The 539,964-nt window shown below is 40.8% G+C and overlaps 2 protein-coding genes and 1 pseudogene across 3 annotated transcripts; all 3 read left to right on the top strand.

Annotated features, from left to right (window-relative positions):
• The first annotated feature begins 39,071 nt into the window (after nt 1–39,071).
• ANK3 (ankyrin 3) lies at nt 39,072–333,399 on the top strand. Its single transcript, XM_081104730.1, has 48 exons — nt 39,072–40,291; nt 133,464–133,565; nt 133,938–134,036; nt 134,244–134,342; nt 140,724–140,822; nt 146,570–146,755; nt 147,426–147,449; nt 148,607–148,705; nt 176,826–176,924; nt 187,325–187,423; nt 192,769–192,966; nt 194,778–194,876; nt 197,126–197,224; nt 198,498–198,596; nt 201,629–201,826; nt 203,475–203,573; nt 203,859–203,957; nt 209,712–209,909; nt 215,527–215,625; nt 218,749–218,847; nt 218,933–219,031; nt 219,558–219,653; nt 224,727–224,799; nt 244,916–245,039; nt 250,415–250,517; nt 266,233–266,339; nt 271,875–272,099; nt 274,815–274,969; nt 284,856–285,067; nt 286,591–286,798; nt 287,734–287,830; nt 288,399–288,627; nt 289,262–289,387; nt 290,071–290,193; nt 290,622–290,648; nt 291,639–291,720; nt 295,517–303,286; nt 303,910–303,984; nt 307,085–307,216; nt 308,088–308,231; nt 310,761–311,436; nt 313,960–314,338; nt 316,017–316,067; nt 317,837–317,923; nt 324,102–324,185; nt 324,308–324,364; nt 325,710–325,787; nt 331,966–333,399. Exons 1-47 carry the CDS (start codon nt 40,178–40,180, stop codon nt 325,776–325,778), a joined length of 13,917 nt encoding a protein of 4,638 aa, XP_080960856.1. The 5' UTR covers nt 39,072–40,177; the 3' UTR covers nt 325,779–325,787; nt 331,966–333,399.
• Nucleotides 333,400–375,772: 42,373 nt separating this feature from the next.
• On the top strand, nt 375,773–376,244 carry LOC308529095 (ATP synthase subunit d, mitochondrial-like; annotated as a pseudogene). Its single transcript has one exon. The product of its transcript is annotated as an ATP synthase subunit d, mitochondrial-like (transcript).
• A 43,760-nt stretch (nt 376,245–420,004) lies between these two features.
• On the top strand, nt 420,005–526,595 carry CCDC6 (coiled-coil domain containing 6; the record flags this gene model as incomplete). Its single annotated transcript, XM_081104607.1, has 9 exons — nt 420,005–420,310; nt 470,631–470,780; nt 487,270–487,398; nt 503,782–503,885; nt 505,728–505,888; nt 511,377–511,533; nt 514,042–514,142; nt 522,142–522,266; nt 523,276–526,595. 9 exons carry the CDS (start codon nt 420,005–420,007, stop codon nt 523,468–523,470), a joined length of 1,428 nt encoding a protein of 475 aa, XP_080960733.1. The 3' UTR covers nt 523,471–526,595.
• Nucleotides 526,596–539,964: the final 13,369 nt, after the last annotated feature.

The raw sequence follows: 539,964 nt of genomic DNA on the forward strand, positions 1-539,964 counted from the left end.
TATAGAGGAATGATAACTTTTGGTCTTTGGACTATCTTGAGTCTAGATGTTATACACTTCACATCAATGAATTCCTTGCACTTCTGTACTTAAACATCTCAGTTCTCCCTTCTTGATTTTCTTGGCAGTCTGCCTCTGGCTCTGTGAAAACTTTCTGTTCAGACCTCAAAGCCCATGAGTCATTGACCACTCTTGACCCAATGAAGGTGCTAGTCAAATGCATTGGTCAGAAAAACTTGAAATAATAGCTCTTCTAATGAACTCTCTATTTTTATGGACCAGATAAGATACTCAAGTAAAATATTCAAAAATATAACTTCATATGATTGGTAATGACTTGGACATAAATAAATATGGAACCATATAGGATAACAGATACTCTTTAGGATTAGCAATCTCCAAACTTTTGTTTTGCCGTTGAGGAAAAGAGTGTGAGGATCAAAGTAATGTGTTTGTTTTAAAATTTTTATTTCACCCCATAGTGTAACTCAAAAGTTATGAAATATAAATAATATATACTTTTTTTTTCTTTTATTGATTAAGGTATTACATATGTGTCCTTATCCCCCCAATATCCCCTCCCCAATAATATATACTTTTAATATCATATTTCCTTATGGTACTCTGGTTTTTCAAAGAAAATTTGCATCTATTACCTTATTTGATCCTCCAACACCCCTGTGATTCAACGAGGGCAGTAAATCTATCCGTTTTATAGAGGAAGCACTTAGCTGGGGAGAGGCTTAGTGACTTCTGTCAGTTGGAAGTAAAGCCAAGGCCCAAACCGGGAACTGACCTCCCAAACCAAGGCTCTTCCACAAAACCAAAGTAAGCCTTGACTGTTCATTTCCATTTCATCAGCACATGGACTCAGAAGCTTAAAATTAGGCTTACTTTGATTATACTCCTTGTTTTTTCCTCAAAGTTAAAATACTATTCTATAAAGAATATTCCAAAGAGAATTGTATCCACTCTATTTGGAGTGAGGACACCCTTTTCCATTTGGAGTGATTATCCCTATTTTTCCCCCTTGTCTTTCCCTCTGTTCAACATTTCATTAAATAAGTCTCTTTCACCTTCTTTCTTACTTTGTCCCAGTGAAGCAGGTGGGAATATAGGCTGTGTGGGAAAGAGAAAAGCACTTCAAGTGTCAATGTTTCCAAGTGACTCAGTGATCGTCAATTATTGGATCTTGATAGACCACAAAGATTCAGAATCATAACTTCAAAACAACATGAATTCATATTTGAAGATGGGGGCCCTATAATCATGTTAATTTTGGGCCGTGGAATTGCAGACGGATTTTAATACTAAATTTCTGTGCTGCCACATGCATTAGTTGTTAATATTATTCAATAAAATATGTATAAGTCTCAACATAAAGATCAGTGTTTATTCCTGGGGATTGGATAGGAACTGGTATTGAATTGCCTTTCTCACAACATGGAAAGCCAATTAAGACCTGTCTTCCTCCTTCTAAACAGTGAACACCTCCCTACTAGAGCTTCTCCTTTGCTTGTGCATATTTCATGCCAGCAGCTGTGGTTTGCAAAATGTCATAGCCCATTCTGTGTCCATGGAAACTAGGTTAGAAACCACCGAGCTCTTCCTATTGAATGTGGAAGGGAGAGGATAGCATTGATTTATTCAGGGAAACTCAGCCTGTCTCGTTTCCAGGCCCTTCTGAAGTCATAGGATGTGATTTCAATGCCGATGGAGTTTCTGGAAACGAGTGTCACATGACCCTGCCAGTAAGTCCATCGTCTCAGGGCTGTGGTGTCATTCCACTTGGGCACCACTGGAAATGACGTCACAGTACAGCCATGAGGCAGTCGAGTCGCTTAAAGGTTAGCTGTGAGGAATGAGGAAACCGTGGGGAGCAGCTTATTTGGGGGATGTTTTGGATAAATGGTTTCTTTAATGCTTATGTGTCTTGATACTGAGCTGCTAAAACAAGACATAGCACCCTGAAAAGGATGAGTTGTGTTTACAGAAGCTAACCATCTTTCAAAGGAATGCTGAGCATGGAATTGAGGAATGGCTCCCACTCTGGATTTGATAGAACTATACTCCTCACGCTTGGGTGTGTTTCAGACAGCCTCATTGTTTGAATTTCACTTTTTGATCTGCTTATTTAACTCAGTAATGGTCCAAACAGGTTTTTGAGGGATTTTATAAATAGCTATCAAGAGTTCACTGCCTGGGTTCACTACATGAAAATGCAACTCAGCCACTCCGAGTTGGGTTGGAAGAAACGAAGCAGTTGGAAAACGAAATGCAGCTGGTTGCTGCTGGTGTGGGCCCTGGCTCCGGGGAGGATGTAGCAGTGCTGACTGCCTTCTGAACCGAGTGCTGGCCGCCCCCTTAAGAAAGGAAAACAAGGGTGCCTGGAAGAGTGGAGGCCTAAGGCCCTCACTAGTAACCATATTGTCAGAGTGCTTATGCAGATACATTCTTCCCAGAAGGAACTTGGGTGCTGCTAACCTATTCCGTGCACTTGGCAGAAGTTCTTGGTTCCTGTCTGACTCTACATTTAAGCCACCAAATAACTTGGTGACCTTGGGGAAATCACTTTGCTTCTCTGGGCATGAAGATTGGATGCTGTCAGTATTTTTTTACCCTTCTTCTTTTATTAAACCAGGAACTCTTTTAAAATCATTAAAATTTCATCCCTGTACTGTTTTTTAAAATCACAAAATGTCCATGGTGAGTGCAACCAAAAGAGTATCATATTGAGTATGTTCTTTTTTGGAAGATATTTGAGACTCATTTCTGACATGCCATTTCTTTCACTTCCCAAATTTGACGTCTGGAGGTTTCTGAGGTCTCTAAAACCCTACATTCTATGTCATATGTCTTGGTGATACAAAAGTGCTTTTAACTAACAACCTTGTGATTTTCTCTTATCTCCATGGTTTTATCAGCAAGAAGGTCAGGAAAGCTGACTTTATTTTATTGCCCTAGACTTTCCCCCAGGTTCCCCCAGATGCACAGGTCAGAGGCAGGATATGTCTGTCTGTCTTTCACAATGCCTTTCAGTAGTTCATCTGTTCCAGAAAGAAATGTTTAGTGCTGCCTTCTTTGATAATCTCTGATTGCTTACTTGATTTAAATGTAGTTTTTGTTGACTTGGTTGCCTACATTGGAATGTTGGACATCAATGTTGCCCTTACTATGGATTATCCTCAGAATGACCTTCATTAAATGTTCTTGTATTTTTCCACGAGTTAACACATTCTTTATCAGTATTTTGCCAGCCTGTTGCATAAAGCTTGACAAAAACTCAGAGCATCAGATTCAACCCTCTCGTTTTTACAGATGTAAAAAACAGAGGCTCCAAATTTACTACAATTGAGCCTCTCTGGGAACCAGTCATGATTTTGCTTAAACTGTGGCTTCTCCCTTAATATGGTTATAGGGCACCTATGATTTTTCACAGGCACTATTCCCATCAGCTCTTCTTTACATATTGGCTTTCTTCTTAAAGGTAGAACTTGGGTGACCTAATTGAAGACGTTCATATTTGCTTTGCTAAAAGCTTCTAAAGCTATAAATAAGTAATTGTGGGAAGTTGCTTGATGGCCTTTCAGTTGAAATAATAATTTCTTGGATTGATGGAGTTCCTCTCTTACAAGAGCTAAAAGCACCTCTTACATATTAGCATTTATCTTCAACTTCCCTAGAACTACAGAGACAGGTTTGATCATCTGGATGATTCAACAGAACTTTGAACAAGTCTTTGTTGAATGACCCACTCTGTGTTCTGCCCATTAGCTAAACCTAAAGTTACTTGGATTAAAAAAAATTTAAAGTACAGTCTTGGCTTTTGACTAGTTGTGATAATAAGATACACCCTTATGAGCTAGAAAGAACATCAGGAGGCCTTGTACAGTCACTAAATTGTGAAAAACAGAAGACAATGTCACAACTGGAGATAGCAGCTCAATATATGGACACCTGTGGGAGCCAGTGGGATGGAATATAGACTTCTGCTAAATCAAGGTGATTGGAGAGAGGAAAACTAGGTCATGACAGGTAGCAAGGCATCTGTGATACACAAAGGGTTTTATTGGCCACCCTGGAAGCAGGAAGCAAAGGGAAACCAAAGTAGAAGACTAGAGAATGTGGTAGGCTGCCAGGATTAAAATATAAATCTAAAACTAAGAGAAAATGAGTGTAAGCCCGGGTGGTATGGCTCAGTTGGTTGAGTGTCATCACATGCACCAGGAGGTAGCCAATCGATGTTTCTCTCTCATTGATGTTTCTTTCTCTCCCTTCCTCTCTCTGAAATAATAATAATAAAAAAACACATATAAAAATAAAATGGGTATACATTTGCATTCTACTTCAAGCTTTTTCAAAGTGTTTTTACTTCTCCACGTAATCTCTAAGATTTATTTTTAGTCCAACAAAAGAGTCCACTCTTTTGCTCTTTTTTTATTTTTCTTCTCACAGAGCTGAAAGATGGGTAAGGTGATTAGGACTGTACCCATTTTAACAGATGGGAAAGCTGAGGCTTAGAGAACACAGGGGCTTTCTCAAGGTCACGTGGTCAGTAGTAAACACTGAACAAACCTAGTATCTCCTGATACTCTGGTAACTCACATTATTCTATTTCCTCTTCTTCCCCTTTCGTTATCTATCAGCCTATTTGCAATAAAGCCCAAGCTCTGGTCCTTTATGTGGCTTTTGCTGAATTAATGTCAGTCATTTCCTTGTATGTCAGAGGGGCCCACCTTAACTTCATGATCTGTGTGCTGTGTATATTTTAACCAGGGCAGCAGCCTGCATCAGCAACAAAAACTTAAATTTGCAGAGTATGACTCTGTTGTTAGAGTTGGTTATTTAAGCCAGGGCTTTAGCCAAGATTAAAGGCACGTGGTGAAGAAAACGGTGTTGAATGAGCATGGCTCCCAGAGGTGAAATGAAAGACGGAAACCTTCCTACTTACTAATGACCATAACTGCTGGCAGGAATTTATTATTTAAGCACATAAGAGTTGCAAATAGATGTGGAATGGGAAACAGAATCACTACATATACTGATATTACTTCCCAATGCTCATTGTATAGAGCAGCGGTTCTCAACCTGTGGGTCGCGACCCCTTTGGCGGTCAAACGACCCTTTCACAGGGGTCGCCTAAGACCATCCTGCATATCAGATATTTACATGACGATTCATAACAGTAGCAACATTACAGTTATGAAGTAGCAACGAAAATAATTTTATGGTTGGGTCACAACATGAAGAACTGTATTTAAAGGGCCAGAAGGTTGAGAACTGCTGGTCTAGAGTTATAAATGTTGTAGCCTCCATTGTCTTTTTCTTGCCTCCGTTATTGTCCTCAGAACTCGCATCCACCTTTCCAGCACTCCTGGAGGTATTGGTCTAAAACATGAGTCCATGCCATTTAACTTTAGTAGCTCCCTATTTGCCTAAGGGAATAACCCAACTTTTTTAGCTGCATATACAGAGACCCTATCACTTGGCCTCCAGCTTCCTTTCTTGTCACTCACCTACTTTGAAATGTACTACCCACTGCTTCACTTGTATTTCCACAACCCCCTATGAAACGTCACCATTTCCTGCCTTTACTTCTCCTATTCTCTCTGCCTGGATATCTTTCATCTCTAATATTAACATGACCATGACCACTATTACTCATCCTTCCAGATTCAGCTCAGGCCCTCTCTCCTCTGAAAGTCAGTCCTGAACTGTATCTTTCCCATCTCTAGTTGTCTTATGGCTCCTCCTTCAAGGTCATTATCCTTTCATGGGCAATATTCTATAGAGTTGAAATGATACATTGAATACATTGAAATAATAAATGTCATTAAACTTCTTTATCATGCATCATCATGGTGTTAATATCTTTTTAATCCCTGTAATCACCTCATACTTGGCATCTTAAAAACAATCAGGAAAGCCTTGTTGAAATGAATCAATGAACTTGTGAGAGGGGTATTATCCAGATTTTTCATATGAAAACACTCATTTTGAAAGCAATTCACTAATTTCCCCAAGGTTTATAACAAGGAAATGGGGGTGCTAACTGCTATACCACACTGGATACCAAAATCCTGCTTCAATTTCTATCTGTTTCACTAAGTTGTAAAGGCAGCATTGAAGGTCCCTACATATAGGAATGATAGCTTTTTTCCATCTGCCCTAAAGCCCAGAATATGAATATAATAGATGCTCAATAATGTTCAATGCAACTGACTTGAATTCTCTTCTTATGCTCCTGATTATTTTTATTTTGGAGACAGGGCCCATTACTACCATTGAATATATACTGTAGAGTCACTATTTAAACTATTTTAAAGCCAACAGACATTTTTTTAAAGACTTTATTTTTTTCCACCTAAAATGAGTTTTCTAGATTCTCTTATTGGTGACTTTGTCATCTATCTGTCAGGGACTCTGAATATGAGTTCCCATATAATTGATCAAACTACTGACAGTGAAAGGGAGTGCTATTAATAATTACATCAAAATAACAGATGGGACTGGAACTGTCCTGGGCAAACCAGGATGTGTGGTCACCCTAAGGATAATGAATCACATACAGGAAAGACTTCATCCAATACTTTTGACCAAGCCCTTAAATCAGACTTGTGTTGTCTTGAATTTCTCAAATTGTAGAAAAGCTCAAGCAGTCCGCCACACCTTCTCAAAATGTAAAACTCCTGGGAGAAATCTGGAATGGCCAAGGAAGAAAGATGTATTTCTAATATTAATCTGCTTGCATGAACATAAAAGTTTATTTTTCTTTAAAACCACCAACAGAGGTAGTTTTTATGAAAGGGTGGTAAGAAAAATGTTTGCAACCGGTGCTATAGAACTCTGTAAGTCTTTCATTGCCAAATCTGGATCATCATGTAAACTGTATATTCTGGGTCTTCATGCCGTTACTAAAATGCCTGTCTGGTGACATTCTGACCGATGTAATGGGTCATGAAATGCAATGGAGTATAGGGACCAACTGGCTCTTAGTTATGAGATAAAATGTTTGGCAATATGAAACCATTGGCAAAGATAGTGACTTTTCTGGAATATACAAAAACTTTGCTTCATTGGTACATAAGAATCAAGGCAGTTGTCTTCAGGTAGTCACTGCATCCTGAAGTGCATCTATATGAAGATTGGGACAACCACAGACACTATTATTGATGCCATGAACCAGTGCATCACCATAGTTTGATTGCCAAAGGTCCTGGTAATAAAGTACTAGAGTGTTCCGTGAAAGCAAAAGGACTGAAAAGCACTACTACAAATTAGGAATTCCATTCAGCTCTATGTCCGCTTGTATTAAGATTTTTTTTTTTACTCAGAAGCAGCTGTGAGCTTCCTTTTCTTTTAGTGGAAAGAAATTTCAGTGGAAGTTATTCAAAATTTAAAGGCAAAAAAGTCAACACTTTAAAAATACAACTATAGATTAGAATCTGAAAATAGACGGGTTCTTCATCCCCCAAACCCAGCACATTTCCACAGCCCTGTTCTCATAATGCCTGCAGGGAAGTTTTGTTCAAGCCCTCTATATTTTTATACTATCTGGTTCTTTTATTTCATTTAAAATTTTTAAATTTAAAAAAATTTTCAATTATAGTTTATATTCAGTGTTATCCAGTATCACTAGAAACCTCTGTTTTTAGAATTATTTTTTAAATAAAAGTAAACATTTGAAATAGTCTTAGCTTTAAAATTTGAGAAATCTAGTAACTATTAATACAACATGACCAGCTTCATTGCTATTTATTTATTTATTTATTTATTTCCCTTTTTAAAGTTTTTATTGAATTTATTGAGGTGACATTCGTTACTAAAATTATAGGTTTCAATTCTTTAGGTACAGTTCTATAATATACTGCCTACTTCTAACAATCCACTTCGGGGTCTGGGCCCTTCAAACAAAAGCCACATTTCAGCACACTTTCTCCATTTGGCCATCAGCATGTTCCCTAAATTAATGGAAACGTGCAGGTTTAAAATATAGTCCTGATCGACGCAGCTTGATGACAATGACCAAGTTTGAATTGCAGCACAAACGCTGTTTACAATGTAAGAGTGCAGCTGGATTTTAACAATATATTTTCAAAGGTCTGTTGGAATTACTTGTGTCTTGAATGCCTGTCTGCTCTACCAAAGAGCTAGGTTTTCACTTAGCTCGCCCCTTAGAGTGTGGGCTTGGGGGGAGCTACTCAGGAGAAATGTGAGGTCACAGGACCATATCACTAAACCCCCATGTGGAAGTGCACTTCCTCAGCTCATTGTCCTTTACTTGGCTCCCCTTTAGAAATCCAGACAGATTTCTCTATCCCACAAGGCAGCAGATGGCGCAGATGTGCCCTCCTCGTTCCCTATCACTTTCACAGTGGTTTGCATGGAGTGCGGTGAGAGGTGGTAACTCCCACTCCCTCCCCCCTATGTTATTGAACCTATTGTAAACTCTTTGAAGTGTACAAATCAGTGGCATTGATTATAATTGACCCTTGAACAACTGGGATTGAACTGTGAAAATCCACTTATACATGGATTTTTTTCAACGACCTGCTCAGTTCAAACCCGCATTGTTTAAGGGTCAGTTGGCAGTTGGGAATCTGCACTTGAGGTGTAGACTTAACGTTATATGCAGATCTTCAACTGTGCTGCTGTTGGTGCCCCTGACACCCATGTTGTTCAAGGGTCAACTGTATATTTACAATGTTGTATAACTACCTCCGCTCTCTATTTCGCAAACCCTTGCGTCACTCCAAATATCAACTCTATACCCATTACACCCCAGTAACTTATCATCTACGTTGTCTCTATGAATCTATTTTGGATATTTCATGTGAATGAAATCATATTGTCTTTTTGTATCTGGCTTATTTCATTGAACATAATGTTTTCAAGGTTTATCCATATTGTAGCATGAGTCAGAATTTTATTCCTTTCTATGGCAGAACTAGAGGCCCACTGCACAAAATTCGTGCACAGGGCCACCCTTCCCCCGCTGCCAACCAGGACCTCCCTTCATTCCGCACTGCCCCTGGTGGTCAGCACACATCATAGCAAGCAATCAAACTCCTGGTAGGTCTCTAACTCCTGGGGGGACACTTTGCAGATTAGGCTTTTATATAGAGAGATAGTATTCCATTGCATGCCTGTTCCAGTTTGTTTGGATATTTGGGTTGTTTCCACCTTTTGGCTACTGTGAATAATGCTGCAATGAACATTTCACATGCTAGAATCTGTTTGAACAGCTGTTCTCACTTTTTTTTCCCAAATGTTTTTATTTAAAATTTTTTATTTTAAAGTTACAGTTAACATTCAATATTAGTTTCCAGTGTATATAGCATAGTGGTTAGATATTTATATTACTTATAGAGTTCTTTGGGGAATATACCTAGCAGTGCAATTTCTGGGTCATAGGATAATTCTATGTTTAATTTTTTGAGGAACCACCATTCTATAACCTCTTACTCCCAAGTTTGGAGATGGCCCGATGCGTTATTAAAGCTTGCGATGGTTTTATTTGTACCTCTGGATTTGTGTCTTATGTGTAAACCCTGCTCCTTGAGGGGGAAAAGGGATGCTAGGTAATAGTTCATTTTGACCCAAACTCATACAAGGCACAGTATTATACTGGAAGCCTTCTCTTCATATTTGTTACTTTATGGAACATCTTTTTTTATCTGTTCTGGGTGGAATTTCACTGAATTCATTGAATAAGCTGACCAGTAACTGCGCCCATAGCTTTACCATCCACACTCCAAAGAGCAAAGATGGTGGGAACAAAACTGGGGTCATTTCCTCTCTCTTGATGCCTTCTCATAAAGCCCCTTCTCTCCTTACTCTCTTCATTCTGAGGGCAAAAACTTTTTGCATCCAGGCTCTTAACATGGATCGTTCTTAGAACATGGCATTTGCCCAGTAAAGAGCCCGTGAATAGCACAAGTGATTTGTATAGCATTTTGTTCTGTCTCTACGTAGCCGCACAGACATTTCATAAGTTGGGTGATAAAATATGCCTCGGTGGTACACAATGAAAAAGGAAGAACCCACTTTGGGTGGCTATCCTAGGCTACCCCTTAGGTCAGGTTGTGCACCTTTAGGTCTGCCCTGCACTGCACAAACTGAGCTGCTCTGGTTCACGCAGCTCCCACCATCAGGAGCAGCCAGTACAACATTTTGCTAAATAGTGTAAAGGTGGACACCTTAGTTGGAGATGGTCCATGTAAGATGTTCAGATTTTGTTTGCGAGAGATCATTGTTCCACTTACTATCTCTGAGAATGAAATCCTAATGGAAAAGCAAAGGCAATGGCTATTAGAAGACATACGCTGGCATGGACAGAGGAAAGAAAGGCAATTCCATGACTTTACATCTGAGGTTAGATGTAACACAATGACTTTCACAGATGAACACGGGGTTATCATGGTGTGTGCTGATATTGTGATCTTACTGAGGTCTGCCGCCTGTCTGCCTGTGCGAGTCCGGTCTTCCCAGAGGGTAGGTGTTCCTTTCAGGAGTCTGATTGTGTGTGTTTAAGGCAGGTGCTTGGACTAGAAATCAGAAGTCGGGCTTTGGTAGGCAAGAGAAGGGTCTCTGTGTCCCCTACATACTGATGCAAACTCTCCTTCTGCTCTCCTCTTGTCTTTAGTGATGTCTTATTTTAGCAAAAGTGAGCTCAGTCTAGGAGGGAATGTGAAGCTAGTGACAGAGAGTAGGGTGCATGGAGATTTTTGTCCGGGGCTGGACAGGGGTGTACTTAATGTGAGAGTTTCCTGAAAGACTGGAGAGTAAGCCCAGGTCTGCTGTCAGAGCCCACGCTCATTCCTTCCTACCAGTTCCCATGGCTTTGGCTGCCTGCAGTTGTAGGCTGTTAGAGCTGGGAGAAGGGGCTTTGAGATCGTTATAAAATTGCTCCTCATTTTTATACATGAGAAAAATGAGTTACGTGTCATGCCCAACTTCACATTTCAAGCTAATGACCGAGGTGGGGCTGAAATTTTCAAACTCCTGGGTCTTTTTCTGTGCAATTCATCTCTTTTCAAAGCATGCGTTTTTAGAGCCTGCGGGACATTCATAAATCTTTCCAAAACTTTAAGCTTTATTTGAGAACACAGATGTTTACATCCAGTAGATGACATTCACACATTAGCACTTTGAAATAATTAAATTGAGAATTTTTATTTTAATCTAAAACTTGTACCTTTTTTTCCAAATTAAAAACAGTGAGAAGAGAATTATTTTCCCCTGAAACAGATTATAAACACATCTCTCTTTTTTTTTTTTACCTTGAAAGACTTAATAAAAATATAGATTTAGAGCACAGGTTTTAATCAGTTGAAGAAAATGAAACTTTATGAAACTCAGAGTACTTCAGACCTTCGGAAAGGTCACCCTAAATAAAGGACTAAAGACTAAAAGAATTTTTCTCTGAAAAGTTCTATTTAGAGTTGCTGGTAAAATAAAGGACACCCAGTTAAATTTGAACATCCAATAAATACCAAATACTTTTCTGGAGTATAAGTATTTCCCCTACAATATTTGGGACATACTTATGCTAAAAAAAAATTTTATGTGTTGTTTATCTCATATTCAGCTTTAACTGGGAGTCCTGTATTGTCATTTGCTAAATCTGGCAACCTTGTTTCTATTATATTTATAATTTTTGACAATATTATTATATTTTTTGGATTTTCTTATATTTAGATCATCAACAGTGTAGGTGCTAGGTATTACAAAATCAATAACACACGTCCTTCCTTCAAGGATCTTTAATATTGAGCTAAGTGCAGCTGAGAGCAGAGATAGAGTGTGCAGTCAACCTGGTGATTCAAGGAGGGAAGGCTTCTGCAGGAAATGATACTGGGGCTCAGGTTTAACAGATGAGGGAAAGTTAATCATGTGAGGAGACACAGGTAAGGTCTTCCAGGCAGAAGCAAAGGAAATAGTGAAAGCTAGGAAGCATGAGTCAGCATGATGTGTGTTTGTCGAGGATCCAGTAAGAGTCGAAGAGTGGGGAGAGCTTTAAGCTGAGTCATAATTGTGCCTTAGAGCATTCCTGTGTGACCTGGAGGGTACATTTTAGGAGGATGGGATTGGAGGTACGAAGGTCAGCTTGGAGGCTCCTGTATAGTCCCCTTCATGGACTCAGACATGATGGTTCAGACTGTGGCTGCGATAATTGCAGAAAAACCAACCAAACAAATTTCCCAGAGGTAAAAATCATCAGCCCTTGCATTTTAGTTAGACGTCGGCCTCACAAATAGCAGGTGAGAACTAGAGAAGTGTTTTTACTTTAGGCCAACAGAATTGTGTGTGTGGTAAACACATAGACCAGGGGTCCTCAAACTTTTTAAACAGGGGGCCAGTTCACTGTCCCTCAGACTATTGGAGAGCCAGACTATAATTTAAAAAAAAAAAACTATGAACAAATTCCTATGCACACTGCACATATCTTATTTTGAAGTAAAAAAACAAAACAGGAACAAATACAATATTTGTATTTGCATGTGGCCCGCGGGCCATAGTTTGAGGACCCCTGACATAGACTTTTTAAAAGACCCTTCCCATTGTAATTAACAAATGTGTGATTTTTCTTCCCTGGTGATTATCTTGAGAGTGTATATGCCTGAATGCCTATTGACCAGACAGATGAGAATGGTCTGTGGGTATTCATGAAGAAGACACAGGTGTTCATTTTCTTAATGTTCCTTCCCCAAAGTGCTCTATGAGGAGTGGCATCTAATTCATTTCTGTTGGTCCTTGTCCTGGCATCATCCACCTGCTGTTCTGTCCCCCTCCAATAGTAGCAGCCAGCTTTCATGACAGCCCACATGAACTTCTGTGGCTTTCATCCCCTCTTTCTACAGGGTGCTGACCACCTCATAGGTGGCATATCAACCTTTCTCATATCTTTTTCTGGATCCGTTGTTCAGTTACAGTCTCCTTCATGCTCATACTTCTGTTTTTGAGTTCAAAACTAATATGAAACACCAAACCTGTACAGAATTCCCATGTCCCTAGGAACCTGGCCTGCACTATTAAACTAGCTGAACAAACATATCAATTTCTGTATATTTTTATACCAGGTTTCAGGCCCTGGCCAAGTTTATGACTCTCCCCGCACCTCCCCGACCCTGGAGGCGCTCACCTTTCTCTCTGGCCCCACTGAAGTTGCTCTTTCTCAAACCACTGGAATCTTGGCCTAGCGGTTTATTTTTCTTCAACACACCTTTCAGAACCTTTATGCCTAATATCTTTCTTCCAGAACCCACTTTCCCCTCTGCATATGTGTGTTCCTTAGAGATCTCCTGCAGGTCTCCAACGTTTTCTTGCCCACTCACCGCTAGTCAATTAATGCATCTTTTCAGCCTGCTGCCTGCTGCCAGATGCCCTACATCAAACCCTCCTGCCTTCTGGGGAGATCTGCCCCATCTGCCACTTCCTCGGGCACCTTCTTCACCCCATCTACATCCTTCCCTTCATAGCTGCCCTCTGAACCTCAGACAGCAGCCTATTGTCAGGACTATTTTCTCTCAACAACTATTTAAGTCAACTTTAATACGATAAATTCATATACATGTCAACATACCCAGTTTTAAGTATAAGGTTTGTAAATTGTGATAAATCAGGGCCCACATAGCCACCAGTGAAATCAAGATGTAGGACATTACTGCCCGGTCAAACTTTCTGCGACAAGAAAAAAATGTCCTTTTCTGTGCTGCCAACTCAGTAGCCACTAGCCACGTGTTGCTGCTGAGCATTGAAATGTGGATCGTGTACCTGAGAAAATGAACTTTAGTGCCCTGGCCAGGTAGCTCAGTTGATTAGAGCTTCATCCTGATACACCAAGGTTGTGGGTTCAATCTCTAGTCAGAGCACATACAAGAAACAACCAATGAATGCACAAATAAGTGGAACAGCACATCAAAGTTACTCCCTCCCTTCCATCTACCCTTCCCTCCCTCCCTCCCTCCCTCCCTCCCTCCCTCCCTCCCTCCCTTTCTCCTTCTAAAAGTCAATAAAAGAAAATTTTAAAAAATGAACTTTGAATTTTTTAAACTTCAATGACTTTAAATAGCCACATATGGCTACTATATTGAGCAGCCCAGATAGAGAGAATTTTTCGACCATACCTAAATTTTCCTAATTCCTCTTCCCAGTCAATTTCCCACCCCATCCCTACTCACCAGGTACCACTGATAATGCTTTTTTTTTGTTTGTTTGTTTACTTTAGAACGTCTTATAAGTGGAGTTATATTGCCTATCCTCTTTTATGTCTTGCTTTTAAAAGCATCTGTGTTGAGGTGTAATTCACATAATACAGTTAAAATGTACAATTCAGTGGTTTTTAGTATATTCACAGATATGTATGTGTGGCTTCTTTCGCTCAACATAATGTTTTTAAGATTTATCCATGTAATAGCATATAATAGTTGTTTGTTTTTGTCTTTGTGTGTGTGTCTTAATAGCACCCAAAATACAAACTGTGTCAGCGTTTGAATGAGCAGGATTCATGAATCAGAAGTGACTCTGTGCACTGCTCCTGTGGCTCATTGAAATCCTTACTGAGGGGCTATCTTTGCTGCTTGGGGGAGGGATTAGGGCAAGCCCCATGCATTGTTTTGGTCACTCACATAACAAAAGGCCTCTGGTCGCCATCTGTCACAGGAATACGCTCATCTAGGAAATTAACAGGCTCATTCAACTATAATTTGAAAACCTGGAGCTTCATTGAAAGTTAGTTTTTCCCCTCCTTCCACTGGAGCCTGATTGGAAGCTTGTGGGCAGGGGGCAGGAGTGTGGAGCTTTGTCCCTACTTTTTCATTGTGCATTCATCCTCGCTCCCCAGCTACCTAATCTAGCCCAGGGCTACTCTGAGGTTGGAGCAGGTCGGGGAAGAAGGCCAGGGACTACCACTGATGTAACCTGTTGGTGGTCCCTTCTAGCTGTTTTGGAGGTCAGAGGTTCTTCTCTTTGTGTTTTGCAGATGATCAAAGTTGTTGTTTTGGGGGAGTCACTCCCCCACCCCCCAAACCGAAAACATTCATGTCTGCCCTTCCCCTGACACAGGCTGGCTGCTCTTATTTTCTCCCTCAGCTTCCAGGGTGCTGCAGGGAGGCTGCTCCTTCCAGAAGCCCTCTGGGCTGTTTGCAACCCCGTGCCCCACAGCTGACCACAAGAGGTACCTGGGCACCCTGGCCTGGCTGCAGGTGTGGCAGGGCATTGCGGGCCGCTGCTGGTGCAGCCTGGTTCTTTATTTCCCCGGCCTGCTGTCTCCACTGTACCACAGCCTCTCCCATGGAGAGTCGCTCCGCTCCTGGAACTCCAGAGAAATTCCCTGTCTCTGCTCCCCCAGCGATTGCGAGTGGGTGGGCGTTACTCAATGTGCTGACACCTTCTCATGATTCCTCTCTAATCTTCAAGTGTCTCCCCTTATACTCCGTTAGAGTCTGGAGGTGATGAGTAACGTAAGGTCGTAAGACTGTCTCTCAGACACTCACTCTGCAGATGCTGCTTATGGGTCTAATCCCTCACTCGGAAAGGTAGAGGTGGCTGACACTGATTTCTTTCTTTAAATATATTTTTATTGATTTCAGAGAGCAAGGGAGAGATAGAAACATCAGTGATGAGAGAGAATCATTGATTGGCTGCCTCCTGCACCCCCCCCCCCCCCCAGGGATTGTGCCCTCAACCCTGGCAAGTGCCCTGACTGAGAATCAAACTGTGACCTCCTGGTTCATAGGTTGACACTCAACCACTGAGCCACACCGGCCTGGCAGCACTGATTTCTTATTCCTCAGCCAGAAAGAAGATTGAAGCAGTCTCTCTTTAGCATCCTGTTAGACATACACTGTTTGATGCTACGATTTTTGCCAGCACTGCAGCGTCAGCCTCCAGCCGTCCAGTGTGTGTGGGAGAGGAGGCATATTGCTATCAACCCCATCCATTCTCCAAAGCCCATTTCTTCAAGTGGCTTTCTTCTCTGATCTCCACAGGAGACCTCCCTCCCGCAGAAATCACACAGCTCCCTGTGTGTACCCCCTTTCCTTTTTGTAATTACTTGTAAGATCTTGTCTTTCACTGTAGTTATTTGTGGGTATGCCTCTTGTTTGTTGAATTGCACTGGAGATCGATCTCTATTATATAAATAACCTTGTGCACTTCTGAGAAATGCTCATGGATTTGTGTGTTCCCATTATGTCCCGCAGTCTCTCCACGTGAGAATGGGGAGTGCATTCAGTAGCTGAGGAAGCAGTGAGGTTGCAGTTCAGTGTGTCCCTGCCCAGCCAGCAGGGCGTAGGTTTAGGGACTTGCTGAGAACAGGATTGAATCTATGGCGCAGAGCAGATCTCTTGGAGGCATGTTTTACATGAGGAACATAATGCTGCTAAATTAAAATGCCATTGTTTTCTGTGCCATGAGAATAATGAAAACCATCTTTTTCAAATTCTAAAAGTTTTAACAATTGGGGCAAAGTTGTTCCTATATTATAACGGCAATAGTTTCTCTTGGGCTCAGTTTTTATTATGAATTACACTAGAGGCCCGGTGCACAAGTTCGTGCACCAGTGGGGTCTCTTGGCCTAGGCTGCGGGATTGGGCCAAAACTGGCTCTCTGACATCCCCTGAGGGGTCCCAGGTTGCGAGAGGGCGCAGGCCAGGCCAAGGGACCCCACTGGTGCACGATCGGGGCTGGGAAGAGATGTGGGAGGTTGGCTAGCCAGGGAGGGACCGCAGGGGGCTCCAGGGTGTCTCTGGCCTGTCTCACTCAGTCCTGATTGGCCAGAGCCCAGCAGCAAGCTAACCTACCAGTTTGAGCATCTGCCCCTGGTGGTCAGTGCATGCTATAGCTAGTGGTTGAGCGGCCTTAGCATATCATTAGCATATCACGCTTTGATCGGTTGAACAGCTGACCAGTAGACCAGACACTTAGCATATTAGGCTTTTATTATATAGGATAGCACTTGAGCATATCTTAATTTACTACATACTTCTTAAATACTCTGAATTATTCTTAAAAAAACATTTCCAACTCTTTTTTTTTCTGAAATAAAATTGCATACTTATTTCACTTTGCAGAATCTCCTAGATTTCCCAAACATTAATATGATATTTGATAGTAAACAGTGTTGCTTTGGAATTCAAGTAATGAGTCCTACAGATTCTTATATTGCTTCCAAAAAGAAGAGAGATTTCTCAGTAACTATTCTGGGAGCTAGATGAGAAGCTTGTCAGTATAATAAAGATGTTAGCTATCGTCTTTTCAAAACTTATTCTGTAGAGCTTAACCCGAGGCATTTGGCATGCGAGTGTTCCAGGTATTAACATAAAGCAAGACGGTAGCCACCACTTTCACATGTCATGAATTCTTCCCTTGTGTCCTATGTGGCATAAAGTCAGAAGAGGGAATAGACTCCTTTTATGAACTCAACATCCATTTTAGTAAATTGGCCAAAATAAAGTCTTCATTCAAGGACATAAAATTTTAAGGAAAAATAAGTAGCTAGGATTGCTACAACCCCCTTCTACAAAAGGGCTCCAGTTGAGTATCAGAGAAAGGTGATAATTATTTTGTACTTCACAGTTGAGTTTTGAAAACTCAGATTTTACAATTCAACAAATTGGGGAGAAAGATTGTTAATGAGTAGATTTCATGGATGATTCATTCTTTTATTGATTCGTGAATTCAAGTTTTTTTAATCTCTGTTATGTACATGACATTGTGCTAGGTGGGAATGAAAGGATAAATGAGGTATGGTACCTGCCTTCAAATGACTTCAGAGAGAGAGAAGATATGCACATTAAAATAATCATAATTCTAAATAGAAATTTTTGATTGTCTATTGCACATATTATCTGTGCTGAGCACAATAATTAGCAATGGCCATACTGTAGTGAAAATGACAGGCAGTATCAATTCACAGGGAGCTATTCTGGCTTAACCTTCCCAGTAGCTGGGTAGTAATTGACAGTGTGACTTTTAATAATACTTGTGTAGTTTACCTACCTAGTGGCTATGAGCATCTCCCCAAATGCTTCCAGACTTTCTTGATCTACTCTTCTAGCAACTTTCTCTTCTTAATCCATTTGTGTTCAGACTTACCGAGGGTACACAGGTGAGTTGGCACACAGGTGCCAACACTGGGGTCTGGCTCTGTTCCAGTGTTTACGATGGCTCCCCTCCTGGGTGTTAGAAGCAGACCACCTCTACTCTGGTCCCTTTTCCCCCAGACTGTTCCACTAGAAGCACCAATTTGGGGGTTAGCATTGTTGTTCTTACCTTGTGCACACAAAAGAACCAGCAAGAAAACAGAATGCACAGGGTTGGCGAAAGTAGGTTTACAGTTGTTCGTATATAAAATAATACAATAATAAATAATAATACAAGGAAAAAAACTGTGTTCTGTACAATGTAAATCTACTTTGCCTACCTCTATATTTATCCATAATAGTACAACTTTATCTGGCATAGAGAAGTTGAACATTTCTCTGTTAAAGCTGCCCTAACTAGAAACAGCTATTGCTAGCCAGTTGTATACTTCAGATTGAAACCTATTTACCATCTGAGCCAGCATAACTTGTATTTCTGTTGTCTAAGTGAGAAAAAAAATCTGTATAAGGAAATTCATAGACGAAGGGTGATAATTGCTTTATCTGGTCTTTTCCCAATACTATAACCTCGTACCACCTAACTGCTAATACAGTCCTCAAACATGACACGATCAAAGCTTATTTCTGGTTCATGTGACAGTCCAATGTAGCTTGGAGGAGGGGCTGTGCCGTTATTTGGAGTCTCAGTCCCTTCCAGTTAGGGGCTCCATATCCACCAGGCCCGTGGAGTTCCCTTTCACGCCCTAGGTAGCTGGTCAGCAGCCATTAGAAAAGAGGGAGGGAGAGGGACAGAGACTGTGTGGGAAGTTTGTAAAGCCCAGGCCTGGAGGTGCCATATATCACATTAGTCCACATCCCTTTCATTCTTAGTCACTCCGCCTTCATCCAGCTGCAAAGAGCCTGGGAAAGGTAGTTAAGTTACCTGCCCAGCACCGGAATGGAAATTGTATGGAGAATAACCAGCCAGTCTCGGCTATACCAACCAAAGTTTGATAAGCACAAATATTCTTAGGTTTGTTTGTTTTTTAATTTTTTTTGGTTTTTTTTTTTTTTTTGTGTGTGTGTGTGTGTTTGTCCTTCCGCACTCTGTCTTCCAACAAATATTTAATGAGGACCGCCTATTAAGTGTCAGCCACTCTAAGTTCTGTGGAATACAATTGTGAACAGAGGCAGACAGCGTCCCTTCTCCTATGGAGCTTGCATCCCAGTATAAGGAAGTGGGACAGCAATCAAATAATCACATGCCAAAAAATGGAAAGTTGAAACTGTGCCTAGTTCTTTGAAGGGAGGTGTGTGATACTACTATTAAACCTCCAATAGAAGGAATCTACTGTGTCAGTATGTCAAGGATATTATACTGTAGCCTGAGGGATGAGGAGGCATCGTCTGGGTGATGCATGGAGGGGGGATGGGTGACAGAGACCAGAGTGGCTGGAGCATGTGGAGTGGGAAGAATGTGTGCAAGATGCAGCTGAAAGGGAAGCGGGGGGCAGAGCACGTGGCCCATGGTAAAGGGAGGTAACAGAAGCTTCTGTCCGATGGATGATGGGGCCATTCACTTAGCTAAGGAGCATGGTGCATTGTTGGGGTGGATTACATGTTTACCTTGTTGTCTTTGACACATCCAATGGCAACGTCATAGGCAGTTGAAATTGTGGGTCCCGAGTTCAGAAGAGGGGTCTGGGCTGTGAGTCATCTAATATAGGTGATAATTGAAGCTGGTGGTGGGGTGAGATAGCCTAGGCTGAGATACAGAGGGAGGAGATGGCCCAGGTTGGAGACTTGAAGGACTTCGATGGTCAACAGTAAAGCAGGCAGGGTCTGCAAAGGAGACTTTTTTTTTTTTTACAAAGGTACTTCCTAAGGTAAATCACTCTAAGCCTTCTTATATTCATCTTTTATTTGATCAGAATTGAACTTTGGTGGTGTGGTGTGTTTGTGTGTGTGTGTGTGTGTGTGTGGTGTGTGTGTGTGTGTGTGTGTGTTTTAATAACTAGCATGCAAGTAGACTGGTATTCTCTACAATGTGATGTGTGAGGGATGTTTGCAGGAAGTGCATTTCAGAAAGGAGCCACTAATACCAATTGATGAGAAACATTAAAATAATACTCTCATTTTCTCTTGGTCTTTCTAGAACTAGAGAAGTTATTTGGGAAGTTTCATGAAGCTAATTTTCAAGCAATGCACAGTGAGGCTGCATGGCTACAGTAGTGAAGGAAGGGAGCCTTAAAAAAATAAACTGAAAAAAAGGAGAAATCCTCTACTACCCTCACTGCAGTAGTAGCTATGCCTCTAATTTCAGGGGAAAGGCCTTTGAACCCAGCTGGCAACTTGCAGGAAGGATTTCACTTTGCCTTTCTTCCTAGACTTATTGACATCACTGTCTGCTTAGTGAGGACAACCGTGTCAGGCGGCAGCCACATAATAATAGCATTGCTCCCTGCCTGTTTGTTTTCTGAACGCCTCACTGTTGTTAATTGGTTAATGCACCCAGTGTCATTAGCTGATCTCAGAAGCACATCTGAGAAGGTGGAGTCTTTACTCAGAAGGATGGGAATTTGTGTAAAAGCCTGCTGTGGGGGAAGAAAGAGAGAGGAAGCCGCCGCTGTGAGAGGAATGCTCCAACTCCAGGCCCTCCTGACTGATGTGTGTTACACAAACACACTGGGAGGAAGTATCTCTTCAGATGGCACAGTATCCTCTAGAGGAGTGGAGAGCTGATGCTTTCTTTCTTTTTCCGTCACTCCTCTAGAGACCTTCCTTCTTGTTACAGTGACAGGAATCATGCGCAGCATAGCTGATGGTTCAAGTACTAGTATAATGGCAAAGTTCGAAGTGGCAAGAATCCTATATAATAAAAGGCTAATATGCAAATTGTCCCCTCTACTGGGAGTTCGACCAGGAGTTCCACTGGGAGTTCCACCAGGGGGCAGGGCCGGCTGGCCAACTGCCTGCGCATAAATTCGTGCACCGGTCCTCTAGTGTTTTATAAGAGAGGGAATCCCTGACTCTATTGTCTTCCACAGATTAGTTCTGGAGAAGCTAGGAATAAAATGAGAAAACATCACATAGGGGGTGCGCTGGAAAATGAGTTGTCTGAACAGATGGTGGTGGGGGCTGAGGGTAAGAATCAGCAAAAGTTATTGATCCTCCACTATTCACAGAGCGGTGTGGGAGGTTTGGGGGACGGTCACAGGGAGTGAGCCTCTGGGTTCAGTCCTGACACAGGACACACGTACTGAAAATGGAAGGGCAAAGCAATTCAGAAATGCACTGAACAAGTGACATCAGATATACATTCACAATATTAAAAGTCTCCAGAATGCTAGGTCTATGCTAGATAGTGTCTTTACCAGTCCTCAGCCATACGAAATTGAGAAAGCAATTTAATTACTCTTAAGCTTCATTTAACACAATTTATAAGTGGAAATGTTAATACTTCTCAGGATTTGGGTACGGATTCATTAGGTAATTTATGTAAAACCTGGCACAGAGTAGGTATTTTACACATAGTGATGAATGTGAGAATGAAATGGGTAAAAAAAAAAAAAAAAAACGCCTGGCACATAATAAATGCTCATTTAGTGGATCTGTTAATGTTATTATGGTCTTACTTTGTAAGCTACTCTAGAATGTAAAATAAATCTCTTCCTTTATAATCTAATGGTTGACTATACCCTTACAGCTTTGCCCACTAATATATTAATAAATTGATGGTTGGATAATTTGCATCCTCACTATTGCTGCCTCAGTTGCTTTATAGTGTTTAAAGAGAGGCCAGAGATAAAGGCACTACACATTTAAGAATAAGCTCAGTTTTTGGTGGGACTTAGGATAAGGGCACAGCTGGGCATCATGAACTGAATGAAATCGTGCAAGTTAGAAAAATGGGATGAGAGTTAAAACCCAAAAGCAAGAGTTAACCAATTTGTTTTCTCAAGTGTGGAATGAGGGAGATAACTGGGACCACCATGTGCTATAACAGAGGAGAAAACCCAGAGGGCTTTCAGTGAATTTCTATGAAAGTTAGCCTAGAAAATGCAGGCAAAATCAAGCATTTCCATTCACAGTGCAACTCTTAGGGATTTACTAAACAAAAGGTCCACTATGGTTAATTAATTTTGTTGAGCAACATTAAGCAGCTTTTTTCTTGTTATAATTCATCCAGGTCATGAGGTGTAATGGCAAAAATAGCAAGTGAGAAAAAGCAAGGTAATGAGAGAGTGAAAAAAAACATACACACACACACAAAACCCACCACCATTTATTGAATACCTGCTATAAAATAGGCACTGTCCTAATTACTTTATCGGAGTTATCTAATTTAATTGTTATAATAAGCTCACATGATACATAAAACACAGGTTTATTTGTAACCTCTAGGGATCAGTAAACAATAACTCACAAGCCAAACTTGGTCCCTGAGTATTTTTGTGAATAAAGTTTTATTGAACACTAGAGGCCCGGTGCATGGAATCGTGCACCAGTGGGGTCCCTCAGCCTGGCCTGTGCCCTCGCAATCCGGGAGCCCTCGGGGGATATTGGACTGCTGGTTTCTGACTGATCCCTGCAGGCCAGGCCAAGGTACCCCACCGGTGCATGAATCCATGCACTGGGCCTCTAGTATGCATATAAGATCTTTGGTTAATCGCTTCCCTCTGAGATTCATCAGTCTTTTCCATGTTTCCATGCCTGTGCGTTGAGCATCTGACCCCTGGTGGTCAGTGTGCATCATAGCTACCCATTGAACAGTCACTTAGGCTTTTATATATATAGATAGCTATGTTCATTTATTTACAAATTGTCTATGACTCCTTTCATGCCAAAAAAGCAGGGTGCAGTAGTTGTGGTATAACTGAATGCCTTAAGATATTTACTATCAAGCCCTTTATGAAAAAGTTGATGTCTCCTGAACTGCTAGTTTGCTATGTGCTGCCCAGACACTGGGCAAGGTCCTTGATGAGGCAGTTTTTTCAGCTGTAAGACACAGTTCATGATACCAGCCCTGTCTATTTCACAGGGTGGTTGTGAGAAAGGAACTTCGTATAAATGAAAATCCATTGTATGGAAACAAAAGTGGTCTACCATGTGGTACAGTTAGTTTTTCTCCTAACATGCTATTAAGAGAATTTTTAAATGTACAAAAATGTTGGAAGAACTGTGAAATAAACACCCATATGCCTACCACCTGTAGTTTATAATGAACATTTTTTCTATATTTGTTTTTCTATCTATCTATCTATCTATCTATCTATCTATCTATCTATCTAATGTCAATCTCTCTGTTTACCCATCAATCCATCTTATTTTTATGTATTTCAAAGTAAGGTGTAGACATCAGTACGAATAACTGGAGATCAGTATGTGTTTACTTCTTTAGGTAAAATTTACATATAGTGGATGCACAAAACTTAAATGTACCATTTGATGACTTTTTACAGGTGACTCCTGTTGAGATATAAAACATTACTGTTACCCTAGAAAATTCTCTCATGCCCCTTCTCAGTCAGTTCCCACCTCAAAGTACTCCCAGAGGCAGCCACTCTCCTGATCTTTTTCACTCAGCATACGTGTTTGAATTCCATGTGACTTTCTTTGTTGCCTTTTGTTGCTGAGCAATATTAATTGTATGCATGTACCACAGTGTGTTTATTCATTCAAGTGTTGATGGATACCTAGGCTGTCTCCAGGTTTTAGTTATTATGAGTAAATCTGCTGTGAACATTCTTCTACAAGTCTTTGTGGACACATGCTTTTTAAATACCTGTGTAAACATCTGGGAGTGGAGTTGTTGGGCCATAGAGTAGTTTTATAAGAAACTGCCAAGCTTTTTTTCCTCCAAAGTACTACAGTTTCACAACTCCAATAACAAAAGAGTTCTGTTTGTCCCACATTCTTGCCAACGTTTGGTGGTGTCAGTTTTTTTTTTTTTTTAACTTTAGCATTTTTGGTAGATGGTAGTGGAATCTCATGGTGGATTTAATTTGTATTTCCTTGATGGCTAGTAATGATGAGCAACTTTTTATGTGTTGCCCATTTGTGTCTGTTCAAGTTGAATTACTTTTTGTGTATAGTGTAAAGTGGGGGTAGACATTCTTTATGATGCATATGGTATGCAGTTCTGCACAATTTGTTCATACGACTTTTGTTTGCCTATTGAATTGCTTTCTGTCTTTATTGTAAATAAATCACAGATGTAAGTTTAGGTATATTTCTGTTCTGTTCTGTTATCTATCTAACACTAGTATCATACTCTCTTGAGTATTGTGATTTTATAGGAAATCTTAAATTTAGGTAATGTAAGCTTTGTTTTTATTTTTATTTTTCAAGCATTCTTGGGATATACTAGATTCAAATTTCAGTATAAACTTGTCTACTTTTAAAAAAACTCGTGGAGTTATGATTGGGATTTCATTGACTCTGTAGGGCTGAGTAAAATAGAATTTTAACAATGTTGGGATTTCCAGTCCATATGGTATATCTCTATGTTTATTTAGATCACTCTTAATTTCTCTCAGCAATGATTTGTAATCTACAATGTGGAGATCTTGCATGTCTTTAATTAAATTTATTCCTAAGTATCTTACGGGTTTTGATGCTTTTAAAAGTGGATTTTTTTTTAATTTTATTTTTCAATTGTTTGCAGCCAGCATATAAAATACAGTTGATTTTTGTATATTGATCTTGTATCCTGAAAACAAGCTAAGTTCTAGGAGTTTTGTAAATTTCTTAGGATTTTCTGTGTAAACAATCATGTCACCTGTGAGAAGAGTTTATTTTACTCTTCCTTACAATACTGTGTCTTTTTCTTTATCTTCATACACTGGCTAAGACCTCCCATATAATGATGAATAGAAGTGCTAAGAATGGACAACTTACCTTGTTCTTACTCTTAGTAGGAAAGTATTCAATGTTTCACTATTATGTATAATAATAGCTTTTGTAGGTCTTTCATAGACATTTTTAAATCAGATTGAGGAAATTTCCTTCTATTCCTAATTTGGTGAGGTGTTTTTTTTTTTTTTCTTTTTAATATCCTAAGTGGATTGAATTTTGTCAGTTGTCTGCATCTCTTGAAACAATCATAAGGAAGTTTCTGTTTATTGTGATATATTGCCTTCATTGATTTTTTTTTCTTTAATTGTTAAACCAAGTTTGCCTTCTTGGGATAATCCCCATTCTGTTGCAACCTTTGATTGTGCTAATGTTTTCCAAATCACTTTTACATCTATTTTTTAAAAATCTTTTTTGTTGAAATTATTACATATGTCCCCTTTTCCCCCCATTGACCCATTCTAGCCCCCCACCCCCACCCCAGGTCTTCACTACCCCGTTGTCTATGGCCATGGTTATGAATATATGCATACAAGTTCTGTCATTGGTTTCTTCCCTCCCAGCCTCCCCTGCCTTCCCTCTGAGAGTCTCACAGTCTGTCCATGCTTCTATGTCTCTGAACCTATTTTCTTCTTCAGTTTTGTTCATTAAATTCCACATATGAGTGAGATCATGTGATACTTTTCTTTCTCGGACTGGCTTATTTCACTTAACATAATACTTTCCAGGTCCCTCCATGCTGTCTCAAAGGGTAAGAGATCCTTCTTTTTTTACTGCTGGATAGTATTCCAAGGTGTAAATGTACTATAGCTTTTTTATTCACTCATCTACTGATGGGCACTTGGGCTGTTTCCAGATCTTAGCTATTGTAAATTGTGCTGCCGTGAACACAGGGGTGCATACATTCTTTCTGATTGGTATTTTGGGTTTCTTAGGATATATTCTTAGTAGTGGGATCACTGGGTCAAATGGCAGTTCATATTTAATTTTTTGAGGAAACTCCATACTGTTTTCCATAATAGCTGCACCAGTCTGCATTCCCACCAGCAGTGTACTAGGGTTCCCTTTTCATTTTGTTGATAGTTTCTTTTGCCGTGCAGAGCCTTTTTATTTTGATGTAGTCCCATTTGATTATTTTCTCCTTAGTTTCATTTGCCATGGGAGATATACTCGCATTTGCATCTATGTTGGCGAGAGAGATCATTCTGTATTTTTGTTATTAATTTTTTGTTAGGTTTTGGTATTATGTTATGCTGTCCTCATAAAATGAGTTGAAGTCTCCCTAATTCCTCTTATTTTCTAAGAGAGTCAGTGTAATATTCATATTTCTTTGCTAAATATTTGCTAGAACTTACCACTGGAAACAAATAGTGTGAAGTATCCCTTGTGGGATGGTTTTATGATTTCAATTTAAAACAAAACAAAACATAGGCTCTTAAGATTTTTCTTTTCATCTTGTATCAGTTTTGGAAAGTTGCATTTATTGGCAAAAAGTCATTTCTAATATTTACTTATCTTTTTAATATCTGTAGGCTTTGTAGTAATAGTCCCTTTTTTTTTCCTATTATCTATAATTTGTCCTACTTGTTACTTGTGCTGTGTAACAAACTACCCCCAACTTAGTGACTTAAAATAATAACCATTTATCTACCTGTGGGCAGGCCATTTGGACTGAGAACAGCAAGGCAGGTTCGCACAGGCATCTCTGATCAGCTGCCACTCTTCTAGGTGGCTCTGCTTCTGAAGCTGTGGATGGTTGTTGGCTAGAGCCGTGGGGATAATGGGTCACATGTCTCTGTTCATCTGTCAAGCTAACCCAGCTGTTCACATGGTGGCTCAGCAGTGTTCCTAGAGAGAATGAACGTTTACAAATCTTCTTGAGGTCTAGACTTAGGATTAGCAAAAAATGATTAATTTTTCTACTCTTTGGACTGAAGTAGGTCATGAGAACAACCCACATTTACAGCATGGAAAAAGAGACTTCCCCACCCATCCCAAATGAGTGTGGATGTGGGGCAGGGGAGAGTTAGCAACACTTTGAAATCTACCATATATTAAAGCGTAATATTGTAGACCAGTTGTTATGAATTGGTAATTTAGTGTAATTCCGGTCTTATCAATATTGTGATACAATAGTAATAGTCTTCATGCTTCTATCTGGACTTTAAAGAACATGAAGTTTTTTGGAGTCTAATCAAAAGCAACACCATCTTTCCCATTAATACTTAGAAAGATTTTGATTATTTATGTATCTACACAACCACAAACTGATAAAGATTCAAGCTGTTTCTTGATCTATAATACTTTAAAGAGTCCAAAATTCTTAGCACTATAAATATTATCATTAATATATTGACATTGGACTTATAAAAAAGCTTGATTCCTAAGTAATTCTCAGCTATGGAAAATTGTAGACAAAATAAAAGGCACGCAATTTACCTTAGCGTCGGTAATTTAATATATTTAATAATATAAAAATATATTTACCTAGAGTTCTTGTCCTGTCTATCAACAGAACAATTTTTGGACACAGAAAATATAAGTAGATTTGGGAATGGGATAATAGAAATGCCATTTAATTTTACCAATCATTGATATATATTTATGCCTAACTATTAAGTGAACTTGGTTTCACCTTTCTGGTAAATCTATCTTGAGAAATTTATCCTAAATTATGGTTGTATGAACTCATCTGGTGATAAGAGTTGTTATTCATAGTATTGTTTTTCTCATGGGAATATTAGCGGTATCTACACGTCTAATAGAAGGAGATTGGCTTCAAAATATCTATAATAAAAGCATAATATGCTAATTAGACTGTACGTCCTTCTGGACGAAGCCAGGGCTGTGAGGGAAGCTTGGGTCCCAGGTGCCAGAGGGAAGTCGGTGCCAGCAGCCAGGGGAAGGAAGGCCTACTCTTGCATGAATTTCGTGCATTGGGCCTCTAGTATGGTATATTTATTATACAGAATATTATAGAACCATTTAAAAGTTATAAAGGAGTATTTAGTGACCTGCAGGTATGTTCATTATATGTAGTTAATATATACTATATTTTTAAAAGCACATTGTGAATCTATCAATATGATTATATTTTTGACAAAATAGTTACACACAAATACATGTATGCATAAAGAAAGGCTTGGAGGAATATACAACAAGAGTGTGAATGGTGGTTATTTTTGGTGGCAATAATTTTTTCCATTTGGCATATAACATTGTATTCGTTTTAGCTATACAACATAATGATTTGATATGTGTATATATTGCAGATGATTACCACAATAAGTTTTGTTAACATCTATCACCTCTCATAGTTATAATTTTTTTCTTGTGGTGAGAATTTTTAAGATTTACTCTCTTAGCAACTTTCAAATCTCTACTAATAAAAGGATAATATGCTAGTTAGGCCGGGTCAACTGGATATCTTCCGGACGTCCGACATCCTTCCAGACAGCCACAGTGGTGGGGCTGAGGCAGAGGCGGTTAGGGGCGATCAGGCTGGCAGGGGAGGAAGCAGTTAGGGGCGTGATCAGGCTGGCGGGGGAGCAATTAGTGGTGAGATCAGGCAGGCAGGCAGAGGCAGTTAGGGGCAATCAGGTAGGCAGGCAGGTGAGCGGTTAGGAGCCAGCAGTCCCGGATTGTGCGAGGGATGTCTGACTGCTGGCAGTCAGACATTCCTCTGGGGTCCTGGATCGGAGAGAATGCAGGCAGGGCTGAGGGATCCCCCTCCTCATGCATGAATTTTGTGCACCAGGCCTCTAGTAAATTATAAAGTCTTGTTAACTTTAATCACCATGCTGTACCTCACATACCCATAACTTATTTATCTTGCAACTAGAAGTTTGGATCATCTTTACCCATTTCACCAATATGATCTTTATTTTCCTGTTTTTGATCTGTAGCACTGAAAAAATAAATAAAAACTACTTTTAAAAAAGCCCTAAATAGTCACAATTTTCAGAATTATTTTTATTTTTTTGAAGTATATTTTTATTGATTTCAGAGAGAGCTAGAGAGCGGGAGAGAGAGAAACATCAATGATGAAAAAAAATCATTGATAATAATTGATTGGCTGCCTCCTGCATGCCCCCTACCAGGAGTTGAGCCCGCAACCCAGGCATGTGCTCTGATCTGGAATCAAACCATGATACCCTAATTCATGGGTCGCCACAACCATTGAACCACACTGGCCAGGCAGAATTATTTCTATTTTTATTGCTACTCTCTAAATAATAAGAGGTATCAAACTTTATCAATTCTATAAAGTTAAAACTATAGATGATCTGTGTTTGATAAGACAGGTTTGATTGCAATCCTAATAGAAGATGACCTTATGAAATGCATTAGTTATGTTAGGAATTTTATTTTTGCTGTTAACATTCACAGGAACTTAAAAAGACTAGGGAAATTAATTTCTAATAATTATCAGGTTTTTATTTTTAAGAGTAAAAAAGAGAGTTTACAAAAAAGTTTATAAGACTTCTACAACTTGGTTGGAAGCAGAATTAGATTTCTTATTTTTATAACTTGAGTATTCATAGGAGCTTACAAAAATAAGTTGGCTGGAAAATTATTGTTAAAAATAGACACAGGTATTGCATCTGTGTTAGAGTGCTAGCCAGAATTCTGTGCTGTCGTTGGCAGTATACATAACTGATGAGCTCACTAACTGGGTAACATACATTACACGCCTGTAATTAATCCCACACTTATCACTATTGTCACTGGTGGAATATATAATTTGGCCTAATTTTACTGGATTTTAGTACCAGGGCTGGAAAACAAAACTCTGTATTTGAAGTTTTGAGGTATATTTTATTCTCAGTAAATAGACTGAGCCAGTTTCCATCTAAGAAATGGTTAATGTAATTTGCAATCTGTAATGCACACACATCTCTAAGGGGCATTGAAACTTCCTGGGCCCCAAATTCAATTTGATTTAAATGAAACATACAATGGAGAGAATTTTTAAAGTGGGCCAAAAGATTGTAAAATCACCACAACTGCTGAATAGATCACAATTCTTATTTCCTATTGATTGATTCGATTGGTTTCCTGCAGGTAGGCATACATCCTGGCTGCTGTGCAGAGCTGAGCGAGTGGTTTGTTCCTTGGGTGGGAGGCAGGACTAGGGGAGATTTAGCACCCCTCGGTAGTAACGATAGCAGCCCCACGCCTGCTGCAGCACCCTGCTGCCGGCAGCTTTTTCCATGTCAACACCTGCTCATTAGGAACCGGACCAAGACTCCCAAAGAGCTCTCAGATGGCCCAAATTTTGTATCGCTGCCAGTCTGCACTAGAATTTAATAACAACCTTGAGGTGAAACTTGGGCCTTTTCTCGTTGCTAATCCTCAAAGCCATCTGTCCTGTCCCTTTCTCTGATTTGCAGTTCAGTATATGTGTGTGGGGGCGGGGAGGGGCTGGGGGCGGAAAACAGGAGCAAACTGATCTTACATTTCCTGAAGGACAGCTCACCTCCTTCAGAGCTGATAGTTTCTTTCAGAGACCTAAGCTTGTTCTTCCTAGAGCCTCTACATCTTTAACTGCCAGATAATTGTTTGAAATTTGCACCATTCTTGAACTAAACTTGGAGGTTTGTCAATAGTTAATTTAATAAAATAATACCCGAAGGAAGCATGTACGTCTGTAATCATGATTCAGATATTTTTTAAAAGGTTATGTATTTTCTGTTTAATTTCCATTAGGATTAGCACAGGGTTAGAAATATGGGAGATACTCCATAAATATTTGTTTATCCCTGTGCCTTACTCTACAAAGGAATGGGAGGAATCTCCTAGGACAGCTGTTCTCAACCTGTGGGTCACAACCCCTTTGGGGGTCGAACGACCCTTTCACAGGGGTCGCCTAAGACCATTGGAAAACACATATATAATTACATATTTTTGAGATTAATCACTATCCGTTTGTTATGTTCAATTTGTAGCAATGAAAATACATCCTGCATATCAGATATTTACATTACGATTCATAACAGTAGCAAAATTACAGTTATGAAGTAGCAACGAAAATAATTTTATGGTTGGGGGTCACCACAACATGAGGAACTGCATTAAAGGGTCGCGGCATCAGGAAGGTTGAGAACCACTGTCCTAGGACATATGTAGAGTAGAATAGTAAATTAAAATACAGAGCAAGAACTTCTGTCCTGGCCCCACCCCAGGGGAGGAAATAGAACCCAGTGAGCCAGATGTTCTGCACATTGCATAGAGAATAGCTTGTTTGTGGTCCTACTGGGTGGGGGCTCACTCTAGGACAGTTGCCAATCAAATAGAAGGGCAATATGGAATCAGCTGCACTACTTAAAATTGGTCTTACCATCACTCTAGGAACACTTGTTGAATTTAGGTGTCTTAAATACATGTGCTACTTCAATAAAGGAATTGCCTAATAAATGTTTGTTACTGAGTGACTTAATAAAGATATTTGACTTATCTTGCATAGTAGAGAAAATATTCATAGTAACATTCCTTTCCATCACTCAAATGACAGGTTAAAATATAAAGGATAGCTTTCCATGAGTATTACGTAAATACACATTCATACACACACGTGTACTTACATGCATGCACACATACGCATATGTATGTACATGTGCATGCATATGTACATGGATATTCCAAGCATCAATAGGATTTTGACCCTACTGTCCATTCATTCTCTTTCTTGGAGACCCTCAGAACATATGATGCCTTAGAAGAGGGGTCTGCAAATTATGGCCGTGGGCTCAAATCTAGCCTTGTTTTTGTATAGCTAGCAATGGATATAATGATATTTATTTTCGAATGGTTGAAAACAAATCAGAAGAAGAAAAGTATTTGATGATGTGAAAATAATATGGAATTCCAACTGCAGTATCCGTTAAAGTCGGTTGGATCATAGCCGTGTTCATTCCTCTCGGTGCTCTCTGGCTGCTCTTGTGCTACAACAGCGCAGGCGAGTAGTTGCCACAGAGACCATGTGACCGGCAGAGCCCAAAATATTTACTACCTAGCCCTTTGCAAAAATGTTTGCTGACCCCTGCCTTAGAGATACGAAAATGACTAGGATAAAATCTGTCTGAACCAAGCCATACCTCACAGTATTCGAAAACAGATCCCCCCGCCCTGCTGTTTTTGTAAAAAAGAGAAATTGGAAAAGAATAAGAAAATTGTTCTCAACTTTTATTATCTTTTTGAAGGGCTTCATAACTCTCCCCCCAACAACAATATACCCTATATCCTAAACAAGATGTTATGAATATTCAAACTTGACTGACTCTTCTCTTTATATCCTGACATGATACAATAGGAAGCTAAGTAAAAAGGAGCTTACTCTGATTTACAATTGGCCTTCTGAAGCAACATGAAATAAAAAAAAAACTACCAAGACTTAAGTAGTAAGGTAAGATAGGTAGGAAGAAGAGGAACCCTAAATGCACTTGGGGACCCTGAGTGCCAGTCTGTGTGGCATTCCACCCCCTTAATAACGCCGCATGTTTGTGTGTACTGTTTTTGTCTTTTGTGGTGATGATCACATTGTTTCACAGGCATTTGCTATTGAAACATACTGGTAGGAAGCATGTAGTGTTACTTCAGTTTCACAGAAGGAAGAGGCTGTAAACTCTGCCAGTAGCTCTTTCTGTGGCAGTAAGTCAGAGAAGTCAGAGCCAAATCCAAGAAAATAGGATGTTACTTCTTTTTTCTTTGTCAGACATAAATTTCTGCATGGTTAAAATGACCCACAATATAACAAAGAATTATTACCTGAGTTTGTTTGAATATTTGACTGATTTACTGTATAGCCTTCGGCACAGTGTTTAGTTGTTACCCTCCCCTCAGCCCCTATAAGATGACCGCATGAACCAGCCTATTCAGATACTTCATTTTCTAAAACTAAGAACCTTTGCTTTCTTAGGTGCTCCACCCCATCCCTCATTTACAGGGCTGGCAAGTGATCGCGGAGTAGGCCAGCAGTTTCCTCAATCTTCAAATCCTCTTTCCTCCATACCTTTGACTTTTAGTTGCCTCTTAAAACAAAGATTGTGAACGTGAACTTACTTTCCTTATAGCTGGATCAGAACACACCAGCAGGAGAATGCGTAAATCAGTGATTGCATTCTGACTGTGATCATATTTCAGTGTCACAGAGTGTGGTGCTCAGAGAGACTTTAGAAATCCTTTTACAGATGTGGAACCAGGGAACCAGGAAGGGTAAGGGACTTCCTGTAACAAAGTTGGAGGAAGACCCGTTTTCCCTTACTTGCTTGCATTATCTTTCCTTTGGGTCACATTAAGTATGACTGTTATATAAAAACATAGCCCTGGATGGGTAGCTCAGTTGGTTAGAGTGTCTTCCCAATGTGCAAAGGTTGTGAATTCAACCCCCGGTCAGGGCACATACAAGCATCAATCAATGAATGCATAAATAAGTGGAACAACAAATGGATGTTTCTCTTTTTCCCTTCCTCTCTCTGTAAAAATCAATAAATAAAATTAACTAAATATATAAATAAAGAACACATTTAGTGAAATATCAAATCTATAATATTTTATAGAATACTAGAGGGCTGGTGCGCAAAAATTTGTGCACTGCTGTGTTCCCCAGCCCGGCCTGTGCCCTCTCACAGTGCGGGAAGCCCCACAATCAATCTCCCCAGAGGTAGGTCTTGCCCACCCATCCGAGGCTCCTCAGTGGATTGCCCAAAAGAGGTAGGCTGGAGCCGGGGGTCCTGCCTCTGCGTGGAGTGTCAAGTCCCCGCTCATCCATGTGTGCCGAGTCACACATGCAGCCCCGCCCACCCATGCACGCCCGTTGCACACACAGCCTCCTGGTGATGGATTGTTACAGTGTGAAAGCATCACAGTGTGAGGGCATGATGACCATGTAGGCTTTTATTAGTATAGATGTGATGTTTGGTATGAAACGGGACTTATCTCCAGAAGATACATAGAAAATTTTATTTCACTACTTGGTGGACATACTCCATCAATCTTTTGGAAGAGTTGTATATCTATTGTTTATCGATCACATTGCTTGAGAACCTTTCACACTCACTGTCAGTCCCTGTAATCAATGTCTCGGTATAGAAGGCTATTTTGGGAGAATTACTACCCGAATAGAATGGAAAGCTCAACTCAATTGCCTGGTCATTATCTCTATTTACTTTTCTTGGAAAACCTAAAAATGGAAAGAAGCAGTGTCCATGAGCAGTTGTTCCCCATCTAGTCACTTTCTGTTGTCATACTGCTTTATGTTCTGCATAACGCTTGTTACTATCTGAAATTATCTTCTTGCCGTGTTGTTCATTTGTTTACTCCCCCCTGATTTCTACCCAGAAGGTTGGAAACTGCAGAAAGTGGGGCCTTGTCTGTCTTATTCACCATTGTATCACTGTGCCCGTCATGTGCCTGGGTGGTAAACGGAATTCCATATGACCTGTTCGGTGCTTGAGCAGTTGGCCAGGTGGACTAGGTTATAAGGGGTTGAACTGTGAAATTGTAAATTCTATGGATGGGGAAGAAAGACTCCATACCTGACCTGGAAACACTGAGTGAGTGCTTCATTCTCTTTCATATGCCCCCACCCCTGCTTCCATAGCACTTGTACGTGTGTTGTAATTGTTGATTTACTTCTCTCTCTGCCCCCTTGATTACTTGAGGGCAGGGACCAAGTCTCATGTCCCAGGTACTGAACATGGTGACCAGTGGAGTTGGCACAAGGTGCCTGAGAACATGCTTTCTTTTTGTGCTTCACCATTTCCAACAGGAAGCATAATGACTGGCTATGTGGCTTCCAATGCTTGTTTGTAGAATTATCTACCCTTAGGAAGATTATTTCTGGAAAGTTAGGCTTTCTATTTGTTAATATAAACTGTTTATATAGACTAGCATTGTCCTGTGGAAATATAATGTAAGCCACATGTATTTCAAATTTCTAGTAGCCACATTTAAAGTTTTTAAAAATGAAATTAATGTATTTTATTTAACTTCTTGTATCCACAATATTCTCATTTTAGCATGAGTCAGTATGTACAATAATTACTGAGATATTTTACATTGCATTTTTTCATAGTCCTAAAATCTAGTGTGTATTTTATATCTCATTTGGGATGCTAAATTATCATGGGAAATACCGGATCTGTATTTTATTTCACAAAATTTAATTTTTAAAAAATAGATTCACAAATCCAAATTGTTCCAAACACACTTTAATGTGTTTCTGTGTCTGTGTTTGACTTTAAAAATTTAAATGAAATTAACAACTCATGTCTGCAGCCACATGGTCACATTTCAGTGCCCAATACTAGCTCAGTATGGCCGGTGGCTACTGTGTTGACCTGCACAGATTATAAGCTCCTTTTTAAATAAATCTTTCTTCCACGTCTTCCTTTATTTCCAAACACCCACAGCCTTCTGTCACCTCACATCCCAGCATTTTGGATTCATGGGAGATTGTCTTCGAAGGCATCTGGTCCAGCTCCCTCCTTCTGTAGGATCAGGAGGAAGTGGCTTGTCCAGTACATTTCATCTGCCTACCACTTAGGTGCAGGCTTTGCTCCCAGCACTCTGCTTGGCATGTTGGGGTCAGACAGTGCAGGAGGTGCTTTGGGGGGTCTTCCCTGTGTGGTGAATGAGCCCCCTTCTTTCTGCCGGAGAACGTGGGCGTGATAGATCTCTGGGAAGCTCTCCCGTGTGCCTGTCCCCAGGCGCTCATGTGAGGTCACAGAAGCAGCTGGCAGCTGCGGCCACCTGGCTCTCCAGCGCTGAGGTCAGGCCGGTTAGTTGGACAGACAGTCTGCTCCAGGAATCGAGGACAGACCCTGTGCTACGCCAGCTGGAACCGAGGCCAGTGCCTACTTATCCAAAGGGGCCACCCTCCGAGGAACGTGGAAAGGACCACCAGTCCTTCAGTGTTTTCCAGTCACAGTCCCCCTCCCCTTCTTTAAGGACTCCACTTGTCTCATCTGAAGATGAAGAATAATACATGACTATAAATGAGAATTTCCCAAGTGTCTTTCTGTCCCTTGTAACCATTGGCGGGTTTACTGTGTGTTTCCTTTCTGTCCCCAACGTGTTCAGACGCTGCTCAGGTTCTCTCAGCGTCATCTTTATCTCGGATGCCAACGTTCATGAAATGACGATGGATCCATTTTTTCTTTGTGAAGGAAAAATATTGTGACTCTGCTATGGCGAGGCTGCTCTGCTTCTGGGAAAAGTGAAGTGGGTGCAGCATAAGATAGTTTCCGTTCCATCAAAACATGCGCTTTCCTCATTACCCGGAGCTGGGGGCGGGGGCAGAAAGCTGTGGCTTCCCTGGCAGACGGGAACCATTTCTCTTTTTCTGATCTTTTCTTCTGTGTATTCCCCATTTTCCACTTCCCTGCGTCACCATGTCGTATCGTTTTACCAAGTGACAGTATCATCTCCATAGACATCACCTGTGTTCTTTTTTGTGTGTCCGCTCAGCTCAACAATGTGGAGACACAATTTAAAACGGCAGCCAAGAGTAGTCAAGTTATTAATTGGCTCAAGTCAGAGTCAAAGTTTGATTTAAGATCCTGGCAAGGTGTGTGTTAAATCGAGGGGCAGCTTCTCCCTGGCTGTGGTCTCTACAGTTTGTAAAACATCCTAGTGAATTTTTTAGTTTTATTTCAGTGGAATGCTTAGTTATAATTTTTTGATTTCTGGATTAGAAAGTATTTACAGTGTAAACATTACTGTATAGATGGCAAACGGGAAAGTGAGTTTTATTTTTCTGTACTGGTTTTATGCTGTAATAATGCACAGACAGGAAATATTCTAGGTGAAACTTGTTGCTTCTGCTAAGAAATCAAGAATTATTTGGGACCAACTCATAAGGAAACATTTAACAAGAGGAGTCAGTGTTTGACTTCACTTCTGGTGACAAAGGCGAGCCCGGAGAAGACCAGGACTTGTCCTGTCTGCTGAGTGCTGGTTTTCAAATTGCGCTCACCCAGACTACCTTCTGGAGGAAGGGTCAGGGGGCCAGGAAGCTGGGGCTCTAGGGAACCACTGTTTCAATTCAGCCAAGCAGCTCAGCTGTTATATTTATCATAACTGCCTTTCCTATAGGACTTATCCAAGAAAAATGTCTGCAGCTAAATTATTTTGAAAGGATTGCTTCAGAATTATTGAACCTGGAACTTTAAAAAAACAACAACAACAAAAAAAAACAGAACAGATTGTTTTTCCTTAACTTTCAACAGCTTTGACACTCCATGCATAGCCATCGCCTTCCTGGGTAAGTCCTGCCCATTACACCCTCATGGCCAATGGCAGGGGTAGGACTAGGAGAGTCCCCTGTATAGGGGTGACCATTGGACCATTGAGCCTTGCTTCAGATGCTTGCTATAATGCCATTTCTGTCGCTCCTCCTCCTTGCTGTCAGAGACCTGCTGCTTGCTCAGCGACAGCTGGACAGTCATTTTTACTTTGAAGATTCACTCTAATTCTGTAATTTTCCAGGAGAGAATGGACTCCTGAGGCTTAAGTGGAAAAGTTTTCTAAATCTTCAAACAGTAAAGTGTTTAAAGGCTCTTTATATGGTTCAGTTTCAGCTATTATAAGGACTCGCTTACTAGAATTATTGGCAGAACTGTCAATTCAGTTTGGAAGGAAAAAATATTTGTGGCTCTCTTGTATAAATGTCTTTGTGTTGAGAATAAGTACGCAGGGAGCTTGAGAGTTACCTGTCAGGGCGCACACTGGGTAAGGAGAAAGGCACTACTAAGACCGTAGTAACATCACAATCTCAATCCTGGACTTAAAGGGCTGCCTACCTTGGCACGGTCATTCTTAGAAGTTCTTCTGGTTTCAACATGGAGGACAAATGCCCACGTTTTCTGTACGAAAGAAAATCTAAACAAGCTTAGATTAGATGATCAACCACTTACTGACATACTGCAAATCCAACAGAACAAAAAAAATTCCTATTATGACAGCTTAAAATTGGCGATGGATTCTCAACTTCTGAACATTCTGGGGAGGCAAAGAATTATTCTAGAGAGAAGTGTGTTGAAAAATACCTGTGGCCTGTTTTTCTAGTTTCCAGCTACGCTCTGGCTGGTAGAGGTCAATGGGAAAGTATAGCTGTGCCAGCCGCAGGTGGACAAGTTAACCTTGATCAGGCATACTTAGAAACATATTTTAAAGTCTCATTAGTGTCTATAAAGGAAGAAAAAAGGAGGTCCAGAGCCAGTGGGACACCAGCCAGGTTTTTAGCTGGCGATCCTCTTCAAGTTGCTGAGAAAAAGGAATGAAATCGGATGAATGTTCCGCAAAAGTACGGGATGATTTTACACAGGAAGAAAGCATACCAAAGTTTTGTTTTTTCTTTTCTCCATCCTGTTACTCTTAGAATTAAAAAATCCTGGTAGAAAAACTTATTTTTCTATGAAGATCCCAATATGGTTTGTTGCTTTCGGATCTGAGTTTCATTTAATTCCGCACCTTCATTTTCCTGTCCTTTCTGTCCGGCGATGGTTTCATGGGCAATGAGAACCTTTCTGGGACGCTTTCTTCCTGAAGAGAGTTTCTGGGGGGGAAGTAAGAACAGGAGCACCTGTGCACACAGTAGGTCCTCAGGAACTATTTGACCAGAGTGGTTTTCATGTGGGTCACAGTGAGGCCGCGAGGAGAGTGCAGTCCATTTGCAGTGGGACTGCAATGGCCATGGTCCTCATACCTTTCCCTTCCTTCCCCTCTCGCTGCCTGGCAGAGATTGTGAAGCCCCTTATGAGGGGAAGTGCCTTCCAAATCAGAAGTACAGTGTGTAGTTGCTTGCGGGAACTCACGCTTGGGGCTCTTTGTGAAGTCGGTGAACAGCAGCTCCAGAGAAGTCCCCACACCCCCTTTGGACCTTTTGCTCTAGCCTCACACCCTGCATCCGTCATCCCCGCAGAGTCAAATGCACTGATTCCCAAAGTTCTGGACTTTGGGTATTGGAAGCACACATAGTTTTCAACAAAATCATCATCTTTTTTTTTTTTTTATTCTGCTCATTTTCTCAGTGAATGTAGGGCTTCTTATCGGGACCCAAATATAGGTCCAGTCTGATATTTCAGTCATTTCTCGCTAAAGCCATGTGAATACTGTGTGTGTGTGTGTGTGTGAGAATAGCCCTGACTTATTACATTTCTTCCAGTGCGTGCAGCCTAGCGGAAGATACCCCAGCAGGCCTTGTGCATTGCTGCTGCTTCACTTCACATCATGAATATTCAGAGGCTGCAGTCATTGAGGACTCAGGTGGCAAAAATAGTAAGGTGATTGAAGCAAACCCCAACATGAAAGCCAATCTGCATTTCAGCGGCTCAGAAACCCTGATTACAGCCCAGGTCCCCCGTCCTCTGACCCTCGGAGCGCATGCGAGGCGAGTCCTGGGGAGCTGCTCTGAATCAGGCATCTGTTCCATACACCAACATGCGCACGTCTCCCTGTGTGATGTGTTGTAATCAGCATGTTGTTTTTAAAAAGACAACAGGCCCTTCTGTAGTCCTCTCCCTCAAAATGCATGTAGGCTCATAGTTCAGCATAAAGGATGCACTGTGGAGACCAGCAATGCATGCATTGTTTTCCCCACAATGCAGTCGGGATCCCCACCGCCAAATTTCGTGTATTTTGTGAAATCTCATTTCAGATATTTTGTCACCATCAGCAGTTAAACTGAAGTAGGAACCGCTCCATTCTGCTACGGGTTAAATTATGCTCTGTGCAGATCTAGTGGTGAGGCTTAAATTGCAGCCCTGTCTTTTTCTCGCAGGATTCTAAAATAGGTTTTCAGAATCAGTGCTGGGTTGTTGCTCCTGCATGAGGGGTGACTCTTGATTTTTTCCCTCCGGAGAAGCATCCTTTGCAGCGTTCCCCCTTCCGAGGAATCACTTAGACACTTCCAGCTGGTGGCAGGGGACACAGCCATAATACAGCTTCCTCTGTCCCAGCTGTCTCTCCACTCCGGCCCATGCATTACAATGGCTGCACCCTCGTGGGAAGGTTCAGGTAGAGGAAGGTGTAGGATGAAGCCTGGAAACCGTCCTCTGGGTTTTTAAAAGCTTCAGCGTCCACAGCATCTTGGCATTTTGGAAGTCTTCCTGCTTCTAGTGAGAGGTTTCTCTCCCGTGATGGGAAGGCTGCTGCGAGCCTGATCGGAGGTGCCTGAGGATATCACCTTTTACCGGGAAGCCCTGCCTGCCTGAGAGGATCCCTTTCAATGCATTATGGCTCATGCGGCCTCACAGTTAAAGAAAAACAGGGATTTAGAAATCAATGCCGAGGAAGAGACCGAGAAAAAAAGGAAACACCGCAAACGGTCCCGGGATCGGAAGAAAAAGGTAGCTATGTGCGCCAGGGCACACATCTTGCCTGGCCTCTTTTCTCTTTTCATCTCTTCCCCGCAAATGTGAGCAGCAGGAAGGGCTCTTTCTGCATGCTGTGTGGAGTGGGAACTGGGTGTGTAAATTGGGAACAGATGATACAGTCCTATGGCCGACGGATGGGCAAGGCGAGGGGAGAGCCTGTCCCGCGTGGGGTGATTGCAGTGCTGATGCGGAAGGAAGGGGTGCTTTCACTCTGCACAGGCACCGGCATGTTTCCATGACACAGAAAGGTGTGCACGGGAGTTCAAAGTACTTTCTTTGCAGCCCAGCCAAGGTTGCATGGACTGCGGGGACTTGGGCTTGAGGGAGAGGCCAGGCAGCCAGGCTTTGGCTTCTGAGAGGTCTGTCCTCGGAAAGGGAGCTTTTGTGCTAGAACTGTGTCACATGTGTGTGGCTCAGGCAGATCTGTACCCTGAAGGAGGTAGCAGAAACAGTCATTTCCTGCTTTGCGTTTTTTCTCCCCCCCCCCTTTTCTCCCCTTCTGCCTCTTATTGCGATGGGGTGCTTTTCGTCAGGTTGTACAATGAGAAGAAGGTGCTAGAAATAACTTTCTTTTGTTAAATACAGCTAAAACCACAGGGGCTTGTTTTTTCTCTGCCGGGTGAGAGTGATGAACTTGAATGTAGGGATTCCCATGACTTGGCAGGGGCTGGCACCCTTCAACACTGATTGCTTTCAGTCATAGCCTGGGCATTGATCATCGCCTACCGATATTCTCAGGCAGGGCAAAAAATAGGAATCTTCTAGGTCAGTGGTGTTTGATTACTGAGTGTTGGGTAGCTGTGCCCTTAAATATGACTCCTAGGTACCGGCCCGGGAGAGAGGCCCCAAAGCAATTTTCTTCCATGGCAATGAATAAAAATTGATGAAAACTCTGTGGTCTGAATACAGAAGCCGGGTCATAAACCATTTTTATGTCTCTTTGTGAGAATTCCCGAGGGAAAGATAATCTTCATTTGCTCCGAGCAGTGGTGCATGTGCTTCCTAAATGACATGCAGATTTCACCCGCCCCATGAGCCTCTCCTTGGAGGCAGCCGTGAATATTGTTGGTGCCCTTGCCATTTTCTTTAGAGTTGGGATCTATAGAAGTCACCTCTGCCTTTTGTTACATGGCGGACTTCACGAGACTGAGTTTGGAGGGCTGCCGTTGCTTTGCCGCAAGGTGATGAATTTAGGTAGTTCCCACTTCCGTATTCTTGTCAATAAACTTCTTAAACCTATTTCACAGAAGTTCAAACTTAGGTTAGGAAATTCTGTGCCGGCATATTTCAAAGCCTCATACAGTGGGGTCTGTTAGGAAATTGCCATATTTTACTAGGTTCTGGCCTAATTGTATTGCCTTAGGTTTGTCTGTGGGTAGGTCACTATTGATTTCCACCCTCCACACACCTCTGCCCACCCTCATCATGATAAACTGGCTTCTGAGAAACATGAGGAAAGGCACACCTATGTGTATAAGGACATGGTGTCGTCATTGCCTCTGTAAGTCGTTAGCTGAGCCAGGTGATGCACAGCAGTTCCCCCAGCCGCAGCGGAGGCCTGCTGCCCCGGTGCCTGGGCCCCTGGAAGCCAATAGGACAGGAGTGAGGCAAACGGAGTTTCTGGACTCAACTGAGCTGAAGCAAATGCTTTGTGGACCAAAATGCTTTGTTAGGAGTACAACAGAGTCTGCCTGATGTCAATCTCTTAGCAACCAGAAGGGAACATGGGGGAATATCAATATCGCTATTGTCAGTGTGCAAGCAGATTTCAGTGTTTTGTTTTCAGGACACTCAGAGTAGATCCAAAAAGTGGATCAATCCCCATTGCTGTTGTACTTGTTAATTCTTAACACAGTATAAAGTGGATATTCCCTATCAAAGCTACATGTATTAGGGGAGATTTAATAGTCATAGTCAAATGAGCTATGGATATTTCATGGACTCCTTTTTATGTACAAAGTTAAGGTAGGATTAGTCGGAGGATACAAGTATCTTCCCTAGATTCCTTTCAGCGGTATAGCATTTATAACTCTTATTCCCTACAAAGTGAACTGTTTTGATGTGGCATTTCTTTTTCCTACCTTTTTCTAGGATCATAATTAAGGCGTGTGGGTTACTTCGCTCCATATTGTAGGCCCCATGTCAATTGCAAAAGGTGATTTTAAATATTCTGTGGGTTATTATGGGAATAGATACTCTTGCTCATATGCAGAAATATCTTCTATGATCTTTGAATTACATAAAAGTAATAGTGAATATTCTCATAAAGTCACAAAATGGAAAAGTTTAGGAAAAACTTATAGACCATCTAATTTCTAAAAGAAGACATTTGGTTCATGGTGTCCCTGCAATTCAGGTTTGAGTAAGCCCCAGATGAATCTTTTTTATAGCTCCATGACACAGCATCATACAGTATGGGATATTACCAAGGATTATAACCAAACTATAACATTTAGCCTAGAATTCACATTTCAGAAGTTTTTTTAAAAATCCAGTAAGTTATACATTTGGTCTATTATGAATATTGATAACCATGAATAAGTTATTATCAGTGAAAAAAATAGGAAACGTCTAGGAATTTATAATTAGTTGAATTTTAATAATGATGTGTTTTATTCTTGGCACCACATTAATGTCAAGGAAAGGAAATCTGCCCTAGCCAGTATGGATCAGTGGGTAGAGCATCGACCCCACAGACTGAAGGGTCCCAGGTTCAATTCCGGTCAAGGGCATATACCTCGGTTGCAGGCTCAATTTCCCACCCTGGTTGGGGCAAGTATGGGAGGCTCTCACATTAATTTCTCTCTCTCTCTCTCTCTCTCTCTCTCTCTCTCCCCCCCCCCCACGCTCTCTCTTTTTTTAAAAAAAGAGATATCTTCTGGTGATGATTAAAAACAAACAAAAAAGGAAATCTTCCTATTGGTTAAAAAAGAAACACATCTAAGTAGATGAACCCTTAATCTTTTTATTACCAAATTATCTAGCTTAAAGCAAAAAAAAAAAAAAAAGTTACAATGAGTATCTAGCTTAAAAGTTTCTTAACTGCTGCATTTACAAATCTCTTGCCCACACCTTCCTATTGCTCTTCCTGTTCCTGATATATTTTCCCCTTTTAGTCTCCTTTCCTGGTGGGCTACTTAGGTTGGCAGCAAGGGGAGGCGTGCCAAAGGTAGGCAGATGCCTTTGGGTGTGTTAATATCGGATCCAGGCTCTCACTAAGCAGCTTGTAGAGAGTAATTCTTTGTATCTCCTGCACCCAGCAGGGTCCCAGCTAACAGGTGTTGGGCAGTAGATGGCCCAGCTACCATGAGCCCATGAGCATTAGAAGTCATGAACGCTCTTCAGCCCCTGCCCTTCCCTTGTTGCCACTGGCTTCTGGTGCCACTTACCTACGTGTTTTGCCCTCTTTATAGAAACTAAAATGTTTCAGTAGTGAGAAGTTTTAGGAGAATCGACCTTCATTTATTCAATAAATGTTTTTATTATGTATGCATGTGTGCTTATAGGATGTCCTGTCAATAAAACAACAGCAAACAAAAAAGAAAACCTTTGAGGTGACCTAAGGAAATTTATACTAAAAAAGGAAGCATTTATGGAGTCCCCCTTTCTATATACATGACTGACACAGGGATATACTGAGATAAAATGGCAATTCTACGATTGGTGTCGAACTCATACAGCTATTCTGTGACAGAGCAGGAATGAATATTCATTGCTCCACTTTTTCTACAAACATTTATTGAATGTCTTCTGTGGATCAGGCATCACATTAATTGTTGAAGACAAAGCTGAACAAGGCATGGTTATAACAGTACATTAGTACCTGCAGAAGGAGAAAAAAGATAAGTGCACTATTTAGCTCCCTACACAGAGTATGAAGAGGGAGCCACAGGAACCCACAGAAAGAATTCAACTCAGATGGGTTCAGAGGAGGTTTTTAGTGAAGCTGAGTCTCAGAGGGAGAGTGGACGAGATAGACAAGCAGGACAGGAATCCCGTTTCTAACTGATGGAAGTAGAGGGAACATTGGTGTGAGGAAAGCAGACATTGTTTTTGGAATACCTAGAACAGAGGGGACTTAAGTGTACGGCAGGAAAAAGGGCTGAAAAATAGTCAGGGGCCAGGTGATTTTACAGGGTTGGGATTATCCTGCTTAAATGAGGGAGGGGCAGAAACTGATTCATGGGGGAGGTAGGACTAGGAGATTGAATAGCTTAATGGTTTAGATTAGAAGCATCACTCAAGCATCAGTGTTGAAGGCAGCATTTAGGAGAGCAGTCAGGAAGGAGTGATGGTGATACAGGCTCAGAAATACTGAGAGCGCCGGAACCCAGCAAAGACTGCCAGTGGTGAGAGGGTGTCGCACACAAGAGATATTTAGGGGAAGATGCAATAGAACTTGGCAATGGCTGTGTGTAGGATGTGAGAGGGAGTGATCAGATTCTAGGGTAACTGCCAAATTCCTGGCTTGAAGTGGAAGATGGAGAATTAAGTTTCCTGGATTGGTGTCTGTTCTCCCAGGACATTTATTGACCACTCAGAATGTACCAGGAAAGTATTTTTATTATCCCCAGGTTACAGATGAGGGAACTGAGGCATAAGCACTTAAGCTCTTCCTTCAAAGTTTCTACAGTAATCGGTGGTGGAGCTGAGATTCCAATTTGAATAGCCTCTCTGGCTTGTGGTCTTAACTATGATACTATACAGTGTATGTAGTTAATGTTTTACCTTAAGAATTTATTTTATTTTGAAAAATGAAATAAAAAATGACCAACACTAGAACTTCAGATCCTCAGAGACATGTTGCTATAACAACCGCACAGCAGCATCACGTGCTTGCTGTCAGCCAGCAGTGTGCAGAGTGATGCCCATGGATTACCCTATTTTTTTCTCACATTTTTTCTATGAGGCAGGTGTTATTCTCATCCCCATTTTTCACAGCTAAAACCAAGACTTAAAGAGCATGAATAACTTTTCTGAGGTCATACACCCAGTAAGTAGTGGACCGAGACTTAACCTTGGGTCACTGGACTTTGGAATCTGTATTTAACGACCGGGTTTATTGTAATGCAACTCGAGCAGTTTCTTTCAGGATAAAAGCATTTTAAGTATTTTAGAATAGATTTCAGGAGATAAAAACTACTGAGTATTATCTCTTAATAGAGAGTCTTGGTGCTTCCTGCCTCCTGCCATGGTACAGGCTTTCCCCAGGCCTACTTACCTAGGTACCTTGGCATCTGTGATGTAAGATGCCAGGCAGGGTGAGGTTTTATACTGAGCAGCTGGGCTTTTGAGGGGGAGATGATTGTGTGTATCCATATGAGATGAAGGGAACCTCCTGTTTCCTGCTCTGCCAAGCACATAGAGAAAGCAGGCTCCCCAGAGAACTGGAGTCTATCAGCATATTTGATATTCTACACTGTAATTATGTGTTTACATGTATGCCTCACCCAACAGACTATGAGCTCCTTGAGGGGGAGGTGGTATTATAATCACCTACTACCACCTACTAGGGCTTACAGAATAGGTAGATGGGTGAAAAGTAGGTGGTAGAAGAGAGTGGGAAGAAGGGAGGGGGGATGGATGGATGGATGGATGGATGGATGGACGGACGGATGGATGGGAGAGGCAATATATTGTAATGATTAAGAATGTAGACTATAGAGTGAGATTGTCTACATTCAGGTGCTGGCACTGTCATTTCACAGGTGTAACCTTGGGGAAGTTATTTAAACCTCTTGGTGCCTCATTCTTTTCACCTGCAAAGTGAATATAATAGTATGTAGTTAGTCATAGTGTTGTAATGGTATTTCAGTGAATTAATATTAGGACAGTGCTTGGCACAAAGTAAGAGCCATACAGTGGTAGTTGTTGCTGTTGTTTTTGATGTTCATAATGAACAGGCAAATAAACAGAAAAATGAGTGGACTATTTCCAACCTCAGCCTTCAGGAATTGTGCCAACAAGTCACTGAAGCCAGGCTGGTAAGTGCCCTTGGAGTATATCCGACTGCTGCCCTGTCTCCACTCTCCACCGTTTGGAAGAGGATGGATGCAAGGAGGCTTAGTTCACCCATAGGAATGGCTGTAAACCTTCATCCTTTGACATTCGATGATATTTAGATATAGGGAAGCAATTAAACAAAACTGGTCAGCTGATTGGTTCTCTGTGTTGTCTATTATCACAGTACATTTTTCTCAATAAAGTTATGTGTTCATTTTTTAAAAACTTAACACTTTCTTGCTCTTGATCAATTACCATTATAACCAGTGCAAGTTCTTTTTTTTTCTTTATTGATAAGGTATTACATATGTGTCTTTATCCCCCTAGTTCCCCCCCCCCCCACCTCGCTTGTGCCCGCACTCTCCCTAGTGTCTGTGTTCATTGGTTATGCTTATATACATGCATACAAGTCCTTTGGTTGATCTCTCCCCTTTTCCCCCCACCCTCCCCTGCCTTCCCTCAAAGAACAGGGTGCAAGATCTTGTTAAGTATAAGTTATACATTTATTAATATCTGAATATGTTATTCTAAAATGTTCTGTTAGTTTTGTCACTGACATTCTATAGCTACTAAACTGTTTGTTCATTACTCTTCAGGCCCATGGTCTTTTCTGTCTCTTTAATTTTCCTCCGGAAATATGATATTGTGTGGGTATGTGTAACTGTGTGTTTTATTGAATGTCAATACGGAAAAAAGTTATCTTCTTTTTCTTTAAGCATAGCTACGAAAAGCTTTGGAAGTGCTTTATTTTCTTTCTAGTTATATTATTAGAAAAGTTTAGCTTACTCATTTCATTTTACCTGCATTTGTTCATTTAATAAAAGTGTGTTGTGCATCCTCATTGTACCTGTAACTGTTCTGGGACTGGTAGTATAAGAATGGGACCTGTAGGTCTATCTACCAGCCCTATTTCGGATTCTGGTTATACCACTCTACATAGCTAGAAGGACAGGAGTTAAAAATGAATATATTTTTGGTGGACCTCCTTTTTGCCTTTTGTATTTCTCATATTTGAATTTATGTGAACACTATGCCATTGTGTTATCCACATGTACAGAGGCATTTGCCTATAAGTTTAAGTTTGTTATGTAACTCGCCTCAGTCACGTAAGTGGTTGGGCTTGGAACCAAGATCTCTGCAGTTCGAAGTCCCTTGCTTGGAGTGTCATGAATTGGAATGGTTCATCATTGTCAAATATGGCAGCAGCTTATAAAATGTATAGATTTCAATTTAGATTTAGCTGTTTCCAGTGAGTTAATTTCTCAGTCATAGGTGACCTCCTACTAATTAAGATCATGCCATCAGTTCTGTTTGAATTTAGATAAAGCCCATTGAAGTGGGTAGAATAGAGACTAACCTTTATATCTGCCAGGTCTCTAGCTTGCCTGTGGCAGAACAAAGGCCAGCTGGTACCAGCACCAGGTGAGAAGGATATGTGGACTGCATAGAAAAGAACAGGGATGAGAACTTGGCCAGGGAGGTTGGAAGGAAGAAAGTCCAAGACTTTCCAGCAACTAAAAGCCAGTGACTGAAACATTTATAATCTACCTGTAGGTACCCCGAAAAACCTTGTAACGTCAACAGTATGAGCTGTATTAGTTTATCCTCATGAAATACAGTTTTCTAAGAAGTCTATACAGTTGAAGGGGGTATAAAAACATGGTAAATTTTGCTTAGCAGAGAGTTAAAAACATTAATAAAACAGGCACAAAATAAGGAGAAAGTGTGGAAAAAGAGCTAAATAGAGCGGGTCCTCAAATGACATTGTTTTGTTATAACATTGATGGGATGCTGTAGGAACTTCATTCTTGTTCATAGTAAAATTGGTTTCCTTACTAGTAGATCATTTTCCACTTAGTCTTAGGGCCTGTCGATGATGTTAAGTGAGGACTTACTGTACTACAGTCATGGTGATGGAAAGGATGGGCCTTGGGCCTCCTAGTAGATGGGAGTTCATATCCCAGCTGTGACTTATTAGCATTGAGCCTCTGTTTCCACGTTGGTCAAATAGGAATATTAATCCGTTACTTGCATGCACAGTGTAAGGAGTAGAAATACGATGAAGGCATAAAGGGAGTACTTAACAAGGCCTTCTAGCTTCCCTCCCTTACAGTATGGGCTCTCAGGTATAATCAAGTGACTAAATAATAAGGAGGCTAAGGAACTGATAAAACAGAATGCTTTTAAGAACTTTTACACCTAGTAAGCACTCAGAAAATTATTTGATGGAACTTCACTAATGGACTGGCATCCTTAAACAGCCCTTTTCATCCTGCAGTTCAGCTCTTTGCAGACTTTTCCACAGTCCTTGGGGATTAAATCTGACATTTTGAGAAATACTTCTGAAGACTCATATGTTAAATACATTTTCCATTCATTAACACTATTAATAATTAGCTTCTCTGAGTAGTTAAATGATAGCCTAGGTAGACATTGGGGAAAATTTAAGAACCATGTGTACATATAGAAGAAGTAAAAAATCATCTTTTTAACAAACTATTTGCAGATTTGGACATAAACATTGAAATACTTATGGGGGGGAAGTACCTACTTGGGCAGAATGAAATAACCTCCACTGCATAGGTTTTATATTATTACTGTTGAAAAAAGTTATCTGTACAATATGTCTACAAGATACATACATATATATTATTACCAAACCAATTTCTCACCTTTTCTGGGTAGCATGACCACTAACGAGGTGGTATTTTTACAGTTTCAGGATAGTTGACGACTGAGGGAAGAGAGGATAATTGACCAGTGTAGAGTTATCACCTTTTATACGTGGTTTCAGAACCCAAGTGGCCTGTTGACGGCCTTCTTTTACCAGCACATTCCCTTCTCCCCACCTCCTCAGACTGCCACTGTGAAGGCCTCTACAATTTTCAGTCAGACACAGCAAGTTACTCTGCCCTGGCCCAAATTGGTCCCGTTCAATAACTGCCCCTTAGAGTTATCAGTGTTTAAACATCCCCATTTACCCAAACCAAATAGAAAAACTGAACCTCAAACCTGATCATCTCTTCTTTGACATTTTTATTATAGACTCTGATTTTTTCACCTTTTAAAGAAGGATAGTACAATGAGATAACCAATAGCAAAAGTTTATGGAGAATTTACCCCTTCTTTGTGGAGCTAAAATCCATTGAGAGACTCCAGTGGGCCAGGCACTCTACTGAATGCCTTAAGTAGATTGTTGTATTGAATCTTCATGCATGGGTGGTATTATCCCAATTCTCTATTAGGCAAATTATACTCTGAATGTTTCAGCAAGCCCACCGCTGCACAATGAGCATAAGTGTAAAGCTGGAATTCAAACCCAGGTCGTTCTGATTTCCAGCCCTGTGGTTACTCTACAACTCTCACCCTCACTCCTCATTCCCTACCAGACCCAGATCATTCCAGGTCACCACTGAGAGCATGGAATACAGGGCTCCATGAGATGAATCTTTCCTGGGCCATGGAATGCCATGCTGGGGTTTTCTGCCCCTAGAAAATTCCTAAAAGGATCCTTGTGATTCTCTCTTCCCTCCAAAAGAAAGTACACAATGGGGCTTGGAAGAAGGTAGAAGGATGATAATGCTGGATGTAATAAATGAATTTCAAGGCACTTTCACAACACATATTTTCTTGAAATGCATTCTACCTTAACAGAAACATGAACAAAATTAATTCTCCAAATGTTTTATTTTTTTATAAGTAGTGATATCATTTTGTGTTGGCTGATTTCTTGGTTTTTGAAATGAGTATATTCCCACATGTTTGCTGATGCCTTCCATTTCATGCTGATTTTATGAGAAAGAAGCTGTGGAAGAAGCTGGTTTTATTAACTAACTTACTAAGGGCCTCAAAACAGACTAATTTTCAGATCCTAGATTAGAAGTTAAAATACAATTTGTGGAGTAGTAAGAAATTAATACCAACTTCAAAAAGCTTATTCAGCTGATAACATAGACAAAATGTTAAAATTCCTTTTTTTGTTGTTTTTATTAATTTATTGGGGTGACTATTGGATGAAATTGTATAGGTTTCAGGTACACAATTCCACAACACATCATCTGTACTCAGGATTGTATGTTCACCCCCCACCCCCGCCAAGTCACATCTCCGACCATCACCACTTATACCCCATACACTCTCCTCCAACTCCCCGACCCCGACCATTGCCATCCTGTTGTCCATGTCCAGGAGTTTTTCTCTTTTTTTCTCTATCCCACTACTCCCCATCCCCCAGCCCACCAGCACCTCCCCAACAGCTGTCAGCATGCACTCTATGAGTCTATTTTACTTATTAGTTCATTTTGTTCATTAGATACCACATATGAGTGAAATTGATATGAGACTGGTCTTTCTCTGGCTGACTTATTTCACTTAGCAATATGTTAAAATTCTTTAGTCATTCTTAGGATAGGAAATATCTCTTAGGCCTTATGAAGTAATACTCGTTTTCTCCTCTTGACAATAAGAACAATGAATAAAAAACTTTAATTTGGGGACAGGAGTTGGCAAAAATTGGAGTCTCAGTTTGAATCGATAGGAAACCTGCTAGAAAGTGTTAGGTTTCATCCTATATAATAAAAACCTAATATGCAAATCAACAAAATGGCAGAACAACCGGTCGCTATGATGCACACTGACCACCAGGGGGCAGATGCTCAACACAGGAGCTGCCCCCAGCATGCAGGCCCCAGGCCAGCCAAGGTGGGTGCCAGCAGGGGTCCCCCAATCACCCCGCCAGTCGCCCTGCAGAGGGAGGCGATCGGTGGTGGCAGCAGGGGACAGGGCCAGCGAGCAGGTGGTGCCAGGCCAGCTAAGGTAGGTGCCAGAAGGGGCCCTCCAATCACCCTGCCAGTCACCCCACAGCAAGTGTTAAATTCCATCTATATATAAAAGCCTAAACAACCATTACCACCGAACGACACGCACTGACCACTGCGGGGCAGACGCTCAATGCAGGAGCTGCCCCCTGGTGGTCAGTGCACTCCCACAGTCAACCTCCCGTGGCGGTCAACTTCCTGCAGTCTCCTCCCCGCCACAGCCAGCCAGCCCCAAATGACCCCTGCTGCCCCTCCATGCCAGCTGGCTCCAATTGGGCTGGCCAGCCAACCTCCCTCAGTCCCTCCCTCCTCACCCCCAGGCTGCCAGCCCCAATCAGCCCCTCACCCTGGCTGACCAACCTCCCGCAGTCCCCCTCTCCTGGCCAGCTGGCCCCAATAGGGACTGGGCGAGATGGCCCTGATCAACCCCGATCACCAGTCAGGCTGAGGGACCCCACCTGTGCATGAATTCGTGCATTGGGCCTCTAGTTTACAATAAAATAATTGGTAGGTGCCAAACGCTGTTCTCTGTTAATACTTGAATGAACCCTCTGAGTTAGATGGTTTTATTTGCATTTTGCAGGTGATAATATGAAGGCTTAGAATTTGAATTTATCAGTAACAGTGAGCAAAAAAACAGAAGAACTTGAACCCATGACTATCACACCCTAAGACTTCTCTTTCCCACCTGCCCCATTTCACTGTTCTGCTTACACATTACTTACTGTACATATAAGATTCTTGCACCTGGAGAGGGCTTTTTTTTCCGTTTTCTGATCAGTTTTTAAATCATTTTTATGCCTCTCTTTGCTACCAGTGTTATTGTCATTGGTTTTATGTGATAAATACCAGATGAGAAATGCTTTTTAAATAATGATGCATGACTTAAGCTCTACATTTTCATCTTCAAATGTTACATGGGGACGTTAAGTATTATTCCAAAGCACAGAGCAATTTTGAATCAGGTACAACAAGATCATAATTGACTTTGGCACTGTGGATTTACAACAGTCTAGGGAAGCAACGTTTACCAAAGCCATATCTTCGAACAATGTATTTTGTTTTCTATTAGTAAACCCCCAAAATGATCAGTCTCATAATTTCTGGCCACATTCTTCTTCCCTGGCTGGTTAGGGGTAAAGGAGAGAGGCTGTCTGGAAGGTTCTGAGGTCACTGACTCCCCACACTGTTCACTGCGCCCTCCCTCTTCCGTGAGGACCTCCTGTCCCTCTGTGCGGTGGTTGGTCACTGCAACCTGACTCAATCGCATAATGAATATATTTACTTAGCTATGTCAACACTCAGAATACATTTGCCTGCCCTTACATAACAGGAAGATAACCATATTGATGTTGAAAAATGCTGAATACAATTCATTTATTTCCTTTTGAAGAATGGCCATTGTTAACGATCCCTGCTTTACTCTGCCTTCTCAGCTGGAGTTGTCCTTTGCCATCTAAAAAGAAACGGTTTCATTATGCACATTTATTCCAGATAGAATTAATATATTAATACTAGTAATTCAGGCATAGGAAGTTCACACACTCACTCGTCTGTGTTAGTGTAGAAGTAGCTATCCCAATAATCCTCTTCAAGTCCAGGCTGTGATCCGTTTCAAAAGATGATTGTGTTCATCTTCACTGAAATTGGATCTGTGAGGGTGACCATGAATACATTTAACATGTGTGTTTTCTCTGGACTGTGTTATGGCCTGGCGAATGTGAGTCCTGGCCTTGATTCGCACAGACGTTCATTCTCGTGGTGAAGGCATCCTGGCTTTCTCTTGCTCGGTTGTGTGTGAAGCCATATCCTGGTCTTTCTCCGAGTGGGATTTCCATGGGATAAGAATAACATAATTATGTGTCCATTTGACATCTGATAAGCATTATCTTTTTTATTTCTGGTAGATTACTGGGGATTTTGTGTGCATGTAGGAGGGAAGGTGTTCTTAGGTGCGCCTGGCATTCTTGGCTTTGACCTGCTTTCCTAGAGCATCACTGCAGCTTTAGCGGAACCTAAATTATTAATACGGTCTATCTGCCTGCACATAGAGCTTAATCCACCCCCCTTCTTTAAGTGCTGCCTGGGCCTCTGAAATAATAGGAACATTGATTTTTGGAGGCCCCGTGGAATGCACGAATGGGCCTCGGCGTGAGCTGTGGAGTCACACAGGCTTGAGTTTGAGTCTTGTTATTGTTATTCTTTGCTGTGTTGTCTCAAATTGGTTACTTAACTACTCTGAGCCTCTGGGTCCTCATCCGTAATGACACCTGTTGGAAAGAGATGTTAGAAAGACAAAATTAAATCGAACATGAAGTGTCCAGCGGTGCAGTAATTCAACAAATGTTAAGCCCTCCCACTTCCCCGCTTCTATCGTCCTTCCCTTGTCCATTTGGAAGAAATGAGTTTGTTTTATGGTCAGCATGTTTAGTGAGAGCTGTCCCTTAAAATGGGGAAAGTAAACTTGTTGAAGTTAATTACATGTAGGGGGTAAAAATAAATAAATATATGGAGAAAAATATATTTACATAAAATTTAATTATGTACACACACCTATGAATTGCACGTGTGTGTGTGTGTGTTTGTGTGTTATATTCTAAATAAAATAGTTAAACCTAGAGCCAAATTTCTGTTCCTTCCTATTAGGAAGAAGTATAGTTTACAGAGACAGCGTTGAGTGTGGTATGGAGCGTAAGGCTTGGGTCCTATGGAGGGGCAATGGCTCTCCGAAGATCACTCAATACAGCTCCAGCCTATTCCACAGCATCCCACCTCCAATGCAGGCTTCTCCTTGAAAGCTTTCTAAACAGAGGGAAAACCAGTCCTTTTTTTCCTGGGGAGACCTTAATGGATTTACCTTTGCATTCCCATTAAAGGTCTCCCACTGGCTGCTCCCTTAACTTTCAGAGTGAAATCCACTCAGCAAAAGTTCAGTTTTAGTGACTCTCCCAGGAATGCTTCAGAAGCTGTCTGTGATATGCATTTCCCAGGGACAATTAAAGAGAAATAGGCAAACCACAGACAGGTTTTCCTGCTAAATAGTACTGTCCAATCAAAGAAGACTTCTTTCAGAGCTTGTGACAGGATTAATACCTGTTGCGTTGCTTTTACTCCCTGCTTGATTCCTTGTCCTATCTTAGGGCATTCTGTGAGCTCTCATACCTTAGGGTTTCTCACCACGTAAATAATTGATGTCCATTGTAGGCACAATGTTCCACACAGGGAGGCTAGGATCACCCAGAGGAAGCATTACCGTTAGAGTTTTGAAGTAAGTTATTCCAGTGTTTTTCTGTAGATACTTAGTTTTTACTTTCCTTGCTTGCTTTCCTTTCTCTTCCATTTATTTCTCTTTACTTTCTTTCCCCTCTGTCATTTTTTCCTTTTCCCCCCCAAAATTAAAGATCAGATAATAGTGGTGCCTCCTATTTTGTAACCTCATTCCCCCCCCACCACCATGAACCATATAATCTGAACACGTGTCCATGTCAAAAAAATACATTTCTATTTTTAAAAAATCTGTAGTATTCTATATCATGAATGTACCAAAATATATCCGGCGAATCTTTTATTTTTGTACTTTTAGTTGATTTCCATTTTTGTTAAGAAAAATGGCACAAAGGGTAATGGGGCCTCATCTTTTCCTTAAATCACAGCACTCTCATTTTCCGCTCTCCTTATTTCTGGTGATTCCTTAGCATAGCATTCCAGGCTCTTCATTCTCAAGCGAGAGCCAGAATTTACAGCCTCATTCATCACAAATCCACTAGTTGGCCTTAGTTCTAGTCAGAATAACTCGACTCGACGTTCACCTTCCCAGAACGTACACCTGCTTTCCCACCACTGTTCTTTGCGCTGCTCTGCCTGCCATACCTCCTTCCCACACTCTCCTTCCAACTGTTAGGCCCGTCTCCAATCCCCCCAGAGACACTGGGGTACTCAGCCAAGGGCAATTTCCTTTCCTCCTAACCATCACAACCATTTATAACTCTTTGTATTTCTTAAGAACCTTAAGATACTATACATGGAATTATCGTCTCTTGAATAAGAAGACCTTTAGATGAACAAAGTTACAAGTCTTGATTCTGACTCTTGGCAAGGCCCGTAAGTTGGCCATTCCAGCTGCTTTTTCCTTGCCTGTTTTCTATTGAGGACCCTGACCTGGTGGGATGGAGAGTCCTTCCCAGCTCCAGTAGTTCCCTCATCCTCCAGCTGGATTACACATTCCTTGGAGCAGGATCACTCCACATTTCTGAGTGTCCTATTCTCGGCCCCCTTGGCACTGCCCCCTTGGCACTGCACAGCTCTCTGCTTTTTTCAGTGCCTCATTAGTTCATCTGAAATTCTTTGAGAACTGTGGCCCTCAAATGCCAAGAGGAGAGGCCCCTAGGGATTGTGTGCCCAACCAGCCTGCTTTGTCCAGAACTCAGGGTTTTCCCAGAATGCGTGACTTCAGTGCTAAATGGGGCAACCCTGCCCCTCTCCTCAAGGGCATATTCAAATTGGTAGAATATGGTTGGAGTGAGAGGTCCTCTCTGCCACCTGTCTCTCAAGCCCTCTGCTTTGCTTCCTTTAAGGCTCTTGCCTTCCACTGATGATGATGACATCACTTTTTCCTCTAGAAGTCCATTTCCTATTTATTAATGTCTAGTGTTATCAGTGGATGTTATTTCTTCCTAAGTTTTCTGTCATCTCTTGATTGTTTAAGCACAGTGGATCCTCTGCGTGCCATGCCATTGCATGTATAGGAAAGTACATACATACACCTTAGCTTTGGGCAATAATTCCTGCTTTTATTATATAGGGTCTCATCAAGGACCCAATCACTCTGCTTTGCTTGTCTCTCTCTCTCTGGCTCTTTAACTTCCTAGATCGTGTGTTTTACTCATATTTTTGTGTTGATTATTCTCAAATCGCCTTCTTATTTTGATTATTCCCAACTTTAACTTACCAAAGCTGTCTCCTTTCACCTCCCCCTCCCCCACCCCCCTGAGCCCAGGGAAGGACACTTGTACCTCCCACCAGTGTCACACCTGGTGAGGCCCCTGGCCTGGTTGCCCACCATCAGGCAATGGGAAATAGCACACAATCAGGCATAAAGAACTTACTACTTCCCAATTAAAATCTAGGTTAGCTTCTCATGTCTTCGTCAGCAGGAATCGGCATTGTTATATTAGGAAATGCTTTAATGGGGGCCACTATAAAGCTACATGACAAAAAATGTTATATGTACAAGAGAATCACATTTTACTCAGATTACATGATTGAGATAACACACGATTTCAGATTGTTTTATAATAAATCCTGAGTGGAAAAATCCATTTACCCTGCCTCCATGTTCATACCAATTACTCAATTTATATTTACTGAATTAGTAATGACTTTTATGAACTGCAGCTTAAATTTATATAATTCAATCAGTTCATTCGAGTAAGTAAATGAATGATTTCATTTAAAAGATAAGAACTGTAGAAATCTGGATTTGAACCTGTAGGACTTACGTAATGGACAAATACGTCAGTTTTGAAGGGCAGAGTTGTGTGGAAAATTCCCAGAGTGTCTGCAGTCCTGGAATCTCGGAGGTGGAAGGGACCTTCGAGGTCACCGAGCTGGGCCCTCTGCAGGCCCCGCCTCTCCTTGACAAGAGGTCTGTGAATGGCTTGTCAGTCTCTGCTTACGAATTGCCTGTGCTTGGAAGTGTCCTGCCTCTAAACCCAGCCCACCCCATTTCTGGGCAGTTCTAATTGTTAGAAGATACTCTCTTATTTTGAGACTAAATCTAGCATCCTGTTATGTCCACCCATATGCCAGCTATTTATATAGATGCAAATAGTACTGTGTCAGTGCAGCATCTTCTCTCCAAGCTAAATGCTCCCATAGGACATAGTAGCAGAGACCCTTCAATGTCCCCCTAGCCAGCAGGTGGTATCCCAAATTGACATGGTATTTTGTGTGTGGATGGTCCAGGTCATACTATATTGATACAGCACAGCCTCCGCTGTTTCCGCAGCTGATAGTAGAGGCCAAGGTCACAGTGATTTTAGGGAGAAAACAGGGTTCACAGACCCTTTTCACAGGAACTTTGGTTCTGTTTTGCCTGTGGGTTTCATCCTTACCCTTTAACTTTCAGTTTGGTCTCCTGGTTGGCATTGAAATGCTTACATTTCTGTAATTGGTAAATACATTGGCACATTTGTAAACAGCTAAGTATAGATTTATAAAAATGCAAAAGCTTTGTCCCCTCCAATACTTATCTTTCATATTTTCCATTGTAATATCTCCCATTATTTTATCCTTTATATTTAGCAATTATTTTCTAAGGAATTACTAAGAGCCAATCATATACCCTGTATTCGTCTTTTTCTACAGGGCTTCTGTTCTTCCATTTTTGTTCCTGTTTTTTATTTTTTTGACCTTCTTTATCACAAAAATATTCACTAGAATTCAGTAGGACAAATGACACTACTTCAGTATCAATTAGATACCAGAAAGCAACAAATTAGAGAATGTGCTAAACTTTAACAATGGTTGATTTTTTAATATATATTCAGATTAACCAATAGGTAAATAGTTGACATCTTAAAGATGAACTTTTATGGACTGAATCCTTAGAACTAAAGCATATGGAATTATTTTGACAGAAAATTAGCCAATAAAATAGAGACATAGAACAAAATTCTGAAATGTTTTCTGTAGTGGAGTGAATAGCAAACAATGTATTATTTTGGGTCAACAACATTTCAGTTCAACAAATACTTACATGCTTTGTGAATACAAGGAGAAATAAGACATAATTCTAGTCTTTTGGGAACTGGTAGTTTAAGGAAGACCGACAAGTATAAAAGAATTAAAATAGTCTTACACAGTAAGTCCTTACTCAATGTCATCGACAGGTTCTTGGAAACTGCGACTTTAAGTGAAATGACATATAACAAAACCAATGTTACTATAGGCTAATTGATTATAAACAGGAGTAAAGTTCCTATGGTATATTTTTGGTGGTAAACAAACATCACCAAACTTCTAAATAAAGACTCAAAACACTTCTAATTGTAAGCATTTAAATAAATGGGAGCTATACATACATTTAAGAAAGATGAATACCGACAAGTAAGATAATTCTTTTCTAACCTGCTGATCTAGGTCAGGGTCACGGGTGGCTAGAGCTTCTCCTGGTAGCTCAGAACACACGGTGGGGCCCGCACTGGACCAGACACCTTCCTCCACAGGGCCCCTCAGAGCCACCACACTCACTCAGACTGGGACAATGTGACCACGTGAATCCATCCCTCAGTCACATCTTTGGGATGTGGCAGGAGACTGGAGCACCCGGAGAAAACCCATGCAGACACAGGGAGAATGTGCTACTCCACACAGTGGCCCCGGCCAGAATTGATTTTTTTTTTTTTTTAGTTTGAGGGCCTGCTGTCCTTGATATAAAAAAAATGTATACAAAGTAAAATAGAGGCCAGATGAAGGGATTCATCTATCAGGGCAGAGGACTGAGTGATGGGGACACTGAAGCTAGCACCTGGGGACCGAGAATGTGAGCAGAGAACACAGCAAAACGTTCAGAAGTGGGATTGATTGGACGTGACGGCTTAATGTGGAGGAGAAAGGACGGAGTCACGAAGGATGCGTCAGAAATGCCCAGTGTGACTATCTGAGAGGCCGCTTACACCTTGTATTATGAAAGGAATGCAGAGGGATGGGCTGACATTTGTGGGAGATGTGCGCCCTCCCTCCCTTCTGCTTCCCTTATCCCTGTCAGCTATTAATATTTTTTTGCAAAGTAAAAAATGTTACTTTATGTTGACTCTTACCTTGGATTTCCGTGCTAGATAAAAAATGGCAAAGCTCTGTACTTGGAACACCTGAGAGAACAGAAATGCACTGAGCTGAAACATTAGCAACCTGGAGAATCATCACTGAATTATGTTGAGGAGTGTTGACGCCATTGCCTTTTGTCGAAGCCGTCACTCAGCGGGCAGGATGGGTTTAGAAGTGCTGGTGAACAGGCATCTGAGAGTTAGATGTATGACAGGCTTCGTGATAAGAACTGTGATGTCATATTCATGCTCTCCCGTGTACTCTCAGTATTTGTTCTCTTCCCAGTGAACCCTTTTAAACAGTGACGTGTTTTAATGTATTCTTCCAGTTTGTGAGCAATGTATTTACGGTGGTTTGTTTTTCTTTTTAAAGAGGGAAGTAGAAAAATAGAAGTCACCCATAGTAATCTTCATGATCATTTAATACAATCCATTTCTTTCACGTAACATCTCTAAAAGTTTAATTTTCAAAAGTTTACTAGAGAAACGAAAAAGAAAGTATCTTGGAAAATAATTTAATAGAATAGTGTTGTTTTTTTCTTTACAAATGTGTTCCTAACAGAAATGGGCATGATTACAATTGCGACCTAAGAATACTCTGAAAATTTGCCAAAGTGATTGTAACAACGTGCACTGGATTTAACTTTTCTCAATGTGCTTTCATTGAAAGACTAGTTCAAGTTTAGAGCTGCATTTTAAAGACTTCTGCAAAAATATTAATACATGCAGACCTTTTATGAAACATGTCTGGAAAAGCATATGGAATATTTTGATTTTAAAAAAATGTTGCTTTCATATGAAAGCCTGAATTGCCAGTAAGGAATGTCATTCCCTGAGAATTTATGAGATTAATTTTTGCTAATTCTTTTTGCATGTTTGTGTTCACGTGTGTGTGAGTGTCTGTCTGCATTTTTAATTTCATTAGCCTGACAACTGTATAGTATCAGTATTTTCAGTGATTAGTTCTAGCAAAAAAAACCCAGACATCTCCTAAGAGTCTAGTTGAGAATCAAAGAAGACAAAATGAGAGAAAAACAGTTCATAATGTGTTGGTTTTTTTTAAAAGATAATATAGGTGTCTTACTGCTCAATGTAATACATATTCTGTTAAACAGGAATTTCGCTGGGTAGGTATAAAATACATGGCACCACTTGGCAATATAAGGGGGTTTTTATGTTAGAATAATTGTGCCTTGAAGTATCTGTCTTTGAGGCCTGCTATCCTATAATAAAATGAGGCACCCGCATAGTCTATGGAGAGAAGCCTTCCTAGGCTCCATCTTTTGTGCTGCAGACCACAGCTGGCTCATTTACCTCTGATGTGGCTGGGAAGTCCCAGTGTCCCCTGTGTCACGGCGGGGAGAGTGGCAGGAATGCCTAGCCCAGAATTTTAGCTTGAGCTTGCAATTTAATGTGGAGCTTGTAATTGCATTCTCAGCGACATTTCCTTTCATCTCATAACAATAAACTTTTTATGGTAACGTCTTAGTAAAGTGTGGCACTAGGAATCCCTCGGCTTTTATGTAAACGTTCAACACAAGGCGTTCTCTTTGTTTACTTGCTGTACAATCATATGTCCAGAAAATTCTGAATAGAGCTCTGTGTTTAGAATCTTCATATTTCTTAATGATTCCAATGAGATTCTTTTTATATGAATTATAAGGTACTGGAGTCAAACTCAGTGGTTCTAAGTGTATATTGAATCAGTTTTGAGAAAAGCATAGCTGTTTAACCCATTCCCCCAACAAGATATATTACATTTCACCGCCCCTGCAGGTTCCTTTGTACTATTCCCAGTCAGTATCCCTGCTCCACCGGAAGCAGCCAGTCAGGGATTTCAGCACCATCATTGAATGTTGGAGTCCCCTGTGCCAAAGATGTATCTTTAAAACTAGGTTTTCCTTTTAGAGAGTTGCCTCTCCTTTTGGAATCATTCCAAAGTATATGCATAGGCAGAGAATAGGGATCTAAAACTTGGCCATATAGAAATTCATGTGTTGCTTCTAAAACACATGGGAATATCCTAAGTGTCAAATTGTTACTGAAAAGGGAACAGGTCCATTTCCAACTTGTCAACATGATTTCAAGTCATTTTATTTCTTATTGTGGTTTAATTTGGCTCTATTTTAATGTCTACTTCTGTTTTGAAAAGGCCAGCAATGCTTTGTGATTTTACCTTGACTTTGTGTGGTGTGTATACTCTTTGTGTAGAGTAGAATAAATGATCGACTAATGGAAGTTTAGTAAGAATGATCTATAAGTGTCGGGTGAAGATGAAAAGCTCCCATATCCCCCTCAATGTAGAGAAGCAGTGTGTGCTGTCAGCCTCTGTAGGGTAATAGGGAAACATTCTCACATCTATTTCTTCTCCGGGACTGGGTACCATTGTCTCAAAGGCGAGGCTTTATCCTTTGGTTCTCATAGTAACCAGAGTAGTGCTGTTATTTCCCTTGGAGGGAGGGAGGGAGGGAAGTGGAGAGAGAGAGAGAGAGAGAGAGAGAGAGAGAGAGAGAGAGAGAGAGAGATGCATTCCATATTGCCCCTAGATATTTTCTCTTCTCTCTCTTTAGCTAATGTGCCCTTTTTGATAAATAAATTTCAGCCAGGGTTGGGATACACTGAACAATGCGGAGAGATGAAGGATTCCAGGACAGAGAGCTACTTTGATTTCACTATTGCAGCCCATGGAGTGTAGAATGAAATGGCGCTGCGGCTATAATGTATTCTCTTCATTAAAATAGACAAGCATTGGATAAGCCATAAACCTTCCATCTGTATTCACAGCAGGCTCCCACCGTCCCAAGTGCAGTCTACCCCCCACTCCAACCTCCATCTTTCTAAAACACCCGAGACGGAAAGGTTTTAATATTAGAGACCGACAGAATCATCACGTTCAATTTCTGAAACAGTGGACCTGCTCCTCTGTTCTTTGGGCTGCTGCCTCCGTTTTCAAAGGAAAGCTCGCCTTCTGCTCTTAAATGTCACCGGGGACACGGGCGTTGGTTCGGAAAGAATCTGCAGTGCAGCAGAGGGAAGTGCAGGGTAATTCTGCTCTCATCACCCCACCAGCCTAATCACCTTGAGGAGGAAAAGGAGGCGTTTTTACACGGTGTGCTAATGATCGGCCCAGAAGCGAGGCACCCCTTGTCGTGTTTGCGCCTATTTCTCCACTGCCCGGAGGACGAAGGCTTTTCCTGATGGGAACTTGCCATTCCAAGGCTCGGAAAAGTGAAAACCTCCTCCTCAGGAGGAAGAATTCATTTCATTCTCTCCCTAATCTCAAAGCCAAGCACTTGCTGGACATTTTAGGCATAGAAAGCATAGGGCCCTAAAAAGGTCATTGTAAAGTCTGATCTTGTTAGCAAACGATTCCCTCACTTGGAGAAGATCCTGTTTCATTTTTTTTATACACGCAGCCTGATGAAAAATTTAAACAAACTCTTTTAGGATCAAATCTCTCGGATGTCACGCTCAGCTCCCTTTGGTCAGAACGGTTATGTAAGGCGCTCTGTGCCATCTATCTACACAATAGGCTTCTCCCCGCAATCCAAGGCCCTGATGCTTGCTGCTCTCTCCCCGAGGACCTCACATTGATGGTCAGGGAAGTGTAATAGGAAATCTTAATACTGTTACTCTATTGGAGGAGGTGGAGTGGGGGGAGTCTTTACACAATTTCCTCACAATGGAGTAATTATGTAAATTTAGTAAGAATGAAAATGATATTAGAGCAGGTTTGCCCCTGGATGAAGGGACAGCATACGGCAGTGCTTTGAGAGGGACATCTAAGGACACTGAAGAGGGAAACTGGAAAAATAAGATTGTGGGGTCTCCAACGATGTGTACTGATTTGCTATTTCCAAAGGACTTTCACATACATGATCACATTTGGTCCTTGCAACTCTAAGGAAAGGACATTCTCGTTTTCAAGAAGTTAAACTACTTGTTCAAGGTCAGCTAACGACCAGGTTATTCTGAATCCTGAGTGATGCCCTCCCTCCTTCAACATATTAGCATAGAACGTCCTTATATGAACAGGGGCATCCTGGGACAGGCACACCGGCCTCCCCAGGGGTCCAGTGTTTCTCTCAAGAACAGCTGAAGCCTTGAGACGAAGGAGTGGTATTTGGGCCCAAATTAAAAATAACATTATAGCGTATGTGTATATGTCTCGTATAGGGGGACTACACCGAGAATAAAGAAGGTTTTCCTGATTTGATGATACAGCCTACTATTCAGTTGCTTTCCATACCAGGTAAACCGGTGTACACTTCTGCAACACGCTGAGCTCATTGCACCCTCTGCAGCATTAGGTGTTAACTTTTTCTTTGCTTGGCCTGTTTCATAGCTGAACAACGTTCCTGTCATTATTATTTCAGTTTGCAGTGCTTTATTGCTTATGCAAATAAGTGTTCATATGTTCGCTAACCACTTGCATTCTTCCCATTTATGGATCACCAACTCACATAACTTACACCTTCCACAGTTGTCCTGTTTTTTAGTTTTTAATAATTCCTGTCAATCAGGTCACAAATAACTAGAAAGGCCAATTCATGTGATTGTAATGTCACTGCAACATGCCATAAACATGCAGAGATTAAATTGGTACCAACATAAAACATTAAAGCTAAGATCAATTTTTAAACAGCTGAGTCCCTAATCAATGAGCTAGAATATGGAAACGCAGAATGTACTGATTTTTAATATTTCAAATAGCATAAACAAGACCAAGTTAGGACTGCACCGTAATCTGCTGTGAATCACGGTTCCCAGAATTTGCTTAAGCCAAGTGAATCCATTTTGTTGTTTCCATGTAACGTGCATTAGAAAACCAAGATGAGATCTCTTAAGTGTGCACTCACTGTACAGTTACAGTAGCTGCTCATTTTTTTCTGTGACACCAAGCAACTGAAAAATCTAATACATACTCTCTTATTCTGTCAGCGTAACAACTCCAGGCACTTAACTATTACAGACATATAACCATCATAGTCAAAGCAGGGAAGAGAGGTATGGTCTGTCTGGTGCCTCTCCCAGAGGCTGGGAGAAGAAGCAAACTTGTTTCCACTTTTAGCAATGTCATTAGCGCTAAGGTAAAAAGGGAGGGAAAGCAGTTGGCTTTTGATAGAGTGATTTAGTATTTTGGTCCTAGGCTATATGTATTTTGCTCTTGGCAGGAGAGAGACTACTGAGGTTTGGTGCAACTTACAAAGATTAAATAATGGGAGGTTGTTCCAGCAATTGTGTGGATGGTGATTTATTAGTAGTATTTTTATCCGTTGTTGTTATCACTGTCACTACTCTGACACAATTCTAGTTCATCTTCGTGGTCAGGAGTCAGCTCTGCAGTTGGGTATCCGCATGCCCTTTGGTTCATCTCTCCCCCATTGCTTGCTGTGTGGCCTTGGGTTCATTGATTAACCGCACAAAGTCTGTTTGCTCACCTATAAAATGGAGGCAGCCGTATTCCCTGTCTCAAGGTGATTGTTGGAAAAATTTCCTGAAATGGTCACCATAAAGTGTTTTGAAAGTGCTAAATAAAGCTCTGAAGCTTTCTTATGGTCCCGGGAAAGAACGTACTTCATTTTAAATCTTGGTTGAGAATTTCATGGATAGGTTTCTCATTATTAGCCAACAGAAGGTATTTCTTGTATATTAGGAAACTAAGAGAGAACTGTCCTAACAAGTGGTAAATGCTTACAACCTCATTCAAGATAATATCATTCAATCTTCCCTTCAAAGAGCATTGTTGTTTTAGAGATTTATTCTACCACAAACACAATTGTTCAGTGAAAATGGTAATAGATGTTAGCTGTCAGATTGTGATTAATAGAATTTAGAATGGAATTTGGATTGATCTTTAAAATGTGTGTGGGTCCATAACCTACTTCATAAGAATATATCCTCTGTTTTGATTGTTGGAATAGCATTTGGCAATTTTATGTGTATTTTATATTGAGTGATATATCTGACTTGAAAAAGCTAAGCCTATTAAAAAAATATTTTGTTCATGTAGGAAGTTTTCTATTTTTCTCTTTTCCTTTTGCTTCAATAAGTATTTTAGCGCCCATTTGCCAGGCACTGTGTAAGATACTGGGAAATAGTGACCAAAAAAGTCAATGGCTTGTCTTCTTAGAGTTTAAAGTCTATGTTTTTCATACCTGGGAATTGTTATACGTCTATTTCACACTCAAATGTGTGGTGATTTTTGGTTATTTGCTCCAGAGAAAGAGATCCACAAAATAACACTTGTGAGAAATTGTCCCTCACCCTGTGGGAATATAGAAAAATCTCTGTATTTTTCTTAAATACAAGGTTCCTCTCCACTTATTTATGATCTTATAAAAAAACTCAGATTAAAATGATTACCTTATTTTCTCATCACTTTGGGAAATGGTTTACTAGGCCATTTGATTTGTTATAATAGTCTGCATATTCATTGTCTTATTTTTCTAATAAATTATACATTTTTATGAGATACCTTTTTTCATGAAATACCTCTTTACATTATTTCTAGATCACTTGAGCATCCTTGAATAATTTTACCTTTAGAACGTTCAGTTGTCCAAGATACATGATAGTCCAAATGCTATTGTTTTCACTTAAGATTTAAAAAAATTGTTTTTTCCTTTTAATTCCAGTGGGTTGGTAGCACATGGCTATTGGCTTTTTAAAATTTGACCTTTTTATAGAAGCCTTTAATGTTTCAATAAGAAGAAGACAAGATATACAGAGGACCTTATACACATGCATTCCCTTTGCCAGGTTGTACTGCCTTTTTCACTCTCATTTTTGATGCCTACATTATATTTACTTTTTTGGTTTATGTCAGATTGGTTTGTTCTGGTTTTGGTACTTTTGAAGTTGGGGTATTTTCAGGAAGACATAATATTTGATTCATTATCAGAGAGTGTCAACATATTTTTCTAACAAAACACACACTCATATCCCTTTTATGCCTTAATACTTGGAACAAAGGTTCCCCTGTGTACTTAGCCATGTCTCCTGAGCTTGAAAGAGCTGCATGTTGAGAACATCAGGGAGTTATTTGTGCTGCATAGATCTGAAGCAGTCATCCCTGTTTTGTGCCCTATCTTGCCCCTTGATTCACCACTAATGTTCTTGCCTTTATCAAGAGACCCTCTTGTTGGTTAGTAATGTCTTTAGCTACAGATAGCAGTATTTCTAGCTAAAAGTGGTATCAACAAAGAAAGGTTGTTATTGTTTTTTTCTCACAAAACAATTAGTCTGGAGGTAGATAGCTGATGTGCAAGTTCAGAGATGTATTGATGTTGGCCTTCAGGCTTTGGTTACCTTACTATTCCTCAAATTTGCATTCAGATGAAAAAAAAATGAAAGACAGGACTTCAGTGCTTTCATCAGAAAAAGACAGTTTTCATTCAAAGCTAATATGTATTAATGTAATGTAATGGCTACGGCCTAGCCACTGTCCATGGTGTTATCCAGCTAAAGTAATTTCCCCTGCTTCATAGTTTCAAAGGAAGGGGAAGACTACAGGAGCGATTTCACCTAGGATTGCCCAGCTATTAATGAGTTATACATTAGTAATATATTCTAGGTGTGTAAGCTAGTATCAGGGTGTGGTCTCTTCATTTTGAAAATGGGCTTCTGCCTTCTTGATAAGCTCATTTTAAGACATTAAAAATGAGAAAATCAAATATGAAATCTCTGGTTTAAAACAATGCCTTCCGCAGAAGTCCCTAGTGGACTGCTATTTCACTGGCCAGAATGGCACCTTCCAGCTCCTCCAGCTACAGGGGAGGCTGGCAGAGGGAGCCCTTAGCCTTTCTGCTGTGGAGCTAGCAAAAGAAGGTGGGGGAACATCCAGTGGGCAACCAGAGAACAAGCCTCCCTTTGCCCAAGGTAGCCCAACAAGCACACCCTAGCAGGACCCGCCTAATGTCCCTGGTGTGAAGACTTTCCTCAGCTGCTCAGGCAGAGTTCTTCCCTCTGACCCACCTGGTCCCACAGTCAGCACCAGCAAGCCTGAGCGTGCTCTCTGGGCCAGCTCGGCATGACCACACGCGGTACCCAAGAGACGGTGCTTTGTAGGTTTGCTGAAAGAATGAACGAACGTGGGGGTTCGGACATTGCCTGAAGTCAGCTGCTGGAGGTAAATGGAAAGTGCTGAATGAGGAAATCTCCTTTCCACCTGACATCCCATCCTCGTACATGGGCATTCCCCTGATGAAATGTGAAACCGCAGCCCTGACCACTGGTGTTCATTAAGGTTCTCTGGGAGCTTTGGGCCAAAGCCCTGCTGCTGGCTCAGGTGTAATAGAAATATTCTAATTTGGGGCAGTAGGCTGTCTGCCTTCCTAGAATTTTTATGCACAGTTTTAAATAGTTATAGTCACTTGGTCTCTAGGTATAAATCTTAGCGTAGTGTACCAGTCAGTACAGTTTTCTGGAAGGAGGAAATGGGCAAAATATCTACTCACAGGAAACATTCTTGGTTGTGTCTAAATGGGCATATAATTTAAAGTATAGTTTCTCTTTCCTGGAATTTTTCCTAAAAAGATGTTAACCAAGTGTGCAAAGATCTGTGTGCAAAGCTAGAGTTTGATAGCAGTGTTTGATGATAAAATTTGGAAACATTCCAACTCCCCAGCAGGAGTTGGGTTAGAAATATTAATGGAACAGTGTGGAAGCACTCAGATGATCAGGTAGGATAGCCTAATGGCATAGAAATGTCGCTGGCTGTGTTAAGTTGGTTGTCGATGTGAGGCATAGCCCTCCCTGTTTACAAAGCTGTGATTATGAATATATGGATGGATGTCTTTTCAGCAGAATGGTAGACCATGGTTATCTCTAGGTGGTGAATTTTTTACTTTTTTTCTTTGGCCTTGTTTTGTTCTTTAAACAGTATGTGCATATTTGCTTTATAACCAGAAAATATAATTTTCACAAAAACATTTTTCACAAAATACACATTGGGTTAATGGGAAAATGTGAGGTACCATAGGTAAAGCCTCTGCTGACCAAAACCAAACTAACAGAAAACTTGAATTGACAGACTGTTTTCTCGTTATGCTCACAGAGTTGAAATCAGGACTACATGAACTTTAACCAGGAATACATTGTAAAGAATCATTTTCAGAATTTGTCTTAGAATATATCATATCAATTTTCCCTGTACCGTATTCTACTACAATGAATCAGATCCATTATTACAAACTTCTGCCAGTTCTGACCTTGCTGAATTAAGTGTCCAAACTATATAAAACACAGGTGGACTAATGCATTTATGAAATATGTTCAACATCAAAAGCTAAACAACAACAACAACAAATGTTTTCTGAAAAGTCTTGCGTTAAACCAAAAATGCAATCCACAGTTTCATGCCCCAGAGATTCCAACTGCTAAGGCATTCACTATAGAACCTTGGGAGGAGTGATTTAAAATTTCTCTGTGAAATTCTAATATGTCAATTTACTATGACTAAAGACCAAAAGGATAGGTGAAAACTTCTAAGAGCAATTCACTTATAGGATTCTGTGGTCCTCCTTTTTTCTAAGTAGCATAATTGTTGGCAGCAAAATTCTGATGGACTCAAGTGGGAAATGTATTAGAAAAGATAAGGGCACACATCAGTTCTGTGGAATATTGAACAACTTCCTCAGGGAGCTGAGGAAGAAAGTCTGCAGGATTAAGATTTCAAAAAACAGAATTGATCTAATGTCTTGATTCTAGAAGATGCCTTACATCACTCATCTTCCTGGAGATTTAAGCCTGCATGTGAACGTAGAGTTTTCAGGCTAAAGACTAAAGATGTAATTTGAGTTACTTAATGATAGAGATCTAGCTCAACTTTTGTTTTTAATTCATTGTGTAAGCAAGTGTGGTGGTTTTCATTTCCACCAGTCTTTCTTAGAACCACTCAGAATCCTTCTCTGCAAAGGCCAGCTTCCTTTCCCTTTCATGTGTAGATCATCAGTAGAGACCAAGCAAAATAATTCAGAGTTTCTTTTTTTTAGATAAAGGTTAGCAGTAGTAGATGCAAAGGTTAAAAGTGATTTTTTTTCACCCAAAGGGTTTATTTTAGCTTCAATAAGTCCAACTGCCTGTCTCCTGGAATCTGTCAATAAAAAGGAAGAGAGAACTTTATTTTAGATAGTATCTTTCATTTGCTCCTTATATGGTAAGAAATATTTCACACCTGCCTTCAGCAAAATGAAACAACTAGAAAACTCCAAGTTTCTTGACCTTGTAGCTGAGTATATTGGTCATTCAACTTCCCAAAATAAAACAATTGTTTCTAGAAAAAATTGGATCTGCTCTTAATTCCTTAAGGTCAAAACAGGTGAATACCCAGAATTTTAGAAGCGAATAATAGAGTTGTGCTTAACTTCTGTGTTTCATCAAATTGGATTTCTTGGCATTATGGTCAGGAATTTTTAAATTTCAGGTAGTATGGATGAACAAACTATTGGTTCAGACTGGCATATGATTTTTGAAATTGATTTTTAGTGAGAAAAAGGAAATAAGAGGGGGAGAGGGAGAGAAACATCTATGTGATACATCGATTGGCTGCCTCCTCCACACCTCCTACCTCGCATGTGCCCTGACAGGGAATCAAACCAGCAACCTTTCAGTACACAGGACAAGGCCCAACCAATTGAGCCAAACCTGGGCCAAGGTTCAAACTGGCATATGTTTTAAATTCACTTTGTTTTTAAAGAAATCTAAAAAATACCAACTGACAAGGATTTCGATCAAATTACTCTAAGGAAAGCATAAATCACACCACGAAAATTAGTTTTTGAGTTAAGCATGCATGTGCAAATGTTTTAAACAGACCAATACATGATGGGTGGTTTGTAAAAAGTAGTAGTTCATTCAGGTGTTACCTGAAGAAATGCCATTCACTCTTCACCACATTAAGGCTTGACATATATTTGCAGACAGAAATGGTCTGCAGGGAGCTACTCTGACCAACACTTTTCCATCCGAGTTGTGCATATGCTCCAGCTCAGTGGTTCTCAACCTTCCTAATGCCGCAACCCTTTAATACAGTTCCACATGTTGTGGTGACCCCCAACCATAAAATTATTTTCGTTGCTACTTCATAACTGTAATTTTGCTACTGTTATGAATCGTAATGTAAATATCTGATATGCAGGATGTATTTTCATTGTTACAAATTGAACATAATTAAAGCATAGTGATTAATCACAAAAACAATAGGTAATTATATATGTGTTTTCCGATGGTCTTAGGTGACCCCTGTGAAAGGGTCGTTCGACCCCCAAAGGGGTCGCGACCCACAGGTTGAGAACCGCTGCTCCAGCTAGAGAAGAGCGCCACTGAGGCCATCAGTATCACCTAGCTGCAGCCACTTTGTGGAAATGAGGACAGCAGGTGCTTATAAACGAGTATGCAGTCAGAGCACGTTACTAACTGATGTGAATCCTTGTTAGCATTTATGTAGACATGACAGGTGGTCAAATAACAGGTATTCCCCGAGCACTTCCCTCTTGGACCCCTTTCTAAGTATTGGGGATACAGCAGTCAGTGAGGTAGCCTGGGGCTCTACAAGGCAAGAGCTGGTACCTAGTGGAGGAAATAATATAATGAAAATTGGTACAAATAGGCCAATAAGACAATTTCAGGTCCAAATAAGCTTTATGAAGAAGGTAAATTTGGTAAGGTGGGTAGGTAATGACTAGGGAGCTGCTTTATTTAGGGTAGTCAGGTCTCTCAGAGGAGACAACATTTAAATTGTGATCTGGATTATTAAAAGGAAGTCTTTTCCAAGAAGCATTTGTCAAGCAGAAGAAATGGCAAGTGCAGAGGCCTGGGAATGGGTCTAAGTTGGAGGATCCTATTGAATAAGGAATTCTCTCTTTAAAGAAAACCACAAAACCACAAGTACCTAAAAATTAATTTAAAAAGGAAAGGTATTTTTTACTTAAAATCTATCAGCATAAGATAAAATTGTATTACAATAAATGTTTCCACTTTTTTTTTTTTTTTTGGTTGATGAGAGAGAGAGAGAGATATCCTCTCTCTCCTATACATACCCAGACTGGGGATCAAACCCATAACCTGAGTATGTGGCCTGATCGGGAACCAAACCCACAACCTTTTGGTGCACAGGATGATGCTTCAAACAACTGAGCCACCCGGACAGGGCAAATAAGTTTCCACTTATTTTACAACCACATTTTAGGGGCAAACTCCTTTAAAATAGGATAAAAGCAAAGAATTAACATTGAACACCCAACTTGCACCACAGTTCTTTCTCTTAATCAGTACCTAGGCAAGAGCCCAAAAGAACTGGGGCAAGGAGCTATTTTTATATGTTCTTTATTTTTGGGATTTGCAGGGGAAACGGTGGCAGAGCTTCCTAACTGCTGTTTTAATTTAAATTTATTTGAAAAGTGTTATTAAAAAAAATAACATTGGTTCTAGTTACTTTTCATTAAGGATTTACCATAGTCAAATTCTGTTTTCTATTGAGTTTGAAGGTGGTGTCTGTCTATTGTTGTTGTTTTTTTGTAGTAAGTAAAGCAGCTCATTAGTGAGGACAGTTTTTCAAGCAGATGAAGATGTATGCCATCTCTCATCTTTAAAAACACATAATTCCTGGAGAACCCCGTAGTTCTCTAAAACATTCAAAGCCCTTTCATTTAAAGGTTTCTCAACTCATCTCTCACATTTCTCCTAACAAATATGCCATAGAATGGCTTACATCCTGATGCTTTATTTTCACAATCACTGAACAATTCACAATTCACAGCATCGTCAGTGGTTAAGTCTAGCTGGCTGTGGAAGGTGGGATGGAACTGACAACTGGGTGATTTGTTAGATTTCAATAGATGGTGTACAGTCCTCTGAAGGAGGTGCTGCAGCCTCCGTGACATCATGGACTGCACGTGGGCATGGAGATGACCAAGCCAAGCACGGCCTCTCCGTGCCTGGTCACAGGCTGAGTTGATGATAACCACAATGCACGTGGCTCTCCTGGCCCCTGCCTGCTGACATCTACTGGAAAAAACTAGCAGGCTGGGATCTCCCTAGAAAATCCTGAGAGGCAACGAGTGCAAAGGTTCATGGGATGAAACAGGAGGTTTCTGCAGCAGTGTTTACTCTAGAATCGGTGGTCCTTCAAAAATAGCCCTGTGATCTTTGAATTCTTTCAGTGGCTGCTGAATGTTCCTGATCTCCCCTTTCCCCCAGGACAAGCAGGGGCACAAGCTCAAAATAGAATGAGGAGTGGTCATATTCTGCCCAGGCTGCTGAGCTGGGGGCAGTGGGCCAAAAGTCTCGTCACATGTAGCATCTTCAAAACTGACAGCTCTCTCACACAAGAGTAGTCTGTTTGTATTAATCAACAAAATGAATGATAAAAGGAAGATTGTGGGACAAGAAGCCCTGTAGACAATAAATAGCCTGAACACCCAAAGAGAGAGGTATATCGGGCAAGGATAATCAAGGAAATTTTAGAAAGGTGCTTATATTGAAATACATTTAAATAAATAGATGTTTAAATAGGTGTCCCAAATCCTGGCCTTTTACAGTGTGTGTTATGATGATTACAGGGAATTCATATGGATTAAGGGAACTTGAGGGTCTAAGATTCACAGTTCCTTTTTTCCACTCATTTATTCATACTCTCTTCCTCTCTTTCTCTCTTCGTCTCTTTCTCCTTTCCTTCCCCTCTGTATCAAAAGAATCCAGTTCGGTTTACTCAAGCTAAACCTGAGCCTAATTCACCACTGTGCATGTGCACATACAGCAACATAGTATTTAATATTCAAGCCCTAGAAATTTTAGTTACATGGAAAAGTTATGGAAAAAAATGGTTTGTAAACTTGTATTTTCTACTTGATGATAATCCCACCCTCTCACCTTTTGAAAAGAGAATGAAGGAGAAGAGAAACAAGGGTTGGAAGAGTTGAAGGAGCTGTCCCAAGCGGGGTCGTTCTGTAAGAGCTTCATAGGGAGAAGGTTCTCGCCTGTGCCCTCGGGCCATAGACACCACAGATTCCTGGGGTCGGTGCCATACTTACACAGCTGCTCACTGACGAACTTCCGAGTCCTGCAGTTACTGTGAAAATCTGACTGTGCGCATTTGTCTCAATGTGAACTCTTCCTTTGCCCAGTTCACGAGCATCTCTATTTGTGTAGGTGTGTGAATGAAGTCCAAAGGCAAACCTTAAGTGAGGACTTTGTCAGGACTGGGAGTGGTTTTTACTCTGGCTCTTCTTCTCAGTTGGCTACTTATTTTAATTCATGATTTCATAATTCAGAAACAGGAGAATGAAATTGCCATCATGGACCTATACTTTAAAGTGGCGTTATTATTTGTTTTTCATGTTATATGCATTTCTGGGTGCCTTCAGTGCATTGGCGTCTGATCCTCTTGTTTTACAATCCTTGTTAGAAAGCACATTTTAAAGTAGTGGGGATGCTCCTCATTCCAGAAACTCGCTTGGTAAGCGGTTCTGTGGGACCCTGCTGGCGTGAGCAGCTGGCCCCTGCCCATTCCCCTCTGAGTGCCCTGTGACTCACCTTGACTTTTCCAGCCTCAGCTGTAGCTAGCTGCCTCTTTGCCTCATCCTGCCACACCGTTCCCCCCTAAAGTCTCCAGGCAATAAAGTTCAAAATAGAACTAACACCTTGACATGGTCTGTAGGGTTTGCATGTTCTACTAAGAGAACCTGGACTAAAACATGTGAACTGGGGAGTCTTTTAATTTCTCTTTTCATTTAGGAAACTTCCCAAATGCTGCTGCTCTTGGATGGAGCAGTCTGCGATAGCACTGAAGGGAATAATTCTATATTTGGCAGTTACATGTCAAAGCAAGTTTCATATACGCAGCAGATGTACGTTCTGGGTGACTGCCACTAGCGGACATCTGGGGAGTTATTTCCAGGTTATTGGCAGATTTCGGGGTGGGGGTGGTGAAGGAAGGGGCACAGAGGACTTGCTCTCTCATTGTTCTATTTCCTGAGTGATGGTCCCCAAAGAAAAACCTTCTGAGTCTGCATCCTTAAACACATCTTTTATATTTAAATGTTTGTGGTCCTATCAACTGTGGGAAGCTTTTGGATGGGAGGGTGGTTGAGGGGGTGGGAAGGGGGGTTGCACTGAATCAAGAGAAGGAAGCCTGGCCGCTTTTGTTGTTGAAATTTGAATTGTTTCTAAAAGAAAAGCATTTGAGGAAATACGTTTGAGCCCTTTGTGTGGCATTGTCAGCTTTTGTGAAAGTCGATTTAGGGGATTTTCTCTGTGAAACCAATAAAGCAGCTTAAGTAATTGGAGCTAAACTATTCTCCCTGGGACAAAGCCAAGTCAGTGGCCCCAGGAAGTTCGGAAGGACACAGGGAAGTCAGGGAGGGCAGCAGCAGCATTATCTTAGCCCAGCTTGGTGAGTGAGGGGCTGCTACAGTCATAAAGACTATGCTCAGGACACAGTCCTTGATCCACCTTAGTTGCTGGCGCCGTAATCTTTCTCCTCTCCCTATTCCTCTAACCTTCTCTGCCTTTTATTTTGATAACAGTTAGGATTTGTAGCTTTCCACACTTGCTTTTTCTTTAGAAATCTGAGCTGAAGCCCAAGAGACTCTCTGGGTTAGATTTCTAGTCTCTTTCCTGGAGAAGTAGGATTGAGAAGATTGATCTGAGCAGCCGAAGGGACCTGCTCCATCTGCTCAGAGACAAACTTGGAATAGCTTCTACAAATTACTTAATATCTTCCTGTCTCGCTCCATTTGTAACATGTCCAGAGTGAGAAGACCCCATATTGCTTGCTCAGGGTATAGTGTCCATCTTGTCATCCTCTAAAGTGTTTTGACCACATTCTTTTAAAGCTATACCCCTTTCTTCTATCCCTTTACTTTTTGTTTCTCTTTTAATGAATTTATTGGGGTGTCACTGGTTAACAGAATTATACAGGTTTCACGTACACAATTGTACAACACTTTATCTGTACACTGTATTGTATGTTCACCACCCCAAGTCAAGGGATAGGGTTAGGGTTAGGGTTCTCCCTGATTTATTTTTCCTCCCTCATATTCATTTAGTCTCTTCTTAAAGCCAGACCTTTAGCTACCATCCAGCTGTCATTTACTGGGTGTTTACGATGTACCCTATTATGCATATTATACTATAGATATTTGTGTACATTGTCTTATCTCCCGTATAAGATTATACATTCATTAAAATTACAGACAAGGCCTTATCCATCCTTGACTCTCCCTAACATAGCACTTTGCACCTAGTGAGTGCTGAATAAATGTGGCCAGCGCTATGATTTTCAATCAATTGGAAAAGAATGTAATTAATAGATATGTTAGTTATGAGGCATGTAGTCTCAGCACCATTGTGTCTTATTCCAATTGTTTCAAGGAAAATGCTTATTAACTGGATAGGGTCCTTGCCCACCCCACCTCCCCACCCCTTCCGGCTTTTTTCTTGTCTTATCACTTGTGCCCTTCATGTCTCCACTTATCTCTGGGAAATGTGACTTGTCCAGAGACACATGTAGCTTGGGAGCTTATTTTCCCATGAGTATTTGTGCCTATTAAAAAGAACAGAGAGGATGAGAATCTGTGCTTCCACCCTCATTCTAGCTCCTGTTCCAATGATTGCTACTATTTTTGTATTTTTCTCTTCTTTTCCTTTGTATTTAGAAAGAATTGGGGTTTATGTGGGCCTTGAGCAGATAAAGTGAGTTATTTATATCCAGAGAACCTGAGTTATTTTGAGTCCATCTTTATGTGAAGCACTGATTGTAAGTGAAAAGGAAGGATGAAGATTTTTATATATTTTGGAGTTGTTTTATGTGTTAAAAAGGAGCGTGGGGGTGAATTTTTAGATGCACTGAATATTGCATGAATTTGTTTGTTGAGCATTTATCTTCCTGAGCATCAAGCAGTTGTCCCTCACTAATCTTTGCTTACTATTTTCATGGGAACTGAAAGATATTTCCTTCAGTTTTGAATTGCCTGCCAGAGCTGTAACACATGCGGCCTTTGTACTTCTTTCTACAGTAGCTGATGAAACCCAGCATTCAGATTGTCTGGGCAGACATCTTGCAGAAAGAGTTCCTTTTCTGATTTCTCTGGTTGAATTCATGAGATCACAAGCTAAACGAAAGGTTGAAGTTCAAGTAGCAAATAAAAGTTCAATGTAACACCAAACAGTTTGCGCCAAAAATGTTCTGCATTTCTCTCCTTAAAGCAACTGTGGCTCAGCTGAGTTGTGTTGGTGCTTTCCCTTTTCCTGTGTTTCTCGCAGGAGCCCATGTTGTCACTACTTAGTCCTGGAGCAAGGCTTCTTCAGAAACCGGTGCATGCTGGGAAGGCTGAAATGGCAGTTGAGAACTGAAAATATGTCTGAGAAAAGTGCACATTGCTTCAGCATTCCTTCTGTCCTTAGAAATTATATTCTAAGATCTTCTTCCAGCTTTATCCATGTTCCTTTCACTCACCATACAATTACTGAAAACCTATGTGCACTCACACTGTATCAGACATCTGGAGCTGATATAATCGGTTTGAAACTATTAAAAATTGATTTCCTTATTAGGCTTATGAAACCAGCATATTTTCTTTTAGAGGCACATCTTCTATATAATAGAAATATATTATCTCGTAAGTGTTAATACTACCACTACTGATAATAATAGCACAGGGACTTTTCTCTGTGCCAGGCACTATTGCCAACCTTGAAGTATAATATTCCATTTAAAGGGCCCAACTCTCTGAAAAGGGTAATATATCGTTTTTTAACAGCTAGGAAGCCTGAGGCTCATAGAAGTTTAAGTTATTTGTTCAGGGTCACATAGCTGATGTACTTCAGAGTTAAAGTTCAAACCCAAGTCTGTTTTACACCTAAGTCTGTGTCCTTAGTCACTACCTCCTACTTTTTCCTGGAAGTTGTCAAATGTCAATACTTCCTGAAACAACCAGTTAGAGTTTTGGCTAGTTCTTTCATATAGCAGATAAGAGAGCTGCAGGAATAATTAAAACCCAAGGACCCAGGTTTTTGTACCACCCATACTCAGAATGGACTTCAGTGGTCGGCAAACTCATTAGTCAACAAAGCCAATTATCAACAGTACAACGATTGAAATTTCTTTTGAGAGCCAGATTTTTTAAACTTAAACTATATAGGTAGGTACATTGTTATTAACTTAATTAGGGTACTCCTAAGGCTTAGGAAGAGCCACACTCAAGGGGCCAAAGAGCCGCCTGTGGCTTGAGAGCCGCAGTTTGCCGACCACGGGACTAGCTGAAGTGACAAAGGCCTAATACTCAACATGAGTTACCTTGTGGGGAATAGCAGCAAGCAGGATGAAGATATCCCCTTTTGCCCTTCAGAGAATTTGTGATCTCTTCTTGCTCTGTTGTTGATGAGACTAGAAAAAATGTAGAACCCTAAATCAGTGTAGGAATCAAAGCCATTTTCTGGCTGACCCCTCCAGGTCAAGGGAAGCTAGCAAAGCATGGTGGTGATGAGGGAACAGAGCTTCCAAGTTCAAGGTCACACCTGAAACCTCAGAATCCTTTTCTTGCTTAGGCTAAAGAGAAGCTGTGTCTCAAAGGAGCTGCACATTATTAAATGTTTAAGGTAGTGACTCACAAAGCTTGGTCCCCGGGCCAGCAGGATTGCATCACCTAAATCTTGATGAAAATGCAAATTAACAAAAACATTCTGATGCACAATAAATGTGACCACCACTGGTTTGAGGTATACCTTTTTTTCATCACTGCAAATAGGTCTATTGAAACAAGCAAAAGGAACTGATTTTTAATAGTATTAACTCACTATCTGGAACTTAACTCCTTATTCATTCACATTTATTGCTAAGCACTTTGACAGATGTTAATTTATTTCATACGGATAATAACCCAGGAGATGTTCTTATCCCCATTTCACAGTTGTGGGAACAAAGGTTAGGAGATATTAGGTGACTTGTCCAAAAGCACACAGCTGTCGGATTTGATCCAAGTTTCCGGACAGATGCTCTGAGATTTAGACAAGATATTCCGTCCAAAGGAACTCATAGTCAAGCAGGAAGACAGATACACAAGCAAAAACTAGAAAACCCTACTCTCTCTGTATGCTTTCATGGTACAGAAATTAACCAAGAGCTAATATGCTGATTAGACCAGATGGTGGAATGACCTTCCAGAACGACCTTCCGGAACCACTGGTGGGTGGGGGGCAGGGCCGTGAGGCAGCTGGGGCTGCGAGGGCCTACCCTTGCACAAATTTTGTGCATTGGGCCTCTTGTTTTAGTATAAAGAGTGTTGGCAAAGGTAATGTTCCCTTATTCTCTTTAAAATATCCACATAAATGCTTCTTGACAAGAGGCAAGGTAAAGAGATTGAACATGCAATCTTTTTGTCTACAGTTTGCAATCATGGAAAATGATGTAAATAGTGAGATTTTAAATTTATGAGGTTTTGAACACCTGCTAGTGGGCATATTTACTCAGTAAGCATGTATGCCAGTATTATGTTAGGTACTGGGTATAAACAACAAAAAGAGAATAATAGATGGTCTCAAGTCATTTAAAAGATTCATTGTATGAAATAATTACAAAACAATAAGAGAGAATATCAGGGCCTGAGTGATATGATGTAATAGTGGTTGAATAAAGGGTGAGATCAGTGAGAGTCAGAATGTCCATTCTCTCTCAGTCATTTAACCCACCAGTGTTTTCCAGGAGAATAAATCTATATAGTCAGTAAATTGGAGTTTGTTATACTGGGCCTGAAGCAAAGAGGCATGAAGCAGCATAGCTTACTTAGGGGAGAGGGTGACAGGAGGAGAGGGAGAGGGCGGAAGAGAGAGAATATTTGTATGCATATATACTTGCATATATATTTCCAATTTGTGAGAGTTTATCTTCATCTAAAATCTCAATAATTGCTAAATTGCTCCCTAAGTAGATGTCTGTTGATAAGTTCTCTATCAATGTGTGCTAATCTTTCTCCTTAGAGTCCTCAACACTGTGTATTTATTTATACTATTTTTTGAATATGTTTTTATTGATATCAGAGAGAGGAAGGTAGAGGGAGAGAGAGAGATGGAAACATCAATGATGAGAGAGAATCATCAATTGGCTGCCTTCTACTGGGGATTGAGCCTACAACCCGGGCATGTGCCCTGACCAGGAATCAAACCGTGTCCTACTGGTTCATAGGTAGGTGCTCAATCACGGAGCTACACACCAGCCAGGCTGTTATCAATATTCTTAATCTCTACCAACTTCATAGGTAAAATCATATTTGATTATTTTGTTTGTATTTACTTAAAGGTATAAGTTGGAGTAATTTTTCACATGCTTATTTTGCCTTTATGTCCTTTACCTATCATTTGCATTGGAGGGTTACCTTAGAGCAGCGGTCACCAACTTTTTGGACCTCACAGACCACCAGTGGTCTCTGGACCACCGGTTGGCAACCGCTGCTTCAAAGGTTTCCTTAAACCAGCAGTCACCAACCTTTCGGGCCTCATGGACCACTGGTTGGCGACCGCTACCTTAGAGGTAAGAATTCCTCTTACCATATGGATGACAGCCCTTCGTTGTATGACGTGCATATATTTCTTCCTGTTTGTCCTTTTTTAAACCTTGCTTATTTGGTGTGCCATGTAGAAGTGTTGTGTTTTTATGTGCACAAATGTACAAACTCTATTCTCTATGACTTTTTGGATTTTATTTCCTACTTAGAACTCTTTGCTTCAAAGCAATTAAAATATTTGCCCATGTTTTCAACTAGTTGTTTTATGGTTTGATTTTATATACATAAATGTTTAAGAAACCTAAGTTTATAAAGGGGTGAAAAATTAAGGAAAGGACCTATCTTCATTTTTTTCTTCTAATGGCCAAGTACTCTAGACCTAATCATTATAAATAATCCACTGACTTCAATTGCCACCTCTACTATTTATTAAACTTCCAGATTTACTTGAGTGGTTTTATTATTTTTGAACCAGTTTTTGGACTTCCTGGCATCTTCTCCAGATTAGTCTATGCTCCTGAATTGCTAGTTGCTAAGGGACACACTTGTTAGGACAAGTTCCATTGAACACTGCCTCCAGTGTACTTTACAGGAAAGGTGTGAGATGCAAACATTATTAAAGGGTATTTTCATAAAGAATATGAGGTTCATGATTTTTAATGATATATTCTCCAAGAGCATAAATCTATGCAGGCCTGGAGCAATGCCTGAAGAATATACTCTCAATAAATATTTGTTGAATGGATGAATTGGTGCTTTGGTATTGACATATTATATCTGCTCTTTACTTTCTAAAAAAATTAACATATTTCATCTGGATAAGGATGTCATTCATATACCTAAGTGAATATGATTCAGCTCTTATGGATTTGCTACAATGTGTGAAAAGCCATAAAACTTTGCATAGTCTTTAATTCAATAAAACTTTTCAGAAGCTAACCAAAGGAAAGAAATATAAAAGAAAGGGTATAATTACATGTCCAAAAATGACAATAGTGGCACTTTTTATATAAGCAACTATAGGCCCGGTGCATGAAATTTGTACACTGGAGGGGAGGGGGTTGTCCCTCAGCCCAGCCTGCGCCCTTTCGCAGTCCAGGATCCTCGCTTTTTACTGCCCACCTGCTGGCTGCTCCTTACCACTCGCTGCTCCTTAGCACTGCCTTGGAGGTGGGAGAGGCTCCTGCCACTGCCACTGCGCTCGCCAGCCATGAGCCCGACTTCTGGCTGAGTGGCACTCCCACTATGGGAGCGCACTGACCACCAAGGGGCAGCTCCTGCATTGAGTGTCTTCCCCCTGGTGGTTAGTGTGCATCATAGCAACCGGTCGTTCTTGTTGTTCTGCCGTAACAGTTGCTTAGGCTTTTATTATATAGATATATTGATAGCAAGTAACTGAAATGGCCAAAAAGATAAATACTGAAACTATAAAAGATAAATCAGGATATGTTATAGCAAAGATATAGATATGTCAGAGACACACACGTAACATACATTTATAGTGAAAGCCTAGAATGAGCAACATCAAAATGACTATTTGTAGTGGGAGAGATATGTTGGACTGTATTCATTTATTTTTCAATATGTTTGTAATACTAGCTTTTTGCTTTTATAGTAATAAAATAAATAGCATAATAAATCTAATTAAATGCTTGCTTGAGGTATAGGCACATGGGCAGTTCCCTTAGTTGGGCATTGATTCACAGTATTGGCTGCTGACTCAACATTTTGAGCTTTATGCAAGAAGAAATGGGTAAAACAGAATGACCACAAGCAGGGAACTTTGTTGAAGACTCCCCTATATAAATATCCAAAGTTTTACTAGCCTTTTGAGAATGAGGAAGTCCAAAATTTTGTCTGCTTTTCATTCTTTGTATGCACACCATCTCATCTATTTAAATCCCTTTCGTTTTTCAGAGTTAACCAAACATTTCATTTGAATTTGCAAGATACACAGTAAATTAGATTGTTTGCACTTATCTGTAGATACTTTTATGGCTATAAACATCCATTTTTTTAACTGGATGTACATTTGGTGAAGAGATCAGATATCACAGCTAAATATTTGTCATCTAAAAAGTTTTTAAAGAGTTTTAAGTTCCATGCTTAGTGAATATGAAAGATATGAGTTATTTTTAGGGTTGGAGCATTCATTGTAATAATGGGTGCAAATACCATGGAGGCAACCACTTTGATCTGGTTCCTGTGTGTCTTTGTAGTGCTCCTCAAACTGTACCTGTTGAGCTGCTTATTTCTGTTCCTCACATCTCCCATCAAATCTAGACACTCATCGTCTTTGGCATCAGGACAAGCTGGCTTACTAGCTATATTAGCTCTGTGTTAGTTTTGTGTGTTTTGGTTTTTTTTGGTGTTTAATTCCCAGAGGAGAACCTTTCTGGATAACATTTGCCTTGGCTTCCATGTGGAACATAAAGCTGTAGACATGATGTAGACATCTAAGACGTGTTCAAAGATTGCTTTGCATACTCTCTTTCATCTGTACAGATAGTTGCCTGTTGGGTTTTAGATGTTGACAGCAGGTAATTTAGGAAGAAAAGGCAGTGAAGGCCAGGCAAGGTCTGCTTTGATGGAGTTGATTGAAAACAAAGTGGGTATGAGCATCTGCCTCTAACTCTGCCCCTTTACACATCCAGCTGGGAGCAACTCCTTCAAAAAATACAAGCGCAGCTCTGTGGGCTTTCAGAACTGGGACTTGCCCTTGAGCAGTCGTTCTCAAAATGTGGTCCTTGGGCCAGCAACATCAGCATCGCCCGGGGATTTGCTAGGAATAGAGATTTTCAGTCCCCACATCAGACACACTGAGTCAGGAACTCTGGGTGGGCCCACCAGTCTGTTTTCAACAAGTCCTCTGGGTGATTATGATGCACGCTCAAGTTTAACAACTGTGACTGTTACAAGAACAGACACTTAACCCACGAACATGGTCTTACTGCCATTTCCTTTCTTTTCTTTTGATTGTATAATCCAACAATGAGGAAAGTACCCACAGAGTACCTCCACTCCCACTCCTCAGTGAAACTATCTTTTACCATTTCTGTGTTTAGATTATTAGTAGTGCTTTCCATACTCTAGATTAGAATATATTCTTCTTTATATATCACCTATAAAACATACTTATTGCTGCCTTCTTTGAGAAATAAGAATTTAGTTAACTTATTTATATCCCATTCCCTTTCCCCTGCCTACTCCAAATTTATCACCTACATTATTTTTATTTTGGTTCCTCCAGTTATTACCTTTATAATTTAAAATTATATACGTGATTTTCTTAAGTCTTCACCCATTGAACTTAGTATGATGTAAAGTGAAGAAATTGACATCCACTTCCCACCCTTTTCTTCTTCCCTCTTTCAGATAATTTTAGATTGTTAACATGTCTTTTTCACTATGATAAAATATTTGATGATGAGTGTATGCGTTGCTTCAGAAAATTGGAAAGAGTGTTTGCTAGAATAGTTATGTAAATATTCCTGAGTGTAGAATGAAAGTATGATTGGTCTTTGACTTAATGCCCTGCTCACCATGTGTGGCCTGTCCTTGATTGCTTGCCCAGCTTTGGTCCACAGCCTAACAGTATCCCATGGCAACACTTCCCAATGTGTTTTTGTAGGTGTTAAGCAAAAAATGTGGCAAAGTGAGTTTGAGACCCACTCAAGTAAACTTAAAAACATTACTTACTATAGGATTCTTCAAAGCCTTTCATTTCTAATGAAAATTACTAACCAAGAGAGGTGTATAGCATTTCTCAAATGGAAAGCCTTTTTATCATATGGCAACTCAAGGAATTAGTCTGATTCCTTTGACTAAATTGAGAATTTTGCTTAAACATTCATTCAGAAACCAATCATTTGGTGCCTACTCTGTGTAAAGCACTGTGTCAAGAACAGAGATGAGCAGAGCATTGCCCTCACCCTTAAATGTTCACTCTGTAATTGGGAACATTGAGCATACATAGCCTATATAATAAAAGCCTAATATGCAAATTGACCGAATGGCAAAATGACAGGTCTCTATGACACACACTGACCACCGGGGGCAGACACTCAATGCAGGATCTGCCTCCCAGCCTGCAGGCCCCGACCGGCAGTGGTGGGTGGTAGGGCTGGCAAGCAGGTGGTGCCAGGCCAGCCAAGGTGGGTGCTTCAGTGACCCCCAATTGTCCCTCTGGTCACTCCACAGATTGGCCCTGATCGCCGGCCAGGCCTAGGGACCCTACCCATGCACAAATTTCGTGCACTGGGACTCTAGTAGGTATATAAAGTGCTAAGCAGAGGCATTCCATGTAACAGGACTACCAATACAGTTCTTTTGGAGTTTGGGAATGCTTGAAATAGTCATATTTAGGTTACTTTAGTGAAACCTCTGATATTATCCAATCTTATCACCAGAAGTGCATCCTAACTGGTAATTGCTGGGAAGACTATAAAGAAACAAAAACCTGTTTTGTGTCCTTTAGAAACTTGATCAGGAGACAAGCCATGAATGCAGACATTTCAGTAATCACAAAAGAGCTAACCTATGTAAGCCACAAGATAAATGAGCCGTCATAAAGCAGCACATGATTAATCACCAGATGAATTGATTTGCATTTCAAAACCCTTCCTACTGGCTTCCATTGGGCTTTTACATGCTCTCAAGAAATTAGACTGTCCCAGACGCTTAAGTAATAAAAGTGAAGAACTGAGTAGCCCAGGTCAAGGCTGGAGAGAAAGGAAAGGTCAGAATTCTCAGGAGCAGTGACACCGACTAAGGAAACAGTCGGGTTTTGAAAGGATTAGAGCAGACGCCAAGACGGACAAGAGGCAAACAGAATGGAATAATGATGATTTAGAGTTTCTGTTCTAAATAATCTCAAGTTTGAGTGGCAAGTTTACTATTTTGTTCATTTCAAAGCCTTGGGCAAGTTTTTCTACTTTCCTAGTACTCAGTTTTCTTATCAGCAAAATGGGAATAACAGTAGAATTTATAGGGTCATTGTGAGGACGAAAGGAAATACTGCACACGAAGAGCATGGAACAAGGTTTGCACAGACTAAGTGCTGTCGATGCTGGTTACTCAGTGTAGAGTAGCCATCTTTACATTGCCTCCACTGTCTCCTCCCTGATCCGTATAGAGGCCAATAGGAGGACCTCTGCATAGGCCAGTGATGGCGAACCTATGACACGCGTGTCAGAGGTGACACACGAACTCATTTTTTTGGTTGATTTTTCTTTGTTAAATGGCATTTAAATATATAAAATAAATATCAAAAATATAAGCCTTGTTTTACTATGGTTGCAAATATCAAAAAATTTCTATATGTGACCCAGCACCAGAGTTAAGTTAGGGTTTTTCAAAATACTGACATACTGAGCTCGAAAGGTTCGCCATCACTGGCATAGACTTTTGTGCTGTGAGAACTAACTGAGATAAGCCTGTAAAAACGGTTAGCTAGGGCTACACCTTGCTATCATGTGATTATGCATTGTCCGTCCCCAGAGCTCAGTCCCCTCACTGTCATCAGCGAGAATGTGTAGTTATTAGTACATGTTCTTGAGGAAGGAGCCTATCTTTCCATTTTACACAAAGTCATCACTCGTTGGAGCATTGTCCTGCACACCAAATACGTTGCTGGTTTGATTCCTGGTCAGGGCACATACCTAGGTTGTAGGTTCAATCCCCAGGTGGGGTATGTATAGGAGGCAACCAATGGATGTTTCTCACCTCTCTCTCTCTCTCTCTCTCTCTCTCTCTCTCTCTCTCTTTCTCAAATAAAAATGGAAAGTAGTAAAAACGTGTTTGAGGAGGAAGTAACCCTTGTCTTTCACCTCTGGAATCTAGAACAATAAACTTCATTCTTTTTGTAAAAACAAACAAAAACATATCCTCAGGTGAGGATTTAAAAATAATTGTTTAAGAAAGAGCAACTCTGGTTTTATTATTTCATTGACTATTTTCAAAAATCATGTAGGATAAATATTGTGTTTTGCATTTTATAGAAGAAAATGTTCTGCTTCTATCTGAAAGGCACGTGGCCCCTAAGTGATAGGGTGATAAAGCTGGACTGTCACCCCGGTTCGGTCCGATTTTTTTTTTTTCTCACTAACACATAGCCTTCCCAGATGAAAAGTTCATCCTTGCTTTAAGTGACAGGGGAGCTGCCTCAGGCTGTGTGAGAGGATTATGGGCAAACAGGTATGTGACATGGTGACATGCCTATAATCAAAGTGTGGCCGCCGAGGAGTTCCCCTAACGCGTGCAGGTAGAGGTCGTAGGGCACAGTCTTTCCATTCCAAAGGGGAAAAGCATGGGATGCAAAAAAGGCTCACTGTGTTTTCTCTCTGCTAATGTTTTCGTTTTCTGCCACAGCCCAGAAATATCCTTGGCCTCTGAGTGGATTACATTTTCATAGCGAAGCGGAGGCTTTAACTCCCACAGATGTTAATGGAAGCCGTATAGCTATGCAGCACTTTCAAAATGTACCACTTAATGTCTGAACCTTTTAATCATGCTAGAAATTTTTTTTTTCTAGCAAATAAACACAAATCTATTTTTGCACGAACAAAGGAAAGAAACAAGCGCACATTCTACTTCCCTCTCTCCTTGGAGCCTCTACTGACTCTGTCTTTGAAAATTCACCAAGCATCTGTGAGCTTTCTCCCAGACTTGATGGCTTCCAGACTCAAATTCAGCTCTCATTTGTTTGGACACAAACAACCAAAGGAACAAAACCTTCAAATAACTAACACTTTTCTACATTAAACTTCTATGGGGGAATTTTTTCTAGGGCCCATCAGAGAGCAAGATTATCTCAGGGATTCATTTTTAAAAGCAACCTGAAGATTTTTCCAAAGGAGAGGACACTTTCGGCCCAGGCTCCTCTGCCTTATCCATGGACCGTAGTAGACGATGAACATGGGCAGTCGACCTCACCAGGGCTGGGACCACACGACACCCCACACACCATTGCATGCCCATTGCTTCACACACGTTGACATGTCATGTGTGTGGCCTGATGCCATTCATATTACAGAACAACAGTAACAGAAAGATTCTATAAGCTATTCAGTTTGAGAAATGAGTTTATTTATCGCATATTTTTCTTTTAACATCGATCGTCTAATTGTGGTCCCCAGTGCAGCAGCATCGGGGAACTTGGTAGTGATGCACATGCTTAAGCCCCAATACAGATTCACCGAACCTCAACCTCTGAGGGTGGGCCCTCCAGGTGATTTTGACGCACATGGACATTTGAGAAGCAGTGGTGTTCAGAACTGCGTTTACCCGAATACTCTTTCTATGTTTCCCGGGTAGGTGGAGGTTTTTGTATAGCCTCTTGCCCATTTTTATACCAATTCACTATGTTTGAGTGTACTCCACGCCAGGCAGTGCCCTGTTACATGCTGTACTGAATGAACCTCAGTGTGCGAGGAGTGGAAGAAAGAAATCAGAGATGGACAAATAAGGGGACTGGTCCGTGGGTTTCGCTATGCAAATGAAGGAGATCAGGTGTCCGCCTTCTTCCTAGTAGTTACAGAAGCAATTCAAGCATCTTTGAATTATAGAATACAGGTTAAAAAATGGGGCTAAACAAAATGTCCTATGGAAGGTCAAATATAAAAGGTTCAATTCAGTGCAACTTTATTGATAGTTATGTGTGTAATCTACTTTTAGCGACTACACCACTCCTGGAATATATATTTCTGCTATAGTCCTTGCCATGATGCATGAGAATTGCTTACTAATCTATGTCCATAGCTCTGTGAAGGCGGGGAAAGCCGTGCTGTATTGAATTTTGCTATTCCTTAGTACGTACCGAATATACATTTTTTGCTCAGTGGATAGCTGTTGAGCTAAGCCAAGCCCTTCTTGTTTGGGGGAGCTTCATGTTTGCCAAATATGAAGACACAGAGAGTGAAAGGAAAACAGGCAAAGCACAAACTAGGGGAAAGCTTATGAGATTATGGGGCCAGAGGGGAAGCATGGCAAATAGGGAACGATTCAGGGAGCCTGATGGGAGAAAATGCCGTGATTGGAAGTATGAATCTGGGACTGAAAAAAGAAAGGGAATGGTGGGAAAATGTGATGGTTGGAGGAAAACAGAAGGGGTTGTGTATGAAGAGGAAAACTTGGACTGTGGCGTTTGACAAGAATAGAGTGTTCAGAAAACAGAATGGAACGAGCTGGGGGCGGCCAAGAGAAGACTGGATGGAAGATATGAAATACCATGAGCGGTAGGAGAGAACAAAAGCATGGGGTGAGGGTGGGAATGAGAACTTTGTATTTTATTTGATCAGCTAGACCGACAGACTTTAAAGTTCATTGTTTGGTCATCAAAGGAAAGTCCAGCCCCCACTGTTACTCATCTGTCGGCGATCCCACAACTGCCCAAAGGTCCTTGGCAACAGGCTTTGTTTCTCTTTAACTGGTCTTAGAGGGTTTTTCTGGATGACAGTCACTGGGTGGCCCCTCTCCTCAGCCTTGTTAAGCGCGTCTCCGAAAACCAAGAGGGAAGGGCCAGTGGGCTCCAGGGTCAGTGCTGGACTTAGGAGCTGAGGCCCATCTACCTGACTGTGATGAGACTGTAGGTGCAAGGCCACTGGTCCAAGACTGATCCCTTCTTTTTTTGTCTCAACATCGGAGGCTTTTCTCATTGAATACATTTTTGGTGCTTTGAGGGCTGAGGGGAGGGCTCTCAGCCAATTCCCAGCGCTGCAGGGAGCCCCAGCGATGGGTCCAAACCATCAGTTGCCATCAATAGATATGCAAACAGTTCATTTACAATTTTCTTAAGCAAACTGCATTTAAAATTTTTTTTAATCAATTACTTTTTTCCTTAAAACATGTTTTTTTGTAAAAGAATATTACATTTAAAAAAACACACAAAAATTTCTCCAAATCTCACTAAAGCAGAAATAACTGTTATCACCATTCTGGAGTTGCACTTTTTTTTGGGGGGGGGGGGCGGTGTTGGGAGGGTATTTGTGCATGCGCCCTTGTCCTAGAAAAAGTAAACACTTTCAGGAAATTGCATTGGCAAGACAGTGTATTGGTTTTATAGTTCATGTTCTCCATTGTGAACTATCCGTTACTGTAATTAACTGACTCTAGGAATACAGTATGAGAAAGTGGTACCCTGGGTTTCCCCTCTCACTCTTGCAGGTTAAACTTCTCTCCTTCTCGGGCTCTCTCCTGTCCCCCTGCAACTTCCCATCTACATTAAGCCTGGGTGACCCCAAACCACCTGCCCAGTGCTTCCCTCTCTCACTTTTTGCAAAAGTACGCTCCATACAGTCTTCACCCCCAACCTGCCCAGTGTCACTTTTACCTGATACGTGCTCCCAGGTTCTCCTGCCCCCAAATTGTGTTAACAATATTCTCAGTAATGCACTAGTGATCCAAACGTCACAGTCCAGAGAATGTTCTTTTCTTTTCTGCCAGGGCTTCCCTGCTGCATTTGGCACTTAGGGTGTTTACTCTTTAAAATTCTAGACTCTGGACTTCTGTGACTTGGCCTGAGTTTATATTTGATCTCTGCCACCTAGAGGTAGCTGTGCAGTGTCTTGATATCTCTGTGCTTTGTTTGCCTCACTTTGAAAGTAGAGATAATAGTAGAACCTAATGTATAGGATGGGACTTTTAAAGGATTAAATGAACTAAATGGTACAAATTACTTAGACTACCACCTCCAGAAATAATGACAATGATCACAGGGATGATGTCTTCCCAGGCCAGTTCATTCTGTACATGTTAGTTTTTGAATCGAGACTGAGGGCTTCATTAAAATTCTGATCACTCCATCCGCATTGTTCAACATCCTAAGTTCTAAGAACTGTCTTCATTACCTGCACCAATACAGCCTTGACTCTTGCCCATATTTGCTATTGTGCAGCTGTTTGTAAAGGCTGGAATTTAGGTTCACCCACTTCCCTAGTTTTCTTTGCTAAATAGGAATTGTCCAAGTCTGACTGCTTTCAATTTCAGGGGACAGAATTTTGTAGATTACCTGGAAGAGAACAACTTTCAGTGTCATTGCTATCAAAAAAATTCTCTCCTCTGTGCAGAAATCATTTGTTATATATATATGTGCATATATGTGTATATGTGTGTGTGTGTGTATTTAATGTCCCATTTGCAGCATTATTCCTTCCATAAAACAAAGACTTTTTTTTTGAGCTGCTCAGAGGTTGAATGTGAAATAGACAAGTGTGTCCTTAAGACTCTTATTGGTAGCCCTCACTTCCCCCAATACCCACAGCCTCATGCTTGTCCTGGTTGTCCAGGGACCCTGCTGCCAGCATGAGAAGCATCCTGTAACCTGGAATTTGCTCTTTTTCCTTAAAAACCGTCAGATACCCACACAGTCCTTTCCTACAGTCCCATTTTCCCACTGTGGCAATAATAAATGGGCAATTCCCTAGGACTTTATCTTTAATAAAAACCCAAGTGCCTCCTGGAAAGTGCCGTTAGTACGGGGTATTTAAGGCCACACAGGGCCAGTATTTCAAACCTCTGACAACCTGGTGAGAGCAGTAGGTTCCGCCTTCCACCCCCAGGTGTACATTAACACCTAATAGGCACATACTGTTTTAGGATTAATGAATCTCATGACCTTTGGTGTCCAAGTCAATAAAAAAAACCCTCAAGTTTAGACAATTATTCCTATACCCATAAAATGCTAACTTGAACATGTTTTCATCACTAGAATGGTCCTTGGCCCAGTTCTTGATTTTAGAATAAAGCAATTCCCATTTTCCCAAGTTAAGTTAGGTAAGAAAAGTTTTACTGCATCAGGAAAGACTTCTTAAATCTATCGTCTGTCATTAAAAACTTGTCACAGAGTGTGTGGCGGGATTGCTTTCCTTTGCACCTCCAGGAACAGGGGGAGTCCCTGGCCCAGCAACTTGCAGACCAACTAGAGAACTTGCCAGGGAAAAGGAATTGGATTCTTTCCAGTTCGGCCACCTGCTCCTGGATTGGCTAACTCGTTTTACCTCTTGAACTTCTCTAATTGGTTATATCTAATGAAGCAGTGGGAGATTGCTAAGAAGGAAAATTTTAACTGAATTAGTAAAGTAACGGGGGGAAGGGAGGATTGTGGTTACTTCTGGATGCTGTTTAATATAGACTCTCTTTATCAGGGGAAATATTTTCCACTGAAGTACACTTTCAACTCTAACAAATTATAAATATTTTTTAATGTGGCCAACCTGTAAATTTGTGGAGCCATGTTAATTATAAGTGTTGGTTTAAAAAATCTTTATTAGGTAACAGTTCAAGATAATTGGTACCCAACAAATTCAAGACTGTGAACGTTGTATATGAGCTATGGCTACTAGTAGAAATTAACCTCATTGTTATCACCTGGCTTTTTAACCTTTTACATGTTAGTACTAACTTTGCTGGCTTTTGAAATTCCAGTGAGCACTGAGATAGGAAATGAAACAAAACATACCTAACTAATACGTGTTATACATCATTACTGGACAATTGATGGCGATAAAGAAAAGAACAATGTAGTTAGAAATTAAAATTGCATCTAGGATTTGGAATAGCAGAATATATGTGTCTTGTTTGGCCCTTTCTGTAGAAAAGAAAATTTACTTTGAATATACCATGAAGATCTGGGGACTGCAGATGTATATCCACAAGACCTGTATTAGAGATCTTTATCAGAATTAAAAGATTTAAGAGCTTTTAAAAATATAGGTGTATATTTTTTTTGCGATGTCGTCTTCTGAAAGGATCAATACACACACACACACACACACACACACACACACACACACACTCTTTAAGCAGACCCTGCCACATAAGCCTAAAATTCATTCAAAGTTACAACACTGGAATGGTGAGGTTTATTCTCATTTCTTCGTATTCTCCCCGCAGATCCCTTCCCTTTGTGCTGTAATCACTTTTTCACAGCTCAGTGGTCTCTCTGAGGCTGTCTACAAGCCCTGATTCTCAAAAGGGTCCAAATGAAACAGTCACAAACAACCCAGAGGCAGCACACAACCAACGCCTCAAACCCATTGCTGCAGAAAGTAATTATCCACATAGAACAATGCCTTTTTTGAGTTTAGCACTTAGAGTAGGGTGCTTTTATTTATATATTTGTTTTTGGTCTTTTCTGAGTGTCTGCTGTGTTCCTCTTTTTCCCTCTTCAGTAGCTCCTGCCAAGCAAATGTGGCAATACTGACAGTTGCCACTTTGTAAGCAGCCTTGCCATTCCCTTCTGTTCCCCCTCCATGTGTTCCTCTAGCTGGGCCAACTGTGAGGTGTCTACAAAGAGGTACAAATGGCAGTAATTAGTAAATATCAATCTAAAAGCTAGAAAATATACACAGTGTATGTACTGATGTATATGTGTACTGATGTATACATCACAGCAGCAGAGACAACATCTACCTGCCAGCATAGCCTTGGCAAAATTTACACTTGAGTTAGGTGAATATTTATTTGACTGAATACGTTTCTAAAGAGAGAGCATTGTTTCATTTTCTCTCCATATTGTATTAAAATATTATGCATATAATTAAGCTGCAAATGTCTTTAAACAGGAAATCTCTTTGTCTTGAATGAAGCCCTGCATTGCTTCTTTATGCTTTTCTCAGTTTCAGAGCACACGAGTCTTAGGAAACATTCCCATTTGCATGTACTTACAATAGCAGAGATACTAGTAGACAACTGTCTTAATTAGCTTAATCATGAGGAGAATGGTAACTAGATTATGTCCACTTATGCTGAGTTTAGCACATTAGAAAATGGGGTTAGACACCACCAACAACAAATAAGTTGAGTTTCTTACATAGATGAATGTCCCAATGCTGTAAGTTCTTCAAATGAGCTATTCAAAGACTAGATCTATAGTTTACAAGAAAGGAGAAAGTGATCCTACCTGAGATGAGCTAATTTATTCCTTCTTTATTCACTCTTTAAAATGATTCCTCTGCAGAAGTAAGCTGCATTTGGTATTCATATCTGAATAAAGTCTTCACTCTTCAGTTTTCATTGATTGCTACTTGGGATTAAATAGGATATTTTAATTTAGAATGCAAACTCTTGTTTTTTAAATCGCTTAGGAAAATAAATTGCTTTATTAGCCTGTGCTAACTCAGAGATAGTCTAATGTGTGATTAAAAGGAATGGCCCATATGGATTGACAGTGGAAGAGAGATGAGCAGGAAACAAATTCAGAATCACAAGCATGATGGATGAATTCATGAACAGCCTGTGTGGTAGCTACAGTGACCTTTTTTTAATGAGGCTATTTTAACTTCATGGTATGGTTTTTCCCCTATTTTATCGACATCCTAACTTTTACAAAAATTATGGAAGTGATCATTCAGATTTTTGTAAATGCTGATTTAATGCCTGCAGCATATTCCAGCACAGGGATATAATCCTTTCATTAAGGACTACTCTGTTATTGGACATGGCTTCTAATTGTTCCTTACTGTAAATAAGGTTACAGTGAACAACTACTGATAAATCTTTGTCCACATTTAATACTATTTCTTTAGCAATAACACTTTTAACTCAATCTTTGTCCCGTGATCTAAACTTGATACTGCCTCATCATTGACTTCATAAGCCTATAGAAGTGATATAGGGTATTCAAATGCCATTGAGACTCTCATGTTTTGTTGCGTTCACTTTCACTGTTTCATCAACGATTCTCTCTCAAAAGTATCACAGCTACGTAGACCGCAGTTGCCTACCTTAGAAATATCTACTTTAAACTCATCGAGCCTAAATTTGAATGGATAAAAGAGACAAATGTGAAAATGATTGCACCTCTTGGAAATTTCTTAAGGAAAAGTTTATTACGGGGTCCATTTAATTGGTATCAACCCTAGTGTGCTTTTTAGTCAAATTCACCAAACCAGTATACATACACCTTTCTCAAAATAAATCATTCGGATGCTACAGTAAGTAGTTTGCAAACCTGGCTGAGGATGCAGGTCCTGAAGAATGCTTTAACAGTACAATTTGCGAGGCCCACTAAATCAGACTACCCAAAGGCTGGTCCTGGAGCATGGGTATTTTTAAAATCGGACCAGTTGGTTCTGCTGATCCACCAGGTTGGAGATCTACAGAGCCAGGGCCATCGTTTAGCCTTTACCTTATGATGCTCTTTAGATTTAAAAGAACATCAAACAACAGGGAGGACGGGTAGAAGAGCCAGGAGACTGTATGAGTTAGACAGCCTTGAACATCTGTTTTACTTCCAAGAAATCTCACAGCGCCCTTGCGTGTCCTCACCCCTATTCTTTTCTCGACCATTAAAGCAGACAGTGAGGGACTCTGGGTCTAGAGGACTGTATAACTTTTATGGACTGCTTTGCTTCACTATAAGGAGAGGGAACAGATTAGCAGAATGTGGGAGTCGATACACACACAAAAAGGTGTTTTATATAAGGGAATATTTACCGACCATCCCAGTGTTCTAAATTTACACACTAATATGTATTGTATCTATTCACTTCCCGGGGGGGGGGGGGGGAAGGGCGCAATTACAGCTTGCCATCCTACCTAAGAGAAAATTATTTGCTTCTTCCCTGTCTCAAAAGAGAGAGGATATGATCTCCCCAAATATGTATTTACTAAACCCATTATGTGCACTGAATATCAGCAGTCCTAGGCATCTATTAAATAGGCACAGATGTGAGAATGATCATGACTTGATGTCTTATACTCCATTAATCCCACAATTAAATCTGTTGATCTGGCTCCTCCCTTTATCCCACCCCATTCCATGAATATTTGTATGAAAGCTACACACTCAGATAAAAATATATCCAGTCCCTGCCATGGTGAAGCTTTTTAATAAGGGAGAGAAGACACCAAGTCGTCTACATCTACCTGTTCATGTGAACAAGTGAATAAACAGCATCAGCAGGAGGCTCAGGGCGAGGGAGGAGGTTCTGTGAGTTGGCTGGTCCTTAGAGAACAGGTGGTGAAGGTGGGAGAATGTCTCTGGGAGCCCTGTCTGTGCTTGAAGGGAGAGGAGGGGTGTGAGATTAGAGACCAGAGTGGCGTGGGGAATGATTTCTCAAGTCCAATTACTTGAAGATCATAGGGAAAAGAAAGCAAGGCTAGCCACATCGGGATAGAGGATCTGGAAATGAAAGTAGGTAGGTAAGTGGCAAGCTCCTGACAGAAACTTTCCCAGGCAGTAATCAGCACTTAACCTGTTGATCTTGAGTGAAATGACCCATGGAAGCTTTTGCAATGCAACAAGCCAACACCAGCTTTCACTTTCTTAAACAAAAGGTAATTTACTGAAAGATATCGGACCCCTCTTCCAGGAGAGTCCTGGAGAACCAGGCTTTAAACACAGCAGAGACTCAATAAAAGTTTATGGCTCATGCTACATGTCAGAGGCAGCCAGTGTGAGAATCGGCTCCTTAGAGTTATTGCAAACCATATTACCAGTGCCCACGGTTCATTGCAGCAGGGAAAGAAAGCCCTGGAGAGTCTCGTACTGGCAATTAGGTGCTCCAGCCAGAAAATGACATGTGTAATTTCCACCCACAATCCATTGGCCCCAAATTAGTCATTTGTCTCCTCCCAACTGCCAGGAGATGATATCCTCCCACAAGACAAGAGAGGAAAATCAGATATAGGTGCCCAGTCGATGCCTCTGTTATGGGTAGGAAGTAAGGCCCAAAAAGCAGGGGTGACTTTATCTTAGATGGTCTTGTCAGGGTACTTCTGCTAAAATGGATGAACCCAAACAATACTCAAGGCTCTGTTAATGACATTCAAATGTCAGGGAGGAAATATCTGATTGGCCTAGCTTGGTTCAAGTGCTCACTACTTTCCCTGGGTCAGCAGGAACATTATGGGTAGTAACCATGCATAAAAGTTAAAAGGGAACCCAGGTGCTATTAGGAAGTAGCCTAGGATATGAATACGTGGTGTTTGTTGAATAGCAAAAATATCCCCTTGAATTGAGAGGTGGCCAGGAAGCTTTTCAGTAGTCCCTGAATATTTATGGAGCACTCGCTATGTGCTTTTATCAGAACTGAGGATCCAGCAGTGAGCACAATAGATGAAGTCTTCTCTCTCACAGAACCTACACTTTTAATGGTCAGATAATCGTGGTTGGTGGATTGCTTGATGGTTTGGAGAACATTCTGTAATTATGGGGGTAGGAAATGATTATATGGTCTAGGTAGCTCTAGTGAGAGCTTTCAAAAGGAAAAGATTTTAGAAGTTAAATGTCTGTTTCTCATTCCTGGAAGATTTGCAGCTGAAGCTGACTGGCCATTTATTGCAAATGTTATAGGATTGCATTGATTATGACAGAGAGAGAGAAGAGAGAGAGAAGGAAGGAAGGAAGTAAAGAAGGAAGGAAGGAAGGAAGTGAAGAAGGAAGGAAGGAAGGGAGAGAGAAAGAGAGAGAGAAAGAACACAACTTACTTAGGTTCCTTCCAGCCCAAAGTTCAGTAAGTCGATGAGAGCCTGATAGCAAATTGGGAAACAGAGATATGGAATGAGAGAATATTTGAGTAACATTATCCTCAGGAAGGAAACATTTCATCTTGGCAACAGAGGCCTCCATAGGTTACCTTGAGTAGAATTCAGAAGTGGAAAACCAGATGCACACCTCAGCTATCACTGTGCGGCGGGTGATAGCTGCTCACCTACTGCTTGTACTTGGTCTTCTGTCCTAGTGAACTGTCTGGTGGCAATTAGCAGATCTACCTTCAAAATTCAACCAGTTGTCTCTCTCCTAAGGATTTCACTCTCTGTCATAGCATAATATTCAAAATTGTTTGTCTCCAGACAGTTAATATAATTCCGTGAGGAAAGAACTGTTTACTTGACTTGCTTGTTATTGTACCCTCAGTGCCTAGAAGAGAGTCTGGAACACAGTAAACCCTCAAAAAATATTTGCTGAAGGAGTTGCATGGATGCTGGAAAAAAAACAGTTAATGAGAAAAGGCTGTGGGGATGAAAGCGTAAAAGACACCAGATAAAATGCTTGAAGATGATGAATGCACTCTTTATCAAACTAAACATCTTTGTTTGTTCTTAGGTATTTGTTCAGGTGGGGAAAAAATTCTCTGGGGATTTCACATACCTAAGGTTTACCAGTGGTCAGCAAACTCATTAGTCAACAGAGCCAAATATCAACAGTTCTTCTTCAAAATAGACTCGCTCAGGCCGAAAACCGACTTCTGCGCATGGGCCACGAAGTTTCCATTGCACTGGATGCACGCCCGCATGTGGTATTTTGTGGAAGAGCCACACGCAAGGGGCCAAAGAGCCGCATGTGGCTCGCGAGCCGCAGTTTGCCGACCCCGGGTTTATACAGTCAGATCTTAACACAGTTAGATGCTATGTTGCCAAGATGGGGAGATCAAATGGCTAATGAATCTGCCTCCTCCCACCTCTACCACCCCAACCGTGTTACATGTTCGGCTTCCCAGGAACACGCCTCTTCAGGCGTTTTGAAAACAAATTTGCAATTGCCAAAGATCACTTTGAATAAGTGCATTACTCCCAGGGTCCTTGTGAGCCTGATAATTAACTAGGGGCAACCAAGGAGGCAGGGTGTCCTAGGGGTGAAGTCAGCCGGCGTTGTGGCTCACTGTCCCCATGACCATGGGCCAGGTTATGTGACCTCTTTAACTTCAGGTTTTGCACTTGCAAAATGCAGCTAATGGCAGGCCCTATGTAATGAGGCCATTGTGAGGAATAAGTGAGTTAATACTTGCAAATTTCAGAGTGGAGTGCCTCGCACAGGGGATGTAAGGGTGAAAATAGCCTTCTCTGGTTGGTCTATGTATTTACCTGCCATGTGTCCCAGACTACACTACAAGTTCCAAGACATAAGCTGTGCATTGTCACAATATCATTATCATGTTTGTATAATGCTTTACACATTTAATGCTCAGAGTGGCACTACTGTAATCGGAAGAGTATGTATCATCGTCCTGATTTCACAAAGGAAGCACGGGAGGTTTCCGTGTAATAGTGCCAATCGGGCATTTGTTGTGTTGTTTTGCTTCCCTTGCTAAGATAGGAGACTATGTTAACAAGGAGAAGTTAGAACTTAAAAGACCTAGTTCTAGTCCACCCAGATCCAGTCCAGTCACTCGATTTGGGGAAAGGTTTTAAATATCTCCCAGCGTGGGTCACCTGGACAACTGAAGAAGGATTGCAGCATCTGCAGAGTACCTTATCTCCCAGGTACTAGTGCGGATCAAATGGAATAATAAATGTAACAAAGCCTCGGAAAATACTAACAGTCGATGTACAGTGTGTTTTTCCCCCCAAAGGCAGGAATTTAGTATGTGGCCTGATAATATTTTGAAGGAATCATAAATCGTTTGGTTGAGAACTCCAGCTCCCGTCTTCTGTATTGAGAGCTCGAGAGTTCAGGCCTGGATTGGCAAGTCCCTAAGGGTCTTTGCGGCCGCGATGCTGATTAGTGAAGTGTTCCTCAGAACTTGGTGGCATTAAATGGCTTCCTGCTTTGGATCACAGTGATCTTAAAAGCCAGGAGCACTTGGTATAATTGTCAGTATTTCTTAGTCTGAGGAAAGTCTTCTTCCAAAATTATCACAGTATTGTGTACTTTTCTAAACCAAGTATTTAATTATCAGATCACAATTAACAGTAAGAGACATTGTTTTAAAAGGGGAGTATGGGGGGGGGGGGGACGGACAACCTTTCCTTCTTCCTGGAGTCCCAGAGTGATGGTTCTTGATTTTCTTGAGTTAGGAACCCCTCCCAGTGCCCATATGCACAAACACAAAAGAATCCATGGGTTCATGAGCACGCCCTCCTGGCTCTGCCAATTCAGGGAATTCTCATGTCCTCCCCATCTCTCCATAGAAGCTCCAGTGTGGGGACCTGGATTTCAGCAGTCTTCGTGCTGTGGAAGCCCTGGGTCTCAGGAAATCCTATGTGCTCTGCCGACTGGAGTAAATTAGGAAATCAAAAAGCTTTTCTTTAACATTTCCATCAGAATTAGTCTCCCTGAGTGCATGGAGTGAAAGCTGGAGAGATGCCAACCCTCCTGAAATGTAACCATCGGCGTATTCTGACCTAATATCTTCTTGCTCATAATATCCAGCGGTGGAATCTCACTGAAACACCTAAAATTAATCCTTAACCTGCTAGTTAGGGAGAGAACAGTGGGGAATGGGAGCAGTGCACCCCTCGCTCCGTAAGACCACCATGGGTTGCTGAGAGTAGAACAAGAGTAGGAGAGGCAACAGCATATGCTTGTTTTAGAACTTTCCCAAACCCCATGGAACAAATTAAACAAGTGGAATTAAATCTCCAAATTAAATTATCCCAGACAGTCTCTTCACAGTGGCAGGTAGCTAGATTAGACAACTTCCTAGGTCATTTTTATTTTAATAATTAGAATTTTTACCAACGACTCATTTCTAACTGTGATTTTGGCAGAATCACAGTGATTCTGGAACCTGTCTTTACTCTTTTAATCAGTATGTATTTAAATTATTGCAATCTTAATGGACTCCAACTGGGGTTCAGGGCCAGAAGTCTGGAAGGGCCCTTTAATTTCACGCAGGCAATCTGCTCGTGTATTTCTTTTGTGCACCCTAGTGAAATGATATGTATTTTAATAGATATTATATAGGTTGAAAAATGACACTTCATGAATATTTTAGATAAAACATAATGTAGTGTTCTAGGAAATAGTATAAAAGCACTGCCCAGTGGGGAGCTCATCCTGTTTATCAGAGAAAGAATTGATAGATACTACACAGCTTTTTTGTGTCTTGTCTTCCCTCTTCCTTTGGCCGCCATGGTTGTGACTGTTTGAAACTCTTCTACATCCTCCCTCTGCCCCCACCCTCCTGTGTAGTGCTAGGCCACACAGGGAAACAAGAAAAGGCTGGTAATGGGATTTGTAAACTGAAAGATTTTGTGTTATGGAAGTTATTAGTAAGTGAATCATATCATCATTTCCTCTCTGTTCCCATAATGGTGTGTTTGGGAAGTCAAAGCTAGCAGAAAAGTTTTACCTTTAGACTTAATATCATGTAGCTTTTTGGCCCGGCCCTCAGATCTGGACCATGTGTTTTCCTTTCAGATCTGTCCTCCATAGTGGACTTGCAATTTTTAAATTAGTTTCCAACATATGAAAAATGGAGAGTTGCACTTAAAAACATCCTTTCTTAAGGATTCACAGCCTTTCTTAAAATATTAGAAGACCCATCTATCAGTCTGAGTGGGGTGGGCCTGTTCTTCCTACATAAAATGTTATGTGCCCTAGGAAAGCGAGACTCATGTTTTCAGTCCTGGTTATGCCCTTACAGTTTTATATTCATGTTATTGTTTCATAGAAAAGTGCCTGTTCCTTTCCCGGTGAGTCACGTGATGCTCATGTGACACATTTGCACTTCTTGCCTGGCCCAGACCTGACTCAATTTACATAATACAATTGAAAAATTGCTCTTTTAAGGGTTAATGTAGTCAACTCCTATTGGGGTTAGTGCTCTGCAGGTTCTCTCTGGAATAACACAGCGTAAAGAGACTGCATATCACTTACTGAATAACAGACTTCTTATGGTGTTATGAAAATTAACTAGGGAAATAAATGCACAGCGTTTAGCACAATGCCTCTAGTATATTACAGAGTATTCAGTTACTATCACTAGCATTACATCTTTCTGTCTATGTTAAACACATAACTAGACATCACTTGATGAAAGCTTTGTGATTTGACAATTTGACAACTTTGGCTTTTTAAATTGATTCTCTCAAAGAATCTAATCAGTCTCCACCAAAGTAATTGTTATTTATTCAATCACTCAGTTATTGTCAACTGAGGACCAGGCACTGTTCTGGGTATGAGGGCTCCTGCAATAACCAACTGGCTTCTTGTCCTGGAGGAGCTTGAATTCTAGCTCTAAACAGGCAATAAACTAATAGAGACTCATGCCAGTTCACACAGAGGGAAGAGCCAGTAAGAAAAGTGAAACTGAGTCAGGAGCTAGGGTATGGGGGAGGTGGGCTGAGGTGGGTGTTTTGTTTTGTTTTTGTTTTGTTTTTAGCTAAACATTTAGGATAGATGTTTCTGACAAGGTAACATCTGAGATGCTGGAATCAATTCGAGGTGATTAATAAACTGTTCATTGTCATCTGCTGAAATATTCTTGGGGTGTTTTTTGAGACATTTTCTTTCTGCAAAAACATTTCTGTAACTATTGGGTGTTATAATAGCTGAATTAAATGAGGATGGTTTGAAAGTGCAGGGAGGAATATTTTATGGAGGCGCTGAGCTGCAGGGGGAGAGCCAACGTCAAAGATAGGCCAATTAAAGAGGCAAGGAAATCGAGTGATTGGTGTTTAAAGAGGTTCAAGAGGAAATGGACGGCTTTGGAGGATGGGTGGGGAGATAAGCATTGGACAGCAGGAGGGAACCTATATATTCCAGCATCCCCTCGCCCGTGGTAAAGAGAACTAACAATAGAGTGAAGCCAGCATTTCTCCTTACCCTCTGCATAAAATGTTACCCACCTGAGTCAAGTGAGGCTCATTTTTTTCAATCCTGACTGTCATTTTAGGGCATTATATTTTATATGGTTGTTTCACAGAAATGTGCTCATTTCTTGCCTGATGACTCACGTATTACTCAAAAGGCACTGGCTTCCTGTAACTTTGAAACTCCAAAGTCTCTTGAGGCTATTTCTGCAGCAGTAGTGTTGACTCTAACAAAGCCACAGCCCTGGCGTCCCCAGGGCCCTGTCAGTGAGGGCCATTTCCAGGCTGGGCACACTCAGTTCTGTTCTGGTCAGGCCAGAAGCACGGTCCAGGTGTTGTGCTAAGGGAAAGAGGTACAGTGTGGAATAGGACACCTGTCCCTGGAGATTAACTGCTACCAAGACTGATGATCTCTGCAAGATCCTCGCTGCGTCTGTTCTACACCCTGGGGAGGATTGGGCGCTCTCGTGTGGGATTCGCTGATGGCTGTCAATCATGGAGCTGCAAAGTCCGCTATCTACCAAGGCCAGGCTGGGGGACTAGAGGAAACACCAGCTGAAGGGCACAGCTTTGGCTTACCTACAGCTGGTTGTCCCATGTGGAAATGAAGGGCTGGTTTTGTCAAAACATCTGATTTTTTTTAAAGAAGAGGTAGATACCTGGCTTTCCAAGTGAAACATTTCTTTGTGACTGTTGGTAATAGATTCGAATTTTTAAAATTGCTTTGAAACCTTAATGAGGGTTTTAATGAAGGAAGATTGGACAAGTCGTTCTTCTTGGTGCGGGTTTGTCATCAGGAAAACTGGTTCCTATTGTCCCATCCAGGCCTAAGATACCGCGTTTGCCTTTTGAAGACATCAAGTGAATTCTGAGGTGACGAGGTCAGGAGGCAGTGGACCCTTGCCCACCTTGCCTGCACAGGCCCTCTGTGGTGTGGGAACAGAGCATCCTCACGTCTGCCTTCCTGCACCATTACTAAATATATCAGTAGGGAGTAGATACTTCCAACATTCAACAGATGCTGAATGAGGGCTTGTTCTGTGCCAAGCCTTGTGCCAGGTACCATCCTTTAGCCATCTTGATGTGGATAAAGAGACTTGTTCTTTCCAACTCTGAAATGCAGAGTACTCAGCCCCCTGCTGGTCTCCAGAATAAGGCCTCAATAACTGTTAGCTTTCCTCTCCCCTTCCCTAGGGGGTGGAAGGGGTGCATTCTTGTCCAGCTGCCACTTAGCAGCTCCCATGTGAGAACAAATGATCTTCCCTTTCTTCCTAGTTCATCCAAGTGCTGTTTTGACTGCATGCTCTGTTTGCGCCAGTAGCCAGCAAACCTCCATCTGGTTTAGGAGATATGGAAGCAGGGATGTGTCTGCAAGTTTTTGCAATGAAACAACCACCCCCACAAGGTGGCTGTTCTCCACCAAGTCTGGCATTTTGATGAGAGGAGCTCTTTTTCTCATCTCTGACAACTGACTGCTGCTCTCCCCCACCCCTTCATCCTCTGTGGCCTGAGAGAGATTAAGGATGGTTGGAATGCGGGCCTGAGTCATTAAGTGTTCTCACCCCTTAGAACAAAACACATGACATACGCCAGACCTTTCTGCAGAGCAGCAGACCATCATGTGACTTGCTGCACTCGATCGTTTCAGTTCCAGAGTTGAAGAAAAGGACATTTCAGATAGGAATGATGTGGGAAGACATTTAGCAATATGCCCCCTTTTTGAATTTTGGGGGGAGGGGGGTTCAGAAAGGAGATGGCGTCAATAAATCCATCATTATACATTCTACACATTGGAAGTTAATTGTGTTAGAATCTGGAGCTCAACATGACAGCAGTCAAATTGCAGTCTGTCTGCCATAGGCATCAGAGTTACTGAGTCCACAGTTGCTTCTTTATAACTTAGTTACATTGGTTTATTAAATTGTTCTCTATTTCCTAAACTTTTTGTTGATGCATTTGGTTCCTCATATTAAACTAGTATTTACTTTTTTCCCCTAATGTATCCAAAGCATGCATAATTTCTTCTGAAGAATAATTTTCTTGATTAATAGTGTTTTCCATTCATAAAAGACAACCAGTTTTCTTTAAAGAATTAACCATTAACATGTTTCATATAGAGTGTGTGTGTGTGTGTGTGTGTGTGTGTGTTTTAAATCAGTTCCTGGAAAAAGTTTCTTAGTTCCTTTTGCTTGTGGGTGAAAATCTGTCATCCATAAGCCAGACCCAGAATGACAGCATAGCAATTAGATTTCTGGAAACCTAGGCATTGTGTGTATTTGTGTGTACATGCACATATTTTAACTCTATGCCATAAGATTTTTTTAAAAATTGGATAAACTGATTTCTGCCTGATAAAACACAATTTAGCAACTGCTCATTGCTGGATTGTGGGGTGACTGATTTTGCAGAAGTAAGTCCCATTTCTCTTCCTCACCTTTGGTTTCTTTCTTTCTGATGGCTTAAATTGACAATTTTTAAAAAGTTGTCATATTTCTGCAACTGGTTTATTTGTGTGTGTGTGTGTGTGTATTCCCACGTGTTGTATAGAGTATGTCAGTGTTCATAATGCAGAGAAGACTCCTGTGCAAGTTATCCCAGCCTTCTAATTCATCTTTGGAAATGTGGTTGGGTGTCACATTTTTATTGGACACCACCCTGGAGAAATGTGTCAATGCTGAGAACGCACAACTATAAACTCATCATCTTTAAAGAGTTCATTACATTTGTAAAATCTCAAGCCCTGATTATGTACAACAGCAGACTCATGGTCACTTGCATACAGCTCAGAATGTTTACATTCCACAGAGCCCCTCTGAGGAAGAGGGGAAGGAAGTGATCATTTCATATCAGTTCTGAATTTTGCATACTTCATGTTTATATATTCAAGAGTATATGAACTAATGCAGAAATATCCCCCACTGGCCAATTACTACAGGCTACCCTAAACACAGCACTGGTCGTCCGGAAATAACCTGGCTTTCTTAATGGGATTGGGTGCATAAAAACCAGTGTGCCTTCTTCATTACTGCACAGCACTTTATAGTCTGTTATATAGTCTGTTAGCTATAAAGTGTGCAGGTGTTGAGTATGCACATATATGAAGTGCTGACGACTGTAGGTTACCACGTATCATTTGCTCATTTGTAGCTTTGCACAGAATCTTTATTCTATCGGCCTCATTTGCATGTAGACCTGTTTGCAGAAGGGGGGCAGGAGGGAGGGGAGTGTATTTGAGTCCATCTGTTCCATTTCTCCTGGAATATAGATTTTGAGGGATATTACGGTAGGGGGGGGTATGGGGACCAAGGGGTATGTGCGGATGAGGATAGGAGGCTGTGAACTCAGCGGGAGGAGCGGTCCCTGATGGAAAAGTCTTCCAGACATCCAGTTCAAGGGGAGTTTGTAAGTACTTTCTGCTGGACATAAACCAAGCCTCTGAGGGTTCAGTGAGCTGGTCATTTCCATGATAGGATCAGTTGTTTTACTAACAGTAACCCTGAGGTAGCTGCTGCTGTCCTTGCCTACATAGTGTGTCACTGGATTTTGGATGGTGGAAGCTTAAAGTCCTGGAAATGGAGAGAAAGGGGGAGGGAACCACCTCTCTGACCATGCTGTCTCCTCCTTATCCTCACCACCTGCAGCCCCTGACCCCACTGACCCCACAGGGGCCACCCAAAATCAGGTTGCCTCCAACGCCAAGGGTCTCCTATCCAAACTGGGTCTCTAATTTTTTTTTTGCCCTTTATCTTGTTTGTTTCTCTGCTGATAAAGGAGAGGAGACTATGCCCTGATGAAGATATGGAAACTATTGAGAACAGCCAATCCAGATTACATTGCTGTTTGAAAGCTCCCTTGTAGATTAGTGCATTTGCCCTCTTAAAAGTTCAATGAGCTGCTTTTTCCATGTGTTCCTGTGAATAATGCCTGTGTCATGGCCTCAGTGGGAAAGAAGGGGGAAACAAGGAAAAGAGAGAGCACACTTTGTTACTACAAGTGTTCAGGAGTCACGTCAGTGATGTAATGCCGTCATTATTTCTTCTTTTTAAAAAATACTTTATGGTTATGCTTTTGAACAGAGAATTATACAGAATCTAGGTCCCTAATATTTTGTGTGTGTGTGACACACGAAGAGGATAGAGCATATATTAATACTTTAAATTATTACATGAGAAGAACATGGTGTTTTGTGTTGTATAAAGCTAATGGGTGAATGCATCCTACTGGGGTTTATGGGGTTTCTGTCACTTTTCAGTCTCAGGGATCAGACAGCATGCTAGGCACACAGGATACTCCACTACCTTTCAAAAAAAAAAAAAAGGCACCATAGGAACACAAGTTCCTAACCCCTGGCAATAAATCAAAAGTTAGCAAACTTTCTCTGAAAAGGGGCTTATCAGCCCCTTATTTTAGGGGTTTTTTGTATGTGTGGGAGTTTTTTTAATTCTCACCCAAGGATAGTTTTTCCATTGATTTTTAGAGAGAGAGGGAGGGAGGGAAGGAGTGACAGCAGCATGAAAGAGACACCTCAACTGGTTGCCTCCCACTTGTGCCCTGACCAGGAGCCGGGATCAACGCATGCCTGTGGCTGGGAATGGGACCCACCACCCTTTGGTCCGCACATACCCAAACCAGCCAGGGCAGTATTTTAGGTTTTGTTGGCCATACAGTATCCCACATATGACAATAAAACTTTATTTGTAAGCACTGAAATCTAATCGCCACATGTCACAGACTATTATTATCACTTTAATTTAGCCCCATCACTTAAACAGGTTAAAGCCAGTTTAGGCACACAGGCTGCAGCAGGTCAGTTTTGGTCCTGTGGTTGCAGTGTGAGCCCCCCTGTTCTGGATGTTAGCAACATCTCAAGACAAACCCACTCGCAGTGCAGACATTATTAGCATGAGGGCGGCCCCTCTTCAGAATGGACGGGATGGGAGCGGGCAGCTCTCAGGCATTTGTTGCTGGGTCTGGAAAGGCTGCGTGAAGAAGTGGGATTTCAAAACTGCTTCAGCACAAACACAAAAATCCTCTTTCTCTTGCATGAAACGGTTTCTGACAGTGAGGATTACCTCTGAAATCTACTGAATAATGCAGATACTACCACCTCCCTGGGTTCCTCTGTGCCTCCTCGCACCTTCCTGAAACATACATCAGTGGCTGGAAGACTCTTAACAGCATGGAGCATTCGCAGCCTGCGGGCAGAGCTGGAGGAGTGAGTGGAGGAGCTCACACACAGGCCAGCAGCCTAGCCCGTGGGGAGGGAAGCACAGCATGCCACTTCCCCCCACACCCCTGGCACCAGCCCCCCACGCTGCCCAGACCTCATCCCCCGCTTGCAGAGAGAACCTCACCGGCCAGTCCCAGCCGGATGGGTCATGATTCAGGGTAGCTTGACATGAGCAGACACAAGATCCTTGGTTCCTCCTAGATGGCAACTTGGACTGATGGAAAAGGCCATCTAAGCCACTCTGTATTTTAAAGATCCATCTAAAGGATTTTACCAGGCTTTGCTTTGAGCCACTGGCTCTCCCTTACGCAGCCTGATGCACATTTCTTTTCCTTATTATGAGCCCTCAAATGATAAGTACCTGAGGCAATGTTTCTACAGTCATTTTCATGAGCATCGCCCTCCTTGGTTGAGCAGTATTGTGGCACCTTGAAAATCGCAGGTAAAAATCTTGTTTTGTAAATTAAGTCACTGAGTAAACAGCCTAAACCTTTTTGCTTGTTAAAGGAATACCATCATGAATTCTGGACACAGCAACCTCATAGGATCCACAGTGCGCCACCGTGGGACCACTCCAGGCTTCTGTCTGTTCATCGTTAAAATGATGGGCTGTGATTAAATGATCTCTGAGCCTGTGCTTCACTGTACTGCTTAGCTTTTGTGTCAGAAATGTATTTTTAAATATTAGTTTTCCTTGAGGTGGGACTCACCTTGTTCTCATGAAATGAGGTAGAAGATGGTATCATCTTGTCCCACTCTGGAGTGTTTAGTTTTTAGTGGACCCACTGCACTCTGGGTTCGGGATACACCAGCCTCCCATGTCAGCCCATGCTTACCATGTGGGAACTTCAGCTTCCCTACTGCTTCTCCTTTGGCAGCTGCATATCTGCGAGACGAGCAGCGAAAGTTTGGTAAACAAAATGCCCTGGCCAGGGGGTGGGTTGGAAGACACAATTATGGGAATTATTACTCTTCTTATTTAGTGTAATTATAGAGTATTTTTTTCCCCGAAGAGCCCCACATTATTTACCCGAGGGAAGAGAGGACTGGAGGGGAAGAGGACAGTTCAACAATGGTTTTGAATATGAACACAGGAGATTAAGAAATTGGTGGGAGAGGTCTAACTTAGATGTGAGGAAGCCATCCTTCCTTAGGGGAGGTCTGGGTAGACAGGGGCTTTGATGACCTTCCTGGAGCCGAAGTCTTGCTTTCTGATTTCCATTGTGCGCAGTAGGGACTGCCTATGGCAGCGGTTCTCAACCTGTGGGTCGCGACCCCTTTGGCGGTCGAACGACCCTTTCACATGGGTCGCCTAAGACCATCCTGCATATCAGATATTTACATTACGATTCATAACAGTAGCAACATTACAGTTATGAAGTAGCAACGAAAATAATTTTATGGTTGGGTCACAACATGAGGAACTGTATTTAAAGGGCCAGAAGGTTGAGAACCACTGGCCTATGGGATCAGAGCAGCATATCCACGGGCCTGGACTCCCAGGCTCCCTGCATCCTGATATATAGGTGCGGGTCTCACCAGATAGAGAGGAAAAGAGACATGGCAAATGTCACTGGAAGGAAGTCTGCAACCCCGAAGGAAAGAGCCGGACCCGGGGATGTGGCAGGGGTTTGATTAGAGAATATTTTGCTTTTAGGTGGGCAGCCCTGGGCCTGGAGGTGGTGAGGACTTCTGAAGCCAGCCTCACCTCCTGAGCATCAGCCGAAGGGACCCTCCCCCTGTCCGGCTCTGTCCCCCACCCAACTTGTGTCTGCAGCAGGCGGGCCAGACTTGCTCTGTTCCAGAGGCGACTCCGGCTCCATCTCACTGTGCCAGTCCAGAAACAGGCACAGATGGACAGGGTGATGGTTTCCTGCCAAAGCCTAGTTTCCAGCACACACTAGGTGCTCACCTGCATGTGGTGACTACATAAATGAATGAATGTGGGCGAGAGAGAAGATGTGCAGTCCATAGTGAACAAACTCCCCAGGTATTTCAAAGCCATGCAGGTCCCCTGCCAGATTGTCAGGGTGTCACACGCCCTGCTGGAGTGTCACGCTCCCTTGGGAGTCACTAGCACTATGGTCAGAAGCACAAGACTGACTGAGAACAGAGGCCCAAATTCAAATGCTCTGGACAGCCAGGTCCCCAGTGGCAAAACAGATTTGACTGGTAGGACAATGGGAAATACAGTGTTCTTTAACAAGAATCAAAAAACACAGGAACTCTAGATTTGGGTATAAAGTCTCTCAATTTTTAAGTGTTGATGACACAACATATTTTAAAACACAATGAAGGCTAAGGAAACAGATATTTATTTGCACTAGAGTGTGACTTTTCCCTTTAGAATAATAGAATTAGATTCACATCCTAATGCTTACTACCTGGTGGCCTTTCTCAAGTTACTTAACCTTTCTGAATTTTAATTTCTGCCTCACAAATGTGCAGGTAAAGATTACTTCATAGCACAGCTATGAGGACTAAAGGAACATATGTAAGAAATTTTTATAGTGCCTTGTATGGAGAGTACTTAATAACTACTTAACAATGTATTAATATATGATTATATTATTAGATTGAACCATATGAAATTGCTGTTATATACATGGATTTGACCTATAGAAATGGCAATTTCATATGGTTCAATGTAATAATAATATAGAATTATATCCTGTAGACATTATTTTTTTATTATTAACATGTTAAGCGCCAAGCCTGTTTTGTCTTCCTTTCCGTTTCAGTCACCAGTGACTGACATGGCGCTTAACGTGTTAACATTCAGCTTTGCCACCCACTTCCTAAACACATACTTTGTTTTCTTTGTTTTATTTTGTCCCTAAACATATACTGATGTGTCCTGCTGTATTTGCCCCACAGCACTTACCCTGTTGATCATACACAATGACTTATTTATTATGTTTATGGCTTGTAGCCTGTCTGCCCCACCCTGCTGGTATAGACGCTTCATCAAGACAGGGATTTTGCTCTCTATTTTGTTCATCATCCTTCTCTGCCCGCCCCACCCCAGCACCTACCAGAGTAGCACATAGTAGGCTCTCTGTAAATGTGTGTTGAATGAATAGACTTATGTACCGGCCTTCCCAGATTGAATTCAGTCTACCATGGGCACCTTCCTTGAAGCCTTGCAGGTTTGAGGGAGCTATTGGTTGGCACCATTCTAAATAAAACAAATGGAATTTCTTATAACGGTGGGCTTTTCAGGACTTTGACTCTTGAACTCAAGTATAAGAGTAGTAAAAGAATGCCTAAGATGATGTGCCCCCAAATCTGAAAACCTGAATTCAATTAGTTAGATAAATCAACAAACCAGAAGCATTCCATGGTATTTTTTTTTCCGGTTTTACACATGAGTTTTGTATATACTGCTGTATTTTTTTAAAGATCATCAATTGTATTTGCCCTCGGATAAAAGAAAATTAGCTTTATAAGGTAACTCATTGGCAGTACAATATGCTTGCACTGTGTGTACCCACACATATATTCAGTAGTAAAGCTAATGAAGTGAAAGAAGTTGAGTTTAAAAGTCCCACTAGTAAAGGGCAGGCCTGACAAGTCCAGAGACCCAGGAGAAAATGGTGGCATTGTCTTTTGAAGGAATGTCAGAGGAGCCTGTGTACAGAGGAAAGTGCTGATAAGCGGAATGACAAAAGCTGGTTTCATGAGTGATTCCCAGCAGCCAGGGTTCGCTTCCAGCTGATTGCCCTGCTATTTTCGGTATTCCCCCTATCATGACTGAATACACAGAGCTTGACTGGAGGCCACAAATATGGTAAGTCCTGGGGAATTCTGGGAGGTGCCACATTATTTGTAAGGCACCTTCTGTACTCTTGTCTGCTCCACCCCCCTTTAAAGAGTTAAGAAAATTCTGATCAGCTTCTACCCCTTTACTAGGAGGTCGGGGAAACCTTTACATTCCCCAAGGCAGATATTTTTAGACTCGATGCTCTGCCCAAAGTGTTAACTAATTGAGTTATCAGGTTTCATACTTGGCCACACAGAATGGCAGTGGAAGAGGGAGAGACCTTCCCAGAACAAGTAAGCATTTACAGTTTCGGAACGAATTGCATTTTCCTTATAGAAGTGCTGCTTTGGCCTGGCTAGTCGAACCTTTTTAAAAATGTTGGCTGCTGGGTAGGAAGGAAGCTGGCCTGCCTGCACCATGGATCGCCTCATTCAGTGTGTGGGGGACAGTGGGCTGTCCTTTCTTTCTGTTTTGCCCAGAACTGGATTCTAGGTACGTTTTTGCCTCTGATGTCATTTGGAGTGTGTCCGCTCAGGCCTGTCTTAAGAAGATGTCTAAGGAAATACAAAGCGATGGTGAGTGGTTCGGGGTACACTCACTAAGTGGACCCAGGAGTGTGAGAAGGTTTAAGTCTTCCCACTTTTCTCAAGAGAAGTCTGCGGGCTTTACAACTCAGCTTTTTCTGGTACATTAATTGCAAGGGGGAATATGGCATTTTAGAGTTCGGAGAGAAAACACCATACAGTTAAAATTTGTTTTGGAAACTCATATAAGTGGTAGATGGAAGATGTAATTAGAGGTTGGAGATTATACTTTTATTTTTTTAATAGATTTGCACATAGGTATAAATATGTCATCTCGTTTAGTCATTGTAAAGAATCAGCACAGTGAGCCAGTTTTCCCTTACGGGTTACTACATGAGAAGTAAGAGTAATATTTGCTTTATATTTGTAAAATTTTGAAGTTAGATTCTAAGGGATTCATAGGATACTGTTTAGGTTATGGCATAGTTCAAGATTTCATGTGATCTCTTGTTTTTGTCCCTTCCGTTAGTACCAGTTTAACTATGAGAACATACATGTATTATTATGTGTTCTTTGCTATTAACACAATATATTAAACCTTGGGCATAAAAATGGACATTCTGTTAGCAAAATTGAGTGACATGGTCATAATGACTAGAAGGAGACATTGAGGACATTGGTGATAGTTCTAACATCAGATAGGCAGGTATGCTAATGGTTTTGAGAAAGGAACTGTCATTTCCTAGTGTTACCTTATTTTAAATGGATTCAGCTTTAATCTTTGTATTCTTAGAGATAGGTTAATCTTTTAGCAAAGAATATTCTCTCATGGCTTTTCCAGAATGTTGCTGTATTCTAGGGTAGACATTTGAGAGTTTAATCTGAATGAGATTTTGCAAACATTCTGGGTGCCTCATAAAACTATTGTCCATGAATCCCAGACATTCATTATAATTTACTAGTAATATAAGTATATTGGTAGATGAGTCCTAAAAATCATGTCACTCTAAAAATAATCGACTCACCCACCAAGAACTCTGCGCTGTGTTGAAGGTTGAATTGTGGGTGTACATTCTGTTCCATTAGTTGTGGAACTGGAAACTTTACATATAATCATAATGGCATTTGCTGATTACCCAGTGAGGTTGGCTTTGAGAAATACTAATAGCTAGAAAGTTTTGAGTCAAGTGCACATAAAACAAATCTTGCAGAATGTACCTGACAAGCTTTGGCTTTTTAGGAATTAATGAGTTAATTAAAAAGGAAAATCTGAGATCTGAAAGGAAAGCTCCAATAAAAACAGACCATGTTGTTTCTGCCTGATGTCAGAATAGATCAACTAAATGGTGAAAGCATTTGATCTCAGCCCATATGTGCAGCGTTTTCTGTTTTTGCTGGGCATGCTGTTTAGAAAAAGAAATTGTAATAAAATGACAGACTGCATTTTAAATAATCCTGCCTTAAGCAGTGACTCTGGAAGGGCAGTGACCCGGCACATCACACAGAAGTCCCGTCACAACAGAGTAGCATATACTGTTGCTGCACTGGCTTTAGCTGGACAATGAATAAGAATTATCCGTCTCCTGTTTTCATCTCTGACTTCAGTGGAAGACTGAACAGTCTACCTGCATGAGCTGGACTATGGATCAAATCCCTGCAAAGGGGGTATAGTAAAGAATTACATTTTCACACATGCTCATTAATGCCTCCTGCTGCTTCTATTTGGCTTGTGGTTTCTGTGGTATTGTTTAGAGATTTTTCTATAGGTTAGCTTAGTCTGTTTTGGAAGAAACTTTCAGTAATTTTACAACTTGTTATTGTGAACATTGATAGCACAAACCTTCTAGAAAAGGAGATGTATGTGTATCTTTACCAATTTTAGAAACACTTCTGGGTGGTTAATAATCAAGTATTTATGGAAGAACTAGTTCTGCCATAAATGATTGATAAAAATTTAACTCTTAAACTTGAATTCTTAGATAATGCTCATTTTTAAAAAGCTAGACTCTACTATTGAGCAAAGCTCGAATTAATACAATTATAAGTGCATTTTAGAGGCAGCTAAAGAGCTTTCAATAGCTGGGAATTATTTGTAAAGCTACTCATATAGAAATTCTTGCTATTTCATTTTGTCTTCCAACTCAGATGTGTTCTATTTTGTTTGTTCTGGTTTTCAATAATCAGTTAAAATGCATATTTAATTATTGGTAAAATCCCTAATTTTATTGTTGATAATTTTTACTTAAGGATGTTGGGGCCAACTAGGAAAATTTCTACAGTCAAACTCAAGGAATCACTAAACCTGTCTTTTTTGCTGCTGAGACTATCTGTAGTTTCTTGCTTTGAAATGGAAATTTTAAATTATGTAGTATGATATTTGCTTATCAGCTAACTCTTTTCTTCTGTGAAAATACAAATATGCCACCTCTTCTTATAAATTTGGGTGATAATCAAGTTTAAGAAATATTTATAAGACAAAAGAGAATTAAAATCTTAAGTGTCATGTCTTTTGGAATAGTCATAAAGCAAAATATATTTGCCAACTCTTTATCCTAATGCAGATATGTGTTATTTTTTACTGTTGTCCTCAGACTATATTATAAAATCTAGTAAAAACTAAACTGTTTCATTAGAGCATTAATAAACTTATTAGAATATATAGCATATTTTGGGGTAGATAGCTGTAGTTGCTAATTTATCATTTATTAAGCTTAAAACCTAGAAAGAATTTAATTATTTTATTTTAGGAGCCACTTTTGAATATCAGATGGCATAAAGATCTGTGTAGACATTCATGAGAGATACTCATTTCTAGAGAATAATTTTGGGAAGTAAATGCCTGTTTTGTTTTGTTGTTTTTTTTGGTCAAGTGATGAGTGATATGGCCAATTTAAAAAGTATAAAAAGTCAATAATGTATAAAATTGCTTTGTTTCAGTTTTATTTAGTCTTGAATTCTTGATTATATTGTGTTCTGGCAGCATCATTTTGATATAGTACTGATTTACATGTTTCTGTAATTTAATGATTACTCTGTTATAGTTTGAAAACACATGTGTCGATAAGCAAAATTTTACTTTGAATTCTGTAGCTTTCTAAACACAGACTGTGTCTTTGTCATCTTTTGATCCCCTGCGCCTGGCGCATATTAAGCACTCAATAAATAATTTGTTAGAACTTTAAACAAATCCTCATCTTTAAAGAGTGCAGCCTCTTGTAACTTTAAGCATCTCATCAAAAGAGTATTTGAATTCAGTTGCTAGTAAATTCAGTTGCAACTTGGTATTACTTACATAGCTGAAAAGGAGTCCCCAAAATTGAATAGCTTTGATTTAATTTAATGTTTATCCTTCTGGCCACCATTTAGTCTTATTAGAGACAATGGTTTAAAATACATAAATATGCCCTAACCGGTTTGGCTCAGTGGATAGAGCGTCGGCCTGCGGACTGAAGGGTCCCAGGTTTGATTCCAGTCAAGGACATGTACCTTGGTTGTGGGTACATCCCCGGTAGGGGGTGTGCAGGAGGCAGCTGATCGATGTTTCTCTCTCATCGATGTTTCTAACTCTCTATTCCTCTCCCTTCCTCTCTGTAAAAAAATCAATAAAATATATTTTAAAAAAATAAAATAAATATTTTAAACAGAAAAAATGCACTAATTAACATTCCACTTTAGTAACCAAAATGAGATTGTTTTCCAGTCTAGACATTTCCCAGAACACAGGATTTGTATCTATAGTTGTGTTTACACAACAATGACAAGTTGTCTGTAAAGAATTTATACGCTATCTTTTTGATATGGCGGCACCGATTGCAATGGGATGTGTTGTTTTCTTCTCACATGTCACTTCCACGAATTGACATTCTGAGGACAGTGTTAGCCACTGGAAAAGTGTATTAGCATCAAAGTATTTGGAGTGTGTGGACAAGGCCGCTTGGAAGGCTCCATCCTATCAGGGAGAGACTGAGGCAAGGGAACGAATAGGCAGCAAACAGGCAGTGATCAGCGAGATCCTGGTCTGTACTTTGCAAAAATAGCAGCCCTGCTTTTATTTAGACCTGGCCCTCCTGTTCACCTGTGGCTCTTGCCTAAGGTATTCTGTTAGGCAGCGGTAGGCCTCTGTGCCGTGAAGTAAGTCTTTGTTGACAACTTTGTTGTAGACCAGCCACTCGAAGTGTGGGCAAGAACCCCTGAGTGTCCCCGAGGCCCTTCCAGAGCACTCCACTTCCTGTGAGCACCCCCCCACTTTCTAACTACATTATCTATTTGAGGCCATATTTCCTTCACATCCTCCAAGCTAAACAACAGTTGGTCACAGATTGAATGTAGAAGTAGATAGGGGAATCTGCCTTCTATTGTCGGACATTGAGATTTGCAAAACTAGAAGACAGTACATCTTTTTGAAAAATAGTTATTTTCCATAAGATTTGTATTTTATGTTACTATGTAATAACTATTATGGTAATGTTAAAATAAATAATATTTGTTTAATTCTCAGTTTTATCTTCTAACATAGGAAATAATAATCAAAAGCTCTTTAGGGAACCTCAGTACTTTAAGATTCTAAAGGGACCCTGAGACAAACAAGTTTGAGAACCATTGGTCTAGACAGATTGCAATGCAAACATTCCCTGGCCTTGTTTACCTAGTGATTGAAAGCATTCGTTAAATAAAGTCAAATTCTCGAGTACAATCTCTGTGTGACCAGTTATGCTCACTGGACTCTCATGATGATAGCCATAGCCACGCAAGCTAAAAATAATAATTTAAGAAATGTTTAACTGATAATAAGGTATACTATTAATCGAGGGCCAGCTGTGTACCAGGCCATTTCTAACTGCTTTGCATATAGTAGCTCCCTTAATCTTATCAAAACCCTATAAGTTAAATTTTACGGCTATTCTCATTTTACAAATTGGGAGACTGGTACAGCCTGTTTACACACCTTGTCCAAGGTCACATGGTTTGTAAATTGCAGAGCCAGGTTTTGAACTGAGGCATTCTGGCTGCAGGGTCTGAACTCTGAAATCATCGAACTATACTGACTTGCTGGTAGATCACTTTCTATCTTCAAACACTTAAAAAATATGTATAATATGCTAACCCCGAGTTAGCACCTTCATTTTTATACAGAAAAGGCAGCTCCTTAGATATGAGTCTTTACTCCCTGCGTTAGCTGTGAGAGCTGGGTATTCCAAAGTCACCTACCATGTTGTAACTACTAATAACTATATATTCCAGTGGTTACCTCAAGAATGGGATTAAGGCTATTCTTTTGTGTTTCACTTTATGTAATAAACACATCCTTTATTGTCTTTACTACATGTTTTCATTGTACTTTGTCTTCTGCACATATGGGCACTACATGCTTTTTCTCTTCCATTTTATTGCACTCAATCTTGTTCAAGAAACATATAAATGTGGCCTAAAGATTATTTACGATTCACAAATCAGCCTATCAATCTGTATACCTGTCTATCTACCTCTGAGTTCTACTAGTTTCCTAGTCTAGTTTTAAATATATTCTTATTCATTCAAATATGAACTTCTTCAGCTATGTTTTCACTAAGAGCTACTAAGATCTTCCGGTTGATCATAGACGCAGGTAGAAATGAGCAATTTAAATGGAAAGAGCAGTAGCATTTTGGTATATTGGTTTTAAAACAAATCAGTATGGAAACATCAATACCACAAGCCCCTGAAAAGGCCTATAGTTTCACATACCAGCAAGGCTCCAGCTGTACCAGCTGGCACACATCCTTGTAGGATGATACATTCAAGAACCTTTCCTCTCACTAGCTAACGCCTCCTTTCCCTCTGGTGCTGTGGGCCTCACCCTTCAATTCCTCTGGGCTTTCAAGCCCAGGCTTCTAATTATCTGGCCAGGAAGCTCAGTCCAGTGTATTGTGATGTCCTAGCTGATTCCCACCATATAAAGTATATTTATGTGTTAGAAGAAAATAGTTATGTTCACAGTATTGTTTGTCCACCTAAAAAACAAGCTATTTATTTCCTGGTATCAAAAAGAAAAAAAACAACTGTTGGGAAAATGTTTGTCTACTTAAGTAAATTCTTTCTCTTTTCTCCTGATATCTAGACCAATTTTAGCTTATCACTGTTTTCAGTTGCTATATTTAAAATGTGAACAGTTCCCTGGATTAAATATTTTAGGACGCATGCCAGTGCCTCCTACATAATAAGGATCCTTAGGCATGAAGCCATGACATCCTTTTTCTGATTCATCACATACCAAATAAATGGAAAAATCCCAAACATTTGACATGTTTTATATAATCTACCATGTGTAATGCCAGAAGTAACTGCTATGCATTTCCTAAGTGGTGCGTAGCAATAGCTTAGTATTACAAAGTGCATTTGTAAGGGACTCTGCAGTTTGTTGTTGTTGTTTAGGCAAGCTATGCAAAACTTGGTATTTGTTGTATAGACAAAGGTGCCCACAGACTCTCCAAAGTTGACTAAATAATACTATTGCCTTGGAGGCTTCATTTGCTATCTACGCGACAAAGCTGTCTGGGGTTTTTAGCTCTCTTCAGCTGTGAGGTGTTGGTCACGATGTTTAGATGTTTCCCCAGGATACAAGGGATAACTGTCAGGAAGAGTTACTACATGGATAGTATTTGGGGGGAAAGAGGGTTGGACCAGGTGACCTTGGAAGTCCCATTCAACCTAGGAGTCAGGCAGGAAAATCTTTGGCTAAGTACTTTTACTAGTTCAACCCATAAAATTCTGCACTGATTCATTCTTTATTTTTTCTTCAATAATAGCTGACATTAGTTTCAGTTGTACAACATAGTAATAAGACATTTATATACCTTATGAAGTGATTGCCCTGATAAGTCTAGTACCCAAATGACACCATACATAGTTATTACAATATAAATGACTAAATTCCCTATGTGGTACTTTATATCCCATGACTGATTTTATAACTGGCGATTTGTACTTCTTAATCCCTTCACCCTTTTTACCCATTCCCCAACCCCCCTCCCATCTGGCAACCATCAATTTATTCTCTCTATGAGTTTATTTCTGTTTTATTTTATTTTTTAGCTTTCACAAATACTAAATCCAGTGGTATTTGTCTTTTCTCTGTTTGACTTATTTCATTTAACATAATACTCTCTAGGTCCATTGATGTTGTTATAAATGGTGAAAATTTTATTCTTTTTTATGACTCAGTGATGTTCCATTGTATATATGTACCACATCTTCTTTATCCATTTGTCTACTGATAGGCACTTACATTGCTTTCATATCATGGCTATTGTAAATAAGGCTGCAGTGAACATAGGGATGCATGTATCTTTTCTAATTGATGTTGAGGACCTGAATAGACATATCTTCAAAGAGGATAGCCAATAGACATATGCAAAGATGCTCAACATCACTAATCATCAGAGAAATGCAAATTAAAACCTCAATGAGATACCATCTCACACCTGTCAGAATGGTTGCATCAATAAATCAACAAGTGTTGGCCAGGATCTGGAAGAAAGGGAACCCTCATGCACTATCGGTGGATTTATACATTGGTGCAGCCACAATGAAAAACAGTATAGAGTTTCCTCAAAAACTTAAAACTAGAACTACCATATGACCCAGTAATTGCACTTCTGGGTATTTATCCAAAGGTATTCAAACACTAATATATGAACCCTATGTTCACTGGAATAATTCATTCTTGTTGTAACCTGAGGTACTGGGACAAACATTAGGTCCAGGAATCCCATGTTCTGTTTTTAGCCATTTCCTAACTAGTTAAGCAAATCATACCTCTCTGTGATTCAGGTTCCTGTTTATACAAATAGAGATGATTTGGTGATCTCTACACATCTCAAAAAATAAGATGTGTATAAAAAAATAGAAATGTATTTTTGTTGTGTATACAAAAGTATATATTAAGACTAAGATATACTAGTAACTATTACCATATTGAATCTTTGCTTGCAGTTTACTAGTTCAGGGCTATGAACCCTGAGATAATCTAGTCAGTATAATCTTTTGACCTGTTGAGGTGAGTTGAGGATCTGTACATGTCCCTCAGGTCCCTCATGGCATAACACAATAGTAAGTGAAGGCATGGTGAGGCACATGTCAACTGATCCTCCCAAGGGTTGGGGAGCCTGATCGTTTAAGACATCCACTTCCTTGGATAAATAATGGGGTACAGATTATGCATTAAGTATTTCATAGGCAGCCTTGGTCACAGGAGAACAACAGAGAGTTTCTTAAAAGACATGTTCATATGGGAAATAATTGAGACAGAAACAGAGAACGAAAAGAGAAAGGAATAATGGATAACGAGAAAGAATAAGACCTCAGTAGCTCTATATTTTTGTTCTGTACTCACCTTCTGCCTGACAAATAGAAAAGGTACCAGTCATCTGTTTAGGAGAGCCTGTCATCCACAAAATTTACCTGGCACAAACCAACATCAACTGCTATCTATTTTATGCAGTCTCCAATTGCATTCTTGTTTTACCTCAACAGGGAAAATAATTTCCTAACATAAAGGTAATTAAGAGGACTAACTCTTCCTCATATTAACATCCCATTTTTGTAGATTAAGGTAGGAAAACATAGAAAATTCTCCAGGGATGTTACATGTTCTGAATTGCTGAGTACTTATACTACTGCAGATAGACTTGTTTTTGCCAAAGCAATGTGCAGCATTTCTCTTGTGCTTCTTTGTCCCAAGAGGTAACCAGACACTTGCCCAAACACAGCGGAGATTTCAAACAAGCCTGGTCATGAATACACCTGCAAAGCATACTTCTCCGAAATAATTTCTTCATCTATGGCTGCTCTTCCAGGCTTATTTATTTGGATTTTTGCCTTTCAGTATAATCAGTGTTTTACAATGTTAAAGTTTAATGCGTCCCTCTTGTATAAATTTATTGTTATGCAAGACAACTTACCATGTCCTAAAATTCCTTGAATAGAATAAAGGAAAAGAGTTCATTTTGTTTTCATTTAAGTTTCAAAAATATTTTTGGACAAAGAGCTACACCTCTTTCTACATCTTGTGTTAAGTAGCCTGGCTACAATAGAACTTTTTAGGAATACTTTCTCATTTTTGCTCATTTGGGAAAGACACTATTTACCATTAACTGTAAGATACATTCATGTTGCACAGTACTGTGGAGCTTCTTGGGGAAGGAGGAAACTCGCCTGTCATTTAGTCTATCTCATTCTATCTGAAGTCTATTGAATTTTTCAATTCCTAACACCATTTATAGCATTCTACCTAACACAAAATAGTGTTAGGACATGATCTATGAAGCACACTAAAATACCTCACAACTTCTATAGCATGAGGAAAATTTTGAAACAAAACTTTTAAGTCCAAATGGTGTTAAATCCTGCCCCATGCTAGGACAAATAAGGACCTGATATTGTTAAGACATACACAGCTCTCCTCCCCAGATCTATATGGTTTTATGTCCTTTGAGAGGCAGCAAAACTGGCTCTTCAAAATTTTACTTGATGTTTCAGAAGATCTCAGACAAACTCACGTCAATCCTGTTTTGTAGATGAACAGAATCAACTTTATGTTGAGAAATATTGGAAATACCCACCCAACCAACACCCAACATGCACTTTTCAGTTTTCCTATGGGAAACGTCTATCTTCTCTGTATTTATTTTTATTTCTAATCAGTCTCCAAAAGAATGTTCAGGGGTCTGAAATCTGGGTGAAAAAAAAAAGACATTGCAGGGAGCCTGGATTCTGGATCTTCCTTTTGATGTAAACCAGATCTAGTAGACAGACTTGATGAGGGTGGGTTTTATCGGTATAGCAAAGCAGATCTCTTTAAAACACTGCCTTTGTAAAAACAAAAGCCTGCCAGCAACTGTATTTATTTGTATAACTGATTCCCACTCCCCTCGGCTTAAAGATAAAGATGGGAGTGTTGTTTGCCTTTCAGTTTCCGAGGGGCCACTGAGCACAGACACCATGCTGGTTTGAAATGTGCAGCAACAGAACAGCGGCCTTTCTGGCAAAGGGCCCAGTGTCAAGATGCTAACCATGCCTAACATGTGTTAGGGGGCAGTGACCTCATCTTCAGGGATGAACCGAGGTTACTTCCAAGCAAAATCCCAGCAAACAAAGACAGCCTTGTAGCAACGGGAGGCATCTGTGGAGGCAGCCCCTTGAACGTGAGTGGCTTTGATAGTGACGATTACAGATACATAGCCTTGAGAAGTATTTTTCTTACTGGTTGAGCCCCTAACACCCTGTACTCTAACTGCTTTATGAATGGAAAATGTTGGTTGATTCACAATAACTGAGTAACCATTAAATTAAAAAAAAAATAGTAAAATCTTAAAAACCCAGGGTCTTCCTAACTAAAAGGGCTCAAGTTTTTTCAAGCACTTGCCATGCAAAAGACACACACAAAATTCCTCCCCTTTTTTTTTTTTAAGATCTCTGCGCGCACACCCCCACCCTACCCCCACCACATACCTAAAAAGGGTCTGTTTGCTAACAAAGACATAATACCCCCTTGGATGGGAGTGGTGGGGAGCAGCCTCCTAAAGATCTGAGGATTTTATTGACAGGAGGCACATTGTTGCATGAATGTCACAGTTGTTTTGAGTTGCGCAATTGGTCACATTCTTTTCAGATTGGTCAGAAATTACATCACTGTTCAAGATATCTATAAAATATCTGCATGTGGTATCTTATTCTAAAATATCTGGCGACGTTGGGCACTATCTGAATGGACGTGTCCCAGAGTATAAGCAGTGAATCTGCTGTAGTTTAGTAGGGGAAAAAACCAAAAACATTTATTGCCGCAGGCTCTCTCAATGTAGTTGACTTTTTTTTTTTTTTCATTGAAAGTTATTTTATTACAAATAAACCAATCTTGGATTTTGAGAAGTTCTGCAGAGTGACTGTATTTATATTTGAAAACTGTAATTGGCATTGAAATCACTAATTAAGGGCCAGTGCCATGGAGGATTTAAGGGTGTTCACAAGCAGGCCCCACCCATACTGTGTTAGTCCTCTTCCTGATTGAAAATCATTTACAAATCTCTCTTACTTTAGCCACCAAAGGTTAATGGTTAGTGTTACCAAGGAAACCTCACATCTTTGATTTCTGGCTATACCTGTTTGCTTAACAGGTGGGTGTGGGTGTGGTGGTATTGAAGAGTAAGAGAAAGTGGGGACAGACAAATATGAAAATCAAAACTGTAAAGTCTGGAATTGACAACCGTTGACCTACAGATTTTTTTGTCTCCATTTCTTCCCACACTCTAATCTGCCACCAATTAATGGGGCTAAAATATAGATTTAATGATTTTCTTCCATTCCTCAAAATCCTTCACTGTCTCCTGTTATCTTTATGGTGAAGTTAAATCCTATTTATCTGTCATTTCAAACCTTCTGTGAACCTCTCCTTTACCATTACCCCCAGGTGACCCTCCTCCTCTTAGGCAGAGATTGTCTACTCATCATTCCTCACGTCTTTTCATTTCAACCTCCCCTCCCACTGCCCTCCCTCCCCACTGAGTCCGCTTTTACAGTCCTACCTCCTCCTCTTAGCTGTCTTCTTAGTTACATCCAGAAGGCAGACCTCGCTTTTCCCAATGCACCTGCATAGAGTCTTCTAACTTCCATTGGTTTCTCTACTATTAATTTTAATGTCACCTACTAACCCCAGTCTGCACAGCTAGGTTATAAAATCACTGAAAGCAGTGACTGCATACTCACAATAGAGGTCAAGTAGACATGTCTGCTTCACTGCTACATATTAAACTCTTTTATTGAATAGGAACCCTTAATCCTGGTGATGGAATAAATATATAACATCCACTTTGAAGATTTGTTTTAATTGATTCATTAGAAAAGATGTGTCATTTATTACATCAAGACTCAGATTGTGATTTCACTTTCAGCACAACCTCACTGTGGAGTTTAGAATGTGGATTTAAGAAAACAGATTGATGTGCTTTCTGGATGTGTCTGCAATGACGTACTGGTACTGCCATTCACATTCAAGTGAGCATGTCCACTCTGAGAAGGTCAGAAAATTGGAGTTCCTCCTGGGCCATATTTTCTGATATGTGACCAGAAACCAGGCGGTGTGGTCTATTTGATGCTTCTGGAAATTTCTAGCGGAAGAAACTTTATTAGAGCTATCTCAGAATCTTCTTGAGAAGTAGAAAACCTGGTTATAGGAGCTTTTATATAGCAAGATTTTTATCAGTAGTTTTTTGGTTACATTTTGAAATGGTTAATGGCCCTGGCCAGTGTGGCTTCGTTGATTGAGCACTGTCTCATGCAACAAAAAGGTCAAAGGTTTGATTCCCATTCAGGGCACGTGCCAAAGGTGGGATGTAAAGATGAGGCCTTGTCTCTGAGCATAAGTCCACTGACAGGAGTTCATGGTGTCCTTCCAACACCAGTGCTTTTGCTGAGAGCCCCAGTTTCAGTATGCTCAAAGGAAAGCTAAAAATTAAAGAAATCTGAAGCAATCTGAGTATGAAATCTTTGATTTTTATTTTCATTCCTTAAAGTCACCTCATCCATATCTGTTTCAGCAGCAACTTTTTAAGGAACTTCTTCCTAATCCATCTTTTTAAATAATTTAATTGCATTCTGACAAAAAATACTCTTTCTCTGTATACTATTTCATAGTGTAAATAATACCGCTTTAATTACACAATTACAACAGCCAGAACTGCCATAAACATGTTAGAGAAAAACACAATTGACTTGTAATAGGAGCCAGTAGGTGTATGAAACCAATAGAAAGGTTGTCTGTATTTGTGCATCAGTCCTGTTAGACAAAAGGAATGGCGAATGAGGGAGGTTGATTAAAAGAATAATTGTTATACTCCAGCAACATACTCCTGGGATGCGATATCATACAGCCTTGAATTCAAATTCTGTTTCTAACACTATCTGTCTGTGGGAGATTATGCATCTTCTTGAGCTTTTATTTTGTCTTTCAAAACACAACTACCAAACGTTGAGCATTATTAATTAAGTTCATATGCTCAAAGCACTTAAAGAGTGCTTGCCTATCTGATGACACTAAGTAAATGTTGCTACCTTTTCTTTCCTTCTTTGCTCAACAGATTTAAGTTCCTTTTTCTCCGTTATATCACTCTGGAACAGTTCTCCAGGAAAGGCATTAGATAGTAGGGGTTCAGGGAAGAACTCATGCTAAAGTCATGAGTTCTAATCCTGGCTCTGCCAGCTTCTGGGGGAATTTCCTTCGGCAAGTTACCTAACCTTACTCTTCTAACCTGTACAATGTAGATGATAATTGCACAGACTTGTGAGAATGACTGTGTCACAATCTCTGGAAAATTCCTCCCATATTTATTACAAGTGCCCAATGATTGTGTCAGGATACTTAAATGCCTTGTGATTCATTACACAACAGAATGCAGACCTTACGTGCATATTTTTTCTGTCCGTTACTGTAAAACAAAAACTTTGTTCCATAGGTGATCCCAGCAAACATATTAAAAATCAAGCTGTGTGCCCAAAGCAAGTTGAGAAATCAGAATAGACTCAGGCCCACTCTTTTATCTTCTCCTGAAGTTTGGAAGAAGAGCTCCTAATTCTGTCACTACTAGACTCTTTCTTCATCTAATGGAATGGAGAGAGAGCAAGAGACTGGAGAAGATACAAAGCAGACTTTTATGTTCCCAATTAAGTTGGTGTGGGTTTTTGCTTCTCAAGGGACAGTTAGAGCATTGGACTATGCATTGGAGATCAGCATTTCTTCATTCAGCACTTCCTGAGAGTTTGTTATGCAAAAATAAGCCCTGACCAGAACATGGACCCATCCTAAAAGAGACTCCAGTTTTGATGAGATAGCTGGCATCTAAGCTGGACAGACCAAGTGCTATAGGAGTTTGGAGAGAAAAGGGGTCATATTCAGTGTTTATCAGGGAAAATAACAAAGATGAAGTAACATTTGAGCTGGACCTAGGATTTAGTGGGTGACTCTCTTGGGGGGTGATGGGAAGCAAGTAGTGGCAGTGAGCATTACGGCCAAAAGGGTGTCCTAGATGAAGTCACAGTTCCAGGAAGTGATGGGGCCTATCGAGAAATATAAGCCCTGGAGGAATAATTTAAGCCTTTAAGATCAGCATTCATGTTTCAGTACAGGCTGGAAGTGTTTATTTGGGGTAGGTTTTAAAGGGCCTCAAAGGATACCATAGCAGTGATTGAATACTATGGTTTAAAAGCAGAAACATTTTTACAAATGAAGCATGTCATCAATTGTCAATATTTAAACATGTAAAAGTAGATCTATTTGGGATGAAAGTAACGCTAGTCATATGGAGCTCTGCTTACTCAGCCTTACTTTTTTTTCAGCCTTTTAATCTCAGTATTTAGTTAGTTAGTTAGTTCCTTAGTTAATCCTTTCTGAGGATATTTTCTCCATTGATTTTTATTTTTTTTTAGAGAGTGAAAAAGAGGGCAGTTGGGGGTGAGGAGAGAGACATCAGTGTGAGAGAGACACATTGTTTACCTTCTGCACACACCCTCAGGGCCAGGATCAACCTGCAACCCAGGTACATGCCCTTGCTCAGGAATCAAACCCACAACCCTTTGGGCTGGGGCTGATCTTTATAGTCTTTAACCCTAGTGTTCACAGAGCCATTGGAATTGAGGAAAGAACTGGGCTTGTTAGCAAGAAGTTACGAGTTTCAATCCTTGCTGCTAACTTATTAGCTGTGTGACCTTGGGCAAGCCACTTAACATTTATGAAACTATTTTTGCATCTGTAATGAAGGCTCCCATCTTGATAATGCATATATAGTAATATTTTATATATGCAATATCTATTTACATATAGACTATAGATTAGACAAAGATTAGATACAGATTAGATATAGATATATAGATACATAGCTTAGTGTGATCCCTGATCTATATTAGGTGGTACTCACTAAATTACAGCTATCATCCTGTCATCCTTGTCATGATTTTCTTCCAACCCTCAGTGGCTCCTCATAAGCTCCTCAGTAGTGTTCAGTGTTTCTGGAATAATCATCTAGGAACAGTGTGCTAACTACAACCTCCTGAAGGTTTTTGGCATGATCTGGGCATCATATAGGTAAGATCTGATCTGGGCAAGTAGTAGGGTGAATTTAAAAAAAAAAAAAGGTTAAGCATATTTCTTTTTTTTTAATGTTTTAAATATATTTTATTGATTTTTTACAGAGAGAAAGGGAGAGGGATAGAGAGTTAGAAACATCGATGAGAGAGAAACATCAATCAGCTGCCTCCTGCACACCCCCCACTGGGGATGTGCCCACAACCAAGGTACATGCCTTTGACCGGAACCGAACCTGGGACCCTTCAGTCCGCAGGCCGATGCTCTATCCACTGAGCCAAACCGGTTAGGGCAAGGTTAAGCATATTTCCAGCAAGAACCAGTTTTACTTGGCTGCATAGTCTTAGGACACTGGAGACAAAACCTAGACTATACCCAGAGTGGACAGTCTATTAAGAGACACCCACTTCCCCACATTGAGCTGGTCCCCAAAGGTTATAGCTTCCAATGTAAGGTTGAACAGGAAATAAACCCACCACAGAGAAGAATATAGCAAAAACTTGCCTGTCTCAATTTATCAGCAGATAAAAGGGAAACAGTTCTCCCGGGTATTTGTAACCACAAGGAATCCCTCATATCTTCCAGTTTGAAGTCTAAATATATCTTTGTAATCTTAAAAATAAAACCCCTAAACCCTCAAGGCAAGCATTTTTTTTTTCAAATAATCTTGGGTTTGTACTACCTCTAGGCAACTGGCAAAAGCAATCATAAATTTCTCTTTGGAGTATGGCAATGTTAATCCAGGCCTGGAAGTATTCCCAAAGATTAATTTCTAAGGAATATGAGCTCACAATCAATAATCTCAAACCAGAGAAAGTGTAAGTTGGTGCAATCACTTTGAAAAAAAATGTTGTCATTAACTAATACGGTTGAATGAGCACATACCCAATGACCCAGAACTTAAGATCCTATTTTTAAAAAGTGTTGTCTGTGCGCCAGGACTAGTGTCCAGAATGTTGATGGCAGCATGGTTGATAGCAGATCCAAACTGGAAACAGCACAAACATCCTTCCACTCTACAGAGATAAATAGATTGCGTTATTCACATGATGGAATCTTCTGCAAACAGCAATGATAAATTGACTACCATTACATATGTCATCATGGATGACACTCAGAAACACAGCATTAGACAAAACAAGCATGTCACAGAATAATCCATAATGTATGTTTCTACTTATATAGAGTGCTAAGACCATCAACTATGTAATATTTAGCTTAGGGCTGTAATGCACAGATGTTAAAACTATAACATCTGAGTGATTAACTAGAACAGAGGATGTCTTTGGAGAGACAGTCAAAGAAAGGCTCATTGGGTGTCTACAAAGTTACTTGTAACTTTCATTCTTGAGCTGACCAATGGGTATGTGGGTGTTCCTCTTATGATTCTTCCTTAAACTGTTCATATATGATTTATGTCCTCTTTTGTATGTATGATAAATGCTTTTTAAAAGGAGAATGGGAACTGTAAATGCTTTAGAGACAGAATATTTTATAGGATGCTTACATGTAACTTCTGGAAGAGACTTTGAGGAGGGAAAAATGAAGGAAAATAATAATCAAAGATTCACACCAAAGTTGTATTCCTGAGTATCTAAAAAATAATCTTGGGACTTTTAAATCAAAATAAGGAAATCAAGAGAATACATTATTCACATCTCTATTGTTAATACCTAGTTTCAGTGCCAGGTACTTCATATGTTCTCCTTAAACATTTGTTTTTGCTGTTGCAGGAGGTGAATTATGGAACATGGAAGTGGAAATGTTTTGGGATGCAAATGGGCGCAACTTAGATACAGAGTGGTTGGGTTTAGCATGGTAGAAGTCATGGTAGTGATGAAGTCATTTGGGAATGAGCACGAAAAGAAAAGAAATGTGAGTTCTGAAAAGTGGAAAAGGCTCATTTTCCAGTGATGGGCTGAGACAGGAAGGGAAATAAAAAGGAGTGAAAAGGAGATGAGAAAAGCCAAAGGGAAGGTTTTTAAGAATGAGAAGGTGATGGGTGCTGTAAAATTGTTCAACATTAGAAGAGGACAGAATTAAAATGAAAGAACACAGTGTAGTGACTGGCATCAAACGGTCACTGGTTATTTTGTGAGGAGAGACTTTATTGACCAGCAAGAGTAGCCATTTGGCTAGAGACTCAAGTATGAAGTACTATTAAGGGTATAGAAGCACTGAGCCTAAACCAGTTCTTCAAACTGTTTGATATTTACAAAAAAATTAAAAATAAAATAATAATTTATTGCACTTACAAGGGGTGCTAGGTAGAAAGGTGAAATGATTTTTTTTCAAAGCAACACCTGAGTATGTTGGTAGGCACAGTATAGGACACCAGTAGAGAAAAGGAACCTGAGGCTTATAATAAGGATTATTTATGGTCCCCAGGTAGCTGGGAAGGTGAGATAAAGGAGAAAGATTAGAGGATTGGTGGATCATATATCATTGGGCGGTTGAGATTGCCCTCTGAGGTTTAGAAGCAATGGAACAGAGTTCTGTTATTGGATTCTTTAATCTGCACTTCTTCTGGAAATTCTCTGTTAGCCTAGTTTTGAAGTCTTGAAATGAATTCAGTTAAGGAACTGCAGTCTACAGAGAACTCACCTAAAAGTACCTACATGTTTAATTCAGTGGTTGGTTGAATGGATGGGTGGATGAGCTGATCGATGAAAAATGAATGAATGAATGAACCAAGAATTATTGAGCATAAAATGTAAATCAATATTTGTTAATCCCTTTCTTAGAGCAGTAGTTAACAGCCTGAACTCTGGACCATCTGTGTTAATGTTCCAGGGAAAGTCATTCATCTTTGCTAAAGCTCAAGTCTCCTCATCTGTGAAACAGAGCTAGTCATAGTACCTACTTGTACTGGTTTCTTCGGGCTGCCATGACAAACCGCCACAAACTCGGTGGCTTAAAATGGAAATTATTCTTCCGCAGTTCTGGAGGCCAGAGTTCAAACTCAAGGTGTCAGCATGCCACACTCCCTCCAGGGGCTCTAGGGAGAATCCTCCATTGCTTCTTCCAGTTTCTGGTGCGTCCGTGTCTTGTGGCAACATAACTCTAATCTCTGCCTCCATCTTTACATGGTCTCTCTATGTGTCTGTGTGCCATCTCATCTTCTTCTTTAACTGAGATATAATTGACATCTAACATTATGTCAGTTTCAGATGTACAACCTAATTATCCAGCATTTGTATATCTTATCCTCTTTTATAAGGACATCTATCATTGGTTTTAGGGCCCATTCTAATCCAGTATAACCTCATCTTAACTAATTATTTCTGAAAAGATCCTATTTCCAAATAAGGTCAAATTCTGAGGTTCCAAATGGACATAAATTTGGGGGGTCACTATTCACTCTACTATACTACTTTATAGAAATATTATAAGAACTAAGTTAACATAAGGATATATAAGGATATTACTATTTACTTAATATACATTAAGTTATAAGTATTTGTAATAGTATATAGCATATATTCAGAGGTTTGGGATATTAGTTCTTACTAAGGTTGACACAGAAGAAATGCTTATTCTTTCCTATCACTATTTTCTGTACATAATATCAATATTCTAGTACAGGTAGAAATGCTGAGTCATTATATTAATTTAGAATAATGCTTAACTCTCTCCTTGAAACTATTTCCTTGAAAAGCTTACATGGCTCATATTTCTTTCCTGTCTAGTAAAATAGCTAAGATATTAAATAATGACAAAGGACACTTTAATTTTCCAAATTCTTACTTCAGATTTTGATCATTCAGGGGGAAAAAATGCTGACTAGCCTGCTTGTATTCATTTTCTGCCAACTGTCCTTAGGCAGTGACCTCTGTATGACTTTCCACATTGCAGAGCTCAACCTCTCATGGGACCTAATTTCCTTCCATAATAATTTGTCTACAACTGGCATTGTTTTGATAGAATGCTCCAGATTAAAAACAGACCATAACTTTAGGAGAGTAGCCCCAGTTATTTGATGACAGGACAGCTTGAAGATGCAGCACATTGATGTTGAGCCTAATACAATTTTTTTAACACTAAGGAAATAAAAATATATAGATATCACAAGCAGAATTTGGAAAAAAGAAATGTTTACTCTGCCATTTAAGCAACACACTCTGGAAAAGCGTAAAACAGTGAGATGAAGGCTAATGAGTCTTTATTTGTACCGCATCTGTTTTGTTCACAGTCACACAGTCAGATGTTGGCCCAACTAGCACATCATCAGTACTCACATATTTGTGGAAGGACCATGTGACTGCATTGCTTGCAGGTGGTAGGGAGAAATGGAGAAACTTCTGTTTATTTTCCTGTGGCATTATTAACTTCATTTTCCAAGTGGTCCATTTTTTCCAAATCAGATTTTATTACCCTCCTCTTCCTTTATCTTTTCCACCTCCTTTCTCCCCCAGTACTTTGAAGTATAAAGTGCCCAATTGTTATGTATTGGTGTGGTAAGCATGACTGTATGTAACAGAGGTTTGAGAAAAGTGAAAGTGAAGAAAATAAATTTTTTCCTTTTTCTTCCTTCTAATATTCTCAGGTGAAAAATTAGCTACTTCTGAGAATTATTTGATTCCAGAGTTGTAGGGTGAAATGGATATAGTAAAAGTATCGACCAAAGAATTTTTTTTAAATACATTTTTTTTATCGATTTCAAAGAGGAAGGGAAAATGAGAGATAGAAACATGTGTGCCATTGTTGAAGGAAGGGGCTTTGTTGATATCTTTTGTAATTCTCAAAAGAAATTAACTCCAAATAGGTAGAGAACCACTGAATTAGAAGACTTGGTTTATATTGTTTGTTCTTTTGTTCTGCTTTAGAGTTTCAGGTGGGACAATTCTGAGAATATTTGAAAGGAAAATGGACAGTGTATGAAATTGCCAAACCATTTCAGATTTTGGGTCAAGAAGAGGTTTTCCTTGAATTACCAGCCTCTTTTTGAATTGTTTAGCTGCTGTTTTCATGTCCTCAAAAGTCGGACCTTAGGATGCTTAACTCACAGTCGTTATCTCTGGCAGTTGAAGTATCCAGGCAGACTGATGTCATTTGTTTCCAGAACAGCATCAGAGCCCTTCAGGGCAAATTCTCTTACTAAGTCCTTGAGCAGGCACAAAGAAGATGATATTTTGTGGTACAATGAGCCATCCCTGTATAACTAACGTATTTCTAACTGAACCTACAAACCAAACAAAAAAACTAATCTTCTCAAAGAGCAAACCTCTTTAAAGGTTTTTCTTTAAGTTTCTGGAAGCTTTGGTTTGTCCTTTGTCTGGTATGAGCCTCTTGTCTGGTTTGAATCTCTTTCTTAACCCTCTGCGCCGAGTACATGATGTGCATACTTGATTCAAATCCTAGTTTTATTTTATCAACACTTATATGTGTTTCCCAACTCTGTGTCTTAGTTTACAGCCTCTGGTATTCAGCTTTGTATCATAACAGATTCTCAATTAAAATAGCTGTGGCTGTTGTTAATAAAGCTTCCTCTATTGTTCCAGGCAATATCTTATCTAATAAAATTGTTTCCACACAATTTACTTATTGATTCATTCATTCACACACACACACACACACACACACACACACACACAAAAATGTATGGGCACCTGCTATATGCTATGGAGGCTTCTAGTTGCAGGGAAACAGAAAGATGAATATTATCCATGAAATCACTGCTTTGTGCTTGGTTAAAGCATGTGGCAATCAAGGTTGTCCAGAGATTTAAGCCTATTGAAGCCTCCAATCTTTAAATAAATTGGTTGACTATTTATCTAGAGTAGTGGTTCCCAACTGAGGAGATTTTACGCCCTACCTACCTCCCAGGGAAGGTTGGCAATTCCAGAGACATGTTTAATTGTAGCAAATAGAGGGTACTATTGGTACCTTGTTGGTAGAGGCCAGGGATGCTGGTAAACATTGACACAAACAGGATTGTCCCTCTCAGCAAAGAATTATCCGCAACAAAATGCCAATAATGCAATTATCCTAGGAAGGGTGATGACACTAGAGGTAGTGCCCTTTCCTTTGAGGTCCTGAGCAAGTCAGTTCTTACTAAACTGACCCACACAAGCATTAAAGACCCTTCTGAAGGATGGAATTTCCTACGTCACAACTACACTCCCAGGGATGAATTGGCATTCCTCAAAGTTCAGCTTTCCAGTTGCCTATCCCTTAATCTGCCTCTGCTGTTCTTAAGGAGCTTTACAATTTAGGGAGGTATACCAAAAATGCACAACTCTGAACTGCTACTAAACTCTATGCTGTACCAAAATGATGATGCTCTGTGATAAATACCAAGAAAGCTCAATGAGATCAGTGCTTTGGGAGCACTGAGCAATGAAACTATCTGGCAGGTCTGGGAAGGCTTTGTAGAGCAGAAATTTTGAAGGAGGTACTTGCCACATAGCTGATAAAAGACACTTTCCTCTTTGAAGCCATACCCTGCATCATTGCATTTATAACCAGTGATGAGACCTAGCCAGTTTGGCTCAGTGGCTAGAGTGTCAGCCTGTGGACTGAAGGGTCCCAGGTTCAATTCTGGTCAAGGGCACATACCTGGGTTGCAGGCTCCTCCCCAGCCGGGGCTCTGGTCAGGGCATGTGCAGGAGGCAACCAATCAATGTGTTTCTCTTACATCAGTATTTCTCTCTGTCTTTCCCACCCTTCCACTCTCTCTAAAAATCATGAAAAAAATATCCTTGGGTGAGGATTTAAAAAAAAATTTATATATATCTCCAGTGACTAGATATTCTAGGCTGCCCATTCAGGAAAACCTGCTTCCATATTGTTCTACATCAAGCAAGACTCCTTTAGAAATCATGCAAGCCCAGCTTCATAGGCTTTCCTTTCACTGGCTTCTTTCTATTAAAGGTTTCAATAGTAGGTAGTTTCAACTGCGCAATTGTAGGTATTAGAGTTTAGAAGCAGTTCAGAGTTATACATTTTCAGCAAGTGAATTATAAGTTTGGTTTTTGTTTTTTAAATTTATATGTACTACCCTGCCAGTGTGGCTCAGTAGTTGAGCGTCGACTGATGAACCAGGAGGTCACAATTCAATTCCCAATCAGGGCACATGCCAGGTGCTGGCTCAGTCCCCAGTAGGGGGCATGCAGGAGGCAGCCGATCAATGATTCTCTCTCATTATTGATGTTTCTAACTCTCTCCCTCTCCTTTCCTCTCTGAAATCAATAAATATATTTATTTTAAAAAGAAAGTGCAGGTCACAATTTGTGTAGATGTTTATAAATGCTTTTCAAATACAATCTGTAGGAAAATCCAAGAGAACATCATTACTCCCTGTTAAATTAGTGTAATGGCATTAAATGTATTTGTGAAGCTATTAATTGTAAAATTGGTCATGATGGTTCAAAAGAATGGAATAGATGTTAAATGTCTGATATAATAATGAGGTTTTCATAATGTAGCCACCAGGAAGTTACAGGATTTCTCTTTACCCTCTGGAAATTGCAGGTTGATTGGAGGTACCTACACATTATGGAAATTTTCTCTTTCAGTTTATAATCAGTTATGACATTTCACAAGGGGGTAACTTTGTATAATTGAAACCGACTTTTAAAGAAGTTATCTTTTTTTCTGGTAATTTTACAAAGACCTTTCATTAGTATTTTCATGTTATAAATACAATACAGACACATCTCCAAAATACCATGAGTTCAGTTCCAGATCACTGCAGTAAAGCCAGTCATAATTTTGCTGGTGGAGGGTCTTGCCTTTAATATGTAAAAAATAAAACTGAAATCCAATAAAATGAAGTATGCCTGTAATTCAATTTAAAAATCTTATTCCTTTTAGTTTTCACTATAAACTGAGTAGATACAAACATGCATGTTAGTTTCATTTTTTCATTAAAACGTTTTCCTCTTTTATTTTAGTCTGATGCCAATGCAAGTTACTTAAGAGCGGCTCGAGCTGGACACTTGGAAAAGGCCCTTGACTACATAAAAAACGGAGTTGACATCAACATTTGCAATCAGGTGAGTTGTGGCTGTTGTTGTTGTTGTTGTTTTAATTCCTTAAATCTTTCATTAGATATTACCAAGACTTTCTCTTTTTTGCCAGTTTTTTCTGTTAAATTTCACCAGCTTGAGTTATCAGATTATTCTCTGCTTTGTTAGAGGAGCGCTCAGAAATGTAGGTATGCATCCTTTAACAATTCCTAAAATTTAGTAAGTAGTGATATTAAAACAGCGCACCTAATTTTCAAGTATTTTTATTCCCAGTTCAGGCTTCTGCACTGTCCACACACAAGTGGTTGCTGGTGGGATGTTTTCCCAGAGTTCCTGGTAGACTGTTTACTCCCCGGTGTTCCATGTGCTGAGTAAAGCTTTCCCTTCCCTTTTAATCAGAATGGGTTGAATGCGCTCCATCTTGCCTCCAAAGAAGGCCACGTAGAAGTCGTTTCTGAACTGCTAAAGAGAGAAGCCAATGTGGATGCAGCTACAAAGGTTAGTATCACACATTGAATGCTTTTTGTGCCACTTGCCAAACTCAATGAGGAGTTAGCTCTCCATAAGAATCAGAGCACGTTTCTCATGAAATACTTGTCAACTCTGTTCTCTTTGAAGAACTTAGAACAGGGGGATTTGATATTTTGTGAACTGTCAAAACAAAGAAAGATGGGAGTATTGATGTATCTTGCTTTCATCTTACAGAAAGGAAACACAGCATTGCACATAGCATCTTTGGCTGGGCAAGCAGAGGTGGTAAAGGTCTTGGTTACCAATGGAGCCAATGTCAATGCACAATCTCAGGTAAACCGGCAACTCTATTGCAAAGTGATTTTGTTATAATTAACAAATAATGTTCGTTGGGTCAGGTGCTTAATTGGTTCATATATCCTCTAAGAATACAATACTGAAGAGCTACATTAAATGATTAGTTACATATTGTAGATTTTTGAAATTCATGCATTTTCTTGTTTGCAATACGTGTGTGTGAGATTTTTTAAAGCCATCCATCTACATATGACTAGTAGTTATAGACACTAATGTTTAAGGGATATCTGTAATGCACTCTTATACTATTTCATGATGCTAGCTCAGGTCCTGTCTCAGTATTTATTAATCACAGAGGAAATGTTGATGCCTATAAATGAAAACATGCTCTTAGAAGTTCAGAATAATATATCAGTGCTTTATCGCATTAAAAAAGGGAAGACACTACTTAATTCCTGTCTCCTAACTAAGGCATCATTGTTAGTCCCTAAAACAGATTATAAAGAAGAAAAACAAGCAGAATAAACTATAAAAGCCCCCAAACTAAAATTTCCAGATTCTTTGTAATGGTTAGACACTAATCATTCATTGAATAGGTCCTCCTATAAGTTCTCAGAATCTTGCATGAAATTCTAAGAACACCAATAGATGTCACTTGATAAACTTTGAGCCTAAAAGAATTAACTTCATTTTATTAGTTAAAAATATGGGTCCTCATTTTCCAAATTGTTCACTATTTGTGTCTCCAGGGACATGAGGTTGTGTAGGAAAGCAATCATCGTAGCACACAAATATTCACTAAGGACCTGACCATTTTTGAAGCTGGTCCCTACTCAGACATTCCTTCTACTTGAATGCTGACACCTATCCTGGTTTGTCAGTTTACCCAGGGTGTTCGATATTGAACAGATTGGTTATAGAACAAGACTGCAAGCTTTGCAAAAGGTGAGACAGGAGTTTATGAAGCCAGGGAGAGAGATGTTGGAGAACTGCTGGGTGTACAGCTAAGCTGTGAGTATGTGGCTTCCTGGCGCTATTAGACCAGGCAGTGTGTGAAGTATTAGGCTGATTTTCTGATAGGTGTTTCAAATGAGAATTATTATTTTTAAATCAAATGATTAAATGACACAAAGTAATTAGGTGAGGCCTTTGACTCTCAAATACTTTTTGCAAACAGGCTGTCTTCTTGCTTATGCTGTGGCGGGGGGGGGGGGGGAAGTGAAGTGAAAGATGTCAAGCCATCAGATAATTTTGTTGGAAATATCACACTTTTTCTCTACAAAAATAGTATTTGGTTTAGTCTTTGTTCATTCTGCGATCTCATACACAAATGCAGTTATCACCTACATTTTGTTAAACCATACAAACTTGCTTTTACAATTTCTAGTTTTATCTTTTAAGATAAAGTCTCAAACTTTTTCATTTCCTTTTGATCTCCATTCTGAGTGCACCCAGTTTCTCCCCCATTTTCAGTACTGAGTATCTTTGGATATCAGGAGCCTCCTCCTGTAGTTCATGGGTCCAGAGAATGGCAGTGGCTTCCCCCCTTGTTACTATGGCCATAGAGGTGATCGCTCTGATGCCGTTAAATATCAGTGTCGTGGAAAAGAAACTTCAGGGTGCTTTCAACCACATGATTTCTTGTATATGTGGCCTAACTTCATTCTGGTTCCTTCTGGTCAGACTTGTCTCACCTGGTCCATACCACTTACTCTGATTCCCTAGGAGAGTTCACTTGGAGTGATAACGCTTTTCCAGAAAGGAATGTTATAATGGTTGAATATTGATAAGTATTGTCATTTGAGAGACACACAGACTGGCTGACTACAAGAGAAGCATCAGGCGTTTAAACTTTTTTTAAAATGCCCTTATAACTTTTTACTGGGAAGTAAGTGGTGGGAAGCTCTGAGATAGTGGAAAAACTCTAATCCATTTCATTTCCTCCCCCCGCCCCAAGGGAAGAAAAGTAAGCCTCCTTCTTTTAAACATTGCACACATTCTTGACATTCTAGAGCAGCCATAGTTTTAAACCTTCCTCTGCAACGTCTGGGAGAAGCTGCAGGCGAAGGGAAGCCCTAACCAGATTTTATTTCAATTTGTACACATTCTCTGGTGATGATGAAGCGAAGGAAAAGAACACAGTCTGCGAAATTCCTCTTTCCTTGCAGCTGTGCTTGGCCTACATACCCTGCTTCACAATTCACAGCAGAGCATGTCTCCCTTCATCTGGACACCTGTCCCCATACGCCTTCGGAACTGCACTGTTCCATGGACAGAATCAGTAATGAGATAAATGCAGCGGAATGGAGTTTCCATGTTAAGTTCCGGTAGCAGCTTTTCAATAGGAGCTCTTCTAATGAGCAAGCAGTAATGCCAGGAAATCCCACGTATGTGGCAACACATTAAAACATCACAGGAATACTAATATTCAAGAAATATGGTATTCCTGTCTAAGTGAAATTTCACCCTCTGGGCAATATTTAATAGCCAGTCAGAAATAGTGCAAGGAGAGTCCCTGGCCTTCCTGAAATATAAGAATTTTTCTTACCTTGAAAATAAAAACATTGGACAACATCAAGTTCTGATCTTATAAACTGAGGCTCTGGGGAATAAGAATTTGTAGATATTATTTTGCTCTAATCCTTGTCATCGCCTTGACCTTAGGTCTTAAGTTCGTCAACTCTTTCTTATATTACCTAACATCCCAAGAATCATTTAGGCCTACCCTGAGAAAACAATCAGGCTGAATTGTGATTGTTAAGTCCTTAATACAAAATTCTGCAGTCATGTGAAACTGCCATGTCAGATGGTATCCCTCATGCTTTTCTTCTTCTCTGTCTTTATTTTATACTATAAGACACCCAAAGAAGCAAAAAGTCTTATAAAGAAGCAAATAATATATTTTTAAATATATTTTATTGATTTTTTTACAGAGAGGAAGGGAGAGAGAATAGAGAGTTAGAAACATCTATGAGAGAGAAACATCGATCAGCTGCCTACTGCACGCTCCTAACTGGGGATGTGCCCGCAACCCAGATACATGCCCTTGACCAGAATCGAACCTGGGACCCTGCAGTTCGCAGGCTGACACTCTATCCACTGAGCCACACCGGTTAGGGCAGAAGCAAATAATAACTTATTTTAGCTACCAAAGTATTCTAAATGGACAGGTTTTCATAATGGTGCCAACAAAAAAAAAGGCTCTTTCAGTGAGCCAGTACCTCCTTAATCTTTATGTATTTTTTAATATTTCCTATAATGGGGAGATCAGGTCCTGATGAAGCGAAACACTGGGTGTGGTCCAGATAAGCCTCTGACCTTTGATCTTATAGCTCACCTCTATATGTGCATATTGATCACCATGCCCTTCACACTTTAATTAAGAACAGCATTTAATGATGTATAAGCCTGACCCTAGGAAACTAGGATGGATAAGAGAATCTCATGGATGAAGTTTCAGCCCTTACTTAAATGACAGGAGGACTTTATTTTATTTTAGTGGGTACTAGGCAGCATGCCTCAGGACTACCCATAAAATTGTAGGTCTTCAGATTTCCATGCTTATAATAATATCAGAATAAACGTTCAGAGCAGAAGGTATTGAAGATTTTGGATAAAATCAGACATTAAAGGACATACTTGTTCAGTATTGAGCTGCTCTGCCTTTTGAGAATTGCCTCGATTATGGCTACAGAAGAGAAAAATGTAAAATTGGGCACCCATATGTTCCTTTTGGGCCGACTCTTTCTTTGGGAAATTTCCTAAGTTAGGAAATTAATATAAAAACAGTGCTGTACTTTTTTCTTAAGAGAAAATTGCATATTTTTTTTGAAATCTGACCATTCTCCCAACCTAGGTACTGTTTCACAGAAAATCATTTCATCTGTAGGTTGTTCAATGGCCACGCATTGAAAGCCTTATCTTACGCCTCTTTGTGCTAGAGGGAAATGGTGATGTTTATTCATGGCTCCATTTTGCTCTGACTCTTGTCTACATCTTATTTCTGAGGAATTCCAGCTCTACACATTGCACTCTTCCACATTGTAAAAAGGGCTGTGGAAGAATTTAAAAGTTGTGCCTCTTAAGAATCACTCCTTGAGCTCCAGGTCTGTAAGAATAACATTCCCTAAATCTCAGTGCCTGATTTTAGATTTTCTTCGTGGATCATAAAATGTTTAATTCTGGAAGCTAACCTCAGAACAGTGGACGTACACTGGCCTAGAAGCCAGATCAGTGTTTCTTATGTAATCTTGAACTACAGCAGACCTCTCCCTGACATTGAAAATCCATTGACATAGAATATCTAGTTGATATTTATGTCTGAGAAAATAACATCTATTTTGGACTTTTTTTTCTTAACTATTTTACTCCTAGCCCTGGTCAGTGTGGCTCAGTTGGTTGGGCGTCATCCCATTCACCAAAAGGTTTCCAGGTCAATTTCCAGTCAGGGCATGTGCCTGGGTTGCGGGCTTGATTCCTGATAGGGGGCTTGTAGGAGGCAGCCGATTCATGTTCACTCTCATATCCATGTTCCTCTCTTACCCTTTTCTTCTCCCTTCCCCTCTCTCTGAAAATCAATAAAAAACCTTTTTAAAATAACAACAAAAAATCAAAAATTCCTAAATACCTTCCATCTGGAAATTTCAGTTGATGAGGAAAGATAGATATGCAGTAGTTCACTGAGCTATAAGAAAAATTCACACAGTTTTCAGTTGGTGTTTTTATTTTTTCCCCCTTAATATTATATTGTTAGTTTTTTCTTTTTCCTTGTGCTTTTGATTTTTAAGGAATATTTAAATCAACCATGGATTAAATGATCTTTTATTTCGATCACGTAAGAATATAAGAAAATAGACGACAATGTGATAATGGTAATCTTAATTACCTTTCAGTTTTCCTAAACAGTTCTGGGAAGTGTGACAAAGATGCAACACATAGGCACACACACATACATACACATGCAGACGTACACACAGACTGTGTAACAATTACTCCATGTTTCATGCTTAATGTTAATAAAACCTTTCATGACAAAACAGAGTAACATGAATCTTCAGTGGTGTTAATAGGTAGATAATTTAAATGGAAGAAGCTTGAATGCTCGGTCATATTCTACTGCCTCTAATTTTATGTCTCTAATCTTGACCTTGGCAACCAAATAACCCAGGTTGTTACAATTATGTGTAACAACTTTTTAACTTCCTAATTCTCAGCTTTAAGCCAAAAAAAAGGCCACCAGAGGTTGAATTATTGATAATGAAGGTAATTATATAGCAATTGATATTCATGATGAGCCTAACCTTTTGAATCACAAAAAATTGAGTAATATCTGAAAACATTTTACTTAGAATTTATTTTTATTCTTTGAAAGTGCATAATGTATAAAATAAAATTTCCAGAACATTCAGTTAAATAGAATTGCATTATGAAAAATTAGTCAAAGAGAATTTATTATAGTTTGGAAAATATTTTGATATGTATATCTTGCAATAAGATTTTTAAATATTTCAGTATTTCATAGATGTGAAATACATTGGAACAAACACAAATGTTTTTAATACGAAGCTTTATTTATAAGCTTTATACACATATATAAATGCTCTTAAATGCCTACCCCTACCCTATAATTGAGTTATTGCTTTAATATTTATCTATTGCTTGTGAAACTTATGAATCTAAGTTTTTTGGCAGTTGGGCACATTTCAGACAAACCTACACACACATATATATAGAGAGAGTGTGTGTGTGTATGCATGTATATGTATAAATATATATGTATATATGTATATATATTTTGAACATTAAAATAGTGTCTTTGCAAAAAATGAAAGGAAGTAAACTTGCAAAAATAGACTGCTTATCAAATTCCACTTTAAAATCAAAGTTTACCCTTTTGCAAATTGGTGTTCTTTCCTTTGCTCTAAGATTCCCCATCCATGTGTGAAGCCATTTGAAATTAATATAAATTCTTTTCAAAGTAGAAACTATTTCATATGCTTATTTTTATGTAAAAGTATTACATATTTTATTTAAAATAGATAATGCTCAATATGTACAATGATCAAATGTATTTTTCTTCATATCCTTTTGATATCTAGTAAGATTCTTTATTTGTGGTAGGCACTCAAGTGGTTAAATGAATGTACTTTCTTATCTAAAGTGGATATATTAATATTAATTAAACTATTACTTACAAACTACTTTCAAACTGAATTATGAAGTATAATTGTGAATTATATTTATATTATAAATTAATTTACGTTATTGTGCTTAGATGTTTTTAGTATATGTGAATGTCTCCATTAAAGTGTTATTAAAGTATGTGTGAGCATTTCCTGAAACCTATAATATTATCAGTACAGTAGAAAAATATATTGGCTCTAGAAAGCTGCAAACATTTTACTTTTTATTTTGCAGAATGGTTTCACCCCATTGTACATGGCAGCCCAGGAAAACCACCTGGAAGTTGTCAAGTTTCTTCTTGACAATGGTGCCAGCCAGAGCCTAGCCACAGAGGTAAGACACGTGGGTTCTTTCTGTGGGGAAGTTTGCATGTTTATAGGGCATTTTGTAACCCTGGAGTTGTAACATTTAACATTTATCTCACTGGTATTGTAATTGCAATTGTGTACTAGTGTGTGGGTTCATACATTGTTATGAAATACATTAAAAAGTCTTTTTTTAATTTTTAAGAATTTTCCATTGCATAGATACACTTTCTGCTCTTAAATGCCTACCCCTACCCTATAATTGAGTTATTGCTTTAATATTTACCTATTGCTTGTGAACACTTTTCTGTTTTTTATCATTTTGATTTGAAGACAACCACTGATTTGAAATATTTTTGTGGTAGAACATAAGTTCTGAATCAGTTTTTTCAGCATAATAATATTTGCTAGTTGAATTTAGCATAATAATATTTGAGTGTATAGATTTCTAAAGTCACCTAATTGGATTAAATTCATACATTCAAACAACACTATTATACATTTATAAGTAATAAATAAAATTGTTTTTTTTAATCTTTGCAGCCCTGAATAGAAGAGTAATTTTCAAATAAAAAGTTATTTAAGTTATTGGTTCTATCTTAGATAATACATTTCATTTTTAAACTAATTTGGATGGAAGATGGCAATGCCTTATGAAGTGTGTCACGTAAATCTCTTGCTAATAATGAAGGAACCACATTTGGGTTTTCCGTATTTTTAATAAAATAATAAATTAGGACAGATGATGCAGGCTTATCTCTGTCATAATACCACTGCCCTTATTTGCATTCAGATGTGCTTCCTGAATGGCACAGGAAAGTTAGGAATAAAGGACTCACATATAACCCCACCCTGCTTTTGCGATCATGCCTTCTGGAGAAAGCACTAAATAAATGAAGAGGCAGTTCACACAAAAAGAAATACAAATGGCCACAACTGTATGAAAATATCTTACCCTCACTCATAGTCGAAGAAATATGAATTTATTAATCAGATAAAAAAATGAGGTCTATTCTTATACCCAAGAGTTGAGGGGAAAATGTGAGGTTGAAGAAACTGAAACTTTCCTACAGTCTTGGCAAAGATGATAGTTTGCTGCACCACTTTCGCAGAACATTTAGCAGTAACTATTAAAAATGAATATCTCACACATTTTAATTCAGCAATTCCACTTCTAAGAATTCATATTACAGGTATGTTAGGGGATAAACACGAAATACAAAGTTCAAAATAATTAACACTTTTTTAAAAACTGGAGAGAACCTAAATATGCACCAATTAGGAAACTTGTTTAACATGACTGTAATTACACAAGAAAATACTATTCAGCATTATTAAAAATGAGACAAGACCATATATACATATGCATACATATATATATATCTCCATCCATCCATATCCTTAGCGTAACATGACTAGTGGTTGATTCTGAGAATTAGGAGGGTGCCTTACTTTTCATTTTACAGCCTTCAGTACGTTGAGGATTTTTATCATGAGAATGGGTTTTTTAATATTATTCTTAACTCTAGATAAGAAATAACTGCTGAGTTGGTAACTAAAAAACCAACATTTGATGTAGGGCAGTGCCTGTCTTCACACCGCAGTAGGTAGCCTGGTTGCGACCCCTCCAGGCCACAGGCGGGCTCTGCCAGGTTGTGCAGGGAGAATGGGACTGGAGCAGAGACTGTTGGATAAGAGAAGATCTGTTCCCACTTTTGGGTGGAAACTCTAAATAATATAAGTACCCCAATGAAAGTGATTCACGGTACTTTCTTGTCTGTGAAGGACGGGTAGTATTATTTTCTGACTGCGAAGTACAGATCAGTAGTATCTCTCTTAGAAGCAAGCGTAAGTCCAACTTCCTGCGTGTAGATCTGAATTACCTTGTTAAGGAATCCTCAATAGCTCACTTAATACTCTGGCATTTTTTAAGCTTTCAAGATCTAACTGTAACTAACTTAAAGAAAAATAGTACCTGAGATTCTCAAACCACTAATTCCGTCTTTTGGCAAAGGATATATTTTAAAACATTTTTACTTCTTTATATTAACTTAATTTCATGTTAGCTTTTTCAGTGGCTCTAAAAAATGCAATAAATAAATGTTCTAAAAACAAATCACATTTATGTCTTCCTGGGGGTTGCTGGTGCCTCGCTACATAAACAGCAGCTGTCTGATTATCTAGCGATGTTTGAACCTTTGAACTTTCTGTCTTCTTTTGGATTATTGGTATTAGAGTTAAATAGAACAGCAAGAAATAAGGCACTTTATTCACAAAATATTTTAAGTACAATATTCCTCTCTTATTAACAATAATATTGGTGTCATTTTACAGAAGCCTGTATTTACAGAACAAACAGTAGGGGGCAATTAAAGCATTGTTTAGGTAGCAAAGTTTTAACAGAATTTATTCATTAAATGATATGATATTGTTGTTTCTTCAATATATATTTTTTTCACATGCACCTTGCATTTTTGAATCAGGTCTTTGGCATGGCTGCGATTTTCAAACCATTTCTATGTTATTGGGTATTACATATCATATCTGTCCCATATATATCTTCCTTCTTTTTTTACTTATTATTACTTTTTTGTTAATCCTCACCCGAAGATATTTTTTCATTGATTTTTAGAAAGAGTGGAAGGAAAGGAGAGAGAGAAACATTGATTGGTTGCCTCCCACATTTGCCCTGACCTAAGGCTGGGAATTGAGCCTACAAGGAGGTATGTGCCCTTGACCGGAATTGAACCTGGCAGCCTTCAGTCCACAAACTGATGCTCTCTCTACTAAGATGCTCTACCACCTCGATTGCTGTTTATTTTTTTGTGCAAAGTCGTTTTCTTTATGCCTGGGTCCTATGGATTTAAAAATTTATGTCAGTGGAAATGTAGCCATTTCGTTTTTATTTGGAACAGAAGTGGGTTTGGCTCAGTGGATAGAGCATCAGCCCTTGGACAGAAGGGTCCTGGGCATGTACTTCATATCTCGGTTGCAGTCTTATTTGGGAGGCAACCAATGTGTGTGTCTCACATCCATGCTTCTCTCTGTCTGTCTTTCCCCCTCCCTTCCACTTTCTCTAAAAATCGATGGGAAAATATCCTCAGGTGAGGATTAACAAAATAAAAATTTTAAAGTGTATTTTTCTTTTTATTGCAGAAATAATATAATACAGAAATGAGAAAGTACAATGAAAAGCAGAAAGAAGAAAAGGCCACTGCTGATTTTCCCTAGAGATAAAATTTTGTTTATTCTTCCAGATTTTTTTATACATGTACACAATACACAGAGTTACTTTATGAAAATGAGATCATATATTTACATATAGATGACTTTTCCCATAACATTAAATTACATTCTGAACTTTCTGTTCTTACATGTAAACCAGTGATCCCGTTTTGGTGATGTCTTGGTTGCAGCCTTTCTCTTTTATCTTACTTACGGCTGCCTGGAACATTATCCTGGTTATATTAATGCTCGTCCTTTTCCTCTTTCGGGTCCACTTGGAAAAATTGAAAGGAGCAGGTGCGATCTCAGCCAGGTCTTGAAGCAATGAGAGTAGACATAATTCTTATATGCAGAATGAGGAGGAGGACATTTCAGGAGAAGGAGAGGGGAAATTAGCATGGGTTTGGATGCCAGGGTAGGAATGGTCTGTACATCCACAGTCAGCAAGGAGACTGGACAAAAGGATTTAAATGAGTCTGGGCAATATTGTCCCTTCAGTGTTTTAGGGCCGATATTTTCCGCATCTTTGAATATAAATGTGCTGATTTGTATTCAGTCAAATAAATGGTAGGAGGCCTTATCTGTTTTCCAGAAAGGAAAAGAATGAGGGAAAGGATCTTTTAGAAAGGCCAACAAGACACTGGTATGCCAGTGACTAGGTTTTCTCTTTCTCCCTTGCAGATGCTTTTCTATTACAGTGACCCTTAATTTGTGCCACAAGGACTACAGAATAAAACATCATGACCCAATTAAAGTAATAAGTCATTTAATTGCCAGTTCTCTAGTAAAAACAATTTTTAAATATTCTCTTGAGTTGTGTGGTAATGAAAGCATTTCAGAAGTAAAATTTGTGAGCCAGTCTCAGAATTTTCCTCTGTGCTATTTATTCTACAGTCAACAACACCAGATCATCCACAAATAAATTAACTGCAGAGAAATCTGTAGCTGTCTCCTGTTTGTCAATTCCTAGGGCAATACAAAATGTACAAATATTTGTGTGGGAATTTATTCTAGGCATATTTTGCATGGTCCCTGTGTCTTCTCTCTTTATTCAGAGAAGCCAAGAGTCCTTTATGTAGACCTTTCTTACAACAGCAATGATTACAATTAATTAATTCATACAGTCTGATTGAAAACCAGGTATATGATAGGCAACAAGGGACAGTGATGAACCGGACAAGCATATGCCCCAATTTTAAGATATCAGTGGAATCCAGCAATCCCACTTATGGGAATATATTGTAAGAATCCCAAAATACCAATTTGAAAGAATGCATGCGCCCTAGCTCGTTTTGCTCAATGGATAGAGCATCTGCCCAGACTGAAGGGTCCCGGGTTCAATTCTGGTCAAGGGCACATGCCTGGGTTGTGGGCTCAATCCCCAGTAGGGGGATTGCAAGAGATAGCCAATCAATGATTCTCTCTCATCATTGATTTTTCTATCTCTCCCTCTCCCTTCCTCTCTGAAATCAATAAAACTATATATATATATAAAAAATATGCACCTCTATGTTCATAGAAGCTTTATTTACAATAACCAAGATCTGGAAACAGCCCAGATGCCTATCAGTAGATGAATGGGTAAAAAAGTCTGTGGAACATTTACACAATGGAATACTATTCGGCCATAAAAATAAGGAAATGTTACCATTTCAATAGCATGGATGGACCTGTAGAGTATTATACTAAGTGAAATAAGCCACTCAGAGAAAGACAATTATCATATGATCTCACTTATATGTAGAATCTAATGAACCAAATAAACTGATGAACAAAATAGAAACAGAGGCATAGATACCAGTACATGGAGCAGCCTGAGAGCTGTCAGAGGGGGAGGGAAGGCGAGGGATTGGATTAAAGAAGGTGAAGGAATTAGTCAAAGAACATATATACATAACCCATGGACACAGACATCAGTGTGGTGATGACCAGAGGGAAGAGAGGGTAGCGACTGGGTGTGGAGGTGGGCAAAGAGGGGGGAAATGGGAACATCTGTAATAGTATAATCAACAAAAATAAAGGGGGGGAAATCAGTGGAGATTTTTATAGCTTACATAAATTAGTTCCTTTGAAAAATGTGACTGGATTTAACCTGGAATGTTATTGTTTTCACTAAGATTATATTACGGGTATTAAAATTATAGCTTTTTAAGATTCTTTTTAAATTTTCAAAATTTACTCAATTAATGCACATCACTTTTTAACAGAAAGAAAACCCCATAAAGTTATTGAAATTTTCTTATTTTCCGCTTTGATATATGTATATTTGAAAATGTCTTCTCACATATCCAGGGGTGAGCAAAAGTAGGTTTATAGTTATAATATAAACAAATAATAATTTGTAAATAACAGTACAAGAAAAAGACTCTGTGTTTCACGTACTCACGGCTATAAACCTACTTTTGCCAACCCCTATATGTTTACTTGCACATGTTAGCTTTCGTAACCCTAAACAAAAATCGATCCTTGGTCACTTGATCGCCTTCTTATTTGTTAGTCGAAAAGAAAATATGCATTGGAACCAACCTTGACCCGTCCATTTATCTACAGGATGGCTTCACGCCGTTGGCAGTGGCTTTGCAACAAGGTCATGATCAAGTGGTGTCGCTCCTGCTAGAAAATGACACTAAAGGGAAAGTGCGGCTTCCGGCTCTTCACATCGCCGCCCGGAAGGATGACACGAAAGCTGCGGCCCTGCTGCTGCAGAATGACCACAACGCAGACGTGGAGTCCAAGGTGAGGCGCCGGGGAAGCCCCTCTCCTGCAGCCGTCCTGCGTAGGCACCCCAACTTTCAGATGCTTGGCCTCCCTTTTGGCAAGCTGCTGCCAGACTTGCAACTCCACTGGCAGGGATAAAAGCACGTGTCCCAGTCAGCCAGTGGAAGCACCTTCCCCTCACCCCTTCAAGCTAGGAAGTCACCCTGGATGCTGCCCTATGCATGCTAACAGGGAGGCCCCCTCAAAATCGATGCATATGAACCTGATCGTTTCCTCCCTCGTAATAGATCTGTAATGTCCTTAACTCTTCAGCGCAAACATCAGAGTGAAAAGTTACAAAATGCTAACAACAGTGTGTGCAGATCATCCTTTGGTTGCTAGCTAAGATGGCAGGAGACACACTGAGTGTTGGCCACCTGCGGAGAGCGTGCCAGCAGCCAGAGTCCTGGCCAGAAATTCCCATTGTCCTGACATGTATTCCTGGAGAGTCTTGGAAGGAACGAGGCATTTGGAGTAGGCCACCGTGTAGCCTTCCTTCAGTCTAGCTTTCTTTCTGTGCCTTTTGTGCTTCCATCAGAGCTTTCGTCCTCATTCCTTAGCTGCCATGAGCTTTCTGCAGTCCACGTCACCGACAGCCAACTAACCGTTCATTTTTTCCTCCTCTTTGCTTCCCAATGTGTTACCCTAGATGGTGGTGAATAGAACAACAGAGGTACATATCTATATACATGTACATAGAATCTGTATCTGCATCATCGTGTCCCCATCCTTTAGTGCTGCGGCCTCATTTCTTTCCCTTCTTCTTTGCATTGCCTTCTGTAGGCTAGATACCTGCTTTCTACCCCCGCCCCCAAAGTAGCATGTGCTAGAGAAGATAGTAGTTTGGTTACCAGGGCTTTCTGCAGCTGAACCCGGTGTTGGAAAGGAGGAATGAGGAATCCTTGAATCTTAAGGGGATTGCCATAGAGGTGTGTGAGATGAAGCATTTCCAACACTTGAGATGCTTACCAGCTCTACCCAAAGCTGCAGACAACCCTGCCATTCTCTCCTCTAGGACTGATTCTGTAGAGTTCTGCATGACACTTACCCGCAGTGGTGTCAGCAAAATGAAAGTGGCCTCAGAATGGTACCACTATGACCCACCCTTCCATAGGAGTCAGTGAGCTAACTAGCATGGCTGCGAAGCTTGCTAACTATTTAGAAATGCATCTAGTTCCTATAAGGTTTCAATCTTTGGGGACTAAGTGAATCGCTGCATGTTTTAGCATTTTTTTTTAAGGAAGTAAAATGACCTTGGTAGGAATAATCCAGAAAAATGTGTTCTCGAATAGGCATTTGATAATAAAGAGACCAACCAACCGGTGGATTCTTTCTAGGATGCAGTCACCCACTATACAAGACCAATTACAGTGCACCTCTTCCCCAAAATTGCCTTTATCTTTATAATTTGATCTTATATTGAGTATATAAAACAAATCAAATTTTGGCAAAGAGTATCAATGGACAATTCTGCCATCAATAGTAAAACAGTTGGTACTAATTAAACTTTCTATGAGCTATAAGGATTTTTCTTGTCATCCCTATTTTAACTTTTGAAACGTTGGCTTCTCTATGTACTGCTACCAGATTCCTAAAACTGCTCAATCTCCGCCCTTGGATCCTTCCTGGCTCTTCCTCTGCCTACGAGTCTGGCGTTTATTTGAAACCCTGTGAGCAATTGGCACTAACCGAAAGAAACCTAGTACAGAATGGAATGCAGACCTCAGCATATTTTGCTTCCTCATTTTTATTTGGGCGGGGCCTTGATCCTGGCATGTCAGATGGGGGCCGGCAGGACTCCACTGAATGTCTGCTGTTTTCTCCTTGCAGAGTGGCTTCACTCCGCTCCACATAGCGGCTCACTATGGAAACATCAATGTAGCCACGTTGCTATTAAACCGAGCGGCCGCCGTGGACTTCACTGCAAGGGTAAGAGCACTGCCCTGGGCATGCCTTTAAAGCATTTTAAGTGATTCTAAACCTTCCTTTCCCAGCATGAGCAGGAGGTGGAGGCAGGTGGCCTTGCTTTGAAACAGGTATGGTATTTCCTAGCAGAAAAAATAAACCAAGATGGGTTTGAGGGGTGATAAATACATGTACGTGCATATATGGAAGATGGGGTTCAAGTAATCCTGACTGGGAACCACCAACCTTTCCGCAAGCTGAAATGTCTGAGACTGGTAGAAATTGGTCACGTGTAGCCACCGGGGCTTTAGGTATCAGGATCTTGACCTTCTGGTTGGGAATGCTCTCGGATATCTGGAGGAGGCCCTAACTTGAGAACTCAAATAATAGAGGCCATCTTTTGCTTTTATCTTCTGTCCCCTACAAACTAGCAAAGTGAGTAGCAAGATTCTGTCACCTGAGTGAGCTCATATTCCTGGAGAAAGAAATTAGCGTCCTGTGTATCATGGACAGCAATTGGACGCTTGACCAGAGTAACACTGCTCAGAATGTAAAAATCGGCTCAGTGCTAGGCTAACTCCTCAGAAACATCATCATCAGAAGTAGAAATGAAGAAGGAAGCAGATTGGAGCAGCGGCTAAAAGCGTGGCCTCGAGATTCAGTCTCCCTGAGTTCAAATTTGGGCTTTAATTTTCCTCTCTCTGCCCACGAATTTCCTCCTTTGTAAAATAAAATAATATGAATTATGACGTTATATGATAATAAAATATTAGTATCACTCCCCCAGTGGGTCACTGTGAGAATTAAGAACAGAGAGTGTGTGTAAAGCACTTGGCCATGTCTGACATGTCACCATCGACAGCAGCAGCAGCAGCACTGATTTTGAACATAGCATTTGAAGTATTCATTTTGCTGAAACCTCACTTGTTCGAGGAGAAACGGAGTTAGATCACATAGGGAGATATAGGGCATAATACTAGTACTAGCAGTATCAGCAGCAGTAAACGTAATACTGTCTTGGAAGGAGTTACTGGGTGCAGATGCCAGCTAAGCATTTTTGCCTCGTTTATCCTTATATCCAGAAAAGTATTACTTATCCCTGTTTTATAGAAGAGGAAACCAAGGCTCAGAGATAAGAAGTAGCGGGTCCAGGATGACACCTCGAAAATGAGAAAAGGCAGGATTTCAGCCCCCAAACACTTACTCGCTCCCATGTTTCGTCTCCCATAGGTGACTTTCAGGATTCTTTTTTCTTCTTATAATTTATTAGTCCACTAAAAATTAGTAAGAGCTCAGCTTGCACTCATATGAAAGCTATTTCCTACCCTTTCGTCATCAGCTTGCTAAGAGCCTTCCTGGTTTCAGTGACTCGGGAGTGCCCGCCAGCTCATGCCGCCCTGTTCTTCCTGCATCCGCTGCATCCTTAGGCTTCAGCGACAGGCAGACCTGAGGGCTAGTTTGACGTTTCGAAGGACAAAGTCAGGCACCTCTTTAAGTCAAGTAAAAAGCAGGCATGTCAATATTTAAACTGAGGTTCTTGTCTGTAAGATGCATTGCTCTGGTTTTATTTCTGTAATTCACAGCATGATGAGAACCTCATTAAGTCACATCTTCTAATTGGGACATTTGGAAAATCATGTCAGGGTAGTGTCTGAAGTTTGTCTGTGTGCCACTGGTTCGGAAATGTCCTGATGCTGCAGAAAATAAGAAGAATGGAACAATGTTTAAGCAACATAAGGGGGCAGATTACAGTATTTTCAGCATCAAAGCACTTCCAAAGCATCCATTTACATTGAAACAATGATGTGGTAATTACAAATGATGCTAATGTATCGAGCAAACATCAATGGAGACCTCAGACGAATGTTGTTAAAGTTGCCTGAGTTTCCATATAAGATTTAAAATAATCGCATTGTGGTTTTGTTTAAAACATGTTAAAATTCAGACTTGTTACTGGTTTGAAAAGCATTTGGTCCAGTCATGCCTAATCAGTGAGGCCTGATAGCGTTCTGAGCTGAAGAATGTGGTAGAATTCGATCATCCCTTATAGGCTGCCTGCGCTGTGCTTCCCTCTGTGCTTGGTGATGGATGACGTGCTTTAGAGTATGGGGAAGAACTGGTCTTCATAAAGAGCTTGAGAAACCCATTTTGGTTCCAAATCTCTAGTAATTCTATTTCATAGTAATCCAGCATCTATAGGGTCTGGATTAATATTTTTATTAATCTCCTTTTGGGCATCAGCCCGGTTAATCACCCTACTACTTGCCCTGTTCAGACCCTAGCCATGTGATGCCCCGCTCACATGGTTATTTTTCTGTGGCATTATTATCTTCGTTTTTCAAGTGGTCCATTTTCTCCAAATCGGATTTTATTACCCTCCTCTTGCTTTATCTTTTCCACCTCCTTTCTCCCCCAATACTTTGAAGTATAACTGGGCTAGTTGGGTCCTATTCCAGGTTACCACCCTCAGGAATGTAACAGAAGTAGCAGGTGAAAAGGTAAGATGCCCTGAACACAGATGAGATCAGATTTTACCTGGCCAGGTCACGGAGGATCTTTAAGCTACATTTGCTAAGAACTGGCTGCAAGTCATGGGCTTCGGGAACCGGGTTTAGATAGAGATACTGATTAAATGGTTAGAGAGAAAGCCAACAACAAAGCTACCTTTGTCTGAGGGGCTGTGATTTCTGTTTCCTGGCTGTGGCAGATCATTGAAGAGGGGCAGGTGCTGTCTTGTAGTTCTTTGTGGGTGGACGGCATAGCCTAGGGCCGTGGTCGGCAAACTGCGGCTCTCGAGCCACATGCAGCTCTTTGGCCCCTTGAGTGTGGCCACGAAGTTTTAATCGCACTGTACTTGCTCGCCCGCACATGGTATTTTGTGCAAGAGCCACACTCAAGGGGCACAGTTTGCCGACCACTGGCCTAGGGAATGGCTGTCCGCTAGCGAAGAGAGCTGGAGGACATGGGCAAGGCCACCAGTTGTGAAATAATTTCGTGCATGCAACGGGTATGCATTTCCAAAGCAGACACGAGACAGAAATAAACACAGTGTGACTAAAGGGAGTATGCAGTAAAGCGGATTGCTTTCTATGCATTTTTGCAGGATTAGCTAATTTATGCAACAATAAAGCAGATCCTAGCCTATGAAGAAAGTATACCCCTGCGTAGCAATTATGGTAACCGATTTATGCCAAATGGACCTGTTTATCAACACCTTTCCTGAGATTTTTATTATGATGTCAGTTTTGATTTTTGTGTTGTAATTTTCCTAGGTACATGTAAGCTATCCTGTCTGCTATTTTCTATATTTCCTTCTGGGTTATCCGTGAAGACCTGCTCAGCCTCGCGGGTCCGCTGCAGGGAGTTTATGGAGAAGCTGCTGTATGCTGCCATGCAGCATCAGCATTCTTCATTTTTTGAATTGAGTCTGCAGAGGTGGCGTTGACACTGTCTGAATTTATGGGTGACCCTTGCTCTCTATAAATCATTCTAACTCTCTTGGGAAGAGAGGGTAACCAAGGCACACCAGAGCTGCTACTGATTATCATTCCAGGAAGGAGCATTTGTGCACTGGAGCAACTAAAGGCAAATTATATTATGTGGATGCTTGCAAAGTCCCTTTTATTGATTGAGGACTAGAGATTGATATCTTGCTGGCTAAGAGTTTTTTCATCAAATATAATGGACCACCTAACTTAATCTTCACACTTGTCATTGACCTTCCTCTTGTAAAGTATTATTCAACTTCCCATTTGGGGGAGATAATTGAATTTTTAAATTCTTCTGTTGGCCTTGTTTATTTAGTACTTTTTAGTTTGAGTGCTATACCTCATTTGTTTCCAAAAGGACTTCAGGTAGTGCACAGGTTAAAATATACAAAGTAGGACATGTAAGAATGAAAGCGAAAAAGTGTTTGTTACCAGCCGCTGGAATAAACCAGTGAATACAACTAGAGAATAAATTTAGGTCTTAGGGACGTTGATATATGTAATGGAAAGAGAATCATATTAGTTTTGGGGGGGGGCAGGGGAGGAAAACATGGTTATCTATAAAGACAATTTTGTGTGTGTGAAATAACTAAAATATGATTTTTATTATGTGAATTACATAGTTGACAGTATCTTTAATTACTGCACTTCAGAAGGATCAGTTCTTACTGCCTCGTCCTTTTAATGCTAAATCTCCACCTGTGAAGGCCCCTTGCCGTGGGCAGCTGAGAGATTGAGCTAGGTCAGTGGTTCTCAACCTTCCTAATGCCGCGACCCTTTAATACAGTTCCTCATGTTGTGGTAACCCCCAATTTCATTGTTACAAATTGAACATAATTAAAGCATAGTGATTAATCACTAAAACAATATGTAATTATATATGTGTTTTCCGATGGTCTTAGGCGATCCCTGTGAAACCGCTGAGCTAGGTGCGTATCTTTATGATGTTTTAATTGTGTGTGATAGAACTTGGCAATGACTACATGGCATGTCCATTGGACTGCCTTTTTCAGTTACCAGATGTCTTAAATGAAGTTTTGGCAGGTGCTGGGCCACATTCAGAATTCAATTAAATTACACAAAAGTTTATTTATTAAATACTAATTTAATGTTATATTAAAATGAGAGCAGTGTTTTTAGATAGTTTTAACTACTAAGTCTGTTGGTGGAAAAATAAGTCAGATGTACATTCTGCCCAAAGAAGAGGCCAATATAGTTCAGCATGTGCATGAGCAAAACAGGATCCAGGGATAGACAATATTTGGAGATTTCCTTTTTTTTTAATTTAAATTGTTTATTGTTTAAAGTATTACATATGTCTCCTTTTCCCCCCATTGACCTCTCCCTGGCCACTCCCACTCCCCAGCACATGCCCTTACAACCCCCAACTGTGTGTTGGAGATTTCCTTTTTAAGATTAAATTAAAACTAGCAAATAAGCTTCTATTATGAGCTAGACCTGAAGGTTCAGATTTGAGTGACTTGCTCTTCTTACTCTACTAATTTCTTTCATCTCTAAAGTCAACAGTCTCTCCCTGAGTCCCCCAAAACAGCAGTTGCCAACCGGTGGTCCGTGAGGTCCGAAAGGTTGGCGACCGCTGCCCCAAAGCATGTCTAAGTCTAGTCTCTAATGCCAAAAGAGGACTTTTCTTAGGTATTGACAGAAAGGCAAAGTTGGCAGATTGATTCAGGACAACACTGTCCCCAGAGTCTACAGGCTGTTGACCCCTCCCTCTGGGTACCATCCTCTGGAGCCCCCAAAGGGCACCATGTTGCAAAATCAAGCTCACTCCCCACCAGTGGGAACTGCTTTTACTTTGTCTCTCTTAGCCAGAGTCCAAGCCCCTTAACCTCATCTCTGGGCACAGTGGGAGGGGAAAACCCTGCTTCCTCTTCAACTGAGAAACCTTCAATTTCAATTTCAATTTATCTCCTTTAAAATTCTGTTCCTCATTCTCAAGAACCACCTTTCAAGTGCTCGGTACTCACCTGTAGCTAGCGGCTATTCTATTAACACAGTATACATAACATTTCCATCATCACAGAAGGGTCTGGACAAAGTTGAGACACTGTCATTCTGAGGCCCTCCCTCCCTTCAGTGTCACGATAATCCATAATCCGTAAAGGTAAATGTTGCCTCAAGGAAAATGATCCTTTAAATCAGTGGTTCTCAACCTGTGGGTCGCCACCCCTTTGGGGGTCGAATGACCCTTTCACAGGGGTCACCCAAGACCATCGGAAAACACATATATAATTACATATTGTTTTTGTGATTAATCACTATGCTTTAATTATGTTCAATTTGTAACAATGAAAATACATCTTGCATAGCAGATATTTACATTATGATTCATAACAGTAGCAAAATTATAGTTATGAAGTAGCCACAAAAATAATTTTATGGTTGGGGGTCACCACAACATGAGGAACTGTATTAAAGGGTCTCGGCATTAGGAAGGTTGAGAACCGCTGCTTTAAATAGTCATGCAGAGCAATTTCACTGCCAATAGACTTGCCCCTTTTGGCTCCAAAAGAAGATTTTTGTCTTTCCCATTTTGTCACCAGAAACCACCACCACCAAAATCAACAATAAAACTGAAATCCTCTTCCAAACAGGAATAAACATAACCACTGAAAACATAAAAATAGCAATTTCTCCCAATTTGTGTCATGGAGAGTTCAGAAATACCAAAAATTGAGGTAGATCTCAACTGAGCTCTCCAATTGCCAGGGATTGTGCCACATGGTTAACGTCTGTGAATCTTTGTTTTTCATCTGTGTGAAGGGTGCTAGTATTCTTTTCCTCAAAGGAGCTCTCTCTAACCCCCTAAAATAAGCCCCTCCCCCTTAACCACACTATATGTCTTCATCGCCCCCTTGTACTTTCTAATGGTAGGCATTAAATATCGTTTTATTTATACAATTATTTTTGTCTTGGATATTCTATTTGTTTTCTAATCCCCGTGAAGGCTTAGTCATCATCCTCTGTCTCCAGCTTCTTACATGGTAATATCCTCTTCCCAAGTGCTCATCTTGGGCCCGGCTCTGTGACCTTGGCTTTAACATGAACTTCAATCTTCCGGGGAAGGACTGAGCAACAGAGAACGTGTTTCTTGCTGCTTAGATTTTTATTTTTTTTAGGAGAGGCAGGCATTGTTTTTTCAGGGAATCATTCCTTACTGCGCTACAGGGAGGCACTACCTTTGTCTTTGCTGCCTCGCAGCCCTCTGTCTCCTGTACCTTTCATGAAGTGGTACCTTGGACACACTCATGTGCCACTGCATTGCTTTCAGCCGGAGAGCTCCAAGTATGAAACTATCAAGGCCCTGCCTATTACGTAGTACGTGCTCAGTAGAGGGTCCGCCTTTCTTCTGTAGGAGGAGTTCATAATAATAATGACTTGAAGTAGTTATAATTTGGGTATTAAGTTCCAGTCTCTTTCTTAAGCATTTTATATGTATTAACTCAACAATCTTATGAGGGCTGAAGTGGAGGTGTCATGAAATACATCTTCCATATCCTGTTCTTCACCTCATTTGCAAGACTTTGAATTCCTCAAGGACAGGCCTGTGTATTATTTATTACTCACTGTGAATTCCCAGCACCTAGCACTGGGAGGACGCAATATATATTTATTGAATTCAAGAATGATGGAGAAATAACTTCGTCTTTCTTAACCACTACACCTGGGTACCCAGTACCTACTTAAACCTGCTTTCCTTAAGCCCTGTTTCGCTCCCTAGCCTATCAGAATTTCAGGTTGACCCCCACGTGGTGTTAGGGAATTGCTTGCCATTATTAAAGGAGGTTATTAAAGGAGAGGAGAGATCCGCAGGATTCAAATAGAGGAATTGAGGTCAGTGCACCAAACCCAAGTATTGAATCTCAAATGCCAAAGGGCAGGTTTGTGTAGCATTTGGAAGACGTGTTTCTCAGCAGTGTGGATGACCCTGGAAGACAAGCCTGGAATAAAGGGCTGCTGCCAAGCTTAAGGGTGTTTTAAGCATGGCTTCCGACGCGTGCTATCAAGGCCCGATCAAAGCCACCACCAGAGGGTGCTAGAAGGGACATCAGCCACTCAAACAGGGATGGACATCACTTCTGTATGAATGTAGCGGACGTTTGTAATGGTTTTATAATGTGCAGGGCTTCTGGAGACTCTAGTTAGGTGTGTGGTGGTGACATTGCACATATATTTTAAACATATTTTCCCCTCATTATATGATTCATTTTCAAATAAAATACAATAAAGCAAAGGGAAAAAATAAAAACCACCCATGACAGTCCTAATATATTCTTTTTAACATTTAGATATCTGTCCTTAAAAAGACCAAACACACACATAAATACATTCATTTTCATTGACACAAATTTCAAATATAGATTTATCTCCTTGTATAAGGCTCAACCACATTAAAGCCAAAGACAGTTTTTTAAAATAGGTTCTATAATCCTTCTTCAGAATGAAAATGGGGATTTGAGAGGCTTGGAAAAGGAATGTGAGTTATGGGAAAGTAGCTATGTGGCTACTGCATTAACCATATTCTTGTTTCCATGGTGATATTAACATATCAGGGGGAACAAAGCCAGGAAGTGGGGGATATACCTTTTATAGAGAACTTGCTCTAAGCTTGCCATGCAGTCTCATTCCTGCTCGTTGCATTTCACTCCCTGGATACCACATCAAAGAAGAATCTCTTATATAATCTTAAAGGAATATTTTAATCCTAGAATCTGTAAGTACATTTGAACACACTAACATCTACTGGTGTTATGGGATCTGTGCTGCCCTTCCTCTGAGGAGATGAGAGATTTCAGTCACCACAAGCCCCTCCCCTCTGCCCAACCACCTTGTCTGACAGTGATGGAGGTGGCTTTTGGCTTCCCTTCCCTTCCTGTACACAGTAGAGAGTAGGTACAGTGTCAGAGCAAACAGCATCGCAGCCAGCCGGCTGCAATCCCGCACTGGCCCTGCGGTTCACTCTGTGTGATCTTCGACAATGTATTCATGCTTCAGCGTGATCATCCATAAAATGGGCCCAATAACAATACCTAATGCATAGTCATTGAGATGACCGAATGAAATAATCTGTATAAATTGCTTAGCGCAGTGCTTGACCCAGGACACGGGGACCAGGGCCATAGCCATGTCTGTGGTAGTTGCTATTGCTTTCCCCCAGGAGGGGACCCATCATCATAAGACACATCCACCTGTAAAGCATGACGTGGCAAGCGGGTGGCACCGTGGCAGCTCTCTGAGTATTTCTGGAACTAGTCAGAAGCGTGGCTTCCCCGAACATTGCAGTTACGTGGCTTGCAGTGGTGTTTGCCACCTGAGGAGGTCAGCCTTTAAGAAACAATGAATGTGGCGTTGCTTGAGACAGTAAGAACTCCAATAAAAAAATCATAGAAGCTGGAAGGTGCATATTTCTGTCTCACTTGCCCTCTTTCAGTCTGTGCTCTGCTTCCCGCCGTGCTTGTTCTAGAAGTGTTGCTGTGAGATCATCTTCAAGGACCCAAGTGAATTCCACTTTGCAGTTCTGTATCGTTAAGTTCTCGTAAGGTGTAGGAGTTGGCAGAACTGGCTTTATTGCTGTGCACTGTAAAAGAGACTTATTCAATAGCTGTGGAATTTTCATTTCCTCCCGAGCATGCAAATCACAGCCAAGGACTCCTGGGCGCCTCTGCTGCACATTCCGGAGCATTGTACACACTCACTGTCAGACGGTGCGTTTGAATTCGTTCAGGTGCAGCCTGGTCCCCTCCTGAGCACTGCAGGCTCGTCCATGAGAAAACCCTGCTCTTCTCCCTCGGGCGGCCTGAAGAATATGCAAAAGGGGTGAAGGGGCACCTAGAGGGAAGAGGTTAGGACTTGGCAGAAGCTAAAGGTGGCAACGGAGTGGACTTGGGACCCGTGCACAGTCATTTCCTGTGTCTTAAATCAAAGCAGGATGATCCAAGAAAACAAGTTCAGGCAGGAGATCAGCATGGACTAGCATAGTTGAAAACATTGAAAAGCTAAACTGTGATGGAAATACAGGGATTAGAACTCCTAGAAATGGAGAGTGACCTATCACGCAAGTGAAATGAGATGACAAGAGCAATGAGTCCAACCCTGGAGTTGAGCTGATTGTGCAGATGGAAGAGAGTCATTGCAGGTTTTGTCCCTTTTTTTTGAGATATAATTGACATATAACTGTAAGTCTGAGGTGTACAGCATGTTGGTTTGATACATTTACATATTGCAATATGATGACTACAGTACTGTGGGCTAACACCACTATCACATCACTCTATTACTGTTTCTTTCTTTTTTTTGCCTTGGCAACAGTTAACATCTAGTCTCTTAGCAACTTTGCCGTTATAACAGTATTGTTTTCTGTAATCATTATGCTGTGCATTAGCTCTCTAGGACTTACTTATCTACTAGCCGCAAGTTTGTACCCTGAGATAACATTCCCCAACTTCCCAAACCCCTGGTAACCACCATTCTGCTGTTGTCACAAGTCATCGCAGGTCCTTGAATGGAGACGTGGGATGGGACAGGAGTGTTTAAGATGCGTGATGGCATGCCTGGGAGGGGAATGTGGAGACCTGGCTCGGAGCTGGGGCAGACTCCAGTCGCACAAGGAGAAGCCTGTCTGACTCCTGGCATGATGCTTCTCTCCTCAGAGATCAGTTCTCTGGAGTCTTGCTTGTTCCACTGGTTCTCAGTAGAAAGGGGAGCACTGCTCTCCTTGGAATAACAATGCCCCAACCAAAATGCCACCAATACCCACACAGAATCATGCTGGACTGATTTACAGCCAATAGAGAGGTGGGATGTCCCAGGATGGGGAGAAAGGGCCCAGAAGTTCATGTTCAGTCTGGCATGGTTCCCCAGAGCCATTGAGCTTCCCCCAGCGATGCAGCTGTAAGAGTGGTTGGGCTAGAAGACCTTGAGGGTCCTTTCAGCCCATATTACTGAGACCTTGAACTGTGAGGTGGGAAAATTTTACCCAAAATTTAAACCAATGTAGGTAATACCTGTCATTTATAACTAGGTACTAGGTACTGTAATAAGTTTCCTATATATTATTTCATTTATTCTCCACAGTAATCCTGTGGGGTGTGGGTATGGTTTCTGTTTTACACTGGGAAGCAAGACGTTAAATAACTTGTGCAAAGCCACACAGCGTTAAGGTGGTAGAGCTAGAGCTAAGAAATAGCAAGGTTAACACAGTAAAATATAACAATGAAAACAACGAAATGAAATAAACTGCATTCGACTGTGCAGTTCATATTCTGGTAAGATCAGAGGCAATGCAATGGGAACCGAGCTTTGGACTTAATCCAGGGTCATCACTGGGAAGCCAGAACTGACAGCAGCCTCGCTTGTACCAGCTGGCGATGCGTTTCCTGCCTGCGCCAGGACTGCAAAATGAATTAAGGGTAGTTTTTAAAAGATTAGAAAGGGGTTTTTCTTATAATAAATCCTGTTACACGTTTGAAAATATTTTAATTGAAAGACTAGCAAACCTGAAAACCTGACAAGTCACCAAAGTCATTCTAAAAATAATGCATTCCATGTACGCTATATTCTATTTATTGTTATCTCTATTCTACATTTTTGCATCCCTGATGATCATGTTTTGAAATGGACTGTTGATATTTAGAAGCTTAATGGCCTTATGACCAAAGGGTAGGAAATACATTTTTCTGTGAAGAAAGACAGAGCAGGCTTACCTCTAAAAGGAACAAATCTCTCTGAGTTTGGAAATTAAAAACGGTTTTTCTGCAGCCTCCAAGTCCGAGCCTTGCAGCCAGTTCTCCCCAGCGGGCCCGCAGCCTCCGTTCCCCCAGGTTTGGATGCAGTTCGTTTAGGCTGAGGCCTTACAATCTGTGTTTTTACCTAGTTCCTCAGGTGCTTCTCCAGATCAGGCTCCATTAAAAAACATTGACAGCCCTGGCTTGTTTGGCTCAGTGGATAGAGCGTCAGCCTTCAAACTAAAGGGTCCCTGGTTCAATTCCAGTCAAGGGCACAAGCCTGAATTGTGGGCTCGATCCCCAGTGGAGGGCATGCAGGAGGCAGCCAATCAATGATTCTCTCTCATCACTCTCTCTCTCTCTCCTTCCTTCCTCTCTGAAATCAATAAAAATATTTTTAAAGAAATTGACGGAGGCCATGCTATGAAAATCTTCCCCTATATAAATTGTCCAAAGTTGAACCATAGAAATGTCAATACTCATTTACTTGTAACAATTATCTTTACAACACCTCAGATCTAACCTTGAATTTACATCATATTTAGAGCTTACAAAATACTTCTGGATCAGTTGAGACAAGAATAGACAGTTTAAAAAATACATTATTGATTTCAGAGAGGAAGGGAGAGGGAGGGAGGGAGGGAGGGAGGGAGGGAGAGAGAGAGAGAGAGAGAGAGAGAGAGAGAGAGAGAGAGAGAGAGAGAGAGAGAGAAAGAAAGGAAGAAAGAAGAAAGAAAGAAAGAAAGAAAGAAAGAAAGAAAGAAAGAAAGAAAGAAAGAAAGAAAGAAAGAAAGAGACCAGTGATGAGAATCACACCCTCTACTGGGGATTGAGCCCACAACCTGAGCCTGTACCCTGACCAGGAATCGAACCCTGACCTGCTGGTTCATAGGTCCAAGCTCAACCACTGAGCAACACCGGCCAGACAAGAATAGACATTTTTACAGATGAGCAGACTAAGATCCCAAAAAGTTGTTTGTCTCAGATTCTACTGAGAGTAAAATGGAAGAACAGGGATTTGAATCCAGACCTTCTCACTCATTTCATTCTGTCTCGATACATGACCATCATTCAATGGCAACAATGTCTGATGGAAGCTGAGGACAGGGTGTTAGCCACTGGGTAGCTGTGATCTACGTAGCCCCTGGAAGAGCAGCGTCATCTCGTTGGGACAGGTGCATGGCACAGAGACAAGGCAATTTGCACCAGACCGACTGGGCGTTTTTTGAAACCATCTTTCTTTAGAAACTTCAAAGACACTGTTTACACATTTTGACATGTTTGAAACTTCAGCAAATGTCTAACTTATCCAAAGACCAAGTGAGGGCAGGTTACTTGAGAAACCAATAGTTTAAAGTTAACTGACATCTCAAAAGCCTTACAGGAGTGACTTAGCTTTTTGGAGGAGAAAGAAAAATGCTCAACTCGGATATAAATTCAGTTGCAGAATTATCAGAAATGCTACAGATGCGTAGAAAATGTATCATTGTAAAGCCCCTTACTATTTATGTTTTTAAGAATTTTTATAATAGAGTGTTTCAAAAAGAGGGCAGACTTTTTAAGTGTACAGCATTTTTAGAAATATTATAGGAAATCCTATATAATAAAAAAATAATATGCAAATGGTCCCCTCGACCGGGAGTTCAACTGGGAGTTCGACCAGGGGTGGGGCCAACCAATCATCCACAGCCCCTGCCCCTGGCCAGCCACGCCCCCTATAGGCCCCTCCCCTCAGCCGGCCCAGCCCAATCGGGCCCTGATTAGGGAGGGCCAACTGGACCCCACCCGTGCACAAATCTGTGCACCGGGCCCTCTAGTCTAATATAATTTGATTATCTCATTTTAAATAATTAAATATTTTAAAACAACTTTTCTCAGTGTATAAAAAAGCAATTGATTACTTATAATTGAAACTTTAATACTCCTTTCAGTTTAATTATTATAAGTCTTTAACTCCAGTAGTTCTAGCTGGGAGGGGCTTTCTTTACTGTACCAGAAAGCAGGCTACTTTTGAATAGTCGCCAATAGTGACACCTTTAATGAAATATAAAAGCCACGAGTTTTTCTTATTTAAAAGGACAGAGTTGAACTAGCCACGCTTTTAGATACTGAATACTTTTTTAGCTTTGAGGTATGCCATTTACTTTTGGTTGGAAATTGTTTCAGCAGCATTATCTGTATAGTGATTATACTTCCGGATTGAGAACTAGAGCTAATGATTTGCCCAAATTAAGATGAGTCTCACTAGCTGTATGTTTTCCCATATTAAGACAAGACTCCCTATTTATATGGATTTTCTCCCATATGACCTACTGAACAGAGCCAGCACAGCCTTTTCAATCAGACAACTTAGGACCAAATCCCAGCTCAGCTACTTCCTAGACATGTGACCTGTGGCCACTTCCAACTTCACTTTACTCAACTGCAAATTTAAGTGGATCGCATCTATTTCATGGGTGGTTGTGGAGATTACGTGAGATGATGTATGTCTCATAGGATTTGCACAAAGTAAAGGCTTAATAATTGGTAGGGTTGGTTTTTTATTTTAATTAAAAATAAATTTATTCTCTTTTAAAATGAAGAATTTATTGGTCTAAATAAGTAGGTATCAGTTTGGGCAGGAACTATAGCAGAAATCAGTTTTTTCTTCTAAAAATTTTTTGCAGGATAAAAGTCATTTAATCATCGATGGTCAAAATTTCTCAGTTTATGGAATTATAGAACCACTGAAGTGTATATGGAAAAAAATGCATATATCAAGCACTCATTAGAATGGCAACTATCAAAGAAAGGAGAAAAGAACAAATGTTGGGGAGGGTTTGGAAAAGCTGGGACCCTTATGCTCTGTCTGTGGAAATGTGAAATGGTACAACCACTATGGGGAAAGGGTATGGAGGTCACTCAAAAGGCTAAATGTAGTATTTCTATATGATCCAGCAATTCCACTTCTGGGTATGTATGTAAAAAAAAAAATAGAGCAGGGTCTCACATATGTGTATACCCACATGCGCAGCAGCATTATTAACAATAGGCAAAAGGTGGAAGCAGCCCACGTGGCTTGGGTTGCTGAATGAATAAGCAAAATGTGGTACATACATACAATGGGATATTGTTCAGCCTTTAAAAGGCAGGAAAATCTGACACATGCTATAGTATGAATGAACCTTGAGGACATTATGCTGAATGAATTAAGCTGGCCTCAGAAACGCAAATATTATGTGGTTTCATTTATATGAGGTACCAAGAGTACTCAAATTCATAGAGATAGCAAGTGGAATGGTGGTTGTCAGGCCTGGGGAAGATGAAAATGGGGAGTTGTTTAATGAGTATAGAGTTTCAGAGCTGCAAGATGAAAAGAGTTCTGGAGGTTGATTACACAACAAAGTGAATGTATTTAACACTGAGCTGTTTACTTAAAAATGGCCACGGTGGGAGCTTTATATGTATTTTATCACAAACAGTTTTTCAATTTAAAGCATATTCTGAAAACCACTGGACAAGATAATCTCCAAAAACCCGCATGTAACATCCAGTGGTGCAAAGGTAGCGGGGGAGTTGGTAACCGAGGGACAAGGTCCAAGACCAGTGTTAGCCCCAGTTTCCTGGCCCACCTTGTGGCAGCTGGCATTGTGTGTACAGCTGAGGCTGTGTGAGGGGAGAGGGGGGAGTGGCCTATTGGCCCTAAGTGTCTTCCCACACTGCTAAATCTCCTGTGGGAATGGTGGGAGACCTGGCAGTGCCTTATCTAAACGATTGATGAGCCATCATCTATTCATCCAAGTAAAAGCCTCTATCAGTATTAATGATAAATAGCTTCATATTATCCTTAAGAGAAAATAAATAAACCTCTTGAGTTTTTTTAGAGCAGAACAAAGCAAATACTCAGAGCGTGATTTCACAATAGAGGTCAAATATCCAAGCCCTGGCTGCTGCTTGCTGGGGAGCCCAGCGCTATCACCTGTCTCGTCGATGGGATCGGCTGGTCTCCCAGGGAAGTGGGTGAGGTTGAGGAAGTGTCAGTGACATCGGTATCTTCAGTGTCAGTCTCAGCAAAACCTGTGTGGACTTAATCTCCTCACCCAGGAAGCACAGAGAGAGAAAAGTTGGTGTCGAATAAGCTAGTGGTTAGTATAACTGAAGAAGAGAAAAAGACTTTCCCAAAGAAGACCTATTTCATTTCATTAGAAACTCATGAAAAGAAAGATGGATAGTTACTAAGGTGGTCATCTTAGTGATTGCTGTAGTAGAAGGGAAGTTTCTGAGTTTATTTTATACTTTATTTATTAACTAGCGGCCGGTGCACAAATTTGTGCACAGGTGGGGTCCAGCCGGCCTGCCCCGATTGTGGCCAATCAGGCCGGGCCGGCTGGAGGGGGGGCCGGCAGGGGGAGGGGCCAGCCAGGGGGAGGGGCTGCAGGCAGTTGGCCGGCTGCAAGTGATTGGGGGCGGGGCAGGCCAGGGGAAAGGTCCATGGGCACTTGGCTGGCCAGCCCCCCCCATTGGGGAGGCGGGGGGCCAATTGCCTGGGGTCGGCTGGGGGGAGGGGCTGCAGGCAGTTGGCTGGCTGCGAGTGATTGGGGGCGGGGCAGGCCAGGGGAAAGGTCCATGGGCACTTGGCTGGCCAGCCCCCCCCATTGGGGAGGCGGGGGGCCAATCGCATGGGGTCGGCTGGGGGGAGGGGCTGCAGGCAGTTGGCCGGCCAGCCCCCACCCCATTGTGGTGGGGGGAGCCAATCAGGACCGCAGTGCGCATCAAAGCAACCGGTCGTTCCGGTCATTCTGGCATTCTGGCCACTTGGCTTTTACATATATAGATAAGAGATCATCTAAGGTTGAGTTCTTTAAGAAAAACCCTACTTATGTGTCAGAATGAAGGCTGGAGTGTTTATTATCTTCCACTGTTTGTAATTTTCCTGGTTATATCCTTGAAATTCCCAGTTCTTATTAACAGTATCATTTGTTTGCATATATTTTATGGATTTCTTAGGGCATTAAAAACTTAGACATTTTCATAAAAAGAAGTGAGGTAATACATATAACATAATGGATGAACCTTGAAAACATTATGCTGAGTGAAAGAAGACAGACACAAAAGGTGACATATTGTATGATTCCATTGATATGAAATGTCTAGAATAGGCAAATCCATAAAGGCAAAAGATCAGTGGTTTCTCGGGACTGGGAGGGAGGACAGAGGAATGGAAAGTGATTGCTTAATAGTATGGGGTTTCTTTTTGTTTTATTTTTCAGTTGACATATATTATTTTAGTTTCAGATATATATCATAGTGATTAGACATATACCTTACAAAGTGATCACCCTGGTAAGTCTAGTACCTATCTGACAAGTACAGAATATGGGCTTCTTTGGGGGATGATAAAAATGTTCTAAATAAATACTAGTGATGGTTACAAAACTTGTGAACATACTAAAAACCACTAAATTGTACACTTGCAAATAGCCAATTTTATGGTATGTGAATTGAATCTCAATAAACCTGCTCTAAAATAAACTATCAGACAAGATTTAAGGTAGACAAAAATTTACCAAAAAAAAAAAAAAAAGCTTTTATACCTTCAAGGAAATTAAAGGAAACAGGAATTTAATTCTTTATTTTTCTACATTATATCAAAAGATATGACTGTTAAATATTATTTACCAAAAATTTGTTGCCTCTTCTGTGCCTGGAGATTAGCAAAGGTGACCTTGTAGGGGAAGAAAAAACTTTTTCCTCTATTTTCTTAGGTTCAGTTCCTGGGACCATGAAAATTAAACTGACTAAAGACAAACAGGAGAACAGGTTTGTGTATTCATAGAAAAGAAGTGAAGGCCCACAGATGCTGTTAGACCCTGGAGGGATACATACTATTTTAACAAAGGATGATATATTTTTGGAGAATGACAAGACAAAGGCAAGGGGTTTGGGGCTGCTAGGGGTGGTAAATTATAGGGAGATAAATATATGAGGGAGAGAACTAAGGTAGAAAAAGTTTGTTTAGTAAGTTTGTTCTAATTATTTTAGAATTTGCACTCAGTTGAGACAATATTAAGGAACTAAACTGAAGACATCATATTCATCTTTTGTTCTCTAAAGGACTTCAAGTGCTATCATCCACCTACTCTTTCACTTGGTGATAACCTCCCCAGACATTTTAGAAAAGATGAGAAAGTGGAGGAGATCAGAAATCCACTGCCCTTTATATATTTAAATGGGATAAAAATCTGCCACTTATTGCAAGTAAGGTAGGAATGACCTAGGTTTGATTTGTGATGTCGCAGAAATGATCTTGCTTTAGTGATTATTTCATAAAGGAACTTGGCTAGCACTTCAGCTGGGTTTTTTCAGAAACAGAGATCAGAAATAGGCGAGCAATCCCACCACTTTCCAGCAGAGGGAGCTGTTTCTTCCAAGTCCTTGATGTTAAAAGTATGGCACTCACATTTCTATTTTGTTAAATAAAACATGTACCTATCAAGTTACAGCAGCCATGGCCCTGCCCCCACTTCCCCTTCCTCTCTGCCACTATTGCCCAGCTATGGGACTTCTGAATTTTTCACACACTGAGCTGTGCTGAGCTGACCCTTCTCTAACACCTTTGCATTCATCCTGAGAACTGGCAACCTCAACACCTCCTTAGAGCTCACCAATTATTTCAGGTCCACATGTTTTTTTTTCTCCACAAATTTTTCATTATGTACTTGTGAGATGTGGTCACTGCATACATTTTTTGAAATATCTACACCATATGATAATAAAAAGAAGTAGTTGCTAACACTTTTATAGTGTTTACCTAATGCCAAGCACCATTCTTAAGACTCCATGCTTATTAACTCACTCGGGGCCCAGTGCACAAATTCGTGCACCTTGAAAGGAACTGTGGGCCACGAAGCTGAGGTGGACACAGAGGCAGGTCTCAGCCCATCCTCCACGCCCCTGCCCAGTCCCTTCCACTGCAGCCCCTGATCCCCTGTCTGCTGGAAGCTGTGCTACCACCACTGCCACTCCCACACGCTGACAGCACTGGGCCCGCTTGCACCTGCTGACAGCACAGAGCAATTGGGGCCAGCACCATCAGCAGGTGCAAGCGGCGGCTGCTGTCCCAATCGCCCCTCAGGAGCAAAGTGGAGAAGCCTCAGGGGTGATCGGGGCCAACAGCTGCCCCTCGCACCGAGCGATTGGGACTGGCACCAGGCGCCGGCAGTGGGTGTGAGTGGTGGCTCTGGCACGGGTTGTGGGTGTGAGCATGGCCAGCGCTGGCAGTGGGTGTGCGTGGCGGCCCCAGCACCAGCAGCAGGTGGGAGCGCCGGGCAGGATGGCGGCACACAGGAGCAAAGAATTTTCAGTAACCACCAGAGGTTCACCCCAATGACAGTGACTGGCGCCTCACCTTGGTCTGGCACCCCCATTCACATGCTTCACCATCCCGCCTTGGTCAGCACCCACCATGGTCCGCGCTCTGCCGCCTGCTGCAGATGCCCACCATGTTCTGCACGCGCCCCCTGGTGGTCAGCACACATCATAGCAACCAGTTCAGTTCTGCTGTTCGGTCTATTTGCATATTAGGGCTTTATATATATAGATTAGCCTGATTTTACAGATAGGAAATCTGTGATGTAAAGAAATTAAACAAACTTAACTGAAGTTATGCAGCTAGTGTGGAGTAGGCCTGGAATTATTTTTAAGATTTTTTTTTTGTTGATTTTTAGAGGGAAACATTGATATGAGAGAAGAACATCAATATTCTCCTCCTGCAGCAACACCACCCCCCATTCCCACCAGGGATTCAACCCCAAGCCCCAGCATGTGCTCTGAACATCCTGGCAGCCTTTCCGTGTATGGGAGGACACCCAACCCCCTGAGCTGCACTGGCCAGTGCGGGGCCTGGGATTTGAACCCAAGCATTCGGGTTCCATAGTACTCTCTCTTACCTTACTGCACAACTGACTCCTATACTTTCTTACCTCTTACCATGCTGTTTGGTACTCCGAAAATGCCTTAATAGTGAGCATTGGTCCCATGTGTGTACTGCTTATAAGTGCAGAGTCAGCGTGGCCTAGTGAAAGAAGCCAGTACTTTGGGGTCATACATATTATGGCAGCTTTGTGACCTTTGGCAAGTTATTTATTTATTTCTTTATGTATGTATGTATGTATGTACATATGTATGTATGTATTTATTTTTAGTTTTAGTTGCCTCATTTATAAAATAAAGGAAAAAACTAGATAGTACTTCTTTCTCATTGTGTGTGTTAAATGAGATAAAATACATGGAATACCTGTAAGTTTACTTCCTCTTTTTGACGTGAATGTTCTCATACCTCCTCTTGGCAGTCCTGCGACAGAGGTATCATGTCCATTATCCAGATGAAAATATGAGTTCATAGAGGATAAGACACATTCCCAAGATCGTCTATCAGGAATGTGGATATGGAAAAGATTTAGGGCCTGGTCGTCTTCTAATGAAATGTGCTTTGTGCTAGACCAATGCAACGGAATAGAAATAAAGTTAGAACCAGGATCGAACTCCTTACCTCTGAACTCATTAGTAAAAATCTTTTTTGCATTTTTCTAAGTTCTGTAGTTTAGGAAGCACAGTAAATATTTTTATTTTGAAGTTAGAGGATCTTACTCTAAAGAATGATCATCGCATAATATAACCTAACTATATGACATCATGAACTACATGTTACTGTCGAAGAGTAGGACTTTGTAGACATCCTGAGAGATCTTAGCTTGTTCTCAGTGATTTGCTTCTTTTTTTTCCCCTGAAAGTGGGAGGCAAAACCTGTTCTTCTGAATTGAGATTTTTCACTCTCCAACTTCAGTAGTTGGTGTCTTCCAGAAGTGTAGGTTACAGATGAAAGGTTTTATTGGAAAACCAAATAGAAGGAGATTGGTGCAGAAGAACATGATAAACTGGAAGAAAAATAAAAGGCTAGAAGTGAAACTATAGTGAGAACACAAATCCTCGCCTCAGGAGACACAGCAGTGACCCATGTTGTTTTAAGTACTTGATTAGGTTTTTGGCCTGGAAATTTGAGAGAATTAAACCTGCTGAGCACTATGATTTTGTTCAGTCAAAATTCTGAATATCCAAATCTTGTTAATGTTTTATATAATATTTCTAGAGCCAATTTTTGTTGTTGTTTGGAAAATGATATGTGTGTATATATGTGATTGCTTTTTTGTCTTTATCCGCCATCTTTGAAAAAGGGTTGAGGAGAAGTAAATACTAGAGGAAGGAGGGGACTGGCTTATCAGATTTGCACTTTAAGTTTTTTGGAGTAAATAAAGATTAAATTTAATAGTTTAATGGATTAGTTAAATGAAATAAGGAGCTATTGTGCTAGAGATAAAAATATGATTATTTTTCTTGTTTTCTTTTTAAATTACAGTTGACATACAATATTGTATTAGTTTCTGGTGTTCAACCCTGTGATCAGACATTTATATAACTTACAAAGTGATCGCCCCGATAAATCTAGTACCCATCTGACACCATATATAGTTATCACAATATTATTGCCCATATTCCCTATGCAGTACCTTACATCCCTGTGACTGTTCTGTAACTACCAATTGGTACTTCTCAATCCCTTCACCTTTTTCACCCATCCCACTAACCCCTGTCCCATCTGGCAGCTGTCAAAGTATTCTCTGTATCTATAAGTCTGTTTCTGTTCTGCATGTTTGTTTATTTTGTTGTTTAGATTCCACATATTAAGTGAAATCCTCTGGCATTTGTCTTTCTCTGTCTGACTTGGAAACAGTGATTTTTAAATGAGCCCAAAATGAGCTTAGTGAAACGGAAGGAGCAATGCCTGGGAACTGGGAACCCCAGGGTCCTGGCTCAGCTTCAAGCCTTGTGACTCCAGGCAGTCACCTAATCTGCCTGGTCTCTTCCTTCTCTATAAAATAGGTAATTAGACTGAATGAATTCCAAAATACTAATGTACCCCATTACATTGAATATTATGTCTTTGGTACAAGAACAAAATATTATATTCAAAGCTAATTTATACCCAGTTAGAATAGTGTTTACTTTTGTTTTCACTCAGGTTAACTTTAAAACTCCAGGTTAACTTTGTTTTTATCCAAGTTTTAATTCAGGTCTCTTTTTAGAGGCAACATATAGATCTTTAACTTTAGTCATACTTAATTTTCTACATTAATGGGGAAAAATAGTAATATATATTTACCTTCGAGATATCTTCAAACTTAAAAAAATTCCTTCAACGTTCAAATACCAGGCAAGTTAATAAGGAGGTAAAACCTCTCAATGGTTGTCAGAGTGAAGAATGCAAATGTTGGGACTGGGACCGAGGTGGTGGTGGCGGGGGGGGCGGGGGGAGCCTACAAAGTAGGTAATAATAAAAAAAGAAATACAGTCACTGTTTTCACCACACATTATACAAATATACACACAGAAATTTTTTAAAAGAGTGTAAAGAAGCAAAAAATCATCTGTAATCTCCACCAAGAGATAAATTGTTAACATTTGGATCAACATCTACCTCTTCAGCCTTTTTAGAATGTGTCTATACGCATACTTATGTACAAAAATAAGAGCATGGTTTTCATGTTCTTTTATGTCTTAATTTTTACTTAATATACATATTAACATACATAAGTTATCCCAGTCTACCTTCTAATGTTACATCACTTTACCTAGTGTGAGAGCCTGAGTTGTAATTCTTCTCTACCATCTATATGCAGTTGGCATCTTACATTTTACTTTTGCATATATTGTAAACCCCATAATTTACTACTTTAGACAATCAATTAGCTCTTATATTTACCTTCATTTATTTCTATATTTCTTTGAGTAGATCTCAGTTTCTGTCTTGTATCATATTCCTACTGCCAGAGAATGTCCTTTAACATTTTTTATTGCAGGTCTGCTAGTAATGAATTTGCTTAGCTTTTGTTTATCTTAAAATGTTTTTATTTCTCCTTAATGTTTTAAAAGATATTTTTGCTGGGAATAGAATTCTCATTTGACATTTGTTTATTTTCAGTACAGAAAGATGTCACTTTTTTTGTTTTCAGGATTGCATAATTTCTGACGAGCGGTCTCTTATAATTACAGTATTATCTTTTTCTCTGCGAGAAATGTGTCCTTTTTCCTTGGGCTATCTTCAAGATTTTTTCTTTATCTTTCATTTTGAGCAATTTGATTGACGTGTGTGGTTATGGAGTATGTCATTATTCTGAGATAATTCTTGACCGTTATCTCTTCACATATTTCTTTTGCCAAATTCTCTCTTCCTTCTCCTTTTGTGATTCCAGTCAGCTGTTTTATATTGTCCTGTGGCTCTTGGACACTCTTTTCTTTCCTTTTCACTCTTCTTTTTCCTCTATGCGTCTCATTTTGGATCATTTATGGACGTATCTTTAAGTTCACTGGTTCTTTCCTCAGTGATGTGAAGTCTGCTGATGAGTCCATCGAAGGAATTCATTTCCAATATTGTGCGTTTTCTTATCAAGTGTTTCCATTTGGCTCTCCCTAACTTTTGATGCATATTGTTCACCTGTCCCACTAGTTAGAATACTGAATATTATGTCCAGAACAGGAGAGACTGAGGTAAATAGTACCTTTGTTTGGAAATAGGCATACCTTGTCTTCTGTTGGGCTGCAAAGGTGGCAGGTTGAGCCAGTTTAGTCAAGAGTTGAACTGAATTTACTTTTTGTTTGAGTGCATCACAGGTTTTAAATTCCTTTCGAGAGGGGGCTGCCATTGCCTTATGCTTAGGGGACTAGTAGACGGGGTGGGGAGTGGGGGGATTAGTGCTCCACCTCATGCTTTCCCTGCATAGCTGTTACACAGAGAACATCTTTTGCCAAGCTGCCAGCTGACCTCACCAGTTGGGTACTGTTGCTTGCTACTCCTGTTAGGGTTGTGCTGGGGCTGAGGGTCTCTCATTCTGCCTCTGCTTCGGTCTTAGGGAGGGTGCCTAGGCCTCAGGGCGAGATCTCTCAGCATTTCTGTCCTTTCTACCACGGCAGTCAACCTCTGCTTTGTATCTGTGGTTGTAGATTTCAAGGCTCTTCTATATACTGCCAAATTGCATCCCAGAAAGCATGTGCAACCACATTTCACCAATGACAATCACGGGTTCTACGAAACAATGTTTTCAGTCTCGGATATCACTGGGCTCTTTTGATACGAGTGATTCCATAATTATATTGCTCACTCATATGATGAAAATGCAACACTGGGCCTTGTGCATAGTAGGCCATAAACCACTTTTCTGGTTAACTGAGGAATCAGTGTAAATATCCTATCAAGGAGTTTAGAGGTACCATTGTCATTTAGATGTGTTCCCCATTGACAGAAGCAGTCCCCACCCCACTCAGGAATTCAGAAGTACATAATTCATTCAGAAGCTCCATTTGACAGAGATGAGAAGCAATAGGGTCAGCCTGAGGCATTATGATCCCTGAATGAAAATACCACTGCCCGAGGGCTGGAACTGAATTCTGACCCTGATTCTGCCTCCAATTAGCAGTCTCTTAAATACGCAAATTACTGACCTGTTCTGTTCCTCAGTTTATGTATCTGTCAAGTAAGGTTCATGATACTTATTTCACTTCGGTAGCTTGCTGTGAAGATAAAATGAAATTACATCGTGTAAAGCCCTTTGGAGCACTTTTTAAGTGCCATAGAAATGTGAAATATTCCTCTAAGAAGGGTCAGAGAGGTGTAGAAAACTGTGGGAGTTCGAAATTCAAGATACTCTTTTGACATCTTCACATCCTCCATGTGAGAGAGTATGTGAGAAAATGAGTATTTGCGAACATAAGAAGAGAACGAAATTAGAAATAGAGTTCTTTCTCTCACCAAAATTAGCCTACTTGTGGTAAAAGTTAATTAAGTCCTGCTCAACCAGAGAAGGGCACATCTTTAAGGGGAAATAGCACATAAGCCTTGACTCACTCAGGGAAGTGATGAGTTTGTGTCATATCTCACTCTGTACTCAGTAAGCCTCTGTGAGACTGCGTTTCCAATAGACCTAACCTGTCACTCCACCTGCTCTCTCAGGTCAAGAATCTGCCCACTGTGCTGCTTGGGTCATTAGAGGGACACACACTTACACTCAGACAAAAGAGACAAGCAAGACAATTAACAAGCCATAAGGAAGTTTACCTGCTTCCGCCAGCTTTCATTCACACCAAAATCCAGTCGCCATCAAAGAGGACCAAAGCACACACTATGCAAAACATAGTGTGTTACTTCCTCTTTTGCAACCTGTTACATTCTGTTAAAATCTTCCATTGTGAGCTGGTAGGTCTAGAGCAGCGGTCAGCAAATTACCAACCCAGGCCACCATCTGCTTTTGTAAACAAAACAGGTTTTTTTCCACATAAAAATTAGAACTCTATTACCAATATGGTTGACTATACCCAGATGAACTAGAGATACTACCCAACATCACTTACATGTTCAAATGCCATGGGAAATTTATAGAAAAATCATTCTGGAGCTTAAAAGGACTCTGACATGGAGATTGGTCATTGTCTTCTGCAGGCAAAACCATAAAGCTGATCTTTATTTTATTTTTTTATATTTTTATTGATTTTAGAGAGAGGAAGGGAGAGGGAGAGAGAGAGAGAGGGCCACTGATCTTAAGGCACACTTTAAAGATTGTCCTCAAAGTCGATTTTGTCATCTGCTTGGTAGCGTACTGCAGCTATATTTTGCAAAGTTTCATTCTTAGGGTTATTCAGTGAAAGCTTGCTTATTTTTATCACCTTTCTTCTTGTGCATAAATATTTTTTTGGTAACTATGGCAGGCAAAGTAGTGAGCAAGATCATGGCAGGACTGGAGATTCTAAGGTAGAGCGCTCATTGGTGCCCATCCATGGCTCACATGAGTTTCGTTGTATTGCCAAACGCCACCTGAAAGCCGTGCCACAGTGCTCCCCCCCCTCTGCTGGGCAAGAGTTCACTGGTGAGCCGGCCGGATTTGTTTCCTGCGGTTGCCATAGGCTGGGTTTCTGTTGTTGGGCCTGGAGAAGATGAGCCATTTCTCTCAGGACGTTCTACGTGTGCGCCGGCAAGGCAGCAGCAGAGGTAGGGACCCCAGGGGCTGTTGGAAAGCTGGTGACCGTAAGTGGGGGTGGCTTAATGTTTACTAACATGTCGATTTTCAAATCATTAAACCACCCTGAGTACTTAGTGCGGCAGCAATATATGCCACTATCAGACTGGGCCGCATTCTTTCTGGTTAAAGACACATTCCCTTTCTAAATGATTCCATTTAGCTTTTATGGCTGGTTCCTCCGAATGGTCAGTTTGGATCCATTGGTCCCAATGAGTTGGTTTGAACATAGAGACCACCCCATGCCCCTCGGCCCCAGCCCGTGGTTGTGACTTCACTAGCTGCTGCGTAGGTACAGGGCAGCGTGACAGGCTGACCCACCACGCCACTCACTCACTCGTACCTGAGAGATGACAGCATCTGTCCAAAGTAGTGTGAGGCCTGTGAAGGCTGCACAAGGGTGCAGGATGGTATCAGTGTGGCTCCTCCTTTATATCTTTAGTGGTAGGAATTCTGTTCAGCTAGTCTTGGGTGGTTCTCGGTGATGGTTCGTCTACAGTTTAATTGGAATTCTGAAGTGCTGCTTAAATAAAGTTGTATTGGGACACAACCACTCATTTCGGTGCATATTGTGTATGGCTGCTCTAGTGCTACAGGGGCAGAGCTGAGTAGCTGCAATAAAGATTGTACGGCCTACAAAGCCAAATATTTGCTCTCTGGTGGCCCTTCGTAGAAAAAGTGTGGTTCTCCCTGGTCTGGAGCAATGATATGCATCCTGTCCACTCCTCCAGCATTACCAAAACACATTTGTTTTATTCATGTTTCTTTCTGCTTCTTTCATTTAATGAATTATTATTGATTTATGCGTTAACATTTAAGAATAATGGGATGTAGAGAGTTCTTCAGATGGGAGAATGTATAATGGCTAACAGCATTGAATTAGAAAGGTTTATTGAAAATACAGGCCAAAAACAACATCTAAATAATACTCCATGAGAATGCAACCAGCCATGTCCAGAATGTAGGAAATGCTAGACAATAAATTACCCTGGTGTTTTTTTCTTTAGTTTTGTTGTTGTTTCAGTAAATATATAGACATGGGGAAAAGAAGGTAGAGGAGGGCGCCTCTGGAGATTGAAAGAGACCTAAGGGACAGTTCAACCTCGATGTGCATCTTCTTCTAATTTGAACAACCCAGCTGAGGTTAATTGGAGATGATGGGAGAATTTGAAGTTTGACAGGGTCTTGGTGTTATGAAGTTATTTGTTAGTTATAAGGGTATTGTGATTTTTAAGACATCCTTATCTGTTAGAGATCATTAAATGGTAGTCTTTGTGGGTGAAATAACACGGTTCCTAAACTTATTTTTTCTTTTCTTAAACTCCTTCAGCCAGAAAAACATCATAGGGAGTACAGAAGAAATAATATTGGCAAAAGATTGAGAATTATTGAAGTGGGGTGATGCTGTTTATGCTTTTCTCTGAAATGTTGTGCCTGTTTGAAAATTTTCATTATAAAGTGTATTATTATTTTTTAAAACCATGAGTTTAAGTGCCAGGTTTTCATTTGAATCTGGGTTTTGCTAGCTGTTTCTAGATCGGTTAAAATGGGCATTATAATTCAGGTTGTATATGACATTGTGAGGATTATGAGAATTAAATGAGATAGTAAAGAGTTTAGCGCAATGCCTACCACATAGGAAATGATCAATACCTGGTAGCTATTATATTGTATCTGCTATCAAACAACAAAAACAAAACCCCTTTGGGGCTCAGTTCATGTATCATGTAATTGACTTTCGTGAATAACAGCTCCTAAACCCATATTGCTGCTGCACAAGGATATCAGGAACTGAAATACAGAATGTTTTTCACGGTGTGCACGTAATTCCTTGGCATTCTGAAAACAGCCACAGCACCCGTACAGATGCAAAGAGGAAGAACTATGGCTCCGAAATCATGATTAGATTTTCAGATTGTCCTATGATGGCTCTTTCTCCACAGCAGATGTTTTAAAATCCATCGTCAGTTTTGTGTGGTATTGCCAACAAATGCCTGTGAACACGTTTTAACCCAATGTACATGGGAAGCCCTGTGACTCTCTGGTAGTGACAGATTTCCCAGTTTGTGCTCAGTGGAGCCCAGGAAGGCTGAGTCCTGTGATCCTGCTTTAACTCAGCCTGGGCTGACTTAGCTGCTCCCTGGTCAGCCACTCATTAGCCCAGTGGTTCTCAACCTTCCTAATGCCGCGACCCTTTAATACAGTTCCTCATGTTGTGGTGACCCCCAACCATAAAATTATTTTCGTTGCTACTTCATAACTGTCATTTTGCTACTGTTATGAATTGTAATGTAAATATCTGATGTGCAGGATGTATTTTCATTGTTACAAATTGAACATAATTAAAGCATAGTGATTAATCACAAAAACAATATGTAATTATATATGTGTTTTCCGATGGTCTTAGGCGACCCCTGTGAAAGGGTCGTTCGACCCCCAAAGGGGTCGCGACCCACAGGTTGAGAACCGCTGCACTAGCCACCATGTATCTCGCAAACTTGTAGGAAAACACATTGACGTAAAGGTCCAGGATATTCGAGCCTCCCCCCTAAGTAAAAGAAAATCATTATCTCATCCATCAACCACCTCAGGTAAATCAAATAAATGAGCTGGGACTTTTTATGGGTGTGGGAAGGTGTCTCCTTCTGAAGACAGTTACTATCGGAAAGAAATATTGGGAGCCTACTATTCAAAATGTTTTTTATAAAAAGAAAAAGAATGAAGACTGGTTGTGGGCGGTTTAGGAAACAATGTTTTGGTTAAACTGAAGATACCCAAATTGTAATTTTTTTTGTCTCTTCTTCCACAGAATGACATCACTCCTTTACATGTTGCATCAAAAAGAGGAAATGCCAACATGGTAAAACTACTGCTTGATCGAGGAGCTAAAATCGATGCCAAAACAAGGGTAGGAGTCCATTTATGTGCATGCTTACCCTTTTTTTTTCGGGAGGTAGGGATACTTCTCCTAATAGCTTTGCACTGGTTCAGTCTTGGCTTTATGTTTGTTCATTTGTTGTAGTCTCTTGGAAAATGACTGCTAAGTTTTTTCTCCTTAAAATTGGATGATAATCCATATTTGTAAATCTTTAATACACGTTTAAATAGTGCATGGCTTTAATTACAGAATCTAAGGTCTAAAGCCTAGAGTTTTAGTTGAGTTAAATTTTCAAGAATTTAACCACTACTTGACACTCCAGGCTTAGCTATTCAGTCAGTTTGATGCTAAACCTGACTTAAAAAGAAACCTTTCTACCGTTGTGCCCTGCTGATGGGAATGTAAAATGGTACAGCTGCTATAGAAAAGCATATTGAGGTTCCTTTAAAAAACTAAAAATAGAATTACCCCATGATCCAGTAATTCCACTCCTGGGTATAATTGGTAGAATTTTTGTTGCCTGGGGAACAAGAAAATGGGGAGTTGTTGTTCAGTGGGTATATAGTTTCAGTTTTGCAAGAAGATAAAGTTCTAGAGATGTTATGCAGCAAGGTGAGTAAAGCTAACATTACTGAACTGTATATTTAAAAATGGCTAAGAAAGTAACTTTTATATTTTTTACAATTAAAATTTTTTTGAAAACCACATATCTATCTAGCTAGGTGCTGGGCAGGTTGCTTTTCTGGTGCGATGCATTGTGAGTGAGGAAAGAACTGAGACTTCGAATCAAGCTTCAATCCCAGGTTCTGAGTTTAGCTAGTTGACTTAGGTAGGATATTTAACCTTCTGCATGTTATTTCTCTTTGCAAATAAGAACCATTAATGGCTACCGTGCAGCATTGTCATAAGATCAAGCTAATGTTTGTAAACTGTGTGGTATAAAGTCATCCAGAAATAAATCCTAGCCATTGCTAGTATATCTCAGAGCTCCAATCGCATTAAGCTTCTAACCAGGGCATTTCTTTCAGCATTTCATGCATTTGTTACGAGGTGCGAGCAAGAGCCAGGCTAATAAAAGGTGGTCGTGCCGTAGACATCCACCTAGGTAGGAATTTTGGATAGCTTTCCCTGTCTTGTCATTGTACCTCCCACAACCCTGTGCTTCTTCCTTCAAGAATCCTGAACTTCGTGTGTCTACAACTGGCCTGGTATCCTGAATTTGACTCCTGTAGCTCCTAAATGGACTATGTCGTTTATTAGTCACTACATTTATTCCCTCAACTAGTAAATGATTACCGAGCACCTACCTGGGGCCAGACGTAGAGGTTGGGGGGGTGGGGGCGGGGGGGGGGCGGTGGTTGGAACAAGACAAGACACTTCCCCTGCCCTCATGGTGCTGATGGGAAGCTTGTCTCCTGTGTTCTAATCCTAAGGTAGCCCAGCCGTAGGTATTTGGCAGAAGACCCAAATGTCTTTTTCCTGATGACTGTTGAACCTGAAAATTATGGATATATTTTAAAAGAAACACGCTTTCCCGAAAGGAGTGAAGAAAGATGAGGGTTGACCCGTCTGACTGGGGAAGTAAATTGAATTACAATAAAATATATATTGTTATGTAATAATATAATCTAATGAATAATATATTATTTAGACTCCACTGATAAGTTAAGGATACACGCTGTAATCCTTAACTTGAATAGAGACCTTATTGAACTGACTTTGCGTCATTTAATAAGAAGCAATTGCCAGTAGATAACAAATGCTAGAGCCATTGCTTTAAATGCCAAAGGTCTTCTGCTAGTACGGGCTGTTTAAAGAGACTGTAAGGAATGAAAGACAGAGAGGCCTTGCTTATGCCAGTTGAATATCACGGAAGCTAATGGATTGTTTGTAAATAGGGAGAATCTTTGAGAAGGGAAGTGAGGGAGAATGCAGTCAATGGGAAAGATAAGCTTGAAGGGACCAATCTGGATTTCCAGCTGAGGTTTTAGCAAATGTGCGGATCAGAAGTCACCTCATTTCATCCTGTCTTGATACAAGCATCAATCACTTCTCAATCATTTATCAAACAGTTGCTGTTTTGGGTACAAAGCGAGAAGAAATGGGTACACAGGAAATTCTGGCCCCATCTTTATGGGGCATATGGTGTCCTAGGGGAGGGCCAGGATAAAAGCACAAAACACTCTCCTGAGAGAAAGTATCAGAAATGAAATAATGTGCACAGGCACACTGATGGCGCAACCGGGTTCCCGTGGCACGTTGCCTCCCTGTTCTGAAAGGCTGTCTTCTTTTAAACGAGACGTAGATTCTCTCCTATGGGTTTAAACTGGATTTACCTTCCTCGTGTGTTGTGTAAGTGGCGTGTGAGTGTGAGGGAGACTGGGAGAAGCTGAGAACGGAAAAGCCCATCATTCTTCTATTGTTGTCCTGCGTGGAGTGGGGTGAAGGTGGGACCAGGCGCCGACTGAATTCCTGGCAGACGACATGGGAGAAAGTGTAGTACATACTCAAAATATGTGAACTACTCTGTGGTCTCCTCATCAGAGCGTCCCTTGTCTCTTGCTGAAATAACTGAGTGGCTGGATATGTGGGCTTGAAAGGGAGGCAGGGAGGGAGCCAGCTAACATGTCAGAAAGCCCTGGGGACAAGCCTAAAAACTGACAACAAATTTTCATCACTGTGTGTTTTAACAAAGCCCAGTGGCTCTTGAGAAAATATTCTTATCTACCCAGCTACCTCCTACAAGGTACATGCTACTGCTGGGGCTACCTTGTTGTTTGTTTTTGTTTTGTTTTTTCTTTATTGATTAAGGTATTACATAGTGTCCTTATCCCCACATTGCCCCTCCCACCCTCCCACCCCACTCATGCCCTCACCCCCTTAGTGTCTGTGTCCATTGGTTAGGCTTACATGCATGCATACAAGTCCTTTGGTTGATCTCTCCCTCTCCCCCACCCCACCCTCCCCTACCTTCCTTCGGAGGTTTGACAGTCTGATCGATGCTTCTCTGTCTCTGGATCTGTTTTGTTCATCAGTTTATGTTGTTCATTATATTCCACAAATGAGTGAGAGCATGTGATATTTATCTTTCTCCAGCTGACTTATTTCGCTTAGCATAATGCTCTCCAGGTCTATCCATGGTTGTTGCAAGTGGTAGGAGTTCCTTCCTTTTTACAGCAGCATAGTATTCCATTGTGTAGATGTGCCAAAGTTTTTTAATCCACTCATCTGCTGATGGGCACTTAGGCTGTTTCCAAATTTTAGCTATTGTAAATTGTGCTGCTATGAACATAGGGGTGCATATATCCTTTCTGATTGGTGTTTCTAGTTCCTTAGGGGGATACCTTGTTGCATTACGAATCAGACCTGGTACACACCAATCCCTCTAGAGACAGGGAAAAAAACATGGATTCACCTCAGACACCAGCACTCTAAGGGACCTAATTTCCTTGTTGTTCCCTGCATGGGTTGTTGATCTAATAAAGAATTCCATTTAAAAGCAGACACTTAGGCCCAGCCGGTGTGGCTCAGTGGTTGAGAATCGACCTATGAACCAGGAGGTCACGGTTCAATTCCCAGTCAGGGCACATGCCCAGGTTGTGGGCTCAATCCCCAGTGTGGGGCGTGCAGGAGGCAACTGAACAATTATTCTCTCTCATCTTTGATGTTTTTTTCTCTCTCTCTTCCTCTCTCTGAAATCAATGAAAATATATTTTAAAAAATAATAAATAAATAAAAATATCAGTCTATTAGGTTTATAATATATTTGGAAGTAAAATATTATATATATAGCAAAAAATGAAACTAATAATGTATATACAATTATAATATTCCAAAATTCTCATATTATACATGAAGTGGTATAATCTTATTTCAATATAATATATATTATTATGTAATAATATAATCTAATGAATAATATATTATTTAGACTCCACTGATAAGTTATCCATGTAATCCCTAGGGCAACCACTAAAAAAAGATTTAGTTAAAAATCCAAAGTAGAAGGTAGCCAGTGGCCTATATGATCATTAAATGATTAGAATAATAAATAATGCTCAAACCAACAGAAGACCAGAAAGGAGGGACAAAAACCATGGAGAATGGGAAAAGACACAACAAATAGCGTAAGGGCTTATTTTTAGGCTCAGAGAGAAAGCTGTGATTTTCCAAGCAGAAAGAACAGCAGAAGGATTTTGCCTTATTTTAGTTTAGTATTAAACATATAGAATGCATGGCAGGATAAAAAGGAAGGGAATTAGAAAGATATTTCTCTCTTTTATATATAAATGGCCACAGTGAATTCTTAATGGGAAAAGGAAATTGCTTGGTGCATAGAAGGAATCCAGTCCCTCTGATGGAGGCAAGCCTGAGGTTAACGTCTAATGTCAAGCATTTCCTTGCATGTGACCTCTGGAGTCCTCTGGAGCAGCTTTCTCAGCTGTAAGTGAAGTTCACATGCCATTTCTCACAACTTGTAGAGATTCAGTAGAACCCTAAGAACAGGGCACCTGTGACAATAGAAGGGGTTCCAAAAACGTCATTTCACTTCCTCTTAGGCCAACTCTCCAACTGCCCAACACGCACAAAGGGAGGATACAGTCAGAACTTGTAGTAAAAGACACAGATGTGAGAATAGCTATTAGACTGTAACTGGTGCTCTTTAATGTGTCTGGTTGTCATCATCACTCTCTCCTCCAGAGCTCTACCTGTTTCTTCTTGGTTTTTAGTTTACAATTAAATATCGCATCCTGTTTTCCATCCACAATAGAGAAAAGTGTATATCCACAGAGTTCTCTCTGCTCCATTTCCTTTCTCTTCTCCAGAGTGAGTTTTTGCTTAAAAGAAAGAAAAGAAAGGAAACTAGAGGCTACAAATCAAAATAAATGTCTCTTTTTGACAGTATTTCCCCAGTCACAGATTTGTGTCATTTCAGTTTGGGCTTTGAGCAGATTCACCTGTTATGGACATATTCCAGCTTCAGCTTCAGTATTCCTAGGTGTGATGCCATAATGCCCTGCTCCATGCTTTTCAGCAAAACCAGATGTGAAAGAATGTCTTTCTGGCCTTCGGATGTGCAACATTTTGCTCGTAAGCTAACAAAAGAGAGCATTTTGGCCAGCCAGGAGAGTGCAGCTCCCCCCTCACTAATAAGATTGCTGTCACCAAAATGAAATATGAGATCTGGCCCAGCCAGTTTGCCTTGCCTCAGAATTCTGCCCAGGGGAATACGCGTTCATTATGTTAGTGCTTTAAAAATCAGGGGAATTGGAAAAAAATTACTAACTCCATGCAATTTCATTTCCCTCCCATAATGTTACTATGGCAACCCTCTCTCTCTCTCTCTCTCCTATCCAAATGGCATATGCTGCCTTTCTTGAGGCAGTCTCCCTTGAGCCCCGAGAATTGCCTTTGTCAAGCATTTGTGAGCTGGAGCTCGATGCTGTTGTGTGCAGGGGAACTGCTTTTTGGCCCAGGACCCATCCTAGGTGACTCTGTACATTAATTGTAAATTTCTAGGAATTGGGAGCCAGTAATACAATCCTTATTTTGTATTAGGTAAGGCATTTATCTAATTGTAGGGAAAGAAGTAAACCAGTTCACTGCTCTGTTGTAAAGAACTACAATATTCACAGCAGCTCTTTTTTTTAAGCTGAATTAAAAAGAGGAAAATATTTACAGCAAATATTCTGATATTTCTCTTATTCTTTTTTTAGAGGTAAGATTTCCTTCTTTTTTAAAAATATATGTTTATTGATTTCAGAGGGTTAGAAAGAAACATCAATGATGAGAGAGAGTCACTGATTGGCTGCCTCCTGTAAGCCCCACATTGGGGATCGAGCCCACAACCCGGGCATGTGCCCTGACAGGGGATTGAACCGTTATCTCCTGATTCATAGGTGACACTCAGCCACTGAGTCACGCTGGCCAGGCTTTCTCTTCATTCTGACAGCTAAAAAGACTGAGTCATATTCTTTAGTCTAATCCCAATTTACAAGTCACTTATTTATTGAGAATTTTATTTTTCTGGAAGGTAAGAGACGTTATTTTAATCATGTTTCTGAAGTATCAAATGAGTCTAGTCTTAAAAAAAAAAAAAAGGATAACAAGAAAAGGAATTTTTAACCAACTAACCTGAAAAGGATTTTAAAAGACTAGACCAAACATTCACTTACTCCCTCACTCCATGTATTCATTCACTCAAGTCACTTTTGTGAAGCAGCTTTTATGGACATGATACTGAGTTATGATATGACATGATACCTTCTCCTGAGATTTAAATCTCCCTCAAATGAGCCACCTTGTCCTCAGTAGCATGCCCAGAAATAACTAAAATACCAGGTAAAAAGCTACCGTTTCCCCCAAAGCGGGACAGATAAAATAAGATAGAAGCCCTGAAGGTCGAAGGGTCATGTCTCATTTTGGGAAAGGATTGAAAAACTGTACTTTAACACAGTAGGGATTTGGATCTTGGAGAAAGTAGAAAGAAACCTTCCAGGTACAGGAAGTCATGTGGGCAAAGCAGAAAGACAAGAAAATGGTAAGCTTTTGCTAAGCGCTGCATAGAAGAGTTTAATTAGGGTCGATGCGAAGGGAACGGGGAGGCCAAGTGTAGCAGTGGCTGATGTTAGGAAGACTGATTGCTGCCCTGACTGGTTTGGCTCAGAGGATAGAGCGTCGGCCTGCCGACTCAAGGGTCCCAGGTTCGATTCCTGGTCAAGGGCATGTACCTTGGTTGCGGGCACATCCCCAGTAGGGGGTGTGCAGGAGGCAGCTGATCGATGTTTCTCTCTCATTGATGTTTCTAACTCTCTATCCCTCTCCCTTCCTCTCTGTAAAAAATCAATTAAAATATATTAAAAGAAGACTGATTGCTAAGCTGAGGGATGTAGACTGGCTGAGGCACTGAGTGATAGTTACTGAAGATCTTTCGAACACACAGACTCATAATCAGAACAGTGCGTCAGGAAAGTGAATAAGCCACACCTATTTCAAAGTAAAAAAATTAATTCGAAATTCAAATATTCGTTATGCCCCAAAATAGGTATTAAGTACAGTCAGTGCCTGCTAATTTTCCTCTTTTTTTTCTTTTTAACTGAATTAAGTGTGAATCACTAAATGGCAGGTACTTTTCAGCCTCACTGTGGATCAGCTGGTCTTGTCTCCATCTTCGTGACTGTGAAAACAGTGATGCAAATTAAAGATCTTACATGAACTCTAGATACCAGTTTTCCACTGACCCGTGAAGGTCCCACAGCCAGGCCAGCACTGCCTATGAGTCAGGCAGTCGTGACATCTCGTACAGCTTCCTGATGAGGCCTCTTTCCTGCCCGGGTTCTGGCCATTTGAAGAGCCATGCACCTTTGAAAATGCCAGAGGGCATTTTGCACAAGATCCAGAGGCGTCAGTCACTTGTGATCGCTGTTAAAAATACTGCAGTTAAAGCTGCAGTGGAAAGAGCTGTACTTCAGGTAGCTCTTTGCAGTTCGGCTAGAAACTTCTCTTGGAGAGCTAGCCAATTTATCATTGGAACAAGGTGGTAAAAGTAACAACGGCGAAGACCATAGCACTTCACAGCTCCTGTACCGATGAAAAAGGTCACTTTTCCTAACTGAGTCTCTAGATCCTGTAAGTTTTTAATAAGTAAAAACCAAAGATCAAAGGCAGCAGCTTCAGAATGTAGGTAAAGGAAGGCTAAGAGCAGCTACACATTTGAGTAGAGGGAGCATCTTTGTCTTAATAACTCTTCCCAAGACATCCTTGGACTGTCCCTCAGTCACCAGTGGCCTGGTTCTGAATTGTGTGACCTTGGATGGATATTTTTTTTTTTTGGTTAATCCTCACCTCAGGATATTTTTTCCATTGATTTGTAGGGAGAGTGGAAGAGAGAGGGAAAGACAGAGAGAAACATCAAAGTGAGAGAGACACATCGATTGGTTGCCTCCTGCACGAGCCCTGACCAGGCTTCAGCCTTGAGGAGGAGCCTGCAACCAGGGTACGTGCCCTTGACCAGAATTGAACTCAGGACCCTTTGGTCCAAAGGCCGACGCTCTGTCCACTGGGCCGAACCAGCTAGGGCTTGGTGAATAATTTAATCTCTTTGAAAACTAGAGTGTTCATTTATAAAATGAAAATTATGCCTTCCATACAGGGATGATTGTGAGGATGAAATGATTCCATGACTTGTGTTTGCTTCAAAAGTAATACAAGAAAGAAGAAGAGATCAGGATATAAATCAGAATTGATCATTAGGCAGCGATTGTTGACACAGAGAACCAGACACCTAAAAGCTCATTACATGGTTAGGTCTACTGTACACTGAAATATGTTTGAAATTTTCCATAATTAAAATGTTTTTAAAAGGTGAAATCAGTCAAAATGTGTCTGTAAGGAACAGTATATGTCAAAGGACTAAGGAGTTGGGATAGATTTTGCTCTGAGATTGCCAAATATTTTGAATGCCAAATGGAGTATTTTGCTTTGGGGAAGATTGTTTTCAATGATAAATGAGTTGGGCTAAAATTGTTATTTTTTCTGTGCGATCATAATTTGAAAATGTCTACACATACTCTGTGACATCATAGGGTCTACTTATGAGAAAAATGAAAGAAACAAATTTGAACTTTAAGTTCATAAAAGATAATCACATTGAGAGAATGTGAAATATTTTTGTGTGTTGGAAGTTACATATGATTATTGTTATTTCTCCTTCAAATATATTCAGGTTTACATTACTGGGAAGACATATGGACTTCTTGGTGTTTTTTATTTGTCTCAAATTTTATTTTATTAGGAAAACGCTGTTTCCATTTGAAAGATGGTTATATTGCTTTACTTTGGCGTACAAGAGCAATTGTTTTAACTCAGCATAAAGGCAGAGTATTTAAACATGCTCAAAGAATGTTCATATCAGGCCGTGTGCTGTTGGTGATTCACATTTCAGGATCTAAGGAATTTTAATTCTGAGATTTAGCTAGTAGTTTAGAAAAAGGATTGATTATACATTAGGATAATTAGGCTTACTTTCAAGAACTGCTCGCACAATCTCGAAAGTGGTTTAAATACATTGAATCTCATTTTGATGTATTTTAGAAAATGCGACTTTCCTTGCAGTAGGTGTCGTCAACCACAGGAATCTTCAAGTTGGGGAATATATAAGCTGGGCTGTGAAAAATTCTCCATAGGGCTTAGGGCCACTTAGATAGTTTTAAGTGAATGACTTTCCACTTCCTTTTACTCCCTGCTAATTATCTTTTCACACCTAATCTTTAATACAATATTTCCCTCCTCATATGATAGAAAGTTCTAACTTTATAACTCTCACCCAGAGTGCTAACACCTTTGAGGTTGAAGAAGGGAATGTGAGGGGGACAGAGGGAAGAGTTCAAAGTATTGGTGTCCTGTTAAGAACTACATGACTATAATGATTGGATAACATATTCTTCTGCATATTGGATGATTATAAATCCTATCGCTGCAAACAAAAATGAAGGGCCTAATGGAGTTGTCTAATGATGTATCATTAAAAAATATTTGGTGAAAGATTATTAAGTGATTTTGGCATGTGATTCAGAAGGAGTCCAGAGAATTTGTGGCAATGTTCTAACAAAAGTTTATTTACTTATTTACGCAGACAAGATTTCTCAGCACTAACTTTATAAAAGCAAAAATTGGGATAGTATTGATGCTAAACTATTTTAGCAATAAGTAATATGCACTGACAGATTGTGAATTAGTTGTGAAAAAAATGTCTCATCAAGAGAGGACATTTTAAGAAACTGTTACCCTTGTTTAATAATCATAAAATCTGTAATGTGTTTTTGATGTTTTGATCAGTTGTGTTTGAATAATTATAATGATCATTTCAACCAGAAGATTTATTTTGGATAATTAAAGTTTATGTTCTCAGGAGGTCTATAAACCTTTTTAAAATTTAAATTTATATTTTTGTGGCAGGGAAATATGATATGGTGAACAATAAAAAACACTCAAGCATAAAATTGTATTACATTAAGATAAAATTATGTGGGGGAAGTGGTACAGAAATAAAAATGTAAGTGGAAAAATTACCAATGTAAAATTCCTATTACAAATTTCTATTTTCAACGTTTATTTGTGTATTTTTAAGTGGCGGATATCAATTTACATGTACTATTTAGATTCCATTGGATAGTCAAGAATAGTGAGACAGTTGTATTTTAAAAGCTAGTATCCTAATATGTGAGAAATTACACACTTTGTGACCCCTTAAACCTAGGGAAAAGCTTAGCTCTTGTAAAATAGGAAATGATTGTGTCAGGTGTGTGAGTGAAGGTTGGAAGCCCACTGGTCCACAGCATGTTGGATGCTGCACTGGGTCTGGAAGGAACAGCCTGCATTTGTACAATCCCCTTTGAATCTAACTGGAGACGCTGCCTTTTGTTCACTAGGACGGTCTGACGCCGCTGCACTGTGGAGCCAGGAGCGGCCATGAGCAGGTGGTGGAAATGCTGCTCGATCGAGCTGCCCCCATTCTTTCAAAAACCAAGGTAATTTCTTCCTAGGTTTCGGGCCATTCGACTGTGCTTAGCTTTGAATCCCTTTCCTGGTTATTCCACGCAGCCTTTTGAGTTATGCAGAAAATGCCATCGTTTCCATTTAAGCAATTAGAGTGGCTGTGTTCACCAAATCTCTGGAGAACCTCAAAATCAGTTTGGGCGTATGAAGCCTTTGGTAAGAAGACGTTCTACCACAAAGCCATTTCTGCGTGTGTTGTTTTTGTTTGCTTTTTATCAGGAGCTCTTAGTGCTTGACTCTACTCTGTGATTGCCTGCTGGGGAAGGAAAGACTATAAGGTTTAGATTCTCTAAAGTCTAGCTACCGACTCTCTTTCATCAGCCTCTTGGTTTATTTCGTGAATGTTCACAGACTAGTAACGAGGCCAGGGAGGCCATCTGACGGATAGAGCGGAAACTTTGGAAAGGTGGCACCTGGCTTGGTGCCACAGGGAAAGTTCACATGTCTGAAAAGAACACACGTGGATTGCCTGGAAACAAAAATGTTGTACTAAGTGTCTTCTAGATGTTTTAATGGTAAAACCATTTGACCGTAGTTCAAAAAAGGGAATATTTGTAAATAAATTTTGGAACTACCTCATAGTCACCAGTATTCTTATTAATCAATGATTTTGGAAGCTCTCTGGAGCTTTATAAAGAGCCTTAATCTCCCAACATTACCAAAACAAAAAAATTACATGTAACTCCTGTTTGCACCCTAATCAGTGTTTCCTACTCTAGTGAAGATAGACGGGGTGGAGGTGGTCTCAACAATTCCATCACTCATTTGAAATGCAGAGTTTAGGTTGGCAAGCTCTGGAGGTATTATCCTACGGAAGTAAACAGCCATAATTTCTTATTGCAGTGCTGACATCTGGGTCTCTTGGGTGCTTTCGCCTAAACTACCTACCCGTTCCTTTTCCTTGCATATGGTCCATATCTATCTATCTTTACACCCACCGCTGTCTTCTGAGTCACAGCATCTCTCGCTGAACCGTTGTAATAGCTTCATTGCTGGTTCCCCATTTCCCTCCTTGCTTCTCTACATCCAGTTTCCATTTTGCAGTCAGAGTGGCCATATGGTCTGTCCAACCAAGTCATGTCAACCTTGTGCCTAAAAACCTGATTAATTCCCGTTTTTCTCTTTAAAACTAATTTTTATTTTATCAAATAAAATCATATTTTTTCTCCTATTGTTCATTTCATTATCTATTGATGGGTTTTGTGGGGGTTTTTTCAGAGAAATCTCCTTATTTTTTCTTCAATGCTTTTAATATTCAAGAACAATTTCTTATCCTCTGATAGCTTCTTAAAGCATCCAGCTCTTGTTTTATGGAAATAATATTTTATGTCACCTTTCTGAGGACATTTAAGGTACCTTCTCTTTAGTGTAATTCTGCTCCCTCTCATATGTCCGTAATTCCTCAGATGTCTTATTTTCTCTCTGTTGGCTTTGGCTCACTCTTTCATGTTGGGGGTTTCCCACTCAGGTGCATTAGGTGGTGGCAGGTTGGAGGGTCCTCTAAGGTCAGGATAAGGGTTCCATTTTTTGAGAGACTGAATTCTCCAACCTTTGATATGTATACTGGGTGAGTAATTTACAGCAGCAATTTTCAAATGTTTTCATCTCATGGCACACATACACTAATTACTAAAATTCTGTGGCACACACAAAATATATTGTTTGCCTATTGGACAAAAAAAATAGATATAATTTTGATCCATTCACACTGGATGGCTATTGTTGTGTTGACTATTCTCATGTCTTTGTTTGACAGTATATGGGGGAAGAGGTCAGTGCCCCTGGCTAAATAGTCAGGTATTACATGTTTTAAAAATTCATGCTGCACACCAGTTGAAATTAGTTGGTTTACAGTAAGGAAAAGGAAAAGGGGCTGTCAATGTCCCTGTCCTATATGCATACTTTAATCATAACAATGATAACTCATAGAGTGAGTACTGCATACCAGTTTCTAAGCACTTTAATATCTCCTCCCAATAGCTCTATAAGATCCTAATATTACTATTATATCCTTTTTATAGATTAGAAAACTGAGCCAAAGAAATAAAGTAGATTCCTCACGACATCTCAGCTAGTGGCAGAACAAGAGTTGGAAGCAGGCAGTCTGACTATAGACACCGGGCAACACCTGTACTGTGAGCACCTGGTCTCAGTCCAGAGCCTCACCACTGCTCTCTGCTCTGGCTGGGCCTCTGCATCCAGAATCTTTCTGGCTTACTTTCTCCAGAGACTAAACTTCTGGCTTCCGGCATGGGGGCAGGCATCTGGCTTTGCTGGGTTGGCAGGGCCTGGAGACCTGACAGCTCTGTACACAGGGGAACCAGTCCTACTTTCTCAGCATTAAGCCTCATCTTTATCTTTCGAGAGTACTGTGTATCCACATCTCCTGCCTTTGGGGCATCAGAGAGGCAAATCCATTGTCTTTATTACACCCAGTGGCATGCTGGAGCCAGGTCATTGAGCCTATTGTGTACGCACATCTCGTCCCAGCTCCACCTCCAGTAATTTGATGTTGATCGCTTGAAATTGGTCGCTGAGGTCTTGACATCATGGGATTGGCCGATACTACGAATCAGGGCCTTCTTTTTCAAAGAGCTGCTGTTAAACCTTTATCAGCACACCACTGATTTTACCCCTCCATGGACACTTAGGTTTCAGCCTTCTTTCTTCTGCTGGGTAAGTTAACACCCTTATGTCCTCTTTTCATATTCCAAAATGTATAGACAGTGCCCATCTATTTTTGTTTCCTTTCCTATGTGTGTATGTGGCTTTGTGGGTGTGCGCGCAAATACATGTACATTCCCTTATGGATTTTGCCTTTCAAATTCCTTTAATGCTTTTTAGTGAGCATTTGGGAAAAGATGGATAAACACATATGTCTAATTTATCACATTTACCTGCAAGCTTCCCGTGTCCTGGAAATAAATTCTTACTAGAACTTGACCACTTTTCTGCCTCATCTCCTCTCGCTGGGCTCCCCACCATCTTCCAGACAACTAGCCTTAGCCTCATTCCGCTTCCTAAAATACACCAAGTTTGTTCTCATTTCCTGTTCTCTTAGACTGAATTCCCTCGGCCTGTCCCAGATCACTGCAGTCTCCACATGTTTTCAACTCAAATTTCTTTTCAGCGCCCTTCTTCTTCATCATTGGTTTATTTGTTCTCTCTCTCTCTCTCTCTCTCTCTCTCTCTCTCTCTCTCTCTCCATTAAAATGAAAGCAAGAACTTTGATTAATTAAGTGTGGTACCCCAAGCACATAAACTGGTGCCTAACATATATGGCAGCCCTTCGGTAAATATTTGTTGAATGACTATGAAGTGAATAAATGCATTCCTAACTGTAAGACCGTCTGTCTAATTCTTCAAGACTCATCTTTCTGAGCTAAGAAAACCCATCACTGTGGATCCGTATTTTCAACTTGACGAAGGTGCCATGTGTAATAAGACCCCTCTCCACAAGGCAAATGACCTTTACTTTCTTCTTGTCTTTCCCCGGTGACCTATGCTACCCGCTCGTGTGTCATTAGCTTGTGTATCCTTAGAGAACTGCCCTCGTTTACTGACGCTGCTTTCCTTTTCTGCTCTCCCTAAGTCACTAGTTCTCTCCGATTTTGTTATTTTGTTTACTGCATGTGTTCCTCAAAGACTGTATCAAAACCTAAAGCAAAGGAATGTTTTGACAGGAAATAAAAGAGTGCATATGCTCGGTTGGGGATGGCAGTATCGCAAATGAGAACAGTTCCCATCCTTTTTTGCACCTTACTTTCTACTTTGGTTCAAAATGTTTGCAGGGAATTTTTTAGATAGACGTATCCTGCCTGACTGACATTGTATGAAGCCTTTAAATTTACATAAATATTTATGGGGCTCTTTCTATACGTGCAAGGCTCTCTGCTGGCCAGTATGGGGAAATTATAACCCATGGACCTCTTGCTTTCAAGGAAGTTGAAATATATGTCAGTGAGTGAATGATGCCAGGAGAGTGGCCAGAGGAAGGCTTGCATTTTTTCTTACCTTGAACTTCCGTTTTATGTTATTCGTCAATAAATTAGGGGAAATAACTTGTCCTAGAGCAGTGGTCGGCAAACTGCGGCTCGCGAGCCACATGCGGCTCTTTGGCCCCTTGAGTGTGGCTCTTCCACAAAATACCACGTGCGGGCGCACATGTACAGTGCAATTGAAACTTCGTGGCCCATGCGCATAAGTCAGTATTTTGTGGAAGAGCCACACTCAAGGGGCCAAAGAGCCAGATGTGGCTCGCGAGCCACAGTTTGCCAACCACTGTCCTAGAGAATTCAGTAATATTTGGTTCATCAGTGCATAATTACCATGCCATTATTTTCAAAGTTTACAATGACCACTTTTTTAGAAACTGAATTTGCTGTCACTTTTTGCCCCCCTAAAATATGTTAAATTATGTTACAGTAATTAACAGGGCCTTTCTTGATAATTGGATTCTCTAGGAATTTCCCAGGCTCCTCCAATTTGCCTACACATTTAAAGGAAGCATGCTTGAAAAGACTGACAACTTTTTAATTGTTTTATTTTTAACTGACAGCTGACGTACAATCTTATGTTAGTTCCAGAATGACATAATATCTTGTTTTTGTCTTCATTAGGAAACGTACTGAATACTAAGTGCCACTCTAATCTTTTAAGGTTTTATTTACCTGTGAACCCATTCATGTCTTCTCTCAGCTCTTCACGTGCATTTCTGACTCGTTCCTATTGCACATAATTAACTGTGTCATTGAACCCCCTTGATTTAAACTGAGGCAAGCTTCAGTTAATGGCTTGGCCACTGCCTTGCCTTTCCTCATTATAGACACATGGGGGCGCCAGATTAATGGGAAATGAAACATTGACGAGAGATGAAATGTGTTCTTGTAAGCAGGCCTTTTTATTCACTGAATCAATATAGTATTCAGTACCAAGTATTAGCAACTCATAAGGACAAAATGAAAGCCTACTAGACACCAGCCTGTTCCTGCTTTTGTTTTATCTTTTTCAGTCTGAAAAATTAAGAATTCCAATTCACTGGGAATGCAATAAATAATGGATTTTAGTGCAACTCATACTTTTTCAATCAGAAAAAGAAATTATCTTTGAAAATGTGTTGATTTCTATTGATATAAGAATTCAGAGGACTAGTTTTAAAAGTTCAAAACCGTTGTCAAAACCTTTTAAGCAATAGAAGGTATTTCTGTATGAAAAACTAGAGTTTTTAATCTGTTCATACCTGTGCTGTATTATGTGTCTGGCACATTTTTTTATTAAAAGGCAGCATGATGAACTCTGATTCTCTTGTGTGTTCCAGAATGGACTGTCCCCACTGCACATGGCCGCGCAAGGGGATCACTTGAACTGTGTCCAGCTTCTCCTCCAGCATAACGTGCCTGTGGACGACGTCACCAACGACTACCTGACCGCCCTGCACGTGGCCGCCCACTGTGGCCATTACAAAGTCGCCAAGGTTCTCTTGGACAAGAAAGCTAACCCCAATGCCAAAGCCCTGGTGAGTGGCTCGGCCAAAGGTCCCGATGTTGTCCTGCCGAGGACATGCTACCTCTGTATGCGAAGGGATTGCGTTTGAGGAGGTAAAAATGGAAGGTCTAATCAAACCAAGTGCACGTCCCCTCAGCCTTTTCAAGTCTCCTTCTGGGGAATCTATAAAACCTTCTTTTTCTGACACCAACAAGGCTTGTGGGGTTCGGTCGTTAACACCCTTTAGGGTCACACCAGTGATTCTCTTATGCAAATGAAACCCAAAGACCATCCAAGTATAAAATTCCTGAGGTGGTCAACCTTATCTTACTGTAGGAAACGTTATAATCCGATGAATTAAAAGTGTTTTCTGAGGCAAAATGAGAAAAAAGAAAAACACATTATCTTAAACATGAGATGTCTAGGAATTTATGAGCTAAAATGCTATGTTAACCATGTGAGTTAATGACATATGGCCTGTCATCTACACAAATCTCAATGTTGGTCTAGTCTGTAGTCTTAACTCCTAAAATGATTTGCTATTTTAACCCTTAGCTCTGTATGGTAATTTGGTTTTCTCAGCAGGATGGTGTTTGTTGTCTTAGGAAAATAAATGGTCCCAATTTAGTCGGCTGTTTAAATTTAGTTCAGAAGAAGCACCCACGTTTAGGAAAAACTAACTCACCAAATGCTAGGGAGAGCCTGTGAGTGAATTCATAATTTTGAGCTGAAGGCTGCCATCCAGTCAGCCCTGTCAGGGAGGGTCCCTGCTCCTTTCCGGCTGTGGTCACCGTGGCTGAAGGGATCTGCTGTCTGGCTCTGAAATCCGGGGTGGGCAGCAAAGAATGAGGAGAGGGGAGCTCTCCAGACCCCAGGCAGCTGCGTGACCATAGTCGTTCTAAGTGCTTTTCTCAGAGCAGCATGTTGAGAGCTGTTGACCTGCCCTGTGTATCAAACATATCTTTAAATTCTGGGAAGAGAGGAAAATAAATTAGCAGTCATGACTCATTTTCCATACAAGAAAAAAAAGCCTTAAAACAGGGTGTGGGCTCTCACTGTCATTTTCCTCTGACTCGAAAGATTTCGCAACACGTAAAGGCTGTAGCCAGTCATCCTGGCATGGACTCTGGCCAGGTAAAGGGAAGCACCTGTTGTGACTTTGACCTATGCTTTTAGAGTGGACCCCAAAATGTTAGATAGTTCTCTGTGGCAACTAAAAGACGCTCATGGTCTCAAGGATGAGGCAGTAGGATGTGGTAGGTGATTTGTTTTAAATAAGCAGGTCCTTTTATCAGATTAAATATTAAACCAAACGATCCAAATAATGTTGGGTTGGGAAACTTTCTGCTTCCTTGAATTAAGCACCTACTTGGATCTTAAAGCTGGAAGGAATGAACACCTTCTAGAACTGGCCTTGTAGTTGCCTTACCATGTAGCAGAGAAGTCAGAATAGGCATTGGTGACCTTTGGGCTTTGAGGACAGGCGTCAGGGCCAGCTGTTTTTAGTCTGTGTTTGAAATGAGGGAGAGGCGGGACATATTATTTGGAAGAGTGAATTCCGAAATGAAGTCATCTAAAGGAATAGAGTGACCATTCTGCCTTAGCTCCCAGGGATGGTGACCAAAAAGAATTTCACAATTACCAGAGCACCTTGGGTTCCTAAGACCAGTGAGGCTACTGTGCTTCCAGAAGAAGATCTGCATTCTGCCTAGCGCCATGTCGTTACTGCTCTTTTCCAAATCTTTCCAGAAACACACGGTAGCAAAAATGTTGTACCACACTCAGTGGAATGGGATTTCAATGGGATGTAGTCAAGTGGATATGTGTCGTTGTCCCTTGCAGAATGGCTTTACCCCTCTTCACATCGCCTGCAAGAAGAATCGGATTAAAGTCATGGAACTCCTTCTGAAACACGGTGCATCCATCCAAGCTGTAACCGAGGTGAGAGGACTAGGACGGCTGGGTCCCCCGGTACTGAAAGGATAGCAGCCGGAGTCCCAGTGTCAGCCCCGATGATCAGCGAGTTTTGCTCCGTGCGATTGCCACAGTCTGCTCTCTGAGCCCTTCACCCAAGGGGCTGCGAGTCCCGAGGAGAGCAGACAAGAGCGTGGGTGGGTCAGTGCAGGTTCGTCACCGTGACTGGAAGCACAACCCCAAACAGGCTTTGCGCTCCGGGGGTGGGACTCCGTCCCTGAAAGCATCATTTATATGAAATCCTATAACGCAGTGCTTCTCAGAGGGGGCGCTTTTGCCCCCAAGGGACATTTGCAATGTCTGCTGGTTGTTTTTAGTGTCACAGCTGGATGGTGCTACTGGCATCTAGTGGACGGAGGCCAGAGATGCTACTAAACAGTTGACAGTGTACAGGCCAGACTCCCACCGCAAGGAATGATCTGGCTCAAAATGCCAATGTGCCAATGAGTTGAGAAACCCTGCATAAGACAGCCTCTGTGTGTTTGAAAAATGTGGATTGCTCTCTATAAAAACTCAGAGTTAATGCAGCAGAGTGAAGGACTAGCTCTAGATTTCTTTTGTACAAACCAACACAGAACTCAGAGAAAAAGGCCCATCAGGATAAGGGCTAAGCCTTCAACACAGCCAAGCCGGCCTGGCATCTACTCTCCAGACTCCTCCCACCCGCCACCCCATTCTAGCACGAGGTCTCTGTGGATTCTAGCCCTCAACACTGCCCTAGACTGGACACCCCTTCATTCATACCTCTCTGCTCCCTCCGTGTGTCACACACCCACTTCCCCAGGCTAATCCCACACATCCTCCAGGACCAGATCTAGGCCACCTTCTCCAGGAAACCTCCCCTCACCCTCTGACCAGGTCCAGGACCTCTCCCCAGGATCACACTACTGCTGTGTGTACTTCCACCAAAGCACTGACTCAGCTGCTTTACTTATGACCCAGCCAGCCCCCTGCCCCCTAGAACCTACAGGCTCCTTCTGGACAGGCGTGAGTCTTGCTGGTGTTTCTATGCCCACAAGGCCTGGCCCATAGGAGATCATTCAGAAAGGCTTGTTGATTGCATCATAAAGATGATGAGATTTGAGGCCAACATAAAAGCTGAGATCTAGTCCAGTGATTCTCACATTACCTCATTCTCTGATCTAGTCTAGTGGCCATTATAGTATTTGCCTTAATTATATCACCTCAATGTATGATATTCATATAGTTAAAAATCAAATAACTGAGACTGTTAATGTTGATTTGCTCATTTTAGCAGGATGACTTTGTGTTAGGCTCCATGATCTTTCACAAGTAATATAAGAAAAGTATGCTGAGTGCATGGGAATCCTTCTTGAAGGCCAGAGAGGATTTGAAATAAGAGTCAACATTTTACTAGCATGTCCTGTCTGGATTTGTAACACTCAAAATGTTTTTAAAATCACATGGTCGAAAATATTAATACTGATTTACACTTTTATCAGTCTTATGGCTTCATGGTAGACACCCTGTTTTTCAATTATAAAGTAGTAAGTTTATTCTCAGTGCATGGAAACCCCTTTTAAAGATTAGAATGTACTCTGGAGTAGAAGTGGAGTTTTGACTCATGTTTGAATAAATGCCCAGAGATGTCAGTTGGTGAGGAGATGGTCCCAGCGCCAGCCCTGTGCTCCCCATGAGCTCTGTACACCAGCCCAGACCCTCATGAGGGCTTCACCTTGCACACATTTTGACGACTCCCCCTGCTGACGGAAAAAGGGTTCCATGTTATAACAAGTCTTTTCCCGTTTTTTCCTCAGTTCCCACTAGTTGAAATCGGTGCAACCAGAATTCTTCCCCTTCTGTCTTTTACCTCACTTTTACCCTAGAGAATTCCTTTTACCTTTTTTTTTTTACATTATTCAAATTTCTATGGACATTTGCTATCTCCTCCTCTCTCCTTAAAAAATAAAAGAGCTTTTTCTAGCCATTTTAAGTATTTTTACCAAATTAGGATGTTCATGTTGTAAGTGGAATTATATTCTGAAAAATTAAAAATGCAATCATTTCATGTAAAAAGCAGAAGTGGTGTGAGTTGTATGTCGGCTTTGAAGCAATCTTAAAAATGAAGGTGTAGCCCAGCCCGTTGGCTCAGTGGGTGGGTGGGTGGGTGGGTGGATGGTAGGCGGCGGTTGGGCAGGCAGAGAAACCCTTTTTATGATAAGACTACAAACCAACATTCCCCTCTTCTCCCCCAGTCGGGCCTTACCCCAATCCATGTTGCTGCCTTCATGGGGCATGTGAATATCGTCTCACAGCTGATGCATCATGGAGCCTCCCCAAATACCACCAACGTGGTGAGTATCCTTTCCTCAGAGAGCGGCCGGTTGTGAGTATTTACTACACTGGCAAAGGTTGCTCTTCCCTACTTTGTTGTTGTTGTTGTTGTTATAAGTAAATTAATTGGCATCACAGTAGCATTAACACACCAGACCACAAGCGTAACAATGCTAGTTGGACCCATGAGTGCCAAAGGAGTGAAAATAAAACCAGCAACATTCTGGCTCAGAAACGGCAAACCAGAAGTTTCCTGTACTCCCACCCTGAGGGTGTGCCACCAACAAGGGTCTCTACTAGCAACCAGAATCAGCACCGAAACAGACCAGCTTCTCGGTGAAATACAGGCTTTCCTGGCACTAACACCGTGGGGAGGTTTTCCCATATCCTGGGTTATATGGTAACTACATCCTCAAGATCTTCCCAGTAAACACATTAGCAAGTTTCGTGTGAAATACGTCTTTGTTATATATCACTTATGGGAGAGAATATATTTTATTATTACTTTGTTTCTGTCTGTCCGTGTTTTCTATACTGTTTTCATTTTTTGTTGTTACATAAATGAATAATCCGAATTAAAGTCTCCTTGATGAAATGGAGGGATAGGTGGTGTGGGGGGCGGGGGGTGGGGGGGACTTAGTGGCAAAGAAACTGACCCCTTGGGTTAATGCCCGAAGGCTAGGAGGCTGATCTGAGGAGGTGAAGCAGAGAATGCACACTGGCAGCCAGCAAGCCCACTCAGGCCCTCATGTGCGTCTGTGTTGCCCATGCAGCACTTTGGTTTCTGTTTGGTTTTCCAGTCTGGTTTTGTGGTCAACATGGAAGTGCACACAAATAGCCAGGCTGCCCCTCCTTTTGAATAGGAAGGCGTGGCCCCCTGCACAGCCCCACAGCTCCCTGCAGACCTCACGTAGTGGCCGCCACCTTCGGGCAGGCCCCCGGCTCTTCTGAGCTCACCCCACCTGCCCTCTCCACTCATGTACCCTCCTCTCCCCCTGTGAGCATTCACCTTTCCACCCTCAAAGAGGCCACCTTGAAAGTTCTTGGACAGCACTTCTGACACTGTGATGACTAGGCCCCTCGGCTTATACCAAAGTCCTTCCTTCCTGGATCAGGTTCCTCTGAAATTCTTGTGCCTTTCGTCTCCTGTCTCTCCTAGCCTTCACTGAGGAAGTGCTTGGGACTTTTTTTTTATTTATAAAATATGAAGCCGACATCATAAGCTTCATGCAGGTGAAGCTTACCGCTCTTCTTCGGAGCTGCAGTAACTTTGTTCCGACTCTTCTTCCCCAGAGAGGAGAAACGGCGCTGCACATGGCAGCTCGGTCCGGCCAGGCCGCAGTCGTGCGGCATCTGGTGCAAGACGGAGCTCAGGTAGAAGCTAAAGCAAAGGTCAGTGCGATTCCTGGAAGCATTTGCTATTGATGGGGAAAGTCTTGATTTTAATAAACCCTTTAAGTATATGCATGCCATCTTCCAAGAATACTTCTTTAACGTAGTGAGCAACCTCCACTGGAAAAAATCTCTACCCAAGTGACATTGTAAAAACATCCCTTCCCTGTACGGTTGTCCATTCAGTTATTTAATGGGATTAAATAGAACAGGCACAGTGTGCCAGAAGGAACTTCGTGTCCTTGGCACAGGGTTGGTCCTGAACAGATTAAGAAACAAACCTAGACTCGGTCCAGAGTTCTTCACACTCTGTAGAGAGGGGCTTATGCACAGGCTTCTAGGATAAGCACAGTTTGGAAGCATCACTGAGCTCATTTGGTTGACTCGCAGGCCAGCTGTCACAGCCACAAAGGAAAAAGGAAGTTTTAACTTTTTCTCTACAAGTTGTGAAACCATAAACCCTGGGACGAAGGTCAGAGTTGCTTCAGGGATCTGCCTTTGCATGAAGAAAGGAACTCCAGGGTTAAATTTGAATGCTTCGCCCTGGCCTGGTGTCCAGCCCCCAGAGGAAACCCACTTTCCTGTCAGTATTCAGGATGTATAGTTGGTCTGGTTCTTCAAAATGGCAGTTCAGGTCAGGAATTGTCAGTAAACACATCAATACCTTAATCATTTCCTTTCAACATACAAGACATGCATGTGTATGTATTTGCGATTTATTTCTGTGATCTGTAGTTCCTAGTTTGGGGTGGAGAGGAAATAGATATCCGTGAAGCAGTGGGAGTGCAGAATATTTATAACCGTTGGTAATTTTCTCTCGGTGTGTTCAGCTGTCTCACCCATATCTAATTAAATCATAATTGCTTTTTATCAACATCTATCTAGGCTTTCCAAAGCTTTCAACTCAGTATTCTTAGTGGGAAGTACAGCCTTTCCTGTCATGCTCATTTTTTACCTGTGAACATATTATTTATTGTATAATTAAAGTAATTAGTGCACAAGTAGTACAAATTAGGAGAATAATTAGTGCAAGCATACCACAGTGAGAATAAACCGAACTAGGTCTGGGTAAGCATGAAGTCTGCAGGGGGAGGCGAAGGTTGTGGCATTCTAAGCAGCAGACGGCAAACCTCAAGGGTCCAGTGTTCTGTGGCACCAGTTCGTGGATGTTGTAGAGGATCTAGAAACAAAGGTCAGCAAACTTCATCTGTAAGGATCAAAGAGTAAATATTTTAGGCTTTGAGAAGGGCAGCATTGCTATCACAGCAGCTCAACTCTGCCATTGGAGCAAAAGCAGCCGCAGACAGTGCATCAGCAAATGGGCATGTCTGGGTCCCAATAAAACTTTATTGACAAACAGGTGGCAGCTGGATTTGGCTGCTGGAGTGTAGTTTTCTGACCCTTGATCTAGAGCCATGGTTCTCAACCTTGGCTGCACATTAGATCACCTGGGAATCTTTTTAAAATCCTGATTTCTGGGCCTCCTCCTCCGGAAATTCTGTTTCTTTGTTACTAATGTTGTGGCCCCACCCCATAACAAAGAAACAGAATTTCCAGAGGATGAGGCCCAGAAATCAGGATTTTAAAAAGATTCCCAGGTGATTGTAATGTGCAGCCAAGGTTGAGAACCACTGATCTAGAGGATATTGGTGAACCCACTTAATCAGTTAAGTGGAAGAGTTAAGAGAAGTTATACTGTACCTTGGATTATAGAAAAACTCACACTTATGAATGCTGTTATTCCATACCAAGCACTGTGTCAAAGGAGTGGTTCTACCCATCAACTGAAATTGAGGATTTTTGGTTATCAATTTGTTAAGGAGGCAGCATGTATGATGGTTAGGAGCCTGTCTTCCTCAGCCGCACTGCCTGTGTTTGGACCTTGGTCTACCAATTATTAGCTGTGTAACATGGGGCAGGTTAAGGATTCTGTGCCAGGTTTCCTTTTCTCATTTCCTCACATAGCAAAGGAGACTAGCGATCGTGCAATTCATAGGACGGTTGTGATGATTAAAAAGGTACGGTAGGGGCAGTACTTACAGCCTGGGGCAGGTAGGTGCCCAGGACATGTTTGGTGATGGTGGTGGCAATTGTAGAGTTTTATGAAATTTTCCTTTGGCAACTCTCTCTCTCTCTGTTTTCAGTATTCCTCTTCTTCCTCATAGCATCTCCCCTAATGCTTCCTGCTAGTAACATAGTAGGTAGGAAGTTTTGACCTTGCTTTGACCTTGACTCTCATCTTCCTACCCTTCCAAAGCAGTATCCTGCTGCGCCCTCTTCTCTCCGCCTTCCCTACGTAAAGTATTTACCTGAACTTTTTCACATTCAAGCAGGGGATTTCTTTGTGGAGGACCACCATAGAGCATCTTTGGACAAATGAGGAATAGATGCCTCTCCCACTTGGGCATAGGGACCTAAGGGACAGGACTTAGTGAGGGCCTTATGCATTTGGGTGAATTGTGTAAGGTGCCCCTCCACTCAAGGCAGATGCAGCCTATGCCAGGATGTACAACTTGGCAAATAGAGGGTAGGCTGGCTTTCAGCCCCCATTGGCCCTGTTGGCTGGGAGCTGTTTTGCTGGTATACCTGTTCAGGCCTATACTGCCCCCTCAACTCTTGGTGATGGGAAGACACCACCAATAAATTTCATCCCATATGAGTGCGTGAAAACTGGTGGAAGTTTAATATCCCTCCTAGGTATTTGAGGTTTACCAGGATTTTTTTCCTTATCTCCCAAAAAAGGAGCCATTAGATATTAAAAACTGATAAAGTATGGCAGGTGGTAGTGGAAATAATTTATAGATAGAAATGTCTTCCATACTTTCATACTAATAGTTTGGTAGAAATGTATTTAAGCTTAGGTTTACCATCTCCACCCTTCTGAACCTTGAGGAAAAGGTAAATGAGATTCTCTTTATTATTGAGTAAGAGTTGGACTTTAGTTTCTGATACCAGGCAATTTGCTAAATGTTTCTCAAGGGTACCATTGTTTTCTCAGCTAATCGGCCTTGCATTTCCTCCTTGCCATTTAGGATGACCAAACCCCACTGCACATCTCAGCCCGATTGGGGAAGGCGGATATAGTCCAGCAGCTGTTGCAGCAAGGAGCGTCTCCAAACGCAGCCACAACTTCTGGGTACACCGCCCTCCACCTTGCAGCCCGAGAAGGGCATGAGGACGTGGCCTCATTCCTTTTGGATCATGGCGCATCTCTGTCTATTACAACAAAGGTGTGAAAACAAGTCTTGGAATCCTACTCTGTCCCTCAAAATACATCCTCCTTGTAATCCCCAATGTGTCCTTACCATTTCTGCTGTGTTCTCCAAAATGCATCCTCCTCAAAATTCCTTAGTACCTGTTCCTGGCAACAGGTACAACGGTTGTATATCATCACCTACACTTGGGATCCCAGGGTAGTCCCAACATGGCCAGCAAAGCCCTGGAGTGGGGGAGGGTAGTTAGGGTATGTGTAAGTTTGTGTGTGTCTTTGTGTCTGGCTTAAGTTTCTCAGTACATTATCTTCTAATGAAAACGTACTGATATCTAGAGTCAGATATTTCTTGAATGTTATTTGATAGATTTAACTGGTGATTTTAAAAACATAGCCAGAGATTTCTCTAGCTGGGACCATGTATATAAACCACATTATCAGAGCTCAGTTGGTTGATATTTTTATACTTCTTTCAAATCAGGAGGAGAAATTTTTTTTTTGGTGGGGGGGGGGGCATAATTTTTGTTGTTGTCATTCCTTTTGTTACTATTGTGTTGTTTGACTTATGCTCTGATTTTTTTTTAAATCTTGACTCTGATACCTTAGAATGGTAGTGTTCCACATACTTGCTCTGCAGATGCAAAATTTAGAGGTCGTTTTTTTAAGTTGCTGTTTAAACCTTGTAGGTGTGGTAGGAAGATAGCTGGAAATGGTGTTGCACTATCTTATTTGGGTGCAAAGAAGAAGCATTAATGTATAACCAATGAGCAAGATAATTACAATAATTATAAATACTTGATAGGAAACTATCTGGAAAAAAAAATGATGATGACCTTAAACTTCACCTCCTGTGATTCTTTAGGCTCTTCGGGAAAGTTAAGATGTAAGTTCCTGGATCTCATTCAATGTGTAAAACATTGGGGTTTTGAGTGCCCCAGCCCATTCACCAAGCCAGCTGCCCACTGGCTCTAGTTGGCTATAATCTCATGAGGTCAAATGTGTTGATGACCCTGCAGTCCCTGTCTCATGTTTGGGTCCCTCCCTCACGGGAGAAGTGCTAGATACCCAGATCCTTGTAGGAGTTGAGAGCAAGGGAGATTAGTACTCAACCTCAGTGTCCAACTCTACTTGTTTATTGGACTAGCACCTGGTGTTCTTATTCAGTTCAGTTCACCTGTGTGTGAGGACCTCTGGCTCCTACTCCTGAAGACTGGAACAAACATAAAGATATGTGCATACATGTGAAAAAGGCAAAATGGGAAGAGAAAGGCTCCAGTCTGAAATTATGGGAGGACCAGATTTGCCCTGGATGTTCCCAAGCCCACCAAATCCAAATTGCACCTGGGACTCTGGAACCTATTCTTCCTACAACATGAAATCCCAAAATGGCCCTACAATAAGCCCCAGATCCAGCTCTCCAACCTCATCCTGGACTGAGGGCCACTCAGTCCCAGCGTCAGTGGCCTGCTGTGGCTCAGTCAGCGCACAGAGAAGTGAAATATCCTGCTCTTCCTTGTTGGTGAGGGGACTCTCTAACTGTCACCTACCCGTCTTGCCTCTTAAGTGCAGCCTTACCTGCTCCTCCTCATTAATGATTCATCAGTTCCAGAAGAGAGATGCCCTTGGGTCATTTCTATTGTTCATTATTTTTATGTTTCATTTTTCAGAAAGGATTCACTCCCCTTCATGTGGCAGCAAAATACGGGAAGCTTGAAGTAGCCAACCTCCTGCTGCAGAAGAGTGCGTCTCCTGATGCCGCTGGGAAGGTAGGGGGTCACCAGCCACCCTGTCTAACAAACAGGCCCCTTCCACGATAACAAAACACACACTTGCTGTTATTCACCACCAGCCACCTGCTAGTAAATGATAACCATAGTTAAGTCTCATAGGACAAGGAACACTGGAGATAGGTGAGTGCTGGGGTCCAAGTGTTGTGGCAACTGCAGTGTAAAGTGCACTCTATGTTGTACCCGGTCTAATCCCGTCTCCTAACTCTAGGCCTCGGATGTTAAGACACTGTTGACACTGGTTGTTTCTGCACGTGTTTTCAGAGCGGGCTAACTCCACTGCATGTAGCTGCACATTACGATAACCAGAAGGTGGCCCTTCTGCTTTTGGACCAAGGAGCCTCACCTCATGCGGCTGCAAAGGTACCTGTAACTCGACGGCATGAGGACACTGGCGGGCAGTGCCCATCCATCTCTACGTCCACTTCCACTTGCACAGAACTATACTCTCCTAGGGAATCTGTGCCTTCAGCTATTTAGTCAACTCATCTAGTAGATGCTCAATAAATATTTACTTGTCAGTTGATTTTCCTTGAAAATCCAGGACATCCTGGAGCCTGGGGAGGACATGAAGTTCAGGTACCCGTGAGCCAGATGAGAAACATAAGTGCAAGAGAGTTCTGATTTGTCAACCTTATAAAATATGTGCTGCATTTTCCCAGGCTGTAAAACAGTGCCTTCGAGTTATTTGTTTCATAAACTAAGTTGGGAGGTTTTGCTTATGTGTTTTTAATATTGCTAAGGGGAATCATTATTCTTATTGTTAAGGCATTTTTTGAGCAGTTAGACAACCTAGATTTCTCAGAAAAGAGATGCATGGAGTGTATGGCTTTTTTATCCCTCTGGTATTTGGATTCGAGAGGTATTTATTGAAAGATAGGTAAGTGGAAATATGCTTTAGGAAGTGCTGTATTTTTGCGCAAGTGGCTATGATCAGGAACATTGGAGTGACACAAACCACAATCTAACTGCTGCCCAGTTCTTTCACTAAAGATTATTGGTTGAAGGAACTTTAGCATCCCTAATGCTTTTTATATATCTTTCTTTTACTCTTCCACTTTGGGAACCTACAGTGCTCTTCCTTAAACTTGGTGTTTAGATCAGTGATGGCGAACCTTTTGAGCTTGGCGTGTCAGCGTTTTGAAAAACCCTAACTTAACTCTGGTGCCGTGTCACATATAGACATTTTTTGATATTTGCAACCATAGTAAAACAGAGATTTATATTTTTGATATGTATTTTATATATTTAAATGCCATTTAACAAAAATCAACCAAAAAATGAGTTCGCGTGTCACCTCTGACATGAGTGTCATAGGTTCGCCATCACTGGTATAGATCAAACCTCTGGTACACACAGATCAATGAACTTGGGCTATTTTAGATTACTTTGTATACTTTAAAAGAACAAGTGTTAGGTGCCTTCTCCATTTAGAGAATAGGTTATCTTTCGGAGGAATTTCTCCTCAGAACCTCTTTTTATGTCTTTCTCAAACATTTCCTGCTCCATTCTCTCCAGAATTATACTCCATGAAATCTGCAATTCAAAATCAAGCTCTCAGACTTGCTTTGCATCTAAATGCAGCTTTTCTTCCATAATTTCAGACTCTCATAAACATTCTTTCTCATAAAATAACCATGCCTTGACTTTAAAAAAAACAAAACTGTATCTAAAAAGAAAGAAAACAAATAGCAGCATTATTCACAATAATCAAAGGTGGAAGTAACCTGTGTCTATTGAAGGATGACTAGATAAACAAAATTTAGATTCTTTGTACAAAGGAGTATTATTCAGCCTTAAGAAGGAAATAAACGCTGACACATGCTGCCAAATGGATGAACCTCAAAGACATTGTGCTAAGAGAAATAAGCCAGCTCCACACAGGACAAATATTGTGTGATGTCACTTATACAGAGACAGAACGTAGACTGCTGTTTGCCAGAGGCTGAGGGGAGGAGGACATGGGGAGTTAGTGTTTAGTGGGTACAGAGTTTCATTTTGGAGCTGGATGGTGCTAATTGTTGGAGAACAATTTGCATGTACTTAATGTATTTAAAAATAGTTAAAATGGAACGTTTTGTGCTATGTATATTTTACCACAATTTTTAAAACAAAATGTATAATGAAATGTAATGCTTGTACATTTCATTTCAGTTCACTTTAATATCCCTTTGAGCCTGGGCCACTTTTCATGTTATAAATAACCCCAGGTTATTAATAAATAAATAATTAATAAGTGAACTATTTATTTCTCGCATGTGAGCAACCATTTTGACACAACTAGTGCCAAGCACTTTGTAAGTACAATAAAATGAGTCCAGTCCACCTCTCCATCCACAAAATAACTTAAATCAATAGTTGATATATTTGTGGTTGATTTTTTTCAGCTTTAAATTTGTCCAAGACTTTGTATTCATGGTTTTGCATCTGCAAAACATTTTTTACAAAGAATTAAAAAGCAGTTCTTGAACTAATTCCTTATAACAGCCCTTCAGCCTTGGGCTATCTTTTACAGTCAATTGAACAAGGGCTTTTCTAAAGGGACATTCCCTCTCATTCCCACAGCACAATGGACCCAAAAGAGCCTCTGTAATGCCATCTCTCCACATTTCTAACTACTCCCACTTTCCAGGGCAGTGATCCTGGTCAGGAGCGTCTGTGTTTTTCTAGACTTTGATCCTGAGCAAAGGCACTTAGGGGTTGGCATCATTTGCTAGGAAAAAGGCCTACCATAGTGGTTTAAATTGATGAGAGTCCATTTTTCTCATGCCCATTAACAATCTTTTGGGTTTTCCCTCCAGACGTTTTTGTTGCTTAGTCAGCCAGGTCTTGCATCCAGCAGGAAAGAAAGTCAGACAATAGGGTATTCCTGTAAGCTCCACCCAGCCATTTCTCTTTATATCTCATTAGCCACTTAATTTTGCAAGGGATGATGGGAAATGTAGTTTTTCACCTGGACAGAACACCAGAGTTTCATTTATTAAGGAAGGAGGGAAAATGGATCGAGGGTAGGCAAATGGCGAGAGAGAGCTCAGGAACCTCTGAGTTCTGGCTGTGGTGAGAAACAAAGGACAAAGGCTCTAGAGGACATGATTAGCATTTGGTTAAGACAGCAATGACAATGTTAACTCTTACTTAATTCACATTCTTGGTTCTCAGAGTATGTGATGCTTTCTTCTGGCCTTTCTTCTCTTTTGTAGGATTGATAGTATGTTTTCTTAGCCATACTTAACCTAGGAACATGATGTGATTTTTGGTAATGTGGGATGGGGGCTGCCTAAAAAGTAGATGGGCTTCTATAATCCATTTTATCCTGAACTATGTCCTGAGGCAGATACGGTTGGCTTCAGTTTAGGCATGACGTGGCCACTACTAGTGGAAGGGATAGTGAGCCTTAACTTTTTGTTTGTCCGATTTCTCTCCCTTAAAATGTATAATATATCTGCTAATATGGATCAGCAGAGACTGAAATTCTTGGGGGAAAAACTGATGTAAATATATTACTTTTGATCATTTAAAATTACATTTGCTTTTGTTTTAATCTTAAAATGATGTCCTTTGCCCTCTACATCCAGAGGAAAAAAAAAATATTGGTTAACGTTACTGTACAGTTGAATCACTATTTTATTTCTCTTCTGATAAATGCATCTGTCTCCTTTAGTGTGGCAAGGAAGAAACAGTTTACTTTCTAGAAATTAGAAAAGCTAAGGCAATTTAGAAAATCCCATTACAGGTCTCAAGATGAACTGTTTCTTATTTGAAATGTCTTGTTTATTATCCCTAAAGTCTTTCAACATTACCTTTCCATCCATTCCACAGTAAGGCCATGATTTGTTTTCCCTGGCTTCATGCTTCCCTTTGTGTCTCAGGTAAGGAGCTTGGCAAAGCCCTGGGTGATAATGAGGAATGTGTCTGGAATTGACCTGTGCTACAGAGTGCCAGAGCTTCTGTAGGTTCGGGTTTTTAGAGTCTAGGGGTTTTTTGGTGGAATTAGAGAGGATTGTCATATCTCAGAGGATACGGATCTGCCTTTAGGGTTGGAGAAGCAACCAACTGGAAGGTTATTATCAGTAACAAAAGCAATTAAAAAAAAATGACAAGATGCATGATATGAAGCTAAACTCTATCTTGCCTTTGCCTCTCTTATGGACTAATCAGAATTCCTGTTTTAGCACCGCGTTGTGAATTTTCCTTTTCATACAGGGGTGGGGACGCTGATAGCTCACCCCCTCCTGTCTGTCACTCACTGCAGAGTCCAAAGCTCTCATTTCTGAAGGCCATCGCTGAAGGGTGTGTCTGAACAAGGACCAAATGCTTCCCAGGTCAGCTGGAGTTTCCAGATGGCAATAAGTCAAAACTAAAAATAGAGATATAAAATTGTCTTCCACCCTGGCTCATCCCGTTTGGTAGAGGCTGGTTTCACAAGAGTCTGGAAGCGGCATTTCCACTTTCATGGGTTGATAACCAATAGTTTAAATCGTTTCTCTACATTTGATTGCAGAAAGAGTATTTCTCAAGAGCAAAATGCTCTCATGCTAGGGTATACCAATGCCTTAAATGTGCAAGCTGATTGCAGTAGGCTAGCCGATCAGTAGGACAGCACCTTCTGTGTTGTTTCTGACTCATCATCCACGTGGCTTGGAAAGACTGCGACCGATCCACTGTCTGAATTTAGATCATATTCTCAATTATAAATCCTTAGATTCTGATGTTTTTTTTCTCTCTCTCTCTAAATCCTCTTGTCTATAGAAATCAGTCTAACTTTTATTGGCATGTTTTATATAGTCAGATTCATGTTCATGTCAAAATGTAATCTTGCGTTTCTGTTAAATGACTGTGAGCCAAGACAAGGTCCCTTAAGGGCAGAGGACTCTGACGGTTCCTAAGGCACAGCTAACTCTTAATTTGTCAAGAGACCCAGCCGGTATGGTTCAGTGGTTGAGCATTGACCCATGAACCAGGAGGTCATGGTTCGATTCTGGTCAGGGCACATGCCAGGTTGCAGGCTCGATCCCCAGTAGGGCGTGTGCAAGAGGCAGCTGATCAGTGATTCTCTCTCATCATTGATGTTTCAATCTGTCTCTCCTTCTCTCTTCCTCTCTCTGAAATCAATAAAGGCATATTTTTAAAAAATTTTGTCAAAGGAATTTGGGTTGTCTGTTCCTCTGAGCATTAAGGGTCAGATAAGAGAAAGATCAGAGAATGTTCTCAAGCTCTAGTAAGATTGACTCAAATTCTGAGGATTCTCCAGTCATTGTGAGATACTAGAGATACAAAGACAAATATAACACAATACATGCCTTCAATAAATTTATATTTTAGTAGGAGACACATATGTAAATAATAATAAATATTACTATATATCCAAGATAGCCACTAAATATATCCAGGACTTTGATTGGAGTCAGTCAAGTGGGGAGCAGGTGTAGAAGGGAGCAGGGGCAAAGTAAAAGACTTCATGAGGGTGTGACCCTTGAGCCGAATCTTTAATGGATAGATGCTGGCCCAGAGGGCATGCTGGGGAAAGTATTTTTGGTACAGTAGGCAAGACAGAAACATGAGTTGTATGTTGTTGTGGGAAAGGGTGCAACTGAAACATAGCATAGAGACTGGAGTTTTGTGAAAGAGGCAATGAGACGATCAAATAGGGGTAGATTACAGCAATCGACTACCATGAAAACTAAAAATTTCAACCTGTAAGCAATCAAAGGGACTTTCAAGATGGAATAATAGATCTGAACATGACCATTTTGTTTGTTGTTTCCTAGTAGGTTTTCCTCTCACCCCCAATTTAAATAAAGCAAGTAATTATTGAGCACCTACTAACTTAACTCCCTGTAAGGGGGAACCCTATCTTCCTTTTGTAAAACCAATGGTACTCTGACTCTTGCATTAAACTGTTTAGAAGTATTATACTTTCCCTTGTTAGATGTGGGAGACATGAGGGCGCTACATTAATGACACTGCCTGATTTATCAGTCTTTGCTTATTTAATCAAGATTTAAAAAAAAATTTTTTTTAAAAATCAATAGAAAAGGAGGCATACTGTTTTGAAAATGTACTGCGCACGTTTTTATCTTGTGACTGGGCATGTGACCAAGTGGTTCATGTTGACAGAATGGTTATACGCCACTGCACATCGCTGCCAAAAAGAACCAGATGGACATAGCGACGACTCTGCTGGAATATGGTGCTGATGCAAACGCAGTTACCCGGCAAGGAATTGCTTCTGTCCATCTTGCAGCTCAGGAGGGTCACGTGGATATGGTGTCACTGCTCCTCAGCCGAAATGCCAACGTGAACCTGAGCAATAAGGTAACCTTTTTCTTTCTCCACAAAGTAGACAACACAACAGAACCTCACCTCCCAAGAAAGTCATCAGGAAGTCACGAAAAATCTGGGTCAGATAGGGAGTGTAAAGTGTAATGTCACAAGAAGATGTTTACCAAAGTATTAATTATCATGGCAAAAACTTGGAAACAATCTGTTTAAACAGTAAGAGAATGGGAGGTCAATAAATGCAAAGTCATACAGTTGAGTAACATATAGTCATGAAAATGAAGTCCACAAAGTTTACCTAAAAACATGAAGTTATGTTATAAAGTTCATTCAAAGGGTAGCATTGTTATTTCACCAAAATGTAACAAGTGAGAAATTGTAAGCAGTAGCCTGTTGATTCATTCCACAGACATGTTTGGGGCACCTACTTCTTGCCTATCTCAGTTTAAGTCCTAGGTTACAAAAAGAAATTGGAAATCGTTCTGCTCTCCAAGAGTTCATTTTAATAACAGAAACTTAAAGTGGATCTCTTATTCAATAAATTAGAAAGGTGGTTAGTTTACACGTTTAGTCTTCGTATGTAAGTTAGCAGTTCTGAGGAACTTGTAAAGACTGTTCCCAAAATTCTTCAAATTCCGGTCCTCATATTTGACATTCCTATTATTAGTGAAGAAAGCCCCAGCCCACAATTGAGCAAAGACTGATTGCAGTACTGTTGCATGTATCAGAGAATTAGGATTTGCTGACTACCTATGAATGAATACCTGCGTCTGAGATCTGCCCAAAACACAGAATGGATGTTTCTAAGTCTTCAAACAGCACACCCCCTGCAAGAATGCCCCCAAATTCTTGATAATTGAAACTCCCCAGCAGTTAGCTTTTCCTCGCCAGTTAGTGATGGCACAGCCGTGGCATTTCCCAGCTGTAGCTCAGATATTGGAGTAGAGTTTCAACATAGGAATAGTTTTATGGTGACAAACAAGTTCTTTATTTTTAACATGTGGCCTGTGTTTCAGAATCACGGAGGATTTAAATCCTAAATCGAACTCTTAGTGGAGATGTGTCATTTGGGTAATGTGTGTGAGCTCTCTCAGCCTCAGTTTCATCCTCCAGTAAAGATAATATTTACTTCACGGAGATGTCATGAGGATTAACTAGATAACATTCAGCGCCTTCACAGTGGAAATGAGTAATCGTATTCATTTTGGACTTTGTACAATTTTGAAAAAAGGTTACTCTGCACTAATCTGAATCCCCGAGGTTGTAATGTAACAAATTCTGTAGACCAAAAGACCAGGGAAATCTGTCTCGCAGCTTTAATATCTTGAAGATCCTTTTTGATCATTACAGAGCAAACACCTTTTTCATTTCCCTTTTTTCTGGTGTATCAGTTTGATTTTCTCATATCTTTTTAAACATCCCTTTTAGGAATGCATGTCTCAGCATTAATGGGACTCACAAAGCAATGTCAAATAGTTATTCTGATCAGGACTTGTGTGAGCTTGTGAATTGTCTAAGGTTCATTACCAGTATGTAAACCAGCCTGCTAAGAGTTGGCTACAAAATTCAACTTGTCTACGTGAGGTAGAGAGCCTGGCCTTCGCAAAGTGAAGCACATACTGGCATCCGATAGTGGTTCTCAACCTGTGGGTCGCCACCCCTTTGGCAGTCGAACGACCCTTTCACAAGAGGTCGCCTAAGACCATCCTGCATATCAGATATTTACATGATGATTCATAACAGTAGCAACATTACAGTTATGAAGTAGCAACGAAAATAATTTTATGGTTGGATCACAACATGAGGAACTGTATTTAAAGGGCCAGAAGGTTAAGAACCACTGCCTAACTAGAGTGTATTTTCTCTTGTGTGCCCAGAATATCGTATCTCATTCATTCTCGCAGAGACAAAGTAGACCTGAACAATTGGTTAACAGATTCACATTTTCAGTGGGTTTGATATTAAAATATAGTGTGATTGACTGGCTTTTTCTTTTCTTTCAAATACTCCAGTCAAGTGGATATTCACCTTAGAATCATAGGTTATTTTTAGGCGGATAATACTTTAGAAAGAATTTGTCAGTGCTTTGGTAGACGGGGCATCGAAAGGCAATTCTAAAGACCAAAAGGCATAGGTGATAAACCATCAGCCACCTTCCTGAATATACGCAGCGATACTTCCAGGACAGTTTGAAGAGCAGATCAGCTGGCTTCCTATTAGCACATGGTTCTTAAGGAGCTTTCAAGAACTTCACAGAACCAAGAAACTGCAGTGATGGCGAACCTTTTGAGCTCGGCGTGTCAGCATTTTGAAAAACCCTAGCTTAACTCTGGTGCCGTGTCACATATAGAAATTTTTTTATATTTGCAACCATAGTAAAACAAAGACATATTTTTGATATTTATTTTATATCTTTAAATGCCATTTAACAAAGAAAAATGAACCAAAAAAATGAGTTCACGTGTCACCTCTGACACGCGTGTCATAGGTTCGCCATCACTGGCCTAGGACAATGGCATGTGTAAATCTTTGCTTCCCTTCTAGCTTGTTGTTTTCTGTTTTAAGTAAGCCCTGGTGTGAAAGCAGATCATCAGCAGAACATTATCATCCAGGAGGAACTCGGACAGTTTTCTGCCAGTTTTTCCTGAGCTGCCAGGGTTGTAAACATCAGTCACTGTTCCTCCACTCCTCCCAGCTACCCATTCCACCTTCCCGTTTAACACCAGACTTTATTTCCTTGTAAAAAGTAAATATTAACCCAAAAAAAATCGCTTTCTTGAAAATTTCTCGTGCACAAAACACTTTGTTTTACCTCTTTTCTTACTAGTAACCGGTAGTTCTCAGCAGTTTTAAGGAAGACCGTGAACTTGAGTTACTGCTAAAGTGCTAGTGTCTGATCTGCTTTGATTTTTATTTTGATGTTGCTATTTTCCCGCCTGGATTTTATAGACCACAGGTAGCTCTATTTCTTTATAAAGCAAATGGAGTATTAAACAGAGCTGTGGTTATTCTGACTTGGGGGTGTTTTCTCTTTCCCAAATAAATACCATTTTTTAAATGAGCAATGGTCAGAACCCCATAAAAGATTAACAGGTCACTTCCGAGCTTAACTGAGGCTATTTTAACGATCACATTATTTTTTTTAATCTTTTTTACCAAAATCATGGCTATAAAAATAAAATTTTCTTTATTGAATATATTCTGTTTTACCTAAAGGATGTTTGCTTTTGTCCTCTGATTCCATCAATTAGTAGGTGGGTTAAAAACCGATGTTCAACGCTGGTTATAGAGAGATTAAACGTACAGTATCTGTCTCAACAAGCTCACAGTGGTTTCAGGAAGACAGCAAGAAAAAAGACAGAGTTGAAATGCAGGATTATGATGATCTTTAGAGAGCAGGTGTGCACATAAAGGTAACAATGAGGCCTTTGTGAGAAGGGGAGAAGGAAGCCTGAGGAAGTTGAAAATGCCTCTGTCATAGGTAGATGGTCACCCACAGCGGGCAGGAAATAGGGCAACACGAGAGAGTGGGGCATGTCCCAGGTGTGCTGGTAACCCCGGTAAAGTGTCTTCCGAGTTTCAAAAAGCCTCAGACTTCGAATAGGTGACCATGACACTTTCACAAAACGTTATGGCTAACAGTACTTGTTTCCTCTAGAGCAGAACATGGAACATTGTTCTATGATCATGTCAGTCTTGGGTGGTGCCATTGGGGCCCTGGCTTATTTTTCTTGGGAGTTCAAGGGAATGCATCAGTCCTCCGTTTCATATGTCCCCTTTATTCTGTCTGAGTGAGCCTCCTCCAAAATTATATAGACATTATTGAAAAGTCAAGCAGGGGGAAAATCAAAAAGTCATGCGGAATACCCTCCCGTAGTCCTTGGTTTGACAGAATAGCAACCCCTAAGTAAATAACGTGCAGAATCTAGACCAGCGATTTTCAACCGGTGTGCCGCAACAAACACCCTGGTGTGCCGCAGGGATTTTTAAGACATGCAACACCCGACTGTTTAGTCCGGGGCACTGACCTCTTTTCCCTTAGGTTGTCAAATAAAAAAATGGCAACAGCCAACACAACAATAGCCATCAGTGTGAATGAATGAAAATTATACACTTTTTGGTCAGATCAGCAAAAAAATGTAATACATTGTTTGGTGTGCCGCAGAGTTTTAGCAATTAGGTTATGTCTGCCATGACATGGAAAAGGTTGAAAATCACTTTTCAGAATAACCACCGCTCTGTTTATGTGTGCCGTGAGATGGGAAGGGGGCTGAACCCTTTCTGACACTGCTTTTGGTCCAGTACTTTTCTCTGGAAAATAGAACAGGCTGGTGTTCTCATTGTACATAGGCAAAATGGGAGGCACAAAGGCCTGCAATATTCACTTCTGTGCTCATAATGGAGGAAAGGAAATAATCTAGAAGCATCTGTACCTACTTACTTTCTCTTATTATTTCTGAGAAAACTTCTTCACAACACCGAAGATTTCTAAACCAGGGCATAGTCCTAGTAATTATTTTTCCATCAGAATAATCATGTAGTTTGCATATTCTGCGGTACAGTCCGTTTCAAATATTTAGTCTCATTAAACCCATACACCATCTAAATGACCTGGAAATTCTCATGATACAGCATTTATATTCCATTTCACAGGCTATCCTTCCTACCCAGAAACAACATACAGGAAGTATTTGTCAATTTTGAGTATTAATATTTACTGGGGGAAATATTATCGTATATCAATATTCAATTTATAAATGATTTTTATTTTAATCTTTTTTTGCTAAAGCTGGTGATGTATTAAAATTGCATAATTTTTGCCCTGACCAGTTTGGCTCAGTGGATAGAGCATCGGCCTGTGGACTCAAGGGTCCCAGGTTTGGTTCCAGTCAAGGGCAGGTACCTTGGTTGTGGGCACATCCCCAGTGGGGAGTGTGCAGGAGGCAGCCGATCGATGTTTCTCTCGCATCGATGTTTCTAACTCTCTGTCTCCCTTTCTGTAAAAATTCAGTAAAATATATTTTTTTAAAAAATTGCATAATTCTTTTCGGCGGGGGGGGGGGGGGGGGTTCTTTAAGGCAGTGATGGCGAACTTATGACACACGTGTCAGAGGTGACATGCGAACCCCTTTTTTTTGGTTGATTTTTCTTTGTTAAATGGCATTTAAATATATAAAATAAATATCAGAAATATACATCTTTGTTTTACCATGGTTGCAAATATCAAAAAATTTCTATATGTGACACGGCACCAGAGTTAACTTAGGGTTTTTCAAAACGCTGACACGCCGAGCTCAAAAGGTTCTCCATCACTGCTTTAAGGTGAACACTGAAGTATGTAGAAGAAATGGCTTAATGTCTGTGAATTGCTTTAAAATACTGTGCAAAGGGGAGGAAAGGAATTAGGGCTGAATGAACCAAGTGTAAGAAAACCTTGCTGCTTGCTGACCCTGTGATGAGTGCAGAGTCTGTCTGTTCCCTCCGCTTCTGAGTGTTTGAAATTTTTCATTAAGCCTGTAGATAACAGTGTTGCCCCAGTGCTCGTGTATAAACTTATTCTCCAGAGTTTTTTAACCTAGAAATTCTAGGCTTTCTCCCCTGGAATTTATGAAATGCTTCACAAACATGCCTGTGTACTTGGACTTTTTTGCAGAGTGGCCTGACCCCACTCCATCTGGCTGCTCAAGAGGACAGAGTGAATGTGGCCGAAGTCCTCGTGAACCAAGGGGCACACGTGGACGCCCAGACCAAGGTAGACAGAAAGAATGTGCCCACACAATGTGTCTCTTAGTGGCTCCTGTATGGACGCAAGTACAGTTCTTTAGGGGGAAAAGCAAATTCCTCCATCGTATCTTTTATACATAATATTTCCCATGTGCATCTGTTCAAGGGACCCTAAAGTCTCTGATTCTGGTACCCAGATGCCTTTATCTTGAATGGCTCGGGTATTTTGTCCTAGCGGCATATCAATACCTTTCTGTGTTAGCGCTATTGGTCCTTGTCACAACAGATCCACCCTCCAAGGGGAAAGTGTGAAAGCTGGTACGTTTCTTAGTTTTTGTAACTGATGTAAAAAAAGCATATTAAAAAATTCAGTAATTTGTGATCTCTAACTTGGTGCAGGCCTAGTCCATGAAAAAGGATAAATTCAATTTTATTCAGCTATTACTACTTGCTAAATTCATTATGATGTGTATGCTTGCTGGTGTATCTCTCTCTCTCTCTCTCTCTCTCTCTCTCTCTCTCTCTCTCCCTCCCTCTCCCTCTCCCTCTCCCTCTCCCTCTCCCTCTCCCTCCCTCTCCCAAAATAGCTCTTCTAAGAAATAGATAGATAGATGAATCTCACATAATGCCACAATTTTAAGCTCAGATAAGAAAATGGATGTTTAGTGTCATCATCAAAGATATGACTTCATAGTTACCTCAGGAATTAGCCAGGTAAAAAGGTGTGCAGACATCAAATCTAGACTGGATTTATGGGGCTGCACAGATAAAGCCAACTTTAGGCATGGCTCTGGCTCTATGGTGGTGGCTCCTCCACACATACTGTGTTCTATTAAACAGAAGCTGCCCGAGAGAGACATGACCAGGCAAGATCCTTTAAGCTTTCTAAACTGTGTTAAAATAGGAGAGGGGAGGTAGCCCTAGGCAGAGCTGTCCAAGCAGGCCAGCTCCTCCCCTCTTCCCTCTCTGAAACTCCTTGTGCCCTGGAGACTCCTTGACCCCATTTGGTGGCTAAGTTGCCCTGCTCTCCCTTCACTCTTTCCCTCCCAAACTTTTCAAATCTAAACAATCTCATTGTCCTTAACCTTGAATGCCTTCCTAGGTGGCTTGGCATTGTACAGAGAAACCACTGGTAGTGGCTGAATCAGCCGTGGGCAAACTACGGCCCGCGGGCCGAATCCGGCCCGCTTGAAATGAATAAAACTAAAAAACAAAAAGACCGTACCCTTTTATGTAATGATGTTTACTTTGAATTTATATGAGTACACACAAACACTCCATCCATGCTTTTGTTCCGGCCCTCCGGTCCAGTTTAAGAACCCATTGTGGCCCTCGAGTCAAAAAGTTTGCCCACCCCTGGGCTGAATGGTTTCTCCTTACTTTTTTACATTTTGAAAATAAAAGCATTTAGTGTATATTCATTATTTTGCTTGAATTGCTTTGTTAAAAAGAAATCTCTAGCCCTAGCAGGTTTGGCTCAGTGTATAGAGCATCAGCCTGTGGATTGAAGGTCCTGGGTTCAATTCCTGTCAAGGCCACATGCATGGATTGCTGGGGGCTTGCAGGAGGCAGCCGATCAATGATTCTCTCTCATCATTCATGTCTCTGTCTCTCTTTCCCTCTCCCTTTCTCTCTGAAATCAATAAAAATATATTAAAAAGTAAATAAATCTCTAGGAATTTGCAATCTCATGGTAAATGTATTCACCCTGTGTTCATTTACACACATATGCACACACAGACTTAAACACTTTTTTGGCTACCTCTCTGTTTTTAGATGAAAACTTCTAGAAGGCATGGGTTAAGATTCTCAATATATTTTGCCTCAGAACATCCAGTACTCAGTGAGGGGGCATGGCAGTGATTCTCAAGGGCAGGTTGGAGGAGAGGAAAGGGTGCGTGCACCTTCTGGTCTCCCTTTGCACCCATGACCCCTCAGGTTGAATCTTAGTCTCTACGGGGTTTGCTCCTAACCACCCACCACCACCACCTCAGGTCACAGTCGGTAATCATTTTTGCACTTATTATAATATTTTTGAAGTACATACCTTTTCTGCCCTTTACAAGTGATGCACTTTGGGAAACATCTCTCTGCCTCTTAGCTGTGTGGTGGTGTCTGTTAAAAAGTGTCCAAAATATCTGGAGTATCCTTATTTTTAAAAAATCATTGTCACCCTGCCTCAGTTGGTTGGGTGTTGTCCAGTGCACCGAAAGTTCGCCAGTTTGATTCGGGGTCAGGACACATGCCCAGATTGCAGGCTCAGTCCCCTGGTAGGGGGCATGCAGGAGGTAGCCGGTCGACGTTTTTCTCTCTCTCTCTCTCTCTCTCTCTCTCTCTCTCTCTCTCTCTCTCTCTCATCAATAAAATAAATAACAAGTTAAAAATCATTGTCTAGAATACAGATACACACACATTATGTATTTTTTTAAATTGATAGAATTTATAACCCCTCAGGCATCCATTGATATTCATCTAAGAAACAATCCAGCACTTTGTCTAAATTGGTGGTCTTCACACTGTACTGTGGTTGGCCAAGCAGGACACTGTAACTGGAGCATGTGTACCTGGACCAGGTTCAGACTTCCCAGACCTGAGCTCATTCACAGAAGCCTCTTCAGCTTTAGTATGGTTCTGCTTCCTTCTGTCTCTGTCATGCATCCTGATATTCACCTACTGACTCGTATTATCATTTAGCCCCTTCGTTTTGTAACCTTGATTTTACACTCTCAGAGATTAGAGTTTTTATTTATTACCCTCTCAGTAAATTCTAGTCAAAATCTTTCCATAGAAGTCTTCTGGCCCCTCCCCAAGAAGCCACGGAATCAGCCTATCCAGGCTATCAGTCACTTCATCCCTCCGTTCAGTCTTGAAACGTCGTTGAGAATAGAATTAGCTAATGCAAGAGAGCACGTTGGGAAGTGATGTGGGTAACTATTTTCATGTGAGATGGTATTATTGTTTACACCGAAGACTAGCTCTGAGGATTATCAAGGGTGTTTTTGGTTTGGTTTTGGTGGTGGTGTTTTTTATAGGGAAAAACTATTTCTGTCAGCTCAAAAAGAAAGGTTAAATAACAATTTTGCTTCTAATTGGGATGACTGCTACTACAAGTGTGCTTACGATGTTTCTTTTTAAAAATATGTAATTACAGATGGGATACACCCCACTCCACGTGGGTTGCCACTATGGAAACAACAAGATTGTTAATTTCCTGCTCCAGCATTCTGCAAAAGTTAATGCCAAAACAAAGGTAAACTCCTTTTATCCTTTGTATCCACCGAAATCATTTATTGTGTCTGAGGAAATGAGTCATTTCTTCCACCTTCCTTCTACAGAATGGGTATACGCCATTGCATCAAGCCGCTCAACAAGGACATACACATATAATCAACGTCTTGCTTCAGAACAATGCCTCCCCCAATGAACTCACTGTGGTAAGAGCCGAGGGCCAGCTAGGGAAAGGCAGATGGGCCCGGGCACTAGCATCTTCTCACCTTTTTCATTGTGCACCACAGTTGTTTGTTTTTACTTTCATGCATAGGCATGAGCAAGCGTTCAGCAGAATGAAGGGGAAAGGACAATACTAGTAATTATGTTGTTGTGAGCTGTCCAGAGGGAGAGTTGCGATTAGTGTTTCACACTCAAAAACTGTTGATTACCTTGCCCCCTATGGGAAGTACATAAGAAGAAGAAATGTGCATTTGTTTCCTTGATTCGTTAGGACATTAAGAACCTCTTGGATTCAGTCGGTAGCAGCTCAGACTCTGCTGTAAGAGTAGGAACAGGTTAGGTGGGTTTCCTGCAAAGTATGTCTGATGAAAGTGTTTTGCACGTGGCAATGGAATGGGCTGTGGAGACACTGGTCTTAGGATTTGTACGGGTGAGACAGATGCAAACATACAGGCACTGAGACACGTGGAATTCCTGGCTAATTCCTTGTTCCCGTTTCCCTCTTGCCAGAATGGGAACACTGCCCTCGCCATTGCCCGCAGGCTTGGCTACATCTCAGTGGTGGACACGCTGAAGGTCGTGACTGAGGAGACCATTACCACAACGGTGAGTGGTGGACGCCGGGCCTGGCTACCTTAAGACAGTAGATCTTTTAAGACGTTTATCAGACAGTAGATCTTTCCTGGGCTTTGCAGAGATGAAGCCTCTTTCCTCTGTTCGTAGACTACGAGCCATGTTTCCAGAGGTTGTCACCTCATTGTTGGCACTTTAGCATAGCAAAACTCTCATCTCTGATATTAAGAAAACTTGAAAACACTAAAAATACCCCTTTAAAAGTTGCATTCGGAGCTATAGAGTTTGTCATTCCATATAAAGCTAAATTTATTTGTTTGTTTGGCTATTTTTTATAAGTTTGAATGAGATGTAGACAGAAATACTTTAGCATCCTTCTTCGGCAATTTAAGAAAATGGAGCATTCTGAGTTGGTTCTTTGACATTTTTTAAACTCCCAAATGATTAATAGATACTTTGTTAGCATTATTATAAAAATGAGATTGTTATAACATGAAACATTAGAGATAGGCTCAACTTGATTTTTACCACCACTTTCACTTGTCTTCCATTCACCTATTGAATTTTCATAGGGAAAACAGTAGCGCTTTATTAAAATTTTAAGTGAATCTTTACTAGGAGGCCTTAACGCAGCAGATATTTCTTTACAAACTGCAGCAGGATTTGGTAGCTTTGGAATCAAGAGCAGATATTGCACCGTATCAGAGGCTTATTTGAATAATTCCTGACCACATGACTCAACACAAGGCCTGGCATTGACTCTGTACGTGGTAAATTTAAGACTCTGGGATACTTGGACTTACTATCTCTGCCTCCTTTTCTCATCTGTCACCTTCCGTCCTGAAAGAAGGCACAGTTTGCATCTGCAGACAGTTTGTATACACAGGGCTTCATAGAAAACACAGAAGTTGTTCTGGCCAGTGTGGCTCTGTTGGTTGGCTGTCATCCTGTGTAACAAAAGGGTTGCCAGTTCAATTCCTGTTCAGGGCACATGTCCAAGTTGCTGGCTTGATCCCCAGTAGGGAGTGTGCAGGAGGCAACCAATAGATGTTTCTCACATGGATTTTTCCCGAGGTTTCTTGCTTGCTCTCTCTCTTCCTCTCTCTCTCAAATCAATTTTTAAAAAAACATACACACACATTGGTTGAGATGCTCTTTAGCAATCAGTAAATTCGGTTATTTGACTATCTACATATTTAGAAACTAAATAATAAGCCTGCTAATTACAAGAGAGAAGTTTGATAATGGGTGAAAAAGAATAGCTTTAATGGAGCAGCATGATGGTTATCAACCAGGGCCCATTTCTTTCTTTCTTTTTTTTACTGAATTTATTGGTGTGGCATTGTTAATAAAATTATATAGGTTTCAGGTGTACAATTCTACAATGCATCATCTGTATATTGTATTGTGTATTTACCGCCTCAAGTCAGGTCTCCTTCCATATCCATTTATCCCCCCCACCTTTATCTTCTTCCAGATTCCCATATGTTGCTTTCACATACCTCTTGAGTGTTTCGTTATCTTGATTATCTATTATTAAATTCTCAAGAAAAGAATTTAAACAAATAATGTTAATATCCTTAATTTTATAGACATCTCATGGAGCTCTTTCTAGGGTGGGGAATGAGAGGGAGGAGGACAAGGCAGTAAACAATGGCCAGCTGTCACCATGCTAGATGTGAAGTCACTGCAGCAAAATCAGGGTGTCTAAAAAATGTATAGACGCTGAAACAGCTAATAGCTCAATTTTGAAAATGAAATGTATTTTAATGAACACTGACTTTATACTTATTCAAAGTGTGTGTATACATTTTTCTGGAACACCCTATATATAAGACTTGTACTTCAATGTTAGAGAATGGAAACTCCTAGAACAGTTCAAAATCCAGTCTAATATGATTGACTGTAAATGACTTTGTCACCCATTCAGAAAGTTCCACGTGCTTCCTTGATACCAGAAAAGCTATAGGAGAAAATAAAGTTACAGTCAGGGAAAGTCAGGTTAGAGCCTCAGGAAATCTTCTGAAAGATGGATATCAAGGCTCAGATTCCTAATGAAGGACACACCGCATTTGGGGCCAAAGCCATTTCACACTCAACCTCATCAGCTTGGATTCTGCCTTAGAGAGAAGACAGGACTCATGCTCACAGGAAAGATTCAGTTGGCCTAATGGGAGAAATGAGGCTTTGACTAAATGGAGTTCTCACACTGATTAGAAAAGACGCCATCCCAGTCCCTAAGACTCAGCCCAGCTCTGGTATGTGAGACTGTATTTCACGCTGAGACACCACCCTGCCAGCCCTGCTACGGCAGTTACATGTGATCCAGTTTACAGGAGGATTGACGCCATTCAGGGTGGAGTCTGACCTTAAACTCCCTAAAAACAGCACTGTCTCCACCAGAGGTAGACCTTTGCACAGCCAGTTACTGGGGCCCCATTGTTCCAGAAGCAGACTTTAGTTTTTAAAAACGCCTTTTTAAAAGAAAGCTGCCTTCCTTAGGAGCACTGTGTAAGATGTGGCAATTCTGAGAAAGGTGCAGCGAGGGAAACTGACTATATGGAAGCTGGTATGCAGAGATATGAATGAAGGTGTTTAAGTTGTGTTGTTGAAAATACTCAATTCCCTGAGTAGTAATGAGCAGAATACATCTATCACTCAGATCTGTTTCCCTTTTTTTAAAAAAATTAGTGAATGCTTATGTCCAATCTTTTCTTTTTAAATATATTTTTATTGATTTCCGAGAGGAAGGGAGAGGGAGAGAGAGATGGAAACATCAATGATGAGTGAGAATCATTGAGCAGCTGCCTCCTTCACACCCCATAGTGGGGATCAAGCCTGCAACCGGGGCATGTGCCCTGACCTGGAATCAAATTGTGACCTCCTGGTTCATAGGTGGATGTTCAACCACAGAGCCACGCCAACAAGCCAGATCTATGATTCGAATTCCATTCTCTTATAAAGGGAACCAGGGCTCCTCGGAGAAATGGCTGGATCCAGCTAGAACTAGGGTAGGAAATATATAAATGAGCTGGGAACATCTGGTAGTGCCAAAAAATAATAAGGAAATATCCCCCTCCTACACCCCAAATAAACAGGTAAATAAGTACACACACAAAAATGATGGGGACATGTCGAAGGGACACAGGAATCAATGGAAAGAGTCCCCAGTGCTGAAAGCTGCAACAGCTTGAGCAAAAATGTAAAAAAGCAGTACTGGGGTTTAGTGCAAAGTATCAAATAAATAGCCCTGAGTCCATTCTGGTAAGTAAGTGACTGGATAAGTAGGGAAGAAGAGACACATTTCTCAGGCAAAAGAACTCTAATTTTTGAGCCTACACACGCTGACGGGATAGATATATTAGTAATTCCCCGCTGCTGAAGCCTGGGTTGAGCATAGTGACTTCCTTCCGAAGAAAACGAGTGGAAGGGGCCAAGGGAATAGAGAGACTGCATGGAGATGCGTCAGCCAGGTGAGGAAGGCTAACGTCAACACCACCAAGTCATGTTGATGGTATGTGATAAAATGGCACTCGACCTCTGTGGTCTTCCTCTCCAAACCATATGACCTCAGTCTAATCATGAGGAAAACATGAGACAAATTCCAGTAAAGAGACATTCCACAAACCACCTGATCAGTTGGCCTCAAAACTGTTAAAATCATTAGTAACAAGGAAAGTCTGAGAAAGTCACAGCCACGAGGAGAAATGACAACCAAAGACAATGTGGTATCCTGAATGGGATCCTAAAACAGAATCAGGTGGAAATTTTAAAAAATCTGAATATAGACTTTAATTAATAATAGTGTCTTCATATTGGTTCATTAATTGTAATAAATGTACCATTCATTGTAATAATGTAAGATGTTAATAATAGGGGAAACTTGGTGAACTCTCTGTACTATCTTTACAATATTTCTGTAAATCTAAAACTGTTCCAAAATAAAAACCTTATTTATAAAAATGTTTAAGTTCAGTGTGACATGCTGGAAGAGATATGAATGAAGGTGTTTCAATTGTGTTGTTGAAAATACTCAATTCCCTGAGTAGTAATGAGCAGAATACAATTGATCACTCAGATCTGTTTCCCTTTTTTTAAATTAGTGAATGCTTATGTTCAATCTTTTCAACACAACACAGATAGTGTTTCTTAATTAGTGAATGCTATGTTCAATCTTTTCAAATACAACACAGATAGTGCTGTATTTCAACATGATAATTGAGGACAGGGTGTGCAGTCACATTTACCAAGAATTGGTAAGAACTACTATAAAAAGCTGGGGATTTTACCCTTTCTGAGTTTTAACGGTGTAGTTTTTATTTCAATTGTCTTATTTAAATGTGTACCTTCCTTTGTTCCATAGTCTTTCATGTGCTCAGAGTTAAAAGAGGACTCTTTGAAACTAAAACATTAAGTCATTGAGATTTTCTAACAAATAATGCTGTCAGTGTATTTGGATGGATACAGTCTATAGGTCAAAAGTTATCAGAGCAAGTAAGAGATTCAGCAGGGCTTTTGCCTACACTATACCGTTCTCTGATATTTTTGTAGAGGTTAAAATGATCTTGCAAATGCATTACCTCTAAAATATTTTTTCATATATATATATAGTCATTAAATTATGTAATTTATGCAATTTTAATATTGATTTATTCTAGAAATTAAGATGACACAGGGAAGACAAAATAAATGGCTGGCTTGATAAGTAGTGAAGACACATATTTCTTGCCATTCATTTGGTTTATCTTCAGCCAAGACATTTAGTAGGATGAGGCAGCAGATTCATCAGACCAGGAAAAAATACAGGCGATCTCTCTCCTCTTCCTTTGAAAAGCCTTACTAGGGATTTCAACCTTTTAAGCTGGTGTGCTTTGTCCTTAAAGTTGTTTCACCTTGTGTTTGTTCTCAGCTGTGTGTATGGTCAGGACCTTAGAGTTACTGGAGGACATCATGATGTCATTTTATACGTGGCGGCTTTAGGATAAGCAACACATAAGCCAACTAATAATAAGCCAACTAATTTAGAAAGAAAGAAAGAGTCTCGTTAAAACATGCACTGTCCTCACTCTGAAGTCACTGCTTTTTTGTTGTTGTTGTTGTTACCAGACTGTCACAGAGAAGCACAAAATGAATGTTCCAGAAACAATGAATGAAGTTCTTGATATGTCTGATGACGAAGGTATGAGAACCTCCTTTGAGTTCATAATAATTAAGTGACTGTGTATTTGTTTCCTGAAGAAAGTTCATTGCAAAAATGTTTTCAGAAACATTAGAATATGTTGTTGTAGCATCAACAGGTTACGTTTTCCACCCACTCACATTGTCCACTTAATCATGCAGTTCGTAAAGCCAACGCCCCTGAAATGCTCAGTGATGGCGAATATATCTCAGATGTTGAAGAAGGTATTTGCAATTTTTTATTGTGATGACACTTAACTACCGTCTTTATCTTCCATTTCTTATCTTTGAAATGTAACACTTCCTTGAGTTACTAACTTTTCATTTTATCTTGAGATTATTAATTTATGTGTCATTTAAACAGCGCATATTTGATGTTACTGATTGTCTTCTTTTAATCTCTCTGAATCAGTTCTTGAACCCGTTTTCCAGCTTAAAAATACAAGTCTCGCTAATTATCTGGATTCATCTCTTTCTATTTGTTTCTGTTAAGCAGGAAGTTGATGGTTTTATTGCTTACATCTGAAAATCTCGAAAGGGAAAACTGATTAAAACTTATAGCTAAAATATTTTTAAATAAGCAAGAGGAAGTCTCTTTATAGGTTAGGAATCGGTTTCCCATTCTAAGATTTTCCCTACACATTTTAGCAAAAGCACCTTTTGATCTTGGACTAATAATGAAAATTCAATCTGAACAAAATTACTTTCAAAATATAAATTTTCAATATTGATTTCATGAAAGAAATAAAAATATAAATGATTATAGTTATACTTCATCTGCTTAAAAGAAACGATTTGTCTTCTGTCTTATTTAAAAATCAATATTTGACCAGGCCAAAATGTATAGATTATATTACTGACATCTTTAAAAGGCTCTGGGAAACTAGCATTTTTACCATGAATATTATAAAGATGGCAAGTCATGGAGTTTTGCTGTAATAATTAAACATTTACTTATATAATGTATGTTATGTTTAGGTTTCTTTCTTGCACCATTTGACTTTCCAAAACTACGTTCCATTTATTGCTCCCTCCATTTGCCATCTTACATGTAGTATTTTTCTCTTGAATCAGTCTTGGTGTTGCTAGTCTTTCTCTGCCTTTAGGTAACTTCCTCATTTTAATTATTGTTCCTTCTTTGATTTGTACAAATTTAATTGGAAATGTAAATAGTGGAAAAATCTACCTGATCCAAAGTCACTTTAACTGTTTGGTGTACAATGGCTGCCCAGTGTTAGTCTGCGGTGGGGACCGCACACCCAGAAGACTAATTCTTGGTGGTCATTAAGGACTTCGAAAGACATGTCTCATTGTTTGTAAATGTTGTTTGGATAAATATTAAAGGGTTGATTCATTTTTCTTTCTTTTCCTCTAAAACATCAGCTATATGTTTATGTCCCCAAATAGGTAATATTTGTATCATCTTTAGTAATATGCTTTCCTGTCATATTATATTTCAATGCCTTCTAATGCCACATTTTCAGAGTAATTTCTGGCAGGCAGGAGAAACAAGAAAAATGATATTCTCATATAGATCTGTACACAGGCAGCCCATGATATCAAAAGTAAGTTTTTCTAATGAAATTATTATGAAATATAATATGACAATCACAGACCTAAAAATTTGCTAGTTTTTAACATACTATCCCAAAATAGCCTCACTGATGAGAAGCCACGTTTGAATGGACTATATAATTTGCCTTATTCATGTAGATAACTAACCAAATAATTTCAAAAAAGGAGAAATTTTGCATCTCTTCATTTGAAGATTCTTGATCTAGCGGTTTAACTAGAAATGACCATCATTGCCTTTAGATGTATCTCAGTTTGGGAATTTGAAATTAATAAGAAAATTTTAATTCTCATTTTATCCATCTTCCCTTAAACACGTTGGGGTATGTGCGGGGACTGTGGGAGTCAAATGGCTTGTGATTTCATAATGTCGTCATAATCTGAACAACAACCATCTAGTGCTGGAATTACCTCCATAGAACCCTCTGCTTAGGAGTTTCTTTTCCTAATGCCCCAAATGATAGGAATTCCCCAGTTTCCAAACTGCCTGTTCCACTATGAATAGCTCAGACTTTAAAAATTCTTCTTTATTGAGTATTCTGCAGCTTCCACCCATTGATCCAGGCTCTTGGTATATCTCGCACTATTTAGAACAAATCTGCCTCTTCTATGTGACAGTCCTTTCAATATTTAAAAACAGTTCTCATATTTCTTCTTGGGTTTTTTTTTTCTCAAGGCATGTTATCACCACTTCCTTCCACTGTCCCTCACTGTCATACTTAATCTTCTGTGCACATTTCAATGTGCCTCAGGGAAATCCATCTCGATTGAGGTGGCCTGAACAAAACACAATATTCTACATGTGGTGTGATCCCAGCAGACTGTAGAAGAGTTATTGCTTTGTCCCTGGATGATATTAAAAATCTATTATTAAAGATTAAGATACGTTTGAGATTGTAATATACATGTGATTTGAGTCATATTAATATTACTGTCAGCTAAAGTCCCAAAATTTTGCTTATATGAGCTCCAGTAAGCCACATTTTCCCTGTCATATAATACATCTTTTTTTTTTTTTGCTGTGGAAATTAGCACTTCTATAATTACTCCAAATCCCAAACAAGTCATTTAGAAATGTTAATTCTGAAAGGTCTCTACAATCTTAATGATAATTTTTACTTCTGACTCTTTTGCTTGACAGTTTGGCCAGAACTTCACCACTTTCATTGGATTAGGCGCAGGGGTGGGCAAACTTTTTGACTCAAGGGCCACAATGGGTTCTTAAACTGGACCGGAGGGCCGGAACAAAAGCATGGATGGAGTGTTTGTGTGAACTAATATAAATTCAAAGTAAACATCATTACATAAAAGGGTACGGTCTTTTTTTTTTTTTTTAGTTTTAGTCATTTCAAACGGGCCAGATCCGGCCCGCGGGCCGTACTTTGACCACGGCTGGATTAGGGGCTGCCTGCCCAGTAAGCCCGAGGAACTGTGGCAAATGTTTATTTCCTCGAAACCACATGTTATGAAAATGTCTCTCTACAAGCTGTAGCAAGAGATCATTACGCTGGTAACCCAGTGTGCCAACGATATCAGCAGCTTTTTAAAGCCAATAAAAATGATAGAAATATATGCTGTCAGTTTTTCTCAAGAAAGAAAAGATGAATGGATGTGTAAAATGGGAAAATATAATTGTCATGTTAAATCATAAAAACTGAGTAAAATATTAACAGAACAGTGGTCTCTCTCCTTTCTTCTTTGATTTCTCCTCTTTCTTAGGTCCACTTTGAGAAATTAGTATAGGGGAAAGAATGTTGGGGTAACTTTCTCAAAAAAAGGAAAACAAGTCTAGACAATGTTATCAGTCAACGACTCCGGGGAACAATGGAGTCAAGTCACAGAGTAGAACAAAGGATGAAGCAGAGCCGGGAGGAAAAGGCTATAAAGAACCTTATCTAAGGCCGGTTGTTAAGCCCAATCATTACACAGGTAGGGGTAACAGAGCTCCTCTGTTTACAAGGGCTAGACAAGGTCACAAGTATCTTAATGCCCTCCTGTCTTCTTTCCCAGAAAATATGTTACATACATGAAAATGAATATACATACAACATTAATATCTTGATTCTAGTGCCAGTTAGATTCTAATGTTTTACAATTCAGCTTGTAATTCAAAAAAAAGAAGAGAGAGAGTGAGTGAGAGAAGGAAGAGGGTGGGAGGAAGGAAGGGGGAAAATAAGAGAGAAAAATAAAGAAAGAGAAGGGGAAGAGAGGGAGAAAGAAAATTGAAATTAAGGTTTAAATTGCCTTAGTTGAACACTGCTTTTTTTTTTTTTTAACTATCAGAGGAACATTGCACATGGCAGGCTGGCTCTCGAGCAGCCATGCCTCAGCTTCCTCCGGGGTTTGCTTTTTCTGCAAGTCTGGTGTGCCCTCGGGTACCACCAACCCAGCGCGGCTCCAAGGCTGCAGGTTGAACACTGCTTTTAAATGATAGATTCCTATAGAATGATTTTTTGTAAAACTTTTTAAAATCTATAAAATGTTATTTCACTTTTCATAATTCTACTGGGTTGAGTAGCAGGTATAAAGAACTATAGATGGGACATAAGAGAAATGGAGTTAAGCCATGAAAAGTAAAACCCAAAGGGGCGGCTCTGTGAAATGTGACTCTCCTGAACAGATGTATGAGACAACTGGGTGAGCAACCTTGCTGGGAGGAATGACTTAATTCTCAGGTACTTACCAATTGGATAGAGCTGCAAAATCTCTTCAGGACCAAGAGCAGATACTAAATATTAAAATTAAAAGACTCTAAATACACATGTGGTAGAAGTTTTTATCAAGTAGGTATGGGTTTGAGATACGATAAATAAAATTCCATCCTATATTAGAGTGGAATGAGGGATGAGGAGAGTCATGCTCAGCTCACCTTGGTGCCAAGTTCAGTGCCCAGTAGAAGCCACAGGAAATCAAAATCCACAGATTTCAAAGACCTGAAAGGGCTGGGTCAGTTTCAGGTAGCCCATGCTCTCCATTATGCGGATGAAGGAGCAACGCCCAAATACATGTTGAGTGGCCTGTCCAACCAGGTGATACCCTGGGCTGGCAGAGCTAGACAAGGAGACAGATCTGACTGTCAGTGGTTTTAGATGATCTCTTTCCCTGATACTCTAACACAGGGGTCCTCAAACTTTTTAAACAGGGGGCCAGTTCACTGTCCCTCAGACCGTTGGAGGGCCGGACTATAGTTTTAAAAAAAACTGTTAACAAATTCCTATGCACACTGCACATATCTTATTTTGAAGTAAAAAAACAAAACGGGAACAAATACAATATTTGTATTTGCATGTGGCCCGTGGGCCGTAGTTTGAGGACCCCTGCTCTAACATGATCTGTTTTCTTGTCTATAGGACCCAAGAATGACTTTTTAAACTTCTTTTTGTTTAATTTTTATTTATTGACTTGAGAGAGAGATATGAAGGGAGAGAGAGAAAAAAACAATGATTTGGTGTCCCACTTATTTTCTTGTATGTGCCCTGACCGGGGATTAAAGCCACAACCGTGGCATATTGGGACAATGTTTTAGCTGACTGACCTACCAGGCCAGTGCTATTTTTAAACTCCTTTTTTAAAAAAAAAAAAGTGTATAGGAAAGGGAATAAATAATGCTCTTCAAAATTATCACAAGGTAATAAGAATTATTTTTTCAAGGCCTTTATGAGACTATAATAGAAATATTATCCCTTCGTCTGGCCTTCTTGGCCAAAGAAACATGCCGACCAAGGTGCAAGGTCAAGCAAAGGAAATATAAACATGATTTAGAATACACTTTAAGAACCAAAAGCAAGTCATTTTAGTAAATATATATCCAAGTATTCTCAGTTAGGGGAGAACAGCTAGAATTTTACTTGGCACAATCTGAAACTCAAAAAAGTAGGAGAAATTACTTTGGGGAATATTGAAGCTGGATTTCAAGAAAGGCACCAGGAAAGTACCCTTCAGGACCCCTCCTGCCTGGGACTGACCTGCTATCCTAATCTTGACATCCCAATGGTTACATCAGACTCTGACGGTTTTAGTTTTCTAGGTCTGAAAAGAAGCCTTGGCCACTAGCTTGCCCCAGGTGGTAATGGGAGTGGTGGTTGTTATGCAGAAATTGTTCTTCACCTGAAATGTTATCGTTGTACAAATACCTCTTAAATTATCTAGCCCTTTGCTTGATATTTCTCTGCTCATGACTGACCTTTCAAATAGACATTACATAATTGCATGCCACTCTTAGCGATAAAGTCAGAATGACTTTATTCTCTGTGGTAGCCCCAGAACCTAGTACAGTGTCTGGCACACAGCAGATCTTCAATACATGTTTGATGAGGTGCATCAAAGTAGAAGGGGACTCCAGGGAAGGCTAGGGTTACAGATTTCTGGAAACAGGCAGAACGGGGAAAATTTGCCTGCCATGTTCTTTTTTCCTTCCACTAAACGCCTTCCCATTGAGACAGGCCTAGGCTATGTATTGAGTTGATAGACAGCTTTGTAATGACTTCCCCCAAGGTATACTTGCATCTCAAAAAATGATGAATTAAAGGAATTTCCCGATGGAGAAAAGGGTCTGTGGTGTGGGGCCAAGGCCTCTGATTTCAACTAGAATTCATCCCATCTTTGGAATTGGAATTGTTTCCTGACTTTCACCCTCACTATCCACTTTCCCAGCTGTGTACTTGACGTTTCCGTTGGATTCTCACAGATGCCTTACCCCAGCATGCCCTAAACACACCCCTCCAAGTCAGTGTGTCTTCCTACCCTTCTCCGTCTCGGTAAATAGGTCTATTACCCAAGTCAAAACCTGTGGTTAGGTGTCATTTCTCTGTTTTTACCACTCATACCCAGTCCATCAGCAAGTCCTATCAGTTCTACTTCCAGAATACATATGAGTTCTCTCTCCTCTGCACTTCCATGCTCACCCCACCCCCACCCGCATCATGTCTCCCATAGAATCCTGACTGCAGGAGCCTCTTCCCAGGGCTCCACTTCCACTCTCACCCACAGACCAAGCTGTCTGTACAGCGCCCTTGGCAATCTTTCATAAGTATATGTTGTACTATGCTATTCCATTCCCCAGCTTAAAACCCTCCAGAGCATAGAGTTATAGTTATGTTTTTGAGATTCATCCCATGCTGTTGCATATAGCTATATTTTATTTTCATTTCTATGTAATGTTCCATTGTGGAAATGTTTCCAGTTTGCAAACAAAGCTGCTACGAATCTTCTTATATATGTTTCCTAGTACACATTTGCGTGCCTTTCTGTAGGGTAGGAACCTAGGATTGTAGTTGCTGGGTTGTGGAGAATGCAAAGACAAAATTCATCCAAGTCCGCTAAGAGTGTAAAAGTATATTGTGAGGTTTTGTGTTTTTGTTTTTTAAAAACAAGGAGAGGAATATCGTAAAGAAAGTGATTAATGATGGGAGGAGGCTGTGACTGGGATGAGGATGCGGGAGGCTTCTGACGTGCTGATGTTCTATTTCTTAACCTGGATTAACAGCTTGTTAAAATATACATTTACATGTTACATAGTTATCTGTGTAGTTGTTGTATTTCATGAAAAAAGTAGGCACCCCCCCCACAAATAATACAGATAAACCCCAAAATAGCACAAATACACAACTGAAATAAACATCTCTCGAGGCTTTACATTGCACTTAGGAAAAAACTCAGTCCCTTTCCGAGATAGATAAGTCCTGTGTGGCCCCTGGCTCCCTCTTTTCCACTCTCCTCTCATCACACTTTTTTTTTTATTTCTTTCTAATGCTCATCTCAGTGTCTTAGTCACAAATTTCAGGGGCAGCAACATTTTCCTGTGAAGGGCCAAAGGTAAATATTTTAGCATTTTCAGGCCACGTGGTTTCTGTCCCAGTGACTCACCTCTGCCTTTGTTGCACGAAAGCTGAGAAGACAAAACCTCTGCTCTGTGGCAGAACCTGATTTACAGAAATAGGAGGCAGGCTGGATTTGGCCCAAGACTGTAGTTTTACAGTTTGTGAGTAATTTTGTTTCTTTTCTTCCAAACTAGACTGTTAGCCCCAGGGGGGCAGAGCTGTCTTTGTCACTGTCTTAGAGGCCCTCATTCCTGGATGAGTGTGTTACTGGTCAGCCTCCACACATTTCCTGTCTCTGTCCCTCCTCAGGATTCCAAATCAATGAACACTCTCAACATCAAAAACAAGCTACTTACCTGTCTATGGAGCCCTTTCTATGGGCGAGGCCTTAAGCTACATACATTTCATGTGTGATGTCTCTTAACACTCACAGTGATTCCCCTAAGGTAGAGCCATTGGTTTTTCCCACTTTCTAGAGGTGGAAAGTCAGTTCCATCAAGGAAGACACTTGATTAAGATCATAGTCAGTGCAGGGCTTATACCCAAATTCCTGTCCTGAACCTCTGCTCTCACCTCAGGGGTGCCTGCTGGTTTAGGGAGCAGTCCCACAACTGTTGGGTTACTGTACGTTTTAAATGAATGAATAAAGGGGTTAGCCCAGAGACCTCAGAAACATTAATTACCAGGTACCTTATCTTGCTTACTTTTGTCGAAGTGGCTGTGGGCAACGCCTGTACCATTATTACTCCTAATTTTCACTCAGTCCTAATTTAAAGTGTTATTAGTCCTAATTTCATCAAGGAATCTGAGGCTCAAAGAGTTTAAGATATTTGTTCAGGACCACATAGTAAGGAATTTGGAATTGGATTTTTGTTTTTCTGCTTTGACTTTCTACTCAATGAGATGCTGTAAGGGAAGAGTAGATAAAGTGACGAGGAATTTTGAAAGAAGGGGAGATCACTGAAGGCCTCAAGAAGGAACCATTTTAAGGCATAGATAGAATTTGGACAAACAGAACTTTTGGGGGGTAGAGGGTGGAGATTGGAAAGACGTGTTCCCGATTCAGAAAACTTTTTTTGGTTCAAGTGTCAGAGACAGAGAAGCGGAGGCCTCCACGGCAGAGCCCAGCACGCACTGGCCTGGATGCGGACCCCAGGGCAGGGCATGGGGAGGAAGAGAAATGTTCTAGAAAACCCTGGGCGCATTGACATTTAAGAGAGGGAGGAAGAGGAATGCTAAAAGATATGGGAGAGGGAGTGGGTGAACAGAGGAGGGGGAAACCAGAGAGTGAGTTCTCGTGGAAGCCCTGGGAGGACCTCCCCTGGGAAGGTCTAGTCAGATGAGCACAGGCAGTAAGCGGCTCCCTGGTGACCTCAGCATCTGACACGCCCATGACATTGTGAATGTAGACTCAGAAGTAGCTCTAATGTAGGGGAGAAAGCTCAGACAGTGAGTGTATTTTTTCCCCCAAGAAGCTTGTGGAATGGGTGGCAGAGGGATTGTCTTAAGAGATGGCACAGAATTAAGCATGCTTATTGGCTAAGGACAATGGGCTGTTTTTTCATTTGCCCAGAACACATTGTAATTTTGAGCATGCTTCTCCCCCTCACCCCTGCCAAAGTATCTTAATCCCTGCCCATCTATGTGGAAAGCCTGACCTGCTTCGTATGGAAGTGGGTCTAATCTGACCAGCTTAGTTCCCTCCCCTCCCCCTGGCTTCCTTACTGCAGAGAAGAAAGGGAAGCATCCGCACTGAGGATGAAGGGCAGAGAGCTGGGAACAGGAGCGGGCAGAGAACCTGGGGACGACAAATGGGAAGGGTGGTCTGACCATCTGGGCCAGAACCACAGTGAGAATGAGAACTGACAACAGGCTTGGTATCTTTGCCTTGTATACACACATCTTTTAGGTCAGAAATATAAAAAAAAAAACAAAAACAAAAACAAAAAGCAGGTGTGTATTGCCCTGCACAGTGGAAGGCACTTTGGATATAAGAGCAGGAAGAGGCCAAAACCTTGCCCACAAAGTATACAGGGTACCTGGGGACAGCGCTCATGGTTCTGTTTTTCACATACGGTCCGGTCCTCAGGCACCTAAGTCATGAGCTGGGACTAAGGAGCTCCGGCTTTGGAGTCAGGGATGGATGAATCACTAAGGCAGAATGACTAGAAGAAAGAACCAATTGGCAGGACACTGCCACCTTGGATTTAGCTACCTCATTTCTCTGCAAGTAAGAACCAACATTTCCGTGCCTGAAATGGGCTAGTTTGTGGCTAGTAGTTTATTCATCATCTAGTCATCTTACAAGTGGCATAGATTTTAGACCATGCGGAGGGTGTAAGTAACCTTGCAGCCCTTCCTAGCTGCATTCCGGTGCTTGTCTTAGGAGTTCACTTGACCAGCTCAGTGAGTGTACTGTCCACTCTTATTTAGATGGCTAAGGAGAAGTTCTGGATTAGGATTAAGGAATATTGAAAAGAAAATGAAAAATGATAGCTTCTATCACAACATTGTCTCTTTCTACCTCTTCACAGGAAAGACACTAGATTCTTTTGCTTTTCTGGGATGAGTTTGTTTATTAACCCAGCCGAGATCACAGGGGACATTTTTCATTGCCACGTCTGGAAAAGTTCCAACACTGAGTCATGCTTGCGTGCTTTAGCAACTCTATCTAGCCTGAATGAAGGAGCAGTACACTGCTATGCAGCTTTTTTAAAGAAGCACATCTAGCCACAAAGAACAGCACCATGTTCAAGAGTAAAGAAGCGAGTTGACTTTTATTCTCTTTTAAAAAAGACAACTCGGCCTGAGCAACAAGAGTCGTTTGTTCTGTGGGACAACAGCAACTTGTTATTGTCTAAGAGATGTGCCAATTTTGCCATCCGAGCCTGCTTCCTGGTTGGCCACCTATGAAGCCAGGATCTTCTGAGCATAGAATGCCAGAGAAGGGAATGAAAGACCGCGGAGGCTGGCCCTCCCACAGCGGCACAGGAATCCCCTAAAATGACACACACTTCTTCAGCCTTCTTAAGACCACCTGTTCCACTCATGGCTCATCTCAACATTTTCTCAACTTGCCCCATTGTTCTCATATGAAAAAAAGGTTATATTCCAGCATTTAGTTTATGTGTTGAAAGAACTCCCTCCTACTGCCAGAAGGTGCTGGAAAACAAATGGTTAAAGTGAGACCCCAGTATCTGCTCATTCCTGACTGGGAGGGCAAGTGGAGGGGGCAGGGGGCAGGACAGAACGCTCACTCCATGCTTGACCTTGGGCTTGGGCCATCAGCCTCTCTCTGAGTCTCCAACCATCTCAAGAAGGTACTGGAGTCATGAGCACCTTCTGGGCCTCCAGCCAAACACAAGTGCCTGTGCTACACGCAGGAACGCCTGAAGCAAAGGGCACCATTCCGTCACCTGCACATCCCCAGCTTCCTGGTACCCATCTCTCAGAACATTCAGAGGAGGCCTTGCTTAATACAAGCTCTTGATCTCGAGTGCAAATTGCAAAGTGAAATATATGCAATCTGGAATCTAAGTAACTTTCCCATTAACTATTGTGTGACTCCAAGAAAGAATTAGACTTCTAGAACTAAAGTTTGAGTGGATCCGGGTCCTAAACTTACTGTATTCCTCTTCCTTTCTGCTCACATTTCCTTGCTTTTCTGAGAATGTCAATATCGGGGTTGAGAGAAAAAGACATGGGAGCAAATATAGTCATTTGGATTCTCCATGGTGAAAATCTATTGTCTAAATATCAGTGGAGAAAAACATCTTTTCAGTAAGGCTTTGAATTGATGGAAAATAATTTTTCTTCAAAGCTTTTTTGCATTCTTATGTTTCTTATTTGAACCTTCAAAAAATAAAATGTGCTGGCTCTTATTTGGTTTATCTCTAACGAGGTTAGTAATACCGCACGGAGCTCTGTGAAGATGAAAAGAAATAAAATATATGAAACATTTATAACAGTGACTGGCATATAGTAGGTGCTCATTAAATGGCAGTTCCTCTTTTTTGTTGTTAAATGCATACAACTACTTATCCTGCTTCATACTGCAGAATGAGAATTAGGGAATAAAGCAGGAGAGGAAAAGGGAGAACTTTGAGATTTTGGGTCTTCGGGTAGAAAAACATATATAGGTGAACAAATAATTGAATTTTAACAACTAATGAATATATATGGTATGTTGCTTGTCACTTGCATAGTATGGGTTCTAACCTAGACTCTACCACCAACTAGACATGTGAGTTTTGAAAAATAACCAAACCTCTTATGAAAAAACCTCTATTGGTTTTTTCACCAGTAGAAGGGAAACAATAGTACCTGCTTCACAGGGTTGAGGGTTATATGAGACATGCATATAAAACGCTCAGTTAGCACAATGTCTAGCATATACAAAGCACTAAAATCGTAGCCAGCAGGAGTCGTAGTACAGTTTTGTATTATGATTTGTGCCCTGGTCTTAACATTTTTACTAGAAACTAAATGCTTCAAAGGCAATAGTTGGCTTTACTCATAAGTACCAGTCCAGTGCTCTACTGTCTTACTACTGAAAGTGTGGTTGCGGTCACCCAGGAGTTTGTTATAAATGCAGGATCTCATGGTCTCCCATGACCTGTGGAATCAGTATCCGCATTTTAACAAGGTCTCCAGGTGATACAAATATATGCACTGAAATTTGGAGACACTCCACTCGATTCATTGAATTCATTTGCTAAAGCTGATGTTTTACTTATTCTATTAATTCCCACCAGGAAAATAGATTTAATTCTGTAGAAGCAATACCGCCATTAGAGACTTGCCATTCGTTTGTAAGGATCCTTTAGACAGTGTTTATCAAAGTGTGGTCCCTGGACCCGGAGCATCAGATTCACTTGGGGTCGTGTGATGCTAACACATCCCCACTGCTTTAGAACACTGGGAAACTGCCAGAAGTACACGAGTATTGTGTATCTCCTTTCTACCTTAGTTCATTTCTTCTCTTCCATCTCTTAAAGATGTAAATAAGGTCAAATATCTAAAACACTGAGTTTCCTACCCATGTTTGCCAGATATTTGCCAGTGCACATACACATCTTAGTATCTACCGGGCAGATCTTTATATGTCAAAATACCTTTTCAGGTGAACGAAACACACAGCCTAATGACTTGCCTGCAGTCCCTGTTTTGTTTTGTTTTAATGTTATTCGTTTTTTGAATAGGTGGTAGATGCACATGGTATAAAATTCCCAAGGTACAAGAGTTGTCGGTGAAAAGTAAGTCTCCCGTCTTCTTGTTGCTTTGGTAATATAGTTGCCATCTCCAGATGCAATCACTGAACTTTCATTGCACACATTTACTGAGCATGTACTATGTGCCGGGCACTCTTCTGGGCATTGGATACAGAAATATATAGAAAAAAAACCCCTGTCCTCATGGAGCTTACATTTGGTTACCAATCTCTTACAGTATTTATTCAATAGCATAGCATATTGCAGTAGTTAAAAGCAGAGCTCTGTATCAAACCAACTGATTTTGAATTTGGTTTTCCCCACATTCTCAGTAATCTTACTCTTAGTGTGGCCTGGGTTATATCTTGAAATAGAGATAATCATTCTATTTTATAATATCATTGTGAGAATTATATGAAATAATACTTATAATGCACCAAATAGTGCCTAGAACATAGTAAATGCTCAATAAATAGCAGTGTTGATTTTAATGGTGTGATCTCATTCTACTTTTCTATAATGTACTCAAGAAATGGCTAAAGGATTTCTTTTCCCAACAGTTTTCATTTCCTCTCTCTGCTGTGTGGTGATTTAAAAAAAATTATCACTTTTCTTACAACAAGTAAATTTAAATCTTCTAAATTCTGATCATTAACTCCTTATCTGTAAGACTCTGCTGATTTCTAGTAAGAAGCCAACTCATACTAAATCACTAGAGTATAAAGGTTGAGTTCCTCTTTATTTTTTCTAATCTAGCTTTTAAAAGATCTTATGTAATTTGGACGTCTTGTATTAATCATTTAAGGTTTTTATACTCTTTTTTAAAAAATATATTTTATTAATTTTTTACAGAGAAGAAGGGAGAGGGATAGAGAGTGAGAAACATCGATCAGCTGCCTCCTGCACGCCCCCCAGTGGGGATGTGCCCGCAACCGAGGTACATGCCCCTGACCGGAATCGAACCTGGGACCCTTGAGTCCGCAGGCCGATGCTCTATCCACTGAGCCAAACCGGTTCGGCTATACTCTTAATTTCAACTTTATAATATTACAAAATTTATACCTCGGGGAGATTTCTGCATTTCACAGCAGAGGAACTAAGCAAAGTTTCTGACAATATAATTTGGTTTAGTTACCTTAAGGAACTTTCTTTATGATTCTAGTCCTATCTAGATGGGAAAGCAATTTTCAACTCCTGGAAAAGTAACAAAAGTATTTCTTGGCTATGGGCTTAAGGGGGAAAAGAGTAGAAGAAAATCACATGCAAAAATAAATAAATAAATAGATAGATAGATAGATAGATAGATAAATAAATAAGAGAAAAAAGAACTCCTGGGACATGAAAACACTTCTAAATATTGGGCCAAGAACCGTTCCCTCTGTTCAGCCTGAAAAGGAATGTTAGTGGGCATAATGTAAGAATGCAAGGAACTTGGCTCAGGTATATGTATTCCACCTTGTACTGACACCGGGCCGTTGACATGAAATCTAAAAAGGAATGAGGGCACACCAGTTGACCCACCAGTTCTGATCATCCTTTCATGTATGTATTATCTTTCTTTCTCTCCTCTGTCCTTTATTTTATTTTGTATTCTTTCCTGGGAGACAAAGTGTATGAAGCTTTGAAAGTTTGATTGTGGTACAGGAACCTCTTCTCTTAGCCTGGTCATGATAGAGGAGGAAGAGGAAGAGGAGATAGCCGGGGCATTGAAGTGCCTCTGAACAGCTTTCGTTATTTGGTTAATGGTGAGGTCAAAGTAGACTTGAGGTGTTTTGTGTTCTTTTAACATTTTCCAGCCTCTGGTGTTATATTGTCAGAAATGGATTAACAAAAAGAACACCAGTGCTTCTAATTTTGAAAGGCGTAAAATCAATACTAAAAAAAATGAGGCCTCTAGTGGCATTTACCAGTGTACTTCCCCTGGACTTGTCAACCCTAATCATATAATGCACTCCGGAGCTAACTCTAACCCACTAGGGATGCATTAGGCAACCAGTGTGCGACCTCTTTGGCTTACCTTTGGACCTTCTCATTTCTCATTGTGCTCTGTTTCCACTAATTATTACAATGTAACGACCCATCTCTAAACTCAGCTGCATAATTTATTATTATTATCTCCCGCGGTTGTGTGAGTTGACTGGGCTCAGCTGGTTTCTGGAGATCTTTCATGACATTACAGTCAGATAGCAGCCGAGGCAGGAATAACATGGCAGGATGTTCAATAGGGTGTCTTTATTCAAAGATCTGTTACCTCAGAAGGCTGGAATGGCTGGGGATTGCCTGGGCATCTCTGTCTTTCTGAGCCACCTCTTTACGGCTACTTTGAGCTTCTTCACAAGCATGATGGTCTCAAGGCAGTCAAATGCCTTACAATTCGATTGGCTTTCCCCAAATAAGTGTTCTAGTAGACTGAGGCAGAAACTATAAGGTTTCTTTTAACTCATACTCAGAAGTGATGCATAATCATTTCCCCTGCATTCTGTTGTTCAAAAGTCAAGCCAGTGTACCAAACACTTGTAGGAAACATAAACCCACTCAGGTACTTCTTAGTAAGTGAAAACTTGTGTTTCTTGGTAATATACAGCAGTGGGCAAAAGTAGGTTTGCAGTTGTGAATACACAAAACAGTTTATTCTTGTGTTATGAATTATTGTATTATAACTATAAACTACTTTTGGCCACCCCTGTATATATTTTAACTAAATATATCTGATGTTGTGTGAGTGATGTCCATTAATAGAATTACCTTTGTATAAGAAGTATTGTTAGAACAGTGATGGCGAACCTTTTGAGCTCGGCATGTCAGCATTTCGAAAAACCCTAACTTAACTCTGGTGCTCTGTCACATATAGGAATTTTTTGATATTTGCAACCATAGTAAAACAAAGATTTATATTTGATATTTATGTTATATATTTAAATGCCCTTTAACAAAGAAAAATCAACCCAAAAAAATGAGTTCGCGTGTCACCTCTGACACGCGTGTCATAGGTTCGCCATCGCTGGGTTAGAAACTGCCAGTAATAAAACATTTTTTGGATTATAGAATGGATTAGAGGCAGTTTATAAATCACTTAACACAGCTTATCTCATTCCTTTCTAAACTTGGTACAGTAGTGTGTTGTACCAAGTAGTGTGTCATCATAATTATAGACTATTGTGTTTATTGAAAGGAAAGTAAGTTAGTTTTATTATTGTTGTTCATTCTTTCATTCAATCAAGAAATATTTGTTGACTCTCTATAGTGAGCCAGGCCCTGTGTTAGCCAGGAGAGAGTAGGGACAAATTCCTGCTATGGTTGGATTTTTGCCCTTACCAGTATATATAGTAGCAATTTGGATGCTGACTATGTGAGTTCATACATTCAGGTGCTTGGGCACTAGACAAAACTGAGTCACAGAATATTAGTGACAATTAGTGCTCATTAAGCCCTTCCTTTGCGCATTATTCCATTTAATCCTCCCAACGGGTTATTGGGATAGAGGCAGAGTTACGATCCCAGTGTTGTAGAGGTTGAAACTGACTCAGAGTAGAGTGTTTCAAAGGTCACCTAATCAGTAGCGGTGGAACTTGGATTTTAATCCAGAGCACCTACCATGCCCAACTGCATCAACATAACACCAATGCCTTTATTTCTGAATTCCCTAACTTGTAAAAATGTTTTCACTATATATATATATATATATATATATATATATATATATATATATATATACCATATGTATATATATACCATATGTATATATTTATTGATTTTAGAGAGGAACGGAGAGGGAGAGAGAGATAGAAGCATCAATGATGAGAGAGAGTGTCATTGATTGGCTGCCTCCTGCATGTCCCCTACTGGGGATCGAGCCCACAACCTGGTCATGCGTCCTTGACCGGTATGGAACCCGGGACCCCTCGGTCCGCAGGCTGATGCTCTATCTACTGAGCCAAACCGGCTAGGGCTTCACTTTTCTAAAGTGGTAGGTGCATAATTTTTAATGTCATAATGCTATTTTCATTCATCTCTGACCAAATGTATTGACAGCTCCCACGGCTACTCCAACCCCAGGCTTCTTTTTGGTTTTACAGTGACCATTTCTGAAGTCTAAGAAGGATGGGTAAAGAGGAATGAAAACTTAATTTTATTGACATTTTACTGTATACCAACCAGTTATCAAGCTTGACATGCAAAAAAAAAAAAGTGCTAAGTGACTGTAGCATGTAGATGGGAAAGAAAACACAACCACCAACCTCATTAATAAAAGTAATCATGAATTCAAATATTTATGGGGCATTTACAATATGCCAGGCCCAGGAAAAATTTGGTTCCTAATCTGGGGGATCTCACCATCCAGTGGGAGACACGAAGCAGATGTTTCTCCTGGCAACACACTCTGATAAGGGAAGCCCACCAGAGAGCCATCTCACTTAAGATGATGAGTGAGGGTGGGAGGAGTTCTAGAAAGAGTCAAACATTGGAGGAATTACTCAGATGCAGAAGAGGGTAAAGGTTCCATCAGGAGAATGCACCCTGTGCAGTGGTTCAAAGTCTAAAAGACTTTCAGGAATTCCCTGGGCTGCAGTCGTTCTGCATAACAGAGGGCAGGCTGGGTGTGTGTGGTGGAGCGGCCAGAGAAGCTGGCCAACAAGTCCGCAGGAAGGACCTTTTTTTCATTGCAGTCCGTTTTGGACATTTTCTCCATTTTAACCATGACTTTCCCCAGGATTGCGCTTGGGAATATGTTTCCATATGCGCCAGGCATTATAAAGGGCTTCCCTTGCGTTTCTGCGTATTTACAGTGTTGGTTACAGCCCGGCTGGCCCAATGGAAACACCGGGTGTCGGAGTCCCATCATCGTCATATTCCATGAGTCATTTATTGATGCAGTTACTTACGCGTTTACCCAGGAAAACCAAATCTGTTTCCCACTTTGTCGGTTCTACAGCTTCAAATGTCAGTATGTTTAGGTAACAGTCCAAGAGGTAGAGGCACTGTCGTGAGACAGGGCTGCAGACCACTTAGTTCAGCGAGACCGTTTCAAACCCTCTACTTCCTTTCTAGCCCGTCTCCAGCTGTGCTGAAAAGAGGAAAGAAGTCGCCTCTGCGTGTGCCCAGGTGGAGGGTGCAGAGTGCCGCTTGGTGCCAGCACAAACAGGGTGGGGCAGCTGGGAAGGGGCGGGAGTCCCCAAGAAGGGAACACCTCCCCGCCGCCCCACTGGCCTCTCCAGTCCACTGCGCCCCCTGCCCCTCGCTCTCTCCAGGGACCTCCCAAGAGGGAGAGCCAGTGAGTCCCTATGAGTGTGTTAAAGAGTTGAAAGAACCTGTGCCCCCACATAAAGCAGAACATCCACTCGCTTAGCTGGTCTCACTTCCCCTCTTCCTCCAACTCCTGCTGAAAAGCAGCGGTGATGGGTGAGGAGTGCGTTCTCAAGAGCTTCTTGGAGAGCTCTGGGAATCACTGCTGCTTCCCTCGCCCCACAGTTTCACAACCTCTTCTCAAGGGCAGGCCCTCCCTTTCGCTCTCTTTTTCCCCCTCCTTCCACCTGACAGGGACCATAAATAACCGAGGCTCCCGGTGTCCCGGCTGAGAACAAAGTTGAAAGTTTGCCGGGAGCTCCCCGCCACTCCCCGCTGGGCCGCTGCTTTGTTTCTTCTGTTTTTCCTCTACCTGGGTTGGCCGGCTCCTCATCCACGTGGGAGAAGAGTCACCTCCTAATTAAATGCAGCACCTCGCTCCTGGCTCTCCTCCGTTTAAGGCTGTCTCGGTTACCCGGTTAGGCACGGAGCACTGGTATCAAATTACCGAAAGTCTACACTGGAGCTGCCCTCATATTTACATACAAATAACTCAGGGCTTGCATTTATGTCACCATTCGGTCCTGCTAGAGGCTTGCCAGAGGAGTTTTTAATCCAATCAGAAGGCGCTTTAAAAGGATGTCTGCGGAGTAATCAAAAGGATCTTAAGCTCAATTAAGAGTAGCCAGGTTTTGTTGTTGTTTTTTTTTTTTTTGGTCTGAAATATTGAAAATCTTTGAGCTCTGATGAGTAGGAGAAGATGTGTAATTCCTCCATTGCCTACGAGGAGACGGAGATGCTGAGAGGACCTCGGCGGCGGTGGTGAAGACGGTGGCTACACCCCAGGGACTGGTTTGTTTGGGCTGATTTGGAGGTAGATTCTAAATCACTGGTTAAGGAATTCCTGGAAACCTCAGGAAACATCTGATCCGCCCCATCCTGGTGAACATGGCTTGGCGACAGAGTAAGATCTTTAAGTTGTACTTGGTGTGCACTGTTTTTTTTTTTTTTTTTTGTCTCATTTGTGGTGATTGTGAAAATTAGCCCAGCTGTAAATAGTTACTTAAAATAATCTCTTGGTCCTGGGTCGCAGAAGAAAGTTGATCTGTTTAGTTTTTACATTTGGGGAAAGAAAAAAAAACACAACAGTAGTCGACAGTGTATTTTTAGACTTGATTGGTAGTTTAAAAAGATGAGCTCTTGTGGTTTCCTGAGTTTAAATGAATGGAAAGTATAAATGGTACTGAGAAAGGAACTGGAAAATATCGCTGGAGCGGATGAATCACTTTACCTTTGAGAAAACATAACACACGCTTTTGAAATCTCACGGGGCCAGCCAAGTTTGTGTCCAGAAAGAGAATGAGAGTCGTAAAAAGGAGACAGAGTTTGCCTGTTGGCGGAAGGAGCTCTGCCACGGCCTGTGCTACATTTTGCGAGGATGGGAAACGTCCCAGGGGGCAAAAGCCTCTGGAAAACCTGCCCTGTCACTCTTGGAATGTGGTTTTTCCGCGTGAGGTCATGTTATGCATATGCAGCTGGGCCAAGTATTTTATGCGATTAACTCTTTGTATTGATGACTCAAGAACAGTTTCTGTGGTCCCTTTCCAAACCGCTGGAACTCCCATTGGACCTCTGCTTTCCGAGTAGGGTTCAGGCCTGGGGGCCGCAGGGCCAGGTTGTTCATTTGATCCGTTTAGAAACAGTTGCAGATCGGTGGGATTCAAAGTTCCCCAGTGGAGCAGTTATCCTTCAGATTAAGTAACTTGCTGGCTTTTTGCATAAGCCCCAAACCGAAATCCTGGGTGTGAGAAGACTATTTAACAAAACTCCCTTCCCACGTATAATTTCCAGAGCAGTAAGGAAGAGGTGGTTTTTATTTTGCAACAACGTCCATTCAAACAAGCTGCCCTCATCACAGTGCGTTGAGGAAAACTAATTGACATAAAAAAAAATCCTTCTTTCTACTTAGGCGCAGGGGCAGGGGGAGATTTTTTAAAAAATTGGTGCTTAACACCAGGTGCTTTTTCTGCTACTTAGATTCACTCTTGAAATTATGAACTAACCTCTGCCCATGCTTTTTCCTGCTAAACGGCAGCTACAAACACTACCCAGGGGACAGGAGAAGAGGACAGAGAGAATGGGTGACTTGCTGATGACCGAAGGAACAGGTTTCCACAAAAGGCACGTTTTCAAAGGGACGCTTCTGATTGCGGCTTGCTTTGTCCATCCGCAGGCGAAGATGCGCTGACGGGGGACACTGACAAGTACCTGGGGCCACAGGACCTCAAGGAGCTGGGGGACGATTCTCTGCCTGCCGAGGGCTACATGGGCTTTAGTCTTGGGGCCCGTTCTGCCAGGTATTTTGTTGTTGCTGTTGTTGTTTTTCAGAGGTAATTTGAGACAGCCATGATTTGTCATAAACCAAAATCATTTTCCATTTTCACCATTATCCCCAAGTACGCTCTTTGGATGAGGATGTGAATTTGGTGAAATGTTCGCTACTCCATTGTATGTGCTCCGCTATTTTCTTTCATGGTTTTCAGTCCTTAATTGTCTGTGATTGAACGTGTTAATTGTTCTTTTTCTCCCCCCACCTTGCAGTCATGCTTCAAGCATACTAGCAAAAGGGCTCACAGACAAAACTGGGAGAACCGATCTGGGTTATATGTTTCAAAATTAAATTTTATTCTAATTGAAAGAAAAATCTTATTTCCCAATAAGTAAGAAATGTTTGTGTTGGTTGTTCACTATTCTCTATTTATTATTGAAAGAAAAATTCATGTTTGAGACTATATATATATATATATATATATATGTATATATATATATATACATATATATATATATAAAATTATTTATTAGACTTGCCTACCAAGTGTTTGGAGTATCTCTTCTAAAGCTTTCCCTTTAGTTTGTTTACAAGGGACATGTCAGGAGTGAAACAGTGACTTAGCAAGCCAGGAATAGTGGCAACTTCAGTCCTTACAACCAAAGCATAAAACTTTGGTATGTGGAAAACCTTGGCTCAAACTTATCTGACAATGGTTGAAAGAAATAGGACCTTGTCCAGAATTTGGGGACTTCTTTTCCGTGGTTGGATTAACAGCTTGTTTGCTGACAGTCAAGTTATGTGAAAGCTAATAATTAAACCATCTGAGCCAGAGCCCTGGGGACATTTTCCTATAGTTTAAGTATCTGTTGTAAAAACTTTCATTGTCTAATAGTAAATGGCACTTCCCACTAAGTAAACCTAAGAGTTAATTCTCAGTGTCCTGGATGTGGCCAGTTTAGATACTGAATTGATGTTTTTTTGAGTTAATCTTTTTGTTTTTTAACAGAATTTGGAATCTCATGTAACTTAGATTTTTTTGCCTTAGAAAAATATATATCTATAGCTCTATATCTAAAGGCCTTAAAGTCTTCTTGTAGCAGCTGTCATTAACAAGAAGGGGAAATAACCTTTAATATTTCATGTAACCACAGATAGTAACAAATTATAACTAAAATGTATAGCATCTTAAAGGATCTCAAGGGAAAATTCTATTTAGAGATTTAATAGGCTTTGTAATCCAACAACCCGATGATTCTCTTCCTGAGATTGTATATTAAAGGTAACATTTTATTAATCACTCATTTGCATATAGAAAATTGTAGCAGCTGACATCCAATGAGTGATGAAACCAGAATATTGTCTCATAATTTTTTTTCCCAAGTTGTGAGGCTTCCACACTTCTGGTTTTTATTGTACCATTATTATTATTTGTTGCTGTTATATGTAACTCATTTTTTTTACATTGGCAACTCATGTTATGCTCAGAGGCAAATATAAAAATAAATGATAAAGCCAATATGTTTTAAGGTATTCTTAGAGTATTGCCAAGTATAATATTCTGAGTGTAACATTTAAAAAGAAATACATTAAATGTGTACCTCATTCAACCATAACATTTTTTTCTTTTTTTCCCCTGTCTGATTTTTTTTTTTTTGCTTCCCTCTTCTCCTGTGTTTTTGTAAAAATACTTTAAAATAGTCCCAAGATCAGGTAAGAAATGGCACTTTCCAGTGTCCCCTGCCCTTCCCTGGCTCATTTTCTCATTTTTGTTTCCCTCAGCATTGTGCCGTGCTGTGCTGTGCTGTGTTGTTCTGCCATGCGCTTTTCTGTTCTGCTCAGCTTTAGCAAATCAGTTTTGTGATTCTGAGAAAATGAGCAAATAGCTAAATGTATGATAAGAAATGTTACTCATGCAACATTGAATATTTAAGGAATTTCTTTCGCTTAACAAGGTTTGTATAGTGCATGAAGTAACCTGAGAAATTTCCCTGGACTTAGAGAAACCATCTTGAAGAGCTGTTTGCCTGTTGGTTGCATTTTATTTGAATTAAGCACATTGGTATAATTTTAAGAATCCTCAGGCATGTGGTTTCCTAACACTTCCTGTATTTAACATGTAGGGTATACTGATGGCTACAAATAATATAGTTGACCTTAGTTAAAAAACAATTTAATGCTTTCCAGATCCCCATGCAAATAATGTCTAATTTTAGTAGCTGAAATTATTTCGATGTATTAAGGATTCCCAGTGAAGTCTGATGGATTTAATTGGCTCCATCTGCCTAATGTAAGTTGGTCTGGAACAGTTCAGAGTAAGAACTTCAGACAATAAAACAGAGACATCATTAGGCCTTTCTGTTGCTAGCTCCCAGTTTGGGGCTCTGTCCTATAGTTGGCATGCCTATGTAAGTTAAAAGAAAGAGAATGCTTAAAATGTATCAACCCATCTTAGATGTAATTAAAAGCTGAAATTAAAATAAATATGTAATTATTTCTTTAAAATGCTAAATCTTTGTCCACATCTACAGGAATCACCAATATTAACATACACCGTAGAGACCATAACTTAAAGAAATGAGTGTCTGAAAAAAAAAAAAAAAAGAAAGGAAGAAATGAGTGTCTAAGCCGCAGGGGTCCTCAAACTACGGCCCGCGGGCCACATGCAAATACAAATATTGTATTTGTTCCCATTTTGTTTTTTTACTTCAAAATAAGATATGTGCAGTGTGCATAGGAATTTGTTCATAGTTTTTTTTTAAACTATAGTCCGGCCCTCCAACGGTCTGAGGGACAGTGAACTGGCCCCCTGTTTAAAAAGGAGGACCCCTGGTCTAAGGAGGCAAGTGAGTTTCTCAAATCACATCCCTGCGGCAAAATAGAGCCTTGCTGTGAGTACTTAGAAGTTGCACTGTCTGATAGTGTAGCCCCTAGTGGCGTGGCTCTTTAGATGACAATTAAAATGAAATAAGACCTAAAATGCAGTGCTTCAGTCACCAGCTGCACTCCAGGTGCTCGGCGGCCACACGTGGCCAGTGGACACGGTGTTGGACAGTGCAGGTTGAGAACACATCCTTCATCGGGAGAAGTTCTGTTGGACAGTTGAGTTAGAGAATAGAAAGAGAGTTCCTGCTTTTAGGAAGTTTATATAATGTACTTGAGAGAATGGAAGGGCACTAAAAACAGGAATCGCAGAAGGAAATGTTTGCAACTGAAATGGAGGGTGGGAGAAAGAGTTATGAATTATGAGGGTACAGAAGGCCCAAGTGTTCCAGGTCACATGGTTTACTAAGTAAGCTCCTCTGTGCAGGGATAATGCTTACTTTTTTTCTCCTTCTATATCCTGTTATTAATATTTGGCTAGCTGATAATAGCCACTTAGCAAATATTTGCTGAATACACTAAGTAATGACTGTACAGTAATAGTCATTCTGGAGTTCTAGATCCCTCTAAGATTCTGGTGACAGCGAAGGCTATGATCCTAGAAGAATGTACCTCCTCATTTCTGTAGACACTTCGAATAATTCAGGGGCCTCTGTGTATTAATATAAAAATACTCACTTTGGGGTAATCTTTAGTATAGTAAGTGCAGAGGGGGAAAGAAGTCGTTTTGTGCAAAGCAAGGGGTCATTCCTTATTCACCTCTCCTTTGCTCTTTTCCCTGCCTAGTACACACAAGGCCAAGGCCAGAGTCTGACTGAATCTACTGGTAAAGATTAAAGCAGCCACATTTACATTCAGACAGTTTATTAGTTACATAGGCGGCGACAGGTGCCAACGGCCATGGTCCTTGTCTGCCACACTAGCTGAGGAGCCAGTCCTAGACTGCAGCTAAATGGTTTCGTGTTCTGCCACTCTCTTCCAAGGAGGATGGGCAGGAAGCCTCAGGAGGCAATGAAGAGCTGCCTGGTCACGGCCCACCGGGGCAGGTGAGAGGGAGGCCTGTGGGAGATGCCTGACACAGCTCCCCACCTCCATCGTCTGTGTTCCTATAGCATCACAGGTGTCCTGCCAAGGCTCAGACCACCTGCCTGTCCTATGTGGATACGTGCAGGGTTACCAGGGTCCCTTCTCTATTGCTTTTTTAAAGATTGAGATATAATTGACAAATAACATTATATTAGCTTCAGATGTACAATATAATGATTCAATATGTGTATATATTGCAAAATGATTATCACAGCCCTAGCCGGTTTGGCTCAGTGGATAAAGCGTCAGCCTGCGGACTGAAGGGTCCCAGGTTTGATTCCTGTTAAGGGCACATGCCTGGGTTGCGGGCTCGATCCCCAATGGAGGGTGTGCAGAAGGCAGTCGATCAATGATTCCTTCTTGTCATTAATGTTTCTATCTCTCTCTCCTTCTCCCTTCCTCTCTGAAATCAATAAAGAAATATATATATTTTTAAAAAATGATTATCACAATAATTCTAGTTAACATCCATCACCACACATAGTTACAATTTTTCTTTCTTGTGATGAGAACTTTTAAGATCTGCTCTCTTGGCGACTTTCAAATATATCAGACAGCATTATTAACTATAATCGCCATGCTGCACATTACACCCCCAGGACTTCTTTATTTTATAACTGGAATTTTGTACCTTCTGACCACCTTCAACCGTTTCGCCCATTCCCGAACCCCTTTGTCAGTTTTTAGTTTAGAGGTCAATGTGGAGAGTGGCATTTGAGGACATAAGAAAGCTTGCACTCTGGGAAGTTCAGGGGCTGTGTAGAAGATTTGAAAGCGGGTGGAAAGGAGAAAGTAGAAGGAGCAAGTAAGAAAAGGAAATAAAAAAGTGAGCTCACCTGGAATTGAAATTTTCAAGGCCAGAAAGATGGAGAAGAAAATCATGTAAGATGGATTCATAACACTGCTTACTTCCTTCTTGATGCTTTCCCTGAGTAGCAACCATAAACCTTTCGATAATTTAACCCTATATCTAGCTCCCAATACACATAACTGAACTATTTACAGCAGACACAATTTCATTGAATAATGCAAGCTAAACAGATAGGGACCAGAAGGACAGGAGACTAACATAAGGTCTTACCATAGAAAAATCTCTCAGGTTATTAAATTATCTGGAATGATCTGGTTCTTCTCAATTGTCATGTTGGTTTGATTGTCACAGTGCAACATCCAAAGCTTTCATGCATTCCATCTTCTCACAGATTTAACACCAGTTGGCCAAATTTTAAACAAAACCTGATCATGAGATTGTCCAAGCTTAAGAGATTTCCTCAAATATAAGGGATTTTATTTTTGACCATGTGTTTTCAAGAACAACTTTGGTTGATATTTTTAGCCATCTTGCCTGTTTTTAAAGTTGCATGCATTAATTTTTTTTTTTATTCATCTCATCATCATCTACCACTCTTGAATGGTTAACTGTAAATACAACAGCCTCCGCTCCTTCAGTTCGGATAGGTCTTACACCTTGAACAGAAGCTCCTATGCCCGGGACAGCATGATGATCGAAGAACTTCTGGTGCCATCCAAAGAGCAGGTAGGCATTCTTTTTTAAAAAAGTACTCTTTGATTTGTTAAACTTCCATTTGTATGTTTGAATCAAACTCTTTGTCCCGTGACAAGAACTATATTTCTGCATGTTTGATTTTGCATTTGTAAATCTCTCTGTGTTGCCACTGAAAGAAAAAAAATTATCAGCCCAGCTGGTGTTGCTCTGTGGTTGAGCTTCGATCTGGGTTGCAGGCTCAATCCTCAGTGTGGGTTGTGCAGGAGGCAGCTAATCAAGGATTCTCTCTCTCATCATTGATGTTTCTATCTCTCTCTCCCTCTTCCTTCCTCTTTGAAATCAATAAAAATATATTTTTAAAAAATCAATTGTGCCATAAATGGAAATAACCCTCTCTTCCTCAGAGAGTCTCTAAAAATCTCACAGAGAAAAACTCAGAAAGTCCTAGGCAAGGCATGGATCTCTTTTCTCATTTCTAGGTCTAATCTAGTTTAATTTTTAAAAAGTTAATAGTAATAATTGGTAGCTAAAGTTATGTACATTATCCACGTGAATGTTTGATTTTCCTAAACAAACTCTTTGTTAATCTTCACCCGAGGAGATTTTTTCCATTGTTTTTTTTTTCTTTGTTTTTTTTTAGTTGAAGTGGGGATAAAGGGAGAGAAAGAGAGAGAAATATCGATGTGAAAGACACATTGATTGGTTACCTTCTGCACGCACCTTGACCAGGGCTGGGGATCAAACCTGCAACCCAGATATGTGCCCTTGACCGGAAATCCAACCAGAGACTCTTGGGCACATTGCCAATGCTCTAATCACTGAGCAATGCTGGCCAGGGCTTCCTAAACAAAATTTGTATCATGTTGGAATTCGCTACAACTGTTCTTAGCAAGTAAAGATTAGATTGGTTCATGTTTTTGATTCCTTAGTTTCAAAGGTGTGTAATGGGCCTTCTCAAGATGTGATAGTATTGTGCTTTCTACCAGAATCTCCGCTAGGTTTACTTGGTGTTTGGGTGTTTCAATAATTGTGGTTGAATAGATAATTGGTTTAATACAAGAAGTCCCAGCAATGTAGTTCTGCTGCATATGGGCTCAGGATGGCTCATTATTCTAGTAACACACAATACTTGATTGTAAATTTGCATTCCTGAGTTGATGATGGATGAAACTATTTGAAATATAAAGTTAATTTTGAAGGTGTCTTATAATATTGGATATTGTAGATGATTGGTGAAATGATGCTGGACTTATTCACTGCACAATGAAGGTGAATTTGAGCAGATGAATTAGATGATAAGCAGAGAGTCAGAACTTCAGGACTCCTACTTGTCTGGAGATGCTGATTTCCAGACACACAGATGTACATTGTGCTTCACAAGGATCTACAATAAACATTTTATTATTCTACACTCTCTAGAACATTCTTAGCTTCCAGGCCTTACAAGGTGAATACAGTGGCTATTCAGTTTTGTTTAGGCAAAAGCACCCTTTGTGGAATGATTACAGGTACCACAGTTTGTCATGGTTTACGTGGGTGTTAACACTAAAAAAAAATCACTTGTCTCAACTAATGAAGCTAAGGTCTTTGGTGTAAGGTGTTGTCCTGTTGTCAGTTGAGAAATTCTGAGGATCTCTTTGCTTGGTTGGCTGTGGTCATTATTCTAGTAAGATCATCATGATCTCTTGATGTTACCAATTGAAATGAGATGTTCATGGGTACATTGATAATAATTACAAGTGTAAAAATGCCTGTTATTCTCCATATCCTAAAGAAACCACACAAAGCTTATAAAATTGCAGGTGAAAATATATTCGTTGTGTATCAGTGACATTTTTCTCTTTTATCAAATGTGTCTAGTTCTATACTGGAATAGCGAAATCCATGATTAAACTAATTATGGTTTATATTTCTGAATGTGTATTGGCTTTGTGGCAAGGACCTGAAATTGGGATCACAATCACCATGACCTCACCATATTGCCACTACCACCACCATCCATTACTGCCACCATCACTTCCACCACCACCTCTGCCACCACCACCACCATCACCTCCACCACTATTACCACCATAGTTACATTACCTCCCATGTTCAGCACAGCAACCGTAAAGTAAAATACTATAAATATTTGCAGTGTTGCAAGTTTGCAGACCGACTTCTGAGGGTCCTCACACCATTCCCTATTAGTTTTTACCTAGACCTACTTACTCAAGTGGAATGAAAGGGCAGCCTTTTCTCAGAATGAAGGATTTGTGAAAAATAAAGGGTAAAGAGAAGTTTTGAGATAAAACTGATGTCCTTTTGTTCATTTTGTTGCTGGTTCAATTTCTGTGCATGTCACGACACTCCTGTAGAACAGTCAGAGGAATGGAAGGTTTAGGACATCTTGAAACCTTTACAAAGAAGTCTGAAGCTGATAACTGCAGAAGCAGGAAGTTGCTTTCTTTAATGACCACAGAGAATCCCATGGTCTGGCAAGCATGCCTTGTGGAAAGAGCATGTTTAATGAACATATAACCTTACTCCTGGCCACACTCTCATGATAAATTCCCCAGAGATTTGGAAAAAAAAAAGTTTGGAAGGCATAAAAACATTGTAGTGACAGTTGGGGGCATTTGAAAATTTACTGGTTATACTGTTAAGAAATAGTTAATTTTTTAGCAGCTATAACAGTATTGCAGCTCTACAGGGGACTATCTCTATTCCATGCAGGGGTATGCATTGCTGAAGTTTTCAGGAATGAAGTAATTATTAAGTCAGCTATTTATTTTCAAGTAGTTCAGCAGAAAAAAAAAAGTGTATGTGTGAAGAGAGAGAGAGAGAGAAAAGCAAGTGCAGCAAAAATGTAATTGTTTAACCTAGGTGGAGTGTATATGGGTATTTCTTATACTGTTTTTTCAACTTTCTTATTTGTATGAACACCTTCAAAATAAAAAACTTGGAAGAAAGGGGAAAACAAATTCTGAAAGAGGTGTATTAACCTATTTAGTCCCAAGTGTCTCATTCATTATAGAAGAGAGAGAAAAGGCTAATTCTTCAAAAGAGAAGTTTCCAGAGGGAGGAGTCCAGTTACACTGTGCATGACTAGTGAGAAGCATTTACCTGAGCAGCTCATTTACACGCCTTCTATTAAAATTTAAGTACAAGAAGTATTAGTTTATGTCTATCATGCCTCTCAATCTAGATTTATAAACTTCAAAGCGGAGTTTCTCCACAGTATTGATTTTGTCTGAAAGCATGCAAGAGGTCTTCAGTCCTTAGAATTCCTAAAGCCATGTTACTTGACTTGCTGTCAGATTTAAAACTGCCCTGTCATTGCCCAAAGTTGCTTTGACAAGGTAAGGCGGAAAATGAATAAAAATGAACCCTCTGCACACTCTTTTCAGCATGAGTAGACCTCACCCCCACAACGCCTAGTTTATTTTCCTGCTGCTGCAGATTAAGCAGTTTGCACATTAACCACAGTTACAGGACAGTTGAGACCCAGGGTAATTCCCACAGGCCCGCCACCTGTGTGGCTGGAGGCAGGTGTGGAGGCCAGCTCTGGGGAGGAGAGTTGGGAGAAGCAAGTTGTCCTCCCTCCTTGCTGGGCCTTCATCGGGATTAGTCTGTAAACCACTCGGTCCTCCCTCCGCCCCAGTCAAGAATGGACTCTTTGTTTTTTCTTTCACCTTTTAATCAAGAACCACCTTTCGATGTGTTTCTGAAAATTATATGCAAATAAACCACATCTTGCATTTGTCAGAAGATGGTATTTAAAGCAGTGACTCTCAGCCCTGACCACTGGTGAGAATCACCCAATAAACTTTTATTGATTGATTGGTTGATTTTAAATATATCTTTATTGATTTCAGAGAGGAAGGAAGAGGGAGAGCCAGGTAGAAACATCAATAATGAGAGAGAATCATTGATCAGCTGCCCCCTGCATGCCCCACACTGGCAATCGAGACCACAAACTGGGCATGTGCCTGACTGGGAATTGAACCATGACCTCCTGGTTCATAGGTCAGTGTTCAACCACTGAGCCATGCTGATGGAGCACCCAAAGAACTTTTAAAAAAACGATAGCTAAGTTCAGATTCAATGGACCTGGGTGGGGCCTGGGCCTCGCATTTTTCAATGCACCCAGAATAGAAAAGCACCGGTTCCTGGTGAGAGCACACATTGGAACTGTCTGTGGCTGCTTGGGAAACAAGATGCCGACGGAATCAGAATCTCCCTGACGGGATCCTTGGGCATGTGTGTGTTTCTAACGCTCCACGGGCTGTTCTGGAATGGGCTGTTCTGGAATGCGTCTCTAAGTAGGAATCACTGATTTAGAGCGCTCTGCCTGGCATCTTCTTGTATATGACCAGTCAACATCTAATGTATTTGTTTTATAAGCTCAGAGTTGTGCCTGTCAGGTAGTCTTAGAGCAAGCATTCTTGGAAGCATTTCTTTCCAAATAGGTGGTAATAAGGGAAAGAGATGACTCGAAGCTGAAGCCCGGTCTCCTGACATGATTATGGGAGGCACCATCTGGTGCTGCAGTCTGTGATCCAGGTCAGCCAGGCCTCAGGACATCAGTGGAGGACTAGTCATTAGAGGCCATTAGCGTCAGGAGATACGGTGGCGATGCTTATGGTGATGATGGTGAAAACAGCTAATGTTGAGCTCCTATTACATGGCAGGCACTATTCTAAGTTTTACCAGCATTAACTCCTATACCCTTCTCAAAAGTCCTATGAGATAATTTCTTGGATCCATTGAAAAGATGAAGAAACTGAAGTGCACAGGCAGATGCTGTGACTTACCCCAGGGGACACAGCTGGTAAATGGCAGACAGCCACTTGGCCATCTGGCCCCAGGTTGCCTCCTTTTAATACTAATCCACAATTACACTGCACATCTGCATTGCTTAGTGTGAGGGAGTGAGAAGGAAGCCAGCAGAGAGCCCAGCCTTGACTTTCCACCCTCCAGGATCTCATACTTGTTAGTATTCTCAATATGGGTGTGGTACCTCCCTGGCCAGGTGGTACAGTTGGTTGGAGCATCGTTCCATACACCATAAGTCTTGTGGGTTCCGGACACATACCTAGGTTGTGGGTTCAAACCCCAGTCAGTAAGCATATAGAAGGCAACCAATTGATGTTTCATATCAATTTTTTTTCTCTCTCCCTTCCTCTCTCTCTAAAGAAATAAATAAAAAGAACCTATCCTTGGGTAAGGATTAAAAAAAATTAACTACACATGCTTGTAAAAAAATATATATGGGTGTGGTACCATCTTCTTTATCCACTTTTTGCATGAAAGATTATGTTTAGACATGTGTTCTTTATTATGCTTCTTTCTAATTCCAATAATAAGTCCTAATTTAATATGCTTTAAAAGGAACCGACAACTTACATTCAGCAACAAGTCATGAAAATTATGGAGAAAATTATTCTGCTTAAAATTATGGCATATGAGACATCATTAAATGAACGGAAATATTCAACCTTTGCATGAAAATGAGGTAGAACACATGATAGTGGTCTAAGAAAAATACTTAGAAGGATAACTAATTAATTATATTTCCTTTGAATGACCCTAGAAGTAGTTGTAAGACCAAGGGATATATATTCCCAGCAGAAACATTTGCTTCACTATGATTTCTGGTGGTTATTCCAAGATGGGAGGAGAGCAGAAATCACAGACATGGGTTGTTTTTGCCTGCATGCATCAATTCCACTTTCTTTACGTGGGCATCATAGGGTCTGATGCCAAAACTTCTGCCCCCACTCATTTCTCAGTCATGTAGTTGAGAAGGGGTTGAAATCCCTCCCTCCTCCAAGGATGAACCCCAAACCTGGCCCTTCAGAGCATTCCTTTCCCTAGATTACAATAATGACGTTAGGAAGAAATGTAAAATCTTGGCCAGTCTAATGAGACTTAAATTTGAGACTTTGTCTAGCCTTTTGGGGATTGCTAAGCTATGACAATGATGTAAACCCAATGCTGCTAGGGGTGCAGCATGCAGACCAAGGATCCCTACCATCTTTTGAGCCATGGCTGGTCTCAGCCACACCTGTAGTTAGTACCATCCAGACTTTCCCACTGTATATACAGGTAAATTAATCTCAATCTCCCCCCCTCTGATGGCACCAGCCCCAATCACTCCGTGCTGTCAGCGTGTGGGAGTTGTAGCAACAGGAGCAAGGCTGCAGGCAGACAGGGGACCGGGGGGCCGCGGTGCCAGCTGATCGCTAAGAAATGAGCACCTTTGCCAAAACCGGTTTGGCTCAGTGGATAGAGCATCGGCCTGCGGACTGAAAGGTCCCAGGTTCGATTCCGGTCAAGGGCATGTACCTGGGTTGCGGGCACATCCCCGGTGGGGGATGTGCAGGAGGCGACTGATCGATGTTTCTCTCTCATCGATGTTTCTGGCTCTCTATCTCTCTCCTTTCCTCTCTGTAAAAAATCAATAAAATATATTAAAAAAAAAAAAAAGAAAAAAAAAAAGAAATGAGCACCTTCCATTTCCTTTCCGTTCTGTTGATAGAGGGGCAGTATGTTAAGGAGAAGAGAGAAATGGGACAACTGTGCAACTCTGTCCCACTAATTAGATTGCTTTCATTTTGTAGACTTTCTCTCTCAGACCAGATTTACCCAAGTGTTTAATGCCTAAGAGGACAAGTGGCAAGGATTAAAAGGGTGACCAGTTTAGAAGGCTTAACAAAGGCAGTGGTAACAGTTGCATTGGCTGTTTGAATGGTAACTGTGGAGAGGACTCTGTAGTTAATATTATATTATACTAGGAGCCCAGCGCGCAATTCGAAATCGCGTGGCGCTGCCCACCCTCAAGTCGCCGGTCAGGCCCTGCCTTGCTCCCTGGGCCCCATAGCAGCCACGGCCACTGCTGTTCCGGCCCTGCCTCCCTCTCCGGCCCTTGAAGCAGCCGCGGCTGCTGCTGACCAGGCCCTCCCCCAGCGCAGGCACGTGGAGGCCCCTGACGCTGCGCGCACAACCTCCTCCTGTCCGGTTGACCCGTTAAGGTGTCCCAGTTAATTAGCATATTTTTCTCATATATATATAAAATATTATACTAGGGGCCCAGTGCAAGAATTCATGCACCTTGAAAGGAACTGTGGGCCATGAGGCTGCAGTGGGCACAGGGGCGGGTCTCAGCCCATCCTCCGCGCCCCCACCCGGCCCCTCGCACCGCGGGCCCGGTCCCCTGTCTGCCTGCAGCCTTGCTCCTGTTGCTACAGCTCCCACACGCTGACAGCATGGAGTGATTGGGTCTGGTGCCATCAGCAAATGCAAGCAGTGGCTGCTGCCCCGATCACCCCTCAGGAGCAGGGGGAGGTGGAGAAGTCCTCAGGAGCAATCAGGGCCGGCAGCCACTGCTCACACCCGCTGAAGGTTCTGAGCAATCAGGACCGGTGTGAGCGCTGGCAGTGGGTACGAGTGGCAGCTCTGGCACTGGCAGCAGGTGCGAGCACTGGGTGGGACTGTGGCATGTGGGAGCAAAGAATTTTCAGTAACCACCAGAGGCTCACCCCGATGATGGCAACTGGTGCCCCACCTTGGTTTGGCACCCCTGCTCACCTGCTCCACCATCCCGCCGCAGCCGACACCTACCATGTTCTGCACTCTGCCATCTGCTGCCCACACCCACCATGTTCTGTGCACGACCCTGGTGGTCAGCGTACATCATAGCGACCAGTTGTTCGGTTGCTCTGCCATTCGGTCTATTTACATATTAGCCTTTTATTATATAGTATTAATAGCCTTATGAGAGCCTTCCCCTACCTGGAGGCGATTGTCACATTGTAACTCTTATTTACCTCAGAGCCTAGGATTCTAGCTCCTTTGGGTTAGATGGGGCCTTTTTTGAGGCTAAGTAAGGATGATCTCATGTATATTTAGTCATAGATTGTGTGATGTACTACTTAATATGTTAGTAAGTCATGTGCAAATTGGAGGGTTCTACAGGAGAAATTGCACATATATTTTTTCAAGACCTAGCAATTTTCAGTTATCTCAGTAATAGAAGAACAATGCCTAACTCAAAAGGTTGGTTATGATAATAGGTTTCCTTCTCTACCTCTCAAGCCCCTTCCACACACTCCTAAACCCCATACACACACTCTTCCCCACATCAGCAGATTTACCTTCCCGCAAGTTTCTTTCATTTACCCTCGTTTCTCAGGGGCTCTAAAAAATGTGCATGGTGGCAAAAGGTAGCCAGCCTGGGATTAAAGATTTGCTAGAGATAGTCCCCCACAAGATAAGCACCTTTGACTACTGACATTTAATATGCTGCTTTTCTCTTCCAAGTGCTTCGCCAGCATTACTCAGGTGATCCGTTCAACATTCTGGCAGATTGGTCAGCAAGATTACAGATTTTTTTTGTCAATGTTGTGACTTAAGCTAGTCTAGTTGCTTTAGGCATCTTGAGCGGGATGTTGATGTTTTAACGCTCTCAGCTTCCACCCTGACCTTGATTCACCTTACTTTGTTGAAGTTGGTAGCTAAGTTATCTGGAAATCAATCAGATTGGAAGTCCCAAAGAACCCAGCCTCATTCTGGTTTAGTAGTCTCAAATAGGTCTTAAGAGGTAATAATAGTTGACTTCAAGAAAAGAAATACTTAAAAAAAAAAAGGCTGCTTTAGTAAGCCTTTAAGTTTTACTTGATTTTGCTGCTTGAATCAGGTTTTCTTTTATGAAATTCTTATTTTAAGATATAAAACATGATGCTTTGACATATGTATACATTGTGAAATGATTTCCACAATCAAACTAATTTATATATTGCCTTCAATAGTTATCATTTATTTTGTGTGATAAGAACACTTCAGATCTACTGTCTTAGCAAATTTCAAGTATATAATACATTATCATTAGCGACAGTTACTATGCAGTACATTGGGTTTCCAGAACTTATTCATCTTATAACTGAAAGTTTATACCCTTTGATCAATATCTTCCCTTTCCCCGCACTCCACAAGCCTCTGGTAACCACCATTCTGTTCTCTGTGACTATGGATGATATATTTTTTTAAAAGATGGCATTCATTCTTAAAAGAATTTTTCCAAATAGTTGTGCTGAATGCCAAAACAGACCTACTCTCTATGTCGGTACCAGCTTGCCATTTCTTTCACTTAATATCCACTCTCAATCACAATAATTACTGGACTTAGCGCAGTACCTGTCACAACATTTTGTCAAATTAATCTTCTCATTTCATGCTTTCGCCACCTTATGAATTAGGTATTATTATTGCCACCTCACAGTCCAAGAGACTGGGGCTGGGAGGAGCATGTCACTCACCAGTGTCACCTTAGATGGCATGAGATGGTAGCACTGAGAAGAGAATTTGTCTGATGGCTACTTGAACCCATTCTGCTGACCACTAAGCTGCAGGGCCACTCTAATGAGGAAGAGTGGCAGACCTGGGTAAAGCTAATTCGCCTCAGGAAAAGTTGTCACAGCCAAAATATCCCTTTGCTTGTTAATCCAATAGTTATTAACATCTCGGTAGTCTGATAAGACATATGCTATCCTAAAAAGCTACTAAGATGGCTGCAATGTTATTAAATTTAAGAAATAAATAATCTTCCATTGTAACAAACAAACCTGTGAGTATTAGCATGATTATTATCTGTGCTTTTGTTTGCATAGCAATTTAGAATTTCCAAATTGCTTTCGAATTACTTGGGTCATTCGTCGTCTCAGTGACTTTGGGCAGTTAATATTATGTACCCGTTACCCTAGTGCAGAAATGGAGGTTCAGTGAGGTTGTTATGACTTGCCATTCACTGGGCTATGAAGTGACACAGCCCAAGTCATCTATTCTATGTCTAAGGCAAGGGTGGGAACCTTTTTTCTGCCAAGGGCTATTTGGATATTTATAACATTGTTCATGAGCCATACAAAATTATTAACTTAAAAATTAGCCTGCTATATTTGGGCAAGCATTTAATTAACTCACCCCTAATGCCTAGGCAGGGCTGGACCAAATGATTTCTTGCCTTATACGGCCCTCTGGGCAGACGTTCCCCACCCCTGGTCTAAGGGAACTGACACCCACGTGGGTTCCCCTGCCCTGGTCCTGTCAAGGCCTCCAGTTAATCTGTTGGCTTCCGGGGCACCAAGGTTCACAGACAAGAACTGGTGTCATTCAACATGGGGGGCTGACAGCAGCCTGGAGAATCATCCAATACTGGAGCTAAGATTTCTCTTTCTTTTCCTTGCACATACTTTCTTGTCTCCTGCCTCTCTTCTTCCATGCCTGGACATTTATTTCCAGACCTGGGCCTTTGGGTGTGTCCTCGTTTGTAAGGCCAGGGCGTCCTTGCTCTCTTCTTTCCTCTGGTGAATAGGGCTAGTGAGAATCTATTTTGGGAAAGTATTAAGCTCTTGGAGACAGTGATATCATCATTAGTCAGGCTTTGGACTCTATTAAGTAATATGCATTTTGATTTTAATAGTATCTTTGATATCACTGCCAACGTTGAAAATGATGTGCTTACTTGTATCATTTTTGACATGGAAGTATAAGGTCTTACTAAGTCAATGTGAATGTTTCCTTAATGTAGTGTTCTCTAAAGCCAGCCAGGGGTGGGTTTTGACCTTGTTTTGTCAAATGTTCCCAGTTTCTCTCTGAACTTGAGATTCCTCATCTGTAAAATGGGTATATTACCTCCCAAAGCTTCCATGTTCTGAGGACTCAAAGAACAAATGAATGGAAAGGCCTAGTGATAACTGCTGTTAACATGGGAACGTAGACATTTTTGAGTCAGTAAATAAGACTGAGGCATTTATAAGACGCATTCTTTCTGAACGGGCTCTGTTGATTTGGTGCATACAACTGTAAGTGGTCAGCGCTGACACTGGAATACCTTTACTTCTGCTGTTCTTTCCCCGCAGATTACCAGATTTTGAAAAGCAGAAACTACTACACATTTAAGGAGACGCTGTATTTTCAGGCCAACATTTGGTGCCAGATTTTTGATGTGTGTTTTAATTTAATCTCCATATCAACCAAACCTCAATTTGAAAATGAGAGAACTGAGACAGAGAAAAGTTAAGAAACATGCTAAGGGTCATGAAATATGCAAGTAATGTTGGGCATCTCCAAAGGGGCTTTCAATAATAAAGATAAGGAAAGGTCTGAGGCAAAATATTTTATTTATTCCTGATGAAGGCCAGCTTGAGGCCTGGCTTAGTGTCTGAGCCAAGTGGGTCTGCTAACTGAGGCTGTGAAATTGGCTGACGCCCTGCCCAGAGGCCAGCATCACCAGCCCAGGCGCACCCGTCACAGAGATGGGTTTAGGGAGCAGAGGAGGACGTCTGTGCTCCGTGACCAAGCTCAGGCCCAAGAGGGTGAAAATTAGATCTGAGCAGAGCCTTCCCAGATACCTTTCCCAAATTTACCACTCAGATAAATCACTTCACATTTTAAGGGTCAAAAGGAATACCAAGGGATAGGGAGAGGCCCAAGCTACACGATGGAGTTGCCATTCCAAAATGGAAAGCTTGGGAGTGGGAAAGACTCGTTCTCCATTACAAGTGGCAAAGGCGATTTTCAGATCCAAGTCTGTGACTAAACTTCAAAGTCAATGTTTTCCATTAAACCCTGGAAACACCCCTACTTGCTGTGGGAAACTCAGGAGCCAACTCTGTTTCATCTCTTTTAACCATCATCACATGTGATGTCCTATTTATCATTTTAAATGTCTATTTGATCCGTAACCAAGTAGGGGAAAGCTCTCTGTTGGTACCATGGTGCCATGCACAACATTTTGAAATTCATAATGTTTGTGAAAGTAAACAGTTCAAATTCCACATTTCAGCTTTAAGTAAAGGCTAATCTGTAGAAATAAGTATTCAGAGATGGGTCACTTGGAAATGAAGCTACCAATTCATTCTCTTTCTGTAAAGACCATAAGCTCCGTTGAATTGCTGTATTTTTTATGTAGGTGGATGCACTGTAGGAAGAGCATTTTGTGTGTCTGTATTGAGGTTATTAAAATTGTTAGGTCTTCCCATAAACCTAAGCAGACCGCTATGAAAAAAATAACTGGGACCAACACTGGGACATTGGAGCTGATTGTTTTAAACAAGTATATTTGTTCATTATACATCCGTTCATCTGTGTTAAGATGGAGTTTCAGTGAGTGGCTAAGAGTTGGGAGGGGAAGGAGTTGGGAATAACTCGAAGGGGTGTGGAATCCCATTGTGCTGGCGTACTCTGGCTTCGATAAATATTGCATGACGGTGCTGATACCTTTTTGTGTGATATATTCATTGTTTCAATAATTAATGTCACCAGTGCATGTTTCTAAGCCTGCCAAAGGTAAATAATTTACTGTAATTACCAAAGAAGAGTGATATTATTTATTTATTAGAACTTTAAAAAAAATGAAAAGGGTCCTTTGTGAAAAGTAACCTCAGGGCCTCAAATGCAGAAGTTGCAGTTTGCTGAAAAGTAAAGTTAGTAGTGCCACCCACTTTCTATTGAATATTTGGCCCTGCTCTGAAGCTAGGTTACTTGGGGTCTCCAAAAGTCAGTAAAATGGGTAAATAAGGCCAGACTAGAATTAACACCTGAGCTTCGGTTTACCCGCATAGAATGTGGGGACTTTCTGAAGTGATGCGTTGCTCTGTTGGGGTTAGGACCTTGGATCTGTGGCTCCTATTAACACCATTCATTGCACATTCGTCCACTGAATGTGTCTTCTCTCACTGAATGCTGAGAAAACTGTTTTTCATTCATGTTTGTATTTTTCTAGGATCTAGATAGGATAGTGGCTTGCACATAAGTGCTCTACAATTCTCCCCCGCCCCCCAATTTGATTTCCCAATTTCCCAATTTTATTTCAGGGCTTCAAAAAAAAAATCTTAGTAATTCAGAGTAATTTTTTAAATTTTAAGCTTTATTTAAAATTATCGAAGTTTATATAAGCCAGTAAAAAGTCATGCCATTTTACAAGAAATACTCATTAGGGGGAAAAAAAGTATCTTCTCTCCAGAGACAAATGCTTAGCATATCTTTTGAGACTTTTATTATACACTTTCATGTCTCTAAATAATATGTATGTTGCTTCTTGGCTTTTCCTCATTTCAGGAATTTTCTTTTTATTGACTCACCAAAATGGAAGATGAAACTCTCATTTCTTAAACAACTCTTCTCTCCCGCCGTATATACTTCCCACCCACCCCCACTCCCCCTAAACCATTGTATTTTATTTTGGTTATACCAGTATGTGTTTAATGCATCTATTGCTATGCCTACGTCATGTTATTTACAGATACGAAGTATGTTATGATTGCATTTTCTTTTTGGTACAGTATTTGCTTCCCCTAAGTTTTCTCGTTTGGTTGTTGCTCTCTGTACAAATCACTAGTCCAACCCACACACTCCTCCCCAGTTGTGAAAAATCTCCTCTCCAAATGTTCGCACTTGTTAGGTGATCTGTAAATTTCATCTTCTGAATTCATCTCCCCTGGAGCTTTCTTAGTGGTCACTAAGAAAGTAACGGAGCCCTCCTGACTCCTCCTCCATTGTCACCATGGAAACTCCCTGTTTTTGTATTAGACCCTATGTCTCACTTGGTTTAGACCTCTGTTTTGGTGGAGTATATCTTTCAATAGTTTCCTTTACAGAGTGCATCAGATATATATCTTTTTATGAGGTTTCATATATTTGAAAATAATTCTACTCTTAATTTTCATACGTTTTGTTCATTTGGCTGGTTATAGATTTCTGGGTTGAAAATCATTTCCTCTCAGGACATTGAAGGAATCTCCATTGCCTTGCCTTTAACTTCAGTTTTTGCTCTTAAAATCTGGTAGAAGTTTGTCACCTGTGACCATTTTCCTCACTAAAATTTGGAGAATCATTCTGTTTCTTCAAGTTTGGAAGCGGGGTTTATATTTCTCTCTAGTTCTGGTCATTCTGTGGGTCCTTGTACTCTGGGAACCTGTCGTCAGCTCTGGGAAATTTTCTTGAATTAATTCCTTGACTTCTTTATTTTACTATTTTTCTCTTTTTAGAACTTTTTCCTTTTTTTGGAGAGGGACAGAAGATTTGAAATTCCTGAACTGATTCTCTGCTTTCTTACATGTTCTCTCCTATTTTTTATTTTAATCTCCCTCTTATTTCCAGGCATTCTTTTCAACTTTAATGCTATCATATTTGTTACTGTCTTTGGTTCTGTCATTTAATGGAGCATCAGTAGGAAGCAACTCTTGAACAGGACAAAAATTGAGATTGATCTTATTTTTGGTCTGGGGGATATCTTATCTCAGATTTAAAACATTCTTAGCCATTCTCTATTCAAATATAACTTTTGCTTTATTCTCCTCTTCTAAATTACACTTGTTAAAATTTTTCACTGTGTTGCACATGTCTCATACTATTTTCTATATTTTCCATTCTCTTTTAAAAACATCTACCCTTCATTTTGTATAGTTTTCCATTTATGCTTCCAATTCACCAACCCCATTTTCTGTTGTGTCTAGTCCGGAACTAACATTGTATTTAGAACTGGACAAATGCCCATTCGATTCTTTCTTACATGTATTCCATACTCTGTTAAATTATCCTCTTTTTCTTTTCTCTCTCTCCTTATTTTCTTAAACATACTAGTCATAGTTACTTCAAGTTCTTATTAGCTTACTTCAAAATGTAGGATGACCCGGAGTCTATAGTATCTGGGTGTGTTGTGTTTTTTTCCTGTTTTTGTTCATGCCTGGCAGTTTTGTATTGCGTGCTGGACATGATGTGTGAAACAGATGCAGACACGGCATGCCCCATGCTGCTCTAGGCCTTCACAGAGGATTCACCCTCCCTCTGCTTGGCAAACAGTGGTGGCTGGCTATCTAATCCTATCGGGAGTCTGCTGAAATGAGGCTGGTTTGCAGCTCTGCTTAAGTGGAGACTGCCTCTGGTTTGTCCCTGGCCCCTTGGGGTCTTTACTTAAAACTCTGGTGTGATTTTCCAGTCTCCTCTCCCGACACGTCCCAAACTCTCAATCTATTTCTCATGAAACTGCCACAAAGCTCCCTGAGCCTTTCGGACTTTCTGGTCAGCCTGTTCTGCACACCCCAGAATTCCGCCAATGTCCTAACGGAGAGCACGCTGGAGGCATCCCAAATCTCCACCTTTTGATTTTTCTATTCCCCAGCAACAGCCTCTGCAGGTACAAAAGCCCCCATTCGGTCTGCACTGGTAATTGAGAAATGCCCTCAATTTAAAAGTAGCAACAAAACGCCAGCACGAGTGTTGGAGACCTTCCCCTCTCCCAAGTCCAGCTCCTCCAGTTCACGCCCCAGCTGTTCTCTGCGGCACTCAGACATGATTTCCATATTTATCTGACTTGGCGGCAGCAGCAGGCTACTCTGCCCCACTTGGAGACAGAAGTCGTCAAGACTGAATGTTTTATTTTCCTTTTGAAATTTGGGAAAGAATTTTACAACTGTTGTAGGATTAATTTGAAGATGTGTTGAAGTGCTTAAAGGCATGGTTAGAATTATTCCTCGATTCCTCTTGCTATGCCAATTACTCCAGATGCTTTCTTAAAGGATTGAAATAACCTCTATTTTCCAATTCTTGAAATGTCTGTGTAGACCAGTAGTGGAGTGTATATAAATTATTTATTGTGAATGTAGACTACCTGGACTGATAGAGATATACAGGTATATTTTGTAAGTGCAGAGAAAACCAATGTCTTGTGTGGGTTGTTGATACAATCTATCATTTCCTTTTCCAGCACCTAACATTCACAAGAGAATTTGACTCAGATTCTCTTAGACACTATAGCTGGGCTGCAGACACCTTGGACAATGTCAATCTTGTCTCAAGTCCTGTTCATTCTGGGTAAGTAACCGAAAGGCACTTTTCTTTATCCTGTGAAGCTAGCATTGCATTTAATATTGCAGTTATGAACTCATATTGACAAACTTTATTTGTATGAAATATTGATCTTCTGTAGGACTTAATTAGTGAGTATATGTGGCATACTTTATAACTCATTAGTGAATATTTTTAAGCAAATGTGTATATCTATTTTTATTAATAGAGAAGCACAGTGTTAGAAAGGAAATTCATTAAAGTTTTCCTGGCAATGCTGGTACATTTCTAGGTCTTTAATTTTCCTGATCAATTAAAAATATTATGTATAGCCATTTCTCTTAATTTTATTTTATTCAAATGAAATTTTCCCCTAAATACCTGACGTGATTTTCCTTTCTAATATATATATATATATATATATAATCTTTCTATTAATTTATCTCATTGTTTTATTACCCACCTTGGGGTTCTTGGGTTCCCCAAGACAGAACTCAAACAGAAACCCCAGAGACATTTCCAGACTGATTTTATTAAGCTTGTGCTCAAGTACAGAGGAGGCAGCAAAGGGCCTCTGAACTGACTCTGCTTGGCTGATTTTATAAGCTGGGGACAAAGTGGACAGACTTTTTGAAAAAGGCGGGCTTGGGGAATTTTTCATTTCAGGGTTGGGAGGACTTGCCTTTCCAGCCACCTGGCCTGTACCTGCGTTTCCGCCTGCAGCTGTGGGGGCAAGGTGGCAGACTGCTCATTACTGCCGCTCTCCGAAGGTCCTCTAGAGTCAGAGCTTGGTCCACTGTGCATGTTTAAGCAGGCCAGGGAGACAGTCAGCTGCCTCTTCGTTCTTGAGTACAGAGTGGAGGGTGGTGACATTTTTGTGGTCAGCTTATCACCAAATCCATGCGGCCATCTAGTCTCGCCTTGGCTTCATGGCCGCCTGGTATTTTCTGTCCCCTGCCTCACACCCCTGCGCGGTCTCAGTTTGACTTGCTTTGGCGCTTTGCTTCGAATGATAGATGGATTTCACTCAAAAGTTTAGTTTTTAAATTAGCAGTAAACTGTGGTGTTCTTATATTTTTCTCATATGATAGAGGCCTCTGATTTGACAAATGATCGGTTTTGTGTGATTTTCCTTTAAAAAGAAAATGTAAACTTGAAGCCTCTAGATCAAGTGTGGTCCCCTTCTGCATTTCTGGAAGGAAGTTATAATTGTGTTAAATGACAATTAGAAAAGAGAAATGGGTTTCTAAAAGAATGTAGAGAAATCCACTTTTTTTTTTTTTAATTTTTTTTTTAATATATTTTATTGATTTTTTACAGAGAGGAAGGGAGAGAGATAGAGAGCTAGAAACGTCGATGAGAGAGAAACATCGATCAGCTGCCTCCTGCACACTTCCCACTGGGGATGTGCCCGCAACCCAGGTACATGCCCTTGACCGGAATCGAACCCGGGACCCTTCGGTCCGCAGGCCGACGCTCTATCCACTGAGCCAAACCGGTTTCGGCGAGAAATCCACTTTTTAAAAAATGAATGTGCCACGGTATGTCCATGAGAAGTTCTGTGGTGAGAAGCACATCAAACAGGCCTCACTGCTGCCCCGCCCCCAACCCCCTCCCCCCCCCCCCCCAGCAAAATTTGAGGCCGGTGCTAAAAGCTGAGCTGCTTCGACTGCTAAATTGATAATCAGTGTATTTTTAGATAATTGGATTCTTTATCTGTAGGTCACCAAAACCTGGGGTAAGTGTTCTCGGTACACATGGAATAGAAATAATGCATCCGATAGTGAACATGGTTCCAGGTATTTTCACCTCTGAAAGCGGCATGTAGGCCACACATTAGTTGTGATCCAGGACAAAGGCTGATTCATTTGGAATTAAATAAATGATCAGTCATTAACACTGTAGTGCCTTATGTGTTTCATGAAGTGTTTGCTGCTGCTTTTCATTAAAATAAATTGTAATCGCTAATTTACCTTGTGCTTTTCATGTACCTGGCATTGTGCTAAATGTTTTACATGTATGGTCTTATTTAGTATTTATTTGAGCTAGAATGACACGGTGAGAGGTTTTACTCATTATCCCTGTTCTACAGATGAAAAGTCTGAGATTCAGAGTAATGGTGCAGGTAATTTACAGCATTCTACAGTATTTATAGTAGTCTTATGGAGCTTAGCTTGGAACACCACAATTCTGAAAAACAGAAGTGTCATTCCAATGGCAATGATTTACATGAAAATGCTGTATGTATAAATGATAAACTACATGATGGTCTTTGAGTCATTAACATTGTAATTAACTAAATTAGAAAAGCCTTCAATTATAGTAATGGTAATTATTAAACAGCTAACAATATCTATAAAATTTCTAGTAGATATACGTGAGTCTAAAATTGCAAAAGCAAAAACAATCAGAGTTGACAAGGAAAATGTAAAATACTTGGCATACATTTTGTGGGCAGACATGTTGAAGAGTTTTTGGAATCAAGCTTGGTGAATGTCACCGTGTTACAAAGAACTTTGTACCCTCTACATGGGAAAGAAAAGTACTAGCCATTAACTTATTAAACTGAGAGGCTGAGGAAGCATAGGATAATAAAATCAGAAATGAACTTTTGCATACATTAGAGACAATGAAGTATTTGAATATGCAAATTATCTCTGCTCCTTGAATTAAAGACAATAGACATGTGCAGGAAAGCGAAAATAATGACAGCTAATATGGGCTTATTTGAAAAGAAAAATATAGGCTTGGTATATACTTGGAAATATTTCATTAATGCTAGGTCTATGGAGTAGCTTGTTTATGGCAAGTATTTTTCCAGGTGGTCCCACAAATGCCAAATGCTTTGGTTTCATGTTCTGATGGTTTTTATTTTTCTTTTGCTTATCATTGACATTTTCTGTTGCTTGCTTCTAATTATCTTACATTAATTTTTCCCATTTGCTTTCTAAATTATTTTGCAGCTATTCTTCTCCACTTCCTCAGTATGATTCAAGGTGATAACTTGTCTTTTATGTGAACCATTCTCTTTTGTATTTTTAATTTATGTGAACCCCCCCACCCCCGCCCGCCCCACCTCCCGCAGTTAGATTGTGTCAATGTCTGTAGTGTATCAGCATTTGTCCTCTCGCTGTTCCTAAAACTAGAAATATTCATGTGTTAATTTTAGGATCATTTGTATAATTCCTGCTTTAATTTAAATAATAAAAGATACAACGCACATGATTAAACATCACCTTTTAATTTGTTTCTGTAAGTTATATTGCATGGAATTTTATTTTATACAGAATATGTAAGGAACGAGTTTGGAAAACAAATCACTCTAGTTTATAACGTGATTGAATAATAGAACCCATATTCTGCCTAACATGTACTCCCACCTTTCCCCAGTCTGTGGGCTCCATAAAGTTGAAAACCTTAGAACAATATACAGTTGGTCATGAGCTCCAGCTCCGCATGGGGTGCTATCAAAACACAAAGAGGCTCTTCCAATTTGTCATTAAAATCTCCTAAGCCATGTTTCTTTTTCCATTTGGTTCTGATATTCTTTGTAGCTGGGATATTTTTATATTGACACTGATTACCTTCTTACACTACCTTCAGACTACTTAGCTACAAATGCTATTTTATTTATATATATTTTAGTAACCAAGTCTGGCCTAGGCAGTTTCTTAGCACGCTTAACTAAATAGTTTTGTTCGTTAGTTCATTCAGTAAACGTGTCTTGTGTGTAGGAACTGCGCTCGGCTCTGCAGGAGGAGCAGTGAGCAAGGCCGACCTGATCTGAATGACTGCCTGTCTATCTCATTGAGACTCAGCTGCTTGTTGCCAGGGCATACATTGCCCTCCCAGTGTCAACACCCCCATGTTCATTGTACTGATACCACTGAATTTTCAAACCCAGAGTTAGTACTGAATCATTTTTCCATCCATTCTCTTCCTATGATTCTCAGTCACAAGTTGGTTTTCACCGTTAACTGCTGGGAGAGATCAGATTTTGTCTGAGACCTCCTTGCCACATTATCTTTGTTACTGACTAAAAGTGGTTGTTAAACATGTATAGGTGTAAGAAAATGTAGGCTCCCAGCGTAGGTTCGTGAGCTTTGCATCATCTAGCACTGGAGACAGTTCGTGTGGACATGTGTGTAAGTGAGCACGTATCTTTGACTAGGAAGGAGTGCTTTTTTGTTTTGTTTTTTTTGAAGGGGTCCATCTCTTCCCCTCAAATGTCACAGTGGCCCCATCTCTCAAAGTAGGTATAATGTTATGGAAAACATAAATTAACTCAGAAGAAAATGGCTAAATCCAACATGAGCAAAAAGGGCGTGAAGTTGATTCCGCCCCACTGATGACCAGTAATGGTTCTGAAAATCGGATTGGCTAAAAAAATGACCTCCGTGTGTCTCTCTCCATGGGGATAGCAAGTCAGTTTGCTTTTTTGAAGAGGTTGCTGGTCAAGAGGCTAACTCTTTCGGAAAGGGTCCCCAGCTAGGATTTCCAGCCAGGGTCCTAAAATCTATTTGCAGGATTTTAGAACTGTTTTTAGATGAATAAATGATAGAGGATTTTGATGGATGGGATAATTTTTTCCCTAAAATACTGCAGGTAGTCAAACAATTTTCTCATCATCCACATTTAATGCTGTTCCAGTCTCAAGCACATTTTCACATGTGAACATGTGTCACCTGTCTGCCGTGCACCCCTCCGTGTGTCGAGTTCAGCACTGTGGCCCTGGGGGGAGAACTTGCCGGGGGACTCCTTGCCCTGATGTGACAGTTAATTTCTTTACATTTTCATATTTTTCTCATTAGCTTTAATGTAGAGGTCAATGACAGAATTATGTAGTTGAGAGATATTTTCTAAGAGGTCTAAGTGATGATATTTGTATTGCTGTACAAATACTCAAATGTAGGTTATTTTAAAGCCAGACTTATATTTTAAAGAAATCAAATCCCTTTCCATCAAAATTGCCTTAGCGACACTAGTCATCTTCTGCTTTTATTATTATATTCTGCTTTGTGATAGTAAAAATTAGAGTGCTGGTCTGAGTAAATATACATTCATTTTTATGAACTGTACATGTTAAGACATACTGTGGAGTTTCATCTTACCTTTCAGAGCTAGAGATTCCATAGTCAGCAAATGGCTACAACTATTTGCAGTTAAAATGATCCTTGAGTACAGCTTACAACACCCATAAGAGACCACATCCGGTGGTTTTGTTTTTTGTTTTCAAATGCATGACAGTCCTTTAGCCGGTTTTTATTCCCGTTTTGGAACCATCACTGTTCCTTCCCTTTGAGCCATTGACGAAGTGGTCGGCTTCGCCCAGGGGGCCGTGTGCCACCAAAACTAAGTTGTCATGTCTCATTTTGTGCCCAGCTCACAAGTTCAATGCATGTTTGATGTGACTCCACCGTATTGACTTCCGATTTATTTTTAAAGAGAGGAAATGATAGCTGCATTGTCTGTCACTTTAAACTTCAACGTTTAATTTCAAAACCTCCTCTGGGAGATGGCTTATTTCTGTCCTTGATTTGGCCTCTGATCTTCTCCCTGCAGGTTTCTCGTGAGCTTCATGGTGGACGCGAGAGGCGGCTCCATGAGAGGAAGCCGCCACCACGGGATGAGAATCATCATCCCTCCACGCAAGTGCACGGCCCCCACCCGAATCACCTGCCGTTTGGTAAAGAGACATAAACTGGCCACCCCACCCCCCATGGTGGAAGGAGAGGGACTAGCCAGTAGGCTGGTAGAAATGGGTCCTGCAGGGGCCCAGTTTTTAGGGTAAGTTATTGTGTCGATCTTAACCTTGGCCCTCATAACCACATCTTTGATTTTTCTTTACCCTTGACTTGAGAAGTTAGCTATTAAAATGGCTTAGTTGGACGGGCATTGAGTGCACCTTTTGTGAAGTGTCAGAGGTCACAAAGCTGTGTAAGTCCGTGAGCTCATAGGCTGATCCTCCCCTAACTCAGTTTGCCGGTCAAAGCTTTTACTAACCCAGAAGCATGTTCTCTGCTCAGTGAGCGCACGGAGCCCCAATGCCACCCTTAGGTTCAAGGCGCCATTCTTCGGGAAAATAAATATGGGTGCTGGAATTTTATCACCGCGTTGAATAAATGGCTACTTTGGGTACATGTTCTTTTATGAAGATCACTGCTGGGGGAAACAATTCATTGTGATATGGTATTTTACAAAAAGAAACACTAAATTGATTTCATTATCTGAGGTGGCACTTGGGTGCAAATCAGGCAGGCTCTGTCGTGACGGACAGTTTGTTCACGGTTTCCCCTTCTCGTTTCTCTTCCTGCTGCATGGATCTTATTCAGTAAACTGCATCTTCCCACCCATCCTCCCCCTGTAACTGAGGGTGAGAGCTTGGTTAGCCGAATCCTGCAGCTTGGGCCTCAAGGAACAAAATTTATTGGGTAGGCTCTTCATAGACAAGATACAGAATGTCTACAATTCTTTTGCCATTTTCAATTTTTTTCTGTCACACCCATAGTCTTATTCTTAAGTTCATTTTTATTTTTTTTAATTGTTAATGCTTTCAGTTGATGTGTGTCACTGAAAGGAAAAAACAAATCATAGTGGCTTGACGTAATGTAGCAACGCTACCTATCTTGTGCTTTTCAGGCATGTGGAATTCACTGCAAGCATTCTGCTTTCATATTCTTTTGTGCTTTTGCAAGCCTTTCTTTAATTTGAAATGTTTTGACTGACTATGATAGCTTTTCAGATAGACAGGCAGTCTAATTTCAATCCAGTGTAGGAGAAGGTATTTACAGGCTTTAAATCAACATTTGCTATTAGTGGGAGATGTATATATGTATATGTGTATATATGTATGTGTGTGGAGTTACATTTAAAAAAAAGTTTGAGTAATTTTCATGGGCTTTGCGAAGGAAAAGTGATCAATAAGTAAACTGATTTCAAAAAATGTTGGGAATACGAGATATGGAAAGAAAACCAAATAGGCAGCAGATAGAATATTCTACTGTAGTTACCACATTGTTTTGTTTTATTTTGTTTAGCTGATGTGTTGGTATGTGTCACTTGTTTGCTCGTCTGTTCGGTGTATGTGCCTTGGCAGTCTGCATGAGGAAACCTGTCATGAAAAGTTACGCTTGGCTTTCACCTGGTCAGAGGTCCTTGTCATATCTCCTCTCCAGTGATGTTGATTGTCATACACACAGTCGCATTCCCTAAATATTCACAGAGACAGTATCTGATACATTAACCTGCAAAGATTGTATATCGTTCTGAAAGAAATTAATATTTAATTATCAGCTGTGCTTAAAAATAAAAACTATGGTAAATAACTTAGAATTATTAACACTACTAGAGATAGTTGATTTTGCCTCTACCTGTCAAAAAAATAAAGGCATAAATATCTTTTAAATCTTTAATTTGAATTAACTATACTTATTTTGCCAAAAGTATAATGATCATATTTGTCATCCCATTTTAAGTGAGTGCCAATAGTCATGTTTTTATTATGTTATTTGATTGTTGCAACTACTGTCCCTTTTTATGTTCTAACCCAATGGAAGCCTTTACCTGCTGTTATCACACATACATAAATACATAGGTGAAGAGGCGAGGTTACATACAACCTCTGTAGGAGAATAATGATACTGTCTACTTAAATGTCATAAAAGAAAGCTGCACAATCCAACTACATAAATTGTATGTGATTGTGGTCTGCTTACTTCCATTCGTTTTTTTGTAACATCCTATTTTAAAATTTAACAAAATTATTCCTGTGCTTGATTGGCTTTCTTCAATTTGCAGCCATTCTTTTGCAAAGGACACTGTCAAAAATTAACAGATTATATGGCAATTTCAAACCAACAAGTGCTTTTTCAGAAAATTTAAATATTCCTATGCAGGTTAAACTAGAGCTAGGAAATTAAGCTGCCCTCTACCATTTCACAAATTGAAAATCAGAGAAAGTGTCTTAACTACCTAGGCTGTGAAGTCATGCAGACGGACTATTGGAGGAGTGGGTTGTTACATTGATCGTTTTCTTGCTAAGGGGAAAAAAATCAGTAATCTTTAAAATGGGATTTACAGAATTCTTTTTTAAATAAATGACTGTGTCCTTTTAAATCATTAGCATTTTTTATAAAATATAATAATATACCTATTGTGTTTTTAAAAATGGACCAACTTTCTTTCTTATGGTCTATTTTTATAATCTTCAATTCCTTGAATCAAAATTTATACGGGCTAAATATTTCCCCCTCCCCCATTAAATCAAAAGCCTAACCTATAGTAGGCCCTCAAGAATTGTTTGTGAATGAATGAATGATGGCATGTTTTCAAGCTTCTAATATATTATTTAATTAGCAAATGATTCTGCAGCTTTGAAATCATTCCCAACCTTAGTGGCACCTCTGATTTTCCAATGAATCCCGTTAATGAAACTTTTTATTTTAAGTATGATACTATAAGTATATTTCATTTGATACCAAAATAATGTGGATTTTTTTCCAGCCCTGTCATAGTGGAAATACCTCACTTTGGCTCTATGAGAGGAAAAGAGAGGGAACTCATTGTTCTTCGAAGTGAAAATGGAGAAACATGGAAGGAGCACCAGTTTGACAGTAAAAATGAAGATTTAACTGAATTACTTAATGGCATGGATGAAGGTAATTATGATGAATCTTTGTTTCTGTAAATCTCTGCAGGAAAAATATCAAAGGAATAACTAGACTAAAAGAAACATTCTGGACTTCACACATTTGTATTTCAAGCTGGGAATGCGGTTCCTCAGCGTTAGTTGCTGTTTTCTGTGTGTAAGGCCTGAAGTTCCATTTAATGTAACAAACGTTTTCCCTCATAATACTAATGTACAAGTAACGGTTGTGATTCTTTCATCAAATACGTCAATCTTTCCAAAACCCAAGAAAGTTTTCTAAGTCAAAGATGTATAAAGAGGGGGTGAAAAAATAGTGGAAGGTATGCAAAGTATGCAGAGCATTTGTAAGAAAATACGTTCACATTTTATTTTTGGAATTATTACTTTCAGACCCTTTCTTCTATCAGTTTTCCCCCAGATTCTTCCCGTATTCTTCATGAATGTTTAATTTCTCTTGAGCTGTAATCCATTTTAAAAAATATGCTTCAGGCTAATTATTGGAGTCTTTGTTGCTGCAGGTCTTACTCTTTGACCTATAAGAGTGATGTATAACTGAGCATGTCACTTCCTCATACACACCTCAGGCTGTCTAACCCTTAGAATCAAAGCCGTTTTTCTGAGGTGTGCAGACATTAGGAATGGACTTACTTTGAGAGTAGGTACTTGATGCAGTTTTATAGACCAAGGTCACCATAAAATAAAGCCAGTCTTTATTTTATACTGACTTCCTAATCACTACAAATCCATCAGTTGTTTTAAATAACTGCTTTATTGGAGATGTAACTCACATGCCATAAAATGGACTCTGAGGGTTTAACTCACTTATTTCTGGAATGCTTCCAGAAAAGTCCCTCCTTGTTTCAAAATGTGGACAGAGGGGCTCCACAGATTCAAGGGTGTTTGAGGGATGACTATGGACAAGTTCTTTGATCCCTGTGAGCCTTTGTTACTTCTGTAACATGGAGATTACCTTCCTTGCATTATAGGATTGTTGTTAAGAAAAAATAATTATGTGAAGACTAATGAAATACAGTCCCTGTCACATAGTAAGCCCTTGATAAATACCAGTTGTTGTCACTATTATATTATTCTATAGGCTAAAAAATTGTCATGCCAAAGGTTTTGCATAAGATAGTTAATTACAGCCAACCAGGAATTGCAGGTGTCTTTACAGCAAGGGGAGGGAACTAATGATTGTTGAGTGTCTAGCGTTCATGAAGGACTAATAAACGCCTGTATATATGAAAATCTTAAATGAAAGCATAGTCCTGAAAAATGGGAAGTTTTAATCCCACTTCAGAGGTAAAGGAACTGAAGTATAGACATGTCAAGTAACATGTAAGGTTACCCCAACTAAGTAGCCTCACCAGGGTTGAAATCTAGTCCTACCTGTTTTCAAAGACATTTAACTATATCCCCCTTATTTTAGAAATGTGTGTCTTGTGGAGAAGAAAATAAACCTAAAGGGGAAAATTCCTACAAACCTGTAGATTTAAACGTCCAGAGAGATAGTCATTTTAAATGTCATGTATTGAATGAGCATACATTAAATAAATGTCTCTTCATAATACTGATATTTATATCACCATCTCCAACTTCAGATAATTTCTGATGGATAGGAACATGCAATGGCAAATAAGATTTTTCATTTTTATTACCTTATTTCAAAGCATGAAAACTAGTTATTCTCTTAGAAGGACATTTATAAGAATATATAATCAAGAGTTTTAAAAAAGAATAAATACTAAGAGAATGAATTGAATTAGCATTTTGAAAATAAAAATAATACAGATAATTCAGAATAAAAATCTGAGCGAATAAGGGAAATGGGTATTCCATAGAGGATAGTTTGTTTTTGTTTTAAGGAAAATAAAATATAAAAATATTTTCATATATCCATATTTCTTAAATGCTAATGTAGATGACTAATCTTTAAAATGTAGCATACACTACACAGAATTTTCTCCTTTTTAATGGGTAGCGACCTTGATACTGTGAGCTCCGAGAGCAGGGTACATGTCTTGGTCACCTTTGAGTCGCCAGTGTCAAGCACAGAGCTGCTTTAGACTAACTCATGCAGTCCCGGTGAGTGAGCAGAATGAGGAACTGCAATATTATAAGATGTAGCTTTATGGAGGAAAGTTCTCATTAGTTCATTTCCTCTACCCCAAACTTTGTTAGTGTTCATCTCCAGGAGAAAAACAGTTAAAGAGGAGCATTTACTTTGAGGAAAGTACTGGAGAGTAACTCTATTCTAGCAGGAATATTGAATATTCAAAGACAGTGCTGTCCAATAGAACTTCGTACGGTAATGGAAATATAAACACTGTGCTTTCCAACAGCCATCACTAGTCACAGGTGGCTCTTGAGTACTCATCATGTGGCTAGTGCAACTGAGGAAGGGAAGTTTTAATTTTGCTTAATTTTAAGTAATTTTAAATAGCCATGTGTGGCCAGTGGCTATCTCATTGGACACTGAAGTTCTAGCAAAAACCACCTAATATTCTAATAATATATTCTTCTTCATTTTTTAGTATAAATGATAGTATCTCCTATCAGGCAGAAATAGAATTTTTTTTTAAATTATGTGGAATGGAGTTCCATAATTTCATGCTGACATGATTTTATTTTGTTTGTAATAAACCAGTTTTCAAATAGGAGTGAGTCCTGTCTTTGCCTAGACAAATGATTCACCATACTAAGGTGTTTTAAAGAAATGAAGATAGAGCCCTCTGTCCTGGATTCTGTGTGTTATCTTGGAAATAGTAGATAGAGTTTCTATGCTACATTTTTAAAGACCAGATAAACTTGGGTTCCATTTTAGACAATTAAAAGGAAATGTAAATACTTTCGGGCTTAAAAATCAAGCACTGGAGAGCCAGAGCAGCAAAAATGAGGACTGAATGTTGAAGGCACAGTGGTTTTCTTCATGTATTGAATTTTAAAATAATAATTATGAAGATCCGCTGCACACCTTTTATAACTGAACCTCCATTCTTCAGATTTCATACCCAGCTCAAGCCCCACTTACCGCCATTCTTCTGTTCCCAAAGTTTCTTCATTGTTATTGGGATACCCCCAACCCCTGTAAAAACAGACAGGCCGAAAGAAAAATCAGTCTAGCTCTAAAAGCATAAAAAGCAACCCTTCTTTTTCCTTTCAAGTCCAACTAGTCAGAATTTTCTCAGGAGGAGAAGTGAAAGCATCGTGTGGGAGGTTTCATGTTACCTCCCACCCTATGTCCCTCCCAAGCGGGCACCCTTTTCTGAATCACACAGACACCACTAGGGCCAGTGGAAGCCCTGGTCACAGTTGATGGTGGTGACACTCGTCCCATCACCACCACCCACCCAGGAAATAGCAAATAAATAGGTGGAGACTTCCAAAATCCGGACTTCTGACTCAACTCGAGTTGTTGTTCTACATTACTCCTTTGCCTTTGTATGTTTTCAAATGAAGGATGCCTATGAAACTACTTTGTGGGGAACAGAAATGCTACGTAAAGGTCAGCTGCTATGTAATGTTCCATTACTAACCAAGTAACCCTCTCAGTTCATGTATGACTCAAAAGGATGTTGTCATTGCAAAATAAGGTGCAAGCCTGTGAGCCTAGAGCCTCCGTGGTTATGCTAATGAAGGGGGGTGTCAGCAGGGCTCTATTCTAGTAAGAGGCTAGATTAGAATGACACAGGACAGTTGGTCTGGGTGTGAAGAGCCTGCTGTTACCACCAAGGTATCATGTGGCAGGAGCAACTTTTCTCTCTGGCAGCGGACACAGATCTTGTTCTAGCACTTGTCAATGCGTGTTTTCTCAGCAGAGAAAAAGATACCGGGAAACAGAAAATACTCATTCTGCTTCCCCCCAAAAAAACTCTATCATGTACCAGATTAAACCCACTTCATAAGTTTAATTAAAACCTTACTTTAATTAAACCCGCAAAGTTCATTTACACATGTTTAAAATTGTGCCTCCAAAGCCAGACCCAAGGGGTGTTTTGTAGTTTGCAGTTATGCTGGACCTGGGAGTATTTGATTGGTGGAAGAATTCTTCCTCCATAGAGGTCTTAACTTAAAAATTGATGAGACACACAGAGTCCTGCACTATCCAATACAGTAGCCACTAGCTACATGTGGTTATAGAGCACGTGAAATGGGGTTTGTACAAATTGAGATATGGATGCTATGAATGTAAAATACATGATATACAAAGATTTAGTACACCTCCAGAAGTAGACACATTGAGTGTCCCAAAAAATGTATACACACACTGAATAATTATAAAGCCAGTGTTTATTAAAATACATTTCATTTTCAAAATTGAGCTATCAGCTGTTACAGTATGTATACATTTTTGGGGGGACAGCCTGTATATCTCATTAAAAATGTTTATGTTGGTTACATGTTGAAATGGTAATATTTCAGAAATACTAGCCTAAATATAACATTGTTAAAATTAATTTCACCTGTACCTGTTTACTTTTTAGTGTTTCTATAAGAACATTAGATATTTACATATGTGGCTTGCATTATATTTCTTTTGGGCAGCGCTTCTCTGGACAGTGTGTAGACTTTGTTTCACATTACCATTAGGTTTTAAAATCAAAATCATTGCTACCTAAGTGTCAGAAGAATGCTTTGGGGATATATGAATTATGCTATGATTTTGAAATCTCAGTCACTGTATTGGAACAAAATGTTCCTAAACTTCTCCAAACAATGTTATAATGCTAGGAAAATACTCTCTCCCTTGTTGTGATTGCTTAAGTTTCAGATGAGAGCACATGAGATTTGAAGATGCTACATTTTAGATTTAATAAATTATACTATTGGAATTGGAGTCAGGAAAGGAAAATTGATACTTAAATGTTACATAACAAAATAAATTTTCTGTGATTTTTTATCTAACTATATCAACAATATTTTAGAAACAGACTTCTCAGTTAAAAATTGCAACTTTGCTTCATTTCAGTGAAGCAAATTTACTTGTTTTTAATTTATCAGCCCTGAGACAAATAGTGATCTTAAAGTGTCCAGTTAGGTTGTAGAAGTAGCTGAGCAATGACAGGTGAAATCTGCAGCTTTATGTTGTTCACAGCACCATCTACTGGAGAAATCTATTAACACTCTTGAAACATTCTGGAGAAAAAGTAAAAAATTGAACTTAAATCAAGATTGTGGTAAGAGTGCAAGGAAAAAAAAAAAAGGCATACCAAAAGCTGTTAACCATAACGTAATATGGACTTGTCCCTCGTGCCTCCTCTTCCAGAAAGTCTTCCCTAAACCCCAGACTGAGTTAGATCCACCTGGTAATACACAGCACCCGGCCTGTCTTCTTCTGTAACAAGGAGTTTTGAACTTTGCTATCTTCCTTGGTGGACGGTAAAGTCCATGAGGGCAGGACTGGCTCTGATGTGTGGACAGCCTTTATGCTCAGTGCAGATAACAGCTCTTGGCACAGTGTTGTCACTTCATCATAATTTGTTGAATGAGTGGAGAAATGATTTGTCTCCAGGCGTATGCACCCGCTTTTGGTGATATTCATTCTGAGACCCAGACCCAAGAGAAAAAGCAACTACTGAAAGGAAGGAATGCACAACCGAATGGGGAGAGGAGGTCTAGGAGACGGGAATGGCACAATTAGTTTTCTAATTTTAAGGTATATGACTGTCAGAAATTATATGGATTGTTAAAACTGGAGAGAAAAACAAACAAGCATATGATTTTCCCACACATTCTGCGTCATTAGCACTTCATACATGTGAACATATGAATAACAAAGAAGGTTCCACCTTGGGTAAAGATACATAGTAATGCTGATCCAGACAGACATGAAGCAGATACCAGAATTGAATAAGAATCTGAGTTAAACTACTGAAAGTGCTGTATGAGACCTCTCTGTACTGTCCTTGCAACTTTCCATGAATCTCTATTTTAAAAGTTGAAAAAAAATTGAAAAGATTCCTATCATCTTTACTTTGAGGAAGAAGGATCGAATTACATCTTGAGTTATTGTTTTTCCCCCTGTAACATCTTGGGTGGGCTTGGTACAAAAGTTGCATTATTCAGATGGGGCTGAATTTTAATTCCAAAGCAATGTCTGTAATTTTCTGAAATATTTCATTGAATTTATTACAAGTTCCATATATTCTGTAGCTTGAGTTGACTATTATAGATTCATCTTTTATTTCCTTCATTTCCCTCAATTTCTCTAATATTTTGTTTTCTGTAATTGAAAATATTTTTAAAAAATGGAATGAAATGAAAATGATAGCCATTCAGATGTATACACGGTAGACATGCAAAACTAGTTAGCTTGCCCTTTCTAATTCTAACCTTCTAAGGTTCATCTTTTCCCCTGCCCTTCCACAGCAGACATTTCATTCTTAGAGGAGCAAACTGCGTAGAGCTTACGCCTAACCAGAAATTATCGAGACATTTAGTCGTGTGTATGTAAGAGTAAGGCAAAATTGATCCGATGATAATGCAAAAGCTTTAGGACTAACTCATTTAGTGGGAACATGAATTCAATTCTGTCATTTATGCTTCAGTGTATTATGATCTCCATAACTGTTCATATGTGAAAAGCATCTTATAATCCTTACTGCTCTGTTCTAAAACCTCAGTGGCAGAGAACACTGTCCCACCTTTTACAGATATGAGAACTAAATGAGTTACAAGGTGCTTAAGAAATTTATCATTAATCAGTGAGGCAAGAAAGCTGTAGAACATTGGCTTCTATGTGTTTTGTGGCAAAAAGTGCCACGGTAATAAGTAAAGTCTTTCTGCTCATTGAGTGGGCCAATAACAAAGCATATCACCTTTTGGACCAGGGTGTTTGCAAATCTACCCCTTATTCATCCATCCATTTATCAACATGTCTATATGACTTCATGCCTTCTCCCCAACCCTGTTTCTAGACCTAGTTTCTAATTTCAGCCCTAAAGCAGACCAGCAAAGTCAACTTGGGCAAGTCACTAAACCTTTTGCAAGTCAGACACCTACTCTACCATATGCTATATTAGCCTTCCTCCTAGCCAGAACTACCTACTTCAGAACTCACCTCTGTCTTTTCCCTTTAATCTTATTTTTTGGGGTGGCGGCGGGGAGAGGTGGGGGGTGAAAACTTGACTAGTAACAGATGAAAAAGAGGGAGGAGGATCCTTTCATATTCTATGGCTTTATGAATCAACCTAAAAAGTAGAAGCTCTGGATATGTAATTCTCTCGCTTTGGGGTGGTTTATTATATGTTTTAAAAATAACATTTAAAAGTAATGGGTATTTATTACTGTCCTATAAGCTCTTCTCGTATTGAACCATCCTTGAGTTTTTTATAGGATCTTGTTGTCATGTTTTTAATCTTTGGGTTCTGAATGTGCAAAGAGATGTGCAGGGTGAGAGTCTACAAGACCTTGCTTCCCTAATGTGTCAGTCAAGTCATAGTCCCCGGGATTGAATGTTAAAAGCAGATTTTTGGGTTCCACCCCTGGCCGACCAAGTCAGAATCTCCACAAGAGAAACCTAGGAATCTGTGCTTTTAATATGCACCCCGGGTGTTGCTTAGGACCTGGCCTTTGGGGGTACACTGCACTCGGAGCTGGCTTCTCTGTGGGTATGAAGGTGATTCAGGCATCGCATCTGTGCTGCAGATAGTTGTGTAGAGTGTATATCTGCATGCAAAGAGTGGGAGCAAAGCAAAGATTCTTGGTCATTCCTACTTCTGGCCTAAGTAATAGAGCATTTAAAAATCTGAATGGAAAGAACTTTGACGTTCCATTTTCACATGTTCAGACTTTATGACTATTTGCCTAGAAATCTAACTTTTCTGATAAGACTCCCCCCTTATCCATGGTTTCGCTTTGCAGTGTCAGCTACCTGCAGTCAACTACAATCCTAAAATATTAAATGGGAAATTCCAGATATAAACAGTTCATAAGTTTTAAATTGCACGCCATTCTGCGTAGTGTGATGAAATCTCACCCTGTCCCACCATGAACGTGAATCATCCCTCTGTCCAGGGCATCCAAGCTGTCCACCCATTAGTCACCTAGTAGCCGTCTTGGTTATCAGATTGGTTACCAGAGAGAGACCACATTCACATAAGTTTTATTACAGTATGTTGTTAATTGTTCTACTTTATTATTAGTTATTATTGTTAATCTCTAATTATGTCTGATTTATAAATTAAACTTTATCATAGGTATGTATGAATAGGAAAAGAGTCATGAAACATATCCCCCACAGATAAAGGGGGACTACAGTATACCTTTTTACATTATATCACAGAATTTTTAGAAGTTTTATATTCTCGTGAGTTTTTAATTCCATTCGGGTAAACATCCAGTAAGTAAACTAATTTCTGAGTTATAAACATATGGACATAGATTTTATTGTGTTTTTAAAAAACAGGAAGACTAGAGCCACTTTTTCACATAATGATATTTTAATTTTAAAAAACTATTAAAATAACAACCAGTCTCCACTACTACATCTATTTTAGAGCAATATTTTAAAGAATTATTCCAGATGTTTGGTATGAAAAGTGTGAGTCTCATTAATTCCCAATTGATTTCTCTGTTCAGTGGATATGAATTGAACACTTACTATGTGCCAGGCCTCAATATCAAACATCATCTAATTTAATGTAATTTAACTGAGTGTCAGAGCCTTTTCATTCCCTCTTGGCAACTCTTAGCCACCTGGGTCTTTAGTTACTTGATTTCAAACTTTCAGCTAAGGTCATTTCACTATTGTGTTTCACTTTCCTTTTTTAAAGCAAGAAATAGAGAAAAAATGTACTTGCGTTGAATTTACTTTAAAACATTAATAGTCTGTTGTCTGTATATATTATGTTGTTATATTAATACTAGCATGTTAGAATTATTACCCAAGTAATATTGCATGTCTATACATTCATTATAGTATTCCTCTTTTTTCACCTTCCCTAATTTTTACATAAATTATATGAATGTATACATTGACATGTAAAGATGTGATGAGTCAATTTTTATACTTTTTTTGACTGTAATACGCCTTGGAGAGAGAAGTACATATTACAACATATATGTCCACCTCATGTACTGACTTTTGAAAGAACATGCCTGTGGCTGGGTGGAATGGACTGGAGTAAGGAGATACAAGTGGCAGGAAGGTGGCTAGGAGGTGGTCTCAGTGATTAGGCAAAAGCCTGAACCTGGGGGTGACAGGATAGGAAGCCATTTCTGAAACATGAATAACCAACTGGACTTTGACCTTTAGATGTAAAGTACAGAGGAAAGTGAGTCAAAGCTATTAAACTAGAGGACTGAACAAACAGTAAACCCTTTCTGGGAGTGAGGACTATAGGGGAAGGAGGGTTGGAGGTGGACAGAAAGGAAAAAGATGTGTTCATGTGTGGCTGGTTGAGTTTGATGTGGGAGGACCGTTGGTGCTGATGTTACTAATCATTTGGGTAATTTAAAAATATTTTCAAGAGGTTTTCAAACAAAATTCTAGAGCCTTTCAGACATACTTACGTCCTTATTCACTTTCTTATGGGGCCTTACTTTTTCTGACTCATTCTTATTTTTGGCAACTTGAGGGGAAGATTATGTATAAATAATCACAGAATCAACTGTCCCTTTTTGAAGAGTAGAAGTTTGTCCATATATGGTAAAATGCCCATTTTTGAAGATTTTGTTCTTTTCAAGTACTATATGTGAATATTTTTATAATAGTTTTGCAAAGCTTGTTATAATTTCAGGATAACTGTAGTTTTCTCTTTATCATTAAAAAAACCCTCTATTTAGATCGCTGAATATAAGTAATTTTAACTATCAAAATTGCACATCCGTTTGCCTCAAGGTATTGTGGAAGCAGGCTTATTCTTATGGCTTTCTTCATTCATTTGTCTTTTCAGAACTTGATAGTCCAGAAGAGTTAGGGAAAAAGCGAATCTGCAGGATTATCACGAAGGATTTTCCCCAGTATTTTGCAGTAGTTTCACGGATTAAGCAGGAAAGCAACCAGATTGGTCCTGAAGGTGGAATTCTGAGCAGCACCACTGTGCCTCTGGTCCAGGCTTCTTTCCCTGAGGGCGCTTTGACCAAAAGAATCCGAGTGGGCCTCCAGGTAATGTTCACACAAGGTTCTCCTCCTGGGAGCATACAGAGCAGCGGTTCTCAACCTGTGGGTCGCGACCCCTTTGGCGGTTGAATGACCCTTTCACAGGGGTCGCTTAAGACCATCCTGCAGATCAGATATTTACATTACGATTCATAACAGTAGCAACATTACAGTTATGAAACAGCAACGAAAATAATTTTATGGTTGGGTCACAACATGAGGAACTGTATTTAAAGGGCCAGAAGGTTGAGAACCACTGATATAGAGGGTGGGGAGCATGTGCCACTCTGGGAACAACTGTCATAACTCTCAGTGGATTCCCTCGCATATTGCTGATGAAAGCATGAGGCCATTTAGGAGAATCATTAACCCATTTCAAATGAAAAGCATTAATTAAAAATTAGCTTAGTGGCTTATGAAATAAGTTACATATTTTAGGGTTTTTCCATATAAAAGTATCACCTGGTTTCTTATATGAGAGATCGCTTTTTTTTAACCATAGGTTATGGGTCTCAGTATGTGGAGCAACAGAAGCACCAAAGGGTACATGGACCATTAAAGAAACAACCCATATTTGACTTGGTTTATGACACGCCACATCATAAAAACCAGCAGTAGTGAAACTTGCAAGCTTTCAAATTTTGGTTTAAGTAAAATCGTAAATGCAGGGCTTTATCCAAACCAGTTGGAACTTGTTTGGGTTTGGAAAACTGACTGGAAATCTTGGCAACGGAGGTCTTTCACGTATTTATACATTTCAGTTAAGCCGAACCAGTACTTAACTGGTATTTTTTTTTTCTTACTAAGGAAAATAGCCTGAAATAACTTAATTTGTGTTGTTAATTAATAGAGTATTTAAAATATTTAACTGACAGTTGCCTCTCATGCCCAAGGAGTTGGGTTTTTAGAGCTGAGCACTCTTAGTCCTGGGAAGGCCTTCAGTAAACACCTAGCTAAAGAGACCACCTTACATTCCACTGGCATGAGGTGCCCTTCAGCTCTCTCCCATATAAATATTCAGTAGCAAAGAGACCAAAAGGAAGAATTTCAGTTTGGAAGAATAGATCTGAAATCCTTTGCAATCATGATTTTTTTTCCTTTTTGTTACCACTCTGAAAAACCTCAATTTTTACCTGGATGCAAGTTGCCTTTGTCATGTTTTACTGAATGTCCCACATAGGTTTTAAATATATTGGACACGGTATTTGTTGTCTGTTAGTTTAGGTTAGACTAGGATGCTTCTCTGCTGTGAGACTGGATTCCCTCTCTATCACACAAGCCCACGCTGTCTGTTATGTTGGGGCAACATTTGGGCTGATGGGTTCCTGCTACAGTGTTGGGTTATTTGGGGTTCGTTTTGTTTGTTTGTTGTTGTTTTACGCCTTCTTGAAATAATGCGAATGCATGAAGAAAAAGACATTTATTGGTTGTGTGTTTTTGGTTATTTCCTCTTCACTTAAAAAGTCAACTTTCCAATGAGATTTTAAAAAAATGGCCACTTTGACTTAAGGTTCTTTTTTTGACTCTAGGCTCAGCCTGTTCCAGATGAAATTGTGAAAAAGATCCTTGGAAACAAAGCAACATTTAGCCCAATTGTCACTGTGGAACCAAGAAGAAGGAAATTCCATAAACCGATCACAATGACCATTCCGGTGCCCCCGCCCTCGGGAGAAGGCGTATCCAACGGGTACAAGGGAGACGCCACACCCAATCTGCGCCTTCTCTGTAGCATTACAGGTTTGGTTATGTTGTTGCTGTACCTGCTGTTGATGCTAGCATTTGCAGTGATTCTGTAAGAAAACAAAGCCTTTGAAATGCCCATGCCAACGTTATAAGAGAAAAAAAAAGAATAAAACATTTTTACTTGTCCATCACCTCATTTCTATTATCCCTCCAATAATTTCATTAAGATGTTGATAGCATTTAAAATTAACATTTTTCCTACTAAATTTCATATTAACAATAGCGCCCTCTTAAGGTGATTGAGATATTATTGCATCTGCTGGGGCATCTAGGTGATCTCGGTGACCTAGACAGAGGTGGTGGACCTAGCAACACCCTTTAGACTGCAGGAAACTGAAGGACTTCGGGAGTACATGTTTATGAGCAGTACCTGGAATCCAGAGCTTGATTCCTCATTTGATCAACCTAATGTGATTTTTAACTGAAAATCCCAAGATTAGGATAGACTGGGTTTTTTTGTTTGTTTTGTTTTTAAGAATAATTTTAATGGCTGATTCACCCTTAGTCCCTGGTAAATTATAGGATCCAGCTAGTACAAATAAGTTGCTTCTTAACTTTCTTGATGGTTACTGCCTTTTTAAACATTAAAAAAAAATAATAGATTATCTATTTGAAACAATAAATCTTGGCACTTATAAAGTACACTTGTAAAATCCACTTATAGATTGGTTATCCCAATTTCAAGCCATTCATTAATACCCGAACAGAAAAGTAATTTTTAAAAAACTGAATAATATCTTACAAGGAAGCCACAATAAGCCTACAAATGGATAAAAGGAGAGTCAAGAAAACCGTTAGTACATGTCATTAATTGAAAGTGTTGAAGTTTTGCAAGCTACTGGCAAACCGTGAAGAACAGGATAATGATGCAAATATTAGAAGGAGCATGTCTGTTAATAAAGTTGCCATATCTGCTGCTGTTCTCTTAGGGGGCACCTCACCGGCTCAATGGGAAGACATCACAGGAACTACTCCTTTGACATTTATAAAGGATTGTGTCTCTTTTACAACCAATGTTTCAGCCAGGTATGGAAATAAAGAATTCCAAAAAGCAATAAGGAATTAGTTTTATTAGCTTTTGGAAAGTAAAAATTGTTGTGCTCAATGCAGTATGGTTATTTTTTACAGTTTTGATAGTTAAGTTGGATCTAACTTAGAAATTTAAAATTCACTGTGATAAGTCATTTAGCCCAGTTTTCGTAGGAAGCTATAAGGTACTAGACTGGATTCTTCTAGTAAAATTTCTTAGCAACTTTAATTTATAAATACTGATAGTTTTCTCTCATAAAATTCATGCTTCTTCCAATTGTAAAGTTATAGATTAAAAACTCTTAAAACAGGAGTAGAAAGGAAGTCTTACCATATATGGGTATGTGTTAGAGGGAAACAAGAGGGAACGAGAATCTTAGCATTTTCTCTGTTTGATAAGCAGCAAACATCCTGCTGTTTGTTTAGATGAACAAGTCAATGTTTTAATTTAGTTCCTTTTATACTGATTTTTTAATGGTGAATTTTTTTAAAGATTTGACATTTAAGTCACTTCATTTCCATACTTACATTTTGTTCTGTTTTGGTTTGGCTTTGTTTTTATCAGATTTTGGCTTGCAGACTGCCATCAAGTTTTAGAAACTGTGGGGTTAGCCACGCAACTGTACAGAGAATTAATATGTGTTCCATATATGGCCAAGTTTGTTGTTTTTGCCAAAATGAATGATCCTGTAGAATCCTCCCTGCGGTGTTTCTGCATGACAGATGACAAAGTGGACAAAACTTTAGAGCAGCAAGAGAATTTTGAGGAAGTTGCAAGAAGCAAAGATATTGAGGTACCTTGTTCAGAACAAGTTCATTCAATTATATCCTCCAGATACGAAGTTTTATTTTGAGACCATAATAGTGCTCACTATAAATATTAAGTATATTGATTTTAGTTTTTGTTTTAAAAATACAATATAGATTCATTCTCAAATTATTTTAATTGTCGTCAAGGTTATCTTAGTTGGTTAAAAAAGCACTAATGAATCTGAGTCATGGTTTCCATTTTCCTGTAGCTACTTGAATTATCTTATTTGTATGGTCACTGTCTATACACATTACCATGATTTTGCTTTTTCAAACCCAGATATCAGATAAGAGTAAAAAAACTGGAACAAGTTTTCAAAGTCTATCTGAACAAGTGATTGATGTCAGATACTTTCTCAAACGTGTTTAAAGTTGCTAGAATAGAAATATATGATTTTGTCTTATACGAGTCCATAATACAGTTTCCAGTCACAGTTATTGAATTGTGAGCCCAAACAGTTAATTTTGTGGCAAATAGGACTATAGAAGTAATGCCCTAATAAGGAGACAAATGTGACATAGAAACATGTCATTCAGTTAATGTTAATGTGACTTAAAATCTCAAAATTCTTTTAATTAAAGTTAATATTAAATTCTGTATTTCTTTTACTCTAAAAGGTTCTGGAAGGAAAACCTATTTATGTTGATTGTTATGGAAATCTGGCTCCACTGACCAAAGGAGGACAGCAACTTGTTTTTAACTTTTATGCTTTCAAAGAAAATAGACTGCCATTTTCCATCAAGGTAAGTCCTCATCAGCAGCGATTCTGTGAATGTCCTAATCATTTATTCTGTTTGAAATATTCCACCAAACTTGAAGTCATAGGAACAAGGTCAGATTTTGTCTTGGTTCTACCTGAGTGTACTTTCCAGATAGGAAAGCTTTATAATTAGTTTTAAAAGTCCTTACCTTTCCGACAGCTAAATAGTCAAGCAAATGTTTGTGAGACCAAACACTCTAGTATAATAAAATGCCTCGTAGCTAGTTATTGCTCAGAAATCAAATAATGGATGAAAGTGAAAGTCAGAACTCAAGCTTCACCTTCATTTCTGACCTTCTTGGAGAAGCATTTTCCTCAAAGAACAGAAGGATATAGGACGATGATTTTACTGTCATTATTATTTGCTGTTATTTGTGTTGCTAAGACTGAGGATTTGAGAAAAAGAAATTATGAGACAGGAAGAAAATGCATGGAACCCAGACACAACAATCCTCTGTTTAGACTTAGGATGGGACATCCTAAATCTTGCTGAGTTTAAATGTGACCACCTCAGTGGCCATGTAATTGTTATCATCTTTTCTCTTTATTTTCCTGCCTCTTGAAGGTCTCCATAAAATAAACATGCTTGACTCTTATAAAGACAGGATTCCTTAGAAAATTCTATTTCTACAACTGTCAGCTACATAAATTCTTAAATTCTTCTAGATTAGAGACACCAGCCAAGAGCCCTGTGGTCGTCTGTCTTTTCTGAAAGAACCAAAGACAACAAAAGGACTGCCTCAAACAGCTGTCTGCAACTTAAACATCACTCTGCCAGCACATAAAAAGGTATCTTTTGGTATTGGTTTATTTTCACTTTCTTTCCCTGGTCTTGAAGAAGTGGGCCATTGGTATGCAATTAAGGAATGCTATGTAACATGATTAAAGCTCTTGAAACTCAAGTTCTATTGGTCTCTGTGTAGACTAAGTCTCGTTACTGTGGTGTCAGATTCTTATGGTTTGTATGATGGAGTCCTCTGTTTATTGCTTCTGCTTCTGCTGGTAGTTCATAGATTTTTATGATTAAAGGGCATCACACATTAATTTGCCATGGATATACTGTTCTTGATACATTTTGTTGGCTTCTTTTGATTTGCTTTGCCTTCTAAATCAGCTTGCATTTTGTGCTCCTACTGAGTCCTTTTCATATCCTGATATTCTTTTCTGCTGTCCATTATAATATTCCTTGTCTCTGCAATGCATCTTGGAACGAAAAGGAGACAGAGTCAGATCAAGATGATGAGGTAATATGAACACTTCTGCTTTTACTCTATCAGAGATAGAATAGAAATTGAATCTGTATAAAAGAAGTTGCAGCAGGCCGAAGTATGGGAAACGTATTGTATTTTTTTTTAGCTTAAGTGAGTAAAGGGTATATATTTTTCTTAAAGAATAGTTCATTCTTCATCTACATATGCATAAGAGTATATTCAGTAAAATCATAATCCAAATAATAATTTAAAAAGTTGAACTCAAGTCCTTTAAACATTTTTAAATGTAATTGGCATGTATCAAAATCTACATTTTCACCTAGTATCAACTGTGTTATAACTTTTAAATCAAGATCATGGGTAATATATGAAATTTTATTATACGAATCAACCTATGTGTTACATAATATAAAATATATGCTCAATGGCTATTGATAAATATTTCATATTCTACTTAAAAGGCCATTTTTAAGGATATAGTTATTCAAGTTATCTCCTAATATTTCTCCAAGTTAGATGATAATTGGATTTTTAAAACTCACACCTCCATAATTATAGAATCAGCAACCTTAAGACTCAGTAACATTCCTAATGAAACCATTAACCTGTTTTTAATCTTCTCATCTATACTTTCTGCCTGTTAACACACTGAAACAACAGCAGTAATCAGAATAAGAAACTTTTGTGTGCCTTTTTTCCTGGAATGTACTCACATTGTGATATATGTGTTTTAAGGCCTAATTCATTGGGGAAAATTTACTGTTCAGCATCAGAAGTCTCTGTAACTCTCGTCTTTTATCTGTAGTTCCCTGTAGTCTGCTGTGTTGGTGCTCATATATTTGCTAAATGATGGCTATTTGTTTGAGACATTGAGTGGGTTTTTAGAATCACATTTTAATGAGGAAATTCCATACGAAGAAAAAATAAGGATAAACAAGATAGCAACATAACATCCTACAAACTGTTTCTAAACTATGAAATGTCACAAAAATGTTGTACACAGTCTTTGTTTTTCCTTTTCAGGCCGAGAAAGCAGATAAACGACAGAGCTTTGCGTCTTTAGCTTTACGTAAGCGCTACAGCTACTTGACTGAGCCTGGAATGAGTGAGTTTTCTAACACATTTATTAATTTATGCAGATTTTTATAAGAAGAGACATTTTTTCTATACAGTCAGAATTTTGGGGTCATTTGAAAACCCAATGGCAAAAGAAAAATTGCAAGAAAACTTTACCATGAAAATCTAGGGAACACCATGAAATCTAAGGAATATATTGTACATAGTTGAAGATATGAGGCACAAACACCCCTAGGTCATAGCTTCAAAACAGGTTTTTAAAAGCCATTAACCATTTTTATTACTTAAAATCGCCTATCTTAAAAAACCATGGTTTCACTTTGATTGTTACCTATGCTAGGAGATCATGTTGAACCGATGCTGTTTTAAATCTATGCTCAAAAGAGAAAATATTTATTTTTATGTATGTGGGATGGTAGAAAAAGATGGGAAAGTAACTTTAGTTGTCATCTCATTTTTCTTTATCTACATAGGCCATTATGTCTTAGTCCTGCCTCTTTTTCTGCCCACTTTGAAAGAATGGTATTTTCCTACCTTCTTGAGGTAGCACGTGTTTACTGACTTTCTTTTCCCCCCCTTCTCTGTCTTTCTCCCTCCCCAGCCCTTTATTAAGTATGTTCTGAAGGCTGGTCTTCACTAGACTGGTTAGACTCTTCTCTCAGTGATTGTTTGGTTCATTGTTAACTGGTTTAAAAGTATCAAGGTATAGATTCATTCGATCATATTCATTTTCTCCCTCTCTCTTTGCCTCCCCTCCCCTCATCCACATGGCTATCACCTGTGTTGATCACTGCAGCCCTTAATCTAACCCCTCCACCAATAGGAACTAAGGCTGTGAGAACTGCACTGTGTTTGATGGATGCAGTGGTGCCACTTTAAACATTAAGGAAAGATTTATACAAAAAAAAAATATTTCCAAATTAGTGAATAATTTCTAGCTGTTTCTCAACTCACATGACTTGAGTTTAGGGAAGACGGAAAATTTGTCAGTGAGAGCCACAACTTTGGTTTTTCCCACCTTCTCTGAAATGAACTCCCATTGTGCTACAATGCAGGAAAGATGTGTATGTAACTAGATGATTTTTTCAGTAACTAAATCTCCTGGGTGGACGTCTTTGTTGGAATACTGTTTTGCCGACGCCCCCCCACCCACCCCCCGCCCCGGGTAAGACCCTCACTGCGTAGCTGGTTGGGACTCCCAGGCCATAGCCTTAAGCTCCATGGACCAGCTACTTTAGGACAGACGTACTCTGGGCAGGCCAGCTCACATCTGATTCTGGTCCCTAAGGTATTGGTTGTGGTAAATATGAGTTGTAAGATCAGGTATATGCTAAGTCAATTGAATTTTTCCAATTTATGAAAGTATTGCTACTCTTTGGTTAGTGTCAATTAAGGTGTATGCAGGTTATCTTCCTTGAGTTTTAATAGAAGAACAGGATGTTTTTCACTCTTTTATGAAAGAGAGCAGAATGGTGGTGGACAGAGGAATGGAAAGGAGTATTAAGGAGCTAAGGAAACTAAGGAAACGTCATGGCCCTGAATTGGTGTGAGAACTCCAAGTGAATGCAGCTTTTCTCTCACTACCTGTCCTTTCTAACTGTAAATCCCACCCCACCCCCAAAAAAAATTCTGGTGTAATTCAGTGCCTGACATCCAGAAATTGCCTTTGTTATAAAGGGAACCATAAAATATGTGTCATTAAAGCACAACATGTAATTGAACAGTAAGTTGGCTGCTTGTGCGAGGTATAAAACCATAGAGGTTGTTCAGAAGACTTCTTTGTTTGATGAGCCAGCCTTCAGTGGTAAAGGAGAGATGCTTCACCAGTTTTGGGTAGTTACAAAGATAAATTCTCTTGAGCCATGGCATTTGACTGAGCCCAGATCACTGAATTGAAGGAATCCCCAAACCCTTCATTTGTAGTGTGGTATTTCTAACAGAGTTAAGCAATATTATTTTGAGAATTATGGCTAGGAGAAGTAATGAGTAGGTGAGTTTTTCCTTAGTTCTTCCACTTTTCCTTAGAATAATATTCCAGTCTAGAAAAGGATATGTTCTGAATGTTTGAATTTAAATGTACACTAGGAATGAAAACCTTCACCCTTGTGGGAGTAGCTGCTAATCCAAGGACTGGATTGTAGCAATGGCACGAGCACCGCCTGAAGAGGAGCATAAAGATGAAGCAGATTCTCATTTCCTCTTCGCGGTTCACTCTTTTTCTGAACCAGTGCAGTCACCCTGACATACACATTACCCTTGGCAGGCATTCCAAATCTCTGTGACCAGCTCGGTTTTGCTAGAATTGTAGAAGTAGAGAGGACTAAGTGTGTGTTTGCTCTCCCCCGGCGAGTGTGCTTACCTCATTTGTGTGTTTCTTGTCCCGTTGCCAGCAGAATGCTGGTAGTAAATCCATCTTCGCTAGTGGTAGGTCTGCCTCATGGCTGCTCCAGTGTTTGGGGTACCCATGAGTCCCATGAATATTCCGGGAAGGGATCTTTGCCATTGACATCCATATACAAAAAAATACTGTATTCCACTGTAGATAGTTAAATATGGGGTGTTAAAAATATGAATGTGCTTTCTTAGATTTCCCCATGATACCTTTTGAGAATTAAAAGTATGACATATTATGAAAAAAACATGAGATAAAATGTGTGCTTTTATCCATAATGACAACAACACCAAACATGGATATGTTTAGTTGCAGATGTATTTTTACTATGCAGTATTAAATATTTTCCTAAAATCTCAAAAGGTACCAAGACTTCACATCTCATGGAAAAAGTGTACTCTTCTTTCTCAATGCTCTTGTGAAAGTATTTTTAAAGTTTATATATTGTGCATACTATGGCATAAAAATTGTATTACTTCATTGGCTTGTTTGCCATGATATATTGCGCATGATAAAATGTTTTGTTGCTTTGCTTGCTTATGGTAACCATGAACCATATTTTGGTTTTTTTTCTTCTCCCTTTTATGTGTGTGTGTGTACACATGCATCTTAAAATCATTTCATATCACTTTTTTTTTCCTCACCAAAAGGAATATACTGCATGGAAAAGATAAATGCAAACATTCCTTTTCTTTGTTTTGTTTTTCTTTAAAAATTCTGACTCAGAGAATTTCTTGCTCTTATTGGCTTTTTATGGGTGTGAAGCGTAACCGAATTGTGCATGGAAGATGCAGATTTAAAATCCAGTGGCTTCACAGTTTGCACATCAGTTGCCTGTCACTTAAAAGTTATTTTGGATTCTGCATGAAATAGGCTTGAGTGGTTTTCTAAAAAAAGACTTTTAGATATTTAACATATAGCTGCACACATTGATATGGTTCAAGGCGAGGAAACATTAGAAATTACTAAAATGAGAGTTTTATGGTTGCACAAAACAAACATTAACCTATACAGGCAAAACAGAATGGCTACTGATATTTCAAAACCAGCACATAAGAAAGTCAATAGGAAGTAAGGGAACAGTTTTCCATTGTGGTTATTTTTCATCATTAATTCTTTCCTCGTGTTTCCTAATTTTCATTGTTGGCCTATTTGGTTGCGACGTGCTTTTTCTGTCTTTCATTTCACATTGCTCTGTTTTTTATTTATTTAGTGTTTTGTGTGTTTTTTACTTTGGATTAGTTATGTCTGTAGAAATTTTCCCCCTCTTTTGCTTAATTGTTCCTTTTGCCTCTTCCATTCTAAATCATGCAAACAATTGTACTTGCTTTTGTAATATTTCAAAGTTTACTGACCAATTTTTTTCTCTGGTCTCTCTGTTTCTCAACCATTTTTGTTGATTTTTGTGTTTGATTTCATTTTAAAATTTAAGAAACAGTTGAACGGAGTGCAGGAGCAACAAGATCCCTCCCCACTTCTTACTCATACAAGCCATTCTTTTCTACAAGACCATACCAGTCCTGGACCACAGCTCCGATCACAGTGCCCGGGCCAGCCAAGTCAGGCTTCACTTCCTTATCAAGTTCTTCCTCAAATACGCCATCAGCTTCTCCGTTAAAATCCATTTGGTCCGTTTCGACTCCTTCTCCAATCAAATCCACATTAGGCGCGTCAACTACATCTTCAGTTAAATCCATTAGTGATGTGGCATCTCCAATTAGATCCTTTCGGACAATTTCTTCGCCAATAAAAACAGTGGTGTCACAATCTCCATACAATATCCAAGTGTCTTCTGGTACCCTGGTTAGAGCGCCCACAGTCACGGAGGCCTCGCCTTTAAAGGGGCTGCCGTCCAGTTCTATGTTTTCCTCTCGAACCTCTCCAGTGACTACAGCAGGGTCTCTTTTGGAGAGGTCGTCAATTACTATGACACCCCCGGCCTCCCCCAAGTCAAACATTAATATGTATTCCTCAAGTTTGCCATTTAAGTCAATCATTACATCAGCAGCGCCGCTAATATCTTCGCCTTTAAAGTCAGTGGTGTCTCCAGCTAAATCAGCAGTTGATATCATTTCATCGGCGAAAGTTACGATGGCCTCTTCTCTCTCATCGCCTGTGAAGCAGATGCCTGGACATGCAGAGGTAGCATTAGTCAATGGATCTATTTCCCCTCTGAAATATCCATCATCTTCAACTTTAATTAATGGATGCAAAGCCACTGCCACGTTACAGGAAAAAATTTCTACAGCTACAAACTCTGTAAGCGCTGTGGTTAATGCCGCCACAGAAACAGTTGAGAAAGTGTTTTCTACGACAGCAATGCCATTTTCCCCACTCAGGTCGTATGTTTCCTCAGCACCATCAGCTTTTCAGTCTCTCAGAACTCCTTCCGCAAGTGCACTCTATGCATCCCTTGGGTCGTCAATATCTGCAACTACCTCATCTGTAACTTCATCGGTAATAACAGTGCCAGTATACTCTGTAGTCAATGTTTTGCCAGAACCAGCATTAAAGAAACTCCCAGACTCTAATTCACTTGCAAAATCAACAGCAGCCTTGCTGTCCCCCATTAAAACATTGACTACGGAGACACGTCCTCAGCCCCATTTCAATCGAACTTCATCCCCAGTCAAGTCATCTTTGTTCCTTGCACCCTCTGCCCTTAAGCTGTCTGCACCATCTTCTTTATCTTCCAGTCAGGAGATATTAAAAGACGTGGCTGAAATGAAAGAGGACCTCATGCGGATGACAGCAATACTACAAACAGATGTGCCTGAGGAGAAGCCATTCCAGCATGAACTCCCCAAAGAAGGGAGAGTGGAGGACGAAGAACCTTTCAAAATTGTTGAGAAAGTAAAGGAAGACTTAGTGAAAGTTAGCGAAATCCTTAAAAAAGATGTGTGTGTCGATAATAAAGGACCGCCCAAATCGCCAAAGAGTGACAAAGGACACTCTCCCGAAGACGACTGGATAGAATTTAGTTCCGAAGAAATAAGAGAAGCGAGACAGCAAGCTGCTGCGAGCCGTTCTCCCACGCTGCCCGAGCGAGTGCAAGTCAAAGCAAAAGCTGCCTCCGATAAGGATTACAGCTTGACCAAGGTGATTGATTACCTAGCGAATGATATTGGGAGTAGTTCATTGACAAACTTAAAATACAAGTTTGAGGATGCAAAGAAAGATGGTGAAGAGAGACAGAAAAGAATTTTAAAACCAGCAATTGCTTTGCAGGAACACAAACTCAAAATGCCTCCCGCCTCCATGAGGCCTTCCACCTCCGAGAAGGAATTGTGTAAAATGGCCGATTCCTTTTTTGGAACAGATGCTATTTTAGAGTCTCCAGATGACTTTTCTCAGCACGACCAAGATAAAAGTCCCTTGTCTGACAGTGGCTTTGAAACGAGAAGTGAAAAAACACCCTCAGCCCCACAGAGCGCTGAAAGCACTGGTCCCAAGCCGCTTTTTCACGAAGTCCCCATCCCTCCTGTCATCACAGAAACGAGAACCGAAGTGGTTCATGTTATCAGGAGCTATGAGCCCTCAGCCGGAGAGGCTTCCCAGTCCCAACCAGAGGAACCCGCGTCACCCAAACCGTCACCCACGTTTATGGAATTAGAACCCAAGCCCAGCACTTCCAGTATTAAAGAAAAAGTTAAAGCATTTCAAATGAAAGCCAGTAGTGATGAAGATGACCACAGTCGAGCTTTGAGCAAAGGCATGCGTGTCAAAGAAGAGACACACATAACCACTACTACCAGGACGGTTTATCATTCTCCACCAGGCAGCGAAGGCGCCTCTGAAAGAATTGAAGAAACCATGTCGGTCCATGACATTATGAAGGCCTTTCAGTCCGGGCGGGACCCTTCCAAAGAACTGGCAGGTCTGTTTGAACATAAGTCGGCAGTGGCCCCAGATGTTCACAAGTCTGCTGCTGAAACCTCAGCCCAGCACGCAGAGAAGGACAACCAAATGAAACCCAAACTGGAGCGTATAATAGAAGTCCACATCGAAAAAGGTAACCAAGCTGAGCCTACTGAAGTCATTATTAGAGAAACCAAAAAGCATCCAGAAAAGGAAATGTATGTGTATCAGAAAGACTTATCCCGGGGAGATGTTAACCTAAAAGATTTTCTGCCAGAAAAACACGATGCTTTTCCTTGTTCAGAGGAACAGGGTCAGCAAGAAGAGGAAGAACTCACTGCAGAAGAGTCCTTGCCTTCTTATCTGGAGTCTTCCAGAGTAAACACTCCTGTGTCCCAAGAAGAAGATAGTCGCCCTAGTTCTGCTCAACTCATATCTGATGACTCTTATAAAACATTGAAGCTTTTGAGTCAACACTCAATAGAATACCATGACGATGAGTTGTCAGAACTAAGAGGGGAGTCTTACAGGTTTGCTGAGAAAATGCTTCTGTCAGAAAAGCTAGATGTGTCTCATTCCGATACTGAGGAATCGGTGACAGACCATGCAGGACCCTCTAGCTCAGAGTTACAGGGGTCTGATAAGCGGTCCAGAGAAAAAGTAGTCACTGCCCCCAAAAAAGAAATTCTCTCCAAAATCTATAAAGATGTGTCTGAAAATGGTGTAGGTAAAGTGTCTAAAGATGAGCATTTTGATAAAGTGACAGTGTTGCACTATTCTGGCGATGGTAGTAGTCCAAAACATGCCATGTGGATGCGCTTTACTGAGGACAGATTAGACAGAGGTAGAGAGAAGTTGATGTATGAAGATAGGGTGGACAGGACTGTGAAGGAAGCTGAAGAAAAACTGACTGAAGTGTCACAGTTTTTTCGTGACAAAACCGAAAAGCTCAATGATGAACTGCAGTCCCCAGAGAAAAAGGCACGCCCAAGAAATGGCAAGGAATACTCTTCTCAAAGCTCTACCAGTAGCAGCCCCGAGAAAGTAACGCTGACAGAACTGTTGGCATCCAGCGATGAGTGGGTTAAGGCGAGGCAGCATGCCCGTGATGGACCGAGCCTCCCCAGAGCCAGTGAGAGGAAAGCGTCCAGTCTGCCCAGCAGCCCGGAGAAGAAGGTTCTGTCCCAACAGACTGAGGACAGCAAGTCCACAGAGGAAGCCCAAGGAAGCGTGCCACAGAGCAAAGCACCAGAAGGGCCCCAGTCTGGGTTTCAGCTCAAACAGTCTAAACTGAGCTCCATTAGATTAAAATTTGAACAAGGTGCACAGGCCAAAAGTAAGGACGTGACTCAAGAGGACAAGAAGCCAGATGGCCAGTCCAGAATCCCAGTTAAAAAAATGCAGGAGAGCAAGCTACCTGTCTACCAGCTTTTTGCTAGAGAAAAACAGCAGAAGGCAACAGACCTCTCAGATGAAAGAGTGCCTGTCCAAAAAGATTTTACGGTATTAAAAGCTAAAGATGAGCCCGAGCCAAGCAGTGAGATTGTTGTCAATGATTCTGGCTCTGGTGATGTGAGAAAACAGAGACCTGAAATGTCAAGTAAAGCGATGCCTGACTACTCTTCTGAGCAACAGGCTAGAGACTTGGCATGTCATGTAACCTCAGATTTAGCCACTAAGGGACCCTGGGACAAAAAGGTCTTTAGAACGTGGGAAAGTTCTGGAGCCGCTAACAATAAGTCGCAAAAAGAAAAGCTTTCGCATGTGCTTGTTCATGATGTAAGAGAGAATCACGTTGGTCACCCTGAGAGTAAAATTGTTGATCCCAGGAGTGAATTTGTGTCTGTGACTGAGAGAGAACACAAATTGTTAACAAATGGCTCTCTCTCAGAAGTTAAGGAAATGACTGTAAAATCTCCCTCCAAAAAGGTCTTGTACAGGGAATATGTTGTGAAAGAAGGGGACCGTCCTGGCGGGGCTCTCGATCAACCTTCCCGGAGAAGTGAGAGCTCGGCGGTGTCGCACATCCCAGTCAGGATGGCCGATGAGCGGAGAATGCCGTCTTCTAATGTTCCCGTTGGTTTTTGTGAGCAGTCGCCATTTCCACAGCATGGACTATCACAAAAGTCACCCCAGTCAAGTCACAAAGAGACAGTGGAGACACAGCACTTTAATTCTCTAGAAGATGAAAAAGTTACCTATTCAGAAATCAGCAAAGTTTCCAAACATCAGAGTTATGTAGGCTTATGCCCCTCTCTCGATGAAACTGAAAGCTCCCCCACCAAATCTCCTGATTCTTTAGACTTTAGCCCAGGAAAAGAATCTCCCTCTAGCGAAGTATTTGACCACAGTCCCATTGATGGATTGGAAAAAGCTGCACCACTAGCCCCGCCAGAGGGAGGGAAAGAGATAAAAACTTTACCTGTTTATGTCAGTTTTGTACAGGTGGGGAAGCAGTATGAAAAGGAGATACAACAAGGAAGTGTGAAAAAAATCATCAGTCAGGAATGTAAGACAGTACAAGAGACCAGGGGGACCTTTTATACAACCAGACAGCAAAAGCAGCCTCCTTCTCCCCAAGGTAGTCCGGAAGATGATACTCTAGAGCAAGTTTCCTTTCTAGACAGCTCTGGGAAAAGCCCTTTAACCCCAGAAACACCCAGTTCAGAGGAAGTGAGTTATGAATTTACGTCTAAGACACCAGACTCACTCATAGCTTATATACCAGGTAAACCCAGCCCAATTCCCGAGGTTTCTGAGGAATCGGAGGAGGAGGAACAGGGCAAGTCATCCTCCTTAAAGCAGACTACAGTGGAGGAGATAATAGGCGCGCACGAATTGCCTAGCAGTGTGAGCAAAGACTCTAACCAAAGACCCAAAACCAACAGAGTTGCCTATATCGAGTTCCCCCCTCCTCCGCCACTGGATGCAGACCAGATGGAGTCGGAGAAGGATCTTTCTCTGCCTGAAAGAGAGGCTGGCATGATTGAAGTCAGTCTGCAAGATGAGCATGACAAGTACCAGCTGGCTGAGCCAGTCATCCGAGTGCAGCCACCCTCCCCAGTTCCTCCTGGGGCAGACGTCAGTGACTCGAGCGATGATGAGTCACTTTATCAACCAGTTCCAGTTAAAAAATACACCTTCAAATTAAAGGAAGCAGACAGTGATCAAAAAGAAACGACAAAACCCAAAGCTTCTGCTGAGAAGGCTTCCAACCAGAAAGAATTAGAAACTAATGGATCTGGAAAAGATCATGAATTTGGCCTTGATTCGCCTCAGAATGAAACTGCCCAGAATGGGAACAACGACCAGTCCATCACCGAGTGTTCCATTGCTACCACAGCCGAGTTTTCTCACGATACAGACGCCACAGAGATTGACTCTCTTGATGGCTATGACCTGCAAGATGAAGATGATGGCTTGACAGAGAGTGATTCCAAACTCCCAAGTCAGACCATGGAAATTAAGAAAGACATCTGGAACACAGAGGGCATTCTGAAGCCAGCTGATCGCTCTTTTAGCCAAAGTAAACTTGAAGTCATCGAGGAGGAGGGAAGGGTGGGACCAGATGAAGATAAGCCATCTTCCAAAAGCTCTTCATCGGAAAAGACTCCTGATAAGACTGATCAGAAGTCAGGGGCCCAGTTTTTCACCCTAGAAGGCAGACATCCTGACAGATCCGTGTTTCCTGATACTTATTTCAGTTACAAAGTAGATGAAGAATTTGCCACTCCTTTTAAAACAGTAGCTACCAAAGGTCTAGATTTTGACCCTTGGTCTAATAACCGAGGGGATGATGAAGTTTTTGACAGTAAATCCCGGGAAGATGAAACTAAGCCATTTGGTCTGGCTGTGGAAGACCGCTCTCCGGCAACAACCCCTGATACAACGCCAGCCAGAACACCAACCGATGAAAGTACCCCAACTAGTGAGCCTAACCCCTTCCCATTTCATGAAGGAAAAATGTTTGAGATGACTCGCAGTGGTGCAATTGACATGAGCAAGAGGGATTTTGTTGAAGAGAGGCTCCAATTTTTCCAGATTGGTGAGCATACTTCTGAAGGGAAGTCAGGGGACCAGGGGGAAGGGGATAAAAGTATGGTCACTGCCACACCACAGCCACAGTCAGGGGACACCACTGTAGAAACCAATCTAGAGAGAAATGTAGAGGCACCTGCGGTCGAACCTAAACCCAGCATCCCGACCAGCGGAGAGTGTCAGGAAGGCACACCCAGTAGTGCCTCCCTGGAGAAGTCAGCAGCAGCCACTAACACCTTGAAAGTTGACCCCAAGTTGCGCACGCCTATAAAAATGGGGATTTCTGCGTCCACCATGACCATGAAGAAAGAAGGCCCTGGAGAAGTCACAGATAAGATAGAAGCTGTGATGACCAGTTGTCAGGGATTAGAAAATGAAACTATAACAGTGGTTTCAAATTCAGCCGATAGCCACATGGGTGCTAGGCCCCAAGACAAACACGATTTTCAAAAAGATAACTTTAATAACAACAACAATTTGGATTCTTCCAGTATACAGACAGATAACATTACAAGTAACGTAGTTCTGACAGAACACGCCGCACCCACTCGTACCACAGAGAAAGCTAATCCAGTGAAAAGCTCATCAGGAAAAAAGACAGGGGTGCCACAGGGACACTGTGTGAGAGAGAAGCAGAAAGTGCTTGGAGAGCAGCAAAAGACACAGGCACCGGTAGGGATTAGGCGCAAATCCAAACTTCCCATAAAGGCCACTTCAGCAAAAGATACCTTCCCACCACATCATATGTCAAACATGAAAGGGAGTAAAATGAAGCAGGTTAGTCCATCTGAGAAAGCCAAAACCCTTACCTCTTCTTCATGTCTAGATGTAAAGTCCAGAATTCCAGTAAAAAACACACACAGGGATAACACAGCTTCAGTTAGAAAAGCATGCACCTCACATAAGCAAGGGCAGCCAGAGAAAGGCAAGGCCAAACACCTGCCATCCAAGTTGCCAGTAAAGGTAAGATCCACCTGTGTCACCACCTCCAGTGCTACCACCACAGTTCAAGTCAGGAAAAGTCAGCTTAAGGAAGTTTGTAAACATTCCATTGAATATTTTAAGGGAATTAGTGGTGAGACCTTAAAGCTTGTGGACCGCCTCTCTGAAGAAGAAAAAAAGATGCAGTCCGAGGTGTCGGATGAGGAAGACAGTACCTCAAGAAACACGTCGTTGTCCGAGAGTTCCCGGGGTGGCCAGCCTTCAGTTACAACGAAGTCTGCTAGAGATAAGAAAACAGAGGCAGCACCTTTAAAATCAAAGAGTGAAAAGGCCGGCAGTGAGAAAAGGAGCAGTAGGAGGACTGGTGAGAATGAAGGCAGTCAGGTTTCTCGAGCACTCTCTGCTCACATCCTGGAGAACGAGCCTAGTTTGTAAACACTTTCCAACCCGTAGACCCTAGTGCATGAACTGTTGTGATTGCCTGTGGAGTGACTTAACCGTAGTTTCTCATTCTGTCATTGTCATCTGTATGTGCTGTTTATATATCCTCCTCTTTCTTCCTTCTAACCAAACTACACCCTAGACAGCTAGGGAAGCATGCTGAAGGTATTGGTGTCATTCATGATGAGCAAATTTTTTTTTAATGTGCTAACGGATATGATTCTGTGAAAGTAAAAGCACAGAAGTTGAAACCCCATCATGGTGTTTTCACAAACACAACACTTCTGTAACGGTTGTAAAGTAGCTAGCCTGTCAGCATGTTCAATTCCATTACATTGAGCATCCATGTAGTCTGACATTTGGCCTGATGCAGGCGAAAATCAAGTGAGTCCTGTGAAAAGAGGTGTTCATGTAGGTGATTAGGACACAGTTAAGTGTACAGTGTTAGCATTAGTCTCTCTGTAAAATCTGAGTACTGCTCAAAGCAATTTTCCAGTATCCTGTTTTTCTTGATGATTATTTTAATTAAGAAATTGTAAATCGTAGGTCCACAGAGTCCATGTGAACGGACAGATATCAGGATGGCAATAGTAGCCGATCACCTGGGACTTAGTTGGACAGGTAAGTGTGTATAAACCCGAATGAAACAGATAGTTTCTTAAATTCTCTGTCTTATTCACAGGCGGTTCATAATAAAAAAACAAGCAATGAGTAAAAAATATTATAATTCTACCTACCCAGAAATAATTACTGATAGTACTGTATACTGTGTTTTCCAAGGCTTTTCCTATGCATATTCACTGAAGAATATAAATTTAAATCTTAATTTCACCTTGATTGTAAGCACTTTCTCACAATGCCATTTCTGGTAATATAGGATAACCTTTTATCTAATAGGAAATTTATTTTGTGGCATAAAAGAAAACATAGCTAAGGCCTATGACTTTTAAGTAATTTAAAAATTTTAAACATGCCAGGGTAGGAAACCTCTGGCCCGTGGGCTGTAAAAGGCCCGCGAAATCATTTGGTCTGGCCCTGCCAAGGCATTAGGGGTGAGTTAATTAAGTGTTTGACCAGATACAGCAGGCTAATTTTTAAATTGATAATTTTGTATAGCTTGAGAATGATGTTATAAATATCCAAATGGCCCTTGGCAGAAAAAGATTCCCCACCCCTGGTTTATGCCCTTAGAGCAGCTCTCTCAGGCAACAGTTAAATTAATCCATGCCTAGGTTTAAAAAATTTTAATCATTCATGAGTCATCTTCACAATTTTTATGATATACACATTATCTATATGTTTATTTAGCTGATAGTTGTAAATTGACTCCATTTTACGCTCAAATATTTATTTAAAGGAAAACATATCACTTTGATAATGGAAAACAAGGATCATTTTTAATAATTACATAAGCAAGAAAACAGGAATGACAGTAAATTTAAATTTTTAAGTAAAATTTTAAAAAATAGTGAAATGACTGGAACTATTTATTTATGCAGAAAAGGAATATTCTGTAGGTTGAGTATATTTGTTTAAATTCATAGCCATAAAACGTAATAGTTTTAAAATGTCAATTGTCATAGCTAAAGTCATCTTGCATACCATCAGTGACATACATCTAGACTCAGGGAAATAATTATCTATGCTGTTAAAAGGGAGAGTATGAAAGTAGTTCATATAAATAATTTTCCTTTGACTGCCATAAGTCCCTCCCCCTCCTACATATTGAACCCTCCTCTCTCTTTCCACCCAGTCCTTGCTCTCAGACATACAGCTAAGACCCAGGAGGCTGGTGATGGTTTGAGTAATCCCTTGCAGGTTGAGAGTTAATAACAATCCGCTGTATGTAAACATTTGCTAACATAAAATTAAAGATAGTATTTATATTTTACCATAGGACACTATAATCTGAAAATAAAGTGGAGTCAATGTTGATTTTGCAGTATTGTATGCCCATAACTATTAAATTATTTCCCATAAGCAAATCCAGTTCTCTGTCAGAGCAAATTTTTGGAGAAAATGTGATGTAAGAATAGACAGACATAAAGCCATAAAACGCTAAAATTCTTAGTGACAATGTGTCTTAGCTTTCATCGAGTCTAGACAAACGATACAGCTCAGTTATGAGAGCTTGTTGGGCAGTAAGTTGTCTTAAAACACAGAGAGATGAAGAACTTAAAAACAAATTTAATTTTTTAAATTTGAATTCCTATATGATAATAAAGATTATTAGGAAAATTAGCAATTAGAAGAACAAAATTTAAATCTGTCCATTAGAATCACTGTTAATTAATCTTAATGAACTTTGATTTTTTAAAAAAATGCTCTTTTAAATGTTATAATAACTATGCAACTTACTGCTTTTTTATTTGCAAGTACATAGTTTCTACAAAATTAAATATTCTCTGATCTTGATTTTAATGGCTAAACAATAACAACCAATAAAGATACTTTATACAATGATGTTGTTCTAACTGTGGGTCATTAGTGAGTCATGGAATCAATTCATGCTTTGGTTATGTTTTTAAATGGAATAGAATGGTAAAGAAGACATCTGTGTATTATATGTATTAAGGCTAGTTTTGCTCCATAAAGATCAGTTTCATTTATAGCAACACCAAGATATACAATATATTTCTTATTGTAGGTTCTGATCAAAATAGTTTGCAAGCCCCTGCATTGCATTACATTAATTAACTCTTTTGTTCAACACTTGGATTGTTCTCAATTTTTCAGTAGTACAAGCCTACAATGAACATTCTTTGTATGTAAATCATTATGTACAACCCTAAGTATTGTCAAGATCGATCTCTAAAAGTAAAATCACGTGATCAAACGATATGGACTTTTTTTGAGCCTCCGAATGCATTTTGACAAATTGCTGGAAATATGATGGTCTAACCACTATGCTGTATACCTGAAACCAACACAAAATAATACTGAATGTAAAAATATATATCCTTTTGATTAAAAAAAAAAATAAGCAGGATAGAATCTTGACCAATTCCTTTTCCATGGAAGGATATTTTTACCATTCCTTACTTTTTATAATTATTTAAGGTACTACATGCCTAATAAATCTTTTTTTAATTATACAAAAAAATAAGTAAGTCTTCTCACCTTTGACTTCTACATTCCCCTCTACTAAAGCAGCCACTACTACTCATACATATCTTCCCAAAGACACTCTCAGCATAAACAAGATGGAGTGTATACATCTAGATGGATAGAAAGTTATCTCCCTTTATTTTGTATACATGTGGCAGCATATTGTACACAGTGATCTGGCCTGGAGTCATTCCTTAGCCTCCAAAGTGAAGTTCATGCAACTTGATGACATATAGAGTAGAATATTAAGTGAGTAAAAGATGTACCTCATGAAGACTGCCTAGAGAAAACACCAGCATCTCTTGTGCCAAATATTTATGAACTGTATATCCCTTGTACGAAGTTGGCTCGAATTGAAAGAATAATTTGGCTGAATTAAAAGAATCCAGCAAATCTTTCTGCAGATCAATAAACTATATAATCTAATTGTAACTAAGTAAGAGTTAAATCACAGCCTATGTAGGATCACTACTTTCCTGAGAAATCAAGTATATAATGATTACTGCCCAAGGCTATACTTAGGTTTTACTGTAAAATTCTTTTTTTTTTTTAATGAAATATATGTGATAAAAGTAGAATACAAAATCTAAGTAACTCTTTTTCTTTTCTACAGAACTGGCAAGGGAACTGAATTTTTCAGTGGATGAAATCAATCAAATACGTGTGGAAAATCCAAATTCTTTAATTTCTCAAAGCTTCATGTTATTAAAAAAATGGGTTACCAGAGATGGAAAAAATGCTACAAGTATGCTAAAATTATATTACTTTAACTTTCATAACTGCATATATCCAATATTTTCTATAAATCTACTGTTAATAACATCAGAGTAATCAAAAAGTAGTAGCAGGTCTTTTGAAATTATATTAGTTTAGTGCAAATATTCTACCCTATCTTTAGGAAGCTTTCAGAAAGCAAATAGGGAATTTTTTTGCGTTTTTATCTGAAGTTCTCTCTCTGACCATTAAAAGTGAAAATGTAATTCTAACTGTTAAGTCGTGGGGTGGTAGGCAAACACTATGAAGTTACTGCTATGGTCAGAGATGGATGTACAGGGAAGTAGAGAGATCAAATTAGGGAATCAAATCATTGTACACAGTTTGGTCTGTGGTGGCAGAGAATTCTCTAATACTGTTGGGTTTTGTTTTACTGTGGGTGGCATAGGAGGGCACTATACTATGACAAGTGACAACCCACAACCATGTGGAATAAGTTATTGTAAGGTCACCCTGATTTTAGTAAGTCATTAAATTGCTAAGCATTAGATATGAGGGCGACCTATTTTGACAGTCTGAAAGGAGAGGAACATGTTTAAAATGTTATGAGATCCCCTTATAACTAAAAGGAATGTAGCTATTTTGGGGCTCATCTGCTCTGCATCTTACAATGGAATGAATGTTGCTGTCTTCCAGCACAGCTTTATCGGGTGATTCTTAAGACCCTTACAAATCTTCCCAGGAGTGGCCAGTTTTCTGAGCCCCCTGGTTTTCAGAGCTGCAATCAGGAAGAGCTAAAATACCAGCAGGGTCGCAAAAGCTATGTCTTTGTGTGGATATTGTGATGACTGAAAGAAATAATTTCCTTGGATTTTCAACCTTTTTTTTCCCCTCCTTTTCAGCTGATGCCTTAACTTCGGTCTTGACAAAAATTAATCGAATAGATATAGTGACTCTGCTAGAAGGACCAATATTTGATTATGGAAATATTTCAGGCACCAGAAGTTTTGCAGATGAGAACAATGTTTTCCATGACCCTGTTGATGGTAATTGAATCCAGTGTTCATATTTATTTAATCATTTGATAAAATTTGAAAGTGCAGTAAAACAAGGAAGTCGGTTAAACCAGCTAAATGATGATTTGCTTGACTTAATTTCTCATTTTCACAGCATTTTTTCTGCCAGAGTCTGCAAATATATACTCTGATAGACCAAATGATAAATGTCTTATGTAAAATATGAACAAGGAGATATAAAAGCATATGTTATCTGAAAGAATTCTATTTCAAATATTTTATGTGACCAAATGGGAAAAAGTTTAATATCTAGACACTACACAGTTTTTGTCATTTTCACATTAACCTTAAAAACTAGTGAATTAGCTATTGTATATAGACAAAACCAAATTGCAAGCTGTTTTACCGAGTAGGTAAGGTGTTGGGTCAAGTTTAAATATATATTATACAAATTGTTAAGTAAAATACTGAATTACTGTTTTGGGACCCAGTATTTAAGTATGTACTAAAAAAGTCTAATGTGTCACTCAAAAAGTATTTTAGTTATTTAGCATTATTTTATCGTGTGCTATTTATTTGTTGGGGGGGAAAACCCTACTTGACTAATATAGTTTATAAAAGGCAGCATAATTTCTATTCAGTGAACATATATGTCTCTAATAACATAATTTGTCTTTTATGTTAGCTTCATTTATAGATATTGTAATTTTTCCTTCATTATGTAAATTTGGGCTTTTTCATCAAAGTATTAAGAAAAGCATAACATATCTTATGTTTTTCAAGATGCTCATCTTCCTTCACAAATGGAAATTATTCCTAGAATGAATTTTGAGTAAAAATGTTGATGATGGTGTGGAGGCAGGAAGAAGGACTAGGGATATTTTTCCACTATTCCATGTTTTGGAAAATATGATGATTCTTTTTCCAGTTTTAAACGGAAAAGTTAGACTAACAAGAATCAATAACTTCTAATTCTGCATATTATGTGATAAAAGTTCTCAAAGTCAACAGAAAATTTAAAGCATACCATAACATAAGAATGATGGGTAATAATGTCAAAAGTGGTTTCTCTTTAAGTTTATAAACACCAGAGAATCTTGGGGAAAAGCTCTCTTTAAAGCCTTATCTTATATGTGAAACCATGTATTGGTACTAAAGACATATCATGTTATATCAAATGATGAATTATTGCCAAATTATAGAATATTTTAATATTCTTTGTTGGGAAAATTTTTAAGCACAGTAGCTCTAATACACAAGATCACCAGGAAACAATGGACGTATTCAGTGGAATTGAAAACTACATTTAATTTTAACATTTTAAAATCAGAATAGGGAGATTTAGGGATATATGTATTAAATATCACTTGTGCAGATTATAAACCTCAGCTAATCTTAGCCAGCTTTTCAACAAGATTCTGGTCTACAGGTGACCATAATGGGAAAATATTCACTTACCTATAGTGATCTGAATTCACAATAAAAGTTAAGTTGGTATTTACCTTGGACTGATGGAAAAATGAGGCTTTAGTTTTGTAGACTAGTAATTCAGAAAATGTGCTGGGTTGCGTTGTGTGTTGTTGTTTTTTCCTGTCTCTCCTCTTTGTTGAAATTCTGTAAAACTTCCTTTCCTCACCATGACCAGACCATTGTTGACTTTTCTCTCTGCTCAAAGAGAAAAATACTCCCTTAGCCCATGCAGCACAGTTTAAAACATGAGACCTGCTCCCTCCATCCCCTCTATGTAGTCTGGTTAATAAACCTCCATGTTTCATAGCCTTGTCGTGGATATTCAGACCTCTTTGCAGATGGTTTTCCTCCTGTCTCTGTTGTACCATTTCCTTTTTCTCTTTATTTGATTCATGGTTTTGAGTGGACCCATCTCACCAAGTTTACCAAAATGTCCATATACACCACAGCCCTTTCATCTTTGACACATTATGACACTTGAAAATTTACATGGAGTCTTTTCTACTTTATCTGCTTTTTAAGTCCTTTTCCTAACATGGTTTTAGATTTTTTTTCCAAAATCTAATAATCATTTCTTTCCAAATATTAAATTCACTTTTCTTTGCTGTAAATTTCATGTGAAATAACTAAAAATTAGAGTTGGGTAGAATCGCTCATATGCACTGTTCTTAAAATAAGTTATAAGTAATTATAAAAATTGGTGTCTTGTGGCTTGCTGTATTTAATCCACGAAAATATGGATTTTACATGCTAAAAGTTGAATGATAATAAATTTGGCCATGGAATAAATGTATCTTATATAGTGGCAAATAACTTTATATTGGATTACATTAATCTGTGTATTTAAGTTATATTAAAATTACCAAAATTGATAAGCAGTCTATATCTTAATTAATATCCTATCTTATTATAGTTTGCACTAGCCTTTTATTTCATTGTATTACATTTAATTGAACTAAACCAATAAATTTATCATTCTGTAATTCATCATACATTTTCATACCTGATATAATTTAAGTCATTCCATGTGTTTTTGTTTGATGTGTTCGTAATTCATTCCAGTCAGTCCAAATGTACTGTCTTCCATAGGTTATCCTTCCCTTCAAGTGGAACTGGAAACTCCCACAGGGTTGCACTACACACCACCCACCCCTTTCCAGCAAGATGATTATTTTAGTGATACCTCTAGCATAGAATCTCCCCTTAGAACCCCCAGTAGACTGAGTGATGGGCTAGTGCCTTCCCGGGGAAACGTAGAGCATTCAGCAGATGGACCTCCAGTTGTAACTGCAGAAGACACTTCCTTAGAAGACAGCAGACTTGAAGACTCAATGCCTATAACAGAAATGCCCGAAGCAGTCGATGTAGATGAGAGCCAGTTGGAGAATGTTTATCTGAGTGAGTATCCTCGATACCTTGGAAGTATGGCTGGGGTCCCAAAAGATGTTAAACCAGCAGAGCCACTGAAACATACTAGAAAAGTAAGAGTCAGCTCTGAGCAGCAAGAGAAAGGAAAATCTGGTCCTGATGAGGAGATGACAGAAGAAAAACTCAAATCTCTATTTGAGGACATTCAACTTGAAGAAGGAGTAGAGTCTGAGGAGATGACAGAAGAAAAAGTAGAGGCTATTCTTAAACGTGTTCAGCAAGCAGAACTGGAAATGTCTTCAATTACAGGTTGGCAGAATGAGACCAGTGGAAACCTAGAGTCCCCGGCTCAAGCTCGAAGAATAACTGGTGGGTTACTAGATCGACTGGATGACAGGTATGGCTGCTTCAGAAAAAGGAAAACGAAACAGGTTACATATTAGTAGTTTAAATATGTGCTTTTCAGCAATTTTTTTTACATGACCATTCCAGTTTGGGGATAATACATGCTTTAAAGGTTGGTACATTTGCTAATCTGGAGAGGGAAAATTACATTAAGCGCAAATATAATTCTTAAAACTATTGACAGCCTGAGGGAAATGCAGAAAGTTTGAAATACATGCCAAAAATTGATGTACATTTTACTTTAGAAGACTACTCTTTTCACATAGCCAGTAATTAATGCTCATTCAAAAGACTATAATAAATAAATTCCAAGTTTTTTAAAGAAATATAAACATAAGCAGGCTTATTATACAAATTTTTAAAATACAGATTTATAAAAAATCAATGCAACCCCACAGTCTAGCAATAAGCACCATTAAAATTTTGGTGGATTTTTTTTTTTGCATACATATTTTAAAATGTCTTAACAGAAAACGCAAAGAAAAAGAAAAGTCATTTGTCTTTCTACCATACTAAGAAAACACATTTTTATATAATATCCTTCCTTTTTTATACATGAGTGTTTTACGTGATTTGAAATATAGTATATGTACCATTTTTTTTGAGAGAGAGAGAGGAAGGGAGAGGGAAACATTAATGAAAGAGAAACATCAATCGACTGCCTCCTGCACATGCCCCAATGGGGACTGAGCCCACATCTGGGGCATGTGCCATGACCAGGAATCGAACCAGTGACCTCTTGGTTCATGGGTTGGTGCTCAACCACTGAGCAACACTGGCTAGGCAGTATATGTAATTCTTTAGCCCAAATAATTTTGCCATGATTGAAATTTGTTTATATCCAATGTAATTCCCTAATTATGAATCTGATTCTTTTTATAGTGGCCTTACTCTAGAAAGGTGGGAGTTTAATGTCCTCCAGACATTGATTCAAATCTCACCATCATTAGGTTTGCACTTTGTGACTTTGGATGAATTTCTAAGCTCTAAGAATGTCACTTCAATCAGCTTTAAAAATAAGAATGACTACTTTCCTCAAACAGGTTTATATATTGAAAAAGAAAGCTTGTAGCATGCATACCAAATGACTGATGCAAATAATCTGTTAGTAATATTTTTTTATGTACACATCAGACATTTTACTTCAATGGCAACTAATGATAAACTTAAGTTGGATGCAAAAAAAACCCCAGATTATTTCATAACCAAATTTAATATTTTCATCTTACTAAGCCTCTTGCTCCATAAAATTCCCAAAGGTGAAGTTTACAAAACTCTTTTTGCAGAATGGTAGCATCAATGAGTTCTGTGTTCACCCTACCAAAGAGCCAAGACAATAAAGAACACTACTTCTGATGTCTACATTCAGATACAGTTGTATAGTTTATGGTTGTAGTTATGGTATAGAACAGTGTGGTTCTCAACCTCCTCATGTTGTGGTGACCCCCAATTTCATTGTTACAAATTAAACATAATTAAAGCATAGTGATTAATCACAAAAACAATATGTAATTATATGTGTTTTCCGATGGTCTTAGGCAACCCCTGTGAAAGGGTGATTCGACCCCCAAAGGTGTCGCGACCCACAGGTTGAGAACCGCTGTTATAGGATCATCACAATGTGCTGGAACCGTTTGTCCTTACACAAACAGAATAGGGTGTGCTATTGATATTTTTGATAACTGTGTTTAGATCATCAATTTGATTACAAGTGTACACACACACATACTTACATATATATACATAATAATATGTTACACATATAAAACATTGCAATAGTTATTGCCTTCAGAAGTCTACGGGTAATAAGCAAAGACACTAAACACAATACACAAGCTACAAAAAGTCTATGCTGAAATGACTAAAAATTAGAAATCACTTTTTTTAAGTACCGGAAGAGAAAGATTTTTAATAGTTGAAAGAAAAATAGTTCTCACAGGAAGTAAAAGCAGTGGGTGAATACCAGTGTCAGCAGAGGTCAGGGGCATAGAAAGATGGGAGCGAGGAAGAGAATTATAACTGGAAACATGGTAGCAGGAATCATAATTGGAAACACAAAGACTGGAATTTGGGGTTCTAGGGGATGCCACAGCTCTCATCACAGGAATTCATTTTGTGCCTTAGCAGGTTTTTCACTGGCAGTATAAAAGCATTTTGAGATATCCTCCTCTTTTAAATTAGTGGGTCTGGAACTCTGAGCAGTCCATGAACTGCTCAGGATTGCTTTTTAAGATATAGAATTCAAGCGGCTATAGAAGTGCAATAAACACACACACACACACACACAAGCAATAACAGCATAGCTAGCCAGCTTGGGAGTTACCTAGAGCCTACGTAGCACCTCCTCACCCCCACACCCAGGACTGCCCCTCACAGTTTGAAATCCAGTGAGCAGAGTTTTCAGGCCTTTCTATTTTATGCCTTCAAATGTATTTCAAATCATAGTTGTTAAAAATTTAGACCCATTTCCAGCCATGTGTTACCATTGTAAATTTCTACGTTTTACCTTTTGCAGCCCAGACCAATGTAGAGATTCCATTACCTCATATCTCAAAGGAGAACCTGGGAAATTTGAAGCAAATGGGAACCATGCAGAAGTCACTCCAGAAGCAAAGACGAAATCTTACTTTCCAGAATCCCAAAATGATGTAGGCAAACAGAGTACTAAGGAAACTCTGAAACCAAAACCACACGGATATGGTCGTGTTGAGGAACCAGCATCATCACTAGCAGCATATCAGAAATCTCTCGAAGAAACCAGCAAGTTTTTAATAGAGGAGCCTAAACCCTGTGTGCCTGTCGGTATGAAAAAGATGAGTAGGACTTCTCCTGCAGATGGCAAGCCAAGGCTTAACCTCCACGAAGAAGAGGGGTCCAGTGGGTCTGAGCCAAAGGTACGTCGCCTTTATTCAGAATGCTGTCCTTTAAACTGAAGGTATTGATGATTTGTTTCCTCTGATTAATGTCCCAAGGTTCTTTACTATTTCCAAATTATAAATGTGTGACCGAAAATTATAACACTAATGTTGGGGGTAAAGGAAGTTCTGAGTAAAGCATAAGCTATTTGATCATATCGTCCGTCATTCAGAGGGTAGGAAAAAGAAATAACCATCTCTTTGGCCATTTTTCAGATTATAGAGATGTTAAGTAACCAGCTTAAGGTCCAGTATTATTTTGTCTGGGATTTAAGTTTCCTAACTCCCAATCCGATCTTCTTTCCTTTGCAAGGAGGGTAATTGTTCTGACCCTTTCTGGTTCTTTTGCATAATTTAAAGTTTATAACACACAACCCATCTAAAAGTTTTACCCTGTAAGGTCAGTTGTCTGAAAGTGTGTCTGAAAGTGTGCTTTAAAAATCGAAGAAACATAGTTCCCAAGCCTAAAATGATGTGTGTATATACCACTATTGGTTGACAGCATTTAGAAATTTAAAGTAAGAAGTATCATTTTAATAATTTTTATATCTAAGTTGATAATTATCTTAATTTGTTTTTAATAATTTTAGGACCTACTGCCACAGAATTATTTGCTTGCTCTTTGTACTTGTATGTTTTGGTGATACTATCTTAATAGTTTTTTATTCATTGAGGTTTTATCATTTTTAGATATTTTAAAAAATTAAATTGAAATTATGATTCAAAGATGGATATGAGAAAATAGAGCTGATTTTTTGTTGTTGTTGTTCTCAAATGTTATGTCTTTTCATGAACTATGTAGTAGACATAGATTAAGAGTTATACATCTTTGGAATAGTAGCACTTCTCATTTTCCTTAAAACATCTAGTTTTCTTTTGTCAAATAGTGAGTCCATGATTAATATGAGGTTTAAAAATGTATAAATTCCCAATCACTCAGGAGCTAATTGTCAGCTTATTGACTAATATCTCTCCTTTTCCCTTCTGCAGACTATCTTTTGACCATTTTCCTGCTTGTTAAGAAGGAAAGGGAAAGGAAGTAAAATTGTCAGGTCTTTTTTCCACTTCTTTCCTGACAAGTGGGGTTTTGAATATCAATTTCTTTTAGTTAACTCTTAGTTTATGTAAGCAGTATGATTTTGAGTAAAATATTCCCTTTTAAAATGAGCCCACAGTTAGAAACATTAACATTATGGTGTTTTAACTATGAACATCTATTGTGCAAAAGCCTATTAAAATCAATAGAAAGTACTGAAATCAAAGTATAAATAAGCACCTCTATGTGTGTACATGTGCATACAGATTGGCTATTGGAGAACCAAGGAGAAGGCATAAAGTCTTAACCCTGGAAGGAACCTCAGCTGAGTTCATCAGTAATGGAAAACAATCATACTAGGAAATGTTTGCAATATTTTCAATAAATGAGTTTATGCCTTTGGTGTTGGTCACAGGTCCTACTCCAATGCGTAAAGGTTTTTATGAGCATAAAAATTCATAATGGAGTTCAAGCTTCTGGTAGATATGAGCCTGACCTCACAAGAAATCCAAAGATGTTCGTATGGGTCTTTTGTGACTAGACCATAGGACAATAGCAACCAAGAGGTCATCTGATGTATGATTTCAGAAACAGCCCCCTTTTTGTTCCCTAAATAATCAGGTCAAAAGTCCGGGTGCAGCTCTTACACGAATGACTACCTGCTGTTACAAGGTAAAATTCTGTTCTTTTCCACCTCTTTCCATGCAGCAACCCATGGCAAGGAGTATTAAGAAAATTCCATTTGGCCTCTTAGTTAACGCTGTTTACCAATTCCTAGCGAATTCTCCAAAAGGAATCCTGATGAGGTCCTACTACTACATTCTGTTACTCTTCATCTTAATATTAGCATAGACGCCAGGAAGAGAATGGAAACTAAAACATTGTCCAAATGGCCACTTTTTATTTATGTGAGGGGCTGGTCTTAGATGATGCTTTATAGGATTATGATATAATTTGACATCTAGATTTGTTACTAGTGTTTGCATTAGTATCTGTTCTTCTGCTTTTAAATTTACCCAAGGGAAAACTGTTCCCCAGTTTCCAATTCCATGTATGGTTAATTCTGACTGAATTCTCCCTTTGCCTCATCTAACCTACTTATCCTTGAATGCTGATTAGTACTTCTTTTCTTTCACAATATGAATTCCTCTTACCTCTTTCTGCCTTTTGGAACTATTGCAGGGCCTTCTTTCATAATATTAGGTCATTTTAAGTGTCCTGAATTTATGGTCCTTTTCTAATGAACTTTAAAAAGTAATAGGAAACTTAGCAACCAATATCTTTGCAAAGAGTAAGAAACTCAAAAACTGTTTCCATTTGACACTATATATTATTCAGTAGGATGTTTTGTTCACATGAACTTTCCCACAAAGTCAAGTTTGATATTATATTTTTATATATTTGTTAAGTTAACCTTTGGTGAATATGGCCTATTATATTATCTATTTGACTAACATTTCATTAATCATTTTAGCTAGCACTTATACCTCCCATAACAATTTTACTTATTTTGATTTATCTAACTACAACTTCTAACTCCAGTACTATCAAATTTGAGGTAATTAGTAAACTTAGAAAATAAAATTTCAGAATTCCATCAATAAAATCATTCAGTAAATATTTTTCACTATGACATTTAATTGGAAGCCAAAGATATTTTTCCCTTTGAAATATGAACTGTTTGCCAGTTGGCAGTTATTTTTCATATTCCTATCCTTATTTCCTAAAAATTAGCATTAGTTTAGTTACTGTATTCTGTTTATACCATGATCTTGTCTGTCAGATTTTTTTTTCTATTATAATTTCCTATCAGTTCTTCAAAGAAGACCTCATATTTTGACATGTTTTACATTATTCCTTCATTTATTTGAATAAACTCTTACTAGATACCAATTATGCTAATATAAATTCTTATAAATTTGTCAAATCTGACCAAAATTTCATAAAAATCAAATACCATGCCTTTTTCTGTAGATTAACTGAAACATGGCCTGAACTATAAGATTATACATTTAAGTTGAATGTATATAGACTTAAAACTAGTTAAAAATTAATATTAATGTTTCTTCAAACTAATAATTAGTTGCATGTACTTTCTGGTGCCAAAAAGTCTCTAAAATTGTTATTTTTAATATTTTATCATTTATTTACCTTGGTCTTATATATATATATATATATATATATATGCAGGTAAAGACCAAAGTAATTAGATCCACACATGTATGCATAAATATATACATACAGAGTAGTTTCACTTAGAATCCTGCTCAAAATTTTCTTTCACTTAAATTTTTAAAAACATTTTCACAAATATAGCATCATGATTTTCCTTAGAGGAGGGAAAACCAGCAAGTAAAAGTAATTCTTTTTTGATTTCCCTTCTCAGAATGTCTTTTATTTTAAATGTGATGGTAAAATTATGCTAAAAATACATTTATCAGGACTTGAAAAACAGTGAGAGTGATTCAAGCTCAGAGGAGGAACAGAGAGTCACTACCCGAGTTATTCGCCGGCGTTTGATTATAAAGGTATCCTGTAGCCAAATCATCATGGGTCATTGCTGTATTATTGGAAAGTCCTTTCTTGTGGTTTTGAAAATTCAGCATGCTTGGTAACTAAATGGCTCTCTATGTGTTTGTCTGCACTTTTGGAAGCTTATAAAAACAATAACAAAAGGGAAAACGTCATGTTGCTTGGTAGTGAGGCCTGTGTTTGACCTGACAGTTGTAATTAATTTTATCTGAGAATTCTTGGGGAATTGTATCCTGCTTTCCCTGAAGAAGTGTTATATGTGTGAACAAAGATTCTATCTTGGTGAGAGAATAGTCCCTATCAAATGAAATGTTCAATGAAATCTCAGAGGCCGTAATGAGGGATGAGCTAAGAGGATTGAAAGGCTTCCTTCTCAGTCTCAAATTCCTTCTGCCTTCACAGTTTTTTAAGTGAAAACTAGTTTGTTTGTTTTTTATCAATGACTAGGACTTTGATGTTATAGCCTGGATATATGACATAAGGCAAATTAAGCAAAAACTTCTGAAATCGTTTTTTTAATTAAATTTATTCGGGTGACATTGGTTAATTGTATTGGTGATAGGCACACAATGCAATATACAGATGATGTATCATAGAATTATACACTTGAGGCCTGTATAACTGTATGAACCAACATCACCCCAATAAATGAAATAGGTTTTTAACTTGACAAAAATACAGCCTGATTTTTTTTTTTTGCATGTTGAATTATAGGAAACAATCTTTACTAGCAGTGAAAAACATAATCTCACCTGTTACAGCACAGTTGAATAAGTTGATTTCCCCCATAAAGGCCTTTTGAAGCACTGACCTTATGCGTGGGAAGGTCCAGCAGGATGTGTCTCAGTCTGCTGCTTGTCTTCATTACTGTCTTTAGCGAGATCTTTCTTGATGTTAAAATGATTGAGTGCAGAGAACTAGGAAGCTGTTTTCAATACCCAGGCCTCTGAATGTAATCCAAATAACTTGAAGCTCTTTGGTTGGCAGCTCTAGAAAGAAAGGAAGGGAAATGTCTATTGAAAACCATTTGTCAAACTTACCCATTTCTAAAGTGTCAGGAGACTCAACGGAGAGCAGAGATGTTGGCTTAGGTATCCAAAAAGTCTTAATCCTGCTGCTTGTACTTTTCATGTAGATCAGATTAAAGAAGAGGAGAAATCTGCTTAGTATAGTTTTTCAAAGACTTTGGAAGCATTAGAGAAGAAAATAAGGCCTTGTCTAAATTTTATATTATCCCCCAATCAACCTTGAGCTCAATAGAGAGCTATCAAAAAGCATGACTCACGTCTTTGAAAATTCCGCATAGGCAAGCCAAATTCCTTATTGGGATCTAACATATTTGTAAGTATTCAACTTGCTATCCATAAATCCTCATAATCACTTCCCACACCTTTCTGGAATTGGAGGAAAGAAATAATTCAGTTTTCTGAAGGAGGTAAAGCCATACTCTTTGCTCAGGCTTTGCTATTCTCATAATGTCTTCAAGAAATGGTATTTTAAAGTGAAACGTCTAGAAAAAGTGCACCAAACATAGTGTAACTTGCTTCTTCTTATGCTTAACATGTGACATATTCATGTTGCATCCAAACCCACCTATTCCTTTAGAATAGCTGCCATGATAGAAGCTGGCTCTCCTTTATATAAGAATGAGCAAAAATAGGTTTACAGTTGTAATACAAGAAAAAAATCTGTCACATATACTTACTGCTATACACATAAGTTTGCCTACCCCTGTATAGTAGGACAGACAAAAAATAAGTTATCCTGCAAAAAAATTGGGAGGGTGGAAAGAAATATTACTCTGAAGAATACAAAAACATCAAACCCTGCTCCCTATGTCAGTGAGTTATCTCTTTTGTTCTCCTAGCATTCTACACATGCATTTTCAAGTTAGCTTTTACTGGACTTATTATGTATTTGAGCTTAATATATAGTTAATTCTATAATTAATTCTATAACACATATTACCTTTTTTATTAAGTTTAAAAGACCAAAATACACTATGATGTTGTAGTAGGCTCCATAAAATAGAGGAGTTAGTGTTCTCCCCAAATCCCTATTTCTTGAAGTCAGTGTAATTATAGGGAGGTTGGATGGAATCATCAGATAATGGGTTTTATAACAAGAGAAAGCATGGTATAAACAATAGAATTACTCAAGTTTTGAGAAATGTCTTTTGTATATGACAGAAATCAAAAGCTAAAGAATGGCCATAATTATAATTGGAAACTATGGGTATAACAAAAAATACGTCACATATAGAAGAATCTTTCAAGTTAATATTTTTCTGTTCAGATTTTTGGGGCAGGTGAAAAGGGTCAGACTTCTATTGATTTTCTCTTTACTCCTTTGTTCGTATCTTTCTCACGTAAAAGAGCTTGAGACCACAGTAGTATATGGTAAATGTGGCGGGGAACCATCTTTGTCAAAAACATAACATGAGAATGTTAGGTCCTAAAGGGATCATCAATACTAAAACCACTTCTTTTGCTAGATGACAAAACAGGATTGGAGACCAGTTGATTTATACAGAATCACAGCAGGGCAGAAGCAGTTCTGGGACCAGAACCTAATCTCTAGCCCTCCAGTGAAGCTTCTCCTACCACAATACTATATTCTTTCTCTTCCAGAACAAATAAAAAATAACTTTTCCTAGACTAAATTAGGCCTTTCTAGTGGCATGGAAGAGGGCAGCATTGGACTATCTTTCCTGAAAACTAGAGCTGGAATGCTAGGAATTTGACCTATTTCATGGAGGCTATCCACCTGGGACTAAGTCAGCATATTTCGATTGTTTGCCACTTAAGTGGCAATGGTGTGCTCAGGATTCCATTACCAGAAGTCTAGGCAAATTTGGGTTCTTAGCAGTTCAACTTGTATAATAAGTGGGTTGAAAGTATAATTTTATAATTTAAATTTAACATTTTTAAGTTGCTAAGGAATGAGTCAAATTAAACTCCCATTTATTTGGGGATCTTTTAAATTTTATAAACATTTATTTCTATGTAATCTGACAATATCACAATGGTTTCAAATGCTTGAAAGCAATTTAAGTAAATTAATCAGTCCTATAAGCTTGTTTTACATTATTTGCTTAAAATTCAGTGATTAGAAAGGTAAAAGGTTTAAAATAACTCACAGCCCAACTATTGTAAAGTTTAGGAAGATTCAAATAACTGAAATTTCACTACATAGTTCAACTGTATTTTCATGTCTACTTTTGAAAATTTTTTTACCGATTTTCAGATTGAGTTTATATGTATGTTTTTTCCCAAACCAAAATTGATTTCCCCATTCCATTGTCCAGCAGTAGCTACTGTTCATTAACTTTAGATTTTTATGTACATGTACAACATCCTTTGCAAGTGGGTTTCTTAGAATATAAAAATGAGTTATACTGTATATATTGCTTAGTAACTTGCCAAGTTATGTGTGCGCCATATATATGATATCTACCCCCATTTTTTGGAAAGTTGAAGTTGTAATATTGTGTACATCAAAGCAAATTGGTACATTATATATAGTTAATTGTTCTTTCATTTTATTCAAAAAATTCAAGGAGGAATAAAAATTATAAAATGTTTTGGCAGGGTTTTAAAGGGAAGTAGTTAGTCTTTAGTAAGATGGCCACTAGGGCTGACATATATATAATATAGATAGATAGATACTGTATTTTTCCTTAGAAATAGGAAAGAGAAACAGTATGTGCTAGGGGAGGGTTTTGCCAAAACTAATGCCATCAATAAGGGAGGGGGAATTTTGTTTACTTAATAGTACAAACTGTTTCCAAGAACTTTAGAAACTAATTAGGGGTTATTTTCTCTCATTAAGGAGAAGCCCCAAAGACCTCTCCTTGCTAACACTTGATTTCCAATATATTTGACAACATTTTAAATGGATGATTTTTTAATGTATTTTTTGACTCCTTACTATCGTTCCTATCTTATCTAATCTACTTTAGTGAGTTTTTACATACTCAATTTATTCTGATCTTATTAAAGCATAATTGACTATACTTTATGGCCATTTAAGATGAAGAGATATACCTATACCTTTAATTTTACATCAATAGTATGAATTTTCAGTAGGAAACAATGAAAATCCTGCATACCAGAGTAGATCTCAACAGCCTATATGGTTTGTTACTTATAAGTAGGGCTTTGCTTTCTTCTAAGACTTTTAATATAAATCAGTATACTTATATTTATAAGCATGTAGTGAATACATATAACTACTTCACATTTCTTTCAGAGACTGTCCAAACAGTTTAAAAATGAATTGGCATCTTTCCCCACAAAAAGGTCCATTCATGATATGTCCAATAGGATTCTGTTTTACTGTATTTTCCTGGGATTCTCTAACACTCTAAGAACTAGACATTTCCAAAAGTTAGTTCAAAAATATTCCATTTATTCATATTTAAACTATAGTGATATCTTTCATGACCTTTTATCAGCCTTTTCTACTATCTTTATGCTTTTACTTTTAAAATAAAATGGCTTTTTTAATGACACCAACAATATTAAATATAAATAACACTCCCATAAAGATGTCTTGCAGATTTTAGTGCATTTAGTCATGAGTCCTCTACATTTCTCCAATCTCCTTCTCTCTGTTAAGTGTGTTAATTAAAATTAATTGTAAGCGAGATTCAAGGTGAACTAAATATGAGTAGCAAGAAACATCTTTTCTTTTCATCCCACCTCTAGACCACAGTGAGGTAAGATGAGTCGCATGTCCCACATGCTGTCACGACCTATGATCCCACAATCTATAAGAACACAAAGTCACTTCGTAAAAAGAAAGAATGAAAACAGAATATTGTTAGCAAAGCACAATAGTGTTTCGTCTTTACGCTTTTCATCATTTTAAACCAGAGCTGCCTTTCTACCTGTTACAACATAAAGCACTCATCAAGTTCTCCCACCATTGGCTGGCACTGACAAAATTATCAGAGCTACCTCTTCCGTGACAGTACCACTGAAAGGGCTAGAATCCTGGCTCTCCCAGAGATGCGGCAGTCTTTGTGACCTGCTACTTTTCCTAAGAAGGCAGTAGTGCACAGTAGCTAGAGTACACTGTAGTGTAGCAATATCCAGGTCACCTTTTCAAGAAAAAGTTTAACTAATAGGTCAGTATGTCTCTACAATAGGTTTGCACTTCAGATGTTTGTCCTTGTTCCCCAAAACTGGAAGTGGTGCTAACCTAAAGGTGAATACCAGTGCCAAAAATAATGTATTGCAAATACAGTCCTATGTTTGCTCTGAGTGGTTGTTCTTCTGATGCAATCATAGAACTAATAGAGAGATATTAAGGAGCCGTCTAAATCTACCAAGCTTCCTATGAGCAGGATAGTAAGAGCCCATCTTGGAGATTGAAGAATTTATTTTTTTTAAACTCACTAGAAGAAGGTCATTTGACAGTTTTCCCCTTCTAAACCAGGTAACAGACACTAACTGAAAGATACTATTTTAAATTCCTTTCGTACTGACTTTTTTTTTTTGGTCTGTGGCAATGAAGACTAGATAATCAGTCATTAGATAGGACCTCCACTTGAAAATAGTAGTATTCTGAAACCAAGTACTTTATCAGACAGCTATTCTCATTTATTTTAAGACCTATGAAAGGTTCAGTATTAAAAAAAAAAAAAAAGATTTTCGCTGAACTTTCTCACAGTGCTTCCAAAAAATGTATATATTGCTCTTAGTAAATGAAATTTTAAGTTAAACTAACAATGGGTGATAAATTTCCCAATTAAGGTACTATCTTAATTCACATTAGACATACTGTCATTCATAAAAATGGGTTGTACTGAAAGTGAGATGATCTAATTAAAGCCCTAATCATTGGCTAAACTTTTTTCAACCAATGAAACCTTTTGCTTTGTAAAGCAATGTGTATGTGTTCATTCTATACTTATGTATTTTTAAGTTCTTCCTTCTTGGAGCTTGTTGCTAATCATCATCATTGTACATACTTGAGGTTTAGTGCTTTGAATGTTGTTGACTGCTAAATAACTATCAGTGGAGTCAGCCTTTTCCCCCTACCCTGAAAGAGCCAGTAGAACGTATGCCTTCTTTTTCTAACATTCCATAGCGCATGTGTGTGGTGTATGGAGTGGTGGGGAGATCTCTCCACCTGGTATGTCTCTAATCTCTATGCCACATCCTCTAGGGAGAGGAAGCAAAACACATTCCTGGTGAATCTGTCACGGAAGAACACTTTACTGATGAAGAAGGCAACCTCGTCACCAGAAAAGTAATCACCATTGGGATTTCATACTTCTCTTGGAATTTAGATGTTCTGTTTGCTTGCTGTAGTGTCCCCTCTTGAAACAGAAAGCAGGAAACATCTCTACTTTTCACTATTGCTTCCTACAGATCACTCGGAAAGTGATAAGACGAATGGTTATCCCACAAGAGAGGAAACATGACGTGGTAAAGGAGGGGGCCTGCCCCAGAGAAAGTAGAGGATGAAAGCTTTGTGAGCGCTCCCGTGTACGCGGCTAACAGGCTGGCGTGGGCAGTGTGGCAGCTTGAAGCGTTTGCTGCTCCTGATATCTTGTGCATTTGATCAGGGTCAAAGAAAAAGACTTTTCTTCCTAACATTCTTTAACATTATATTCTCTTACTATCTTCAGAGAGTTCACAGAGATATGTTCATTTATGGAGGTTAGAACATGCCAGTTCAAGATTCCTAGAAAAAATTAAAATCATCTACCACCACCAAACCCGTTGGCGGGGCCCCACCCATGCCCAGTGCCTGTCCGGGCACGGATGGAGAGCATTCGTTTCCAGCAAATGCACAGGATTTAAATGTTAGAATGGCAAAAAGCGCAGTTCAAGATCCATATATCAAATATATTTTCCCTGTACAGTATGTTCTACGGAGAAATCTGAATTCCTCCATTCTTAACCCAAAAATTCTCCTCTGCATTTCCAATGTGCCAATTCAGGAACTAAACTCATTACTGAGCCTTGTAACAGAGCAGATGGATCTCCATCTCCCAGAGAAAACACTGGTAGTTATTTCTTCCTTCCTTTTCTTAGAACTTTAACCTTTTCATTTTAAAAATAGTAACTGTTTACATAAGAAAAAGTGAACTGAGAATTTCTCAGGACTAAATCTGTGGAAAGGCTGCTGTGTTATCCATTAATTATAAACAGGGTAAAAGCTGAGTATTTGTACAAAAACTTCGCTCTCAGAGAAGTGTGTCCCACTGCGCGGTGAAGAAGGGTCTTGTTTTATGGAAAATGCCTGGTCTGGAGTGAGAGGAGGGGTTGGTAATTCCACAAATAATAATTAATAATTTTAAAAAGTCCCTTAGATCCACAGCTTTTCCATGGTGTTAGTTGTGATTAGTGGTTTGCTGAGAACTTTCAGTCTCATTATGACAGATTAAAATTCTGCTGGCTTAAAAATGTGTAAGTTGTAATTAATATATTTTATGTTTGGGGTTTGAGTGCCTTGAGAGCTTCCGCGATGATTTCTTCTCGCTTCCGACCGGAAACGGACAGGCTGCTCCTTTTCGATTCCTCACTAACCTGAAGTACCGTGAAGTACAGTGGCGCTGTCTTCACTCTGGTGGTGCTCTCTAGCTTGCCTGCAAATGCTAAGCTGTGTGGTGAAAGCCGGTGGATTGTATTTTTGGACATGAAGTGGCAAAGTGCTTTAAACTGTGTTTCACTTATCCTGATCCAGCCTCAAGGAACCAGAGTTGGAACTGCTTCATGACTAAAACTCCTTTGCCGTGAAATCCTAACGTGTGCATTCCTTTTAAAGCAGGGAGAAGGTTATAAGGTGAAGACAAAGAAAGAAATCCGGCATGTGGAGAAGAAGAGCCACTCATAACAGTGAAAGGTCAGTCAGCTATGTGCGCTCATATCAACAACAGTAGCACTTAACTCCCTGTGGCACTCAGGAAGTGATTGAGAGCGCCCCCTTCCTCTCACTGTGTTCCAGCTTTGCATATGCAGTATGAAGTTGTGATAGTTCGTTTTTTATGTATGCTCACACACACACACACACTAAACTTGACTCTAGGTCACAATCAAGAAACTTTCTCATGAATTAGTCGGGAATTTCAATGTAAATGATGTTTGCAGAAGCAAGTGTAAACAGTGATTTTTGAGTCTTCCTGAAGAGCGAAGGCTGAGTATCAAATGCAGGAGCAGTATACAAGCTAATAGGAAGATAATTTGGCAACGAGTAATTCTTACAAATACACTGTGAGAATTGTATTGATCCAGCCTTTCCCCATTTTAGCGGAACATCATTGAGAATATAATTTTGGTTAAAATATAGTAGTTGCTAAGTTTAAATTAAATGAATGAAATCCCTATATATATGATTTCATATTTTATGTAAGCCAAAGCAAATTAAATAGGAAATTAATTAATGGCACTGCTCTGTTTTTAAGTTAAAATGTTTAAAGTTGTCTGAACTTTTCTTCATAAACAAGAGTGTTTTCCTTTAGTGCTGTTTCCTAAATTTGACTTCATCCTATTTATTTCTACATAGCTACCATTAGAAAGGCAATTTGGGGTGAAAAAGCAATATAGCTTTGAAAATGTCCCCATAAGTCTGAAAGGTAAAGCAGGGTGGTTTCTTTAAGGCTATTCACCAACAGTTCTCTTAGCCCCACTGGTCAAAATGACAGAGAGAGCAAACAGGTTCCAGTTTCAGCTGTCATACCTCTGCTGCTCCCCAATTCCCAGAACCCCTGAGAAAATATCTAGTATCATTGCCCCTAATGCTTTCTTTATGAGAGGTAACTATAACTAAAGCCCAAATAAATTCTTAGTTCTTCCTCCACTAAAACACCTTATCGTTTTTTATTTATTCACTTAAATACTTATTTCACTTCCTCTCTGTGAGGCTTTCCACGGGGGCACTGAGAAGTCATCGCTAGACAATCCTGACAAGGTGCTTGCTCTCCCTGAGCTTACACTTTAGATATTTAACGGGAACCGATCATAACTAAGAACTGCAGGGTGCTCTGGAATAATATTTACTTTGCATACTCTTCCAAGTGTTTCACTTGTGCTCTTAATTCTCACAACCAACCCATTTAACAGGTGAGAAAACAGGCCCAAAATTTTGCCCAATATCTTGTAAACAAAAAATGGCAAAAAACAGGATACACAAACCCAACAAGTGGTTGCCAAGTTTAAGTTAAATGAATGAGCCCACACTGTCAAACCTGTGAACCGGAACTTGACCTAGATCTGAGGTGACAGGGAAGCTTTCCTTGGGGAAAGGGATGTTTGTGTTTTAAAGAATGAACAGGACTCAGCGGATGAGGGGTGGGCAATTTGCTATGCGTAGGCACAAGCAATGGCATTCTGCAGAGGCAAGGAGGAAACAGGGAAAAAGAAACTGTGAGAACGGGTCACTGTAAGTGGCAGAAGAGTTTGCCATTGTGTCTGGAAAGGTGGGAAAGATCCGTATAGGCCTTGTGTGTTTCTTTGTTAAGATTCTGGTCTTTACCCCAAAAACAGTGGGAAACTATTGAAGGTTCTTAGGCAAGGGTGGGCTATGATGCAGAGAGTCAATCAGAAGTGGCAATGATGGATGACAAGAAAACCAGTGAGGATGGTAAAAGGTAGGATGAATCGAGAGATAGCAACATGATTTGGTTTTTATTGGCTGATAAGGGTAAGAGATTGGATAATTAAGGACGACATCAGTGTAACAATATCTAGAATGAACCTACCTATTATGCATGTCATACAGCTAAACTTGATGAAGACATTATGTAGCAAATTACTAAAACACCGAACATCAGTTTGCTGTCTTGAATTGGTCTATTTAAGCAATTCTACTAGTAAGTGATAAGTGAAGTGAAAATAGAAACTAGGTCAGTCAGCTTCAGTATGACCCTTATAGCGTGTCCCTTAAAGTTTAACATCTCATTCAGTCATAGACTCAGACACCAGATGGAAAAGAACCAGAAGTGGCCCTAGCTGGTTTGGCTCAATGAATAGAGTGTCGGCCTGTGGACTGAAGGGTCCCAGGTTTGATTCCGGTCAAGGGCACATTCCCGGGTTGTGGGCTCGATCCCCAGTGGAGGGCATGCAGGAGGCAGCCAAGCAATGATTCTCTCTCATCATTGATGTTTCCATCTTTCGCTCTCTCTTTCCCTTCTCTGAAATCAATAAAAATGTGTGTGTTTTTAAAAAAGAACCAGAAGTTCTTTGAATGACCCTACACTAGCTGGCCCATTTTTATAGAGTAACAAATACCTAATATCCATGAATAAATGATACCAAATCTATATGACAGTGCTATGCATCCAAGGCCCTTTACAGAGTATTAGCAGAGAAGCCACTTGCTCAATAAATATACGAGAGGCTTTAAAATTATAAATAATACATATTGTGAAGAAGTTGTCAGGGCCTGGGCTGACTTGCTATACCCCTCAAAGGAGAGAGAAACTCAGTAGGAGAATTCATATGAATATCGGAATAACTTCAGGGTAGAGCAAACTCAGTGTGTCAGATGGAAAGAATGGCAATTTGACTGCAAGCCCCAGTCTACTCTCCAGGGTGGTATTTACCTTCCGTAGTAAACCTGGGAAATGAGTCCAAGAATACTGCCAAGAATTCCAGGACACTGAACGTGTGCTCTGGAAAAACCAATCTGCAAATAGATTAAGAAATTTTATAGCCCTGCTGGCTGCCTTTAAAAAAAAACAAAACAAACAAATACAGAACTAAGCAAGCAGAATACTTTTCAAATTTCACTGAGTCTCAGACAGTAACATCAAATTTTTATTTCCCATTGTACAGCCAGTTTAATTTTGAGTTATCTGAACCCTGCACCTGCTTTTCTTCAATACTGAGCCACAACCATCCTACTTTTAATGTAAGGGAAAAGCCAATGGCTTAAAATCACTAGAAAGATTTGTATGTAGTATATAGTGATTTATAGTTTATAGTGCTTTTTAAGTGGCAAGTAGTATAGAGTGATTTATAGTGCTTTTCCATTTTCTTCTTGTGTAGTCCTTCAAACAAGCCTTGAAGCAGGTCAGACCAATTTTGTTTACTTCCTTTTAGAGATGACGATACCGAGGCTCAGAGATGTCAGGTGGCGTTTCTGCTGTCACACAGCTCACGACTTATACTCTTGCCTAGCTGTGCCCTTTCTGTTACACCAACCTGACTTTCTAAAATTATTTATGAATAATAGTCATTCTATCAAATGATTACTGTATGACAAGTACTAGGTAAGGTTATTATATACCCCCCATTCATATAATCCCCAAAGTAATACTATAGGGTAACTACTACCATCCTTTTTTATACATGAGGAAACGGAAGTTTTAAAATTTAAGACTTACCTAAGGTCCTACAGCTAATGAGCAAAAGCTATGAAATTTGAACGTATCCAGAAACTAGTTATTAACTATTACTTGTATTAATATTTTAATAGTATTCGATGGCTTAAAGACCTAAAAGCAAACTCTGAATCAAATTTTGTACAAAGGCAACCTATAGTAAATTTCTTCATGCTCTACATAGTAAAAACTGTTTGGGGGGAGGGTAGTTTGGTGTTTTTTAAGTAAAGCAAACTTTCATTTTTAAGGTAGCCATAATCTATAAAACATTTACTTCAAATTTACCATTAGAGGGCTGATTAGTGAGTCGGTGGCAAGGGAAGGTCCCCAGAAAGAAGCTGTAAAAACTGCAGGATAGCTGTATTCCAAGCCTCTGGGGGAAATGCTCAGGATCTCACAGCCATATGGAAGCCAAGAGTGGCAACAGTGCCCAAGCTTGCCAGGGCCATAATTTATCTGAGTCAAAAAGCTGACTAATTATATTTATTCCTTAAAAAGATATTTGACCTTTCACTTGGTGAAGAATGAAAAGGGTAGATATGTAATCATGAAGAAAACCTCCATGCTGCCTGTCCTTCTGGAACTCTTATCTTGCAAGGAGGAACGAGATGGGACAAATATTGTTCAAGGGCTAAAAGTACAAAACCCAGGATCCAACGAGAAGGAAAGAGAGAAAGGACTAGCAACCCACAGGTTGAGAACGGCTGTCTTAATGGCTCCTGCCCTCTCACACTTTCCATCAGGTGTCGCTCTTATCACAGTTTATACAGGATGTTGATGTTTTATAAGAGGCACTCAGCCAAGGCTCTAATGCTTTTTGTGCAACTTGGCATAAAGTCTTTTATCCAATGATGACCTTCCTGCACCCTGTGTGATTGGAGCCAACACACTCTGGTGTGAGAACAAGAGAGATTTATAAGGGGAACTAATTCCCAACTTTTTAAAAAACTATCCCTCAAATCATACCTGAATATAAATGGGAATAATTAATAGCACTTTTTAAATAATAAAAACATATCCACTATTTCTAGAGAGATAATGGTCGTTTGCATTGGGTGATAAAAGAGAAAGACCTTACAGCCAGATTTATCCTTGGAAGTTGGATTCGTTTTTGGAAGAGATGAAGCAAAAATAAATAAAGTTCAATTGAGTTGCCCATCTACATAAATTTACTAAACACTATAAAACTATATTTACAATAGGTGAATTGTATGGTGTGTAAATTATGTATCCTTTAAGCTGTTAAAAGCTGGGATCTGTGGGAGGGGTTTGATTAGAGAAAATTGCTGAAAATTCTCCCTAAGAAAACAGCATGATAGCACTAGGGTAACATTATAGGACCATCTAAGAAGCCTGGTGCCTGGAAGATTAGGAATAATATAAAAACAGAGGTGAGAAAATCCTGATCTTCTTACTCTGATTTACACACCTTCTGGGATGGAGCCTGTCCAAATGAGTCACTTTCCTTCCCTGGAGCTTCTGCAGAGCCATGGGAGGGGGCGGGTGTTGAAATCACCCCAGAAGGAATTGATACTTTGATGTTCTTGGCTCTCAGCATTGATGACCTGGGGCATGGAGGTCGGTAGCACTTTTAATACAAAAATGGAAGCCTGAACCGCAGTAGAGCAGACAAAGGAAGTGCTGTACCAATATGTTTACATAAGCCAAGGTATCCAGGGTGACCCATCTAAAGGGGAAGAAACTTGTCCAGGATAAGTAAACAACATCAAGGTCACTGGGAAGACTTTTGGGCCTCAACAGAAATAATCCTAAAGGTTATCCTAGACCTGCTTACATGGTGTGCAGGGTTGTGCCAGCCTTTCTCAGTTTTCTGTAGGGGCTGTGTCTTGTTCTTGGGCAGGCATTCAAGTTTGTCACCTTCACACTGACAAAGGACTAGATGTGGGAATAATTTTATTTTATGGAGAAAAAGTTCATACCAAGAACAATACATACTGCACCAAAGTATGAAAACCTTTGCCAAAGAATGTTGATTTATTTTGACATATTAAGAGTGGCTACAAAATAGATACTTTATGCAGGTATTATCGAGTAAGACAAGATAATCTTAGTGGAGCCTAAAAAAAAAAAAACACCTCAAAATTAATTTATCTTGTCACGACTGATGTGGGGCAGGAAAGGGGAAAGTATTCTTTCCAATGGCTGAAGATAGTCTTCCATTTTAATGTGCATATGGAAAAACAATTTCCTAGTAATGAAGCAATAACACTGTCCTCCCTTTTTGAAAGACTGGTTGCCTTTGTGCCCATGAAAACCCCATGCCCCTGCTAATTTGCTGTTGGTGGAAATCTCAGAGAGCAGATAAGCCAGAGGCCCCCCCAGGGCTTCCCCAAGGGCCTGAGTGAATGACCCGGGCATCAAAGACAGACCTAGAAGAGAGTCCTTCTGACTCAATCTCTAAAACCACAAATAGAGCAAACAAAGTTGTATGAGGTCACGGGATCAGCAAGGGGAGGTCATTGCCTTCAAAGAGCTTTCCGGCATACCTCAGGGCCTTGTCTTCTCAGGCAGATAGCCTGAGTCCAAAGTTTCATGCTAACCCGCCCCATTAGGAGGCCCAGGACCCCCATTCTCTGATCCTTTTCTGTTGAATGGCAAGGAAGGCTTAGACAAGTTCTCTATTTTTTTTAAAAAAAAGAAGCAAGCTAACCTCACTACTTACTGTCTGTCTTTCCACAGGATCATGTGTTTTTACTGCCAGTATTGAGAAATTCATGGAAGACATGTCAGCAGGAAGTAAAGATTCGAGGAGAAGGGTGTGTGTGTGTTTGCTGCTTCCACACATGAATGGCATGACTCTTTTTTTTTTTTTACACAAAAAGAAAAGAGAAAAAGGAAACCACCCACATTTTAATTTAGCATGAGCCAACTTACAGAGCATGGAAATTCACTTTCATTCCCAGGATTGGCACGTGTGCAATTAGCAATGCAGTGTATATACAAGAAGCCATGCCGTTAACAGTTTATCTCAAGTAACTTGGTGTCATTTACAAAAGGAAGAAATTCCTGCCTCCAGAAGGAACAGAAGGAGATGGACTGATGAAATCAGAGAAACACTAAAATTACTAAATCCACAACAGCTCGCCTTATTTTTCTTGGACCCAAACTGTCAGGGTATAAACACTATTTGTTTCTTTTTTAAAACATCTATAGTTTTGCTGTAAATAATAACAGTGTATAAATTCTAACAGAAAAATAGAATAAATGTTGATAAGGCACTGCCTCTTAGAACACAAACAGAATATTGCAAATGCATTTAACATCATAGAGGTCTCAAGGGACTTCACCCTAGAAGAGGAGGGAGGGGTTCTGGGTGGGGGGCGACCTTTACTGATTCTTGTATATTAGCAATTATAATGTTTGTATATGCAAAACTGCTAGCTTGATTTTAAAAAAGCAAATCTTTAAAATCTGCTGCAAATTTAAATAATTCCCAAAATGAGGAATTCTGTAGTTCTGTGAAAAAAAAATTTTCTTCAGAATACTAATATTTTGATGCATGTGTATCACCTTATTTTGATTAAATCTTTTCCAATTTTGCAAACACTACCGTATACTGCAACACAGAAGATTTTATCTGTAAACAAAAAGCCCTTCATCTAATATTTGTTGCTATTGCCAATTTTCCAATTAAATGACCTAAAAATGGAAGAAAAAAAAAACACCTATACAGTAGTTGCTTTAGGGGGAGGGGGTGCTCTCTGTTAGTGCTTAAAAGGGGGGTAATGCTTGCCGCTTTAGAGGTGGATGGTGCTCATAAGAGGCCCCAGTCTGGGGTGTTTAAAATGGACTGAACAGAAGTCCTTAGCTAGTAGAATGGCAGCACGCTGTAAAATTCTCACTGTATCGTGTACTGGCTATAAGATGTAGACACCTTTCAGTAAGCCAATCATTTGTAACCATTCTAGCAGTGTCATACTAGGTTAATAAGGCTGCAGTGTTTTAAAGGGCATTTTTATTTGGGTTTTGGTGAAATTCTTTAATTTGTTGATTATATTCACATGAAATCAGCATTCATGGACACATAGCTCTAATGACATATGTATGAAAAACCATACACTGGATGACCTAGTCGATTATTTAAGCATAAAATAAATTGTGTTAAACTCTTCACCTGTCTGTGCTCTACCGCGTCCTTGTGTTCTCTGGCAGAAGATCATTGCCTAGCTCCTGATCATTTGGCAGCACCGATCCTCCTCACCAGTCCTCTTGGTGCCTCTGCCTCTGCGGTCACTAAGGAGATAGTCCCCCTAACATTCCGTTCCGCCCTGCAAACTCCCAATCTACAACAATGTGGAGCATTTCATAGAGAAGCCATGAATTAAAGGTCAATGACAATTGATCTTTGCCCACATCTGGGTTGGGCTGTCCCACTACCACCCCTCAAAAGTGGGAAGTTGGAGCTATTAGAACTGGTATGTCCAGAATGAACCACTCCACTTGCCGCTGTTTTAGCCCATAAAGCAATTGTTTGTTTTTTCCATTGACATTCATTGTCAGTGCTTAGAAGTTAGGAAATTTTGCACAGTAACCAGATTTCTAACTTCTCTTGAAAAGATTTGGCCTCACTGCCAGAAGGCACCTTCTGGGGCCATGTTGCCCTCTCCAGCCAGGTGTATGGTCTCCAGGCACCACAGTCTGTCTCATTACCTTTATTTTTATTTGTTTATTTTTTTGATCCTCACCAGAGGATATTTTTTCATTGATTTTTTAGAGAACAGTGGGACGGAGGAAAGAGAAATATGGAATGTGCCCCTCCCACTGCAGCAAAATTATCCTATGACATTCCCCCCACCCCAACCTACCCAGGCGGAAAGGTTTTTAAAAGAAACTTGCCCCAAAAGCCTCTCTGTTAAACGAGGATCAGAATCCATGTATCCTAATTTCCCATATAAGAGTTACGAATTGTGGAGGCACAGTCCTTGACAGAAAGGTGTTTATTCTGAACTAGAAGCTTGAAGTGTGCTTGTCTGGGTATTAAATGCGTGTTATTTGTATATACCTGAAAACTTGACTTCAGGACTATCTGATGAGCTAAACTTAAAGTCAAGCAAAAGTTCATAAATTTAATCAGAGAAGTAGCAAAAATAGGATGATCAAGATTTTATTTGCATCTGTGTATATGTATATGTGTATGCATGGACTGAATTGGGAGCATATGTTATATATTCCTAATACTGTCTTTGACCTGCTGGCTTATAAAATTTAAGTTTTTTCCTCACTTGAGGAAAAAAATAATTGATGATAAGATTCCTGATATTTGCTGGTTTTCAATTTTATATTCTTACCAAATTCCTGAGTTTGTTCAATTAAAATGTATTATCACTATTAAATTGCCAAGTTATGGCAATATACTGTGCAGGGTTATTCTACCATTCCTAAGAGGGACCTACTTCACTGAACATATAAGCAGCAGGCTTCTTTCCTCTATTAATAAATACTACCACAGTGTCCTGGTATTCCAACATGTTCATTTGGTATTCTCCTGGGTTCCATCAAGACAGGTTTTTCTCCAAGGCAAATAAAAAAAGTGTTTGCTTGCTTTTATAAGCATCAGGTCACAGCAGGGATATGTGAGAAGCTCAGAAATATAATTTGCCGAGGTGATAATTCTCTGAAGAAGCCACTGATTCAAAAGCTAACTTCCTGAGTGAGTCTTGGTGTTCTTGATTCTGGCATTTTAAAAGGTGTGTAATTTCCTAGTCATATGGCACTGCTCCTTGCTCATGAATTTATGATCAAATAGTCCAGAAATAAACATGTCTAACATTGAGATTTGAACCAGACTTTCCAAGAGTTCTTTTGGTAATAGAGACAAAAAAAAGAAAGAAAGAAAGAAAGAAAGAAAGAAAGAAAGAAAGAAAGAAAGAAAGAAAGAAAGAAAGAGAGAGAGAAAGAGAGAGAGAGAGAGAGAGAGAGAGAGAGAGAGAGAGAGAGAGAGAGAAAGAAAGAAAGAAAGAAAGAAAGAAAGAAAGAAAGAAAGAAAGAAAGAAAGAAAGAAAGAGAAAGAAAGAAAGAAAGGACAGTGGCATAATTAATTTACGTGGTTACCTAGCTAAGCATGCACCAATACAAAATAAATGAATAACAGAATGGACTCTGACTAACATCCTTAGTAGTAGGTCCTATAGCCTTTGGTTCTTTAACAATTAAATGCAGACCATTCAAAATAGACTAAAATGAAATTTACCATTATATCTGCCACACTCAATGACCGACAGCCACGAGTAAAATGCACTACTAGGTGATCCTGCAGGGAAGAAATTTTACCCTTCATTCCTTGGTGCTTTCTGCATTAAGGAATAAATACCCCAAGGGTTGCATTTCCAACAGGACATCCTGCGACTCCTAATTCCTCAAAGGAGTTCCAAAGCAAAGCAGAGCTGAACATGCTGAGAGGATTATAAAGGCGGTGGGATGAAGCACTAGGCCATGAACGGTACACCAGAAACAAGAAGGGAACTGTCAGGTCTTTTTCTCGAGGACTACCTTAAAACGCCCTGTCCGTATCCCAAAAAAATAAGTGAGCTCCCTGCCAACTTTCCCTCAACATCATCCACTTCTCTTCTGAAATCTAACTCAAGCAATGGCATAATTCTGAGAGCTGGGAAGGAATGAGGACTTACAGGCTTCCTGCATCTGAGGCACACTACCAGGTCCTCAGACTAGACTGTGCTCCCTGAGAGCAGGGACTTTGTTCTGCTGCATCCACAGTAGGTGCTCGTAAGTATTTGAGTACATGAATGAGTCAAACATCATAGGGCAAAGAACAGTAAATGGGAAATGTTACTCTGTGCACCGTCTTGCGCACCATTTTCTTTACAGGCTCAAGCAGGTTGGAAATTAGAGGAAAGCACAGCTTTTGAGTCTAATAACTTCATTCACTGAGAACTAACTTGTGTCACCATCCTCCACTAGCCCTTTCCAGGTGCACAATCCCTGATTAGCCATAAAGTCTTAAATAATTGGGCATGGATATCCAATACCACACCAGCAAACAGCACACCAGTGATGCTGCTGAGTCAGGCATCGTTCCCATAGTGATGGGCATCATCATTGACTGGCCGTGGAGAAACTAGGCAAGAGTGTAGAGACCTTGCCATGATCCCTAATCTCTATGAATGAGTCAGATTCGTCTCCTCTCTTTCAGACATGGTATCCAAAGTTTTTAAAACTGCCTACCTCAACAATCCCACCTCAGTGTTGCCAGTGTTTTCTGGGTTGGTTCAAGACAAGAAGGTACAGAAATTACATCCTAGGAATCCCTGGGATGCATACTGCCTGCAAAGGTGTTTTGTTTAGACCAAACAGAATTTGAAAAAAGATGGCCAACGTTTTTTTTAATCAGGAGATTTTAGATTTTAAAAAAATGAAATTTGAATTCTCTTTAAAATCTAAGGAAGTGACAATGTTGTTTCTGAGATCCCTTATGATAACAACTACTTGGAGCAAAAATACATCTGCCATGTTTCGACAAGCATGTGTTTTCTTGTTCACCATTGTCCCTCCTTTTTCTCTTGCCTCCAAAACACAATCTACTTTATTCATTTCTATTCCCAGTCTCTGTTTGATTGGATTGAGAGAAGGAGAAGGCAGCAAAAAGTTGAGTTCATGCTTGAGTTCTTTTTATGGCAAGCAAAACCTCTACCTTATTTTTTATCCTCAGTGCCAAGCAGAAGATGGAATAAAGAAGGGAGTGAGAAGAGAAAGGTAGATCATGTGGTTTTATCAAACCCATCCATCTACCCATCTCATTCAACATGTGTTGAATGCCTGCCACTTTTCAGATGCTCTCCCAGGTACAGAATACATCTGTTTCCTGCCCACTATCTTTCAAGTGAGAAGAACACAAACAGCCTCTGTATGAATTTGAAAGCTCCTGGGAAAGGAAAAAGCCAGCTCTGCTGAGTGGAGCCATTGCACGTTCACAATTAAGTGAGACTCAAGGCCTGACAAAAACATCAATTTTGGTAGAAAACTTCTGAAACATTTCAAAGGTATATAAACAACTCTGCAAGCCCATCTCGCTTCCAAAAACTCCTGATTTAGATGGAACCAGTTGAAACTTTGAACTCATACACAATGTTCTTTACTTTATATCCAGTCCTTCACGATTCTGACCTCTTCACAGAGTCCATCCTACTGACACCAACCCACACTGGCAACTCATGCAAACTAAGTGAGTGCCCCATGATTCAGCAATCAAATCCACATCCTTAATGATTACTCTGGCTATCTTGTGCTTTCCACAGTCCCAAGAGGAGAGCTGGGTGCACAGAGAGTGTAATCAACATTCAGCTTCACATGCTAATCATTTACTTGTTCTCTATGGTTAAGTTTTACCAGACTCCAGCTATGCTGCAGGACACACTGATGGCTCAGTTTGGGCGCACAACCTACCCATGGACAGCAGTGCTCAAGTGCAGAAAGGAGCAGAGCTAGAGCTGCCTCATGAGAGCCTGGCTTGCTAACCTGCCATCATGTCAAAGTGCCTTACTTGGGTAGCACCTAAAACAAGTAAAGGGTATCTAAGGAAAAGCCTGCAAAAACCTTAACCCATTCAAGGCTGATAGAGAGACAGACATATAGACAGATGCTTACATGGATAGATGGATATAGTGGGGACAACTGTAGTACAGTAAGCTTTAGAGTGATTCTCATGCTTTTAACTATAATAAAACTTTGAACTCTCAAGTTCCCTAGGCTAAAGTAGTCATTCTCTCAAATGTCTGTGGAGACTAGCTAGGTCATCTAAATTAGACAAAAGGGCTGTGGTAGACTGCATTGTATATAAATTATTGGCTGCCTCTCCCTGATGGTAGATTATAGTTTCCCATCCCATTGACATCACCTTAGCTATACCAGTTGCTTTGGCCAATGAAAGTAAAGCAGATCCTCTAAGACAGTGGTTCTCAACCTTCCTAATGCTGCGACCCTTTAATACAGTTCCTCATGTTGTGGTGACCCCCAACCATAAAATTATTTTTGTTGCTACTTCATAACTGTAATTTTGCTACTGTTATGAATCATAATGTAAATATCTGATATGCAGGATGTATTTTCATTGTTACAAATTGAACATAATTAAAGCATAGTGATTAATCACAAAAACAATATGTAATTATATATGTGCTGTCCGATGGTCTTAGGCGACCCCTGTGAAAGGGTCTTTCGACCCCCAAAGGGGTTGCGACCCACAGGTTGAGAACCGCTGCTCTAAGAGCTAGTGCATTTTTCTTCATGCTCCCTTTCCTCCTCCTTCAACCCTAGCAATGCTCCACACAGACTGCTCCCTGGCCCGGTGCTGGAGTAAAGGTGACATGGAGCAGAGCCACAGTCAACCCGCAGTGGACATGCAATGTGAGCAGGAAATAAACCTTTCTAGTAAACCACTGAGATTGTTCTGTCATTGGTTATTATAGCATAACCCATGAGTAATATTCAAAACAGGCAGAAAACATTAAATGGCAGTGGGCATTTGTGTAAGCACATTCCCCTCCTAAAGAGTCTGCCTTCTAAAGACTAGCTCTGCTAGATTTTCTCATTTTTAAAATGTTGGTATTTTATCCCCTCCACAATAATATTGTGAGTCAAACAAACATGCCTGTGGACCACCAGTCTTCAACCTCTAGCTCTTGGCATCTGCAGAATGAACACGTACCTGGATCATACCATACAGATTTACTGAGGTGTGATTTTTAATTATCTACTATGAAGCTGATGTGCATAAGCAAATAACTTGATTCCTGCGCCAGTCTAATGGCCGACCTAAGGTCCCCACCTCAGTGCAGTTTGGTTGTTCTCTCTGTACCATTTCAAATGCTAAAACTCTTATTAAGGGTCTGAAGGGGTTACTTGGCTTTATTTATATTTTATAGCATTTTAGTGAAGAGTTGATCTTCACTTGTGCATCTAAACTTGATGTGGCTCCTACCTACCTCTATAACCACATCATGTAATCTTATCCTTTTCTCTCACTACCTTCCAGACCAGTGATAAAGTATAGTCCATGGACTTATCTTAGTCTGAGAAAATTTTGGTGCCTATCTTCAATGAGATTTTAAAAACAACAACAACAACAAAAAAAACCTGATCCAGAATGTAAACCAACTATGCTACTAAGCATATTCTTTAGTTCAGTTGACTTTTTCTAAAATATACTAAGGCTTTCTTGAGAAGGAAATGGTGCACAGATTTACAGTGGTGCAAGTTCCTTATCTCTTCACAGATTGGTACCCTCCACAGCACAGTTCTAGCTTCCTTTCTGTTCCTCAAAAATGCCAACTTCCTCCTCATGTCATTCCCATCCCATTTGTACTTACCCTCTGCCAGGGAAACTCTCATCTCAACCTCCAGGTGGCCACCTTCAGGCCTTCCCTGTACACCCTCTCTAAAGTAGCCATATCCCCTGATCCAGTTATTCCATCACATCTCCATACTTATTCCCTTTATAGCATTTATCACTATAGTATATCTGTACACTAGATTCTGTCCTCCTTATTCATTGCTACATCCAGAGCATCTAGGACAAGGCCTGATACCAGTAGGTACAAAATATATTTGATGAATAAGAACATTCATCACACATTTGTTGTCTAAGTAGATGTGGGGTAAGAGGGGAGCACAAACAAGTAGGGAATACATATCTGATGCTGTGAATGTCAAGGAAAAACAGCAACATCTTCAGTGACTCATTGTGAAGTATCAAAAAAACATCAGTTTGCCTTTGAGGGTTGCTGTGTTTCCACCCCCCCCCCCACCCCCCATGAAGACTTGTTGAGAAGAGCTTTATAAGTCAACTCCTCCTCCACAGAATTCTATAAAAGCTTCATTACTGTCAGGAATCATCATGGTGTTTTTCCATCTTGTGCTGAGGACATGCGATGGGACGGTTGTTAAAGTTCCCTGGTATGTGTCACAGCATCAGATCTTCAAACGATTCTTTGAATCACCCAAACACAGCACCGCCCTTACTGTACTAGTACCACAAAAAATGAGTCCTCTTTCTGGATGAAACAAGCATCTTGCCAATGGAACAATAACAGAAAACAGCTGCTCAGACAGCCTGAGTGGCTACATTGCATGATGGCTACAGATCTTCTTACCCTGGTAGGCCCAACCTGCAGCTAGAATCTAAAATTGCCTTTGGCTTTACAAGTATCCGGAATCAGCTGCTACAGAGCCTGGTGCAAAGCATTATAGAGTAGAGGGACTGTGGAAAACCTGAGAACACATGCCCCAACTAAAACCACAGAGGTAGGTTAGTTCTAACAAAATATTAGGAATGCAGGCCCTGAATTATCAGCTCTTTTGATTTTTCTAGAACACTGGAAATCTGTATGATGGGATGGAAGTAGGATATGAGTATATATGCACATGGGTATATATAAAATTCCACTCATAAGCTCTTTATTTCATTCAGACCAACTAATTGTCAAATAGATAGATAAATAGATACCTACCGTACATATAGTTATTTATCAAAAATAAAAAGGAATGCCCTAGCCAGCTTGGCTCAGTGGATAGAGCGTCGGCCTGTAGACTGAAGGGTCATGGGTTTGATTCCAGTCAAGGGCATATGCCTGGGTTGCGGGTTTGATCCCCAGTGGGGGGTGTGCAGGAGGCAGCTGATCAATGATTCTCTCTCATCAATGATGTTTCTATCTCTTTCTCCCTCTCCCTTCCTCTCTAAAATCAATAAAAATGTATTAAAAAATAAAAAGGAACAAGAACTGGGATCCATAGACTCCAAAAGTTTTAATCTCATCAGAAAACCAAGATATGTCAAGATATGTTCTTAAATAAATAGAACATAAAATAAGATATGTTCTTGAATAAATAGAACATAAAACAATATTAAAGAAGTGAATGTATATAAAGCACAAAACAGTCCTAACACATAGCAAATACTACATGTGTTGGCTACTGTTGTTACGGTTATTGGTAGTATTACATTATCATTACAACCACCATCTTAGGATTACTATTGACAAAGTAAACTGGAGAAGGCCTAACAGAAGGCCTGTACACCCTGCTCATATTGGACACTCAATAAACACTAGCTAAATGAGTTGGGACTTGAAAAATGAGTCGTATTTTAACATGTGAAGAAAGGAGGCCAGGGCCAAAGGAACAAAGAGGCTAGAAGGACAAAAATATCCTGGAAGCATGAACAAAGTTTGCTTTGGTCAGAACTTAAAAAAGGAGGCAAGGATGGAAAGGGAAGCTCACCATGGAGAGCCTTGAATGCCACTCAAGACTCCATGTGGATCACAAGAAGCACTTGAGCTCAACATAAAGCCTGGCCTGAGATTATATATAAGGCTACTCAGCCAAAAGTGAGACTAGTTTCCAAAAGCAGCCCAAATTTTAGATATTTAGGACATGGAGAAAAGAGTTTCATGGGCATATATACTTGTATGTAATTTGCATCATGTGTACTAGTTATATGGCCATGGGCAATTTACTGAGCCTTTATATTCTTTACCTGGAAAATGGGGGTGATAGTTTTTTGTTTTTAATTTTTTTTAAATATTTCTTTATTGATTTCAGAGGGGAAAGGAAAGAGAGAGGGAGGGAGGGAGGGAGGGAGAGAGGAAGAGAGAGAGAGAGAGAGAGAGAGAGAGAGAGAGAGAGAGAGAGAGAGAGAGAGAAACATCAATGATGAGAGAGAATCATTGATCGGCTGCCTCCAGCACATCCCCTACTGGGGATCGAGCCCGCAACTCAGGCATGTGCCCTTGGCTGGAATCAAACCTGGGACCCTTCAGTCTGCAGGCCAATGCTCTATCCACTGAGCCAAACCAGCTAGGGCGGGGGGTGATAGTTTTTGTCAACCACAAATGGTGGAAATGAACTCATCCACACAAAGCACTTCAAAAAGTATCTGGTGCAGAGTCAAGTCTCCATCCGTGTTACCTATGTTGTATTAGTTGTGGTGGTGTATTAAGATGAAAGATAAAACAGAGGAAAATGCTTGGCTCGGGCCTCTGTGTTTGTGAGTAGTGATGTAGGTAGGTGGCCTATGACAGTCTTTCATGCTCTAGGATGCTACCTGCTGCTGCCCCAGAGGCCAGGGGACATCCACTCTGGGGCTCTGTAGTCCAGCCCCACTCCCATTACCCTCCAAGGCCTCGGGGCTCCAGTATCCCCCTCTCCCTCTCTTGCCCCTGAACTAATGGTGCTCCATGCCCAGCCAAGAGACAAACAGTGAGCATCCTGCTAGAAAATCCCCCTCTGTCTCTACCATACTGCTCAGCTTCTCCAAAGTTCGTCACTAACTTCTTTTCTAACACAGGAAGGTCCCTTCTTGACACAATAACCTCCAATCTCATTCTTGTTTCTCCAAATCCACTTCCTCTGCTCCAGGAGAAAAGTATCTTTGGTTGTTGTTCACAGAGGCGTAAAATGTGTATGTATCTGGGGTGAGGGGTGGAGGTAGTGCCATGGGAAACTTGTATCCAGAACCTATTTTTTTTTTTTGAGTTGGGGCCACAGTTATATCAACCGATTAAAATAAAAGATTTTGATTCTTGGATGATTTATCTATCTCTTCATCATCCAAAATAATATTAACGTTCAGAACTTGCCAGTCATAAATGAAAGTGAATTCCCTGCAAAAGTCAAATAGGATATTAGAATGGAGCGCTGCCTCTTCCATGTACAGTGTGGGCAGGTGTCCAAACCAGGAGCATACTGACTTACAGGTATGCATGAGAGACCATGCCGTACTAAAGATCAGTGACCACAGGCAGCAAAGTCGGGGCCGTGGTAGGGACTTGTGAGGGCTGTTCTCATGAGGACACTGGGAGGCTTTTGAAAGCAATAACCTAGAGACAGAGCTGAGTTTGGTAACCAGGGAATTAGTACAGGAGCTAAATCAAGAAACTGAAGGCAGGGTTGTTGTCCAGTGCTTTCTCTGGTGCTTGAGACTATTTCCATTGTACCCCCTTCAATGTGGCAGTTTTCACTCCAAGGGCATTGGAAAGGCACCGCTTAGCTCAGATACCCTCTGTGATCTTGAGCAATTCTCTTCCCATGTGTGGATGGAATACTAACCCTGCCTTGCAAGGGTATTTAAGGATTCAAGATCATAAATGTAAAAGCATTTGTTCAGTGATGGCAACTACTATTATCTTAATCACAGACAGAATTTTGACCAGGAATTAAATCATCATGGCCCTAGAAGTTCAACACTGTACAGACACAGCAAACGAATCATTTTAAAGGTTCCGTGTGCTGCGGCAGGAATGCAGCCTGGCTGGAGAGTGACGAAAGGACGGGTTCTGTGAGAGTCAGGAGTCAAAAACATTCTCTCTCTTGAAATGTGCCCCCATCATGATTGTTCTGAAAACGTTTTGTCCTAAAGACGTATGTTTCACATTGTTTATAGAGAAATTAAATTGGTTTTTAAAAGGGAGGTCTTTCCATTCTTGATAAGATGAAACTGAAAATGTCTACCTTTACCTCCTCCCCCAAAGAGGGAGAAAAAAAGAAATTTACTTTTGTCTTAGAAAGTGCATAATGCTTAAGACAACTCATTACTAAGTACATTTTCTTGAATTCTAAAAATGAGCTCTGTGGGCAGGTATAAAGTCAGAGGTATGCTTATTGCCTGTACTGTAGGGAAGAAACATTTTAAGTACCTTTGTATCCCTTTATTTGTCTAAAATCCTAAAGGTCCTGTTGTCATGGAAACACATTCCCTGAGCATCATATATTAGGTATGTTTGTATTCTGTCTAAAGAGATTTCCAGTATTTGTCACACTTGCCAAACATCTATACAAGAAAGCTGATTATGCAGGGTTCAGTTATAATACCAGCATCTGGTATAATTAATCCACTAGATTGAACTGAAATGGAGTTGAAAGAAGGTATTGATAGCTACAGCATGATACGGCGGCGGCGGCAGCGGTGGAGGAGGTGGAGGAGGAGGAGGAGGAGGAGGAGGAGGAGGAGGAGGAGGAGGAGGAGGAGGAGGAGGAGAAAAATGATAAGTGTAAAATCAAAGAGGGAGAGACTTGGGTAAGAAGCACCACAAAATAAGACTGAATTTTTTTTCTCTCCACTTTTCTAATGCTGACAAGGAAGGGTTATCAGTCGGGGTTCTTGGTTGAAAACAAAGGAAATCTACCTGGCTAACTTGAGCAAGAAGGAGTTTACTGAAAAAATGTCAAACAGCTCACAGAATCATGGGAAATGCTGGAGCTCTGGAAAACTGGTAAAAACCAAGAGAAGCTGGGAGGCTAGAATTGGAGGCAAGGTCATGTCACAAGAAAAGCCTGGTTAGGAAGGCCTTACAATGCCAGGGACACTCAATGCCACGACTGCTGGCAGTGGTGTGAACACCAACCAGTCCTTGCTTCACTGTGACACTCAATCTAGATGCACCGTTCTGGGTGGAATGGTCTTACAGGCTGAGCTCAAGTGGCATCCCTAGTGGCCAGGGGTCAAAAGGATCCAACCTTTTCAATTTCCACAGTTGGAGATGGAACCCCTACCTCCGACCGGACTCACCAAACAGAAGGAAGCTTAGATGTTGGGCAATCTGCCAAATACAGAGGTGCAAGTGCTGTGGTGGGATGAGCCTTAGCATGAGTCATCAAAAAACCTATGTTCTAGTCCAAAGTTTTGCCTCCCAGAGGTGAAATGACCACAGGAATCCCACCTAACCACCTTGATGCACAGGGGAGCTACAGTGACAAAAGACTTTATATTATATATGAAAGCAGAAACATGTTTGGATTTGCTATTTATAAGGCTTTTAAGCATTTATTAAAAGCAGTATAAACAGTTTTAATGAGTGGTGGGAATTACCCCCAAATAGGGAACTGTATCTCAAAAAAGGCACAGGAAAGTAGAAGCTATAGTGACAAGCCCAGCCCATTGGCCCTGTATGGTAGATGCAGAAAGGGTGAGCTGTAAAGGCCTGATCTGATGACTTGTTTTCCCACCCAGACATACATTTCTCCTTCTAGTGGTAATGTAGTGGTTTCTCTTTAGGAAACTAACCCTCCATCATTCAGAGTCTCCTTGGTTTGGGATGGACATTTCCTAACCATCCATCGTATGGGCACATGAGCCCAGCCTGGTCAATCACAGGATTCCATTCCCTTGGCTACAGCAATTGACTTAGTGATAAGTCCATAACCCAAACGAGACCAGAGGAACACTATCTGGATTTTTTATGTTGTTTTGGTTCGGTGTGAGTTGGGTTGGGTTTGTTTTGTCGTGTTTTTGGAACTTTAGGGTTCCTTACCCCTGAAATTACTAAGCTTGTAGGAGATATGCCTAGGGATGCTGGGGACCACCAGATGCAGACCTGCCTGGGATTAAGGCCAACACAGAAGAAAGCAGAATTAAGAGATAGAGAGGTGAGCAGAGGAGGATAGAAGAGCAAGACTGGGTTCTAAGGACATCATTCCAGCACCTGAAGCCAGACATAACCATATGCTTTTTAGTAAAATGAGCCAGTATATCCTCTTTATTTTTATTTAAGCTTTTAGAGTGGTTTTCTGTGTCTTCTAATGTAAAGAGCCCTGGTTGAAACAGCAGGTGGAGAGATATGCGAGGCAAACCAGTTCCAGTGCAGCCTTATTCCCAACCCCATCAGTTGACCAGTAGTTTAGGATCCTTCTCACCCAAGTCCCTCAAGGGACTAATTCATTGAGGAGGAACTATGAGAAAACTTGCAGAATTTTAGCAGCTTGGCCCTGAGCCAGAACCATACTGTTGCTGGTGGATAAAAGTTTCTGGGAACCAGCCATGGAGAACAGAGATATAACACAATTTCTAGAAATCCTGGAGCAAGGACTTCTGAGACTGTTGCTATTCTGCAGGAATTCAAAGACCAGGCCACCCTTTTCTGCCAGAATAAGTGCAATCACCATAAGAAAGAGAATTCCTAACCCCTGCCACTCTGCAATTAAAGTGGATATTAGGGCTTCTATGAATGGTTGTGCAAGCCAGGCGGTGCTCAATTCCAGGGCACCAAACACATTGCAGTTTTGTGAACAGCACCCCCTGAGGTTGTGCCCTATTCAACCTGCACAGCCATATGCAATCATCCCGGCAGACAGTCACTAATTAGTGGGAACATTAGCATCCCTGGATCATAAGCACAGAAAAAGTATGCATCTGTGTAAACCACAGAGCAGGGCGAGAGGAAAGAAAAGAAGCCATCTGCAACAGCTCAGACAACAAGAACTTATAGCATTTCAGTTCTTCAGAAATGAGCCAGCTAAGTGGCCTATGTGAAACCACCTCTTCCCACTCCTCTGAGCTGAGTATGAGGCAGGATCTATGACCAAGATAACTCAATAGTCCATCCTGGTCTAAGCTCCTTTTCCCAAGGGGAGAGAGTTAAGCAAACACTGAATGAAATAGCTGTTTCTCAAGAAGGCACATGGATTTTAAACAAGCGTTACTGAGCCCATTCATAGTAAATATAAAATAGGTAGAGCTAATTTAAATGTGGGCCACAGTCAGAGTTTGGGGCCTTTTTTAAATCCTCAGGAATCCATGGTGCCCCTTCCTCTTCCGGATATGGGACATAGTGAAATCAGGTTGAGACAACCTGCTCCTATGTAAGCTCAGATAAGAACAGCCCCAAATCTTTCCAAGGCCTGATACTGAGTCCACCTTTCATGATGTGAACAGTACATCCAATGAGACCTCGATACACATCTTTGCTCATCATCAATTCCATGTGGGAAGTTAAAGAAATTGTCTCTAGCTCCCCAAAGGAGACCAAAGTCTCAAAGACCAAGCAATCAACTTTAAACCACAATAAGAGCAGAATTCTGGTAAGAATGCTATGCTCTTTTTTTTTTTTTTTCACTCAGAAAAACTAAAATCAAAACATTTTTCTTAATGTCTTTTGTGAAGCCTCAAAAGATTAAGAAGTCATTTTCTCCCTAATTGTCATCACCATCCATAGGCAGTCTATTTGCACTCCTGGTACAATTCGATGGGAGTTTTATTTTTTAGAACCAGTGAGAACATCTACTTGTAGCTAATGATCTCTTCGCCTCACTTGCATCTTTTCTAAGTCAAAGAAGCTTTCACCTTGGATGATCCAGCCCTTAGAATTCTGGACTATGTGTTTCTAAGGAGGCACTGCTCCCAAATGAGAACTGCATTTCCAAATGGCAGAGGTCCTTGTCTTCTCTGTCTCACTTACCATGATGAGCTCTTCCAGCCCAACATCAAATATTCTGCTATTTTACATTTCTGTAAGTCAAAGCTTTTGGTTCCCTTTAGTATTTCAAAGGTAGGGATTTTGATTAGAAGATCATAGTAAGAACAGATACATTTATTAAGCACCTAAGATGTGCTTTACAGATACTATCTCCAATCTTAGAATAACCCAATAAGACAGGTAAGATAAGCCACATGGATAATTATGTGGTATTACAGATATGATTTAAACTCATATCTACTTAAGACTAAAGCCTGGAATCTTAGGCCATGGACTTACTAGGTCAAGTCAACCACAGAAAAGAAAGGCATCTTTAGCCATGGCCAGGTAGCTCAGTTGGTTAGTGCATTATCCCAATACACCAAGGTTGTGAGTTCAATCTCTAGTCAGGGAGCATACAAGAAGCAACCAATGAATGCATAAATAAGTGAAACAACAACTCAATGTTTCTCTCTCTCTCTCTCTCTCTCTCTCTCTCTCTCTTAACGTAAATGAAATAAAAGTTAAAAAGGAAAAGCATCCTTAGCTCATGGAAAACTAGAACTTTAACCACTTGGCATCACACAAAGCACAGTTCCTATGGTGACTTGTTTGGAGATTCCGATTATACCAAAGAAATGGTGACCATTAGATCTATGATGATTATGCACTAAAACAGTGGTTCTCAACCTTCTGGCCTTTTATTTTTTTTAATACATTTTATTGATATTTTACAGAGAGGAAGGAAGAGGGATAGAGAGTTAGAAACATCGATGAGAGAGAAACATCGATCAGCCGCCTCCCGCACACTCCCTATTGGAGATGTGCCGGCAACCAAGGTACATGCCCTTGACCAGAATCGAACCCGGGACCCTTCAGTCCGCAGGCTGACGCTCTATCCACTGAGCCAAACCAGTTAGGGCAACCTTCTGGCCTTTTAAATACAGTTCCTCATGTTGTGACCCAACCATAAAATTATTTTCGTTGCTACTTCATAACTGTAATGTTGCTACTGTTATGAATCATAATGTAAATATCTGATATGCAGGATGGTCTTAGGCAACCCCTGTGAAAGGGTTGTTCGACTGCCAAAGGGGTCGCGACCCACAGGTTGAGAACCACTGCACTAAGGGATGAGGCTTCACTGGCTTGGTCAGCAAGCCCTGGTGACACTGTTCACAGCAAGGACAGAGAGGAAGGTGACAGCCTATAAAGAGATCAACACAGCAATAGGAAAAAGCAGATGCCAGTTTTCATGATGGAATCCAGAGGCTGAAGGCAGCCAAGTATACAATAAGCAACATAAAACATTAAGTCAAAGAATGAAGCACCTAAGTGGATGTTTGTACGGCCAAATATTTCCTGCCCAGAAATAAGAAGCAAGATTAAGATAGCTATAACTGCCTGCCAATGACAAAGCACCTTCTAGAAACCATACTTATGAGTCTATCATTGTAAGCATGTATAAGTTAATGGGAAATAAGGAATCCTTTATACCTCCAGTTCAAACAAGTTAACATCAGTTTACCAAAAATATCTGGCCAGTTATGGTTCTCATAAAACTTTTAATATAGTGCTAGGAGATAATTGGGTGGGTAGAATAATTGGCATTTTATTACACTGCAGGCAGATTAGTTGAAGTATATTCAAATTTAAGTTGGACAAAAACTACACTAAACTGGATTTTAGTTTTTAAACAGTCTTATAGATTTTGGAATACAAACACCATGTCCAAGTCTAAATCTGAGCTATACAATATTAAGGCTTGAGAAATACACGTGTCCTAAAATAAAATTAAATCTTGTTCTATAAAAACATTCAGCTGATTTTATCATCACATAAAAGACAAGGTCTCAGTGAAAAAAATGAATCTTCTATTTTGGGAAGAAAGCAAAATAAATTATAAGACTATCAAACATATGCTTTTACAAACCACAGGAAAAATATGATCTAGTAAGAGAGATGCATGGGCCTGTAAAGAGTTGAGAAATTGGTGCTCAGGGGATTCGTGAACACTCTGAAGTCTTTGTGTGTTTGTGTGTAAGTACAGTTGGTGGTAGAAAGGGGAAGGGAGTTCATAACATCGGATTCTCAAAGGAGTGACCCAAACAAGGGTTATGATTGACTGTAGTAAAGTCTGAAAAAAATTTAAAATCTTGTCAATTACTGGAAGCTATGACTATCTCTGATTAGAGTCCAAAACAAGAGCCAACTAAAATATAAGTACAAAATCTATGAACGCCAACATTCCTACGAACAAAAGACCCTTCTGGGGCAATAAAGGAGTTAACTGTATCTGTGGTCCTCAGCAGCATCCAGAGAGCCAATAGTCTATCAGGTCATTGTTTCTCTCTATCCCCCTACAAAGGACCAAGCCCAAAATGTGTAAGATATTTGCTTTGTTTTTCCAACTGCAGGGCCCTAGCTGTTTACAGCAGGTGGAGCCAGTCCAAGCAGCATGCTGGAAAGGGATGGGCTGAGTATTTCATTTTTATAGACCAACTGGCTTCTCAATAATTTATCAACTGTGTGATGGAGAAAAGTAGCAATAAAACGTGATTGTACAACTCCACCTTCTTCCAGGATCAAGGAAAGAACTAAAGATAGCTAAAAAAGAAATGACAACACAGTTTTGTGAGCTAAGAATAGGTTCTCCAAAATCGAATGCTGCCCATTTCTTGAATTAAATGTCCTTGAAGATGCTGACTTTGAAACACAAGGGAAATTGCAGCAGAGACTGTAGAAGAATTGAGCATGTCTGGGAAGTCTATTGAGTAAAATCTTCCTGAGGTAGTCTCTGATAAGAGTCCCTTGTGGGACATTTTATCTGCTATTTCCTGTGAACATATAGAGCTGCATCACATTTTGAGCCCCTTATCCCAAGAAGGATATACCTATTTGTTTGGGTTTTTTGTTTGTTTTCCTTGCTCAAGGAGACAAAAAAGAAATCATGAACATAAGGAGTATGGGGTTTATTTACTAATGGCTATAAGAAAGAAATCTCAAAAAATAGACTGTTAAATACGAAAATTATGTATCACCAAATGACCGCACCAGAATCTATTTCTAGGATTGCTCCCATTTACACATTTGTGGCATTTTGTCCCTAAGAATATATCTCATTATAAGATTCTGTTTTTCAGCAAAAATTTGTGGCACTGGGTTCCCTCAACTGTTACATTAAATGGTTAGCTGTGGTCTCTAAACAGCCTCCACACTGCTCCTGAAAATGCAGAAGCCCATCAGAATTCCAGCCTGCACTGAATAACCAGGCTGGAGAATGACTCTCTTTCCTACCTTATCAATGTTCCAAAAAAGTCCCATGTACACAGGTGGCTATCACATATTCAAAGAACAGCAACAAAGCTAACATTTACTTAGAGCTTGATACATAGAGCTTACTATGGGTGCCAGGCACTGTCCTATCTATATAATGGGTACTATAATTCCCCATTTTACAGATAAGAAAAGTGAGCCATGAGAAGCTTTAATAACTTTACGAAGGTCATACACTTAGGAAGCAGTGTAACTGTGATTTCATTCTATTAATAATCCAATGGTGTACAGGTCATTTTTTAAATATACTTTGAACAAGAAATATGAACCTCAAATAGATCAAATGACTAACCCAAATTCACACAAATAAGCGACAGAATTCCAAAACGACATTACCAAAAAAAAAAAAAAAGGAAATTATAGGCCAATTTCCCTACTGAAAATCAATGCAAAAATCCTCAACAAAACAAGAGCAAACCAGAGGAACCAAGATGGTGGCATAGGTAAACACCTAAACTTGCTGCCTCGCACAACCACATCAAAACTACAACTAAAAGACAAAACGGATATCATCCAGAACCACAGGAAGGCTGGCTGAGTGGAAGTCTGACAACTAGAGGGAAAGAGAAAAGTGCATCTAGACTGGTAGGAGGTGCAGAGGTGTGGAAGAGCAGGGGTACGGAGGCACCCAAAACGAGCTGACAACTGGGTACGCTGTGGTCTTTTTCAATCGGGAGGGAGATACAAACTCCCAATTGCTCTGAACTCCAGTTCCGGGCGAGACTCTGGGGACCCAGGCTCATACGGGGAGAAACTGGACTGTCTGGCATCCGGCCAGAACATGAGAGCGGCTTTCTCTCAGAGGTGCTTGCAACATTCATTGTTCCTGCATGGGGCTGTGGAACACAGAGACCCGGGGACCTATCCGGAGCAGGGCCCACGGGCAACCATTGCTGTTTGCACTGCCCAGTGATTCCCTGAGAACCCGCCCCACCCAATTGACAACCCCACCCAAGCTATGTGCAGAGGCTTTTGCATAGGAATGGCCTGGCCTTTTGCAATCTAAAACCTAACAAACTGCAGCTGGGTCAAAGAACTCCAGAGCTTCCAAAAGAAGGCCTAAGGTTCGTCAGCAGCTTGCACTGCTTCACAGCTGCACATCATCTGGGCACCTCCAAACTCCAAACAAAGAGGAGGAATCTGCAGATCTCTCTGTAGCTCCTGCTGGGCGGCCTCAGGCAGTGGCTGACTTTGCACCTCCTTGGAGATCCAAGTGCCAGTGTGCCCAGTTGTCAGAGTGAGACCACACCAGATTGCAACTCTTCAGATCTATAAGAGACACACTCAGGGGGCAGACTCAGTGAGCACCAAAGCCCCACTGAAGCAAGTCCTGCCCCATAAGGGTGTTTCCAGCATAGCACTTCTCCCATTGTAGACACAACTGGTCCTCACAGCCAAATGGTCTGGAGGTCAATTCCTCCCAGTGATACCAACAGCAATCAAGGCTTAACTACAACAAGACAGTGCACACAGCCCACAAAGGGGTGCACCAAGAGCATCCACCTCAGGTGACTGGAGAGGCTGAGCCACAGGGCTCTATAGGACACCTAGCACACAAAGCCACTCTATCAACACAGGGAAGCATAAAAAATGTGGAGACAAAGAAATATGTCACAAATGAAAGAAATGGAGGAAAGCAAACTACTGGATATAGAGTTCAAAACCATGGTTATAAGGTTACTCAAAAATCTTCTAGAAACCTCCAAGAAATTTAGTGAGACCCTCAAGGATATGAAAAAGGAGCAACTAAAAATTAAGCATACACTGACTGAAATAAAGAATAATATACAGAGATCCAACAGCAGACTAGAGGATCCCAAGAATCAAGTCAAAGATTTGAAATACGAAGAAGCAAAAAACACCCAACCAGAAAAGCAAAAAGAATGCAAAAATATGAAGATAGCATAAAGAGCCTCTGGGACAACTTCAAGTGTACCAACATCCAAATTATGGGGGTGCCAGAAGAAGAGAGAGAGCAAGATATTGAAAACCTATTTGAAGAAATAATGACAGAAAACTTCCCCTACCTGGTGAAAGAAATAGACTTACAAGTCCAGGAAGCACAGAGAACCCCAAACAAAAGGAATCCAAAGAGGACCACACCAAGACACATCATAATTAAAATGCCAAGGGCAAAAGACAAAGAGAATCTTAAAAGCAGCAAGAGAAAAACAGTTACCTACAAGGGAGTACCCATACAACTGTCAACTGATTTCTCAACAGAAACTTTGCAGGCCAGAAGGGAGTGGCAAGAAATATTCAAAGTAATGAATAGCAAGAACCTACAACCAAGTTTACTCTACCCAGCAAAGCTATCATTTAGAATTGAAGGTCAGATAAAGAGCTTCACAGATAAGAACAAGCTAAAGGAGTTCATCACCACCAAACCAGTATTATATGAAATGTTGAGGGGTATTCTTTAAGAAGGGGAAGAAGAAGAAAAAGGTAAAGATAAAAATTATGAACAACAAAGTGACAACAAATACATATCAACAAGTGAATCTAAAAATCAAGTGAATAAAAAATATGATGAACAGAATAAACTGTTGAATATAATAGAATCAAGGGCATAGAAAGGGAGTGGACTTACAATTCTCTAGGGGAAGGGGGTGTTGGGGGTGTGGGAAGAGACTGGACAAAAATCAAACACCTATGGACAAGGACAAGGGGGGTAAGGACATGGGGTGGGGTGGGAACCGGGTGGAGGGGAGCTATGGGGAGAAAAAAGAAGAACAACTGTAATAATCTGAATAAAGACTTATTTAAAAAAAAAAGAGCAAATCAAATTCAGCAGTACATTAAAAAGATCATACACCATGATCAAGTGAGATTAATTAATTCCTGGAATACAAGGTTGACTTGATACACACAAATCAAATAACATTAACAGACCACAAAACAAAATGAAGAATAAAAATCATCTATAATCATAAAGGTGTAATAAGATAATTAGACTGGACAGCCGAACGACCTTCTGGACGTCCTTCCAGATTACCTTGCGGATGAAGCTGGGCTGCGAGGACCAAGCCCCTTGCACAAATTTCGTGCATTGGGCCTCTAGTCTATATATATAAAACCCTAATATGAAAATGGACTGAATGGCAGAACCAAACAACTGAACAACCGGTCACTATGACATGTGCTGACCACCAGTGGGCGTGCATGGAACATGACGGGCATTGGCAGCAGGAGGCAGAGCGCATAACATGGCGGGCGTTTGCCATGGCGGGATGGTAGAGCAGGTGAGCGGGGAGCACCAGACCAAGGCGGGGTGCAGGTCGCTGTCATCAGGGCAAGCCTCTGGTGGTTACTGAAAATTCTTTCCTCGCGCATGCTGCAATCCCACCTGGCGCTCCCACCTGCTGCCGGCACCGGCCCTGCTCGCACCCACAGCCAGCGCCAGAACTGCTGCTCACACCTGCTGCGGGCGCCTGGTGCCAGTCCCGATCCATCGGCGCCATCAGTGGGTGCGAGCGGTGGCTGCTGGCCCCGATTGCCCCTGAGGGCTTCTCCAGCTCCTCTTGCTCCTGAGGGGCAATTGGGACAGCAGCTGTCGCTCACACCCGCTGCTGGCGCTGGCCCCAATGGCTCCACACCGTCAGCGGGTGCGAGCGAGGCCAGCGCCATCAGCACATGGGAGCTGCGGCAGTGGGAGTGGAGTCCGTGGCGGGAGGGGCCAGGCAGGGATGCAGAGGATGGGCTGAGACCTGCCCCTGTGCCCACCACAGCCTCACAACCCACAGTTCCTTTCAAGGTGCACACGTTCGTGCACTGGGCCCCTAGTATGATCATATCAATAGATGCAGAAAAAGCATTAGATAAAATACAGCATCCATTTATGATACAAACTCTCAGCAAAGTGAGGATAGACAGAATATACCTCAACATAATAAAGGCCATGTTTGACAAACACACAGCTAACATTATACTCAACAATGAAAAGCTAAAACTGTTTTCCTTAAGATCAGGAACCAGACAAAGATGTCTGCTTTCACAACTTTTATTCAACAAAGTTTTAGAAGTCCTAGCCACAGAAATCAGATGAGGAAATAAAAGGCATCCAAATTGGAAAGGAGGAAGTAAAACTGTCATTATTTGCAGATAACATGATACTATAAAGAACCCTAAAAATTCCACCAAAAAACGATTACAATTGATAAATGAATTCAGTAAAGTAGCTGAATACAAAAGTAATATTCAGAAATTGGTTGTATTATTAAACACCAATAGCAAACTATCAGAAAAGAGAAACAAAAAAAAACCCACATCTAAGAATAAATTTAACCAAGGAGGTAAAAGACCGATAACTCAGAACACTATAAGACATTGAAGAAAATAATTGAAAAAAAAAAACAACACAAATAAATAGAGGCATATACTGTGCTCATAGATAGGAAGAATTAACATTGTTAAAATGCCCATACTGCCCAATGTACTCAAAGCAATCTCTACCAAAATACCAAGGGCATTTTTCACAGAACGAGAACAAATTCTCCTAAAATTTATATGGAACCACTGAAGATTCCACATAGCGACAGCAATCTTGAGAAAGAAGAACAAAGTTAGAAGTATCATGCTACCCAATGTCAAACTATACTATAAGGTCATAATAATCAAAACAGCATAGTACTGGCATAAAAAACAGACACTTAGATCGAAGGAACAGAATAGAAAGCCCAGAAATAAACCCATTCCTATATTGTCAATCTATGACAAAGGAGGCAAAAATATACAATGTGGTAAAGACAGTCTCTTCAATAAAGACTGGACAGATACATGCAAAAGAATGAAATTGGACCATTTTTTTACACCATACATAAGAATAAAATAAAAATGGATTAAAAACTCAAATCTAAGACCTGAAACCATAAAACTCCTAGAAACAAACATAGGCAGTAAACTATATACCATGGCCCTTAGTAATATATCTCCTTGAGCAAGGGAAAACAAAACAACAAACAAATAGGATTACATCAAGCTCAAAGTTTTAGCACAGCACCCTAGCTGGTTTGGTCCCCGGGTTTGATTTCAGTCAAGGGCACATACCTCAGATGTAGGCTCAATCCTCGGCCCTAGTTGGGGTGCATGCAGGAGGTGACCATTGATGTGTCTCTCTCACATTGATGTTTCTCTCTTTCTCTGTGTCTCTCCCACTTCCTTCTGCTCTCTCTAAAAAGCAATGGAAAAAATATCCTCCAGTGGGGATTAACAAAAAAATGTTTGAGCACAGCAAAGGAAACCATAAAAAAACGAAAACAACCTTCTGAATAGAAGAAGATATTTGCCATGATACATCTGATAAGGGGTTAATATCCAAAATTTAAGCACTCCAATTAAAAAATGGGCAGAGGGCCTGAATACACATCTCTCCAAAAAGGACATACAGATAGCCAATAGACATATGAAAAGATGCTCAACATTGCTAATCATCAGAGAAATGCAAATTAAATCCACAATGAGATATTGCCTCACATTTGTCAGAATGGCAATAATCAATGTACCAACAAACAACAAGTGTTGTCAAGGATGTAGAGAAAAGAGAACCCTCATGCACTATTGGTGGAATTACAAATTGGTACAGCCACTACGGAAAACAGTATGAAGAGTCTTAAAAAAAAAAATTAAAAATAGCTCTTCCTGAAAACCGCCTGTGGTTACTTCTGAAAATGATTCACTTGACCAGAATATCCCCCAAATTCATGCAAATCAAGAAGTTTAAATCTTTGTGTTCACTTTAAGAACACTCATGGAACTGCCCAGGCCATCAAGGGTATGCATATCCAAAAATCCACCAAGTGTGTGAAGGATGTCACTTTACAGAAGCAATGTGTGCCATTCTGCCATTACTATGGTGGAATTGGTAGGTGTTCCAAGGTCAAATAGTGGGGCTGGTCAAAGAGTCAGTGGCCCAAAGAGAGTGCTGAATTTTTGCTGCACTTGCTTAAAAATGTGGAGTAATGCTTAACTGAAGGGTTTAGATGTATATTCTCTGGTCATTGAGCACATCCAGGAGTAAAAAAAACTCCCAAGATCCAGCACAGAAGTTACAGAGCTCATGGATGGACTAACCCATACATGAGCTCTCCCTGCCACACTAAGATGATCCCTACTGACAAAGAGCAGATGGTTCCTAAAAAAGAAGAGGAGGTTGCACAAAAGAAAATAATATCCCAGAAGAAATTTAAGAAAACAAAAATTTGGGAGTAAATTCAGCATAAAATAAATGCTGATAAAAGTTTTTAAAAATTAAACTTATGACTCAGCAATAAGTCCAAAACACTAATTTGAAAAGATATATGTGTCCTTACGTTCATTGAGGCATTATTTACAATAGCCATGATACAGAAGCAACCTAAGTATTCATAAATAAACAATTGGATAAAGTAGTACCTATATTCAATGGAATATTACTCAGCCATAAAAAAGAATAAAATATTGCCATTTGTGACAACATGGATGGGCTCGAGGGTATTATGCTAAAAGAAATGTCAGACAAAGAAAGACAAATACCATATGATTTCACTTATATGTGGAATCTAAAAAACAAAATAAACAAACAGAAACAAACTCATAGATACACAGAACGAACTCATGGTTGCCAGATGGGAGGGGACTGGGTGAAAAAGGTGACAAGATTAAGAAGTACAAATTGGCATTTACAGAATAGCCATGTGGATGTAAAGTACAGCTTAGAGAACATAGTCAGTAATATTATAATAGCTGTGTACGGTAGCAAGTGGTTCCTAGATTTATCAGGAGGTCAATTCATAAGTTATATAAATGTCTAGCCACTATACCACACCTGAACCTAATATAATATTTAATATCACCTGTAATTTAAAAATAAAAAATTTTAAATAGAATAAAGATTTTAAAAATAAGCAGCAGTGCCAGAATGAACCCCACGCCAGTCAGTGCTCTTTCCTCGCGCCTTTGTGCAGCTTTAGAAGCACTGAAATCAGTTATGAAACTTCTCACTTTGGTTCTTATTGACTTAGAGGACATCGAAGGCCATCCATTCCACAGAAAATAAGGGATCTAGAAATAATCCCTTATTTCTAATAATGTCAGAAGTGAAAATGCTCTCTAGATTTCTTGCTCTCTCCATATGTGAAAGGTTGATACAGAAGATTAATGTGCCAGATTACTTCAAGCTTCACTGGCAAGAGCAAACAGGTTTTAAGGGCTGTATACACTCAAAATACCAACAGCACAGAAAAGCAGTTGAAAATGCATATCAATGTCGTGGCAAGAACAAAGGAATTTCAGCTTACTTCACTTAAATTCAGTTAAGAGTGAGATATATTGGCTCGCTGTTTGTAATAAATGAACTGTTTACCTTGGCAAACACCAGAGAAGAACTTGCTTTCTGAAGCACAATGTCATTTGTAAAAGAAATGCACTCTCCCTGCATAATAAGGGTATTTGCACTGACTCCAAATGTTTATAATCTTAGAAAACAAAATGTTTTTTGACAAGTTTTTAGGCTTAAAGTTAGAATTAAAGGAATCTGTGGACAAAGAACTTGCTCCTGGCAGTTCTTTGTGAAGAAGCCACATTTTGCTGTCAGCAGCTGTCCAGTTTACCTACTGTCCCTGCCTCCAGGTGTGTTCCTGGGACTTAGGTACTAGTCCAAGGATATTCACCATCTTTCCACAACTATTAACAGTGCCTCCCTGCAAAGTCTAATGTTGTACAACGTGAGATTCACTTTTCTCCCTTACGTAGACAGGATGTGTTTTTTATAGGGGATAGGTGTGAACCAGAAGAGTGGAAGATATTGCTAAATATCTCCCCAATACCCATTCATCCTTTCGATATTTTTGAAATATAGTGCCCCTGCTCAATAGAGATTACATAGCACATCCTTCCTTGTACCTGACCATGGCGTGCAACTAACCTAAGTACTGGCCTATAGGATGTAAGCAAGACTGTTGCATTTAACCTCTTAAAACTTCGTCACATTTTAAAAGTGAGTCACTGGCCTTCATTCCTCTTATCCCCTTCCACGGTTGCTGGTAAGCCACCTTCACATATGTGGTGAGGATAAAACCTAAGAAAATGGCGGAACGACAAAATAGAAGGAGCCTGGGTCTCTGGATGTCCTCAAGGAACAAACTGCCTACAAACCCAGGACCATCTGCCTACCAGTATCACTGTGAGAGAAAAAGTTTAATTCTGATTGAACCTCTGTTACTTCAATTCTGTAAAGGAGTCAAACCAATATCTTCAATAGTATAGGCAGGCAGGGAAAGAAAACACAAGAAGTCACACACAAACACACACACACACACACACCCCTCCTCTTGTGTCTCGATTTCTTCATCTATAAAATGAAATAATATCTGTTTCAAGTTATTATGAGGATTAAATTAAATAATGTATGCAATGCAGTAAGTAAATATCATAAGGTTTCAAACACAGTAACTTAAAAACAAAATTAAAATCTTCTCACTTGAGGCATTAAGGCTTTTTTCCCCCTCATATATCCAAGTAAAAAAATGTATTTATCAAAGGATTCTGGGAAGATAGTGGATGTTGTCACCCCACCTAGACAACAACTGCACTGGCAGAATGTGTCTGATATAACCATCTTGGAACTCTGGAGTCTATTGAAGGCTTGCAACTTCCAGGGGAAAGCTTGGTCTGTAAATTGTGGTTAATTTTGGTCAATTTTCGCTTTTAGCACAGTAGCAACTACCCATGTTCTACTCCATGGCAGGAACTAGGATGGACATACAAGACCCTGTTTTCCAATACCAGGGATCTGTGCTCTCATCACTGATTGCTGCTTCTGATAACTGAGGAACAGACAAAAAAAAGTAAGCAACTATTGTTATTGTACTTCTCCCCACTGTTGCAAGCCTCCCTTCCTCCAACTGACATCACTGCCAGGGGATTTAAAGATTAGCACACTCACAAATAGTAGAGAGCAGGAGTGGCTATACTAATATCAAACAAAATAGATTTTAAATAAAAAAGATCACAGGAGATAAAAACATTAGATAGTACTAAAATATTCAATACAGCAATAAGATATAACAATTACAACGCCTAATAAAATCCATCAAAATATATAAAGCAAAAATTGACAGTTATTGCCTTAGCCAGTTTGGTTCAGTGGATTGAGCATTGACCAATGCGGGCTAAAGGGTCTCAGGTTTGATTCAGGTCAAAGGCATGTGCCTTGGTTGCAGGCTTGATCCCTGGCCCTGGTCAGGGCACGTGCAAGAGGCAACCAGTCAATGTGTCTTTCTCACATTAATGTTTCTATGTGTCTCTCCCCCTCTCTTCCACTCTCTCTAAAAAAAATTTTTTTTAAGTCAGTGGAAAAATGTCCTTGGGTGAGAATTAACAACAACACAAAAACACTACAGTATTGGAGAAAAACAGTTATATAATAATAGTTATAGACATCAATACCCAATCTCAATAATGAACTGAACAACCAGACAGATAAGGAAACAGAATACTTAAATAACACAATAAGCTACTTGATCTAACAGACATACACAGAACTCTTTACCCCAAAACAACAAGAAATACATTCTTGTCCAGTGCACGGGATAGCACTATATGTTAGGCCACAGATTAAGTCTCAATAAATTTTAAAAGATAAGACATCATACAAAATATCTTCTCCAACTAGAACTAGTTAAAAATTAGTAACAGAAGTAAAATTGGAAAATTCACAACACACTCTTAAACAACCAATGGATCAAAGAACTAATAAGAAAGGAAATCAGAATATACTTAGAGATAAACATACTAAAATTTTGCAACTCAGCAAAAGCAATGCTAAGGGGAAATGGTTACATTAAAAAAGCTCTCTTATTACAATTAACAATCTCCAATTGACAGCCTAAGTTTAAAAAGTAGCCAAATAAAGGAAATAAAGAGCAGAGATAAATGAAGTAGAAAATACAAAATCAACAAAGAAAATCACAGAAATAAAAACCATTATAAGAGAGTGCTATAAACAACTGTATAACAACAAATTGGATAACCTAGAGCAGTGGTCAGCAAACTCATTAGTCAACAGAGCCAAATATCAACAGTACAACGATTGAAATTTCTTTTGAGAGCCAAATTTTTTAAACTTAAACTATATAGGTAGGTACATTGTTATTAACTTAATTAGGGTACTCCTAAGGCTTAGGAAGAGCCACACTCAAGGGGCCAAAGAGCCGCATGTGGCTTGCAAGCCGCAGTATGCCGACCACAGGCCTAGATGAAATGAACAAATTTCTAGAAACACAAAACCTACCTAGATTAAATCACAAAGTAACAAAATATCTACATTGACCTATTACTAGTAAGTAGATTGAATCAATAATCAAAAATCTCCCAACAACAATAAAAGCCCTGAACCTGATGGCTTTACTGGTAAATTCTACCAAACATTTAAAGAACTAATACCAAGCCTTTTCAAGCTTTTCTTAAAAAAAAAAAAAAAAGAAAAGAAAAGGAACATGTCCTAACTCAGCCGTGGGCAAACTACGGCCCGCGGGCCGGATCCGGCCCGTTTGAAATGAATAAAACTAAAAAAAAAAAAGACCGTACCCTTTTATGTAATGATGTTTACTTTGAATTCATATTAGTTCACACAAACACTCCATCCATGCTTTTGTTCCGGCCCTCCGGTCCAGTTTAAGAACCCATTGTGGCCCTCGAGTCAAAAAGTTTGCCCACCCCTGTCCTAACTCATTCTAGGAGGCCAGCATTACCCTGATATCAAAGCCCAACAATGATACTACAAACAAACAAAAAACCCTACTGACTAATATCCCTTAAGAACACTGATGTAAAACCCCTCAAGAAGATACTGGAAAATCTAATTTAGCAGCACATGAAAAGAATTACACAACATAACCAATTGAGACTTATTTCTAGATTGTAAGGATGGTTCAACATATGAAAATTGGACAACATAACACCACATTAACAAAATAAAAAGAAAAAAACACATGATCACCTCTATTGCTGCAGAGAAAGCATTTGACAAAATTCAACAACATCTGTAATAATAAAAGTGTAATATGCTAATTAGACTGGATGTCCTTCTGGACCACCTTCCAGACAAAGCCAGGGCTGCAAGGGAAGTAAGGGTCCCAAGTGCCAGAGGGAAGCTGGTGCCAGCAGCCAGGGGAAGGAAGGCCTACACTTGCATAAATTTCGTGCATCGGGCCTCTAGTATTATAATAAAAACACTAAAAAATGAGGTATAGAAAAAAACTACCTTAATATAAAAAAAGCCATATTTGAAAACCTCACAGCAAACATTATATTTAATAGTGAAAGAAAAGCTCTCACCCTAACATCAGGAACAAGGCAAGGTTTCACACTTCAGTTATTTCTATTCAACACAGTATTTAAAATTCTTGGCAGAATAATTAAGCAAGAAAAAGAAATAAAAAGCATCCAAATTGGCAATGAAGAAATAAAATGATCTCTCTTTGATGATGATATACTAGTAATCTTACATACAAACAATCCTAATAATTCCACAAAACACTCTTAGAACTAAATAAATGAATTCAGCAAAGTAGCAGGATACAAAGCTAACACAAAAAAATTAGGTATATTTCTATATACCAACAATGAACAATCTGAAAAGATAATTGCAAAAATAAGTCCACTTGCAATAACATCAAAAAGAATACTTATGAATTAATTTAACCAAAGATATGAAAGACTAGTACAATGAAAACTACAAAACACTGCTGAAATAAATTAAAACAAGTAAATGGAAACACATCCCATATTTATGGATTGGAAGAATTAATATTGTTAAGATTTTATACTACCCAAAGCAATCTATAGATTCAATGCAATCTCTATCAAGTCTTAATCACATTTCTTACACAAATAGAAAAATCCGTATTAAAATTCATATGAGCCCTAACCGGTTTGGCTCAGTGGATAGAGCGTCGGCCTGCGGACTGAAAGGTCCCGGGTTCGATTCCGGTCAAGGGCATGTACCTTGGTTGCGGGCACATCCCCAGTAGGGGATATGCAGGAGGCAGCTGGTCGGTGTTTCTCTCTCATCGATGTTTCTAACTCTTTATCCCTCTCCCTTCCGCTCTGTAAAAAATCAATAAAATATATTAAAAAAATAATAATAAAATAAAATTCATATGAAATCTCAAAGGACAACTAATAGTAAAAACAATCTTGAAATAGAAGAACAATGCTGCAGAACTCACACCTCCTGATTTCAAAACTTAGTACAAAGCTACAGTAATCAAAACAGTGTTTCTAACAGCATTTTTTCATAAAACAAATATTCTAAAATTTATATGAAACCACAAAAGATACTGAAAGCCACAGCAATCTTGAGAAAGAACAAATCGGGAGGCATCACACTCTTTAATTTCAAACTATATTACAAAGCTACAGTAATTAAAATAGTATAATATTGGCATAAAAAGGAGACAGATGGATCAATGGAACAGAATAGAGAGCCAAGAAATGAACGCCACATATATAATCAATTTATTTATGACAAAGATCTGAAGAGTATACAATGGGGAAAGAAAGTCTCTTCAATAAATGGTGTTCAAAAAACTGGGCAGCCACATGCAAAAAATAAAACTGGACCACTATGTTACATCATACACAAAAAGGAACTCAAAATATATTAAAAACTTGAATAGAAGAACTAAAACCATAAAACTCCTAGAAGAAAACATAGGCTTGGTAAGTGCCTTGAAATCATTATTGAGGATGATTTTTGGGTTCGACACCAAAAGAAAAGGCAACAAAAGCAAAAATAAACATCAAACTGCCGAAACCGGTTTGGCTCAGTGGATAGAGCGTCGGCCTGCGGACTGAAAGGTCCCGGGTTCGATTCCGGTCAAGGGCATGTACCTGGGTTGCGGGCACATCCCCAGTGGGAGATGTGCAGGAGGCAGCTGATCGATGTTTCTCATCGATGTTTCCAACTCTCTATCTCTCTCCATTCCTCTCTGTAAAAAAATCAATAAAATATATTTAAAAACAAACAAACAAACAAAAAAAAATCAAACTAAAAAGCTTCTGCACAGCAAAGAAAACCATCAACAAAATGAAAAGACAGCTTACTGAACAGGAGAAAATATTTGCAAATCATTTACCTGACAAGAAGTTACTATCCAAAATATATAACAAACTCGGATGATTTATAGCAAAAGACTAGTCTGATGAAACTTGGGCAGAGGATCTAAATAGACATTTTCCTAAAGAAGACATACATATGGCTAACAGTGTTTCCAATGGCATGGAAGGATGCTGCTCATCATTAATCATCAGGGAAATGCAAATCAAAATCACAATGGGTATCACCTCATACCTTTTAGAATGCCACTATCAAAAAGACAAAAAAATAACAAGTGTTGGCAAGGATGTGGAGAAAAGGGAACCCTTGTGCATTGTACGTGGAAATGTAAGTTGGCTCAGCCACTATGGATAAATGTATGGAGGGTGGCTTCCAAAATAAAAATAGAACTACCATATGATTCAGTAATTCCATTTCTGGGTATTTATCTGAAGAAAACAAAAACACTAATTTGAAAAATATATATGCACTCCCATGTTATTGCAGCCTTATTTACAATAGCCAAGATACAACCTAAGGAAATAACCTACATATCCATCAGTAGATGAATGAATAAAGAAAATGTAGTATAGGGACTTCCGGTAAGATGGCAGAGTAGGTAAATGCTGTGCTAACCTCCTCTGTGACCACATCAAGATTGCAACTAAATTACAGAACGACCATCAGTGAGGACCACCTCAGAAGTAGCTAACAGAATTCCTGTAACTAGGAATATAAAAAAGAAGCATGATGAGACTGGGGGGGGGGGGGGGCGGGGGTGGCAGAGAAGTGGAATAGCAGGTCCCATACCCATGATGTGGTGATTTAGAAATGGGAGGGATATCTCCGCTATGGAGCCCCCCTGAGGGGAAATGTGTTCCAGCCCCATACACAGCCTCCCTCACCTGGGGCACCAGTGCCTGGAAGAGGAGAGTTCCCCTTACATCTGGCTGTGAAAATCAATAGGGACTGCATCCAAGTGAGATGGAGGGCACCTGGAGTGCCAGGCGTTCCTCTTGAGGAGCCCAGGCATGGAATTGCTCACTCACAGACTCACTCAATCTGGCTTCTAGCACAGCAACAGCCACTAAAAAAGATCCAGGGACATCCAGAGAGGAACTGAATTGACTAACTTCAGGACAATGGCGGGAGGGGCAGGGGGCAGGGCAGTTCTTTCCTGGGATGGAGGCACCATTGTTTTTTTGTTGAGCCCTCTCCCAACCCAGCTGCCAAGCTCAGGCAGGTGCCAAATATGCTCTCCATTAACCCTGGATAACACCATTTGCTCTGCCCTGGTGATTCCCTGAGACACCATCCCAGCCAACCCACGTGCCAAGCACAAGCTGCTACCCTGAGCTCTTCCACACAAATAGCCTGCCTTGGCTCACACTGCTGACTTTCCTAAAATCTCTCAAAGGTCAACAAAACCCAAACAAGCAGCGTCTGGCCTCAGGGTGTCCTGTACCCCTTGCTAAGTGGCCCTAAGCCTTGCACAAGTGGCAACTGGTCTCAATTTGCATTGTATCTCCCAATCAGGATCACAGTGTAGTCTCTCCCAAACATCTCCAAGCCCAGCACAAGCAGCAACAAGCAGATCACTTTGTAGCTTGCACCAGGCAGTGCCAATCAGGCACAAACGGTAGCTGAACTTGGCCTGAACTGGAACCCCTCCTCAGAGGATCCAGAACAACACACCCAAAGGCTGGCTGCAGACCACACCAGAGCATCACCCAACCAGCTCCATAAAGGATGTACACAAAGGCGTACTCAGCTGTAGCCAGAGCCTCACTAAACATGCTTGGTGGTTAGAGTGTTGGCCTGTGCACCAAAGGGTCGTGGGTTTGATTCCCAGTCAAGGGCACAATCCTAGGCCCTCACCCTACCCCCTGCTCTCTAAAATCAAACAATTTTTTTTAAAAAAAATTTAAGACCTAAAACTATAAAACTCTTAGAAGAAAATATAGGGCAAAAGCTTCATAATATTGGACTTAGCAGTAATTTTTCAGAAATGACACCAAAAGCATAGGCCACAAAAGGAGAAATAGATATATTGAGCTCAATGAAAATTTTCAAATTTTGTGCATCAAAAGACAATATGAACAGAATAAAAAGGCAACCCACAGAATAGTAGAAAATATTTTCAAATCATATATCCGCTAAGAGATTAATATCTAGAATATAAAAACTACTCCTAAAACTCAACAACAACAAAACAAGCCCATTCAAAAATGGGCAAAGGCCTTCAATAAGCCTTTCTGAAAAGAAAATATGAAAATGTCCAATAATCACATGAAAAATGCTCAATAGCACTAATCATTAGGAAAATGCAAATCAAAGCTACAGTGAGATACCACATCACACCTATTTCAAGAGTGGGAGAAAGAGAGAGAAAAGGAGGATGAGGAGGAGGAGGAGGGAAGGTGGAGGAGGAGAAGACATAGTAGTAGTAGTAGTAGTAGTAGTAGTAGCAGCAGCAGCAGCAGTGTTGGTGAGGATGTGGAGAAATTGGAACCTTTCTGAATTCTTGGTGGGAATACAAAATGGTCCAGCCACTGCGTAAACCAGTATGGAGGTTCCTCAAAAAATTAAAACTAGAACTACCATATGGCCCAACAATTCCAGTTTTGGACTTACACCAAAAACAATGTAATATGTAAATGAAATATTGTTTAGCCTTTAAAAGGACGGAATTCTGACATATGCTACAACATGGATGAATCTTGAGGACACCATGCTAAGTGAAATAAACCAGTCACAAAAAGACAAATAATGCATGATTCCATTTATATGAGGTAATTAGATTAGTCAAAATCATATAGACAGAGGTATGGTGCTTGTCAGGGGCTGGTGGAAGTGGGGGAATGTTATTGTTTAATGTGTACAGAGTTTCAGTTTTACAAGATGACAGAATCATAAAGATGGACAGTGGCAATGCTTACACAACATTATGAATGCATTTAATACCACTGAACTGTATATTTAAAAATGCTTAAGATGGTGAATTCTATATCATGTATTTTACCAAAATAAAACAATTGGGGGAAATATCTTTATCATCTATCCTTTTCTCTTAATTCTCACTGTTGTTGCTTACGTCCAGTAGTTAGTAACCAGTTGTTACTAATAGACTAGTCATAGACTGAACCCATGTAGGAGATATGTTTCTTGTTTAATTAGGTACCAATATAAAAACCAGGAGTCTCCAGATACCATTTTCCACTTAGGAGAACCAGGATGTCTTTGAGAAATAGATAAGTCCAAGTTTGGGCAGGAAGTTTTAAAAGGTGAGCTGGGACATCATGTCATACAAGACAATAAAGAAGTTACCAAAGACTACTTAGGGTTGTGTCAAATGATAAGGAGCAAACTTAAAGAGGCTCAGACCAATCAAAAGTGAGATGATTTTATTATCAACAAAAAGAACTATAGTGGATTAAAAACCATCAAATATATTTAATTCTGTGAGTTCATTATCATAATAAAACAATTAATTGATAGCCATGGAAGATGCCTGGAAACCAACTCATTGTTTTGAAAATGTGTAAGTTAAAGAATCAAGAAATTAGAACCTCCTGCATTCTTGGTGGGAACATAAAATGGTTCAGCCACTCTGGAAAATAGTATGAGGGTTCCTTAAAAATAGAACTACCATATGATCCAACAATTCCACTTGTGGATAAATGCCAAAAAGAACTGAAATTCATCCTGCATCTCCTTAGCAAAGTATTCTGCTAAGTAACCAAATAATATATGAGGGAAATTTTCTCTGTCTAGAAATATTCTAGCTAATAAATAAAGAGGTTTACACACACACACACCCAACATACATACATATGTGTAACCAATATAATAAAAAAAACCACTATTCTGAACCTCTAAAAAGTAGGTGAACCAAATAGTCAATATGAATGGCTGCTAATATTATACAAAAAAGAGACCATCGTGTGTCTCCAAGCATATGGAAGAACACAATACCACCTGAGTAGGTTTGGGGAAAAAAAATTGAGCTGAAATCTGATTAAGCTTCTATATCAATTTATAAAAAAATACAGAGGAAAGGTGAAAATAAATGACACTTTACAGATGCAATCAGCAAAATGCATACTCTGAGAAATTTTACTGAACAAACATCCCAGTTTCATTAACAAAAAATTACAAGAAAATGATTCAATATAATAGTGCAGAATTATTTCCTAACACTCAACAGCACTGGGATTTAAATACAGACTTTAAGCATCAGAGAGACTTACAGTCATACGCCATTTATCTGCTATTTGCATGGAGAATTTAATTTAACCTCTTTAAGCTTAGGTTTCTTTACTTGTCAAATGGTAATACTGATAGTACCTGTCTCATAGGGTTGCTGTGAGGAGAGAATGCACATGAAATATTTAGCTCATTGCCTATCTTATGTTATATTCACAATAAAATAATAATTTATTGTTATTAGGAAATGTATGTTGAATGAATGATCCATTCAACATACATTTCCTAATGACAAGAATTAATCTGCTAAAAATACTGAATGTGAATGAACTATTCTTAGCTAATAATGTCCACCATGTCATCACTCATTATTTATTGGGCAGTGGAGCTGTTGCAGGAAGTACAAGAATGAATAAGCTATGACCTCCACTTTTGTACCTTCACCTTTTCAAAAAGAAATCATCCATGTCTTACGCCCAAGGAATACAACTAATGAAGGTGTCAAGGCCCACTCCCAGTCTGCTGGGAAGAACTTTTAGTAAGGAGGGCCACCAAATGGTTGCACTTTCATATAGAACCTGATTGCTCCCTGTCATGATCGTTTACTCTGCCTTACGGAAGGATTTCAAAATCACTTAACATTCTTACAGACACTGGCTACTTCTACCTGGCTCTCTTCTACTCAAGCTACTCCCACCTCTTCCTCTTTTCCATCCACAAGGTTTTTTCTTTTACTCCATATACCCCCTGAGGATCAAAAGCCTAGAACACTCATCTGTAGGACTTGGATGAGGAAGAGAATAAACGAGTTTGGCAGAATATTAAGAGAACAAATACCTCCTCATTAGAGAAAAGACAACTGACCTACTTAAGAGTTGCAATACAAACGACTAATGCAGTACAGTTCCCACCTTATAAACACTTAACTTAAAAATGACTCAGACATCCACTACTACCCTACCCCAACCCCGACCCAGTAAGCTGGTGTTGCCATGGGAACCACTAGAGGCAGGAAGGGGAAAATAAACTAAAGGTTTTAGAGAATCAGGGATTCAAAATAAAAGGAAAGAAACTGAGCTTGTCTTCCCAAGCATATCTCAAGTTTGTTTGCGGAATTCTGTTTTACTGAAATTCCATATTTATCGAGAGCCCTGGTTAGCAAGCAGAACTTTTTAAAAAGGCAACTACTTCTAATGGGAGCTTTTGCAATAATACTCCATTAGGTTCGGGTTAACTTTTCAATAATGATGTAAGAGATTCATTTTAAAATTTTTTAAATTTAGTTTTCTATTGTTGATGCTATTGCAAATATCCCCTATCCCCCGTGACCCCCCTTGGAGAGATTATCATCAGTGTTTTTATCAGTGACAGAGGTGGCCCTGACTTTGAGCATCCTTGGCACAGCATCCTCAGCCAGAGGCACTCACTCATAAGGATAATTCACAGCCACCACATATACGTAAGACAACGCCAGCCACTGCTAGCACATGTAATACAACAGACAAGAAGCTCCCTGGAGCTGTTGTTCTTTGGGGTCTCTAAGATGGATGACAGAAACCTGGGACAATCCATAGCGAAGCCTGCCCCTTGGAGGAAGGCCAACACATAAAGAGAAGTTCATCTGAAACATGAATAAAGAAACCGAAGGGGGGCCCTAACCGGTTTGGTTCCGTGGATAGAGCATCGGCCTGCAGACTAAAGGGTCCCAGGTTCGATTCCGGTCAAGGGCATGTACCTTGGTTGCAGGCACATCCTCAGTAGGGGGCGTGCAGGAGGCAGCTGATCCATGTTTCTCTTCATCGATGTTTCTAACTCTCTATCCCTCTCTCTTCCTCTCTGTAAAAAAAATCAATAATATATATATATATTTTTTTTAAAAGAAAGAAACTGAGGGGGGAAGAGAAGGGGTGAGGTAGAGTGAATGGGGGAGGAAGGGGATGAACAGAAGAGAGAGGGTGAGCAGGTTAGAGAGGCAGTGAGTGGGGAGAGCGGGAGAGAGAAGAAGAAAGAGGGGGTGAGGTGGCTGAGGGGAAGAGGGGGGTAAAAGGAAGTGGATTTAGATGAAGTCATTTGAGTTCCTACAAGTTGTGTACTTCCTAGTTACCTAAGCTAATACAGTCTCGTAATGCTTAATATAATCTGAATATTTTATATTTATATTTTGTCCCTTACAAACAAGAGTCCCACCTAATATAGCTTCCGGCTCAGATTCACTGATTTATTTCCTGGCTTGTCTCCTCCCTGATCACTCAGCAGGCTTCCACCTGTGCTTCTAGGTGCAGCTGCCCTAACTAGTTGTGTGATCAGGGCCCTCATTTCCCTCACGGTGTTGTTGGATACACCTTGAACAGTACTAAATCTAATTGCAAATATTGTTGAACAGCTTTCTTAAACAGTGGAGATACACTTGTAAGGGCCACAAAAGGTAGGTCGCAAATATTTGCATTTGCAGAATAAGTGAAGTTGAACAGTGAAATATTTTGTGTAACCAGTAGGCATTTGTTTATTTCAGGTTTTATTGGGGTTTTTTAAATATATTTTTGTTGATTTCAGAGAGAATGGGAGAGGGAGAGAGAGATAGAAATATCAGTGATGAGAGAGAATCATTGATTGGCTGCCTCCTGCATGCCCCACACGGGATCAACCCTGCAACCTGGGCCAGTTAAAGAATACATTACAGGGATATAAAGCACAGCACAGGAAATATAGTCAATAATATTGTAATAACTATGTGTGGTGTGAGATGGGTACTAGACTTATAGGAGTGGTCACTTCATAAGTTATATAAATGTCTAATCACTATGTTTTACACCTGAAATTAATATGATATTGTCTATCAACTATAATTTTAAAAGAAAAATTTAAAAGTAATTAAAACAAATAAATGAAGATCTATGCTAGTCCCCCCTTCTTTCTCTGGCCTCTACCAATCTAGAGCTGCTGCAACATGCCCACCCTGCATGCCCATACATACACACTCCCCTTTCAAGACCTGGCTTAATATTTGAGATTGGAAACCCTTACCTTGAAGAAGCTGCACGCCACAAGTATTCCTAGCAGCCCAAATTGAGATTTGATTATTGGAACTGCAGTTCAAAGGGTGTTTTCCCCCCCAATAACCAATTTTATCTTTTCATATATATTAACCAAGAAACTACTGAGCAAACAACATTTGAACAAAAGAACTGACTTTCCACCAGAAAAAAAAAAAACGTATGGATAAGAATGGCGCATCATTATTCACACTTTTTTTTAACCAAAACACTTTTCCACCGCGCAGCACTTTTCTATGATCATTTTCCTCCCCTGAAAGTCTGTATCAGTGTCTTCTGTCAACTTTGGACAAGTGTGGGGCTGGCTCTCCTGAGGTTAAAACAGCCCAATTCTAGTTCTCAGTACAGTCCTCACTCATGAGAAAGAAATTAGACAAACCTTACCTTGAACTGGCACCCAAGGGCTGCTTTCTGAAATCTCCAGCAACTGGGATCAGACCAGCACAGGATGCCTCACCTAAAACAGCAGGTGAGGAGGAGGGGCCAGTTCCAGGCTTTGGCTGCCCCCACTCCCACCTGTGTGATTGCTTCACGAGCCAGCAAGGGCAGGCATTTGATTTCCAGAATGGTCTCCTTGTCTTAAATGAAAAAACAAGTCTGTTATTGTTCTGCAGCTCTGTCCCCAAGACACAGGTCTTAATTTTTTAGTTTGGCAAAACATCAACTACAATGAAGTACTTCAGCTACAATGACGTCAGGGAAAAGAGCCCAAAAATGCCATACCTGGAACCTTGTTGGATCTTTCTGATCACAGCTTAAAGAGATAACCCAGGAGGTCTCTTGAACCAGACTCACTTGGGATAATTTAACTTCAAGAAGTAATTCAATGGATAACAAGTTTTGTCTTGTTTTTAAACAACATACAGTCATCAAGAAAGAATTATCACCTGGAGTGCTTGTTAACGTAAGATTCTTCCAGATTCCTTGGGTTCTTTTGCAGTCTGGTAAATTCATTGATCAAAAGCCACAAAAACTGTGTTTTAACTGAAAGAAATGCCAAAATGTGACATTGGGACTTTAGCACATAGTGAGGAGAAGTTTTAGTGGCAGCCCCTGCCCTCACACCCAGACAGGTTTTCAATTCAATTTATGTAAGGTTAGCCCTGCTTGTTGAGAGCGTTAATTACACAGCTGCCAATGATATGGACCCCTATTGGCTATGTGTAGAAGTGATGAGAGAACAAGAGAGATCCTGGGTCAGTTTGTAAACAATAGAAAACCAAAAATTAATTTTGCATCAGTGGGATAAAAATGTGTCTTTCCTAAGCAAACCAGATGCCCCAGCGGTGCCTGGCCTGCAGTTGCTAGAGGATCTGCTGCTTGTGTCTGGGCCATGTGGGTGGGTGTTAAAGAATCCATATGGTAAGATGCTCATTCCCTGCATTCTAGGCAAACAGCAGGTGGACTGCGTTCCTGCTGTCTTTTAACAGGCAAAGCCACTACAAATTCCAGAATTTGGCAAGTAATGTAAGTCCACGGCAAAGGTGGAAGGGCATTGAGGGATAAACAGACACTTCCACACGATAAAAAATACTATAATGGGGCAATCTCCAGGTAGATAGTGTCAAATGTCTTTGTGTTCCTGACTTGAGTTAACTGACTTGTACCTTATATCAAGAGCCATGCAGTTTCTTTATCACATAGAGACTGTACCTCTCTGTTGTTAAAGTTGAGCCAGGAGGCTCAGTGGTATAAGCCAAGTCCCTGCAGACAAGAAGATGGAGAAAGCCTGTCTCAGTCAACACCTGAAAACTGTAGGCAAGGTGGGATGGTGAAAAAGCAAGCTGCATTACACGTGAACTGACGTCTGTCTGAGAGGCAGAAGATTATAACATGGGTTTGAATAAAAAGCTAATATCAAAGGGGTTTTGACTCACTGCCCATTTGGAATCGTGGAATGAGACCTCCATGCAAGGTAATCTGCCAACCTCTGGCAAGGGGTTAGGGTGGATGGGTTGAGCAAAAGTAGAAGGAGAGGGTCCCTAAGGTCTGTGCATGATGTGCAAAGGATCTAGAAAGTTCCTGTGGCCCTAGTGAGGATCTTGGGATCTGGGGAGAGACTGGGAGAACCACTGGACTTTGCAGAGGTCTGGCGGTGGGGAAAGGAGGCCTCCAAGGTCAAGACCTTCAATGGCTGGAGGCCAAGTCAAGTCACCAAGAGACAGCAGTGGGTAACACTGGTCACCAAAAGATAAATGGAACTAGTTTTCCTGAAATGGATGCTGGTGCAGACTAAACAAACCAGTCAGGGCAAGACAAGTTAAGATGCCTCATAAGCTTTTTCCCTACACAGGGAAATCATCTGGGAGTTAATAGAAATTATATATATTGATCTCTTCCCCACATCACTTCCTGGCACAGGACTCCTAAAACCCTTGTAGTTTCCTAAGTGATAAGAGAACTAGGAGCATCTTTTGATCTAACATTTGGTCTTTGACCCTTGGGATTTCCTAGGTGATAGCAGTACCTTTTGTTCCAAAGAGGTGACTCTGGGTGGGCTTCTAGATGGGAATTGGTCCCCAGAAAGACTTAGCCGTGATTAGAAGAGTGGACTTTTAAGCCCCACCCCCCATTTTCCAGAATGGGGAGAGGGACTGAAAATGGAGGTAATGATGGATCATGCCTGTGTGATGAAGCCTCCATAAAATCCCAGCAGAAGAGGTTCAGAGAGTGTTCAAGTTGGTGAACCCAGGAGGTGTCTGGAAAAGATATGAAGCTCTACACCCCTTCCCATATACCTCGTACTATACATCTTTTCCATGTGAACATTCATCATATCCTTTATTATATCTTACCTACTAATAGACAAACATGCAAATTGACCATGCTTTTGCTACACCTTAAGCCACGCCCATCAGCCAATCAGACCGACTATATGCAAATTAATCCAACCAAGATGGCGGCCGGCAGCCACGGAGCAAGAGCAAGCAGGAAGCTTGCTTGCTCCAGTGATGGAGGAAGCCAGCCTGCTGCCGGCTCTGAGCTCCACTCAAAAGCAACAAAGTTTCAATTATAGAAGGCAAATAAATCCCAGATACCTGCTTTCAGCAGGCCGTGGCCACGGAGCTGGAGTGAGCAGGGGGCTTGCTTGCCCCTGCGATGGAAGAAGCCAAGCTTCCCGGCAGCTGCTGCCTCCTCTCAAGGCAACAAAGTTTCAATTATAGAAGGCAAATAAACCCCAGATACCTGCTTCCAGTCACCATGGCCTTGGAGCAGGAGCGAATCAAAAAAAAAAAAAGGAAAGGCTGGGAGCTTCAGTCGCCAGGGGGCTTGGTCAGTCTGAAAACAGCCATCAGCCCCTCACCCAGGCTGGCCAGGCACCCCAGCGGGATCCCCACCCTGATCCAGGACACCGTTCAGGGCAAATCAGTCAGCCCCCACCCATGCACCAGGTCTCTATTCTATATAATAAAAGAGTAATATGCAAATTGACCCTAACAGCAAAACGACTGGGAATGACTGGTCACTATGACACACACTGACCACCAGGGGGCAGATGCTCAATGCAGAAGCTGCCCCCTGGTGGTCAGTGCGCTCCCACAGGGGGAGCTCTGCTCAGCCACAAGCCAGGCTGATGGCTGCCAGTACAGCGGTGGTGGTGGGAGCCTCTCCTGCCTCCTCAGCAGCACTAAGGATGTCTGATTGCAGCTTAAGCCTGCTCCCCACTGGCAAGTGGCCATCCCCTGAGGGCTGCCCGGCTGCCAGAGGGATGTCTGACTGCCAGCTTGAGCCCGCTCCCTGGGGGATCGGGCCTAAGCCAGCAGGTGGACATCCTCCAAGGGGTCCCAGACTACAAGAGGGCATAGGCCGGGCTGAGGGACCCCCCTGAGTGCACAAATTTTTGTGCACCAGACCTGTAGTTCTTTTATAATAATCTAGTTCTTTTATAATAAACAGTAAGTAAATTATTTTCCTGAGTTCTGTGAGCTGCTCTAGCAAATTCATGGAACCCAGGGAGGGGGTTGTGAGAACCTCTGATTTATAGCTGAGAGGTCAGAAGCAGAGGTGACAACCTGAACTTTTGACTGGCATCTGAAGTTGAGGGGAGGGGTCTTGTGGGACTGAGCCCTTAACTTGCGGAATATTCAGGTAGATAGTGTCAGAATTGAGTTCAATTGCAGGACATCCAGCTAGTGTCACAGAGAATTGCTTGGTGGTGAAAAGCCCCTACATATCTGTGGTCAGAGTGTTGTGTGATAGTAGTGTAAGAGTAAAAGATACATAGGAGGAAGACTGAGGCTCTCTTTGTACCGTCTTTGAGGGGAATCATAAGGGAAGAGAACAGCATTATGAAGATGGACCTTAGATTGACTAAATATTTCCTGAAAGTCTTTTAAAACAAAAGGCAGCATAGTTTCTTCCACCCACAAAAGCAGCCCTCTGCTGTCCAGCAGGGGGTTGTGAGAAAGATCTCTCGGAGGCAGTAAAGAAACTATATTTCCTTTGCACATCTGGTATCACAACTAACATTTATTGAGTGTTCACTATATGCCAGGTATTGGGCAAAATGTTTTACAACCTTATTTCATTTAATTCTCACTGTGAAGTACTAGTATTACTCTCCTTTTACAGTTGAAGAAATTGAGGCACAGACTTGCTCTGTGGACTGTGGGCCTCTGGGGTGGGTGAAGGATCTCAAGATGGCTGGGCGAAAACTTGCTCTAAAAACCATTGACTGGGTAGCTTTTGGGGAAATCATACCCCAAAACCAGAAGACCATTGCTAACACCCTGAGGAATGAGACCCTCACCTCCAGGTTGGCTACTCTATCTGAGAAACCACCTGCTATCGACTGGGCTTGCTTCAAGGCCAATGTAGGGAAGGCCGGCTTAGTAGATGACTTTGAGAAGTTTAATGCCCTGAAGGTTCCTGTGCCAGAGGATAAGTACAGCGCCCTGGTGGGTGCTGAAGAAAAAGAAGATGTGAAAAGTTGTGCTGAGTTTGTGTCTCTCTCAAAGACCAGGATTGAGCAATATGAGAAAGAGCTGGAGAAGATGAAGAACATTTGACCAGATGACCATCGAGGATTTGAATGAAGTCTTCCCGGAAACCAAATCAGACAAAAAGAAGTATCCCTACTGGCCTCACAGGCCAACTGAGAATTTATAAACTTGAGTCTGAGAGGAAGCTCTGGTCCTTGTATTATAAACTCTGGACATTAAAAATAATCAGATAGTGGGGGGGGGGAGAAATTGAGGCACAGAAAAATGAAGTAACTTCCTCAAAGTCAGTGATGGGGTGAGGATCGGATCTCAAGCACTGAGATGTAGAACCCATACTCTTAACCTCTATGCTACATGTTCTTAAAACCTTCTTTTTGTGTTATATACAGGGTGTCCCCCAAAAATGTATACATACTTTAATAGCTGATAGCTCAATTTTGACAATGAAGTGCATTTTAATAAACTCTGCCTTTATAATTATGCATAGTGTGTATATACATTTTTGGTGGACACTCTATATTTCAAAGAGTTTCCTACATAGGTCTCTATCACTTGACCAAGAATGTTTTTTGAAATTTTATTTGATTATTAAAGAGAAAAGCTACCAGGAAATTGAGTGTGAAACTTTTATATAAATACTAGAGGCCTGATGCACGAAATTCATGCAAGGGGCTCAGCCCTCACAGCCCTGCTGGCTTCGTCCAGAAGGTCGTCTGGAAGGTCAGTCTGCTGTTTGGTCTGATTAGCATATCAGCTCTTTATTATATCGGGTAAATTGTGTGTATTTTTGTATACACAGAATTATCTGGAGTGATATTCAGCCAAAGATTGAGAATTGCTGGCCCTGGGTAGTAGGATTTGGAATGATTTTTACAATTGTCTTTATTCTTTCCTGTTTAATTAAAACTTTCATAAGATTATGAATTTACTTTATAAGCAGAAAAATACAGTGAGTTTGCATTAGTCAGGACAGAATTGGCTTCAAGCAGTAACAAATCCCAAAATCTCAGCCTTAACACATGCAGTTTTTTGTTTTGTTTTTTTCTGCTCTGGTCTTGCATCTTTACAAGGAAGCTTTCTTTTGAATGGTAACTCAACAATTGAATCTACTTCTATCTTATAGTTACACTATTTCAACCCTTGGTTTCTAGGGTCACAGAAGTAGGAGATAAAAGAGAATGAAAAATTGACAGCTGCTGTAAAATGCCTCCATGGCCCCACTTTAACTGTAAGGGGTGGGAAATGTGGTCCATTATGCATCCCAGAGAGAACTGGACATAGGCAAACACAAGTAACCACTCTAGCACAATGTGATTTCTATTTTAAAGACTATAAAAAAAATTAAAAAGCATGTTTTCCAGAGTCAGGCTGCCTGAGTTCATATCCCAGCTTAGACACTTATTGACTATGTGACTTTGAGCAAGTTATTCAACCTCACTGTGCCTCAGTTTACTCATCCTCCAATGAGATTAAAGGGTTGCTGTGCAGATTGCATGAGATTATTTGTTGACAAGCACAATAGATTGTTCACAGAGATGACTATGATAACTCCTCCTATCCTTATAACCTTGCCCATTTGCAATGTGATTTTTTTCCTCCCATAAAAAGGTAGAGTTTGCCTCTCTATTCTTGTGTCTGGGTTGTACTGCGATTTGTTTTGACCAATAGAAGGTGATGAACGTACTATGTGGGACTTCCAAGCCTAGAACTCAGTCAGCCTTGCAGCTGCTGCTGTCACCTCTTGGAATTCTGCCATGAAACTCCCACATGAAGAAGCCCAATCTAGCCTAGTGGAGAATGAGAGGTCAATGGAGGAGAAATAAACTGTCCCAGTTGAGGCCCCTTAGACCAATCAGCCAGCAACTACCACAATTGCCAGACATATGGGAGGGGACAAGTTAAGCCATCAGAGTTGCCAGATAATTTGCAGCCACATGCATGACCACAGGCAAGAAAAGCAGGAAGACCATCCAGCTGAGTCCAGCCCAAATTGCTGACTCATAGAATCATGAGTAAATAAAATGGTTGTTGTTTTAAACCACTGAGTTAGCACAGTATCTATCTTAGTTTCATTACACTGCTTAGCACAATGTCTAGCATATAAGAATCTATATATATAAAAGCCTAAGTGATGACCCGACGGTAGCTATGACACGCATTGACCACCAGGGAGCAGATACTCAATGCAGGAGCTGCCCCCTAGTAGTCAGTGCACTCCTACAGCCAACCTCCCATGGTCCCTCCCCTTGGCCAGTTGGCCCCGATCTGCCCTGATTGCCAGCCAGGCCGAGAGACCCCACCCATGCACAAATTCGTGCACCGGGCCTCTAGTCCTATATAATAAACAGCTAATATGCAAATTGTCCCCTTGGGAGTTCGACCGACTGGGAGTTCGACCATTCACTATCACATGCGCTGACCACCAGGGGGCAGCACGGAATGAAGGAAGGCCCCAGCTGGCCCTGATCACCGGCCAGGCCTAGGGACCCTACTTATACACAAATTTCATGCACTGGGCCTCTAGTTATTTAATAAATGTCAAGTGGTGTCATTGCTATTATTTTCATCTCATTTAAAGTTGATAATATTTACATAAGGCAGACATTACATAATATTACATAAGGGCAAGCATTTCTAATCTTATTTATTTATTCATTTATTTATTTTTAACTGAATTTATTGGGGTGACACAGTAAATAAAATTATGTAGGTTTCAGGTATATAATTCTATAATTCATCATTTGTATATTGTATTGTGTGTTCACCACCCCAATCTAATCTCCTTTCATAGGTGATAAAATGAAGGCCTAGAGCTGGTAAATGATTTATCTGATATCACAGAGTCCTTAAGGAACCAACTGAGCATTTAAGACTTGTCTCTGTGAATCATTCTCCAGTGCAGACATATTCTCCACAAATGAATCCCTTCATGAATAGAAACAATGAACCACAGTCAAATATTTGCTTCGACAGTTTCCAAATTACTCATTTCCCATAAAAGTGCAAAATCAGCCTCCCAGTACCCAACTCTTTCTTGTTGATGATCTTCAGTACCTGCAGTGTCAGGTTGAACTTATGAACTTGAGAAAAAATAAGTAAAGCAACTTATTCTTTTTAATGGCAAAAAAAATAGTTTCCTTGGAGCAGATTTTAAAAAGATGTTCTTCTCTTTGAAATCACAAATAAGATTTTCAGGGTATCCCCGTGTTTGACTATTAGGCAAAATGATTTCCAGCACTTAACATCACCAATGCCATCTTGCAAAGCAAGCTAACCACCAGTTCACCCCAGGAGGGGTGGGCCTATCACCTGAAAGGAATATTCTTACATAAATAACTGGGCACATTAAGTTGTTTACTGCTTTGGATTATACAGCTAACAAGCACATGCCATATGACTGCAAGCCATTTGTGCTAGCCTGTGGCTACCAGCCACCTGTGACACTTGACTAAAAGCCACCTATGTTGGCACATGCCACTTGGCTACATATAACAAGCCCCATGAACTTTTGGGTGTGCAGATCTACCACCTTCCTACTGCCCAAGACTCTGCTTCTGTCCATAGGTTCCCTTGATAAATTCTTTTTTCTTTTTTTAGAGAAAGAGAAAAGGTGGGGAGAAAAAGAGAAAAACATTGATTTGCTGCTCCACTTATTTATGGATTCACTGGTTGCTTCTTATATATGCCCTGACTGGGGATCAAACCTGCCACCTTGGCATATCGAGAGGACTCTCTAACCAACTGAGCTACCTAAATTCTTGATGTAATTCTGGAATCGTCTGCCTCTTTCTTCAGTATCTGGGCCCTGGAAAAAGTTCCGAAAAGACTCAGCAGTAACCAAAATTCCCTGAGAATGAGTCCCATCATTTTAGTGATAGACCCCACTGACCCTTGAATCACAGATATTTACAAGTTCCAAAAGCCACCAGTTCCACACAAACTCCTACAGGCATTTGGGGGGGTAGGGGTGGGAATATATGTATCTCAGTGATTTTTAAAAGGTTCTTGCTCTCTTAGAGGTGAAGGATGAGTTCTATCCAATTGAGCCAACAGAGATCTGTTTCTTCTGCATGTAAACATTTTTAATCTTACCACCCCCGAAGTGGGCCTGCAAACAAAAACCAGTTCACCTCTTTTCTTCATTCCCTCATAAACAAGTCATCAGCAAGTCCAGTTTGATTTTGCCTTCAAATTCTACTTCTCACCAGCTCTCCTGTTACAGCCCCTAGTCTAAGCTATCAGTATCTCTCACTTGAACAAAAATAGCAGCCTCCTAACTGGTCTCCCTGTTTCCATCTCTGAACAACATCATCCAACAGAACTTTCTGCAATGCTGAGACTGTTCTGCATCTATACAAGCGGTTCTCAACCTGTGGGTCTCGACCCCTTTGGGGGTTGAATGACCCTTTCACAGGGGTCGCCTAAGGCCATCGGAAAACACACATATAATTACATATTGTTTTTGTGATTAACCACTATGCTTTAATTATGTTCAATTTGTAACAATGAAAATACATCCTGCATATCAGATATTTACATTACGATTCATAACAGTAGCAAAATTACAGTTATGAAGAAGCAACGAAAATAACTTTATGGTTGGGGGTCACCACAACATGAGGAACTGTACAAAAGGGTCGCAGCATTAGGAAGGTTGAGAACCACTGATCTACACTGTCTAATAGGGTTGCCTATTTGAAATGTAGCTATTTGAAATGTCTGGTGTAACTGAGGAAGTAAAATTTTAGTTAATTTTAATCAACTTAAATTTGAATACTCCCATGAGGCTAGTGACTACTATATTGAACAGCACAGATAAAAATAAACAGTCTAATCACATAATTTATCTGTTTAAAATCCTCCACTGCAATTAAAATGAAATATGAAATCCCTGCTTGGCCCTCAAGGTCTGGTGCCTCATGGTCTGGCCCCCTAACTACCTTCTCCCCCTAGCTCAGGACACTCCAGCCTCAAAAACCTTCTTCATGTCTCTCAAACACGTCAAGTTCACTTACTCTGGCATTTTCTGTTCCTTCTTCCATGGATTCTCATATAATGGACTCCTTCTCATTAAGTTTTCTGCTCAAATGTACCTCTTCAGAGAGACTTCTCTAACCATCATCCATAACGTTTGCCCTAAATCCTATCACAGTGAACACATTATAAATCACATTTATAGCATGTATTATAAACAGAAGCTATCTCATGTGTGTATTCGTTCCCATGTATTTGTTTACAGTTTGAGTCCTCCACCAGAGAAAAGGGCCACAGGATGTAGGAATGTGGTTTATTTATCACTATCCTAGTATCTTGAGTGAATCAGGGATCCCCTGAGGTGAGAGCTCAGTGGCAATACCAGTGGTACAACATTTCTTTGAATAGGAGGGTAGTGCCTGTTTTTCTATGATTTAGCATTTACTGAGCACAGGCAACATGTCCTGAAAGAAAATGAACCAGGCCATGGATGATGGGTTTAGAATTACTCTTGGAAGGTACAAACTGTAGAAATCATTTAACCTTTCTTTCTCTTTCTCCAGAAGATTCAGTTTCTTCTTGCTAGTGTCAAAAGAAATAAATTCCAGTGAGTGAGAAGGAAATGATGACGGGTCTTTGAAATTCTCTCATCTCTCTGAACACAGTGAATGTGAATTTTTAAAATCGCGTAAAGATTTTTCATGAAGCTTGTTTTTTTCAATCACCAGCCTCTGGGAGGAATTGTGGATTGACTACTTGCTGGGAAAGGTCATCAGGAAGATGTGACAGCTGGGTTGACCCATGAGTTGGACCCCAGGCAACTGGAGGCTCCACAGCCCCTCCCCTGAGGTGCTTGGAATGTGCGTCTGTTTGCCTTCCCCACATTAAGCTGCCCAAGGACACATCCTTGAGATAAAAATGTAGTGATGAGACTATCAGGACTGGGTATGTGACTAAATCCTGTTAAGGGCCCCTGGGTATGTGACTGACCCCAGCTAAGGCCTCTATATAAACTTTAAAGATTTGGTCAGTGAATGCGGAAAACTACTCATCTTGCCGCTCTTGGGCCTCTCCCTGCCCCCTCCTATGAGGGCTGGTTTCAGATTACACCTGGGGAGCTCCAGACCAAGGTTGTGACCCAACAGGGCTGCCTGAGATAAGGACACCAGAAACTGCCCTGGCTTTCCAGTCAAGCACATGTTGCTTAGTAATGATGAGGAAGTGAGACCCAAAGCTGCATTTTAGCCCCAACCTCAGCACTGACTCAGCTTGAAACTCGAATGTCCTGAAGGATCATCTTTCTTGACCTAACAAACCCAAACTAAAGATGAAGCCAAATAAAACCCAGGCATTTGGTATTTTAATCGTGTTCTTTCATGTGTCAGTACCTTTAAGGTAGGCTCACACAGAGCGGCCATGAAGCAGGTAAACAGCAAAATCCCTGACTTGTGTAGGCAGTGAGAAATGTCTGAGAGAGTGTCACAGTCAGGACTCTGTGCAGAGATGGAGACATTTCAAGTCAAGACTTCATTCATTCATTCATTTCCTTCAAAAAATGTTTAGGAAGCTCCTGCTATGTGCAATAGAGGAGGCCTGGGGAAACAGAGACAAATACCATGAAGTCTACAGTTTTTGACCTGGAACAATTCCCCACCACCTTTCTAATAACACAGAAACCACAGGGTTGGCCAACCACAGCACTCCACCCCCTGGCCTCTGCAGAAGCCTTTCCTCCTCAGGCATTTTCCTCTGGGACTAGCAGGAAAGACTGCCATTTGCCTCTAGGGACACCATCCTGGAAACCTAATACCACCTCGGCCAAATTATCCATCATGTGGAGGGAAACGTGTAGGAGTGAAGGGAACCACCATACAGAGTGAAGCAGAGAGAAGGCAGAGAAAGAAGAGGAAAAGATGATGAGGGCAAGGAAAGAGAGAAGGGGGTGGGGGGAAAGGGAGTGTAAAAAGGGTAAAAGGGAGACCATTTGGCATTGTTTGCTGTCTGACCCAGTCCTGTCAAACACCAGTATCACGCCACCCTTTTTAAAAATCAATTTCATGATCCTCAGGCAATAAAGATTGCCCTCCTCCCATGCATACTTTTTTTTTTTTTTTTTTGCTTATACTGATTTAAGCCACATGCAACTGAGAATTTAGATGAAATCAAAGAATTTGAGGTCAATTTAGTAGCAGAACAATCACATAAATAACTGCAAAAAAATATGTGATATAAGCATAACTATAATACATAGTCATGGCACAAAAGAGAGAAGAATCAACTCTGCTTGTGTGGTTCCTAGCCCATCAGCCATGGCTTGGTTTATTCATTTTTAGGGCATGTTGCCTTGCACTCAGTAAATGATAAATCATAGGGGAAAAAAAGCATGCAGTTGCCCTCTTACTTAAGAAAAGCTTTGTGACACCAGAGTTAAGACTGGAAGGTCATGAATCTGCCAAGCTGAAAAATTAGAGAGAATGCAAATGGAATGATATTAATAAAATAAATAGACCTGTGTTTCATTCAACAGATGTGGTTGGTATACTTGTTGTGGTAGATTAAAGACATCCACAAATTCTTTGCTATTCCTGCTAATGAGAGGTAGGGGTGGGACTCCTCTCTCTGGGACTGGCCTTACTGACTTGCTTGAAGAGTAGAAATGATGCTCTGGGAGTCATAGGTCATAAATGGTTGTTGTTTTATGCCACCAAGTTTTCAGTTGATTTGTTATGTAGCAATATATAACAAAAATACTTGACATAGGAGGAGAGTGGATTTCATGTGTTGCAGTTAAGGCTAGGACAAGGCTAGGAGGGCCATGGAAAGAACTTGAATTTTATCTTGTGGGGCCATTAAATATATGCATTGTAAAACAATCATTTTGATGGTATTATGGAGACTGAATCGAAGGGGAACCAATCTACAACTAGGAATACCTGTTAGGATTACTGCAGTAATCTAGGCAAGAGAGGATGAGGACCTGCCCTAGGACAACAGCAATGGGGATTGAGAGGAAAGAGCAGTTACAGGATACAAGGTGCAGGCAGAAATGGGGTACTAGTTACTGACTGGATGAGAAGTATAAAGGAGAGAGAGACAAGGCTTGGATTATTGAAGTGGCCATTTACCCTATAGGATGAAATGATTTGGCGGGAGTGAGAGTTCAGTGTTTGGCACAATGAACTTGATGATACTGAATGGATATATATCTACTAGACACTTAACTTGAAACCACAATTAAATGATTACTCATACAATGTTTGGTTTAGCATCTCTCTCTCCCAGCTAGATTTTGAGCACAGACTATTTTTGTCTTATTGACACTAAATAACCAACACCTGACAGTGTGTCTACCATAGCTGACTTTCAATAAATGTTTGTTCGTTTAATGAATAAATGGAATGAAATCCAGCCAGGGACTCGACCACCGTGGGTCTCAATTTTAGCTAAATATTGGAATTATCTGTATAGGTTTCAAAACCATTGATGCCTGAGTGTCCCCTCTTCCCCTAGAGATTCTGATTAAATTGGTCTTAGCTATAGCCTTGACATTAGCCTTGAGTTTTAGAATCCATATCTGGTTTTGATGAGCAGATCTAGGCATGATCTATATACAAACAGCTAAGACCTTAAAGTTGTTCCTGTCCCAACAAAAAGGCAAGGTGGAATAAAACTCTTCCTAACATAAAATTATGGATTATAAAACTCTTCCCAATATAAAATGAGTTTCCACAGTTTCTGTCCACAAAACATAAAACAGAGGAGCTCTTACCAGGGATCCAGGAGGCAGCAGCACACATTTTGTCATGTGCCCATTAAAGGATCTAAACCTCCTTAAGTTTCAAAATTACAAAGAATTGTGCACTGGACAATAGAAACAGCATTCGCCAGATCTATAGAAAGCATAGAAATATGGTTTGAGACTTCAAACAACACCATAAAAGAAAATGAAAGAGAACCCACAGACTGGGAGAAAATATTTGCAAAACTCGATAAGGGGCTAGTATCCAGAATATATAAACAAATTTTACAGCTCAGTATTAAAAAAAAAACAACCTAATTAAAAAGTAGGCAAACAGTTTTACTATCATCTCTATGGTGATCACTCTTTCATCTGTATATCCAGCCTGGATCTCTCTTTTGAGCTCTGGCCTCCTATGTTCAACCTTGCAGGGCATCTGCAGTAGGATGACCTGTGGGACAATAAATCCTACAAACCCCAAACTGAATTAATTATGGGTCCCCACCAAACTGTCCAAGTCATAATCTTGAGGGTTATCTGCCTTTTTCGTCTCCTATATCTAATCACTGAGTTCTACTTAATTACCCTTAAGATGATATAATTCTATCCAATGCCCCTGCCTTAATGCAAAAGTTCATCTTTTGTTCTTTTTCTCCTAGTTAACTTCTATTGGTTGATCTTTAAGGTTCTGCTCAGTAATCATGTCTTCACAAAAGCTTTCCTGAATGTCCCCACCCTACTCCACAAGGCTGAGGAGGTCTCCCTTCTCTATTTTTCTAGCTACAGCGTGTTATCCTCTATAGCCCTCTTCATATCCTCATAACATAGACTGCTTTTTAAATCCGTCTCCCCTACTAGACTAAAAACTCACTGAAGACAGAATTTATTCTATTGTGGGCCTGTATTACATATAGCACCACAGACCTGGCATATAGTCACTGCTGAACTCAATTTTAAGGAAGACTGGAAATAAAGACCACATTAGTACATGTGAGAGCTTACATATGAAAATTTTCCCAAAGTGTATTCCAAGAAAAACTATTTCCTTGGAGGTGGAGGGAATAAAGCTTCTATGGTCAAATAAGTTTGGGAAACAGAACAACCTATACTTTCCTCTTGAAGATTTGTGAAGATTCACAATGCTTTCTAGCTTATCAACTACTATGAGAAGTCAGCAACACAGAAGTCTTTTTACATTTTGCTATCTGGTTTCCCATGCATATTGAGCATGGATGGGGTAATCTGTTAATATTCTGTGGAACTGGTGGTCTGCAGATTTCTTTTAGGGTGGCAGACCTGTTCATCTCACCTTTTTTTTTTTTTTTTTAGAAACTACTCGCCTCCTCCTAAATTGGGATGAGCAAACTTTTTCTCTAAAGAGTCAGATAACAAATATTTTAGACTTTTCTGATTACATACATTCTTGTCACATATTCTTTTTTGTTTGCTGGTTTTTGTTTTTGCTTAAAAATACAAAAAACATTCTTTGCTGAATGGTTGCATAAAAAAATATGTTCCAGAGGGTCATAGTTGCCAACATCTGCCCTGGATCCACATGGTTATCATAGGGGCTACCACCTTCTTGGCACAGTTGTTTGGTCTAGGGGTGAGTACATAACCCAAGTTGGGACAATTAGAATATTTTCCCTAGGAAATTAGAATACAGCTAAGAGATATCTGATTGCTCTTTTGCTATGAAGAGAGGGAAACCTAAGAATAATTAGCAATAACTTTATCTGGTCTGACATGGGAAAGCCAGACCTTGAAAAGATATAAGGATGAAGCAACTGAGAAGGAGAAATAAAGAGGATTCCTGGATATTCCACAGTATCTAGTATTTGTGTCCCGTGTTTTCTGCATTTCATTGTATTGAGCCCTTAGATAGCCTCATAATAAATTCTGTTCTTTCATTTTAAGCTAGAAAGAGGTGGTTTCTGTCACATGCAACCAAAAGAGATCTAACAAATATACTTTGAGAAATTTGAGAAAAGAAAATAGGCAATAGATTTCAATAGATATTTCTCCAAAGAAGATATGCAAATGGTCAATAAAGCCCCAAAGATGCTCAACATCATTAGTCATTAAGGAAATGCAAATCAAACCACAATATGATAGTACTTCACAAACACTAGAAAGGCTATAATTTAAAACACACACACACACACACACACACACACAGAAAATAACAAGTGCTGACAAAAATGTTGAGAAACGAGACTACTCAGATATTGCTAGTGGCAATGTGAAACAGTACAAGCCACTTTTGAAAACAGTTTTACAAAATGTTAAACATGAGTTTCCATATGACTCAGCAATTCCATTCCTAGATATCAACAGAAGAGACTTGAATGTCCATACAAAGACTTGTACTTGAATTTGTTCATGGTAGCATTATTCTTAATAGGCAAAAAAGTGGAAATAACCCACAGAGCTCTCAACCGGTGAATGGGTATATAAAATGTAATATATATCTGTACAATGGAATAACATTCAGCAATAAAAAAGAAGGAAGTAGATTTTTAAGACAATGAAAATACCCCGTATTATAACATATTGATGGCTATACATTATCATACATTTGTTCAAACTCTAGAATGTAAAAACCAAAAGTGAACCCTAAGATTAACCTTGGACTTTCAGTGATTATGTGTTGATGTAGATTCATCCTTAGTAACAAATGTACCATTCTGGTTAGTGATGTTGGTAATGGTAGAGGTTGTGCATTTGTGGGGACAAGAGGTATATGAGAAATCCCTATTTTCTTCTCAATTATGTTGTGAACCTAAACTGCTCTAAAAAATAGTCTTTTAAAAATATATTGTTGATTAGGAGCAGATCCAGAATGATGCATGAGACATGATTCCATTTTTTTTTAAATTCAGAAACTGGCTAATCTACGCTATTACTAAGAATATTGGTTTCTTGTAAGGAAGGGGTCAAGTTAAGACTGGGACATGGGGGGGTTTCTAGGGTCTAAGTAATGGTCTATTTCTTGATGTGTCTGGTGGTTTTATGGAAGAGTTCACTTTAAAGATATTTTACTGTGCTTAAAATATGCAGTTTTAAAATGAAGTTTTCTGTATATAGGTTCTACTTTTCAATAAAAGTAAAAAATTTCTTTTAAAAAATATAAAAAGGAACAGAGTACTAATACATGCTACATTATAAATGAACCTTAAAAACATTATACTCACTGAAAGAAGCCAGACATAAAACACCCCATATTTTATGATTCCATATTTATGAAATGTCTTGAAAAGGCAAATCTATGGAAACAGAAAGTAAATTAGTGGTTACCTAGGCCTGGGGATGGGAATGGGAGTGACTGCAAATGGGCATGAGGATTCTGTCTGGACTGATGGAAATGTTCTAAAATTAGGTTGTGGGATAGTTTCACAACGTTGAGAATATACTAAAAAAAATGAACTGTACTCTTTAAATGAGAGAGTTTTAGGGGATGTTAGTTATACTTCAATAAAGCTGTCAAAAATGTAGGTGAAATGGACAAATTCCTTCAAAAGCACAACTTATCAAAGCTAATACAAAAAGAAATAGGAAATCTGAATGAAATTACATACCAATGACATTGCATTCTTAAATAAAAACCTTCCTAGTAAAGAAAACAAAATAGCTTCAATGGTGAATTCTTTTGACCATTTAATGAAAACAATAATGCCAATCTTACAAAAACCAAACCAAACAAAAAAAAACTCTTCCAGAGACCAGAAAAAAGGAGGGAATAGTTTCCAGCTCATATGTAAGTTCAGCATAACTGACTTTCCTTCTATTCCTAGATCACTATAGTTCATAAAAAAATGTTAATTATGAAAAATTTTCTGTCTCTATTGAGATGATTACAGTATATGTTTTTTTCTCCTTTAGGTAAAAAGGATGATATATTATGATCAAGTGGAACTTATGCCAGAAATGTAATCTTGAAATAAGCATGAAAAGCACAAATTATATAAAAGACTGTTAAACTTCAATAAAATTAAGAATTTCTATATAAAAAAGATAAGAAATAACAAGTGCTGACAAGGATGCGGAGAAAAAGGAACGCTTGTGCACTATCAATGGCAATAAAAATTAGTGCACCCACTATGAAAAATAATATGGAGGTTCCTCAAAAAATAAAAAATAGAATTATCATATGATCTAAAATTTTCAATTCTGGGTATTTATCCAAAGAACACAAACTTGAAAAGATATATGAACCGCCCCCACCCCCCCCACCCCCCCACCCCCCGCCATGTTCACTGCAGCATTTTTTACAATAGCCTAGGTATGGAAACAACTTAAGTGTCTACAATGGATAAACAAAAAAATATATGGTATACATATTCAATGAGATATTATTCAGCCGTCTAAAAAATCCTGTCATTTGGGTCAACCTCAAGGTCATTATGCTAAGTGAAATAAGTCAGAAAGAAAGATAAATTCTATATGATTTTACTTACAGGTGGAATTTAAATTTTAAAAAGAAATTAAAAAGCTCATAGATACAGCAAACTGATTGGTGGTTGACAGAGGGCTGTGGTGGAAATGGGTGAAGGGAGTCAAAAAGTACAAACTTCCAGTTATTAAATAAATAATTCATGATGATGTAATGAACAGCATAGTGACTATAGTTAATAATACTGCATTGCATATTTGAAAGTTGGTAAGAAAAAATCTTAAAAGTTCTCATCACAAGAAAAAAACTTATAACTATGTATGGTGACAAATGTTATCTAGACTTATTTGGTAATCAATACACAATATATTCAAATATCAAGTCATATTATATACATGAAATTAATATAATGTTATATGTCAATTATACCTCAATAAAAACACACACACAAAGAATGGAAAGCTATACTAAGGGTGAAAAAACTAGCCCTACTGGAAATCAGTATACCTACATTAATAGGAAACATATAAAAATTTTAAAGATTGCTAGAAATAGATACTGTGCAATGAAAAAAACTTCAATTAATTAGTAAGCTATAATAGTCTCAATACTGGATGCATCTAACATTATAGCTCCAAAATATGTAAAGCAAGAAATGACCACAACTTACAAAAGGATAAACACAACATTATGTTGAGCAATTTTGATCCGGCAAACTCAACCTTGCCCAGTGATCAAAGTTAACATCACCAGTGATGTCACATTGCTATCATGAACCCCTGATATGATGTGATGAGATGGGCATTTCAGCTTTGTGGCCTTCCCCGCCAAACCCATAACTACAAACTCACCATGAGAAAAACATCAGACAATCCAAACTGAGAGACATTCCACAAAATATGTCAAAGTCATCCAAAACATAGAAAGACTAAAAAAACTGCCCTAGCTGATTTGGCCCATGGATACAGTGTCAGCCTGTGGACTGAACGGTCCCGGGTTCAATTCTGGTCAAGGGCACATGCCTGGGTTACAGGCTCGATCCCCAGCAGGGGGTGTACAGGAGGCAGCCAATCAATGATTCTTTCTCATCATTGATGTTTCTCTCTCTCTCTCCCTCACCCATCCTCTCTGAAATCAATAAAAATATATTAAAAATAAATAAATAAAAAGAAAAGACTGAAAAACTGTCACAGAACAGAGGGTACTAGGAGACAGGATGACTAAATGCAATGTAGAATCCTGAATTGGATTCAGAAATAGAAAGAAATGGCATTAGTGGGGAAACTAGTTAAATTCAAATAAAGTCTGGAGTTTAATTCATTGTAATGTATCAATGTTGGTTTCCTAGCTGTGACAAATGTACTGTGGTAATGTAAGATGTTAATATTAGGGAAAACTGGGTGAGAGATATATGAAAACTCTGTGTAAAAACTACCTTTGTAACTTTACTGTATATCTAAAACTATTCTAAAATAAAGTTTCTTTAAAAAAACAAAAAGAATTTCTGTTCATTAAAAACACCAAGATAAGGAAAGACAAACTCCTGGGAGAGAATATTTGTAATAAATACATCTAATAAGTAACTCGTTGTAAAAAATATGTATATAAATATATATATATATACAAATATATATTTATATTGTATACATATACATATACTTACCAGTATAACATCTAGTGGTATACCAAAAATAGGGCAGTAGGAAAGTCTGTCCTGGGTATAAAAATAAAAGGGTGGAGAATGTCAAAGCAATAATAAAACTGACTAAAAATGAGTCTGCACTTTATTACCATGAGCTAGAAATTCTAAACAATATCATAATAAAATACTCATCTAGAAAAAACTATATTTTGTTGGTGTAAGTTAAAGTATGATCCACAGACTTGGAGTAACTGAGCTCTTTCCAATAATCTATGGGGTAAAAATATTTTCATAACAATATATAAAACATGACTGGCTTTCTCACTGTGTTTGGTTATGTGCACTGATGGTCCTGAAACAATGGCGAGTCAACAGCTTGAGTCAGACAGTGGCACAAATTATACAAGTGCACGCTGTATTCTTCACCACCACACACCAAGTTAACAATAACAAGAACCTTAGGAATATCCCTAATGAAACAGTAAATATTTGATTAAATCTTGACCGTTGCGCACCCATCTTTTTATGTGTGTAATGAAATGGAAAATAAAGCACTTCTGCTGTCTCAAGAAGCCCTTTAGAATTACTGAATTGTGAGCTGATCTAGCCATTATTTTAATGGAACACCATTTTCACTTGAAAAACAACTGGTAGTTATTCAGCTCTGGTTATTTAGCAGACATGTTCTCAAAAATGAACAAAGTGAGCCTGGCATTTCAAAGAAAACAGCTTAAGTATTTGCTGCCTTAAATTTGAGCTATTAAACCAGAACTGAATGTTAGAAGCTACTGTGAGCTTACAGACTTTTCTGATGAGATCAGTGATGATATTAACAAATGCAGTGTTTCTGCTATTATAATCTGAAATGTGTCACCACTTAGAAAAGCTGCACTAACTCAGGGAAAGTAACATTTACAAATCAACAATGCATGATGCTACAAAGTCATGCATGAGTTTCATTCAGAATGTAAGATAGGCCAATCAATTTTAATGCAACAGTATGAAAAGTTTATGGTGGTTTCAGAACACATTTTAACTAAACTGTAAAAAACTATTTCTCTGTCAAGTTTTGTTGTAGTACCAAAAAAAATACCTACAACTATTTAAAGAGGCTATTAAAATACCTCTCTTTTCCATCTACATATTTGTGTGAGGCCAGACTCTTTTCACATACTTTAACTAGAGCAAGACATTGCAACAGATTGAATGCAGAAAGTCATATGAATCTCCAGCTGCATAAACGTAAAACGACATCACTAAATTATCACTAAATTTTGTTTTGTTTAGAACATTATTTTTATAAATGTCTATTATATATGTTAATATGCAGTGAGTTTAAGTATTTTTAAGATGGAAATTTAATTTAAAATATATACATTTTTCCTCAGTTTTAATTTCTAATAGATAAGTATTACTAGATATAATATATAAACAAAAGCAAAGAGCTCAGATGCAATGAAGTCCTGAGAATAAAATGTTTGGGCACTGCTGTTATAAGTTTTATTAACAAATGTACATATTAAACTAGCACCTCTTTATAACTTTCTCTGTAATTAGCATTTTTATCTATGTGGAAGTTAAGAACCTCACTTCTGCAATGAGCTCACTCACTACACACAGACTCAGCCATATGCATTTAGTTCAGAGAGGAAGTTCTTAACAATTCAGAATCGTTTAAGCTTGCTTCATGAAAAATTCTTGTGTCCATCTCCGCAGTACTACATATTCCTACATTTACATGGTGAATTCAAAATAAAACGATGGAACAGTGATGTAAAGAGACACACACACACACACACACACACACACACTACTTTAATTCCATAATTCTATGTGACCACTTAGAGCATTTGTGTGTTAAATTGAAAACAATGAAACTATGTGAACTGTGAAGTGTAATTTTTTGGTAAGTGAAATACTTTGCTGAATTTTAATACTGTCTATAAAACTGAAATGTAGTCTTTTTAAATTGATTGTTATTTTTCACCTAAAGAACGCATCAAGAAAATAATTATTTTTACTAATTATTACATTATCATTGGAAATAATTTTGTCATGTAAAGGAGGGCTGTGTTAACAAGTGATCCTCTGGTGGTGTCATATACACTAGGTATTCATTACTTGCCTCCCAAGTTCAGCATCAAGGGCTTTTTTTAAGGATGGCCCTAGCACCTTTATTCATGTCCTCTTTTGTGTCTGATTTTTATTCCATTCAAAATTACGACTGAGATTCATTCATATTATTAGATGTATCAGTAGTTCAATCTTCCCAATTTGGTGTCATTTTTCACAAGCCTGATCATGTCAACTCTTAAGTGAAGCCCTAATGATTCCTGATGCAATTAAGTCCTCCATCTGTGGTCTCATGGCATTTTGTACGTATGTCACTCCACCAGAGTACTTATCACAGTGAAGTTAGTCTATCATCTCTTTTAGCTAGAGAGCTGGGGAGCCCAACTCCTCATCTAGGGCCTGACATATAATAGGGTCTTATTTATTGTATTAGTCAGGGTACTCCAGAGAAACAGAACCCATAGGAATATATCTTATATATACCTGGAGACACAGGAAAGCTAAAGATGTAGTTCCAGGCTGAGTCGGGAAGCTTCTAAGAAGGACCAGGAACCAATGGTATAGTTCTAGTCCAAATCAAAGCAACCTTAAAACCCAGGAGGGGCCAATGTTTCAATGTAAGTCCTAGGTCAGAAGAAAACTTATGTCCCAGCTTGAAAAGCAATCAAGTAGGAGGAGTTCCCTCTTACTCCGCCTTTTTCTTCTATTCAGGCCTGCAACTGATTGGATGGAGTCTGCTAATGTCAAGGAGAATAATCTGCTTTACTCAGTCTACCGATTCCAATGTTAAACCCGTTGAAAAGCACCCTCACAGAAAACTCAAAATAATGTTGAACAAGTATCTGGACACCCTGTGGCGAAATCAAGTTGACACATAAAATTAACCATCACATTTATTAATGTTTCTCTGTCTGTATTTGGCTTTGCCATCAACATACATGTAAAGATCATACTTATAAAGCAGAATGAAATTGAGTTAGTGATGGGGTGCAGAGGATTCAAGCTTTACGTGCCATTTAAGAGTTAATTTCTTATCTGAGGAGCAAGGGATAAGTAAGATTCTGATGGGAAGAGATGGGTAGTGGGGGCAGGATCTTTCAGACAGAGGAAGCTGCTTCACAGAAGGCTTTTCCCAGTTTGGATTCAGATCACATTTCTAAAGCAAAGACCTTGGCTAAAGAAGGCTCCTGAAATTGTGGCTCATTACTAAACACACAACGTGCTCCCAACCTGGGGGAAATCCAAAAAATTTTCCAGTGCTGGAATATCCACTGTTGTTATCCTCAAGAATCAGTCTTGGCTCAGAGTTAGTTACCATAGAGACCATCTAAATCTTATGCTTTTCCTTAGTGATGTCCAAGAAAACCCAGACAGATACCTATTCAGAAGATATTCTAATATATGGCTTTCCACCAACATAGATGACTAGGTCCTTTGTAGAAAACAAGAGCAATGATGTTTATGCAAGAATGTGGAGGCAAGCTTCTCAAAAAAAAAAAAAAGCATATTTGGATGAGTAACTATAATCATTATTTATATTTTACTTCACTTTTCTGATTTCTAAGTAAAACATGCTTATTTTAGAAAATTTGAAAATACAATAAAAAGGAAGAGAAAAAAGGAAACAAAATAAAACGTTTTTACCTTTTATGGTGGGAAAGAGTATAAAGTAAAACAAGTAAGCCTTTTTTTCTTCCCCTTCAATCTCACCAACCCCATCCCTGGGATAAGCACCTTTAACTGTCTGGTCTGGATTGGGCCCTGCTAATTGCTTTCTTCCTAATTCATTTATTGATTCAGCAAATATTTTCTCAGTGGACACCTTGGGCCAACCTCTACTCTAAACATAGCTGTTTTATTGGTAAATGAATCTGATATGATCCCTTTTCCCATGGGTTACATTGTAGTAAGAGGAGATCCACATTGAATCAGTAAACAAATGAATAAATAGAAAAATCCAATGAGTAGTAAGTGCTATGCAGAAAATAAGATGGCAATATTAAATCTGAGACTAAACTGTGAAGATAAAATCAGCCCAGGGAAGATATTGCAAGTACAGAGAAGAACAGAGAAAAGGCATAGTGAAGTGAGAGGGAGAGATTTAGGAGATGAGGTTGGAGAGGGGAGCCTCGAATACCTCATGGAGGGCTTGTGGGGAGGGCTTCTGAATGTCAAAAGAGTCTGGCTGCCGAAACCGGTTTGGCTCAGTGGATAGAGCGTCGGCCTGCGGACTGAAGGGTCCCAGGTTCGATTCCGGTCAAGGGCATGTACCTGGGTTGCGGGCACATCCCCAATGGGGGATGTGCAGGAGGCGGCTGATTGATGTTTCTCTCTCATCGATGTTTCTGACTCTCTCTCTCTCTCCCTTCCTCGCTCTCTAAAAAAAAAAAAAAAAGAGTCTGGCCTTTTAAGTCAAGAGGAAGCCACTGGAGAATTTTAAGTGGGGAGTGATAGGCTCTGAACTATATTTTTTAAAGTTTTGCTCTGTGGAGAATATATTTAAAGCAAAAATTCCCAACATGAAGTCCACAGACTCTCCCCAAAAAGTCCATAGCCAGAATTCAGGGGGTTCAGAATTAAGAGTGAAAATTACCTGGCCCAGCCCTTAAAGTAGTAAAAATCTCAAAATTGTTCTATTTTGTCTATCCTCCAATTTCTCTTCCCAAAATATCAAAACAATCCTTTCTAGATGCCAAAGTGCCATGTAGCAGGAGTCTCAACTTGACAAGAAGGTTCTTCCTTTTGCTCTTAAGACAGTGTTTAAATCTAACCCCTCCTGGAGGCCTACTAACTTCAGAGGCTTAGATTCAAACCTGATCCAATATAAAGTGAGCAGATTGAGAGTGACTTCGGGGTTAGGGTGGGAGAGTCCCCACTCCTTGAACCCAGTACTTCCATAGCCCCCCCCCCCCCAACTCATCTCAGATTCTGGTTCCCTGCTGCCTACTGATAAAGGGAAACAGATGTAAATTAAATTAAAAAGCAAACAAACAACAACAACAACAAAAACACACACACACCTTGTAATGCAGCAGGAAAATGGTCATGGGAAACACACCTGTAGCAAAAGAAGAAATCAAATGCTTCTTAAAACTGTTTGCTTAGAGGTAGTTCCCAAACATGGGCACTAAATAAAAATACAAATTCTTGTGTTCCACCCCAGGCACACTGCCTGGGTTTCTGGAGGTGGACCCTCTGGAGATTATAATGATCAGCCAGTTTGAAAAACACTATAAATAGCTGTGGGGGGGAAATCCAGAAAACCCCATGGAGCACAATGCTTAGCACCCCTAGACTGAGAAAGCACCAACTTACCCCTTTAACTGCCACACATGGTTTTTGGCTGAAATAATGATAGGCATTTCCATTGGCAGATTGTTAGAAAGGTGACTAGCATATTAATAAACCAAACAATTTATATTCAATAAAACCACTGAGACTACTGACATTGAAAGAGAGAATGACTTAATGTGTCTTCCATTGTACCCTTCAAGATGTAAAATTATTTCTTTTCATGCTGCCAGAACAAATGGACTCCATTTAGTGTGGCCGGGGACCATACAATTTATTAAATGACACTTGGAAGCCCTCATAAAAGTGATTAATATGTGTGCACTCAGAGCTCTGAGTACAGTCATTTTTCAGATAGTCTATTGTTCCTACATTTAGAGAACCAACTTGTGTGTGTGAGAGAGAGCTTTGTAGGAGGTCTGTTTTTCACAAGAAATCACAGACTATGAGAGAATTACAGTTGGTGACCTCACCCAGTCTCACGGCTTTAAATGTTATCTATACACTGCTAGCTTCAAATTTGTATGTCTAGCCCGACCTCTCCCCTGAACCTCAGATTCTTACATTCAACTGTTTACTTGACATCTGCACTTTCTTTAATATGCATCTAAAACTTTACAGGACTAAAACTGAACTTTGGATCTTCCCCTGCATCCCTCATTCTTTTCCATCTCAGTTGATAACAATTCCTTTTTTCCAGTTCAGGAGTCATCCTTGAGTCTTATTTTTCTCCCATTCCACATCCAAAACCATTAACCAACCCTTTCTACTTCCCCTTAATAATATATCCAGAACTGACCACTTCTCAGAACCTTCATTTTAACTATCACAAGCCACCATCCACTCACCCCTAGATAAGTAACTTCTAGCTGGTCCCCTTTGCTTCTACATTTACCCCTCTTCCATCAACTTTTAACACAGCAGCGGAAGGGTTCTTTTTTGTTTGTTTAACTTTTATTATGGAAAGTTTAAACAAATACAAAAGAAGGGAGAATAACATAATGAAGCCCTGCATCTATTCATCACCCAGCTTCAATAATTTTCAATGCATGGCCATTCCTGTTTCATCTATATGCCCATCTACTTTCTCCCCACTGTAAGGGAATCATTGTTCAAACCCTCCAATGACTTCCTATCTTGTTCTAAATAAAATCCAAAATCCTTTCAGAGGCATGCAAGTGTTCCAAGCCTCGCTCGCTCGCTTCTCTGCCCTCACTGTACCCTCTTGCTCCCTCTCTGTCCCATTAGCTCCTTGCTATTTCTCAAACACATCAGGATATTCCTGTCTCAGGGCCTTTGCACGGGTTCCCTTTGCCTGGAAGGCACAGGATATTCCCCAGAAAGCCATCCTTCCCCCTCCTCCCTCCCTCCCCGCCAGGAAATGTATGTTCCCTCTCTTCCTTCAGATCTTTTCTTACAGTTTCCCTATAGCCTGGTTTTGCTGACTGCCCACACATGGCAAGATTCAAATACTCCTCTGGCCTTTGAGATCCTATAAACTGGCTGCTGTGAGTCATAGTTTAAAAGTCTGCACTGTTCACCCCTCAGCTACACATTTTTCTATAACTCTGTGTATGCAAACTTCCATTCAGTGAGTTTTACCTAATGAGATGCAACTATCCTCTTTAAAAAGGCATTCTCATCCTTTCTCTTGGATGACTGATACTCTCCCCAGTGACTTAGACTGCTGATCAACATATATACTTATTTAAAGAATGAATATGTCCAATCCTTCCTGAAGGTCAAAGCAACTTGTTGGTAGGCCATAGTAAGAACTTTGAGTTTTATTCTTAGTGCTGCAGTACAACATGGTAAGAATTCAATAAAGGCTGTTATTAACATTGATTTTAACAAATAAAAATTGGTTGTACAGTAAGATCTCAACATAATGGATTAATTCAAGTGAGGGGGTGTCCTTTAAAGCAGAAAGTCTGTTATATAATAAAGGAGGTTTTCCAAATGTCTCTGTTAAAAAATTGACACATTAGTTAGTTTACCTGTTTCTACTTATGTAAACACATTTGTGTCATTAAAGTTAAGTATGGCCCTGGCTGGTTTGGCTCAGTGGATAGAGCATCGACCTGTGGTCTGAAGGGTCCCAGGTTCGATTCTGGTCAGGGGCATGTGCCTTGGTTGCAGGCATATCCCCAGTGGGGAGTGTGCAGGAGGTGGCTGATCGATGTTTCTCTCTCATCGATGTTTCTGACCCTCTGTCCCTCTCCCTTCCCCTCTGAAAAAAAAACAAAATATATATATATTTTTAAAAAGTTAAGTATGTATGAGAAGTTTAATTTCACACAAAGAAATTTCTATATGTGTGACAGGGATTTTAAATGCATACTGACTAGGTCTAGTAAATGCCGGCATTCACCAGTCACCACATGTAAACAAATGCGCAGGGGAGGGCACGCGCAGTCACACCACTCCACAACAGAACCCATCACCCATGCTGTGCGGTGTGACCATACGCTAATCAATCCCTGAACACTGTCTTCTCTGGTGACTCTTGGGTTTAAATATGTAGACCATAGCTGTAGATACGTAACATTTATGTTGGCGAAATTACTACAGTGTTTTTCCCAACATACAGCCTCTTCGCTAAAATTTGTTAAAAACAAGTGAATTAATAACAAAAAAATAACCTGTTAATTTAAAGATAAGCAAATCTTGGTTAAAAGTATTTAAAAGTAACAGGGTGTTAATTTTCACATTTGACATACAGACGGGAAAATCTGTTCATTAAATCCGAAGTCCGTTAAATCGAGGCCCACAAAATCCTGGGTGTACTGTGAATATATTTAATGACACTGAATCACACACTTTCAAGTGGTAAGAATGGTCAGTTTTATGCTGTTTGAATTTTATCCCCAAAAAAAGCTTCCCAGGGGTCCCGAATCAGGCACAGCACGTTCGCCGGGCTGGGAGGCTTCCACGCCGCACCCGCCTGCTCCGCAGGAATTCAGGTTTGGCGGGCAGTGTGAGGCCTCAGGGATGCCCTGGACTCCACCTCAGCCCTGCGTGTTTATGTACTCTGATACACGCACTCACGTGTGGACTCACCGCTGTCTGACCTCAGCACCCAGGGGAAGCAGCTGCAGGTCAGCTCTGAGGCCCTATCTGCAGGGGCGCAAGGTCTTCTTGGTGCCTGCCGTCCTCTGGGCGCAGGGCCTTCTGGGAGTGGTCGCCTAGCTCGCCACGGCGCCTGCGCGCTCTCTGCCCTGCCTCGCTCACTGGTACCCCGCGCCGGATGCAGGTTCATGGGACGATGCTCAATCACTGAGCCACACTGGCCAGGCTGGAGTTAATATGTTTAATAAAATGTGTATCATGAGAGGATTTCAGCAAAGCATATGACAAGGAGTATCATAATATTTATTATTTTGACAAAATGGTACAATGTGGTTTGGATTGTGGTACACGGCAGCGACTATATAAATCCTTGGTCAAAGAATACTCAGTTAGTGGATGGTTATTAGTTAACACTGAACACTTGCTATGGGCTAGTCGCCAGACTAAATGCTTTACCTGCTTTAATCTCATCTAATCCTCACTGCAACTCTACAGGAATATTGGCATTCCTTCTCTGTTTTACGAAGGACAAAGCTGAAGCACACATTAGTAAAACAACCCCCACAGCCATACACCCAGTAGTAGACAGAGATGGAACTAGAACTCCAGTGAATTCATGTCAGTGCACCATTCCTAACCACCACGCATACTGCCTCACAGTAACCTGACCGGAGTACTCCATCCCCAACCACTATCAATTTTTATTAATATTTGGAATGAAGATGTAGACAGCATGCTTATCGAATTTAAACATGATCTAAATTCGATTTAGATTTAAAACATAATCTAGATTCGAGAAAAGAGGCTCTAAAAGATTGCAGGTCAGAGTCAGGATTCAAAATTATTTCAACAAGCTTGTTTGGTGGTAGAACATTTAACTGACAGTTGCAATTTAATGCAGGGTTTCTCAATGTCACTGCTATTAACATTTTGGGCCACATAAGTCTTTGTCGTAAGGAGCTGTCATGTGCTTTCTAAGATGTTTAACAGCATCCCTAGCTTCTGCCTACTAGATAGTAGTTACGACTTCCAGTTGTGATGACCAAAAATATCTCCGAATATTGCCACATGTTAAATCACCCTCGGTTGAGAAACAGTGATTTAGTCTTTGCCACATTTAAAAAAATTAATTCTCATAATTCTGGTAAGAAGTAGGTAGAGTTGAAATGGAAACAAAAGTTATCTGGTTCTGGATGTCATGCTCTCATCAAAATGCAATTAATGAGAAATGAATGCAAATTCCTGCACTTAGAGCCATACAACAGCAAAAACATAAACCCACAATGAAGAATTATGAAAGTTATCTCATGTGGGAGAAAACATGTTTTTAAACGAGTGAAGACTCATCTAAATAATGGTAGCAAACATTTGTTGAGGGCTTACAATTTTTCAGATTCTGCTGTGTGCTGTGTATACAAGCTCATTCAATCATCACAGGGAGCCCCCTGAAACAGATAACTATTACCTATATTTTAGAGTATGAGATTTAAATTTAAGTAGCATATCATGCTGGCAGAGGTAACATGACACCTTTATGATTTCAATTCAAGCAGTCTAATTCAAGTCAGTGCTTTTAACTATTAAATAATACTTCACTACAAATACACACACACGGGAATCATCAGTATAATGTGGCTAAGAGAAAAATACTAGGTTATAATTGATGTCCAAAACAAGGGAGCTTAGATTAAAAATGGTGGCCGAGTAAGTGGATGCTGCACAGACATGCTCCCAAGAACAAACTGGAATTACAACTAAAATACAGAAAAACTTCCTGAATAGTCCATGGAAAACTCGTAGGAGAGAACCCTGATACCCAAGGACCGAAAGTATGGTTAGGTCATTCATAACACACAGATGTCAGGGGGGGTTGCACAGGCTCTTAAGAATCTGATCAGATTGGTTTGAATATATAGTCCACATCCCATGGAAGGTTAAAACCCTCCATGAAAGTTTTGTGGATTCCACTGTCTCCAGGCTCCTGTTGTGCCACAACCTGTTTCTACAACAACCCAGATGAGGAACTCAATCCCTTTTTAAGTTCACAACTCATACAACCTGTTAAAGAACACAATTCAACCTAGTGAATTTGCACATTTAATTGGCTTTATTAAGTGATTTATGAACTGGGCAGCATCCCATTCACCAAGTAGAAGGACATTCTGAGGGACTGTGCAAAATGGAAGGTTTTTATAGGAAGAAGGGTTTAGAAGGGGAGTTATTAGCAAAAGAAAACAAAGGATTCTTTTTAGACCATGACATCTTTTTTGAGGGAGGTGGGTAGTAAAGGATCACAAGGGTTTTATCACTCCAATTCCTTTGGTATGGAGCAGATGGAGAGGACTCACGTGACATTACTGGCACTTGACCAGAAAATTTCAGATTAGTTAAGATTGTATTTCTTGAATTGAAATCATAGAGGTGTCATGTTACCTCTGCCAGTATGATATGCTACTTAAATTTAAATCTCATACTCTAAAATATAGATAATAGATAAAACTACAATTAAATCAGGTATTAAACCTATGTTTGGCATCGTGGCCTTTAGCACAAGTGACACTTTGGGCCTGTGGTTTTCTCTTTAGCACATCTAAATCAAAGCTTTCCAGGATACAGTAAACATCTTTGAAGTCTGTTACTGAGTACACATGGCAGCAGATTCTAAAATCACGCATTAGATGTGTCGGATCTCTTCAGGCCTAGACCTCTTTGGGGGGAGTGTTTCCTCTCCAAGCTCTCATTCTCACCCTCTCTCTTCTGATCTACAGATAATCCTTCCTTTATTATTCAGAGCAATTCACTTTTCTGAGAGTGCAAGGGTCTCTTGTTTTTCAACTAGAAACTTTGTCTTCATTACATTTGCAATTTTTTTTCTTTGTTCTTCTTTGGCGGCTAGACCAGTAGTTGTCAATCAAAGGCAATTTTGCCCCCAGGGGACATTTGTAGACAATCTTGTTTGTCACTACTGGGGGTAAAGGGGTGCTGTGTTACTGGCATTTAGTTCATAAAGGCCAGGGATGCTGCTAAACTAACTGCAATGCACAGGACAGTCCCCTATAACAATGAATAATCTGATCCAAAATGTCAATAATTTCAAGATTGAGCAGCCCTGGGCCATTGAAGAACAGTAGCTCCTCCAGAGGAATTCAAAGATGATCATGAAAGAACTTCAAATTGTATCAAATAAGGAATGGCTCGACTGTTTAACATGGAGAAGGAGGCAACAGGAGAACTGCTTTTTAAAATTTGAAGAGAGTCAAGGGCCAGACAGATCACTAAGAGAGAGGGTGGTACTTATAGAGTGGCAAGTTTCAAATGCTATCTGAAAATGAAATGGGCTTCCCTAATCTTTCCATTGTGCATGAAGGACAGGGTGGCCCTTTGTCAAGGATATATAAAGGAGAGTCAAGTCATAAGTTGAGCCATATCAAATTTCTATTCTTTTTTGTCAGAAATGGTCATTATCAGCAATTTCATAGGGCTCAATTTAATGTTATTTAAGATTTCTTCACTCTGGGATTCAGTAAGCTTCAATGATACCTATAGCTTTTCTCAACTCAGAGCTGGCCAGGATGCTCAATATTTCACAAGCTGAACAAGGATCCACAACAAATGGATCATTTGAAGATGACATCTTAGAGTCTTGGGCTTGTCTTTCCTTCCTGTGTATTTATATTGAAATTGTTGAATAATTTTAGCATCTTAGAGAATTCTTTTCCTCCTGTGGGCACCTGCCTGAGATAGCACTCAAGAAACTCTCTCAGTTCAGGCTTCTGGTTCTAAGCAAGGAGCTTGGTTCATAGCATGTGTGATGCTAAGAGACTGAATCTTGTACCTCCCTCCCACTTTTCCTCTGGGCTCCTAAGTTCCTACATATTCTTAAGTCTCTAATATGGTTATAAGGGTTGTAATAACATCCAGCTCACTGAAATAAAAACTGAAGTTTTCCCCACCTCACCCATGTTTTAATTATGAAAAAATTTAAATATGCAGAGAAGTTGAAAGAGTAATACAATAATCAGACATATACTTACCATTTTATTCAGCATTTTAAAAAACATGTTGCCGTTAAACATATATTATATGCACTTTTGCACATATATTTTGCTAAACGATTTGAAAAGAAGTTGCAGACAATGTATCCGTTTACTTATTAATACTTCAGAGCACAGCTGCTAAAAAATAAGAAATTATCCTAAATAACCACAATGTTAATATCATATGTAAAAAAAATTAACACAGTACCCTAGTGTCAAACAACACCCAGTAAAATTAAAAACCTTCTAATAATTCTAAAAAGTCTTCCATAGCTGGGGTGTTTTTTTTTTCAACTTAGGATCCAACCAAGTCCATCCATTGCATTTGGCTCTTGCATATCTTTTGATCTAGTCTAGAATATTGTTCCAATTCTTTGATGGTGTTGAGTATTTTATAAGATCAGGCACTTGTGTTGTAGAATGTTCTACCTTCTCAATTTGATTTATTGTTTCTTTATAGTGTTTTCAGCTTGATCCTTTACCACCTGTATTTGTTATAAACTGGAAATTAGATCTAAAGGCCTCGTTCAATTTGGGTTAAACATTTGTGGCATCTATGTGATAAGAAGAAAATTCTGAGATGTCCTAAATTGAATTACAGTGACTGGAAAATGAGAGAAAGAGACAGAACTGCTAGTCTGATAATGGCAGCTGACCAATGAAAGAAAGACTTCTCACATCCCTGTTTTGCCTGTTTGCTGGGGTCCAACCCCAGCAAGTCCAGGGGTCCCCAAAGGTGTGGACGGAGTCGGCGAAGAAGGAATGACACGGAGACAGCGTTCAGTTGATCAGCAGCCCAGCCAGGATCTCCAGCCAGGATCTCCAGCCAAGTTCTGGTCTTGATCTCCAGCGAAGTTCTGGTCAGGATCTCCAGCAAAGTTCTGGTTAGGATCTCCAGCCAGGTTCTGTGTCCATGTTCTCTTGCTAGGTTCTCCAGCCAGGTTCTGTAGCCATGTTCCCTCACTAGGTTCTCCAGCCAGGTTCTGTCCAGGTTCTCCAGCCAGGTTCAGTCACCAGGTTCTAGTCAGGTTCTCTTGCCATGTTCTATCCAGGTTCTGTAGCCAGGTTCTGTCTCTAGGTTCTTGATAGGATTGGAATCAACTGGTATAAATACAGATGTAACAAGACAGAACCTAGAAGACAGAACCAAGAGAGACAGAACCTACACACAGAACCTAGAGACAGAACCTAGCGAGAGAACATGGCAAAAGATCCTGGACAGAAACTGGCCACAGAACCTAGAGACAGAACCTAGCGAGAGAACATGGCTGAAGAACCTAGAGACAGAACCTGGCTAGAGAACCTGGATAGAACATGGCAAGAGAACCTGACTAGAACCTGGTGACTGAACCTGGCTGGAGAACCTGGACAGAACCTGGCTGGAGAACCTAGCAAGGGAACATGGCTACAGAACCTGGCTGGAGAACCTAGCAAGAGAACATGGACACAGAACCTGGCTGGAGATCCTAAGCAGAACCTCTCTGGAGATCGAGACCAGAACTTGGCTAGAGATCCTGGCTAGGCTGCTGATCAACTGAACGCTGTCTCCGTGTCATTCCTTCTTCGCCGACTCCGTCCACACCTTTGGGGACCCCTGGACCTGCTGGGGTTGGACCCCGGCACCTGTTGGAAATTCAGATTAATTTTCAGGTGGCTACTTCTGCAGATTATTTTAGCCAGGCACCATCTAACTCCAGGAGCCTCCACTTGTTTATGTGTTGGGCTTTCCTGACTGCTGCCTCAGCTAATCCACAGAAGCCAATAGAACTAGCTCCTTCTTCTCCTTTGCACATACTGGATGTATAAAATTGCTTGGGAGACCCTGGGATGGCTGAAATGCTGTCTTTCTACCTAGCCATGCTGCTGGTAGTTTAGGCTCCATGCCCCAAGACCAGTCTTTTGGCTAACATTTTTAAAAAATACATTTTTACTGATTTCAGAGAGGAAGGCGGGCGAGAAGAGAGAGAGAGATAGAAACATCAATGATGAGAGAGAATCATTGATCAGTTGCCTCCCTGTACACCCCACACTGGGGATGGGGCCTGCAACCCAGGCATGTGCTCTGGCCAGGAATCGAACCATGACCTCCTGGTTCATAGGTCAACACTCAACCACTGAGCCACACAGGCTAGATTTGGATAGCATTTTTTACTCAATAAAACTTCTTTACAAAAAAATACTCTAGGAAGTTGAAAATGTTTAGGTGAACATACATATTTCATAGGTGGCATTCATTATACCTGTCATATCACATCCTATCAATACACACACAATTTCTGTCTATACCCCTAATTGTATTTCTAAATTTGGTGACTATGTTATGGTAGTGACTGTCAAGTTGCTTTAGATACGTTTCCCCTTTATCTGGGGTAAATGCTTTGGCACCAAGAGAGTATTTTGCTTTTCAACACCTTCCCCCAAATGATTTAGCACCTACTGATGACCGACCCTTGCCTACATCAATTATTTCATGGGGGACAGGGATGAAGAATTCTGACATTCTAACTATATCATCTCATCTACATTTGTTAGCTGATGTTCCTTTGCTAAGGGGCATTGATCCCATTGACTGGGGCTAAACTACATTCCCTCCTGAAAAGATACAGTAAATACTTAATTCTTCCCCTTAGGTTAAAAAAAAAAAGTTCTTTTAATGGTTGTTACCGAAAAGACAATTTCTACTCTTTGAAATAGAGTAAAAATTCTCAAAATCAAAAGCAAAAAACTGTTTCTAAAAAAGGAGAGGAAAACAGAACTTTAATTACCATCAGCAAAATGAAATTTATTTCTGTAATTATTATGTCATTACATAGGAATTAAACTGAAAATTCACCATCTTTAACAGTAGTTTCAAAAGGCAATAATTAAGTGACTAAAAACTCATTATCATATATTAATAACCGTTACAAACATTATTTTAAGAATCATATTATAATATCCTTCATTAAAGGAATGAAAAATTAATTGGAAGAAGTGGAGGTTTATTTGCAAAAATATGAAGTTATTAGACAAAAATTATATTTATTGCCCTTTTATAGTCCAATAAGTTGTCTTACTTAAAAAGCCAAATTGCAAACTGTTGTGTGGGAAAATAATATACATATATGAAGGTTAAAAGGTGAATTATTACTTCTTTAATAATTAATTGATCACTTCACATAATTTTAAAAAAAAATTTAAGTAGGGAAGAATATACTGTCTCTAAAATTTATTTGGAGTACATTCCAGGGAATGTTATTGGACCTGAAATTATATATCTTTTATAATAATTTTTTTAAAACCTACATACTCATAAACCAATTTCCTAGTACCATTTGGTATCTTTTCCTGTACTGCCCCATTCCTTCCCAAATTACAGAAATATAAACAAACTGTCATAATAAATTTTCTACTCTAAAAAAATACTATATCCAGCCCTAATCAGTTTGGCTCAGTGGATAGAGTGTCGGCCTATGGACTGAAAGGTCCAGGGATCAAATCTGGTCAAGGGCATGTCCCTTGGTTGTTGGCTAGATCCCCAATAGGGGGTGTGCAGGAGGCAGCTGATCTATGTTTCTCATTGATGTTTCTAACTTTCTATTCCTCTCCATTCCTCTCTGTAAAATCAATATAAAATATATCTAAAAAAATAAAATAATACTATACCGATATTGCCAACATTATGTATGTTTTATCATCTTTCCCCCTGTGAGGGATAGGGAACTCAAGGCCTTTAAATTTTTTCATTAGTAGTTTCTTACACAAAAGAAATATATTCCTAAGTGGTTAGTATTCCTGAGAATCTTAGTAAAATTTCTTTTAAAATTGATGACCTTTGGGAGAAGGTAAAGAAAAGAGAAACTAAAGTGCTCACAGTGAACATCCTGGAAAATCAAAGAATAACAGCAATTCACCAGATGTTACAAGCACCTCTAGAGAATTCCCTTTCAGTTTTAACCTCAAAAGCTAATATCAAAGGCATGTTTGATTCTACCTCATTCTTTTTGACAAACATGTAGAAATTGATCAATGCATATGCACTTCAAGAAAATTAGATGAACTCCAGCTCAGGAACATCCATGGCACACAATCTCTCCTGGAGTACCTGGTGACTCACCAGGCTCCCGTGGTTTTCCACTGTGGTTTTTCATTGCTACTTGAAGGGAAGGTGGAGATATCTTTTGCTCTTCTATCAGTTCTGCTTCTAACGCTTGTTTTCAACATAAGAATTTATTCCAATGCAATTGATTTATTAGGGAATGATTTAAGCGTAATGCAAATATTGTGTTTGTTTATGTGCAATTGTGTCTGTGAAACCCCTAGGTGAACATAGAAAACTGCCTTCAACTGAACTGAGCTTTGAAATAGATCCATCATCAGTTTAAGTGGAGGCCATACTTCTCAAGGACCATGCCCAGCCAATGATTGAGTGCGGCAGACATCGAACGCAGGCCATTCCTAGGACACGTTGCCTTGGCTCAAGAATTCCCCATTGGCTTTGCTGAACGTTTCTTAAAACTATGCTGAGGTCAAAGACTCAGTAGGATATCCAACCTTCATCCCTCCCTTCCCTTCTCCACGGGGGCTGGACTTTGCATTGCAGTCTGATAGCTCATTTGTAAATGAACATGTTTTATTTCTCCCTTTTCAATCCAAATGCCTTTTATTGCATGTTCTTGCCTAATTGCTCTGCCTACAGCCTCTAATACAATGTTTCTGAGTCAATGTGAGTGAGTTTGTGGGTCGGCTGAGAAGCTCTGCTTCAGGCTTTAGTTTGGCTGTGCTTGTCTGGACTCAGCTGGATTCAGCTGGACTTGGCTATCTCCCAGTTCTAGAGAGATGCTCCAGATTCCAGGATGTAAGTTGGGTTTATGTCCACACCATATGACTCCACAATTTGTTAGAACTTGCAGCTACCAATGATTGGTGGGTCACAGGAGAGTAAGAGGCTAAGCTGAAATCATGAAAACACCTTTAAAGGCTCTGCTCATGTCAATAGGACAGCAAGCACACCCTGCTCATGGAGAAAGAACATTACAAAGAGGTGGATGTATATTTTTATTAGAGGGGAATGAGTAACTGGGACCAATAGGCCCCCCCAAAAAAATCTAGGCATACAGATGGAGTCAGGAATAGGTTAGAGAAAGCATGTTAGATCCATAGATCTTTTTTTCTGCTTATGTATTTTGTATGGGCAGATTTTTTTCAGAATCACTATTTAACAAATTAGTTCATTCATTCATTTGCTCATTTATTCATTCATTCAACAATGAATTTACAGGTTTTATCAGGTAACTGCCTTCATACAGCTCTCACCTTACAGGTCCTAGGAATGACTCTCTTTTCCCTTCAGGTCCAGGAGTGGTAGGCTCCTGCATCACTCTGTGTGTGCTTCCTTACTCTGTTCACACTTGTGTAGTGTTTTTATTAAACTCTCCTCAAATTATCTTCATTTGAGACTGTTTCTTGTTTCTTGCTAGAACAATGACTGATAAATCTGTTAATCATTTCAAAATAGTAATGCCATTGTAAGTACTAAAAATAAGACTTCTCAGTATGAAGTTTCACATTTATGGTACTTCTTTTTGTCCTAAAAATATACCCCTCCAGAAATATCCAGCCAAAATATTGTGATTTATAGTGTGTTACTTTTCTATTCCTGCCAAACTATATTATCACAAATTTAGCAGCTTAAAACAACACACATTATTATCTCATAGTTCTGTAGGTCAGAGTCCAGAAGTTCTCTGCTTCATGTTTCACACGGGCAAACTTAAGATGTTGGCCTGGCTGAACTCTCTTATCTGAAGGCTCTAGGGAAGACTCCATTTCCAAGTTCACTTGGGTTGTTGCATAAATTAGTTTCTTGTGACTGTAAGATTGAGGTCCCCATTTCTTTGCTGGCTATCAGCATAAGGTCACTGTTAGCTTCTAGAGAAACCTCTTTCTATTTCATGCACATGGGCCTCTCTATCCCAGTGCCAGCAACAGTATGTTGAATCCTTTTCATGCCTAGGCTCTCTCTGATGTCCCTTTCTGCCAGATCCCTTCTATTTTTTAAAAAAATATATATTTTATTGATTTTTTACAGAGAGGAAGGGAGAGGGATAGAGTGTTAGACACATCGATGAGAGAGAAACATCGATCAACTGCCTCCTGCACGCCCCCTACTGGGAATGTGCCCGCAACCAAGGTACATGGCCTTGACAGGAATCGAACCCGGGCGCCCTTCAGTCCGCCGGCCAAAGCTCTATCCACTGAGCAAAACCAGTTAGGGCCAGATACCTTTTATTTTTGGTCAGAGAAAGTTCTCTGCTCTAAGGGCTGTGTGATTAGATTGGACTCACCCAGATAATACAGGATAATTTCCCTGTTATAAGATCCATAATCTGCATTACATATGCAAAGTTCCTTTTGCCATTTTAATGTAACATATTTACAGGTTCCAGGGATGAGAGTGAGGACATCTTGGAAGGGCTGTTGTTCTGCCTCCACATACAGTTTGGCTGTGCTTGTCTGGACGCACCTGGATTCACCGGGATTGGCTAGCTCCCAGCTCTGTACAGAGGCTCCAGACATCACGGTGCAAGTTGGGTGTAGGTCCATCCCTGCATGTCTCTACATTTTCTTTGAACCTGAAGCTGCCAAAGGCTGGTGGTAACTCTTCTCTCTGTGGTTGTGCCACTAACTTGATATATAATTAGGATTATTTCCATTAGTTTAAAGAAGTTCTTTTTTTTTCAAAATAATTTTAGACTTATAGAGGAGTTGCAAAGACAGTACAGAGGATGCCTATATTCCTTTGTTTGAGTTAGTTATTCATTTGTAGGAATTCATTTTTTTTAATTAAAACATTTTGTTTTGTTTTTTTAAGTATGCAAAACATTGATGTGGGTCCAAATTCAAAGACTGTATAACCACATACCTTCTGAGATTTGGCTTTCATACCACTTCACCCTCCTCTTCTTTTTCTTACCTTTATGAAGCTACTCTCTCCCTCCTCTAATCTGCAGGCACTCCGAATTGCTGACACATCCCTCAGCCTTTCCTTTTTTTCCCCCAATATTTTTTTAAAAATTGATTTTTAGAGAGAGAGGAAAGTAGAGGGAGAGAGAGAAACATCAATGTGAGAGCAAAACATCAACCTGCTGCCTTGCACATCCCCCACCAGGGTATGAATCGTAACGCAGGCATGGGCCCTGACCGGGAATTGATCCAGTGACTTTTCAGTGCCCTGGAACAATGCCCAGCCAACTGAGCCGGAGCGTCCCTCAGCCTTTCTTATCTGAGACAATTATTCTTCAAAAGCCCTTCCCTCTTTTCTCTTGTCTTCCATTATGAGAAGGAAAAAGAGAAACACTATGGTGAAGTTCAGTGACATCTGCCCAAGTAGAGCAAAGGCTGGCAGAGCATCAGGGGGAACATTCAGGGCACATTTTTAATCACCAACCCATGCCTGACTCTCCTTAAAATCATTGAATAACAGTAAAGTTTATTAAAATTACTTAAACTGACCATATTTTCTATACTGTAAAATACCATTAATAACACAATCCACTATCAGCATAATAACATTTTGAGGGAATAAAAAAAATACACCCACTTCCGTATTAAGTGAAGACATAGATTATAGGGTGCATCCCAATTCCAAAAGTATTAAAAATGCGATACAAAACCACATCTTCCCTGGCCAGTGTGGCTCAGTTGGTTGGGCACCATCCCATGCACTAAAAATGTCACTGGTTTGAATTCTTGTCAGGGCACATGGCCAGGTTGTGGCTTGACCCTCAGTAGGGGGCATGCAGGAGAGATTAACCAGGGAATTTATATGCATATATGCATAGCCCACAGACACAGACAATAGTGCAGTGAGGTCTGGAAGGGGCAGGCTGGGTGGGGGGAGGTGAAAGGTGTCAATGGGGGGAGGGAAAAGGGAAGACCTATAATACTTTCAACAATAAAGACAGTTTTTTAAAGTATCTGAATATACCTCTCACCTCCCTAGAAAGAAAAAGACAACTGTTCTGATTTATTTCCTATAGAATAAAAACCAATTCCTTCCAGTGGTATAAAAAAAAACAACAACAAAAACCCTTCAAATATGGTCTCCATTTACACCTCTGGTTACTTGCTGTTTATAGCTTATGCTCTGCCTCACTAAATTTCTCACTGGTTTTTGGTCTACATCATAAGCTATTTTTCTTACTTAAAAATGCCCTTTCTTACCTTCTCCGCATAACTGTTAAAATTAATGCCATGTATATGTGTACACTTGCATATACATGTTCACCAAAACCAACATTAAACAGTTTTAATAGTGTAAGTGTTGGGTCATTATACATGTATAAAATATAAGCTGGAAGGATACATATCTATAATGAGGATGAGGGTAGGAATCAAACTGAGTTAAAAGGGACTTAAACATAAATGTTCTACGTCTTTTAGAAAAAAAGGAAAATCCCAAAAGAATATGACCAAATGGCAAAACTTATTAATGTAGAGTGTTGAGAATGTGTTCTTATGTGTATCTCTTTAAGTTTTATCTGTAAAAAAAGAAAAGCACATGTTGGCAAGTTGCATTATTTTGAACCACAGTCTTCCAATTTATCAGTTGATGAGCTCAGGCAATTTTCCTAATTTCTTTTAGCCTGAGTTTCCTCATCTTAAAAATGGGGATAATAACAGTACCTATTCTAGTTGGATTTTTGAGAGGATTAAATAAGTTAATAAATATGAAGCAATAAAGCATTTAACCAGTGCCTGACACAGAATAAGCATCTAATAAATATTAGATATTATGTGTTGAGACCTGCTTTGTGGCCTAGTTCATTGTCAGTTTTGTTAAATTGTGTGCCTGAATAAAATACTTGTTCTGTAATTGTTTGGTGCAGGTATACACACACACATACACACACACACACACACACTTAATTAAGTTTGTTAATTGTGTTCAAATCTTTCACATTCTTTTACAAAATTTTTCACTTGCATAGTCTTTCAACAAAGAGACGTGCTATGATCACCTTATAATTCTGTTAATTTTTAATAAATATATTAAGGCTATATTATTAGGCATATAAAAAATTTAATTGTTATATTTTTGTAGTTATTTGTTCCTTTAATTATTAGGTGTCTACTTAAAAAAATCTTATAGAGATTTTGATTTCTTGAGGGGGCTCATTTTAATATGGTTTTTCCAGTTTTCTGTTTGCTTTTGGTAGGTATTTGTAGATCTTTTCACATTATTTTACTTTCAAAATTTTTGAGTTTTAATGTTTTATAGTGTTGTAAAAAAATATGGCTGAATTTTTTGTTCCCCTTTTTTCAGTCCCATTATTTCTGTGTTTTTATAGGTAGGTTCAAGTACAGTTATTATCCTTCCTGATATATTTGCACAAATTTTTATAATCTTGTATATGTATGTGGTTTCTATGAATTCTGATTTTCTCTGATTGTCTTTTCTATTAAGAAATCTATTGTCACTCTACTTGTAGGTACTTGTCTTTTATAGGTAATCTTTGTTTTCTCTTTTCTCTCTAATTTTATATAAGACTAGGGGCCCAGAGCATGAATTTGTACACCTTGAAAGGAACTGTGGGCCTTGAGGCTGCAGTGGGCACAGGGGCAGGTCTCAGCCCATCCTCTGTGCCCCCACCTGGCCCCTCCCACCACAGCCCCTGGTCCCCTCCCACCTCCACTGCTCCCATGTGCTGATGGTGCCCACCCCACTTGCACCTGCTGATGGCACGGAGTGATTGGGGCTGGCGCCAGCAGTGGGTGCGAGCAGAGGCTGCTGCCCCAATTGCCCCTCAGGAGCAGGGGGAGATGGAGAAGCCCTGAGAGGCAATCGGGGCCAGCAGTCGCTCACACCCGCTGATGGTGGTGAGCAATTGGGACTGGTGCCGGGTGCCGGGTGCCGGCTGCGGGTGTGAGCGGGGTCGGTGCCTGCAATGTGTGCAAGCAGGGCTGTTGCTGGCAGCGGGTGTGAGTGCAGCTTCCGGCCCTGATTGCCCCTCAGGAGCAGGGGGAGGTAGAGAAGCCCTGAGGGGTGATCGGGGCTGGCAGCAGCCACTCACAGTCACTGATGGCACCGAGCGATCAGGGCTGACTCTGGGCACTGGCAGTGGGTGCGGGCATCGGGCAGGACCACAGCACACAGGTGTAAAGATTTTCAGTAACCACCAGAGACTCATCCCGATGACAGCAACTGGCACCTGGCCTTGGTCTGGTGCCTCCGCTCACCTGCTCCACCATCCCGCCATGTCTGATGCCTGCCATGTTCCGCGCTCTGCCACCTGCTGCCAACACCTGCCATGTTCCACGTGCGGCCACTGGTGGTCAGTGCACGTCATAGCGAACGGTTGTTTGGTTGTTCGGTTGTTCTGCCATTTGGTCCATTTGCATATTAGGGTTTTATGTATATAAATTACATAAATACATGCAATGTATTATGTATATACATTACATGTATGTATGTATGTATGTATTGCACTTGTTCTTCAGAATTTCTACCAGTATATGTTTGAATTTCTCTGGATATAGCTCTTTTACTTACCCTATTTCATTCTCATTTTACCACCTGAATAATTTTCCATCCATATTTTCTAACAGTTATGGGCAGTTCTCAGCCATTATCACTTTAAATATTGCCTCTCAATCCTTCCTCTTGTTCTTTAATTCCTGATTAGCTATTAGATGTATGTTGGACCTTGCTATTCTAGCCTATAAGTCTCTTATATGCTCTTATATCATTGTATGTCTCTGTGCTGCATTCTAATTTCCTCTGATCTACCTTCTTCTTTTTAATTCTCTCTTCAGCTGTGTCCAGTTTGCTCATTGGTTTACTCCTTGAGGGTTTTTAACATTTTAATCACTTAATAAAATGAAAAACTGCTCAGGTGCCACTTCAGGTGTTCCTAACTGAAAAAAGACAATGCTAACAAAATAAGAACAGTGATCAGATATGGCCTTTCCATGTTGATGTTTGGAACAAGACAGAAAAAAACACTCTGCAGTCACAAAAATAACTAAAAGAACTCTTAACTGATATGAGTAACTACTGCTTCTATGCCAATGATAACTCCAGCTCTGCTTTAATACTCCTGCCTCTCAGGTAAAAATTATCAAGATATTTAATCAACAAATTTCTTCCACTTCTTAACAACACCTGATCTAGAACTGACTCCTGCTTTCTTAAACCCTGCTTAGAATCACCCAGTTCAAGCACAAATCCTATAATAAATCTCTATCACAACTGTGCTAATGTACATTTTCCTTTGATTGCAGGTGTGGCCCAGGTCTTCAGTTAGTGAGTTTTAACTTACTCTATTTTTAATTTCTTGATGTTCTATTTGGTTCTTTTGTAATTTTGATTGTTCTGCCTTCAATTCTGGCTGCTTTTTTTTTGGGTTTTTTTTTTTGTATTATGTTTTTAATTTCTTCTTTTGTGGCTCTAGTTATTTTAAACATGCTTAATCTTATCAAATTCAATTATAGCCAACATTTGTCCTAACTAAAGTTCTAGGGATACTGTCCAGTTCTTTATTGTTTGCTAATTTTTGTTCAAGATGGACTATTTCTTTGTGTTTTGTAATTTTCCATTGTAATCCCATTTTCATTTTGAGACTGCTGCCAGAGTGAGTTTTTGCTTGCTTCTGCCGGTGCACTAGGGATAGTACTATCCCAACACCAACTACTTTTTGTTAGTTACTTTTTTTTTGGTTGGATTTTACATAGAGTACAAATACCCTTTTTGAGTATGTTTGGTGACATTTGACAAATGTATACATTTGTGTAACCACCACAGTCAAGATATAGAAAAACTGCATTACCCCAAGAATTTCCATATCATCCCAACTTTTAAGATATTATGTCATCTTGGGGATTTCTGATCCATGTAGCTAGTATAAATTATATTTGTGAAGCTCCTGACTCTGTGAGGCTTAAATCTAGATGATAACTTTTCCAAAATGACTTAAAAAACACACATCTCTGAATGCAATTTAAGATAAACAAACAAGCTTCCTTTTTATTTTCCTGTTTGCCAGTTGGAAGACTTCCCCCCTTAGTGCAGCCTTTCAGTATGTGTACATAGCTCTTTGATAGTCTGGCATTTTGTAAGTATCTTAGTTACATCTTCCTGTCTTGTTTAAGCCCAAGGCCTCAAGTCCTATCCCTGAGGGGCTTAGAACTCAAATATCATGGTTAATAAGGCCCACAGGGCTGCTGCCCCAGTTCCAGCTGACAGGTCATTATTCTGGATTATAATGCCCATCCTGCCCCTTTTTGATTCATACATCTTATAAAGTATAACATACATATAGAAAAGTACACAGATCATAAATATATACCCCTAAACCTTTTCAGAACTGACCCAGACAAAGAAAATGAACATTACCAGAAATCTCCTCTTCTTTTCCAAACACTATCTCCGCTCAAGGAGAATCATTATTCTGACCTCTAACATTATGGATTAATTTTGCCTATTTTTGAACTTTATATAAATGCAATCATACAGCTTATATCTGGCTTCCTTTGCTTATCATTATGTTTTCTAAGCTTACTCATGGTGCTTCGTGTTTGTTCATTCTCATTGCTGTATATTATTCCATTGCATGAATATAACAGAATTTATATAGTAAGGTGGACATTTGGGTTGTTTCTAGTTTTCCTCTTTGCTTTAGGAGCCTGGGATTTCCCTGTATTTTCTTTCAAGCTCTGCTGTGTATTTAGTAGAATTTAAAAAGCATTTCCTGGTCAGCAGTTCTGTATGATCTGTGTCAAGGCAAGTTTTAGGTTTTGTAGGCTACTAAATTATACCAGACATGTAGGTCATATGTTTCAGTGTTTGTTGAAATTCTCACTGGATTCTCATCCAATTGACGTTAGCCTTTGATTTGTTTCTTTAGACTACATTTGTAGAAGTGGTTTTGATTCAGTGAACTAATGATGAGTAAACGCAAACAGGAAGATAGAGATGAGACATGTAATTAATCCCATAGGCATGATCCTTTGCCTGGATGGGATGCTGCAGATGCAAGGCTGGTTTGACATTCCTAGGTGTGAAATATTGAAAATGCATGTTAAAGAAATGGGGTGGTTGCATACAAGCAATGGTAGGAAGTGTGGATGTGGTTGTTTGGGTTCAGGATCTCCTGGCTAGTTGACGATGGGACTAGGAAATGGAAGGGAGACATCCTTGATGGTTCAGTGGGATGTAATCTATGTGTTGCCAGAAGAGCCACCCCAAAGTGGCCTTGCTTTGCCTGCAAAAGTAATTGTTCAATTAGATCAGTGGTTCTCAACTGGGGGCAATTTTGTCCCTATTGGTAGTGTCTGGAGACCTTTTTGGTTGGCATGCTGTTGGCATTTGGTGAGTAGAGGCTAGGGATACTGGTAAACAGCCTGAAGGACAGGACAGATCCCCTGCACCCTCCACCCTTTAACAAAGAATTTTCCAGTCCCAAGTGTCAATAAAGCCAAGGATGAGAAACTCTATACTAGATCTAAGGACTGGACATAACCTCTTAATCAAAGGTATATTTAAGTAAACATTATCAACTATCTTTCAAGAAATGATAGCAGCACAGTGGCACATTCTTCTATGATTCTATCCAAATTCTGACAGTCGATGGTATCTACCACATACCTGGCTCACTCCAATTCTTTTCAAAACTGTAATGGTGGGTCCTGCAACCACCAAATCCAGTCGGAGTTTCAATAAAATTACTCGGATTTGACATTGATGTAAAAAGATATGTACAGCGATTTATTTAGAGCCATTAAAAATTAAACAACAAAATTTCCCTGTGATTCATAGCATTATTTTAATTTTACTATTGAAAGTTCCAAGGCTGTGGAGTACATCAGCTGCACAAATGGCATTAGACAAAGAAAATGTTGATGTTGTGCCTTGCAATTAGACTCTAAGATATCCTTTTCCTTTGTGTTACACTTTTATAGCTGAAATTTGGGGCAAAGGTAAATGCCATTGTTTTTCAAATGGCAGTGATTGTCTAAATGTGTCTCTTCTTCCTCCAGGCAGCACACACTACCCTTTATTCTTCTGATTCATTTCCCCCAGAAAGCTGAGGAGGAGTTCTATAATGATATTATTGGGGTTTTTTTTAAACTAGTGTTTCCATTGTAATGCTATTACCGAACCAATGTTGTGATAAATGGTCTGTTTATAAGGGGACTCACTTTTACAAGAAGCAGAAAATTAGACACGCTTCGGCTTTGCAATAACAATAAAAACCACAGTGGGGGAAAAAAAAATATTCTCCAGTTTATTCCCATCTGTATCAGCAGGGAAGCTTGAGAAGATGGCTTTCCCCCTAAAGTCTCCGAAACACGATTACTGCCTAAAAGTACCACGGCAAAGTGCACTTTTCCTCCAAATCCCGTTCAAGACCTATACATTCGTAAGCTCACTATAAAGAGGGCCCTTTAAGAAAACCAGGCACTTTAAACCCCACCCCTCTGCTGACTTGAAGCAGTAAGGCCGCCTTTCTGAGGCACTTGGTTGGTGATAAAGCTAAGACACAGCCAGCTCTCCCTCTGCTCTGCCTGGAAGGAATGTTTCTGTTGCAATAAACTCCTAACGTGGAAGCTTTCACATGCTATGGGTTAGGGAACAATAGAAACTTGTGAAGTATGGAAGCCAGATCGGCCCTTAAGATTCGGTCATGGTGCTGAATAAAGTGGAAAGAATGCTTTTAAATCCGTTTCCTCCTGTGGTGCTACTCCCTGCTAGCTTTACTCTCCCATTTCACCCAGCAAGTGAGTCTTCCAGAAGCCCTCTGCAATTTAAGGAGCTGTACCAGATCCCCAAAAGGAAAAGTTGGGGAGAGAAGTTCCAGTGAAAATTAAACGGGATCACTTCTGACAGAGTTATTTACATTGGCTATACGTTTCTGAAGAGCAAAGTCAACGACCTCCCCCTCCACCACACCAACAGGGACTAAGTTCAGAAGTCTTCTGGCACTAAAATAAAAAAATGGGAGAAATTTGGGGTGTAACTGCGGTTGGCATTTCTGAGCTCTCTGCTAGAAGCAGCCATCTTGGTAAAAGATGATGTCATTTGGAAGAACTGGAGTTTTAGTTTTTTCAGAGGTAACAGTTTCCATGAGCCACTGAATAACAGCTTAATCATTAGATCAAATTTAGGTTTAAAGCTAAGGAAGGAGTGGGAATTAAAATAATTCCTTTCCACACCTCTCTATCCTTCTTAATATATTAACTTTTCCAAAAGTTCAAAGGAATATAAAAGAAATTGACATTCTCCCCCTTTCCCCTCCACCACCATTTTCTGTTTCCATGTGTTTGTGCTTCCCTTGACCAACTTTGGATAATAAAACTAGTCTGGTCAGTTTCACTTTCTAATTTTTATACATAAGTGAAAGCTGTTTAGTGTCAACAGTGGTAAAGTGTTTAGAATCATCTCACCTGCTGGGTCAATTTCCTACAAGTCTTTCTTTGGGAGGGGAGGGGAGGGGAGATAAAAGTTTTTATTTTAAATTTCCTACGCTTCAAAATTAGAATCCTGAATTAGACCACATTAGAGTAATTAATGTTTTATTTTTCACTTACAAAAGTTTTCTAGGAGTGGCAGGACTAGTGAGGAAAGGTGATGGTTATGGTTCTGTTACATTCCTACTTAATCGTCACTATTTGTATAGCAACAATGCTATGTCTGCAGCTGCTTTGGGAAATTGGCGCTTAAAGAGATGACTTTCAATCCACAAAAAGTGTTTATCATTTTTTCTTTTTCTTTTTGGATTCGATGTTAGTGTCCTAATTCTACTGTGAGGCATGTCCTGGTACTGTTTGCAAGATGCGAAGGAAAAAAAAGGAAAAAAAAAGAAAAAGTTGCACCTCATTTAAACAATTGAGCGCAGCGTGGTTTGGGAGATCATTAGGAGGAGTCAAGGAGGTGGTGTGCCTTCTGCAAATCTTCCTTAACGAGGTTAACCTGTGGCTGGCGGTGTTGCGCCCCGCTCTCCTCCTTGCAGGGGAACTCACTGTTCTTTCAGCGCGACTCAACGCCTCCCCGCCAGGCTGCCTAAGATAAAACTGAAAGGGCTGCGAGGAGGTTTGAAACAGACAGAGGGAGACACGAGCACAGCCAGCCGGCGGAAGACGGGGCCGCGACGCGGCAGGGGCCGGCTGACCTCTCCACGTGTCCCCAGCACCTGCAAGGCTAGCGGGGCATTGGGTTTCCTTTTCCCAGGCGCGGGCGCGAGCCCGGAAGAGGCTGGGCGGCCTTGAGCTTCAATCAGGGGGCTCGGAGGCCCGCCCTCGGAACACGTGCGGCCGGCGAGCAGCTGGTGCGGAGGTCGGCTTGGCTTCCTCGCCGCGCCCGCGCCCGCGCGTCCCTGCCCCGCCGGCGGACGCCTGGAGGCGGGCCGTGGCAGCGGCGGCGGCGGGCCGGTCCCGAGCTCTCGGCTAGCCGTGTGGGGCGGCCTCCCGAGCGCGCCGGGCCAGCGGCCGCGAGCCTCAGTGCAGTACTGCCCGAGCCCGGGCGGGGTCTCTGTTCTCTGGCGGAGGCGGTCCCTTGGCAGCGGGAAGCTCCCTCTCTTTCTCTCGCCGCCGCTCCGCGTCTGCGCCCTGGTGCCAGGCGCCCAGCTCGGCGCTCCCCTGCGCTCGCCCCGCGCCCACTCATTCGCAGCCCAGCCTTCGCCGCCGCCGCCGCCTCCCGCTCCTCCTACTTCCCCCAGCCGCCGCGGCCATGGCGGACAGCGCCAGCGAGAGCGACACGGACGGGGCGGGGGGCAACAGCGGCAGCTCGGCCGCCATGCAGTCGTCTTGCTCGTCGACCTCGGGCGGCGGCGGCGGCGGTGGCGGCGGCGGTGGCGGCGGTGGGAAGTCGGGGGGCATTGTCATCTCGCCGTTCCGCCTGGAGGAGCTCACCAACCGCCTGGCCTCGCTGCAGCAGGAGAACAAGGTGCTGAAGATCGAGCTGGAAACCTACAAACTCAAGTGCAAGGCGCTGCAGGAGGAGAACCGCGACCTGCGCAAAGCCAGCGTGACCATCGTGAGTGCCCCCCGGGGGCGCGCCGCAGCGCCAACCTCCGCCCGCCCCGGGAGAGGCAGTCCCAGGACCCGGGCAGCCCCCGGTTCTCCCCGAGGTTCCCGGGGTCCCGCAGCGAGCACACTCTCTCGGTCGAGACCTGCCGGCCTCCGGAGGGTGGGGGAGAGGGAGGTGTCCCTTCGGGGCCACGCGGGTCTGTCTTCCCCCGGGGGCCAGGCGCCGCTCGGGGTACGGGAGAAGGCTGCTGGGACAACCCACTCACGTTCCCTTTTCACCCCTGGGGCGGAGGCCCCTCCCGGGCAGAGCTGGAGGCTAGCGGCGTGGCTGGGGGGGCGGGGTGGGACTTTTTCGGTACTAGCGTGCCTGAGGGGTGCTTCCAGAATCTGGGGAGCCCTGCGCTAGGGAGGAGGGAGGAAGCTGGGGCCTGTGTCGGGGGCCTGGCTTGGGGTGCGGGGGTGCGCAGCTGGGCTGGGCACTTGGCTGGCATCTGGACGGCGCTGGCTGGATCGCCGGGGAGGGGGCGGGAGAGAGTGGCCGGGAATCCGGGAAGTGGAGTTTTCTGGCCAGGATCGAGAGGGAAGGGCGGGTACCGGAGCTGATGCTCCTACCTCCGCTGGAAGTCCTTTCCTTGGTGGGGAGGGTGAGGACGGGGGGCGGCAGAGGCGGTGTACAGCCGCGTGAATGCAGCATCTTACCCTGCACAGTGAAGGGTATGAAGCCTGGACAGGCTGAAACCAGCGTGAAAGGTAGCGACTCCCTTGCTGAGCAAGATGCACATACGTGTGTTTGTTTCATTGGTGGTGAAGTGCCTGGGGGGTGTTTTGCCTTTGAGTCCAGATACTTGACAGGAGAACAGGCTGTCCTTTTAACACCTGGTCCCCGGAGGCTCCCCCGAAGGAGAGGGGTTAAGATTAGGGATATAGATCTCCCTCATAGGCGTCTAAGAAAGTCCCCTATAGCTGTGATGAGACAAAACATAACTGGAAAAAGTACACCGAGGGCTCTCACCTAACATCCCTGTCTGCTAGCCGCATCATTAACATGCAGAATCCCCATACAGACAACCCTATTGAGATCAAAACGGTTTCCCAGCCAGGAGCAGAGAAGGAAACGTTAAGAAATCAAGGGGGAAAATTGCCATCGCTGCTGCACAATAGCTGACTAGACCAAATCTTCAGACGGAGAAAGATACGGATTTGGAGATGGATCAGAGATCACACTGTGGGAATGAAGTGGGGGCAAGTGTAGATGCCCATGTGCCAGGAAAGTCCTCAGTGGAGGAATGAGTGTCTACGTGTGAGTGTGTGTGTGTGCTCCCCCAACTCTAGGTCATGCATAGGAACTGGAGGACGTTCTGAATTAGCCTAGAAAAGCAGGTTTCCACCAAACTTTCAGTGTGATTGGCAGCCTAGATAGAAATTGATTGTAGAAACACTTAGTATGGTCAAATCCAGTCCTCATGAATGGAATTGGAACTGTAAAATTCTTGAATTGCCCCTTTGGTAGGAAGGGGGAGAAATTTCCATAGGCAGCCACTTCCAAGCCTCCTCCGTAGCTTTCTTGGCCAAGAGAGATGTCTGCTGAGTGAGGGTTTGAGAAGAGGGCGAAGTTGGTGGAAGCAGTTTATTTAATGTTTGAGTTAGTAAATGAGAGGGTTAGTCTCTTGGAGAATGTGAACCACGAAAAGTAGTAAAACTTACATGAAACAGAATCTCTAGCCTCTTGCATACAGTGAGCAATTCAGGCTGTTTTTGTTAGTTTGGGAGGGAGAATGCGGGGTGGAGATGCTATGAAAGGTTTATCTGTTTGACACTTGACCATATTATAAGTAGGTCTGTAAGTTGTACACAAGCACATTGGTTTTGCAAGGACAAACATGTTCGTTCCTGGTGTATAAAATCAGAGGCCCTCTGAACACTTGGCTTGAAGCGTGTGTGAGGTGGTGGCTTTATTTCTTAGCACTTACCTTCAACTAAAACTGACATCCAACCAAATGTACTTTGTGAAATGTTCTGTGGCCTTATGAGTAAAGTTTAAACATTATTTTAGATGACAGCTTACAAGTACTAGAAGCCTCTCAATTCTTCCTTAATCTCTGATGAATATATTTAGGGAGACAAATAAAAGTGCTTGTGGTTTACCTGGTTCTCGAGTACTTGGCAGGTGTTGCTAAGGCAAAATGCAGCGAAGAGGTTCCTTTAAGCTTTTGAAAGTTTTGTTAACTGAACTAGGGCCCAGAATGTGTGGCTACATGAAATGGGTCTGTGGATGTAAGGAGTCCCTGGTACCACACTGTGTTGTCTTTTTTTGTCAAGGTTAAGCTGTACAACCCCTGACGACTCTAATTTAAACATAGACCCTGCTGGGAGCTGCCTGGGAAGTTTGTGACAAGACCCAAGATATTCAGTTAAGTGGAGGCCTTGCTAGATTTTTTCACTTAAAATAATTTTAGTTAATGTGAAGTGAAGATGAAACCATAATCCTATTACTTGCCTTCCTGGTTCTTTTTTTAAATATATATTTTATTGATATTTTACAGAGAGGAAGGGAGAGGGATAGAGAGTTAGAAACATTGATGAGAGAGAAACATTGAACAGCTGCCTCCTCCACACCCCCTACTGGGGATGTGCCCGCAACCAAGGTACATGCCCTTGACTGGAATTGAACCTGGGACCCTTCAGTCCGCAGGCTGACGCTCTATCCACTGAGCCAAACTGGTCAGGGCTGCCTTCCTGTTTCTTATTAGTTCCTCTAGTTACAGTAGTAATTAGCATGTTCATGAGCACAAAGATGTGTATGGATGGTCTTTTCTTTTCCCTGCATCTGATCAGGAAAGTACATGGCTCATCAGCCTCACCCTGGAGAAGAGGGAGGTGCCTTCTTTTGTGTGTGTGTGTGTGTGTGTGTTTAATGAACTTTATTTATTAGAGGAGCTTTGGATTCCCAGCAGAATTGATTGGAAGGTACAGAGATTTCCCCTGTACTCCCTGCCCTGCCTCCCCTCCCTCCCGCTATTTCCAACATCCCCCGCCAAAGTGGTATATTTGTTATAATCAGTGAACCAGCACTGACACATCGTAAGCACCCAAAGTCCGTAGTTTACCTTAGGGTTCACTCTTGGTGTTGTACATTCTGTGGGTTTGGCCAAATATATACTGACATGTATCCACTAGTATTATACTAGGCAGATATGGTGCCCTAAAAATCCTCCATGCCCTGCCCTTCCATCCTTCCCTAACCCCTGGCAACTGCTGCTCTTTATACTGTCCCCACAGTTTTGTCTTTCCAGAATGTCATAGAGTTAGAATCATAACAGTATTGCAGCCTCTTCAGAATGGCTTCTTTCATCTAGTAACAGACATTTAGGTTTCCTTCATGTCTTTTTACTGGCTTGATGGCTCATTTCTTTTTTGCACAGAATAATATTCCATTATCTCAATGTGCTACAGTTTATTTACCCACTTACCTGCTGAAGGACTTTGCTGCTTTCAGATTTTGGCAATGGTGAATAAAGCTGCGATAAACACCAGTGTGTTGGTTTTTGTGTGGACAGGAATTTCAGCTCAGTTGGGTAAATAGCAAGGAGCACAGTTACTGGATTGTACGGAAGAGTGCTTTTAATTTTGTTAAAGTGCCAAACTGTCTTTCTGAAGTGGCTGTACTATTTTTGCATTCCCACCAGCAACGAAAGAGTCCTGTTGCTCCACATCCTTGACAGCATTTGAAATAGTCAGTGTTGTGCATTTTGAATATTGTAATAGATGTGTAGTGGTATCTCATTGTTGGGCCCTCATTTTTTTTTTTTTAAGCCCATAGCCAATAGAAGCTTGTAACTAATGGTCATTTCTGTCTCTTTTGTATGTAAGTGCTTATTCTGCTCAATCTCCCCGTTTAGTAAAGGACTGGTTTCATGGGCATGTGTTCTCAGCATTTAGAGGTAAACATCATCTGTGGGGAAGAATCGGATGGATGAGGCCCTTCATGCGTGTCCAAAAGGGCATCTGGGAGTGAGAGCTTGCCCCTAGTGTTTTATCTGTGAATTAGAGGTGGAATGGAATGTTTTGAGTGATTCTCCTATTTCCCCTCGTAAATCAGGAGTGGAAACAGGCTGCTGATTATAGACCATAACTTTTTCTTTGGAGTGGAGAAAATAAACAAACAAACAAAAAATGCTCAGTCACCCTATTGAGTAGCTTGTAGATGTTAGGCTAGATCTATGTGGTTTGTACTGTGGGGGAAAATTGGAGGTTATCTAATTCAGTGTAGTGACGGGTGTCCAGGAGTGGTGGTCTGTGAGAAGGTGAGGAAATGCAATTCTGGGCAGTAATTGGATGGCTTCCAAGTTCCGGACTAGTTGCTGGTATTCCCAGAGTACACCCAGGGCCTCACACCTGGTATGGCTAGTCCTCTCAAGCAGCAGTTGCCAACCTTTTGGACCTCATGGAGCACCAGTGGTCTGTGGACCACCGGTTGGCGACGGCTGTTCTAAAGAGTATGCTTTTCTAGACTGGTTCAGACCTTCAGCATGTGTTTGCTTTGAAAAGAAAAATCTATACTAATAAAAGGGTAATATGCTAATTAGACCGGGAGACGAGGCAGAGGCAGTTAGAGGCAATCAGGCCAGGAGGGGAGGGCAGTTGTGGGTGAGCAGGCTGGGGGGGGGGCAGTTGGGGGCCAGCAGGGGGGAGTTGGGGGTGAGCAGGCTGGCAGGGGGGGGCAGTTGGGGGTGAGCAGGCTGGTGGGGGGCAGTTGGGGGCAAGCAGGCAGGCAGGAGAATGGTTAGGAGCCAGCAGTCCTGGATTGCGAGAGGGATGTCTGACTGCCAGTTTAGGATCGGGCCTAACCCGACAGTCGGACATCCACTGAGGGGGTCACAGATTGGAGAGGGTGCAGGCCGGGCTGAGGGACACTCCCCTCCCCATCTCCCCCGCTCCTGCATGAATTTCATGCACTGGGCCACTAGTCCTATGATAAGTCACTAGTATTTAAATGTCTTTCTCACCATAAAGTTAGTCCTTCATTATAGAAGTTTGCAGAAATACAAAGGTATTTGGAAGTTACAGTAGAAAAACATGTTGGTATGGCATGCTTAGAAAAACCTGGCTATTTTGAATATCAGCAGTGTAATGATTTCATTAACCAGAAAAAGCCCACCATATACAGTTAATGTTTTGGATTTTGTATTACTTATTCTGGAAGCTCAATACACCATTTTCCATTTTTAAGACTTCATTTTGGCAGATTCTCTGAAGATAGGAGATCAACATTGCTCTTATACAAAGGTATATTGTGTGTCTTTTTTCTTGTTTGAAAAAAATCCTTAGATTTTTATCGAAACACCCCCCTTTAGACACAACTTTGAAAAAAGTATGACCCGATAGGTCTAATTGTATGCAAGTTCACTCTTCCTAAAGAGAGGCTATTCTTGGATTTCTTCTGCAGTTAAAGTTCTTCACATTTGTAGGTTCCTTCTGTGTGTTTCATATAATCTATTTGTATTTGGTTGCCAAAAAACACAAAACCTTAGAGTAGGTGGTGACAGTCTTTTACAGTGTTCTCCTTATTTATTTTGCTGGGTGCGGGGAATAGTTCAGAGAATCACCAGTATCTATCTGGTTTGTGGTAACTCTTGTTCAAGACCAGAGAGACTGGTCTAAAGCAAAAATCTGAAGCAAGCATTGCTCGCTTTAAAGCTTTCAGGGGCTCCCCATGGCGCTCTGGGTCCCCGTAACCATTCTGGAGGTGCACCCGACTCTGTATGAGCTGGCTGTGCTTACTTTACAGATGCACCCCTCACATTGGAAGCTCTCACTGGGCTTCACGGCTAGTTCCTGGAATTAATTGTAGCAGGTTTCTCTGGCTCCTCTAGGCTGTACCTCATGCCCTTACTGTTCTTCCTACTTTTCCCCTCCCATTTATCTTGGAAATCCAAGTAGACCAGCGCTTCTCAACCTGTGGGTCGCGACCCCTTTGGGGGTCGAACGACCCTTTCACAGGGTTCACTGAAGACCATCGGAAAACACATATATAATTACATAGTGCTTTTGTGATTAATCACTATGCTTTAATTATGTTCAGTTTGTACCAATGAAAATACATCCTGCATATCAGATATTTACATTATAATTCATAACTAGCAAAATTACAGTTATGCAGTTATGAAGTAGCAATGAAAATAATTTTATGGTTTATGGGGGTCACCACAACATGAGGAACTGTATTAAAGGGTCGCGGCATTAGGAAGGTTGAGAACCACTAAAGTGGACTGCCCCCCCCCCCCCCCCCCCCCCGCAGTGTACACTAACACTGCCTCTTTGCCAGCCACACACTGGGTTTTATGTCCATTCACTCCCATTCCTCAGTGCCTGGGTGTGATAGAGTATTAGGGTTGACTCCAGAGGCATTGGGTGATGAGGTGTTTTTGTTCTTTTTTGACTGGGGTGAGGGTTGCTGATACTGTCTCCTGACGTATGTTCATAGAGTCACTCCCATGCATGTGTCAACAACAGCACGCAAGCACCATCTTCTCCATAACTGGTTGGTTGAACAGATTGGATGGATGAGTGGATACACTGTATACTTTGGGGGACCAGTGAAATCAGTGTGTGCCCCAAGCCCCTGCCTTCTAACCATGGGTGAGGTAGGCTACCTTGTAGCATATACCAGAGGCTTGTCTAGATGCTGGTGATACATTTCACCTTTGGAAGGGGACAGTGTCTTCAGGTTCACCTTTCTAAGGGTTTCTGAGTAAAGCTTAGCAGGGGTGGGGAACGTCCGGCCCGAGGGCTATATAAGGCCCACAAAATCATTTGGTCTGGCCCTGCCAAGGTGTTAGGGGCAAGTTAACTAAATGTTTGACCAAATACAGCAGGCTAATTTTGATAATTTTGTGTGGCCTGTGAATGATGTTATAAATATCCAAATGGCCCTTGGCAGGAAAAAGGTTCCCCACCCCTGGCTTAGGGGAAGAAGTGGCTCTGTTGAAAGTGTTAAGATTTGCCACTTCAGTTTTGCCATGGTGACAGATCACTCCAGGCGTTTCTTATGTTGTTTTTTTTTAATGTTGAAATGCCCCACAGCCGCCTCTGGGATACAATTATGAACTGTGATAGAGGGGATGTATCAGTGCAAGTACCTGAAACTCCATTTGAGGGAGTATCTGCAAATAAGCTCAGGAGACTTGCTGACTCCTTGGAGATGTCCACCTGTGGCCTGCAGAGTGGAGTTTGGCGGATTGCTGTAGCGTCACAGACAGTGTACGTGCATGGTTTTTTATTTTTTTCTTCCTTAAATCAGGCCTCAAGCAGAGCTAACTGCAATTACAGCTAGAAATGCTAATCTGAGCTTTTAAACTCCAACCTGGAGGAGCAGAGGAGTAACAATCATCTTCCTTGTTCCCTCCCATACTTTTCCCCTCTGTGGGTAAGGTGTTGCTCTTTGTTTTCAATTACAATGCAGTTGCTTTTAGATAGATTGCATCATTGTCAAAGCCTGGGAAGTGACTGTTCGCAGGTTCAGTGTGTTCCTGCTTGCTGGTGGTTGAAATTTTCTTGACAGGGAAACTAACGCTCTGGAAAATATTTCTAATCGTCACGATCTTGGAGTGGTGCTAACTTGCAGATTCTTCTTAACTTCCCCAAGGTTGTCAACTTTTTTTTTTTTAATGGCTGTCAAGCTCACAACTGCGAATTTTATCCCAGTGTTCATACCAGTACATTGCAAACTCACTCTGTATAGGTGTTCTTTTCTAGGGAGAAGAATGCTAAAACAGAGGGTTAATAGTTTGATTGATGGTTATCTAGGTTTAACTCACTCCTTCTTGTTGGTTCTTAGATCTTATGCATTGGCGGGGGGTGGGAGGGGTGGGAGTTAAGTTTAGTGATTAAAATTTATTATAATACTCACATGGTTTATTCTGGGAAATTTTCTGTGATTTTTTTTTTCTCCCCCTCCCCTTGCCTCCTCAGTAAGGCACAAATTGGTATGTGACAGATACAGCCTGAAATAAGCAGGATTTAACCTACAAGTACTTATGAAGGGCTGACTGTGTGCCAGATCCTCTGAAATATTCGGAAGGAATGTAAAGGCTTCTCCAGCAGCCTACCAAGGACTGCACTTGACTTTCATTCAGCTTGGCCCTGGCTGGGTGCTGTAGGGAATGCAGAATAGAGGGAATGGCCTCCCTTCTCCTCCAGCATTTTGCAGCCGTGAGAGTCACGAAGGACAGAGATAACCCACATATAAGTGGAAGCAAGAAAGGAAGTTCAGGCATGCTCCTGAAGGGGTGCCCAGGGAGGGCTATTACCTTCCACCTTCCGAAGTGAGGCTCGTCTGCTTTATGAATATCTTTAAGGAAAACAATGTATCATATTCACTCAGTTTAATGAGCTTGTAGTTTATTTTGTGAGGCAGAGATAGGGAGAGCTGTTGCTCAATTTGTCTGTGTCGAGGTGGCCTGGGAGGCTTTTGTTTGTTTTTAATTTTCTTTTTTATGTGGTAAGGGATGAAAAGAAAGGCCATTGATGTTTTAATGTCATGATTTACATCTGCCTGCAGATTGAAATGATCTAGGTGGTTTTTCCTCTATTTCTGTCACACTCTGGGCCCCACCCGCGTTCCTTTCACAGAATGTTGTTGCATGGACCAGAGTTTTCTTAAGTCTCCACTCTTCAGTCTGTGAAAGCAAAGACTTCTTATGTTAAAAATTGCCCATACTAATTTACGGGCAATTTTAAATGCCGTGTGTGTGTGTGTGTGTGTGTGTGTGTGTTTGAAAGCAGTGTTGATTGACAGGATAATCTTCTGCGCATCTGTTCCAGATCAAATCAGCCTTAGGTGCCAGGTGTGTGGCCAGAGTGATCTGGTTAATGCCCTCCAGGGCATCTCAGGGCACTTGGGATCAAATGAGGCCACTCGTGCCCCGGAGCAGAGTTGAGATATTCAGCCAGACATAGGTCATAATTCAAAAAAGTTTTCCATAGAAGGAAAGAGGAAAGCGAAAGAATGAGAGCAACGTGGAGTATGGGTGAGCTAAAGTGAGTTCCTAGAAATCTTGTGCCCGCATTAAGCACTTCACGTGTTGCTGTCATAAGTGAACAGTGTCTTCAGTGTTATCAGCGTTCGGAGACTGAATTAGAAGGGCTAAAATAATCTTGAGAAAAATAATTTGTTTGGTGTTTTGAAAGAGCTTCTAGGCTCATGAGATTGTTTGCATGTAAGTGGTGATTTTTTTTTCCAGTTGTCCTAAGTAAGATACCAACTCAAATAATAACTTCTATTCTATTGAGGTTTTTTGTTGTTGTTTTTTCGGTTCTTCGTTGGACAGGCCTTAATTTATTTAAACAAAGGCGTTTGCTGAGAGTCAAAACATTGTGTTGCTGCTTCATTTAGTAGCTCCTGATTATAGAAACACTAAAATTTGAGGGGGGAAAATCGGCTAGATAATTTAAATATCCCGGCTAACCAAAGAGTACACTTTTAAGTGTATATGCCATAACGTAGACGTTGGATTTAGTTAGGTTCAAATCACTACCTGGTAAGGTGCCATGGGTTTTGGAAAGTATATGAACTATGTCACATCATTTTGAAACTTGAATGCATGTAGCTTATTATCGAGAAGTACCTTAGGTCTCAGAGAATAGGGTCAGTGACTTTCTTGCGTGTGATTTAAAAAATGGTGGTAAAGTATACACAAATAAAATGACCATTTTAACCATTTTTAAGTATACAGTTTAGTAGCATTAAGTACATTCACAGTGTTGGGCAACCATCACCACTATCCAGTTCCAGAAGTTTTTCATCATCCCAACCAGAACCTCTGTCTTGATTCAACAACATCTCTTCATTTCCCACTACCTCCCGCCCCTGGTAACTCTATCCCTAGTGATTTAATGTTTTTCTTTTCTGCTCTACAGAAATAGCTATCTGCTTTTTAGTGCTCTGATGTTGTTAGGAATTTGTACCTAAAGCATTTTAATTAAAGTGCTTTTGATATTTTGCTCCAGCTTAATTTTTTATTGCTTTTTGGCTATCACACATCTGGTTCTTTGTTGTCTTTAGCACACATGTATGGCACCCCAACCCTGGGTTTCTACCTTTTTTTTCCCTTTCTAATTTGCATTTAGAGTAAGCACCCAGATGTGCAGAACACTGATAGGCATAATCCACAGTGAGGACTTGTCCTCCTGGACAAGAGATATTCCTAAGACCGAATATCTAATGGTTGCTTTTTCTTTTTCTTTTTTTTTTAAGAAATGTGTTGTAAGCATTTAATTTCCTCTATAGCATTTTGAATATACCTTAATTTAAGAAAGTTTGGAGAAAAGAAAAGCTTGAAGAAGTGAAGAATAGTTCTTATTTACCAGCATTGCTCCACTTCCACATTATTTTGTGTTGCTGTGATAACAGCAGTGTTTACCTAGTGAGTACTGTGGGATAGGTTCTATTGGGAGGGGCTTGCATATATCTTCTTATGTAATCTCACCACCATCCTGTGTTACTGATGTTATCCATTAATACAATCTTATAAATTTAGGCCCAGAGAGGTTATGTAACTTGTGGCTGGAATTTGAACCCAGGTCTGGCCTCAGTGCTTAAGCATGAGGCTACACAGCCTGTGAGAAGATGGGATAGAAATTAATTTGTGAGCAGTTTTATCTTTATCTTGTGGGCATTTTCCTCTTAGTTGCTTCTCCACTGTTCTATTCCTTTAGTTAGCGTCATGGCTGTCCTATTACCACAGCAAATTCTCAGGATGCCAGGCCCCAGGGAGGCTTTCCAGGGCAGCAGCCTCCCTGCCTCGGACAAGAAACAATGATGGGCAGGGTGCCTTCAGTGCCTGGGGGACAGCCTGTGTGCCCTGAGCGGGCTCTGTCTTCCTCCAGTACTGGGCTTTGGTCTCTTCGACCCCTGCCCCTCCCTGCCCAGTGAAGCCCAGTGGGTTGCCCTCTCTGCTTATAGCACAGCCTCTGGGCTCCCATCCCAGTCTGGAACCAGTCTCTTTGGACTACTTATGTTATAACCTCTGTTTAAAAATAGTCCAACCTGCATAGTAATAGTGGATTTTTTTCAAAACATGTATTGGTCACCTGCTGTATGCCAGACAGAATGCCACAGGTGAGAACTGGGATGAGACTACATCTGAGGAGCTGGGATCATAGTCAGCGAGGGCTCTTTCTCTCCTGAGGTGGTTTTCAAGCTAAAACCTGAAGGATAAGTTGAAGTTAAATCTAGAGGAAGATGGGGGTGGGGGTCGTGGCAGGAGGGGGCATGCCTCCCTGACTCAGGCAGGACCTGAAGGTGGGAAAGAAATAAAATGGGGAGGAGACCAGGGACCAGGCTCCATCCAGGGGCTAACTACAGAGGAGGGGACAGGGGGCAGGGGAGTCATGGAGTGTAGAGGCACTGTAATGATCCACTCTGGCTGCTTACTGCAGATGTTTTCCTTCTAAACTATTTGAAGACAGAGACTTTGTCATATATCATCCATAAGATGATCTGTCTTACTCCATGATAATGATGGCTACATACTACCGTCTTGCTGTGTGCCTGGTAGAGATCTAAACACATTGTGTTTAGGGATTCATTTCTTTGTCACACAACACTTTGCGGTCTCCACATCACAGATGAAGAAATGAGGGTTAGGAGTCTCAGCAGCCTGTCAGTCACAGTAAGTGTAGGCCAGGATTTGGATGTAGGCAGTGTTGATGGTACCTAGGCTGGTGACTGGAACGTGAAAAGCCTGCCATTGGTAGGGTCATTTGCATTTTTCCGCAGCCTTAACCCAGTAGCTGCTCAATAAAGTTTGAAGAGTTTATTTTGGGAAGTTCCCAGGTTGACTATTTATAAACCCTTCTAACGGAGTATAACAGTAAAGTACACAAGCTTTGCACGTGCACATTTATTGAAAAGTGTGCCATAGATCGACAAATGAATGGAATCATCAACCCTGTCGATATACACGTCACCAGCAAACCCCCCGCCCCCAAAGCTGCCCTGTGCTCTGTTTCAGGCATTATCTCCCCAAAAGTAACCTTGTTCTGACTTCTATCACTATAGATTTCATTTTGCTTATTTTTGAACCTCTTAGAAGTGGCTTTATAGAGAATGTATTTTTGTGTGTGTGTAGATTCTTTGATTAGTTATCCTAGTTCATTTATTAATATTACACTGTACCCATGTTGTTGCATGTAGAAGTAGTTCTTTTTTATTGCTGTGCAGTATTCCACTGCATGACAGTCTGTGGAGTTGTTCAGTTTTAGCCTCTGCCCCCGAGTAGCCCCGCCCCCTCCCCTCTGTTGATTGTGGGCATTGGGACGGTGTGAGAGGAGTGTGGCACAGCAGCGGGCAAGGGGCCTATAGAGCATAGGCTCCAGGTAATTAGGTTCTGGCTACCTTACCAGCCAAGTTATGTTGTAATCAGGGTCTTTAAGCCTCAGCAGACTTAACCTGTTAAAACTACAGTTTTGTCCTGGCCAAGTGGCTCACTTGGTTGGAGTGTTGAAAGGTTGCCGGTTTGATTCCCGGTCAGGGCACATACCTAGGTTGTGGGTTCGATCCCTAGTCAGGACAGGTACCAGAAGCAACCGATCGATGTTTTTCTCTCACATTGATGTTTCTCTTTCCCCCTCTCTTCCCTTCCTCTCTGCCTTCTTCTATCTTTAAAATCAATAAACATTAAAAAACAAACAAACCACTACAGTCTTTAGGGTTAATACCAGTCTTGTCTCTATCCCACTGTTGTTACGGGAATCAAATGAGACAATACACATCAAAGTATTTTGGTTGCGAATTACTCTGTAGGAAATGATATTAAAGATGATCAGTAACCAACCCTTTCTATTATTCTTCAAAATGTATTTTAAAATCAAAACGGTTCTTGATTATCCTATAAGATGATGGCAGCAAAATAAGGTCTAGAAAGCTGAGAGGGGGCGGTGGAGGCAGCAGGCACCAAGTTCTCCGGAGACCTCAGGCTGGGCAGCCCTGCAGCCCTGCAGCCCTGCTCAGGCCCTTCATTCTCTGGCACTTGGGGATGCCTGGGAACTCGGCCGATATCCTAGGGTTTGGTGAGTCAGGATCGAACCAGCCTGTGTGGCCCTGTAAAAGTAATAGGACAGCAGGAGGCAAACATGTTTCCTAAAAGATCCATTTTTTTCCCCCTTGTGGGTCGGTTTCAGGGCTCTTTCCATTATTTCTTGGGGAAAAAAGAGCCAACGTGTGCCTTTTCCCGGTTTCCTGTCTTTAGAACTGTGGGCAGCAGCCAGTCGAAGCCTGCTTGTCTGTCGTGTGACTTTTGACACTGTTTCATGGGGGTGTGGATTCCAGAGGGGGTGGACTTGGGTGGCTGAGAACACAAATACCACTTCTGCTTAACTGCTGGTCTAGAGAAACCAAAACGTGAACGTCTTTGAAATTGGCTGACTTTTGCCCTTTCAGTACCCCAGTGACAGAAGGACAGTCCCACTTGTGAGCCAGGTACAGATCTGTTTGCCAGTGGACTCCTCAAGTGACCGCTTTAAAAAAAATGTTTTTATTGATTTCAGAGAGAGGAAGGAAGGGAGAGATGGAAACATCAATGATGGGAGGGAATCATGGATTGGCTGCCTCCTGCACACCCCCGACTGGGGCTCGAGCCCACAACCCCAGCATGTGCCCTGACTGGGAATCTAACCATGACCTCCTGGTTCATAGTTCGATGCTCAACCACGGGGAGCCACACCAGCTGGGTGTGACCCCTTTTCTTCTTCTTGGCTCTGGACTTCTCTAGTGATGGGAATGGTAGCCTGGGGACTCGCTGAGGGCTGAAAGAACATGCTTCTCACTAGGAGTGTGTTGTGGTTTTGTTGTCCTGGTGTGAAGGCGTTTGGTTTGATGAGAGGGGGAAGGAAGGAAGTTTGTGTAATTCAGGGACTCAGCTGGCATTGTAAAGGTGAAGTAAGCTACCTTGAACCCAGGAATGCCCTTAGCCCTTTGGCTGCCATCTGCCCACCAGGGAGATGAGGCTCTAGCCAAGACTATGAGGAGTCTTTGGTTTCTTGCTGCCACCCCCCAAATCTTCTTTGAATGCCTTCCCGTTAAACTCTTTTTGTTGTTGTTCTTGTTGTCGTTGTTGTTGTTGGTTCTTACTTGGCCCAGAGTCTTGCTGCTCTGGGTCATTGGTACCTGATGGGTGATGCGATCAGGCAATGCTTTTCCTAAGTCCAGTGTCTTCATTCTCTAGTTCTCAAATTCCTCTGGGCTTCGCTCTCACCGTTTTTGTTTTTAAGCTTTTAACTTTATGTGTTGCAGATTAGCATTCTCCATTAGGCTACCTGCATGAATTATTCTTCCTTTCAATTTATTCAGTTAACTTCTTTCTGTTTTGTTTTTTTTTTCCACCCCAGGGTTCTTTGAGAACCTGGTATAATGGAGAGAGACTTGGGAACCAGATAGGGTTGCCAGATTCAGTAAACAGAAACACAAACAAACCCATAGGATTTTTAAAAATCTCAGCTCTTCTTCCTCACTCTGCAATCAAGTGACAATTTACTGACCCCAAGGCCACCAGGCCTTCTTTTCTATACAAGGACCATGGTATCTCACTTCTCGGGTGCTGGGGAGAAAGGCTGTGACTTAGGAACGCCCTCGGGACGCATTCAGCATCCTTTTCCAATGATTCTGGATTTACGTCTTGTCCATCTTCTTCCTTTCCCTCTTTTTCATGAAACCAACCAAGTGTCTTCTCCTCGCTGCGGCTCTTTGGGGTCTGTCTTCTCAGGATGTCGCCGCCTCTTCTTCCTCAAGCTGCTCCCAGTTTGCTTTCATTTTTTCTGCCCTTCTACCACCAACTTCCTGATTTCTCCCTCTCCGAAGGCCGTCTTTGCCTGTATGCCTCAGGTGCCTTCCTGTATCTGGCCGCACGCTGCCAGCCCTCTAGTTTCATTTCCCTTTTCCTTCTGAGCGTGAAATGGCGCTGGAAGAACGGGGCTGTTCGTCTCTTGGTGTCTGTGGGGCCAGGCAGCAAACACGTACCCTTCTGGGGTCTTGGTTTTCTCCTCATTTCACCGATGAGGCCTGTTGAGAAGTCGGGGATTGCAAACTGGCAGCTGGCATTTGGCCGGCAGGTGAGTGGCTTAGCGTCTGACCTTTGAAAGACCTTTGAAAGAGCGTCTCAGAAAAGGCACAGGCAGACCCTCTGGTTTGTCTCGGGCATCACCTGTCCCTGTGGCTTCTCACCTGTGGCGGCTGTCACATGCTTACTCACTTCCTTCTCTCAGGGGCAGTGAGTTTGAGGTCCCGGCAGCTGTGCCACAGGTAGTGACTAATGAAGCCAGTGTGCACGGTTTGAGTTAGCCTTTGAAACAAAAGCATGGGGCACCGTTTTGCAACCTTACAGGCCGAGGTAGAGACAGACGTTAACCTGCCCGGGTCATCCCACTGGTAGGTGCTGGGACCAGGATGTGGCAGCCTGGCTCTAGGACCCCCTGCTCTTAGCCACTGTGCTGTATCTCTGTGACCACTTGCAGCTGCGAGGTTCTGTTGAATTCCTTGTAGGAGTTCCAAATACAGCACTGTTTTGTGGGTTTGTTTATAAAATGCGTAGCCTAAGTCCTTGCCCTGTGATGTGGGCATGTGCTCCTGAGTCTTGACTAGTGAGTACATCCTTATAATCAGTTTCCCTTCAGAGGATTGTTCTTCTGTCCCTTATAGATGTTTCTAAGTGTTTTCTCTTCCTGTGGCTTTTCTCTAACCTTTACGGATGATGAAGTTTCCTTGCTGTTCATTTAACTCAGCAGTTTTTGGGGCACCTACGAAGCACCAGCTATGTGCTTCAGATGCCCTTGTAGGAGCAAGGCAGGGTATGAATAGTAACTGAGTGCCCTGCCCTGGACGAAGGGCACCCCAGGCCTAAAAAGACCTTGGGCCTGCTGTGAAGGAGCTCAGAGGCGGGTAGGAGACAGGTGGGAAAGCAGTGACCACGGCTGAAGGAAGATGGTAAGTTGACCAGCCAGGGTTCACACAGGAAAACAGAAATCATGTGGAGTGGGAGGGAGAACTTAATCCAGAGACTTGGTTGTCCCCGGGGTGGATTTGCTGAGAATACAACTCACTGGGCGGTATAGTGGCAGCCAGGTGGTTCAAAACAGCAGGACACCACTCCCACACCCCCTCTGGCCAGCAAAGGGAGGAGAGCTGTTATCAGACCCAGGGGCAGGGGTCATCCAGAGAAAGGTGGACCAATGGTGGGCCTTGACACAGGAATGCTGAGGAGGTGGAGAAGAACGGGGAGAAACACCCCCTTCCTCCACCCTCTAGGCTCTTGCCAGTACCTCTCATTGGCCAGTCCACTTGGAACTTAGCTGACTTCTGAGAACTGGGAAATTCGACCTGCAGAGGTCACCCTACTTTGCAGAGCAGTGGAAGGTCAGTGGAGGGATCTGGGGCCAGAGAGACACAGCACTGGCTCAGGAAGAAATGGCAATGAAATTACTATGCTTGGCTCAGTCGGTCATTGAACATTTCACAGATGACAGAATGTTGGAGGACTTGTAGGTTTTTATTCCCCCAAGAGGATGTGAATGAAGGGCATGCCAGGAAGAAGGAACTGCGTGGACAAAGGCATGGCAGCTTGAAACAGCAGGCTCCACTTCAGCAAGACATGCAGCTCCGAATGGCGGAATTGATACTTGGGGTCTTTCCCATCCCTCTTTCTTCTGCCTCAGAAGCCCCTTTCCAAGGACACTTTCTCACCTGTCCATGTTGTCTTTTATGGCTGACCTGAATTTTCTCACAGGGCAAAGCCAGGTGTGGAGTCTGCACCCTAAATCCTCAACGTGTCATTTAACAGTGGGAAGCAGCGTGGGGTGCCTCGCCAGTCCCAGGAAGGAGTTCATGGCCAGTGACAGTTACATTTGGCGCCTGGGTCCCAGTGCAGCCAGGGCTCTGATGAGGATGCTCATGGCCTTGGGGGGAGAAATAGCTGCTTACCTTAGTGCCTTAGTGACCTTGTCTCCCAGCCCCAAACGTCTGGCACTTGATCATGCTGTCAGAATCCGTGTCTCACATTCCTCTGCTGTGGAATTGGGTTTTATGATGGTAGAGAGTTTTGTTTAAACTTTTTATTATGGGAATTTGCACACATACACAAAAGGTGAGTGAATGAATGTACAAACGACCCAGCTTTACCAATTATCAACACATGGTTAGTCTTAAAGTTGTTTCACCCATAGTTCGTTTTGCATCTCTGATAAGGATCTTATAAGCACCATTCCATAATCACATCTTAAAAAAAATAGTAATATTTTCCCTAGTGAATTTGTGTTTGAAAGGTAACCAGCAAAGTTTTTCTAGAAACAAATAGGGGTTATCCTTGCTTCCCGCTCTGCTTTAAGCCTTTACCCCTGAGACTGCTGGCCCCGGATCTAAATCTCTTCTTCCCCTCTAGTGTGGTTTGGCATCTTTTACCTGCTGCCCTGTTCCTTGGCGCCAGTCCCCTAGGCATCCCAGGCATACTGGTTCTGCCCTCAGGGAGGTGTGCAAACTGGCTCCCCAACCCCCATGATACATAGGGGTATGAATCTCAGGTTGTGCATGTGGGGCAAGAATCGTGGCTTTTGTAGTTAGGCCTCAAGGAAATCTGAAGTGAAGTGAGGAATCCTTTGCTTTTAGTTGAGAAGTGTCTGATTGTAACCAGACAAACAGTGGGTCCATGAAGCAGAGACAGGGTTGAATCATATATGAGCGTTTATTCCAATACTGCCGGCTGCTGGGAGAGCAGCAGGTCATGACGCCACAGAAGTCTGCTCTGTACCCCACCATAAGCCAGTTGCTTATGTAGTAAAAGTACAAAGGAAAAGTAGGCAAAGGGGTAGTTTACAATATGCAAAAGGACTAGGAGTCTTCAAAGGGCTTAGTGGTATGCAAGAGCTGGGGTTCCATGGGGCAATAGCCACAGGGAGTGCCAGAAGGGCAGTTACCAGGTGAGCAGGCGGGAGGTCTGCAAAGGCCTGCAGGTATGCAAAAGGGGCTGGGGATCTTCAAAGGGCTGGCGATTCTGGTTTCTGCAACATAGTTGTTCATCTTTCTATGATAACAGGCAGCTCCAAATGGGGAGGATGGGCTGCATTTTCAGGTCAGCTCCAGCCAGGGTAGAAGTGCCTTCTTTAATCAGAATAAAGCAATCATGGTTAATAGAACATGATTGATAGTTCTTAAAATACTAGCGGATCCCCAAATTCTATTGCTGCCCCTTTCTTGATGAGCACCATGGAGGAAGTATGACATAGAAGATGGGCTGGCACATAGGGCTTCTAGGAGGTCTGTTGTGTGTGAAGCCGTGCAGGTCTGGAAAACACCAGACAGGAAGCTGTGGGCAGTGTGCGGACTGATGTCTGCTGGATGGGCAGAAGAGGAGCATCTTTGCCCAGAACCCCCAGCTCTGAATTCTGTAGCTCGTGCAGCATCTATAGGATGGTTTCAACATTCCGTTTGAGTGTGAAAGCAAGTCTGTGAGGTAGGTAGTGGGAGCCTTGCCTTACTAACGAAGCATCCGGGGCTCAAGTGAAATGCTATTAAATTCTTGGCCAGGGAACAGTGTTGGTAGATGGGACAGGTGGGGTTGCAAGGTAGGTGGTCTGACTCCAGGCCAGGGCTCTTTCCACTCTGTCAGCTCCTTGGCAGAGAAGGAGAAAAGGGGTCTAGTAGTTCAACCCTTAGGAACAAAAAGGGGGGGGGTGCTGAATGGAGCGTTGACGGTCATTCATGAAGGAGAATGAGGTGAAAGGTAGCAAGTCTCCTCTTACGAGAAGTTTTCCAAACACTGGCTGGACCTGTGCGAGATGGGCCAGTACATGAAGCCCGTTCCGTGGAGGCTGGGCAGGAGGACCAAGCCCTTCACTTACAGGAGTCGCGGAAAATAAACGTGGACAGTCCGAGCTGTAGATATTACCTCTGAGGGATGGTCCAGTTGTTTTGCTGTCATTTGCCTGTGCCAGCCAGTGTTTAAAGTGGGCCGCTGAGTTGGGGACTTGTGACATTGGTTATTTCCTAAGCTGTTGCTCTTTGTGGGTATAATTTGACCCCTGACAATAGCCATTCACCTTTCAGTCTGTGGTTCTGAGACTTTGCTGTCCATCAGAATCACCTGGAGAACTTCAAAAGTCATGATACCTGGGGCCGCATCTGTCAGTGTCTGGGGCAAGGAGTCAGGCATGAGCATTTTTTTTTTTTAGATTCCCAGGTAATTTTTAAATTGCCTTGACTCAGCCACAAAGTTTGGGAATAAGTGGTCTACACATTTGTGAGTACATATTATTTTCACATGAGGCTTGAGTAAAGTGCTGCCCTTTTGAAAATGTTCTTTTTCCCCCCTGCTGTATTGAGATATAATTGACATAAAATATATATAAACAAAGTAATTGACATATAAAGTTGCGTGAGTTTAAAGTGTACAATGTGTTGATTTGCTAGACTTGTGTGTATTGCAGAATAGTTACCACCATAGCTTTAGGGAACACCTTCGTCACAACACATAATTCCCTAAAGTGTTCTTTCATTTTTTAATTTAACTTTTTGAATAGGAAAAACATGTCATGATATGTTCTCTTCCCTTTTACACAAAAGGTGGTGTAGATGATTCTTTATTCTGTGGTTTTATCTCTCCCACTTAATAATATTTTGGAGATTTTTTGAATAAGAGTACGTTGATTACTTCCTCATTCTTTTTTACAGTTGCATAGTAATCCATTGTGTGGCTGTCTCTAACCATTTGGCATCTAAATTGTTTTCAGCCTTTGGTCTCACAAACAATGTTACAGTAAATTGAACATGGATCATTTTGTATGTGGGTGAGTATTATCTAAGGGGATACATTGCATTGGCTAACGATCTCTTAAACCATTTCCTCAGTCCTCACGTCAATCCTGTGAGGTAGCCAGTAGTATTATGATCTTCATTTTACAGATGAAGAAACTGAGGCTCAAAGAAGATTGGGTGACGTGCCCAAAATCATACCCCAGAGAGTGGCACAGCCCGAGTTCACTCTTAGGCAAGTTGACGCCAGAGAATTCCTTCACTTTGAGATACTGCCTTTCTGGGTAAATTCCTAGAAGAGACATTACTGGGTCAGATGTGCTTTATATATGTAATTTGAATAGATGTTGCCAAATTGCCCTCCATAAGGCTCATTTATACCTCCATTAGCAGGATCTGAGAGAGAGTATGTGTGGCCCCATTTCACACTTTTATCAAACTTGGATTTTGTCAATTCGGTCATTGCAAAGTGGCATCTGGTCTTTGTATTTCTATGGGATGGGTGGGTGGGTAAGCATCTTTTCCTATGTTTTGCAAGAGCATTTGTATTTCCTTTTCTGTTAATGCCTAGTTCATAGTCTTTCTCATTTGTCTATTGGGATGTTGGTTTCTTACCCATTTTTTTTTCTTACCACTCTATATATTACAGAGACTTGTTCTTTTTTCAAGTTTTGAGTTGCAAAAAAAATTCCCACTTGTCACTTATCTTTTGACTTGGCCCTAGGTGGTTTTTTAAGCCACAGTGAAGTTTCTTTATGCTTTCTTAGTGTCATTTATAATCTACAGGAAATACTGACATGATGTTATGGTAAACCATACATTGTGTATACTCTTTTGGAAAAAAATGTAGGGCAGACTAATACTGTGTTTTTGTTTAAATGACATGCTGTGCCTTTAAGAGAATTTCAGAATAAATCATAGAAGATGCTAGATATTCTTCTGAATTACATGAAACTGCTTGAATTTATAGCTGAATATTAGAAGCACATCTCTTCGTGTCTTTTTCCTCATTGTTCTCTACAGTATCACTTTCCCTTCCTTCCTCCCTCCCTCCCTCCCTCCTTCCCTCCCTCCCTCCCTTCCTCCTCACCTCAGGATATTTTTCCGTTAATTTTCAGAGAGAGTGGAAGAGAGAGGGAAAGACAGAGAGAAACATCAATGTGAGAGAAACACATCAATTGGTTGCCTCCTGCATGAACCCCGACCCGGGCCCAGGTGGGGGAGGAGCCTGCAACCCAGGTACGTGCCCTTGACCAGAAGCGAACCCGGGACCCTTCGGTCCACAGACCAACAACACTCGATCTACTGAGCCAAACCAGCTAGGACTATATTTCATGTAAGATCTTGAATTAGGTTAAATCTCTTCTGATAAATTAATTAGTTACTGAATTGTTTGCATTTTGGATACTATTATCATAGCCTTTTCCTCTCTCCAGAACCTTCTTAAGTGGACTGAAGTTTAATTGGCACGATTTCTCCCTCCTGGTCGGTTTCCAACTCTGTTTATCTGGTGGTTTTATTTTACTCTACAGTATTTTCCATTTCCCCTGCTTAAAGATAGGTTTAAAGCTCTGGACCTTAAATGTAATCTTCTTCTGTATTGACCAGTTAGCCAAATGTTTGTTGATCTCAAACCTTTCTGAGGATATTCTGTGTACCAGGTACTGTGGTAGGGTCCCTGCCTATTGGAGCTTATATTCTAACATGGGAGGAGGTGGGGGATAGATATCAGACAACTAATTTCAGGTTACAGAATTGAAATTGTGAAAGATGCTTCAAAGGATATGCAGATGGTCCTCGGAGGATATGAATAGGGGGAACTGAACTAGTTTGGAGCAGCCAGAGACAGTTTCCCCGCGGTGACATGTGGGCCCCCATCATTCTGAATAATGAACAGAAGTTAACCATGCAGAGGATTGGTAAAAGCATGTTCTGGGCCAAGGGAACAGGCCCTGCAAGGATCTTGAAAGCAACAGAAGCATGGTGAATTTGAGGAACTGAAAGACGAGTGTGGTCAGAGTATGATCTGGATGTGGCCGGAGGAAGGATCTGGAAGTAGGTGGGGCCAGTTGAGACAGGGTTTATAGTCTCTCTTATGCTACCAAGTTTGTGAGTAAGCCCTGAACCTTTGGTAAAATATGCAAGGCGTCCATTTGAAAGGAAGAGACCTTTTCTTTAGCTTTATTTCTTGCTATCGTCAAATTTCTGACCTGAGAGTACCCTAATGTCACTTACTGCTAGTCTTATGCATATTGTCCCCCCCACTTCCCCCCGCCTCCCCCCCCCCCCCCACACACACAAACACAAATGATAGACCAGGGAAATCAAATGACTTAAGTCCACTCTGGTAGCACTATCAGAACTTGAACTTAGGTCTGATATGTAGATTGTTCTTAGCACTCTGCACCTTCCCTCCCCTGAGAAAATGTGTTCTGATGTGTGCTTTTTTCACCCCCCTGGCTTGTATGAAAGGTATAAAAATTAAATCACTTAAGAATTTTGTTGCATCACATTTATTAAACACAAAAAGGAAAACTGTCTTCTAGAATGTGGGATCTGCTAAGGCCACGGCCAGACCATGCTTCTAATCCTGTAGCTCTATACACCCTTTTAGTATTTAGAGCAGTGGTTCTCAACCTTCCTAATACAGTTCCTCATGTTGTGGTGACCCCCCAACCATAAAATTATTTTTGTTGCTACTTCATAACTGTAATTTTGCTACTGTAAACAATATGTAATTATATATGTGTTTTCCTATGGTCTTAAGCAACCCCTATGAAAGGGTCGTTTGACCCCCAAAGGAGTCACGACCCACGGGTTGAGAACTGCTGATTTAGAGCATCTAATTCAAGGAGCCATGCTGGCACATGTGCCTTTCAAATTAGGAATAGGTTTTTATTCCAGTGATTATGCCAATCTAGAACTTTCTTCGGATGAATACACTTGGTCTGCAAATATGGCATTTTAATCCATTCCCTTTTAGTTTTTCCCTGGGATATGTTCTTGCCAATAGTTTTCATGTTTTAAAATCCAAATGTGGCAAAAAGATTTACTGTTTGTTAAGCCTCCTGACTTGGCTGGGGGATTGAAGAAGGAATGAAGATGGAAGGACTGTAGATACACAGTAAATTTATCCAAAATAGGTTTCTCCTTTCCTGTTCTAGTGGGATTTTTTTTTTTTTTTTGGCATCTCACTAATATGTCGAGGAGTCCTTTCACCCATACCTATAATGAGTCAAAGACACTAAACTTTCCCTTATTGGAGCCTGTGCATTTTTGTGTAGTCATCCCTGAAGTATTTCATGTGCACATTTCAGATCTTGGCTGCTTATGTTGGGGATGGAAAGGGAACCATAGGCTTAATATTTAATTTTCAAAGGAAAAAGTGGATTCACTGGTGATACCAATGAGGTGGGTCAGAGGAGAGGTTAAGGCGAGTGAGGAGGAACAATTGATATTAGAGTCGTAGATAGGCTGGGGTCAGATGTAGGAAAGTTCCCTCCTGCATGGGTGAGCCTCCTAGGGCAGTGAATGGAGAAGAATCAGGTTATCCAGGCTGCGATCTGGGTCTGCACAGGGCACTGGGAGCCCGAACAGGGTTTGCTTACTTGTAAGTAGGAGCTCTTTCCAGGTTTCCTGCCTGAGGCTGATACATCTCCATGCATATTGGTGGGTTTAAGTCCGTAGATTAGAAGATGAGCAGGAATATCCTACTGGCATTTCCCCCAGTATGTACTGTGTGTTCTTCCTTTACCCCTTTCCATCATTAAATATTATTAACTGCTCATCTCTTGTCCCCAGGGCTGAGCCCTCTGTTATTCACTTTGCAGAAATCATCTGAGACTCGTATTTCCTTCGTATTTTTATTAACTATAAAAAGGTTAGGTTCCATATTAAAACTGAAAAATATAAGTAGGTGTTTTTATTTTTAGGAAAGGTAGGTTGAAAAATTAAGTAATGGGTGCATTTGGGATTCAAGCCATACAAACATGAAAGGTAAGTTTTTCTTATCCTTGACCCCAGTTTATCTTCATGGACATAATCACTATTACTAGTGTCTTAGGAAATTTTTAAGTATTTTTCTGGATATATTTTATGCAGGTTCAAGAATGGACTTACATTGTCCCCCTTAAAAAATACACAGAAATGGGAGCACATTGCATATGCTATTCTGGGTCTTGGTTTTTTCACTTAACGCATCTCCTGGGTTCATTTCTTTCAGTGGGTATAGAACTGCCTCATTCTTCTGAAGAGCCCCCTATAAACTATTCCGTGAAATACGGGCATAGTTTTTATTTAACTTCTCCTCTGTTGATTGTTTCCAGTCTTTGCTTTCTGCAACTAAAGTCACATTAAACATTCTTAAGAATATATAAAACTTAAATCTTAGCAATATTTTATATTATCCTATACTAGGGGCCCGGTGCACGAAATTTGTGCACTGGGTGGGGGGGGGGGGGGGAGAGTGTCCCTCAGCCCAGCCTGCCCCCTCTCACATACTGGGAGCCCTCAGGCGTTGACCCCCATCACCCTCCGATCGCCTGATCGGCCCCTTGCCCAGGCCTGACACCTCCGCCAGAGGTGTCAGGCTTGGACAGGGGACCCCCATCTCCCCCCGATCACTGGCTCTGGCTCCCGCCCAGGCCTGAGGCCTCTGGCCCAGGAATCATGCCTGGGCAGGGGACCCCCATCTCCCTCTGATCGCTTGCTCCACCCCCCGCCCAAGCCTGACGCCTCTGACCCAGGCTTCAGGCCTGGGCAAGGGGACCATCATATCCCCCCAATCCCCGGCTCTGCCCCCCACCCAGGCCTGATGCCTCAGCCAGAGGAGTTGACCCTCATCACCCTCCGATCACCAATCACCGGATCGGCCCCTTGACCAGGCCTGAGGCCTCCGGCAGAGGTATCAGGCCTGGGCAGGGGACCCCCAGCTCCCCGCGGTTGCAGGCTCCGCCCCTGCCCAGGCCTAACGCCTCTGGCCTAGGCGTCTGGCCCAGGCAGAGGGGACCCGCAGTGGCAGCGGGGGGCGCCGCGATTGTGGGCTTCGCTTTAGGCCCAGGCAAGGGACCCCTAGCTCCTGGGACTGCCAGCTTCGACCGTGCCCAGCTCCCATCGCTGGCTCCACCCCTACTTCCTGCTATCACTGGCCAGGGCGGCAAAGGCGCCTGATTCTCCGATCATGGCTGGGGGGGCAGGGGCCCCCCATCTCTTAGCTTCCCCCTGGGTTTCCGATCACTGTCAGTGGCAGGGGGCTTCTTCCTGCTTTCCCTTTCGCCTCCCTGCATTGTGCCTACATATGCAAATTAGCCGCCATCTTGTTGGCAGTTAACTGCCAATCTTAGTTGGCAGTTAACTGCCAATCTTAGTTGGCAGTTAACTGCCAATCTTAGTTGGCAGTTAATTTGCATATAGCCCTGATTAGCCAATGAAAAAGGTATCGCCGTACGCCAATTACCATTTTTCTCTTTTATTACTGTAGATAATAAAAGGGTAATATGCAAATTGACCGAAAAGAGGAACAAACGGAACACCTGTGGCCCCTCACCCCAGCTGGGCCTGTCCCCGAGTGGGCCCCCCACCCCAACTGGGGGAGGGGCTGGCTGGCAAACTGCCCACAGGGTCAGCCAGCCCGCCCCTGATGGCTCCCATCGGCCAGGCCAGCTGGACCCCACCAGTGCACAAATTCGTGCACTGGGCCTCTAGTCTATATGATAAATGTCTATGAGTGGAATTACATTGATGAGAGAGAAACATCATCAATCAGCTGCCTCCTGCATGCCTCCCACAGGGGATTGAACCTGCAACCTGAGCATGTGCCCTGACAGGGAATCAAAGCAGCTGCCTCTTGGTTCCTGGGTCAGTGCTCAACCGCTGAGCTACACCAGCCGGGCAAGAAGTATGTGTTTTTAAATGTTGTTGTTTACATTCACTGGGGCAGTATTAAGTCATTTTTTATTTATTATCTTCTTTCTCTTCTCTTGTAATTCTTCTTTTTATAAAACCTGGTGTCTGTTCTGGCCTTTTCTTTTTTCTTTAGGTAGAAACATTTTTAATTCTTTGAGTTTTAAAGGGAATCCTTTTATGATTTTCCTTAGAAGTAACTGCCAGGTTGTTTATATTCCCCCCCCCCCCCCCCCCCCCCGCCCTGGGAGTTAGTCAACTTTTTTTATCATTGAATACTCTTCTTTTGCCTAAATAACTTAGAAGTCAGCAAGAGGACAGATATATATGACTTTTACTATCAAACTCTCCTTTCAGTAAAAATCGGCAAATTGGGAGGTATTGGGAGTGTTTTTGGAGCATCACTAAAGATCTGTCTTTCGCTAGCATGGATCACTTCCTCAAGTCACATAAGAAGGTGGTGGTCTTTATAAAATGACAGGAAATTTGTTCAGAGTTTGGGGCTCTCTGTTGAGGGTTTTGAAATCTGACCACACATTAAACTATCTGGTGTATGTTGTGTACACAGTGGAGAGTTCCATTTTCGTAAAGCAGGCTCTATCTTGATCACCATCAGTTCACATGATAGGAATCTTAGCCTATGTTCTCAAATATATCCTAGGGGAGTTTTAGAGTAAAGTGGATTTCCTCATTAAATACATAATTCAGGTAAGTCCAATAAAAGGAAGTAAACTTTTAGGTAAGTCGAACCAATAAAAGGAGGTAAACTTTTAATATTATGGGTCCAGTTGGACAGGATTTATAATTTGAGTAACCTTTTAATAAAAATTTCTAATTAGATTTTTTTCCCCTTATCATTAACTTGTGCTTACTTGGATTTAGTTGATAGAATAGGGAAGAGCAAAGAGAAGAAAAAGGAAAGCCTGGATTTCTAACTACACAGTCTCCAGAGGGAGGAGATAGCTACCACTGCTTCTGCTGTCAGTCATGATAGTTGAGTCGCCCACTGCATCTGAGAACATCTGAGTTTTGGGACCCTTTCATCTTTTACAAGGTATTGATGCCATCATCTCACTTGGAAGTCAAAAGGGAGACTTTATTTCCCTTCCTAGTTCCCTGTCCCCCCACTTCCAATATCACATTTCACTGCTGAACTTCAGTCTTTTGCAGAACTGATATTGTTGTAAAGACATGTGCTGTTTAACTCAAAGACCAGGATTCTGAGGGCCATTACTAGGACAGAGAAATGAGACCAGAGATCACAGTGGGCAGTGTACCCAGCTAATTGGTTAACTTGATATGACTCTTCAGAATCCCTGTTACTGTGTTTTGGAGGTAACAATAGATTCCTTTTTTTCCTCTTTTTCATACCAAATTAAATATTTTTCAATTAAAATGTAGACAGATCAGAACAATGAACATCTTTATATGCTCGCCTAAATTCACCAATTTTTAGCATCATATCACTCCCACAGCACACACCTCTTCCACCCTGCCTTCGTCCCTTCCTCTCTTGTCTGTCTGTCTGTCTGTCTGTCTGTCTCTGTTCCCTTTTGCCCCACCACCTGACAGTAGGTTTCATTCCTAAGTATTCTGTGTGCATCTCCCAGGAACAGAGGCATGAGAATGAGAATATTTTGAGGCTGCCATCCACCCTGTCGCACAGTGTCCCCTATGGGGACTCACAGAAGAAGTTGTTTTCTCAGGTCCTAATATGAAGTAAAGCTCCTCAGTTTTAGGACACCAAAAATGGCCAGGCTGCTAGAAGGACACTCAGAACTAAAATTTCAGAAAGCATAGCACCTGTTGATTAGCCTCTGTGTAACTTTTAGCTCTATTTGGCTGTTAGACTTTTTCTCCCCTCTGACTGTCCATGCCTCCTCCCCCTTTTAATATATTTAAAATCGCCTATATTTATGCAAAGAACAGTGAATTTTAGAATGAATTTATATATACAAGTGAGCCCAACGGGAATCTGAAATTGCAGTGGGCCCTGCGAGAGGAATGGGCCATAATTGTCTCACCTCACTGTGCCCCTTTTGGGATACCAAGACAAAGTAGATGGAATTTCCCCCTGAAGCCCCAGTAGTTTGGCTTTTTTCTTTTGAATATGCTGCCTTGATGTTCATGTTAAAAACATTCTCATCTGAAGTCTCACAGGACGCGGCACACCCGCGTGCGTGCCCACTTCTCGGGGAGGGCCCGAGCCTCACATTCTCTTAGGGCAAGCACTGCCCACTCTGACCTGGTGTAACTTTCGTTACGGAGGGGCCCATGACATGGGTGCGAAGTGGGCACCCCTTAAATGGTTACATCTGTGAGAACAAAGCGAAGACAGTAGAAAGGGTGTTGGTGGAGATTTGAGAATGGAGGTGGGTGTTGTCTGAAATAGCAGATGGTGGAGATGGCCAGAGGCATGAGCAGCTGGAGGAATCTGGTGAGACCTGCTAGCCGGACTAGATGACCCAGGTTGGGGAAGGAGGAGATAAAGAGAGTGTGGAAGGGGTCAGTCAGATGCTGATCTGCTCGGTGCCATCTCTTCGGTTCATGACAGAAACGACGACTGTGCCCCGAGTTGTATAGAGGAGACACTAGGCAGAGACTGGACTGTAGTGCATCCAGATGGTTGGATGAATCACCCTAATGTTCTGTGCGCCAGGCGCCAGGCCACGGACAAGCATTATCTGATGTAACCCTTAAAAGAACCCGTAAAATACAAGTAGTTACCCTCAGTTACAGATGCACCGTGGGTCCTGGAGAGGTTAAGCTGTTCTAAATGTGCTACCTCCAGGCTTTCCATTACGTGGAGGCTGCTCTGTGACATGCTAATACTTCATCCTCACCCCTCACCTTCTAAAACTTTTTTTTGAAGTGTGACGTACATGATACACACTTATGCATGCTAATTAACATACAGCTTGATGCATCGGCACAGATGGAGGCACTTGTATAACATGCCCCCAGATCAAGAAACTGCACGTTACTAACACTGTGGACTCTCACTTTGCCGCCGGCCGGTCATTCCTCCCAGAGGAGCCACTGCCCTGGGTGTGAGCTCTTGTAAACTGGAATCATGCAGGATGCCCGCTTTACTGTTTAACTTCTTTCTCCCAGCATCATGTCTGTGAGATTCATTCATGTTGTTGATCTCTTCCTTTTTTAGATTGGGTCTCAGGACCTAGAGTTCTAGGAAAAGCATACTGTGGGACTACGGAGTCCCCCTTGGTTTCTTCAAAACTTGTGAATTTGGAAAATGTAGTCGAGGAGGTGTCATGACCTATAGGAGAAAAAGCTATCTGGATTTTCAGAGTCCTTGGAATAAAGGATTCAATATTAACAGGGAGATGCCTTTCAGTATTTTTTAAAAGGATGAAGTAGCCCTAACCGGTTTGGCTCAGTGGATAGAGGGTCGGCCTGCGGACTGAAAGGTCCCAGGTTCAATTCCGGTCAAGGGCATGTACCTTGGTTGCGGGCACATCCCCAGTAGGAGGTGGGCAGGAGGCAGCTGATCAATGTTTCTCTCTCATCGATGTTTCTCTCTATCCCTCTCCCTTCCTCTCTGTAAAAAAATCAATAAAATATATTTTTTTTTTTAAAAAAAAGGATGAAGTGAAAATCTTGATGCATTCAGAGTCTCTGCCAGGTGCATTTTTGTTTTATAGATGTGATGTGAGTTTGTACAGTATCCAGGGATCCTGAAAAGTTTGTTTGTAAATGAGGTTAAATTTGGTTTTATCAAAATGTAAGCATATTAGAGGCCCGGTATACAACATTCGTGCACTGGGGCGGAAGTTGGGTCCCTCAGCCTGGCCTGCGCCCTCTCGCAGTCTGGGACCCCTTGGGGGATGTCGCCTGTTGTGGAGGCAGGAGAGGCTCCCACCACCTCTGCTGTGCTCGCCAGCTGTGAGCCCAGCTTCTGGCTGAGTGGCACTCCCCCTGTGGGAGTGCACTGACCACCAGGGGGCAGCTCCTGCGTTGAGCGTCTGCCCCCTGGTGGTCAGTGCATGTCATAGCGACGGGTCATTCCGCTGTTCGGTCGATTTGCATATTCGGGTTTCATTCTATAGGATGTGGGATCTTGATGGGAAAAGAAACTGGAAATTTGCAATGTGAAATTTGTGCTCTTTAGTCAGAGACCACCAGGGACACACTTGTCATTGAACAAGTTGAGTATAATATTGCTCGTTGCAACCAGGAGAATACTGCCTGGAGTGTAAGAGGGTGTTAGAAAGAACCTACTGTAGGATTTGGGTTTTGGCTGGGTAATCTTGAGAGTGTCTACAAAAGTGCAGGTACTCTCTAGATTGGGTGTTTGCAAAAGTGAGGGCAGTCATGGCTGGTGTGTGCTAAGTGGTTAGAGCATTGGCCCAAACACCGAAGGGTCATGGGTTAGATCCCTGATTGGGAGGCAACCAATTGATGTGTCTCTCTCACACTGATGTTTCTCTCTCTCTCTCTCTCTCTCTTTTTCTCTCCCTCCCTCCCCTTCTCTGCTTCCCTTCCACTCTCTCTGAAAATCAATGAAAAAAATATCCTTGGGTGAGGATTAACAAAGTGAGGGCAGTTTTCTGAGAATCTCAATAAATCCTACCTGTGGAGAGGGCAGAGTGGAGTCTGAGGAAACTGTAATTGGTAAGGAAGCAGCAGTCACTCATTTCGGCTTGGGTGGGGAGGGTTGGATATTTGGTGGGTTTCCCAGTGATTTTGTTTTGCCTCATTTTGTCATGGTCTCAGAGTGACCCTGTTGGCTGTGGATGTTCTAGGAGATTGTGTCCTGGAGGAGAGCAGCCTGACCTGTGCCAGATTGATTTGCAGTAACATTGAGGTCTAGCTATAAGCATCAAATCAGCTCCTGCATATCAAGGACTGCTGCTTTTTTTTTTTTTTTTTTAATATATTTTTACTGATTCTGGAGAGGAAGGGAGAGATGAGAGAATCCTTGATTGGCTGCCTCCTGCTGGGGATAGAGCCTGCAATCCCGGCATGTACCCTTGACCAGAATCAAACCCAGGACCCTTCAGTCTACAGGCTGATGCTCTATCCACTGAGCCAAACCAGTTAGGGCTGCTTTTTTTTTTTTTCTTAAGGAAAATTTCTGGGCTTTTGTTTTTCATAAATCTACACTTTATAATATGGGTGGTCTTTAGTAGATACTTATTTCTTAAGATACTAAATAAGAATTTGAATAGACAGTATATTTAGGACATTATCCTTTTGATCCTTGTTTTCAGGCTTCTTGGTGACTGGGGCTGCCCAGTGTGGACTTGTTTTTAGAGTTTTAGGTAATCCTGGTGAAGTCACATGGGCCTCTGGCAAATGCTTAATCACACTTTGCCCCTTCTCTCCTTACCTGTGGAGTGAGGGTAATTAAAACAGTGACCCAAATTTCTTAATGGCCCCTTGTGATGTAATGGTTAGATCTCAGAACCAGGTGATGTCTGCTAATTTATACTGCACCTCCTTCCGACAAGGATTCTGGGTGGTCGAGAGGATGTGTCTTCCCTCTGGGCACTCCATCCGGATCTTCCCTTCCCTTTCCCCTTCCTTTCTTCCGTGGCTTGGCCCAAGAGAGCACTCATCGTTGGGGTACAACTCCTTGCCCACAAAGAAAAGTTTTCTGAAAGTAGGTTTTCAGTCTAAGAAAATTTCATCAAGGGATGTCCATGGAGCTACTGAAGTACCTCCTTGTGTTTGCTTTTAAAGCAGGGTTTGAGCAGAAGGCTTGCACTTTGACGAGCCCAGTATTCTGATGGGTTGCGAGTAGTTAGGGGCTTGTGGGTCCATTCTGAGTCACCTGAGGCTCTGACCCTTTCACGTGAGCTAGGGATGGGCCTTGACTAGCATGCTTTCCTGATTTTCTTGTGTAACAGAGCATCGAACCTCCTGGTTTCTGGCACCTGCCTTTTGCTACTGGAATGCTTGTGCATGTAGCCTTGTCTGTGGGCTGCAACTGAATATGAATTCTCCTCCGATTTCATGGACAGAATGTGAAATAGGCTGTTGAGGAAGGTGAGTTTTACCTGGCAATATCCTGCCTGACAATATTCAAGAAAAGGAAGGGAAAAGATGAAGAGGAGTGTTCAGGTCAGTTGAAAAAGAGCTTCAAAACAATGCAAGTGGGTGGGGAAAAAAAAAAAAGAGAGAGGAGCTAGAAAGTAGATATTTTTGTTGGTAGGTAGAGTACTTACTGTGTTCTGAGGACCTGTCTTATTTTATTTTTGTATAAATATGTGGCCACTTAATCCCATTGAAATTTCATTAACACCCGGATTTAGTTCTTTAACTCTTTTCTGACTGCTTAATCTCTGTGTGCCTGTGTTAACTCTGTTTTGATTATTGTGCCTTTACAGGAGGTTTTACTAGGCCATATGGCAAGTTCTGACACATTGCTTTCAGAATTGTTATGACTGTTACGGTCCCCATGTCACGTCTCTTAAATCCTGTGGGGATTTTATGTTGGGGAGAATTTCTATCTTAAAAATATCCCAACTTATCTATTCATTAAGGTTTATATTTCTTGACTCTAATGCTCCAGTGAAGCTGCTAAAACTACTTTCCTTCATCTAGGACTCCATCTTTTTTCTTAGGTACCCTGTTTTTCCCATTGTGAGTAGGAATTTTTTTTTTTTCCATTTTACTTTCTCATATATAGGAATGATTTTATTTCGTGTTTTTAATGTGTTGCCTGGCTTCTGGTCACCTTGCTGAACCAAAAGTATTGTTGGCTCTCTTGCATTTTTCAGGTGGGTGACACCTGGAATGACAAGTGTGTGTCCCCTTCTTTCTAGCATCTTCCAGTCACCGTAGAATCAGGTCATACTCTCATTTAACCTGACATGCTCAGCTGTTTATAACCCAGTAAACAGAGTACTGGAGCAAACAGCGTCGGCTCCTCTGCCCTCTTATTCCACGAACGTCTGTAGGCTCTGGGTCAGTCTCCTTTCCTCTGTTGGCTACTGGTGTTTCCTTGTACTTGCCCCCTGGGTGTGTTTTATTGAATTTTATTTGGACAAGAAACTTCTAGGCTCTTCAGATCTCTCTCTCTCTCTCTCTCTCTCTCTCTCTCTCTCTCTCTCTCTCTCTCTCTTTTTTGTCTGCCTTTCCTTCCTTACCCTGAGTGTGTCTCTCCCAGACCTTACTGGGTTTGGTCACCACAGAGGAGCTCTCGGTCATAGCTGCCCTAGATGAGTGATCTCTGCCAGATTTTAAACATCTGTTTCTGGTAACTCTTTACTGTAAAAACTTTGAAAAACAAGTTTACCCAGTGAGTGTGAGTGTCTGGCTCCACTGTAAATACGTTCTGCAGTGATGACAGGTCACCCCTCAGGTGTGGGCACGCAAGGCCAGGGCCAGGAAGTGGTAATGAGATCAAGAGTTCATCCTGAAGATGTCATCCCTCCCATGAGCTGGACCCTTGCCAGGGACCCCAGCCAGGTGTGCTGCCAGGACCCCAACCAGAAGCCAGTGCCATCGCCTACCTCCTGTTCCTTGAGCCAAGTAGCCATGAGTTCTGTCACTTTTCATTCACAGCGTTACTTGGATCCTTCGTCCGGGGTCCGTTTCCTTCGCTGCCACAGGGGTCATGGGTCACTGTAAAAGCCTTGGTTCTTCTGCACTCCAGGTGTGGCCAGGGCTGCAGATGCACTCAGAATCTCGCCAAGTCCTTGTGTGTATCCCCCGGGGAGGCTGAGCTCCTTGCACACAAGAGAGTGTCATCATAGCTTCTGGGTCCTGCACAAAGCCTGGCCCAGTGCCCCACATGGGACAAGGTGACAACTGTTTTCCTGACCTGGGCTGGTGGAACCCAACGCAGTCACTCACCCTGGCCCTGGAGCCCATCTGCTGGGGTTTGCATCCAGCTCTGTCCCTGTAAACCATGTGGTCTTGGACGCAGTTGCTTTGCCTGTCTCTACCTCATTCTCTTTGTCTGCAAAATGGGCAGCATAGTGGTGGGTAAAGTGCTTAGAAACCTGTGAAGGATGCAGAGCAAATTAATCACACAAAAAATAGGGTAAAAAAACAAACAAACCAAAGAAACAGGTTCACTATACAGACATTGTGTTGTCAGTACCACCCTCAGAATGACCTCTGTTGCTCTGAGTTTTGTCTCCTGGTCATTTCTAATGCACCTGAGGGTTGTTGTGAATCGCTTCAGCAAGCAAAAGCAGGATCATGTGGCTCCTAGCCTGTGTTTTCCTATTGATCATAATATTAGGACAGTTTTGTCACTTGTTCTCAGTTATGGGTAATTAGAGAATCTGTTTTCTTTCCTTGTCCAACTTCTGGAGGCTTCCTGTATTCCTTGGCTGGTGGGCCTTCTCTGGTCAAAGCCAGGAATGGCAGCATGGTCCTCAGGTGGCATCACTCTGACCTCCTCTGCCACCTGTTTTCCATTTTAAAGGACCCCTGTGATTACATTGAGCCCACTCAGTTACCCCAGGATAATCTCCTTATTTTAAGGCCAGTTGATTAGCAACCTGAATTCCATCTCAATTTCTCTTTGCCACATTAGTAATATATTTACAAATTCTTGGATTTAGGATGTGGCTTTTTTGGGGGCGGGGGGTGTTGGTATTATTCTGCCGACTCTAGCTTCTTATTATGGACTAGAAGCCTGGTGCACGAATTCATGCACCTTTGGGGTCCCTCGGCCTGGCCTGCAGGATCAGGCTGAAACCATCTCTCCAACATCCCCCGAGGGGTCCTGGATTGCAGGCTAGGTCGAGGGACCCCACTGGTGCACAATCAGGGCCAGGGAGGGATGCGGGAGGTTGACCAGCCGGGGATGGGTCATGGGAGGGCTCCAGGGCATGTCCAGCCCATCTCTCTCAGTCCCCATCAGCCAGACCCCAGCAGCAAGTTAACCTACCAGTTGGAGTGTCTGCCCCTTGGTGGTCAGTGCACATGATAGCAACTGGTCGACCAGTCGACTGTCTGCCCTCTGATGGTCAGTGCATGTCATAGTGATTGGTTGAGCAGCCTTAGCATATCATTAGCATGTTATGTTTTGATTGGTTGAACGGATGACCAGACATTTAGGCTTTTATTATATGGGATTAATTTGTTGCTTGCATTCATATAGATGGCAATTCAGTGGACATCTTCATACGTCAATCTCTGTGTATCTCTGGTCAATCCATGGACCAGCTTTCTGTGGTTAGAATATTTCAAAATGATAATTTTAATATGTTTGACAAAGATGTTCAAATTACTGACACTTCAGTCTTGGTTGGGTAGGAGAACAGAAGGCAAGTTTAGTGCCAAAGAGAAATTTTTAGAGCTGGGAGGAGACCAATTTGTCCCTTTGTAGTAGTCCTGTCAGAGTGTACGGTCCTGTCTCTCATTGTAGCCTTATTCTCTGTGCCTTCTGGCACATGTAGTACGTGTTTGCTGGTGTATGTTTGCTAGATACATGAGTAAGGAAATGAGTGTATGCACTTAGGACCCACACACACGCATGCACGTGCGTTTCACCATTAAATTCCTTCCTTTACTTTGTTTCCTTCCCAATATAAAATCTCAATGGATGTTCTGTCTGAATTACTAACCATGGTTAATTTTGCAGCATTTGGAGTGTGGACAGCTGTTCTTGTTTTAAATGTAATACTGCCTCAACATCATTGAAATGGGGGGCATTTATTCTCATATAAAGTGTTTAAGATGGATGGTTTCAACTGTTCTGTCTTTGCTAATGTTAAAGGCTAACTCGATGTCCTGTGTTTTCTCTTTCTCCTCCCCTCTCCTTTTAATCCTTTTCGGTCCAACCTCGAGGCTGACTCAACAGACCAGGCGCTAAGAGCAGGTCCAACGTCAAGCAATAAGAACATTAAAAAGTTCAACATTCAATCCTGTCAATTAATTTGGACCAGACTGTTTGAATTCTAAAAATAACATTGGACCGCAAAGGATTAAAATACAAAAAAAACCAAAACAGTTTATTACAAAATCTTCACAAATTTATATAGGGTTACTTGGAAATAGGCAGAATAAAAATGGCACAGTCCCTTGTCCATGGGGCCAGGTGTGTTTTCGAATGAAGGTTTTTGGTGGCAAGAATGGGGGTGCATTAGTTTCCTGGGGCTGCCATAACAAAATACTACAGACTGGCTAAGAACAGCAGAAATGCATTCCCTCACCGTTCTGGGGGCGGAACATCTGCAGGCAAGGGGTTGGCAGGCCCGTGCTCCCTCAGAAGCCTTTCGGGAGGGCCTCCCGTCTGCCAGCTTCTGGCACTTCCTGATGTCCCTTGACGGGTCTCTGCCTCCGCAGTCACATGGCATCTCCCTGTGCGTCTCTGTTCTCCCTTCTCACAAGGACACTAGACTGTTGGATTAAGGCTCATGCTAATGGCCTCGTCTTAATTTGATTATACCTGCGAAGCTCTTATTTCCAAATAAGGTCAGAGTTGCAGGTACTTGGGGTTAGGTCTTCAACATATCCTTTGGTTGGGGTTGTGGGGGGGTGGGCGGGCGGAGCGGGGATACAATTCAATGCAAGGCATAAGGGTTGGGGTATGGAGGGGTAATCCTGAGCGCATGCTACCTGCAACGTCACTTCTCATGGGTTAGAGCAGCAGTCCAGCGAAATGTGTACTGTCACACTGAGTGTGTTAGTCAAGCTGCAAACAGGCTTATATTCATTTCACATCAGGCTTTGCCACCGCATGAACGCAGGTCAGGCTGGTGGGCTTCCTGCCAAGTGGTTGCAGCTTGTGGCTTTCAGTCTCTTAGATTTGGGGGTTGTGTTTAAAGGCTTGAGGACGGATGTTAGGTTTTCACCTTAATTCCTAACAGTGGATTCGTGAGCTTTCTTGGAAGTTCTATCCGGGGAGAGTGACTGCTCATGTACTGTCTCATGCTATTATCCTGCCCCCCCCCCCCACACACACACACACTTTCTGGGCAGTTGTGCTCCTTGGATGCACAGACCCAGCTCCGGGTATCAAGGAGGTGATGTAGTTGGACCACTAGATCCCTGTGTCCAACCGAAATAGAAATTATGCTGAAAGTTAAACCTTTGCTAGAAGTAAAAGCCCTTCTCTTCCTCCTTCCTCACAGAAAAACAGTATGTCTATACGTCAACATCCCCCAGATCACAAAGCCAGTCCTCCCCTCGAGCCAAAGTGTTGTGGTTGGCTCCCATAGAAAGTCGTGGAGAGGCCAAACTTGAGACGCCTTGAGATGAGCCAGCAGACGATGAACGGGGAGTAAAGGCTGCCACTTGTTCACTTGCAACTGTACAGGAAACAGACACAGCTTTGTAGCTGTGAGTGTAGGTCGAAGTTTGCTTAAATCCTCACGTCTTAACTGCATACCGAAACCCAAGCTGGGGGAATCTGCTGGAAGAGCCTCCGGCTAGTACAGTATCGGACTTTGTTGAAGCACGTTCTTTGTAACAGTTCTTACGGCAGAAAGAATTGGAAACATCTGGAATGTCAGGGAGCTGGTTTGGGCACATCAGTGAGATAGGACATTTGCGACATCAAACATGGTTGGAGGAACATTTAATCACAGAGAAGACTTACACTATAATAAGTGGGGTGAAGGGATAGAGTGTGCCTGTAACGTGAACCAATTTTGCCACATGTATAAGCATCGCGTCTAGAAGGGATGGATAACGACGTTAACAGTGCTTCGCATAATAGACTTTAAAAATATGTAAGTGGAAGTTTTCTGTAACAAGGCTATTTTTTAAAATTCACTTCCTCCTCTCCTCATCTTAAGTCCCTTGATCCAGAGGCCTTTTACTCTTGGGGGAGAGTTGTATTCCGTTATATTTAATCATAGAACTATTCTCTTTTACTGCTACATGTCAGCTGGATTTGGGGGATACTTCCTAGCAATTGCTGTTCACAGCAGGGTAAGACTCCCACCACCTCCCGGGGCAGGATGCTGACGTGGGGAGAACAGTGGACGGGGAATAGGGAGAGGTGGGTTCTGGTTCCCACTTCGCTACTGACCACTGTCTTCCGTGGCGTCAGTGTCCGCTGGTGACCGCAGGTTTTTCCTAGAACTCATCTGGGGGGTGTGACTGATTTTGTTTGTTTGTTCTCAGCTGCTGTGCCATAGAGGATGTTAAGTTATTTCATATTCTACAGAGGGTGAAGCGCAGGCTTAGGGAAGAAGGAAGCTTGCCAAGTCAATTAGGAGTTAACATAAGACCAGGATGAGCGCTGAGGTCCCCGATGGCTGGCGCAGTGTCCTTTCGTCTGCTCTGGTTCACCTCCTGTACTGCTGCTCCTCACAACCTCTGGGCCCCACCCCTCAGCTGGCCCAATAGTTTATCTTTTCTTTTTTCACATGAGTATTAGGTGGTACTAATGCAATCTTGAACTTGGGCTTGGGAATCCTTTGCGGACAAGGCAGCCCCTCCCAGTTGCATGTGCGCGTACAATAAAGGAATGTGTTTTATATGTCCTTATTAAATAAATCCTTACTCACAGGAGGCGTGGTAGGTGATGGGAAGGAATCACTATTTCTGAGTGGGGTGGATAGCCACTGGGGGACTTTTCTTATCCTGCAGTTTCTTTATAGACTGGAATTCATATCCTCACTGGTCTGCCTATTGCAGACCTGCCCCCCCCCCCCCATGGTCTCTTAGACATGTCTTTTCTTACCCTTGCCAGGTACCCCTTAATTCATTCTCTGAAAGAGGGGAGCGGGTGTGGAGAAAAGCTAAATGCCCAGAGCTTGCTGTCATCACACAGGAACAATATGTACGGGCTGTGTGTGCCATCAGGAAACATGTAATCTCCTACTTGCAGCGGCAGTGGTGGCAGTAGCAAAAAGTGGCTCCTTTGCAGTTCATAAAAATTGCCTGTCGGTCACCCAAAGCCACTCTGTTTGGGAAAGGAAATTACAGGGTGTCTCCTCCCCAAGAAGAGCTGCTTTGTGATGCGCAGGCACCGAGGGGCAGCTCAGATAATGTTGGCTTTAGCAGCAACAGAGTGGGTCTGGCTTCTGGCGGGTAATGCTGCATCCCTTGGGCGGGGGAGACGTTGAATGGTGTGGAGGTCCATAGGAGGACTGGGAGCTCCGGAGCCAGTCCAAGGTTTAGGTGTGATTCCCAGCCTTGCTACTTAGTAGCTTGGGTCCTTGGGCAAGTTGCTTGACCTTTCTCGGCCCGTTAACCCATGTATGATCTTGGGCTGAAATGTGTGAATTAAATAATCCATAGAGATAATGTGTGGAAGAGACTGCTACAGTTCCATAAATACAATCAATACCTAAACATTGACCGCCATTATCATTTATTATAGGAATGCAGTCCATAAAGTTAAATATCCATTTATAAATATATATATACACATATACATGTGTATGTTCATATAAGCATACACACTAATATAAACTTTGTGTATTTGTATACATTTATGCACTTCATTATTCTGCAGGTTTTGGAGTGCATGTGCCCAGCCATTTCTTTTGTTACTGTGGTGGGTAAAATATTTAGCTTTTTTTCCTTCTGTGTAGCTTAATCTCATTTAAAATCTCCAGATTCTTCAGGCTATATTTTCTGCAGCCAAGATCATTTCAAGGCCAATTGCTAAATGTATGTATTAATGATGTTACTTGCCGGGAGGATTGTGTTATGTACTCCTGCGGGGGAGGGACAGTGTCTGTGGTGTTCACTGCCATATCCACATAGTGCTTGCCATGCAGGAGATGCTCTGTTGTATGTGTTGAATTAAATTAAAAAAAAATTTAATGACTGCAGTGGCTGCTGCTACTTAGCTGTTCTGGTTAAGAACTTATTATTGGAGGGAAGCAGATGGGGGAAGCCTCCTGGGAGTAGTGTTGAGGCTCACCCCTGCCCCTGTCAGCAGGAGTGGGGACATGTTTAGAAATACAGGGTTCCCGTCATGGGGATGCTGTGAGTTAGGCACATGGTGACTGGTGCGTGGCCAGTATTTGATCTGGAGTAATATTCATTTGCAATCAGTTTAACCTCCAGGGTGAAATTGACTGCCAATGAGTTTATTCTTTGCTCAATTTTTTGTTTTGTCATTTTTAATTTCTTTCACGATTTCTGTGGCTTTTGGAATGTAGCTTGCAGCGGGGAGAGTGGAAGGAGAGGTGGACGATTGCCGTCATTTTGGCTGTCGTTGGCCTGCCTGCCTGTTCCACTGAGGTCCCTTTACCACACCGCCCCCTATTGATTCTTTGGAGTATGACATTTCTGCCCGACTGGCTTCTCCCTGTGCTGGTGGCAACTGAGGAGTAACCCTCATTTTCCAAGGAGATAGAGCTGTAGACATTTCATATCCCTATTCTCCAGGCTTCAGTCACTGCCCCAGGGTCAGGTTTGGACGCTTCGGGTTGGTTGGGGATAGGTAGAGGTGGAGAGGGTGTGGCTTTGTCAGCTTTCTTGTGGGGAAAAAAAAATGATGAGACCTCAGTTTTTTTAAAATATTTTTTTATTGATTTCAGAGAGGAAGGGAGACGGAGAGAGAGATAGAAACATCAATGATGAGAGAGAATCATCGATCAGCTGCCTCCTGCAGATCCCCTAGTGGGGACCAAGCCCGCAACCCAGGCATGTGCCCTTGACCGGAATCGAACCTGGGACCCTTCAGTCCGCAGGCTGACGCTCTGTCCACTGAGCCAAACAGGCTAGGGTGAGACCTCAGTTTTTAAGAACACATCTTCCAAGAGCAATGAGTAACTTCCCCCATGGCCCCAGGAGGTAGTAACTTCATCACCGTGAAGATCATGGATTTACGGAAATCGGTGACGTGACTCTCAAACACAGAACGCTGATGTGGTCGTTTCTCTGGGTTTCTACCCATAGATCTCTATCTAGTGTGTGACTCTTGTTCTTACGATGGTGTGTGGCTGGAGACTGTTGGGCACAGATGTTTCTTTTTGCCTGATCTCTTTTTATATATTGCTTATAAGCCCGAGATTACTCATTCTGACGCTGCGGGAGCAGTTCCTGTGTTTATAATTGGGAAAATGGGTTGTGACTCCACTGTGAGACTGTACATTCTCTAGTGCTGTCATCAGGAGAGGAGATGAATGTTTTAGCAGTCTGAATATAGCATATAAGATCAAAAAGAAAAAAGCTTCCGACTGTACTTAATTGGGTCACGAACAAGGCAGGTAGTCCTCCTCCTCGCGCCTGACCTAAAGTATGAACCATATGCTAGCGTTGCTCCTCTTCCACGCTGATCAGTTACGGGGAAACCTGGAGACATTTTAGGAAATCTGTGCCTTCGGAAAAAGGGCAGAAGCTTCGAAAAAGGGAAGTATCCTGGTTGAGAATGACAGGCACAGTGTTTTACTGCTCCTCCCATTCAGAGATGGGGGCTCTTTGAATCTGTTTCCTACCCTCTATAGATCTGGGATGGTAGAGCTCAGCTGAATCCCCAGCTGATGCAGCCACAGTGAAACAAGTGAGGAACCACTCATCAATCCATAGGATGATGGCAACTAACGTATTGTTGTTTGAAGACTATGCGTTGGGATAGTTTGTTGCATAGCAATCGATAACTTATAGAATGAACTTCCTCTGGGTAAAAACACTCAGGCAGGGATCCTGTTATGCCCGCCTATTCTCAAAAAATCATCAGGATTAGGAAGAACGCCTTTCACATTTTAGTATAATTTTGATCAATCTGATTCCTTTCTTCTTAGTCACCAGCTGATAGGACTGCCAGGTGCTCACAGCTCACAGGGAAGGAAGGTAGCCGATTTGGGGGGCGTGATTCATCTTGGGGAAAGGGTTATTTGGGAGTTAATGCTACATAGAGAGTAGTTTGAATATACTATACTGGTGTGCAAAGTGTAGCAATAGAAAAAAAATAATTCTGAGAGGAAAATTGAGAAAATACCAAAGAAACTTTTGAAAACTGTGCCTTGGATTGGCTCCATACTTAAAGTGGGGGGAAATTTCCCCCTTATCCTACTTGTATAGGATCTCTCTGCTCTTAGAAGCCAGGTTCAAGCTACTTCTTTTTAGTTCAATCATGACATGAATGAGTTTTTGAAATCTGGCTTTGGGAATTTGCCTACAGTTTATGTTGTTATAACAGGACATGTTATCTTAACAACCAATTTGTAAATTAGAGCATTTATAACTTCAGAGCTTGGATAGGTTGGGGTCTGCCGGTTACCATAGTAGACCTGGTGTTTGAAAAATGGACTAGCTACTTTTCTAAATTTATCAAAATATTAGACATAATTATTTTACAAGTCTGTTAATTGTTATAGTGAGTATGGTCAATTGAGTTTTAGAGGCACAGTATTTTACTGCTCCTTTCATTCAGAGATGGAATGAAAAGCCCTAATTATCACTATATAGTTAATTTTATTATAGATTTGTTTCTAAGTCTGTCTTTTGTTTCTATGTTTCTAAGTCCATTTCACATTTTTATATTCCCTTTATATTTCTGATATAAATGAAAAACATACTTGTTAGAGAGAGTGCTTTGCCTGGCCAATGTGGCTCAGTAGTTGAACATCACCTATGAAGCAGGAGGTCACTGTTCTATTCACAGTTAGGGCACATACCTAGGGGCATACAAGAGGCAGCCAGTCAATGACTCTTTCATCATTGATGTTTCTATCTCTCTCTCCCTCTTCCTTCCTCTCTGAAATCAGTCAATACACACACACACACACACACACACACACACACACACACACAGACATACTAGAGGCCTGGTGCACGAAATTCGAGCACGGGTAGGGTCCCTAGGCCTGGCCGGCAATCAGGACCGATCTGTGGGGCAACCAGCGGGGCGATCAAGGGGCCCCCACTGGCACCTGCCTTGGCTGGCCTGGCACCACCAGCTTGCTGACCCCGCCCCCCACCGCTGGTCGCCTCTCTCTGCGGGATGACCAGCGGGGTGATGGGGGGGTGCACCTGCGGGCTAGGGGTAGCTTCTGCGTTGAGCATCTTCCCCCTGGTGGTCAGTGAGTGTCATAGCGACCAGTTGTTCCACTGGTTGTTCCACCAGGTGGTCGATTTGCATATTAGGCTTTTATTATATAGGATATACATATTTTTTAAAGAGTACATTTTCAGAATTGTATAATCATTACTATAATCTTGGAACATTTTCTCCATTCCAAAATGAAACTGTATTCATTGGCAGTCTCTCCTCATTCTTCTCCCCGCTTGCCTGCTGCTGCACCAGTACCCTCCCCCCAAGCCTTTTGCAACCACAAATCTTTCTGTCTCTAAATTTGCCTGTTCAGAACATTTCATATAAATGGGATCATATAATATGTGGTCTTTTGCATCGAGTTTCTATCACTTAGCAAAATGGTTTTGAAGTTTTATCCATGTTGTAGCATGTCTCAGTCCTAAGAGGGAAAATGATTTAGCCACCATGGATATACAACCATTGCTTAATAAGTTTATTGTATAATATCTTATTCAGACAAAAATAATGAACAGACCATAAAACACAAGTAAGTTATGAAACATGACAAAACGAACTCCTGGATTCCCACCACTCAACTTCAGAACAAGAATGCTGGTGATACCATCGCATCTACCCAGGAATTTCATTCCTATCCTGTTCCCTCACCTCTTATCCTACAAATGAATCCTTATATAGTACATCATTTATTCTGCTTGTTCGTTTACTTTAATAAAAATACGTGTACAGCTTCATTTTTCCCCAGTCAGTATTATGTTTCTTTGATTCCTTCATGTTGTGTTTAGCTGTGCGTCTTTTGATTTCATTGCTTTTTAATTTTCTGTGTGATTGTATTGTTTCTCTTCTGAATAAATATCTGGGATGTTTCCAGTATTTTACTTATTAAGAACTAGAATGCAGTGAATGTTTTTGAACCGCCCCCTTGTACATGTTGAAGGTTTTTCTCTAGGGCATAGACCTATCAGTAGAATTGGTACATAGTAAAGTATAAGAATATTTAATTTTTAAAAATATCATACCAAATTCACACTTATATCTGTATTATAGGGGAATTCTCACTAGTCTACATTAACACTCGGTATTGCCAGACATCTTAACTTTCCCCAGTCTCGGGTGTAGAAAATGGTGATCTTAATTTGCACCTTTTTTATTACTCATGAGTTTGTTGATTATGAAATATTTTAAATTGCCATTTAAATCTTTGGTTTTCTTTTTTATTGGAGGTTATATTTCTCTATAGTGTTTATATATTCTGGATACTACTCATCACTTTGTTACATGTATTGCAAGTCTCCTTCAGTTTGAGGGCTGCCTTTTCACTTTTTTTATGGTCTTTAAATATAAACATTTAGCAACTTCTCTAACAATTTCTCATTGTTCCATATCCAAGCAAGTGATCAGTGGACTTATTTTGAATTGGGTGTTGACCAGTTTGGGTGGTGTTGAATTCAAGTGGTGAGCCGTGTAATCAGAGTTGTGTTCTAGTTATGTGTAACAGGACATGCACACAGGTATAGGTTTTGTTCTACTGTAGATGGGTGGTGAAGACTGGTCTTTCACTCTCGCTGGTTTGAGAGGCACTGCAGCTCGATCAGACTCGTAGCTGTTAGGGATCCTTCTTAGCATCAAGATTCTCTGAGTTCTTGTCCTGAAAGTCACCCTTGTTGCTGCTTTCTCTCCTGTCCTGCATCCTGTAACAGTGGCCTTGGCCATTGTTAGTATCTGGGGCAGAACAGCACAGTTGTGAGGCCTAATCAGAATTCTGTTCTGTATTTAAGTGATTTGCTGGCAATCCTGAATGTAATAAATAATATATTCACTTGTTGACTATTAATTGCTTTTACTATAAGATAGTGTGCAATATGTGGAGGAAATAAGCAGACTCAATAGAGAATTATAATCCTCGGGCAGGTAATGGAAGTCATCTCCTAGATTTTCTAATAGAGGAAATGAAAGCATCACCTGCTACCCACCCCTGCAATACCGACACTTAAATGTGAGACAGTGCAGGACAGTTGTTTGTGGTGTTAAACCCATTGGTATGATGGATTTTCCAGCTAATCCTGTAAGAGGTGCCAGTCATCAGTCATGAGTTCTGCTGAACTCTGAGCGTCTCCCGGAACAATCAGTTGTGCAGTGGTGCACCTAATAAATGACAGAAAGAACAGGATTTTATATAGTTGCCTGGTTTTGTGTTGTACTAATTTGCTTTTTGTACTAATTTGGTGTTAGATGCTACTTAAAGCTGAGGGGTTAAAATCAATAAATGTGGACTGTAAGTGACTAGTCAACAGAATAGTAAACTTAAATAATTAGAATGATATATTTAAATATATTCACAAATGTAAAAAATTTAAATGATAAATAGAGCCTGCATGGATTCATATGCATTAGAGTAATGGTTGCCAACCAGTGGCCCGTGGACCCCTGCTGGTCTGTGAGGTCTGAAAGGTTGGCGACTGCTGCATTAGAGCTTCAAGATATCTTAATTGTAGGATATTTATTTATTTATTTATTTTGTATTAAAACAAGTCAGCAATCAACTTAAAAGGAATTTTTTAAAAAAAACAAATGCAACATTGTTATCTTGGTAGTCACTTGAACTTTCTTGATTATATTCTTTACGTATGGCTGCTGTCAAATCCATTTTGCTTATAATTCTTGCTTTGAAAAGCTGTCCTTTTTTAAAAAAATAATTGACAGATCATGAATTGCATCATTCCACATAATTTTGGTTTTGGCACTTGGATTTTTTTCTCCTCAGCAGTGATTGCTACTGTTGAGAGTTTTTGCCTTCTCCTTTCTGTACTAACCCTGGATCTCCAAATGCCACTGATAAAGAACAGAAACACTAGACAATCACATTGGAATTTCCTATCAATTTTGTGCCTTGGTCATAACAGCAGCGGGTCAGCACGAACTGTGTTTTTCTTATCTGCAGAAAATTGTGCTCATTTAGAGTATGGTTGCCTAAGTAAGTACTGACTCAGGAGGAAATAATTTTCTCTAATAATTCTTTTGGTGTTTATTTTTTCCAGGGGACTTGGTACATTTCTCCTGTTTCCCCTCTTCCCATGTCTCTTTTGTCCCCCCTCCCCAGCCCCCGTTGTTACATTGGCTTTTTGGTAGGTTGGGGAAATAATGATGGAGAAATGTTTTGTACTCTAGGCCTCACATTAGCAGACATTGAGTGTTTACTGCTAAATGAGGAGCAAAATAGCAGTCAGTAATAAATGAGTAAGATTATACCAAATTCACTCTATTTCTAAACATAGCAAATAGAATCAATCATATTGAACATGAACATACAATCACAGGTTTTTAAATTTCCTCCAGAGTTTTTAAATCTTCAATCTACAAACATATGCAAAACACTGAGAAAAGGTTTTTCTTGAAAAATTTTCTAATGTTTTTGTTTATTTTCTTTGGAGAGTTTATAGAGTTATATAGTTAATTTTGAAATACAATTTTATTTATTGCGTTATTGAAATAGAATTTTATTTTTGAATTTGGATGTGTTTAGGTATGCTGAGATTTTTAAGCATTTCAGGTAAAAAGGAAAATATATTGCTACAACTAATGAAATTTCATACAGTATAGCCAGTTTGGGGCCCCTTTTGCAAATGGTGCCTGTGGTTTGCTCCTTTGCTTCTGGCTCTTGGCTTCTTGGGGGAGAATAAATTGAAAAGGTAATTTATTTTATGTCTTAGATAAAAAGGCCTGTTTTGGAGTTAGGGAAGAAAAAGCCAGGACTAAGATCAAGATCAAAGTGGATACTTACACCCTGGCCGGTTTGGCTCAGTGGTTGGAGTGACGACAGCCCAGACCAAAGGGTTTCGGGTTCGATTCCTGGTCAAGGGCATGTACCTGAGTTGCAGTCTCCATTACCGGATGGGTCACAAGGAATGCAGGAAGCCACCAATCGATGTTTCTCTCTCTTCTCCCTCCCTTCCACTCTCTCTAAAAAGTCAATGAAAAATATCCTCAGGTGAAGATTAAAAAAAAAAGTGGATACTTACTGCTTTTCTGTACTACATAGCTCATACTCTGATAATTAACTTTTACTCATGGTTGTCAGTACCCCTTATCTGTTCTTTTAAAACCAGTCTCCTCTGAGGCTATAATTAGATACAGCAGCTTGGTGGGGTTTTTTTGTCAGCATTTATGTGTTAATTCCTAAGATGATCTGAAACCAATTGGAAACAGGGTGAACTATGAACCGGAATCCTGTCCTCCCCATGGGTGGTTTTTCTCTGGCTGTTTAGGTGGTTTGGGAGGCAGAGTAACAGCCCTCAGTAAGAATTAATAAGTGGCAAAAACTTAGTTAAAGGAGACCGTTAATAAACTCCGTTAGGCTCTGTTCGCCGCCTTGTCAGATTGGTTTAACCAGCTTCCTCATGTTATTCATGGGCCCTGAGAGTAGCATTTTTTATTAATGAGCTTTGCCTAGAAATACGTGCCTATTCGAAAGTGGAGAATGATTTTTGTTTGCCAAGGCCTCCGTCTCTCACGACTGGTGACATGTCACTTACTTTGAAAGTACTTTTAGAGCAGATCTAGCCCTCTTCATCTCCCTGCCCCCAATTTAAAAAATTTGCTGCTTTCCCTGGTGTTAAAGAAAAACAGTTCAAGTCAAGTTGAAGATCTGATTGGTTCGTTGAACGATTCAGGAATTGGGCAGCGCCCATCTGGTAAAGAGAAGGGGCTCTGAGCAGTTGCATGAAACAGAAGGTTTTTCTGAGTGGGACGAGGGTGGGACGAGGAAGTTGAAGGAGTGGATTATTTCAGGCAGAGTCATCTTCCTGAAGGCAGCGGGTTTTATCAGGCAGATTACAGATTACCTCACCAGCCCGGACCAGGAAAGTTCAGATTGATTGTTTTAAAATTCCATTCCTGGGAGAGGCGGAGGCTGCAATTAGGTTAGTACTGAGAGGTCTTGGTGGGGCTTATGGCAAAGAACTCCATTTTGGGTATTTTGTTTCTTTTTAACCCTGGGAAGAATTGCAAAGGAAACCAGGTGTTCTGTGAAATACTGACCCTGTTAATCATCAGAGTTCTTTTTCTTTCTTTATTTTTAAAATATATATTTTATTGATTTTTTTTTTACAGAGAGGAAGGGAGAGGGATAGACAGTTAGAAAATCAATGAGAGAGAAACATCTGTCATCTGCCTCCTGGTGTGCCTGCAACCAAGGTACATGCCCTTGACTGGAATTGAACCTGGGACCCTTCAGTCTGCAGGCCGACGCTCTATCCACTAAGGCAAACCGGCCAGGGCCAGAGTTCTTTTTCTTAATGGAGATATTACTCATATACCATAAAATTCACCCTTTTTAAGTGTGCACTTCGGTGGTTTTTAGTATATTCACAAGGTTGTATGAACTCAGCACTGTCTAATTCCAGAAATTTTCATCACCCCGAGAAGAAACCTTGTATCATTAGCAGTCCTTCCCCGTTCTCCCCTACCCCTACCCTGGCCACCACTAATCTACTTTCTATCAAATGCTCTGCTTTCTATTGCACTGAAACCTTTTGTCCCTGCGACTTAATGGTTAGACGATATGGGAAGTGGGTGGAAGCTACATGAACAGACTCTTAGGGCCTGTCCTCTTGGTCAGCTGAGCCTGTGAGGCTGGTTCTCTTTATAGCTTGTGATTAAATTTACCTAAAATATCGAATGTCTGGTGGTAACATGCAAGAAGTTGAGCCTGACTTGATAGTGAAATTAATTTCTGGAAAACACCCTTTTGAATTCTAAGTACAAATCACCAAAAAGGCATTGAAGTTCCTCTCTACCTTTGTATTCTGTAACTTGAGAATACTCAGAATTCAAATCATATAGGACTTGGTCAGTCGAAACCAGAAAAACAGGTAGTTTGAACAGATTGTGGACTTGGATATACGTGTCAAATTATGCTTTGAATAAATTCTTTGGATTTCTGCCCGTTGCACATGTATGAGATCTTGAAGTATATGAGTTTTGAAAATGGCTGGGGATTAATTTAAAGTGGGAGGGGAAGCGCCAGTCCCCAGCAGTCTTCCTTGACCATAGTGTCTGGAAGAATAGACATTGAGAAATGCTGACGAAATATGAAGTGTGTAAGGGAACCCCTGGGGACCTAGGGGACTGCTCAGTGGACGCCCTGGGCTGGGGATAAAAATTTATTAGCTGTGATGTGTTCCTAATTGCTCAACTCTCCTGGATTATCCCAAATGGTTTCTTAAAGAAACGGAGTGCTGGAGCTTCTCCCAAAGTTTCCACTTTTTATGTAGCTGTGTTTTTCAGTCTAAGTACTGCATGTGGCTCTCTGTTGGAGAATTGCTTGGCAGGCAGTTCCAGAGCCTGGCGTACTTCCTCTGGGCCACTGTGATGGAGAGCAGGAAGGATGGACTCCCAGAAACCATGCCCGTTAAAGTGTGGGTGTTGGGGAAGCTAGTGAATACGGACAGAAATCTAAACCACCAGTGTTGGGAGTGGTTATCGGACCTTTTACAATAAAAGGTGGTAGTTGCTTCATGCAGGTGCCCTTTTGTGTCCTGCCCTCTGGCTCTCCTGTTATTTTAAGTGACAGATGCTGGACCAGGCTTGGAATTGATGTAGCTTTCCTTCCCTTGACTTGGCAGATGAAACAGGAATGCATTATTGGGGATTAATGCATCAAAATGCTGCAGTTTAAAAAGTGCTTTGAAATATAGTGGAGTCCATCTGAAACAAGTATTTTCTTTCTGAAAACATTAATTTCCTTCAAGGGTGGTTGGTTTTTCTGTTTATTCTGTTCAAACATAGATGGGGGGGGGGGGGGCGGGATTTACAGAAGAATATTTTCAATTCCGTTGAATTATGCCTGACTCTGTTTTAATCTCTTTTTAAAATTCAATAAAGCCTGACCTTCCTTGCCCTCACCTCCAAAAAAATTCCCAGTAGGGAAATGGATAAAAAACGAAACTCCTTTTGGCCACCCTCACTCTTCACCCCCTGGGTCCCCACTACTTTGCAATAACTACTTTCCAGCCATTTGGTTTATTTCCTTACAGTAACTACTCAATGAACATGTAATGAATCCATGTGTATCTGTAGTGCTTTTTAAATGACACACCCAAACCCTAAAGAGGTGACATAATTTTACTTTTTAAAGTGAGTTGAACTTCTCTGCTGCCGTTAAAAAACAAAGTTGCCCAGATATTGTAATTACAGTAAGTTCTCACTTAACCTTGTGGATAGGTTCTTGGAACTGCTGTCAAACAGGTTATCTGATATTCACAAGAGCTGAGTTCCTACGATCTCATCAGCACTATGATGAAACAGTCTTGACCCGAATGACATTATGTGAGGACCTGCTAGATAAACTTGTGAGGTGTAGTGACTTTCACATAGTTACGGATTGATGCACGGACCCCAGAATTGGACTTATCTGCCATGTGAGAAGGCGCTTTCTGTATTCTGGTGATGGACTTGAGATTGCTTTGAAAAACTGCAAAACAGTCTTTGTTAATGACTTTGACATATCACTTTAAGAAGAGGGACTGTACATAGTACAGGGAGGCCCTTGGGGGTAATAGTAGGATTGCTGCTGAGTTCCTCGGATTTGTGCGTCTTGGGGTGTGTTGGTTCACAGTTAAAAATAGGGCTCTAATTAAAATGGGTGTTCTCGCTGGAAATAAGAACTATATTTCAATTAGTAAATTTCCTGTTTCCTTAACTTGTGTTTTTTTTTTTGTTCCCTTTTAATTTTTTTTAAAACAGCAAGCCAGGGCTGAGCAGGAAGAAGAATTCATCAGTAACACGTTATTCAAGAAAATTCAGGCTTTGCAGAAGGAGAAGGAAACCCTTGCTGTAAATTATGAGAAGGAAGAAGAGTTCCTCACTAATGAGCTCTCCAGAAAATTGATGCAGGTAAATTATCCATTCTCCCCTCTCATCTCCCCTGCCTGCTGTCCTCTCCAGGAAAAAACGACTTTGATGGAGCAGTTTGCTCAAAACATTTGCTGATGAGCTTGTAGCTAACAGTCTTTGGAGATTAAAAATGCCTGGTAAAGATGGCAGCAGTGTGATACTGAAGACTGTGGTTCCCTAGCTCATCTGCTCAGGGAAGGGAAGCTACTTTACATCAGCATTTCAAGTAACAGCTGAGGAGCCCAAGGCCTCCGCCTGGGAGTGAATGCTGTGTGCAGTATTTTTGGATATAGGAGAATTAATACCAAATGTGAGATTTCTTTCCCCTTTTATGTTGAACCTGTAATGAATGCATAAACATTTTTGGCAGTCAGAACTAGGTCTTTTGTACTAAAATATGGGGATATAAAGTGAAGTGTCCATTTGGGGGAAAAAAATAAAAGGTCTTCACAATCCATGGTTAAAATGACATGCAATCAGTTGTGTTCAAGTGGGTGTATAATATGTTACTAAACAAATATTAAAACTTAAAAAATTATTTGTTTTAAATATTAAAACAACATTAATCACTAATAGTTTGTAAAAGATACCACACAAAACATACAGGAAGGTTTGATTTATTTATTTTATTAGTTCAAAGGCTCTCCCCTCCTTTTTTCTCCCATACTCCCCCCTTGCCTCCCCAACACTTACTAGTGAAGTACAAAAGTAAAATTTGTTTAAGGCAAACATTTTGTGGGCTACTTAGTATGAACTTAAGAATAAGTAGGATAGCCCTGACTGGTTTGGCTCAGTGGATAGAGCATCGACCTGCGGACTGAAAGGTCCCAGGTTCGATTCCAGTCAGGGGCATGTGCCTTGGCTGTGGGCATATCCCCAGTGGGAGGTGTGCAGGAGGTGGCTGATTGATGTTTCTCTCTGATATATGTTTCTAGCTCTCTGTCCCTTTCCCTTCCTCCCTGTGGAAAATCAATGAAATATATTTTTAAAAAAAAGAAGAAGTAGGATATGGAGTTTTTATTATTTAACACAGCTTATCCAGAATAGTGAGCAGAGATAAAATTATCCCAGGAGGACCACTGTTATCACTCTGTCAGCAGGCTGTGACAGGTAGAAACACGCCCTTGTATTTTCTATTTCCTGGCATCACTAAATTTGGTTGACATATGTGTTTTAGTGAGGTGATAATAAAAGGATATTCGAGGCTTTTAAAAAACTTCCTAATTTTTTTCTTACCATCCAACATAGATTGTCCTATAAGAGAAGATCGGAATTCCGCTTTAGAATAGAAACTTTAGTGTTAAAACCGTATATGGTCCAGGCAACTTTTACTCAATCTTTGTTTTATTCTCATTTTTCTACCTGACTACTGAAGAAAGATACCATTACAGTCTTGCAAAAAAAATTTTTTTTATTTATATGGCCACTGTTGAAATGTGAAGAATAGGGATTCCGAGGCATTCATGTCTGGTAGAGATTTATGGCAGTTTCTCATGGACACATTTTGCTTATTCATGTGCATTCTGATTTTGAGGGGGGGAAAATGAGGGAGAAGGTTAATTTGGCCTTTGACTGCATCACTTTGGTAGCATTCGATGACTTATTCTTTATGTTGCTTCTAGCACTAAAGGGATGCAATTATAGTCTGTTGTTCTGAGTTCGGTGTGCAGTCAGGCATCCTAATTTTTTAACACTCTCAGAAACATTCCTTGTTTACAACTTTCATGGTTGCTAGTATTTGGAGTCTTTGACCAAAGTACATTATAAAGCCATCAGAACTGATGCAGATCACGCTCCTTCTCTCTGTACTCATCTTCAGTGTGCGTGCTTCTGTAGTGTGTAGTTTCTAATCAGCTTCTCAGTCACTGGTCACAACCCACCCACTTTCCAAGGACATTAAAATAAGATACTAAATAAGAATGAAAACGTGAGAGCTATGTGCCACAGAGAGGGGCATTAGTTATAGTAATACACGTGGCATAAGAAAGTTTGAACTTAAAATGTAAGCTCTGAGCATCCTATAAATAAAGCTATAACCTGGAGAAATATTGTGATTTTTAAAAATAATTCATATATCTAAAAAAAATAGTTTTACTTGGTCAGGAGAAAAGAAATGTCATATATTAAAAGCTTAAATTTTTTCGAGGGGCATTGAATCTTTCTAAAGAGACTAATGATAAATAAATTGAACAACACAATAAACTCTTTTTGCCAGAAGTGATATATCATGTGTAGTACTAGTCTTCATGTGGCCAAGTCTTAACAAAAGGCATTGTATGAAGGTGTGATTCTGTTGCTTGGGGAGCTCTAGGTGGGTCTTTGCTTGTTAGTGATCTAACTTGTAGTATCTGGACAAACCAATAGTCAGCATGTCTCCGAGATGATCTCTCATGAATCCCAGCTTGGTTCTTAGGAGGTACATATATAATAAAATACACATAGCATAAAATTTGCCATTTCTGAATGTGTAATCCAGTGGTATTAAACACATTCACATGGTTGTACAGCCATCCCACTATTCATCCCCAGAACTTTCCCAAACAAACTCTGTACCCATTAATAACTCCTCACTCCCCACTCCTGGTTCTTAGACTTTTCTGGAAAGCAGATGGGTGGCAGGGAGTTTGGGGTTGAGGTCTGGGCCAAGTTCTAGAGCTATGTCTGTTCTGTGGCACCATAGGTGATCTCTCACTTAGACATCGGGTTTCACTATGTGCCATTTTGTGGTAAAGACCTGAGAAGCCCTCTTCTGTTGCTGGCCAGTCGGAGAGATTGCAGGGAGGAGATCTGCAGGGAAGAAGGGCTGGCGGCCTATGTTATCCCCCTCCCCCACCCCCCTCAGGATGCATTTCCTGTTTTCAGCCCGTCCTTGGTGGAAGGCTCACCGTTTCTGCCACCCAGTGTGGAAGAACCCATCTCCATCTGGAAGACCTTTAGCGTAATTGGTACCGATAGCCCTTCCCACTGTGTAATCACTGTACTGTGGCTCTAGGATGGTTGCTTCTGGATAGGACTTTGCTATGAAAAACCTGCTAAGAGCAACCGTACTGCAGGTGTGACTAATAGACACATGCGAACTGATCTGTTCACCGTGAAAGTGTTGAGCCTTTTTTCACCCAAAGGCCGCCGAGAGGCTGTTTATAGAACAGTTTTGGGTTTGTCATCATGCTTTGGCTCTTGTCTCTCTCAGAGATTAGACATTGCTTTTATGTGCATTTCAAAGGAATTCTTTGGGCCTGAGAACAAAATTAGATTATTGCTATGGAGGAGACACCTTCCTTCCCATTGGCTGACTGAGCTGGTATCTAACACCTTTTAAAAACTCTAAGAGAGAGTCTCTTCAAGTGTAGATGAGAGGAAATCTCTTTGCCCTTTTAGAGGATCAAGTTTGGGAGGGAGCTTAAAGCACCTCCGAATATGTTAATGCTCCTGAAATAAACACACACACAAAAGAGAATATGCAGCTTTTCTCCCTTGCTTTTGTATATATCCAGTAGATAGACACAGAATTATATCTTCATTCTGAGAAAACTCTTATCTGAAAAATCTGTATCCTTCTGAGCCCAGACTGGGATTGGTCACCTGAGTGAGAAATTGTCCGATAAAGCACTTTCTTATACTTTTGGTAAATTCAGCACAAGCCTGCATCAGAACTAACTTCTGCCCTGGATATCTTTTTATTTTTTTATTTTTTTATTGATTTCAGGGAGGAAGAGAGAGAGAGGGAGAGAGAAACACCAATGATGAGAGAAAATCATTGATCAGCTGCCTCCTGCACGCCCCCTACTGGGGATTGAGCCCACAACCCCGGGCATGTGCCTTTACTGGAATCGAACCCAGGACCCTTCAGTTCTCAGGCTGATGCTCTATCCATTGAGCCAAACTGCCTAGGGCATGCCCTGGATATCTTGAAAGAGAAGTTGCAGTTTAATCATAATTTGTAATTAAAATTTATAAGAGATGCTGCCTTAGCAAACTCTTCATCAGAATTTGATTTAGAACATGCATCCTATATAATAAAAGCCTAATATGGAATGACCGGTGGAATGACTGGTTGCTATGACACACTCTGACCACCGGGGGCAGAAGTTCAATGCAGGAGCTGCCCCCAGCCTGCAGGCCCCAGGCCAGTCAAGGTGGTTGCCAGAGGGGGGTCCCCGATCACCTGCCAGTCGCCCTGCAGAAGGAGGTGACTGGCAGCTGCTGCAGCGAGGGGCAGAGTTGGCGAGCAGGCGGCGCCCGGCTGGCCAAGGTGTGTGCCAGCAGGGGCCCCCCAATTGCCCCCACAGATCGGCCCTGATTGCCGGCCAGGCCTAGGGATCCTACCCATGCACGAATTTTGTGCACCAGGCCTCTAGTGTTTAAATAAAAAAGTCTAATGTGCAGTATAGTGAGTGTAGACAACAATGTTGTATTATAACCATCAAACTTGTGAAGAGACTAGATCTTAATTATTCCTACTACAAAAAAGAAATGCTAATTATGTGATGTGATAGAGGTGGTATCACATCAATGGCCTTCGTATTACAATATATAAATGTATCAAATCAGTATGTTGTACACCTTACATTTATACAGTATTATATGTCATATATATATATATATATGTGTGTGTGTGTGTGTGTGTGTGTGTGTGTGTGTGTGTGTGTTTTTAAGAAGTCTGAAAAGCCATTCTCCAAATGTTACCGGTACTTCTATTTGGGGTGCTTAACGGAGAGATGATTCAGGTCCCACACAGGATGGAGTGGGATGCTACAAGATTTCATCACACTACTCAGAATGATATGCAATTTAAAACTTATACATTGCTTATTTCTGGAGTTTTCCACTTAATATTTTTGGACCACAGTTAACTGCAGATAACAATGGGAAGTAAGATTGCATATAAAGGCGATTACTGTATCTTTTTTAATTTTTAATTTCTTTGTTAATCCTCACCAAAGGATATTTTCCCATTGATTTTTAGAGTGAGTGGAAGGGAGAGGGAGAGACAGGAAGAAACATTGATATGAGAGAGACACATCAATTGGTTGCCACCTGCATGCACCCTTACCAGGACCGGGAACATGCAACCAAAGTACATGCCCTTGACCGGAATCAAACCCAGGACCCTTCATTCCATGGGCCAGTGCTCAATCCACTGAGCCAAACCGGCTAGGGCTTATGTTATTTTCTATTGAGGAAACTTAAAAATTCTGATGCTTGTTTCATCCTTACTTTTTGAAACTTCCTCCTGTGTCACTGACTTTGAGAGCTCTTTCTATGATAGTTTCATCTGTTTGTCATGGACAGCAGTTCACGGAAACTCCCTGCAGAGTCAGGCTCATTTGCAGGTGATAGGAGATTCTAGACTGCCCAGATAGTTAATAGCGACTGTACATAGAAAACTCAAATGATGAGTTTAACTGTCTTATCATTCTTGATATGATTTATTCCACTGGCTTAAAACTTTTTTATTTTATTTTATTCCTAATTCCCCTGGCTGTTAACCATCAGTCACCATTGCCGCCTGGAAGACCTGTCATTGCTGAGATTAATTATGGTTTTATTAGCATGTGTGGATTTTCTCACTTGTTTTTTATGTAAGCCTGATACATCAAGTTCACTTCCTGCTCTCTGGGAAACCCTGTTCAATTGTTGCCTGCACTCTTCTCAACCATACCACTGCCAGAATTAGTGAATACTTTTTTCTTTTTTTAAAACCCTGAAACAGGATTGAGATAAGAAGAGTACTGAGTATTACATATATCTCCGATTCTTTTCAATCGGATCCAACTTTGAAATTTCAGACCTTAGAATAATAAATAGGTTTGTAGTATTGTAATTTTGATTCTCGTTTGAAATTGGATCTTGTCCTCAGAAAATAATGCCACTATAGCTATCATAGAAATTATGATACTCATGTCCTTTTGGGGGGGCACATTCTTACTGATTATGGGAAGTTCTTAAGAGTAAAAATTCTCTGGGTCTGTTGTTACGTGGCGTGGCTTATTTTTATTACCATTAGCTTGATCCCTGAGGTTAGAATGCCTCCTGGGATTAAAGTAGTTGAAGTTTCCTAGCATCTATGGAAAGATGATATGCAGAAGAAAGGAAGGAAGTTGGGCAGAAACCGCTGCTGAAGCTGCCTCTGCCAAGTGATTGATAGCTGAGCAGTTCAGAAAGATATCATGCAGCGCATTATTCTTTCATCTCTGTTAGCACAGGAATAAAACCTGGGAGGAAGAATTTTAACAAGTCCCCAAACCTGCCTGTTTATCTAGACAAAGGCTTACCAAACTTCATTTGCCTTCTCCCTCTCCCCCCTAAATTCCCTAGTAGTTTCTCCTTCCAGTACCATCTTGATGAATTCGGTCTTCTGGAGCGGATGCTTCCCTGACTCCAGGAAGGCTGTGTCTCCAGGTAGCCGGCATGTGTCTGCAGGTGTGAGAAGTGAGTGCAGACTCCCAATCCCATTCTTCTCCGTCATGTACTAGTACACCAGAATCTGAGGCAGCTTTTCCCCCCTCCAAGTTACCCAGGTTATTAAAATGACAATGAAGTGACTTTGTGCAGGCAGTAAAGTCAGGTCAGGGAGACATGTATGTGTGTAATTCTGTTCATTTCTAGGGCACTTGGGCTAAGACTGTCATTGCATCCATGTAGATGAAAACTTGGTCCTCCCGACGGCAGGGAGAAGAGACCTTGAAATGTCTTCTTCATTAAGGTGGCTAAACCAGTGGTCCTTTCGGTTTTTAGTTTTTCAGGGCTACCATTGCTAGTCAAAAAAAATGCTCTCGCCGAAACCGGTTTGGCTCAGTGGATAGAGCGTCAGCCTGCGGACTGAAAGGTCCCAGGTTCGATTCCGGTCAAGGGCATGTACCTGGGTTGCGGGCACATCCCCGGTGGGAGATGTGCAGGAGGCAGCTGATCGATGTTTCTCTCTCATCGATGTTTCTAACTCTCTATCTCTCTCCCTTTCTCTCTGTAAAAAATCAATAAAATATATAAAAAAAAAAAATGCTCTCACCTAATAGCTTAGGAAACAGCTGGGGCTAAATTGTGGGGGGCGTTTTATTCCTTTTTTTTTTTTTTTTTTTTAGATGTTGCTTTTCATCCCAAATTATCTGACCCTCAGCTTTGTCTGTTCCTTGTTTCTGTTCATGGAGCAGGGAGTTTATGCATCAAATTCATGATACATCTGCCAAGAGCTCCCGGGATATTTTTAATGCATTTCAAATGCTGCAACCACCAGAGTCCAAATTATAAAGCAGAATGTTCCTGTCAGTTGCATGCCAGAAGTTTCTCGGTCCTACATAATGTGTATTGTGATTAGAAAGGACGGGACCTTGATGCACCCCTTTATAGTCTTAAGAGATCATTGAGTTTCTTTCAAAATGTGTGTATGTGTATTGGCATTGTGGTTAGATTTGATATACCAGCACGGATTCCCAAAAATGTAAGGGCAAGAGGAAGGACTTAGAAGCTTCTTATGCCAGCTTCCTGACAATATGTGAGAAAATGCAGGCAGAGAGAAATTAACAGTAAAAGGAAAGTGAAGTAAAAATAATTCAATGAAGCTGGTCATGAGAGGTTGAATTGGAGTAGCGGTGAGCATTTTATTTCTAGTTGAAAAGGTGAGTCTGGGTTATTGAAGGATACGTCCATGTCCTTCAGGAACTAGAAACACTTTTCAAATGCTTTAAAAACTTTGCATTTATAAATGTTGCAGTGTTTTGTATTTTTTGGGTCAGTTCATTTTCAAACTATGAATTCTTTCTCTGGGCAAAAAGCACTCTCTATCCCTTGGAAAAAGAAACTGCTAGTTTGTATGAAATGGATTTTCAGGGCAGTAGGTTAACTCCAGAGCCTAAACGACTTCTTTATCTTATTTGTGGACCATCATGTTCTAACCGTTCTAACCAGGTTTCTGTGAAGGTATTACTACCTTAAGCAGCATCGTACTATTAGAAATCCAGGAAACTCAAACTTAGCCCTTCAAGTATTCTGAGTGGATGGGAAGTCTGATGTTCTAGTGGAGCCATCTGCTCAGAAGTGAAGGCTTGACACTAGTGCTTGGTGTTGACAGTACTGACAAGGAAATAACATTTAAAAAATAATCAGTTTTCTGGAAGGACCTAGCTATTTTTCTTCCTTGAAAAAGTTACTTGTGCCTTCCTTGCTAGAAAATGACATATTTGATAATTCAGACAAACCTCACTGAAGATGAATAAAAGCTAAACAAAATGCTTTGAAATTTTTATTTGAAAGAACTAACAAGATAGTGAAGAACTATTGGCCTGGGGAGGATGGGAATTGAGAGAAGACCCTAGCACTCAGGGTGGCCTTTGTACTGAGAGCATTTGCTATTCATTAAGAAACAGCTGAGAAACTTGAGTTGCGCTTTTGGTAGTTGTGAGGGGCTGGTGTTACTGAAGTCAGATCTTGCGGCTGGCCAGGGCTGGAGACAAGGATAAATCGCCCCACTTCAAGCTGGAGTCTTGAAGAGCTGTGCCTTCAGGATAAGAGCGTACCAGTTTTGCATCATCTGGGGAAGGCAGAGAACATGAAGCTTTGGTTTAGGATTAAGGTAGTTCCAAACTGGATGGTGCGTGGCAAAAGAGAATGGAATTTTCTGGAGGAAGAGACCATCATCTTAGGCCACAGAATTTCAACTGCGTTGTCCAACACACAAGGAGAACCAGGCAGATGGAGATAGGAGATTTCACGAATGGTAAACCAGTAGAAAGAACACAACAGAAATGGACTTGACAGATACTTTGGATATTGGATGTATCAGACGTTGACTACTGAGCTTATTACATTCAAAGAAATAAAAGCCAAGCTTGAAATCTTTGTTAGGAAACTGGGAACATCACAACATTTTTTTTTTTTTTTTTTTTTTACATTTAAAAGGTAAGTTAATAACCTGTGAATAACAATGGCAGTACATTTGAAGTTTTAGATAAAATGGACAAAATTCTTGGAAAAACATAACTTTCTACAACTGAATGAGGAAGAAATAGAAAACGAGTTTTTAACCTGTTAGAGAAATTGAATCATTGATCAACAGACGTCCTAGAAAAAGAATTTCAGACTTAAATTGTTTCACTAAGACATGTACCAAACATTCAAGGATGAAATCATTTTAATCTTCTGTAAACTCTAAAGTTAAAAAAAAAAAAGATTCCCCGCTTATTTTAAGGCTAACATAACCATAATGCTCCAACTTAAGTACAGTTCAAGAAAGGCAAATTACAGTGAAATATCAATCTTAAAGCAAAAATCTTAAATAAAATATAAGGAAAATGAATTCAACAGCATATTGAAAGGATAATGCATTGTGGCCAGTTGCATTTATATAAGGTTATGCAAGGTTAATGGAAAAATGGAAAATTTGTAAGTGTACTTGGCCATATTCACAGACTCAAAAGAAAAAATCATGATCATATTCATACATGGAGCAAAGGGACTTGATAAAATGTAATAACTCATAAAATCCTAGTGAACTAAGAATAGAAGTTAAATGTATTAGTGTCTGCAAAAAGACTATCAAATATTGTGTTTAATTATGACAGTTTAACAGCTTTCCCTTTAAAGTCAAGAACAAGACAAGATGCCTGCTGTATTTACTTCTGTTCATCATGATAGTTCGTAGTCAGTACAGAAAGGCAAGAAAAAGATAAAAGATACAAGGATTGAAAAGGGGAATTAAGACTGCCACTTATTGATGATTGGGTAATTGAAAAATCTTAAACTTACAGGTAAATAATTAGAATTGAGTTGGGTTTTTCCCCACATTAAATGTATTTCTGTATTCAGCAATAACTAGTTCATGTGAAAACTTAAAAGATAGCTTCAAAAACTGTGAGAATATATTCAGTGCTGCAGAAAAAAAGTAGGACAATGTAAGGACAGGTAAGGAGCTGTTGAAATTTTAAGTTAGTCATCCAGGTAGTATCAGCAAAATCGTGGGAAGGAGGGAGATAATCATGTGGATTTCTGAGGGAAGAGCATTACAGCCAAAGAGAACAACTTCCTAAAGCCTTGAAGTGGGTGTGAGCAAGACAGGATCAAGGAAGACTTAGAGGGTTTGGCTTCGACGACTAGAATTATGTAAGATGGGAACGACAGCAAGTGTGAGGAGTGAGGAGGTCAGAAGTTTAGTCAAGACGTCTGCACATCCAAGTGGAGATCACGGATAAGCAGCGGGACAGAGGTTCTCAACAAAGAAGCCTGGGCTACACATCCAAATTTGGGAGTGTTTCCTAGAGGAGACAACCAAAGAGGTATCCTAGGAAGTCACGTAAAGAGAACACAAGGACACACCAGAGCGGGGGAAGATAATTGCAGCATATATAACTGACACAAACCTACAAACCAATAAGAAAACCCAGAAGAAAGCGGCAAGAGCCTTCAACAGGCTCTTCACACAATAAGCAGATAGCCAGTGGTCAGTAAACAAATGAGAAAGCACGCCACCGCATTAGTGATCGGGAAAGATGAGATTAAGCACAAGACATTACTAGAGAATTCTCATGCACCGCCCTCAGAGAATGGAAACGGTTGCAGCCATGGTGAAAACACGTTGCCATTACCTCACTGTGACCTGGCAGTTCCACTCCTGGATATGTTTCATCATGGGTGCACGTGTGCACCAGATGTGGAGCAGAGTGTTCTTTGTGGCATTGCTCATAACAGTGAAAAACTAGAAATGCCCCACATGCCCATCTTTCATAGAGGGGATAGATTGTTTATGCTCACCAGTGGGATTAAGGCGATAAAAACAGAAGTCACAATTACACTGAGGAACATGGGTGAATGAAATCACAAGTTCAGTTAGCAGAAGAAGGTAGGCAAAAAATACAAAATCAAGCAAAACTAATGTTTAGAAGTAAATAGGCAGTGACATTTCTTCTAAGAAAAAAAGATGCAAGGAAGCAAATACCTGAAGAATCAGTAGAGTGATTACCGCCAGTTGATGTTGGGCTGTGATCAGAAAGGGACACGTGAGGCTTTGGAGGAGCTGGCAATGTTATATTCCTTTATGTGGGTGATGGTCACCTGAGGGTGCTCTATTCATATACTAACGGTATTGTTTGTAGTTGCCTAGTTGTGCTCATTTTGAGGCTGAATCTAGGAGAAAACAGCTCATAGGAAGTGGAGATATTATTATTCATCTAATCAGTGTTTGCATAGATAAGTTGTTCTCTAGATGCTCTGGAGTAGAATTGAGTAAGTCCTGGTCAGTGCCCTTCACAGAGCTATAAAGGTGATTGAGAATGCGCCCCGGTGCTCGAGGGCCCCAGGGGTAAGGGCAAAGGCTTTGAAGCTAGAGACCTAGGCTTTAACCCCGAATCTACCCCTTACCAGCTGTGTGACTTTAGGCAATTAACCTACCTCTCTAACCTGTGGTTTCATCCTTTGTAAAGTACAGACTATAGTATCTACCATAGAATATTGCGGTTTAGTGTATTGACGTACATAAAATGCTTGGTACATAGTAACTAATGCCTTGCAGTGTTGATCGCTTTTAGAAGTCGCTAATAGAAAGGATGTGAAAAACACAATGAACTAGGCATTAAAATACACCTGCCACAGCTTAAAGGAGGGGGAGTCTTCCTTGTGCTAGGGTGTGTGTGTGGGAAGACACTGGAAGATGTCTTTTGAGCCATTCCCCAGTTTCAGTAAGTTGAAGGAGAGAGAGAGACTCAGGGACTCTAGGCGGAGGCCACCAGGGGCAGGAAGTGTGCAATAGCTTGTGTTAGAGGAGTCCAGTGTGACCAGCAGGGCTGGCCATCTGCAAGCCCCTGGACCAGAGGAGCCTCCAGAAGTGCTGCCCAGCCTGGTGGGTTTCATGTTAAAACCTTGTAAGCTTTGCCTTTACTGGCCGTTGCTACCACTCCGTGTGCTTAGACCCATTCATTTTTAGTTTGCTAGATGCCTAGACTCTGAAGGCATTTATGTTTACAAACCTCCCTTAGACTGTCAAAGGGGCTGGGTGTGAAAATAGCACAAGAAAAGTATGGGAAACTTACGTGGTGGGACTTGAACACCATGCTAAGGAGTTAAGTCCCCGGGTGCCATGGGAGGGTTTTGAGCAGGGTGTTGAAGTAACAGGGTTTGTCTGCTCAGATGACCTGGGAGATCTGTTAGGAGGCTTTGACTGGCCCAGTGAAGAGGAACCAAAGACCTGAGCTAGACTGGGGCTCGAGCTCAGAAAGAAGAGGGCGTGTTTGACAGCTGTTACAGAGGCTGACCTGACGGCATTGGGTAGCTGAAGAGACCTGAGGTGTTGACTGAGAATAATGGTTCCAGGAACAGAAGGGGGAGGAGGTGGGAATCAGTGTGGGCACGGGAGGCATTAAGTGGTGATGTTCTCTCCGTCTGAGGTGGGAGGCTGACGTTCTGCTCAGGCTGCTCAGTGCAGCAGTTGTGAAAAGTTGGTTTTTGAGAGACTCAGTGTTCTGAGCCTCTTTGAACGCTTCTTCAAAGCTCATGTTAATAACGTGATAATTGTTGACAGTCCAACGACTTCATGCGGTTATTGTCTTATGGTGGCCTTTGCGTTGCCTAAAGCAGATGGTTGTGGGGCTGTGGTGAGTACACCAGAGAGAAATATGAGTGTTGACGAGTGAAAGCAGAGGCAGGGGCATCTTGAGTGTATTTTCAAGTTGCACCGAGGAAGCTGAGTCCTGGGGCTGGTGGCCGGAAGGCTCGCCTCGCTTGGCCTGGGCTGGATTAGCAACAAGCCCAGATTTGCGAACACACGCCGCCCAGCCCACCTGCATGTGCACCTATGGTGCGTCTCTCAGGTGAACGATTTTCAGTGCCTCTGCCTGCAAGAGAGAATTTTGCCCAGAATAAATGTAGTGAAGCATTCCTGACTCACTTACATAAGAGGACTGGATCCCAGAAAGGTCACCAGGAAGCCTTGGCAAATGATATGACAACAATTATTGAAAACTGAATAGATGCTTACAGTTAGCCTGTTTCAGGTCAAATTAACGCTATACTTGTGTTTTTTTAAATGGGCTGGAAATTTGCTTTGGGACTCCACACGTGGAATCAGATATAATAAGAAAATGCTCACGTTTCAGTAGTACTTGGAATTTTACAGATTTAGAGTTATAGCTTTGCCTGTGACTTTTTCAGTTAATGTTGATAGATTTTTCATGCTGATTCCTAAGGAACAAATCTTTATATAATCCTAATTCCAGTGAAAATGTACTGCGCCTCGATGGATCATCTGTTATATAATGTGACCTAAGTTTCACAGGGCTGCCTTTTTCGTTAATGTAAACAATATATTGCACACAGAAGGCTATTCCATAATGTTTGAGATTTACTTTATAAAAAGTGCATTTACAGAAAATTCTGAGTTTGAAAAATAACTTAATATACCTAAGCAAGCATTTTGCTTTAGGTATATTTAAGGCAAACACATGAGCTATATTTTAAACACATTAATAGAATGTGCTTGACTATGTACTTCTTAGTTTGAATTCTTTTTGTTCTAGTTCAGGATGTTTTGACCTTCTTGGGAGATTTAAAATTGCTCATAAAAGCATTAAGACTTTGATTAGAAATTGAAAATCATGCCTTGAGTTTTATGCCCATATTGAAGATGCTACTCTGAGATGAAACAGGAGTTTATTTCTGATAGTTAGTCTTGGGCCAGCCTCATCCAGGCTTCTGTTTAGGGTTTGTGTTTGTAGTGTCATGAGCTACAGCTTTAAAATAGGTGAATTCAGGGTATTGGTTTAAGCCTATGGGGCCAAATGGTTTGAATTTGCATGGTATCTATTTAAAACACAAACAATTTCTGAATTTTTCTCATGCAAACTGTAATGAGGCAAACTCCATGGTTATTAGTTTCCTCAAGAATCCCCCCTCTACCCCCCCCCACCCCCCCCCCTTTCTTGTTCATCTTAACTCTCATCTCGTGGATTTTTGCGAGGGAGGGGGTTGTTTCTGTGTTTCTCTCTCTGTTTCTCTTTTTATTGCTGGATTCTTTGTTTCAAGGAAGAAGCATATTTTCTATTCCCAGTGTTCTCTGCAGAAACTTTATGCCCTGCTTTTGCATTGCATGTCACCTGAGAGATGGCAGAACACAGCAGGCAGCAAAGCTGTTCGTTTCATCTGTCTTTTGGGGAAGATGAAAACTGAGTTTTTGGCAAACAGATCTCAGGGTGACTTGATATTTTCCAAATGGGTTAGTGTAACCCAGGGACCTAACTTGAGTTCTGGTAACGACAGCTTTACCGTCCAATTTTCCTTGGAGTATAGCTTTTGAGAGTGAAAAACCTCTTAAAATGGAGAGCTTTTACAGATTTATTAATCAGATATTGATAGAATTAACACCATCTGTCCCAATATGAATATTTTCCAGTAAGCCAATGAGAACCTTCTCTTTTTTAAGATTAATGTTGGTGGGGAAGAGATTTTCCAACTTCAGATTGCATCCTTTATTGTGTTAATTTCCCCCAGGACCAAAGCCTAACCTTAATAAAGGATGGGGGTGGGGGGGTGGGGAGGGGTTCTCTCAAATAAAAATAGCAGCAATTGGAAACATATTGTAGGAAACCACAGCTTTAACAAAAAAGCTTTAGCAAATGATTTAAAGGTTGTAAAGTTCATTTTTCTAAAACCAGTAGATATCATTTAAGCTTAGTGTTGATAAACTATTTTAGGGTAAAGATACTATCTCAACTATAGCATAGTATCCACAGATAGATGTACCCATTTTGCTGTGTTTGTTTTTTGTTTTCTTCTTCTCATAAGTCATATTTTTTCCCATTTGGACCTTTTGTGTCTGAAATGCCAGGAACCCTTCTTGTTCGCTGTCCATTCTTCTTAGTTCTTTTAATTACTGCTTGATCTTGCAGAACCTGAGTTGTAAAGAGCTGGCTAAAAATAGACTTGTCACTGTAAGCACCTCCTCACATCTGCTTTTTTCTGAGTCCCTGCAAGGTTGACTAGCTTTTTCTTTTTCTTTTCTTTTTTAGTTGCATATCAAAAACAGTTGGAGGAATAACAGCATCTGTGTAGTCAACATTTCCAGCGTTAGAAGATGATGTTGGATTTTAACCTCTCCCCCCCCCCCCCCCCCACCACCAAATCTGTGCGTTCAGAGCAGTGGGAATTGTCAGAGGTGGGCAGGGGCAGGTAGCCATTTAGAGGCTGATCAGGTCCTGGTGAGCCTGCGCTGTTGTCCATCGCACCCTCTGCAGGGTTTACAAAGAGACACAGCACCCCCTGGGCGAGCCTGCGGGGCATCATTTTCTGTGCTTAATCATTTGACTTGCCAACGCCGAGGGTGCACTAGGCATGAGCGGGTGGAGGAGTCTAGAGTCCACCCGTCTTAGGGGTTTGCTCAGGATCCAGTGCGGGAAACACCCATTTGGTGTTCAGAGTGGGGTTTTGGTTCCAGGTTCTGCTGCTTTCTAGCCGAATTGCCTTGGTCCAGGAACCTTGTTGTGACATAAAAAGTGGGGGTGATCATGCCTGCCTAACGCATGTGAAGGCCTGGGATACAGCGTCTGTGCAAAGAAATGCATTTGAAGGGAAAACGAGGGAGCAGTGTCATTTTAAACCAAATAAAGCGCGATTTCCTTCATTGTGTTTCAATAGCTTTTACTTAATCTCCTGTGGGTTCTGAACGCAGCAGGCCTTTGCACACTGTTTCTTCCAATCCCTGCCATGGACCAGCAACCCCCCACTTGAGAATGTCCAACGAGCGCCTGGGGACTGTTGAAAACCCCACTTGTCTTGTGTCCACTGGGTTTCTGTTACTCCTTTTTGAAGGTTGGAGTAAATTATTTTTTTTGTATTTTCTCTTCCAGATTATTTAATTGCATAAATAAGAGGCTTTCCCCCTCTTGGTTTTTAAGAAAGATGGTAGGAGGTGTGATGTATGATCTCATTATAGGAAGATAATGAATTATTTTTGCCAAAGCATGTTCTCTAGAACATTGGGAAACAGCATCCAGAATAATTTAGGAAGTATGTGTTGTGATTGTAACATTTATTTCCTCTCTACACACATTATGTAACTCTGAGTAAACTGTGTAATTCATTTACTGACAGTACAAAATTTCTTTTTTAATTTATTAATTTTTATGCCTATGGTTCTATGTTAAAAAGTAAGTTTCCTTCCTTCCTCATTCCCTAGCCTCCCAGTTCCTCTCAACAGAGGCAATCACTTATGTTTTTTAAAATTGAAATCCATGTAATCATGGTTTGATGCTCGTCATGTATTTGTCCTTTCATCTCTCGGCCTTTGGTTAAGATCGAGTGCCTGTGTGTGTGTGTGTGTGTGTGTGTGTGTGTGTGTGCGCAGTGTAATCGCTGGTTCTAAGTTAGGGGACCGGCGAGCAGCAGTTACTAGGCCCACGTTGGGCATCTATGAGCGGAGGTGAGCAGCGTCGCTCTGGCGGTGATGTCTCTCCATGTAACCAGCCTCTGGAGCCGGGGTTTCCACAGCGTCTGTGTGTGTTTCACTTTCCAGTTGCAGCATGAGAAAGCCGAACTGGAGCAGCACCTCGAGCAGGAGCAGGAATTCCAGGTCAACAAACTGATGAAGAAAATTAAGAAGCTGGAGAACGATACCATTTCTAAGCAGCTGACCTTAGAGCAGGTAAGCATGGAAAGCTCTCGCCACACATTTGCCCCCTCACGGCACCCACTGTTCTTTCAAGCCTGAGGGTGCCATGAGGACTTGCAGGGAAGAACATTTCTCAGCTCTTCTTCCCACGGGGAGACTTCGTTTCTGAAGGAAGCACTGAAGGTCTGCACAGCACCTGCTCCCTCTCACGCACACTTTCTCTTTCTCTAACCGCCGTGAATAAACCTTGAGGAGATGTTGTGTTGCTCTGATTGACAGGCAGGAAACGTTAGGTTCCTATTTGCAAAGGGGGAAGAATGTGTTTTTAACCACAGGATAGTTTCTGTGAAAGTTCCCGAGACAGCGTTGCTTCTATTTCAAGGGTTTTTCAGAACAAACGTTAGCTTTTTTTTGGTTTTTTTTGTGTGTGTTTTTTTTAATTACTAGCAACCGTATATGAACTCTGTCTTCTCCCACCTAGATTTGTGGGTTCAGATATGGAATCAGAGTCTCGGTTGCACACCTGATTCAGCCACTAACTAGTTGTATGGCCTTGAATTAACTTCATTTCTCTGGCCCAACTTTTCCATTTGTAAACAGAGAAGGACACACTAAATTCAGGAATGCTAAGCTTAGAAAGGTGCAGAAGGAAGACAGAAACAGTGCACAATCCCTTTGTCCATTGCCCTTGGCAGACGTTGGTATTTGGTTGAGCCCTTGCCCGAGGAGTCCAGACTGGCTCTTGGACTCCAGCACGTAGAACTGTGGGCAGCGGTGATTGGTCCACACAGGTTGGTGTGTCAGACAAAGTTACCTGTCAGTCCCTGGCCTACATCCTCCTTCATGCTTTCCCCACTGTAGTGTCCTGAAAAAAAAATGTTATTTCCCCTGAGACAAATAAGAGGCTGATCACAGCGTCTGTTATCTGGTTTCCATGTAAAATTCAGTATATTGATTAACACCTTCCAGCTCTTTGTAATATGGATCCCGATTGCCAGTTTGATGATTTGTCTAACCCTTTCATGCAAAGTGGTCTGATTTATCCCATCTCTAGGCTCTCCGTGTGTATCTTTCTGTGTATCCATGCTGACTGGTTCTTAAGTCACCTCAGAACCGCACTAGCTTCTTCATTATGACTGCGAATGAATGGTGATGGGAACGCGAGGTTTGAGAAGTCAGGGTTTGTTTGAAACTTACCTAGCTGACTTTGCATGTTATTCTTGACCCTACCTATATGTCAGAAGTAAGAATGTGACTGGGTTTTCCAAGACTATGAATAATGGCCCTAAAAATATTTTCTCTGTCCCTTTCAGATAAAAGAAAAAAAAAGTTCCATTCCCAAGGTTTTGCTATTTTATACGTATTCAGAGTAATCTATTTTTACCACTTATCTTCAGAATTCAGGTGCAATATCTAAATTTAGAAGGCCCCCCCCACACACACACACTAGCCCCCCAGTTTAAAAACATTTTGTTCTAAAGTTCACCTGTTTAATTCTCAGGGTAGGCAATAGCCAGTTAGTTCTATTCAGGTTAAAGCTTTGAAGATTCTTGTTAAGTCCCTGATACACCAAGTACTTGTTAGTGGTACTCGTTAATAAAGAATTAACCAAATGACATTCTCACAGTAGTTGGTACTGCGAGAACTTCACATGGCCATGGCCTTCACAGTGAAGGTGGTCAATAATGGAAACGGCTTTGCTCTTGTGTTTGTTCACAGGCTCCTAAGGAGATCTTGGGATGAGGCCTGTAACTCCCAGGGTGGCCACAAGGGGGAGGTAGTAGCCTAGTGTCAGAGAGAGAAGGGCAGTCTCATCCCAGAGTCCCTGAGAGAGGATGGCTTGCTGCACCCCCTTACGACTCTTTAGTGGTTTCACTGACTGAACCCCTTTAAAATGAGGCCCAAGGCACACATTCTCTCTGAGCTAATGACTTAGTGCATTTTTAGGTAATTTCAGACCTCAACAGTAAAGAGGTGGATTTCCACAACGGAATACGTGCTTTGCTAAGACCTGTACCAGAAATAAACCTCAGATCCCGGATATCAAGTTCCTGTTTTAATTAACATGGAGAAATTGAACATAATCATAAAACTTTCCCCCCTTTGTTTTGGATATGTTCAGGATGAGTAAATGTTGGAGATTTTACTCTATTTTGCTTCGCTATAAATTATTGTAGTCCGTGTTTAGGGGAAATGTTTATTTTTTTCCTTGGGTGGAAATAAATCTGTTTTATGTTTCCTTGGATGTGCTCTGCCTCTCTGTGCTCATCTCTTGGAATTATCATCTGTATTATATTATATACAGTATGTCGTAATCTATGTTATATAATGTATCCTGTATTATGCATTATTACCAGAAGAGCAAAGGCATGTACTATACTGTGCTTTATAATGATTAGTGTGTGGTACATGCCTTTGCTCTCCTGACAAATTAAAATTAGAAGCTATTTGAAGGTGATTTTCAAGGTGCCTTATGCCCTACGTGCTTTGCTGGAAGAAGTATGGATTTGGACAGGTGACTGAGGAGTGGTCTTTTCTATATTGGAAGGCAGTTCAGTATAGTGTTCAGGGCCTGGGCACATTGCTTGTAGGAAACCAGGTGTGAACTGTTTCCTCTGCTCAGTATCTTATTTCCCTTTTTTTTATTGTAACATCTTTATTGAGATAAAATTCACATACCATATAAATCACCCATTTAAAATGTATAATCCAGTGGTTTCTAGCATATTCGAAGTTGTATAACGATAATCACAATCAGTTTTAGACCATTTCATCAGCTCAGAAAGAAACCTTGCACCCTTCAGCTGCTACTCAATCGCCTCTCCCCCTTAAGCAAGAACCACTCCACTATCTGTCTCTGTATATCTGCCCATTCTGGAGACTTTATATACATGGAATCATATAGTACGTTGTCTGTTGTGATTGTGATTGGCTTCTTTCACTTATATAATGTTTTTATCCATGTTGTAGCATGTGTCGGTACTTCATTCCTTTCCTGGCCATATAACGTTCCGCTGTATGGGCATACCATATTTTGTTTATCCATTCATCATTTGATGTTCATCTGTGTTGTTTCAGCCATTTGGTTGTAAATAATTCTGCTGTGAACGTTCATATACAGTATTTTGTGTGGGCATCTGTTTTATTTTTCTTAGATGTATCTCTAGGAGTGGGATTGCTGTGATGTCTCTGTTTGCCTTTTACAGGGATTGCTAGACTGTGTTCCAAAGTGGCTGCGCCATACTGATGATGAAGTGGTATCTCCTGGCGGGTTTATAGTTCCCTGATGGCTAATGATGTTGAGCATCTCTTTTCAGGTGCTTCTTAGCCATTTGTGTATCTTCTTAGAAAAAAGTCTATTTGAGGTCTTTTTATCATTGAATTCTAAGAGTTCTTTATATTCTAGATACAAGTGCCTTATCAGATATATCATTTCTGTGTATGTGTGTTTCACTTTCTTGATCGTGTGCTTTGAAACATGGAAGTTTTAAATTCTGGTGAAATCTAATTTATTTCTTTTGTTGCTTTTGCTTTTGGTGTCATATTTTAGAATCTATTTCCAAATCGGAGTTCATGAAGATTTATCCCTCTGTTTTCTTCCAAGAGTTTTATACTTTTGGCTCTTACATTTAGGTTTTGGTCCATTAGAGTTATTAATTTTTATGTATAGTGTGAGGTAGGGGATCCAAATTCATTCTCTTGAGTGTGGCTATCCCATTGTCCCAGTCAGTTCACTTTTGAGCCTCAGGTTCCTTATCTATAAAATGGCAATGGTAGCAAACTTACGTTAGATGCCATGAATGAAAGAGAGTGTAAGGTGAGTCACACAATGCTTCCTATATAAGCACTCAACATAAGTTGGATGCTGCTGTTAATTTTTAAATAATCCATATTTTGAACCTAATGGGTTGCATGTGCAGAAGGAATATTGGAAGGCCTTCTACCATGGATTTGTGTTGGCCATAACATGTTTGTTTTATAGGTATACCGTGGATTGTAATGGCTTTTAAGTAGGTGTGGGGAGCCGATATAGGGTTAAGCCTCGGACTGACCTGTTGGCAAAGTCACAAACAGGTCTTCCGAGTCTTAACCCAATCCGAGAGGTGGCCGCTGATTTACATGCGCTATCATTTAAAAAAATAAAAAAGGGGGAATTTGCCGGAAGCCAGTCCATCCTTGCTGCTTGACACAGTCGCTGCAGGGAAGAAACATCTGCACAGCATATGTTTCAAGGGACCTGGCATATATGGCATACTGTTCTTAATATGTTTGCTCCCCTTCTTAGCGCTATTTGTTTTAACCAAGGTCACCTCTCCGGTAAAGGTTGTTTCCCCAGGTTCGGATTTTTCCCTGGAGTTAGGGATTAACAGGACTAAGGAAGGGAATCAGTAAAACCCCTAACTAAGTGCCAATCACGCTTAAACTATGTAATCTTTATTTAGGATAATCTCCGTCAGTTACTTCCTTGTAGCTTAACAGAACAATAGAGTAGTGACCTTGGAATGGAGATAACAAACGCCCTAACCTTTGGAATAGAATGGATAGGATTAAAATCAAATGGTATAAATACAGATGTAACAGGAGAATAAAGAGAGAACCTCACTATGCTGATCAACTGAACCCTGCCTCTGTGTCATTCCTTCTTCACCGGCTCCGTCCACACCTTTGGGAATCCCTGGACCTGCTGGGGCAGGACCCCAAAAAGTAGGCACCTGCCCACTCCCTGTTAACAGGGTTTGAGACTCCGTCTTGGGCTGTTTTTGAAAGTAGGCCCCAATTAACTCACAAGGCAGAAGGCCCTCGTTGTAAATTTCTCTCCAAAAGTCAGGCCTTCACCATGGACACTTAGTCAGATAGCATTTATTCTCCTCATAGACCCAGAGTCGGGGATCCTTTCATTCTTCAAGTAGGGAATGTTAAGCTTCATCATCAAGGACTCTGTGCTATAAATAAATGGTCTGTTCTGTTGGTGTTTTGCAATATATGAATCCATAGGATTTTAGACCTGGAAAACTAAAATCCTATGAATTGGGGAAGGACTATCTTTGTCTCCAGACCCTGGCGGAGATGTGAGACAGTGGGGAAATCATGAGGAAATCCAGAGGCAGGGTCTTTGGGTCTCCTCCCAGGCTTTGGGACAAGTTTCCTGCTCCCCTCGCCTCTGAAAAAGCAGTGGAGGTGGCTTCGTGTGACTTGCCACTTGACGGTAGACGGAGTTGGCTTGTAAGTGGCCTAACCTGCTTACACTGCTTTTTCAGAAATGGAAACCCAGACGGAGAACAAGAGGTTTCCTCAAGTTGCATGGCTACGGAGTTCTTAACCATTTATTTTAGCTACCTTTTGGGCATTTATTTAGCATTCTGAAAATAATGTAGAAAAGCATGTTCAGAATAATGTGAAAGTATGAGGCCTTTGCTGCACTGATAGTTAGCATTAGTCTAATGAACTGGATTAATCTAGTCAGCAGGACATTAGTGCTCCTGGGGGCTTGGAACAAACACTGGTGGTGGCCATGATTTAAAGACTTTTATTCAAATAAGTGTTCACTGTCAGTCGCTTATTTGGCGTTCACATTTTCCTAGGTAAGAACATTTAGAACTTGGAATATTCTCTATGTCAACAAATCTTGATCTGAATGATTTCTGCCAACAAGGAAGGATTTTTCTTCTCTGGAGAAGGATAACCAGCATTAAGAGGCATGCATTCGTTTATTTATTAAATGAAGTTCAGCCCACCAGATGTGAGGGCCTTCTGTGCACTTGGCTCAGAAAATTATCTTATGGGAAAGAAGAAAACAGAAGCCAGAAACGGGTGGACTGCATACTTAACCCTTTATTAGGTAGTACAATAGAAAAATACTGGAATCAGCTAGTGGAGAATTGGCGGTGCAATCCGGCAAACACTCAATATGACGAGCAGGATTGCCTGCCCTGTACCAGACACACCAGGGTCGTTTTCTCGGTTAATCTTGTCATTTGGGGTATGTTTTCTTTTCCGAGATGTCCTTTAAAGCACAGATACCCATATCTACAGGTTGGATTTAGAATTGGAATGGTAATTCCACTCATTAGCACCCATTTGTACCGATAGCATTTTAGCCTTGTGTAGTGGGGAGGTTCTTCTCTAGCTTCAAATCTTCCTCCCATCTGGATAAGCTGGGTGATCTCAGGCAAGCAGTTGGTTCTCTGCTGTGAAACAGACATAATCCCTAACCTGTAGGCTGGTTGGGAGGATTAATCTTCCATTGTGCCGCTCCTCACTCTCCATGCGTGTTGCACAGTGGTTGCAGTGTGGACTACACAGCCAGAAATAAGTTTACGTGGCAACCCAGGGCACTGATGTTTTTGTAACTGTATATGTGACTGGGACAGGTTTCATCCAACAACCGTATGTGCTTTGCACTGATTTTCCATTCAACCTTATTTCATGTTTAGCAAAATGTAGGTCACAACTGACTCAACTAATTTCACAATCCAGTAATGGGTTGTGACCTGCAGTTTGAAAAACATGCTCTGATGTGCCCAGTGCTTTCCTGCCCTAGATCTCCATGGACCTGTTTCCTCTGCCTGGGCTACTTTCTCCCTCCCGCTCCCATCCTCATTCATCTAACTGACGCCCCGCTCCCAGTCACTCAGGGGTCTGTGCTGTAAAGTACCTGCTAACATTCAGTCCTTCTCTTGCAACACTTGGTACACAAATAGTAATTAGCAAACAGTTAAACAAATTGTGTCTTCCCTCTAAATCCCCTGGAAGGTAGAGGTAGGTGTTGACCTCACCACCATATCCCTGGTGACTCACATCTAGTCAGTGCTCCAAAAATTGTAGCTGCTGCCATTAATAATGGAAGATTCCACCTAATGTCTGTGGTAGATGACATAGGATATAAATGTGCATGCATATCAGTTGAGCCTCAAATGTCTCACCACCTTCCTTCACTTGGTTACCTGTTACTTTATGAATCTCTGTGCTCAGATGTCATCTGTGACCCCACCACTTTGACGTCCTCTTTGTCCATGCTACGGTCAGTGCACCTGTATGGCACATATCCTGCATTAATTCAACACCTTGATTACGTGCCTGCCATCTGCCACAAACTGCTGAGAAAGGCCCCTGGCCTCACGGAGGCTGGTCTAGTGAGGGCAGTGAACCTATGGACAATGACGAGCGATGCTCTGTGCAGTGTTGTGGAGAGGGGCAGCGTTCCCGTTGCAACCCCGTTCCCCATACCAACTGAGGAGGACCTGAAGCTCCTTGGTGTTGGGTTTGATTGTTTGTTAATTGATACACACGGGCTGGTAGAGCTAAGTCCAGCTTGTTTCAGGGAACCAGGGATGTGAGAGGAGACAGGAATGGAAGAGGAGAATGCAGTAAAAAGTGAGTGCAGTTACTGCATGGAATAGAGATGCTGAGAACAGAGAAAATAACCCAGGAAGAAGATTTGAAGTTGAATCCCTTCTCTTTGTTGCCAGACAAGGAAAGGGGGCGGGGAGAGGGGTTGGCAGTCTGTGTATAGGGACTTTGAGGGCACAAGCTTGCCTTTATAGTGAGGGCCATGCGGAAGGCTGCCATGGAGCTGCACCAAGGCTCATGCATGCCTCTGCTGGCAGGTGCCCAGTGATTACCTTTAGCCAGCAGACAACATCAGCCGACGACGCTTGACAAGACTCTGGCTTCCAGGGGCATTGCAGGGGCGACACCCACTGGCCCAATGTCTCTCACCACGTCGCAGAGGCTGGGGCTTTAAATAATGTTTAAACAATGTTAAATAATGTTTTGCAATTCTCAGGACAAGGTTTACGTTTTGTTCTCTCTCTCTCTCTCTCTCTCTCTCTCTCTCTCTCTCTCTCTCTCTTTCTCTTAGGAAGCATGGTATATTTTAAGTTCTATGAGGAAGAAAGGAAAGTTTTAGGTTTCTAGCTTTTAGAACAGGGGTTCTTAGTGAAGGCTACCAGGTGGGCTCTGCCTTACTTGTCTGGAAGTTCATTTTTTCAAACCAAACTGACATCATAATCAGTCTCCATACAAGGCAGATGCTACTTATTTTAGTAGCTGCAGCGACCGACTCTAGTGAGTTACACAGAATATCTGCATGTCCTGGTGACTGAGCTGTGAATTGAGTGGCCAGTGGCTCATGTTCAGATTTGTGTCCTTGGTTGATTTTTTGTTGTGGTGGTGGTGGTGGTGGAACAAAATATTTCTTAAATTCATGGGTAGTGTGACCATACTGGGTTTTCAAGCATTTCATTCATGCTAACAGCTGCCCTGGTAACCCCTGGCAGTGGGAGACCGCTGTTGTAATAGCTCTGGGCAGCACCTGCTGGTGTCTGTGTGCCTGTTTTGTTTTTGTTTTTTCAAAGAACAACCACGTTCCTTGAGGTTTCACTTGCATTAAGGGCATGAAATTTAATGAACACTATGCTTGCTTTGAAATTAGATTTCAAATACTGATCTCAAATTATGGAAGCCTTGGAATCTTTATTATTAAACATTTGCATTTTAAAAGTAATCTATTGCTCTTTCAAGAAACTGGAAAACATAAAAGTACAAAAATGATGAAACATTACCTAGACTACAAGCCTCCCCAATCAACTGCTGTTTATATTTGTCCTTCATTCTCCTCCTCCTCCTCCTCCTCCTCCTCCTCCTCCTCCTCCTCCTCCTCCTCCTCCTCCTTTCTTTAACAGCAGTGTATTATAATTGGCTGCCTGGCTTTTAATTTTTTTTGTGTAAAATGTAATAACCTATGTGTGCACATTCAGATGAGCTGCACTGGGGGCACAGCCAGACATAATCACAGTCAACCCCAAAGTCCCCTCAGTGGGAATTTGATTGTAGCAAATCCTTGAGGGTGTTTGGGCGACTTGAGAAGCTTGGGTACAAGGTTTCTGCCTACTGTTTGTTTGAAGGGGGAAACACCTCAGCGCAGAACTGAAAAGTTAGTGGGATTTGGTGCCCGGGAAGTAGGTAAACTAGGGGCACTGGGCGATATCTGAAGTTCCAGTAGGCTCGCTTTGCGGTGGATTTGCTTTGTAATCCAGGAGCTGTCGGAGGACATGAAGCTAACCGAGGGGTCCCAACTCCAGACCTTTGAAAGTAGATTCAGCTCTGTCAGGGACACAGACAAGTATCTCTATGTGATGTGGTTACCACCACCACCACCACCACCACCACCACCACCACCACCACCACCTCCCTCTCCCCCTCCCCTAATCCCTAGAATTCCTTCCCTGGACCTCATTTCAGTGAAGTACAGAGACTCACTGTGTTCCATCTTGTCAGACTCTATTTTGAAGCATCAGATACCACTTGCCATGTGGACCAATTTGTACAGTACAGACGACCTTACACGACGGCCGGGAAAATATTAAACGTGTTTCCTTTGTAAAAAGGAACCTCATCATGATCCGACAGTGTGCATTTCTGATAAAGCACTGGGGTGGAGACTGCCTGTTAAGTTGGAGGACATTGGTGTGCTACAGCAAGGGTAATAAAACCCAGAGATACTAAACCCAGACTTCCTAGTTGCTTGTAATTTCAAAATCAACAAAGTCTATTTCTTTATGACCAAGATAAGAATTTGGTTGATGATTTAGAAGAGGCGTTGCATTCCCCCTTCGCTGAACCATGGCTAGAGAATGAAAGTTAGTCATAAATCTAACAACTCTATGTAAAGAAGTGGGATGGGTATGGTCATGACTAGAAAGAAATGATTTCTTTTATCCAAGAACTTTCATTTTAGATAAAGCACAGTAAGAGAAGTTTCCCAAATGTTATTTTGTGAAGGAAGCTTATTTTAGATAATGGACAGATAGTAGCCCCTGATGTAATAGTGTATTTGTAATACACACTATATGACTTCTTTCCAAGCACTTTTCCTTGATGTAGTGAAAGGATGTCCATCCAAGATGCGGAAACTTGCTTTCCATCAATGGTAATTATTTGGTAAAAGAGTCCCCTAGAATTATAAACCTAGTATCACATCTGTTTAACATTGTGATGAAAACTTAAGTCCAGAAACTATATAAATCTGAGTAATTATAAGTGTGGGGAACTCATAAAGGCCTTCATTTTTCAACATCACTGAACTAAAGCAAAATTTATTGAGCTGATAAACTATGAAATAGTGTCATTTTCACATTAATGTTAATGGGATATTAATGTTATCCTGAAGTTATTTTTATAGGAACATAATTTTTTAGAAGAAAACAGTTGTACACTATGATAAAGAAGTTTAACTCTGGGCAATGTGAGAAATTCTCAGTCTTCAGAAAGCTGTCATTTATCCTTTGAGAGTATATGGGCTTATTCTGTATTTTATATATGTTAAGTTAACATCCTAAATTAAGGGTTTTACTATTAAGTTATATTAGGAAATTGTCATTTTTTAAGATTAGATGTCTTTAAGTATTTTCTTTTATTAAAAATAGTAAATTTCTTTTACAAAGTGGGTGGGGGTAGGAAAAGGTAGGAATACAAATTATCACCAATATAACTTTCATCCAAAAGACAACCCTATTTATCTTGCTGTATAAATAGTTCTTTACGATGTTTTTGCATGTTTTTCCCCTCTCTCAGTATATTTCTGAGGTACATAGATAAATTTCTTTTCCATTGTAATTTTCGGCCTCCTAAACTTGAACGTAACTGTCCTTCCTTTCCTTTTCTCCTATTCTTCACTGACAAACTTCCATTGGCTCTTCCTGTGCTCAGCGCTGTGATGATCTAGAACAGTGGCTCTCAACCTTGGCTGCCCATTAGAATCACCTGGGAATCTTATTAAAATCCTGACTTCTGGGTCTCATCCTCCGGAAATTCTGTTTCTTTGTTACAGAATTATGGCCCCACCCCATAACAAAGAAACAGAATTTCCGGAGGACAAGGCCCAGAAATCAGGATTTTAAAGATTCCCAGGTGATTCTAATGGGCAGCCAAGGTTGAGAACCACTGACCTAGAACTTGTTTTTAATTCTGAACCAGCCTCGGCTTGATTAATCCAATAGGTACCTTGGGGGCTCTGTGGTCTAGGAGCACCTGTCTTAACTCATCTGTAACACAAATTGGCTGCTTGATTTCTTAAAAAAATTTTTTTTGCCAGAAGGTAAGGGTCAGATGTTTTCTAGCTGAGGAGAATTGCCAGTGCTGAGCACAATTCCACCGATCGCCTGAGCAGATGCCAGCTGAGGCCCTGTTTAAGGTTTGCCTTACTTGCCTCTGTCGCTTTAATGTGTGAAGGCTTTGTCAGGGACCAAGGACCATTGTGCATGGTTCTAACCCCTTTGTGTCAGTTGCACATCATATATTTCAATAGCTCCCTCATGAATCTTATTAGTCAGTTCTTTCCCGTGTATAGCAGGTCCTCAATGACCATCGGACCTTGATTGTGTTAATGAGATGCCATAGGAACTTAACTCTTGTTTATATCTATTAGCCTGCATTGTTTTGATTAAAGTCACAGAACCAATCAACAACATTGCGTGAGGACTCAATACTTAAAACCTTGATTAGCTCATACGTATTGGCAAAGTAGGATGGAATGAGCTAAGTAAGATCTTTTACTGGCTCTACTAGAAACAAAACTGCGTTAAGCCCACTTGGGCTGCTATACCACAGAACACAGACTGGTTTATAAAGAACAGACACTTATTTCTCACAGTTCTGGAGTCCTGAAGTCTGAGATCAGTGCCAGCTTGATGGCGTTCTAGCGAGGGGCATCTTCAGGGTTGCAGACTGCCTGCTTCTCCTTACGTCCTCACATGAGAGGGAACAGCATGCTGCAGAGTCTCTCTTGACTCTTAGGTCATTAGAAATCCCATAAGGGGGGCCACCCTCATGATATCAACTAAACCTACTTACCTTCCAGAGGCCCCACCTCCAAACCATCACATTGGGGATTTAGGCTTCAACACAAATTGGGTGGCACAAACATTCAGTCCATTGCAAAAACTGGGCTCATTTTTCTGACTTTAATTTAGTTGTTTTCTTAATTTTGTGCTTTTTATTTTCCCAGATGATTCTGATAAACCTCCACAGTCACCACTCTGGACACCTATGATATGACATAATAAGTTGGTAGCAAATTGGGCTGGACTTTTAATGGCCGTCAGATACTTTCTAACCGGAAGGTTTGGGGAGATTGTTGTGCTAATCCCCATCACCCAGTTGTTTTCTTAGGATTTACCTCTTCCTGTTAAAAAAGAAAAAATCTAGCCAACTATGAATTAGGTTAATCTAGAAAGTACTCTGCTATTTCTCTTTTTAAACATCAGGTCCACTCCTTATAGCATCATCATCCTAAGTGCTTTTTACTTATGTTGTCACAATCTGTCTGTCTGAGTTCAGTTTATATGGTAGCCCTTCCACGAGCTTCCCCCTCTCTTTTACTTTTACTTATTTACTTATTTATTTTATCCTCACTTGAGGATGTGTTTTTTTATTGATTCTAGAGAGAGAAGGAGGGAGGGAGATAAAGCGAAACATCAGTGTGTGAGAAAAATATCTATTGGTTGCCATCCATATGCACCCTAACTGGTATTGAACCTGCAACCTGGGTTTGTGCCCTGAGTGGGAATTGAACCCACAACCCTAAGATGCTCAGGATGATGCTCTAACCAACTGAGCCACACCAGCCAGGGCCCTCTCTTTATTATCTCGGATTTGTTGTAATAGGCTGCTTTCCAAAATTATTTTTTTATTAAAAAACTTTTTTGCAATACAGTTGACATACACAGTATATTAGTTTCAGGTGTATAACGTAGTGACTAGACATTTATGTAACTTATGAAGTGATCACCCTGTTAAATCTAGTACCCATCTGACAGCATGCATAGTTATTATAACATTATTGACTATATTCTCTATGCTTTACTTTGCATCCCTGGGACTGTTTTTCGTAACTGGCAGTTTGTACATCTTAATCTCTTACCGCCCACCCCCGACCCCAAAATTTGTTTTTCAAGTCAGGTGTTTGGAATATATTTTCTCGTAGAAATGATTATATGGTAGTTAGACTAAAACTTTTCAAAGTAGATTGAAAAGATCCATTAAAACCTTTCAGAATTCTGTGACTGAGTATCATGGTGAGGCCGACGTTCTCATCAGACGTTCTTGCCAAGCGTTCCTTCCCCCCACCTCTCCCTCCACCCCAGCCAGCGTCATACTTCTCTTTAAATGGGAAAAGGCTCCCGGGAGGCAGAAATCCGATAGTGTGGGGAGCCATCTCTCAGCTGCACCCTCTCTTTTTTGCTATTTTGGTGGAGGTCAGTATCTGCCCACTGAGAAGACACAGGCAGGAAGAGCTGTGAATTCAGATGAGTTGGCTAAATTTATACACACTAAGTTTATCCATTAAAGGAGTTCTGTATTTATTTTGGGAACATAATAAGAACCCTTGGTCTGAGGTTAATTAACCTGTAATGAGAAGGAGAGCTACTGAAGAGAAGTAAAGAATCTGGCAGTCCATTGAACTGACTTAATTACAAGGCGGCCTTTCAAATGAGTATGTTTATGAATCAGCTATATCCATTGATGCTCCCAGAAAAAGCAGGCAGAAGGGGCTTGGGTTAGCCTGAGAATTTGATGTGTGGTGATGGATGAGCGGATGCCAATTGCATGAACACTGAATAAAAAAAAAAGCAACGGGATATTCTTAGGAAAGGAATAGGGGTGCGCATTACAGATAGAGACCAGCATAGTGAGTGCAATGCACCACTGGGCTGCTGTCGTGATTCAAGCACAAATTTCTGACTTACCCTGTAAACTTAGCATATACTAGTACTCTCCCAGATTTGAGGATTGTTCGAGATACGGACAATGTCAGAAGCACCTGAAATCTCCTTCTGCCTGAATTGGCAGAACTGGTGGTGTCTGTATTCGGCTCTAAAGGGGTAGGTTGTGGAAATAAATGAGCAGGAGATGGAAGGTCAAGTCTGATAAGGAATTTAATGGGCACTTCATCGTAATCATAAATAATACCATTCCCTCTATCTTCTCTGCCCCTTAACGTCCATCCGAACTCCCCAGCGACCCTGAAAAGTTGAGAGATTTTTAAAGCTGAAAAAACAAGTCCGGAAACCCTGCTCTTTGGGGGCTAAATAATACGGACTCCTACAGCGCTGCCAGCCCGCGTAATGAAACACCCAAGTTTAGGCTGCTGAGCTGGGGCCTCCTGTGCGGCCCACTTCATGGGAATAAGTTAGGAGAGCCAGTTGGTAAAGCAGTCCCAAGTTTCACCCCCAGGAAGCCTCGGTTTGCTGAAGCGGGCAGGAAATTGATAGCTGGTGCCCGAAGAAGCTGAGATTCATGTCCATTTTCAACCCGTTTGTCCTGCTCTCTTCTCTGTGTCCTCATACTCTCAGACTCAGGAAGCTGCTCCTTACCCCGCTACTCCCAAGAATTCTTGGCAAAGGAGGTAGACTCCCAACCCATAGCATCATTTACCCCAAATCCTGCTTTCTTCTTAAGATCCTGTGTTCCTTCAGCTCTGAAATGAAATGGGCGGTTTCGATGATTTGTCTCACTGCTTCTAGCTCTGAGCCAGTCCAGACTGAAGACAGCGGCCGTCTTGAGACTGACACTGGTGGAGAATGATAGAATGGGTAGCTTTGAGAGGGCCCTCAGGAACCATGTAGGCCCACCTTCTCATTTCACAGATGGGGACGTTGAGGCTCACAGCGGGTGAGTACCTGCTAGAGCCACACGTCTAGTAAGTTATCCATAGGCAAAGGCAGCTTTGGATGTTCAGAGTTATTGGCTAGCACTGTATGATTACTCCAAAATGAAACGTAACTGGACATAAGTTTCCCTACTACAAAATGATGCCTTACGTGAGTTTTTTCTTGCCTGCCAAGTTCTCGCTATAATGCTTTTAGTCAAACACAGGAACAGGGCCCTTCATGGGCAAATGCCTTAGAATGTTGTTTCTTAAAAAAAAAAAAAAAATGGCCGTGAGTCATACTTCAAAGCTTGGCCAAAAATGTGGTCAGCACAGAATCTCACTAAGCTGTATAGGAGTTCTCTGCGGCTTTCCGGGTCTTTTCTCATTGCTTCAGGTAGGAACTGTTTAACATTCTGAGGAGCATGCGTCCAGTTAGCCTATTCCCAGCTTCACAGCACAAAATGCGTCTGACTGACTCTGACATCCCACCACCCTTTCTTTACTCCCCTCGTGCAAAGAAAATAATCCTGAAGCTGTATTTTCAGTTGACTCTGTGACCCAGGCTCATTTACCTGTTGGATAAAGTCTACTTCGGTTACGTTAAAAGATTACATTTTGTACATGGTGTTGGTCTCACTTTATTGCCTATGCAGGGATCTTTGATCAGTAGGAGCTTGCCTCTGTGACCTCCCAGGGAAACGTGAAATCTGCCGCTGTGGCGTTTTTGCAGCTGTGCAATCACAGATAATTTGTTGACTCAGTGATGGAAAAGGTGAATTGGGTTTGGTTGCAGGGACAGCATAGGGGCAGTCACATAGCCTTTCTCTCTTTTTAAAGAAACTTCCTGTTAAAATTATTTAATATCTCAAATACATAGACAAGTACAAAAAATGATGCAGCACATTCCCTCTACCTGTCCTTGTGAGGTCTACTGATCATTGCATTTTCTAGCCCTCTCACTAGCCTTTTTCTTCATATCCTTATCACCCTCTACCAAATATGTAATTTATTTGTTTCATTTACTATCTTGACGCCATTAAAATCTAAGTTCACAAAGGCAGACATTTCTGACTTCTGGGTTCCCTGCTACTTCCTTATTAACCAGTGTCTGGCGTGGATGTCAGTATTTTCATATTTCTCAATATTGATTGGTTAAGTGAACTTTTCCCCAGTTTGCTTCTTTCTATGAAGTAGAATAGTTTGGGATTCCCTCCACAACTGTATACCTTTCCTCAAATCAAAGTTCCCTTCTTTCCTACCTCCCCGGAGGTAACCAGTACTGTGAATTTGGTGTTTATAATTTTGTGCCTATTTTTATATCTTGGGACATATTTATGTGCACCCACTGACAAATATGGGTGTTTGAGGTATTTATATAAATGTTGGTGTAATCTTTAATGTTGAACTACATGCAGGACTGGGGGGCAGAATGGGGGTACAAACATTCAGGTAAGTCCCGGTATGACTAGTAAGCAGAACTCCCCCCGAACTCTCTTAAAGGAAGATTTTCCATGTGCCTTGAATAAATGCTGAAACAAGTGATGTACCAGACAGCAATTAAGCTTTAACATCAAAGAATGAACCTGTCTTGGTTTTCTCAAGAGTGAAAGAACTAGATGCATTTAAAGTGTCTGTGCTAGAAAATTGGCCATTTCTTTGCAGTTTCTCCAAGGAAAGGGGTCATAATGGTCCAATCAAGAAATCTAATTATCAAAGTTTAAGTGGCCTGCTATTCTCAGTAAAACTTCTTTTCCTTCCTCCAGTTGAGACGAGAGAAGATTGACCTTGAAAATACTTTGGAGCAAGAACAAGAAGCACTAGTTAATCGTCTCTGGAAAAGAATGGATAAACTTGAAGCTGAAAAGCGGTTTGTTTAGTCTTACTGTTTAATACGGGATTGCGTATGTGGCCAGGGTGCTGTTCTGGGTGTGACTGAAGAATAACAATGGGACCTTTAATTCCATGGTTGATGCGCGTCATTTAATTTGTCAAATGAAAAACATGTTGAAAGCTTCCTGACCTCTTTTCATGTTGGTCACCTCTTTACACTTTGCTCGCACTGGCCCAGTAGAATTTCTTTCCATTTGGTGTCAGAGGCTATGAAGAAATTAGTCAAGGTGCTATTGTTCACCTTTAAATTGTTCTGAAGGATGGCTATAGTTTCAGCTTTTTTACTTGATTGAGCTGGCTTCCCCAGTTCTTTTCTAAACTGCATAGCGTATGTACTACGTGCCTGCAGTTATTATATATTTATAAAATGTACTTTGTTAGGAAGACTGAGATTTTGATAGAAAAATTACCATGTAATTGTCTTAAAACTCGCTGCAAAGAAATGCTCGTACACATTTAAGGTTAGCATTCTTTGCGTTAAATGTACGTACATGGATGTGGAATGTCATTCAACGGCAAACATTTCTTGAACCCTCTGTGCAAGGTACTGTCAGGCCCTTATTTCTAAGTGCTGCAGACTTTGGGTAGCTGGAGCCAGGCTTGAAGAATAGCGAGGAGTTCTGTATGAGGGATGTAAGGATGGGTGTAGAAAGGGAGTTTCTTGAAAACGTTCATTAATCCACCTTACAAGAACCTTTTGTTTGCTAACCAGAGTCCTTTTGCCATAAATATTGTGTTTGGATGAATCCATAAATCATTCTGAGTTCATCTCAAGATTTGCAAAATAGAAATATACCACAGGCTTTAAGAAAAGGGCAAGTAGAGGCACTGTATATCTACAGGGAAATATTCAAGATGTAGCTGAACCAGCTGCGTTTTGCATTATTGTAGCTGTACTAATAGATGGAATTAGGGAAAAATATTTAACGTAATAAATGTAGGGACCATTACAACATTTAACATACTGGTTTGCTCAGCTAGAGCCGTTGAGCAAACTCAAAGGTAAAAGTTAAAAACAAAACAAAACCAAAACCACCCCCAGCAGCCTGTAAAAGGGGACATGGAGGTCTGTTACCATTCATTCTCCCTTTGCAGAACACAATCAGTACCGAATTACTGCAGATTATTGGGTTGAGCAATCTGAAATTGACATTTTATAAGTCAAAAGCTGTTGAATATAACAAATACGCATTTTATGTGCTTAACAATAATCAGTGGGGAAGGTGGAACTGCCAATTATTAACCTAATAATTTTTTTGTTTTGCTTTTAACTTTTTGCCTTAGTTATGGCCAGGAGCCAAGGGCCTCTCATCAGTTTGCCATGCCCTCAGCTTGGTTTTCAGCAGGGAATTTTATACGTTGAGTCTCTTAGGTTATGCCACCATCCACGGAGATAGAAAGTGCACAGTTCATAAACCTTCAGCTTTGAGAGAGTGACATTCCGTTAGTATCTCCATGTCCTCAATCAGCATGTCAAACCTTTAGTGAGTAGATAACTCTGGAGCCTTCTGTATGCCAGACATACTACTTAGAACCAAATGTTAGAGATTTTTTTTTAAGGAATGCTTAATTACCAGTGGCAACTTAAAGGAAGGAAAAGGAGGGTGGGTCCTTCAGCGCTGCCCTTGGACCCGAATACCAGGTCAGGGTGACCAGAAGCTCATGTGAAATGGGCAGAGGAGATCAGCAACCCTGTGAATTGGTTCTGCAATTCATTCATTACAGGAGGTTGCTATTAAAACAAGCCCTCTGGCTAGTATGTTTTGTCTTTCAGAGGCAAACAGTTTTTCATTGTTGGATTTTTTTCTTTTCCATAAAGAATCCTGCAGGAGAAATTAGACCAGCCAGTCTCAGCTCCCCCATCACCTAGAGACATCTCCATGGAGATCGACTCTCCAGAAAACATGATGCGCCACATCCGGTTTTTAAAGAATGAAGTGGAGAGGCTGAAGAAGCAGCTGAGGGCCGCTCAGTTACAGCGTACGTAGCCTCTGGTTTCCCTGTCTTCTGTCTGCAGAATGAATCCACTTACCAAGTACCAAGGATTTTACTGACATTTACTGTTTGATTTGTGTTAATCAAATTCATAATGTATTTCATTTCAATACATGTTTATCCTGTCATCTTGGAATACATTGTTTTTTAAAAATTACTGTACTAGGGCCAGGCACCTAGTTTAGAATTCTTCTAAAAAAATAATTCAAATAATTTCAGGGTAATATTTTTAACCTTCTCTCCTGCGTCCATCTTTAGGATTGCAAGAGACCTCAATATATTTGGGGGGCAGAGATTAGGGTGTTTATCTTACTTACTGCTAAATTTTAGCCATAGCTAATATTTGTTCATGGTACTTGAATAAGTGCTTTTGAAATTTATATTTATTATTTTGGAAAAGGTCGGAGTGTTGAGTTGGAAGTCAAAGGAACTAAATTTCTGAATACTTGATGAGATCATTGTGCATTTGTGTGGGTCTCTGCTATTTCTGCTTTTAGGTTGTTCCTATTTATTTGTTCAAATAGGCGATGTAGTAAAAGGTATGCAGGGGAAAATAAGTCTCTCTTATTTCTGATCCCCAACCACCCAATTCTGACAATTACCCATTTAAAAAGGTTTTTTTAAAGATATGTTTTTACTGATTTCAGAGAGAGGAAGAGAGAGAGAAACATCAATAATGACAGAGAATCATCAGTTGGCTGCCTCCTGCACACCCACTACTAGGGATAGAGCCTACAACCCGGGCATGTGCCCTGACTGGGAATCAAACCGTGACCTCCTGGTTCATGGGTTGATGTTCAGCCACTGAGCAACACCAGCTGGATGCAATTACCCATTTTTTATACATTTTTTCAAGTATATGTGTTTGTATAAACTTTTGAAATACAAATAGTAGTACAATGAATATACTCTTTTGCATCTTTCTATTTTAACTTACTGTATCTTGTAATTTTCCTTGCCAACTTATAGAGATATCTTACTCCCTTTTTTAAAAGGCAGCTTCAGTATTTGATTATTTGGTTATACCACATTTTATTTAGCCAGTCCCATACCAATAGACCCTTTTTGCTGGTGATGCCGTAACTGCAATGAACGTCTGTACACACATTTGATTACTGTTCAAGAACACCTCCAGGGTAAATTTCAGTGATTTCATCTTTGTTTTCTTTTCTAAAATTCATTGTAAGCTCTTATTCAGTCTGGGGTGGTGCATCAAGAACCTTTAAAAAACACAATGTGCTAGTTTCCTATTGCTGCTGTAACAAAAGACCACACGCTTAGTAGCTTAGAACAGCACAATTTACTATACAGGAGTGGGCAAAAGTGGGTTTACAGTTGTGAGCACACAAAACAAAAGTTTATTCTTGTATTATTTGTTAGTCATTGCATCATTTTTCATACAGACAACTGTAAACTTACTTTTGCCGATGTCTATATGATAGTTCTGGGGTCTGAAGCTCAGAAGAAGTCTTACTGGGCTAAAGTCAGGGTGTCAGCAGGAAAAGGCTTAGAGGGAGAATCCATTCCTTTGCTTTTTCCAGCTGGATGCCTGCAGGCTCTGGCTCATGGCCCCTTAGTTCCATTGGCTTCACTTCCACCTCTGCTTCCGTTGTCACACCTCCTTTTCACTCTGACTCTGCTTCCCCTTATAACAGTGGTTCTCAACGTCCTGGCCCTTTAAATACAGTTCCTCATGTTGTGACCCAACCATAAAATTATTTCCGTTGCTACTTCATAACTGGAATGTTGCTACTGTTATGAATCGTAATGTAAATATCTGATATGCAGGATGGTCTTAGGCGACCCCTGTGTAAGGGTCGTTCGACTGTCAAAGGGGTCGCCACCCACAGGGTGAGAGCCGCTGCCTTATAAGGACCTTGTTGAGCCCAGCCAGATAATCCAGGACAAATTCCCATGTCAGAGTTTTTAACTTAATAACATCTGCAAAGTCCCTTTTGCCACGTAAGGTCACATATTCCCAGGCTTTAGCAATTAGGATTTGGATATCTTTGGGAGTCCGTTATTCTGTCTAACTCGATACAGGTCTCTAGCCTTCCTCTAGGAGTAGAGCCTGGCCCTCTGTTTTTTTAATGTAGGTAATGCTGACATATACTCTGGGTTGAGAACCACTAAATATATTTCATGAAAACAAGTCAAGGAGCTCTCAAATATTAGTTATTTTAGAATGTTTTTTGAGTTGTTGGTGTGTTGGGCACAGTGTCCTTTAGCACCTTTCTGAATTCTTTCCAGTGCCATCAGCTTGCATTTTTCTTGCTCATGTATACTTGCCTTGTGTCCCAGACAACATTTTTAGAAGAAATTTGGGAAGAGTTTTTCATTCCCATTACCTCCATCCTACTGCACTATTTGGTCTTTGAAGAGACTGCAGATACCACCAGAGGCACCCATCAGTGTGGGGACAGAGAAAGCCGAACCGAACAGCCGCAAGTGGCCGTCAGCCGCTCACAGGTGGTTTGGATTGGGTTTAGAGGATGAGTTAATAACTTTTCCTCATCCATCTACCTCACTCATCCTTATCCTCCAAGTCCAATTGATCTGAACTTGAAGCTCTCTCCCAATAGTTCTCAACTGTGGTTGAACATTGGAATCCTGGGGAGTTTCTAATAGACCAGTCGAGAGTCCTCCTCCTCAAGGTTCTGATTTCATTGATTTGGGTGGGGTCTGGGCATCGGTATTTTCTAACCATAAACTTGAAAGTGAAGGCAGACTGTGAAGGTCACCTTTGGATTATGTGGAAACCACCTCTTTGGACTCTGACTAGAAGTCAGTCTCAGTTGACTATCTTGGACTAGATATTGCAAGATGGCTGAAGATAGGGGGTGCATAAACTGTGGCCCCTACGTCTTAGGGAGCTCTGCGTGAGGGAAGGTAAGAGCTGACTTCTGGAAGTAAGTCTGGTCTCTTGAAATCAGGTGTGATGGTGTGCCAACAGAGGGTACCCAAGGAATGATATCTCTCTGTGCCTGGGTCAGTAACACCCAGAAGTTTTGGACCTGGTTGGTGTCTTCTCTATGCCTCTGGCTCCCCTGGGGTTTTGTTCGTTTGTTTTAAGTAATAGTTTACTGATTTTTAGCAAGGGAGAGGGAGAGGGAGAGGGAAACATCAATGTGAGGCTGTGACATCAAATGGCTGCTTTCTGCATGCCCAATACCAGGGATCAAGCCCACAACCCCGGCATGTGCCCTGACTGAGAAACGAACCTGCAACTGAGAAACGAACCTGTCCTACTGGTGCACTGGACAACACCCAACCAACTGAGCCACACCGGCCAACGCTGGCCTGTTAACTGCTGAACAGCCAGGAAGGCTTCCAGCCATCACTCCTGCTGACCGGCTTTCTTGTCTGTAGATTATTGTTTTAGGGTTCCCCCTGCTGATTTCCCCAGATGTGAAAGCGTTGCCGTTTCCTTTGAAAAACTGTTTCCTCTTAACTGATTATTCTTGAAGTCTCATCAACCCTCAGTTCTGCGAAGCTTTCTTTCCTATTTATGGAAAAGAAAGGCAACTTGCTCTGCCAGCGCCCTTCTGGTTCTGGAAACAATAAGTACTTCAAGGGGCCAATCTAATGCTTCCTGGAGCGCTGCTGAGAAACGCTGCGCCCGGGCATATTTGGGATGGAGTAATTTAAATCGTGTATATTAAAAGCGTGCTTTGTAAATATTTTCCCAGCATGCCTTCAATTAAAGGGACTTTTGCAACTGGATGAAGCAGCAGGGTTTTGATTATATTGAGAACAACGGAGGGATCTAGTGTTGAGTGTCCATAATAGTGTTCATTAATTTTGGTGTTTTTATTTAAATTTCTAAAATAAGGATATCCTGTAGCTTTTATGTGTTCTGTAATGATGATGTCTCAGAAGTCATGGGATATTTATTCTCAAAAGTCATTATTTGCTAAAGCACCAGACCTTCCTAGAGTTGCTAAAAACTGAAACTAATTCGATGGACTTGGGAGTTGAAATAGGGTCTGTTTGTGGCAGAGAAATGGCCAATGTGGCATTCCGCTCCTTCCTTCTTAAGTTTGGAATGGGCTGGAACTATAGAGCAAAACCTGTAGAATTCTCTCAGACGTGATCGTGGCCACTTTGACTGGGTAGCTGTTTTTCAGAATAGAGAAGTAGATATTACCCCTCCCCCCCCCCTTTTTTTTGAGGTTTTACTTTTTCCAAACTCATGGCTAAGACAGGGAAAAGGAAGAAGCAGGAAGATGGGTAGACACTGAGTTTTGTGTAAGGTTATTTTGGTTCCTTAGTAACAACAGATTCTGTCTGAGGTAAACCAGAAAAAGAGCGGGGAGGTCATGTGATGCCATTTATTGGAATGTGCCAGAATGCTGCCCAGAATAACCTCACAACGGTGGGGCTTGCGAACCAGGGACTCAGCAGAAGGAGATTCTAGAGCCTCGTGAAGGTGTCCGTTCTGCATTTCAGGAATCTGGGAGAGAGAATCCGACTAGGTCCAGTGTCTACCCCGGGGCTAGACAGCTCTGGCTGGGAGATGGATGCTGGAGTGGGGGCCTCAACAGATAGCCGTGGGCAGCAGTAGGTTTACAGCTGTAATACAAGTAAATAATACAGTAATTGCTAACTGCTAACACAAGAATAAACTGTTTCACGTGCCCACCACTGTGAACCTTCGTTTGCCCACCCCTGTATGGCCAGCTCCTCAGGAAGGGGTATTTGTCATAACCAAGGTGCCATCCCAAGAACCAGGCTGTCTGCAGGTCTTTACCTGCTCTCTGACTTGGGACGGCTGTGAGTGAGTCACAGACACACACACACACACACACACACACACACACACACATACACACACAATCAAAATTAATCTTATTTGAAACATGAAAGTTGTTTACTATGTCAATTTCTATTTTTTAAAAGGGAATTATAACCGTTACCCAGCAGGCTGTAGCTCATTGGCTCTCAGTGCGCCTCCACCGCAGTGCGCCGTGGGTGTGCTGACAGTGTGAAGGCTCCGTAGGTGACTTGCCATGCTGTGTCTGGAGTTGAGGGGCAGCAGAAATGGTGCCCAGAGGGCAGCCTGTGGGCTGGTTCTGTTTCCCTGATGGAGCCCCCTCCCCTCGGAGCTCCAGGAATGCAGGAAGTTCTGGTAGCTGCTAAGTCCAGATTTAGCTGCACCTCCACCATTTCCTCCTCCACCTCAGGCCCCTTAGAAGGCAAGGGAGTGGGGGTGAAGATGCCTAAACTCCCAACACTGCTTTTTGCATTTTTGTCTAAATGCAGATCATCGATAAACGTTGGTACTCAGGGTAAACTTTAAATCCAGATTTAAAGTATGAGAGAGCGAGAACTCCTGGCTTGAGGCAGTTCTCGTCTATAGCCCAGGAGCTGGACTGCCGGTGTCTTGGTCAAGATTTATGTGTGTGTGAGTGAATGAGTGAGTGAGTGAGTGAGTGCAAGGGCCACGTTTTCATTGAGAACTCTGGCTTTTCAGACTCAGAGAAGATGGCGCAGTATCTGGAGGAGGAGCGTCACATGAGGGAAGAGAACCTGCGGCTGCAGAGGAAGCTGCAGAGGGAGATGGAGAGGAGAGAAGCCCTCTGTCGACAGCTCTCCGAGAGCGAGTCCAGCTTGGAAATGGATGACGAAAGGTGTGCACTGGTCTTATGAACCTTGCTTATTTGTTTGTTTTTGGTTTATTTTAACAAAGGCTCTAAAAGGTCTCTGTTCACATCCTGTTAGATGTGGAAGGGGATGGCTCTAACATTTATTTGGTGTGATGATGAACACCGCTGCATCAAAGTAGATGCTGAGAATGGGGGACATGAAGTGACCATTTTCCTTAAACCCAAAAAGATAGGTGGGGAAATGTCCTTCCCAGAATTATTTGGTAGGGGGAGCAGTGGAGGCAGGGTTGTGTGTAGAGAGGCTAGTTCGCATGTTGGTGAACGGGTCTGATCCTGGGTTACGTCTGTTTAAAGCCTGGGAGCACTTGAAGTTGTAGATGCAGGTAGGCGAGCCCTGGCACAGCCCGAGGAAACGCACTCACAGGGTGAAGGAATTAGCAGGAGACAGGAGGCTGTTGAAAGCCAGAGGCCTTGCCTTAACATTCTTGGTAACTTTTGAGCCTTTTTGCAGTTACTTTAAAAAAATAATGCACTGCATTTATCTGCGGAAGAGTATCATCAAGCCCCCCCCCCCCCCCCCCCCCCGCCGATTGTCCCACTGAGAAATGGGCTGAAATAAGAGTCAGCCTTTGGTTAACCAGAGAAAGTGGTATCAGCATTTCTCTCTCATCCAGACTTTCCTCTTTCTCCCCGCTACCTCCTCCTTCCCCTCTCCACCCCCCAACGCTGGGAGCAAGGTGACTGTGAAGATAAGCAGCACATTCACCTTAGAAAAACTGCTGAGTCAGCAGCGAAACCCAGCAGTTGGGGAATTAGCCTGCCTCAGAACCAGGTGATTTCTGCAAGGAGATTTCCTGTTCTGGATCAGGGGTGCCCTGGCCTTACTTGGTCGGTATCGCAGTGTGGGAGGTGGGACCGAGCCTCCTCTGGGCCCCTCCACAGGCCGAGGAGCCCGTGCCTGAGACCAGGGTCTGCTAGTGCCAGGGATGTCAGAACACGCTGCTTGAGAGTATGTGGGCAGTGTTTACACAGCAGCACTCTGCTTTTGTTTCTGCTACTGACTAGATCCAGGGCGCTAACAAGGCTTCGGGCCAAATTGCTATGGACAGTGGTATTGTCATTTCAAGAAAAGTTTGAGATTTTTCGGTAGTGAAGGTCTATAATTTTATAATTTTAAAAAAAGGATAAAAACAGAGTAATGGGGCATCCTAATTAAAGAATCTATGTATATGCTTCCTCGTGTGAATAGAAGTAAAGAGTATTCGGTCTCAAAAGTTTATATAAAATTATTCTTACCTCTGAATTTCATTGATTTCTTTCTGATAGTGCCCCATTCTCTCTGAAATTCTTATCCTCTGAAAACCATTGGGATTAAAAAACACATCAGCCCTATAAACTACTTTATTAACTACTTTGAGGCACTGAGCAGACTGTCTGTTCGCACACACGGGACCCTGTGCTTGATCTTGAGCCAGATGCGCTCTGGAATTTCCTCCAACTATGGTGACACGACTAAAGCTCCTTCAGGCTCCAGATGAACATTTTTTCCCAGAACTGGTATGCACGCCAGAAGATTTGCTTTATCTTTTGCACGTCAGAGTATTTCAGGCAGAGTACAGCTTCCTAATAAAGACATCATCTCCTTTCCCTACCGGGAATGATGATACCACATTTGGGAGAAAAAAAAATAGACACTTGAGGCATCTACAAGTGTGTTTATTCCTCAAAAACCAAGAAGCCGTCTTAGCTGCTGGCTGGATGGTAGCATACAAGAAGTCCAGCCTGTGCCTCCGTGGGGGCTGCTCTACAGAGCAGAGAAGAGTCAGTGGTGGATGTCTAGGTGAGAGGTGTATGTCAGACTCAGCAGCATGGCTTTCTTCCTGTCGAGTAAGCCAGCGTAGCAGTGACAGCGCTAAAGTTCCACTCGTGAACTGATTGAGTATCAGGGCTGAGATCTTCCCCGGGACACAGATCCCAGCCCGTTCCTTCCTTTGGCCGCGAGGCCTGTGGAAGATAACTTACTAGGACGTCTCTCACACAGTAATTTCTCCTCTGTCACATCCTATCGTGTGACTTTGTTAATTAAGAAGGCTTGCCTTGTACAGGATCAACATTTGGTTCACAGGAAGACGTATCTTTAAGCTTCAGTTTGATCACACAGACCCCAGAGGGCTTGTTTGGGTTTGTTTCAAAGAACAGTTTAAATGTGGCCATTAAAACACGGACGTCTCTGTAATTCTTGTGGCAGTAGAGGTGGAGTCTCTATAGCTGCTGTGTGATGGAGAGAAGCCCGGCCTCTCTGTTGTGTCCCTAGGTCCCCATGCTGAGCTAGGAGCTCCAGATTCCCCAACCCAAGCCCTGGGGAGAGGTTTGCTGAGCAGTGACTCGCAAGAGCCCATGTTCATAGGTGTCTCCTAGCTACAGCATCGCTCTCTACACACTGGGATGTGAACCCCAAGCATTTGCTCATCAGAGCTCTCTTAAGAACTATTGACATGCAGGCGGTGCTGATCATCTCCCCCTTCCTCTTAGGTGTTTTAATGAGATGTCTGCGCAAGGACTAAGACCTCGCACTGTGTCCAGCCCGATCCCTTACACTCCTTCTCCAAGCTCAAGCAGGCCCATCTCCCCGGGTGAGTACCTGTGCTCGCTGCTTCTGGGACTGATTTCTGGTACGTTACTAGGCATCCCTGAATGTGTTCCCTTTTATCAGATAAAAGTCTTGTAAACAGAGAAGAGGGTGGTCATGTGTTTTTGAGAACATAAAAACAAATCACTATCAAGCCTGAGTCCTAGCTTGTAGTGTTTTTTTTAAATCCTCACCCGAGCATATTTTTTCCATTGATTTTCAGAGAGAGAGTGGAAAGGAGGGAGGAGAGAGAGAGAGAAACATCGACAACGTGAAAACATCTACTTGGTTGCCTCCTGCATATACCCCTATGGGAGGGGCAGGCACGTGCCCTTGACCAGAAATTGAACCTGCAACTCTTTGGTCTACAGGCTGATGCTCTAACCACTGAGGAACCAGCCAGCGGCCAGGGCTTAACTTGTAATTTTTAAGCGTAAATGTTATAGTGGGAACTGGTGTTTCTCTCTCTCTCTTTTTTAGTCTAAAAGGAATTTAACTCCCCAAACTGTTTTTAAAAGACTGTCTTTGTCTGCGATTTTAAATGCTGATGCATTGACAAAACCGTGGGTAGATTTTTAAGATGCATCATAGCATATCCTTTTTATTTTTTTAATAGGTTTAAGATTTATTGACTCACTAACATGGGAACTAATAAGATGGTGATGCTGCTTCAAAGAGCACTTTGAGGACCTGGGTATTTATAAATACATATATAAGGACAGTGAAAATAGCACATATTTTATGGCTTTTTCATTATGTTCTACCTATAGTATCTAATTTTTGTTCGCCAAAGAGTTAACCTAGGCACTGTTTTTCCCATGTTAACATTGAGGATGCAGTGAATCGGAAGCTACTAGTCTCATGGCCAGAAAATGGTGGGGAAGGGCGTGTCTTGTTGCAAAGCCGGTGTTGTGTTTATTGATTTCAGAGAGAGGAAGGGAGAGGGCTAGACAGATAGGAACATCGATGAGAGAGAAGCGCCGATCAGCTGCTTCCTGCACACCTCCCAGAGGGTTCTTTGAGAGCTCTTTTCAGTGGATCGTGAGTGGGACTCGGCCCTCGTACGAGGCCATGCAGAAGGAGCTGGCTTTGCTCCTCAGAAGCCTCTCCCTCAAAGGCGTGCTTGTCTTCATCTGACCCCAGAAACTCTCCCCGGGGTCTCTGGCTCCAGGACCAGCACAGCATGGGGCTCTCAGGCTGGGAGGGCAGGTGAACGGTCCAGCCAGGCAGAACAAGGAAGCAGCGGGGCCAGGACGATTGGCTGGCGAGTGGAGGGGAGGAAGGAATGAAACGTAGCAGCCAAAGGTTAAGTCTTGTGACTGACGTGAAGAGACTGAACTTGTGCTTGCTGCTAAACAGATTTTAAACAGGTGGGGGGAAGGATGTGTGTGTGTGTGTGTGTGTAGTGGGGGGAGTGGAGGAGGAGTGACTGCTTGGAAGGGGAATGGCAGTAAAGGTCTTGTGGTTTGGGGAAGTAAACAAGCCTCCTGTTAGGGTGACCTCTCCTATCGTCTGTTCTTGAGGTTGGTAAAGGGGAGGTGCTGCAGCATCGCAGGTAGCCAGAGGGAAAGCGCCAGGTAGGAATGGCTTGGTTTTGTGAGAGTAAGACCCAGCCCAGCTCGGTGACGCTCTGGGTTGTTCGTTTTTAAGAGGTGAAATCAAAAGCCCTACAACCAAGCGTGGCTGTGGCGGTGCGCTCACAAATGTCCAGCGTACTGTCGCTGGCATCCAGCCGCATAGAGAGAGGCTGTTTGCCGACAAAGACAACTTTCTGCCTGGATCTGTGTCATGGTCATCACTTGTGTTCCTGCCCAGAGGATATTCCTGAAACCGTTTCTCCTCCTTCCCAGGGGCCTTTACGCCTCTCCCAAAGCTTCCCTTCTTAGCTGCTGCTCAGTGCTCCCCAAAGAGCATTTGGGTTTCATTACCACGATCAAGGTCTTTATTGCTCCCTCATTTACTGACCTAAAAGGAAGGCATGACATAGGAAGAAGCAAGATGGAGACTAGCTTTTATGGTTGGTGGGTGATGCCGATTCATTATTACCTGTAGTTTAATGTTCTGTGTATTTAAGCCTAAAGAAATCTTTAGAGGCATGTAATTTCCAGTTCATTAAATATAATGTTGTGGTCATTGACAAATAAAGTCAGACCTTTGTTGGCAACATTAAACTTCTCTTATAACAAGTGTTCTGAAGAAGATATACTATTTTCATAATTTTGACTTTCATCACACCCTGTCCCTATAGTGTGGGGCTTGCTTGTATAAATAAGCTATTTGGTTTCCCCTTAAACTACATAATAAATAACACCAGGATTTTTTTTTTCTTTTATCCAGGCTAAGAGAGAATATTTGTATCCTATTTTAAGTTCTATAATATCATCAAAGTAGATTGTATCTCCTATTTGGCAGCAGAATTACTCCTATTCTAGTCCATTGCAGTCCTATTTTTCATGTGTTCTTTTCACTTTCTTTTTTACATTTTATATTTATTTATTTTATCTTTATTGTTGAAAGTATTACAGGGGTCCCCCTTTGCCTCCACCCCCCCCAGCCCCCGTTGACCCCCTCCACCTAGCTCCTGCCCCTTCCCCAGGCCTTCACTGCACTCTTTTTTTAAAAAATATATATATTTTATTGATTTTTTACAGAGAGGAAGGGAGAGGGATAGAGAGTTAGAAACATCGATGAGAGAGAAACTTCGATCAGCTGCCTCCTGCACACCCCCTACTGGGTATGTGCCCGCAACCCAGGTACATGCCCTTGACTGGAATCGAACCTGGGACCCTTGAGTCGTCAGGCCGACGCTCTATCCATTGAGCCAAACCAGTTAGGGCTTCACTGCACTCTTGTCTGTCCATGGGTTATGCATACATGCATATAAGGTCTCTGATTAATCTCTTCCTGAACCCCCACTTCTCTCACTTTGTTTTTTGTCGGGGGGGAGACTTTGTGGTTCTCAGAGAATCACTCCTTAGTGGGATGATGCTGTTCCTGCAGTTTTTATTTCCACTTTAGGCACGTTGGTTCTTCTCCCTCCCTCACCATTCGACATTGGCAGTCTTGCATTTTCACCAGCTTGTTGAGATATGTTGAATCCTGTTTCACAATTTGAAAGGTAAATTTCCTAGAACTTAGGAAAGATCTCCTTGTTCATTATATGTGGACTTGTATATGTGGATTAGCTGTGGGGAGAGTGTTTTCCAGGTCGTCCATTATTTTATACAGACTAAGAAAGAGACATTCCCAATTAGTATATTTTCATGTGCCTTCATCAGGGCGAGGAATAATTAAGTTTCAAACAGGGTGTGCACCCCACCCACTGCCCACCATGCACACCCACATGGTTTCTAATTCCATTCTCCAGTGATTGCCAGGGTGTATGCTGAATGAGAAAAGCTAGTTTCAAAAGGTTACATACTGTGTGATTTTATTTCTATAACGTTCTCATTGTGACAGAATCACAATCCTGGAGAGCAGATTGGTCCTGGCCAGGGGTTAGGATTAAAGAGACTCACTCAAAGGAGTTTCTTGGTGGGTGGTGATGGAGCAGTTCTGTGCCCTGGTTGTGGTGACAGTGACCCGAATCTGTACATGTGAAGAAACTGCATTGAGCTGTACACATACACACACACACAAAGAATACAGTAAAGCCAGATGACATCCAAATAGTCGTCACCTGTATTGGAGCAATGCCAGTTTCCTGGTTTTGATAATGTGCTGTGGTTATGTAAGATGTCATTCAGGGAAGCTGGGGGAAGGGTACATGGGAACCCTGTAGTATTTTTATAGCTTCTTGTGAATTATAAACTATTTTAAAATAACTTACAATAAAAAAAGCGAAATAGTTTAAAAAGAGGTTCAAATAGCAGAGAGCTACCAGCTTCAGAGCTTTTGAGGTGGGCCTTCATAAGCTGACACTTACTGAGCCCTCACTTGGTGCCTGGCACTCTCAGCATTTTGCAATATTAACTCATTTCATCTTCACAACAACCTTGAGAGGTCACTCCGATAATCTCATTTTACAGTTGAAGGAGTAGAAGTCCACAGTGGCTCAATGCCAAGTGGCAGAACTAGATGCTGAGGTAAGGTGGCAGTCGGCTGTGGAGTCTGGGCTCTTGGCCTCTTCCAGGAGGCTGCGTGAGGTCCTGATTGACCCGGGTGGGGGTTGAGGAGTAGGAGGATTAGTTACTAGTACGTCCTGTGTGAAGAGAAGCTATCCCAGGCAAAGGGCACAGTATGAACTGAGATGTGGAGGTCAGAATCAAGGGATAAATAAGGTCACTGTGATTCTTCACACCGGCTGCCCTGGGACCCTGTTCCCCATAGATTCTGATTCATTTGATTTGGGTTGGTCGAGGGCTTTGATAACCACTGACCGGGAACATCAAGAGATAGTTTGGAGCCAAATGCATAGGCCAAAGAAGAGAATTATAATAGCCAGAGAGGAGAAGTTTTTTAAATTTAGATAAACAGTAGGAGTCTTTGAAGATTTTTGATTAGCAGTTTAACATAATAATAAACCTTATAATACTAGAAAATAAGCTGGGTCTTATTTTTGTTATTATGAATTGAACCTTCCGAGCTTCTCTTACCTGGGATAAGAATCCACTTTTACAGTATTTCTCTTAAATTTCGCTGCTTTCATAAGAAATGGACTTAGGATTGTATATTCCACAAAGCTGTTCAAAGGAAACCTCTTCTTCCCGCTCCCTGCATAAACATCACAGGGAATGGCCACTCAGCTCCCAGTGCCTTGCACTTTACCCCCAGCCTCCATTTAGTAAACGTGGGCCGAATATCCACAATCAGAAATGGAAACAGATCAAACAGAAAGCAGCACCTATGGCTAGTCAAACCAAGAAATAAAGCAAACCCTTAACCGTGGATGTGGCAGCGCAGCAAGTTCCGGGACAGGACAGCTACAGGTGGGCTTAGTGGCTCCACGTCGTGGCTACGTTTTCCACATGTTGTACAATGTGGGAAAGCTTCCCCAACTGCTTCTGGTTTTGATGTAATTCAGAAAAGAGGCAAGCAGAACTCGCCACAGAGCTTTGCACCTTCAGGCTATTCAATGGAGAAAACACAAGCCCTACCGAGAGTTCATGTTGCTTGGCATCCAACAGCTGATCTTGGAAACACAGTGATTGACAGTAGATATTTCTACCCAAACTCCCCAAATTGCTCCTTTGTTTCCGTTTTTACTGCATTCATTCATATGGAGCTTGACCTGTGCTAGAGACCCTGGTAGATGCTGGGAACACAAAGATGTAAAGATAGCCACGTTTACGTAGTGATAAGTAAGTGATGCTCTGGACCACCGGACCAACAGCACCAAACGAGAACTGGCCAGCGCTGCTTGACTGCACGTGGGTGATGACCACGTTAGGAATGCTTGGAAAAAAACAACTGTTAGGACCTCGACCCAGCCCTATCTAATAGTGAGGGGAGTCTGGGCATGCACTTGTAGAACACTTGGAGATCTTTCTCGGGTCTTAGGTGGAGACTGTAGAACATTACAGTGCGCTAGGGCTTGTTTCTTCCTTGAATATCAGTTTCTTTGGGGAAACATTGACATATATAGGGCTTTTGTTTTCTTCATTGAGTATCCTGCGGTTGCAAAGTTCTGTGGTGGTTTTTGTTTGCCTTACGGCTGATCGCACCTGTGCATGAGCACACACAGTGGTTTTGTCTCATTATTTTTCCTGGCAAGGGTTCACTTTGCTTTTTAATTGGGATAAGAACACTTACCATGAAATCAACCCTTTTAACAAATTTTTAACTGTATATTACACAGTGTTGTACAGCAGATCTCTAAAACTTATTCTTGTATAATTGAAACTTTTGCCCATGGAACAATTCCCTATCTCTTCCTACCTCCAGCCCCTGGCAACCACCTTTCTCCTCTCTACCTCTATGAGTCTGACTTAGATACCTCATATATGTATTTGTCCTTTTGTGACTGGCTTATGTTAGCACTAGTGGCCCAGTGCATGAAATTTGTGCACGGGGGTGGGGGTGTCCCTCAAGTCCGGCCTGCACCCTCTCCAATCTGGGACCCCCTCGGGTGATGTCTGAAACCGGCAGTCGGACATCCCTCTCGCAATCTGGGACCGCTGGCTCTTAACTGCCTGCCTGCCTGATCGCCCCTAACCACTCCGCCTGCTGGCCTGCTCACCCTAACTGACCCCCCCCAGCTGGCCTTCTCCCCCCCCAACTGCCCCTCCCCCTCCCCCTCCCCGCTGGCCTGCTTGCCCCCAACTGCCCTCCCCTCCTGACCTGCTTGCTCCTAACCGCCTCTGCCTCGGTCCCACAACCATGGCTTTGTCCGGAAAGACGTCCGGAAGGTCTCCTGGTCTAATTAGCATATTACCCTTTTATTAGTATAGATAATGTCTTCAAGGTTCATTCGTGTTCTCTTTAAAAAGAATTTTCTTTTCAAGGCTGAAGAATATTTCATTGTACGTATACATTTTCTTCATCCGCTCATCTATTGTTAGGATTTAGGTTGTTTCTATATCTTGGCTACTGTGAATACTGTTGCAGTGAGCATGGGGGCACAAAATGCTTTTCAATATCCTGATTTCATTTCTTTGCATAAGTGCCCAGATATAGGATGGCTGGGTCAGATGGTAGTGCTATTTTTAATTTTTTGAGGAAATCCATACTGTTTTCCATAGTGGCTGCACCAATGTACATTCCTGCCAGCAGTGCACGATGGTTCAAAGTTCTCCACATTCCTTGCCAACATTTACATATATATATTTTTAAATTTTATTTATTTACTTACATATTTATTTTTAAAATCTTTATTGTTGAAAGTATTACAACATTGACTCCTCCTAGCCCACTCTGCCCTCCTCCCCTCCCCAGGCCTTCACCACACCATTATCTGTGTCCATGGACTATGCATATGTGCATACAAGTTCTTTGGTTGATCTCTTCCCACCTACCCCCGCCTTCCTTCTAAGATTTGACAGTCTGTTCCATGCTTCTGTGTCTCTGGATCCACTTTGTTCATCAGTTTATTTTGTTCATTAGATTCCACATATGATTGAGATCATGTGATACTTGTCTTTCTCTGACTGGCTTACTTTGCTTAGCATAATATTCTCTAGGTCCCTCCATGCTGTCTCAAAGGATGAGATCCTTTTTTGTTTACTGTCGCATAGTATAATAGTCATGCTAATAGAGGTGTAAGGTGCTATCTCGTTGTGGTTTTGATTTGCATTTCCCTGATGATTAGTGGCGTTAAACATCTTTTTATATGCCTATTTGTCATTTGTAGGTCATCTTTGGAGAATAGGCCTTTGTCCATTTTTTAATCGGGTTATTTATTTATTTGCTATTGAGTTGTAGGAGTTCCTTATATATTTTGGATACTAATTGCGGATCTGAGTCATGATTTGTAAAGGTTTTTTCACATTCTGTAGGTTACCTCCATTGATTGTATTCTTTGCTGAACAGAAGCTTTTAGTTTGATGTTTATTTTTGCTTTTACGGCTGTGTTTTTTGTGTCATATCTGAAAAATTATTGCCAAGACCAATATCAGAAAGCCTTTCCCTGTTTTTTTTCTTTTAGGAGTGGTACAGTTTCTAGTGTTACATTCAAGTCTTTAATCCATGTTTAGTTGATTTTTGTGTGTGGTATAACATGGGGGTTAGGGGTCCAGTGTCATTCTTCTGTATGTGGGTATCCAGTTTTTCAAACACCATTTGTTGAAGAGACTACCCTTTCCCCATGGTGAATTCTCAGCGCTCTTGTTGAAGATCGTTTGACCATGTATGCATGGGATTATTTCTGGTTCTCTATTCTGTTCCAGGGCTTGACTTTTACATCCCTTGTCACCCAGCAGGCCATTCACTTAGCCCATTGTGCACCTCATCTATTTTCATTTTTGTGGGTGACTGAGAACTTCTTCACTTTGGAGCCTCCTAGATTGTCAAGGACAACAGATAATTTGAGTTTGAAATCATGCTTACAAGGTCTTGTTATATTTCAGGTCTGTCATATGCAAGTCACACGGTTGGTTTCACGCCACCAACTTCACTGACGAGAGCCGGCATGTCTTACTATAATTCCCCAGGTCTTCATGTGCAGCATATGGGAGCATCCCACGGCATCACAGTGAGTACCATGTGGTGGGAAGCAGCACTTACCCCAGATGGCGGTCTCACTGATCCTCCTTAGGAGACCAGGATCGATGCCCTTAGACATTCACCATTCTTCCTCCCTCCCTCCCTTCACCAGTTCACCTTAAAAACTACATAGAGACTTCCTAACAGTCTGATACTGAATTCTGGTGTTGACACTAAAATCTATCCCTGAAGCAAAATTTCAATTTCACTTTCCTTGAAAAATCACCCTTGTGAAACTTACTTTGAACTCTAGCCAATGCCTTGATTGAACTCTGGCCAGCTCCTTGCCATAACCAATTACTGTTAGTTGCCATAATGTCTAGAATATTTATTGTCTGCACCTTCACAGTTCACTGGCCCTCAATATGCTTTCTGAAATTAGCTTTGTTTCTAGTTTCACGCAGAATTTTTCCTCCTGAAATTAGAAGGAACCTCAAGTGCATCTGGTTCAAACCTCACTCAGGGGATCTTTTTTTCTTTAGAACTGGTTATTTAGTTGACTAATAGAGCAATTGGAAATGTAGCTAATAGGGGTTTGAGAACAAGACTGCATTCAAGCTATTCCCAGTAAGGAAATCTTTAAACAAGAAACTATTCTTCAAGAGCATTAAGGTTTTTCTGAAGCTGTTCTGCTGGTTTGAGGGCTCTATGTAAAAGCAGGAACGTTTTTGGTTTAGCTTGAGCTTTTAGGATATTGAAAACTTTTGTTAGTGCTAATGTAAGGGAGATGTGACAGCTCTGCCTTACTTTTAGGACTGATTTATTGAAGGGGACAAGTCCAATACTTTGGTCAAGGCAAGTTTCATAGTGTTTTTGCTTTTTCATAGGTGTTAGGCATAAACCTGACTTTGTTGGAGTTTTCATTACTAGTTTAGAAATCAGTAGGGATGGACAAGGAAATCGCTGGTCAGAATTTCACTGGCCTCAGCTCTTGAGAGCTGTGGAAGAAATGAATTGTCTGTCCCTAAATTGACCTACTGCTCCTGTCCTTTCTACAGAGGCCTTCGCCACGGAGAAGCAACAGTCCTGACAAATTCAAACGGCCCACGCCGCCTCCGTCTCCCAACACACAGAGCCCGGTCCAGCCGCCTCCGCCCCCACCTCCACCACCCATGCAGCCCGCGGTCCCCTCGGCAGCCACCACGCAGCCCGCCCCTTCGCCACATTCGGTGCACCCCTCCTCCCAGCCTTAATGCATGTGCTTAGTCTGAATCTCATGTTGGGACTCGTACTGTGGAGCCGTCTACTCAATGCCAAAGGCTTCTTCCCCTGGCATATTTGGATCTGACTTATTTGCACTGAGGTTATCTAGGCTTCACTATTAATTGTGTTGTAAATGTTTGTCGGAAACGCAGCCAGTGTTGTGGGTTACAACACTAACCAGACGACTCTTTCCATCAGTGTTTTACTTGAATCGACACATGCGTCCATTCCTCGGCTGGAACCTCTGCTTTGCGTTGTTCGGTAATTCAGCAGCAGTGTGCCGTTTTTTGCTTGGCCCCAGAGCTTCATTTTCCTGGCTTTTAGGTTTGTAAAATAAAAAGGGATATCTTTTTTTTATATTTTCCCCCCATGAATTTGCCGAAAAATTACTGAGCTGTTCTCACCAACCCCCTCCCCCGCATTAGAATGGTGTTTACCAAACATACCAATAGTTCAGCACTACAATTTGGAAATCTAGCTTTCAGCGGAGAATGGAAAGTTAGATGGATCAGTGCCCAAGACTGTTAATATTGCTTTCTACAGATACCCTTTTTATAGGTTATTTTCAGTGTAGATCAACATCCACGTCTCTTCTAAAACAGCCAAAAGTAATGGATCACATGGCTGTACCTTTTCCACCTACATGGGATGGGTAATTATTGTATATTAAAGTGTGATTCTTTCTTTTTCCTTAATGTTAATCTTCCCAAACTGGCCCCCTCTCACATACGTCCATAAATGTTGTCCTCCCACCGTGGTTGCGATGGCTGATTAGAGCGTGCTGTTTGATTTCTGCTACAGAAGGCAATGCGATTATAACAAACAACAGCTATTTTCCCTTTCCAGTCTTTATTTGTGTTTCCCTAAAATAGAGTTTGAACAAATATTTTAAAGGTGCGAAATTATTAGAAGATACTATTTGAAATGAATGTTATAGAAATATCTTGGCATAATGGCCACACAGTACTTTATTGCTTGGCAGACGAGAGAAGAGGTGTATAGGAAAGTAGCACATTAGTATTGGTGACTGCTTATTTCGCCCAGTATAAGAAGTGCAGTGTGTACAAAGAAGTATATTCTGAATACGTTATCCCCATGCATTTAGCACAAATAAATCATTGGGTTTCACTTCGAAGTGGAACACTGTGAGTCACTCTTTTCTTAAGACTGCAACATCTTTATTTTTGCTTTTCGGCAGTTACTGTTTTGTACTTTGGTAGTAAAGTGATTTTTACCACCTGTGTTTGCATATTTATATATGCTGTGGATGGAAATACCTTACCTAGAGAATGTATATTTTATGATGAGAATGTGTATCCATTGGATATAATCAGAGGACTGAAAGTTAATTTATCAGTAATTTTTAAGAGTCCATGTTTTGTGACAACCATCTCTAATAGCTAGCTCTTTATTGAACACACTCCTAAAAATAAGGAACCATGACATTGTAGATATTTAATATTGTACAGTATAGAAACCTTCATTTTTGCCTTTGAATGCATATTTAAGAGTCACAGAAAGAAAAAAAGTCTTGTTGAATAATAGTGTTTCACTAGCATTTTAAGAACTTGAGAGTAAAAGCAACAATAGGATTTGTCACCTCTTCCTGCTTCCACCCCCTCACCCCCACCCCCAAACGGAGAGCGTCACTCCTCAGTTGTTTGGAAGAAATCGTACGTCTATATAAATTTTATTTATAATGTGTGTGTAATATACATAATCATAGTACAGTTCTCAAATAGGGGGGGAAGCTTGGCATATTATTACTGAGGCTTTAGGTTTTTAATATGATCAGACGGGGTCAGCTGAAACCCTAGGATGTCACCAACAGCTCACTGTCCCTCCTGGTACATTGCCATTTCGCGGCATTCGGAGAGTAGGCAAACAACGTTTGCCCTCATGGTACATTTCTTGGTTTTTCTTAGAGGAGAAATATGGCCTATGTTTACAAGAATCTTCTACAAGATTATAGTCTTCAGTGCTGTTGGACAGTGTCTTGCACTCAAACGAGGAAGTCCATCATGTAGTGACCGTCCCTCTGCTGCCTGTCAGTGTAGTTGTTACCTCCCGAAAGCACAAGGTCAGAGCATCGCCGTCTGGAGAATGACAAAGCACTTGGGGTGAGCAAGTAGTTCCTGACCAATGCCTTTTAGAGACGAGGTTCTTGGCATTCAGACGTCTCCCCAGATGGAGTGCTGGGTCCCCTAGGCTGGTCGTTTCATTTCAAACTAGAACACAGCTCCTTCAGACGGCACCTTCTCACCATAAATCTAACGTCCTCTCCCTGCGGACATTCAGAACTGATAGAACAAACACTACTCCTTTGAATTTACGCTGTTTCGTGTCTTTTTAAAGTGTTTTGTGACCCCGTGTGGAGCCTGCCGCACTTGGGCAATGCCTGCCAAGGCAGATTCAGACCCCGAGCTCAGAGAGGCAAGAGCCCCCCCCACCCATGGGAAGCTGACTCACCTCAGCCGTTTCTCCTCGGGGCTGACCGTGGTTACTGCCATTCCTGTTGCCCACTCGCCCAGGGTAACTCGGGACTGACTCCCGGAAGGCCTTTGAAAAACCCGTAGCCATCTCGAAGGCCAGCGGGAGCAATAGTAGCTTCAGTAGCTTCATTTTCCTGTCTTGCTGACAGAGACCCTTGGCTACCACTGTGCTGCTAATAGGATAAGTACTTCATTGCCAGGTTACCATGCCTTCTACGCGAAACCAAATTCGCTTACCTGATACCTGACACTTCTCTGGGCTCTGACCTGCTTTTCTCTCAAGAGCATGCTGGCATTTCAGGCAGAATTATAGAAATTTGCAGATGGTGGAAGTATTTAAGATTTCATTCACCTTGCTCCTTCGTTGATTGAAAGGAGCCTTAAATGCTGAGCTCTGAGATACTGACCACAACCATGGAATGAATGTGTGACCAGAATGTGGCTTTGACACCAAGTGCTGCTGTCCCTTTGTAATTGGCTTCTGATTTGACCAGAAATAATTGACAATGTGAATTTTTGTTACCTGTTCAATTGTAGGACAATAGAATATGTATCACCCTTTGTTAGGTAGGCACAAACTTCTCCTGCACGAAGCCTTGCTTGTAGAGGGTGCCCAGTAAGACAAGAAAAAAAAGCATAGTAACTTGTGCTTCGAGAGCTCAATATTTTTATCTTAATCAGTACAGAAGAAATTTCTCTGTGTAACTTGATCTTCTGTCTAGTACTTGTCTTTTAGGTAACCAACACTGAAAACTTTGTAGTGATGACTACCAAAGAAATACATAGTAAAACAACCTTTTATTTCCAAATTATTAAAGAGCCAGCCATTGACGCTGCTACATGAGTTCCATGCTCAAGAGCCATTGTAAGAAATGAGGGGTTTTTAGGTTTTTGTTTTGTTTCTAGTTTTCTTTATTTCTCTTTAATTTTTTTTTTAAATATAAAACATACACACACAGCTGTTAGCATAAAATTATGGGGAGCGTTTTCCAGAATGCTCAGCAGTTGTGGTTAACTGCCAAGTCCTGGTTGCCTCTCGTCAGGCAATTGGAGGAACCCTATGTTCATGGTGGTGTGGGTGCTGTGTGTGTGCACGTGTGCGTGTGTGCATTCATGCCTTAACTCGGGTTACTGCTCAACTTTAGTTCTTGACTTAGTCTGCACCGTCATCTAGATTGTATTGTACATCTCGATCTGAACTTCATCCTGGCAAAAACAAAGCTGCAGGCACAGCAGTTCCAGAATGCATTCCTCCGGAAGCGTATTCGGTCAGGCTGACCCTGAGGCTGCTTTGGACTTTATTTGGAACTGAGGATGGAAAGCAAAGTGGACTGTCAAACAGAAAGACATCAGCAAGGAAGAGGAGAGAGCCAAGGGCTAGCTTGTCTTTGGCCTCTGCACCCCTGTGCACACTGTGTGTTCATGACAGCTGGTCTACAACTTGATGAGGTTGGAGTTCTGTAATAGTGGCAGTCTTGACATTCTCGGTCAGAGTGTAGAGAGATATAAGACTTCCAATTAATGTCTTATTTACTTCTTTATGTTGATTAGTCTTTGATACATGTGCTGAATCAGAAACCTAAATAAAGATAATTTTTTAAAATGTACCTCGTGAGCCTTAAACCTTATTTCTGTTCTTTGAGTGGGAAAATGAACATTGTTTCCCTGTTGCTTCTGATAGATATCAAATTTAGATTCTAAGTACCAAAGGCTGCCTTAGAAAGTAAACTTAATAAGAGAACTCAAAGGGGCTGGTATTGTTCTGTTTCTTTCTTTATTTTTTTAATCTTTACGGACATGCTTAGAGGAAGAGAGAGAGAGAGAGAAACAATCGGTTGCCTTCCATATGCTCGCCAGCTGCATTTAAGGGCCCAGCGGTTAGTCCTGAGCGGCAAGCACGGTACTTAGCAGGATGCTGTCTTAGGAGCATAGTCTTCAGGAAACCAGTTGTGATACCATGTTAGGAGTTCAAACGGTTTAACCCTGAGCCCCTTTCTATGTAAAAGTGCTAAATAAATCTTGAGCCAGCCTTGATGGACTCTGGCTTAAGCAGGATTCCACGGTAACTATCATAGTTAATTGAGTGAGTTTTAAATTTGGTTACTCGTGGTGAATTGAAATGACCAAAATTTCAAAATGCTTCTCTACTCTTGGCAGCTAGAGTTTAGTGGTAACTTGAAAAATGTTGACCAGGAAGTTACCCAGGACCTCAGATTTCCAGTCTTGCTTCCACCCACCAGCTTCGGTTTTCTGGACTGTGTAACAGAGAGAGCCATTCTGGTTTCAGGTGGAGTTGAGAGAAAACAGGATTTGCACTAGATGCTTTAACAGCAAACAGGTAAAGTTTAAGCTGCACGAGCACTTGTTTTCCCTTTAATGCCTTTTAGAGCCTGTGTGTTCGTCCACATGTTTCTTCTAAAATGGAAATGGTTGGTTTAGCAAATGTTTTGTGTTTATGTAAAACTAAGTAAATCTGGGTTCTTGTTTTAACAAACACATAAGCTATTTAAGTCAAGGAAATTTTTGGAAATGCAATTGTATTCAGTCACCAATGTCTAATCCAGGCCCAAACTTTTAAACCTTTCCTTTAGAAATAGAGGAAAAAGTCAGTACGTGGTCAGTTATGGTTTGTGTCTGATGTTTATGTTGACATGAGAAACTTATTTCCTGTTCCTTAAGTTTTTCTCTTCACTTACATATCACCCCTAATTCTAAATTACATTGAACTAAATATATTCAGATCTTTTTCTAAAGATCTTATTTTTAATACCCTACTAATGACAATGCAACTTTCAAGATTACTAATTATCCCAAAAAGTGATCTTAGTAATTGATCTAAAACATTCTCATTTTAAAAAAGAAAACCAAAGTTAGACACAGCCCAGAAGTGAAGCAGGTGATAGACTTAATAGACAAAGATGTGAAAATACCTATAATAAACATTTTCCATGTGTTAAAGAAGGCAGAAGAAAGCACAAACATGTAAGAAAAATGGAAAGTGTAAAAAAAGACAAATCGAACTTCTAGAGACAAAAAAAAAAAATTACAATAGCTGAAATTTAAAGCAACAAAAAACTTGCTTTAAGCCTTTTGTGGATTTAGATTTGTGCTCTTTAAATGTTCCTAAGGGACTTTAAAAAGGCAACTCCTGGAATTCAAGTTAAGTCTAGTTGACATACTTTTCTCCACCTGCTCCCCCACCCCCACCCCTACTGGGGATAGCTCTGCCTGGATTGAACCACTATCGGAAATTGTTAACCTCAGGAACTGACTTACTACTCCTATTAGTCACTTTAATGTTGGGCACGAAGACTCAAGGTATAAGGTAGCCAAGTAGAAAATGTCCATGAGTTCAAGTCCAGTCTGAGTCAAGAGTTTTCTGAGCTTCAGTTTCTTCACCTACAAAATAAGAATGAGAATGGGGTCATTAGGGTCCAATGAACATACTGTTAAAACTTTATAGAGAGTATTAAGTTCTTTGCATGGTAACTTCTTAACTATTTCCAATATAATTGCATTCATTCCACAAATATTTTTTAAACCTGTATTATGCCAGCCATTGTGTATAGTACCAGGCATGCGGTGGAGGGTAAGAAGGCCACTGTTCCTCTCTTTGGTAGCTTCCAGTTGACACCTGGTGTCAGCATTGTGGCTGTGGAAACAGTGCAGCAGGATCCCTCAGCATTAGGAGAGAGGAAAGGTCAGAGACGTCTTCCAGAGGAAATGGTCTTTACGCAAATTCTTGAAGAAGAGGTAAGAATTAAATGAAGAATTATCAGGGGCAGAGGAAACAGCATGTGTGAAACCTAGAGGTCAGAGCACCCCTCCAAGTGATGGTTGGGTTCCCGGAACACAGACTGACACAGGACTTGGTGTAAGAAGCTTGCTTGAGAGATGATGCCAGAAAGTAGAATGAGAAAGTGGAAAAATGAGACAAGACCAGTGAAGGATGTGTTGATGAGCCTGTTAGCATGGTGGGCAACTGGAGTTATCCCATGGGGTCTCCCCAAGGAATAATTTAGAAGGGGCCTCAGAATTGTACCCCCCGAGGACAGGAATGCTGAGACTTGGATACACAAACTCTTTCACCTATTGGTGGGAGGTGCTCGTGGGAGAATGACCCCCACATTCAGATTTTCTGAATTGTGCATGAGGCTTCCTTGAAAGCCTGCAGTAGCAAAGCCAAGGGAAGCCACCCCAAGTTTGATGAGGGATGCTGGCAAGGTGCATGAGTGTTGGGTGAAATTTCGTGGGCCAAGGGGGTGTGATGCATTCCATCAGGTCTGCTATAGGTGGATGGCTTGGGCACTAAATACCTCTCACCATCATTTATTTGGTTTGGCCTGAAGTATTCATGCACATACACAAAAAATTTCCCCCAAGAATGAAAAAAAAATGTAACATGCTTCATTTCCCTTTTTTTCCTCCCCAAGCTTTATCAAGAAATAATTGACATCTAACATTGTGTAAGTTTAACACATACAGTCTGATATATGTGTATATTGCGAAAGAATTACCATAATAAGGTTAGTTAGCACATCCATCACCTTTGATTTGAAACGGTGATTTTTATTTTTTTAAAAATTCAGATTCTTGATTTTTCTTGAAAAAGATTGCAATAGGGCCTTACCCCTTCAAGCACGGTGGTCACTCTGCCCACAGGTGAGTAGAGTGTGGTTCCTGCAGGCTTTTGAGTTTGTGAGCTGCTAGCGTAGGGTAGTTGTGGAATGAGGGAAGATTGACAAGGCTAGAATTTTGAATAAGCAGGAGAAAGAGAAAGGAGGGAGGAGAAAGGGCTGAGAGGTGAAAATTAAAGCGCGTTTGGAGGAGGCCTGCCTGGGCAGTTCCTTGCACAAGTCCAGCTAATAATAAAGTGGAATGTCGATTCCCTAAACTAGGTGATGGATACCTGAGAGTTTGTTATACTAGTCTCTACTTCTGTATGTTTAACATTCCCATAATATAATTTTTAGAAATGGAGAGGAAGGGATCAAGCGATTTCTAAGAATGGAAAGGAAAAATGGAGTCTTGGGAAGGTCAGTGCTAGAGATGCCACCATTGAAAATTCTAATTTTTGCAAGAAGGCAGCTAAATATACTTTTAAGAATAGTTTCTTGATTTTTAGAGAGAGAGGAAGAGAGAAGAAAGAAACATTGATGTGAAAGCACAACGTCGATTGGCTGCACACTCCCCACCATGGATGGAGGCAGCAACCCGGACAAGTGCCCTGACCAGGAATCCAACCAGCAACCTTTTGGTGTACGGGACGACATCCATCCACCCGAGCCACTCCAGGCAGGACAAGGCAGCAGTATTTCATATACCTCCCTCCAAAATGAGAGACAGGTGAGAAGTTGTTCTGAACTGAGCATAAATTTATGGGTTTGTGAGTTGTTGACTCTGGGTAACTGGATTGGCATGATTGATGTCCTGGTGAAGTTAAACAAGAAAATGTTCTCTTTTTTGTTCCCACCTACACATTTCCACAGGTAATAAGTCTGACATGGTCCGGGCTTCCCTTTCGCTTGGAAAAGGCCACTGATTGCAGCTATCCTGTGGGGTTCTGATTTTTTTAGCGAAGATGTGATGTTGCTGTCATTACGTTTTGGGTTGACTTTATAGAACTTCAGGACCATAATAGGGTTGGGGTATTCAAAAAGGTACCTCAGTAATGAGGCTTCCAAAAGAAACAGTCTACACTTAAGTATGGAATGAGACCCCATTAGTACACATGAGTTTAAAAAAGTGATTAGGGAGAGGAAATCATTGGGTTTTATTTTACTTGGACTCAATCTCTTTGTGGAAATCTGAGATTCAACTTTTGGGTATTTTCTCTGTGGTGGTTGTGCATGATTCAAAATTTAAAACTTTTTAAATTAAAAAAAAAAATTTAAATGTCCACATGGGTGTGGGAAACACATTCCTGATGCTCTGAGCTCCATCTCTAAAAGAATCATCGCATACTTAATCTTGGCTATTAAATAAAGCGTTCACTAAAAGTAATTAAATAGATGTAGGATGGGGAAAACCTGTAACATTCTCTCCTCTCCTCCTAACTTCTTTTTAAGGGTAAATTTGTTCATTTTACATGGTTCTAGTCTAGGACAGGGACAGTTGAGCTATATAACCAACACAAGTTTGATGACATTCTCCTGGTGCCCATATTTCTAGCCATCTTCCCTTCCTAATCTGAGGAGCTCCCTCTTCCAATTCCAGACCCTCCTCTGAAAAGAAGTTCTTAATTCCTTTTATTTCCTTGGTCATAAAAGATACTTTAGACCAGTTCTGCCCAGCCATCAGGAGTTGATTTGCTGAGATGGAAACCGTAGCAGCTTGGAGGGGAAAAGTAGTGATTTCATTTGCAAAGCAATTAAATACCAAGTGATTTTTTCTCTCTTACTCTGTGTGCTTTAGGAAAATAAGTACCTTACATTGATGTTAAGATCCTCAATTGTTAAATACGTTTTATCACCATTCAGACAAAGCGCAGGTTATTCATGTTAATTGGGCCCATTTTATGCGTTGGAGAGTCTCTTCCAATGTTAGAATAAAAATACCCACATTTCAAACTCAGAGCCAGGTTTGACTTGAAATTCCTATGAGCCTGCACCAAGAGTTACATTTTTCTTTGTGTTTGCACCATAAATGGAATTATCTATAAGCATGTTTGAGCCCGTTTTTGTCTCTGAAGGAAAGTTCCACTTATATATAAACAGGGTGCCAACACTCATCTTATCTCTCTAGGTTAATCAGTTTCTAAGAATTATACTTCTTGAAGATTTACCCCCTGGTCCAATCTGATTACAAGGAGACCAGAGTAAATTCATTTGATAGGTGTGGCTTCTTTTTTTTCTTCTTCATCAAAACATGCTTTTGTTGTAGCTACTTATCTATATCTTCAGAGGATGGGCACTAGGACCTGATTTCAGATACTGGCTCTGACACTGAGGTCCTTGGGTAAACTGCATCCCACTTGGAGTCCGTCTCAGCTTCCTCATCGAGTGTGTGGAATAAATGTGTCACTATATAGAAAGTTCTTACAATAGGGACTTAGAACTCAGGACAAGTTAAACTCTCAAATTATGCGGGCTGTTACTATATATTCCTGCATTCCATGGCTTTACAGCCCCAGGACTGTGCTGATGATAGATGTCAAATTAGCTTATCATATCCCTAAGTTTTTCTTGGTCAACATTCACTTTCTGAAAATGCAATTTTACAAAAAGACAATTGCGTTCTTCAAAAACTGACCTTTTCTTTTTCTTGGCAGTAGTGGTGAAAAGATGTCAGATTACCTTTCAGAACTTTTCTGTTTTGTCTAATCTGATTTGGAACGCTGTACTTCTGTGCTTCTTCTTATCAAGTTCTCACCTTGAAAAGGTGATGACATATCTGATAGGCTGGGCCAAACGCGCCACCATTTGCTTCTATCAGCTACACAACCTTCCCTCAACATGCCCAGAAATTGAAACCGGGTGGGGCGGAGACACTGCACAAGAGTTTGATAACTGATCGTTGTCACTTCCTCCTTTTTGTCCCCCACATGCCCAAGCCAGTCTCATCTCTTTAAAAGTCATGGGCTGATTAAGGACAGGAAGTTAATTTCCTGATAAGTGTTATCAAGGACCAAAGGGCAGTTCCTTGCGGGCACGTTGCCAGTTACCTTCATTTGCATGAGCCTCCCTGCAAGAAGCCAGTCACCCTTCCTCCAAGAGCTCCGCAGCCACCCTGGACCCTGTGTAATCCGCTAAGTACCAACGAGATCAGGCTCTCTCCCACTCCCGCTGCATTTGCAGGGATGTCTGGAGCCTGGTGTGTGAGGAACACTTCCTTCTGCTGCTCCAAGGGCAATTGGAGGGGCCCTGAGCTTGTGAGAAGGGGATGTGTTGCTTCTTGAATTTTATTGTTTGAGGATTTGCTGGGTTTTCTTACTACAGGGACTCTCATTCAACACACAGTTATCAAGCCAGGTTCTACTTAATATAAATAAGTCAATAAACAAACAAACCTCCAACCAGCTTTTTGAAATGAAATTGGGGAAAAGATGCTTAAAAACAGCTTGAATACACAATTCCATAGGGTGTTTTTCATCTCTCTCCCTCCTTTTTTTTTTTTTTTTTTTTTTTTTAACACATGTCCAAGTCTGTGACTTTTTTATTCATGCCCCCTACCCACTGTAGCCAAAGTAGAAATACCAGGGGCCCCAACTCTGGGTTACACCCTCCAAGTCCCCTACCCCAGACACCCAGAGATGTATGAAGTGCTGATGTGTGATGATGGTCTGGGGAAGGCCAAAGGGACCAAGAGGCCCACCCCTGGACCCAGGCAGCCGCAGGAGAGTTTTCCTCTGGAGGGAGAGCAGGGACAGCCTCAGGTACCCAAAGTGCTCAGGGGAGGCAGGGCCTGCCACCACCAGCCCTGGGGTTGGGGGATTGGGAAACTCCATGCACTTCCTGGGCTGGAGGGACACGAAACAGGGAGCCTTCAGCATGTAGCCTTAAGAGGGTGGGGATGGGGACAGGGTGCTTCTGAACCCTGGTGGAGGGAGAACTGGTGGGAAACGGAGGAGGCCTTGGGTATCTCAGAGAATGGGGTAGCCCCTCTGGTGCTTATTCTGGCGGAGCTGGAGGCCAGCCGGAGTGGCCATCTCCAATACCTCCCACACCCCCATCTTGGGTCTTGGCTGAACACTCAAGGTAGCCGAAGGCACTGATCCTGGCCCTGTCCTGGCCTTCCTCAGACGGAGTGGGCTCCTGCTTCACCTTGGCCAGCGCTCTCCTGGTCTTGCCTCCAGTCCTTCTTGCCCACGAAGATGATAGGCACGTTGGGGCAGGCAGAGCGCTTCTTCATTCACCTCTGGGGTCCCCTTCTCAGGAATGTTTCCCAGCTGTCGGCACTGTTGATGCGGATGTCATTGTCAGGGTGGGAGAGAGGCCGGAGGTGATCATAGTCTTCCTGCTCTGCTTGCCCTCCACCTCAGTGTCTATATGATGTAGTTCTCAGAGGACGGTAGGGGCCTGGACCTCGGGAACTGGTCCTTGCGAAGACCATGCGGAGGCAGGTCTTCCCGCTGGCCCCTCCCCCACAACCACAGCTTCTTTGGGATCAAAACCACCGGGGCTTCCTCCACCACCTTCAGCTGTGAGGCCGGGGCTGGAGGCAGAGATTCTGCTCTTCATTTCTTATACTCAATGGCAGTGTTAGACTGCAATACTTTTTAATAGAAAGGTAAGACATAAACCTGAGAGATCTGCCTCCAGCAACAAAAATGGGCGTGAGGGGCAAAGTATTCAAGTTTGTACAACACTTTTGACATTAAAATAAATGGAACAAAAGGAATTTGCCAATGTGAGGCGACTTGAGGTAAGACACGTTATTATTTTGGGTGTGGAAGCCCTAAAAGTTCAAAAGCCTCCCTAACCCCCACACCCCCACCTCCCTCAGTGCCTGAATTTTCCTTGTTGATCCTCTTTATGAGTTAAGAGCTGTGATGTGAAAGGCAGAAATTTTACCCCTGGGTAGGACCCATTTCCTGGATTGCAATGGAGTGTGTTGGAAAGTGCACCCACTTGGCCACTGGAGACAGAGTTTCAAGTCTCCCTCGGCCACTTGCTGATTCGCTGTGGCCCTGGGCCAGTTCCTCAGCGTCTCTTGGCATTAGGAGTCTAACTCTGAGTCTGATGCATAGAAAGTGCTCATATATTCCTTGTCTTTCTGTATCTTTCCCGTCCAAATTTCCTAAACCAGAAATCTGGGGGGCATCCTTAACTGCTTGCAATCTCTTCCCACCCAATTCTAGCCAGGCACTAAATCCTGCCAATTTTGCCTGCTGAAGGCTGCTCAATCCTACTCGCCCCCTCCATTCCTGTCCCAAGTCACTTCAGTCCTTATCACTCTTGGGCTGTTGTAGAAAATAGTTTCCAGCTGCTTTTCTGCCCTGACCTGCTCCACTAACCCCAATCCCACACATCTTTGTAAAGAAAAGCTGACCACATTGGGCCCCTGCTGAGAATAGAAGCATGAGCCCCCAGCTGGCCTATGGGACGAAGTCTTTAATATAATAAAAATAGCAAGCACTTCCCTAGTTCTTGCTCTTGTTCTTTTAAATGTTCCCCACATGTTAACTCAATCCTTGCAACAACTTTATGTGAGGATGACTGTTAAGATCTTCAGTTTACAAGTGAGGAAACCGAGGCATAGAGAGGTTAAATAACCTGGTTGGAGTTAAACTGCTAGGAAGGATGAAACAGAATATTAAAGTTGTGTTTTTTTTAATGTATTCCTGCTTAATCTCAATTTTATCTCTGGCCGTTTCTGCCTTGGTCTTTGTCTTCCAGCAATGCAAGCTACATGCAGTTTACCCTCCCCACCCCACCAACTCTTCCCATAGTTGCTCCTGTTAAGAGCTCTCCCTGGAATGCCTTTCCCTGTTGACTCCTTGGTGAATTTCTACCTCTCTTTTGAACTTGGCCCTGGCATCACCTCGGTTATCAGTCAGTCTTCCCACCTGTTGCCCTTGTGCTCTGCACATACCTCCAAATACCTGAGGGGCTGCTTTATGTTAGGAATGGGACAGACAATGGAAACCAAGGTCTGGAAGTGGTCATCAGGATCTTATGTTCATGTGGGGAAAAGAGGCAAAAAAGCATTACAGGAAAGACAAGCGAAGTGCACTCTGGGAGGACACATGTGGATCAAGGAATCCATACTAGATTGTAGGGGGAAACCCTCCCAGAGCAGGTAATGTTGAAACTAGGATTTCACTGATGGAAAAAAATCCACAGTGAGGAACTAAGGGAAGAAAAGTTTGCTGGACAGAAGGAATGGCATTTGCAAGCTCAGTGCCAAGACATGGTACAGGTTTGGGGAAATTGTTGAGTGTGTTGGTCTATTTCCTTGTCTTGCCCACTTGGCTGAGTTCCTTAAGGATGTCAAGTCCACCCAGCCTGGCTCAAGGAGGTTTCAGTAGACATCACACTAGAACTCAAACACTGGAATCTCTGGGTCCCTCTCTCCCCATCTGTTAAGGGCAATGTTAGGAGACCACTAAAGTCCTTTGGAATTTCTGAGATTATATGAATCACATATAAGGAAAAGAATTCAAGCAGAGGGCCTCATTTTGAGAATTGCCTGAGAGTCCTTGGCTAGGAGTCACATCACTCTAGCATCTGTTTCCTTTGTCACATGGTATTCCCGAAGAAGGCCACATTCACAGGTTAAACGTACACAAATATTTTTGAGGGACACAGTTCAACCCACAATAGCTCAGAAGTGGTGGACTGTGGTGCTGAACTACTCCCTAGTCATCTGCAGAATAGAGTGTTTATGCCTCAAGATAAAATTCTTAAATTGTATCTTTAAAAAATTTCTATTTGAGTTATACAATGAACAAAATATTTTGCCATAGTATGTGGATAGATTCTAAAAAGATACATATATTCAGTGGACACTCAAAAATATTAAATTGACCAGAGTATTAAAAAAATGTAGGTTCTATTCCTACTCTAAGCACTCTCACCCATCTATTAAACTGGTGGTCGCTGATTTATTACTTTCTGGCAATTAGGCAGAATAACACTCCATTGTGTGAGGTTTGCAGTGAGGGGCTTCCCAGCAGTTAGTTGAAAAAGGGTTTAGTTTGATAAAAGGATAGTTACCAGGCCTGAGCCAGGGCAACAGGCAGCTAGAACCTAAAGAATGCGACAATTTAATGAGCATTTGTTTACTTCAATTTATATCTTTATATATTTCAGTAACTTATGTCTTATCAGTTTTCTTTCAACACTTTGTACAGAGCCAGTGTTTAATATAGTTTAGATCTGAAGACACACTGTTAGTAGTCTAAACAATTTGATGTCAATTGCTGGGAGTAGTGGAGGCATAGACTTGGACTTTTTTGAAATATGGCTTTTCAAGAGAGGACAGCCTCTACAAACCAGTAATCCTGGTCAGGATTACACTCTCTTCTTCAGACTTTGCTTCTGTAGATTCCCAAGACCCACCTCCCTGCCCCCAACACACACAACCCACACATGCACACACACACTGCCAGGAATTGTTTTGGGATCCCTAAGGGAGAGAGGCGATATGCTCACAAGTAAATAAATCTCAAAAAAACTAATAATGGGCACTTGAAAATTCATTGGTTCATATATATTTTTAAATGGGGGAAGTCAATATAAAAAGAGAAAAAAAAGTACATAAATTTGAGAAGTTAACCGTATGTCCCTGAGAAAGCCTTTCTCAGAAGAACAGAGGATAGTATTACATTAAATGTGTCACGTCATTTTACAAGAGAGCTGAACAGGATATTTTTGTTAGTTGGTTGGTGAATTCTTAAAGAGTGTTTGAGCCCTAACCGGTTTGGCTCAGTGGATAGAGCGTCGGCCTGGGGACTAAAGGGTCCCAGATGCGATTCCAGTCAAGGGCATGTAACTTGGTTGTGGGCACATTCCCAGTAGGGAGTGTGCAGGAGGCAGCTGATCAATGTTTCTCTCTCATTGATATTTCCAACTCTCTATCCCTCTCTCTTCCTCTCTGTAAAAAATCAATTAAAAAAATATATATATATATATATTTTAAAAAGAGTGTTTGACATAGGCCAGTGATGGCGAACCTATGACACACGTGTCAGAGGTGACACGCGAACTCATTTTTTGGGTTGATTTTTCTTTGTTAAATGACATTTAAATATATAAAATAAATATCAAAAATATAAGTCTTTGTTTTACTATGGTTGCAAATATCAAAAAATTTCTATATGTGACATGGCACCAGAGTTAAGTTAGGGTTTTTCAAAATGCTGACACACTGAGCTCAAAAGGTTCGCCATCACTGACATAGGCTCTAGTGATTGTGAAAGGGCTGACCCCCTCCTCATGGGGTATTTGAGTTCCCGAGTGGGCCTAAGTATAGTTTTGTCATAATTTATCCCACCTGTGTCTGTCAATTCCTTCCCACTTGCCTCCTCCCGCAATGGTCTGGCTCATGTTTCTTCATAAAGCTCTAGGCCAGTTATTAATAACAGCCCAGTGACTCTCCTGAGCCACCTAAGAGCATATGGTGTTTTTCACAAAAGAGAGCGATCATCTCCTCAACTTTGGACTTCGCTCCCTAACCCCTGAACAGTAAGTTTTGTTTGTTTTTTTTAAAAAAATGTAGCATTTTAAAATGTTGATATAGGAGGAAAGTTTAGTCTGACTTTTCTGTTTCTGGCAGAGAGAGAATATAGTAAGTTCAAACTTAGATTCATGAAGCTTATTTCCCCTCCCTGCATTTCAGCATCTCTCCAACTTTTATAAAGCTGAATAGTAGATAAATTAATGAATTAGAATTCTAGTCTTTCCATTTCCTTCTAGCTAAATAAAGGCAGGAGGAGAAGCAAGGGATTAATGGTATTTAAATGACTTGAACCAGCCTGTGGCTATGCTTGATATTCCTGTCTCCCCCGTGTTTCCTCTTCAAACAGGGCATTTCCCTGATTTCAAAGAGAAATTTCACACGTGGAAAGTATCACAGGGGAGTGTTGGACAGGAGACGTGGGTCTTGTCATTTTTCCATGTGTGAGATTTGGATCAGAGAGGGCACCTGTCTTGTGCCACGGGTTCAATGCCTTCTTGTTATTTTAGCCAAAGGCTTTGTCTTTGAAGCCGTTCTTAACGGTTGCTTCGGAGAGCCCTGCAAAGTAGGTCACTGTGTTTTCTGTCTGGAAAGGAGGCCCCCGCTGCCCAGAACGGCCGGTGCCCAGCTCAGTCCTCATGGGCAGAGATGAAACCTGACTCTCCGGTCCTTCTGCAGGACTACAAACCAATACAGCTTTCGGCTTTGGTTACTTGTGTTCAGTTCCCTTGAAATGTGCGTCAGGAGCCTAGATCGGATGTATAAGGGAGGCATTACAGTAAACTGGAAGGAGGCAGATGCCCGCCTGGTACTGAGCCCCAGCTTGGACCATTCACAGATAGTGTGACCTTACCCAAGAAGGCAGCCTCTCTG

The sequence above is a fragment of the Myotis nattereri genome, assembly GCF_964212035.1.
Source record: "Myotis nattereri genome assembly, chromosome: 13".
Taxonomy (NCBI): Eukaryota; Metazoa; Chordata; class Mammalia; order Chiroptera; family Vespertilionidae; genus Myotis; species Myotis nattereri.

Bases quoted from the DNA above. Each gene is read 5' to 3' on its own strand.
- ANK3 (XM_081104730.1), top strand. From the start codon at position 40,178: ATGGCTCATGCGGCCTCACAGTTAAAGAAAAACAGGGATTTAGAAATC. The intron at 219,654-224,726 runs GTGAGTGGTGGA...TGTTGTTACCAG, and splicing joins AGGAGACCATTACCACAACG to ACTGTCACAGAGAAGCACAA. The intron at 250,518-266,232 runs GTAGGCATTCTT...TTCCTTTTCCAG, and splicing joins TGGTGCCATCCAAAGAGCAG to CACCTAACATTCACAAGAGA.